At 38.1% G+C, this 576716-nt stretch overlaps 1 protein-coding gene across 4 annotated transcripts; it reads right to left on the bottom strand.

Moving 5' to 3' along the window:
- Positions 1-57444: 57444 nt before the first annotated feature.
- LOC106082814 (protein eva-1) lies at positions 57445-479143 on the bottom strand. Of its 4 annotated transcripts, none has more exons than XM_059362193.1 (14): positions 478586-479143; positions 477689-478303; positions 367103-367143; positions 319333-319912; positions 197738-197860; positions 192205-192383; positions 170786-170927; positions 129773-129955; positions 129373-129516; positions 99573-99833; positions 80421-80810; positions 72687-73012; positions 72242-72527; positions 57445-64657 (listed from the first exon to the last, which is right to left on the bottom strand). In XM_059362193.1, exons 4-14 carry the CDS (start codon positions 319487-319489, stop codon positions 64344-64346), a joined length of 2505 nt encoding a protein of 834 aa, XP_059218176.1. In that variant the 5' UTR covers positions 319490-319912; positions 367103-367143; positions 477689-478303; positions 478586-479143; the 3' UTR covers positions 57445-64343. The 4 variants fall into 4 exon arrangements, with proteins under 4 accessions (XP_059218176.1, XP_059218175.1, XP_059218178.1 ...); XM_059362192.1 differs by having other exon boundaries at positions 477689-478368; XM_059362195.1 differs by lacking the exon at positions 80421-80810 and having other exon boundaries at positions 477689-479143.
- Between the last annotated feature and the right edge of the window lie 97573 nt (positions 479144-576716).

Genomic DNA, 576716 nt, shown 5'->3' on the forward strand with positions numbered 1-576716 from the left:
CATCTTATGGTGGAGGGTATAAAAAACGTGTGGTTTTCACTTGTGAAAAACGAATATTTTACCAGCCTTTATCGTCTGTTCCAATGACGGGTGTCAACTAAGTGACAGTCTGCCATCAGTCTCACTTAGACGTTTTCGTCTATTGGGATACCACAGGAACAGAAGAATGAAGATGCCTTTTAATTCATACCATTAAACAATCCAGATTGCTTCAAAAAGCTTAACAACTTGCGAAGGTTCAAATCTGGTTAATCAGTTTTCAAAGAAATAAGAATCTAATGCGGAACTGCTTCTGATTGCCAGTGTGGGACACACATACAGCAGATGTTCTATCGTCTATTGTTCCTCGACGTTCTCATAGCTTGTGTAAAAGTTATTGCAAGTAACCTTCAGTCTGTCCGATTGTTTTCCGATCAGGTAGTCGGACACAATGACAAGGACGACTGTTCTACCCAGTTATAGCAAAACGGTAAACCTCTTCAAGGCTTGGTTAGGCCACATAATTTTGGAGTGTTCACAACCCCCCCTTTGTGACCATCTATCATTCGTTGCCCATCGAGCCTGACCCTGAAAACATAGCTTACATGTCGCTAGAGATCTACCCACAAATTCCAGTTCGCCTTGAATGTGTAAGGTAGTTCCACGCAAGCTCGTCTGCTCGACAACTCCCTGGGATATCTCTGTGGACCGGTACTAAAAACAGGTGAATTTTGAACTGTTCTCGTTGAGAGAACTGCAACAGTCGAGAACGGTTCTTGAATTCAGATATATGTTTGACAAAGATTTAATGACTGTCTGAGAAGATATTTATGACAATCGTCGTTATGGCATTATATCTTAGTCGTTCCGCCACTTCTCCAACTATAATATTTTCCGCTTGATACATACTACAGTAGTCGGGTAGCCTTCTCGATATGACCAGCCCTAGTTTTTCAGAGCACAACCTAAAAGCCCACCTGGTCATCTAGTTTGGAACCATCCGTATATTGGTCTATGTAATTTTTATACCCTCCACCATAGGATGGGGGTACACTAAATAATTTCGTCATTCTGTTTGTAAAACTTCGATATATGCGTCTGAGACCCCATAAAGTATATATATTCTTGATCGTCATGTAATTTTAAGTCGATTGAGCTATGTCGGCCCGTCTTGAAATTATGCAACTACTTTATATTAGTGTAGGTCGGTTGGGATTGTAACGACTGTGAATCGAGAGCGCTATCGTAAAATGATATCCAACTTTTTTGCCAAAATGCAAGAGCTTGACTTACATGACACGTGGTTTCAACAAGACGGTGCCACATGCCACACAGCACGCGCAACCATGGACTTATTGAATGTTGAGTTCGGTGAACGTTTTACTTCACTTTCGAGGCCGGTCAATTAACCAAATAGATCATAAGATTAAACGCTTTCAAAAAATAATTATGAGCTTTTTAATGCACATAAACAATGACAATTTGGCCAGAATTTGGAGATGGTGCAATTTAAGCGAAATTTTGTGTGCTCTCATATAGTACCCTAAAAATAAAAATTTGGTATCCAAATTTCGGATGGGGTACCTAGGGGGGCTGCCCCACCCTAAAACCTACCAAACAAGTGCTAGGTGGACCAGCCCAAGCCCCAAAACACCCCTAAATCGGACATATTACCGACCATGGCAATATGGGACTCAAATGAAAGGTATTTGCGAGTAGAATACGAATCTGATACCCAATTGTGGGACTACGTTTCTGGGAGTCCTCCCGTTCCCTAAAACACCCCCAAACTGGACTTATTTACTGACCATGGGAATATGAGGCTTAAATAAAAGGTATTTAAATGTAGAATACGAATCTGATATCCAAATATGAATGGCCGCCTCTCACCAAAAATATCCCCCAAAGAGGAAAAAATTTGCGACCATAGCAATATGGGGCTCAAATGAAAGGTCTTCGGGAGTAAAGCACGAATTTGATATCAATATTCGAGAAAAGTGTCTATGTGGCCACCATACCCCCACAACACCACCCAAATAGTAAATATTTGCTAGCTATTGCAATATGAGGCTCAAATAAGAGGGTTTTTAAAGTGGAACACTAATCCCACAAAACACCCCCCCAGCCGATCATGTTTGCCGACTATGGAAATATGGGGCTCAAATTAAAGGTACGTGGGAGTAGACCACGTATCCGATATCAACATTAGGGGCCAACTGTCTGGCGGACGTCCCACCACCATAACAACCCTCAAAAAGGACATATTTGCTCACCAACCCAATTTGGGTCTTAAAGAGAGTAGGACTAAATATTCATAGTTTTTAGGGACAATACCCCAAACCGGACATATTTGCTGACTTTTGCAATAAGGAGTTTAAATGAGACTAGAAAACGAATTTGATATCCAATTTTGAGGGCAATAGCAATATGGGGTTCAAATAAATAATATATAGATATATGACAATAGAGCACGTTGCTGATATATTTTCTGGGCTTATTGTTTGGGGGACTACCCCAATCCCCAAAACACCCATAAATCGGGCGTATTTACCGACCATGTCAATGTGGAGCTTAAATGAAAGGAATTGGTGGTAGAGCAAGAATTGATACCCATTTTCGGGACCAATTTTCTGAGGGTCTACCCCTTTTCCAAAATACCCCACAAACAGCAATTTTTTACTAGCCATCGCAATATGGGGTTCAAATAAAGGTATTTGGGAGTAGAATACGAATTTGATATCCAAATGTAGGACCATTTTTCGACCATGCCAATATGTGGTTCAAATGAAAGGTATTTTAGATTAGAAAACGAATTTGATAACCTATTTTGGGGCCATGTGTTTGGGGGACGCCTCATCCTGTAAACTCCTCTTAAGCTAATGGCATTATGGGGTTTAAATAGATGGTATTTGAGAGAAGAGCACGATGCTGATATTCTTTCAGGGCCAAGTATCTGGGGGACCACCTCACCCCCGAAATGAAGTATTTTAAGAATGGAGTACACTTTACATGCAAACTTAATTTCGTAGACCAATAAAGATCATATGAGATTTAGATAAAGGCACTTATATTGTTAAACTGGTAGTCAAGCGGTATATAGTATATCGCTTCGTAGCATGGTATTTCACTAAAAGATCTTTAATTGTTGAAAATAAATATTCCAAGGAAACTTTTGTTCCATATAAAGTAAAAAGAGACGCAGCTGAGCGGGCCCGGGTCAGCTAGAATATATATGTTTTTTGTTTTTAATAAAAAGACAAAATGTTTTTATGCAACATATTTATCTTTTTATGCCCATTTAATAGACTGAAGCAAAAAATTGTTTATTTATTGAAATACATAAATTATTTACCAGAATTAGTTAAACGTTTTTCTGAAACAATAAATGGTTTCCAGTAAATTGGTTTATTGAGTTGATAACCGCTTTAATTGAATTATTCAGCTTGTCATATATTACAAAATCGTTTGTTAATAATACAAATTCGTTTATTGGACAGATTTCAGCAAAAATTGTAATTGAACATAAAAAAAGGCCTTAATTAAAACACGATTTTAATTCATTTTGTGTGTTCATCAACTCCTACTAAGTCGTTTCCTCACTTTTAGTTTCAACTTATTGAATCCTTAGGTTACAGCTCCTTCAGAATTGTTGAGGTCTGCTAGCCAGTCAAGTCGATGGTGGCAGGATTAGGATTACAGTCCCTTCGTCTCCCAAGCATGGATTCAGGATCTGAGGGAATCCTTGGTATCCAAGCATGTGCCATTGCTAGAGTAGGAATATCTTCTTTTTGACTAAATCCAGTGCTGCGCCTGGGCAGATATCGCCAATCTTTTATAGGGCTCAACGGTACATTTCAGTTGAACATTGGATTCTGAAAGCAATTATGTCAACAATGTTTAGTATAATTGTTTATTTTATAATATCCTAATGGATTGCAAATATGTTTACGAATAGTAATCAATTCTTAATTATGTTTGGTGTGGTCAACTATCTGAAAGGGAACAGTTGACAAATTTCAAATTTCATAGTCTGTGCTGCCAGTTTAATAACAAATTCGGCTAAAGGCTGGTACTATGTTCTCTTTTCGCGACGAAAACCAAAAATTTTTAGATATAGATTTTGAAACTAAAATACTAGCTGATTTCATTTAGTGGCACATTTCCTTATTACTTTGTGACTAATTACCAGAGATGGCCTGTCAGAAACAGTGACGTATATGACATACATTTCCGACGTATATTACATACGTCGAAAACGTCGTAAACTTAGCCAAAAACTAGGTTTCTGACAGAAAAAAAAAAAAATCAAACGAAAATATGTCGAATTTTTGATCTGATTAACTAAAAATTTTGGCATAAGTATTAACACTCCATGTACCATTTCACTTGACACTTCCTCAGATGTCATGCATTTTTAACATATGTCGTTTACAACAGCTTTCAAAAAGCAAATTAAAACGGGAGAAGCAAATAATTTTGCAAAAGGATACAAAATAATTGCAATTTCTAAATATAATTGATGAAAACAGATAATTTATTGATTTTTTGCTTCACAAAAAAATCCTTAAACGTTACTTTATAAATTGACTTGAAATTTGCGTATATTTCCAATTTATTGTGTGAAAAATGTAAATGCAAAAATTAAAAAAAAAAAACTTAATATTTCTTTTATTGCGAAATTTTTTTACAAATAAACTCTTCTATATACAGCAAATAAGTGACAATAATATTTGTTAAAAATCAAACTTTTACACTGAGTTATTAAGGTTTATGACGTTTGCGACTTTTTCTACGTTTTATACAAGTATACGACGTTTACGACTTTTACAACTTTTTGACAGTCGGAAACCTAAAAAATCGTCTTACGGACCATCTCTGCTAATTACTGAATGAAATCAACAAATTTTTATACCCTCCACCATAGGATGGGGGTATACTAATTTCGTCATTCGTAATTACAAAATACTCGAAATATTCGTCTGAGACCCCATAAAGTATATATATTCTTGATCGTCGTGACATTTTATGTCGATCTAACCATGCCCGTCCGTCCGTCTGTCTGTCGAAAGCACACTAACTTTCGAAGGAGTAACGCTAGGCGCTTGAAATTTTGCACAAATACTTCTGATTAGTGTAGGTCGGTTGGTATTGTAAATGGGCCATATCGGTCCATATTTTGATATAGCTGCCATATAAACCGATCTTGGGTCTTGATTTCTTGAGCCTCTAGAGTGCTCAATTCTTCTCCGATTGGAAGGAAATTTTGCACGAAGTATTTTGTTATGACATCCAACCACTGTGCCAAGTATGGCTTAAATCGGTTCATAACCTGATATAGCTGTCATATAAACCGATCTGGGGACTTGACTTCTTGAGCTTCTAGTGGGCGAAATTCCTAACTGATTTGAATGAAATTTTGCATGACGGTTTTTGTTCTTACTTTCAACAACTGTGCCAAGTAAGGTTCAAATCGGTTCATAACCTGATATAGCATAGCTACCATATAAACTGATCTGGGATCTTGACTTCTTGAGCTTCTAGCGGTCCCAATTGTTATCCGATTTGCCTGAAATTTTGTACGACGGATCCTCTCATGACCATCAACATACGTGTTTATTATGGTCTTAATCGGTCTATAGCCTGATACAGCTCCCATATAAATCGATCTCTCTATTTTATTTCTTGAGCCCCCAAAGGGCGCAATTCTTATTCGAATTGGTTGACAATTTACACAGGTCTCCAACATATAATTTAATTGTGGTCCAAACCGAACCATATTTTGATATCACTCTAATAACAGAGCAAATCTTTTCTTTTATGCTTTTTTGCCTAAGAAGAGATGACGGGAAAAGAACTGGACAAATGCGATCAATGGTGGAGGGTATATAAGATTCGGCCCGACCGCACTTAGCACGCTTTTACTTGTTTGCTGTAAAAGCTATTATCTAAAAAAAGAACCTACCACCATGGATTCTGCTAAACATTTATTTAAAATAAATTTAGTTGAAGGGCATAATTTTATTTTACATGCCAAACTTCTGTCACACCAGCAAAAATTAAAGCTTCTAGTAACCGAATAAGGATGATACAGAAATCAGTTCTCATTGAAGCTATACCAGGTTATAGACTGGTTTGGACCGTATTTGGCACAGTTATTGGAAGTCATAACAGAACACCGCACGCAAAATTTCAGCCAAATCGGACAAATGCGGATTGTAAGGGATCCAAAGTGAAATCGGGAGATCGGTTTATATGGGAGCTATATCAGGCTATAGACCGATTCGGACCGTACTTCTTACAGTTATTGAAATACATAACAAACCACTACTTGGTCAATTTCAGCCGAATTTGACAAAAATTGCGGATTGTAACGGATCCAGAAATCAAGTCGGGAGATCGGTTTATATAGGAACTATATCACATATGTTGAAATACATAACAAAACACGACATGCTCAATTTCAGCCAAATCGGACAAAAATTGCGGATTGTATATGGGAGCTATGTCAGGTTATAGACCGATTCGGACTGTATTTGTTACAGTTGTTGAAGTACATAACAAAACACTACATGCTCAATTTCAGCTTAATCGGACACGAATTAGAGCTTGTAAGGGATCCAGAAATCGAAACGGGAGATCGGTTTATATATCAGATATTCAGGTTATATATATATTCAGGTTATGGACCGATTCGGACCGTACTGAGCACAGTTGTTGAAATACATCACAAAACGCCACATGCAAAATTAGGCGAATAGGCGAATTATTTCGAGGTGTTACAAACGGAATGACTAGGTTAGTATACCCCCATGTTATGATGGTGGGTATAAAATGTAATCAAGAAAATATTATTTTTCGTCGCAAAAAGAAGGTATTAACTTATATATTGAAAAACAAATCTTTTCCTGAAGAATATTGATAACAATTTTGGGGCAACTGAAACAACAACTGGCATCTGTTCCAAAAGCGACCAAGAATCGACTCTACGGCCTGTGAATTTGAATGGGGCAATCGAACTTGGAGTCAACTTTTGGTTGGATGATTAGTTGTAGAGTTCGCATATTTGAGAATGATTGAACGGGGCCACATGTGAGTAAAATGTAATCAAATAATCACATTTAATAGAAAATGTGCTCAAACACATACACACATTTAATTATTTAAAAAAATTTTCATTAAAACTTTTCTAACTTCTGAGTTTACGAATGCGATGAAAATATTACCTATAGCCATACACAAACACATATATATGCAAACACATACACCTACATACATCTATTTGACACACAGCGGCATTTGGTTTTGTTCCTTTGTACGTGTTTTTGTGTTTTTTACTTGTTAAAGGAACTTTTCCTATTAGAAACAGACACCTCCAGAGGCACTCACACAGTTTCCGTTATCCAAATTTGAGTTCGTCTACCCTGGAGTAAAGCCAAAAAGTAAAATAACGTTTAAATTAAAAACAGGAAAAGGAAAGACGAATGCCAAGCTACGCTGACTATATAATCACTACACCACTAGGCAAACCTTTTCGATTTTATCAATATTTTGTTAAGCCATGTTTAGATTAGTCAAATATTGGGTTGCCCAAAAAGTAATTGCGGATTTTTCATATAGTCGGTGTTGACAAAATTTTTTCACAGCTTGTGACTCTGTAATTGCATTCTTTCTTCCGTCAGTTATCAGCTGTTACTTTTAGCTTGCTTTAGAAAAAAGTGTAAAAAAGTATATTTGATTAAAGTTCATTCTAAGTTTAATTAAAAATGCATTTACTTTCTTTTAAAAAATCCGCAATTACTTTTTGGGCAACCCAATATTTGACCCAACTTGTTTTATCATTTTTGCCCAAAATATGTCGAATTCGTACAATCTTGATTTTGTATTCACATTAGACGGGTTTATTTGACACATTTTGTTTGTCCAAAAACATATCAAATAACGTTAACCATTAGATAAAAAAAGGCTCACTAATGCAAAAAACGCACTTTAAAAATATGGTGACGAAGGTAATGCGAACATATTCTGCACAAGTGATACTGAGTTCTATGAGCAAAGTAGTAGCGACATGTCGCTGCCTCTGGATAAATTTCACACAATCTTATTTGTAAACAAGTAAAAGCGTGCTAAGGTTGGCCGGGCCGAATCTTATATACCCTCCACCATGGATCGCATTTATTATGGTGACGAAGGTAATGCAAACACATTCCGCACAAGTGATACTGAGTTCTATGAGCAAAGTAGTAGCGACATGTCGCTGCCTCTGGATAAATTTCACACAATCTTATTTATAAACAAGTAAAAGCGTGCTAAGGTTGGCCGGGCCGAATCTTATATACCCTCCACCATGGATCGCATTTGTCGAGTTCTTTTCCCGGTGCCTCTTTTTAGTCAAACAAAGTAAAGTAAGTGTTGAAGGTCATGAGAGATGCCGTTGTACAAAATTGCAGCCAAATCGGATAAGAATTGCGTCTTCTAGTGGCTCAAGAAGTCAAGATTCGAGATCGGTTTATGTGGCAGCTACATCAGGTTATGGACTGATTTAAACCATACTTGGCACAGTTGTTGAAAGTCATAACGAAACACGCCGTGCAAAATTTCAGCCAAATTGCATAGGAATTGCGCCCTCTAAAGGCTCAAGAAGTCAAGACCCCAGATCGGTTTATATGACAGCTATATAAGGTTATGCATCGATTTCACACGTACTTTGCACAGTTGTTGAAAATCTTTAAAAAACACCTCATGCAAAATTACAGCCAAATCGGATTAAAATTGCGTCCTGTAGTGGCTCGAGAAGTCAAGATCGCAGATCGGTTTATATGGCAGCTGTATCAAAACATGAACCGATATAGTCTATTTACAATCTTAACAGACCTAAACCTATTAGAAATATTTGTGCAAATTTCAAGCGGCTAGCTTTACTTCTTCGAAAGCTAGCGTGCGTTCGACAGACAGACGGACGGACATTGTTTGATCGATATAAAATGTCATGACGATGAAGAATATATATACTTTATGGGTCCTGAGACGAATATTTCGAGGAGTTACAAACAGAATGACGAAATTAGTATACCCCCATCGTATGGTGGAGGGTATAAAAGAAAAAATTCCGTCGGATTTCGCAATAATTTTATAAGCAGTTTCGCTGTGAATGAAGTCAGTGCTAGGCTTAAGGTACAACATTGTAATTTCCCCAAAGTCAATTCCCAACCTTCAAGGACATTTTTAAATTCATTAAAAGATTTGTATTTTAAATAAAAAGATACAAAGTTAAGAATCTTTTAACCTATCCACACACAGTGGGATAGAACCGAAAAAAACTAGTAAAATTTGAGAACGGACAAAGACATCTCTTTGAAATGGTTAAAGCTGAGGTGTTATCGACGTCATATGCGGTCTCCTTAAGATGGTCACCTCGCCATTTCGAAAAATTTTTCGGGCTGCCAAATCTTTATTTGTGGATTTTCAAAGTCCTTTTGTTGCTGCATAGTGCTCAAAAATCCCTACAATAAAGTCCGCTTGGCGTCTAAAATATCTCTTCTTGTCTCGGGGATATTCGAGTTTTAATTTTCTTTTGAATTTAGACCGAGGCCGGTTTCGTATTTTGCAATTTACGAAGGCATTTGTGGTTCGGGTTTCATTTTGCACGAGCAAATTTAGATGAAAAAATCCAAAAACTAAAATTATCTATGGAGAGATTTTTATATAAATCCACTTCGAAAATTCATGCGCTCGAAATACGATTGTATTTTTATACCCACTTCCGAAGGATGGGGGTATATACATTTTTTCATTACGTTTGCAACACATCAAAATATCCATTTCCGACCCTATAAAGTATATATATTCTTGATCAACGTAAAAAACTAAGAAGATCTAGCCATGTCCGTCTGTCTGTTGAAATCACGCTGCAGTCTTTAAAAATGGAGATACTGAGCTGAAATTTTGCACAGGTTCTTTTTTTGTCCATAAGCAGGTGAAGTTCGAAGATGGGCTATATTGGACTATATCTTGATATAGCCCCCATATAGACCGATCGGCCGATTAAGGGTCTTATGGCCATTAAAGCCATATTTATTATGCGATTTTGCTGAAATTTGGGACAGTGAGTTGTGTTAGGCCCTTCGACATCATTCGTCAATTTGGCTCAAATCGGTCCATATTTGGATATAGCTGCTATATAGACCGATCCTCCGATTGAGGGTCTTAGGCCCATAAAAGCCACATTTATTATCCGATTTTGCTGAAATTTGGAATAGTGAGTTGTCTTAGGCCCTTCAACATTATTCTTCAATCGGTTCAGATTTGGATATAGCTGCCATATAGACCGATTTGTTGATTTAAGGTTTTGGGCCCATGAAAGGCGCATTTATTGTCCGATGTCGCCGAAATTTGAGACAGTGAATTAAGTTAAGTCCCTTGATATTCTTCTGCAATATGGTACAGATCGGTTCAGATTTGGATATAGCTGCCATATAGACCTATCTCTCGATATAAAGTCTTGGCCCCATAAAAGGCGAATTTTAATCCGATTACACTGAAACTTGACACAGTGACTTATGCTAGGCTTTTCGACATCTGTGTCGTATATTGTTCAGATCGGTTTATTTTTAGATATAGCTACTAAAAAGACCAATATTTTGTTATATACAATTGAACAGTGACTTGTACTTATTAGTATTTGGTCCAAATCGGAACATATTTCGATATAACAGCTATGAGACATAAGGTATGCAATTTTCACCGGATTTTGGCTTAAGGTGGTTTACATATATACCCGAGGTGGTGGGTATCCAAAGTTCGGCCCAGCCGAACTTAAGGCCTTTTTACTTGTTGGGGTTTTGGAAGGAAATGAGGGGGGGAAGAAACGTCTCTTCCGCAAGAAGAAGAAGAAAATGAAAAGGGGTGCGTGTGAGCGAATCGAGATGTTCATAAGCCAGAATGAAGTCCGCAATTTAGCTAGAAAACGTATACACTATGATTGGAACCTAAGCTTACTATGCCCCGTATGCAAGAAAGAGGATAAGACAGTATGTTCCAACTACAAAGGAATAAGTCTCCTCCCCGTCGCATACAAGATACTATCGAGCGTACTATGTGAAAGATTAAAGTCTAAAGTCAACGAAATAATTGGGCCCTATTAGTGGGGCTATAGAGCTGGTAAGACAGTATGTTCCAACTACAAAGGAATAAGTCTCCTCCCCGTCGCATACAAGATACTATCGAGCGTACTGTGTGAAAGATTAAAGTCTAAAGTCAACGAAATAATTGGGCCCTATCAGTGTGGCTATAGAGCTGGTAAATCCACCAAAGACCAGCTTTTTACACTGCGCTAACATCTTTTCGTTAACAAAAAAGCCGCCTTCGACAGCCTTATTCGAAAGCCGGTTCGAAAGGTATTTCCGTTTGGTTTGCGTTTGGTATCCCTGCAAAACTGATACGACTTTGCATACTGATACACGCGCCTCATTTAAAACGAAGTTTCAGACAGAAATTGTGATCTTTTTAATATCCTGCTGGAGAATATTATACGAGATACAGCTATGAATAGACATGGCACACTACTCACATGAGGAACATATGCTATTCGCCTATGCCGACTACATTGATATTATAAATCGGGCACCGGTAGAAGCAATTGCGACCCTTTGAAAGTAACGAAAGAGAATCAACAGACAGTAAATAGAGATAAGTCAAAGTGGATGATATTAACTCCCACAAATCCAAGAGGTAGTACTTGGAGTGTTTGAGAGAAAAATCCATTGTAATATGTATGCACCAGTTTGCGTTAATGGAGAATATAGGCGTCGTATGAACCAGGAACTTTATTACGACGATAGCATAGTTAAACGCATCAAAAAAAAAAAAGTTTGCGTTGACTAGGCCATGTTGTCAGGTCAGAGAGGATGAAGAAGCTCTATCAAAGAAGTCTTTTGAAGGCGACCATAAAAGTAAACACGAAAAGCGAAGACCAAAATTTGGAGTGACCAAGTGGAGAGCGTCATATCGAAAATGGGTGTCAGAAATTGGAGAAAAGCGCAGAAGATCGAGGCGCTTGGGCATCTATTCTACTTTCGGCTATATGAATAAATTTTCTGTAATGGCCAATTAAAGTAAAGTAAGATGCGCGAGAAGCAAATAATATATCGACGGATGCCACTTTATGAGCAAATAATTGAATTGTTTGTTTTAATTTTAAAAGCTTTCTAATAAAAAACCACCGTTTGGTTTACCAGCTCTACTATTGTATAATAGGCATGCGAAAATAAATTTGAGCTAAAATATCTCTTGCCAGTCATTGCTAATGATTTGGTCGTTCTAGTATTAATGAAAATATCCCTTTGGTGAAAGATTTTTTGCTTGATATTAAAGTACATTTATCTTAAATAGTTATATAGTGGATCCTTCACTACACATCGTATTATTAACGATACAAATTATTTAATGAATGCCAAAATATCGTTAAATTTTAGAAAATTGTCTTTGGGGCATTAACTTTTTTCCTAATAAAGAATACATTTTTAACGTGAATACTTTAAAATGCTTTTAGTGATGAAAAAAAAATTATTTTGGTATCTAATTTTCATAAAATGAAGGCAGAAATAATTAAAAAGGTGTTCAGCCGGGCCGAACTTTGGATACCCACCACCTCGGGTGTATATGCAACCACCTTTCATCAAAATCCGGTGAAAATTACATACCTTATGTCCCATAGCAGTTATATTGAAATATGTTCCGATTTGGACCAAATATTAATAAGTACACGTCATTGTTTAATTGTGTATAACAAAATACTGGTCTTTTAAGTAGCTATATCTTAAAATAAACCGATCTGAACCATATACGACACGGATGTCGAAAAGCCTAACATAAGTCACTGTGTCAAATTTCAGTGAAATCGGATTATAAATGCGCCTTCTTATCGAGCCAAGACCTTAAATCGAGATATCGGTCTACATGGCAGCGATTTGGGCCAAGTTCCATAAAATGTCGATGAGCCTAACACAACGCACTGTCCCAAATTTTGGCGAAATCGGACAAAAATGCGCATTTTAAGAACCCAAAACCTTAAATCGAGAGATCGGGCTATATGGCAGCTATATTCAAACCTGGACCGATCTGAACCAAATTGAAGAAGGACGTCGATGAGCCTAACACAACTCACCGTCTCAAATTTTAGCGACAATGGACAATAAATGCGCCTTTTATGGCCCCAAAACCTAAAAGCGAGAGATCGGTCTATATGGCAGCTATATCCAAATCTGGACCGATCTGGGCCAAATTGACGAATGATGTCAAGTGGCTTAACATAACTCACTGTTTCAAATTTCGGTGACATCGGACGATAAATGCGCCTTTTATGGGCCCAAAACCTTATATCGAGAGATCTGTCTAAATGGCAGCTATATCCAAATCTGAAACCGATCAAGATCAAATTGAAGAAGGATGTCGAGGGGCCTAAAACAACTCGCTGTCCCAAATTTCAGCAAAATCGGATAATAAATGTGGGTTTTATGGGCCCAAGACCCTAAATCGGAGGATCGGTCTATATGGCAGCTATATCGAAATCTTGACCGATCTGGGTCAAATTGACGAAATATGTCGAAGGGCCTAACACAACTCACTATCTTAAATATTAGCAAAATCGGATAATAAATGTCTCTTTTATGGGCCTATATCAAGATATAGTCCGATATAGCCCATCTTCGAACTTCACCTGCTTATGGACAAAAAAAGAACCTGTGCAAAATTTCAGCTCAGTATCTCTATTTTTAAAGACTGTAGCGTAATTTCAACACATGGACATGGCTAGATCGTCTCAGATTTTTACGCTGATCAAGAATATATTTTATAGGGTCGGAAATGGATATTTCGAAGTTGTTGTTGTTGTTAGAATATGAAATAAGCAATATCTTATAATTAAATTTTTTACATTTTTAAGCCATACACCAAGGGATGGGTGGATGGTATAGATTTCGTTTGTAGCAACTCGAAATATTCTAAAGTATACTTACTTACTTGCTTTAATTGGCTATATCAGAACATTTGCTTCACTAGCTTAAAGTAGAATAGCGTTCCAAGCCCGTCGATCTTCTGCACTCATTCTATAATTTCTGACACCAAGTTTTTAGGTGTCTCCCACCAATTGATCTTTCCATCGGGCTTTTGGTTGTCCCAGTTTGCGTGTGCCACCATGTTTGCCTTCAAAAGACATCTTTGTTGGAGCTTCTTCTTCCATTCTGTCAACATGACCTTCCCAACGCAGCCGTTGTATTTTGATGCGTGTAACTATGCTACCGTTGTCATACAGCTCATTCAATTCGTGGTTCATACGACGCCTATATTCTCCATTAACGCAAACTGGTCCATATATTTCATGAAGAATTTTTCTCTCAAATACTCCAAGCACTGCCTCATCTTTCGCAAGTACTCATGCCTCAGAACCACATGAGGGTTGCCTATTATATTTAGGGATTGGACAATGCTTGTGTTGCAATTTGCCAATTTGTTTACAGTAACTTAAAAGGTTCATCTCGCCCAAAAATGGAATTCAATCGTGAACATTTTCGTGCGATAACTTTTACAAATAAATTAATTAAATTTTTGGCGATGAAGCTCCATCAAGGACCAGTGTTTATCGATGGTATGTTGAATTCAATCGAGATCGTAGTTCACTCTAAGACGAATTTCGTGAAGGTCGTCAAATGCAGTTGCTGGTCTAAAAACCATTGATGGTGGGCGCCAACTGATATTGCAAGATCTTCGTGTGACCTATCGTGAGATTGAGACAATCTTAGGCATTAGTGGGAACAGCACATTTATTATCCGATTTTGCTAAAACTTGGGACAGTGAGATAGATGTGTTAGGCCCTTTGAGATCCTTCGTCAATTTGGCGCAGATCGGTCCAGATTTGGATAAAGCTGCCATATATACCGATCCTCCGATTTAGAGTCTTAGGCCGATAAAAGCCACATTTATTATCCGATTTTGCTGAAATTTGGGTTAGGCCCTTCGGGATCCTTCGTTAATTTGGCCCAGATCGGTCCAGATTTGGATATAGCTGCCATATAGACCGATCCTCCGATTTAGGGTCTTAGGCCGATAAAAGCCACATTTATTATCCGCTTTTGCTGAAATTTGGGACAGTGAGATAGATGTGTTAGGCCCTTTGAGATACTTCGTCAATTTGGCCCAGATCGGTCCAGATTTGGATATAGCTGCCATACATACCGATCCTCCGAATTAGAGTCTTAGGCCGATAAAAGCCACATTTATTATCCGATTTTGCTGAAATTTGGGTCAGTGAGATGTGTTAGGCCCTTCGGGATCCTTCGTTAATTTGGACCAGATCGGTCCAGATTTGGATATAGCTGCCATATATACCGATCCTCCGATTTAGGGTCTTAGGCCGATAAAAGCCACATTTATTATCCGATGTCGCCGAAATTTGGGACAGTGAGTTAAGTTATGCCCCTTGACATACTTCTGCAATATGGTATAGATCGGTCCAGATTTGGATATAGCTGCCATATAGACCGATCTCTCGGTTTTAGGTTTTGGGGCCATAAAAGGCGCATTTATTGTCCGATTTCGCTGAAATTCGGGATAGTGAGTCGTGTTAGACTCTTCGACATTTTTCTGCAACTTGGCCAAACCGGTGGAGATTTGGATGTAGCTGCCATGTAGACCGATTTCTCGATTTAATGTCTTGGCCCCATAAAAGGCGCATTTATAATCCGATTTCACTGAAATTTGACACAGTGACTTATGTTATGCTTTTCGACTTCTGTGTCCTATATGGTTCAGATTGGTTTATTTTTAGATATATCTACTAAAAAGACCAATATTTTGTTGTACACAATTGAACAATGACTTGTAGTTATTAGTATTTGGTCCAAATTAGAACATATTTCGATATAACTGCTATGGGACATAAGGTATGCAATTTTCACCGGATTTTGATGGAAGTTGGTTTACATATATACCCGAGGTGGTGGGTATCCAAAGTTCGGCCCAGCCGAACTTAACGCCTTTTTACTTGTTTTGATTGCTTTAGTAATTTTTTTAGAATTTTCGTAGAAATTTAGTTGGAAGAGATGATTTTAATTTAATATTATTGTAAAGAAGCTACGCTGATCCATCTATTAGTAAACACATTTCGAAATTGCAGCTTACAGGGGCTCAAGAAGTCAAATCGGGAGATCGGTTCAAATGGGATCTATATCATGTTCTTGACCGATTTGGATAGTCAAATCGGTGGACCTTAAGTACGGTCCACAGTTGTTGGAAGTCATAACGAAACAATATGTGGAAAATTTCAACCAAATCGGATGAAAAGTAAGGCTTTCAGAGGCTTGGCACAGTTGATGGAAGTTGTAAAGGAACACTATACGCAAAATTTCAGGCAAATCGGACAATAAATGCGGCTTCCAGTTGCTAATGAAGTAAAATCGAATAATCGGCTTATATGGGAGCTACAATATATCGGGTTAAAGTCGATTTATACCGTACTTGGCACAGTTGTTAAGAGTCAACAGAATACTATGTGCCAAATTTCAGCCAATTCGGATGAAAATTATGGCTTCCAGGGGTTCATGAAGTCAAATCGGGAGGTTGGTTTATTAAGGAGCTACATCCATTCAATGGTGTTTATAAACATCCACCAAGACACATTTACATTTGTGTTTTATTTTTATACCCAGCCACATGAGAGATGAGGATAGCGGGTTGAAGGCAGAAATGAGCGATGGCCTTGCTAAGCTCACAAGCAGATCGAGAAAGCGATCTGGGTCCCGACGAAGGAAACAGAGGGGTATGTACCGGCAGCGCAATCAGGGGAAAGCGCAGGATGCTCCAAGGGATAGAACTGAAATTCCAAGCACTTCTACGGAAGCAGAAGAAGGAATCAAATCTCCCGAAGATCATAACACTGCCAAAATGATAAAGGACATAAAGAGCTACCCGCTTTCAAGTACTCTGGGAAAACCAATCCAGCTATCCCGCAATGGCGACTCCAGACTGTGTCCTACGGCGGTAGACAAAGTTGGAACAGGAACGAAGGAAGAGCGCACGGCCCCTGACTTATCATGAAGGACTGTGACTTCCCAAAGGAGGCCACCGCCATCACGGATGGGAATGGCTGAGAATAATAACGAGGCGCCCTCTTACGCCAGAGTGGCAAGGAACCACAACAGAGATGAGGTGACTTATGCAGTCATCAATAATGGAAGTGCGTCCGGAAAAATTCCACCAGATCATGGGTTCCAAGTGGCGGATCTGGCTAACGGGCGCATTTTCGAACATGTGTGGAACTCTGCAGTGGGTCCACCCATACAAACGATGAGCTGCGAGTTTAGAGCGGACATCTTTACGATGTGTTTTGCATCGGCGGAATGTATTGATACCGTCAAACAGCTCGTCAGAAGTATCCAGGCTCCCTGGGAGGGCGCAAAGTTCGATCTGGTGAGAAAAATGGACATCTCCCAACTCACAAAGGCGACTGTCTTCATCAAAGAATAGGATAGTAAATTTGCGACGGTACGCATGTTGGGATTCTTGGGTAAGCAAAACCAAGGTTTGGTCGCAGAAAATTGGGAGGTCTTCCACAGGGAGGAGGAGAAGGAATGAACTCTTCTTGTGGTTGGTTTGGCTAAGACTAAAGGCGTTGCGCACTACGGGAGCGAGGCTATCTTTTTCAAGATTAGGAAGACTAGGTTAGACAGAAATCCTCATATTGATACATCAAGCCATGCAGTTGACTTAATGCCGCCCAATTAACAGGGGGCTGACGACAAGTCAATCACCGCCTGTCTCTATATTGGAAGAACTAGGATAAGCAAAAATCCTAATACTAAAATATCCGGCAGTGCAGTGGCAAGAGACTAAACATAACCTACCAAACAGGGGCCCGACGACGGATCCATCACCGACTTCAAGATTCGGATGACTAGGATAAGTAAAGATACTAATATTGAAACATTAGGCAGAGCAGCGACAGGAGTCTCAATGCAGCCTAACGAACAGGGTGCCGACGATGTCCAAGATTTAAGATTTGGAAGACTAAGATAGGCAGATATACTATTAGTATTAAGACATCAGGCAGGGAATGGCTTTATAAACATTCGGGTGACTAGGATAGGCAAATAACCTAATACCATGACATCAGGCAGTGCAGTGACAGGAAAGTCAATGCAGTGTAAAGAACAGGGAGCAGAGGATAAGGTCATCACCAACTCCCAAGATGCCCATCTATTGGAGGACCAATGATTGAGGTATTCCAGATAAACCTTCGCCGGAGTGAGACTGCTACACACGCTCTGATGGAGAAAATCAGCAAGGGCAAGATTCATATTGCAATAATCAGGAGCCATGGACGACTCGCACCCATATTAACTACCATTTATTCTATGCTATCACTGTCACTCGGCCGAGATTCTGCGTTATTTGTCATAAAAATTTGAATTATATATATTCCCCAGAGTTGTCAACGTCGGATGCAACAGTGGTGAGACAGGGAGACTGTGGAGCATACGGCTGGTGAGGAAAGCAAAACAGGCAGGAAACGAAATACTATAGGGTGCGATGCAAACTCTCAACACATTTCGTGTTGTAGTACGAACAATAATATATGGGGCAAAGCCCTGGCAGAGTTCTTGAATACTAACTAGCAAAAAAACACTTAATATTGGCAAACTCGTTACCTTTGTGAATAGGATTAGGGAGAAGGTATTAGATGTGACGATATGTTCGGAAAATTTAATCGATGATGTTCAGGATTGGAGGGTCTTCATGGAACACTCTCTTTGTGACCATTGCTAAATTAGGTTTAGAATGGCACAGCGAATGCCGAATCCGATAGGCTTTTGAAATAAGTCAGCTGGACAAAATTCGGAAGGCTACTCAGAAGATGACTTGGGCAAGATAAATTAGATTGTCCAAGCATAGAAGACATTGACGAAAATGTCAACAGGATTACGACTGCGCTAGTGGGGTCAGCATAGAAGACATTGACGAAAATGTCAACAGGATTACGACTGCGCTGGTGGGGTCATTCGAAGACAGTTGTCCTCGTCAGGAAAGGAAATCAGCCCAAGAAAAACCCTGGATAACCGGGGAGATTTGCAACATTGGGAAAGAGGTCGCAGATTTTTTAACAGAGCACGTCGTAAAAACGCCGAAATTTATTGGGATGTTTATTATACGCGGCTCAAGGAATACAAAGAGATTACCAGAGCGGCAAAACGTGCTCCTATTTTGCAGATACTTTAAATATTCTTCCTCTAGGTAATTGTAATGTTGCTTAATGAAATTTTGTAAATTCATCGCATGTTTTTTTCGGTTAAATTTTACCCAAATTGTTTTCTTTGTGTGCACAAACGAACGAAATACTATTTTTGGGCTTTGCACTTTAATATTAATTGCAATACAAATTGATTTTAGCGAAATGTTAAATTGAATACTCAAATTTAAATTGAATACCCAAAAATTCTAAAAAATACAGAATTGACTATTCCATACCATATTCGCACCCCATCCACAAGCTGCGTTCACTCCTTAGCGAATTCAACAAGATTGTGAACCCTTAAATCTCAACTAAAACTATCATCTTCAGTTTTGGCGAATGTTTCACTTGGAGAGGAGCAAACAGTGACGTCAATTCTTGTGCAACTTTAAGCAATGCAATTTTTGCAACCTGGATGGTCCCGTATTGCTCGTAATATTGCTCAACACTTTTAATTTCGTGTAATCAAAACGAAAATCCTCAGTGAGCACTTCCTCTAGGCAGCTGGAAACAGGATTCGCAAAGGTAAGCCCAGCCATTCTTACAGATATAACTGTTTTTAGTCCTTTTTGTCTTTCCAACAGAACAAACAGAATCCTTGTTATAATGAGCCACTACTGTGTTCAAATCTATCTATGAACTCATGCCACTTCGTTGCTTTGAAGCATGTGTGTATGTGGGAGCGCTACAAGGTTTTGAAATCCCTTTACCCCTGCTAGGAGATGCCCCATCAACTTATCTGAGCCAGGCTAAATGTGCGTATGTCCAAGTAAAATCAGGGCCGACAATGTTTCCGGAATTCCTACAGCTCAAATAATTTCATAAAGCAAATGCAAAAGTTATTCCAACTATGCAAATATTCATCTATTCATCCTTTTATTCAAACATTTCCACTAGTACATATCCCTCTGTGTGCAATGTTTGCTGCGTCGGAACCCAGGCAATGGTGATCCGTTGGGACAGTGCTGCAGCATGTGGCAATGCATGTGTCTGCCGAAGGAGGAGCGAAGAGCGAAGAGAGCGGGTTAGCCAGTGAAGAATGTGGAAATTGAAATAAATTAAATTAAACAAAAGAGAGTAAGAGAGAGATGACAAATGAAATGTGTAAAATAAAAAGTTTCTGGCTGTGTTTCATGCTGGTTTTAATTAAAACTCGGCGTATCCTTGCATTTTTTAGTACTGCCATCTAAAATTCACTTTCATTGGAAATATGCCCAACTACCATTTGATAAAGGGACACAAAATTCAGAGGCATATTGATAACATGGTATAATATGATATAACAAGTATTGGTGATGTATCACAGTTTTCATGTCGATATCATATATGTCTGCAAATATACCAACATCTAACGCCAGGAAAGACAGGTCGACATCTGGAAAACTGTATCATATTAATACAAACCTAAAACACAAATGCAAGACCTGTAAGATTCTTTTAAGAACTACCATAGCATAGAGTATTAAGTTGGCCTGTCAAATTTTTATGTGAAGAAAGTTTGTCGATACCTAATTTATTTATTGTTTAACATCACAGTTAATCGCAAGTAAATTAGTTACAGAATGATTAACCGGTTTGTAACATACAGACAAGGACTCATCGTTGTCATCTTAACTCTAACTTTAGTTGGATATGACAGAACATATGTGCCCTTAGCCGAACTTAGTGTTCCAAACGCCTCTATGTTCTGTGCTGTTTCTATTATCTCTGACACCAAGTATTGAAATGTTTTTCACAACTTGATCTTTCCATCGGGCTTTTGGTCGTCCCCGGTTGCGCGATTTATTCGTTGGAGCTTCTTCGTTCATAATGAAAACGTGACCTAGCGAACGCAATCGTTCTATATTGATACGTTTAATTAGGAACCAGATAACATCACGGGTAGTATCAGTAACTTGTATAGTGTAACCTTCGTCTGTCGAGAGGTGACCTTGTTTTTATACCCTCCATCATAGGATGGGGGTATACTAATTTCCTCATTCTGTTTGTAATTCCTCGAAATATTCGCCTAAGACCCCATATGACGTTTTACAGTACAGTACCGAACAGTGAGTTGTGAAATTTGGAACAATGAGTCGTGTTAGGCTCTTCAACATCTTTGTGCAATTTGGCCCAAATCGGTTTAGCTGCCATATAAACCGATTTCTCCATTGTTGGTTTTGGGCCCATAAAAGGCGAATTTATTGTCCGATGTCGCTGAAATTTGGAACAGTGAGTTGTGTTAGGCTCTCGACATCCGTCTTCAATTTGGCCTAGATCGGTTAAGATTTAAATAAATAGCTACCACATACCGATCTATCGATTTAAAGTCTTGGTCCCATAGTGTAGAACTTATCAGACCACTCAATATCCGTGCCGAATTTGGTCTAAATCGGACTATATTTCGATATAGCTGCTAAGGGGCATAAATTATGCTTTTTTACCGGATAATGATGAAAAGTGGTTTACATATATACCCGGTGGTGGTGGGTATCCAAAGTTCGGCCCGGCCAAACTTAACGCTTTTTTACTTGTTGAGATATCAAATTGGCCTGTCCATAGAGTTTTAGCAAGCAATGTAAAGTTTAATGACCAAATTTCACTCACGATGGATCAGTTCCTGGGCTTAGTAGCGACCACAATTTTTCATAAAAATTTGGAAGTATCTCTATCCATTTCACAGTTGCAGAAGCATTTTGAGAAATGAAATCCTGAATACGTCCCTGGCTCTCTTATAAAGATTAGTCTGAAATGCACGTAGTGTTCTGTTACGACTTGCAATATTCGTGCCTAGTATGGTCCCAATAAGTGTATAATAGTTATGGTATGGCGTGCCATAGCATGTTCACATGTCGCACGCCCATTATGGCATACCTTACCATAACTTGTAATCTTATATAGCTCCCATATAAACAAATACCCCGATTTGACATCTTGAGCCCCTAGAAGCCGAAATTATTATCCGATAAGCACGTGCACACGCACGTAGTGTTTTATTATGCCTTCCAACATCTATGCTTTATATTATCCAAATCGGCAGCATAAACCGATCGCCTGATTGCTCTTCTAAGGCCCCTTAAAGGTTACATTTTTGGCTGATTTCGCTAAAATTTCGTACATAAAACACTTATACTAAGTTAATTTTTTGGAAATTGTTAACAGAGTCCATTGTGGTGGGTGGTTAAATTGCAATTATTTATGTATTTATATTTTTTATTTTGACCCCAACTGTATTAAAACTTGTTAAGTAGAAGAACATAACACAAAAACAGCAAGAAAATGTGCTCAATTCTTGCTTTTTTATTCGCTTAGGAAATACAAATATTGAAACATTTGCTCGTTACCGTATATGCGCGTGTTCATTTCAATATATGGTCGTATGTTTAGTCCATGACAAATATTTTCATTAAATCAAATTTTGTGTTTTTATGTTCGATGGTGTTGCGTGTGTGTGTGTGTGTGTGCGCATTAAAGTGGGTCATAAAGCACCCACCTAGCGGTTTTTAAAATCCTAATCCACGTCATGGTAAAGAAAAATCCCTGAATTTGTTATCGACCCAAAAATAATAGTTTGGCGATTTAGATTTTGGACCCACGTTTTTTGGGCAAACAAATTTTTGAATTTGTCATAGATAAAATTTTTAACATCCTGCTAAAAACGTACCCACCCTAGTATACATGTGTTTAAGAAATGTGGAGAAAATATATAGCCCCGGAAGAAATGCTACAGACAATTGTGACTGGAAGAGCATGTTTGCTTAGGATAGTTTGTCTTCGTCCGTAATCAATAAAAATGGTCTAATGGACTGCAACTGATTGCGTGAGTATGAGAAAAAGGCAAAACAGGATCTGTCATTTAACTGTGATGGTCATAAAGTTAGTCAAACTTCAAACAATTGAAAACAGCATGAAGTTTAGCTGGGCAAAAGGTTTCTCTTCACATATTTCAAGCGAAATTTAATTTTGGCAATATACTAAGTGGCAGATTCATATTTCAGCGAAATCAAGAGCTTGAGTTATGTGAACCGTCTTCAGCATAAATATTCGGTTTGCTAATATAACTCATTGCAAAGACTTCATCTAAATAGATTGAGTGAGATATCCGGAGCTCAAGATGTCAAATAGAAATATTGGACAATAGGGGGGCTTTAACGAAATGTAGACCTATTTAAACAGTACTTGAATCAGTACGTCAGTCTGGGTTAATATAACCCACTACTTCAAATACCATCGAAATCGGATAAAAATAACTTCTCTGTGGCCTCAAGAATTGAAAAAGTAGGATATCGATCCATGTGTATGGGGCCTATATCGAAATGTCAACCGCATTGAAATTGAAACTGTTCCAAATTTCATCGAAATCAGATGATATATTTTTGCCACAAAGACACAAAATTGGATGATGGGTCTTTCTGGGGACCATATTCATTATTCCATATTGTATTTTTATGGAAATCTATAGAAAAATGCATGCTCAGGGAAAGTACGAAAAACGGGTTTTATGGCAACCATGCCGAAGATCAAACTATATAGGAGCTATATTTGTAAATAGTCAAATTTGGTGTATGTTCGAATTTTACATGCCTATAGATAAAAAGTTAAACTGATATGAACTCTTTATCTGTAGTACCAAATACTGTATTGATTGCATTACATAAGGAAGAAAGGATAAACTGATGGGCAAACACACGATCAAGGGTTGTGAAGTCGACCACCATAGAATGGCGGTATGAAAACCTCAAAAAAATTGAATTAGAAAAAAATTTTATTTTGTCAATTTTTGGGGTAAATGCAAATGTGCCCATGAATATTCCATTAAGGAACTGAGGTAAACTTCTCACATATCATCACATTTAAGCTCAATGATAAGGGGCCTAATTTTTATAATCGAGACCGTACGGCCCACATTGTTCCCCGGTGGACAAAAATGCAAAAATTGAAAATTATTATGAAATCATTCACCAATCGCTTTAAATAAATACAAATATTATTACTATTATTACAAGCAAGAGCGTGCTAAGTTCGGCCGGGCCGAATCTTATATATCCTCCACCATGGATCGCATTTGTCGTGTACTATGCGCGGTATCTCTTTTTTGGCAAACAGAGAATATTGAATAGAACAGTTATGCTATTGGAGTTATATAAAGTTAAAGTCCGATTTGGACCATAAACGAATGCTGAACATTGTAGAAGTCATTGTGGAATACTTCAGTTCATTCGGATAAGAATTGCGCCTTGTAGGGGCTCAAGAAGCAAAATCGGGAGATCGGTTTATATGGGAGCTATGTCAAGCTATTGATCGATTAATACCATATTAGAGGCTCAAGAAATCAAGATTCCAGATCGGTTTATATGGCAGTTATATCAGGATATGTACCTATTTAAACCATAATTAGCACTGTTATTTCAAATCAAAATTTCAAATTTCGGACGAGAATTGCGCCCTCTAGAGGCTCATAAAGTCAAGACCCATGATCGGTTTATATGGCAGCTATACCAGAATATATACCGATTTGAAACATACTTAACACAGTTGTTGGAAGTGATACCAAACCGATCTGAATTATATACAACATGGATGTCGAAAAGCCTAATATAAGTCACAGTGTCAAATTTCAGTTAAATCGGATTATAAATGCGCCTTTTTTGGGGACAAGACTTTAAATCGTGATATCGGTCCATATCGCAGCTATCTCCCAATCTGGACCGATCTGAGCCAAATTAAAAATGAAGTCGAAGGGCCTAACACAACTCACTGTCCCATATTTCGGCGACAGCGGGCAATAAATGAGCTTTTTATGACCCCAAAACTTAAAACCGAGAGATCGGTCCATATGGCAGCTATATCCAAATCTGGTCCGATCTGTGCCATATTGTAGAAAGATATCGAAGGGCCTAACACAACTCACTGTCCCAAATTTCAGCAAAATCGGATAATAAATGTTTTTTTTTTTGGGTCTAAGACCCCAAATTGGAGATCTGTCTATATGGCAACCATATCCAAATCTGGACCGATTTGACCCAAATTGACGGTGTATGTTGAAGGGCCTAACACAACTCATTGTCCCAAATTTCGGCGACATCGGACAATAAATGCGCTTTTTATGGGACTAAGACCCTAAATCGGAGAATCGCTCTATATGGCAGCTATATCCAAATCTGAACCGATCTGGGTCAAATGTCGGAGGGCCTAACATAACTCACTGTCCCAAATTTCAGCAAAATCGGATAATAAATGCGGCTTTATTATCCTTATGGGCCTAAGACCCTACATCGGAGGATCGGTCTATATGGCAGCTATATCCAAATCTGGACCGATCTGGGTCAAATGTCGGAGGGCCTAACATAACTCACTGTCCCAAATTTCAGTAAAATCGGATAATAAATGTGGCTTTTATGGGCCCATGACCCTAAATCGGCGGATCGGTCTATATGGGGGCTTTATCAAGATATAGTCCGATATAGCCCATCTTCGAACTTAACCTGCTTATGGACAAAAAATGAATCTGTGCGAAGTTTCAGCTCAATATCGCTATATTTGAAGACTGTAGCGTGATTTCAACAGATAGACGGTCGGACATGTCTAGATCGTCTTAGATTTTTACGCTGATCAAGAATATTTATACTTTATAGGGTCGGAAATGGATATTTCGATGTGTTGCAAACGGAATGACAAAATTAATATACCTCCATCCTTCGGTGGTGGGTATAAAAATGCAAATTTGCCCATGAACATTGCATTAAGGAACTGGGGTAAACATCTCACAAATCAATGAGTGCTGTCCAATTCAATTTTAAGCTCAATTATAAGGGACTTCCTATTTATATCCGAGTCCGAACGGCGTGCCGCATATCGACATCTCATTGGGGAGAAGTTTTTACATTGCAAAGTGCTTCACAATTGTCGCCAGCATTAGGGGGGCTGACCACCGCTGAAGGATTCCTGCCAGGATTCCAAGCCAGGCGTTCAGCGTCATAGGCAGACATGCTAACCTCTGCGCCACGGTGGCCTCCAATTAAATTGTATTGAAATGAAGCGAAGTATAATACTGGCATACAGTATTATTTCGAAACAAGGCCACCCCCGGAAAGACGAAGATCACACTATAAAAGACACTGATACTACCCGTGTTGTTATATGGTTCTGAGGTATGGATACTTGTGAAAGCAGACGAGGTAGTGCTTGTAGTGTTTGAGAGAAATATTTTTCGCAAAACATATGGACCAGTTTGCGTTAATGGATAATACAGGCGTCATGTGAACCACGAGCTGTATGACGACGATATCTTAGTTTCGCGCATCAAAATACAATGGCTGCGTTGGCTAGGTCATGTTGTCAGAATGGATGAAGAAACTTCAGCAATGAAGTATTTTAAGGCAAACTCGGTGGCGCATGCAACTCGGGACGAGCAAAATCCCGATGGAAGATCAAGTGGTGGCAGACATCTAGAAACATATATCGATTTATCGAATAAACTTCTTGCTTTTTATCAGATTTCGAGGCGGCCGAACTAATTGCGTTTTTAATTGTTTTATTTGCTTTAATAGTACTTATAATCGGGGATTTGGAGCGGACTGAAGTGACCGATACTGGGCCCTTACGCCTTAGCTCCGGCTCCCGTTACAGTTTGCTCCTGATTCTAATACATGAATATCAACAACTAGTTGGCCCGATCTGCTCCGGGAACTTTTTTGAATGTCCCCAAATTTCGATATGACAATCGTACTTTACTTCCAAAGTGATTGAACTGGCGCCCAATATTGTCCCGGATGACCAATATGGTTTTATTTGTCAAAAATATCTTTTTTACGATTTGCTTGAGGTTGGGTCGCCAGATACTTAGTCCTACATTTAAACATCCGATTCGTAATCTACTTCCGAATATAAAACGATTCATTATTAATATATTTTTTGTAGTTATTGCATAATTTATTTGAGTTACTTGTGTATGGCGAAAACAATGTAACTGCACTTCGGAGTCATGGAAATTAATCAAACAAAATTAAAATTGTTTTTGTTGTAAAATTATAACGGTTTGGATTATCGGCACAAAATGTTAATAAAAGGTGGAAACAGTCATTAATTATAGATTTTTATTAAAAATTGAAAAATTTGGCACTTACATCTTTTTGGCGGTTGGGGGACGATACGGTTAGTACCGTTACATTTAAATAAGAGGCAAAAATAAAGCAATAACTTTCAAATTGAAATTTTCAGCAGAGTGGATCTAAAAATTAGCGAGTTGATCGACCATAATTTTTTTAGTGTTCTTCAGTGAAGTGCACTGAATCAAAAACAGCCAAATTTCAGCTTCACACACTTGCACCATTTGTTTCTTCTTCCTATTAGTGTAGGTCGGTTGGGATTGTAAAATCGGTCCATGTTTTGATATAGCTGACATATAAACCGATCTTGGGTCTTGACTTCTTGAGCCTCTAGAGGGCACAATTCTCGTCCAATTTGACTGAAATTTTGCACGTGGTGTTTTGGTTTCACTTCCAACAACTGCGCTAAGTATGGTTCAAATCGGTCCATGTTTTGATATAGCTGCCATATAAACCGATCTTGGGTCTTGATTTCTTGAGCCTCTAGAGGGCACAAATCTCATACGATTTGACTAAAATTTTGCTCGTAGTGTTTTGGTATCATTTCCAACAACTGCGCTGCGTATGGTACAAATCGGTCAATGTTTTGATTTAGCTGGTATATAAATCGATCTTGGGTTTAAACTTCTTGAGCCTCTAGAGGACACAATTCTCATCCGATTTGGCTGAAATTTTGCATGAGGTGTTTTGTTGTAACTTCCAATAACTGTGCTAAGTATAACGCAAATCGGTACATTACCTGATATAGCTGCCATACAAACCGATTGGGGATCTTGACTTCTTGAGCCTCTAGAGGGCGTAATTGTCATCCGATTTGAAAGAAATTTTGTACAACGTCTTCTCTCATGACCTTTAACATACGTGCATAAAACTCGACAAATGCGATCCATGGTGGAGGGTATATAAGATTCGACCCGGCCGAACTTAGCACGCTCTTACTTGTTTTATATTACACTTAAATATACATATATGCAAAATTTTAGAGCTCCATATTAACTCGACCTATTTTCGTCCAACGAATGTATGAAGAGGCAACACCGAGCGGAGAAGTCTTTACATGGCATTACTTCACAAATGTCGCCAGCATTAACTGGGGATAACCACTGCTGAAATTTTTTTTGAAGTCGTCAGGATTCGGCATTTTCTGCATTTTAAAAAGTACGGAAGTACAGAATACTCTAAGTGCATTGAATTCATTCAATACACAAATACAGTTCACGATGGAACGGGTGGATATAGAAAATTGCCGTACTTGGACACGATTATCTACAGATACGATAGAAACCTGAGAATAAATTCATATCAGAAACCTTTGGCCAGGAGAGGCCATACAAAACAAAAACTATATGAAGGGCATTATTTTATTCTACCAGCAAAAATTAAAGATTATAGAAACCGATTAAGGATGATCGAGAAACCCGTTTACATGGAAGCTATATCAGGTTGTAGACCGATTTGGAGCGTATTTGGCACAGTTTTTGAAAGTCGTAATAGAACACCACATGTAAAATTTCAGCCAAATCGGACAAATATTGCGGCTTGTAAGGACCTAAGAAGTCAAACCGGGATATAGGCTTATATGGGACCTAACCTGGTATGTACCGATTTGGACCGTACTTAACACAGTTGATGGAAGTGTTAACAAAACACTACATGCTCAATTTCAGCCACATCGGAAAAAAATTGCGGCTTGTAAGGGCTCAAGAAGTCAAAGCGGGAGATCAGTTTATATGGGAACTATATCAAGTTCTTGATCGATTTGAACCGCACTCGACATAGTTGCTGAAAGTCTTTCAGCCACATCGGTTAAAAATTGATTCCAGGGGGCTCAAAAATCAAATCGGGAGGTCGGTTTATATGGGAGCTATATCTAAATCTATATCTAAATCTGAATCAAGAATGTATATACTTTATGGGGTCTTAGACGAATATTTCGAGGTGTTACAAACGGAATGACTAGATTAGTATATCCCCATACTATGGTGGTGGGTAAAAAAAGTTGTATAAATGTGTGGTGTGTAGGCAGTGTTTGTTGATACCGACAAACTTTCTTATACCCTACACCACCACTGTGAATAATAACTTTGTGCATTTGTTTGCAACGCTTAGAAGGAGAAGTGCTAGACCCATCGATAAGTATATCGATCGGCTTAGAATCACTTCCTGATTCAATGTAGCTATATTCGTCTGTCCGTCCGTCTATCTGTCTGTCCATGTATTCTTGTATTCCAGGTACAGTTCGCATTTGTGGTCCGATTTTCATAAAACTTTGCACAACTCACTTCTTTGATCCAAGGACGAACGCTATTGATTTTGAAAAAATCGGTTTAGAATTAAATATAGCTCCCATATATAACTTTCATCCGATATGCCCTTTTTAAGCTCTAGAAGCCACAATTTTCGTCTGAACCTTACCACATTCGGCATGATATGCTTTTTTTCTCGACGTCTTAATACGTGTGCAAAATTTTATCAAAATCGGTTCAGATTTAGATATACCTCCCATATAGATCTTTCACCCGATATGGCCTTTTAAGTATTCACAATTTTGCTCCGACCCTTACAAATTCTTGCATGAAATGTTTCGTCTGACTCCTTAATACGTATGCAAAATTTCATCAAAATCGGATCAGATTTAGATATGCCACACATATTTATCATCCGATTTGACCTATTAAGGCTTTAGAAGAAATAATTTTAGTCCGATTTTTACCAAATTGGGCATGCTTTTTGTGACATTGCAACATATGTGCAAAATTTCATCAAAATCGGATCAGATTTTGATATGCCACATATATTTATCATCCGATTTGACCTATTAAGGCTTTAGAAGCCATAATTTTAGTCCGATTTTTACCAAATTTGACATGAAGTGTTTTTTGTGACATTGCAATATATGTGCAAAATTTCATCAAAATCGGGTCAGATTTAGATATTGTTGCCATATATATATTTCATCCGATATGTCTTTTAAAGCTGGAGGAGCATCACTTTTGGTTTGATCTTTACCAAATTTAATACGACATGTTTTATTTTACGTCTAAATTCCTATGACAAATTTCATTAAAATCGGATCAGATTTATATATAGCTTCCATATATACTTTTCAGCTGATATGGTTCTGGCTGTAGAAACTACAGTTTTGATACGATCTTTACATAATTTTTCAAGAGATGTTTTATTTAACGTTCCAATACGACAATTTCAGATGCATTTGACTGCAAAAGCTACAGTTTTGATCCGATTTTGGAAGAGACTTTTTTTTGACGTCTTAATACTTGTGCAAAATTTCATGAAAATCGGTCCAGGCTGTAGCAGCGACCACTTAAGTCCTATCGAAAAAAATCTTACAATGTTCTATTCAGATTTTCAATCGGTATGCAATATTACACATAGGTTTCATATATTTAAAGTACAATAGTATGTATGTTGCCTCGGTGGTGTAGGGTATTATATAGTCGGCACCGCCCAACTTTGCCTTTCCTTACTGTTTTTTTTTTGAGTTTTTATCAAATAGAAAAAAAAATCATTAATTTGTAGGAATACATATTTGTGTACGAGTTACTTACCTATAGTTGGGTAACGAAGCACTCTTCAGGTGTTAGATAAAAGGTCTTTATATCAATTTTAAAATGCAAACGATTTATTGAGTATGTATGACATTTATATAAATACATTTTTACCCTGTTTAATGCAATTCGAATCTTATCTACTTAAAATGGATTAAATTGAAATAAATAGATTACTTTTGAAATGCAACTATTATTACCCTTATGTGATAAATGATTTCTTACTGGAGGCCGAGCAAGATCTTCGGTGGTGAACTACATCTTATAATCCGTTGTTGGCATATGTATCGGTCCCCATGTTATTGTCCAATAAATATCATACAAGTTAGTGGTTCCCCTCTGCTTTGTTCCTTAATGGAATATTCAATGCACTGTGGCAATGTTGAATGCCAACTTTTTACACCGCTCTTAAGAACAAAACAAACCAAGAGCAACACGCATCTTCATGGATGGATCAAAGTCGTCGGAAAGATTAGTTTACGATGCATACTTTGCACATCTAAATATGTAGGTGTTTAAGAAAATTTGCCCACGAATATTCCATTAAAGAACAGGGGATACACTTCTCCCATATCAATGAGTGCTGTCCGATTCAAGTTTTTTCACACCAGAATTCAAACCCAGGCGTCAGCGGCATAGGCGGACATGCATGCTTCCGATCGTGTAGTTATTGCTAATTAATAAGATTGTTGTAAACCACCGAGGTGACAATGTTTACAAGTAGAATGGGGGCTATGAGATTCCTTGAGAGTAAAACAAGTAAAAAGGTGGTGGATATATATGCAAACCAACTTTCGTCAAAATCCGGTCAAATGCATACCATATGCCCCATATATTGATCTTTTTAGTAGCTATATCTAAAAATAAACTGATCGGAACCATATATGACACGGATGTCGGAAATTCTAATATAAGTCACTGTGTCAAATTTCAGTGAAATCGGATTATAAATGCGCCTTTTATGTGGCCAAGATTTTAAATCGAGCGATCGGTCTATATGGCAGCTATATTCAAATCTGAACCGTTTTGGGCCAAATTAAGGAAGGATGTTGAGTGGCCTTATACAACTTACTGTCCCAAATTTCAGCAAAATCGGATAATAAATGTGGCTTTTATGGGCCTAAGACCCTAATCGGCGTACCGCTGTATCTAAAATTGAACCGACCTGGGCCAAATTGCAATGTTGAGAGGCTTAACCTAACTTACTATCATAAATTTCGTCGACATCGGACAATTAATGCGCCTTTTATGGCCCCAAAACCTTAAATCGAGAGATCGGTCTGTATGACAGCTATATCCAAATTTGGACCGATCTGGGCCAAATTGAAGAAGAATGTCGAAGGGCCTAACACAACTCACTGTCCCAAATTTCGACGACATCGGACAATAAATGCGCCTATTATGGTCCCAAAGCCTTAAATCGAGAGATCGGTCTATATGGCAGCTATATCCAAATCTGGAACGATCTGGGCCAAATTGAAGAATGATATCGAAGGGCCTAACACAACTCACTGTCTCAAATTTTGGCGACATCGGACAGTAAATGCACCTGTTATGGAACCAAGACCTTAAATCGAGAGATCGGTCTGTATGGCAGATATATCCAAATCTGGACCGATCTGGGCCAGATTAAAGAAGAAAGTTGGGTGGCTTAACTCAACTCACTGTCCCAAATTTCAGCAAAATCGGACAATAAATGTGGCTTTTATGAGCCTAAGACCCTAAGTCGGCGGATCGGTCTATATGGGGGCTATATGAAGATATAGTCCGATATAGCCCATCTTCGAACTTAACCGGCTTATGAACAAAAAAATCTGTGCAAAATTTCAGCTCAATATCTCTATTTTTAAAGGCTGTAGCGTGATTTCAACAAACAGACGGACATGGCTAGATCGTCTTAGATTTTTACGCTGATCAAGAATATATATACTTTATAGGGTCGGAAATGGGTATTTCGATGTGTTGCAAACGGAATGACAAAATTAATATACCCCCATCCTTCGGTGGTGGGTATAAAAATGTACCGATTGGAGGTGAAGAACTATCGATAGCACTATCGATGGTTGGGCGCTATCCTACTATCGATAGCGGCCAAAACATTTTCTATAGTGCCCATCGATACTAACGTCGATAGTTTGGTTTTCACCTCACCAAGTCAAATTTGCGTGTTAAATTGTTGGTCTTGATAAAAAAATATTTGTGTAAAAATTGATTAAAAGAAGTGATACCACAATAAAGATAAACCCAGCAAAAACTTGGTAAGTACATGTCATTATTTTTGGCATGTAAAATAATGGATAACCCATTATTCTTAGATTTACTAGCTGCTAAAATATAACGAGTTATCAACAGGAATACCATCTTTGTAACCGAAAGTATAAATGTCATTACATATCACATTCGATAAAGTTCAAGAATAAACACTTATTTGTATGGTATTGATAAAAATTGAGGCCACCGTAGCGCACAGGTTAGCATGTCCGCCCATGACGCTGAACGCCTGGGTTCGAATCCTGGCGAGAACACCGAAAAAAAAATTTTCGACGACGTGTTGGCGACATTTGTGATGTACTATGCCGTGTAAAAACTTCTCTCAGAAGTGGTGTCGCATGTTCGGCAAGCAAAAGAAGGCCCCTTATGATTGATCTTAAAATTTTAATCTGACTGCACTCAGTGATATGTGAGAAGTTTGCCCCAGTTCCTTAGTGGAATTTCATGAGCAAATTTGCATCGCATTGACAAGAATGCCATTAATAAACTGCTGGCAAAATTATCTCTCTCATACCAACGACTGCAGTCCGTTACAACGTTAACCTCAATAATAAGGGGCCTCTATTTTATTGGCGAGTCCGAATGGATTGCCGTAAAGTGTAAAGCGACACCACATAGTAGCACTAGTAAGGAAATACTGTGGCGTTATTACTATAAAAAATATTTTTAATTTTTATACCCACCACCCAAGGATGGGGGTATATTCATTTCGTCATTCCGTTTGCAACACATCGAAATATCCATTTCCGACCCTATAAAGTATATATATTCTTGATCAGCGTGAAAATCTAAGACGATCTAGACATGTCCGTCCGTCTGTCCGTCTGTCCGTCTGTCTGTTGAAATCACGCTACAGTCTTCAAAAATAGAGATATTGAGCTGAAACTTAGCACAGATTATTTTTTTGTCCATAAGCAGGTTAAGTTCGAAGATGGGCTATATCGGATCATATCTTGATATAGCTGCCATATAGACCGATCCTCCGATTTAGAGTCTTAGGCCCATAAAAGCCACATTTATTATCCGATTTTGCTGAAATTTGGGACAGTGAGTTATGTTAGACCCCTCGACATCCTTCGTCAATTTGGCCAAGATCGGTAAAGCTTTGGATATAGCTGCCATATAGACCGATCCTACGATTTAGGGTCCTAGGCTCATTAAAGCCACATTTATTATTCGTTTTTGCTGAAATTTGGGACAGTGAGTTGTGATAATCCCTTCGACATCCTTCGTCGATTTGGTCCAGATCGGTCCAGATTTGGATATAGCTGCCATATAGACCGATCCCCTGATTTAGGGTTTTAGGCCCATAAAAGCCACATTTATTATTCGTTTTTGCTGAAATTTGGGACAGTGAGTTGTGATAATCCCTTCGACATCCTTCGTCGATTTGGTCCAGATCGGTCCAGATTTGGATATAGCTGCCATATAGACCGATCCCCTGATTTAGGGTTTTAGGCCCATAAAAGCCACATTTATTACCCGATTATGCTGAAATTTGGGACAGGGAGTAGTGTTAGGCCCTTCGACATCCTTTGTCAATTTGGCTCAGATCGGTCCAGATTTGGATATAGCTGCCATATAGCCCGATCTCTCGATCTAAGGTTTTGGGGTCATAAAAGGCGCGTTTATTGTCCGATGACGCCGAAATTTAGGACGGTGAGTTGTGTTAGGCCCTTCGACATCCGTTTCAAATTCGACCCAGATCCGTCCAGATCCGCCATATAGACCGATATCCCGATTTATAGTCTTGATCCCATAAAAGTCGCATTTATAATACGATTTCACTGAAATTTTACACAGTGACTTATGCTAAGCATTTCGACATCCGTGTAGTACATGGTTTAAATCGGTTAATTTTTAGATATAGCTACTTAAAAGACCAATATTTTGTTATACACAATTGAACAATGAGCTGTACTTATTAGTATTTGGTCCAAATCGGAACATATTTCAATATAGCTGCTATGGGGCATAAGGTAGCATTTTTCACCGGATTTTGGCGAAAGGTGGTTAACATATATACCCGAGGTGGTGGGTATCCAAAGTTCGGCCCGGCCGAACTTAACGCCTTTTTACTTGTTTCTACCTCTCCCAAATCCGTTGATTGTTCCGCATGCTTGGGGCGTAATTTCAAAGAAATAAAGAATTTAAAAATCGTTTTGCTGCGCCGAGATTTGAACTCGATAGCCTTTTATGGTAAATCTTCTGATGTACACTCTGTGCCACAAAACTACTAAAATCACAAAGACATGTAAAATCACAAAGGCTTGGCCATCTTTGATGAAAAATAATTAAAGTTTGCTTTTGTGTTGTAAGCTAATATTGAGAGAGGAACATAGTGTATTATTCACACAATAGCAATGTGGATGAATGCGTAGAGTGTCTGCTTTGAATACGGAAGGTTCTTGGTTCAACTATCGGCTGCGATGAATGTAAAGTTTTAATTTAATTTATAATTTGAATTATTCATACAAAATTTGTCTTCTTCAAAGATACTGAGCATTGAGACCGATGCGGTGGGGAAGGACATATTTGAATCTAAGTAGATATTTTTTGGCAACGTTCAACTAAGATAATATGTCATTACTTTTTGACAACTTGTATGCTTAGGCAAAAGTACTAATTTTTGAATTATTGGTATGCTTGTGCGGAAGGACTTTCTTCCTAGGACATCGCCATGTAAAAGTAATTAGAAACGATGCCTAAAAATAAGTAGTTATTAGTTTTTCAATGAGCTTAACTCTCGGGTTATTTGGTAATAAGAATTTTTGCTGGAAATGGATCGCTTTCTTCAAAGAGGTATAATGTTGACTCTCAAAGTAGCTATGAAGTATTTTGACTGTGTGTTGAATTAAAGTAAACGAAGGAACTCGCTCACACTCAGTGTGACGAGCACTGAAAGGCAGACGTACGATTGCAGCACCACGGATTCGGAGAAAGGTTTGACGACAAAGAGGCGAACACAAAAAAGAAAACAAGTAATGGGGATCGCATTTGTCGAGTTCTTTTCCCGGCATCCCTTCTTAGGCAAAAAAGGATATAATAAAAGATTTACTCTGCTATTAGAGCGATATCAAGATATGATCTGATTTGGACCACATTTAAATTATACGTTGGAGACCTGTGTAAAATGTCAGCCAATTCGAATAAGAATTGCGCCCTTTGGGGGCTTAAGAAATTAGATAGAGAGATCGATTTTTATGGAAGCTGTATCAGGCTATAGACCGATTCAGACCATAATAAACACGTATGTTGATGGTCATAATAGGATCCGTCGTACAAAATTTCTGGCAAATCGGATAATAATTGCGACTTCTAGAGGCTCAAGAAGTCAAGATCCCAGATCGGTTTATATGGCAGCTATATCAGGTAATCATCCTATTTGAACGGTATTTGACACAGTTCTTGAAAGTAAGAATAAAATACGTCATGCAAAATTTCAGCCAAATCGGATAGGAATTGCGCCCTCTAGAAGCTCAAGACCTGTTTATCAAGTCCCCAGATCTGTTTATATGACAGCTATATCAGGTTAGGAACCGATTTGACCCATACTTGGCACAGTTTTTGGATATAATATAACAAAACAGGTCGTGCAAAATTTCATTCCAATCGGATAAGAATTGCGCATTCTAGAGGTTCAAGAAGTCAAGACCCTAGATCGGTTTATATGATAGCTATATCAGTTGTTGAATAAAAGAGAATAAAAAACGTCATGCAAAATTTCGCCAAATCGGATAGAAATTGCGCCCTCTAGAGGCTCGAGAAGTCAAGTCCCCAGATCTGTTTATATGACAGCTATATCAGGTTATGAACCGATTTAAACCATACTTGGCACAGTTGTTGGATATTATAACAAAATACTTCGTGCAAAAATTCATTTAAATCGGATAAGAATTGCGCCCTCTTTAGGTTCAAGAAGTCAAGACCCAAGATCGATTTATATGACAGCTATATCTGTTTATGAACCGATTTGAACTATACTTCGCACAGTTGTTGGACATCATAACAAAGCACGTCGTGCAAAAATCCATTCGAATCAGATTAGAATTGTACACTCTTGAGGCTCAAGAAGTCAAGACCCAAGATCGGTTTATATGGCAGCCATATCAAAACATGGACCGATATGGCCCACTTACAATACCAACCGACCTACACTAATAAGGAGTATTTGTGCAAAATTTCAAGCGGCTAGCTTTACTCCATCGAAAGTTGGCGTGCTTTCAACAAACGGACGGAGATGGCGAGATCGATTTAAAATGACATGGCGATCAGGATATATATACTTTATGGGGTCTTAGACTCATATTTCGAGTTGTTACAAACAGAATGACGAAATTAGTATATCCTATGGTGGAGGGTATAAAAAAAAGGTCAGATGATGCAATTAAGTGCGGTATGGAGTGCACAATCATCTGAGGAGATACCACTCTGGCTTAGAAAGGCATTTCCCAGATTCCAGCACTTCAGCTATTTCGGCGGATACTGGCAACATCGCATCGACATGCTGTCGTTGTAGATCCAAATCTCCAAATCGGCAGATCGGTCTATATGGTAGCTTTATGTTAATATGGCCCGATATGAACCATATTCGGTTCGAATGTCGATGGCCTTAATAAAACTCCCTTTTTCAAATTACAGCGAAATCGGATATTAAATGCGCCTGTTATGGGCCTTAGACCCCAAATAGGCAGATCGGTCTATATGGCAGATATTTCCAAACATAGTCTGGTATAGCCTCTTCAAGAAAACATACGACCCTCAGTTTTTAAGTCTGTATAGTGATCACAACAGACGGCAAGGAGGACAGACGGACAGACACACGGACATCGCTAAGTCGTTTTAGACCATCAGAATTATATACACTTTGTAGGGTCGAAAATGGATATTTCGATGTTTTTCAAACGGAATGACTAAATAAATATATACCCTCTATCCTATCGTGATGGGTATAAAAAAATCATTAAATACAAACCACCAACAAAACAATATGTATATTATTGTCTATCGTTGACTATCCATATTACTATGGTCAACTATCGATGGTTGAAAAACTACTATCGTCGACTATCGATGGCGCCGACTATCGATAGTTCTCCACCTCTAGTACCCATGTGAGCGCGATTTCTCAGAGGGTAACGGACACTATGCCACTCGTTATCCTTTCATGGGTTCCTGAACATGGAAAATATATATTTACGTGTATATCTATCTCAATTGGAAGCATTAAACGATTTCACATAAAAAGGAGGTCTCTTATTATTTACTTTAAAGTTGAATCGACCACCACTCATAAGTATTCCCCTGCCTCTTGTTCATTAATCGAAAACTCGTCGGCAAATTTGCATAAAACAATTTCTGCAGCTGTTGCAAAGAGAAGAGCGAAACAATCAACCCTCCTCATAATCCTAACTCCTCTATTTATGAATTGTGTGGCTTTAGAGTGGTTTATAGATAAATTCGTTCGTTGTGCATTACTTATAAATAAATTACAAATGATAATACCAAATGCAAATTTGAACGCAGGCATTCTATTAAGGAACAGCTACAGCACCTTGACTCATATAATGCGATTTCGATGATATTCAGCAAAAATTCGATGAAATTCAGCATATTAAAAACCGATTGCACCGAAACTACCTACACCGAAAAAAAAAACATTTGTCGTAGCTTTGAAAGATTTTCGGAAAATGATTTGCTTGATATTGAAGTACTTGTATCCTACACAAAAGTTTATTAGATCTGAACTATGGGAACTTTTGCCAAATATCCTTGAAAGTTTGAAGGATGGCTTTGGGGGCAAGGGCAATGTTGTATATAAGTAAGGGACAAACATTTTGCATATTTATTTTTTTTTTAACAGTAAAGATTCTAAATTTAAAAGTTGGATTTTTCCAATATAAGAATATAGGATTCGGCCGGGCTGAACCTTATATACCCTCCACCATGGGTCGCATATGACAAGTTCTTTGAATGATTTGTTTAAAATATATAAGAGCTATATCAAGTTATGGACCGTACTTGTTATTGTTGTTAAAAGTCATAAAAAATATCACCTTTAAAATTTCAGGTAAATCGAGAATTAGGTTTATATGGCAGCTAGATAAGGTTATGGAGGGATTTGAAGCACACAAACGTAGCATGCAAAAATTCAGCCAAATCGCATGAGAATTGGCTCCCTTAGAGACTCAATAAGTCAAATAGGGAGATTGGTTTATGATAGCTATTTCAGGTTATGGACCGATTCGGACCATACTTCACACGGTAGTTGAAGGTCATAACAAAATAAACTTTCAGCCAAATTGGATAACTTTCCCAGCATTCCAGTCAACTTGGCAGTAACGACTGTTAGAGAACAGTGGGATCAAATAAAGAAATACCCGAGAACACCCAAGGATTTGTTCATCGATATTTTGACCTTTTTGTATCAAAGATACAAGATATTTTCGGCACGATGAAAAAGGATATGAGCAAAGGAAAGGTTTACCAATGGGATCACCAGCTTCAGTAGTTACGGACATATGGATCAATTCTTGAAATGCATTCCACCGAAATATTGATAAATAAATAAAACAAAAGCAAGTAAAGTTCGGCCGGGCCGAATCTTATATACCTTCCACTATGGCCCAAACTTGGCTTGGATGTTGGAGACCATAGTATAAGTTATTGGACTAAATTTTGGCCTATAGTGGCTCAAGAAGTATAATCAGGATATCGGTTTATATGGGAGCTATATCAGGATATGATCCGATTCAGACAACACTTGGCACAGTTGTTGGATGTCAATGCAAAGTACCTTATACAAGATTTTAGCCAAATCGAATTGCTACAGAACTGCTTGAATAGAAAAAATTAAACAAATTCTGGCAAATTTTTCTTAGAGAAACTTATCGAAATATTGTTTTTGGGGGAAATGCTACTAAGGTGTTGCCTTTAAAGAATCTTTCTATAATTTTTTGCACAAAAATGCCATTGAAATTTAAAAAAAAAAAACAAAAATTTTGCCTCTAAAAATTTCGTGGCAATGCTGTCTTAAAAAATGTCCTTCAAATTTTGTGTTAACAAAATTGTTTATTAAAAATTTGTCTTAAACAATTGTATTAAAATTTAGTTTAAAAAAACTTGTTTGGAAAAATTTCATTAAAATTTTGTGTTTGGAAAAAATTTCATTATAATTTTATGCTTTATAAAAAATTTCGTTGAAACTTGTCTTAAATAAAATTGCATTGAAATTTTGTTTTTGGAAAAATGTTATTTAAATCTTGTCTCTATATAGAATTTCGACCAAAATCCATACATATTTTATGAGTCATGGAGAAAACAGTTGTGAAAATTTGTGAGAACATCGTTTAATAAATGCTCTTGCATTTATTGGGAAAATCGGGCGAAAAATATACATGGAAGCTCTATCTAAAATTGAACCGATTTCAATGAAATTCGCTAGTGATTGGAAGAGTTATAAAAGAAAACATCGTGCTAAATTTCGCGAGGATCGGTTGGCAAATGACATACAATGATATTGTAGTCCTATTAGCTCAAATCGGACAACATGTATAAGGGAGCTATATTCAATTCTGAACCGATTTCAAAATAAATAGACGGACGGACAGGCAGATGGACGGAAGAATTTATGAAAAATTTCGAATAAATAAAAATATACCCAAGAATAGAGCTGTCTTAGAAAAATTCTAGCACGGGTTAGGAAAGAGGTATCGTAATGAAATTCGGATTTTCGCAAAGTGGGTGAATGAAACTAGTTAAACAGATTTTCACGTCATGTAAAGTTTTGTCGAAAATCGGCAATTTTTTATAGCTCGAAAAATCAACCAAAATTGTTTTCAAAATTTTTAGAAGTGAGATCTTTGGAATCCGTTTTAGAGTCTTGTTGATAGTTACTCAATTAAAAAAATAAAAATTAAGTCGTTAATCCTACTAATTTTGTTATTAATATCCACTCCATTATTAAAAGTCTTTATTTCAGCTCGATATTGCCATGATGTTCGATTCAGGGGTGTTTTCGTGCGTGAGGTGGTCCCTTAGAATTTGGCCCTGAAAAATATCAGCATCGTCCTTCTCTCAAATAACATTTATTTAAACAACATATTGCCATTGGTTTAAGGAGAGTTCATGGGATTAAGCGTCTTCAAACACTTGTCCCCAAAAATTGTACTCTTTGGGTGTGATTTCGGAAAGGGGCGGTGCCCCAAATACATGATCCTACATTTGGATATCAGATTGGTATTCTACTCCCAAATACCTTTATTTGAACCCCATATTACGATGGTCAGTAAATAATAGTTGTTTGTGGGGTGTTTTAGGGAAAGGGTAGACCTTTAATACTTTTCATTTGAGCCCCACATTGACGTGGTTGGTAAATATGACCAAACTTCTAAAAACTGTGCGAAGTATGGTCCAAATCGGTTCATAGTCCAAATCGGTTCGTAACCTGATACAGCTGCCATATAAACCGATCTTGGATCTTGACTTCTTGAGCCGCTAGTGGGCGCAATTCTCATCCGATTTGGCTTAAATTTGAACGTAGTGTTTTGTTATGACTTCCAACAACTGTGCTAAATATGGCGGAAATCGGTACATAACCTGATATAGCCGCCATATAAACCGACCTGGGATGTTGATTTCATGAGCCTCTAGAGGTCGCAATTATTATCCAATTTGCCTGAAATTTTGTACGACGGATCCTCTCATGACCATTAACATACGAGTTTATTATAATCTATAGGTGTTTATAAGGTCTATAGCCCGATACAGCTCCCATATAAATCGATCTCTCTATTTTACTTCTTGAGCCCCCAAAGGGCGCAATTCAATTATTCGAATTGGCTGACATTTTACACAGGTCTCCAACATTCAATTTAATTGTGGTGCAAACTAGACCATATCTTGATCTTGGGTCTTGATTTCTTGAGCCTCTAGAGGGCGCAATTCTTTTCCGATTGGAATGAAATTTTGCACGACGTGTTTTGTTATGATATCCAATAATTGTGGGAAGTACTCCTTCGGAAGTTAGCGTGCTTTCGACAGACAGACGGACGGACGGACATGGCTCGATCGACATAAAATGTCGCGACCAACAAGAATATATATACTTTATGGGGTCTCAGACGAATATTTCGAGTAATTACAAACAGAATGACGAAATTAGTACCCCATCTTATGGTGGAGGGTATAATAATTATTTACAGTAGCTATAGAGTATTTTTCGCTCAATTTTATACGCTCCACCATAGGATGGGGGGTATACTAATTTCGTCATTCTGTTTGTAACTACTCGAAATATTCGTCTGAGACCCCATAAGGTATATATATTCTTGATCGTCGCGACATTTTATGTCGATTTAGCCATGTACGTCCGTCTGTCCGTCCGTCCGTCTGTCTGTCTGTCCGTCCGTCTGTCCGTCCGTCTGTCCGTCCGTCTGTCCGTCCGTCTGTCCGTCCGTCTGTCCGTCCGTCTGTCCGTCCGTCTGTCCGTCCGTCTGTCCGTCCGTCTGTCCGTCTGTCTGTCGAAAACACGCTAACTTCCGAAGGAGTAAAGCTAGTCGCTTGAAATTTTGCACAAATACTTCTTATTAGTGTAGTTCGGTTGGTGTTGTAAAAGGGCCATATCGGTGCATGTTTTGATATAACTGCCATATAAACCGATCTTGGGTCTTGACTTCTTGAGCCTCTAGAGGACGCAATTCTTATCCGATTGAAATGAAATTTTCCACGTAGTATTTTGTTATGATATCCAACAACTGTGCCAAGTATGGTTCTAATCGGTTTATAACCTGATTTAGCTGCCATATAAACCGATCTTGGATCTTGACTTCTTGAGCCTCTAGAGGTCGCAATTCTTATCCGATTGGAATGAAGTTTTGTACGACGGATTCTCTCATGACCATTAATATACGTGTTTATTATGGTCTGAATCGGTCTATTGCCCGATACAGCTCCTATATAAATCGAACTCTCTATTTTACATCTTGAGCCCCCAAATGTCACAATTCTTATTCGAAATGGCTGACATTTTACACAGGTCTCCAACATATAATTAAGTTGTGGTCCAAACCGGACCATATATTGATATCGCTCTAATAGCATAGCAAATCTTTTCTTATATCCTTTTTTGCCTAAGAAGAGATGCCGGGAAAAGAACTCGACAAATGCGATCCATGGTGGAGGGAATATAAGATTCGGGCCGGCCGAACATGTTTTTTCTTACAACATTTCGGATACGTCTGCGCAATCAATTAATAATCGCGTTGGCATTCTTGAAAAATAAAGTTCGCAAAGGTTTTATACGAATAAATTAGAAGAATTTCAGCCTTTGGGAAGAATTATTCACTATTTTTGCCTATTCCACTTTTCTGCTTTTCGTTTACTAGGGTAGAGTTGCCAAAGAGAACAAATATGTAACATTTTCTGAAAACTAGGATTAAGAGAAAAACATAATAGTGCAAACGAATTTTTTTGGCGACAAATTTAACTAAGCGATTTTCGTTATAAGTTACAGATTTGCGGTATTGGCCACAAAACCACAAATTTCAAAATATTAGGTGCAAACTTAGCATGGAGTCTTTTAAAAATTTGTACCGATAACACCTATGTTAAAGAACTAACAGTATGAAAAAATTGTTTTGAATACGTTCAAACTAAATTGCTATTCGTTTAATGGCTTTAAGTGCCCCCATTCCAGTTTAAGTTTCGAACTAATTTATTGTTGAAAAATTATTTGTATACCCTTCACCTTAGGATGGATTTATACTAAGTTCGTCATTCTGTTGTACCACATGGAAATATTGATCTGAAACCCAACACAGTATATTCATGATCCTTTTGACATACTAAGGCGATTTAGCCATGTCCCTGTGTCTGTCTGTCGATAGTATGGCAACTTTCGCAGGAGTTAAGCTAGGCGCTTGAAATTTTGCACAAATATAACATCGGCCCATGTTTTGTTATAGCTCATATATAAACCCATTTCGGATATTGACTTTATGAGCCTCTACAGAGCGCAATTCTTATTCGATTTGGTATTTCTATATTATCGGTGAAGTATTTGAATATGATGTAAAAATTTTTATCCTTCTTCCAAATGGTCATCCATATAAGCAAGAGCTTTCTGATGTGTGTTTTTTAATGTATAACACACACGTAAAAATAAAAATGTTGGAATTTGGTTATGGGTGTGTGGTTTCTTAATTAATTGAGGCTTCACTTAACGAACAATAGACAAGGCTTCCATCAATATTCTAATTAAATGAATAAATTAAAACGTTTGCTACTTCATTTATTATATTATAGTTATTATGTTGACTGAACGGTCTGTTGTTTTCGTTGAAAGGCAAATTGCAATCCCATTCACATGTTCGTGAGCATTGCCAGTATACAAAAAAAAAAAAAATAGAATAGACCACCTTGGAGTAGCTCGACATTTTTTCTGGGGGGTGCTTAAGCCCCAAAAAAACAACAACAAGCAAAAAGCCGTTAAGTTCGGTCGGGCCGAACTTTGGATACCCACCACCACGGGTATATAAGTAAACCACCTTTCATCAAAATCCGGTGAAAATTGCGTACCCCATGTCCCATGTCGCATAGCAGTTATATCAATATATGTTCCGATTTGGACCAAATACTAATAAGTACAGTATCTATATCTAAAAATAAACCGATCTGAATCATATGCGACACGGATGTCGAAGAGCCTAACACAAAGCACTGTCACAAATTTCGGCGAAATCGGACAGTAAATGCGCCTTTTATGGCCCCAAAACCTTAAATCGAGAGATTGGTCTATATCGCAGCTATATTCAAATCTAGACCAATCTGGGCCAAATTGAAGAAGAACGCCGAAGCAAAATCGGATAATAAATGTGGCTTTTATGGGCCCAATAACCTTAATCGGAGGATCGGTCTATATGGCAGATATATCCAAATCTGGACCGATCTAGGCCAAATTGGCAAAGGATGTCGAAGGGCCTAACATTACTCACTTTCCCAAATTTCATCAAAATCGGATAATAAATGTGGCTTTTATGGGCCTAGAACCCTAAATCGGAGGATCGGTCTATATGGCAGCTATATTTAAATCTGGACCGATCTAGGCCAAATTAACGAAGGATGTCGAAGGCCTTTACGCAACTCATTGTCTAAATCTAAGTCTGGACTGATCTGGGGCAAATTGAAGAAATATGTTGAAGGGCCTAACACAACTCACTGTCCCAAATTTTGTCAAAATCCGACAATAAATGCACCTTTTATGGGCGCAAGACATTAAATCAAAAGATCGGTCTTTACGTCAGCTATATCCAAATTTGGACCGATCGGGGCCAAATTGAAGAAGGATGTCGAAGGGCCCAGCACAACTCACCGTCCCTAGTTTCAGCAAAATCGGATATGAAATGTGGCTTTTATGGGCCTAAGACCCTAAATCGGCGGTTCGGTCTATATGGGGGCTATATCACAAGATATAGTCCGATATAGCCCATCTTCGAACTTAACCTGCTTATGGACAAAAAAATAATCTATGCAAAGTTTCAGCTCAATATATCTATTTTGAAAGACTGTGGCGTGATTTCAACGGACAGACGGACATGTCTAGATCGTCTTAGATTTTTATGCAGATCAAGAATATATATACAATACTTTATAGGGTCGGAAATGGATATTTCGATGTGTTGCAAACGGAATGATAAAACGAATATACCCCCATCCTTCGGTGGTGGGTATAAAAATGCAACATGGGGAATTATTGGCGCCTTCAGAGAACCAATGGTCATAATGTTCCTGCGGCAATCGGGCTTACTGACCTGTGGAGCTTGACGAGGATCGCTATCTTCACATTCAATTGTGGTTACAACAGCATTCGGTAAAAAATGCGCCGAAATACATTATTTACTGTTGAAAGACCTTCACCGGGAGATCGGTCTTTGCGAGGGCTATACCAAAAAAGGTCAGTTTTAAACCTTACTCGGATTTTATGGGCCTAAAACTTTAATTCAGAAGATACAAGAAGATCAATACAAATCATTGTACCAAATTGGTTAATAAATACAGCTTTTACGAGCCTAAGACACCAAATCAGTATATCGGCCTATATGGGATCTATATCAGGATATATTCTGATATAAATATCTTCGAACTTAACCTGCCTATGGACAAAAAAATATGTCCAAAATTTCTGTTCAATGTCTTAATTTTTAAGGATTGTAGTGTGATGTCAGCAGGCAGACGGACGGACATGGGCAGATCGTCTTAGATATTTACGACGACAAAGAATATACATTATACTGTCGCACGCTATAAGGGAGTATAGTTTTTTGCAAATAGGGAAAATAATTTTTTTGCTTTTTGATCCCAATAAGCAAAATACGCAATATTATGACGATCGGTTAATAGTTGACATGTTGACATGACGTCCAAATTGGACGTTTTGATTTATTTGCGGTTCTAACTCAAAATAATCACCCCTACTGTAGCTGTAATATTAAAAAAATAATAAAAAGCCATATCCATCTGTACGCGTATCATTTCTAAATCGTTTGTCCGTCTGTCGTTTCTTGTAATCTAGGTAGAGATAGCATTTTCATCCAATCAATTTCCACATTTAACTTTTATAGCCCAAAGACAAGTGCTATGTGTTTTGGTTAAAATCGGTTCTGATTTAGATAATCCCATTGTATATCACTCGATTTTCACTTATAATGATGTTTAGTACAATTTTCAGCTGATTTGCATGAAATTTGTAATGGAATGTGTTTTTACTTAAATTTGCTTCTAAATTTCATCAAAATCGGTATGTAAAGGGTAATTTTTTAAGAGTTAAAAAAACACATAAAATTCAGAAAAATGCATGGAATCTTTAAATCAATTTTAGCATACTCTGTCCAACATTTCCGCCGGTATCTCACGAATTAACGCTTCAATGTTGTCTTCCACTGCAACAATTGAAGCGGTCTTGTCTATATAGACATGAGCTTTAGCATAGCCTCAGAAAAAATAGTCTAAAGGCGTTAAATCGCACGTTCTAGGCAGCTAGTTGGCCGGTCCTGAACGTGAAATAAAATGTTCACCGAACTCGCCTCTCAATTAGACCATTGTTACGCTTGCTGTGTGGCATGTGGCAGTCTTGTTGAAATCACATGTCATGCAAGTCAAGATCTTGTAATTTGGGCAAGAAAAAAGTTGGATATCATCTCACGATAGCGCTCACCATTCACAGTTACGTTACAATTCGCATCGTCTTTGACGAAGTACGGTCCAATGATACCACCAGCCCAAAAACCGCACCAAAATCGGCAATTCAGCTTATTAAGTACCCATTGAGCCAAAAATGAGCTTCGTCGTGAAATGGAAGAAGGGCGCGATGAACTTTCTTAACAGAGCATGCATATTGATAATAAAATTCAATAATTTGCAAACGTTGTTCGTTTCATGGTTAAATTATACACCAAACTGAAGATGTTTGACAGTGAAAAAACAAAAACTCGAATCGTGCGTGGGCTGTTAAAACCAGTGTTGCCAAAAAGATAATAGCTAAAAAATCACCCAGTATAATCCGGGTTTTGATTTATTGTGGTTTTACTCTATAATATAAGCCTTTGTTATATAAGAATATTGAGTGGATTGAGTTTTTATACCCCACACCACTGCTGTGGAAGAGAGTATTTTAACTTAGTGAATTTGTTTGTTCCATCCAGATTTGCTATGTTCGTCTGTCTGTCTGTCCATGTTAATATGTGTACAAAGTACAGTTTACAATTTTCACCCGGTCGTGTTGTTAAATTTGGAACGAGCATCTAGAGACGAAGCCTATTGAAATTGGAAAAATCGGTTCAGATTTAGATATAGCTCCCATACATATTTTCGCCCGATTTGGAATTATTCTGCAATAGTATCATTTGTGAACTGATTCTCTCCAAATTTGGCACAAGGGAGTCTTTTGTGAGTCTCGACTATACTGGCGAATTTGACAGAAATCGGTTCAGGTACAGATATGGCGCCCATATACAGTTGTGTTCAAAATACTGGGAGTGCACTTATACAAAAATCAATAAAAACCAGTAAGGAAAGGCAAAAGTCGGGCGGTGCCGATTATATAAAACCCTACACGACCTAGTGCATGTAGTACTTAATATATGTAGAACTTATCTCGAAATCTAGGCATATTTTAATTTGGATACCAATTGAAATAGCAATTTAGAACCTTATAAGATTTGCCTACCCAAAGATTTGGATTTTCACATCTTTAAAAGGCCATATCGGATAAAAGATTTACTTCTTCAGCCCCTAAAATGCGCAATTGTTACTAGATTTGGCTGAAATTTTACACAATGACTTCTACTTGTTCTACCATGGCAAGAGCTCGACAAATGCGATCCATGGTGAAGGGTATATAAGATTCGGCCCGGCCGAACTTAGCACGCTTTTACTTGTTCAATTTTTGACAGATCTCTACCTCTCCCGTAGGTTTTTATACCCTCCACCATAAGATGGGGGGTATACTAATTTCGTCATTCTGATTGTAACTACTCGAAATATTCGTCTGAGACCCCATAAAGTATATATATTCTTGATCGTCGTGAAATTTTATGTCGATCTAGCCATGTCCGCCCGTCTGTCCGTCCGACCGTCCGTCCGTCCGTCTGTCTGTCGAAAGCACGCTAACTTCCGAAGAAGTAAAGCTAGCTGCTTGAAATTTTGCACAAATACTTCTTATTAGTGTAGGTCAATTGGTATTGTAAATGGGCCATATCGGTAAATGTTTTGACATAGCTGCCATATAAACCGATCTTGGGTCTTGACTTCTTGAGCCTGTAGAGGGCGCAATTCTTATTCAATTTGAATGAATTTTGGCACGTCGTATTTTGTTATGATATCCAACAACTGTGCCAAATATGGTTCAAATCGGTTCATAACCTGTCATATAAACAGATCTGGGGACTTGACTTCTTGAGCTTCTAGAGGGCTCAATTTCTATCCGATTTGGCTGAAATTTCGCAAGACGTTTTTTATTGTTACTTTCAACAACTATGTCAAATAAAGTACAAATCGGTTCATAACCTGATATAGCTGCCATATAAACCGATCTGGCATCTTGACTTGGCTGCTTCTAGAGGTCGCAATTATTATCCGATTTGCCTGAAATTTTGTTCGACGGCTTCTCTCATGACCATTAATATACGTGCTTATTATGGTCTGAATCGGTCTATAGCCCGATACAGCTCCCATATAAATCGATCTCTCTATTTTACTTTTTGAGCCCACAAAGGGCGCAATTCTTATTCGAATTGGCTGACATTTTACACAGGTCTCCAACATATAATTTAATTGTGGTCCAAACCGGACCATATCTTGATATCGCTCTAACAGCAGAGCAAATCTTTTCTTTTATTCTTTTTTTTTTTGCCTAAGAAGAGATGCCGGGAAAAGAACTCGACAAATGCGATCCATGGTGGAGGGTATATAAGATTCGGCCCGGCCGAACTTAGCACGCTTTCACTTGTTTTTTTTTCATATTTTGTGTATTTATTATAAGATTGTAAAACATAATTATGCCAATGGAGAAAAACCCCAGTGCATTATGCAGCTTCTCAATTCACCACGCTTGCCATTGCTTTGCAAAGTAAGTTGTTGATGTTGATACGGCTTTCGTTAGCAAATAAAGTTTTCCTCAATAGTTTATTTTTAGATTCGGAAGGTTTGAAATGCTGTGCAATATAATCAATAGTTAGCAGTAGTTAATACTAAAGAATATTCTGGGGGGTGCTTAGCACACCCAGCACCCTCCCTAGCTACGCATATGGTGACCAATGAAGATTTTGTATGTGGTTGACATGTTTGGGCGGGTTTTTGGTATATTTCTGTCTTCAATGACTACCACAAATATGTCCTGGTCATGATTACTTTGTATTTGTTTACATGCAAGTCTTTATTACAATTAACTGCACATTAGGAGTAAAGAGCACGAATACTATGTGTAATCAAAAGACATGAGATATAAATGTAATAAGTAGAATTGAGTTAAGTTTAGCAGCACCGAATCCTATTATCTCTCCACCATTGATAACAAGTAAAAGCGTGCTAAGTTCGGCCGGGCCGAATCTTACATACCCTCCACCATGGATCGCATTTACCGAGTTCTTCTCCCGGCATCTCTTCTTAGGCAAAAAAGGACATAAAAAAAGATTTGCTCTGCTATTATTATATTATTACATGTTGGAGACCTGTATAAAATGTCAGCCAATTCGAATAAGAATTGCGCCCTTTTGGGGCTAAAGAAGTAAAATAGAGAGATCGATTTATATGGGACCTGTATCGGGCTATAGACCGATTCAGATCATAATAAACACGTATGTTGATGGTCACGAGAGGATCCATAGTACATAATTTTAGGCAAATCCGATAATAATTGCGACCTCTAGAGGATCAAGAAGTCAAGATCCCAGATCGGTTTATATGTCAGCTATTGTATATCAGGTTATGGACCGATTTGAACCATACTTGGCACATTTATTGGATATCATAACAAAACACGTCGTGCCAAATTTCATTCCAATCGGATAAGAATTGCGCACTCTAGAGGCACAAGAAGTCAAGACCCCAGATGGGTTTATATGCAGCTATATCAGGTTATTCACCGATTTGAACTATACTCGGCACAGTTGTTGGATATCATAACGAAATACTTGGTGCAAAATTTCTTTCCAATCGGATAAGAATTGTGCACTCTAGAGGCTCAAGAAGTCAAGACCCAAGATCGGTTTATATGGCAGCTATATCAAAACATGAACCGTTTTAAACCATACTTGGCGCAGTTGTTGGATATCATAACAAAACACGTCGTGCAAAATTTCATTCCAATCGGATAAGAATTGTGCACTCTAGAGGCTCAAGAAGTCAAGACCCAAGATCGGTTTATATGACAGCTATATCAAAACATGGACCGATATGGCCCATTTACAATACCAACCGACCTACACTAATAAGAAGTATTTGTGCAAAATTCAGATCATAATAAACACGTATGTTGATGGTCACGAGAGGATCCAAAGTACATAATTTTAGGCAAATCCGATAATAATTGCGACCTCTAGAGGATCAAGAAGTCAAGATCCCAGATCGGTTTATATGTCAGCTATTGTATATCAGGTTATGGACCGATTTGAACCATACTTGGCACATTTATTGGATATCATTACAAAACACATCGTGCCAAATTTCATTCCAATCGGATAAGAATTGTGCACTCTAGAGGCACAAGAAGTCAAGACCCCAGATGGGTTTATATGCAGCTATATCAGGTTATTCACCGATTTGAACTATACTCGGCACAGTTGTTGGATATCATAACGAAATACTTGGTGCAAAATTTCTTTCCAATCGGATAAGAATTGCGCACTCTAGAGGCTCAAGAAGTCAAGACCCAAGATCGGTTTATATGGCAGCTATATCAAAACATGAACCGTTTTAAACCATACTTGGCGTAGTTGTTGGATATCATAACAAAACACGTCGTGCAAAATTTCATTCCAATCGGATAAGAATTGTGCACTCTAGAGGCTCAAGAAGTCAAGACCCAAGATCGGTTTATATGACAGCTATATCAAAACATGGACCGATATGGCCCATTTACAATACCAACCGACCTACACTAATAAGAAGTATTTGTGCAAAATTCAGATCATAATAAACACGTATGTTGATGGTCACGAGAGGATCCATAGTACATAATTTTAGGCAAATCCGATAATAATTGCGACCTCTAGAGGATCAAGAAGTCAAGATCCCAGATCGGTTTATATGTCAGCTATTGTATATCAGGTTATGGACCGATTTGAACCATACTTGGCACATTTATTGGATATCATAACAAAACACATCGTGCCAAATTTCATTCCAATCGGATAAGAATTGCGCACTCTAGAGGCACAAGAAGTCAAGACCCCAGATGGGTTTATATGCAGCTATATCAGGTTATTCACCGATTTGAACTATACTCGGCACAGTTGTTGGATATCATAACGAAATACTTGGTGCAAAATTTCTTTCCAATCGGATAAGAATTGTGCACTCTAGAGGCTCAAGAAGTCAAGACCCAAGATCGGTTTATATGGCAGCTATATCAAAACATGAACCGTTTTAAACCATACTTGGCGCAGTTGTTGGATATCATAACAAAAAACGTCGTGCAAAATTTCATTCCAATCGGATAAGAATTGTGCACTCTAGAGGCTCAAGAAGTCAAGACCCAAGATCGGTTTATATGACAGCTATATCAAAACATGGACCGATATGGCCCATTTACAATACCAACCGACCTACACTAATAAGAAGTATTTGTGCAAAATTTCAAGCGGCTAGCCTTACTCCTTCGGAAGTTAGCGTGCTTTCGACAGACAGACGGACGGATGGACGGACAGACAGACGGACATGGCTAGATCGACATAAAATGTCGCGACGATCAAGAATATATATACTTTATGGGGTCTCAGACGAATATTTCGAGTAGTTACAAACAGAATGACGAAATTAGTGTACCCCCATCTTATGGTGGAGGGTATAAAAAGCCATAAGTGGAAGTCTTAAAAAAAAGTCCACATGGATTTAATTTTCTTGTTTCGACAAGTATTGATTTCTGTAGGGAGCAAGAAATAAAATCGAATGTAGCTATATCTGGTTGGTCACCAGTTCTGATCATGCTTGGCATTGGTGCTGGAAGTCAGCAAAATTGAATTAAAATTGTGCCCTCCTGGAGAAGTGAATGGAATGGTTTTTAATATGCAGTCGATCTAGCAGAATCCATATATACCTGTCTCATATATGGATTCTGCTGGATCGACTGCATATTAAAAACCATTGTTATACAAACCCCTAACGATGGCTGTAGGTTTATTTATATAGTCACTCGGTTTTCAACACGTTGCAATATCTATTTTTTGATAGTCATAGGAATATATGACTGTCTAGGCATGTCCGTCCGTCTATATTCAAATATACACCGATCTTGCCCACATTGAATACGATTTCGAAGAGATTAATACAGTCCCAATAACCAAAATCGCTGGGTCCGTATAAGACAGCTTTATCCAAATATAGCCCGATCTTGAGATAAATAGGTATATATGGAAGCTAGATTGGACAATAAATGCACCTGTTAGGGACCCTAGACATTAAATCGAGAGATCGGTCTATATGGCAACTATATCCAAATCTGGACCAATCTGAGTTAAATTGAACAAAGATGGCGAGGGGCCTAACATAACTAACTTCCAAAATTTCGATATTCTTCACGAATGGTGCCACCAGAACTTTATGGAGCTTAATATTTCCAAACGCAAACACATATCATTTTCAAGAATAACCGCTCTTAAAACTGGCTACTTTTTGGGTTGCAATCAACTTGAAGTAGACCAACGCTTAAACTTCAGTCAACACATCTCAATGGTTGTAAAAAAACACATGGTGCTCTTGCCTTAATGAACCGATGTAGTAAAGAACTTAATGATTTCTCTGTGATGAAAAATTTATATACTTCGCTAGTCAGAACTTATCTTGAGTACAGTTCAGTGGGTTGGGATCCCAACTACAATATTCGTACTAATATGGTAGAATCTGTTTAAAAACAATTTCTATTATTTTGTCTTTGTCGAAATGGGTGGCACAGAAATTCATTATCTTCGTATGAGTACCAAAAAGTCGTAGAACCATGCTAAAAATTAGGTTGTGACTAAATTAATTCATGGTCACATAGATTTTTACTTTATTTTGAGTCTAATTTTCTTTAACGTTCCTATCAGACCTACCAGATATTTTGATCTTTTGAAAATTTCTTAATATAAAACCAACTATACCAATAATGATCCTTTTCGGCACCTATGTTATCAATTTAATCAACAGAAAGATATAATAGATCTATCTGAGAATCGAGAAAATTTAAAAAGGAAAATTACATTATACTAGCTGAACCGGGCCCGCTCTGCTGCGCCCTCTTTTACTTTATATGGAACAAAATTATCCTTTGAATATTTATTTTCGACAAAAAAGGGCTTGCCATGCGACGAAAAATGTATATGCATATCGCTTGACTAACAATATATGTGCCTTTATCTGAATTCCATATGATCTTTATTGGACCACGAATTCGCTCGGAGGGTTTAATGCCATTCTAAAAAGACTTTATATCCGCCCGATATTCTCATGATGTCCATTTAGGAGTGTTTAAGGGGGTCTCAAATACCATTTACTTAAACCCCATATTGCCATTGGTTTAAGTAGAGTATATAGGATGAGGCGTCCCCCAAACACTTGTCCCGAAATTTGGTTATCAAATTAGCTTTCCAATCTCAAATACCTTTCATTTGAGCCACATAATGGCATGGTCGGCAAATTTTTACACTTTGGGGGTTTTTGGGGAAAGAACGGTGCCCCAAATACATGGTCCCACAGTTGGATATTCATATTCAACTCCCAAATATTTTTATTTGAGCCCCATATTGTGATGGCGAATAAATAATTGCTGTTTGTGGTCTATTTTGGGAAAGGGGTAGGTAGACCCCCAGTAAATTGGTCCCGGAAGTGGGTATCAATTTCATATGAGCCCCACATTGACATTATAGGTAAATATGTGTTTGGAGGGTGGGGTGGCCCCCAAAAAACTAAACCCTGAAAAAATATCAGCTATGTGCTCTTTTCTCATGTATCTACATATTATTTATTTAAACCCCATATTGGCATTGGACTCGAAATTAGATATCAAATTCGTTTTCTAATCTCAAATACCTTTCTTTTGAACCCCTTATTGCAAAAGTCAGCAAATATGTCCGGTTTGGTGTATTGGCCTCAAAAACTATCAATATCGAGCTCCAATGTCTTGAAGACCCAAATTGTCTTGGTAAGCAATTACGTCCTATTTGGGGGTTCTTATGGTGTTGGGACGTCCGCTAGACAGTTGGCCCCTAATATTGATATCAGATACGTTGTCTCCTGCCACATACCTTTCATATGAGCCCCATATTTCCATAGACGGCAAACATGACCGGTTTGGGCGGTTTTTTTGGGGGATGGGGCGGCAACTCAGTGACACGGCTTTGAAAATAAATAACAGATTCGTGTCCAACTCTAAAATATCTCTTATTTGACCCCATATTGCAATGGTCATCAAATACTTCCTATTTGGGTGGGGTGGCCATGGTCCCACAATTGGATATCAGATACGTTTTCTAATCTTAAATACCTTTCATTTGAGTCCCTTATTGTAGTGATTGGTGCATATATATATTTGGTAGGTTTTGGGGGTGGGGCGCCCCCCTAGATACCCCTATCGAAATTTGGATACCAAAGTTTTGTTCGTAGGTTATTATAAGAGAGCACATAAAATTTCGCTTAAATCGCACCACATATCTCCGAGATCTGGCGTTTCTAAAAATTAGGGTAAGGTGGAGGGTCCGCTCCCCCTTCAGATGTCAAAACATGTAGTACCCTATTTTCACCACGGCATCATTATGCACCATCATTGAAAATTTCAAGAAAATCGGTTCAGCCGTTTCTGAGTCTATAAGGAAGACACAAACAAACCAACAAACAAAAATTGATTTTTATAAATATACAAGAAGAAGAAGATTAGTCTGTAAGGGTATTTGTTATCTTTAGACTATATCTATAAAAAAAAGTCGGATAATAAATGTAGCTTTGATGGGCGTAAGACTTTAAATCGGTATGTATGGAGGTATATCAATATATAGTCCAATATTGTCCATCTTCGAATTTACAAGGACAAAAACGAATCTGAGCAAAGTTTCAGCTCAATATCTCAATATCGAACGGACGGACATGGCTAGATTTTTACGACGTTCAAGAATATATATACTTTATAGGGTCAACAAGTAAAAGCGTCCTAAGTTCGGCCGGGCCGAATCTTATATACCCTCCACCATGGATCGCATTTGTCGAGTTCTTTTCCCGGCATCTCTTCTTAGGCAAAAAAAGGATATAAGAAAATATTTGCTCTACTATTAGAGCGATATCAAGATATGGTCCGGTTTGGACCACAATTAAAATATATGTTGGAGATCTGTGTAAAATATCAGCCAATTCGAATAAGAATTGCACCCTTTGCGGGCTCAAGAAGTAAAATAGAGAGATCGATTTATATGGGAGTTGTATCGGGCTATAGACCGATGTTGGATATCATAACCGATGTTGGATATCATAACAAAATACTACGTGCAAAATTTCATTCCAATCGGATAATAATTGCGCACTATAGAGGCTCAAGAAGTCAAGACCCAAGATCGGTTTATATGGCAGCTATGTATATCAGGTTATGAACCGATTTGAACCTTCTTTGACACAGTTGTTGAAAGTAAGAATAAAATACGTCAGCAAAATTAAAGCCAAATCGGATAGGAATTGCGCCCTCTAGAAGCTCAAGAAGTCAAGTCCCCAAATCTGTTTATATGACGAGTATATCAGGTTATGAACCGATTTGGGCCATACTTGGCACAGTTGCTGGATATCATAACAAAATAATATGTGCATAATTTCATTCCAATCGGATAAGAATTGCGCACTCTAGAGGCTCAAGAAGTCAAGACCCAAGATCGGTTTATATGGCAGCTATATGAAAACATGGACCGATATGGCCCATTTACAATACCAACCGACCTACACTAATAAGAAGTATTTGTGAAGTAATTTTCAAGCGGCTAGCTTTACTCCCTCGGAAGTTATCGTGCTTTCGACAGACAGACGAACGGACGGGCGGACATGGCAAGATCGACAAAAAATGTCGCGACGATTAAGAATATATATACTTTAGGGGTTCTCAGACGAATATTTCGAGTAGCTACAAACAGAATGACGAAATTAGTATACCCCCCGTCCTATGGCGGAGGGTATAAAAATGGTAATTTCAATGTGCTGCAGCCAGAGCTCCGATGAACTGTCCGTTACGTTAGCGTTGTTGCCAAGTCACAAGTATTCTTCTACTCGTTGTTTCAACAATAAATGAACATGTGCATGGCTACATGCCCATTTTCTGTTTTGAAGGTATCTCTTGCATCTCATCACGTTTTCATTTTGGCCATTAATATCAACTTACTGTAATAATCGCTGAATCCATTTTAACCCACTTAACTTCCGTAATGCAGCAAACTCGTATTTCTGGTAAAAGACTGACTCGATTTACGTTTTAAAGATTTAAAGTCCCATGCCTACTTTAGTTACAAAGCTTTAATGTTATCTATTTTTCTCTGAGCGCTGATCAAAAAGGTTGTGCCGTAATAAAATCAAAAAAGTTTGATTCAAATTTAAACAGTGGTCTCGAGACGACGAACAAACAACATGCTGGGCACTTTTTTCGAAGTTGTTAGCCTTATCTGCCGGCTGATACACGGCGTTAAAACTTTGCACATTTAAAATCATTATCATCCGAAATTTGTGCCTCACGTAATTTATGCTGATTAGAATATTCGAAAGGTATGTGGGCGATGGAGTTTAAAAATTTGTTCCAAATTAGATTTTAAGCAACAGCAAGGATTCACCACCGCCTGTCCTGGCGCGCATTTCGCAATCCACCGATTGTACGGTAATCAGAATATGTGTGTGTATGTATGTTTATATAGCTGAACTTTATCCTACATACATACTACATGGCCATGTATACATATACCGATTCCTTAATTTTAAAGTATGCTAAGACCTATATTAATGTTTGGGAATGATCTAAAAACTCGTAATACGCTTCTATTCGCCATGGTTGACCAAAAGTTTTTATCGAATATTAGAAAACGCAAAACATCCGTTTGATTTTGTTTTCATTTGTGATATGATTTAGCATACTTCAGCCTCAACTTTCGATATGAGTAGGAATGTTTGTTTGTATAGCTGCAGGTCTGTCTATCTGCCGACTGTCTACAACAACTGTTATGAATGAGCAACAACAATTACGAATAAAAATTTTGTGGACTTTGGGTAACTTAGTTTAAGTTTTGTTTTATTATTAACAAATATGTATTTGGCTAAATGTATATTAATAATAATAATTTTTGGCAATTACATTTTATCGCTTGCCCGCACACACCCATGACCATAAAGCCTCTCCGATCCCCATGTGGCGGTCTGCACGTACATAGGTAGGAATGCGGACAAAATCTATCGCACCTCCTTATTTAAATTTTCCTAGAATCTTATAGATACATTTTATTTTTAACTTGGCTTAATTTTATGCTAAATAACCTCTTTAAGTTTAATGTCATTAATCTAATACAATTTAATCGCATTTTATACGCAAAGGCAAAATAAAATATAATTTGTATACCTCAATTTTATGCACAAATCGTATTCGAAACTTAAATCGCATGGTGGGCCAAATCTCAATCTGGAATATGGAAATAAAATCAGATCTTTTGCACTATTAGATGGGCAAGATTATTGAAATGCTTCAAAAGATGGCCGCGGATCAATGTAAATTGTTTCATATCTCATATTCTAGACTTTACAACTGTTCAACATTTCCTAAATTTTCAGAAACATTTTATTGTTATAATTTTTTACCCATCATGGTATCCATTAATTTTTGTTGGTTTCGTTTGGGTTGGCAAAGTCCGTTTGTCCGTCCTTCTGTGTTAATTATCTCCCCATTAATCATTTAAAATAGAGGCTAGTTCGAATATCTTAACCTATATCTCTATGCAATCGCTACATAAACGGATATTTCAATTTGATTTGGTAAACTCTAGGGGTTAGTTACATTACCCTCCTCAATATGCAAGCCAAATTTGCTACCGATAGCTCCACTTTTCATTATAGCCGTCATATAGTAGAAACCGTGATTTTGCTTTGTATGCTTAGAAAAGGATAATTTTTAACCAAGGCTAGACGGCATGCCACAGAGTGCCACCAATTAGTGCGTATAGATGTTCAACCCCATGGAAGTGTTTTTGTAACTCTTAGCTTTTGTAAAATGCAAAAATTTCAAATTTTGCCCATGAACATTCCACTAAGGAACAGGGGCAAAATTCTCACATATCAATGAGTGCAGTCCGATTCAAATTTAAGCTCAATGATAAGGGGCCTCATTGCGACACCTCTTTGAGGAGATGCTTTACATGGCGTAGTACCTCATAAATGTTTTCAGCATTAGGAGGGTAAAACCACCGCTGAAATTTTTTTCCGATGGTCTCGCCAGGAATCTAACCCAGGTATTCAGCTTCATAGGTGGACATGCTAACATCAGCGCTACGGTGGCCTCTTAGCTTTTCTAGGTAAAACAAAGCACCTATGTGATCTCTACATAATTCAATTTCTTCTGGTGCAATGGTTGTGGGACGTTCTCCAAGGACCACATTCACCCGCTAGCTGTTCTCCACACCTGCTATCATTTCTGAATTTCTTGCTCTATATCGTATTAATCCATTCTATGGATTCTAGGCGTGGATGCACATCAACAAAGTGGTGACTAGGATTGTCCCTGCATGCAGTTATGTCTTCGCGCGGTTAGAATCTTTGTCTCCTGGAGGTGGTTCACGTGAGAACAGAGGAGACAGCCCGTGTCAGTTCGAAGAGCGACATTCTAACAGATCTGAATATTATTGCACTGCGTGTCACATAGTTGATGAGACCACATCGGTGCTTAACTTACCACCGACTGGTCAATTGCTTTGTACGTCGTCAACATGGTTCCTTCATCTGCATGTTTCCAAGTCCTGTCGGAAAGTAACTTGAAGACCAGCTGAACCTATTGCAAACTGCAGCGGCATATGCTGAGGACATGAAAGAGCTGTCAAATGTGACACCAAGTATTTTGGGACACTACTTGAACGGAATCTTCACTCCATCAACTCTCACAACTAGCTCATAATTTACCTCTACATGTATAGTGATTTGGCAGCAGATGTCTTAAGATCTCTTGCAGCGATATAGGCGGCAAGACCTATGAGGTAGATGTTCAATATATCGAAAATGGGGCCCGATGCCATGATCGGCATATGATACGATCTCAGTGCCGGAAATACCACTCCGCTTTGCGAAATTCCCTGTTTCACTCTATCGTGCTCCGACTTCGTATCCCTTGATTCTAAAACGACTGACGACCACACAGATAATTCGTGACCCATCCCTCAGGCCTGGCTGGAGGGACGTGTTGGCGTTGTCTTTAAATAGCTTGGCATGATTAACCGTTTCTGAAGCTTTCGATAGGACCAGTGCAACCGGAACGGTCCTATCACATGGCCTGGGCTGATTGAAGCCGTGGAAAATATGTGCGGCGATGGCATGCAAATCAGCCGTCGTGCTTTGCCATCTACGAAATCTCTGCTAATGCTCGGCGCATGAAAATTTTGTCAGGCTCGAAAGGTGTTTATCAAGCATCTCGGCTACTGGTGAAAGAAGGGAAATCGGTCTGTCCACCCCTTGTAGGTTAATTTCCAGACTTCAGCAACGCGACTACTCAGCTCATCTTCCAGACATCGGCTGTTATAGTAACTGTGCTCAAAGACCTGTTGAGGACAGTTTCTTCAGCTTCAGTGTAGAGATCCTGTCAGAAGCCAGCGCTTTTGACGACTTGGAGCAGCGATAACATTCGTAACTTCGTCCACGATAAATTTCCTGATATGTCATTCAGGAAATTAGGGGATGCAATGAAAATGTCTGACTATATGCTGCACCTCCACGTTATCCTGGTGGGGGCGTCTTCATTTACCTTGCAAAACGTGCAGCTGTCAATCTGCTCCAAAAAAAACTATGTCTCTCTGGACGATGCCTAGAGGAGAATGCCCTAAAAAGCGCTGCACATTAAAGTCCATTAAAAAATACACAATGTATAGCTCTATATCGGAAGTATCGGAAATGACTGCTATCCCCATACATTTCATGAAGGTGCACTAGTTCCAGGCGAAGAATAGTTGGGTCTATACTGCACGGAATCGTGTATCACGAAGGCCAATCCCCCACATCCATTCAGTATGCAATCTTTTCGTAGCATTGTAATCACAACAACTATGAAGGTTGCAGGTGTTGCTCAGCTTTGGCTCCTGGATCGCTCCAAACATTATCTTCTTCAGACTCCTAAAGTCCACTATCGTATCAATCTGGCCTCGGAGACTATTGAAATTCAATTGCAAGACAGAGAAACTGACCCAAGGTGGGGTGTTGCAGTTACGTATATTGCCACACAGGATAATTGGAAGGGGTCACATATACTCCAGTAGTTTTGTAAGACCAGAGCACAATCGGAAATGCACCCACTTCATGCATCGCTTAATCTATTCAATCCCGGCACGGACCAGAATCGTACAGAGAAAGCACTCCTGAATGTGTCTCTCACATAACCAAAACAAGTACGAACACGTACACTAAGGCGACATCCCCTGGATATCGAAGAGTTCTATCGGGTCAATCCGTTACACATAACCGGCTGTCATGGGATTGAAAAAATGGTATGGCAGCTATGTAAAAACTTGTCCCCAAGAAGGTATTGTACTGCGATTAGCCGTTCGGACTCGCCCATTAAAAATAGATCCCTTATCGATGAGTTTAAAATTGAATCCGACGGCACTCATTGATATGTTAGAAGTTTGCCCTCTGTTCCTTAACGAAATATTTGTGGCCAAATTGGTATTTTTGCTATAGTTATAAGTTTTATGCCAGTAAAATGAAATGGAAGTTTACCTAAGGTGGGCGCCCCGGTAGCCGAAATGGTAGCATGCTTGGATTACCAGTGCAGGAGTCGTGGGTTTGATTCCCGCCAACTTATTCCCGTGGGTTCGATTTCCGCCGAATCAAAATCAGAAAAATCATAAAATTTGGTTTTTTCGCTGTTCCTTAATGGAAAATTTGTTGGAGAATACCTTCTACAAAATAAGGACCAGTAATCAAATTCGTAAAATAATGAGTTTTTTTTAACTCTGAGGATTTCAATCCGGCCACACTTTCTCCATAGTTTTTATTATTGCAGTTGGCACTTGATTTGTGCTAAGTTTGGTTTGCCCTTTCATATATAGATTAACTCATAATGAATAGACTTATTGTTGACGTACGGCTGCAAATGCTGGAATTTCTTCGAGGCAGTTGCATGGGTCTCTTGCATTTCAAAACATAAAATGTATAATAAAATATTTTAACTCCCTTTCGTTACTTTACGTCTAGAAAAACATCCTTTATATTCGCAGGTAAAATTATCAAGTTTTCTTTCTAATCTCAAAAAACAATTTTTCTCATTAAACTTTTCATTTAATTAGTGACAGCGAAGAAGCTTGCAAATTGAAAATTACCCACGATCATTGCAAGGTGGAACTGGCGGAAACTTTTAACATATCAATTAAGTGCTGTCGAGTGGAGTCGGAACTGCGTACCGCTGGGCGATGTAAGAGTTATGAAAACCACCGCTTAAGATTTCCCTGCTGCTCTCTCAGGGATACGAACTCAGGTGTTCAGTCATAGGCGGAAATGCTAAAATTTGCGCCACGCTGACCTTCAAGCAGCCAATTGAAGTTCAAAAGTACTAAATAATGTTTTTCACATTGTGATAATGAGTCAGATAAAAAAAACACAGATTAACTAATATAAAATTTTGTTTATCCATAAGGTAGAAGTCTACAGAATTTTGAAATTCAACAATAAAATATTGGGTTGCCCAAAAAGTAATTGCGGATTTTTCATATAGTCGGCGTTGACAAATTTTTTCACAGCTTGTGACTCTGTAATTGCATTCTTTCTTCTGTCAGTTATCAGCTGTTACTTTTATCTTGCTTTAGAAAAAAAGTGTAAAAAAAGTATATTTGATTAAAATTCATTCTAAGTTTTATTAAAAATGCATTTACTTTCTTTTAAAAAATCCGCAATTACTTTTTGGGCAACCCAATAATTCAACAAGATCGTCTTGAACATTGTACGACTGCGTACTGGGGCCCAGTATGTGCAAATTTATTGCCATTCATTCCTTGCGATTTGTCCCACTGTGAATAGTTTAAGATAAAAACATGGGTTATTAAACCTATTGTCTGAGAGGTTATAACTATTAATTCCTTGCAATTTGGCTCACTGTCAATCCTTAAACTTAACAACATTGGTTACTTCAGCTCCTGAGGTAAAATGGTGAATGTATGGGATGATCATGTATGGTGGTACTCGTACAACGGAGTCAATTACAGTGTGTGTGTGTGTGAGTGTGAGTGTATGACACAGTGTCCTAAATGAGGAAAGAATCGGGGGAATATTTTGTGCACACCTTCAGACTTTCTAGGTATGTAATTGTAATTCAATGTGTATATCTACATTTGTGGTAAATCCGATTTATCCTAAAGTCGACTTGGATGGATACCTACTTACTACAGTATAATACAAACGATCTTGAAAACCTCTCTCAAGTCATACATAATAATATTTATAATCATAACTATAATAATGCATTATTAAACACTATATTTATAATATTATTAATAATAATAATAATGATAATGAAAATTTGTCGTATATTTAGATTTTTAAGGAGTTTGTTTGTTTTGCTTTTGGGCTGATTTCTCTCGTGGAAGTTGGGTGTCTTTGTAAAACCATTAATTTCTATATATGTATGTATGTATGCTTGTGTTTGTATATTTGTAAAGTCACTAACTTTGTTTCGAACAAGTCTCACATTGCTAAATTTTGACTCTTATTTCAAAAGTGGGGCGGCCACCTTTAGAAGTGTCGTAGTAAAACTATTTACATGTCAGGGAGGAACAACCTTCGCGGGAAGTTCATGGCTATTGCTATCTGTTAGGGAGCTCTGATCTGCAATGGTTACTTTAGAAACAATTGCTTCGGTCGGCACTAGTCAGAGTTGTGGCGGTGGCACTGGCTGGCGTTGACGATGTTTGATGGTTGTCGTGTTGAGCTGAGCTTTGTTGGGGCGTTGGAGAACCCGTCTGCCCTGGATGGAACTGGGTCTTGTTGGAAACTGTGGAGGAAGTAACTGTGATTGATGGTATTTCAGGTATGGCAGTGCCCTTCAGTGATGGTGTGACGCTCGCGGATGTGGTATTCCTTACCGCACATGGCATTGTGGCTGTTGACCCTGTCATGGCACCCATGGTGGCAGTCAGTGGCATCATATTTAAATTCATTTGTGTTGGTCTTACGGCAATGGCAATGGGCAAAGAGGTTTTGCGATTCAATGAATGTCACCCGTAAAAGTATTGCGGATTGCTATCGGCTGACATTCCTCGGCTTAGGTGTCGCGGTATTGTGGTGTCATAATATACACTTGACGAAGTTGGCACGCCCACCATTGCCGGCGGCATCGGATTGCCAGCTACGAGTGGTGGTGATGGGGCTCCCATTATGCCCATACTTGTGGGTATAATACTTCTGCGCAATGTGGCGGTGTGCGAATGATGATGACCTGGAACCATTATAGTGCCGCTAAGATATGATGGACCACCCATGTTTTGATTGCCAGTGTTGCTTAAAATTGACGGCGACATTATATGAGGACCTAGAAAAATGTAACATAGAAATGTAATTAGTATCGATATATAAATTCAAATTATACACTTAATGTGAGTAATATATTATAAATCAGTAAGGAAAGGCAAAAGTCGGGCGGTGCCGACTTTATAATACCCTACACCTACCCCATAAATACAAAGTGGAAGCTTTATATAATTCTGAAGCAAATTTTGATGCACCTCGGCGGATGTTTTCAGATGGATCATTAAAATCCTCGTATAAAATTTCGAGCAAAGCAAATGTGTTCAAACTGTAACAACTACGGTTGACAAATGACAACAAATTGTCCAAAATCTGACGAAAATATATATATGGAAGCTACATCTAAATCTAAATCGATTTTGACCAAATTTCTTAGATATTGTGGTACTCGTCGAGGAAAGCGTTGTGCACAATTTTGGAAAGATTGGTCAATAAATACGATTGCAGTGGCTCTAGGAGTGAAAATCGGGGATCTATATATATATATATATATATATATATATATATATATAAATATATATATATATATATATATATATATATATATATATATATATATATATATATATATATATATATATATATATATATATATATATATATATATATATATATATATATATATATATTTATATATATAAGGCAGCTATATCTAAAACTGTACCAATTTCTCTTTAATTTCCTTTCAAATTTCTAAAGAACCGATTAACAAATGAGCACTTTATTGCAATATTTCTTAAAATCGGACGAACATATACATAGGAGCAATATTTAAATCTGAACCGATTTCGACCAACCTTTATGGATATTGTGGAAGTCGTCGAGGAAAGGGTTGTACAAAGTTTTAGGAAGATTGGTTAATAAATGCAAATTAACATGGACAGATGGATAGGGAGACTAACAGACAGACGGACATAGCTAAATCGAACCAGAAAGTTATTCTCATTCGATCGGTATACTTATCAATGGGCCTATCTCTCTTTCTTTTGGTTGTTATAAACAAATTCACTAAGTTATAACACCCTGTACCACAGAAGTGGTGTAGGGTAAACGAATTTGAAAATCATCAGGTAATTTATTTAAATTGGTGCTCCTACAACTGCAAATCGAGTTATGAAGTACGATATATGTATATGGTCTGTGAAATTATATTACAACTAATGGAAACTTCAATTACAATACGAACACTATGTTAATTAAATCCACAATTATGATATCAAAAGAGAGTAATTGCAAAATTTGGAACCATTATGCAACACCAATCTTATGGAAAATTGAAAATGGTCCCCTAGAAGTTTCAGCTGTAGAATTAATTTATTTTTTAGAAAATAACTGTGAAAAATTGATCCAAGAAATTTATTATTTATGAACAAAGTATGAAATAAAGGTTTTTCCAATACGGATTTGTGAATAGACTCTTACAACAATAATCGAACTGTCACTGTTCAGTAAACTAAAAATGTTTATCATGGTAAACTAAACGAACAAAAACAAGTAAGAGCGTGCTAAGTTCGGCCAAGCCGAATCTTATATACCCTCCAATCTTATGGAAAATTGAAAATGGTCCCCTAGAAGTTTCAGCTGTAGAATTAATTAATTTTTTGGAAAATAACTCTGAAAAATTGATCCAATAAATTTATTATTTATGAACAAAGTATGAAATAAAGGTTTTTCCAATACGGATTTGTGAATAGACTCTTACAACAATAAACGAACTGTCACTGTTCAGTAAACTAAAAATGTTTATCATGGTAAACTTAACGAACAAAAACAAGTAAGAGCGTGCTAAATTCGGCCAAGCCGAATCTTATTGAATTGCCCAAAAAGTAATTGCGGATTTTTTAAAAGAAATGCATTTTTAATAAAACTTAGAATGAACTTTAATCAAATATACTTTTTTTTACACTTTTTTCTAAAGCAACCTAAAATTAACAGCTGATAACTGAACGTGCCATCTCTTTTTAAGCAAACAAAGAAAAATGAATAGGATCTGTTATGCTATTGGAGCTTTATCCAGTTCTAGTCCGATTCGGACCACAAATGAATTCAATGCTGAACATTGTAGAAGTCAGAGTGTAATATTTCAGTCCATTCGGATAAGACTTGCCCCTTGTAGGGGCTCAAGAAGCAAAATCGGGAGATCGGTTTATATGGGAGCTGTATTAAGCAATAGATAGATTTGCGCCATACTTAGCACAGTTGTGGAAAGTCATAACAAAACACCTCATGCAAAATTTCAGCCAAGTCGGATGAGAATTGGGCCCTCTAGTGGCTCAAGAAGTCAAGATCCCAGATCGGTTTATATGGCAGCTATACCAGGTTACGAACCGATTTAGACCATACTTCGCACAGTTGTTGGAAGTCATAACGGTATACTTCATGCTGAATTTCAGCCAAATAAGATAATAATTGCGCCCCCTAGAGGCTCAAGAAGTAAAGACCGCAAATCGGTTTATACGGCAGCTATATCAGGTTATGAACCGATTTGAACCATATTTAGCACAGTTGTTGGAAGTCGTAATCAACAATTTCGTACTACATTTCAGCCAAATGGGATTAGAATTAAGCTCTCTAAAGGCTCAAGAAGTCAAGATCCCAGATCGGTTTATATGACAGCTATATTAGGTTAAGAACCGTTTAAGACCATACTTGGCATAGTTGTTGGAAGTAATACCAAAACACCATCTCAGCCAAATCGGATAAGATCTGCGACCTCTAGAGGCTCAAGAAGTCAAGATCCCAGATCGGTTTATATAGTAGCTATACCAGGTTATGAACCGATTTGGACCATACTTAGCATAGTTGTTGGAAGCGATACCAAACCATGTGCAAAATCTCAACCAAATCGGATAAGAATTGCGCTCTCTAGATGCTCAAGAAGTCAAGAAGTCAAGATCAAACATCAGTTTATATGGCAGCTATATCAAAACATAGGCAATTTTGGGCCATTTACAGTCCCAACTGACCTACACAAATAAAAAGTATTTGTGCAAAATTTCAAGCGCCTAGCTTTACTCCTTCAAAAGCTAGCGAGCTTTCGACGGACAGACAGACGGACGGACGGACGGAAGTGGCTAGATCGACTTAAAATGTCATGACGATCAAGAATAAATATACTTTATGAGGTCTGAGATGCATACTTCGAAGTGTTACAAACAGAATGACGATCGGTAGAAAAATTTTAGTCCCGAAAATCGGAGTTAGTGACCGCTACTTTAAAAACTGGAACTCCAATTTCGAAACTCATTTCAAGCTTATTGGGGTCGTCAATAAGCAAAATATGCTTTTAGGTTAGGTGAAAATCCATATGTGCTTCACCAATCAACATTTCATCCACGAAAAAACTGTTTGGTGCGGCTTGCATATCGGCAGCGTCGAAGTTATGGACATGGACGAGATGTGGTTTCAACCAGACGGTGCCTCAATCTACACAGCACACATTACAATAGATTTATTATAGAGTTAATTTGACTTGCGTGTTATCTCAAGAAATGGCGCAATCATTTTGACGCCTTTAGACTATTTTCTTTGGGGCCGATGCACAGTGGGAAGAATAAAAATTTTGGAAATAAGTCTGCCCTTTGTGAACGAATAAAGATATCATCACGAAGTTATAGACGGTTATACCTGAAATGTTAACTAGTTGATGTACAAAATGTAAGGTTCATAGAATGCCCGGGGCCCACTGGTTAGCCTTCAAAGTTGATCACCTCGGCCCTACAAAGATTTGTTCGGGCTGCCAAATCGCATTAATGGTCCAAATTTCAAAATTTATTTGCTGGAAAGTGCTTGAAAACTCCTACAAAAAACGTCCTTTGATGTGCAGGATATATTTTAAAGTGTTCAAGAAGTTTGACTAAATTTTTATACCCTCCACCATGGGATGGGGGGTATTTCTTATATTTCAAATAATTTCGTCATTCTGTTTGTAACTACTCGAAATATTCGTCTGTGACCCCATAAAGTATATATATTCTTGATCCTCGCGACATTTTATGTCTGTCCGTCCGTCCGTCCGTCTGTCTGTCGAAGCACGCTAACTTCCGAAGGAATAAAGCTAGCCGTTTAAAATTACGCACAAATACTTCTTATTAGTGTAGGTCGGTTGGTATTGTAAATGGGCCATATCGGTCCATGTTTTGATATAGCTGCCATATAAACCGATCAAGGGTCTTGACTTCTTGAGCCTCTAGAGTACGCAATTCTTATCCGATTGGATTGAAATTTCGCACGACGAGTTTTGTTATGATATCCAACAACTGTGCCAAGTATAGTTCAAATCGGTTCATAACCTGATATAGCTGTCATATAAACAGATCTGAGGACTTGACTTCTTGAGCTTCTAGAGGGCGCAATTCTTATACGATTTGGCTGAAATTTTGTACAACGGCTTCTCTCATGTCTTTCAACATGTCTAATATGGTCTGAATCGATCAATAGCTTGAAACAGATCCCATATAAACCTATCTCCCGCTCATTGGCTCAAGAAGTGAAAATCCAAGATCGGTTTATATGACCGTACAAATGTCCGTTTGGGTGGGTTTTGGGAGGGGCAGTCGCCCTGGTTTATTTGACCCCAAAATTTTGTACCAATTTCGTGTTTTTGGGGAATGCAAAACTTCGCTTAAATCGGTGCACGCATCTCCGAGACCTGACGTTTTTGCCATATAAACATTTTCTGATAAAAAAAATGTTTTACCCTATTCTCACCGGGGACCCAAGCTCTACCATCTGTGAAAACAAACAAATGTCAACAATTTCATTTTTATACCATCCACCATAGGATGGGGGTATACTTATTTCGTCATTCCGTTTGTAACACCTCGAAATACGCGTCTAAGACCACATCTTATATATAAAAATCAATTTGTGTTTGTTTGTAGGTTTGATTGTTTGTTTGTAGGTTTGTTTGTATGTTTGTGTGTTCCTTATAGACTCCGAAACGGTTAAAACGATTTTCTTGAAATTTTCAGAGAGGGTGAATAATGACCCCGTGGTGAAAATAGGGTACTACGTTTTTTGATATCGGAAGGGGGGCGGACCTTCCTCCTTACCCTAATTTTCAGAAACACCAGATCTCGGAGATGAGTGGTGCGATTTAAGCAAAATTTTGTGTACTCTCATATAGTACCCTAAAAGTAAAAATTTGGTATCTAAATTTCGGATGGGGTACGTAGGGGGGGCCGCCCCACCCTAAAACCCACCAAACATATATTTAGACCAATCACGACAATATGGGACTCAAATGAAAGGTATTTAGGATAAGAAAACGTAACTGATATCCATTTGTCGAACCAAGTGCTTCGGACGTATTTACCGACCATTGCAATATGGGACTCAAATGAAAGGTATTTACGTGTAGAATACGAATCTGATATCCAAATGTGGGACCACGTTTCTAGGGGTCCACCCCTTCCCCAAAACATCCCCCAAACAGGTCTTATTTACTGACCATGGGATTATGGGGCTTAAATAAAAGGTATTTGAGTGTAGAATTCCAATCTGATATCCACATACGGGTGTTTGGGGGGCCGCCTCTCCCCAAAAACATCCCCCAAAGGGTACAAATTAACGACCATAGCAATATGGGGCTCAAATGAAAGGTCTTTGGGTGTAAAGCACGAATCTGATATCAATATTCGGGAAAAGTGTCTAAGGGGCCACCCCACCCCCACAACACCACCAAATAGGAAGTATTTGGTGACTATTGCAATATGAAGCTCAAATAAGAGAGTTTTTAGAGTAGAAAACAAATCCGATATTTATATTTTCAATTCCAACTCACTGAGTGGCCGCTCATCCCCCAAAACACCACCCAAACCGGTCATGTTTGCCGACTATGGAAATATGGAGCTCAAATTAAAGGTATTTGGGAGTAGATCACGTATCTGATATCAACATTAGGAACCAACTGTCTAGGGGACATCCCACCACCATAATAACCAGCAAATAGGACGTATTTGCTCACCAAGACAATTTGGGTCTTAAAGAGAGTGCAACTAAATATTTATACAATAGGTTTTAGGGCCAATACCCCAAACCGGACATATTTGCTGACTTTTGCAATAGGGAGTCTAAATGAGATTAGAAAACAAATTTGATATCCAATTTTGATATCCAATTTTGACGCCAATGGCAATATGGGGTTCATATAAATTATATAAAGATATATGAGAATAGAGCACGTTGCTGATATATTTTCCGGGCTTGGGGATTGGGAAATCGGCCATAATTACCGACCATTTCAATGTGGTATTGGCGGGTAGAGCAAAAATTTATACCCACTTTCGGGGCCAATTTTATAGGGGTCTATCCCTTTCCCAAAATACCCCACAAACAGCAATTTCTTACTGATAATCGCAACATGGCGTTCAAATAACGGTATTTGGGAGTAGAATATGAATTTGATATCCAAATGTAGGACCATGTATTTAGGGCATCACCCAATCCCCAAAACACCCCTCAAAGGGTAAAAATTGTTCGACCATGCCAATATGTAGCTCTAATGAAAGGTATTTGAGATTAGAAAACGAATTTTATAACCTATTTCGGGGTCATGTGTTTGGGAGACGCCTCATCGTGTAAACTCCCCCTCAAAACCAATGGGAATATGGGGTTTAAATAAATGGTATTTGAAAGAAAAGCTCGATGCTGATATTTTTTCATATATATATATATATATATAGATATTTTCCCGAAAACAGCCTAAATCAGATATCATGAGAATATCGGGCTGAAATAAAGTATTTTAAGAATGGAGTTCATCTTACATCTAAACTTAAATTCGTAGACCAATAAGGATATGGGATTCAAAGCTCTTTAATTATCGAAAACAAATATTCCAAGGAAACTTTTGGCATCACTTCCAACAACTACGCTTAGTATGGTTTACATCGGTCCATGTTTTGATATAGCTGCCATATAAACCAATATTGGGTCTTGACTTCTTAAGCCTCTAGAGGGCGCAATTCTCGTCCGATTTTATTGAAATTTTCCACGTAGTGTTTTGGTATCAGTTTCAACAACTGTGCTACGTATGATTCAAATCGGTTCATTTATCTGGTATAGCTGTCATATAAACCGATCTTGGATCTTGACTTCTTGAGCCAATAGAGCGCGCAATTCTCATTCGATTTGGACCAGAATTTTAAGTAGGCTTATACTATTAGATGATCAAGAATGTTTGTAGGTTAAAACACATTATATCAAACCAGGAACATTTGTTGACACAATTTTAGAAAAAAAACAGAAACATTTTCAGAAAAAAAATTTCGTTTCTGCGAATTGTTGAATATTTGTTTTGTCATTGCACAAATCATATTTACCAAGTCTTAAGAAAATCAGAAATAGTAAAATTAATACTTTGATAAGTTGCACACAGAATGACAAAATTATATTTACACCCGTCCTATGGGGATAGATATAAAAATTATGTCAAAACTATTTTGTAACGTTCAAGTGTATATGTAAATTTGTAAATAGAATCACATTGTTGTATGCGAATCAATATAAATAAACGTGATACATGCAAACACACACACATAAAACATACAAACTGAATTCAATATTCCTTTTATGGTCCACTTACCCATTGTTAAGGTCCCACTAACCGAGGGCGAGCACACACCCATACTAGTATAGAGAGCTGCGGATGATGGGGGTGGGGGCGTTGTCTGTCTGCTGCCCACCACGTTTGGACAAGCCGATGACATGCCAATGGAGCTGATACCCCCATGCCCCCCGGCCATCATTAAGCTGTTGTGCTGTGATGTCGAAGGCATCAGCATTGTGGTTGGTGTTCCATAATTTGTCGACGAGTGGTCACCCAAAGAGCCGTACGCACAGTTCGGTATGGGAGCATATGTCATATACGACTTGAGGAGTAAATAATGGCAATAAAAGTAACCAACATGAGTTTGGGGATAATATCAATAAATTGTTATGAGGGCAAATGACGGCCCACTTGATCTGGTGGTCCGTCCATTCGCCCCTAAGACATGCTAATGAGCTATTTGTTCCCTAATTGTAGTTACCTCGTTTCGGTTGGAAATGTTGGAAGCTGGCATTGGGCTGGTTAAGTCAATATCCGCATCTATGTCGGAGATGTCATCGCCAAAGGAGCTATTTAGCTGCGTCTCACGTGTGGTTTCGTGCTGGTATTTGGTGTTATCGCCTCCTCCGCCACTGTTGCCCAACTTATCGCTGAGATTCTTTTCGTTGTTGGTGGTACTGGAAAGGCTGCTCTTGCGGCACGAACGCCTTCGCTGCAGGGTCAAACGGCCAATTACAAGTGTCAGGCACAGCAGCATGCCGGCAGCGACAGATATGATTAAGTAAAGATAAAACTGCTCCTGGTTTTCTGTAATGAAAGAAGACAAAACGAATAAATAGGTGCTCACTCAGTTCTGCAAGAGAGGCAGAGGCAATCAAAAGAACAAAAATCTACAATCCAAGAAGAGGAAGAAAAACATAGACATTGGCTAGCGCATTAGGCTTGTTTTACAATCAAACGCCGATTAACTATAAACCAAGAACGTGGTCACGAGCACACCAAGCAACACACGGTGGGATACAATAAAAAAAAAAAAACAAAAAAAAAAAGTATCAGCATTTTGAGATGAAGTAGAGGTATCTCTTCGAAATATTAAATGTTTAAAGCGGCATATTGTGCAAAATGTTAAGGAACTACACTGATAGAAAAATTACTGTACTTTGCCAATACCGCTTGGTATTATTTTGTTAGCGTCATTGGCAAAGATTTTTAATACCACTTGGCATCACTTCAATACCAGACAAAGGATGCTATTTAGAACTGACGGCGTCACATTTGTATTCTTGTCATCGCGCCAGAAATGTTGTTGAGCTTTGTACTTAAAATATTGATGCCATTATAAAATATTTGTTAATTAAATAAATAAATTGTTTTCATACAGCATGAGTACGTAAAAACTGTTCAAATACTAAGGACATTCTAAATCAAAAACATTATAGTCTATTGAGTGGAAAACGATGCTGTGTTGGTGTATTCATATGAAAACCACTTCTGGGAATCAATGTTATTTTTAATAGCTTTTTTTTGGTTCAATAGCGGTTTGGTACTAAAACCAATGACGGTCTGGTACTAAAACCAATGACGGCCTGGTGCTAAAACCAATAACTGATTGGCATTAAAACCAATACCAGTTCGGTAATAATGCTAGTATCAAACGGTACTAATTATTTAATGTTTCATCCAAACCATCCGGTATTGTGTTTGTACCATACGGTGTTGCTTTACTATCAATACTGTGTGGTACTGAAATGAGCACGTTTGGTATCAACTTTTCTCTGGGTGTAGTTGGTCCGGGCCCTTCTTTGCAGGCCCATTAACTTGGTGCCCTTGGTATTTCGAAAATTTCCATGTGGCCTGATTTCCAAGATTATTTTTTTTTTGCACAAAAAAGTCTGCTTGATGTCTGCAATATCTATTCTGCTCTATCCGTTTTCGATTTTTAATATTTTTATACCCTCCACCATAGGATGGGGGTATACTAATTTCGTCATTCTGTTTGTAACACCTCGAAATATGCCTCTAAGACCCCATAAAGTTTATATATTCTTGATCGTCGTGACATTTTAAGTCAAACTACCCATGTCCATCCGTCTGTCCGTCCGTCCGTCTGTCTATCGAAGGCACGCTAAATTTTTAAGGAGTAAAGCTAGTCGCTTAAAATTCTTCTTATCAGTGTAGGTCGGTTGGGATTGTAAATGGGCCATGACGGTTTTGATATAGCTGCCATATAAACCGATCTTTGGTCTTGACTTCTTGAGTCTCTAGAGGGCGCAATTCCTATCCGATTTGACTGAAATTTTGCACGTATTTTTTGATATTGCTTCCAACAATTGTGCTAAGTATGGTTTAAATCGGAGCTATATCATGTTAAAGTCCGGTTCGGGGATCAAGAAGCAAAATCGGGAGATCGGTTTATATGGAACCATATTTGGAACATCTGTTGAATGGCATAAAAATCGTCATAGTATAAGATTTTAGCCACACCGAATAAGAACTGCGCACTTTGAAGTCTCAAGACGTTTATCATTTAGATCGGTTTATATGGGAGCTATATCAAAACAAGAACCGATATGGCCAATTTACTATCCCAACCGACCGACACTAATAGGAAGTATTTCTGCAAAATATCAAGCGCATAGCTGTACGCTTTCGAAAGTTAGCGTGCTTTCAAAAGACAGACAGACATGTAGACGGACGGACATTCATTAATGAACAGGAGCAAGCTTAGATTAGGTTAGGTTGGAAGAGGATGACGCCAAGATTTTTATCTTGGCAACAGTGGCAAACTTCTCTTGAGTGCTGTCCGACATAATTTCTTGAGCACCTTCGGGAAGCAATTTTCATCTTATATTTTCAATGTCTATCTTTACAAATGTGATCGATGGTGGAGTGTACATAAGATTCGGCTTGGCCGAAATTAACACTCTTTTGTAGGCTGCACAACCAATTTACTTAAAAATACCTAATTACCCAAAAATACCACATTTGACCAAAATAGGTATTTCGGATTCCATGAAAAAATTCGGGTAGTTTTCTTTTTGTTTTTCAGGACACTTTTATCTGCAAAATTAAAAAAAAAATAAATAAATATTAAGATATTCCTGCCCGTTCGTCACTAGGGTTTTGTTCGATGGTTCGATTCAATCCCACTGTGGCGGTTAAAAACACTTCGGCGGTTAAAAACACTTCGGCTTGCAAGAAGGAAGGGCATATACTTTTACCTTTTCTCGGTGACAAATGTTTAACGTGCATGGTCCTTCTATCATAAATAATCGTGGCTTGCTAGGGGCATAACTACACTGAAAAAATGTTTATCTTAATTTCAAAGATTGGAGTTAAATCTTAGCAAACTAAATTTAAAGATGATCAATTGTCCAAATTTTTAAGTGAATATTCTCTTTGGTGAAAAATATTTTTCTTCATATTAGGGATTTTTTATTTTAAATGGTAGGTTAACATCTCACTAACTTTGCGTCTTGTCATTTAAGACGAAAATCTAAATTGAAGGTCAAAATATCAATGATAGTTAGGAAATCGACTTTGTGACAAGCCACAGTGAACCATAGTTAAAAACTCAAAATAGCCTCACAAATGGCAGCGTCTTTATATGTTCAATTTTTTAGGTTAAGATGCCAAGTGGAAAAAAATAATGTCTCAAAAAATAATTATGGGACAGACATCTATTAAGTTAAATAAGAATAAATCTGCTATCAAAAATTGAAATGTATGGTCATGTCCGTTAGTAAATAAGAAATTTAATTTGAACATAGCATCTTCATTTGAAAGTTTTGGTTCTTTGGCTCGTTTTCATTGCAAAATCCTACATGTCGGGAAAAATCTTAAATTTTGGGTCATTTTTTTTTTTTAGTGTAGCAAGGCTTTTATCCACACTCTGATACAATTAGTCCTCAAGTGGGCAAATGAGCGAATGCCAAGGTTATTCTGATTTGGTTAAACAAAAGACTGTTTTTACATTAAGGTTATACCCCTACTCCATCAAATCATTTATGCATTGCATATCTTGATCAAAAGAATAATTAACTATTTCTTATGATTACGTCTATCTCCAAATAAGAACAATTTCATAATTAAGGTGACACTGACAACATCATATATTTCATAAAATTATTAATTGCAGGTCCTTTTGATTACATTCTTTACAAATAAATTAGCTCATGCTGGTTATCTTAAAATTTGCCTCTTTGTTAATTAATGAACGGATAATACTCAAGGAGTCAGCCTCAAAGGAAAGTCATAATCCAATGTAAGCTCTAATAACTAAACTCAAGTTAACCTCAAAGAAACTTGGGTTAAGTACGATTATTTGCCGTGAGTTTGTAACATTGCTTGCCAACCAACCTGTTAAACTAACTAATGAGAGCATACAAGTAAAAGTGCTTTAACTTCGCTTGGGCCGAACATTCATAAAATACCTGGCACAATGTATCACATTTTTTAAGTTGTTTACAAGATTTCTCTTCAGAGGCAAAAATCAAAAAAAGGGATTATGTGATGTCATTTCCAGAAATACCTATAGTTAGATTAAATATTTTTGTATAAGAATTGGAACTTCTTGAAATACAAGCCGAAAGATTTGTTTATATCGGAGTTATATCTAAACGTAAATCGATTTGGTATTTGTACATCCTCAACAGACCTACATCAATTGAAAGTGCTTAATAATCGAAATGGGCTACGATGCAAGGTTTGAGGATAATGTCAAGTAGGACGGACTCGTTTTCCTGGAAAAGGAATCGGTAAGAATAATCCGAAGGGCACTGTGAGTGCAAATTAGTCGACTGTCTGGCATACAAGCCAGTTTTCAGTTGGGTTATGTTAGGCTACTTCGAAAAATTTTAAGTCACGAATTCCTGTTATTCACAAAATTGATCTCCATTCCATGCGCCATAGTTGGTTCAGGTCTGGTATTGTGTCCCCACTAAAGTGCCAGAGTCTGTTAGCCGCGACATCCGGCTTCAACGTATCATCATTTTCCCTACATGGCCTACCAATGCTATCACTTGTCGGACCTTTTCTGGATAAGTGCGTTCCAATATGATACCATAAGCTTGGCTGATCTTTTTTCTTACTTCTTTCAGCATTAGCCTCCTCCTTTTACCATTCTGATCTCCCCATGGGATTTTCGTCATACTACCGATCATCATCTTCCAAAGTGCTGCATGAGCGTTCGTCGCCCACTCTTTAACTCGGACTGTGTCACGCTGAGAGGCTTCGGGTTAGCCAAGTTTATTGACCTCAGTCCTTTGACCTTTACTACCAAATCGTCTGCTCTTTTAATTCTCATTACACCGCTATGGCTCAGCTCCTAAGTAATCGAGGATCGTGCCATCCTCAGAAAAGGCATTAATCTACTTCTTGCACTCGAAAACTGTTCGTGACCTTATCGTCCTGGTTGTTATAGCCCTAATGGCCATTTACCGTTCGTAATGATGTTCCCATTTGTCATCCTCGAATACCTGTGGTGGTCAGTCTGTCGGTAGTCCCAGACCCATTCTTATTTCTGGCTTTGACCCATGTCTGTAACAATAACAACCAAATGGCAACACCATGGTTCCGTCAACTCTATCTATGCCGCTGGCAGCTGTGGCAGGACTCAACCTAAATCAGGTATCCAATACCGAAAACTTTTCCATTCCTTGCAGTCGTCCTGATTATACCGATATGATATGATGTGATCTGTTCCTATCTTCTATCCATTCTCCCATCGCCTTGAGTGTCATAGCCGCAGTGGCTGTCTAACACATAATCTGTAAGTCTATGGGTCGGATATCTAGAAAAGTCTCCAGTGGCCTAGGTGTCGTGGTCCTCATTGTACCGCCTATGCCAAGACTACTTTTTCTCTGAGCCTGTTTTATTATCTTATGTTGCATGTTGTCTCCATCGCAGTCCACTTAACTAATGAGATGTAAGTTAATATTGGTCTTATCACGTTCTTGTAGAGCCAATGGACTAGCCCGTCTACATAATGCCCAATATCTATGAGCCTTTTCGGTACGCTCCCGAATGTGAGACATCTAGTTCAGTTTCTTGTCCAAGATCACTCCTAAGTATCTGACATTGGCAGATATCGAAATCATTCTGTTGAGGAAATGTGGTGTGACATACGTCTTCCTCGTGAACAAATATATTTCTGTCTTCTCTGGGTTAACATTGAGACCTCTAGGTCTAGCCCAGGGATGAGCAGCCGTTAATATTCAATAAGGTCCTGATGACTTAAATGGTTGAAAGCTCCTCAAGTCCTGAGTCTTGCTTAGTGACTTCTGTAGAAGTTGTTTGTCTGTATACTGTCTTTTCATAATGGGAGCAATGATCGAATGATTTAGACCAAAAGAGTACTTTTTTAGATCCTTTAACAATTTTAGGAACAATTCCCAGTCTCCATATATTCCCTACTGATCTACTATTGACTTTTTAATGACAAGCAAAGAGCGTGGGCTTGAGTACAAATTGTCAGTAGTACTGTAGACAATGTCAATAGTAAGTCAGTATAGGTTTACTTTTGATATTTCCTTTAGGATATCTTTTTATACCCTACACCACCACTGTGGTACAGGGTATTATAGATTTGTGCATTTGTTTGCAACGCTAGAAGGAGAAGAGCTAGACCCATTGATAAGTATACCGATCGACTCAGAATCACTTTCTGATTCGATTTAGCCATGTCCGTCAGTCCGTCTGTGAGTCCATGTATTCTTGTAATCAAAGTGCAGGTCGTATTTGTTGTCCGATTGTCACGAAATTTTGCACATGCCACTTTTTTGGCCCAAGGACAAACGCTATTGATTTTGAAAAAATCGTTTCAGATTTAGATATAGCTCCCATATATATCTTTCATCCGATATGGCTTTTGAAGGCTGTAGAAGCCACAATTTTTTACCGATCTTACAAAATTCGGCATTGGGTATTATGTTTGAAGTCTACATATGTGTGCAAAATTTTATAAAAATCGGTCCAGATTTAGATATAGCTCCCATATATATCTTTCATCCGATATTGACTTTTAAGTCTGTAGAAGCCACAGATTTCGTCCGATCTTTACAAAATTTAGCGCGAGGTGTTCTATTTGATGTATCCATATGTGTGCAAAATTTCATAAAAATCGGTCTAGATTTAGATATAGCTCCCATATATATGTATCGCCCGATTTGAACTTCAATGGCCGCAGTAGCTCCAATTTTCAACCGATCTGCACAAAATTTGGCACAGACTGTTTTGTTACCGATCCTAACATATCTAAAAATTTCATCAAAATCGGTTCAGATTTAGATATAGCTCCCATATATATCTTTCATCCGATTTGAACTATGAAGGCTGTAGAAGCCACAATTATGTTCCAATCTTCACCAAATTTTGCATGAGGTGTTTTATTTGACGTCCTCATATGTGTGCAAGACTTCATAAAAATCAGTTCAGATTTAGATATAGCTCCCATATATATCTTTTATCCGAATTGGCCTTTTAAGGCTGTAGAAGCCACAATTTTGGTCCGATCTTTACAAATTTTGCATGGGGTGTTTTATTTACACCTTCATATGTGTGCAAAATGTCCGATTTTGCATGGGACGTTTAAATTGACGTTCCAATACGTGCGCAAGATTTCATTAAAATCGGTCCTAATTTAGATAAAGCTCCAATGTGTATATGGTCTTTAGGCAGTAAAATACACAATTTTCGTCACATCTCTGCAATATAGGGCGTGAGATGTTCTATTTAATGTCCCAGTATGTGTCATTAATATGGGCACAGGTTTCGATATAACTCCCATATAATTTTTTATTCGATATGGCATTTTAAAGATGTGAAAATCCAAATCTTTTGTCCAATGGTAGGAAAATCTTACAAGGTTCTAAATTGCTATTTCTATTGGTATCCCAATTAAAGTCTGACTAGATTTGGAGATAAGATCTACATATAAAAAGTACTACATACACTAGGTGGTGTAGGGTATTATATAGTCGGCACCGCCTGACTTTTGCCTTTCCGTACTGGTTATATTCTCACACAAATATATGTATATGGAAAACAAGAACTCATTAATTTTGAAACCATGGCTGTAAATGTTAAATTCGAAAGCCATTTCGATTCTCACATAAATCTGCTTGCTGATATCATCGTGTTGGTAGAGATAGATAAATGTATCATTCAGGAAAGCATTTTAAAATATTAGCAACCCTAGAAAGAACACAGAACTCACTTTTGATGTGAATGTAGGCATTCATCCAGTTGACAAGGAACCCTGTGACAAACACACGTTCAACCTCAATATCATCGGCGGTGAAATTTAAGCCAATTGTGCCCCAGTCATCCTCCATCTGGCATTTTTTGCGATAAATATAATTCGGAGATGGTGACGATTCATCATTACCATCAACGGCTGCCACACTCCCTTCCTCATTTGTCGATTCTGATGGCGCCGCCGTTGTCGTCGTCATACTGGCGTGTTGTTCCAAATTGTTATTGGAAAATATTTTTGACAGTTTGTGGAATAAGTCATTCTCATCCAATCGTGATGGCTGCCTGTAATCATCCACGACTTCGCTGGCATCATCATCAATATCGCCGCCACCAGTTTTGCCGTTGAAGTCTGTGAAAAGCAACATCGAGACATAATCACTGGGTGGCATTAAGAATTCACTTTCAATGCATTCCTCCGATTGACATGGCGTCCTTGGCAAAGGACAATTAATTACAAGCCAAAAGCAGAAGGACAGCCTGAAATATGAATGTCGCCCACTGCCAGCATTGTAAAGTTGGTTTTTATAGGGACTCTGTCATTGCTACAAGCTCTGTCTTTAGCTTTAATTAACATGGAAGACTAATTCGAATAAGCGTTGTTACAATAATGCATTTAATATTGAATGTGTGAATGGAAATCAAGCAAGGATTATAACTACATACAAAGGCACAAATGCTTTGAGGAAAATTAATACGAAGCGTTGATGAAGCCTATTAAGCAATCAGAATACATCGAACATATTGCAATATTGGTGTGTGGTTGGTAAACTACTTCCAACGGAATGTAGTGGGATTCCTATGTACCAGTGACAAATATTGATTCATAAGCGAATTGTCTAAAGAGGCTGTCGCTTACTTAGGTAGAATTTGAGAATGGCAAATAGCTTTGGATTATATCGCAAAGATTAAGATACGAGTATTTCAAAGCGTTTTGGGTGATATCTACAATTTTGTAGAGGTTTTAATTAGTGTTGCCACTAAAGATTAATATTCCTACCAAAATTAAAAAAAAAATCCAATCCACCGAAGAGTTGTCCATTTTGCCATTCCATTTTTCAACACTTCAAATTATACATTTTCAACCCTACATAATATGCACAATAAATCGTCATTATATACCCAGACAATCTAGATATGTCTGTTCTTCTGGTTGTTGAAAATGCTGCCCTTTCACATAAAATTTTAGGGGTTATAGTTAGTTTCATGGACCCCCCATCATCAGAGTATGAACCAGATCAGACCATATTTTTATGCAGCTTTAAAACAGCTCTGTTTTACAATTGAAGTTATAGAACGCACAAAAGCTGCATTTCGTACCCAAAATTTCGGAAATTTTGAAGTAATTCCTTAGCACTCTTACCAGTTACAGTCAACATCAGAACTTTCCCCCTTTATTGAAATTTAAAGCAGTAAGAGCCCTTACAACAGTATTTGGCCCCCTGAAATCCATGGTTTTATTCTCCACTCTTAACGAATACACAGAAACGACAAGAAGGGAAATAATTTTGATTTATCCCTGGCGATTTTTCAGCAATTAACAAGTTATTTATTAGTTGGAAAAACCATTTAAGCAAGCGGATGCGGATATTAATCCTCTAATATCCGCTCTAAATACTAAAAAGTAACCTGGAAAAATAAAACCTATGTCAGGAATTTTGTGCTACTTACAAAATCGCTAATTGTTTTCCATACCACGCCAGTAAGTTGGATCATGTCTGGTATTGTGTCCCGATCAAAGTACCGATGACTGTTGGACGCTCAAGCCGGGCAATGCCATAGAAAATGCTCCAACGTCTCATCATTTTCCCCACATGTCCTGCATATGATATCACTTGCCGCACCGATTTTGCATTAGGGAGCTCTTAGTCTTATGTGTCCTGTTATGATACCGAAAGCTATACTGACCTGAGGCTTACTTCCTTTCAGCAATAGCCTCGTCTTCTCACAATGACTAGATTTCCCCATAGGATTTCATCCTGATGACCAGTTTACTGTCCGTAAAGATGTTTATACTCGAAATCCTCTCGTTAACACCACACCACCTCAAGCATTCCTAGATCACCCGGATCTCCGCCTACAGACCGTATTATGGTTAGGCAGTCTAAAACAGATCTCGGTCCTTGGTTTCTCAATTAAACTCCCAGGCCCACTCCATCCTCTAGCTTTGATCCATCTGCGTAGCATGATCTTCCAGATGACAATACTAGGGTTCCGTCAAGGAAAGATTGTGCAGCTGGCAGAAGTGCCTCGAAACTGACCACAAGTGGCGTCTCAGTTATTCGATTGGAAACCTCTTTCCTTCCTTTCAGGTTTCCTATCGTTTCCTAGCCGCAGTGGCGACCTCACACTTTACAATGGGTCGGATATCTAGATTGGCTTTAGTGCCCTAGTGGGAGAGGTCCACATCGCTCCGCCTATGTTTTCTGAATCTGCTGTATTAAACTTCCTCTGAATTTTTTTTCTCCAGAGTAGTACATCAGACTACTGAGGCGTAAGTAAGTATTGGTCTAATCACGCTCCTGTAGAGTCAGTGGACTATCCTTGGATTCAGGCCCCATTTCAAACCTACGTTTCGTCATCATAGTGCCTTCTCGGTATACTCCTGAATTTAGAATTTCCAATTCAGTTTCCTGTCCAAAATCACACCTAAGTATTTGATCTTGTCAGATATGGAAATTGTTCCATTGAGGAAACTTGATGCGTCAAAGTAGCCCTCCCCCGTCTGCCTCGTGAATACGCAGAATTCAGTCTTCTCTGGGTTAACATTGAGACCCCTGGTTCTAGCCCAGTTGTATGCCATCTACAAGACCCTTTCAGCCCTTCTTTTTAGATGGCTTGTGTCCCTAACACTTAGAAGTATTTTAACATCGTCTGCGTAACAGACGGGTTCAAATCCCTCCTCAATTAGCGTCCGCAATAGGTTATTCATGGTGGTCACCCATAGCAGTCGCGATAAAATGCCACTTTCTGCCTTATATTTATGTAATGACACTCACAATTTATCCATCTCTTCCTTAGCATACGGTTTATCCAGTCTCCAACCGGTCCACCCGGTACTGATGTACGAATTGGATAAGTGTGTCGGTCCTCGATGTGAATGCATACCGCCAATGTGTACACCTTGGCATCGAAAGATTCTTCTATTTTATGTACCACCCATTTTGGTAGGAACCTAGCAAACACGGCAACACTGGTCACAACTCGGAACTAACAAGAGTTAGAAATACTTTAAGTTTAAGTTTCACGTCATATTTATACCCACCACCGAAGTATGGGGGTATATTCATTTTGCCAATCCGTTTGCACACATCGAAATATCCATTTTCGACCCTTTAAAGTATATATATTCTTGATCAGCGTAAAAATCTAAGACGATCTAGACATGTTCGTCCGTATGTCTGTTGAAATCACGCTACAGTCTTTAAAAATAGAGATATTGAGCCTAAACTTTGCACAGATTATTTTTTTGTCCATAAGCAGGTTAAGTTCGAAGATAGGCTGTAGCGGACTATATCTTGATATAGCCCCCATATAGAACGGTCCGCCGATTTAGGGTCTTAGGCTTAAAAAAGCCACATTTATTGTCCGATTTTGAGGAAATTTGGGACAGTAAGTTGTATTAGGCCCTTCGACATCCTTCGTCAATTTAGCTAGATCGGTCCAGATTTGGATATAGCTGTCATATAGACCGATCCTCTGATTTAGGGTCTTAGGCCCATAAAAGCCACATTTATTATTCGATTTTGCTGAAATTTGGGACAGTGAGTTGTGTTAGGCCCCACGACATCCTTCGTCAATTTCGCCGAGATCGGTTCAGATTTTGATATAGCTGCCATATAGATCGATCCTCCGATTTAGGGTCTTAGGCCGATAAAAGCCACATTTATAATTCGATTTTGCTGAAATTTGGGACAGTGAGTTGCATTAGGCCTCTCAACACCTTTCTTTAATTTGGCCTAGATCGGTACAGATTTGGATATAGCTGCCATATAGACCAATATCTCGATTTAAGGTTTTGGGCCCATAAAAGGCGCATTTATTGTCCGTTGTCGCCGAAATTTGGGACAGTGAGTTAAGTTAAGCTACTTGACATACTTCTGCAATATGGCACAGATCGGTCCAGATTTGGATATAGCTGTCATATGGACCGATCTCTCGGTTTAAGGTTTTGGGCCATAAAAGGCGCATTTATTGTCCGATGTTGCTGGAATTTGGGACAATGAGTTTAGTTAGGCTCTTCGACGTTCTTCCTCAATTTGGCCCAAATCAGTCCAAATTTAAATATAGCTGCCATATAGAGCGGTATCTCGATTTAAAGTCTTGGTCCCATAAAAGGCGCATTTATTATCTATGAAATCAGATAATAAATGCGCCTGAAATTTGGCACAATGACTTGTGTTAGGCTTTTCGACATCCGTGTCGTATATGTTTCAGATCGGTTTATTTTTAGATATAGCTACTGTACTTATAAATATTTGGTCCAAATCGGAACATTTTTCAGTATAACTGCTATGGGACATAAGGTATGCAATTTTCACCGCTTGTTGATGAATGGAGGTTTACGTATATACCCGAGATGGTGGGTATCCAAATTTCGGCCCGGCCAAACTTTACGCCTTTTTACTTGTTTTCTTTAAGACAGCGTCACTATACTGTTGAAATAATAGTCTAAGATGGGGACCGAAATTACATATTTTAATTAATATAATAATTTTAATTAAATAATTGAGTGAGTTTACTTTGGTCCGTACACCATTAATGCTTACTTACTTTACGCCTTTTTCAGCTCATTTTTTCATTTTATCTACCAATGATGGCAGTTGTAAATCGTTTAAAGCAACTGGGATTTACTATCCCAACTTTACGCTATGTTACTTAAAATAATCTTAAAGAGCCGAAGGGACCATCCACCATAATTATTTTTGCTTCCATTTTTCTGGTTTTGCTTTTATTCCTAATTCTAATTAAGTAAATGAACATTGTGTTTGTTTAGGACGATTGAATGGAAAATAAATCGCCTTAGGGTAAATATTGTACACATTTAGCCCGGTGGGCACCATTCGAATGTAAAATAGAATTTTGAAAGTTTTGGGATTTTTAATCATAGAACTGAATTGCGCGAAGACAAAAAACACAGGAATTGTCTTTAAGTATACACATATACAGATGTGATAGATTTAAAATTGGGGTATGTACAGTCTTCATACCGTTTGCATGAAATATATATATATCTGCAAATGCAAATTTCAACATGGGCATTCCATTAAGGAACAACGGGGATACTTCTTTCATATAAATGAGTGCTGTCCAATGCAAGTTTAAGCTCAATGCTAACCCAGCAAAACGCTTCTGGATTTTCAGCGTCTTTGTAAGCAGAGTTCAAACCACACAACGCTAACGGTGCACTTAAATCACTAATGACATTATTAGGCAAAAGTCCACTTGAATGCACCTCCACTAAGAACATAACATGGTGAGTAGGAAACCATTAACACTCGCATGTTCGCTTAAAATCGTAAAATTTGCTATAATTCGTTAAAGCTCGTGCCAAAAGAAAAAAAAAATGTGTTCCCTACAGGAGTGCACTAGGAATGCGGATAAGAAAGCACCTGCTTACGCTAGAGCACCGAAAATGCTCTACTTTCACCACTAAATTTTTTACATCGGGATAATTCATTACATTAGAATTATATTTTCACTTGAACAATAACTAAAAGTAGCGCTTAGTTTAGCGCTCAAAACATTTGCGCTTGTGCGTTTGTAACTACTCAAAATATTTGTCTGAAACCCCATAAAGTTTATAAATTCTTGATCGTCGCGACATTTTATGTTGATCTAGCCATGTCCGTCCGTCTGTCTGTCGAAAGCACGCTAACTTCCGACGGAGTAAAGCCAGCCTCTTGAAATTTTCCACAAATACTTCTTATTAGTTTAGGTCGGTTGGGATTGTAAATGGGCCATATCGGTCCATGTTTTGATATAGCTGTCATATAAACCGATCTTGGGTCTTGACTTCTTGAGCCTCTAAAGGGCCCAATTCTTATCCGATTTCAATGAAGTTGTACACGAAGTATTTTGTTATGATATCCAACAGCTGTGCTAAGTATGGTTCAACTCGGTTCATAACCTGACACAGCTGTCATATAAACAGATTTGGGGATTTAACTTCTAGAGCTTCCAGAGGGCGCAATTCTTATCCGATGTGGCTGAAATTTAGCATGACGTTTTTTATTCTTACTTTCAACAACTGTATCAAATAAGATTCAACTCGGTTCATAACCTGATATAGCTGCCATATAAACCGATCTAGGATTTTGACTTCTCGAGCCTCTAGAGGTCGCAATTATTATCCGATTTGCCTGAAATTTTTTACGACAGATCCTCTGATGACCATCAACATACGTGTTTATTATGGTCTGAATCGGTCTATAGCGCGATACAGCTCCCATATAAATTGATCTCTCTATTTTACTTTTTGAGCCCCCAAAGGACGCAAGTCTTATCCGAATTGGCTGACATTTTACACAGGTCTCCAACATATAATTTATTTGTGGTCCAAACCGGACCATATCTTGATATCGGTTTAATAGCAGAGCAAATCTTTTCTTATACCCTTTTTTGCCTAAGAATAGATGCCGGTAAAAGAACTCGACAAATGCGATCCATGGTGGAGGGTATATAAGATTCGTGCCGGCCGAACTTAGCACGCTTTTATTTGTTTTAACAAAAATTTAACTGGGAAGAGACTTTCTTTTTATTGCTGATTACCAAAGGTTAATACCTCACAAGTGTCCCCAGCACTATAATTTCTGATGTTGTCGCCAGGATGAAATGCAAACCCTAGCAAATACCTGCATATTTATATACCATGGGGCGTAGGCTCGAAATAAGGGTTGAATCCGAGGAAAGTCAATGGCTCTACAGGAGCGTGGCTAGACCAATACTTACTTACGCCTCAGTAGATTGGGGGAGTGCGATGGAAAAAAGTGCAACGTTAGGATAATACAACAGGTTCAGAGAAGATGTTGTGTTGGCATAGGCGGAGCGATCACGACCAAGCCCACTAGGGTACTGGAGACTATTCTAGATATCCGACCCATTGACATACATATAAAGTGTGAGGCAGCCACTGCGGTTATGAAACTTTAGGTGGAATGTAAGAAGGAGATTGGCGCCTTCTCTATATATGAAGTAAAAAGTAGATCAGTATAGCTTTCCATATCATAACGAACGGTATCATAGCGGACCACGAGCTCATTTATGCAAAATCGGTGCGGAATGTGTAGGGCATTTGGCGAAGATGATTTTTGGGGCTACCAGATAACGGCACTGGAGTAGGTAGGGAAACAATGCCAGATATGAACCAACTTAGTAGCACGGAATTCCTAACTTAAATTTTTTATGTTCAAGTGTCTTTCTTTTTATGCCCACCACTGTAGTATAGGGGGTATAATAATTTAGTCATTCCGTTTGCAACATATCGAAATATCAATTTCTGACCCTACAAAGAATATATATTTCGGTCCGTGTGTCTGTCCATCTATCCGTCTGTCCGCACGCCTGTTGTAATCACTCTAGAGCCTTCAAAAATTGAGATATTGTGCTGAATTTTGGCACAGAAACGTCTTTTGGATGCACGCTGGTTAAGTTCTTCAACGGCCCAAATCGGATCATATTTGGATATAGCTGTTATATAGACCGATTTTCCGATGAAGGGTCTAATGCCCATACAAACTTAATTTTTCATCCGGTTGTGATAAAATTTGGAATAGTGCGCAGTTTAAAGCCTCTCAACATCCGGCCCATATATGGTACAGATCGGACAATATTTAGATACATCTGTCATATAGACCGATCTGCCGATAAAGGTTCTGAAGCCCATAAAAGCTTTAGTTAGTAATCGATTTCACTAAATTTGAAGCAATGAGCTATTTTTATCCTCCTGATGCCCGACCTAAATATGGCTCAGATCGGGGCATATTTAGATATAGATGCCATATTGACCAATCTGCCGATAAGGGGTCTGAAGCCAATAAAAGTTTTATTTATTACCCGATTTCGCTGAAAATTGAAACAGTGAGTAGGTTAAGACCTCCCAATATCCAAACTAAATATGGTTCAGATCGGACTATGTTAAGTTATATCTGACATATAGACCGATCTGCCTGAACTGAAGACCATACAAGCTTTATTTATTATCCGATTTCGCTGAACTTTGAAACAGTGAGTTTTTCTGAGCCTCACGATATCCGACCTTAATATGGGTTAGATCGGTTTATAATTGGATATGTCTGCAAAAACGTCCAGTATTTTGTTCTACAAAATTGAATAGGGATTATATACATACCCGAGGTGGTGTATATCCAAAGTTCGGCCCGTCCAAACCTTATGCATTTGTATACCCTCCACCATAGGATGAGGGTATACTATTTTCGTCATTCTGTTTGTAACTCCTCGAAATATTCGTCTAAGACCCCATAAAGTATATATATTCTTGATCATCATGACATTTTAAGTCGAACTAGCCATGTACGTCCGTCAGTCTGTCCGTCCGCCCGTCCGTTTGTCTGTCGAAAGCACGCCAACTTTCGAAGGAGTAAAGCTAGCCGCCTGAAATTTTGCACAAATACTTTTTATTGGTGTGGGTCGGTTGGGATTGTAAATGGGCTATATCGGTCCACGTTTTAATATAGCTGCCATATAAACCGATCTTGGATCTTGACCTCTTGAGCCGCTAGAGGGTACAATTCTTATCCGATTTGGCTGAAATTTTGTATGATGTGTTTTATTATGACTTTCAACAACTGTGCTGAGTATGGTTCAAATCGGTCCATAACCTGATACAGCTGCCATATAAACCGATCTGGGGTCTTGATTTCTTGAGCCACTAGAGAACTGCGTCTTGAGCCACTAGAGAACTGCCATATAAACCGATCTGGGGTCTTGACTTCTTGAGTCACTAGAGGACGCAGTTATTATCCTATTTGGATGAAATTGTGCATGAGGTGTTTTGTTATGACTTTCAATAACTGTGCTAAAAATAGTTCAAATCGGTCCATAACCTGATATAGCTGCCATATAAACCGATCTTGGGTCTTGACTTCTTGAGCCTCTGGAGGGCGCAATTCTTATCCGATTTGGCTAAAATATTGCATAACGTGTTTTGTTATGATTTCCAACAACTGTATAAAGAATGGATCAAATCGGTCCCTATCCTGATATAGCTGCCTTATAAACCGATCTGGGTTCTTGACTTCTTGAGCCTCTAGAGGACGCAATTATTATCCGATTGGGCTGAAATTGTGCATGAGGTGTTTTGTTATGACTTTCAACAACTGTGCTAAGAATAGTTCAAATCGGTCCATAACCTTATATAGCTGCCATATAAACCGATCTGGGGTCTTGACTTCTTGAGCCACTAGAGGGCGCAATTATTATCCGATTTAGCTGAAATTTTGTACAACGGGTTCTCTCATGACTTTTAACTTTTTGTCGAAAATGGTATGAATCGGCTTATAGCCTAATGCAGCTCCCCTATAAACCGATTTCCCGATTTTACTTCTTCAGCCTCTAAAGTGCGCAATTCTTATTAGATTTGGCTGAAATTTTATACAATGTCTTCTATTATGGTCTCTAATATTCAGTCCAATTATGGTCCGAAATGAACCATAACTTGATATTGTTCCAATAACATAGCAATATTTTCTTTTATCCTTTGTTTGCCTAAAAAGAGGTACAGTGGCAAGAGCTCGACAAATGCGATCCATGGTGGAGGGTACATAAGATTCGGCCCGGCCGAACTTAGCATGCTTTTACTTGTTACTTGTTTAATTTTTTCCCTCAGGTTAGATGCTGTTATGCTGGTTCCTTAAGTCGTTATTAAATAGGTTTTCTTTTGTTCCCTCAAAATCAGCCATTCTATAACAGACATTTGTTCAGGCATTCTGTTGCAGACATTTCAGAAGTAATAGAAATGGAAGTTGAAAGGCAAGGCATTGCCGCCCAATCTTACACCATGTTAATTTAAAATGACAACATTATTGCAAATTACCCAAAATCTGACTTTCATATATATGGGAGCTATATCTAATTCTGAACCTATTTCGAGCAAACTTCTCGGATAAGGTGGTAGTCGTCAAGGAAAGCATTGTGCAGTGGAGGAAAGTGCTTGCAGTGGCTCTTGAGGTGAAAATCTGGCGATATACGTATATGACAGCTATATCTAAATTTGGACCGATTTCTATGAAATCCACCAGTAACATCGTGAGTCATAAGAAAACCCTTCATGCAAAATTTCGAGAGATACGGTTAAAAAATGGGCACATTCTTGCAATATTTCTCAAAATCGGACGAACATATATATGGGAGCTATACCAAAATCTGAACCGCTTTAGCAAACTTCTCAGATATTGTGGCAGTCGTCGAGTAAAGCGTTTTGCAAAATTTTTGGCATGATGGGTCAATAAATGCGCTTGCTGTGACTCTAGGAGTGAAAATCGGGTGATATATATATGTATATATATATATATATATATATATATATATATATATATATGAGAGCTATATCTAAATCTGAACCGATATCCATGAAAATCACCAGTAATGTCGAGAGTCAAGAGAAAATCATTCCTCCCAAATTGTGAGAGAATCGGGTAACAAATTACCATTTTATTGCATTATTACTGCAAATTGGATGAACATATATATGGGAGCTATATCCAAATCTGAACCGATTTCCATGAAATTCACCTGTAATGTCGGGAGTCATAGGAAAATCCTTAGTGCAAAATTTCGAGAAAATCGGTTAACAAATGGTTATTTTATTGCAGTATTACTATAAATCGGACGAACATATATATGGGAACTATATTCAAATCTAAGCCGATTTTTTCCAATTTCAATAGGCTTCGTCTCTAGGCCGAAAAACACGCCCATACTAAATATGAAGATGATCGGATATAAATTGCGACCTGTAGTTTGTACACAAATTAACATGGACAGACAGACAGACAAAGCTAAATCGAATCAGAAAGTGATTCTGAGTCGATCGGTATACTTATCAATGGGTCCATCTCTCTTCCTTTTGGGTGTTACAAACTAATTCACTAAGTTATAATACCCTGTAGTGGTGTAGGGTATAACAAGTAAAAGCGTGCTAAGTTCGGCCGGACCGAATCTTCCTCCACCATGGATCGCATTTGTCGAGTTCTTTTCCCGATATCTCATTATAGGCAAACAAAGGACAAAAGAAAATAATTGCTATAATATTGGAGCTATATCAAGTTTCGGTCTGATTCGGACCATAATTGAATTGAATGTTGAAGGCCACAGTAGAAGTCATTGTGTAAAATCTCAGCCATTTCGAATAAGAATTTCATCTTGTACGGGTTCGAGGAGTAAAATAGAGAGATCGGTTTATATGGGAGCTGTATCAGGCTATAGACCGATTAGAACCATATTTGACACGTATGTTGAGGGTCATGGGAGAAGTCATTGTACAAAATCGGACAATAATTTCGCCCTCTGGAGGCTCAAGAAGTCAAAACCCCAGTTCGGTTTCTATGGCAGCTATATCAGGTTACGGATCGATTTGAACCATTTTCGACACAATTATTAGAAGTCATAACAAAACACGTCATGCGAAATTTCGGTAAAATCGGGCAAGAATTGCGCCCTCTAGTGGCTCAAAAATTCAAGATTCTAGATCGGTTTATATGGCAGCTATATCGTGTTATTGACCAATTTAGACCATTCTTAGCACAGTTGTTGGAAGTCATAACTTAACATGCCGTGCAAAATTTCAGCCAAATTGGATAGGACTTGCGCCCTCTAGACGCTCAAGAAGTCAAAACCCCAGATCGGTTTATATGACAGCTATATGAGATTATGAACCGATTTAAACCATACTCAGCACAGTTGTTGGAAGTCATAATAAAACACCTCATGCAAAATTTTAGCCAAATCAGATAAGAATTGTGCCTTCTAGTGGCTCAAGAAGTCAAGATCCAAGATCGGTTTATATGCCAGCTATATCAAAACATGGACCGATTTAGCCCATTTACAATCCCAACTGACCTACATTAATGGGAAGTATTTGTGCAAAATTTCAAGCGGCTAGCTTAACTCCTTCGAAAGTTAGCGTGCTCTCGACAGACAGACGGACGGACATGGCTAGATCGACTTTTAATGTCATGACGATCAAGAATGTATATACTTTATGGCATCTTAGACCAATATTTGAAGAAGTTGGAAACAGAATGACGAAATAAGTTTACCCCCATCCTATGGTGGAGGGTGTAATAGCTATTATTACTCATAAGGCCATCCATAATTTCATCCATAATTCAATACTTAATTTCATAGCAAACAGAAATCTTCCAATTTTACCATAAACAAAGACCCTTGCTTATCGCAAAGGGAGTTTGCTTGTATGAAATTTCGTTTATGGGATAATTTATTAATTTTTGCGTAGTTTTTTAGAATCTGTCGATATTTATACCCTACACCACTATTTTGTACTTATATCATCCATAACCAAACAAGATGAGGCAAGAATGTTATTTAAAAGTTTAATCAAGAAAACGGTATTTTTCAGAGGACTCTTTCAACCTTGAAAAAGAAAATATTTGCAGTTTCTCTTTCTCTGGCCTCGTTCTGTTCTGTGTTAGGACACATTTAGAAAATAATCGATGTCGATTTGTTGAGAAGTTTCAAATATGATTCCCAAATTGGCAAAATTCGGAGAAGAGCCTCTAATGGGAACGTCATGTTTTCATCCATATGAGGCAAACATCCGCCGCCCACAGATTGAATTGTGTTCACCCTTGGATGCTATGCCCATGCTTTGGTAAATTCGTGGCAGTTGTATTTGGCCGGAAAGTGGCATTGCCTGTTTGCCTGCCTGGCAACTGGCGAAGCAGAGTTTTGAAATGTTTTGAATTATTTATTTCAATTTGTTGAAGTTGTTTTCGCATTAAAAACAAATTACCATCGTTTACACTCTGGTACTTTTTTCTCGTTGTTAAGTTCACCTTTCCTTTACTTGTTCGCGTTCAATCAATGGCCGGGGAATTAATATCGAAGGGCACTACCAGCCAGCCTCATCCGTAAACTTGTACTTGTACGCCACCAGGTTGTTTATTGCATCGCTCTTTATTTATTCATACCAATATTGAATTAAACAAATTGAACGCCATGGCGCAGTTTCGGAAGTTGTTGAGTTGCTCAACAAAAGCCCTACCCCCGCCACACGCTCAGCCACAATGCTTGGAACAATGATATGCCTTCGATACAGCTATTACTTCCATCAGTGGATAGCCTGAAAGTAATGCTCCATCGAAAGGTTTTATTTTCCTTTTTCTATATTTTCCGCATTATTCGATTGTGGCCACGTTTTCCGCGGAGAATACATTTACATTTAGCACACCTCTGCTGGGTCCTAGTGTGCTAGTGGGCCGGGAGGGAACTAAAAGGGGCCCGTGCTTCAGTTACCCACCGCCTTATTAACCTCAATGCAGAAGATGTGCGCAATATTAATGAAAATGTTTTAATCACTCTCGATCAATACATTTTCAATTAAAGGTAAAGTGTTCATCCAGATATGGTGGTGTGTGTTGTGCGTTTGTGTAAGAGCGTCATTTAGGGTTAATGTGAAGCTACAAAGCAACAAATTTAATTCCACTGCAATTGTACATAAACCGCATGCATTTTGAACTAAATGGATATTTGAAAGGATGCTAATTTGCTATGCTCTTAAATTCGATCGATAGGGACCGCAATATATCCAGTTGTGTGGTTTCTCTTGTGAGGCGGCAGTTAGTCAGCTAAGTGGAATTACGAAAATAAGGCAGGAACCGATTCTTGAAAAGTGAACATGAACTTGTAATATTTATCGTTATATCTTTAGCTTAAATGCAAACGGAAGTACTAATAAAAGTGCTCCCTAACTCAGAAGGTTTTGAGACTGAACTCAGAGTCGGACTATTGAGCCAGACATGGAGGGCGGTTCGAAGCTGAACATGCTGCCCCGACTCCGAAACGCTCTCCGACACCAACATAATACCCCGATCGGGGGTCGGAGTCGTGGGTCAGACCCCGCAACCCCGGTATCAATAGACTATTTATACCCTCCACCATAGGATGGAGGTATACTAATTTCGTCATTCTGTTTGTAACACCTCGAAATATGTGTCTAAGACCTCATAAAGTATATATATTCTTGATCGTCATGTCAATTTAAATCGATCTAGCCAAGTCCGTCCGGCCGTCCGTCTGTCTGTCGAAAGCACGCTAACTTTTGAAGGAGTAAAGCTAGCCGCTTGAAATTTTGCAGAAATATTTTTTATTAGTGTAGGTCGGTAGGGATTGTAAATGGGCCAAATCGGTCCATGTTTTGATATAGCTGCCATATAAACCGATCTTGGATCTTATCTTCTTGAGCGTCTAGACGCCGCCATTCTTATCCGATATTACTGAAATTTTTCACGTAGTGTTTTGATATCACTTCCAACAACTGTGTTACGTATGATTCAAATCGGTTCATAATCTGGTATAGCTGTCATATAAACCGATCTTAGGGCTTGACTTCGCGAGCCAATAAAGCGCGCAATTCTCATCCGATTTGGCTGAAATTTTGCACGAGGTGTTTTTTTATGACTCCCAATAGCTGTGATAAGTATGACGTAAATCGGTATGGTCCGAATCGGACTACAACTTGATATAGCTCCAATAGCATAACAGTTCTTATTCAATATTCTATGTTTGTCTAAAAAGAGATACCGCGCATAGAACTCGACAAATGCGATCAATGGTGAAGGGTATATTAGATTCGGCCTGGCCGAACTTAGCACGCTCTTACTTGTTATAGTATGATATATTAAAAAAGGTCACGCACAAACCACTTTGAATTTATAATTTTTTTAATTTGTATACCCTCTACCATATGATGGGGGTATACCAATTTCGTCATTCTGTTTGTAACTCCTCGAAATATTCGTATATATATTCTTGATCGTCATGACATTTTAAGTCGATGGCTAGATCGACGTCCGTCTGTCTGTCGTCCGTCCGTCTGTCTGTCGAAAGCACGCTTACTTTCGAAGGACCAAAGCTAGCCGCTTGAAAATCTGCATAAATACTTCTTATTAGAGTAGGTTGGTTGGGATTGTAAATGGACCATATCGGTCCATGTTTTGATATAGTTGCCATATAATCCGATCTTGACTTCTTGAGCTTTTAGAGGGCGCAATTCTTGTCCAATTTGGCTGAAACTTAGCATGTGGTGTTTTTTTATGACTTCCAAAAACTGCGTTAAGTATGATTCAAATCGGTTCATAACCTGATATAGCTGTCATATAAACCAATATTGAATCTTGACTAGCGTGACTGACTGATTGGTTAATTAAATGATGGAAAAGCTCAATCTAGAAGGACTCTAGAATGTGTTAGATAATCTCAAACTGTGAGGACCAGTTGTGATGATTTTTGCCGATACAAAAAACGTGAATACCGACAAAAAACAGTTTGACTGCAACAAATGTTCGAAGAGAAAATTCAACCCACCTCCAAGTTCATTAGTTGCCAGCACCATGTGCTGAATCATGTTCTTCGCGTTATCATGGTTGATGAGCTCTATGAATCGACTAGATCGAGTACTTCTTTGTGCAGGAAGTGATGAGCAATTATGGTGAATTGAAAGCAGCCTTCTGAAATGGTAAAACTCAGACTAAGGAAACAGGCGGCTAGAGAGACGGTATGACGTTTCTCCACCACCTCACCCGTGTCCTCCGTCAATTCATTAAAAGGAGTGGATTCCCTTTTGTAAAGTTTAATCAGATACCAAACATCTGCAATGCAGGCTGAAACTCTCGTGCCATTCTAGCTTTTCTTGTGTTTATTTTGATACCTGAAACCCGGAACAGGTTGCGCAATATCTGCTCATTAATTTCTTACTCATGGGCTGATCATTAGTTCAATAGTCAATTGTTTCGTGCTGAAGATTTTGAAGAACTATATGTAGCTCTGAATGACTACTCAAAAGCTCTCAAATACTTGAAGACACACTGCAAAAATATGAATATCCATCCAGTACTATGAGAGTTCGATCAAAGTTATGCAATACTTATATAGCTCCTGCCACAACAAGGATAACCTTACATACATATGGCTCTAAAGCTTATGTTCAATTACTTAACTGCTTACACGGTGTTCAAAAAATTGCCCAAAATAAAAATTTCAAAATCATTTTGCGAGTGAGGTTTTTTTTATCAATTATCTTAAATATAAGATTTTATGCAATCCGAAATAAAAACTTATCAAAATATGATGCTCGGATATGGGTTGTGAAAAAGTGATCACCCTAATGCATACTATGATAAAATAGTTTTTTTGTGAGTTCTTAAATTCTCCTTCGTACAGCCATGTTTCCTGGATAAGAAACACATCAAATCCCAATCAAGTGCCGCCAAAGCAGCGTTACAATGGTGGAGATATATCTGCAGAAACCGGACCATAGTCAGAATTCAGAACTTCCACCACTGTTGCGTTAGCCTCGTCTTCTGAGTCCGCCAGGAGTTCAATGCTATAAGATTCGTTCGATCATGTCATGATGAATTTCCTTTTGCATCCAGGGGCAATTGGGAAAGCATTGGAAACACTCTTCCTCAGGACACAGGATACTTGCGGTGTGGACGATTCTTTCATAGATGCTTCACTAGCTGCTGCTTCTTTCCCCTCTGTTTGGATTGTGGTCGGAGGATTCCCAGTCTCCTGCTATACGCCTGACTTTAGAGATGAGGTCGATCGCTACTCAGACAAGTGTTCAGCAACATCTGCAGAGTCGTCTTCTGATTCCCCAACCCCACAACTGTTATACACCTTCAGTCTCATGTTATTTGTTGCATGTCTCCGGTCGCTATCAGGTTCATCTATCTACCTATCTACCAATCCGATCCGTCCCTTTAGGGTATTAGAGCCATAAAAGTCACATTTAACCCCTTCAACATTATTCTTCAGTTTGGCTCAGATCGGATCAGATTTGAATATAGCTGTCATATAGACCGATCTCTCGATTTAAGGTTTTGGGCCCTTAAAAAGCGCATTTATTGTCTGATTTCGCCGAAATTCGGGACAGTCGACAGCTCGACAGTTCTCTTCGATTTGTCCTAGATATTTCACTATTTTTTTTTTTTCATATATATACCACCACCGAAGGATGGGGTGTATTCATTTGTCATTCCGTTTGCAACACATCGTAATGACATTTTCCGACCCTATAAAGCATTTATATTCTTGATCGTCCTAAATATGTAAGACGGTCTAGACATATCCGTCCGTCTGTCTTTTGAAATCACGCTACAGTCTTTAAATATAAATGTATTGAGATGATACTTTGCACACATTCTTGTTTTGTCCCTAAGCAGGTTAAGTTCAAGGATTGGCTGTATCGGACTATATCTTGATATAGCGCCCATATAGACCGATCCTCCGATTTAGGGTCTTACGCCCATAAAAGTCACATTTATTATCCGATTTGGCTGAAATTTGGTACAGTGAGTTGCATTAAGCCATTCGACATTCTTCTTCAGTTTGGCGCCGATCGGTCTATATTTGGATATAGCTGCCATATAGACCGATCTTTCTCTTTAAGGTCTTGGGCCTACAAAAGGCGCATTGATTGTCCGATTTCGCCAAAATTTGGGACAGTGAGTTGTGTTAGACCCTTCGACATTCTTCTTCAATTTGGCTCAGATTGGCACAGATTTGTATATAGCTGCCATATAGACCGATCTCTCGATTTAAGGTTTTGGGCCCATAAAAGACACATTTGTTGTCCGATTTCGCCAAAAATTTGGGACAGTGAGGTATGTTAGGTCTTTCTCACCCCTCTTCAATTTGGCCCAGATCGGTCCAGTTTTGGATAAAGCTGCCATAAGACCGATTTATCCATTTAAATTTTTGTGCCCATAAAAGACACATTTATTGTCCGATTTCGCCAAAAATTTGGGACAGTGAGTTATGTTAGGTCTTTCGTGACCCCTCTTCAATTTGGCCCATATCGGTCTAGATTTGGATAAAGCTGCAGTAAGACCGATTTATCCATTTAAATTTTCGATATAGCTGCTATGGGTGCATATATTATGCATTTTTCACCGGATGGCGAAATGTGGTTTACATATATACCAGAGGTAGAGGGTATCTAAATTTCGGCCCGGCCGAACTTAAAGCCTTTTTACTTGTTTTTCTTCCAGTAGGTGTTGTTTCCTTTTTCATGTTTTAAAGGAAACTACATATATATGCTGCAAAAAACCCCAATTTGACCAACCATTATATATGTTAATACCAAAGGTGCAAAATTGAAAATATTTAAACAAACATTTTTTTCTTAAATTTCTCAAATTGTAAAGCACCGATTATAAAAAAATTCCTGCAAAATTCTATAGTTTTGTCAAATGTCTACAGATATACATATATTTAACGTGGTTTTTAACCAGTATTTCCAGTCGTTGCAAGTAGAATGCCGAAGTAAGTTTACCTCCAGCATATTAGAGAGGGTATATTTAATAGGAGTTGAAATCGACTAGCAATAGTGTGTTATTAGAGGCTAGTGACAGTGGAAGACTTCATGCTTTCTTTGTATGAAGCAATATAGTATGTATTTGCATCAAGTATTTTTTGTTTAATATTTATCTAAACTGAATTATATTTATTGGGTTGCCCAAAAAGTAATTGCGGATTTTTTAAAAGAAAGTAAATGCATTTTTAATAAAACTTAGGATGAACTTTAATCAAATATACTTTTGTTACACTTTTTTTCTAAAGCAAGCTAAAAGTCACAGCTGATAACTGACAGAAGAAAGAATGCAGTTACAGAGTCACAAGCTGTGAAAAAATTTGTCAACGCCGACTATATGAAAAATCTGCAATTACTTTTTGGGCAACCCAATACTTCCGTTTGCTATTTAATTTTCTATGTGTGAACTGAGTAAATGGGAACATGGTACAGCACATGGGATCAGCGCATGAGTGCATACTTATGTATAATTATGTTGTGTAAATACAAACAATAAATTCTGAGCTTAAATGCAAGTTGTGAATATTTTAAACTACTTACCTTCCAATGTGTTGTCGTTATGCGATAGTATATGTGTTGTCATTGTTGTGGTAGGCTCATTGGAACGCATATTAAAATCGAATGGGTAGGCTGCGTTTGGTATAGCTCCCTGTAGCTTGGGGGCAGGTGGTATGGCTTCTCCCTCTTTATAGAATTGGTCTTCATCGTATAGTTCATCTTGGTCTAAATCCAATTCACTTTGTTGTGGCTCATCCGGTTCTGGTGCAGTCTCGTATCGGTCCTTAAGAACTTTGCGCGGTACTGTTAAGATGATAAGGATAATATTTACTCAGTGTGTGGTTTAAAAAACAAGAAAAAAACCATTGTATTTATTAAATTTCTACTTGATCGATTATTTGTGACAGTGGGAAAAACGCAAGTTTCTCAATTAAAAGCAATTTCAGTGCGTTTAAATGTTTTTTCCAAGATCATATTGTTGGAAATTTATGTATTTTTACTCTATTTTTTTTATTTTATTTTTTGATATATCTTTTTATTGTTTCATTTATGTATTTACAAATTTATCATTTTATATTAATCATCTATTTTGTCTGTAATATTCAATCTAATGATTCTAACAATAAGAACCACCTTAATGTCCGATGGTACATGAGGACCTAAGAATTCTCTGTTGCTTTGCTGATGTTCTTTTTGTTATATGTCTATTATGCTAGTCTATTTGTTGCTATCCATGGCCAGTTATTGTCTGCCAAACACTTATGATTTGTTTCTTTTTCGTTGCTGTGGCGGCTTTCATATGTTCACTGAACTTTTAGCTAGGGTTCTGTATGAAACATTTTGTTTATATACTTAAATGCAGGTAGCAGTATAACACTAAAATTTAAGTGCATATGCACTGACTTTGCCTTGAAATGCAAATGATTGAAAGAACAGTCTGGTTTTAGCTCTAGTCGCCTATATAACTGCCTTGCTGTACAAATAAATGATATATATCTACATAAGCTAAGATTAGCGAACTTAATTATTATATATATTTTTTTGTGATTATTATCAAATAAATTTTGTGTGCTTATTGTAACGTTGCACAGTGGGCCAAATGGCAAAAAAATTGGAAATAAGTCTACAACTTTTTATCTGTTGATTTTAGCCATACAAAATGTTCTAGACATTTGTAGAGGAGGACATAGGCTTTCAGAAAAGTGCTGTTGTTGGTCCATATCTTTAATACAGGGTGAGCTACAGGGTGTCAAAGTTGACCACTTTTGACTTCTCCAAGCTTCTGGGGGCCATAACTTTTGATCTACTCAACCGATTTACATGATTTAGGACTCTAGAGAAAGAGCTTGACAAGATCTAAAAAACTTATGCATAAAGTACCATGCCATCGTGTACTGTTAAGGAGTTATGAATTGTTTAATTTTAAAATATGAAAATTTGGCCTTGGTTTTTTTCAGTGTTTTTTTAATAACTCCGTCAATTTTAAAGCTATAAACTTCATACTTCACACAAATTATGCCAGCATATGTGTGCATAAAATACAAAAGGAATCACGTGAATATCTTTGGCGGTTTAAAAATGGCATCGTTTTCAATATGAAAAATATTTTTTTTGTCAAAAAATTGCAAAATTTTTCAAAAAAGATACTCCCATTTCCTTTAAGTTTTCGCAAACTTTGGCCATCAAAGCATTATCATTTCTTTCCATTTTCACAAAGTCGAGGTATTAAGAAAAGTTTTAAGTGCTAATTTGGCTAATTTCGATATCAAACAACACCGTTATCTTAAGACCAAAATGGCCAATTTTTTTACTAAACTTCAAAAGTTTCTCACTGGAAAAAAAGTTCCACGGGGATTTTTTCGCTTTTTTTGAACTTAAATGAAAGCTTAAAATGTTCCCAACATTTTAAGGTATGTCTCGCCATATCCTAGCCATAAATGAGATCGTAGCGATCAAAATACTGAAAAAAGTCAATTTTCAAGTAGTGCTATATTCATTGCTAAAAAACAAGTATTACGTCACATTTTATTGCAAAGATGTTAAATAAACTTTTATTTGGTAACACTTCTTCTACAAAACACAAAAAGAATCATGGAAATATCTCTATTCTATTCCATTTTATGGAACCGGCAATAAAAAAGTCAATTTTTCAAAAAAGTCGAATTTCCCAAATTTTGTTTTTGTTGTCCTAATTGCACATGACACACTATAGCCATATTTACGCAACATACCTTATCGTAAAGGAAATTTTCATACCTTTCCAACAATGTATAAAACATTTCTCAACTCGGATTCTATCTACTCTAAAATTCATTTACACTTCATTAAACTCTATATAAAAATGTCTATTTGTGAAATGGAACCTTATATGGGGCCTACACTAAAACATTGATAGATTTGCCCAGGGTTTACAATACAAATGTGTTAGAATAAAAAAAGGTCTCCTGCCAAAGTTTAAAAAAATTGGAATAAAAATATGTGTTTTAGAGCGAAAACACTTCGCATCGGCGTGCGTTTATATGTATATTAGCTACTCCCAAAATAAAAAAGCATTTTAGTTTTGTATTATTTGATTTTATTCTCTACCAAATAATCTAAGGTATCAAAATTTAAAAGCTCTTTAATTTGAATGGCATCGGGATCGTCCTTATCTATATCGTCACATATTTTTGGTAGCCATTTAGTTCTGATGCTGTATAGTACCGGATCAGACGATAACAATAAATATTGAAGTAAATCATAATTTTGGTTAAATTTGGTGCTCTTTCGGGTATTGAAAAGCCGGAACTGTTTAACATCTCTATTACGGGATTCCTGAGCTTCTTCTGTAAGTTCTCCTAACGGAAGTATGTTGTATTCCACAATTTCCTTGCCATGATGTAAGACTTTATGTACTGTCGGTGTTAAAGCTTTCCACGAATATAAATCAGATAAAATGTTTTTTGTGTCATTACTATAAGCTTCAAATTTGGTTGAATTTATCATCTTTTTGCTATTGATTACAGCCAAAATCACTTTGAATCGTCTTAGCAAGTGTTCATCAAGACCGGTTATTTTAGATGTCGATACGGGGTCCTCAAAAAACCGCCTTGCCGAGTTGCCATCATTTGTGCTTCCGTATCCGTAAAGAGGTTTATCTATTATAAGTCCCTTTTGTTTAAACTCCAACTGGATTCGATTCTTCTCTTCCTGCCTCATTTTGTGAAGATCTTGGTTGTTTCTAGCAGAGACATCGCGGTTTCCAGGGCTAGTCCGATATTTAAGGTCATACGATAAATGCAAACAATACTCCATGAATCGAATTCTACAGTGCAGGGGCGAAATACCGAAATTGAGCGCATTTTCGTTTACTAAATTTTCATCAGACTTGTCCTCGAATTGCCCATTCTTCTTGCCACAAATATTGCATCTCCAATTGGACATAACGCCAGTTAATGCGTTTGCCACCTTTCCATCGATCATAGTGAGTTGTAGTTGAAACGAAACTTTTATATTTCTTCCCAATTGGTTTATAACAATCATGGGTAATGCAGCAATTTCTTCCTTTATTTCGTTCACCAAAGATCGTGTTGTGTTCCGGTCTTCCTTTGTATACTCAAACCGAATTGGGCGACATAAATATTTTGACCCAGGTGTTCTATTTATCCATATATCTTGAAATGCATTTTCTTTCGATGATGAAGATTGGTCCTTGTACAATCTCATTCTCAATGGTACTAATGATGCCATGAAAATTGATGCGAAGTTGGTATCTATTTCTGTTTGTTGCTTATATTCGGAAAATCCAGATGATCCATCACAACCCCATTTGCTGATCAAAACCACTTCGGAATTATTACATGTGTTCAACTGTTCTTCAGTAAAATTAGAAATAATTCTAACAGCTGTATTTTCAACAAGATCAGCAAGTTTCACTCTTGCTTTTAATTCGTCCACGTATATATTTGATGGCACCATTTTCGTCCTGGTGTTGTACAATTTATGTTTTGAGGGTAAACAACCCCATCCTTTTTCACGAAGAGCCTTCCTCATTGTTGAGTATTTGTTTCTTGAGAGGCCTAGGTTCAAAATCAGGGCCAGTGCATCTTCCTCCGTGAATTCTGTAGTCGATTTTGGAGTTGGAATACTTTCTACCATTCTCTTTACCCTTTTCGGAGATGCTAATGGTAAAACATCGACAATTCGTCCAACATTTTTTGGTTGTGTTTTTAACAATGCTGTTTTGAACGTATCTTTTATTAAATTTGGCGGATGTGCCGCCAATAGTTCCTCTTGTTTTTTCTTTTTGGTTTTCTCCGTAACTTCGTCGTATGCTTTGCTAGGCCGGCCGGGAATCAGCGGTTTAATTTCAATAAGTAGATCCGATTTCAGCCACTTCTCATACATTTTGAAAAACTTGATTTTTGCGAATGAACATTCTGGCAACCTTCTCTCAAATGATTTGTAGAATTTTTCAAGTTTGTCTAAAGCGTCTTTATTTAGCCTTATTCCATATATGTGGTCCAAAGTGTAAACAAGTTCCTTAAATGACTCCGTGTATGATTTGGAATCATTTTTGATGTCCCATACAATTTTCGAAAGAGTGGAATACTTCAGTATGACTTCCATAACTTATAAATGTCCTTTACGCCTCTACAAAATATAATGAAGAAAATTTGGATTTTGTTCAAATATTTATGCAATATATTCACAATTAATGACCCATTTCAGGTATCAGACGCAATCGTAAAAAGGGGTCCAAAGTGCCTCTTTTTACTTACTCTTCTATAATTATTTACCTGGACTCGAATTTGGTTAAAAAAAATGACAATGAATTTTTTATGGGTAGGTTTTTTCACATTCATTGATACGGTGGATTTCCTGGGAATTCGACATAGCGAAACAGGTAACATTTGTCTGCATCAAATCTTAACACAAATATATATATATATGCAGGTATATTTCTAGGTTACTTTTTATTCAAAAATCATCAGCTTACATTAAAAATAGATGTAGGTACTATACAAACGCACGCCGATGCGAAGTGTTTTCGCTCTAAAACACATATTTTTATTCCAATTTTTTTAAACTTTGGCAGGAGACCTTTTTTTATTCTAACACATTTGTATTGTAAACCCTGGGCAAATCTATCAATGTTTTAGTGTAGGCCCCATATAAGGTTCCATTTCACAAATAGACATTTTTATATAGAGTTTAATGAAGTGTAAATGAATTTTAGAGTAGATAGAATCCGAGTTGAGAAATGTTTTATACATCGTTGGAAAGGTATGAAAATTTCCTTTACGATAAGGTATGTTGCGTAAATATGGCTATAGTGTGTCATGTGCAATTAGGACAACAAAAACAAAATTTGGGAAATTCGACTTTTTTGAAAAATTGACTTTTTTATTGCCGGTTCCATAAAATGGAATAGAATAGAGATATTTCCATGATTCTTTTTGTGTTTTGTAGAAGAAGTGTTACCAAATAAAAGTTTATTTAACATCTTTGCAATAAAATGTGACGTAATACTTGTTTTTTAGCAATGAATATAGCACTACTTGAAAATTGACTTTTTTCAGTATTTTGATCGCTACGATCTCATTTATGGCTAGGATATGGCGAGACATACCTTAAAATGTTGGGAACATTTTAAGCTTTCATTTAAGTTCAAAAAAAGCGAAAAAATCCCCGTGGAACTTTTTTTCCAGTGAGAAACTTTTGAAGTTTAGTAAAAAAATTGGCCATTTTGGTCTTAAGATAACGGTGTTGTTTGATATCGAAATTAGCCAAATTAGCACTTAAAACTTTTCTTAATACCTCGACTTTGTGAAAATGGAAAGAAATGATAATGCTTTGATGGCCAAAGTTTGCGAAAACTTAAAGGAAATGGGAGTATCTTTTTTGAAAAATTTTGCAATTTTTTGACAAAAAAAATATTTTTCATATTGAAAACGATGCCATTTTTAAACCGCCAAAGATATTCACGTGATTCCTTTTGTATTTTATGCACACATATGCTGGCATAATTTGTGTGAAGTATGAAGTTTATAGCTTTAAAATTGACGGAGTTATTAAAAAAACACTGAAAAAAACCAAGGCCAAATTTTCATATTTTAAAATTAAACAATTCATAACTCCTTAACAGTACACGATGGCATGGTACTTTATGCATAAGTTTTTTAGATCTTGTCAAGCTCTTTCTCTAGAGTCCTAAATCATGTAAATCGGTTGAGTAGATCAAAAGTTATGGCCCCCAGAAGCTTGGAGAAGTCAAAAGTGGTCAACTTTGACACCCTGTAGCTCACCCTGTATTAAAGATATGGACCAACAACAGCACTTTTCTGAAAGCCTATGTCCTCCTCTACAAATGTCTAGAACATTTTGTATGGCTAAAATCAACAGATAAAAAGTTGTAGACTTATTTCCAATTTTTTTGCCATTTGGCCCACTGTGCGTTGTGAATGAAAAAAAAAAGAACTGATTTTAATTTTGTAACTTAAATAAAAAAGAGAAAAAAACTCCTACATTAAATTTGGTGCCGAAACCCGGGAAAGTTATAGACATATTTCCTATATGAAAAGAAGAAACATATAACTTTATATAAAAAGATAAAAAGGCAAGAAGTAAATTAAATTTAATTAAGAGACAAGCAACTAATTGATTACTTTGTGACACAATGCCGGATCTTGACCGAGCTATAGAGGACCAACGTCTACTAATTACGAGGTTGTCTCGTTTTATGGATGAATATGAGAAACTGCCCACTATTTCTAGAACCCGTGGAATATCGCAGACCGTTTTGGATAAGATTGAGGAAATAAATAGATTGTTCGAAAGCAACCATGAGAGGATATACGATTATATTCGCGACAGTTCAATTTCGACAAGTGATGTTCCATATTTGTCTGAGGATGTTTATTTTGCTTTTTGTCATGATTTTATGATAGCCAAAGGTAAATTGCTGGATGCTATGGTTGAATTTAATGCCACTATTTCGCCTACCCTACATTCTAGTACGTTTCATGCTTCGTCCCATAGAGGTGATAGTTCTTTGAATGATGTTCGCCTTCCCAAGATAGATATCCCGGTTTTTTCTGGAAATTATTTGGATTGGATATCCTATAGAGATATGTTTGTTTCAGTGGTACACAACAACCAGGGTCTGTCTGATGTTCAGAAGTATTATTATCTAAAGGGTTCGTGCAAAGATACACCATTGTCCATTGTGAACGACTATCCTGCTTCTGATACAAGTTACCAGCTGGCTTGGTCAGCTCTTACTAGAAGATATCATAATAAAAGGAAGATTTCTGATACGATTTTCCGGAAGCTATTTGATATTAGGAAATCTGATGGTTCATGTGATAGCATAAAGAATATTCTTGATTCGACTAGGACGTGTATTGCTCTTTTTACTACATTGCAGATAGATTGTGGGAATTGGGGTCCTATTCTCATCCATATAACTGTTTCTAAACTGGATATTCAGACCTGTAAGGAGTGGGAACGGTCATTGAAGGCATCGACGGAGATACCTAAGCTTGAGGAGCTATTTTTATTTTTGGAAACCACGTTCCGTACGTTGGAGTCTGTTAACGACCATGATCTGTCTATGGTTAGGCCCACTGTGAAACCTTTTAATAACTCTTTCAGGCCTTTGCAGACACGGAGGGTTCATTTGGTATCAAGTCATGATGACAACTGTCCTTGCTGTGGGAAAAGACATCTTTTGTATAAGTGTTTCCAATTTGCTGCTCAGTCCTCCACGGCTAAGCGCGACTTAATTTTTTCCAAGAATATTTGTAGGAATTGTTTGAATGTTGGCCATTTTTCTAAGGATTGTCGTTTACATACTCGTTGTCATATTTGCCAACTGCCTCACCACACGATAGTGCACAATGAGTTCTCCAATGACAGGCAGTTGGCGAGTTCTTCGTCTGCTTCCACTTCTGCTGCATCAGCTGATATTGCTGATGTTGTCGAGTCAGCCACCCCAGACCTTAACTGCCACTTGTCCGTATTGAATTCGATTGTCATGCCAAATGTACTGCTTGCCACGGTGCGTGTCATAGTTCAGACCCATTTCGGGGATTTTACTCTACGAGCGATTTTGGATCAGGGTGCCCAGGCTACTTTAATCACGGAGAGTGCGGCCCAGCTTTTAGGACTCAGGAGGAGTAGTACCCATGTTCGTATTAATGGAATAGGAGGGGAGTCCATCGTTGTTCGGAGCTATGTCAACTTTTGTCTCATTTCTTCATATGAGAAAGGGTTCAGACTTGAGAGCAATGCATTTGTGATGCCATCACTGACATCTTATCATCCAGGTCCTATTGGTCGATGTCAGTTGCCAGATTTGGAAGGCTATCACTTAGCCGATCCTCAATTTTATGGTAATGATAAAATTGATTTATTGATCGGTGGTGACCTATATGGCGACATATTACTCCCACAGCAGAGGAAATTTAAAAAGGGTATATTTCTTCAGCTTTCTCATTTTGGTTGGGTTGTTTCTGGTCCAACAGCTTCCCCAGGTTTTTCCTTTGATGTGAATGTGAACATGTGTTCTCTGGATAGTTTGCTGAAGGCATTTTGGGAGCAAGAAGAATTGGTGGAAAAGAGAGCATCTACGCAAGAGGATAATTTGTGTGAAGAATACTTCAGGAGAACTTACAGTCGTGGAAAGGACGGTAGATATACGGTGGCGCTACCTTTTAAGTCTGAGTTATATGGGAAGGAGGCTCCTAAGTTCAGTCATACTGATTTTCTTGCACTTAAAAGACTGAAAAGTATGGAAGACCGCTTCGATCGAGACAACGGTTTGGCTCTGCAATACAGGAGTTTCATGGCAGAATATGAGTCTTTAGGGCACATGAGAAACATTGGAATTTATCCCCAGGCTCTCCGACAACACGGTTACTTTCTGCCACATCACGGTGTTTTAAGGGAGAGCAGTTCCACCACCAAACTTCGTGTTGTATTTGACGGAAGCAGCAAGAGGCCACCATATTCCTCACTTAATGATGAGTTGTGTTCTGGGCCTGCCCTTCAAAATGACTTACCTACGATTATAACTCGTTGGAGGCGATATAAAATCGGTTTCCGTTCTGATTTGGAAAAAATGTTTCGACAGATCAAGGTAATAGATCGCCATCAACCTTACCAACAAATTTTGTGGCGTGGGGCAGACTCGTCCATAAATATTTATGAACTACAGACCGTGACATACGGTACCAGCCCTGCTCCCTATCTCTCAATTAGAGTATTACATCAACTGGCTAAGGACGAATATCACACATATCCCGAGGCGTGTGACATTGTGAAGACGGATACTTACGTAGATGATGTCATTTCTGGTGCTGACACTATAGGCGAGGCAAAGAGTCTTCAGGAAAGATTGGTAAAATTATTGGCTTCGGGTGGTTTCAATTTGAGAAAGTGGACCTCAAACTCAACCGAACTTATGGAACATATACCCGACGAATTCAGAGAGAAGGTGGATTTGATCGCTTTTGAAGAGCAGAATTTAGTCAAGGCTCTAGGACTAGCCTGGGACATCAGAGGCGACTCTTTTACATTCAAGGTCAACTTCCAAAGTCAAGATGAAGTTACAAAGAGCAGCCTTCTATCAGACGCTTCGAAACTCTATGATCCTTTAGGCTGGTTGGCGCCAGTTACTATTAACGCTAAGGCCACCTTTCAGAAACTTTGGTTGGAAGGTATTGATTGGAAGGACAGGGTTCCTTTTGCTATTCAAACTTATTGGACTAAATACATCGCCGAATTGATAAATTTAGAGCGCATTAGGATTCCGCGCTGGATTGGATGCTTCAAATATAGCAGAATTGAGCTACACGGCTTCTGTGATGCTTCACAGACTGCTTTTGCTGCTGCTGTCTATGCAAAAGTTCTATGTAATGAGAAGCCTACCGTACATCTTTTGCAGTCGAAGACTAAAGTCGCCCCCTTAAAAGTTTTGTCGATACCCAAGTTGGAGTTGTGTGGAGCTAATCTTTTGGCAAAGCTTATGCACAAAATTAAGAATCAGCTGGATCGCGAAATTAGTAAAATATTTTACTGGACTGACAGCATTACAGCCCTATGTTGGATAAGGGGCGAATCAGCGAAATGGAATGTCTTCGTTGGCAATCGGGTGGCCGATATTCAGCGATATACCAATATTTCTGAGTGGTTTTATGTATCAACGCACGATAACCCTGCCGATTGTGCTTCTCGAGGCATCCCAGCTACAGAATTGGTGAACCACGAACTGTGGTGGTCCGGGCCTGAATGGCTACTTCTTTCTCAATCTGAATGGCCTCCACAACCTACTAGCTCGTACGAAACTGATCTAGAAAAACGGAAACAAAAAATTGTTATCAATCTCGTGACAACACCTGATTATCCTGAATTGCTCAGTAAATTCGCTTCATTGACACGACTGGTGCGAATCACTGCAGTTATATTAAGATTCTACCATAACATTAAAACAGCAACACAACATCGAATGTTTGGTTATCTTAAAACGAAAGAATTAGATGGTGCACTGAATCTATTAATATTTTTGTCTCAACGTGTGGATTTTGATGATGAACTTACTTGCCTGCAGAAGGGATATGAGTTATCGAAGGCCAGCGGAATTGCAAAGCTGTGTCCATTTATTGACGAAAATGGAATTCTCAGGGTTGGAGGTCGATTACAGAAAGCTAAGTTTAACTATGAATATAAGCATCCTATCTTATTATCCAAACACAATCCTCTTTCTCGCTTGATTCTTTCAGATGCTCATGTGAAGACGCTTCATGGCGGACTTACTCAGATGCAGGCATATGCAACGCGGAAATTTTGGATTATATCGGCCCGTAATATAGCTAAACAGGTGCAAAGGAAATGTGTAACGTGCTTCAGGTATAAAGCAAAAACAGCTGAGCAAATAATGGGTGACCTTCCAACCGTTCGCCTGCAGCCAACACGCCCATTCAAACATAGTGGAGTAGACTATGCGGGACCAATCACTATAAAACAGTCAACCGCTCGCAATTCTGTCACGACGAAGGGTTACATATGTCTCTTCATTTGCATGGTAACGAAAGCTCTGCATCTGGAAGCAGTTACAAGTTTGTCTACGGATTCATTTATAGCTGCTTTTCGAAGATTCACCTCTCGCCGTGGAGTGTGTACGGACTTGTACTCTGATTGTGGTACAAATTTCATTGGGGCAAATAAAGAGTTAAAGATTCTGCAGCGGAGAAGTCGTGATTCGGTTCCAGAAGAGCTCTATGAAATACTGGCAAACAATGGAACGAAATGGCACTTCATACCACCAGCCTCCCCCAATTTTGGCGGGTTATGGGAAGCAGGGGTGAAGTCAACCAAACACCACTTAAGAAGAACCATGGAGAACCGTATTTTAACCTTTGAAGAGCTCACAACTCTGCTAGCCCAAATTGAAGGATGCCTGAATTCACGACCCTTGTGCCCATTATCTCCTGATCCCAATGATTGCACCGCTCTAACACCAGCACATTTCATTGTGGGTGAGCCTATCTTATCAATCCCAGACGAAAACCTCCTTGATTGCTCAATTGACCGTCTCACTCGATGGAAAGTGGTTGAAAGACTAAAACAACAGTTCTGGAAGCGTTGGGTTAGTGAGTTTGTGAACCGTCTTCAATCGCGACCAAAATGGCTTAAACCACAAAACAATCTTGAAGTTGGAGACCTGGTTCTAGTGTTTGATGAGCGTTTACCCCCTGGCCAGTGGCCCTTGGCTCGCATTTCTGAAGTACATCCGGGTTCAGATGGTCGAGTACGTGTTGTTTCAGTTTTCTCAAATGGAAAAACATACAAGAGACCAGTTTCAAAAATCGCACTTCTTCCTATTAAAGATAATTTTCAAGTAACTACAAATTAACAAAAATGAGTTGCTGTGAGTCGGGCATAGCACGGTGATCTCGAGAAAAACCGAATAAAACACCTCAAACCCCTTATTTAACTTTGTAAAGAACAGTTGTTCTTTGTGCGGGGGAATGTTGGAAATTTATGTATTTTTACTCTATTTTTTTATTTTATTTTTTGATATATCTTTTTATTGTTTCATTTATGTATTTACAAATTTATCATTTTATATTAATCATCTATTTTGTCTGTAATATTCAATCTAATGATTCTAACAATAAGAACCACCTTAATGTCCGATGGTACATGAGGACCTAAGAATTCTCTGTTGCTTTGCTGATGTTCTTTTTGTTATATGTCTATTATGCTAGTCTATTTGTTGCTATCCATGGCCAGTTATTGTCTGCCAAACACTTATGATTTGTTTCTTTTTCGTTGCTGTGGCGGCTTTCATATGTTCACTGAACTTTTAGCTAGGGTTCTGTATGAAACATTTTGTTTATATACTTAAATGCAGGTAGCAGTATAACACTAAAATTTAAGTGCATATGCACTGACTTTGCCTTGAAATGCAAATGATTGAAAGAACAGTATGGTTTTAGCTCTAGTCGCCTATATAACTGCCTTGCTGTACAAATAAATGATATATATCTACATAAGCTAAGATTAGCGAACTTAATTATTATATATATTTTTTTGTGATTATTATCAAATAAATTTTGTGTGCTTATTGTAACGTTGTGAATGAAAAAAAAAAGAACTGATTTTAATTTTGTAACTTAAATAAAAAAGAGAAAAAAACTCCTACACATATAAATAAATGAGTGCGGGGCTCGTTAATTACTGGATTATGATACGAAATTATGGCCTGATCTCGACAACATCGGGCAAGGATGTCGAAGAGTACAAAACAATTTACTGTTCCCAATTTTGTAGAAATCGGGTCACAAATTCATTTTTTAGGGATCTAAGGTCTTTAATCATAAAAGCGTTCTAAATTGCAGCTGTATCCAAAATATTATAAGAGGAACTTTTATGAGCCCATGACCTTAAATCGGGAGATCGGTCCATATGACAGCTATGTATATTCCAATATCGTCTTATCTCGACCAAGCTTGACACGTATGGCGAGGGGTCTAACAAAACTTACTGTTCTCATTTTCAGCGAAATCGGGTAACCTTTATATACTTAAGGAATATCAAGCGATAGTTGGTAAAGCACCCATAGTGAGGAAAGTTTTAAAAAAATGTTTGGTTTTTAATAATTCTAATTGAATAGAATTGAAGTTTATAATTCTAAACTTAGCTCCAGCGTTATATATAGTCTACACACTGCACTTGCAAAATCATATACCAACGGTGTCATTATCGTAAAGAGGCGTTGTTGACAATATTGACAAAGTGTGGCGATGATTTTGTGATCGGGCGTTGTAAATATCATGTACTGATCATTATGAACATCATCTCTACAAAATGTGCATATATACCAACTTTAAATTTCAATGGCTCTTTCTTCCAAGGAAGCGCCGATTGGTGTGACCAGACTAATTTTGACTTTTATGGTTTCCTACAATTCATTAAACATTTTTATGAAAAGGAAACTTAACTGTTAAGTGAAATGAAGGGTTCTAAGTAAATTGAAAAAGAAAAATGTTTAAAATCATCCACCCAATATGGTTGAAAGGTCTTCTAACCAAAGACGACACGCACCCATAGTGGTTGGTGTGTGTTCCTATCTCTGGCTTTCCTTTTCCATTTGCAAAGAAAATTTCCGATCATTGAGCTCGTCTCGAAAGAGAAGCAAACAAAAGTTGTGAAATTTAATGATCTTCGCCCTAACAAGCAAAAACTTGAAAGTGAACAAATTCTGCAGAGCCCGGCCGTGTTTCGAACCTGCGCACACGGTGCAACAGCGAGAGACGTTGCCGTTGTCTAGCGTTGGAAGCCATCAAAACAATTACCAACAGATGCACAGACTGTCATGTGTACCATGGAAGTAGTGTAATTGTCGCAGAAAAAAAAAAATTTCATTACTTGAAAACTCATGCATTGGGAAAAGTACAGCTAATAGACAGGGTTGTCTAGCGTGCTTAATGTGGTAATTGTATCATGGAGGTGTTTTCGCAATAAAAACGATTCAAATACAACATACCAACGCACGGCTCCAGAAGCCATCAAACCTAATATGGTTGAAAAGTCTTCTAAACAAAGACGAAACGCGTCACATAGTGGTTGGTGTGTGTTGTTATCTCTGGCTTTCCTTTTCCATTTGCAAAGAAAGTCTCCGATCATTGAGCTCGTCTCGAAAGAGAAATAAACAAAAATTGTGAATTTTAATGATCTTCGTCCTTACAGGCAAAAAACTTGAAAATAAAAATAAAAAATGTTTTTATACCCACCACTATAGGATAGTGGAAATCACAATAGCAGTCGAACGAACAAAGATATCCGCTAGAAATTGTGAGCAGTGACTTCTTGCTGATGAAGGTCGTTAAGCATTGCCTAATAGGTTCGTATTTGGATAAAGCCCCATATAAACCGATCTCCCGATTTTATTTCTTAAGCTTCTAGAATCCGCCGTTGTTGTCCAATTTAACTGAAAATTTGCACGAAATGTTCTTTAAGAACTTTTAATAACCGTGCCAAGTGCGGTCCAAAAAGGTCATTAACCTGATATAGCACCCACATAAATGTTCCGATTTAGTATCTTAAGTCCCAATCCGCAATTGTTAGTTGATTTGTGTGCAATTTTGCACGAATGTATTGTTATGACTTCCAATATCAATGATAAGTATTTTCCAAATTAGTCTATAAACTGATATGGATTCAATATCCCGGTAAGTCTTCTGCGGCCCCTACAAGCTTTAATTTTCTCAGATTTATGTTGTTTTTATACCCTCCACCATAAGATGGGGGGTATACTAATTTCGTCATTCTGTTTGTAACTACTCGAAATATTCGTCTGAGACCCCATAAAGTATATATATTCTTGATCGTCGTGAAATTTTATGTCGATCTAGCCATGTCCGTCCGTCTGTCCGTCTGTCCGTCCGTCCGTCCGTCCGTCCGTCCGTCCGTCCGTCCGTCCGTCTGTCTGTCGAAAGCACGCTAACTTCCGAAGGAGTAAAGCTAGCCGCTTGAAATTTTGAACAAATACTTCTTATTAGTGTAGGTCGGTTGGTATTGTAAATGGGCCATATCGGTCTATGTTTTGATATAGCTGCCATATAAACCGATCTTGGGTCTTGACTTCTTGAGCCTCTGGAGTGCGCAATTCTTATCCGATTGGAATGAAATTTTGCACGACGTGTTTTGCTATGATATCCAATAACTGTGCCAAGTATGGTTCAAATCGGTCCATAACCTGATATAGCTGCCATATAAACCGATCTTGGGTCTTGACTTCTTGAGCCTCTAGCGTGCGCAATTCTTATCCGATTGGAATGAAATTTTGCACGACGTGTTCTGTTATGATATCCAACAACTGTGCCAAGTATGGTTCAAATCGGTTCATAACCTGATATAGCTGCCATATAAGCCGATCTTGGGTCTTGACTTCTTGAGCCTCTAGAGTGCGCAATTCTTATCCGATTGAAATGAAATTTTGCACGACGTGTTTTGTTATGATACCCAACAACTGTGCCAAGTATGGTTTAAATCGGTCCATAACCTGATATAGCTGCCATATAAACCGATCTTGCGTCTTGACTTCTTGAGCCTCTAGAGGGCACAATTCTTATCCGATTTGAATGAATTTTTGCACGAAGTATTTCGTTGTTATATCCAACAACTGTGCCAAGTATGGTTGAAATCGGTTCATAAACTGATATAGCTGTCATATAAACAGATCTGGGGATTTGACTTCTTGAGCTTCTAGAGGGCGCAATTCCTATCCGATTTGGCTGAAATTTTGCATGACGTATTTTATTTTTACTTTCAACAACTGTGTCAAATAAGGTTCAAATCGGTTCATAACCTGATATAGCTGCCATATAAACCGATCTGGGATCTTGACTCCTTGACCCCTAGAGGTCGCAATTATTATCCGATATGCCTGAAATTTTGTACGACGGATCCTCTCATGACCATCAACAAACGTGTTTATAATGGTCTGAATCGTTCTATAGCCCGATGCAGATCCCATATAAATCGTTCTCTCTATTTTACTTCGTGAGCCCCAATGGACGCAATTCTTATACGAATTGGCTGAAATTTTACACAGGTCTCCAACATATAATTTAATTGTGGTCCGAACCGGACCATATCTTGATATCGTTTTAATAGCAGAGCAACTCTTTTCTTATATCCTTTTTTGCCTAAGAAGAGATGGCGGGAAAAGAAGTCGACAAATGCGATCCATGGTGGAGGGTATATAAGATTCGGCCCGGCCGAACTTAGCACGCTTTTACTTGTTTTTACTATATCTCCACTTAGATAAAAATTAGTTAATATTAAAACATTTTTTAAAAAATAAAAAAAAAAAAAAACATTGAAAGATCTTTTAGAGTTTTGATCTGGCCAGACTACGTTTGTTCAAAAATGTAGAAAAAACAGGTTCGTCCACCCTAGGGTTAAGTATTTGGGTTTTAAGTGCAATATCTTTTATGGCGCCAAAGCTTCAAATCGAGATATCGGTCTATATGACAGCTATATCCAAATTTGGACCGATTTGGGCCAAACTCACTGTATCAAATTTCGGCACAAAATTCGCCTTTTATGGGCCCAAAACCTTATATCGAGAGATCGGTCTATATGACAGCTATATCCAAATCTGAACCGATCTGGGCCATATCGCAGAAAGATGTCGAGGGCCCTAACAAAACTCACTGTCCCGAAATCGGATAGTAAATTCACCTTTTATGGACCCACAACCTTTAATCGGGAGATCGTCCTATATGGCAGCTATATCCAAATCTGGACCGATTTGGGCCAAATTGCAGAAAAATGTCGAAGGGTTCAACACAACTCAATGTCCCTAATTTCGGCGACATCGGGCATTAAATGAACCCTCCACCATGGATCGCATTTGTCGAGTTCTTCTTAGGCAAAAAAGGATATAAGAAAAGATTTGCTCTGCTATAAGAGCGATATCAAGATATGGTCCGGTTTGGACCACAATTAAATTATATGTTAAAGACCTGTGTAAAATGTCAGCCAATTTGAATAGGGATACAATCCTATTCAGACCATACTAAACACGTATGTTGATGGTCATGAGAGGATCTGTCGTACAAAAATTCAGCCAAATGGGATAATAATTGTGAACTCTAGAGGTTCAAGAAGTCAAGATCCCAGATCGGTTTATATGGCAGCTATATCAGGTTATAAACCGATTTGAACCTTATTTGACACAGTTGTTGAAAGTAAGAATAAAATACGTCAGCAAAATTTCAGTAAAATCGGGTAGGAATTGCTCCCTCCAGAAGCTCAAGAAGTCAAGACCACAGATCGGTTAATATGACAGCTATATCAGGTTATGAACCGAGTTGAAACATAGTTGGCATAGTTGTTGGATATCATAACAAAACACGTCGTGCAAAATTTCATTCCAATCGGAAAAGAGTTGTGCACTCTAGAGGGTCAAGAAGTCAAGACCCAAGATCTGTTTATATGACAGCTTCATTAGGTTGTCGAGCGATTTTAACCATACTTGGCACAGTTGTTGGATATCATAACAAAACACGTCGTGCAAAATTTCATTCTAATCGGATAAGAATTGCGCCCTATAGAGGCTCAAGAAATCAAGACCCAAGATATGTTTATATGACAGCGATATCATGTAATGGACCGATTTGAACCATACTTGGCATAGTTGTTGGATATCATAACAAAACACGTCGTGCAATCCAATCGGATAAGGATTGCGCACTCTAGAGGCTCAAGAAGTCAACACCCAAGATCGGTTTATATGGCAGCTATATCAAAACATAGACCGATATGGCCCATTTAAATTTTCAACTGACTTTCACTAATAAGAAGTATATGTGGAAAATTTCAAGAGGCTAGCTTTACTCCTTCGGAAGTTAGCGTGCTTTCGACAGACAGACGGATATAGCTAGATCGACATAAAATAAAGACTGTTTTCAACAGACAGACGGACGGACATGGCTAGATGGTCTTAAATTTTTACGCTGATCAAGAATATATATATACTTTATAGGGTCGGATTTGGATGTTTCGAGGTGTTGCAAACGCAATGACAAAATGGGTAGTGGTTATAAAAGCATGGCTATACTCCAAAAGCAATTGTATGTGTATGAATAGTTGCATTGAAATAGATACCAGATAAACCTATTTCCCAGTTTGACCTTTTGAATTTGAATATCACGCATTAAATTAATTTCTGTGAATTTAATATTCATTGTTTTGTGAAAAAAAAAACATCCATAATTGGTCTGTCCAAAGTGAGATAACATAATGTTATCTGGATTGCTTTTGTAAATTTAAGCAAACGTTAATTGTAATTAAAGAGCACGCTCAAAAAGAAAAAATTTAGTAGTTATTAAGGGACTATTATTAATATGATTGTTATTTTACTCTTCTTTTGATTGACGTTGTTCTTGCCCTTATTTTTTTGTCCTCTGCAATTTGAATATGTAAACATTAAACGATTATGTGTTTGCACCCCCACAGTTGATATATGGGTAGTTAACCACCATGTTCATAGAAATCTCGAGAAAACGTCATTAACAATAGGTTGGCATAATTTCCGCTTCCACTTCAGTGATTATTGAACATCGAACAAGTAAGTTTTTTTTCTCGGGTTTAATGCAAATTGATTCGTGGAATAACAACAAAAGTCATGAAGAACATACATTTTCGACATGTGTGCATGCTTTTTAACTTTGCAACATTCTGCTAATGAATTCCGAATCAATCAGCCTTTGATCAATGCTGGAATGTACGCCTTTGTTCTACCTTAAAAAATGTTGTATTTAGTGTCATGAGCATAATATGGGTGTATATCGTATGCTGGCAATTCAATTTTCTTAAAATTTTTAGACAAATATTTTATTCATGCCTATTTGATTGTTAAGAAAAAAATATCACCACTATATCTATAGGTTCCATTTAAACCGAAATGTATTTGGAGAAACTCCACTTGTTGCAAATCATTTGATTTATATAGGCAGGTTAAGTTGATTTATATAGGCAGGTTACTCTTATATAGATTGGTGCAATGATTAGCAGTCTAAAGTCAATAAATGGCAAATTTGGTGAAATTCAAAAAAGTTAATTGGAGTAGACTCTTTTTAATCATTCCAAATTGGACCTTATTTGGATATGTCTGAACATATGTAAAGGGTGATTTTTTTGAGGTTAGGATTTTCATGCATTAGTATTTGACAGATCACGTGGGATTTCAGACATGGTGTCAAAGAGAAAGATGCTCAGTATGCTTTGACATTTCATCATGAATAGACTTACTAACGAGCAACGCTTGCAAATCATTTTCAGTGAATGGGCCCTAGAAAAGTTGGCAGAAAATCCGCTTTTTTATCGACAAATTTTGTTCAGCGATGAGGCTCATTTCTGGTTGAATGGCTACGTAAATAAGCAAAATTGCCGCATTTGGAGTGAAGAGCAACCAGAAGCCGTTCAAGAACTGCCCATGCATCCCGAAAAATGCACTGTTTGGTGTGGTTTGTACTCTGGTGGAATCATTGGACCGTATTTTTTCAAAGATGCTGTTGGACGCAACGTTACGGTGAATGAACCCATTTCGAACCGAACACTGATTTTGGTAATAAAATTCAATGATTTGCAAGCGTTGCTCGTTAGTAAGTCTATTCATGATGAAATGTCAAAGCATACTGAGCATCTTTCTCTTTGACACCATGTCTGAAATCCCACGTGATCTGTCAAATACTAATGCATGAAAATCCTAACCTCAAAAAAATCACCCTTTATATATATACTAGCTGAAGAGGGCTCGCTCCTCCTCGCATTCTTTTACAATATATAGAACAAAATTATCCATTGAATAATTATTTTCGTCAATTAAAGAGCTTTTAGTAAAATACCGTGCTACGAAAGTGGTATATGTATGTCGCTTGACTTATAGTATAACAAAGTAAAAACCTTTATGTGAATCCCATATAATCTTTTTTGGTATATGAATTCACTCGGAGGTTTAAGGGTCATTTATTGTAGTATGGATGTTAGACTTTATTAGAGCCCAATGTTCTAATTGGGATTATGGGAGTGGGAAGAGCCCCAGAGTGGGTGGTGGTTGGTTGATTTAGGGGTGGTGTAGATCCCCAGAACCGTGGTCCTAAATGTGGGTATAAACTTAGTGCTCTACACCCAAATACCTTTCATTTGAGCCCCATATTGCCATGGTCGATATATATGTATGTCCGATTTAGGTTCAAATATCATTTATTTGAACTACATATTGCGGTTGGTTTAATGGGCTAAACAATTTGCCCCAAAGTTGGATATCAAATTCGTTTTCTAATCACAAACATCTTTCATTTGAGCCCCTTATTGCAATAGTCAGCAGATATTTCCGGTTTGGGGAGTGTGTCTTAAAAACTATCGACATCATGCATCACTTTCTTTGTAATGGTAAGCAAAAACGTCCTATTTATAGGTTGTGATGGGAGTGGGACGTCCCCTAGACAGTTGGTTGATATAACACTCGAGCTCTACTCCCAAATATCTTTCATTTGAGCCCCATATTTCCATAGCCAACAATCATGTCTGGTTTGGGGTATGGAGCGGCCACTGAGTGCCTTGGCCCTGAATGTATATATCAGATTCGTGTTCTACTCTAAAATACCTTTTATTTGCGCCCCATATTGCAATCGCCAAAAAATACGTTCTATTTGAGGGTTATTATGGGTGTTTGACCCGAAAATTTAAATTGAAAAAGTACTAAGAAAAAAATGAAGAAAGATATCTAAAAATTTTTTTGAATTTTGCGGATAAAAGTGTCTTTACAAAATCTCAAGTAAATTCTTTCCGAATATTTTTCAAAAAATAAGAATTTTTTAATAAAAAGCAATGCCGTAATTTGAAGCACATACAATATAGCATCCGTTTAAGTTGGCATATCTTGTTCAAATTTTACTTTAATCGCATCTACAATATGTCATTTTGACAAAATGAGGAAAATATTACAGCATTTAAGCAACCTTTTTCATTAAAAACTAATCTATGGAAATATTTGTATACCCTACACCACTACTGTGGTACAAGGTATTATAACTTAGTGAATTAGTTTGTAACACCCAAAAGGAAGAGCGGTAGACCAATTGATAAGCATACCGATCGACTCAGAATCACTTTCTGATTCGATTTAGTTATGTCCGTCTGTCTGTCCGTCCGCCTGTCTGTCCGTCTGTCCATGTTAATTTGTGTACAAACTACAGTTAGCAATTTTCATCCGATCGTCTTCAAATTTGGTATGGGCATGTTTTTCGGCCTAGAGACGAAGCCTAATGAAATTGGAAAAAATCGGCTCAGATTTGGATATAGCTCCCATATATATGTTCGTCCGATTTGCAGTAACATAGCAATAAATTTGTAAACCGATTCCCTCGACTGGTGAATTTTATAGATATCGATTCAGCTTTGGATATAGCTCCCATATATATGTTCGTCCGATTTGCAATAATACAGCAATAAAATTGCCATTTGTTGACCGGTTCTGTCGAAATATGGTAGGAAGGATTTTCTAATGACTCTCGATATTACTGGTGAATTTCATAGAAATCGGTTCAGATTTAGGTATAATCACATAACACAACACCGCATGCAAAATTTTAGCCAAGTCGGATAAAATTGCGGCTTCCAGTGGCACAAGAAGTCAAATCTGGAGATCGCTTTGTATGGGAGCTATATCAGGTTATAGACTGATTTGGACCGTACTAGGCACTGTTGTTGAAAGTCATACCAGAACACAACATGCAAAATTTCAGCCAAATCGGACAAAAATTGCGGCGTCCATGGGCTCAAAAAATCCAATCTGGAGATCGGTTTATATGGGAGCTATATCTAAATCTGAACCGATGTGGCCCATTTGCAATCCCTAACGACCTACGTCCATATTAAGTATCTATGCAAAATTTCAAGTGGCTGGCTTTACGTGTTCGACCGCTATCGTGATTTCGACAGACGGGCGACATGGCTAGATCTACTCAGAACGTCGATCTGGAATATATATACTTTATGAGGTCTTGGACGAATATTTCGAGGTGTTACGAACGGAATGGCTAGATTAGTATACCCCCATCCTATGGTGGTGGGTATAAAATTGAAAGTCGAACCAAATGCCATCGTAAATTTCAAAATACGATGCAGGTCTCGCTTAAAATTGCAAAAAAAATTAAAAGTTGAGTATCACCGTACAAAAAGAGATAATGTAGACCGTAAGCGGAGTTTTTGGTAGAGCACTATACAAAAAAAAAATTAAAACCAACAACCATCCTATGGCGTTAGGTATAATAATGAAAATCGAACCAAATGCCATCGTAAATTCCAAAATACGATGCGTGTTTCGGTTAAATTTGCAAAAAAAAAAAAAAAAATAAAAGTAGAGTACCACCTTACAAAAAGAGATAATGTAGACCTTATGCGGAGTTTTGTAGAGGACTATACAATAAAAATTTTTAAAAATCGATTTGGCAACCCCAACAAATTTTCGAGTTACCGAGACTAATTTTAGGTTCGAGCTAAAAGGCGTCCGCACCACCTAGGGCCTTGAAAATTTGCACAAAATCTCGTTAATACCTCAGCTCTAACCATTCCAACTTTCAACAACTAAGAGCGTGCTAAGTTCGGACGGGCCGAGTCTTATATACCCTCCACCATGGATCGCATATGTCGAGTTCTTTGCGCAGTATCTCTTTTTAGGCAAACAAAGAATAATGAATATGGACGGAGGAGGAGCTATATCAAGTTATAGTCCGATTCGGGGCTAAAGAATCAAAATCGGGAGATCGGTTTATATGGGAGCTGTGTCAAGCTATAGATCGATTCAGACCGTATTGCACACGTATGTTGAAGGCCATGGGAGAAGCCGTTGTACAAAATCTCTGCCAAATCGGATGAGAATTGCGCTCTCTAGGGCCTCAAAAACTCAAGATCCCAAATCGATTTATAGGGCAGCTATATCAGGGTATGAACCGATTTGGGCCATACTTCGCATAAATGTTGGAAGTGATACCAAAACACCACGAGCAAAATTACAGCCAAATCGGATAGGAATTGCGCCTTCTAAAAGCTCAAGAAGTCAAGACCCAAGATCGGTTTATATAGCAGCTATATCAGGTTATGAACCGATTTATACTTAGCACAGTTGCTAGAAGTGATACCAAAACACCGCGTGCAAAATTTCAGTAAAATCGGACGAGACTTGCGCCCTCTAGAGGGTCAAGAAGTCAAGACCCAAGATCGGTTTATCGTTTATGTGGCAACTATATCAAAACATGGACCGATTTGTCCCTTTTACAATCCCAACCGACCTACACTAATAAAAAGTATTTCTGCAAAATTTCAAGCGTCTAGCTCTACTCCTTCAAAAGTTAGCGTGCTTTCGACAGACAGACAGACGGACATGGCTAGTTCGACTTAAAATGTCACGACGATCAAGAATATATATACTTTATGGGGTCTTAGACGCAGGTTTCGAGGTGTTACAAACAGAATGATGAAATTAGTATACCCCATCCTACTGTGGAGGGTATAAAAAGATATCTGCACCCTTTCTCACACGGGATATTTTTTAGTAGTTTTTTTTCGATTCTATCCCACAGTGCATCGTTCGGAATTCTCCTATACGGCTGAGTTAAGAAAATACAAAGCGCAGCTGGAAAAGGCTCAGAAAAATGGCGGGTGGAATTCTGCAGTTCCGTGGATAAGGCATCTGACGCCTTTAGGTTATGGAAGATCCTATCCTCGAGAGCTATTATGGCAGCATATATTCAGAAATCAGAGAATGCATAGACAATGTCTAGTGAGGAAACACTAGAACAACTCGTTGATATACATTTACCGGAAAACACTCCAAGGGAAAACGTGGCGCTAGAAGAGGTTGTCTCTGATATGTATTCGTCAGAGGATATTGAGGAAATTATGTCTGAGTCATAAATCATCTAGGCGATGAAAAGGTACGACTCCTTTAAGTCGCCAGGCCCTGATGATGTAGCATTGGAATTACAAGCAGTGACCGACAGACTGGCTCCTTGGCTTAGGCAAATACACTCTGCTTGTATCAGCAAGTCATATAAACACTCAAAAAATAAAACATTTGGGACATTTTAACGAGAAGCAAAATACTTTTTTACGAAGATTTTCTTTTATTATTATGTAACATTTCGCTTCAACATATCAAGCAGCCAAAACGTAGTATTATTGAATGTAACTAAATTTGTTTACTGAAAAACCTTTAAGCAACTTTTCCTATGGTAAAAGTACCTTTCTTTTACTCTAAAAACATAAACTCTTTCATTGCAAAAGTGCTTCGAGAGCTACAAACGATTATTAGAGCACCGAACTAATAATTATTCTCTTGTTTTTCTCCTACTGGAAAAAAAGGGTGACTCTTGTAGACCAGGGGTTGGCAAAAATACTCACTCTATTGCACATTACTTTGTACGTACACAAGAAAATAATCCCAAGCGGACCCATAGGCTTGCAAATAATTGCAATTGTGTGCACGTTACTGGTATATACACAATCTCACACACAATATTTATTCCCACTACCGATGGATGGGGGTATATTAATTTTGTCATTCCGTTCGCAACAGATCGAAATATCCATTTCCGACCCTATAAAGTATATATATTCTCGATCAGCGTAAAAATCTAAAACGATCTAGCCATGGTCCAGATTTGGATAAAATATAAAAGGTGCATTTATAATCCGATTTCACTGAAATTTGACACAGTGACTTATGTTAGCCTTTTCGACTTCTGTGTCGTATATGGTTCAAATCGGTTTATTTGTAGATATGGCTTCCAAACAGACAAATATATTGTTATACACAATTGAACAATGACTTGCACTTATTAGTATTTGGTCCAAATAGGAATATATTTCGAAATAGCTGTTATGGGGCATAAGGTATGCATTTTTCACAGGATTTTGACGAAAGGTGGTTTACAAATATACCTGAGGTGGTGGGTATCCAAAGTTCGGCCCGGCCGAACTTAACACCTTTTTACTTTTTTGTTTTGTTTGGGCAAACAGCAGTCGTATTATTGAGTATATCGGACGAGTGCGTATAGTAATTTTTAGAGTTTGGCTCAAATATGTTGGCTCAAATATCATCACAGCAACACACAAATGGCTGTCAGGTACAAGAAAACACAACAAACAAAAAATTTTCTAAGGCACATACATTGTTTTGTAACATTTACGCGATAGAGAAATATCCATCCGAAAGTGGGTATTTAAATGTGCGAAAACAACAACAACAATTTTAATTATTTATGGCATAACAAATACAGTAGATCATAATACAACACCATAATGGGATTTTTGATAATGGAAGGCTTTTCATATAATTACGTATCAAAACATCCAAATATACTTTGAAACAGTTTGAATTACCGACAGAGATCTGCTTATAATTAGTAAAAAAATAAGTTTAATTTATGTTTATGTTAAAATTAAATGGTTTGGCATTCTTTTCGATATGCATAATCCATTTTGACGTTAAACTAATTTATAAATGATATATCAGAGAAAAAAACTTTATATTTTTCACAAATTCTTGCAAGATTTTAAAGTAAAAGCGTGCTAAGTTCGGCCGGGCCGAATCTTATATATCCTCCACCATGAATCGCATTTGTCGAGTTGTTTTCCCGGCATCTCTTCTTAGGCTAAAAAGGATATAAGAAAAGAGTTGCTCTGCTATTAAAACGATATCAAGATATAGTCCGGTTCGGACCACAATAAAATTATATGCTGGAGACCTGTGTAAAATTTCAGCCAATTCGTATAAGAATTGCGCCCATTGGCGCTCACGAAGTAAAATAGAGAGAACGATTTATATGGGATCTGTATCGGGCTATAGACCGATTCAGAACATAATAAACACGTTTGTTGATGGTCATGAGAGGATCCGTCGTACAAAATTTCAGGCATATCGGATAATAATTGCGACCTCTAGGGGTCAAGAAGTCAAGATCCCAGATCGGTTTATATGGCAGCTATATCAGGTTATGAACCGATTTGAACCTTATTTGACACAGTTGTTGAAAGTAAAAATAAAATACGTCATGCAAAATTTCAGCCAAATCGGATAGGAATTGCGCCCTCTAGAAGCTCAAGAAGTCAAATCCCCAGAACTGTTTATATGACAGCTATATCAGGTTATGGACCGATTTCAACCATACTTGGCATAGTTGTTGGATATCATGACGAAATACTTCGTGCAAAAACTCATTCAAATCGGATAAGAATTGTGCCCTCTAGAGGCTCAAGAAGTCAAGACCCAAGATCGGTTTATATGGCAGCTATATCAGGTTATGAACCGATATAAACCATACTTGGCACAGTTGTTGGGTATCATAACAAAACACGTCGTGCGAAATTCCATTCCATTCGGATAAGAATTGCGCCCTCTAGAGGCTCAAGAAATCAAGACCCAAGATCGGTTTATATGAAAGCTATATCAGGTTATTGACCGATTTGAACCATACTTGGCACAGTTGTTGGATATCATAACAAAAGACGTCGTGCAAAAATTTCATTCTGATCGGATAAGAATTGCGCACGCTAGAGGCTCAAGAAGTCAAGACCCAAGAACGGTTTATATGACACTATATCAGGTTATGGACCGATTTGAACTATACTTGGCGCAGTTGTTGGATATCATAGTAAAACACGTCGTGCAAAATTTCATTCCAATCGGATAAGAATTGCGTACTTTAGAGGCTCAAGAAGTCAAGACCCAAGATCGGTTTATATGGCAGCTATATCAAAACATAGACCGATATGGCCCATTTACAATACCAACCGACCTACACTAATAAGAAGTATTTGTGTAAAATTTCAAGCGGTTAGCTTTACTCCTTCGGAAGTTAGCGTGCTTTCGACAGACAGATGGACGGACGGACGGACGGACAGACGGACGGACATGGCTAGATCGACATAAAATGTCGCGACGATCAAGAATATATATACTTTATGGGGTCTCAGACGAATATTTCGAGTAGTTACAAACAGAATGACGAAATTAGTATACCCCCCATCTTATGGTTGAGGGTATAAAAACATGTACTTTTATCGTAAACAAAGTTTTTCAGAAAATAAGTTTACTTGGTGGAAATATCCTTAATGTCAAACGTATTATTTTTTTGAGTGTACCTGTGGGATGGAGGGACGCAAAAGTCATTTTCATTCCAAAAGCTGGATAACCTTACCATATGAAGGCAAAAGATTTTATCTTAAGGGGCAAAGGACCATCCGAACCTGGCTGTTTTGCTGGTCAGTAAATTTAACTTCCAATCCAACATTTGGGAAAGGGCAACAAAGGCAACTTCAGCCCCAATACACCTGCAAGAGAGCCATTGGCAAAAAATTTTGTCATGCACTTGCTGTATACTGCAGTTATCAGACCAAAAATGCTATACGGTGTTGTGTTCTGGTGGACGGCGCTTCAAAATTCCACCTACTGCTGAATAGTCAGCATTACCTTGTTGCATCACAGCCGCACTGAGAACGACACCATCTAATGCACTGAATGTAATGCTACACCTAATCCATTGTAGCTTCACAAATTGCCACGACTACTACTGTGAGGCTATGGGGACCTTATCTTTGGTAATTTGGGGCGGACCCACCCCCTTACCATAATTCTCAGAAACGCCAGATCTCGGAGATGGGTGTTGCGGAATTTTGTGTGCTCTCATATAGTACCCTAAAACCCGACGCCCCAAAACACCCCTAAATCGGACATATTTACCGACTAAGGCTATATGGGACTCAAATGAAAGGTATTTGCGAGTAGAATACGAATCTGATATCCAAATGTGAGACCTCGTTTCTGGGGGTCCACCCCTTTCCCAAAACGCCACCAAACAGGAATTATTTACTGACCATGGGAATATGGGGCTTAAATAAAAGGTATTTGAATGTAGAATACAATTCTGATATCCAAAAATGGGACCAAGTGTTTGGGGCGCCGCCTCTCACCAAACACATCCCCCAAAGGGGACAAATTTACGAACATAGCATTATGGGGCTCAAATGAAAGGTCTTTGGGTGTAAAGCACGAATTTAATATCAATATTCGGGAAACGAGTTTATGGCGTAACCCTACCAACACAACACCACCCAAATAGGAAGTATTTGATGAGTACTGCAATATGAGGCTCAAATAAGATGGTTTTAGAGTAGAACACGAATCCTATATATATTTTCAAGGACAACTCACTGAGTGGCCGCCCATCCCGCAAAACACCCCCAGGCCGGTCATATTTGACGACTATGGAAATATGGGGCTCAAAAAAAAATTTAGCGACCTTGTCAATGTGAAGCTTTAATGAAAGGTATTGGGGGTAGAGTCATAATTGATACCCTTTTTCGAGGCCAATTTTCTGGGGGTCTACCTCTTTCCCAAAATACCCCACAAACAGCAATTTTTTACTGACCATCGCAATATGGAGCTCAAATAAAGGTATTTGGGAGTAGAATACGAATTTTATATCCAAATGTAGGACCATGTATTTAGGTAAATAAAAAAAGTAAATATTTTTCGACCATACCAATACGAACTTACATAAAGGAAAATTTTAAAAATGTTCAATTTCCCAGTTTATCACCCTCCCATCACTGGTCTTTACGCTTAAATAATCACCCTCTCTCTCTTGCTCGCTAGTGGGAAAGACGGAAGAGAATAATTATTGGTCCTGTTAACGAATAATCGTTTGCGGCTATCAAAACACTTGTCATTAAAGAGTTTTTCGTTTTGAAACAAAAGTAAGGTTCTTTATCGCAGGTGACGTTGCTAAAGGGCTTACAATAAACAAAGTTAGTTACATTCGATTATACTATGTTTATGGCTACCGTTTGATATATTGCAGCGAAACATTACATAGTAACAATAAAGGATAAACCTTGTTGTTTCTCGTAAGAATGTCCCAAACGTTTTGTTTTCTTACGTGTGGGTATGCGTCTAGCGAATCACAAGAAGTAACAACAACGAATCACAGGAAGTTACAACGTTCAGTTTGTGATCACTCCAAAATTATGTGGTCCAATAAAGACTTGAAGGGATCTACCGCTCTGCTGCTGCTGGCTAGAACTGATGTATCCGTCATTGTGTCCGCCGTGAGAGGTCACTGTCTGATCGGAAAACATGCTGACAGGCTGAAGGTTGCAAGTAGCGTCTTCTGCAGGAGCTGTGAGGACGTCGAGGAAGAAGACACCATAGAACATCTGCTATGTGTGATTTCCGCAACGGCAGTCAGAAGCAGTTACGCATTAAAACCTCATAAATTTACGAACTTGTCTGATTAAGCGGATTTGAATGTTCGCAAGTTGTCGGGCTTTTTAAATCGATCTAGTTAATTCATGACAAGTTAGAAATAAGAAATTTAGAAAAAACAAACAAATTATGCTCGGAGTAGTTCTAGTACCGCCCAATTTTTCGCTTGAATATTCACTTAAAGCCAATACTATTACTATAATACTTTCAAAGTTAGTGTTCGATACGTCTGCATTGGAGAGCGGCAAATTCTTTGGGAAGAAAGGCTACAGAATACAGCCTTATATTGTCCTCATTCAATGCTTGTGTTTTCCGAATGTTGCATATGCCCTTCAATCCATTATTCATTTCTTGTTGTTCTTATTGTGGTTGTTATTGTACAATTAATTTTTACTCAGTCTTTCAGAGAAGTGGCTGCCTATGCTGACTCAGGGTGAGATAGGTATATTTTCAATAAAGAAGTGGGCAAAATAGCATCCCACCATGACATACTTCAGTGTACTAGACAATACTTACTGCAAGTGTAGACGACTTTTAGATGCATCGGTATATCATTCTTGCAAGGTCTGCCAAATGTGCCAGCATCCGCCGTCACCGAACACCGACGTCTTCCATGGCAAATTTGCATAACCGTCTCCGTGGCATAAGACACCAGGCAAGCTATGGGCAAAATATGTTGGAAAGGATAAAAGAACCAAAAGAGAGAAAGAAAAAAACAAACCACATGATTAAGTTTCATCTAAAGTGAATAACGACTCCAACATGGCAGTGAGCGTGGTGTAACTTGCAATTTTCCATCGCTCGTATACATAGCCTCACATACATACACGCAATTAAGGGGTGACGGACGAAATAGCAGTCCTAATTGCATCTTGCGACCATGTCGCACTGTCATTCCTCTATTGCTAATACTCACTCTGTTTGCCCGTAGTATCCGGCGTTGTCTGCGTTTGGGACTGCGTGCTACTGTTCTGCGGGCATTGTACACTTTCACGCTCTATGTAGCCGAAGGAGGCGCTGTATATGGCGATCCGTGAATAGGGATTGCAGACAAGTGGCATATTGTCATTCTCGCAGGCCACTTTGGAGCGAAACTCATCTGCAAGGAAAAAACATAAAAGCACAATACAGAAAAAGATTAGAAGATGCGAAAAGCATTCACAATTCTTTGAGATACCATTATGTGCGAATGAGATTGTTGTGTTGGGTCTCTTTACTTATAACACCAACCATTCCCCAAATAAGAAATTGTATCAAATGTCATAAAGTTTAATTTAATCGCCATTGTAGATTATGTCATGGTCGTCGCCCCCAAAAGCACTGCCACTGCTTCCATAGTGGTAACTCCACAAAGGAAGTTTCTGAAACATCATCTGGCACTTAGCGTTCGTGGACAGTCGGCGACTCAACGACCGTGTCCTTGGGAGCAAAAATATTTTAACATGTTTATCTGGAAATAAGATTTTCCAATTTCCGTTCACTTTCCTTTGGATTTGAACAATTAAATAAAAATTGTCAACTGAGTTTTCAGAGGAGTGCCAACGTGCCGTGAAACACTTCCTTTCGTTTCAATTGAATGTGGTGACAATGCCTATTTCTTTGTTATCTGGCAGCCACTCTATCTCCCAGGTCCCACTCTGCTGTGAGCTCTGATTCTGTAACGAAATCTAATTGCAATCAAGTTGGGGAACAACGGCAATGAGTCGCTACATTTGATGGCCCAAATAGGCGCTGTGGAGTAATTTGTTTGTGGTGAAGAAAGTTTCGGTTTATTCCCACCCAGATAATTTCATTAGTAGAAGATATTGGCTCATAAATTGATTTAATCAGAAATTGAAAGAAATTTTGCGAACCGCGGATCCCACTTCTATAATGGTGCTCTTTGCCCTGTCAATGGAGGAATGTTAAACAGAATACTTTAAAGAGGCCAAGAAATATTGTCAAGTAGGCAAAAACACATTTCGAATGTATTCTGCAAATATGAATGTCAGGAAAAACAATTGAGGCACGGAAAGAATTAATTAGAAACCTAACGTTATTGGCCAGGAGTATACTCATCTAGTTGATGTTGTAGCCACATACTAGCATTTTTAGGTGGCCAGCATTGGGCAGTTATTTCGGAGTGAACAGGGTTGAACCTACCGCTAAGGGAATGTACTAATCTAGTGTTGTGGTGTTGTGGTTTTTGGTAGGATCAAATCAAAATTGTTAGGTTTTTATTTTCTTGGTGGGTTGAAAGGCTGAACTCAATTTTTGGTGGGTTTTTCCAACATGTTATACAATTATACAATACAATTATTTCACTCCTTGTCGTTTCTGTGTATTCGTTAAGAGTGCAAAATAAAATCGTAGACGATGAGAGGCAAAATACTGTTGCAAGGGGTCTCACTGCTTGAAATTTCAGTAAAAGCGCGAAACTTCTGATATTGACTTAGCTGGGTACGAAATGCGGCTTTTCTGCGTTTAATGTCTTCAATCTGCATACAAATTTGGTTACATCTGGATCCAGATATTGAGGGGTCCATGTAACTCACTGTATTGGCGAAAATGGGTTGTAAAAGCGTGTTTCTGGGTTCAAACCCTCACATCGGGAGATCGCTTTACTAAACTCGTCACGGTTTTTCATTGAAATCTGGTCAAAAGTATGAATTTTAAAAACTTATCAATACATCGGCCATCTTTGAGCTTAAAGCTGTAGAGTTATTTCAACAATCAGACGGACGGACATCTATGACGATCTAGTATGTATAGAGTTGAAAATGTATAACTTGTAATGGCTAAATAGCCAAGTCTTGGGCGGTGCTCATAAAAATATATGCCGCATTTTTTTTTTTTTTGTTTTTTTTTTTTGAAGAACATTTGGTAGGTTTTGGTCGGGCTTGGTTTGATTTTTCTTAAATCGTCTCCAGATAAAATATTTTTCAATTAAAAAAAAGTAAAAGAGGCACTGATTTCGCTCGTGCCAAACTGTGGACATCCAACGTCTCAGGTATATATTTAAAACACATTTCCACAAAATTGAGGCAAAATTAAGTATTTACGAGCCCGTAGCAGCTAAATTGAATTATGGTCTGATCTAGGTCAAGCCTTGCACGAACATCCAGGGTCTAACGCAACTCACTGTTTCGGGACTCAGGGGAATAGTGTAAATAATAAGCCTTTTATTGGTGAACTACCGTAAATTGAGAAATCGGTGTACATGGCAACTATATCCAAACGTGGTCCGATCTCAACCATACTCCGCATGGAAAACGGAAGGCCTTACAGAGCTCTCAGTGTCAAATTGCATCGATATCAGGTAATAAATGCGGCTTCTATGGGATTTAGACCTTGCATCAGAAGGTCTATGTGGAGGCTATATCAAGATATTTCCGATCCGAACCATTGAGGGTTCTAGGACAACACACTTTGCCAAATTTTAGCGAAATCGGGTTGTAAATGCGGCTTCCATGGGACTTGGCCAGTAATGCGGGAGGTCGGCCCGTCGGACAGTCGGAACTCACTGTCTCACTGTGACAAGTTTCAGCGCAATTGAGTAATAAATGCTCCCTTTATCGCCCAAAACAATAAATCAGAAGTTCGGTATATATGGCGGGTATATCCAAATACTCACCGATCTAAACAATATTCAACAAAATCGGGCAAACAATGCGGATTTAAAGGCCTAAGAACATTTACTTGGAAATGGGGGCTATCTCGAGATATAGTCCAATATAGCCTGCTTATTGATTAAAAACGAATGTATGCAAAGTCTCAAGTTCTATATCTATATTTTTATTCCCTTCACCATAGGATAGGGGTATACTAATTTCGTCATTCCGTTTGTAGTGCGAATGCAAATTTTGCCCATGGACATTCCACTAAGGAACAGGGGTAAACTTCTCACATATCAATAAGTGCTGTCCGATTCAAGTTTAAGCTCTAGAAAAGGGGCCTCATTTTTATAGCCGAGTCCGAACGGCGTGCCGCAATGCGACACCTCTCTAGACGGAAGTTTTTACATGGCATTGTACGTCACAAATGTTGACAGCATTAGGAGGGGAAAACCACCGCTGTAAACATTTTCTTTTGCTCTCGCCAGGATTCAAACCCTGGCGTTCAGTGTCAAAGGCTGACATGCTAATATCTGCTCTACGGTGGTCTACATTCCATTTGTAACACCACGCAATATTCGTCTAAGACCCCATGAAGTGTATATATTCTGGATCGCCATGACATTTTAAGCCGTCCATCCATATCGGTCAATAATTTAATATAGCTCATATATACTTGAAAAAAAAAATTTTACTTGACAGATGCGATCCAAGGTGGATGGTATATAGATTTGGTGCGGCCGAACTTAGCACGCATTAACTTGTTTACAATTACAACAGATAGACGGACAGATATGGCTAAATCGTCTTAGAATTTTACAACGATTAAGAGTACATATACATGATGATTTTTATACACATCACTGAAGGACGGCGGTGTATTTATTTTGTCATTTCGTTTGCAGCACATCGAAGTATCCGTTTCCTACACTATAAAGTTTGTACGAGGGTTGCCTTTTATATTTTGGGATTAGGGAACAAAAACAAATATTAATCATCGAAAATCGCTTTATTGTTTTTCAAAATATTCCTCATTAAGATATATACACTTTTGCTTGGACTTAGGTATCTCCAAAACATGCATTCTGAACACATCAACCGCTTCTTCAGGTGTCGAAAAACGTTGACCTCTTATTTAATTTTTTAAGTACGGGAATAAAAGAATTCATTCGCTGCCAAGTCAGGACTACACGATGGATGACTCACCAAATCGATGTTTAGAGTGCTCAACAAGTAAAAAGGCGTTAAGTTCGACCGGGCCGAACTTTGGATACCCACCACCTCGGGTAAACCACCTTTCATCATAATCGAAATATGGTCCGATTTGGACCAAATTCGGCACGGGCATTGAGTGGTCTTATAAATACAAGCAGTTGTTCAGTTTTGTAGAACAAAATATTGGTCTTCTTGGTAGCTATATCCAAATATAGACCGATCTAAACCATATACGACATGGATATCGAAAAGCCTAACATAATTCACTGCGTCAAATTTCACCGAAATCGAATTATAAATTCGTCTTTTATGGGCCAAATTGCAGAAAGATGTCGAGGGGCCTAACACAGCTCACTGTCCCAAATTTCGGCGACATCGGACAATAAGTGCGCCTTTTATGGGTCTAAAACCTTAAATCGGGGGATCGCTTTATATATCAGCTATATCCAAATCCGTACTGATCTGGACCAAATTGAAGAAGGATGTCGAAGGGACTAACACGATTCACTGTTCTAAATTTTGGCAAAATCGGACGATAAATTCGCTTTTTATAGGCCTAAGACCTTAAATCGGGATATCGGTCTATATGACTATATCCAAATCTGGACAGACCGGGGCCAAATTGAAGAAGAATGTCGAGTGATCTATCATAACTCACTGTCCCAAATTTCAGCAAAATCGGATCGGATAAATGTGTCTTTTATGGGCCTAAGAACCTAAATCGACGGATCGGTCTATATGTGGGCTATATTAAGATATAGTCCAATATAGTCCATCTTCGAACTTAACCTGCCTATGGACAAAAAGGTTTCAGCTCAATATCTTTATTTTTATACCCTCCATCATAAGATGGGGGGTATACTAATTTCGTCATTCTGTTTGTAACTACTCGAAATATTCGTCTGAGACCCCATAAAGTATATATATTCTTGATCGTCGTGAAATTTTATGTCGATCTAGCCATGTCCGTCCGTCTGTCCGTCTGTCCGTCCGTCCGTCCGTCCGTCCGTCCGTCCGTCCGTCCGTCCGTCCGTCCGTCCGTCCGTCCGTCCGTCTGTCTGTCGAAAGCACGCTAACTTCCGAAGGAGTAAAGCTAGCCGCTTGAAATTTTGCACAAATACTTCTTATTAGTGTAGGTCGGTTGGTATTGTAAATGGGCCATATCGGTCCATGTTTTGATATAGCTGCCATATAAACCGATCTTGGGTCTTGACTTCTTGAGCCTCTAGAGTGCGCAATTCTTATCCGATTGGAATGAAATTTTGCACGACGTGTTTTGTTATGATATCCAACAACTGTGCCAAGTATGGTTCAAATCGGTGCATAACCTGATATAGCTGCCATATAAACCGATCTTGGGTCTTGACTTCTTGAGCCTCTAGCGTGCGCAATTCTTATCCGATCAGAATGAAATTTTGCACGACGTATTTTGTTATGATATCCAACAACTGTGCCTAGTATGGTTCAAATCGGTTCATAACCTGATATAGCTGCCATATAAACCGATCTTGGGTCTTGACTTCGTGAGCCTCTAGAGTGCGCAATTCTTATCCGAATGGAATGGAATTTCGCACGACGTGTTTTGTTATGATATTCAACAACTGTGCCAAGTATGGTTGAAATCGGTCCATAACCTGATATAGCTGTCATATAAACAGATCTGTGGATTTGACTTCTTGAGCTTCTAGAGGGCGCAATTCCTATCCGATTTGGCTGAAATTTTGCATGACGTATTTTATTTTTACTTTCAACAACTGTGTCAAATAAGGTTCAAATCGGTTCACAACCTGATATAGCTGCCATATAAACCGATCTGGGACCTTGACTTCTTGACCCCTAGAGGTCGCAATTATTATCCGATATGCCTGAAATTTTGTACGACGGATCCTCTCATGACCATCAACAAACGTGTTTATTATGGTCTGAATCGGTCTATAGCCCGATACAGATCCCATATAAATCGTTCTCTCTATTTTATTTCGTGAGCCGCAATGGGCGCAATTCTTATACGAATTGGCTGACATTTTACCGGACCATATCTTGATATCGTTTTAATAGCAGAGCAACTCTTTTCTTATATCCTTTTTTGCCTAAGAAGAGATGCCGGGAAAAGAACTCGACAAATTCGATCCATGGTGGAGGGTATATAAGATTCGGCCCGGCCGAACTTAGCACGCTTTTACTTGTTAAAGATTATAGCGTGATTTCAACAGGCATACGGACAGACGGACGGATGGACATGGCTAGATCGTCTGAGATTTTTACAACGATCAAGAATGTATATACTTTATAGGGTCGCAAATGGATATTTCGGTGTGTTGCAAACGGAATGATAAAGTGAATATACCCCCATCCTTCGGTGGTGGATTAAACGGAATGGCGGGAGTTTGAGCGAATCAAGATGTTCAGGAGCCAGAATGAAATCCGAAAATATTACCAAAGAATCAAACTGATGGCTTTGGTACAGGCACATCCTCCTGCAGGAACAATTTCTGGTAACAAATACAAGGGTTGTTTTATTAACCTCCTTGTACCAGTCGATTATTGCCTCTTGTTCTAGTCGTTTATTGCCTATTATTACTAGTATTTACTGTTAATGACATCGTTGGTAAACGTGTAAAACAGAAAGCATGTGGTGTCATCATTCAATCTGAATGACAATTACTAAAAGAAGAATGCAAAACATTTATTTAATGATTAAACGTTCTTGAATGCAAAACTAAAAAGATAATATATGTTTATAATTAAACTGCTAAGGGTTTTATAAAGGCGATTTTGTAGTACATTTAACGGCAAAATGGATTTTGTGCAGGTAGGTATCATGCGAAAGATATTTTTGCAGAGAAGCGTCGAATATATACGAAATCCAATTTTCTTTGAAGAAAAGCCATGAAAACGAGGAATTCATTTTCAATAATAGAAGAAGAAACATAAACACAGCAAATTGTTGTTGGTTTTCTCTAAGCATTCGATATGGGTGTGAATGCAAAGCTATAGGTTGGATAATTAGCGGTGAAAGTAAGATAAACAAATGGTGCGAGAGAAGAGTTATAGACTGATTTTTGCCGTATTTAGAACAGTTGTTAGAAGTCGTTACAGAACATCGCATACATTCAACCTAATCGGACAAAAATTGCTGTTTGTGGACTCAAGAAGTCAAATACAGAGATCGGTTTATATGCGAGCAATATCAGGTTAAAAACCGTTTTCGACCGTACTTTCCACAGTTGTTGAAAGTCATAAAGAAACACTACATGCTCAATTTCAGCCCAATCGGGCGAAAATTTCGGCTTGTAAGGGCTCAAGAAGTCAAACTGGGAGATCGGTTTATATGGGAACTATATTAGGTTATAGACCTATTCGGACCGTACTTACCACAGTTATTGGAGGTCATAACAGAACACAGCATGCAAAATTTCAGCCAAATCGGACAAAAATAGCGGCTTCCAGGGGCTCAAGAAGTCAAAGATCGAAGTCAAAGAAGTCGAGAGATCGGCTAATATGGGAGATCTATGTAAATCTGAACCGATATGGCCCATTTGCAATCCCCAACGTCCCTCATCAATATTAAGTATCTGTACATTTCAAGCGGCTAGCATTACGCGGCTTCCAAAGACTCAAGAAGTCAAATCGGGAGATCGGTAAACACGGGAGCTATATCAGGTGATACACCAATTCGGACCGTACTCCACACAGTTGGTGATAGCCGTAACAGAACACAGCATGCAAAGTTTCAGCCAAATCGGACAATAATAGCGGCTTCCAGGGGCTCAAGAAATCAAATCGGGAGATCGGTTTATATGGGAGCTCTATCTAAATCTGAACCGATATAGCCCATTTGCAATCCCCAATGACCCACGTCAATATTAAGTATCTGTACATTTTAAGCGGCTAGTTTTACGCGTTCGACCTCTATCGTGATTCCTACAGACGGACGGACATGCTAGATCGACTCAGAACGTCGATCTGGAATATATATACTTTATGGGGTCTTAGACGAATATTTCGAGGTGTTACAAACGGAATGGCTAGATTAGCATACCCTATCCAATGGTGGTGGGTACAAAAAGATAGCTGGTTATGAATGATTCTGTTCAGTCAAAGTAACTGATGGTGTGGCTATACAATGCACTCAATGAACGAAATAGTTGGTGGACAGTTTAAAGAAGTAAGGGAGAGGATGCGATATTTTGCAATATGTGATGGGCTAATGTCTTTATTATAATAAAAACAAAACAAGAAAAGCGTTCGGTCTGGACGAATCTTATATACCCTCCACCATGGATCGCATTTGTCGAGTCCTTTTCCCGGTATCTCTTTTTTGGCCAACAAAAGACAAAAAAAATAATTGCTATGCTATTGAAGCTATACCAAGCTATGGTTCGATTCGGATCATAATACCAATGAATGTTGAAGACCATGGTAGAAGTCACTGTGTAAAATATCAGCTAATTCGAGTAAGAATTGCGTCCTTTAAGGGCTCAAGAAGTAAAAAAGGGGGATCGGTTTATATGGAAGCTGTAACAGGCTATAGACCTATTCAGATTTAGACCATATTTGATACGTATGTTGAAGATCATGGGAGAAGGCATTGTAGAAAATGTCAGCAGAACTGGATAATAATTGAGCCCTCCAGTGGTTCAAGAAGTCAAGATCCCAGATCGGTTTATATGGCAGCTATATCAGGTTATGGACGTATTTGAACCATATTTGGTATAGTTGTTGGAAGTCGTAATGAAACACATCATGAAAGATTTCAGCCAAATCGGTTAAGAATTACGCCCTCTAGTGACTTATGAAGTCAAGATTCAATATCGGCTTATATGGCTATATAAGGTTATAGACCATAACAAAACACTTTGTTCACAATTTCAGCCAAATCGGAAAAGAATTGCGCCCTCCAGTGGCTCAAGAAATCATGACCCAAGATCGGTGCATATGGCGGCTATATCAAAACATGGAACGATTTGGCGCATTTACAATCCCAACCGACCTACACTAATAAGAAGTATTTGTGCAAAATTTCGAGCAGCTAGCCTTACTCCTTCGAAAGATAGGGTGCTTTCGACAGACAAACGGACGGGCATGGCTGGATCAACTTGAAATGTCACGACGATCAAGAATATATATATACGAATGTTTCGAGAAGTTGCAAACAGAATGACGAAATTGGTATACCCATATTCTTTGGTGGAGGGCATAAAAAAACAAGTAAAAGCGTATTAAGTTCAGCCTGGCTGAATTTTATATACCCTCCATCAAGTTATAGTTCGGTTCCGGAGATCGGATTTAATGGCACCTATATCAGGATATACAATAGAATAAATCAGATCATATTTGGCACGTATGTTGAAGGTCATGGGTGAAGGAGTTGTAAAAAATTTCAGCAAAATAGCGCCCTTTAGAGGCTTAAGAAGTATAAGCGGGAGATCGGAGATCGGATAAGAGCTATATCAGGTTATAAACCGTTTTAGGCCATACTTGGCATAGTTGTTGCGAGACAAAACCAAAACACTTCATGCGAAATTTCAGCCAAATCTGATATTAATTGCCCCCTCAAAAGGCTTAAGAAGCCAAGATCCCAGATCGGTTTATATGGCAGATATACCGCAACCGACCTGCACTAAAGCAATAAGGCTATGCTTTAAAGTTAGCGTGCATTCGACAGATAAACGGACGGACAGACCGACGGATATGGCTACAGCGACATAAAATGTCATGACGAACAAGAATATATACACTTTATGGGTTCTTAGACCCATATTTCGCGGTATTACAAACGGATTGACGAAATTAGTATGCCGCCATTCTATTGTGGAGGGTATAAAAACCATTTATTTTTGTTTGTATGTTCATATAGACGACGTAATCTACTTTGTTCAAATGTTCGCAGTGAAAAATGATTTTTTGATGAAGAAACGGGATATGTGGTAGGTCGCCTTTCTTCGAACATACCCAAAAATACGTGTCCGTTTTGGAGTCGTTCGAGGTTATTCGACGAAAGGCACGATCAAAGCAATATGGTGTCTCACATGGAAGGTATAGCGAATTTGACATGACGCCATGTCTCTAAAACCAACAATCGATTGCGAGGGTTTTAGAAGTATGTTATCAAGCAGACATTAAAAAATGGATTCATCTTCCGACAGCCTTAAGCCCAAAAGGGCTTAACGGACATGTAACCTAATTGTGACAATATGGGGTTCAAATGCAAGTTATTTGAAAGCAGTGTTCGAATTTGATATCGAACTTTTTGGTCCTAGTATCTAAAGGGCCGTCAATCTTGGTATAATATAAAAGGGTTGCAGAAGTAGAGTACAAACTGATATTGGCCATATAAAGTCTAGTATCGGAGCACCCATTTCTCCTTAGAATACTAATAAACGATTATTTAACCCGATCATAACATATTGGTTTCAAAGTCATAAGTGAGCACATAAACATCAGTACCAGTATCAGTAGAGCGCGAAGTCGAGGAGTGGTTTACGGTTAGTCATAAAAAATTATAAGAATGTAGACCTAGAGGAACCAAGAAGGCTTGAAAATATGTAGTCTTTAACCCAGAGAAATATGATTTTTGTGATATCAGCAAATACTCCTTGCTGATTTTATAACAAAGTTTTTTTACATTGCAGGAAACAGTTTCAACTTTTTGAACTTCAAAATGCATTTCGTACATATTTATGTACATTTGTGACAATTTTAGAGGTACATTTTTGGTTTAAAAGCTTTAGAAAATTTGAACAAATTGAGTTTAGAAACTCAAAAAATTAAAAGATAAGGTGAAATATACAACTTTTCAAAGTATTTATGACATTTAATATATGCAAATATTGGGTTGCTCAAAAAGTAATTGAGGATTTTTCAGGTCGGCCAAATGAAATTGATGATGACCAAATCAAAGCATTAATCGAATTGGATCGTCATGTAACTGAGCGTGATATAGGAGAGAAGTTATATATACCAAAATCAACCGTTCATTATCACATAAAAGTTTTGGACTGGTGAAAAAGCTTGATATTTGGGTACCACATGCATTGAAAGAAATTCATTTAACAAACCGAATCAACGCTTGTGATATGCATCTTAAACGCAATGAATTCGATCCGTTTTTAAAACGAATCATAACTGGAGATGAAAAATGGATTGTTTACAACAACGTTAGTCGAAAACGATCATGGTCCAAGCATGGTGAACCAGCTCAAACCACTTCAAAGGCTGATATCCACCAAAAGAAGGTTATGCTGTCTGTTTGGTGGGATTGGAAGGGTATGGTATATTTTGAGCTGCTTCCAAGGAACCAAACGATTAATTCGGATGTTTATTGTCAACAATTGGACAAATTGAATACAGCCATCAAGGAGAAGCGACCACAATTGGTTAATCGTAAAGGTGTCATATTCCACCGGGACAACGCTAGACCGCACACATCTTTGGTCACTCGCCAAAAACTGAGTGAGCTTGGCTGGGAACTTTTGATGCATCCACCATATAGCCCTGACCTTGCACCATCAGACTACCATTTATTTCGATCTTTGCAGAACTCCTTAAATGGTAAAACTTTCGGCAATGATGAGGCTATAAAATCGCACTGGGTTCGGTTTTTTGAAGATAAAGGCCAAAAGTTCTATGAGCGTGGAATACTAAATTTGCCAGGAAGATGGCAAAAGGTTTTCTAACAAAATGGCAATTATACATTTGATTAAAGTTCATTCTAAGTTTTATTAAAAATGCATTTACTTTCTTTTAAAAAATCCGCAATTACTTTTTAGGCAACCCAATAATAGACGATGTTTGCCGTTTTTGCAAAAAATGTTTGGTTTCCCATTTCTAGCAGACTATCTGTTGTTACTCCAAAATTTCTTATTGATTTTACTAACAAATTTATCTGACTGTAACATTTTTGCAATATTGTGAACAAGTCTTTGAAGCAAAGGTGCAACCATGAACCCTAGAAGTTTAGATTACAAATATAAGGAATTTTTTGTTTTGGGTATTCTACAAGTGGGCTCATCGGAGCGTGCCTGGGTTTGCTATTTTAGTGAAAATCACAATTCTGAACTTTGAGAAAAATTTGTTTATGACTAATATAATCCTTTTTTTGTTTTGTTGATATTTGATTTTTTCGAATGAATGTTGTTGTTGTTGTTATTGTCATAGTCACACGCTTTCGGATGAGTGTTCATGTTGGTCAATGGTAAAATAACAAGCGTTGAGCGGGAGGAGTGTTTTGACCATAAGCTAGCGAATTCATTAGACTGGCAAATCAAACATCAAATGTTGGCCATGTGAAGGTGTTTCACTTTGAGGTCCAGTTTTAAAATTACTGTTAAACAACTGTTTATCATATTTGATATCTACTCAAATATGATAAACGATTAGAATTATTGACTTGTATTCTTTTATCACAAAGAATGTGGTACAATTTAGGTACTTGGAAAACAGCCAATAATACAAATGTATCCCATATTAAATTCTTCAAAAATTTCCGTGAGCTTAAATAAACATTCAATGCAAATTTTGACCTAGATATTATGAGCTACTTTTTCTTCTTTGAATGGCAAAATATCTTAGTGTACTAAACTACGTCGATGCAAATATGATTTTGAAGCCATATCCTTGGCTTTGCATTGGTCAATAGGCGATGCTCTCTGTCAATTTCTTACATCTTTTCGTGTGGCCAAGTATGTATCTTGTCTTGCATATTTTGCCGCAGGATTTCTCATTTGCCACAAATTTAAAAATTTCACAATGGCAAAACATCTTCGAAATCTAGATAAGTCACAAATTGGAAAAATAATTGGCTCAGTTGAGAATACAGTGTTTGCGTGAAGCCCACCAAATGTCTTCAATTTGCAATGAACTTTTGTTCAGTGTTATTTTGGTAAGAGACAACCCAAAGTCTGACAAGTGCCAAATAGGAAAAGAAAGTGGTACAATAATCTTTTCGGCATTCGCAATCAATAACAAAACAATTTCCTAGTTAGTTTCTTTTTGAATAATGTTTTAGTTTGGCTTTGGGCTCGTGTTTCTAGGAATGTATTAAAAATAAATTTCTTTTCATAAAGTCAATGGGTTTTTGCAACTAAAATGACCAACCAATGAATTCCACGCGAAAAACATACATTTGAAAAAGCTTAAAGAGAAAACAAGTCAAAGCGTGCAAAGTTCGGCTGGGCCGAATCTTGGGAACCCACCACCATGGATACTGCTAAAAATTTATACAAAATAAATTAAGTTGTAGTGTATACTTTTTATATTCTCCTCCATAGTATGGGGGTATACTAATATCGTCATTCTGTTTGTAACACCTCGAAATATGCCTCTGAGGCCCCATAAAGAATATATATTCTTGATCGTCATGTCATATTAAATCGATGTAGCCATGTCTGTCCGTCTGTCTGTCGGAAGCACGCTAACTTTCGAATCAGTAAAGCTAGCCACTTGAAATTTTGCACAAATAGTCTTTATTAGTGTAGGTCGGTTGGGATTGTTACTGGGCCAAATCGGTCCATGTTTTGATATAGCTGTTATATAAACCGATCTTGGGTCTTGACTTTTTAAACATCTAGAGGGCACAACTCGCATTGGATTTGACTGAAATTTTGCACGTGGTGTTTTGTTATGACTTCCACTGACTGTGCTAAGTATGCCGCAAATCGGTACATAACCTGATATAGCTCCAATTTAAACCTATCTGGGATCTTATCTTCTTGAGCCTCTAGAGAGCGCAATTCTGATCCGATTTGGCAGACATTTTGTACAACGGCTTCTCTCATGACCTTCAACATACGTGTCTCATATGGTCTGAATCGATCCATAGCTTGATACAGCTCCCATATAAACCGATCTCCCAAATTTGCTTCTTGAGCCCCTGCAAGGCGCAATTCTTGTCCGAATGAACTAAAATATTATACAATGACTTCTACAATGTTCAGCATTCATTTATGATCCGAATCGGACTATAACTTTATATAGCTCCAATAGCATAACAGTTCTTATTCAATACTCTTTGTTTGCCTAAAAAGAGATACTGCGCATAGAAGTCGACAAATGCGATCCATGGTGGAGGGTATATAAGATTTGGACCGGCCGAACTTAACTCGCTCTTACTTGTTTTATTCTACATATCAAACTTCTGTCAAATCAAAAAAAAAATTAAAGCTTCTAGGATCCGTACAAGGATGATCGAAAGACCGGTTTACATGGAAGCTATATCAGATTATAGACTGATTTTGGCCCTACTTGTCACAGTCATAACAAAAGACTACATGCAAAATTTCAGCCAAATTGGACAAAAATTGCAACTTGTAAGGGCTCAAGAAGTCAAATCGGGCGATCGGTTTATATGGGAAATATATCAGTTTATAGACCGGTTTGAACCCTACCTTACACCTTACACACTATATGCAAAATTTCAACCAAAGTGGAGAAAAATTGCGGCTTCCATGGACTCAAGAAGTCAAATCGGGAGATCGGTTTATATGGGAGCTATATCTAAATCTGAACCGATATGGCCAATTTGCAATCTTCAAGCGGCAAGCTTTGCGCGTTCGACCTCTATCGTGCTTTCGACAGACGGACGGATGGACGGACATGACTAGATCGATTCAGAATGACGAGATGATCAAGAATGTATCTACTTTATGGGGTCTTAGACGAATAATTCGAGGTGTTACAAGAGAACTAGTTGATTAGTATACCCCCATCCTATGGTGGTGGATATAAAAACCATAATTTCAAAGGAGGCGGTATTCCAAACTGCCTACCGGAATGCGAAAATCTCCACCATCAAATTTTCTTAATATTTGCAATATTACTTGCAAGGGTAGCTTTAAAGTGGCTGCAGTGTTGCAAGATTTGAGACCGAAGGCAATAATAGAGATCCGGAATTTTGAGTTCCTTTTTACCGCTATAGAAATCACTAATAATTAAGGTAATTGGAAATAGGCAGACACTTAAAAGGAATGACAAACTGTCCGTATCATTTGGACAGGAAAAAAAATCTGTAACGACCACAGGAAAGCTGATCTAGAATCACTCCTAGATCATTTATTTACGTTCGTTTCAAATACGACGCGTTATAATTTCGTGAACGTTCATTAATAACACATAGTATTGGATATTGTCCGCCTACCGACCATAGGGTTAACTGTTTCTGTTACAAATAGAACAAGTAACAGCGTGCTAAGTTCGGCCGAGCCGAATCTTATATACCCCTCACCATAGATCGCTGTTGTCGATTTCTTTTCTCGATATCTCTTTTTTTGGCAAACAAAGGATAAAAGAAAAGAATTGCTATAATATTGGAACTATATCAAGTTATGGTCCGTTTCTGACCATGATTGAATTGAATGTTGGAGATCGTAGTAGAGGTCATTGTGTAAAAGTTCAGCCAATTCGAGTAAGAATTGCGCCCTATAGAAGTAATATAGAGAGATCGGTTTATATGGGAGCTGTATCAGGCCATATTCGACATGTATGTTCAAGATCATGGAAGAAACCGTTGTACAAAAATTTCAGCCAAATTGGATAATAATTACGCCCTCTGTAGGCTCAAGAAGTCAAGATCCCAGATAGGTTTAAGCGGCAGCTATATTAGGTTATGAAACGATTTGAACCATATGTATCACAGTTTTTAGAAGTCATAACAAAACACGTCATGCGAAATTTCACTCAAATTGGATAAGAATTGCTCCCGATAGTGGCTCAAGAAGTCAAGATTCAAGATTGGTTTATATTGCAACTATATCAGGTTATGGACCGATATAGACCATACTTAGCACAAAACATGTCATGCAAAATTTCCGCTAAATCAGATAAGACTTGTACCCTCTAGACACTCAAGAAGTCAAGACCCCAGATAGGTTTATATGACAGCTATATTAGGTTATAGACCGATTTCTATCATTCTCAGCACAGTTGTTGGAAGTCGCAACCTCATGCAAAATTTCAGCCAAATCGGATAAGAATTGTGCCCTCTAGTGGCTCAAGAAGTCAAGATCCAGGATCGGTTTATATGGCAGCTATATCAAAACATGGACCGATATACTAATAAAAAGTATTTGTGCAAAATTTTACGCGGTTAGGTTTACTCCTTCGAAAGTTAGCGTACTTTCGACGGATATACGGACGGACATGGCTAGATCCACTTAAAATGCCATGATGATCAAGAATATATACACTTTATGGGGTCTTAGACGAATATTTCGAGGTGTTACGAAGAGAATGACGAAATTAGTATACCTCCTTCCTATGGTGGGGGGTATAAAAAAGGACAAACAGACAAAGGTATAGCAAGACAGATCTACATGGGTAGATCGTTTGGTCTCTTCTTTCTGGGCGTTAGAGACAGATGCACAATGCAGGCCATAAGAACGCTTATCGAATGTAGTGCGAAAAATTCCAAAATTTACCTATTTTTCCAATGAACTGACCCCGTATAAGCTCCTTAAGGGTCTCGTGATTACGGAGCTCTTGTGTTACTAATTTGAGTTGCTCGCTAAATGTAAATAAAGATTATGTTTACAGTGTCTACGATAGTTACATTTGTTTGTTCAGCATTTCAAACAAATTCATCTTGAAAATCCCTAATTACCAAGGATTTACATGATGCATTGTTTTCTGCAGCACACCCTTGGAAATTCAGCGTATCTGATTTTATTACGCACACAATCCCATTCCTTTCGAAAATAAAAGAAAGTAATTCGCCTTTTAAATTCCTTGGTTAAGAACCCCTAAGCAGATTTTGCTTGGGTGGATAATGTGCAAAAGCCAAGTGCCTTCTGAAAACTTTTCTTCATTTGTCTTTAAAAAAATGTATATTTTTTTGTACCCCTGAATCATCTGGAGCATTGAGCAAAGATACAATTATGACCGCCGAGTGTAGCCAGGCGGATGAGTCTCGACTAATTTTTAAGAACAGCGGCCCTAAGTACATCGCAGTGCTTATCTAAACACTCTAAATCCTTGGTAATTAACTGCATTTCGCCCGTCTATTTTCCATTCTCGACTGGCAAGAAGATTCTTTTGCCTGCTGCCGCCCAGTTAGTTTAGTGACCTTTTCCGCTTTGTCTATTCTCCTATTTGCAACCACTGGTTGGGGTATCAACGAGAGATGCCACAAACACTAATAATGAAGCAAAAGGACTCCACAATAATATTCTACAAAAAGGTGGTAATCATTGATAAATTGAAGCGGAGCATAAAGTCTTAAGTTGTTCGGACTATCTTAATTACACGTTCATTATAAAATGCGGTTTATCTTTATGCGCTCAAAAGGTGTAAAAGTTTAAAAAGATTGCATAACACTTTGCTACTGGGCAGGCAGCTATGTAGATGCCCTTATTATAAGTGAAGATTTTCTTTTTTTTTCGACGAGCTAAAAAACAATGAATAAACAGAGCATATTGCTCTTTAGACTCAACTTTGCCATTGTCGTTAACGAAATTACAGGGCTTTTACGAGAAGGCGAAGAAGAGCAAAAAATGCGCAGATTGAAGTTGAAACAAATTAATGCAAACCAACAAAAGGAAATGGTCGCCATCCTTGAATTCCATTGAAATCTCCCGAGGAACGAATTTTGCCCTTTTCAGGGTTAAATTCTCGTTTTGGGTACCGAAAGCCCCGTTTCTTTTTGCCCATAGATATTGATTTAGGCCGAAACATTTAAAGCTGTAAGGGACTTAGGGTTGACATCAAGGACTTCTCTGGGATAACGCAATATATTCATATGTGTATGTGTGTGTTTGCGTGTACATGTGAGAGGGTGTGCTTCTTTAAATTTGAACGTACCCACACACATCCACTCACATTCCATCCACGTTGCCATTAGAAGGCAATAATCCACACTTTATCCCAAAGAGAACGAAAAAATGGAAAAACAAGTTTTACCAGTGAACATGGATACCAAAACAAAGAAATTGCTGGTGCTCCTTTTGGCTTTGAAATGGATTGTTAAAATAATCTTGAGCTAGGATACCCCTGTTGGCTTTTGCAGAATGATGATTAAATAATAATGATTAAAGGGAAATTTTGTGTGCAGCCATGAATATCCATACACGATATGCTACACATAACCATGGAAAAGCGGTTACGTGCTTGGCTAAATGCTACGAAAGAAAACAACAAAACAAAAGAAGTCAGTTTAAAGAAAAAAACAAACACATCCATAAATAGTAATATGCGTGCACATAAGAATAAAATGTGCGGACGGCTAAAACCGCTTGGAAATTTTAAGAACTCTAAACTAATAACAGTTTGCAAATTCTCCAAATTGTTCGAGCTTGTGGATTGACTTTCCAGACAGGTCTTACTGTTGAGAAAAGCGGTGGAGTTCAAGAGGAATCACAATGGGTCACATGATGGCCTATGCGAATATTATTCCTCTTTATAATGAAATTAACACCCGATAATTTATCTAAAAAGGCATTTTCCTTTGAACACCACAGTAACACTTCTTATTGGAAAACCCTTTATATAGCAAGCTATATCTTAGGGCCACCGTAGCTCTGAGGTTAGTATGTCTGCTTTAACGCTGAGGGCCTGGTGTCAAATTTCGGCCAGAATGCAAATTTGCCCATGAACATTTCATTAAGGAACAGGAGCAAACTTCTCACATAACAATGAGTGTTGTTCGATTCAAGTTTAAGCTCAATGATAAGGGGCCTCCTTTTTATACCCTACACCACTACTGTGATAACACCCAAAAGGAAGAGAGATAGACCCATTGATAAGTAAACCGATAGACTCAGAATCACTTTCTGATTCCATATAACTATGTCCGTCTGTCTGTCTGTCTGTCTGTCCGTCCGTCCGTCTGTCTGTCCATGTTAATTTGTGCACAAAGTACAGGTCGCAGTTTTCATCAGATCGTCTTCAAATTTGGTACTGTAATATGCGTTTTCAAACGTAACGATTCATTTTGAATTATTTGGTACAGTACATTTCATGACTGCTACTGAGAGCCATGAAAAGGGAGTCAAATCGATAATCAACTTGTATGGCTATGGTTATTTTTCTGCTACGTTTTCTCTCCTGCTTCACCATACCCCTTCAAGAGGTTTGCTTAGACAATTTGATCTCCACTATCATTCTTTTTCGTTGATCTATTAACCAGCAAGGAAGTGAAAGAATTAAGCCTATGGTGAATCATTAAAATTTTCAAAGTTCGATAGTTTTGTTCTTAAATATTACAATTATCACTTTTATGATACTTAAATTAAATTACTTCTTTGTGGATTTAAGGATTTTTGAGGTAAATATATCCGTTTTCATGTGGAATTGTTAAAAATTTAGTGAAAATTTATATTGCCAGAAAGTGCTTTTTTCCACACGTGGTTCTTATATTTCTGGAACGGTATCCAAGTATTGAATTCCGTGAAATCAACCGATTATACACAATAAGGAACGAAAAACGTGATGAAAGAGGTACCATAACCTCATTTGAACGAGTCGGAGGCTCCAACGGAGTCACCACTCCCCCCCAAGTTACCGATCCAAAATCCCCGAAGATTTTTATTGCAGGCTGCTGCCATAGCCCAAAATTTGCCTTCCAATCCAACCAAAATTACCTTTGAATAGAGAATTAACCCAGTAAAGGAAAACTCCACTCTCGGCCTTTGAACTGCCGTGAATTGATTAAAAGGCAAAATCCCCCCTCCGTGGATAGGTTCATCGGAAGGGGAATCGATGGCCTAAGTATATAAACTTCCTTCCATGCCGTTCTCTAGTTTGGTTTAAAATCACCAAGCTATTTGGATTTAAAGCACCACACCATTCTAAGAAACCAACTAGTATGAGAGTATGAAGACCAGTATCATTCCCCACCAGTATCACCGAAAAAAAATAAGAATTTATTGAAGAATTTTTTATTTTTACTCAGGGAGTATAATTATATTGCCCAAAATTATCATATAAGTTTTTTTTTTGAAAAGGTATGGAGTCACCCATATTTAATTAATTGCAGTCACAAATTTTGTTACAACCAAGAGGATAATTACCTATCGCTGACAAACATCATTAAGCAATCAAGCCTAAGTACGAATTGATCTTTTATCATAGCCTAGCAACCAACCACAGCGACAATGGAAGAGGCCTCATCCAGCGGTGTATTTGTTTGGTGAGTAAAATTGTCTCTATCATTTATTACATTGTGCTTTGTTGTTTTGATGTCGCGTCTAAGAACCAAAAGCGAACTTAACAAGTCATGTAGTGACGTCATAGATTTATTGTTTTTTTTATTATTTTGTTCTTTGGTTGTACCAACATCTGGCTGTTTGTTAAGCTAGGCTCGGTGAACAAAGTGTGTTCGCAGTTTTTTTTTTCTTATGCCCAGCAAAATTTTTTTTTAATGATCATTTCCCTTGCAATTAATATTTGTCAAGATTGTTTTTTTTTTTTAAATAATAGTTATGGTGTTCAGAATAAGTTTTTTCGCTATATTAAGAAAATGAATTTTTTATATACCGCCACTTAAATTTTCTTAGTTGTAGTAAATTTATATTAAATGTTTTTTTTTTGGTTAAAATAAATATTGAATCCACAATGAAAGGCTAAATTTTTTTTCTCTTCTTACAAGGTGTAATAAAAAAATGACTTAGATGATCGTTAGGGATTTTAGCCAATATTTGGTGCAGGGTTAAAATCATAGGTAGGGTGGGTATAGAGCACCGGGCTCCAATCCATCTGGAGACCCAATGACGTGTTTTGATAGACGTTTTTATTTATTTCCGAAATGTTGACCCAGTGTGGGGTATTAATGTCATCTATTGTTGTCGTGGTCAGCCCATAGTTTGAATTTTGTATTCATATTTGTAGGGAGTCTAAAAAAACAAATTTATTTCTTGTGTGGACCAAGTTTAATGGAGTGGAGTGAACAAGAACCTCCCCAAACCGGCTGATAGCTAGCCCAGTCAATGGCTCCCACTCGTTCCTTTGCTCTATAGTAATTTGAGACCATATTATTGGACAGTCCGAAGTGGTCCATTACAGAAATTGGCGCCCAACGTGGGGCTTAGTAGATGTAGATTTGTAAACGTTTGTATCTTCTTTCCCTTGCATTATCATCCAAAATAAGTTATAGTCTTCTTACCAAACAATGGAAGAGGAAGTTTTAGCGATTTCTAAGTAATTTTTGTGTAGATAAAATTCAAAGCGTTTGGAATTTTGATTGTTTGAGTCAATATCTCGAACACATCAACTAAATTAATTTTGAGTTTCTTCTACATATAATCCTCTGGGATTGCTAGATCCTTTTAGATTTCATTGACCATTGGAATTTACGGATATAAGTTTTTCGAAGCTAGTTTTCCTTCCTCCTACCATATTGTAGGATTAACAAGATAGTTGCTGGTGGCACATCTTGTCCACGTAGGGTAGTACCAAGAAAAGAAAATAGAGGTTGGTTTGTTTTGAAACATTTTATCTTAGATTGCCATTCCATAGCCCGGTTTTGTATCGTCAATCAAAATATGTAAAATTTAAGTCATTTTTTTAATTACACCGTAAATTGTAAGAAATTATTTTCATGAGAATACGAAAGTCGTTAAACGAGAAATTGTTTCAGGAAATAGAGCTATACATTTTTTAGAATAATCATGGAGAGAACACCACAGCAACCTTTAGGCGCTGCGGCTGCAGCTGATGCTTCTGATTCTATATCGGAGAATATTTGTATAATTTGTGATGAGCCTATATTGCCCGAACATGACGCTTTATTCATTTCTGAATGTAAACATACTTTTCATGGCAATTGTATTGAGTCTCATTTGTCTAACTCCGCGGATTGTCCGACGTGCAAAAGGCCTTGTTCGCTTACCGAGCTTAAGAAAATTCTTCTACCGGAGAAAGGTAGGAATTATAGGGGGCGAGGTCGAGGGGCGAAGCCAAAACAGCACAATACGAGGAGTACAATTAGGAATTTATTCAAGGATCGGTCTTACGATGATGTGATAGATATGGGGCTTCCGTTGGATGATGATCCAAGACTAAATCTGCCAAAGTCACCTTATGCGAACGGTAATCGTGATGCTAGTCGAGATGCCAGGCAATGTGCTATTCAGCCAGCAATTGATTATTCTCAGTTAGTGACAATCATTGAACACACAATGACTAGAATTCTTAGGAATTTGGACCTTGCACCTTCTGCTTCGGCAGTGGAACCTAATACGAGTGCTTCTTTACACATGAATCATATGGGTTCACAAGTTCAGACAGGCACTATTGATAGACCTTCGTGTTCAAATCCGAATACTGCTAATATTCCTTCACAACCGGCATTTGATGGTCGGCCACAGGTTGAGGTATTGAGGGATGCGCCTTCTCGGGGAAGTAGATCACCTTTTTCACTGGATACACAGCAGATCAGACCTGACAAGGTTACTTCAATCATTCGGGATTGGCACATACGATTCGATGGCTCTTCCGCGGGAATAAGTGTGGACGAATTCTTATACAGGGTCCGGACACTGACCAGGGAGAATTTGAATAATGATTTTACACAGCTTTGTAAAAATTTACCATTACTATTGACTGGTAAGGCGCAGGATTGGTATTGGCGCTACCATAAACAAGTAGACCAAATCGAATGGGGGTCGTTTTGTGCGGCGTTGAAGTACCAATATAAGGAATTTCGATCATCATTTGATATCAAAGAGGAGATACGCGCTAGGAAAATGAAGCCTAATGAAAGTTTTGAAACTTTTTACGAGGCGATCTCGTCGATGTTAGATAGGCTCGATTCTCCAATGCCGGAACAGGAGTTGATTGAGGTTTTAACACGCAACTTACGTCCGGAGATTCGACATGAGTTACTGTATGTCCCCGTTTTTTCTATTGCACATTTGCGCAAGCTAGTGCAGATGAGGGAGTCGCTTTTAGGCGAGGACTACTTTAAAAGGAATGTGCCTTCGAAAATTCCATTTAGTCGTCGTCAGATAGCAGAAGTGGATTTTTCTGCTGAGGATGAGTTTGAGAATGAGGCAGTTCCACCAGCTTTATCCGTCGATGCTATTCAGTCATCTTCCCGCCCGGTCAGGTGTTGGAATTGTGATGGCATAGGACATTTTTGGGAAGATTGTGAGGAGGAAAGGAACATTTTCTGCTATGGCTGTGGGGCTAAAAATACCTATAAGCCTCAATGCCAAAAATGCGCCTTAAAGAGGATTTCCCGGTCAAAAAACTAAATAGCGCCAACAGTTCAGAGCAGGATCGGACTACCGTCCTATTGCCAGTTTCTTCTGACTCTGACTTACATATTCCCGAGATGGAAACTGGAAAGACTATACGGATTTTGACTAGACCAGGCACGGACAGACGTATTGATAATTGTCCTGAACCCATATTATACCCGATTTTACCTTATCATAAGAGATGGGAGAGATATTTGTCCAAAAGGAATGAGATATTTGTAGACTCTGTCTTGATTCGGAGACCAAAACGTTCTACTTTACGACTACGTCGTTATTACCAACAGAGGCGGTTCGTTTCGAAGTTTTGCATATCTGCTATTGTCAATAATACGTTGGACAAACGTTATTATGCCTCGGTGAAATTTTTGACATTTTCGGAATTAGGTTTGCTCGATACTGGGGCGAATGTGTCATGTATCGGTGCAGAACTAGCCCAGACCAATTTTAGTACTTTTAAGGAATTTTTCCCTTTACGGACTTGCGTTAGAACTGCGGATGGTAGTAGACTGAATGTGTCAGGTTATCTGGAGGTCGACGTTGAATTTAAGAATACTGTCCACAGGATGAGACTACTAATTGTGCCGGCGATATCACAGAGACTTATCTTGGGATTGGATTTCTGGAGGTCCTTCGATTTAGCACCAGATTTATTCGGAGATATTGGTTTTTCCTCTATTGGTGAGGACTCGTCCAAAATTGTCTCAGAGATGTTGGCGGCTGCTGATACGTCTGATTCCAAATTAGGTGGTGCACAGGCATACCCTCTCACTTTACGACAGCGTCAACAACTTACTGCTGTTGTTGATTTGTTTCCAAATTGTGACGGGCAGGGCTTGGGCCGAACACCCTTGATTCGACACCACATTGAGGTGGATGGGGCTCCCCCCGTAAAGCAACGGTACTACCCTGTGTCACCCGCCGTGGAACAATTGATGTACCAGGAGGTAGACCGCATGTTGTCGCTGGGGGTGATAGAGCCTTCCACTTCGGCCTGGAGTTCGCCGATGCGGCTCGTCTTAAAGCCTAATAAAGTGCGATTGTGTCTCGATGCTCGGAGGCTCAATCAGGTCACTCGAAAAGATGCTTACCCTTTGCCGAGTATCGAGGGAATTTTCGCTCGACTCCCTAAGGCTAACATCATTTCGAAGCTTGACCTGAAAGATGCCTATTGGCAGATTGGCCTTACTGAGGCGTCTAAAGCCTTAACAGCCTTTACAATTCCCGGCAGGCCTCTCTATCAATTCGTTGTCATGCCTTTTGGCCTCTGCAACGCTCCTGCTACAATGTGTCGTTTGGTCGATGAGATTATTCCTCCGGATTTGCGAAATTGTGTTTTCGGCTATTTGGATGACTTGGTAGTCGTATCGGAGGATTTTTCTTCGCATCTCGCCGTACTAGTGAGACTTGCCAATCAATTTCGTAAGGCAAATCTGACATTGAACATTGCCAAATCGCATTTCTGTGTCACCGAAGTGAATTACTTGGGGTATATTATCGGGGATGGTGGCATTAAGACCGACCCACAAAAAATCGATTCCATCTTGTCTTGGCCTATACCCAGGAATATTAAGCAGGTCCGAGGCTTCCTTGGCCTTGCAGGATGGTATCGAAGATTTGTGGCTAATTTTTCATCGATCGTATTTCCCATTACAGAGGTATTATCTACCAAGAGGAAGTTTTGTTGGACATCCGAGGCGCAGACGGCATTTGACGGTCTTAAAAAGCTCTTGACTTCTGCTCCGGTACTCTCTAATCCAGATTTTGCCAAAAAATTTTATTTACACTGCGATGCCAGCGACTTTGGCATAGGAGCAGTCCTGGTACAATTAGATGAGGAAGGAAATGAGAAGCCAATTGCATTCATGTCACGTAAACTGAGTACAGCACAGCGGAACTATAGTGTGACCGAGCGCGAATGCTTAGCGGCGGTCGAGGCGATAAAGAAGTTTCGTTGCTATCTCGAGTTGCAAGAATTCGAGGTAGTCACCGACCACTCCTCATTGTTGTGGTTAATGAGGCAACCGGATTTAACTGGACGCTTGGCCAGGTGGGTATTCAAGCTGCAAGGCTTCAAATTTACCATTCGCCATCGAAAGGGTAAAGAGAATGTGGTGCCTGACGCACTCTCGAGAATTCCCTTTGGGGAAGTAACCGGAATCGAGTGCCTTCAGCCTGAGATAGATTTGGATTCACCCCATTTTGACGATGAGGATTATTGTCGATTGAGGGATAGGATCAATTCTGATATTGCACAATACCCTGATTTGAAAATCGTAGACCGATTTGTCTATATCCGAACTGACCACTATGACGGAGATCCTGAGCAGGAAGCCACTTGTTGGAAGCTTTGGGTTCCGGAGAAATTAAGGCAGAGTGTGGTGATTCGCGCTCATGACTCGCCGGTTTCTGCTCATTGTGGCACTGCAAAGACGGTGGAATTGATTCGTAGGAATTTTTACTGGCCTGGGTTAGTTTCGGACGTTCGCAGTTACATTCGGTCTTGTGAGAATTGCAAGACTTGTAAGGCACCGAATTTTATAATGAAGCCGGACATGGGTCGGCAGGTGGAAATATCTCGCCCTTTTCAGAGGATGTATATAGATTTATTAGGACCATATCCTCGTACCAAGCAGGGCTACATTGGCTTGTTGATAGTATTGGACCATTTGACCAAGTTCCACTGGCTATGCCCACTAAGGAAATTTACGTCCGCTGCCATTATTGACTATTTGACTTCTGATATCTTCCATATCTATGGAGTACCGGAATCTATTGTGAGCGACAATGGTTCCCAATTCAAAGCCCATGATTTCAACGCCTTCCTGACATCCCTTGGCATTTCGCATACCTATACCGCCTTATACTCTCCACAGGCAAATGCCTCGGAGAGGGTCAACCGTTCTATTATAGCGGGAATTCGAACATACCTCAAGGGCGACCATACCAAGTGGAACCAACATCTTAGTGCTATAAGTTGTGCCTTGCGCAACACATATCACCAGGCGATTAAATGCTCCCCATACCGCGCCGTTTTCGGTTTGGATATGGTGACCCATGGCAGTTCTTACAAACTTCTTAGGAATTTAGAGGCTTTGAATGAGCCAGGCGCTCAGTTGCATAGGGATGACGAACTACAGACCTTAAGGAAGACTCTGAAAGACCACTTGTCGGCTGCCTACGAGACAAATCGTCAACAATATAACTTGAGGACTAGGCCCATTGTTTATAAAGTAGGACAAATTGTGTTCCGCAGGAACTTTGCACAGAGTTGTCAGGAGAAGAGATTTAACTCGAAATTAGCACCCCTTTTTATTAAGGCCGAGGTTAAGGAGAAAATAGGAAGTCATTATTATATACTTCAAGATGTCGATAGTAAGAATAATGGTACCTACCATGCCAAGGACATACGTCCTTGAACTGATATGCTCCCCCTAATACTTTTACATACTATGCAAGTATTATGTGGTTTGTAATATGCGTTTTCAAACGTAACGATTCATTTTGAATTATTTGGTACAGTACATTTCATGACTGCTACTGAGAGCCATGAAAAGGGAGTCAAATCGATAATCAACTTGTATGGCTATGGTTATTTTTCTGCTACGTTTTCTCTCCTGCTTCACCATACCCCTTCAAGAGGTTTGCTTAGACAATTTGATCTCCACTATCATTCTTTTTCGTTGATCTATTAACCAGCAAGGAAGTGAAAGAATTAAGCCTATGGTGAATCATTAAAATTTTCAAAGTTCGATAGTTTTGTTCTTAAATATTACAATTATCACTTTTATGATACTTAAATTAAATTACTTCTTTGTGGATTTAAGGATTTTTGAGGTAAATATATCCGTTTTCATGTGGAATTGTTAAAAATTTAGTGAAAATTTATATTGCCAGAAAGTGCTTTTTTCCACACGTGGTTCTTATATTTCTGGAACGGTATCCAAGTATTGAATTCCGTGAAATCAACCGATTATACACAATAAGGAACGAAAAACGTGATGAAAGAGGTACCATAACCTCATTTGAACGAGTCGGAGGCTCCAACGGAGTCACCACTCCCCCCCAAGTTACCGATCCAAAATCCCCGAAGATTTTTATTGCAGGCTGCTGCCATAGCCCAAAATTTGCCTTCCAATCCAACCAAAATTACCTTTGAATAGAGAATTAACCCAGTAAAGGAAAACTCCACTCTCGGCCTTTGAACTGCCGTGAATTGATTAAAAGGCAAAATCCCCCCTCCGTGGATAGGTTCATCGGAAGGGGAATCGATGGCCTAAGTATATAAACTTCCTTCCATGCCGTTCTCTAGTTTGGTTTAAAATCACCAAGCTATTTGGATTTAAAGCACCACACCATTCTAAGAAACCAACTAGTATGAGAGTATGAAGACCAGTATCATTCCCCACCAGTATCACCGAAAAAAAATAAGAATTTATTGAAGAATTTTTTATTTTTACTCAGGGAGTATAATTATATTGCCCAAAATTATCATATAAGTTTTTTTTTTGAAAAGGTATGGAGTCACCCATATTTAATTAATTGCAGTCACAAATTTTGTTACAACCAAGAGGATAATTACCTATCGCTGACAAACATCATTAAGCAATCAAGCCTAAGTACGAATTGATCTTTTATCATAGCCTAGCAACCAACCACAGCGACAATGGAAGAGGCCTCATCCAGCGGTGTATTTGTTTGGTGAGTAAAATTGTCTCTATCATTTATTACATTGTGCTTTGTTGTTTTGATGTCGCGTCTAAGAACCAAAAGCGAACTTAACAAGTCATGTAGTGACGTCATAGATTTATTGTTTTTTTTATTATTTTGTTCTTTGGTTGTACCAACATCTGGCTGTTTGTTAAGCTAGGCTCGGTGAACAAAGTGTGTTCGCAGTTTTTTTTTTCTTATGCCCAGCAAAATTTTTTTTTAATGATCATTTCCCTTGCAATTAATATTTGTCAAGATTGTTTTTTTTTTTAAATAATAGTTATGGTGTTCAGAATAAGTTTTTTCGCTATATTAAGAAAATGAATTTTTTATATACCGCCACTTAAATTTTCTTAGTTGTAGTAAATTTATATTAAATGTTTTTTTTTTGGTTAAAATAAATATTGAATCCACAATGAAAGGCTAAATTTTTTTTCTCTTCTTACAAGGTGTAATAAAAAAATGACTTAGATGATCGTTAGGGATTTTAGCCAATATTTGGTGCAGGGTTAAAATCATAGGTAGGGTGGGTATAGAGCACCGGGCTCCAATCCATCTGGAGACCCAATGACGTGTTTTGATAGACGTTTTTATTTATTTCCGAAATGTTGACCCAGTGTGGGGTATTAATGTCATCTATTGTTGTCGTGGTCAGCCCATAGTTTGAATTTTGTATTCATATTTGTAGGGAGTCTAAAAAAACAAATTTATTTCTTGTGTGGACCAAGTTTAATGGAGTGGAGTGAACAAGAACCTCCCCAAACCGGCTGATAGCTAGCCCAGTCAATGGCTCCCACTCGTTCCTTTGCTCTATAGTAATTTGAGACCATATTATTGGACAGTCCGAAGTGGTCCATTACAGTACATGCATGTTTTTCGGTTCAGATTTGGATATAGCTCCCATATATATGTTCATCCGATTTTCAATAATAATGCAATAAAATGGTCATTTGTTAACCGATTCTCTCGAAGTTTGGCAGAAACGATTTATTTACGATTCTCGATATTACTGGTGAATTTTATGGAAATCGGTTCAGATTTAGATATAGCTTACATATACATATATATATATCGCCCGATTTTCACTCGTAGTGCCACTGCAAGCGCATTTATTGACCAATCTTCCCAAAACTTCGTACAACACTTTGCTCGACGATTGTCACAGTATGTGAGAAGTTTGCTCGAAATCAGTTCAGATTTAGATATAGCTCCCATATATATGTTCGTCCGATTTGCAGTAATATTGGAATAAAATGGTCTTTTATATACCGATTCTTTCAAAATTTGGCATTACTGGTGAATTTCATGGAAATCGGTTCAGATTTATATATAGCTCTCATGTGTATATATCGTCCTATTTTAATTTTAGGAGTCACAGCAAGCGCATTGTTTGACCCATCTTGCCAAAATTTTGCAAAACGCTTTTCTCGACGACTGCCACAATATCTGAGAAGTTTGCTCGAAATCGGTTCAGAATTAGATATAGATCCTATATATATATTCGTCAGATTTTGGGCAATTTGCAATAATGTTGTCATTTGTCAACCGTAGTTTTTACAGTTTAAACATATTTGCTCGCCGAGGTCCATTAAAATTGGTTCAGAATTGGATATAGCTACAACATTATACTTATAGTGTAGGTGGCGGGTATGTGGCTGAGTCCGAACGGCATGCTGCAGTTTGACACCTCTTTGGGGAGAAGTTTTTACATGGCTGCCTATCCAATTTTTCAAAAGTCATAGTTACTCACAAATGTCGTCAGCATTAGGAGGGGATAACCACCGTAGAAATTTATTTTCTGATGTCCCCGCCTGGATTTGAACCCAGGCGTTACGCTACGATGACCTCTTAATTACCTTAGGTAATCAGCCGTGTAAACATCTGAACTGGCTTCGCTTAGCCATATGTACTCGGCAATAAAAAGGAAATCCCTTATCAATGAGCTTAAATTTGCACCCGACAGCATTCATTGATTGAGAAAAGTATCCCCGCTGCTCCTTAATAGAATGTTTATGGGCAAATTTATAGTATCTAAATTTGTACCGATGTTTTCAAAGTTTAACATAGTTCGATCTAAACGAACTCAGAATACATTTCCAAGAGCATCGATCTTCAGCGGTCCCTCATCTATTTCTGCTACCTAATTTCGAGATGTCTTCCTCCATTGGGTCTGTACAACTGTCCTGGCCATCCCCTTCGGCGTTTGCAGCAATATCTACATTTGTCAGTCAAGACAGATAGGTTCACAAATTTTGCGAAGAATCTTTCTCTGAAATGCTCAAAGTACTGTTTAGTCTACTTTCGCAAGTACCAATACTTCAGAACCATACAATAAAAATAACTCCTGAACATCTCGATGTACTAGCATTAATGTCTTTCCAGGAGGCCACCGTAGTGCAGAGGTTGGCATGTCCGCCTATGACCCTGGCGACACCATAATAAAATTTTCAGCGGTGGTTATGCCCTACAAATGTTTTCGACATCTGTGAGGTACTTTGCCTTATAAAAACTTCTCCTCATAGAGGTGTCGCACTCGGGCACGCCGTTCGGAGTGGATTATAAAAAAGGCCCCTTATCATTGAGCTTAAACTTGAATCGGACGGTTCTCTTTGATACGTGAGAAGCTTACCTAATGGAATGTTCATGGAAAAATTTGTAATTGCATTGGCAATGTCATTCCATTCTCCTATTCTTTCTGAGGAATAGATTTTTCTACTTTCTCGTTTTCTTCCGATACCTCTCCTTAACCTAGCGCGTGCCTACTAATTGCAGTGTTAGTCAAAGATAATGTCTTTTTCCCTTCGTATTTTCATACTAAATTCTCTTAGAATGGTTTTAATCTCATGTGCCGGGCAGATGTCAAATTTTTTCTCTAGCCGCTGATAAATACATGCTTGGTCTCTTCGTCTTTGCATTTTGTAAGAGCACAGTCACAGATAGGAATTATAAAAAAACAAGTAAAAGCGTGCTAAGTTCGGCCGGGCCGAATCTTATATACCCTCCACCAAGGATCGCATTTATCGAGTTCTTTTCCCGGCATCTCTTCTTAGGCAAAAGAGGATATAAGAAAAGAGTTGCTCTGCTATTAAAACGATATCAAGATATGGTCCGGTTCGGACCACAATTAAATTATATGTTGGAGACCTGTGTAAAATTTCAGCCAATTCGTATAAGAATTGCGACCTCTAGGGGTCAAGAAGTCAAGATCCCAGATCGGTTTATATGGCAGCTATATCAGGTTATGAACCGATTTGAACCTTATTTGACACAGTTGTTGAAAGTAAAAATAAAATACGGCATGCAAAATTTCAGCCAAATCGGATAGGAATTGCGCCCTCTAGAAGCTCAAGAAGTCAAATCCCCAGATCTGTTTATATGACAGCTATATCAGGTTATGGACCGATATAAACCATACTTGGCACAGTTGTTGGGTATCATAACAAAACACGTCGTGCGAAATTCCATTCCATTCGGATAAGAATTGCGCCCTCTAGAGGCTCATAAAGTCAAGACCCAAGATCGGTTTATATGGCAGCTATATCAAAACATGGACCGATATGGCCCATTTGCAATACCAACCGACCTACACTAATAAAAAGTATTTGTGCAAAATTTTAAGCGGCTAGCTTTACTCCTTCGGAAGTTAGCGTGCTTTCGACAGACAGACGGACGGACGGACAGACGGACAGACATGGCTAGATCGACATAAAACGTCACGACGATCAAGAATATATATACTATATGGGGTCTCAGATGAATATTTCGAGTAGTTACAAACAGAATGACGATATTATTATACCCCCCCATCTTATGGTGGAGGGTATAAAAATTTGGCTTTTTACGGATTGTGTTTCATCCATCGGTGTAAATCTGGAGACAAGGGGTTTCAGTCTCTAAATAGCCATAAATCCAAGGCCAAACTCATGTCTTGTCACATTACAGCTATAGTACAGCAACACTTATACCTTACCAATACATATGCCAGTGTCCTCTTTTGAAGCTAACCTAATGAAATCTATGCCAGTGCGTATACTGCACCATCTCTGTAAAGTGTTCGGCCATTCTGCTATGATTGTGCGTGACTACATACATTCATATATGTATGTATGCTGCCATAAAAGCCGATCTCGTATATTGACTTCTTGAGTCTCTGCTTAATTATTATTCGATTTTTCTGAAATTTTGCACGAAGTGTTTTCTGAATTGGTTTATAACCTGATATATGTATACAAATTACAACCTCCAATTTTTATTTGATTTAAACTACTCCAAGATCTGACTGGCGTTATAGTAGCATCGTCAGTAGTAACAACCACATCAAAGCTTTTCGAGAACTTGCACAGATTCAGGAAGAATAACAATGAAAAACAAAAGTACCTCAACGCGAAGAGGAAGTACAAACAAGTAATAAGGCGTTATGTTCGGCCGGGCCGAACTTTGGATACCCACCACCTCGGGTGTATATGTAAACCACCTTTCATCAAAATTCGGTGTAAATTTCATACCTTATGTCCCATAGAAGTTGTATCGAAATATGTTCGGATTTGGACCAAATACTAATAAGTACAGTAGCAGCTATATCCAAATCTGGACCGATCTGGGCCAAATTGAGGAAAGATGTCGAAGGACCTAACACAACTCACTGTCCCAAATTTGACCAAAATCGGATAATACATGAGGCTTTTATGGCCCGAAGACCCTAAATCGGAGGATCGGTATATATGGCAGCTATATCCAAATCTGGACCGATCTATGCCAAATTGACGAAGGGCCTAACGCAACTCACTGTCCCAAACTTCAGCGACATCGAACAATAAATGCGCATTTTATGGGCCCAAAACCTTAAAGCGGAGGATCGGTCTATATGGCAGCAATAACCAAATCTGGACCGATCTGGACCAAATTGACGAAGGATGTCGAAGGGCTTAACACAACTCACTGTCTCAAATTTCAGCAAAATCGGATAATAAAAGTGGCTTTTATGGGCCTAAGACCCTAAATTGGCGAATCGGTCTATATGGGGGCTATATGAAGATATAGTCCGATATACCCCATCTTCGAACTTAACCTGCTTATGGACAAAAAAGAATCTGTGCAAAGTTTCAGCTCAGTATTTATTTTTTAAGACTGTAGCGTGATTTCAACAGACAGACGGACGGACATGTCTAGATGGTCTTAGATTTTTACGCTGATCAAGAATATATATACTTTATAGGGTCGGAAATGGATATTTCAATGTGTTGCAAAATGAATATACCCCCATCCTTCGGTGGTGGGTATTAAAAAGGGTTCTTTAATAGTGAGAAAATTGAAATAGTATCATGGAGTAATTGTGAGACCACAAATGTCCTTTCTAAAACACGCACAAAATCCAAATAGCCAATCGAAAGTTCTATAATTATTACATTGAAGAATTTTATAAATAACGACGAGGTATGCTTGTCTCAGAGGTGGAACGCTGTGTGCAGGGCAATACAATCTTATGTAGCGCAAGTGTGGGGCCTTTCGTTTTTCGATGAAGTTAATAAACTACAAAGTTTTTATACCCACTACCATAGGATGAAGGTATACAAATCCACTCATTCCGTTTGTAACACCTCGAAATATTGATGTGAAATCCCGATTTGATTTCTTGAACCCTTGAAGCCGCAATTGTTGTCTGATTTGGCTGAAATTTTGCATGGCGTGCTCTGTTACGACTTCCAACAACTGTCAAAAGTGCCAAGGTTATGGTGGCTATATCAGGTTATGTACTGATATAGACCATACTTGGCACATTTGTTGAAAGTCATTCCTCAACGATATGTGCAAAATCTTAGCCAAATCGGATAGGACTTACCCCCTCTAAAAGCTCAAGTAGTCAAGACACAAGATTGGTTTATATGGCTGCTATATCAGTTTATGAACCGATTTGAACCATACTAAGCACTATTGTTGGAAGTGGTAGCAAAACACCACGTTCAGCCAAATCGGATAAGTATTGCGCCCTCTAGAGGCTCAAGAAGACAAAACCCAAGATCGGTTTATATGGCAGCTGTCTTAAAACATGGACGGATTTGGCCCATTTACAATCCCATCCGAACTATACTAATAAAAAGTATTTGTACATAATTTCAAGCTCCTAGCTTTACAGCTTCGAAAGTTAGCGTGTTATCGACAGACAGACGACGGACATGGCTAGATCGATTTAAAATGTCAAGACGTTCAAGAATATATATACTTTATGGGGTCTTAGGCGAAAATTTCGAAGTGTTACAAACGGAATGACGAAATTAGTATACCTCCATTCTATGATGGAGGGTATAATAAAGCAAGGTATTTGCGTAGAGCTCGACAAAGCAACTCAGTATTAACAAACACTTATACCTAACACGAGGCACGGATTATTTCAATGAGAATGATAACAGACACGAAATTTCCTGGATCTTTAGGGCAAGGGGTGAACTAATTTGCTTTAATGGAAACCGTAAACCCAAAACAAAGGAGAATGATACTATCTTTAATTTGTGGGAATGGAAAATACTTTCTCGGTAACTGCCCAATACTTAGAAAACACCGAATTCAAATATTTGGTAAATCTCAACTTCAAGAACATGAAATCCCTACATACTAGATAGAGTTGATGAGCATGGTTGGAAACAAGTAACAGCGTGCTAAGTTGGGCCGGGCCGAATCTTTGAAACCCACCACCATGGATTCTGATTAAAATTGGTACAAAATAAATTTAGTTCAAGGGCATAATTTTATTCTACATACTAAACTTTTGTCAAACCAGCAATAATAAAAAGAACTGAATAGGGATGATCGAGAGATTGGTTTACATGGAAGTTATATCTGGTTATGGACCCATTTAGACCGTACTTGGAACAGTTTTTGGAAGTCATAACAAAACACTACATGCAAAATTTCAACACAATCGGGCAAAAAATACGCCTTCCAGGGGCTCAAGAAGTCAAATCGATTTATATGGGAGCTATATCTAAATCTAAATGAATATTGCCCATTTGCAATCCCCAATGACCTACGTCAATATCAATATTTATATTAATATTAAGTATCTAAGACCCGAAAGGGTCTTGCATATGTCATATGACTGGGCTAGACACAGAGGTCTCAGTGTTAACCCAGAGAAGACTGAAATATGCCTTTTCACGAGGAAGACAAAGGTGGGCCAATTTAACTCACCACGTTTCCTCAATAAGACGATTTCGATATCTGACAAGGTCAAATACTTAGGTGTGATCTTGGACAGGAAATTTAAATGGAAGTGTCACATTCAGGAGCGTACTGAGACGGCTCACAGATGTTAGGCACTATGTAGACGGGCCATAGGCTCGAAATGGGACCTGAATCCTAGGATAGTCCACTGGCTCTACAGGAGCGTGATTAGGCCTTATGCCTCAGTAGTTTGGTGGACTGCTATGGAGAAAAAGTGCAACATAAGGACCATACAACAGGTTCAGTGAACATGTTGTCTTGGCATAGGCGGAGCTATGTGGACCACGCCCAATAGGCTACTGGAGACTATTCTAGATATCCGACCCATTGACATACAGATTAAGTGTGAGGCAGCCACTGCGGCTATAAGACTTATGGCGATGGGAGATGGATTGAGGATGGAAGCAGCTCATACCATCGCGGTTTAGGAAACCTGGAAGGAAGGGAAGAGATTTCCGATCGGATACCTGAGATGAACCTTGAAGTCGAGTGCGAGGCACTGCTGCACTCGGCACAGTCTTGGATTGACGGAACCATAGTATTGCCATCTGGAAGATCATGTTACACGGATGGATCAAAGCTAGAAGACAGAGTGGGTTTACATTGAAAACCCAGGGACTGAGATCTGTTTTAAACTGCCTGACCATAATACGGTCCTGCAGGCGGAGATCCGGGCGATCACGGAATGCGTGAAGTGGTGTGGTGCTAACGCGAGGACGTAGAGTGTGAACATCTTTATCAACAGCAAAATTGCCATAAGGGCAATAACAACCAGGACGGTAAGGTCATGATCAGTCTTGCAGTGTAAGAAGGAGATTAACGCCTTCTCTGAGGATGGCAATTTCCGCATCGTTTGGGTGCCGGGCCATAACGGAGTAAGGGAAAATGAAAGGGCAGACGATTTGGCGGTGAAGGCCAGAGGACTGCCGTCAATAAACTTGGTTATCCCGAAGCCTTTCGGGTCGACGCAGACCGATTTAAGGGAGTGAGCGACGAATACGTATGCAACATTGTTTAACAGCGAAACGGTCGGTAGGACGACGAAAATCCTATGAGGGGGATCCATATCGTGAGAAAAGGAGGCTATTACTGAAAGGAAGCAAAAAGGAGTTCAGTATAGCTATTGATATCATAACGGGACACAAAGGACTACGATCACACTTATGTAAAATCGGTGCGGCAAGTGATAGCATGTGTAGGGCATGCGAGGAAGATGATGAGACGTTGGATCATTTGCTTTGTCATTGCCCGTCTTTCGGGTCAAATTGATACCGGCACTTAGGTGGAGACACAATACCAGACATGAACCAATTTAGGAGAGTGGAATTGAAAACAATTAAGAATTTTGTAAGTAGCACGGAATTCTAACTTACAATTTTCTTTTTAGAGGTTACTTTATAGTTTTTACAGCACACAACAAGCTGATTACTGGATTAGGTGTATGTATATAGTAGCATGGGGCGGATTAATATCTGCACCCTCTTTTTCAAAATTTCAAGCGGCTAGGATTACGTGTTCGACCGCTATCGTGATTTCGACAGACGAACGAATATGGCTAGATCGAAGCAGAATGTCGAGACGATCCAGAATATAAATACTTTATGGGGTCTTAGGCGCATATTTCGAGATGTTACAAACGGAATGACTAGATTAGTATACATCCTATGGGAGTGGGTATAAAAATAATACTCTCTTTAACAGATAAGATTATCTATGTAAGATTTTTTTACCCACTGACGACATTATGTCATAGTCGTGAGCCCACTTTATTTATTTATTTCGATTCTAGTTGTAATTTTAGTTGCTTTAAACTGAATTTGTACCAATTATTAAGAAGAAATAAAGTGGTACTACTGCTACTATGTAGTGAGTGTTGAAAGGATTTAGGATAGTTGGCGGCAATTTTTTTTATAAGATTTTAAAGTCGTTTAGTTTACGAAGGCCAATCGCAATTCTTCCTTAACCATTACAGTCTATGTCAAGCTTTTGCCAAAGCACTTTGTCGACAATTCTGTGAATTTCAACAAGGACGCCACAGAAAGAAAGACAACCAAACATACTTATTTGCTGTCGTTGTCCTGTTCACGCCACACTGCACAGAGCTGAAGCGATGAAATGTTACTAATTTGAGGTTATTGCTCCATTAATGGGCATTGCTTTGCATTACTCTATGAAGGGGTGGCGGCAGTGTGCATGCGAATCTATCTACCCGAATGCCCCAAAGAAATGTGAATCCTTATATCTTTGTTAGTCGACCGTTTCGCTAAATTTATAATTCAGTTTCGCAACAACGATTTTACTTTTTCACAATAAAATAGCTGAGAATCCGTTGCTTTCAAAAAATATTTTTTCTGATCCATTAAGGAGTGTTCCCTTATGATAGAACAGCCGTCATATAGCTTATCCATAGTTATGAATTGGATATATACACTCATTTGGCTGCATAAATATGGCGATATTTTTTTGTTGTTTGGCGGTTATTAATTAAAAAATAAGTAAAAGGGATAAAGTTTGGCCGAGTTGATTCTTGGCTATTCAGCATTATAGATTCTGCTAAAATGAATTTTAAATATTAACTCTGTTTATGAGAGGATTGGCTTCTAGAAATTACTCCTTTTTTAAACCTTAATAAGTCAAATAGGGTGATTGTTTTGTATGAGGCTATCTTTTGTTGGACCTATTAGAGCGACATTTGACGTAGTGGTAAGAGGGCGTACTCCTCGAACCAAGTTTCAAGTAATACTTTATATGGTCGCGAATCAAAATTTCAAAGGTTAGCAAATGAAATGAATAGATTATTATACCCTCTATCCTATAGTTGTGCGAGCCGACGTAGCCAGGATTTCATTTCGTGGGGGTCTACTTCACTGTGATCCAAAATCGAATAATTCTCAAAATCATTTAGTAACTTTGAAATGAAACAAAACTCCCAATTTTTATACCCTCCACCATAGGATGAGGGGTATACTAATTTCGTCATTCTGTTTGTAACTACTAGAAATATTCGTCTGAGATCCCATAAAGTATATATTCTTGATCGTCGTCACATTTTATGTCGATCTAGCCATGTCTGTCCGTCCGTCCGTCTGTCTGTCGAAAGCACGCTAACTTCCGAAGGAGTAAAGCTAGCCGCTTGAAATTTTGCACAAATACTTCTTATTAGTGTAGGTCGGTTGGTATTGTAAATGGGCCATATCGGTCCATGTTTTGATATAGCTGCCATATAAACCGATCTTGGGTCTTGACGTCTTGAGCCACTAGAGTGCGCAATTCTTATCCGATTGGAACGAAATGTTGCACGACGTGTTTTGTTCCGATTTCCAACAACTGTGCCAAGTATGGTTCAAATCAGTCCATAACCTGATATAGCTGTCACATAAACCGATCTTGTGTCTTGACTTCTTGAGCATCTAGAGGGCGCAATTCTAATCTGATTTGAATGAATTTTGGCACGACGTGTTTTGTTGTGATGTCCAATAAATGTGCCAAGTATGGTTTAAATCGGTCCATAACCTGATATAGCTGCCATATAAACCGATCTTGGGTCTTGACTTCTTGAGCCTCTAGAGTGCGCAATTCTTATCCGATTGGAATGAAATTTTGCACGACGTGTTTTGTTATGATATCCAACAACTATGTTAAGTATGGTTCAAATCGGTTCATAACCTGCTATAGCTGTCATATAAACCGATCTTGGGTCTTGACTTCTTGAGCCTCTAGAGGTCGCAATTATTACCCGATTTGCCTGAAATTTTGTACGACGGATTCTCTCATAACCATCAACATAAGTGTTTATTATGGTCTGAATCGGTGTATAGCCCGATACAGCTCCCATATACATCGATCTCTCTATTTTACTTCTTGAGCCCCCCAACGGGCGCAATTCTTATTCGAATTGGCTGACATTTTACACAGGTCTCCAACATATAATTCTTTTCTTATATCCTGTTTAGCACGCTTTTACTTGTTTTTAAACCATATTATTTTCTAACCCATTCTAAAGTTTATTTTGAACTATTTCACAAAATTCAAAAGTTTATTTTAATTATTTTCATATTACCTTAATTCAGGAGCCATGGGCCACCCGAAACAAAATTTCTGGATTGAACCATATTAACTTCCAATTAATAAACCCTCCGTCTAAGGAAATATTATTCTTGATCGTCATGACATTTTAAGTCGATCTAGTCGTGTCCGTCCGTCTGTCTGTTGAAAGCACGCTAACTTTGGAAGGAGTTAAGCTAGCCGCTTGAAATATTGCACGAATACTTCTTATTAGCGTAGGTCGTTTGGGTTTATAAATGGGCTATCCCTGGTCCATTTTTGATATAGCTGCCATATAAACCGATCTTGTATCGTGACTTCTTGAGCCACTAGAGAGCGGAATTCTCATCCGTTTTGGCTGAAACTTTACATGAGGTGTTTTGTAATGATTTCTAATAGCTGTGCTAGGTATGGTTTAAATCGGTCTATAGCCTGAAATAGCTGTCATATAAACCGATGTGGGGTGTTGACTTCTTGAGCCTCTAGAGGGCGCATTTCCTTGCCGATTAGGCTGAAATTTGGCATGACGTATTTCGCTACGACTTTTAACAGATCTATTAGTTATGGTTCAAATCGGTCCATAACCTCATATATAGCTGCCATATAAACCGATTTTGAATCTTGACTTCTTCAGCCTCTAGAGAGCGCAATTCCTATCCTATTTAGCTGAAAGTTGGCATGCTGTGTTTTGTTATGGCTTCTTACAACTGTGCTAATTATGTTTCAAATCGTTCCATTACCTGATATAGTTGCCATATAAACCGATCTGAGATCTTGACTTCTTGAGCCTCTAGGGGGCCTAATTATTATCCGATTTGGCTGAAATTTTGTTCTACAGCTTCTCCTATGACCTTCACCATACCTGTCAAATATGGTCTAAATAGACCGCTATAGCCTGATACAGCTCCCATATAAACAATGACTTCTACAATAGTATTCAGCATTCAAACCGATTATGGTCCGAGACGGACCAAAACTAGATATATCTCCAATAGTATAGCAATTCTTATCCTTTGTTTGCCTAAGAAGAGATATAGCGAAAAGAAATCGATAAATGCGATCCATGGTGGAGGGCCCGGCCGAACTTATTTGTTTGATTTTAAAAATGACAATACTTAGTCAAAATATCGATAGAAAAATAATAACAATCGATATTTAGCCAAAAAATTAAATATCTATAATACCATCGATATTTAGGCAGCTCTAGTTCGTGGGCATAAAAAGTTTGAAATTGATGAATAGTTGTTGCAAGGAATATTCGAAAATGCCCACTTCCAATAAACTATTTTGGCATTATTATCCAGGAGGCCATCATCACTGACACGTAGATTGCCTGTCGTGAAGATTAATGTATTCGGTGCAGCTATAGTAAGGGAAATCATACAAAATATGCCATAAATTCATATTTCCTCGAACAGAAATAATTGAAAGCAAATAAAGAATAAATTAAAAGTTTATCACTTTTATATTTGTAATATATTCATAAGCTATGTTTCATACAAATGCAGTCACTTTTTTTGAGAATTATGATTTCATGTTCTTTATTTTCAGAGCTGCAGAAGGAGAATGGTAATAAAAAAAGTTTCCATTTCAACTTGGAAGTGTATAATACATTCTAGCAGCAGAATTTGCAAAAGTTTTATGTTTGCAAATATATCGCGTACTTACTACCAGACAACTCTAAATCATTTGCAGGACTTCGAATGTGTTGCGTTTCACTTATGCAAGATAAGATAGTTCCTTAAATTGTTCAATTTGTCTTTAATTTGTGATCACTGTATAAACAGTATAGACAACAATATGGCGAAATGTCCAATATAAATTTTTATAAATGTCATTATCTTTATTCTTACCAATTGAATTTTCTTAAAGAATGGGTCCATATTTCTAAATGGTGTTTGGTGTAATTCTATAACATTTAAATATATGTGGATGGATGTTTTCAATGTGAGCTATACTTACATGGTCGGCATTTATATGCTATCTCAACGAATTTCCGTATACCGGCACAAGGATCCCCGCTTGCCAATGGCTTTGAGTTGGCGGAAAATTTGCAATGACGTTTTTTCTGGCAGGCATCCACAACAGTTTGCAGCAACGCATACTTGAAAATGAAGGAGAAAAGAGGGAGAAGAGAAATGATTTCAACTGAACGACTACGTAACTGTTATCAAATAAATTTTTTGAAATATTTTATATTTTTTTACAAAGACCTCATGAACCTTGGATTAAACAAAAAATAACTAAATACCAAACTTTATTATACCCACCACCGAAGGATGGGGGTATATTCATTTTATCATTCCGTTTGCAACAAATCGAAATATCCATTTCCTACCCTATAAAGAATCTATAATCTTGATCAGCGTAAAAATCTAAGACGATCTAGACATGTCCGTCCGTCTGTCTGTTGAAATCACGTTACAGTCTTATAAATGGAAATATTGAGCTGAAACTTTGCAAAGTATCTATTTTTGTCTATAAACCCGTTAAATTCGAAGATGAGCTATATCAGACTACATCTTGTCCCATGAAAGCCACATTTATTATCCGATTTTGCTGAAATTTGGGACAGGGAGTTGCAGTAGGCCCTTCGACATCCTTCGTTAATTTGGCCAAGATCGGGCCAGATTTGGATATAGCTGTCATATAGACCGATCCTCCGATTTGGGGTCTTAGGCCCATAAAAGCCACATTTATTATCCGATTTTGCAGAAATTTGGGACAGCGAGTTGGGTTTGGCCACCCGACATCATTTTTCAATTTAGCCCAGATCGGTCCAGATTTGCATATAGCTGCCATATAGACCGATATCTCGATTTGGGTTCTTGGGCCCATTAAAAGCGCATTTATATTCTGATTTCGCCGAAATTTGGTACAGTGAGTTGTGTTAGGCCCTTCAACATTCTTCTTTAATTTGGCTCTGATCGGTCCAGATTTGGATACAGCTGCCATATAGACCGATCTCTTGATTTTAGGTTTCGGGGCCATAAAAGGCGCATTTATTATCCATTTTTGCCGAAATTCGGGACATCGAGTTGCGTTAGGCTCTTCGAAAACATTCTGCAATTTGGCCCATATTGGATATAACTGCCATATAGAACGATCTCTCGATTTAAAGTCTTGGTCCCATAAAAGGCACATTTATAATCCGATTTCGCCGAAATATGACACAGTGACTTATGTTAGGCTTTTCAACATACTTCTGCAATATGACACAGATCGGTCTATATTTGGATATGGCTACCAAAAAGACCAAAATTTTGTTCTATAAAATTGAACAATGACTTGTACTTATTAGCCCACTCAATATCCGTGTCGAAATTGGTTCAAATCGGACCATGTTTCGATAAAGCTGCTTTGGGGGCATAAATTTTACATTTTTCACTAGATTATGAGGAAAGGTGGTTTACATATATACCCAAAGTGGTGGGTATCCAAAGTTCAACCCGGCCGAACTTAATGCCTTTTTACTTGTTTTTTTCTACCTATGTAGATATTCACACTAGAAAAGAAATTAAGTTCGGCAGGGCCGAATCTTGGGAAGCTCAGGCCATCGATTTTACTAAAAGTTTATATTACTATTAATATATTATTATTATACTATTATTTATGTACTAAATTACAAAAAACCAGGCAAAAATTAAAATCACGGAAGGCCATAGGAGGCTTATCGGGAGTTCAGTTTATATGGTTTTAGACCGTCTTAGCAATTCCTACCATGGATATTGGAAAAAACAAAATACTACGTGCAAATTTACAGCCAAATCTGACACCAATTGTGATTTCCAGAGACTCAAGACGTCAAATCGAGAGATAGGTTTATATGGGAGCTATATCAGGTTATACCCCAATATGGACCCTATTTGCCACAATCATTGGAAGTTGTAATTTGTTCAAGATGTCGAAGGAGAACCTTATATGGGAAGTCTATCCAAATCTGAAGTGATTTGACCCATTTGCATCTCTCGACTTCAACCACCATCGTGATTTTCGCAGATCAATTCAAGAAGGAAGATATTCCTTCTCGACCAACGGCGCATGCTTGGATACCAAGGATTCCTTAAAATCCTGAATCGATACTTGGAAGACTAAGAGAATGTAATCCCAATCTTTCAACCACCGACTGGAAGATTCGTAGATTGGATGAGGCTGATGATGACCGGATACATACAGTATTCGTACTAAACTCCGTTTGTCTCGCAGACCTCAACTAGTCTAAAGGGGTTGTATCCTACGGATTCAACAAGTTGAATCTGAAGGTCTATAGAAGCGGTGGGATTGGGGAATCAGAAGACGACTCGGCAGTTGTTGCTGAACATTTGCCTGAGGAACAATCGACCACATCGCTAAAGTCTGGCGGATTGCAGGAGACTTAAAATCCCCCTGCTACAATTGAGACAGGAGGGGATGGCATCGAAACGGCACCCGACATGCCCTGTGTGGGTGGGTCATCCGGTCTGACTGGGCTCAAGGTGTGCGCCAGGGGGGAGGCACGGAACTCAAAAAGTACTTCGACAGCAGCAGTTAGTGAAGCATCTAAGGAGAAATCGTCCACACCGCAAGTGCCCAGTGTCCTGAGGAAGAGTGGTTTCACAGCTTTCACACCTGCCCCTGGTTGCGTACGGAAGCTCATCATGACAAGTTCTAACGAATCTTGTGAGGATGAACTCCTGGTGGAGTCAGAAGACGAGGCTAACACAACAGTGCTGGAAGTTCTGATTCCTGACTATGGTCCGGTTTCTACAGATAAATCTCCACCATTGTAAGGCCGCTTAGGCGGCACTAAAGGTCCTATTGACAGCAGGAGGATTTGACGTGGTTCTTATCCAGGAACTATGGATGTGTAGAAGAATGGTTCGTGGACTAAGAATTCCGGTATGTAAACTTCTCAAAGGTACGGGGAATGGGAATGAGACACAAAGTCTGTATTCTTGCAAAGAGTAGTGTCAATGTTTTTCTTCTTCTGCCGCTAAGCACTGAAGATTTAGTAATAGCCAGCCTTGAAATAAACAAGTCTCATTACTGGCTGGCTTCCCCACATATGGCACACGATTAAGAGATGCCGCCTTCAAACCTTAAGTCGCTGGTTGAAGTCGCTTCTCTATGGAAGAAAAGCCATTATTGTAGGAAATGAGGCTAATGCACATCAACAGATATTGGGAAGTTCTGATGTCAACAAAAGGGGTGAGCTGCTTATTGAATATATTATAAGTTGCAATCTGGCGATTTGTAATAATGGGGATAAACCGACCTTCATTACCAGGAACAGGCAGGACATACTAGATATTACCTTTGAATCGGATGATATACGTGGAAGAATATACGACTGGGGTGTGTTAGTTGACCACAGATTCTCTGATCATCGTTTGTTTGTTTGTTTGTTTATTGAGTGTAACACCAGCACAACAAGATTATATCTTATATGTTAATGTGCTGATTCGCAATAGAGTATATAAAATAATGATTATTCTTTTTAAAAGGATATTAACTAATCTTAACATTTTAAATTATAGTAGTAAATATTAAGGACATTTAAAGAAAAATAATTCGTAGTTCATTTAAAAAATTTAAATAGCTCATTTTTGAATGAAGTTGCATTGCTTATGCTCTGTATGTTGGGAGGTAGGTTGTTCCAGAGACGCGTACTATGTACAATGTACTGTCGTTCAGAGGTTTGTGTGGCAAATCGTGGTTGAATGAGTTTTAGGCCACGGTTGGATCTGGCGAATTTCAGATGTTTGTGTAGGTATTCAGGTTCTTTTGTGTAGATTACCTTGTGCAGAAGAAGTAGACATCTGACATTCAGTAAGTTTGAAAAAGTTAAGTTAAATATTTGGTATGTAAATTGTGATATACGAGCTTGTCGACTTTTGTTAAACACATATCTTGCAATATCATTGTAAGCAACATTAAGCTTTCTACTGGTGTCTGCATCACAATTCGCAAATATCTCGCATCCATATAACAGTGTGGGAATTAAATAACTTTTTGCAAGTAACATTCGGATGTGAAAAGGAGTTGACAAGCGAACAGTCCATAAATTTCGCAGCATCCCACGTACTTTGCCAACTGTTGCATTAATGTGATTTGTCCACGTTAGGGTTGAATTAAAAGTCAATCCTAAATTTGTGGCTACTTGTACAAGATTCACTACAGAGTTACCAATTTTCACAACGAGATCATCAGTTATTGTCACATTTCTTTTACTTATCAGAATCAGTTTGGTTTTGGATGGATTTAAACATAATGCATTATTAACAGCCCAACAATGTATTAAGTCTAAATCAATATTTATGTTAGACACACAGGTTTGGATATCTTTCAGTTTGCAGTATGTGTAAAGTTGGACATCGTCAGCATACATTTGGATTTTAGATGTTGCAGGCACATCAGGCAGATCATTTATATACATGGAAAATAAAAGAGGGCCAAGGATAGAACCTTGAGGTACTCCTTTAAGGACATTCAGAGAGTTAGACCAACTATTGTTATAAAAAACAGACTGCGATCTTTGCGTCAAATATGATGATATCAGCTTGCAAGACGTCTCGGAGAAATTAAATAATTTCATAAGTTTTAGGACAAGAATATTATGGTTTACAGTGTCAAAGGCCTTACTGTGATCCAAAAGAAGGAGAAAGGATATCATTCCGTTATCCATACTTTGACGAAGGTTTTCAATTACATCAATCAGAACAGTGGTACAACTTCTTTTCTTTCTAAATCCAGATTGCCAGTTAGATAACAAATTTTCAGATTTCAGAAAATGCTCAATTTGGTTAGCCATTATGCGTTCCAGTGCTTTAGACAGGTGTGGTAAAATGGCGATGGGACGGTACTCATTTTTTGATTTGCGAATAGGTACAATTTTTGCATGTTTCCATTCAAGCGGAAAAGTGGATTTAGTTAGAACAGTGTTAAATATATATGTTAAATATGGCAGAATCTTTGGCACAATTATTTTAATAAATCGTGGATTTATTTCATCAGTTCCGATCGCATTAGATTTAATGGACAGAATGCTGTGTAGAACCTCAGTTTCATTTACACAGCGAAAGGAAAAAGGATTTTCAACAGCTACCATGCACATATTTTCATATATATTTTCAGTAGGATAGACAGTGTTTATTGAAACAAAATTCTCATTTAGTTCATTTATGTTCATGTTGGGTTCCAGCTGAGTATTGCGTTTTTCTCCAACGCCAATTTTTCGTATCTCATTCCATTTAGAGCGACTATAACTATTATGTAATACGCATAAGCAATGCTAACAGTATGAATAGTTGACTTAAGTGCTGAGCTGTATTAAGGAAATTCGATTTAAATAGAGGCAAAACATATATATGATAACATAGAAAAAGGCATAGTAAAGCGAATATATAGTAACATATATAGTAACATACAATTAAAATTATTATATTAAATTTAATATGACACCAAAATATTTCAGGACTCAATATGAGCAACTGGTCTTTCAGGTGTTTCACGAAAGAGATTGGTAAGTTGCTCTATGTTTTCAACAAGCGTAGGGGAATCAGATCCAGGCCGTCTTACATAAACAAGGCCACGAAGCGAAAAAACAGACTCCAGATGTTTTTGTCGCTTAAGCTTCAGTGCATTTTGAAAAATTTTGTAATTATGGTTTGTCAGGTTCTCATTTATATAGAACGGTTTATTAGAGTCAAAACCTGCATGACTCAATACCAGGTTTGAATTAATTGATTTTCTAAACCTCGCAATATTTTTTAAGACAAAGTTTTTGTCAAATGGCGTTGCTAAATGAACCATAATTACCGAGTCTGAAGAGTTATTCTGGTTACGAACGTTGTCCAGACGGTACATAGCTCTAATCGTTGGGATCGCTATGTTAATTGTGTCACAAATATTTGCAAAAATTTGGTACAGGTTCTCCCCATTTTCGGAAGGTATGCCATTTATTCTCAGATCGCAAGCCACTTGGTTGTTTTAAAATTTTTGCTGATTTGCTTTCAGTAATTGAATTTGATTTTTCATTTCAGTCATTGTATTTTCCATACCATCAATTTTGTCCACGACTGTTGTTACTTTGTCAACCCTTTCATTGAGTTTCACATATTTTTCATTTAATTTAGATATCTCGCACTTGATGTCGGCCATACTCTTATCTATGACAGCTAAGAGACGCGACTCAGTTTCAGATAAAAGAGATTTTAAAAGCTCTGTTTGCTTCTCAAATCTCTTATCGATTAACATAAGCATTCGGTGTGGAGAGTCATAATTTGAAAGCCGCGGAGTTTTGTTGTATTAGTTTCAGCCTCGGAAAAAATACTGAAGTAGTGGGGTCTCGGCTAAACAGAAGAAAGGGGGATTTGGATAAATTTCGGCACAAATTCTGCACGTCTATCCCCTCTAGACCAGAAAGGGAAGTGGAAACTACGGAGGATATATACATAGTGGTCAAGGGGATCACGAAGGCCCTGAATGACTCGCTTGTGTCAGCATGCCCTAGTGCCAAGCCAAGGCACAAATAGCGACCACCATGGTGGACCCCATAGCTGGTTGGTCTGATAGAATGTATCAGAATGTCATATATCAGAATGCCATATATACCTGCGGGATGGAGGGACACGAAGTTCATTTTAATTCCGAAAGCAGGAAAACTCTAACATACGAAGACGAAAGGTTTTCGTCCTATTAGTCTGACATTTTTTAGGTTGGTAGAAACATATCTTAGGGCAAAGATCCCTGGAGACCGCCTGTCGCGGCAGCAGCATACATATAGTAAAGGCAAATCCACTGAAGCAGCTCTTCATGACTTAGTCGTCTACATAGAGGTTTCTCTTGCTGTCAAGGTATATACAATGGTAGCATTTCTTGACATTGTAGGTGCTTTCAATAATATAAAACCGACGTCAATCATAAAGAAGTTGGAGTTCCTGTGCATCAACTCTATCGTAAGAAAGTTTATTAATAACTTACTTACTAAAAGATGTATTACGGCAGGCTTGTGATCTGTGGATCGCAAAAGATGGGTCAGCAGAGAAACACCTCAAGGAGGTGTACTGTCTCCTCTACCTTGGAATATAGACATTTACAATATGTTATTGTCTCTGGAAGAAAAAGGCGTAAAAGTGGTCGCGTATGCTGATGACGTGGCAATTGCGATTAGGAGAAAGTTTCCCAACACTCTAAGAGATATAGCTCAGGAAGCTCTACGTGCAACAGCAAAATGGGCTACCGAAAGTGGTCTAGGCATAAATACATGCAAGAATGAAGTAGTACTTTTCAGCAGGAGATACAAGTTGCCTACAGTGGAACCTGTCTCATTGGGTGGGGAGAATATACCATTTACAGAAAGCTCAAAATACATGGGTGTTTTGCTGGACAAGAATTTGAACTTCTGATTCAACATTTTGGAAAGGAAAGGAAGAAAGGCCACTCTTCCCCCATACAGCTGCAAGAAAGCCATTGGCAAAAGTTGGGGGTTTAGACCACTGCAGTTGTCAGACCTTAATGTTATATGATGTTGTGGTCTGGTGGACGGCGCTTCAAAAGTCAACCTACTGCTCAATATTTAACCGGATTCAAAGGATGGATTGTTTGTGCATAACAACCGCACTGAGGACGTAACCATCTGATGCACTGAATGTAATGCTACATCTTATGCCTCTGGACATTGTGGCTAGACAAATTGCAGCGACTACTACCGGGGGGGTAAGGAAGCTTTCTCATTGATCATTTGGCGGCTACGGACACTGTTTTATCCTTGATACAATATCCGATGTTCCAGGCAGTGTGGATTACACCCTACCAAAGCCGCTTTTTGATAAAAATCACTGTACCACTATTCCTGATAGAACCGATTGTAACTACGACATCCCTGGTAACAGAATTTATATAGACTTCCAAATGGTTCCAAAACAAGTAAAAAGGCGTTAAGTTCGGCCGGGCCGAACTTTGGATACCCACCACCTCGGGTATATATGTAAACCACCTTTCATCAAATTCGGTGAAAATTTCATACCTTATACTCATATACCTCATACCGATCTGAACTATATACGACACGGATGTCGAAAAGCCGAACATAAGTCACTGTGTCAAATTTCAGTGAAATCGGATTATAAATGCGCCTTTTATGGGGCCAAGACTTTAAATCGAGATATCGGTCTACATGGCAGCTATATCCAAATCAGGACCGATTTGGGCCAAGTTGCATAAACATGTCGAAGAGCCTAACACTAAGCACTGTCCCAAATTTCCGCGAAATCGAACAATAAATGCCTCTTTTATGGGGCCTAAACCTTAAATCCAGAGATCGGTCTATATGGCAGCTATATTCAAATCTGGACCGATCTCGGCAAAATTGAAGAAGGACGTCGTAGAGCCTAACCAAACTCACTGTCTCAAATTTCAGCGACATCGGACAATAAATGCGTCTTTTATGGCCCCAAAACCTAAAACCTAGATATCGGTCTATATGGCAGCTATATCCAAATCTGAACCGATCTGTGCGATATTGCAGAAGTATGTCAAGGGGCTTAATTTAACTCACTGTTCCAAATTTCGGGGACATCGGGCAATAAATGAGCATTTTATGGGCCCAAAACCATAAATCAAGAAATCGATCTATATGGCAGCTATATCCAAATTTGAACCGATCTGGACCAAATTGAAGAAATATGTCAAAGGGCCTAACACATCTCCTTGTCCCAAATTTCAGTAAAATCGGATAATGAATGTGGCTATTATGGGCCTTACACCATAAATCGGAGGATCGATCTATATGGCAGCTATATCCAAATCTGGACCGATCTGAGCCAAATTGACGAAGGATGTCGATGGGCCTTACACAATTTACTGCCCCCAATTTCATCCAAATCGGATAATAAATGTGGCTTTTGTGGGCCTAAGACCCTAAACCGGAGGATCGGTCTATATGGCAGCTATATCCAAATCTGAACCGATCTGGACCAAATTAAAGAAACATATCAGAGGGCCTAAGACAACTCACTGTCCCAAATTTCAGCGAAATCGGAAAATAAATGTGGCTTTTATGGGCCTTAGACCCTAAATCGGAGGATCGGTCTATATGGCAGCTATATCCAAATCTGGACCGATCTGAGCCAAATTGACAAAGGATGTCGAAGGGCCTAACACAACTCGCTGTCCCCAATTTCAACAAAATCGGATAATAAATGTGGGTTTTATCGGCCTAAGACCCTAAATCGGCGGTCTATATGGGGGCTATATCAAGATATAGTCCGATATAGCCCATCTTCGAACTTGCTTATGGACAAAAGAAGAATCTGTGCAAAATTTCAGCTCAATATCTCTATTTTTAAAGACTGTAGCGTGATTTCAACAGACAGACGGACGGACATGTCTAGATCGTCTTAGATTTTTACGCTGATCAAGAATATATATACTTTATAGGGTCGGAAATTGATATTTCGATGTGTTGCAAACGGAATGACAAAATGAATATACCCCCATCCTTCGGTGGTGGGTATAATAACTGACCAGGTAGGCTTTGGGGTGTACTCTAAAGTTCTAGAACTGGTCATATCGAAAAGGTTACCCGACAACTGCAGTGTGTATCAAGCAGAGAACCTTGCAATTAAGGAAGTGGTGAAATGGCTAAAGTATAATGTCATTACGACGATTGGCATAAATATCTTCTCAGACTGCCAGGCAGCCATTAAATCCCTCGAGAACATATTTCTGAACACAAAAACCGCCCTCGCCTGTCGTAGATCTCTCAACGAGATAACTTAACAGTTCAAAATTCACCTGTTCTGGTTGCCGGGCCACAGAAATATCTCAGGGAATTGTAAAGCGGATGAGCTCGCGAGACTAGGAACTACCCTACATATTCCAGGGATACTGGAATAGGTGTACTCCATTTTACGGAAAAGTTGCTATTGACTATTTATTTTTAAAGTTTCTTCGTATACAAAGCCTGCCCTATGAATATATTATGTATTTTTGGATCGCCGTCTATATAGGGCTATATTCTTATAAAACGATCTTCCGAAATGATTCCTTGAGCCTCTATAGGGAGCATTTCTTATCCAATATGGCAGAATTCTTGCAAACCAGTTTCTTTCATGAGCTCTAACATTTTCACAAAGTAGAATCTCAATCGGTCCATAACCATTTACAAACCCCATATAAACTACGTGCGCCCATAAGGGACGCAATTCTTATCCGATTTGGGTGAAATTTTGTATAATATCTCCTAACACCTCCAACTCCGGTATAATCCGATCTCCCGATTTAAATTCTACTCGTCAAGATGGCACCTACTGAAATTATACATAATGATGTCTCCTAAAACCTCCAACATCCCTGCCAAGTATGGTCTGAATCCGTGTCAATTGCCCCTATAGAAGCAGCTCGTTTTCTCTTTTTTGACTTTAAGATGAAACTTTTTAAGACTGGTACAAACCTGTTCTCGTATTCGATAACGACTTAACGAAAATTAACTCTACAGTTATCTCATCTTAAATAAATAATTAAATAAGTTTTTGTTTTAATTCGCCAAAATAACAAGTTTGTAAACCAAAAAAATGTGTATTTTAATGATTTTTTTTGTCGAAGCGGATTTTGAAATTTTAAATCGCTCCGCTCCGGGTTTAAAAAAAACGCTCCCGCTCTTACAAAAATAATCCTGAACCGCTGCGCTCCACGCTCCACTCTGCTCCGCTTCAAATCCCGGATTTTCAGGTCTAGTTATATCTGTGATTTAACGCCTTGCAACTTCTTCCTTTGGAGTTCAAAGAAAGAATTTGTGCGGCTATCGAAGCCGTATAACAGCTATTTTGCGATTTGGTTTTGGAAAATTTCATGAAAAGGATATGGTATTAAGGTATATCTGCCATATATTGGGTTGCCCAAAAAGTAATAGCGGATTTTTCATATAGTCGGCGTTGACAAATTTTTTCACAGCTTGTGACTCTGTAATTGCATTCTTTCTTCTGTCAGTTATCAGCTGCTAATTTTAGCTTGCTTTAGAAAAAAAGTATATTGGATTAAAGTTCATTCTAAGTTTTATTAAAAATGCATTTACTTTCTTTTAAAAAATCCGCAATTACTTTTTGGGCAACCCAATAGATCGATCACCCGTTGAGGGGTCTTGACGACATACCAGGCGCGTTTATAACCCGATTTAACTGATATTTAAAACAGTGCGTTGTATTAAATCTCCCAAAATCCTATCCCAATAAGGTCCAGATCAGGCCATATTTTAATATTGGCGGCTATATAGACAGATATGTCGCTTTAGAGTCTTAAGCCCATAATAAAGCTATTTATTTCCCAATTTAGCTGAAATTGGGAACAATGAGTTCTATTAAACACCGTGATATCCATTACAAATATGATCCCAATCGATCTATATTTTGATATAGCTGGCATATAGACCGATCTTCTCATATCGGAACTTTGAGCCATAACAGGCGCATTTATTTCCCAATTTTGTGGACATTTTCAGCAGTTCGTTATATTGAGCCTCCTAACATCCGACCACATTTCGCTGAAATTTGGAACAGTTAGTTGTATTAAAACTCCCGATAAACGAACTCAATATGGTCCAGATCGAACTTTATTTGGATATAGCTGTCATATAAAGAGATCTAGCGATTTGGGGTCTTAAGCCCACAGCCACGTTTATTATGCAATTTCGCTGAAATTTGGAACAGGGAGTTGCACTAGGACTCTCGACCTCAGAACCGGGTGTGGCTTACATACGACCATATTAAGATATAGCTTCCATATAGACCGACATGTCTATTTAGGGTCCTTAGTCCATAAATGACAAATGTATTATCCGATTGCGCTTAGATTTAAATCTAAGACTTGTATAAGGTTTCTCGGCATCTAAACCTTATATGATCCAAATCGGCTCATAGTTGGATATAACTATGGACATGGTAGGGTTTTAAAAAAATAGTATAATATTCGTAAGTGTATCCATGGTGGTGGGAATCCAAAGTTCGGCACTGTCGAATTTTTAAGTTGTTATTTATTTGTTTTTAACTGAGTCACGCTTCATTCCAATGTTACACGTAAGTCACTAATGTGGAATTATTTAACGTACACTTTCTGCGTGGTAAACCTTTAAATAAGTTCTTTGCGGTACATCATACTTTTTTGGAAGATCAATTTTTAATGAAAAATATGTTTCGATAACCGCATAAGATGTTTAGTTTATTAGACCAAAAATTATGATGAATGTTTTAAAGTTAGAATATAACACTCACCCTCTCTCTGCCTCAGACATAATATAATGTTTAAATATAGCATGAGCTATTGACATTTTTATGAGCAACCAATATGTTGGGCATCTCGGTCGAGTGCGGATGAAAAACTGGGAAAATAATAATAGTACAAAGGACACTGCTTATTACTACTCGTGGATACACCATTCGTGAAACTCTCGAAGAAACAAAGTGGCAGCGAAACAGGCTATCACTAATATGCGTTCAACGGTGGATCATGAGGAAATTGTGTCTGAGTCTAGAATTCTTCGGCGAACATGGAACAAGGATCTCTCACAGCCAGGAAACATACAATGGTAGCAATTCTTGACTCTGAGGTGCTTCCAAGCATGTAAAACCGACGCCAAACATGACTCGTTTAAATTGGGATAATCACCAATAACTTAACGTGTTAACCCGTTTGGCCATTCATTCAGGCACTGTTTTACTGCAAGTTAAACAAGTAAAAAGGCGTTAAGTTCGGCCGGGCCGAACTTTGGATACCCACCACCTCGGCTATATATGTAAACCACCTTTCGTCAAAATCCGGTGCAAAACTCATAACTTATGTCCCATAGCAGAAATATGTGGAGGGGCTTAACTTTTCTCTTTGTCCCAAATTTCGGCAACATCGGACAATAAATGCGCTTTTTATGGCCCCAAAACTTAAAACCGAGAGATCGGTCTATATGGCAGCTATATCCAAATCTGGACCGATCAGTGCGATAATGCAGAAGTATGTTAAGGGGCTTAACTTAACTCACTGTCCCAAATTTCGGCGACATCGGACAATAAATGCGTGTTTTATGGGCCTAAGACCCCAAATCGGAGGATCGGTCTATATGGCAGCTATATCTAAATCTGAACCGATCTGAGCCAAATTCACAGAGGACGTCGGAGGGCCTAAGACAACGCACTGTCCTAAATTTCAGCAAAATCGGATAATAAATGTATCTTTTATGGGCATATAACCCTAAATCGGAGGATCGGTCTATATGGCAGCTATATCCAAATGTGAACCGATCTGAGCCAAATTGACGAAGGACGTTGTAGGGCCTAACACAACTCACTGTCCCAAATCATAGGAAAATCGGCTAATAAATGTGGCTTTTATGGGCCTAAGACCCTAAATTTGAGGATCGGTCTATATGGCAGCTATATCCAAATCTGAACCGATCTGAGCCATATTGACGAAGGATGTCGAGTGGCCTAACACAACTCACTGTCCCAAATTTCAGCAAAATCGGATAATAAATGTGGCTTTTATGGGCCTAAGACCCCAAATCGGAGGATCGGTCTATATGGCAGCTATATCCAAATCTAGACCGATCTGAGCCAAATTGACGGAGGATATCGAAGGGCCTAACACAACTCACTGTACCAAATTTCAGCAAAATCGGATAATAAATGTGGCTTTTATGGGCCTAAGACCCTAAATCGGCCGATCGGTCTATATGGGGGCTATATCAAGATATAGTCCGATATAGCCCATCTTCGAACTTAACCTGCTTATGGACAAAAAAAGAATCTGTGCAAAGTTTCAGCTCAATATCTCAATTTTTAAAGGCTGTAGCGTGATTTCAACAGACAGACGGACAGACGGACGGACATGTCTAGATCGTCTTAGATTTTTACGCTGATCAAGAATATGAATACTTTATAGGGTCGGAAATGGATATTTCCATGTGTTGCAATCGGAATGACAAAATGAATATACCCCCATCCTTCGGTGGTGGGTATAAAAATGGACATTTAATTAAATCTTTAAGCGAAATGAAACAATCGTCTCCCTCATTCAATTCTCTTTAACTAAACTACAATTTGACTCGTAACACAATATGGTGAAATGCAGCAAACCCCCATAATTACGACATCAGCACCCAGGAGATGCTACCGTTAACTGGAGCATTTCGAAATACATCGTGCGTATGTGTGGGTAAATATGCAATTTGAAAATATGTGAAAATGAATTCGCCACTAGCCCGCATTTGAAATAATTGACATAGAGTGCCCCGCAAAAAGCGGACTTATCTACAATGAATCCAGTTTATAATATATAGATGTGGTAAAAATGATGAGCCGAACGGCAAAGTGCAGATCGTAATTTTAATAAGAAAATTTTAAAATTCTGCAAAGAGATTTTATGGTCTAGACACGAAGACTATTGACATCAGTAGAAATAGCTTCATATTATTTCGAACTAATTTGGCCATTTGTCAGTCTGCTTTAACAGAATTTTATTTATAGTTTTCTCTTGCGGCTCTTAATGTATACTTTTTGTTCGCGAATCATAATATCATAAGAGCATTTTCAATTAAAATATTTATTGATTCAATTATTTTTTAATTGATTCTGAACATATTTTCTACCCTCCACCATAGGATGGGGGTAAACTCATTTCGTCATTCCGTTTGATCTGAGACCCAACAAAGTATAAATATTCTTGATCGTCTTGACATTCTGAATCGATTTAGCCGTGACCGTCCGTCTGCCTGTCTGTCGAAAGTACTCTTACTTTCGAAGGAGTAAAGCTAGACACTTGAAATTTTTTACAAATACTTCCTACTAGTGTAGGTCAGTTGGGATTGTAAATGGACCATATCGGATAATATGTTGATATAGTTCCCATATATACCGATCTCCCGATTATGCTTTTTGAGCCTCTAAATTTTGCTGAAATTTTGTATGAAGTGTTTGTTGTGACTTCCAACAAATGTATTAAGTATGGTCAAAATCGGTTCATAACTTGATAAAGCTGCCATATAAACCGATCTCAGATCTGGACAAATCGGATAATAATTGCGCTCTCTAGAGGTTCAGGATCTAGAGAGCGCAAGTATTACCTGATTTGGCTGAAATTTGGCAAGAAGTTTAGACTACCAACAACAATGGTTGAAGTATGATTGAAATCGGTTCATAACCTGATATATCTCCCATATAAAATGATTTCCTGATTATAATTCTTGAGCCTATAATAGGCAATTTTTTCCGATTTGGCTGAAATTTTGTACAACAACTACTTCAACATGCGTGCCAAATATAGTCTGAATCGGTCTATCATATGATTTAGCTCCCATATAAACCGATCTTCCGATATTACTTCCTGAGCCGCTATAGGGCGCAATTCTTATCCGAGGGTAATTTCTTAAGAGATATAGGAAAGTTTTTCAACAAAAAAAAAAAACATAAAATTCAGAAAAATGCATGAGTTTTTTATATGCATTGATAGTACGGTCTATATAATTTGATGTTTGAAGATTATTTCTAACAAAAAAATAGACTAAAGGTCTTAAATTGCACGATCAGGCGGCCAATGAACGATTCATAGTTAAATTGCAGACCAAACTGACGATGTTTGACAACGAATCAAAACACAAAACGTCCAAGAGCTGTTTAAACTGCTGTTGCCAGGAATATAATAGCTAAAAAATCACCCTTTACTATGGTCGCCAACATGCAAACCGAAACGGTCCACAACCTGATACGGCTCCAATAGCATGGCAATTTAGGTGGAGGCTATGTAAGTTTCGGACCGGCCGAACTTAGCAAGCTTAAGTTGTTTTAATTGAATCTGAATTTCTTTTCCAAATGCGTAATTAAATCAAAATCGCAATTAGAAGTTTTGCCATTCTCAATTAAAAATTAAATAATGTATTATTATATTTTTATACCCTCCAACATAGGATGGGGGTATATTAATTTCGTCATTCTGTTTGTAACTACTCGAAATATTCGTCTAAGACCCCATAAAGTATGTATATTCTTAATCGTCGCGACATTTTATGACGATCTAGCCATGTCCGTCCGTCTTTCCGTCCGTCCGTTATGATGTCCAACAACTGTGCCAAGTATGGTTCAAATCGGTCCATAACCTGATGTAGCTGTCATATAAACCGATCTTGGGTCTTGATTTCTTGAGCCTCTAGAGTGCGCAATTCTTGTCCGATTTGAATGAATTCTTGCACGAAGTTTTTTGTTATGATATACAACAACTGTGCCTAGTATAGTTGAAATCGGTTCATAACCTGATATAGCTGCCATATAAACCGATCTGTGATCTTGACTTCTTGAGCCTCTAGAGGTCGCAATTATTATCCGATTTGCCAGAAATTTTGTGCGTCGGATTTTCTCATGACCATCAACATACATGTTTATTATGGTCTGAATCGGTCTATAGCCCGATACAGCTCCCATATAAATCGATCTCTCTATTTTACTTCTTGAGCCCCAAAAGGCCGCAATTCTTATTCGAATTGGCTGACATTTTACACAGGTCTCCAACATATTATTTAATTGTGGTCCAAACCGAACCATATCTTGATATCGCTCTAATAGCAGAGCAAATCTTTTCTTTTATCCTGTTTTGCCTAAGAAGAGATGGCGGGAAAAGAACTCGACAAATGCGATCCATGGTGGAGGGTATATAAGATTCGGCCCGGCCGAACTTAGCACGCTTTTACTTGTTTAATATTATCTTAATTGAAAATTTTACCTTTATGAGTTAAATAATTAGTTCAATCATTTTTATACCCACCACCATAGATTTGGATATACTACTCTAGTCATTCCGTTTGTAACACCTCGAAATCCACCATAGGATGGGGGGTATATTAATTTCGTCATTCTGTTTGTAACTACTCGAAATATTCGTCTAAGACCCCATAAAGTAAATATATTCTTGATCGTCTCGACGTTCTGAGTCGATCTAGCCATGTCCGTACGTCCGTTTGTGGAAATCACGATAACGGTCGAACGCGTAAAGCTAACAGCTTTAAAGTTTTTACAGATATAAGTCGTTGGGGATGTAAATGGGCCATATCGGTTCAGATTTGTATATATCTCCTACATAAACCGATCTCCCTGTTTGATTTCTTGAGTCCCCGGAATCCGCAGTTTTTGTCCGATTTGGCTGAAATTTTGCTCGTAGTGTTCTGTTTAAACTTTCAAAAACTGTGTCAAGTTCGGTCGAAATCGGGTTTTAACCTGATATAGCTCCCATATAAATGGATCTTCAGATTTGACTTCTGAGCCCCTGGAATCCTCAATTTTCAACCGATTTGGCTGAAATATTGCAAATGGTATTCTGTTATGACTCCTAAAAACAGAGCCAAATACGGTGCAAATCAGTCTGTAACCTGATATAGCTCCCATATAAACCGGTATCTCGATCATCCTTGTTCGGTGCCTAGAAGCTTCAATTTTTGCTGGTTTAACAGAATATAGGTTGGTATGTAGAACAAAATTATGCCCCAAACTAAATTAATTTTATATACATTTTTAGCAGAATCTATAGTGGTGGGTTCCCTGGATTCGGCCCGGCCAAAATTAAAATTACAACTACACATTTTATAATATTGAAAAAATTTTCAGATTCAATTAACAAAAAGATTGAATCAAATAATTTTCTGTTTGTTTCTCTTTTGAGTCGAGCTCAATGATTGGAGATTTTCTTTGCAAATGGAAAAGGTTTGGTTAGAAGACTTTTCAACCAGGTGTTCGTGTAATGACAGATTTTGTTTCTGCAACAATTACACTACTTCTGTGGTAGAACATGATTTAGTGCATCTGTTGGATGTTGTATTGATGGATTCGAAAGCCAGATAACGGCAACAGCTCTCGCTGTTGCTCCGTGTGCCCAGGTTCGAATCCCGGCCGAATTTTTTAATTTAAAAATTTCAATTAGGATTTTAATCGAATGAATGTTTCTAACTTATAATTGAAAACATTATAATTTCAAACACATTTTTTATTGTTAAAAAATTTGGTAACTTTTTTCTGTTTAGTTGAACTCGTAGCACTACTATGTATTGCACATGAAACACCCTAATAATAGCATATTTTCATGTGGCTGTGTAAATCTGTGGCTGAGGGAATAACATTCTGGTATCGGGGAACCATTGAAATGTGATACTGTAAATCATACTGCTATCTGAGTGGTTGCGCAAATCTGTGTGTAAGCAAAACATTAAGTGGTGCCAGATTCCAGAGACTCTAGTTGCTTTAAGAGTCAAATGTGGATGTAAAATGAATTTGAGATATGCATTTACAGTGGTAGCAATTGTAACAAATCAGGCCCGAAAATGCAGTAGTTGTTGAATTCAACTAACTAGGATATACCCATTGCACCTAGAAACTCCCACTCGGATTCAGTTTTCTATTTTAACGAAAGGTATTAAGAACCAAACATGTTTTCCGATTTACTCTTACACACATTTATACCCATGTACATCTGTGTGTTTTCCAGCCATTATTTGGTATGCGTTTAATTTTTTCTATCTTTCGTCCTTCTTCTTTCGGTTTTTCTTGTAAAATATAAAGAGTACCTACATACATGTATATAAATATATATATATTCTCCCCACTACTCTATGACGAAATCAGTGGTGCCTCAATTTCATAACGAAAAACAGACACGAAGCTGGACCATCGAATGCGAGTGCACATGTGCGAGCTTCCAGTTACAAAAGAATGTGTGTCGTCATATACACACTGAAGTACACAGCAGCGGAATCTGTAAAGTTTTTCACAATAAGCACTTACAACAACAATTAAAGGCCTTTCAAAATATACGATATGCATTAACGGATGTATTATTCTCGCCATTTGAGGACTCTAGCCATACCACTCCCATAATCGATAGTTTTTATACCCTCCACCATGGGATGGGGGTATACTAATTTCGTCATTCTGTTTGTAACTCATCGAAATTTTCATCTACATTTTAAGTCGATCTAGCCATGTCAGTCCGTCTTTCCGTCCGTCCGTCTGTCCGTCTGTCTCTCGAAAGCACGCTAACTTTCGAAGGAGTAAAGCTGGCCGCTTACACAAATACTTGTTATTAGTGTAGGTCAGTTGGGATTGTAAATGGGCCATATCGGTCCATGTTTTGATATAGCTGCCATATGAACCGATCTTGGATCATGACTTCTTGAGCCACTAGAGGGCGCAATTCTCTGCCGATTTGGCTGAAATTTAATACAACGGCTTCTCCCATAACCTTTAATATAAGGGTTAAATATAATCTGAATCGGTCTTTAGCCTGATACAGCTCCCTATTTTACTCCTTGAGCCCCAAGAGGACGCAGTTCTTATTCGATTTGGCTGAAATTTTAAACAATGACTTCAACTATGGTCTCCAACACTCAATTCGATTATGGTCCGAATCGGACCATAACTCCAATGACAGCAATTATTCTCTTTAATCCCTAGATGGCCTAAAAGAAGATACCGGCAAAAGAAATCAACATATGCGATCCATAATGGAGGGATTATAAAATTCGGCCCGGCCGAACTTAGCACGCTTTTACTTGTTTATACCCACCACCATAGGATGGGGGGAATACTAAGTCATTCCATTGGAACAGTTCGAAATATCAATCTGCGACCCAATTAAGTATATATTTTCTTAACCATCTTGACATCTGAATCGATCTAGCAATATTCGTCCGTCCGTGGAAATCATGACAGCGGTCGAATGCTAGAAGATACCCGTAGTGCCGATTTGGCTGAAAATTTGAACGGAATGTTTTGGTATGACTTCCAAAAGCCCTGTCATTTACTGTCTGAAATGGTCAATGATCTGATATAGCCTCCAGAAGCTCCTAAAAGTCGCAATTATTGTAAAATGCGATTGCTCTGAAATTTTGCAAATAAAACGTAAATTTAACCATGTCATTACACCCACCACCACAGGATGGAGGTATACTAGTTTTGTCGCTCTGTTTGCAACGACTAGATACATTGATCTGAGACTCATTAATGGAGGTATACTAGTTTTGTCGCTCTGTTTGCAACGACTAGATACATTGATCTGAGACTCATTAAATAAAGTATATATGTATGTATTCTTGATCGTCTTGACATTTTGGGTCGATCTAGCCATATCTATCCGTTCGTCCCTCTGGGGAAATCACGGTAGTAGTCGAACAAATAAAGATATCCGCTTGAAATTTTGCACGGAGACATCTTATTATTGTCGTAGGGGATTGCAAAGCACTGATTTGGATGTAGTTTCCATATGAAATTATTTTTCGATATGACTTTATTAGTTCCTATGATTGGATTAAATTTTTTTAAGAAGCCAAAAATATTGTAGATTTTTTTGAATAATGATACTTGATGTAGGCTTGTTTCTTTTGACATTCACGCAAATCAAACCCTGCTGGGTTCATAAATAAATATAGCCCCCTTCATAGCCTATCCTTGGTTTTGAATACTTGGTCTCCTAGAAGCCTCAATGTTTGTTCGATTTGGCTGAATTTTGGTATATGTAGTACGTTTTAACCAAGAATAGCTGAGCTGTTCACCCATCTCGTTGAGAGATCTGGGACAGTTGAGGGTGATTTTTAAATACAGTTCAGGGCGATTTTTTAATGCAGTAGAGGGCGATTGAATACATGCCACTCTTCGTTATGGCATTACATCTTAGCCATTCCGTCACCTCTTCAATTGCAAGGATTTCCACTTCATACACACTACAGTGGTCGGGTAACCTTCTCGATATGACCCGTCTCAGTTCTTCAGGGTACACATATGGTCGTCTAGCTCGTGCATTGAATCAAAAATTATGCAGTGTCCGTAGCCACCGCATGACCAAAGAGAAAGCTTTCTTAGTCTAACTGCAGTAGTGCACCAAAACCCCGAACAGCATTATAAATTTAAAATGATTAAGCCAGTATATGATCTAAGATATCAAATAGGGTGCCCAAGATTCGACCTGGCCGAACTTGGCCATTGCAAATTTTTATATTTATATATTCACCTGTTTGCCATAACGATAAACTATCATTTCTCAATTTTACAAATGCCTCTATCAGGCCCCGAAATGGAAACCCTCACAATGTATACCGCTGGGTGGAGCCATAGTTTTACTATGCATTGTTTTCCGTGTGTCTATGTGCGTACTTCTCCTGAGCACACATTCAGATATTGACCGTACACAGTCAATATTTGCGAAAAGGTTTCATATCTGTTGTAGTCGTTGCCGTGGGATTGCTGAACGAATAACAATCATCCGTTTAATAAAACGAGTAGCATCACTGATATTGTTCGCCAGTTGCTTCGGCAAGTCTTTACATTTTGCACAAAACTCTTGACACACAAATGCCACATGAAGGTATTTTCAATTATGTTGCTCACCTGTAATCCGCTTACTGTACACGACTCCGGAGGCTTCACTTCGATTTGGGTGCCGCTATGTATGACGCCGGTGTTGCTGCCAGTCCCAATGAGGCCAGCATTTCCATCGCCGGAACTACTGCCGGTGGTTGTCAAATCTTCTTGGGATAGTGGTGGGCATAGGCTGTGGTCACTTAAATCTGTGAATTGTAATACAAAAGAGAAATTTCCCACTCAGAAAAATCAGACATAAAGTAGTCACATAAAAATTTCTAATTCAAACGATATCACAGTTTCAATCGCATAATATAAGGTAATACAAATATAAGATAAGTTGTCTGATTAATTGCTCAAAATCCATGTAGGATATGGTTATGATATGACCACACTTGGATGATGCGATCTCACCTGATTCCACATCTGGTTCATATCGGATCATATTTGAATGTAGGTGGCATATTGAGCGAACTCCTGAATTAGGCTCAGGTACTCAGAAAATGTACGCTTATAACCCGATTGCGACGAAATTTGGAACTGTGAGAGCTCAGAACCCATCAAAATCGTGTCATCCAGATCGGACCAATATTAAATGATACTCACACATTAACAAGTATCGTAAGCCGATGTCGATATTATTACGGGTGTAACCCATGAAAAAATATATAAATGTCACGATTTAATTTTAATCCTGTCCATTACAAGTTACATGTTTTGGATAAAGTTTCATTGCAACGTTGTCCTGGATAGTTTCGATAACCGATTAACCGCGATTTGCACTATATGGTACTAAAAAAAAACACAGCGAAAGTTTATTGAAAATTTATTGTATTTGGAGCTTTGTCAGTCTATGTATATACGATTTTCGATTGCTTTGTTGCGTTGAGTACAGTACATCCTCAAGAAAAATATCTGTTTCTCGGAATAAGTACCTATTACGAAAAAATTTTAAACATTTCAGGAGTAGGCTCAAACCAGAGGGATGTACAGTTCATCCCCAGCCTTTAAGTTCATCCCCAGCCTTTAAGCTTTTAAGGAAGCGCGCACGGCTCCTGAGTCTTCATGGAAGACTGTGAGATCCAAAAGGACAATACAGCCATCAGGGAAGGGGAAGATGGTAGCTGAAAGGCGAATGGAGGGCAGCTCCTTACGCCCGAGTGACAAAGGAGAACAACAGAGATGAGCTGATTTATGCAGTCATTAATATAGAATTCCACCAGATAATCGGTCCCAAGTGGAGGATATGGTTAACGAGCGGGTTTTCGAACATGTGTGGAACTTTGAAGAGGGTCCACCCATAAAAATAATGAGCTGCGAGTTTGGAGTGGACATCTTTACGCTGCGCTTTGCTTCAGCAAAATATATTGATACCGTCGAAGAGTTCGTCGGAAGTATCCACACTCAATGGGGCGCAAAGCTTGAACTGGTTAAAAAATGGACACCCCCAGCTCACAAAGTCATTAGGGCTGCAAATTCGCGACGGAACGCATGCTCGAATTCTTGGGCAAGCAAAACCAAGGTTTGGTCGCAGAGAAATGGGAAGTCTTCCACAGCGAGGAGAAGGATAAAGGAACTCTCCTTGTGGTGGGTATTGATCAAGCCTCCGTGATAAGTTTGGCTAAGACTAAAGGCATGGCCCACAATGCAACCAAGGGTGTCTTTTCCAAAATTCGGAAAGGCAAAGATCCTCGTATTGAGACAACATGCCGTGCATTGGTATATGACACAATACCGCCTAACAAACTGGGGGCTGACGACGAGGTCATCACCGACTGTCCCAAAGATGGTAAGACGAGGAAATACGACACTCCTTTGGGTGACCACCCTAAATAACCTTTTACTGACGCTGACTGAGGAGGGATTTCAATCCGTCTGCTACGCAGACGATGTAATAGTGCTTCTAAAAAGTAAGGTTCCAAGTAAGCGATGCAAAAGAGCGGAAAGGGTCTTGTAGATGCCATACGACTGGGCTTGTAGATGCTATACGGCTGGGCTAGTTAAGCCAAAGAAGACTTAAATCTGTGAGACGGGACAATTTGACGCAACACGTTTCGTCAATAGAACCATTTCCATATCTGACAAGGTCAAATACATAGAAGTGATCTTGGACAGGAAACTGAATTGGAAGTATCACATTCAGGAGCGTACCAAGAAGGCTCACAGATGTTGGGCACTATGTAGGGCCCTAGGCTCGAAGTGGGCCTGAATCGGCGGATAGTCCACTGGCTCTACAGGAGCGTGTTTAGACCAATTCTTACTTAGGCCTCAATAGTTTGGTGGACTGCGTGCGACGTAAGTCTGTAAAAAAAGTTTCGGAGCAAATGTTGTGTTCACATATGTGCCAAGTGATAGCATGTGTTGGTCATTTGGAGACGATGATGAGACTTTGGAGCGTTTTCTATGTCATTGCCCGGCCTTCGCGGTCAACAGACACCGGCACTTGGGTGGGGACACAATGGAAAACAATTATTGATTTTGTTAGTAGCACGGGCGCCTCTGTAGCCGAGTTGGTAGTGTGCTTGGATTACCAGTGCAGGGGTCGTGGGTTCGATTCCCGCCAGAAGCCTTGGTCTGTCGCTACTGTGGTATCACAATGGACTTAAAATTGTCTAAGTGAGTCTGTAAAGGACTGCCACTCTTTCCTAACCTAAGTAGCACGGAATTCCTGACTTAGACTTTCTTCTTCGAGGTTACTTTTTAGTATTTACAAAGGGCAACAAGCCGATTAGTGGCTTAGGTGTATATCCATAGTGGATATACGGCTCTTTTCAACCTTACCTTACATATGTTGGAATTTATTAGACTGTCCCATGATATAACAGAGAACAACATTATTGCAAATAGTGAAGGGCATACCCATAATAATCAACTGAATTCCTTGAAAACAACTACATGGAACAAAGGGGAAGTACTGAAGCGTATGCGCTTCAAAAACAAAATACTTTTTGTTTTTGGGACACTCTAGTACACATATTTATTATTAAGGCTGACAAGGTCGCCCATTTTGAATGTGTAGTTAATTTTTTAAAGCTGTTTGTATGGGCACTTTTTGGTTCCTCTTCGAATTTTGCTTATTACACATAAATCGTTGGTACAAATATTTGCAGAGGAGGTGAGAAGATGTGATGGTCAACAACAGAGGAAAACGTCAATGAAGTGAAGAAAATAGTATTGATTAATCGTCATATCACCATTAGGGAAATAGCTGAGAAAGTAAACATATCGATTGGCTCGTCCCATTCCATATTAACGAAAGATTTTGGCATCATATTGGGGGTAATTACATGAAGGAAACAAAATAGATATTTATGAAAATTTCTTAAGGTAAAAAATGGGAATTATTTTTTTTTTAAACTTCATAAAAAGGACTAGTAGCGAGGGCATATAAAATGTACAAAGATAACTCCTTGGTATTCCATTTTGAGAATAATGAGATAATTCGAAAATATTAACACAGTAGTCTTTCGTAATACTATTGCAATTATTAATAAGTAACAAGAAAAAAGGCGTTAAATTCGGCCGGGCCGAACTTTGGATACTCACCACTTCGCGTATATATGTAAAACACCTTTCATCAAAATCCGGTGAAAATTGCATACCTTATGTCCCATAGGAGTTATATCGAAATATGTTCCGATTTGGACCAAATACTAATAAGTACAAGTCATTGATCAATTGTGTATAACAAAATATTGGTCTTTTTAGTAGCTATATCTTAAAATAAACGATCTGAACCATATACGACACGGATGGCGAAAAGCCTAACATAAGTCACTGTGTCAAATTTCAGTGAAATCAAATTAACAATGAGCCTTTTATGGGGCCTAGAATTTAAATCGAGACATCGGTCTATATGGCAGCTATATCCAAATCTGGATCGATTTGAGCCAAGTTGCCGAAAAATGTCGAAAAGCATAACACATCGCACTGTCCCAAATTTCGGCGAAATCGGACAATAAATGCGACTTTATTGGGCCCAAAACCTTAAATCGAGAAATCGGTCTATATGGCAGCTAAATTCAAATCTAGACTGATCTAGGCCAAATTGACGAAGGATGTCGGAGAGCCTAACACAACTCACTGTCTGAAATTTCAGCGACATCGGACGAAAAATGCGCCTTTTAAAGCCCCAAAACTTAAACCGAGAGATCGGTCTATATGGCAGCTATATCCAAATGTGGACCGATCTATGGCATATTGCAGAAGCATATCAAGGGGCTTAACTTAACTCACTGTACCAAATTTCGGCGACATCGGACAATAAATGCGCCTTTTATGGCCCCAAAACTTAAACCGAGAGATCGGTCTATATGACAGCTATATCCAAATCTGGACCGATCTATGGCATATTGCAGAAGCATATCAAGGGGCTTAATTTAACTCACTTTATAAAATTTAAGCGACATCGGACAATAAATGCGCCATTTATGGGCGCAATACCTTAAATCAAGAGATCGGTCTATACGGCAGCTATATCCAAATCTGATCCGATCAGGCCCGAATTGAAGAATGGTGTCGAAGGGTCTAACACAACTCACTGTCCCAAATTTCAGCAAAATCGGAAAATAAATGTGGCTTTTATGGGCCTAAGACACTTAATCTGAGGATCGGTCTATATGACACCTATATCCAAATCTGGACCGATCTTGGCCAAATTAACGAAGGATATCGGAGGTTTTAACACAACTCACTGTCCCAAATTTCAGCAAAATCGGATAATAAATGTGGCTTTTATGGGCCTAAGACTCTAAATCGGTGGATCGGTCTATACGGGGGCTATATGAAGATATAGTCCGATATAGCCCATGTTAGAACTTAACCTGCTTATGGACAAAAAAAAATAAATAATCTATACAAAGTTTTAGCTCAATGTCTCTATTTTTGAAGGCTGTACCGTGATTTCAACACAAACTCGGACAGACGGACGGACATGTCTAGATCATCTTAGATTTTTATGGATTTATGGATTTAATGGATATTTCGATGTGTTGCAAACGGAATGACAAAATGAATATACACCCATCCTTCGGTGGTGAGTATAAAAACGGCTTCTATATATATTCAATTTCTATCGCAAATCTTTCACCGATTATTTTGTTTTTTAAAAATTACAACATCGAACGAACACAAAATTAAATTATTATTATTGTGTTATTATTCTTTATTGGTTATTGCTAACTACCGCTTATTGCTCAATACCACTGCTGAAAATGTAATATTTAATATGTAAACGTTTTATATTACAGAAATGGGGAAAGTTCCGTAGTTCGGATTTTAAGACATAACTATATGCTTGGATCTACCGATAGAAATAGTTGAAAAACGTTGATATAACCAGTAGCATTCCCCAGACAAGGAAAATTGTTGAGGTTCAGAATATGTTTTCTGCGTGTATACACAGATTGTCATGCAAAGGATATTGTTTATACGGATAGAGTTGGAAAGTGTATGTATGTACATATGTATATGTTTGTGATGTCCATACATAGCGTCTATGTATGAAACATTGGATGTCTGTTTGTATGTATGTATGTTTCTTATTTGAAATTATTCTTACCTCCTGCTCGTCCATACTGAGCCAGCTCAATCGAGATGCTTGTTCCGCGCGGACAACTAAGCGACAGTTGTTCAGAATCACAGCCAGCCCTCTGATACGTCCTGAGCGTAGCAGCCAACAAAGCTGAAAGGAAACAAATGATATTTGTATTACTTCTGCATGAATTGGTATAATGCAATTTGTGTTGCATGAGAAAATGTAATTTCTGAATCCGAGCAATGCAGTTTGGTGAAAGGCTACACATATGGTATATCTCGCTAGTATATGATGGTTTGATGTCCTATGAAATTGTCTATATAATGTTATCGAACAGATAGTAAAGTGACACATTCAGATAAAGCATTCTGGGCAGTTGGGGAAATTTAAAAAAATTGAAAAAATGAGTATTTCTTGATAATTTACACAAAAGGGAGATATTACTCAAAAACAAAAAATAAAAGCGTGCTAAGTTAGGTCGGGCCGAAACTTATATACCCTTCACCATGGATCACATTTGTCGAGTTCTTTTCCCGGCATCTCTTCTTAGGCAAAAAAAGGAAAAAAGAAAAGATTTGCTCTGCTATTAGAGCGATATCAAGATATGGTTCAGTTCGGACCACAATTAAATTATATGTTGGAGACCTGTGTAAAATGTCAGCCAATTCGATTAAGAAATGCGCCCCACGGGGGCTCAAGAAGGAAAATAGAGAGATCGATTTATATGGGAGCTGTATCAGGCTATAGACCGATACAGACCATTATAAATACTTATGTTCATGGTCATGAGAGGATCCATCGTACAAAATTTCAGGCAAATCGGAAAATAATTACAACTTCTAGAGGCTCAAGAAGTCAAAATCCCAGATCGGTTTATATGGCAGCTATATCAGGTTATGAACCGATTTGAACCTTGTTTCGATTTGAACCATGTTTGGTACAGTTATTGAAAGTCATAATAAAATACTTCGTGCAAAATTTCAGCCAAATCGGATAGGAATTGCGCCCTCTAGAAGCTCAAGAAATAAAGTCCCCAGATCGGTTTTTATGGCAGCTATATCAGCTTATAGACCGATTTGAACCATGCTTAACACAGTTGTTGGATATCATAACAAAACACGTCTTGCAAAATTTCATTCCAATTGGATGAGAATTGCGCACTCTAGAGGCTCAAGAAGTCTAGACCCAAGATCGGTTTATATGGCAGCTATATCAAAACATGGACCGTTATGGCCGATGTACAATCCCAACTGACCTACACTAATAAGAAGCATTTGTGCAAAATTTCAAGCGGCTAGCTTTACTCCTTCGAAAGTTAGCGTGCTTTCGACAGACAGCCGGACGGACGGACGGCCGGACGGATATAGCTAGATCGACGTAAAATATCAAGACGATCAAGAATATATATACTTTATGGGGTCTCAGACGAATATTTCGAGTAGTTACAAACAGAATGACGAAATTAGTATACCCCCATCCGATGGTGGAGGGTATAACTAGAACGATTTTATACCCTCCACCATAGGATGGGGTATACTAATCTAGTCATTCCGTTTGTAACACCTCGAAATATTTGTCTAAGAACCCATAAAGTATTTATGCTCTTGATCGTCTCGATGCACTGAGTCGATGTAGCCATGTCCATCCGTCCGTTCGTCTACAGATATTTAATATGGATGCATTTTGGTGGAATGCTAGGGAGAAAAAGTGCATCATAAGGACCATACAACAGGTTGTCTTGGCATAGGCGGAGCGATGAGGACCACGCCCACTGGCGCACTGTAGACTATTCTCGATATCCGACCCATTGACATACAAATTAAGTGTGAGGCAGCCACAGTGGCTATGAGACTTAAGGCGATGGGAGAATGGATTGAGAATAGGAGCAGCTCATACCATCGCGGTATAATGGAGGCGACGAAAGGAAATCTGGAAGGAAGGGAAGGGGTTTCCGATGGGATACCTGAGATAAACCTTGACTGGCGGTAACATCCATCTTTCATCTGGAAGAGCATGTTACGCGGATGGATCAAAGCTAGAGGACAGAGTGGGCCTAGGGGTTTTCATTGAAAACCCCTGGAATGAGATCTGTTTTAGACTGCCTGACCATAATACGGTCCTGCAGGCGGAGATCCGGGCGAACACGGAATGCGTTAAGTGGTGTGTTGCTAACGTGAGGACGTCGAGTGTGAACATCTTTACCGACAGTAAAATTGTCATAAGGCCAATAACAACCAGGACAGTAAGGTCACGAACAGTCTTTCAGTGTAAGAAGGAGATTAACGACTTCTTTGAGGATGGCAAAATCCGCATCGATTGGGTGCTGGGCCATAACGGAGTAAGTGGAAATGAAAGGGCAGGAGATTTGGCGGTGAAGGCCAGAGGACTGCCGTCAATAAACTTGGTTAACCCGAAGCCTTTCGGGTCAACGCAGTCCGAGTTAAGGGAGTGGGCAACGAATGCGCATGAAACAGTGTGCAACAGCGAAACGGTGGGTAGGACGACGAAAATCCTATGGGAGTCATCCAGACCGTGAGAAAAGGAAGCTATTGCTGAAAGGAAGCAAGAAGAAGATCAGTATTGCTTTTGGTATCATAACAGGGCACATAGGACTACGAGCTCACTTATGTTAAATCGGTGCGGCAAGTGACAGCATGTGTAGTGCATGAGGGGAAGATGATGGGAAGATAATCCTAAACTAACAGCAGTGGCCACACCAATATGTCTAGCCACGATGTCCAGAGGAATTAGATGTAGAATTATAGGTCTAGCAACTACAGTATACACCAAATGCATGACATGCGGTTTAAACCCCAAGTTTTGCCACTGGCTCTCATGCAGTTGAAAAGGACAAGAGTAGCCTTTTGAAAAACTATTTGAGTTCAATGTCCCTACCAGCAAAACACCCAGCTAATTTGCACTTTCAGCAAATGGAAGGTTCTCTCTCCCAAAGAAAGTGCCATTGTGGGTAACTTGTATCTCCTGCTGAAAAAAACTAGTTCCTGTTTAATCGGATTTCCTTCCCTAAGCCGAAATAGCCGCGTCGTCTACGCTACCGCTTTTACATATATATTACAATATTATTGACCCATTTTTGTAGATTTATTAATTCCCGGCCTGCCGTAAGGCAGCCTTTAGTAAGTTATTTAGTTATTAATCACTTTTTTTACGGTAGTATTGATGTGTAAAACCCGACCCCGATAAGACCCAACCCGACCCGAATCTCCGACCCAATTAAGGAAACCACACTCCTTATCGGTGAGAGTTTTAGGAAATTCGCCTTCAAAGAACGTATTGGCCAATGGCATGGGCAAATTTTAGTCATGCGAAGATAAAATAGGTTCGGCCTCAAAACTCGATCAAGGTGTCTTCATCAAAAGCCCCTGCAGACCAGTCGTTTGTTGCCTAGTGGAACCTATCACAGCTGCTCCATCAGTCGAGGACAGACAACTTGCTACGGCCTGATACCACTACCTCAGCTGTTCCGTCTTTTGAGTCCATTCCAAGCCTAATCCGGGGCTCAAGATCTGCCGCTTCACTGGAAACAGACGAAGATCATCAATCGCCTAAAGGATAACCATATCGTAGCTGTCCTTGAGTGACTTAAAATATTTCTTATCTATATAATATTGTGCAGTTCGCCAGATCAAGCAAAGGAAAAAAACTCATTTTACCCGGATTAAAAATCTCTCTGCAGAACGCCACCTCTTTTTAACACATCACGTTTTTGAAACTCATTTACCAATTATTTGAAATTTTAAGGCAGTGCCTCTGCCATTAAGGAGTTTTTCAAAATTTTGCGTCACTGGCACAGTAATTTGTCACTCACTGCCACAATAATTACACCAATATCTTGCAATTACAAATACCTTTAAACCGTCATTGTTAAACAATTATGTCCATATACACAAATCTTACTGCAGCTTTAAAGTAGGTTTATTTCACAGATATGCTTTAAAGACCTCTCAAAAAACATACTTTTTAGGCTGCAATAAGTTTTGTGAATATGTGCATTAATGTGTTTCTTCTTGTATTGTAGTTTTAGTACCGTCAATGACTGGTAATGTCATCGATATCAAGTGAGAACATGCTAATTTCTTGGGAACTCACCACCATGGATTTTGAAAACAAAATTACACTAAATGAACTAAGTTGAAGGGCATAGTTGAACTTTACGTACCAAATTTTGCCAAACCATATACAAATCCATCGGTTTATAAGGTTATAGACGGATTTGGACAGTACTCCAGGGCCAAAACGTAAAAAGGCCTCTAGGAGATGTGCTAAACACCCCCATTAAAAATTACGATGTTTTCGACATTTGATTGGTGATTTTTTAGCTATTATCTTTTTGGCAACACTGATTTAAACAGCTAACGTACGTTTCGTTTCACTATCAAACATCTTCAGTTTGGTCTATAATTTAACCATAAATAGTCTTACAAACGAACTTTGCAAACTATTGACTTTTATTATTAAAACTCGTGCTTTGCTAAGAAAATTCTTCGCGCTTCTTACATTTTACGACGAAGTTCATTTTTGGCTCAATGAGTACGTAAATAAGCAGAATTGTCGATTTTGGAGAGAAGATCAGCCAGAAGCATTGCAAGAGATGCCAATGCATCCAGAGTCAAGTCACAGCTTGGTGCGGTTTATGGGCTGGTGGCATCATTGGACCGTACTTCTTCAAAAATGATGCGAATCGTAACATAACTGTGAAGGGTGAGCGCTATAATGAGATGATATCCAAAGTGCTAGAGCTTGACTTGCATGACATGTGGATTCAACAAGACTGTGCTACATGCTGCAGGCGAGTTCGGTGAACATTTTATTTCACGTTCGAGACCGGTCAATTGTCCGCCTGGATAGTGCGATGTAATGTAATTTAAAGCTCATGTCTATACAGACTAGCCCGCTTCAATTGACGCATTGGAAGACAACATTAAAGCATTTATTCGTGTGATTCAGGCCGAAATGTTGGAAAGAGTACGCCAAAATTGGACTAAGCGGATGGTCCGTTTGAGGCGCAGTCATTGTCAACATTTGCATGACCGTACTATCGATTCAAATAAAGATTTCATAAGTTTTTTTTTAATTTAATGTGTTTTTTTTTTTTTTTTTTGAAAAACTTTTGTATAGCTTTCAAAATACCACCCTTTAGTTTTATTGCTATTCAAATTGCGGTTCTTGAAAGTCATAACAGAACATTACTTTCAAAATTTTAAGCTAAATCGGAGAACAATTGCGTCTTGCGGAGGCCGAAATAGAACACTAGCTGACCCTTCCCCATGCCCCAATTTTCAAAAACGGCAGATCTTGGAGATACGTGCACGGATTTAAGCGAAATTTTGTATGCCACCTTATGGTACCCCAAAAACACGAAATTGGTATAACATAGGCTATATAATTTTTCGGTATCGGAAAGGGGACGGACCCTTTCCCTTATGCCAAAAGTATAAGCCAAAATCAAAAGTAGACCGATTGGGACAATATAGGTATCAAATGAAAGGTATTGAAGAGTAGAATACGAATATGGTATTAAAATTTGAGTCTAAGTAACCATCGGGCCGCCACAACCCTAAAATCCCCCCAAAAAGACATATTGGACGTTTATTTCAATATGAGGTTCAAATGAAAGTTATTCGGGAGTATATTTCGAATCTGGCATACCAAATCAGATCGAAGTATAGGGGGTCACGCCACCCCTCAAAAACAATAAGAGGATCAAATGAAAGGTATTGGTGAGCAGAAAACGAATATTGTATTAAAAGTTGGGTCCAAGTACACAGTGCAATCCCCCCCCCCACCCCATAACTCCTCTAAACAGATATATTCGAAGTTCATATCAATATGGGACTCAAATGAAAAGTATTAGGCAGTAGATTACAAATATGGCATAAAATATTAGGTCCAAGTAATGGGAGGTTGCCCACCTCCAAATACCACCAAATGGGCATATTAGCCGACCATGGCAATATGGGACTCAAATGAAATGTATTAGGGTGTAGACTACGAATATGACATTAAAATTTGCGTTCAAGTCTAGGTGGCGCTTTTCCTCCTAAAGATACGTTAAATGGGTTATTTGACCCATTATGACAATATGAGTCTCAAATGAAAGGTATTTGAGAATAGAAAACGAATTTGATATCCAGTTTTGAGGCCAAGTGTTTTGGGGTACGCCCTAAAGCACCCCCTAATCTAAACTGAAGAACGAATTTGATATCTATTTTCAGTGCAAAGTGCCGGTGGCCGGTCGGGCCCCAAAACATCCTCCAAACGGTTCATATTTACAGGCCATGGCAATATGCGGCTCAAATTACAGGGATTTGGAAGTGCAGCACGAATTTTATATTCATATTTGAGTCGAAATATCTGAGGTGCCATTCCTCCCCTAATGAGAACATTTCCCTAAGGAAGATTATTACCACCAGGAACCGAGAAGGGGCAAATTTTCACACATCAATAAGTGCTTTTCGATTCAAGTTTAAACTCAATGATAAGGGATCTTTTTTTTATAGGGAGTCCGAACGGCTTCCCGCAGTGCGACACCTCTTTGGGGAAATTTTTTTTAAATTGCCATGCATGGCATAGTACCAAGCATATGTCACCAATATTAAGAGGGGATAAATACGCTTCGTCCGATTTTCTCGCCAGGATTCGAACGCTATCAGCGTCATAGGCTACAATGGCACGAATTCGATATCCGTATTTAGGGCGAAGTGTCCCCACCCTAAAAAGATATTGGAGAGTTAAAGAAGGCACAGCGGAGCGGGGCGGGTTCGGCTAGTATGTATATATACATATAATTTGGGACCAACTGTCTGAAAAGTTCTTCACTAAAAATACAACGAAAAAGACAAATTGAGTACAGTACGAATCTAAAATCTAAACTTGGTAAGTCTTTAGGCTGCGAGAAAACCCCAAACGGACATGTGGGCTGTCGAAATCGGACTCCATTAAAATCCTTTGACAGAAGAGTAAAATTTTTGCACTGATTTCGGCACGGAAAGGATCTGAGGGGTAGATAACAAAAACACAAAACAAATCAATTAATAGGGATATGAGAATGGCTCTGATCCGATTTTGATCCAATTTCGACAAGGTCGAAATTTAATTTGGTAATACATATAAATATATGGGAGCTATATTTGAATATATGAATCGACTTCAAGGAACTTTACCATAGGTTTTAAGATTTATATCAACATTCAAGTCGCATAACGGGCAACATTACATCCCATACAGCCGGAAAGACCACTTTGAGCAATAAATTGTTCATGCATTTGAAATATTGGCTATATTTACATATAGACGATTACCTCTGAGTTAAGTACAATATCTAACTTTTCAACCCTTTTGCGCCAGGAGTCATAAAAAAAATCGGCCAGCGTCCAAGCATTTGTTCCCATTCATTGGAAAATTTTTAAAAGTAATTTAAACTTTACGCCAAATAACTCAATTAAACCGAAATGAAATTTGTTCCATTTATTTGGAAAGCATAATTCATTTAGTTTCAAACAATATTTGCATTTTTTGTGTGTTTTTTTTAATACGACTCTTGAATATAAATCTCATAGAAAGTTAATTCATTCAAAGCACATAATCGAATTGTAGTTGGTATGGAAAGGACATTTCAACTATCGGCGTCAGCAAAAAAAAAAAAAAAAAACTAAAATCACGATGTTAAACTTTAGTTGAAAGCAGAAACAAATAAACATTAAACCGCCTTACATTTAGAAATAATTTTTCGCTATGCGGACACATTTGAACATATTTGGTAATCTTGTGTAAGATAAGGTTATATATTTAATGTAAGTTAAGTTCTTGGGAGGGACAAATCGAACATTACGGCTCTGACCATAATGGTAGAGATTTAGACGTAGGTTCTACCAAGCATTGGTGTTTTGGGATTTCTCTAGCAAACTTGGTAGGATTTACTTTCAACTTTAAGGGTTTGGACGGCCCATTTTGGTTTTGGTAGGTATTTAACGAATTTGTATTTTTATACCCACCACTATAGAATAGGGTGTATATTCATTTAGTCATTCCGTTTGCAACAAATCGAAATATCTATTTCCGAACTTACAAAATATATATTCTTGATCGTACTAAAATTTAAAGGCTATCTAACGATGTTCACGTGTCTGTCCGATCTCCTGAGTGTCCGTGTGTTGTAACCACGCTACAACCTTCAAAAATTGAGGTATTGAGCTGAAATTTTTATATGCTGGTTAAGTTCTTGAATGGGGCAAATCGGACTATATTTTCATATAAACCGAACTGCTGATTAAGGGTCTTAAGTCAATAACAGCTGCATTTATTATCCAATTTCGAGAAAAAAATCCAAATTTCAATCAAATTTACTCTTAAAATTAATTGAAAATCCGATTTTTTATAGTTTCCATAGCATTCTGAAAGTTTGCAAATTCAAATTTGCCATAAAATTTCAATTTTTTAGACTTTCTTTACTATTCTAAAAGTGTGCAAATTCAAAGTTGCCTATGAACATTCCATTGAAGATCCGGGGCAAGCATCTCACACAAGATTACCTTTAGTCAACCTTTCCCTGAAATTTTCTCCTTAGAGAAATTTTTAAAAAAATTTATGGAAATTTAATTCATTGCGTTTAAAAGAATTTCATATAAATTTTGTCTTTTTTTAGAGATAAAGGAAAGTTAAAAAAACATAAATTTCAGAAAAATTCATGAAATCTTAATTTAAATCTATAGTGCGGTCCATATAATTTAATGTTTGAAGATTATTTTATGCAAATGTTGACCGTGACTGCGATGATCCATCCGCTTAGTCCAATTTTTGCATACTCTTTCCAACATTTCGGCCGGTATCTCACGAATAAATGCTTCAATGTTGTCCAATGCCTCAATTGAAGCGGGCTTTTTTGTTTGAGCTTTGACATAGCCACACAAAAAATAGTCAAAACAAGTAAGAGCGTGCTAAGTTCGGCCGGGCCGAATCTTATATACCCTCCACCATGGATCGGATTTGTCGAGTTCTATGCGCGGTATCTCATTTTAGGCAAACAAATAATATTGAATAAGAACTGTTAAGCTATTGCAACTATATCAAGTTATAGTCTGATCCGGACGGTAAATGAATGCTAAACATTGTAGACATCATTTTGTAATATTTCAGTCCATTCGGATAAGAATTGCACCTTGTAGGGGCTCAAGAAGCAAAATCGGGAGTTCGGTTTATATCTGAGCTGTATCAAGCTATTGATCGATTCAGAGCCTATTACATACGTATGTTGAAGGTCATAAGAGAAGCAGTTGTACAAAATTTCTTTCAAATCGGAAGAGAATTGCGCCCTCTAGAAGCTCAAGAAGTCAAAATCCCAGATCGGTTTATTTGGCAGCTATATCAGGTTATGGATCGATTTAAACCTTTTTTTAAACACATTTGTTGAAAGTAAAAATAAAATACGTCATGCAAAATTTCAGCCAAATCGGATAGGAATTGCGCCCTCTAGAAGGTCAAGAAGTCAAGTCCCCAGATCTGTTTCTATGACAGCTATATCAGGTTATGAACCAATTTTAACCATCATTGGCATAGTTGTTGGATATCATAACAAAATTCTTCGTGCAAAAATTCATTCAAGGCGGATAAGAATTGCGCCCTCTATTGGCTCAAGAAGTCAAGATTCAAGATCGGTTTAAATGGCAGCTATATAAGGTTATGGACCCATTTAAACCATTCTTAACATAGTTGTTGAAAGTCATAACAAAACACCTCATGCAATATTTCAGCCAAATCGGATAGTAATTGCGCCCTGTAGAGGCTGAAGAAGTTAAGACCCTAGATCGGTTTATATGACAGCTATATCAGGTTATGGACCGATTTGAACCACTCTTTGCACAGTTGTTGGAAAAAACACCTTATGCAAAATTTCAGCTAAATCGCATGAGAATTGCGCCCTCTAGTGGCTCAATAGGTCAAGATCCAAGATCCATATATGGCAGTTATATCAAAACATGGACCGATATAGCCCATTTACAATCCCAACAGACCTACGCTAATAAGAAGTATTCGTGCAAAATTTCAAGCGGCTAGCTTTTCTCCTTCGAAAGTTAGCATGCTTTCGCCAGGCAGACAGACGGACGGACGGACATGGTTAGATTGACCTCAAATGACATGATCATCAAGAATATATATACTTTATGGGTTCTTAGAGGAATATTTCGAGCAGTTACAAACAGAATGACGAAGTTAGTATATCCCCATCCTATGGTGGAAAACTACGGTTGACAAATGACAACTTTATTGCAAATTACACAAAATCTGAACCGATTTTGACCAAATTTCTTAGATATTGTGGTAGTCGTCAAGGAAAGCCTTCAGCAAACTTTTGGCAAGATTGTCCTATGAATGCGCTTGTAGTGGCTCTAGGAATGAAAATCGGGCGGTATATATATATATATATATATATATATATATATATATGAGATCTATGTCTAAGTCTGATCCAATTTCCAGAAATTCACCAGCAATATAGAGAGTCAAGAAAAAAGAATTCTTTCTGCCAAATTTCGATAGAATCGGTTAACAAATGAGCACTTCATTGCAATATTTCTCGTCTTTGCGCCAAAAAAAAGGATGTGCCAAATTTGAAGACGATCAGATGAAAATTGCCACCTATAGTTTGTACACAATGTACCACAATATGGACTGACAGGCAGACGGATAGACGGACATAGCTAAATCAAATCAGAGAATAATTTTGAGTCGATCGGTATGCTTATCGATGGGTGTACCTCTCTTCCTTCTGGGTGTTACAAAAAAATTCACAAAGTTATAATACCCCATACCGCAGTGGTGGTGTATGGTATAAAAATCGTAAACACTATACAAAGATGAAATATTATTAACCTATTATTGCTATGGGTTTCCAAAAGCAAACACATATCCTTCAATTTTTTTATTGAAGAATAAGATTTAGCTAAAAGGAAAATTCAGTGTTCTAACAGATTATTCACAATATTGCAATATTTAATTCCCATCATGAAACTCCTTATAAGATAACTTCGCAGTCATCACAGTTAAAAATTCAGTTGGTTTTCCATAAATTGGTGATAGACAGCTGTATTTCAGGATGCCGAACTAAATGAGTGCTGCCTGTTTCAGATTTTTATGGTGTCTTTTTATGGACTCGCTGTTGGAGGAATAGCATGGAAATATGGCCGACAACCCATAAATTCTGCAATACATTCGCCATGGATAACATTCGACGCCAAATATGTTGTAAATGTCAATAAATTTGAATGCAATAAATGATGATGGCCAATAAAGTCGTTGAAAAAAATCTCTCGGTATGACACAAAACAATACAATTACATGCTTTTGAATTATTATGACTATGCATTGTGGCGCTTGATGCGAGTCTGCGGCAATGTGTACTGTAATTCGATTTCCGTAATCAAGGCGTACATTGTTCGACAAGCAATAACAATGATATAATAGAATACAGGGAATATGTATGGAGATGTTGTCGTTACATGCGATTCCTCTGCCCGTGTAAATCATGACCGAATATAATTGTTTGGAAACCTGAATATAAAGGACTTACACCAGTTCACATTATATGCAAAATTTTTAAAAATGTAAACACTTAAGCATATACGAAGGTTGTTAAAGCAAAAATAACGTTTTTAAACCATTAACAATATATGGAATACGCGTTACGTCATTTATTTGAAATGATAAATGTCCATATCAAATAAGAGAAGCAGGATTTTTTGTTCGAACTTGATATAAATGCTTGCATGAGCTTTCTTCTCAATTGTCAAATTTAGATACTTAAAATTTAATATCGCATTTAGTTTTCACTGAGCGAACTTTGAAAATTCGCGACCATGGGTACATATCATATCAGAATATCATCTAACTGGATGACACTAAATGTTCTAAAGTTCATTGATATTGGGTAATGAATACACTTTTATGAGTCAGGACGCTTCAAACATTGAAATTTTGCTACATTTCAATCGGAATCATTTAGATCACTTGTTAACGCAACCTATTTCGGTAAATATTCAAATATACATAAGGATCTAAATATTCCTACAATAGCTGAAAAAATAGAAGATAAGTTTAGGAGATAACCACCAAAATGTGTTATAACACGTTTGAATGATAGTGATGTGACAACAAGACACATCAAACACATCACATCACTGCAAGATCTACAATAAGTAAATCTCCCATTTAGGCAATACGTTTTTTATACCCTACATCACTACTGTGGTACAGGGTATTATAACTTAGTGAATTTGTTTGTTACACCCAGAAGTAAGAGAGATAGACCCATTGATAAGTATACCGATCGACTCAGAATCACTTTCTGATTCGATTTAGCTTTAGCCGTCTGTCTGTCCATGTTAATTTGTGCACTAAATACAGGTCGCAGTTTTCGTCCGATCGTCTTAAAGTTTGGTACAGGCATAGAGACAAAGCCTATTGAAATTGGAAATACTCGGTTCAGATTTGGATATAGCTCTCATATATATGTCCGTCCAATTTACAGTAATAATGCAATATATGCTCATTTGTTAACCGATTCTCACGAATTTTGGCAGGAAGGTTCAGATTTAGATATAGTTGCCATATATGTATTTCGCCCGATTTTCACTTCTAGAGTCACAGCAAGCGCCTTTATTCACCAATCTTGAAAAAACTTTCGTACAACACTTTTCTCGTCAACAACCACAATATCAGAGAAGTTTTCTCCAAATCGGTTCAGAGCTAGATATACCTCTCACTAATATATATTGTATATCGCTCTATATTAACTTCTAGAGTAACAGCAAGATCATTGAAAAATCTTGCAAAAATTTTGCCCAACGCCTTCCTCGATGACTACCACAATATCTGAGAAGTTTGCTCGAAATCGGTTCAGATTTAGATATAGCTCCCATATATATATTCATCCGATTTTGAGAAATATTGCAATTAAGTGCTCATTTGTCAACGATTCTCCCGAAATTTGGCAGGAAGGATTTTCGTATGACTCTCAACATTACTGGCGAATTTCATAGAAATCGTTTCAGATTTATATATAGTTGCCGTATATGTATATCCCCCGATTTTCACTTCTAGAGTCATAGCAAGCGCATTTTTTGACCAAGCTTAAAAAAACTTTGTACAAGTTTGAAAAAACTTTGTACAACATGTTTTTCGGTCTAGAGACAAAGCCTATTGAAATTGGAAAAAAAATCGGTTCAGATTTAGATATAGCTCCCCTATATATGTTCGTCCGATTTACAGTAATAATGCAATAAAATGCTCATTTGTTAACCGATTTTCACGAATTTTGGCAGGAAGGTTCAGATTTAGATATAGCTCGACGACGTTGGAGGCGAAGAGGATACCGCAGAACCAATCAATGATGATGGGATGAGAAGGACAAATTAACACGAATATAATTGTTTGGAAACCTGAATATAAAGGACTTACACCAGTTCACATTATATGCAAAATTTTTAAAAATGTAAACACTTAAGCATATACGAAGGTTGTTAAAGCAAAAATAACGTTTTTAAACCATTAACAATATATGGAATACGCGTTACGTCATTTATTTGAAATGATAAATGTCCATATCAAATAAGAGAAGCAGGATTTTTTGTTCGAACTTGATATAAATGCTTGCATGAGCTTTCTTCTCAATTGTCAAATTTAGATACTTAAAATTTAATATCGCATTTAGTTTTCACTGAGCGAACTTTGAAAATTCGCGACCATGGGTACATATCATATCAGAATATCATCTAACTGGATGACACTAAATGTTCTAAAGTTCATTGATATTGGGTAATGAATACACTTTTATGAGTCAGGACGCTTCAAACATTGAAATTTTGCTACATTTCAATCGGAATCATTTAGATCACTTGTTAACGCAACCTATTTCGGTAAATATTCAAATATACATAAGGATCTAAATATTCCTACAATAGCTGAAAAAATAGAAGATAAGTTTAGGAGATAACCACCAAAATGTGTTATAACACGTTTGAATGATAGTGATGTGACAACAAGACACATCAAACACATCACATCACTGCAAGATCTACAATAAGTAAATCTCCCATTTAGGCAATACGTTTTTTATACCCTACATCACTACTGTGGTACAGGGTATTATAACTTAGTGAATTTGTTTGTTACACCCAGAAGTAAGAGAGATAGACCCATTGATAAGTATACCGATCGACTCAGAATCACTTTCTGATTCGATTTAGCTTTAGCCGTCTGTCTGTCCATGTTAATTTGTGCACTAAATACAGGTCGCAGTTTTCGTCCGATCGTCTTAAAGTTTGGTACAGGCATAGAGACAAAGCCTATTGAAATTGGAAATACTCGGTTCAGATTTGGATATAGCTCTCATATATATGTCCGTCCAATTTACAGTAATAATGCAATATATGCTCATTTGTTAACCGATTCTCACGAATTTTGGCAGGAAGGTTCAGATTTAGATATAGCTGCCATATATGTATTTCGCCCGATTTTCACTTCTAGAGTCACAGCAAGCGCCTTTATTCACCAATCTTGAAAAAACTTTCGTACAACACTTTTCTCGTCAACAACCACAATATCAGAGAAGTTTTCTCCAAATCGGTTCAGAGCTAGATATACCTCTCACTAATATATATTGTATATCGCTCTATATTAACTTCTAGAGTAACAGCAAGATCATTGAAAAATCTTGCAAAAATTTTGCCCAACGCCTTCCTCGATGACTACCACAATATCTGAGAAGTTTGCTCGAAATCGGTTCAGATTTAGATATAGCTCCCATATATATATTCATCCGATTTTGAGAAATATTGCAATTAAGTGCTCATTTGTCAACGATTCTCCCGAAATTTGGCAGGAAGGATTTTCGTATGACTCTCAACATTACTGGCGAATTTCATAGAAATCGTTTCAGATTTATATATAGTTGCCGTATATGTATATCCCCCGATTTTCACTTCTAGAGTCATAGCAAGCGCATTTTTTGACCAAGCTTAAAAAAACTTTGTACAAGTTTGAAAAAACTTTGTACAACATGTTTTTCGGTCTAGAGACAAAGCCTATTGAAATTGGAAAAAAAATCGGTTCAGATTTAGATATAGCTCCCCTATATATGTTCGTCCGATTTACAGTAATAATGCAATAAAATGCTCATTTGTTAACCGATTTTCACGAATTTTGGCAGGAAGGTTCAGATTTAGATATAGCTCGACGACGTTGGAGGCGAAGAGGATACCGCAGAACCAATCAATGATGATGGGATGAGAAGGACAAATTAACACCTACCATCTCTTTGTTGACTACAAAGCCGCCTTCGTTACTCCTTTACGTTCAAAGGTATTTCAAGCCATGTCTGAGTTTGGTATCCCTGCAAAATTTATAAAACTCTGCAGGACGACACTTGCTGATACGCGTTCCTCAGAAAGAATAGGAAAGAATCTCTCCGAACCATTTAATACAAAACGAGGTGTCAGACAAGTAAAAAGGCGTTAAGTTCGGCCGGGCCGAATCCAAATCTAAACCGATCTGGGCCAAATTGACGAAGGATGTCGAGGGTCCTAACACAACTCACTGTCCAAAATTTCAGCAAAATCGGATAAAATATGTGGCTTTTATGGGCCTAAGACCCTAAATCGGAAGATCGCTCTATATGGCAGCTATATCCAAAGCTTTACCGATCTGGGCCAAATTGACGAAGGATGTCGAGGGGCCTAACATAACTCACTGTCCCAAATTTCAGCAAAATCGGATAATAAATGTGGCTTTTATGGGCCTAAGACCCTAAATCGGAGGATCGGTCTATATGGCAGCTATATCCAAATCCGGACCGATCTGGGCCAAATTGACGAAGGATGTCGAAGGGCCTAACATAACTCACTGTCCCAAATTTCAGCAAAATCGGATAATAAATGTGGCTTTTATGGGCCTAAGACCCTAAATCGGCGGATCGGTCTATATGGGGGCTATATCAAGATATAGTCCGATATAGCCCATCTTCGAACTTAACCTGCGTATGGACAAAAAAATAATCTGTGCAAAGTTTCAGCTTAATATCTCTATTTTTGAAGACTGTATCGTGATTTAAACAGACAGACGGACAGACAGACGGACATGTCTAGATCGTCTTAGATTTTCATGATCAAGAATATATATACTTTATAGGGTCGGAAATGGATATTTCGATGTGTTGCAGACGGAATGACAAAATGATTATACCCCCATCCTTCGGTGGTGGGTATAACAAGGAGACAGCCTATCGTGTGAGTTAAAGAGTTAAAGAGTTTAATATCCAGTTGGAAAAGATTATACGAGATGCAGATGTGAATATATATGGCACATTAATCACAAGAGAACACTACTCGCCTATGCCGACGACATCGACAACATAGGTCGGTCACCGGAAGTAGTAACTGCTACCTTTGAAAGAATCGAAAGAGAGTCAGTGAAAATAGATCTGGCAGTAAATGGAGATAAGACGAAAGGAATGGCTGCATCTCCCAAAACACCTTGTACAATAGATCAGATAAAGAAAATGGGAAAAGTTGGGAACCACAACTTTTAGATAGTCAGTAACTTTATAAAACTCGGCATCGCCGTAACCGAAACGAATGACACCAGTTTTGAGATTAAGCGAAGAATAATACTGGCAAACAGATGCTACTTTGGACTGAGTAAGTAGTTTAGAAACAAGGCCACCTCTCGACAGACGAAGATTGGGTTGTAAATGGTCCATGTTTTGATATAGTTGCCACATAAACCGATCTTGGATCTTGAATTTTTGAGCCAATAGGGAGCGTAATTATTGGGTTGCCCAAAAAGTAATTGCGGATTTTTCATATAGTCGGCTTTGACAAATTTTTTCACAGCTTGTGACTCTGTAATTGCATTCTTTCTTCTGTCTGTTATCAGCTGTTATTTTTAACGATAAGCACACTATAACATGTTGTTGTTAACTGTTTCCTTGAGTTTTGGTATTTGGAATCTGAACAAGGGATAAAAGGTAGCAAATATCAAATATAAAAGTTTTTGTTTTGTGATTTTGAAATTCTTCATTATCGGATGGTGGTATACCAGTTTCGTCATTCAATTTGTAACTCCTCGAAATATTCGTCTAAGACCCCTGTTTGTTGAAAGCACTAACTTTCGAAGGAGTAGGGCTAGCCACTTGAAATTTTGCACAAATACTTTTAATTAGTGTACTAGCTGACCCGGGCCCGCTCCGCTGCGCCTTCATTTACTTTATATGGAACAAAAGTTTCCTTGGAATATTGGATATCAAATTTGTATTCTACTCATAAATACATTTATTTGAGCCCCATATTGCGATGGTCAGTAAAAAATTGCTCTTTGTGGGGTATTTTGGGAAAGGGGTAGACCCCTAGAAAATTGGTCCCGAAAATGGGTGTCAATTTTTGCTATACCCCCCAATACCTTTCATTTAAACTCCATATTGGCATGGTCGGTAAATATACCCGATTAAGGGGTGTTTTGGGGATTGGGGAGGTCCCCCAAACAATAAGCCCGGAAAATATATCAGCAAGGTTCTCTATTCTCATATATCTTATATCATTTATTTGAACCCCATATTGCCATTGGCCTCAAAATTGGATATCAAATTCGTTTTCTAATCTCATTTAAACTCCTTATTGCTAAAGCCAGCAAATAAGTCCGGTTTGGGGTCCTGGTGGGACGTGCGCTAGACAGTTGGCTCCTAATGTTGATATCAGATACGTGGTCTACTCCCACATACCTTTAATTTGAGCCCCATATTTCCTTAGTCGGCAAACATGACCGGCTTGGGGATGGGGTATGGGCGGCCACTCAGTGAGTTGTCCTTGGAAATATATATCGGATTCGTGTTCCACTTTTAAAACCCTCTTATATGAACCGCATATTGCAAAAGTCAGAAAATACTTACTATTTGGATAGTGTTGTGGAGGTGGCGAGGCCCCATAGACACTTTTCCCGAATATTGATATCAAAGTCGTACTTTAGTCCCAAAGACCTTTCATTTGAGCCCCATATTGCTATGGTCGTAAATTTGTACCCTTTGGGGATGTTTTTGGTGAGAGGCGGCCCGCCAAACACTTGGTGCCATATTTGGATATCAGATTCGAATTCTACATTCGAATGCCTTTTATATAAGCCCCATATTTCCATAGTCAGTAAATAAGTCCAGTTTGGGGGCGTTTTGGGGAAGCGGTGGACCTCCAGAAACGTGGCCCCACATTTGGATATCAGATTTGTATTCTACTTGCAAATACTTTTCATTTGAGTCCCATATTGCCATGGTTGGTAAATATGTCCGATTTAGGGGTGTTTGGGGGCTTGGGGTGGTCCCCCTAGCACTTGGTCCGACAATTAGATATCAGATACGTTTTCTTATCCTAAATACCTTTCATTTGAGTCCCATATTGTCGTGATTGGCCTGAATATATGTTTGGTAGGTTTTAGGGTGGGGCAGCCCCCCTAGGTACCCCATCCGAAATTTGGATACCAAATTGTTATTTTTAGGGTACTATATGAGAGCACACGCTTAAATCGCACCACGCATCTCCGAGATCTGGCGTTTCTGAAAATTAAGGTAAGGGGGAGGGTCCGCCCCCTTCAGATATCAAAAAATGTAGTACCCTATTTTCACCACGGCATCATTATGCACCATCTGTGAAAATTTCAAGAAAATCGGTTCAGCCGTTTCTGAGTCTATAAGGAACACACAAACATACAAACAAACAAACAAACAAACCTACAAAAAAACACAAATTGATTTTTATATATAAAGATGTCGGTTGGGATTGTAAATAGGCCCCATCGTTCCATAACCTGATATAGCTGCCATATAAGCCGATCTTGAATCTTGACTTCTTGAGCCACTAGGGGGTGAAATTCTTGTCCAACTTGGCTGAAATTTTGCTTGAAGTGTTTCGTTATTACTTCCAACAACTTTGCTAAGTATGGTTTAAATCGGTCTATAACCTGATATAGCTGTCATACAAGCCGGGATCTGGGATTTTGACTTCTTGACCCATTACTGAGCGCAATTCTTATTCGATTTTGATGAAATTTTGCATGACGTAATATGTTATGAGTTCCAACAACGGTCCCCGAAATGTTTCAAACTGGTTCACAACCTGATATAGCTGCCATACAAACCCTTCTGGGATCTTGACTCCTTGAGCCTCTAGAGGGCGCAATTATTATCCGATTTGGCTGAAATTTTGTACAATAGCTTCTCCTCCTTCGACATGCGTGTCAAATATGGTCTGAAAGGGTCTATAGCCTGACACAGCTCCCATATAAACCGATCACCCTATTTTACTTCTAGAGCCCCTAAAGGGCGGAATGCTTATTAGAATTGGCTGAAAATTTACACAATGATTTCTACTGTGGTTTCCAACATTCAACTCAATTATGATCCGAGTCGGACCATAACTTGATATTTCTCAATAGCATAGCAATTCTTTTCCTTTATCCTTTTTTGCCTAAAAAGAGATATCGGGAAAAGAACTCGACAAATGCGATCCATGGTGGAGGGTATGTAGAATTCGGGCTGCCCGAACTTGGCACTCTTTTATTTGTTAAAATCTATGTTTATTACAAGAGCAACTACTGCATCGTAGAGTTAATCAAAATTTTAATAAGGTTATAAGAAGCAAAAATGACACCAGGGCCCCAAATATGGGACCATACCATAGAAAAAGGTTTGATTTCGCCAGAGACATTCTTATACTTTGACAAAATTTATGAACTTGAAAATGAAAACGGTTCTCCTATTTTTTTTTTTTCATATGTAAGCATTTGTTAATCCACCTATGGGCAATCATGTCCTCGGATTTGATAAAAACATTCCTTGTATAGATATTTATAGCGCACAAAAATCCCTATTAAATATATTTTTTTGTAAATCTAAGACAACATCAATTGACGTCATTTCATTCCAAATTAATGTTTCTTAGTTTTGTAGAAACAGTTTTGTCATTGGAAAATTTATTCAGAATGCTTGTTAAAATGTTTTAATATGAAACATATATTTGTAAAGACAAAACTTGTAAAGAAAACCAAAGTCAGACAGAGCCGACGATATAATACCCTACACCACCGAGTCAACGTGCTACTTTTAATACATAGAACTTATCTCCAAATCTAACCCGACTTTGATTTTGCATGCCTAATGAAATATCGCATAGAACTTTGTGAGATTTTCTTACGATTGGACAAAAATTGTGCGTTTCTACAGCCTTAAAAGCCCATATCGGATAAAAAATATATATGGGAGCTATATTTAAATCTGTACTGATTTTGTTGAATTGCACACATACTGGAAGGTCCAATAGAAGACCTCACGCCCAATATTGTAAAGGTCGGACCAAAATTGTGGCTTCTACAGCTTTGGTATGAAAGATGTATATGACAGCTTGTTTTAATCTGAACCTTGGACCGAAAAAGTGACATGTGAAACATTTTTTGACAATCGGACAATAAATGCGACCTTTATCTTGATCACAAGAATACATGGACAAACAGATGAACGGACATAGCTAAATCAAATCAGGAAGGATTTTAAGCCGATCGTTATACTTATCAATGGGTCGAGCTCTTCTCCTTCTTAGCGTTGCAAAGAAATGCACAAAGTTGTAATACCCAGTACCACAGTGGTGGTGTAGGGTATAAAAGTCATCTGTAGTAATATTTGAGTGCCAACTGCGTGACGTTGTATACTAAAAATCCTCATATCTAAATAAATAAACAAAAAAAAAACTGGAAACTTATAAAAAAGAGGAAACGAAACTGGTGGATGCTGTTAGAATGTATGGAGGGGCTTATAAAGGGTGATTTTTTTGAGGTTAGGATTTTCATGCATTAGTATTTGACAGATTACGTGGGATTTCAGACATGGTGTCAAAGAGAAAGATGCTCAGTATGCTTTGACATTTCATCATGAATAGACTTACTAACGAGCAACGCTTGCAAATCATTGAATTTTATTACCAAAATCAGTGTTCGGTTCGAAATGTGTTCAAATTTTGACAAATTTTGTTCAGCGATGAGGCTCTTTTCTGGTTGAATGGCTACGTAAATAAGCAAAATTGCCGCAATAAGCCCGTTCAAGAACTGCCCATGCATCCCGAAAAATGCACTGTTTGGTGTGGTTTGTACGCTGGTGGAATCATTGGACCGTATTTTTTCAAAGATGCTGTTGGACGCAACGTTACGGTGAATGAACACATTTCGAACCGAACACTGATTTTGGTAATAAAATTCAATGATTTGCAAGCGTTGCTCGTTAGTAAGTCTATTCATGATGAAACGTCAAAGCATACTGAGCATCTTTCTCTTTGACACCATGTCTGAAATCCCACGTGATCTTTCAAATACTAAGGCATGAAAATCCTAACCTCAAAAAAATCACCCTTTACAACGGATTGTTCCAAGATTCAATGAAGTCGGGTGATAAATGCGCTTTCTATACCCCCAAGACCTAATATCTGCAAATCGACCATATCTGCTTGAAGACCATATCCTCCACGAGAAATAACTAGAAATAACTTTTACAAATTTTAGGGCAATCGGGTAATACATGCGCATTTTTATGGACCCCCAATACCTTAAATAGGGAGATAGTTCAATATTAGCTTAAACTTGTATCAGTCAACAGTCAGTGATATGCGAGAAGTTTGCTCCTTGATTGATGGAATGTAAATGTGCAAATTTTCATTTGCAGTTCAATATGGCAGCCATATTTATCCAAATATGGTCCGAAGTGGACTATTTTCAGTTTCATTGTTCCAAAATTCAAATTTTATTTTTCTGTTTGAAGTTAATTCTCAGGTAAGATATCGCAGCCTGTTTGGTAGAAAGGGAAGCTTAGGAAACTGAGGCGGACTACAAGGAATCTGTATAACAGGGCCAGTCGTGCCAGTTATGGGTATCTGTTAAAATATCATTGGTCGGCTTCAGTGAGTCGGTGGAGGGGGTGAACGAGAATTATGGGTTTCGGAGAATGTTATCTGGGGACAGAAGAAAAACCTCGGGAGTGTCCTGAGTGATGACGGAACTTGGACGGAATTTAGTTCCGAAATTTTTTAACTCCTGAGGCTTCTAGTAGGGATTTTTAAGACTTGAGTTTAGCTTGGATTTGTGCCGACTAGGTGGAGGAAGGTTGGGGTGGTTTTCATTTCCAAGGCGGGAAAACTGAGCCGATCCCAGCCCAAGGACATTCAACCAATCAGTCTGTTGTCTTTAGTCTTAATGACACTTGAAACTGTTGGAAGCGTGTATCATGCCCACACCAAGGATCGGTCATTTGAAAGCGCCCTCCACGACGTAACAACCACGTCGTACATAGAGAGGAACTTTGAAGTTCTTAAGTGAACTTGAACTGGATTAATGTCATGCTCAAGGGCAGAATTATCAATGCGTCACTGGATGAAGGTTCGATAAGGAAGATTGTGATTTAGGTCCATGGTACCGGGCTCTTGAAAAGGTGAGTCTACGCAGTATGATTGATAAGATACAAGTTAATGTGGAAGTGCTGATATCGGGGCGAGGATGAGTGCTCCGAGTGCAGCGCTGAGTGCGATATTTGATCTGAACCATTTGCCCTTGTACTTGTGGAGTGCGTTGGAGGGCACCGTACCGCAGATGTTAGCATGTCCTTCTATGACGCTGAACGCCTGGGTTCGAATCCTGGCAAGAACATCAGAAAAAATTTTCAGCGGTGGTTATCCCCTCCTAATGCTGGCGACATTTGTGAGGACCTACGCCATTTGAAAAAAAAAATGGTATGGCAGCCATGTAAATCTATTTCCCAAAGAAGTGTCGAACTGCAGCACGCCGTTCGGGCTCAGCTATAAAAAGAAGGACCCTTATCATTGTGCTTAAACTTCAGTCGGAATGCGCACATGTTATGTTAATGGAATATTCATGGACAAATTTGCATTTGCACTTGTGGAGGGCGCAGCGTTGAAGACTGCCCTAGGGCTTATGGGGATATGGCGCTCTTTGGATTTCGGGCAATCGTTTGTTCTGCGGAAGGCCGCTGGCTTGACATTGGCGACGCGACGGATCCCGAGCCAGGGGCAGCGGCCCTCAGAGACTGTCACAATTTATGTGGACAGTCAGGCGGCTCTGAAGTATCTGGCTGAGGGTCACGTGATATCGAGGCTTGCCTGTAGATGCAAGAAGCGTCTCAGACGTTTCGGGGTTGCTGTCGTTTTGTGCTGGGTTCCAGGCCATGAAGCTTGGGTGAGGAAGGACGACTGATGAGGTTAGGTTTTGGTATCGGATAGACATGGGACTCCGATGTTGAGTTTGCTGTTTTAGATGGTGGATTGCTACTCTGAAGAATACGATGAATCGGTGTGGGCAACGCTGTGGGCTGACGCTGTGGACTGCAGGGTTGCCAAGGCCTTGTGACCGAATTGTTGGTTTGAATCCCGACCGGCCACTGCAATATCAGGTCGCTGATATGGCGATGGACTCTGAACGATACGGATTTCCAATACCCCGCGATGAAGGAGAGAAGGCTTAAGATTATGGGTGAATACCTCTTCTCTTCACTGAGCTCTCTACAGTCTTTGGACCGCCGAGTCTATTTGGATTTCTGTAAGTTCCTGGGATGGCTGACGAGGCTGCCCTCTAGTCGGTGAGACTTCTTTCGATCTCTATGCCGGTTTTTCGTTTATCTTCAACTTTTTCTAACGTTTTTCCACTTTTTCTTCTCTCCTATTTTTTTTCTTTCTAGAACGAACACAATGGACTAGAGGTCTCTGAGTGAAGCGGTTGGCAATTACAGTTGCCAGGTGCGTGTGCTTTAACCTAGCCTATTATTTTTAGAGACTGTTGCGTGGTATACTGGAGGGAATTATTTAAAATGAATTTATTCTAATTTAAAAATTGCAATTGCAAAAATTTTACCGACCTTTGTTGCTACAATCATTTCCATTTCTGGTTGCCATAGCAAATCATATTTTTAACATTAACTCCTTACATTTCCTTTCCTTTCATTGCATCTGTTGTGTAATGAAATGAAGAATTTTAATTTTTATACCGTACACCACTACAGTGGTACAGGGTATTATAACTTTGTGAATTTTTTGTAACACTCAGGAGCAAGAGAGATAGACTTTTTGATTTGCTATGTCCGTCTGTCTGTCCGTCCGTCTGTCTATGTTAATTTGTGTACAAAGTACAGGTCGCAGTTTTCATGCGACCGTCTCAAAATTTGGTAAAAAAATGTTTTTCGGTCTAGAGACGAAGCTTATTGAAATTGGAAAAAATTGGTTCAGATTCGGATATAGCTCCCATATATATGTTCGTTTTATTTGCAGTTATAATGCAACAAAATGATCATTTGTTAACCGATTCTCTCGAAAATTGGCAGAAAGGATTCTCTCGTAATTCTCGACATAACTGGTAAAATTCATGGAAATTGGTTCAAATTTAGATATAGCTCCCATATATATGTTCGTCCGATTTTGAGAAATATTGCAATAAAGTGCTCACGATAACGATTCCCTCGTTATTTGGCAGGAAGGATTTTCTTATGACTCTGTACATTACTGGTGAATTTATAGAAATCGGCCCAGATTTAAATAAGCTGCCCTCTATGTATATCGCTCGATTTTTACTTCAAGAGCCATTGCAAGCGCAATTTTTGACCAATCGTGTCAAATTTTTGCACAACGCTTTCGTCGACGACTACCACAACATATGAGAAGTTTGGTCGAAATTGGTTCAGACTTACATATGTTCGTCAGTATTTGGGTATTTTGCAATAATGTTGTCATTTGTCTGCAGCAGTTATTATAGTTTGAACATATTTGCTCGAAATATGATTGGGATTGTTTAATAACCCATCTGAAAACATCCGCCGAGGTCCATCAAAATTGGTTCAGGATTGGATATAGCTCCTACATTGTACTTGTAAGGTAGGTGTAGGTTAGTCAGCACCGCACGACTTTTGCCATTCCTAACTGTTTTTGAAATTAAGTAATTTGGTTCCGATTTCAAAGAAAAATGTGATCTAAATAAAATGATAAGGTGCTGAAATGTGAAGGGTGGTGTTATAATTGAAGGGCCAATGTTGATTTTGCATAATCTTATCGCATTGTTCGTTTGGTTATCTGTCTATGATTCACATTGAGCTAGCCTAAAATTGACAAATGTCAAAGGAAATGCAGAAAAATACTTGATGTTTAGGTGTGCTACACAATCAACATTAACCACCCATTATTAGTATGAAAGACGCTTAATTGTATAATTAAGTGTATTTTTGAACTAGATTCCTTCTTGAAAGTATTTTACTCTGTACTTGTATCAAGACAGCCTCTTTAGTTTTACAATAAACAAGGAGACTCAAAAACCAATATATATCAGAAACAAATTAAAGATATTATTTTTCCTTTACTTTTTGTTTGTTTCCATATTTCCCACACCACAACGTTCTAACAAACTGATAAATAAATATTAAATTTTGTCGAACAAGCATATTTCTTTACACACGTTATTTTTCTGCAACCCTATTTAAATATATGAAGTTTTCAGTGAAGTAAATATTTGATGACCGCTATAGCACAGTGGGCGAACCGTATTGCAACATTAAATTTGAGTTATGCAAGTTTAGCCAAAAACTCATTTCACACGCCAGTGGACTTCATTGTCGTCGTCGTACATTTGGAAACAGTACTACTAAAAACTATTTTTTAACTCAATGGCTGATGTTTACAGTTTTTAGGAAAATGATTGCGGACCACTGTCTGGGTGGCATGGAAATATTTCTAATTAAATATATTTGTTGCGGTTGTTATTTGTTATGCAGTATGTTGCTTTTATTTTTTTTTAATTAGTGCCATACAATCAATTCATTTTTAATGAACTCTGTGCAAATATGTTTGAATAAATCTGTAAATATCTGGTCAAGTGAGTACGCAGTGGATATGAGACAAAATCCAAATAAAAACCTGTGCTCTACTCTCATCGTCACAATTAGAAATGCCATCAGCACCACATGTGCGGTGGCACAGTTATAGCATTATGCACAGTTATAGCATAGTAAAATTTCTATCATTAACATAATTTATGTTTTGAACTTCCTGTTGCCCGACGTCAACGCAAACGCCCTTGGCACTTTCTCGCAAAGGATAATATGCAGCAAAACTAACTAATTAGTAAACGGAAATAATTCAGTCTGCCTTTTTAAAAATATTTAAATACCCGCTACCATAGAATGAGGGTATACTGATTTTGTCATTCTGTTTGTAACACCTCAAAGTTGGCGTCTAAGACCCCATAAAGTATATCTATTCTTAGTCCTCATGACATTTGAAGTCGATCTAGCCATGTCCGCCCGTCTGTTCATCCGTCTGCCCGTCCGTCTATCCGTCCGTCTGTCTGTCCGTCCGTCCGTCTATCCGTCCGTCTGTCCGTCCGTCTGTCCGTCCGTCTGTCCGTCCGTCTGTCCGTCCGTCTGTCCGTCCGTCTGTCCGTCCGTCTGTCCGTCCGTCCGTCTGTCTGTCGAAAGCGCGCTAACTTTCAAAGAGGTAAAACTGGCACTTGACAATTTGCACAAATACTTTTCATTTGTGTAGGTCGGGTGGGCTTGTAAATGGGCCAAATCGGTTCATGGTTTGATATAGCTGCCATATAAACCGATGAAATTTTGAACGTATCACTTCCAACAACTTTGCTAAGTATGGTTCACATCGGTTTATAACCTGATATAGCTGCCTTATAAACCGAACTTGGGTCTTGACTTCTTGAGCTTCTAGAAGGCGCAATTCTTATCCGATTTGGCTGTAATTTTGCAAGGGGTGTTTTGCTATCACTTCAAACAACTGTGCTAAGTATAGTTCAAATCAGATCATAACATGGTATAGCTGCCATATAAACCGATCTTGGATCTTGACTTCTTGAGTCACTCCAGGGCGCAATTCTCATCCGATTTGGCTGAAATTTTGCAAGAGGTGTTTTGCTATGATCTAGCCAAGTCCGCCCGTCTGTCTATCCGTCCCCGTCTGTCTGTCGAAAACACGCTAACTTTCGAAGGAGTAAAGATAGGTACTTTTTGTTAGTGTGGGTCGGTTGAGATTCTAAATGGGCCAAATCGGTCCATGGTTTGATATAGCTGCCATATAAATCGATCTTGGGCCTTGACGTCTTGAGCCGCTCGAGATCGCAAACCTCATTCGATTTGGCTGAAATTTTGCATGAGGTGTTTTGGTATGGCTTCCCTGAACTGTACTAAATATGGTTCAAAACAGACCATAACCTAGTATATCTGCCACATAAACCGATCTTCGGTCTTGACTTCTTGAGCCGCTCGAGGGCTCAATTCTCATCCGATTTGGCTGAAATTTTGCGTGAGGTGTTTTGCTTTGACTTTCTACAACTGTGCTTCAGATTATTTCAACGTGTTCGTTGGTGCCTTTTGAGGTAAAACTCTCTGAATGTTGAATCCATATTCCACAAAAGGTTCATTGTCTATTTGTAAAACCCTCATTGTCGTAATAGGTGGTTTAAGGAAAAAGGATGACCCCTAAATACTTGACGTCATATTTTTATGTCAGTTTCGTTCAGAATTCCATTCGAGTACCCATATTACCAGATTGCGCTACATGCCACTTGGGGTTGTTCAGTGGCCAGGCAATCCCTCAAACAATCTCCTTCTGATATTGAAATATAAAAAGCACTACTTTCATCACATGATCATGTAAAACTATCTGAATATTGCAAGTAAAGCTAAATCCATACGAACATAGAAACATACAAAAAGATAGTAATTTTTTTACCATAAAACATATGGGTCCCATCGAATAATGTAAGCGAAATTACTGCACCCTCTTTCCTTTATTTGTTTAAACCCTCCGCCAACTATTTCATTCATTAAGTGCATAGAGTGGCCACACAATTAGGTTCAATGTTTAAGGAAGTGCGTTGTCAAAGTTGTATTTAACCGTTGCCCACTAAAAAACCGCACACGCCATTATCCATAGTCAGAGAATACCAAGTGGGCGACACGCAGCACAAAACCACACACCCGCACGCCAATAGTAAAGAGTATGCTAATTCTCTTTCTCTCGCACATACCAGTCACTTCTCACCACTAATACTCCTACCAATTTGCTGGGTTTCTGCTCTTTCTTCTTTAATTGAAAACTAATTCCTCATTTCAGTGGTTTTTGTTTTCGAAAAATTACTTTTCATGTATAGTCGTAGCTTCTCTGGAAAAATATCTTTAGATTGATGATAATTTCATTAAAATTCAGCCATTTTGCCATAATAGGACCACAAAATCGCCTTTATAAAACCCTTGGCAGTTAAGTAACATATATCAGTATAGGTTATTTGGAATCGTAAATGGGTCAAATCAGTCCAAGTTTATATGCAGACATCATAAGCGTAGACAAGCCTCTGGTAGGTGGGCTAAGCATCCCCGGAATAATTTCAGGCCCACCCAGAATTTATGAAACTATGTTGACTTGAGCTTTGCTAATTTTAGTGCTTCTAAAAGAGTTTTAGCCATTTTCTGCTTTACATCTCACTGTCATTTTTGTTGTCTGCCTTAGAGAAACCGTGCAAAGAACTTAACAATTGCGATCCATAGTGGTGATATGAGTTTACATCCTGCAAACTCATATCAATTTTACAGGGATACCAAAATTGGATATGGCTTTGAAATTCCCTTGAACGTATACAGGGTAGGTGTCGATTTTTCCCTTTTTACACTTTTCCAGGATTTACTGCAATATGACTACCGTGGCGCAGAGGTTAGCATGTCCGCCTATGACGCCGAACGCCTGGGTTCAAATCCCGCCGTGAACATCAGCAAAATTTTCAGCGGTGGTTATCCCCTTACTAATGCTGGCTACATTTGTAAGGTATCCTGTCATGTTAAATCTTCTCTTCTAAATTATCTCATTGAAAGTTTAATTTGAAACTGCTTCAGTAGCGGCAACGATAGCATGAGTCACCGTTTTCGAAAAGAGTGATTACAAAAATCTTTTTCAAAAGATGTAATTTGAACAATACGATTGGAATTTTAAACAAGTAAAAGTTCGGCCGTGCCGAACCTTATATACCCTCCTCCATGGATCGCATATGTCGAGTTTTTTTCCCGGTGTCTCTTTTTAGGCAAACAAAGGAAAGAAAAGGATAAAAAAAAGAATTGCTATGATATAGGAGCTATAATTTCAGCTATTTCGCATAAGAATTGGGCCCTTTAGGGGTTCAAAAAGTAAACTTGGGAGATCGTTTTGTAGGAGAGCAGTGTAAGGCTACAGACCGATTTGGACCATATTTGACAAAAATTTCACCCAAATCAGATAAAACTTGCGCCCTATAGAGGCTCAAGAAGTGAAGACACCAGATCGGTTTATATGGCAGTTATAACAGGTTATGGACCGATTTCACCCATACTTGGCACAGTTATTGGAAATCAAAACGAAACACATCATGCAATTGCATCCAAGAAGTGCGTTCTCTAGTGGCTCAAGAAGTCAAGAAGTCAAGATTCAAGATCGGTTTATATGACAGATATATCAGGTTATAAACCGATTTGAACCATACTTGGCACAGTTGTTGAAAGTCATAACGAAACACGTCGTGCTAAATCAGATAAAAATTGCGTCCTCTATAAGCTCAGGAAGTCAAGACCCAAGATCGGTTAATAGGGCAGCTATATCAAAACATTTACCGATATGGCCCATTTACAATCTCTACCATTCTACACCTATAAGGAGTGCAAAAAGTGCAAAAAGTTAGCGTGCTTTCGACATACCGACGGATGGACAGACGGACGGAAATGGCTATATCGACATTAAATGTCATATATATATACTTTATGAGGTCTGAGACGAATATTGCGAGGAGTCACAAACAGAATGCAGAAATTATTATTACCCCATCCTATGATGGAGGGTATACAAATTTCAAATTATTTTGCAACTGATCCAATTTTTGAAAATATATTTGAACATTTGTAAAATTTTCAATTAATTTTTTAATTGATATTATTAAAAAATTATTGAAATTTCTCTTTTTTAAATTAATTAATTGTAATTAATTTAATTATAATCATTAAATTAGGCATTCAAGAACTCTGCATCATTATTAAATTTGAATCCCAATAAACGTAAAATTAATTCGTTCGATGAATCTTAAATATGAGGATATGGAAGTGGTAGACTTAGAATTGTAAATCTCAACGTTGTGAAAGAAAATTATTTTGAAATGGAGATTTCAGGGAGTATGTGCTTCACCCGCCTTCGTTGCTTGGGCCGATAATTATCTTAATGCATGTACTTTATCGAAATATAAGTAAACACAAACATGGTTTCGTGTTTATGTGAAAACAAAATGGATCTACGACGTTCAATGTGGGTCTGAAATCCATTAAATTATCAATATACCGTATAATGTAAGGCACCCAGTTGCTGTCCATGTGTGCGTATGATTACTATTTGTTTTTATGGTGTATACGTTTTTTGTTTTTTTTTTCTACTTAGTTTGAAGTTAGTAACAACTAAGGCATTTGCAAGCCATTTCTTTGTACATGACCCTATTCCATTAAATTTAGCTTTCAGTTCACACACTTTCACTTTCCAAGTGTCATTCCCTTTATAGCGGCAAGTTTTTTGCTAAACATTTGTAAGCAACTGCTTTCCACTGCCTTTAAGGTACCAACAACTAATAAGATAACAATTTCAGTTTATAAAGCAAAATGATTCCAAATCGACATTTCTTGCACCAAAAGTTAAATAAAAATAGTAAATAGTAATACATGATAGTCGGGCGATATATTCACGGGAGTTATTTATAATACGTGTCCCAACCAGTGGCATAGTAAATGTGTTGAATGAAAATTTCATGCAAAATCTTTGGGTAAATAAATGCCATGGCTCTGCTAGTGAAATTAGAACATACACTCACGAAATTTATTAGCGAAAATGTTTGCTTAAACAAGAGGTTTTGTCCGCTGAACATGGGAAAGCAGACATTACTGCTCTTTCAGCCTAAGGCCGGTGTTTTGATTACATTATACATTTTTTATACCCTCGACCATAGGATGGGGGTATTGTAATTTCGTCATTCTGTTTGTAACTCCTCGAAATATTCGTCTAAGACCCCATAAAGTATATACATTCTTAATCCTCATGACATTTTAAGTCAAACTAGCCATGTCCGCCCGTCTATCCGTCCGTCCGTCTGTCTGTCGAAAGCATTTTAACTTTCGAAGGAGCAAAACTAGCAAATTGATATTTTGCACACATACTTCTTATTAGTGTAGGTCGGTTGGGATTGTAAATGGGTTATATCGGTCCACGTTTTAATATAGCTGCCATATAAACCGATCTGGGATGTTGACTTCTTAAGCCTCTAAAGGGCATAATTCTTATCCGATTTGGCTGAAATTTTGTACAACGGTTTATCCCATGATATGCATGTCCAATATGGTCCTAATCGATCTTCCGATTATGCTTCTTGAGCCCCTACAAAGCGCAATTCTTATACGAATGGATTCAAATATTACACAATGACTTCTACTAAGGTCTTCAATATTTAATTATCTTTTGGCCCGAATCGGACTAAAATCTGATATATCTCCAATATCATAACAATTCTAATCCATTATTCTTTGTTTGACAAAAATAAAAGATATCGCGCAAAGAACTCGACAAAAACGATCCGTGGTGGAGGGTATATAAGATTCAGCCCGGCCGAACTTAGCACGCTCTTACTTGTTATTGCTATTTTTATACCTACCACCGAATGATGGGGTATATTCATTTTGTCATTCCGTTTGCAACGCATCGAAATATCCATTTCCGACGCTATAAAATATAAATGTATAAAGATCAGCGTAAAAATCTAAGACGATGTAGCCATGTCCAACTTTCTGTCTGTTGAAATCATGGTACAGTCTTTAAAAATAGAGATATTGAGCTGAAACTTTGCACAGATTTTTTTTTTGTCCATAAGCAGGTTAAGTTCGAAGATGAGCTATATCGGATTATATCTTAATATAGCCCTCGATAGACCGATACTACGATTTGGGTCTTAGGTCCGTAAAAGCCACTATTTTTATACCCTCCACCATAAGATGGGGGGTATACTAATTTCGTCATTCTGTTTGTAACTACTCGAAATATTCGTCTGAGACCCCATAAAGTATATATATTCTTGATCGTCGCGACATTTTATGTCGATCTAGCCATGTCCATCCGTCCGTCCGTCTGTCTGTCAAAAGCACGTTAACTTCCTAAGGAGTACAGCTAGCCGCTTGAAATGTTGCACAAATACTTCCTTTTAGTGTAGGTCGGTTGGTATTGTAAATGGGCCATATCGGTTCATGTTTTGATATAGCTGCCATATAAACCGATCTTGGGTCTTGACTTCTTGAGCCTCTAGAGTGCGCAATTCTTATCCGATTGGAATGAAATTTTGCACGACGTGTTTTGTTATGATATCCAACAACTGTGATAAGTATAGTTCAAATCGGTCTATAACCTGATATAGCTGCCATATAAACCGATCTTGGGTCTTGACTTCTTGAGCCTCTAGAGGGCGTAATTCTTATCCGAATGAAATGGAATTTCGCACGACGTGTTTTGTTATGATACCCAACAACTGTGCCAAGTATGGTTTAAATCGGTCCATAACCTGATATAGCTGCCATATAAGCCGATCTTGGGTCTTGACTTCTTGAGCCTCTAGAGGGCAAGAATGAATTTTTGCACGAAGTATTTCGTTATGATATCCAATAACTGTGCCAAGTATGGATGAAATCGGTTCATAACCTGATATAGCTGTCATATAAACAGATCTGGGGATTTGACTTCTTGAGCTTCTAGAGGTCGCAATTCCTATCCGATTTGGCTGAAATTTTGCATGACGTATTTTATTTTTACTTTTTTTACTATAGCTGCCATATAAACCGATCTGGGATCTTGACTTCTTGACCCCTAGAGGTCGCAATTATTATCCGATATGCCTGAAATTTTGTCATGACCATCAACAAACGTGTTTATTATGGTCTGAATCGGTCTATAGCCCGATACAGATCCTATATAAATCGTTCTCTCTATTTTACTTCGTGAGCCCCAATGGGCGCAATTCTTATACGAATTGGCTGAAATTTTACACAGGTCTCCAACACATAATTTAATTGTGGTCCGAACCGGACCATATCTTGATATCGTTTTAATAGCAGAGCAACTCTTTTCTTATATCCTTTTTGCCTAAGAAGAGATTCCGGGAAAAGAACTCGGCAAATGCGATCCATGGTGGAGGGTATATAAGATTCGGCCCGGCCGAACTAAGCACGCTTTTACTTGTTATTATCCCATTTTGCTGAAATTTGGACAGTACGTTGTGTTGGGCCAGTCGAAAATCTTCTTCAATTTGGCCCAGATCGGTCCAGATTTGGATATAGCTGCCATATAGACCGATCCGGCGATTTAGGGTCTTTGGTCCATAAAAGCCATATTTATTATACGATTTTGCCGAAATTTGGGATAGTGAGTTCTGCTAGGCCCTTCGGCATCCTTCATCAATTTGGCTCAGATCGGTTCAGATTTGGATACAACTACCATATAGACCGATCTCACGATTTAAGGTTTTGGGCCATAAAAGTCGCACTTATAGTCCGATTTCGCCGAAAATCTCAATGGTGAAGCTGTTTTATGCCAAAATATCAAAAGAAAGTGCCAAAAAATTGTTAATTATCAACATTTCTGACTTTTTGACAATGAATACAAATTTATTTTCTAAGTAATACTTTCGAGAAATTTTAGCACGAGAGAATAGTTATAACTTTGTCTTTACAAAATAAGTCAAGTAAATTTACAAAATATGAGCCCATGAAAATTGCAAATTTTTCCAAAAAAATAAAGCCTCAGAAAAAACTGCAAGTCAAAATTTGGAAACTTAGTACAATCCTAGGAATCTGAAATGCGAAGTGCCCCTTAAGATGTCCAAATCGCCCCACCCTGGTATATATGTTAACCGATTTACTCCAAATGGACGAAATTTCTGCAATTTTAACGATTTAACGAAATTTGGTATGAAATGTTTTGTTTTGGATATGAAGATTTCGCAAAAATCGGTTCAGATTTCGATATAGCACTCATATAAAGATGCCAGCCTAATTTAAATAATTTGGACTGTTGTTACTATAGACTGAAAAATGCTGTGAACCTATATTCACCGATTTTGATGGAACTTAGCAGAGGCTTTCAAATGCATAAAAAATACTCTATTCTAAATTTCGTATAAATGGGTTGAAAATTGTACTACATACTTCCATATAAGTGAATAAATCTGAACAGAATTTCACCAAAATATATAGCGTTTGTCTTTGGGAGAAATCTGTGGTGTTTTGAAAATTTTTTGAAGGGTAACAAATGCGATCCCCATTTTTATTACAAACAAGTAAAAAGCCGTTAATTTCGAATTGGCCGAACTTTGGATACCCACCATCTCGGGTATATATGTAAACCACTTTTGTCATAATCCGGAGAAAAATTCATAATTTATGCCCCCATAGCAGATATATAGATTTGGTCCAAATTCGACACGTATATTGAGTGGTCTATTAAGTGCAAATCATTGTTCAATTTTGTAGAACCAAATATAGGTCCTTTTGGAAGCCATATCCAAATATAGACAAATCTGGACCATATACGACACTGATGTCGATAAACCTTACATAAGTCACTGTGTCAAATTTCGGCGAAATCGGATTATAAATGTGCATTTTATGGGGCCAAGATTTTAAATCGAGAGATCGGTTTATATGGTAGCTATATCAAAATCTAAACCGATATGAGCCAAATTGAAGAAGGATGTCGAAGGGCCTAACACAACTCACTGTCCCAAATTTCGGCGATATCGGACAATAAATGCGCCTTTTATGAGCCCAAGACTTTATATCGGGAGATCGGTCTATATGGCAGCTATATCCAAATCTGGACTGATCTAGATCCATTTATGTCACCCAGACCTGATGGAGTGTCTCCGGCTACAAAAGGAGGCCGACTACTTGGCGCCTCATCTGGCCACTATTTTCACAGCGTGCTTAGGACTTGCATATACTCCGAACGCCTGGCAGGAGGCAAGGGCGGTATTTATACTCAAGCCCGCCAAAGCAAGTTATGCGACACTAAAGGCCTACAGACCTATAAGCCTTACGTCCTTTATACTCAAAACCATGGAACGTATTGTGGACACCATGATAAAGAGGAGGATATTCAGCGAACTGCTGAAATACAAACAGCATGCCTATGTTAGGGGAAGGTCGGTTGAGACTGCCCTCAACGAGGTTGTGCATAAAATAGAAGAAACCTTAGATGCCAAAACGTACACACTGGCGGTATGCATTGATATCGAGGGGGCTTTTAACAATGTGCGGACCGTCACTTTGATCCACTCCTTAGTCCAGTGCCGGGTGGACTCGGTCCTTAGAGACTGGATAAACCATATGCTATGGAACAGGTGGAAAAATTGTGTGTCCCATGGCATAAATATAAGGGAGAAAGTGGCACAGGGGGCATTTTATTTCCACTCCAATGGGTGACCACCATGACCTATTACGGATGTTGACTGAGGAGGGATTTGAACCAGTCTGCTACGCAGACGATGTTAAAATGTTTCTAAGGGGTAAGAATCCGAAAAAGCTATGCAGAAGAGCCGAAAGTGTCTTGCGTATGGGCTAGACCCAGAGGTCTCAATGTTAACCCAAAGAAGACTGAAATACGCCTGTTCACGAGGAAGATGAAGGAAAGTGCACCACTTTCCTTAATGAGACGATTTCGATATCTGACAAGGTCAAATTCTTCTGTGTGATCTTGGACAGGAAACTGAATTGGTAGTGTCATATTCAGGAACGTATTGAGAAGCCTCACAGATTTCGGGAAGTATGGAGACGGAACGAAGGCACGAAATGGGGTCTGGATCCGAGCAAAGTCCACTGGCTCTACTTGAGCGTGAGCAGACCAATACCTACTTACGCCTGAGTAGTTTGGTGAACTGCTATGGAAAAAAAGTGCAACATAATTACCATACAACAGGTTCAGAGAACATGTTGTCTTGGCATAGGCGGAGCGATGAGGCCAGTGCACTAGGGCACTGGAGTCTATTCCAAATATCCGACTCATTGACATACAGATTAAGTGTGAGACAGACACTGCGGCTACGAGACTTAAGGCGATGGGAGAATGGATTGAGGATGAGAGCAGCTCATATCATCGCGGTATAATCTAGGCGACGATGGGAACCTGGAAGGAGGGGAAGAGGTTGCCAATCGGATACCTGAGATGAGACTTGAGGTCGAGAGCGAGGCACAGCTGCCAGCGGCACAGCCTTGGATTGACGGATCTCTAGTATTGTCATCTGGATGATCATGTTGCACGGATGGATCATAGCTGGGGTCTACGTTGAGAGCACAGAAACTGAGATTGCCTGATCATAATACGGCCCTGCAAGTGGAGATCCTGGCGACCACAGAATGCGTGGGGTAGTGAAACGGTCGATAGGAACTTTTGGTATCATAACGGAACTCATAGGACTACAACTCAATTATGTAAAGTCTGTGTGGCGAGTGATAAGATGTGTAGGGCATGCTGGAAAGATGATGAGAAGATTGAGCATTTCCTTTGTCATTGCCCGGCTTTCGTGTTCAACAGATACCTGCACTTAAGTGACTCTACCCGAACAAAAATACGATGGAGGTTAAGTAAAAATACATTATTTTTAAATCTTGATTTTAAGAGACCGACAGATGGCTCTGAGCCATATTGACGGAAGATGTCGAAGGGCCTAACACAACTCACTGTCCCAAATTTCGGCGACATCTGACAATAAATGTGCCTTTTATGGGCCAAAAACCATATATCGAGTGATCGGTCTATATGACAGCTTAAATCAATTCTAGATTGATCTGGGCCAAATTAACGAAGGATGTCGGAGAGCCTAATACAACCCACTGTCCCAAATTTCGGCGAAATCGGACAATAAATGTGCCTTTTATGGGCCAAAAACCTTATATCGAGAGATCGGTCTATATGGCAGCTATATCCAAGTCTGGAGCGATCTGAGTGAAATTGGAGAAGGATTTCGAAGGGCGTAACACAACTCACTGTCCAAAATTGCGGCGAAATCGGACAATAAATGAGTTTTTTATGGCACCAAAACCTTAAACCGAGAGATCGGTCCATATGGCAGCTATACCCAAGTCAGGACCGATCCGTGCCAACTTGACGAAGGATGTCGAAGGGCCTAACACAACTCACCGTCCCAAATTTCAGCATAATCGGATAATAAATGTGGCTGTTATGGGCCTAATACCCTGAATCGGAGGATCGATCTATATGGCAGCTATATCCAAATCTGGACCCATCTGAGCCAAATTGAAGAAGAAAGTCGAAGGGCCTAACACAACTCATTGTCCCAAATTTCGGTGACATCGGAAAATAAATGCGAGTTTTATGGACCCAAGACCTTAAATCGCGAGATCGGTCTATATGACTGCTATATCCTAATCTGGACCGATTTGTGCCATATTGCAGAAAGATGTCGAAGAGGCAAACACAACTTACTGTCCCAAATTTCGGCGACATCGGACAATAAATGCGAGTTTTATGGACCCAAGACCTTAAATCGCGAGATCTGTCTATATGGCTGCTATATCCAAATCTGGACCGATCTGTGCCATATTGCAGAAAGATGTCGAAGAGGCAAACACAACTCACTGTCCCAAATTTCTGCAAAATCGGATAATAAATGTTGCTTCTATGGGCCTAAGACCCTAAATCGGCGGATCGGTCTAAATGGGGGCTATATCAAGATATAGTCAGATCCTCGAACTTAACCTGCTTATGAACAAAAAAAAAATCTGTGCAAAGTTTCAGCTCAATATCGCTATTTTTAAAGACTGTAACGTGATTTCAATAGACAGACGGACGGACATGGCTAGATCGTCTTAGATTCTACGCTGATCAAGAATATATATACTTTGTAGGGTCGGAAATGGATATTTTGATGTGTTGCAAATTAATGACAAAATGAATATACCCGCATCCTTCGGTGGTGGGAATAAAAACACAAAAAATTCAGAAAAATGCATGAAATCTTTGTTTGAATCGATAGTACGGTCCATATAATTTAATGTTTAAAGATTATTTAATGAAAATATTGACCGTGACTGCGCCTCAAATGGTTCATCATGCACTTGGTCCAATTGTGGCATACTCTTTCCAACATTTCGGGCGGTATCTCACGAATAAATGCTCAATGTTGTCTTCCAATGCGTCAATTAAATCGGGCTTGTCGGTATAGAGATGAGCTTTAACATAGCCCCACAAAAAATATTCTAAAGTCACGAAAAGTTAAATAAAAGTAAAATAAAAGGTTCACCGAACTCGCCTCTCAATTAGTCCATTGTTACGCGTACTGTGTGGCATGTAACATCGTCTCGTTGAAGCCACATGTCATGCAAATCAAGCTCTTGCATTTTGGGGGGAAAAAAAGTTGGATATCATCTTACGGAAGCGCTCACCATTCACACTTACGTTACGATTCGCATCATCTTTTGAAGAAGTACAGTCTAATGATGCCCCTCGTCCATAAACCGTATCTGACTGATCTTCACTCCAAAATCGACAATTCTGCTTATTTACGTACTCAATGGAAAAAGCGCTCAATAAACTTTCTTAACAGAGCACGCATTTTGAAAATACATTTCAGTAAATTTGTAAAACGATTCATGGGTTAATTATAGACCAAACTGGAGATGTTTGAAAGTGAAAAAAAAAACACGAAACGTGCGTGAGCTGTTCAAATCAGTGTGTAACGTATCAGTTTGGCTGGCTTGCCTGGTTGGAGAGTTCGGTGGCTCTAACCTCAATCGGACTATAATTTCGTCTTTTTGGGTGCAAAATAAGAGGGGTGCTAGTGCGACCTGTAAAATATATTTTTGGCAAGCATAAATATTCCCCTTGGTTAAGAAAAATTGTTCTGTTTCATACAGGAGTGAAATTGGGGATTAAACAAGGTAGAATATGGGACGTGCTTACGGTGTCAAATATCTTTAGGGGTTTCTTTAAGGGAAGAAATTATGCTCTACTAAGCATGTTATTTGTGGACAATTTGGAGCTTTTGAAAAAAGATAAAAATTAAATTTTTTTAGCGAAATTTTACTCAGAATTTTGTATTAACATAATCATACAAAAAGTGTCTAAAAACGAAATAATGTGTTAATGTGTTTTTAACGCGCCTTGATTTTTGATATATTGTCCTCTTACCCTCCCCCCATAGTTTTAAATACATATTTTTCTGATGTTATTAATCATTACATTTAATAGAAGTATATAACAAGGGTAATGTGAAACATCGAACCAAAAGATCCCTTTGTCCCAAATAAGTCCATTAAAAGTGATAAATAAAGTTACCATAGAAATAACAACCTTTTTCAGATTATTTATGCTGTCTAAAGCAATACAATAGTCCCAAAAGTAAATATCTACGTTATATGTATGTACTATAATTGGTCCTAATCAAACGCTGGCTGTATCGATAGATTTTTGTCAATACACTTTCGTTTAAAGTGAAATGTTTACTGGGCCAACATTTCGCTACGTCTGTGTTTATGTGTGTGTATGTGTGTAGGAATACACTTCTGTGATGTCCTGGTATAGTCATCGAGGTAACGAAGATCAAAGTGACGTCCTTGCAACTTCTCAATGGTTAACAAACATCCTTAACATCGTATCAAATAGAATTCCCAAATGGCTGAAAACGATTTTTTTCTTTATTTGTAATGGGAAAAAGTAGCCATCACAAGTGTAATGTATATCACATATTTATGTGTCTGTGTATAAAGGAGATGCCGAATGCATACCCAGGCTGAGGCTCAATAAAATATTTATACGTTGAGAGAAACATCAACGAATCATTTCTCAATTTCTTTACACACCACAAACTAAACCAAAAACAAATCTGAAATTCAGCCTCTCGAACAGTGACATACGAAGACAATTAGTTTTGAATTGATTGAATACTACGTACTAAAGTAAAGAAATATAAACAAATTTAAACTTTTTCCAAAACATAGCGTAGATTCTTGCTTGAAACTTTGAGTGAAAAAATTTAGAGCAAAAATATACTGTAAATCGAAGTAGGTAGTTATTTTTCGGAAACAATTTAAATCATTCAAGGATAGCTACTATAGTGGTATCCATTAGGCGGTTATTGAGCTGCCTTTGTTTAGTAAGCTTAGAAAGGACTCCCAACAACTAGCGGAACGTATTCGCCAGGCTCCACTAGTTAACAGATGACTGGTCTGCAACCGAAGACACTCGGTTCGAATCTTAAGAATAAGGCCGAACCTATTGATGTGGCTCTTGTCCAGGAACCGTGGGTGTGCGGAGGAATAGTTCGTGGACTAGGTTAAGTTAGGTAAGGTCGAAAAGAGGGTGCAGTGTTAATCCGCCCCATGCCACTATGGGCATATACCTAAGCCAGTAATCGGCTTGCTGTGCGCCCTTAAAACTAAAAAGTAATCTCCAAAAAGAAAATTTTAAGTTAGGAGTTCCTTGTTACTTACAAAAGTAGTTGGTTGGTTCATGGCTGCATTAGACGAGAAAGCTGGGCAATGACAAAGGAAATGCTCCAACGTCTCATCAACTTCCCCGCATGCTCAATACATGCTATCACTTGCCGCACCGATTTTACATAAGTGAGCTCGTAGTCCTATGTGTCCCGTTATGATACCAACAGCTATACTCACTTCCTTCTTACTTCCTTTCAGTAATAGCCACGTCTCAAACCCCCATGGGATTTTCGCCGTCCTACCGACCGTTTCGCTGTTCCACAATGTTGCATGCGCGTTCGTCGCCCACTCCCTTAACTCGGACTGCGTCGACCCGAAAGTCTTCGGCTTAACCAAATTTATTGGCGACAGTCCTCTGGCCTTCACCGACAAATCGTCTGCCCTTTCATTTCCCCTTACTCCGTTATGGCCCGGCATCCAAACGATGCAGATTTTGCCATCCTCAGAGAAGGTGTTAATTTCCTTCTTACACTGCAAGACTGTTCATGACCTTACTGTTCTGGTTGTTATTGCCCTTGTGGCAATTTTGCTGTCGGCGAAGATTTTCACAAACGACGTCCTAGCTTTAGCACCACACCAAATCAGGCATTCCGTAATCGCCCGGATCTCCGCCTGCAGGACCTTATTATGGGCAGGCAGTCTAAAACAGATCTCAGTCTCTGGGTTCTCAATGTAGACCCCCAGGTCCACTCTGTTCTCTTGCTTTGATCCATCCGTGTAACATGATCTTTCTGATGACTAGGGATCTGCCAATCCAAGTCTGTGCCGCTGGCAGCTGCGCTTCGCACTCTACCTCAAGTTTCGTCTAAGGTATCCGATCGGAAACCTCTTTCCCTCCTTCCAGGTTTCCTATATTCGCCTCGATTATACCGCGATGTTTTGAGCTGCTCCCACCCTCAATCCATCGCCTTAAGTCTGATAGCCGCAGTGGCTGCCTCACATTTAATCTGTATGTCAATTGTTCGGATATCTAGAATAGTCTCCAGTGCCCTTGTGGGCGTGGTCCTCATGGCTCCGCCTATGGCAGACAACATGTTCTCTGAACCTGTTGTATGGTCCACCACCAAACTACTGAGGCGTAAAAATGTGTTGGTCTCATCATGGTCTCAGACAGTAGACTATCCTCGGATTCAACCCCCATTTCGAGTCTACGGCCCGTCCACATAGTGCCCAACTTCTGTGAGCCTTCTCAGAACTGTCAGTAGTTCGTGGACTAAGGATTGTTGGGTTTGAACTACTCAAAGGTACGGAGAATAGGAGACACAGAGTCTGTGTTCTTGCAAAGAGAAGTCTAAATGTTTTGCTTGAAATTAATAAGCCACATTACTGGTTGACTTCGCTATATACGGGAAAGTTTGGATATCAACGAAAGGTATGAGCTTAACGAATATACAGTATTAAAAGTTGCAATCTGGCAATGGCCCGAAGGCCCTGAATGACTCCCATATGTCAGCATGTCCTACTGCCACGCCAAGAGGCAAACACCGATGGCCATGGTGGACCCCAGAACTGGTTGGTCTAAAGAAGGGTCGGCAGAAAACTCTTCAACAGACGAAAGCTATAAGGACACCACACGATTGGGACATCTATAAGGCTGAGCAAAGAAAATACAAGGGCGAGCTGAGAATGCGCAGAACAAATTCTGGGTGGAATTCTGCACTTCCGAGGGAGACACATCTGAAGCCTCTAGGCAAAAGAAGATCCCATACTCGAGACCTATTATGGTGGGATATATTCAGAAGTCAAAGAATGTATGGATAATGTCTAGTGAGGAAACAATAGAACTACTCACTGGTTTACCGGGAAATTCTCCAACATACAACGTGGCGCCATAAGCGGTAGTCACTGCTATGTATTCGTCGGAGGTTGTTAGGGAAATTGTGTCTGAGTCGAAAATCTTTTGGGCGATAGAAAGTTTCGACTCCTTTAAGTCGTCAAGCACCAGTTGAATTACAAGCTGTATCCGACAGACTGGCTCCTTGGCTTCGAGAGATATACTCTGCTTGTATCAGCATGTCTCTTATAACTGTATGCTGGAGGGAATATTCCATTCACATCCATTTCAAAAACAGGAAAACCTTACCACACGAAGGCGAAAGATTTTCGTCCTTTCAGTCTGTCATCATTTCGAATCCAAAATTTGAAAAGGGCACGAAAGGCAACTCGTGCCCTATACGGCTGCAAGAGAGCTGTTGGCAAAAGTTGGTGCGGTTTGTCGGACATGATGTTCTAAATTTTATGATACACCTAATGCCTCTGGACATGGTGGCTTGACAAATTGCTGCAACCACGTGTGTGAGAAGGGAGCTTTCCCTTTTGTTATGCGGCGCCTACGGACACTTTGTTATTCTTGATACAATGCCCGATATCCCAGGCAGTGTGGATTACACATTGCCTGAGCCGCTTCATGATAAAACAGCACCGTACCACTATTCCTGATAGAATTCAATGGAACTACAATATCCGTGGTAATAGAAGTTATATAGACTTCTATAGGGATGGTTCCAAACAAGACGACCAGGTGGACTTTGGGGTGTATTCAGAAAAACTTGGTCTGATCATATCATATTGAGGGCATTCCAAAATTACTTGGCCTGGTCTAGAATTGAAGAGATCTACCGTTTTGCTATCGCTGGCTAGAACGGACGTCTTAGTTATTATGTCCGTCATAACAGGTCACTGTCTGATCGGAAAACTGACGACAGACTGAAGGTTGCCAGTAACGACTTTTCCCAAAGCTGTGAGGACCTCAAGGAAGAAGAGACTATAGAAAATCTAGTGTGTGTTTGTTCTGCCCTGGCGGTCAGAAGGAGTTTGACTTTAGGTTCTCATGTCTTTGGGAACTTGTCTCATTAAGCAGATGTGAACAATCGCAAGTTGTTGTGCTTTTTAAACCGATCTAAATGATTCAACTTCAATGATTCAAACGTCTAAATGAGTCTGATGGCAGACCGCCACATAAACCTGACCCTACTTAAACCCTAGAGCAATTTTGTAACAGTTTATATTTATTTGCTCTTTTTTTTAACGTAATATAAGCAAACAATTGTTTCAAACCCTTAAGAATGGACATGAAATAGATTGGGAGATTATGGTTAGCTATCTGGGCGTTATCCTCGACAGCAAACTTACAATTCATGCTCACATTTTATGAGTTGTGAAGAAATTGAGTTTGAGCACTATCCTATATCCTTTTATTGAGAGAAGATCGGGATTGAGTATTCAGAATGAATTATTTATTCTTGAAGTAGTTTTTCACAGTATGCTCTACTAAGCTGCTCCCGTATGGTACGATGCATTAGACTGTCACATTAAATGTCTACATATTGGTCAGAACAAGTAAAAGCGTGCTACGTTCGGCCGGGCCGAACTAGCTAGCTATATCTAGTTAAAGTACTTGGCACAGTTGTTGAAAGTCATAACAGAACGCATGTAGTGTTCAGCCAAATCAGACAAAAATTGTGACTTCCATCAAGATGTCTCAAGAAGTCAAATCGGAAGATCCGTTTATATAGGAGCTATATCAGGTTCTTGACCGATTCGGACCGTACTTGGCGCAGTTTTTGAAAGTCATAACAGAGCACTATGTGCAAAATTTGAGCCAAATCCGACAAAAAATGGTGGCTTCTATGGGCTCAAGAAGTCAAATCGGGAGTCGGTTTATATTGGAGCTATATCCAAATCTGAACCGATATAACCCATTTGCAATCCCTAACAACCTATATCAATATAAGGTATCTGTGCAGAATTTGAAGCGTCTAGCTCTACTGACATATAAACCGATATTGGATCTTGACTTCTTGAGCCTCTAGAGAGCACAATACTCATCCGATTTAGCAGACATTTTGTACAACGGCGTCTCCCATGACCTTCAACATACGTGTCCAATATGGTCAATGTTCATCATTCAAATCATTTATGGTCCGAATCGTAGTAAAATATGATGTAGCTCCAATAGCATAACAGTTCTTATTCATTATTCTTTGTTTGCATAAAAAGAGATACCGCACACAGAACTCGACAAATGCGATCCATGATGGAGGGTATATCAGATTTGGCCGACCTAACTTAGCACACTCTTACTTGTCTGTTATTTAATATATCTAACTTGTAAAGTTGTTTAGACTTATCACTCTTAGCATTGTTACTAATCCTATATTTCACTATCAATAAATTTAACTTGAACTTGAACACTAAGTATCGATGAGCAATAATACTTTTTATCACATATTAGTTGGATTTTTTTTTAAATATGCATTAAAAAAGGCTTCGATATTCCCAGAAGCAAAACAAAAAAAAAAAAAAAAACGCCAAAAATTTTTGAATAAAAAAAATAATTTAAATAAAAATTTTTTTAAATAAAAAAAAATAATTGATTCAATTAATTTTTTAATTGAGTTTGAAAATCTTGTACTTTTCAATTAAAAAATTATTTAATTCAATCATTTTTTTAATCGAATTTAAAAAAAATCAAACATGTTGCTTAAGCAAATTCAATTGAAGGCTATTTTGTTCCCTACAATTTAAGGGGAAGGAGATTTCAAAGACCCATAAGTCCCGCATTTTAAAAATATTTAGCAATACCATGGTAGCCGGTTCAATCAATCATTTTTTAATTGAATCAACTAAATAATAAATTAAAATTTTTAACAATTTCAATCATTTATTTATTTAATAGACTATGCAATTTTTCTAATTGATAAGTCGTGAAAAATAATAGAGATAAAAACAAGTAAAAGCGTGCTAAGTTCGGCCGGGCCGAATCTTATATACCCTCCACCATGGATCGCATTTGTCGAGTTCTTTTCCCGGCATCTTTTCTTAGGCAAAAAAGGATATAAGAAAAGAGTTGCTCTGCTATTAAAACGATATCAAGATATGGTCCGGTTCGGACCACAATTAAATTATATGTTGGAGACCTGTGTAAAATTTCAGCCAATTCGTATAAGAATTGCACCCATTGGGGCTCACGAAGTAAAATAGAGAGAACGATTTATATGGGATCTATATCGGGCTATAGACCGATTCAGACCATAATAAACACGTTTGTTGATGGTCATGAGAGGATCCGTCGTACAAAATTTCAGGCATATCGGATAATAATTGCGACCTCTAGGGGTCAAGAAGTCCAGATCCCAGATCGGTTTATATGGCAGCTATATCAGGTTATGAACCGATTTGAACCTTATTTGTTGTTGAAAGTAAAAATAAAATACGTCATGCAAAATTTCAACCAAATCGGATAGGAATTGCGCCCTCTAAAAGCTCAAGAAGTCAAATCCCCAGATCTGTTTATATGGCATCTATATCAGGTTATGGGCCGATTTGAACCATACTTGGCACAGTTGTTGGATATAATAACAAAGCACGTCGTGCAAAATTTCATTCCAATCGGATAAGAATTGCGCACTCTAGAGGCTCAAGAAGTCAAGACCCAAGATCGGTTTATATGGCAGCTATATCAAAACATGGACCGATATGGCCCATTTACAATACCAACCGACCTACACTAATAAGAAGTATTTGTGCAAAATTTCAAGCGGCTAGCTTTACTCCTTCGGAAGTTAGCGTGCTTTCGACAGACAGACGGACGGACGGAAGGACGGACGGACGGACAGACGGACGGACATGGCTAGATCGACATAAAATGTCACGACGATCAAGAATATATATGCTTTATGGGGTCTCAGACGAATATTTCGAGTAGTTACAAACAGAATGACGAAATTAGTATACCCCCCATCTTATGGTGGAAGGTATAAAAAGAAAAAGTAAATATTTTTTATTTCCGATGTTTGTGAGGCTATGGCTAGTTAATGAATGAATGTCTCTTAATGTCATTTCTGCCAAAAGGACAAATGTGGTATCTGACAATTTGTTTACAGAAATCTATATAAAATCCTTCATAAGTAGTATAACGTAATGAAATTAAATAGTTGTGCTCTTTAGGATTTAAAAAACATGGTCCCAATTTCTTTTCCCTTTGATCCCAATAGGCAAAATACTAAACACCCGTGTCTCTATGACCTTCAAAGTTGCATGTAGTGTTTTTTAAGGAATCCAGCTGATTATTTTAGGTCCTAGCATAAAATCGGTATGCAAAGAAAGAATTTACATTTAATTTATTATAAAAAAAAAAACAAATTGCTTCACTACTGTGGCTGTGATGAGATGTAAAGTTCGACCGAGAAATTCTTCCTGATTCGGCTTAAGCATGTTTGTCTGTCCCCATATGCCTACTACGCCGTTTGTCGGACTGTCGTTTTTTGTAATCAGGTTGGAGATCGTACCCAATCATCCTGAAATGTTTTTATATAATACTTTATTAACCCCCCAAAAAAAAAAACGGTTCAAATATAAAATTTTCAACCGATATGCATGAATTAAAATAGATTTATCTAATTTGTCTGCTTAAGCATTCAGTCGATGCCCTTTTCCTTCGATAAATTGCAGTCAAATGCGCTTAGTTTTTACAACATGTCCACAGTGGGGAGGGTGGGGAGGCTGAATGACATGTTGCCCGAAAAATACACATTATCCATACACAGATCTTAGCGGCATTCATTATTGTACAGTAGTCAAGTGTTCTACATGCATTCATATAAACACATCGTTATTTAAGCACTTAATATTATTCTTCAGTTGAACTATACCATCAGACAACCATTTCCAAAGTACCCTCGTATGCCCTGGTGTATATTAAGAGTACGTGCGTGCGTACGTGAAGATGCCTTGGTGTCACAACCGTTCGTTTGTTATGTGTATCCAAACATTTACTTGACATCGATGTGACTTTAACATTTTAGTCTTCAATCTTTAATGAACCTCTCTCTCAACTTGTGCGACAACTTCAAGCGTACGATGAAAGCAAACAGTGGAAGACCGCAAAAGTATCCGCAACGAATCACAAGATGGCAAATATGAAGTTGGTTCGTTGTATGGTTATTTGTTCGTTGGGCACTTTCCTTGCCGAACTTTGGAAATGGGGAATAGGTGATTGAATGAATGCATAAATGAACGAAGGACGGACTTGATTAACCCAAAATGGAAAATTGGTGTAGGTCTGTATCTTTATTACTCATAGTTCTTAGAACGTTCGAATATTCCTTGAGTTTAATCGGAATGTAATTAAGAGTTTAGTTGTGGTCGTGCAAACGAAATATACCACCCTCACTCAGATAATCACACTCACATCCGGCTTTTTCTTAAATATCCCATTTTCTAAAATATCTAATTTTCTTAACTGCTGCCTCAATACTGTTCCATAAAAAATCAGCTTTTCAGAAGACTCCAGCCTTAAAACCCGGAATGAAACGGCTTTTAATAGCACTACAAGAAGTTATCATTGATACGAGGGTATATGTACTCGTACATATCTGGCCTAGGCGACACTAAAGGCCTGTTCAGAATGCTAAGTTCGGCCGGGCCGAATCTTATATATCCTCCACCATGGATCGAATTTGTCGAGTTCTATGCGCGGTGTCTTTTTTTAGGCAAACAAAGAATATTGAATAAGAACTGTTAAGCTTTTGGAGCTTTATCAAGTTATAGCCCGATTCGGACCATAAATGAATGCTGAACACTGTAAAAGTCATTGTGTGATATTTCAGTTCATTCGGATAAGAATTGCGCCTTGTAGGAGCTCAAGAAGCACAATCGGGGGGTAGGTTTATATGGGTGCTGTATCGAGCTATTGATCGATTCAGACCATATTGGACACGTATATTGAAGGTTATGAGAGAAGTCGTTGTACAAAATTTCTGTCAAATCGGATAAGAATTGCGCCCTCTAGAGGCTCAAGAAGTCAAGATCCCAGATCGGTTCATTTGACAGCTATATCAGGTTATGTACCGATTTGCGCCATACTTAGCATAGTAATTTTAAGTCATAACAAAACACCTCATGCAAAATTTTAGCCATATCAGATGAGATCCAACCGATTTGACTCATACTTCACACAGTTGTTGAAAGTGATACCAAATTACCACATGCACAATTTCAGTCAAATCGGAAGAGAATTGGGCCCTCTATAGGTTCAAGAAGTCGAGACCCAAGATCGGTTTACATGGCAGCTTTATCAATACATGGACCAACATGGCCCATTTACAATCCTAGCCCACCTATACTAATATAAGGTATTTGTGTAAAATTTCAAGCGGCTAGCTTTACTCCCTCGAAAGTTAGCGTGCTTTCGACAGATAGACGGACGGACATGGCTAAATCGATTTAAAATAACATGACGATAAAGTATATATTTATATTTATGGGTCTCAGAAGCATATTTTGAGGTGTTACAAACAGAGTGACGAAATTAGTATACCTCCATCCTATGGTGGAGGGTATAAAAATTACTAATGAAAATTTTTAAAAAAAGTATGACGAACTTTTAATAAATTTTGTAGTAAAGACAAAAGATAAAGCTTGAAATAATTCATACAATCGGATATTGTCCGCATGCAGACCATACCGCTTCCCGATTTTCAAAATCGCGACAATATCCTGTTGAAATTTTTTAACCAATTTGAGACAAGTGAAAACTAACGGAAATATAAAATAACTAACTAACGGAAATAAAATATTTAACCAAACAAATTGTCATCAAAATACTAGCCAAGTCGCAGAAATTTTTGAGAAAAGTAATTGAATAGCCAACTCTTACTATAAAACTAATGATGATTTCGATTGTGCAAAAAAGTGTAGCATTTTTTCGACATGTTGCAATAAAGTCAAAATTTTGTGTTCGTTTGTCCAAAAAAATGTAACTCAACCACCGGGTGTAGTTGCCTATAGAGAGTGGGCAATGGTCTACACTGATAAGTATAGAAGACAATTATAATAGAAAATGAATTTTTTGAATGTTTGGAAAAAAGCGGCAGCTTATTAAAAAGAAATATATAAAAAAATGGAATACAAAGTTTTACATGCAATACACAGTTAAGCTCTTGTTTTATAAACAAATGTCACCTCCGATGAAAATTGGCCGTTGTACAAGAGAACATTGATGCTGTGCGTGAACTTATAATGCATACCGCGACATAGCGGCATGCTTAGGCATTTCTCCAATACTTTTGATATAACATGATATTCGTAAAAATGCAATGACATTTTAAAACAAGTAAAAAGGCGTTAAGTTCGGCCGCGCCGAACTTTGCATACCCACCAACTCGGGTATATATGTAAGCCACCTTTCGTCATAATCCTGTGAAAAATGCTTGATTTATGCCCCCATAGCAGCTTTATCGAAATATGGTCCGATTTGGACCAAATTCGACACGGATATCAATGAGTACAGTTCGATTCAAGTTTAAGTTCAATGATAAGAGGCCTCCTTTTTATAGCCGAGTCCGAACGGCGTGCCGTAGTGTGACACCTCTTTGGAGAGAAGTTTTACATGGTATAGTACCTCACAAATGTTGCCAGCATTAGGAGACGAAAACTACCGCTGAAAATTTTTATTGATGGTTTCGGCAGTATTCGAACCCAGGCGTTCAGCGTCATAGGCGGACATGCTAACTTCTGCGCGGTGGCCTAATAAGTACAAGTCATTATTCAATTTTGAAGAACAAACTATTGGTTTTTGGTCCAAATATGAACCGATCTGAACCACATACGACACGTATGTCGAAAAGTCTAACATAAGTCACTGTCCCGAATTTCAGCGAAACCGGATTATAAATGCGGCTTTTATGGGGCCATGACTTTAAATATAGATATCGGTCGATATGGCAGTTATATCTAAATTTGAACGGATCTGGGCTAAATTGAAGAGGGATGTCGAAAGGTCTAACACAACTCACTGTCTCAAATTTCGGCGATATCGGACAATGAATGCGACTTTTATGGGCCCAAGACCTTAAATCGAAAAATCGGTCTATATTGTAACTATATCCAAATCTGGACCGATCTGTGCCATACTGCAGAAAGATGTCGAGGGGACTAACTTAACTCACTGTCCCAAATTTTGGCGACATCGGACAATAAATGCGCCTTTTATGTGCCAAAAACTTCAAATCGAGAGATCGGTCTACATGGCAGCTATATCTAGATCTGGACCGATCTGAGCCAAATTGAAGAAGACTATTGAAGGGCCTAACACAACTCATTGTCTTAAATTTTAGCGCAATCGGGCAATAAATGCGCCCTCTATGGCCCAAGACCTCAAATCGAGAGATCGGCCTATATGGCAGCTATATCCAAATCTGTATCGATCTGGGCCAAAGTAAGGAAGTGTGTCGATACAACTCACTGTCCCAAATTTTAGAAAAATCTCATAGAAAATATGGTTTTATGGGCCGAAGACCTTAAATCGACGGATCGGTCTATATGGGGCATCAAGATATAGTCCACTGTAGCCCATCTTCGAATTTAACCTGCTTATGGACAAAAAAGAATCTGTGCAAAGTTTCAGCTCAATATTTCTTTTTTTAATGACTGTAGCGTGACTTCAACAGGCAGACGGACAGACACACGGACATCGTTAAATCGTCTTAGAATTTTACGGCGATCCGAAATACATATACTTTGTAGCGTCGGAAATTGATATTTCGATGTGTTGCGAACGGAATGACTAAATGAGTATACCCGCTATCCTACGGTAGTGGGTATAAAAACACGATCGTGGTGCCGTAAAAGACGTTTATAAGATCGTCATATGACGAATCATGTATCTCCTGGTATGAGCTCGAAACAGAACAACGACCGAAAGAGTGAGTCTTAGAAGACGAGGCAAATCCAACGAGAGCTATTCGTGGAAGAAACACTTCAAAGCAAATAGTCGACTGTTTCTTCTACAAAACTGGTCATATAGTGACTGTTCTACGTGAGCAACGTACATTACATGTGGTACATCACAGTCTTTGGAGAAATTCGAAAAACGACCAAGAGAAGCCGAATCATTGTTCATTATGACTATGCGTACTCTCACACATCGGCTCAAACCAAAGCCTTTTTATACCCACCACCGAGGGATGGGGGTATATTCATTTTGTCATTCCATTTGCAACACATCGAAATATCCATTTCCGACCCTATAAAGTATATATATTCTTGATCAGCGTAAAAATCTAAGACGATCTAGACATGTCCGTCCGTCTGTCCGTCTGTCTGTTGAAATCACGCTACAGTCTTTAAAAATAGAGATATTGAGCTGAAACTTTTCACAGATTCTTTTTTTGTCCATAAACAGGTTAAGTTCGAAGATTAGCTACATCAGACTATATCTTGATATAGCCCCCATATAGACTGATCCGCCGATTTAGGGTCTTAGGCCCATAAAAGCCACATTTATTATCCGATTTTGATGAAATTTGGGACAGTGAGTTATGTTAGGCCCCTCGACATCCCTCGTCAATTTGGCCCAGATCGGTTCAGATTTCGATATAGCTGCCATATAGTCCGATCTTACGATTTAGGGTCCTAGGCCCACAAAAGCCACATTTATTATCTGATTTTTCTGAAATTTGGGGCAGTGAGTTGTGATAAGCCCTTCGACATCCTTCGTCAATTTGGCCCAGATCAGTTCAGATTTGGATATAGCTGCCATATAGACCGATACCCTGATTTAGGGTTTTAGGCACATAAAAGCCACATTTATTACCCGATTTTGTTGAAATTTGGGACAGTGAGTAGAGTTACATCTCGACATCTCTTGTCAATTTGATCCAGATCGGTCAAGATTTGGATATAGCTGCCATATAGACCGATCTCTCGATTAAAGGTTTTGGGCCCATAAAAGGCGCATTTATTGTCGGATGTGGCCGAAATTGGGGACAGTGGGTTAAATTAAGCCCCTCGACGTACTTCTGTAATATGGCACAGATCGGTTCAGATTTGGATATAGCTGCCATATAGCCCGATCTCTCGATCAAATGTTTTGGGGTCATAAAAGGCGCGTTTATTGTCCGATGACGCCGAAATTTTGGGACGGTGAGTTGTGTTAGGCCCTTCGATATCCTTTTTAAATTTGACGCAGATCCGTCCAGATCTGCCATATAGACCGATATCTCGATTTATAGTCTTGGTCCCATAAAGTCGCATTTATAATCCGATTTCACTAAAATTTTACACAATGACTTATGCTAAGCATTTCGACGTCCGTTTAGTACATGGTCCAAATCAGTTTAATTTTAGATATAGCTACTTAAAAGATCAATATTTTGTTATACGCAATTGAAAAATGACTTGTACTTATAAGTATTTGGTCCAACTCGGAACCTATTTCGAAGTGGCCGCTATGGGGCATAAGGTATGCATTTTTCACCGGATTTTGACGAAAGGTGTTTTACATATATACCCGTATGGTGGGTATCCAAAGTTCGGCCCGGCCGGGCATTCCGCCGTACAGCCCTGAATTGGCAACCAATGGCTTCTTTTACTTCTCTCACATTAAGAAAAAATTGCGCCTTCAACAATTCCCGACGCCAGATGATAGTGTTGAAGCTTCAGTAACCATGTTTTGGAGGCGTCTACACCCACATATTTCACAAATAATGCTATCGGACAGATACTTTGTACAGTCATGGTATTGGTCTACTTGCATTTTATTTAAGGAAGTCGTTTTTTTCATCCGTTTTTCGTCAGATATGAGCAACCTACTGTGTGGCTCCCATATAAACCGTTTTTCTGATGTTAACCCTTAAAGCCATATGAGTTCAGATTTGGATACAGTTCCCATTATTATCGTGACCAGTCAATTGGTCTCGGGAAGCTAAAGCCCTTTAAGAACAATAAAATTAGCAAATTTTGTCGAAAGCAATGAAGTTTTTTAGATTATTGGCAAGACTACAATTTTTCTGGGAGTGCTAAGCCCCCAGAGTCTTTTCTACGCTTACGATTGCTGATGTAACTATCTTGGCTGCCAATTTTGATTCGGTGTGGCTGAAATTTGGTTCCTAAAGTCCAATTATTCCCTGCATTGCTCACAACAAATCCTTCCCACTTAAATAGAGGTTCATAAATTGGTATAGCCCACTTATAAACCGTTCCCCATATTTGACTGCTTGAGCTTCTATAAACCCCCGGTAAAACCCAATCCCTCGATTGATTTCTTGAGCCTCCAGTAGACTAAATCAATATCCTAAATCAAGTACAAACTGACTTAAGTACGACGGTTGTTAAATATATATATTTCTGGCTTAATAATAAACATATTTCTCATCATAAATTTTTAGACGAATCTTTGCGGATGGGTATCCAATATTCGGTTAGGCCGAAGTTAGTCCGTTTTTTACTTTTATTCGTAAATAAAAATTGATTTTTGACTTAAGTCTTGCGTTTTTGGAGAACCTCGACTAATCCCGACGTAAAGTATAGAGTTTCCCGACTTTATGCTTTGAGGACCTGGCAAGCCTTTTTTCACTTCACATGCATGTTGTGTCGAGCATAACATAATTTATTTGATGTGAGATGACATTAAAAGGATACTACAGATAACTAAGTGTACCAAATAACGGCTGTAGATGTACATGAAAGTATGCAGTAACTCCCACACTTGCAAACAAACATCACATACTTCCATATCACATTTTGTGTGATTATACATTAGTGACGTATACAATTTATGTTCCCCACATCTACACACAAACTTACATAAATGTCCCATTAGAAAAATACATGCATGCACAGAGCAAGCATCTCCTTTATCCGAAAATAAAACAGCAAACAGACGATCCGAATCTTGGGATGCTCGTACACATTCATGCTTGAGTGGTTGTTTATATTGGTGCAGGAGTGTCTGTATGTGTGCGCACACTGCTACAATACCCAAAAGACATCGATTGTAGAGGTACTGGCACTTTAGTAAAATGGTCTTGTTAAAAGTACAGATTTAAGAGTAAATTAACATATCTCAATACCAATCTGTTGGTACAAGTGATTCTCATGTATTTGTAAACACAAACATAACAACACCACACAACACAAGAGAACATATCATAAGCCCTTCCCCCATGTCTGATATCACTTTCCGTTCAACCCCCTATTGCTTTCACAGGAACCACCCAGCAATAAGCGCTCACATTTGTGTAAACGTTAAGAAGGGGCAGAGTTGTAACGAGGACAAGTGAAAAGGCACATCGTGTAAGTGTCTCTTTTGCAAACTCCCTTTTTTCGGATAACTGTTTATTAGAATTGCAGAAAATTATTAAAATCGATCAAAACAACAAAACTCTATTCTTTTGACGCCACCAAGATGAAAAAATTCACTCAAAAACCCATGTCCAAACTGAAACTTTAGTAGAAGATATTGGAGTGAGAGCAGATACAACGGAGGACATGTTAAGGATTTTGATGAAAACCCATTTTCCACAAGATACGACGAGACTCACGGAGACACCGGAAGCTTCGAATAATGATGTTGATCGAAGGTTTATAATTACGGAATTTATGGTGAAGGAATCCTTGAGGAGCTTCAACCCATTTAAGTCACCCGGACCTAATTGAATATTTCTGGCGTCACTACAAAATGAGGCAGACTACCTGGCGCCTCATCTGACAACTATTTTCACAGCGTGCCTAGGACTTGCAGATACTCCGAAAGCCTCCATAGACCAGTGCCAGGTGAACCCGTTCCTTAGAGACTGGGTAAACCATATGCTAAGGAACAGGTGGAAAAATTGTGTGTCGCATGACATGAATATAAGGGAGAAAGTGGCACAAGGCACGCCACAGGAGGGCATTTTATCGCCACTCCTATGGGTGACCACCATAAATGACCTATTACGGATTCTGACTGAGGAGGGATTTGAGCCCGTGTGTTACGCAGACGATGTTATATTACTTCTAAGGGGCAAGGATCCGAACGAGCTGTGCAGGAAGGCGGAAAGGGTCTTACATATGGCATATGACTGGGCTAGATTCATAGGTCTCAATGTTAACCCAGAAAAGACATATTTCAGTCTTGCCTATTCACGGGGAAGACGAAGGAGGGCTAATTTAACCCACCACTTTTCCCCAATAAGACGATTTCGATATCTGACAAGGTCAAATACTTAGGTGTGATCTTGGACAGGAAACTGAATTGTAAGCAAAGACACTACAAGGTGTCACATTCAGGTGTCGAAGTGTCACATTCAGGAGCGTATTGAGAAGGCTCACAGATGTTGGGCACTATGTAGACGTGCCGTAGGCTCGAAATTGGGCCTGAATCCGAGGATAGTCCACTGGATCTACGGGAGCGTGATTAGACCAATACTTACTTACGTCTCAGTAGTTTGGTGGACTGCTATGGAGAAAAAGCGCAACATAAGGACCATACAGCAGATTCAGAGAACATGTTTTCTTGGCATAGACAGAGCGATGTGGACCACGCTCACTAGGGCACTGGAGACTATTCTAGACATTGACATGCAGATTAGGTGTGAGCAGCCACTGCGGCTATGAAACTTAAGGCTATGGGAGAATGGATTGACGATGGGAGCAGCTCATACCATCGCGGTATAATCGAGGCGGCGATATCAAACCTGAAAAGAAGGGAAGAGGTTTCCGATCGGATACCAGAAATTAACCTTGAGGTCGAGTGCGAGGCACTGCTGCCAGCGGCACAGTCTTGAATTGACGGAACCCTAATATTGCCATCTGGAAGATCATGTCACACGGATGGATCAGAGCTAGAGGACAAAGTGTGCCTGGGGTCTACATTAAGAATCCAGTGACTGAGACCTGTTTTAGACTGCCTAACCATAATACGGTCCTGCAGACGAAAATCCTGGCGATTACGGAATACGTGACGTGGTGTGGTGCTAACGCGAGGACGTCGAGTGTGAACATTTTTACGGACAGTAAAATTGTCATAAGGGCAATAACAACCAGGACGGTAAGGTCACGAACAGTCTTGCCGTGTAAGAAGGAGATTATCGCCTTCTCTGAGGATGGCAAAATCCGCATCATTGGGTGCCGGGCCATAACGGAGTAAAGAGAAATGAAAGGACAGACGATTTGGCGGTGAAGGCCAGAGGACTGCCGTCAATAAACTTGGTTAACCCAAAGCATTTCGGGTCGACGCAGTCGGAGATAAGTGCGTGGGCGACGAACGAAAGTCTGTAGGACGGCTAAAATCCTATGGGGGATCAAGATCGTGAGAAGACGTGGCTTTTACTGAATGGAAGTAAAAAGGACGTCAGTATAGCTTTTGGTATCATAACAGGACAATAGGACTACGAGGTCACTTATGTAAAATCGGTGTGGCATTTGATAGAATGTGTAGGGCATGCGGGGAAGATAATGAGACGTTGGAGCATTTCCTTTGTCATTGTCCTGCTTTCGCGTCTAACATATACCAGCACTTAGGTGATGACACTATACCAGACATGAGGGGGAGTGGTATGCAAAACAATAAAGGATTTTGTAAGTAGCACGGAATTCCTAACATAAAATTTTTTTTTCGATAATACTTTTAGATTTTAGAGCTCACAACAAGCCGATTACTGGCTTAGGTGTATGTTTATAGTGACATGGGGCAGATTAATATCTGAACCCTCTTTTCAACCAAACCCAACCTACTCTTGTGGCTAAAGATCAAAATACAAATAAGCTTAAAGGCTTGCCGAATAATATATTGGTATTCAAGCTGATAAGTTAATAAGTAGAGAGTAGAATCGTCTATTCCGCAGAAAGAAAATGGAAATATAAAGACGTGAGTGTGAATGCGAACAGCTATGTATCAAACAGGTGGCTTTGGTACAGGGGCATCCTCCTGCAGAGACAAAGAACGAAGTCTTGTAACTGATACATATAATGTGCATGAATATTTTTCCCAGCTGCAAGTGTGCGACATTGGCGGCGAAGAGGATACCGCAAAACCAATCCCTGATGATGGTGCAGAATGTTAACTTCCTAGTCAGAATGAAGTCCACGTAACGGACCACTGTTACTTGGAGGCACAACAAGGTTGCAGGAGCCGATGAATTGCCAGCTGAACTATTTTAGACCGGAGGCGAAACACTTATAAGGCGTATGCATAAGCTCGTCTGTGCGATGGGGCTATAAAAATGCATACCCGATGATTGGAACCACATCATACTATGCCCCGTGCCGAAGAAAAGAGACAAGACAGCATGTGCCAACTACAGAGGAATAAGTCTCCTCATCATCACATACAAGAGTGTACTGTGAAGGTCAATGAGATAATTGACCCTATTAATGCGGCTTAAGTTTATAAGACTCTGCAGGATGATGCTTGCTGATACACGTTCTTCAGTAAGAATAGGAAAGGATCTCTCCAAACCAATCAATACCAAACGAGGTTTCACGCATGGAGACAGCTTATCGTGTGATCCTTTTAATCCTGATGAAGAAGATTATACGAGATGCAGATGTGAATAGTTATGGCACACTACTTACATGGGAACACACGCTACTCTCCTATGTCGAAGACATTGATACTGTGTTAAGGTTACCGGAAAAAGTTACTGCAGTTTTTGAAAGTATCCAAGGAGAATCAGTGAAAGTAAGCTTAAAATCATTAATCATTAGAAATTTGAGTTCAAAGTAGAAGTTTTGAATTGCATTTTTTTACAAAACGTATGAAGTTTGTTTTTTGTTCTTCTTCGTTGTATACACGTTTTAAAACAAAGTCATGCAAGGACTGCTATATAAGATGCTGGCCTAGGTCACACTAAGCATTGCCAGCTGTAATTCCATTGGAAAGTTTGACAGTTTCTAGCATAATTGTACTCAGAATATTTTGATGTTCGACCATCATTTGTGTTGTTTACACACGGAAAATAGTAATTTTTTCACATAAAAGAAAATTTCGCCAAGCAAACTTCTATTCTTGGAATGTTGGAACGTTATTTAATTTTGAAATAGATTTTGCATATTGAAAATGCTACCAAGTTCAATTTAATGTTGTGTTTCTCTAATGATTTTTATCATTGGTGAAACCCAACCGACCATCACTTTTTACCCATACCCATACCAACCCTCTCTCTCTCCCTCTCTCTGGTAGGAGAGACACAAAAGAATAATTATTGGTTCTGCAATTGAAACACTTTTGCCATTACAGAGTTTTTTGGTTTTACCGTAGGCGAAGTTGCTAAAAGGTTTGCAATAAGCAAAGTTAGTTACATTGGATAATACTGCGTTTATGGCTAACAATTACATAGTTACAATAAAAGAAATACTTCGTAACAAAAGTATTGGGTTGCCCAAAAAGTAATTGCAAATTTTTCATATAGTCGGCGTTGACAAATTTTTTCACAGCTTGTGACTCTGTAATTGCATTCTTTCTTCTGTCAGTTATCAGCTGTTATTTTAGCTTGCTTTAGAAAAAAAAGTGTAAAAAAAGTATATTTGATTAAAGTTCATTCTAAGTTTTATTAAAAATGCATTTACTTTCTTTTGAAAAATCCGCAATTACTTTTTGGGCAATGTCCCAACCTTTTTATTTTTTTTGCGTATAGTGAACATTATGGTGAGATAATTTTTCACAATTTTCGACGTGGATTATCACAACAGAAATGCATCGATGAACGTAAATGATTGTATAAAGATAAAACACGATCCTACACGAAAAAAAAAATAATTCATTTGACATAAAGGAAATTTTCACCAAGTAAAAATATGTGGCAACTCTGTCCCACATACCTTTTTGACGTAGTATTATTTTTGAATTTAACCTTTATTTTTAAGTACCATTTTTTACAACACTGAATTGTGAAATTATAAGATTTTAGTTCCCAATAAAATAGTACTTTTGAGATAGCTAAACAGGTATGACTATAAATGGTGACCCCGACGTGATCGCATAAAAGGATCATTCTAACAACGACGACCACAATACAGGAACAGCCTGGACACATCGAGTCATCGCAAGAAGCACGAATAAGAGAGACAATGGAAAACGATTTCAACATTGCCACGAATGCCGGAGCATCTGGCTAAGGAGGCGACACTGGACACATCGCAAGAATTTCTGTTCGTATTCCGCTCTTCTGTCATGCCAAACCAGCGTTGCCGATTCAGTACAAAAGCGAATAAAGAAGCTTCTCAGGATTTAGAACTCGGCGACATGAGGCCGTTGCAGCTGCTACGAGAGATGCGAGATCTAGCAGAAAAGGAAATGAACGACAATATGTTAAAATTCATTTGGAGGAATCGTTTGCCATCTGAAGTGCGTGCCATCATTTCCATCAGCGGCGAAGAGTTAGAAACATTGGCTATTTTAGCCGACAAAAGTTTGGAGGTATCTGACAATACAATTGCTGCTGCGTCTACATCAGATGGCAATTCTCAACCACAACCACCTTTGGAGGCAAAAATTGAACAATTAATAAAAGAAGTGGCTCAATTGAGGACAAAACTACAACAACGTCATCGCCGAAGATCGAAATCGCGTCCTCGAAGCCGTCCTAACAATGACACAGAAGTATGTTGGTATCATTTTAGATTTTGCGAGAAGGCAGCAAAATGACGTTCTCCCTGTCGCCACTCAAAAAACTAAGCTGTCTGTTCGACGTGGCGACTACAGACAGACCAACGAATGAGACTTGTCGCCTAACACTCCAAGATAGTCAATCAAAACAAAATTCGGGTCATGTTTGACAAGTATGTTGAAGCTCATGGGAGAAGCCGTTGTAAAAAATTTCACCCAGTCAAGATCCCAGATCGGTTTATATGACAGCTATATCAGGTTATGGATCGATTTGACCCAATATATGACACAGTTGTTAAAAGTCATAACAAAACACCTCACGCAAAATTTCAGTCAAATCGGATAAGAATTGCGCCTTCTAGTGTCTCAAGATTCAAGATCGGTTTATATGGCAGCTATATCAGCTTATTGACGGATTTAAAACATACTTAGCACAGTTGGTGGAAGTCATATCAAAACACGTTTTGCAAAATTTCATCCAAATTGGATAGGAATTGCGCCCTCTAGACGCTCAAGAAGTCAAGGCCCCAGATAGGTTTATATGACAGCTATATCAGGTTATGAACCGATTTCAACCATACTCAGCACATTTGTTGAAAGTCATAATAAAACCTTTCATGCAATATTTTGGCCAAATCGGGAGATAATTGCGCCCGCTAAAAGCTGAAGAAAAGACCCAAGATCGGTTTATATGCAGCGATATCAAAACATGGACCGATATAGCCCATTTTCAATCCCAACCAACCTACACTAAAAAGAAGATAGCGTGCTGTCGACAGACAGACGGACGGACGGACGGACATGGCAAGATCGACTTAAAATGTTATGGTGGAGAGTTAAAAATGCTGAATGGAGGCCATGCGTTGAGGTAGGCCTCAACCGTTTCTCCCGTTGGGTTGAGGCCTACCCTATGGAAGACATGACAACCGAAACGATGGCATTTACACTCTATCAACAATGGATTTCACGCTTCGATACTCCCTTACGACTGTGAGTTGTGTTGGGCCCTTCGACATCCTTCAGCCACATTTATTATTTTAAGTCCCTCGACATATTTCTGAAAATTTGGCCTAGATCGATCAAGATTTGCATATAACTGCACATATAGACCGATCTCTTGATTTAAGGTTTTGGGCCCATAAAAAGCGCATTTATTGTCCAATGTCGCCGAAATTTGGGACAGTGAGTTGTATTGGGCCCTTCGACATCCTTCTTCAATTTGGCTCAGATCGGTCCAAATTTGGATATAACTACCATATAGACCGATCTCTCGATTTAAGGTTTTGGGCCGATTTCGCCGAAATTTGGGACAGTGAGTGGTGTTAGCCTCTTCGACATTTTTCCGAAACTTGGTCCAAATCGATCCAGATTTGGATATAGTTGCTATATAGACCGATATCTTGATTTAAAGTCTTGACCCCATAAAAGGCGCACTTATAATCCGATTTCAATGAAATTTGACACAGTGACTTATGTTAGGCTTTTCGATATCCGTGTCGTATATGATTCACATCGGTTTGTTTTTAGATATAACTACTAAAACGAGTAATATTTTGTTATGCACAATTGAACAATGGCTTGTTTCCAAATCGGAACATAATTCGATATAGCAGTTTTCACCGGATTTTACCGGACAAAAGGTGCTTTACATATATAACCGAGGTGGTGGGTATCCAAAGTTCGGCCAAACTTAACGCCTTTTTACTTGTTTTTTTTTTGTACTTAAATAGTTTATTTGTCAACATATGACGTTCTCTTAATTTTTTTTAGAAAAAAAAAAATTTTACAAGTAAAAGCGTGCTAAGTTCGGCCGGGCCGAATCTTATACACACTCCACCATGGATCGAATTTGTCGAGTTCTTTTCCCGGCATCTCTTCTTAGGCAAAAAAGGATATAAGAAAAGAGTTGCTCTGCTATTAAAACGATATCAAGATATGGTCCGGTTCGGACCACAATTAAATTATATGCTGGAGACCTGTGTAAAATGTCAGCCAATACGAATAAGAATTGCGCCCTTTCAGGGCTCAAGAAGTAAAATAGAGAGATCGATTTATATGGGATCTGTATCGGGCTATAGACCGATTCAGACCATAATAACCACGTATGTTGATGGTCATGAGGAAATCCGTCGTACAAACTTTCAGGCAAATCGGATAATAATTGCGACCTCTAGAGGCTCAAGAAGTCAAGATCCCAGATCGGTTTATATGGCAGCTATATCAGGTTATGAACCGATTTGAACCTTATTTGACACAGTTGTTGAAAGTTAGATTAAAATACAAAATTTCATCCAAATCGGATAGGAATTGCGCCCTTTAGAAGCTTAAAAAGTCAAGACCCAAGATCGGTTTATATGACAACTATATCAGGTTATGAATCGATTTGAAGCGTACTTAGCACAGTTGTTGGATATCATAACAAAACACGTCGTGCAAAATTTCATTCCAATCGGATAAGAATTGCGCACTCTAGAGGCTTAAGAAGTCAAGACCCAAGATCGGTTTATATGGCAGCTATATCAACACATGGACCGATATGGCCCATTTACAATACCAACCGACCTACACTAAAAGGAAGTATTTGTGCAAAATTTCAAGCGGCTAGCTTTACTCCTTAGGAAGTTAGCGTGCTTTCGACAGACAGACGGACGGCCCGACGGACGGACATGGCTAGATCGACATAAAATGTAGCGATGATCAAGAATATATATACTTTATGGGGTCTCAGACGAATATTTCGAGTAGTTACAAACAGAATGACGAAATTAGTATACCCCCATCCTATGGTGGAAGGTATAAAAACAAATGTTAATATGCGTTTTGTCTTAAAATAAACCCAAAAATAAACTATGACCTCAAATATCTTCAATGTTTTGTATAATAAGATGTTGAAATTAGACTAGATAATCACAGAAAGGCTGTAACAAATACTACTGAGAGAGAGCAAATCAAAGCAAGCAAAGAAAAATTACTGAATATTTGAGCAGACAGAAGGCCTTGGTGAACCTCTTGAATTTTTGCACAGATCCTCCTATTGATGTAAGACAACAGGAGCTGATTAAATATTTCTAACGTTACCACAGAAGGATGGACTCCCTGGTACCCCATCTAGTCGTAATTTACACAGAGCGTCTTTATGTACACAGCAAGAGTGGTGTACCCTTTGACTCTAAATGCCCGCGCTCAAATCCCATCGAGGGCGTCAGAAAAATTTTTCAGTAGTGGTTATCTCTCTCAGTTCTGGCGACACTTGTGAAGTAATTACTCTCTTAAGACCAACGGACAAAATCAAATATACATCAAGAGGTCAATTTTGACCTCGTTTCACTAATTTTTTCTAAAGTTTTCGCAACATGCCGAATTTCAAAAAGAGAAAATTGTACTTATCGTTCATTTATGGACAAGAAATTATTTCTTGTATGTTGCAAGATGGCAAATTTTAATTGAAAAACATTAAACAAAGAAGTCACTTCCTTTAAGGCTCGCTTTAACTCACACACACAATATTGTCGGCATTGTATTTCGAGCAATCATTAATATTTAGTAGGACCCAAATGTTGTAAGAAACGTGATAAGCTCGCAAAAAATAAGATTTATTCAGAATTGTTGTCTGTCGCAAGATTTAATGGCAATTAGATGGAGGCACTCCATGATGATACACATGTAGGAGTAGAAAGTACAATGTAGGCAAATTTTTATTAGGTTCTATGCGTGAATATGTAATAATACGGGTCTATGAACACATCCTCGAGAACAGTCATGTTTTACATGTTCGTGGTTCTTGAAGTAATTGTCAAGATTCTACTGCAGAGCATCCTTTTATGCTATCTTTGTGCGAGCGAACATTAGTTTGCAGCCATTCGACATCGTTGTGGCTGTCGTTGATGTTGACGTCGCTTTCACCGTTTGCGTTGTGACCGATGCTGGCATTGTTCTGGTGTTTTAGTATTAATCTCAGCCAAGTAACAAATTGCGTATAATTGAATTGAATATTTATTAGACACGTTTTTGTCTTATTATACGAGACTTCAGTCATTGTGAAAGACATCGTAGTCGACAAATCACTTTGGTAATATCTCGGTTGCCGGAGCATAAAACTCGAAATTTCCTCTCTCCCCGCCCTCCTCAACACTGCTCCAATGAAGCTCGAGCAGAGATTTTTCCCTTCCATACGAGGACATTCCCCCATTCATTCTCCCACACCAATTGACATAGGAGTACCTTCCACACACACACGCACACACACTCACATACGTTCGCGACTCCTTTGTGCCGTGGATGAGGAGTGCTTTCACTTGCCGAAGTCAAGCGGGCGTTTTACTCGGGCCCAACATGAATTAATGTCGTGAAAACATTAAAATCATGTATGCGTAAAGAAGAAAACGCATAAAATGCATTAATAGCAGTTACTTTACCATGTCGGCATAATATATGACAACAATAAAATTTAATGATGCCACCCAAACAAAAAAAAAAAAAATCGACCAATGCCAACAGCACAAAAGACAGACAATGCAGACGGAGTCAACAGACAAGTTTATTGTCACAGGCCCAAGATAGTTTTGTGGTTCGGTTTCATTAGATGTACTCCCTCATTATTTATTTGAGCAAAACCCCCACCCAGTTACAAGTTGTACAACGAAATGGCATCGTCTATTGAAACTTAAACTTCTTATTCCCATCGAAGAGTTAGGTTTGGAATAATTTACAAAAATAACTATGCCAACCCATTCCTCTCCCTCGCCATAACACGACCCTATGCAATTTCATATAGATAACGAATGTAAATGTCCTCCTAATATTGCCAAATATATGCCTACGTTCGAAAATGCATATTGGAAGTGATCTAATGAGCTGGGAATACATTAAAACCATTGCTTAGACAATAAACAAGTCAGTTAGCCAAACATTTTACGGTGGACTTGTTATATTTTGTGTTTGCTGTTAAAGTCATGCTCGACAAGAAAGCGCATGGACGCAATGAAATCCATATTGGGTTCAATCCATACAACAGGCATGATGAAAAGGAAATTCATTTCCTCTCAGGCGAACTAAATTTCTTATCCCATTTGCTGTGGATTCTCCTACCTAAACATGTAGTGTGCTATTATTGCTGGTAACAACCCTGTAAAAATTTAACATTCTTTTAGAAGCTGATGCGATTGGAAGTGCTTCCCTCTCTCGTTTAAGATTTTTATTTCCATATTTGAGTACCCACTTCCATATTAACTTCTTCAAAACATCTGTGTGAATATATTCCGCTTCAACTTCAAATATGGAGAAAAAGAAGTAAATAGTGAGTGAGTTAAAACAAATCAGAAACTACTGGGAACATGGCGGCTAAATATTAAATCATAATTGTAGGGTTGCCCAAAAAGTAATTGCGGATTTTTCGGCGTTGACAAATTTTTTCACAGCTTGTGACTTTGTAATTGCATTCTTTCTTCTGTCAGTTATCAGCTGTTACTTTTAGCTTGCTTTAGAAAATAAGTGTAAAAAAAGTATATTTGATTAAAGTTCATTCTAAGTTTTATTAAAAATGCATTTACTTTCTTTTAAAAAATCCGCAATTACTTTTTGGGCAACCCAATATTTTACATACCCAATTTATGCCACATAGGGCAACAATTAAGGCCTCTGGCATAGGTATGGTTTAAGTGGAATTCTGCTATCAGTCTCAATTAGCCGTCTTCGTCTATTGTCATACCGTAGCAAAAGGAAGATGCTTTATCGTTCCCAGATGGCTTTAAATAGCTCAACAACTTTGCGAATGTGAAAACATCCGCTAAATCAGACAAGTTCTCCAAGAAATGAGAACCTAAACTGGCACTCCTTATGACTGCCAGTGGGACACACACACATCAGATGTTCTACAGTATTTTCTTCCCCGACGTCCTCACAGCTTCTGCAAGAGCTGTTACTGCCAACATTTAGTCTGTCAGCATGTTTTCCTATCAGACAATGACCTGTCATGCAGGACGCAATGAATAAGACGTCCGTTCTAGCCAACGAAAGCAAAGAGCTAGACCTTTTCAAGTCTAAATTAGGCCACATAATTTTGGAATGCCCACAACCCCACCCCTTGTGACCATCTACAACCCGTTGCCCTTTGGGACTGATCCTGAAGGCATTGTTTACATGTAATTTAAGGTATACCCACAGATTCCAATCCCTCTGGAATGTGTCAGGTACATCGTAGTCTCGCAAGTTCATCTGCTCTAGAATTCCCTGGGATATCTCTGTGGCCCGGCACCCAGAGTAGTTGAATTTTGACTGTTCAGCCATCTCGTTGAGTGATCTGCGACAGACGAATGCGGTTTTTGTGTTCAGAAATACATTCTCCAAGTATTTAATGGCTACCTGGCTATCGGAGAAGATATTAATACCACTCGTCGTTATGACATTACATCTTAGCCATTCGAGCACTTCTTTAATTCCTAGAATCTCCGCTTGATACACACAACAGCGGTTGGGTAACCTTCATGATATGAGCAGATCAAGTTCTTCAGAGTACAACCCAAAGCCCAAATGGTCGACTTCTTTGGAACCATCCGCATAGAAGAATATGTAAAATCTATTACCAGGGATATTTTAGTTCCAATGGTTCCTTTCAGGATTAGTGGTACAATACCTTTTATAAACAAACGGCTCAGACAAAGTGTAATTCACACTGCCTGGTAAATCGGGCATTGTATTATGGAAGGCGCCGCATGACAAAAATGAAAGCTCCCTTAGCCTCACAGCAGTGGTCGCAGCAATTTTTCTAACTACAATGTTCAGAGGCATTAAGTGTAGCATTAAATTCAGTGCATCAGGTGGTGTCGTCTTCAAAGCGGTTGTAATGCACAAACAAGCCAGCCTTTGGATATGGCCGAGTACTGAACAGTGGGTGGACTTTTGAAGCGCCGTCCATCAAACCACAACACCATATAGCATTATAGGTCTGACAACTGCAGTATATATCCAGTGTAGGACACGCAGTTTAAACCCCCAAACTCTTCCTAATAGGTTTATAGGGCAAGAGTTGCCTTTCTTGCCCTTTCGCATATAATTAAATTGGAGTTAAATTTTTTTTGTCCAGCAAAACACCTAGGTATTTTGCATTTTTAGTAAACGGATCCTTCCAAGGAGATAGGTGCCGCTATAGGTAGCTAGTGTCTCCTGCTGAAAAGAACTACTTTTGTCCTACATGGATTTACGCCTAGACCACTTTCGGTAGCCCACTTCGCTGTTGCACGCTGAGCTTCCAGAAGTATATCTCTAGGAGTGTGGGATACTTTCCCCAATAGACACGTCATCCGCATACGCTACCACTTTTACTCCTTTTTTTCAGAGCCAATAACATAATGTTGATGGCTACGTCCCAAAGTAGAGGAAACAGTACACCTCCTTAAGGTGTTCCTCTGCTGACCCATCTTTTTAGATATACAGTTACCAAGCTTGCCGTAATGCATCTTTGAGTAAGTATGTCATTACAACTTTCTTACGGTAGTGTTGATGCCTAGAAACTGTAACTGCTTAATGATTAACGTCGGTTTTAATGCTATATTGACAGCGAGAGAACACTCTATCTAACCGACTAGGTCATGAAGGGCTGTTTCAGTGGACTAGCCCTTCCTATATGCATGCTATTGCCGAGTCAGGCGATCTCCAGGGATCTTTGCCCTAAGACATGTTTCTATTAACCTCTCTAGGGTCTTCAGCAAAAAGGATGTCAGACGAAAATATTCTTCTTCGTGTGGTACGGGTTTCCTGCTTTTGGAATGAAAATGACTTTTGTGTTCCTCCATCCCACAGGTATATACTACATGCTGATCAGAGATGGTCCGTAAGACGATTTTTTAGGTTTCCGACTGTCAAAAAGTTGTAAAAGTCGAAAATGTCGTATACTTGTATAAAACGTAGAAAAAGTCGCAAACGTCATAAACCTTAATAACTCAGTGTAAAAGTTTGATTTTTAACAAATATTATTGTCACTTATTTGCTGTATATAGAAGAGTTTATTTGTAAAAAAATTTCGCAATAAAAGAAATATTAAGTTTTTTTTTTTTTAATTTTTGCATTTACATTTTTCACACAATAAATTGGAAATATACGCAAATTTCAAGTCAATTTATAAAGTATAAAGTAGCGTTTAAGGATTTTTTTGTGAAGCAAAAAATCAATAAATTATCAGTTTTCATCAATTATATTTAGAAATTGCAATTATTTTGTATCCTTTTGCAAAATTATTTGCTTCTCCCGTTTTAATTTGCTTTTTGAAAGCTGTTGTAAACGACATATGTTAAAAATGCATGACATCTGAGGAAGTGTCAAGTGAAATGGTACATGGAGTGTTAATACTTATGCCAAAATTTTTAGTTAATCAGATCAAAAATTCGACATATTTTCGTTTGAATTTTTTTTTCTGTCAGAAACCTAGTTTTTGGGCTAGGTTTACGACGTTTTCGACGTATGTAATATACGTCGGAAATGTATGTCATATACGTCACTGTTTCTGACAGGCCATCTCTGATGCTGATACAAGCAGAGTAAATATATTTAAGCCAAAGAGCCAGTCTGTAGGACACAGCTTGTAATTTATCCGGTGATACATTATCAGGGCCTGGCGACTTAGAGGCGTCTAAGCTTCTTATCGCCCAAAAGATTTTTGACTCTGACACAATTTCACCAATAAACTCCGAAAAATGCATACCAGTGAAAAACTTTTATGGCGCCACGTTGTCTGTTGGAGAGTTTCCCAGAAAATGTGTATCAACACTCGTTATTGATGGCTTTCAAAGTATATTACATCATGCGCATCTCAAATTGCCAGCTGACGCGTCTTTCCAAGCTTTGGAGATGGTCCCTCATTTACAGTCAATTTGACTCACCGACGATTGGATTTCTGTGTGAAGTGATCCAGCCATTTTTCGTGTATTGTCATATGTCGACTTATAAATTAGAATTGATTAAAATTAAACAGGTTAAGGGGAGAGTGACATGCCCGCCTATGTCACCGAATGCAAGGGTTCAAAGCTGGCTTGAACATTAGAAACATTATCAGCGTTATCAGGTTATCCCCTTACTAATGCTAGCTAGATTTGTGAAGTATCCTGCCATGTTTAAACTTCTCTAGTAAGTGGTGTCGCTATGGGGCAAGGCGTTTCAGAATGGGCATAAAAAATGTGGCCCCTTCTCATTGAGCTTAAATTTTAATCGGACTGCACTCATTGTTATGAAAGAGATATCCTCTGTTCCTTAATAGAATGTTCATGGGAAATTTAGTAGTAGTAAACAGGTCCAAACACACATCATAATCATCAACTTGTTGTTGATCGATTGTGAGCGAGCAAAGTACCCTCTTTTTACAGAGCTTTCGCATACGTAATTAAACCTTCACGATGAACCACATCGACAAACTTTACTTCACTGTTATACAAAATTATTTTGTGGACTTTTTGATGCTTTCGTCGGTAACAGTCTTCTTGAGGTGTCCACTGCGTGCATCACACTCGGGACTCATTGCGTTTTGTTTAAATTTACCAAAAAGCTATGCTATACCCACTACCATAGGATGGGAGTATACTAATCTAGTCATTTCGAAATATTGATCTGCGATATATAAAGTATATATATATACAATAGATGTGCTTGTGAGTAAATTTTCTCTCACGCTCACGGGAAAAAAATTTTACTCACGCACGCTCAAGTAAGATTTTTTTATGTCGACTCACGTTCACGTACTCTCACGAGACGAATATTTTACTCATGCACGACTTATGAGAAAATCATGACTCATAAAACACTCACGAGACATTCACGACTCACGAGACAATCACCATCGCGAGGCTCACTGCTCACGAGAAAAATCATGACACACGAAATACTCATGACTCACGAGATACTCAGAAGTCAAAAGAAACTCGCAACTCACGGTTAAAAATATATTTTTCTATTAAACGAATATTTTTTTCAAGCGTCTCAAATCATGCGGTATTTTAACGTACGCATGTCCCCTTATATATAACGAGTAAAAGCGTTCTAAGTTCGGTCGGGCCAAATCTTGAGAACCCACCACCATGGATTCTACTAAAAATTTATACAAAATAAATTAAGTTGTAGGGAATAATTTTATTCTACATACCAAACTTCTGTCAAACCAGCAAACATTAAAGCTTCTAGGAACCGAACAGGGATGATCGAGAGACCGGTTGACATGGGAGCTGTATGAAGTTATAGAACGATTTAAACCGTACTTGGCACAGTTGTTGAAAGTCATAATAAAACACTACATGCAAAATTTCAGCCAAATCAGACAGAAATTGCTGCTTCCAGGGACTCAAAAAGTCAAATCGGGCGATCGGTTTATATGAGAGCTATATCAAGGTATAAAATGATTTTGGACGTACTTGACACAGTTGTTGGAAGACATAATCGAACACTACATGCAAAATTTCAGACAAATTCAAAAAATTGCGGCTTCCAAGGGCTCAAGAAGTTAAATCTGAAGATCGATTTATATTGAAGCTATATCTAAATCTCAACCGATATGGCCCATTTGCAATCCCCAACGATTTACATCGATACTAAGTATCTGTGCAAAGTTTCAAGCGGCCTCAGTCGTTCGGAACGACGTAACGATCAAGAATATATATATACTTTATGGGGTCCTAGATGAATATTTCTAGGTATTGCAAACGGAATGACTAGATTAGTAAACCCCTATCTTATGGTGGTGGGTATAAAAATTAATTTGTATTTGTTTGTCGGTTTGTTCATTTGTGTGTTCCTTATAGACTCAAAAACGGCTGAACCGATTTTCTTGACATTTTCACAGCTAGTGCATAATGATCCCGTGGTGAAAATAGGGTACAACATTTGTTGATATCTAAAGGGGGGCGGACTCTCCCCCTTACCCTAATTTTTAGAATCGACTGATCTCGGAGATGGGTGGTGCAATTTAAGCGAAATTTTTTGTGCTCTCTTATAGTAATCTAAAGACAAAAATTTTGTATTCAAATTTCGGATGGGGTACCTAGGCGGTCTGCCCCACCCGCAAAGCCTACTAAATATATATATATATATATATATATATAGACCATCACGACAATGTGGGATTCAAATGAAAAGTATTGAAAAGTAGGAAACGTATCGGATATCCAATTGTACGACTAAGTGTTTGGGGGACCACCCCATCACCCAAAACACCCCTTAATCGGACATATTTCAAGTATACCAAATTCGAGTATATCAAATTCGAATAAAATACGAATTTGATATCTAAATGTGGGACCAAGTTTCTAGGGGTCCACCCCTAACCCAAAACACCCCCCAAACAGGACTTTTTCACTAGTCATGGCAATATGGGGCTCAAATAAAAGGTATTTGGGTGTAGAATACGAATCTAATATCCAAAGTGTTTTTGGGGGCCTCCGCTCCCCAAAAACACCCCGCAAAGAGGACAAATTTATGACCATAGAAATATGGTACTTAAATGAAAAGTCTTTGGGAGTAAAGCAAAAATCTGATATGAATATTCGGGAAAAAGTGTCTATGGGGCTACCCCACTCTCATAAAACCACCCAAATAAGACGTTTTTGTCGACCATTGCAATATGGGGCTCAAGACAGGTATTTTAGAGTAGAAGGCGAATCTGATATATATTTTCAGGGCCAAGTCACCGGATATGTTTGCCGACTATGGAAATATGGGGCTAAAAGGAAAGGTATTTGGTATTAGACCACGAATCTGATAAGAAAATTCCAGACCAACTGTCTAAGAGACGTCCCACTCTCAACCCAACGCCTATAGGACCCATTTGCGCACCAGACAATTTGGGTCTTAAAGAGAGTGCAGCTCGATATTCATAGTTTTTAGGGCAAATACCGCAAATCGGACACATTTGCTGACTTTTGCAATATCGGCTTTAAATGAAAGGCATTTGAGATTAGCAAACGTATTTGATATTCATTTTTGAAGCCAAAGGTAATATGGAGTTCAAATAAATGATGTTTGAGAGAAGAGCAAGATAATGATATATTTTCAGGGCTAATGTTTGGGCGACAACCCCACTCCCCAAAACACCCCTAAATCGGACATATTCACCGACCCCCACACATTGACATGTGGGGCTCAAATGAAAAGTATTGGGAAGGAGAGCACGAAATTGATGCCCACTTTTGGAAAAAATTGTCTGGGAATATACCCCTTCCCCAAAACACCCCACAAGCAGCAATTTTGTACTGAATATCACAATATGGGGCTCAAATAAAGATATTTGGTAGTAAAGGGTGATTTTTTTGAGGTTAGGATTTTCATGCATTAGTATTTGACAGATCACGTGGGATTTCAGACATGGTGTCAAAGAGAAAGATGCTGAGTATGCTTTGACATTTCATCATGAATAGACTTACTAACGAGCAACGCTTGCAAATCATTGAATTTTATTACCAAAATCAGTGTTCGGTTCGAAATGTGTTCATTCACCGTTCAGCGATGAGGCTCATTTCTGGTTGAATGGCTACGTAAATAAGCAAAATTGCCGCATTTGGAGTGAAGAGCAACCAGAAGCCGTTCAAGAACTGCCCATGCATCCCGAAAAATGCACTGTTTGGTGTGGTTTGTACGCTGGTGGAATCATTGGACCGTATTTTTTCAAAGATGCTGTTGGACGCAACGTTACGGTGAATGAACACATTTCGAACCGAACACTGATTTTGGTAATAAAATTCAATGATTTGCAAGCGTTGCTCGTTAGTAAGTCTATTCATGATGAAATGTCAAAGCATACTGAGCATCTTTCTCTTTGACACCATGTCTGAAATCCCACGTGATTTGTCAAATACTAATGCATGAAAATCCTAACCTCAAAAAAATCACCCTTTAGAATACGATTCTGATATCCAAAGGGGGGCCATATATTCGGGGCACCATCCCTTCTCCAAAACACCCCCCAAATAGTAGAAGTTTACCGACCATGGTATATGTGGCTCAAATGAAAGGCTTTTGAGATTTGAATTCGAATTTGATAACCAATTTTGGGGTAAAGTGTTTGGGGGACACCTCATCCCATAAACTCCCCTTAGACCAATGGTAATATGAAGTTTAAAGAAGTAAAATAATGCAAAGTTCGGCCGGGCCGAATCTTATATACCCTCCACCATGGATCACATTTGTCGAGTTCTATGCGAGATATCTCTATTTTTGGCAAACAAAGAATATTGAATAAGAACTGTTTTGCTATTATCAACAAGTCTAGATCCAAGGTTACGGGCAGACGGACGGACATGGCTAGATAGAATTAAAATGACATGACGATCAAGAATATATGTACTTTATGGGGTCTCAGACGCATATTTCGAGGTGTTAATGGTAAAAATGGTATTTGGGAGTAGAGCACGATACTGATATTTTTTCGTGGCTAAGTGTCTGGGGGACCACCTCATCCCAGAAAACAGTCCAAAATTGGTCGTACATATTTACCGATCATGGCAATGGGTGCTCAAATGAAAGGTATTGGGCAGCAGATCCCGAAATTCATACCCACTTTGGGACCACGCTTCTGGGGGTCCACACCACCCCCTTAACCCACCAACCACCACCCTGGGGTCCTCCTCGCTATCAAAATGGGGTACATCTATCATCCAAACTTAAATGACCCTAAACCCTCCGAGTGTATTCATAGTCTAAAAAATATCATATGGGACTCAGTTAAAGGTATTTGTATTGTTATCAGTATAGCCGTTTGTGGTAGGTTCCTATCAAAATTGGTAGGTTTTTATTTTCTTGGTAGTTTGGTAGGATGACCTCAATTTTTGGTAGGTTTTTCTGTCATATATATACCAAGTAAATTACTGAAAAAAGTCGTCGATGTTAGCTCAAAATTCAATCGAAAATCAGGGCTATGTGGCAACTGCATACAAATATGGTCAGATCTAGTCTATACTCAGATGTTGAGGGTTCCATGCAACTCAGTGTAACAGCGAATATGGGTGGTTAAGCGAATTTTTGGGCTCAAACGATAAAATCGAGAGATCCCTTTATCCAAACTCGGCGCGGCTGTTCTTTAAAATCGGGGGCAAAACAACGACATTCTGAACTCAAGATTTCTTGTCTGGAGATCGGTATAAATGGTGCTATATCAAGATATAGGCCATCTTTAACGTAATGCTATAGAGTGATTTCGACAAAAAGACGGAGGGACATTTCTAGATCCTATATGAATAACGACGATCAAATAGTTCGTAGCGTTGAAAAAATTGCTAACTCTTCAGTGGTGGGTATAAAAACATATGCCACATTTTTCGCTTGTAAAACTTTTGATAGGTTTTGGTCGAGTTTGGTAGGATTTTTCTTAAAATTTGGTAGGAAATAATTTTCTTGAGTGGCAACACTGATTGTTAAACTGTTACTCAAACGACATGCATAAACTATTTTCGCAGCATGGTTTTTCACTAAAAGCTTTTTAATTGTCAAAAATAAATATTCAAAGGATAATTGGATTCCATATAAAGTAAAAGAAGGCGCAGCGGATAGAATAGAAATATAAATAGAATGTCATTCTAGGAGTGCCATCTAAGTTCATTCGATGAACTTCTCATCGCGCTTCTTATAGCCAGTTTAGTGCTTAGTGAATTAAGTTACGCAAATACACATATGGAGAAAGCAATATGTGTGTTTGTGACATGTAGTGGGAAAGCCCAATTGCCATTGTTGTCGTTTGGCTGCACAGCTTTTCCGCACGTCGAGTAAGATGGCAATTTATAACCACTACAATATTATCAAGTTGTATTTGCAATTGTTAAAAAGTTTGTCAAGAACATTTCGTTTTGTTTGGGGAGTTCATGTGTACATGTGTACTCAAGCACACTTGCAAAGCAAAAAAGCAACATGAAATATGATGTCATGTAGTAAAATATGGCAAAAAAAATAAAAATCTTGTGTGATAATGTATGTCCGGTCGTTTACTCCTTATTCGTGTCTTGTGACGATGTAAACAAGTTCAATGAAAGGACTACTATGATTGTAAAGTTGCGAACATCTGTACACTCACCAATACACATGAATCGCATGTTCATTTATTTTATCCCTTCAATGCATCTAGTATTGAAATATACTTCTAAAAGTAAAACATATACCAAGCACAATCATACAGCATAAGTTAAAATGAGTGGTGCAACATGCACTGAACCACAGTGGTAACAAAAATCGAAATCCATTGAGGGTATACATGAATCTTACCTAAGGATATACAATGAATCTTTTGCAAATTTGCCTATGAATATTCAATCAAGTAGCAGCAGTCAACTTCTCATTAATCAATGTGTGCTCTCCGCTTCAGGTTTCAGGGCAGTGATAAGGGTCTTCCTTTTTATAACCGAGTCCGAACGGCAAGTTATGGACCGATTTGAACTATTCTTAGCACAGTTGTTGAAAGTCATAACAAAACACCTCGTGCATAATTTCAGCCAAATCGGATAATAATTGTGTCCTCTAGCGGCTCAAGAAATCAAGAACCCAGATCGGTTTATAAGGTAGATATATCTGGTTATGGACCGATTTGATCCATTCTTAATACAGTTGTTGGAAGTCACAACAAACACGTCATGCAATATTTTAGCCAAATCGGATAAGAATTGCTCCCTGTAGAGGCTCAAGAAGTCAAGACCCCAGATCGGTTTATATTACAGCTATATCAGGTTATGGACCGATTTGAACTATTCTTATCACAGTTATTGAAAGTCATAACAAAACACCTCATGCACAATTTCAACCAAATAAGATAACAACTGCGTTCTCTAGTGGCTTAAGAAGTCAAGGCCCTAGATCGGTTTATATGGCAGCTATATCATGTATGGACCGATTTGAACAGTTGTTGAAAGTCATGATAAAACACCTCATGCAAAACTTCAGCCAAATCGGATAATAATTGTTCCCTCTAGCAGCTCAAGAAGTCAAGATCCCAGATCGATTTATATATGGCAGCTATATCAAAACGTGGACCGATATATCCCATTTACAATCCCAACGGACCTGCACAAATAAAAAGTATTTGTGCAAAATTTCAAGCGGCTAGCTTTACTCCTCCGAAAGTAAGCGTGCTTTAGACAGACGGACGGTCGGACAGACATGGCTTGTTCGACTTAAAATGTCATGACGATCAAGAATATATTTACTTTATGGGGTCTTAGACGAATATTTCGAGGAGTTACAAACTTAATGACGAAATTAGTATACCCCCATCCTATGGTGGAGAGTATAAGAAAGAGGGTGCAGATATTAATCCGCCCCATGCCACTATGGACACCTAAGCCAGTAATTGGATTGTTGTGCATTCTAAAAACTATAAAGTAACCTCTAAAAAGAATATTTTAAGTAAGGAATTCCGTGCTACTTACAAAATCATTAATTGTTTTCAATACCACTCCCCTAAGTTGGTTCATATCTGATATTGAGTCTACACCAAAGTGCCGTTATCTATTAGACGCGAAAGCCGGGAAATGACAAAGGAAATGCTCCAACGTCTCATCATCTTCTGTCCCGTTAGGATACCAATATCTATACTGACCTCCTTCTTGCTTCCTTTCAGCAATAGCCTCGTCTTCTCACGATCTGGATCCCCCATAGGATTTTCGCCGTCCTAGCGACCGTTTCGCTGTTCCACAATGTTGCATGCGCATTCGTCGCCCACTCCATTAACTCAGACTGCGTCGATCCGAAAGGCGCCCGGTTAACCAAGTTTATTGACGACAGTCCTCTGGTCTTCACCGCCACATCGATTGCTCTTTCATTTCCCCTTACTCCGTTATGGCCCGGCACCCAAACCATGCGGATTTTGCCATCCTCAGAAAAAGCGTTTATCTCCTTCTTACACTGCAAGACTGTTCGTGACCTTAACGTCCTGGTTGTTATTGGCCTTATGGCAATTTTACTGTCGATAAAGATGTTCACACTCGACGTCCTCGCATTAGTACCACACCACTTGACGCATTCCGTGATCGCCCGGATCTCCGCCTGCAGGACCGTATTATGGTCAGGCAGTCTAAATCAGATCTCAGTCCCTGGTTTCTGAATGTGTACCCCCAGGCTCACTCTGTCCTCTAGCTTTGATCAATTCGTGTAACATGATCTTCCAGATGCCAATACTTTCCTTCCTTCAATCCAAGGCTGTGCCGATGGCAGCAGTGCCTTGCACTGGACTTCAAGGTTCATCTCAGGTATCCGATCGGAAACCTCTTCCCTTCCTCTAGGTTTAATATCGTAGCCTCGATTATACCGCGATGGTATGAGCTGCTCCCATCCCCAACCATTCTCCCATCACTTTAAGTCTCATTACTCTCACACTTAATCTGTATGTCAAGGGGTCGGATATCTAGAATAGTCTCCAGTGCCCTAGTGAGCGCAGTCCTCATCGCTCCGCCTATGCCAAGACAACATGTTCTCTGAATCTGTTGCATGGTCCTTATGTTGCACTTTATCTCCATAGCGGTCCACCAAACTACTGAGGTGTAAGTAAGTATTGGTCTAATCACGTTCCTGTAGACCCAGTGGATTATCTTCGGATTCAGGCCCCATTTCGAGCCTACGGCACGTTTATATAGTGTCCAACATCTGTGAGCCTTGTCAGTACGCTCCTGAATGTGACACTTCCATTTCAGTTTCCTGTCCAGGATCACACCTGAGAATTTGACCTTGTCTGATATCGTAATTGTCTTATTGAGGAAATGTGGTGCGTTAAATTGGCCCACTTTCATCTTCCTCGTCAACAGGCATATTTCAGTCTTTTCTGGGTAAACATTGAGACCTTTGGGTCTAGCCCAGTCATATGCCATATCCAAGACGCTTTCGGCCCTTCTGCATAGCTCGTTCGGATCCTTACCCCTTAGAAGTATTATAACATCGTCTGCGTAGCAGACGAGTTCAAATCCCTCCTCAGCCAGCATCCGTAATAGGTCATTTATGGTGGTCACCCATAGGAGTGGAGATAAAATGCCCCCCTGTGGCGTGCCCTGTGCCACTTTCTCTCTTATATTTATGCCATGGGACACACAATTTTTCCACCTGTTCCATAGCATATGGTTTATCCAGTCTCTAAGGACCGAGTCCACCCGATACTGGTCTAAGGATTGGACCAGTGAGTCGGTCCTCATATTGTTAAAAGCCCCTCGATGTCAATGCATACCGCCAGTGTGTACGTTTTGGCATCGAAGGATTCTTCTATTTTATGCACAACCTCGTGCAGGGCAGTCTCCACCGACCTTCCCTTGACAAAGGCATGCTCTTTGTATTTGAGCAGTTCGCTGAATGTCCTACTCTTTATCATGGTGTCCACAATACGTTCCATGGATTTGAGTAGAAAGGACGTAAGGCTTATGGGTCTGTAGGCCTTTGATGTCGCATAACTTGCCTTGCCGGGCTTGGATATTAACACCACCCTTGCCTCCTGTCAGGCTTTCGGAGTATATACAAGTCCTAGGAACTCTGTGAAAATATTGACCAGATGAGGCGCCAGATAGTCTACCTCTTTCTGTAGTAACGCCGGAAATATTCCATCAGGTCCGGGTGACTTAAATGGTTTGAAGCTCCTCAAGGATTCCTTCACCATATATTTCTTAAGTATAAACCTTGGATCAACAACATTATTCCAAGATTCAGGTGTATCCCTGAGTCCGGTCGTATCCTGTGGAAAATGGGTTTTCATCAAAAGCCTCAACATGTCCTCCGTTGTCTCTGCATTCGCTCCCACGTCATTTACTAAAGTTTCAGTTTGGACATGGGTTTTTGGGAGAAACTTTTTATCTTGGCGGCGTCATTACCGCTATCGACCTGTTCGCAGAAAAGCTACCAGGAGGTACGTTTTTCCTCTCTGGTAATCATATTGTATTCCTTGAGCCGTGTGTAATACGCATCCCAATAAACTTCCGCCTTTTTATACCCACCACCGAAGGATGGGGGTATATTCATTTTGTCATTCCGTATGCAACACATCGAAATATCCATTTCCGACCCTATAAAGTATATATATTCTTGATCAGCGTAAAAATCTAAGACGATCTAGACATGTCCGTCCGTCTGTTCGTCTGTCTGTTGAAATCACGCCACAGTCTTCAAAAATAGAGATATTGTGCTGAAATTTCGCACAGGTTCTTTTTTTGTCCATAAGCAGGTTAAGTTCGAAGATGGGCTATATCGGACTATATCTTGATATAGCCCCCATATAGACCGATCCGCCGATTTAGGGTCTTAGGCCAATAAAGGCCACATTTATTATCCGATTTTGCTGAAATTTGGGACAGTGAGTTGTGTTAGGCCCTTCGTCATCCTCCGTCAATTTGGCCAGATCGGTCCAGATTTGGATATAGCTGCCATATAGACCGATCCTCCAATTAAAGGTCTTAGGCCCATAAAAGCCACATTTATTATCCGATTTTGCTGAAATTCGGTACAGTGGGTTGTCTTAGGCCCTTCGACATCTTCCGTCAATATGGCTTAGATCGGTTTAGATTTTGACATAGCTGCCATATAGACCGATCCTCCGATTTAGGGTCTTAGGCCCATAAAAGCCACATTTATTATCCGATTTTGCTGAAATTCGGGACAGTGAGTTGTCCTAGACCCTTCGACATCTTCTGTCAATATCGTTCAGATCGGTTTAGATTTTGATATAGCTGCCATATAGACCGATCCTCCGATTTAGGGTCATAGGCCCTTAAAAGCTACATTTATTACCCGATTTTGATGAAATTTGGGGCAGTGAGTTGTCTTAGGCCCTTCGACTTCCTCCGTCAATACGGCTCAGATCGGTTCGGATTTGGATATAGCTGCCATATAGAGCGATCCTCCAATTTAGGGTCTTAGGCCCATAAAAGCCACATTTATTATCCGATTTTGAGAAAATTTGGGACAGTAAGTTGTATTAGGCCCTTCAACATCCTCCGTTAATTTGGTTCAGATCGGTTCAGATTTGGTTATAGCTGCCATATAGACCGATCTCTCGGGTTTAGGTTTTGGGGCCATAAAAAGCGCATTTATCGTCCGATGTTGCCGAAATTTGGGACAAAGAGTTAAGTTAAGCCCCTCCACATATTTCTGCAAGTTGGTCTAGATCGATCAAGATTTGCATATAGCTGCCATATACACCGATCGCTCGATTTAAAGTCTTGGCCCCATAAAAGGCGCATTTTTAATCCGATTGCACTGAAATTTGACACACTGACTTATGTTATGCTTTTCGGCATTCGTGTGGTTTATAGTTCAGATCGGTTTATTTTTAGATATAACTACTAAAAAGACCAATATCTTGTTATATACAATTGAACAATAACTTTTACTTATTAGTATCTGGTCCAAATCGGAACACAGCTGCTATGGGGCATAAGGTATGAATTTTGCACCGGATTTTGAGGAAAGGTGGTTCACATATATATCCGAGGTGGTGGGTATCCAAAGTTCAGCCCGGCCGAACTTAACGCCTTTTTAATTGTTACGACGTGCTCTGTTAAAAAGTCTGCAGACCTCTTGCCCAATATTGCGAATCTCCCCGGTCATCCAGGGTTTTTTGTGGACTAATTTCCTTTCCCGAAGAGGACAACTATCTTCGAAGGACCCCAGCAGTGCAGTCGTAGTTCTGTTGACTTTTTCGGTAATCTCTTCTATGCTTGGACAATCTAAATTATCTTGTCCAAGTCTTCTTCTGAGTAGCCTTCCGAATTTTGTCCAGTTGGTTTTCAACTTATTCCGGAAGCTTATCGGATTCGGCGTTGGCTGTACTATTCTAAACCTAATGTAGCGATGTCCAGAGAAAGAGTGTTCAATGGAGACCCTCCAATCCTGAACCTCATCGATTAGATTTTCCGAACATATCGTCACATCTATTACCTCCTCCCTAATCCTATTAACAAAGGTAGCGGTGATACCAATATTAAGTGTTATTAGGTCGTTAGTATTCAAGAACTCTGCCAGAGCATGGCCCCGCTTATTAGTGTTAGTGCTACCCCACGAAATGTGGTGAGAGTTCGCATCGCACCCTATTAGCACCTCGTTTCCTGTCTGTTTTGCTTTCCCCACCAGCCGTGGCAGCTCCGAAGTTGGTGGCGGTGTCGGAAAGTCGAATGGCAGATAGAGTGATGCCAGGTATGCTCCACCGTCACCCTGTCTCACTACTGTTGCATCCGACGTTGACAACTCTGGGGAAAATATATAATTAAAATTTCTATGACAAATAACGCAGGTCCTCGGCCGAGTACCAGTGATAGCATAGAATAATTGGTAGTTGATATGGTTTGGTCCAGAGACTTTGATCCGGGTTGTCCATGGCTCCTGAGTTAAGGCATTATGAATCTTGCTCTTGCTGATTTTCTCCATCAGAGCGTGTGTAGCAGTCTCGCTCCGGTGGAGGTTTATCTGGATTACCTCAATCATTAGTTCTACAGAAAATGGGCATCTTGGGAGTAGGTGATCATCTCATCGTCTGCTCCGTGATCTTGATTGACTTTCCTGTCACTGCACGCCTGATGTCATCGTTTTAGGTTCATTGCCTAGTGTAGTCTTCCGACTTTTTATAAAGTCGGTAATGATTCCATCATCGGGTCCCTGTTCGTTGCGCTCTATCGGGTTTCCATTCCCTGTTCTGCCTGGTGTTTCAATACTAGGATCTTTGCCCATCTTAGTCTTCCAAATCTTAAGAAAATTGGCTTCTTGGGAGTAGGCTCATCGGCTCCCTGTTCGTTGGGTTGCATTGAGTCTCCTGTCGCTGCGCTGCCTAATGTTTCAATATTAGGATCTTTACTTATCCCAGTATTCCGAATCTTTAAGTCGGTGATGGGTCCGTCGTCGGGTTCCCGTTTGTTAGGCTGTGTTGGAATTAAATTGTTATTTAATAGTATAAATTGTGTATTGATCAATATTATAATGTGTTCCGTTTCACACATATGTGATGGGAAAAGAAGTGAGAATGAGTCAAATATATGTGTGTTTCACTTCTATCATATACAGACATAAAGTAGCGTGGTTACCAAAACAAATATGAAGAAAAATAGAGAGCATAGTCTTTATCTCTGTTTATTGCAAAAAAAGTTATGCTGAAATAGTGAAAAGCTGAAAAAATTAGGATGTGAACAAATAGAATGGATGAATTCTAAACGCAACAAATTGGAGAACGTTGTAGAATGCAAACGTTTCATATATAACATGTATATATTGGTAATATTATTTTATTTAAAGAGTTTTAGAGATTATATTGACTTGGAAAACAGCGCTGAGGACGGAAGATGCCATATGTGGATCTAGATTTCGTGGTGTTGTGAGCTAAATGCTAAGATTGGTAATTATGACGATTTACTTTAAATATGTATCTAAATTAATGTTTACAGACCAGATATATAAATAAGATATACGTATTTTTTAAGTAATACATTACATGTTTTATATGCAATTTAATCGAATAAAAACAAGTAAAAAGGCGTTAAGTTCGGCCGGGCCGAACTTTGGATACCCACCACCTCGGGAATATATGTAAATCACCTTTCATCAAAACCCGGTGAAAATTGCATACCTTATGTCCCAAACCAAATACAAATAAGTACAAGTCATTGTTCAACTGTGTATAACAAAATATTGCTCTTTTTAGTAGCTATATATAAAAATAAACCGATCTGAACCATATACAACATAGATGTCGAAAAGCCTAACATAAGTCACTGTTTCAAACTTCAGTGATATCTGTTTATAAATGCGCTTTTTATGGGGCCAAGACTTTAAATCGAGATATCGGTCTATATGGCAGCTATATGCAAATATTGATCGATCTAGACCAAATTGCAGAAATATGTGGAGGGCTTTACTTAACTCTCTGTCCCAAATTTCGGCAGCATCGGACAATAAATGCGCCTTTAATGGGCCCAAAACATTACATCGAGAGATCGGTCTATATGGCAGCTATATCGAAATCTAGACCGATCTGAGCCAAATTGAAGAAGGATGTCGAAGGGCCTAAGACAATTCACTTTCCCAAATTTCAGCAAAATCGGATAATAAATGTGGCTTTTATGGGCCTAAGACCCTAAATCGCCGGACCGGCGATTTAGGTCCTATGGACAAATAAAGAATCTGTGCAAAGTTTCAGCTAAATATCTCTATTTTTGAAAACTGTAGCGTGATTTCAACAGACAGACGGACGGTCATGTCTAGATGGTCTTAGATTTTTACGCTGATCAAGAATATATATACTTTATAGGGTCGGAAATGGATATTTCGATGTGTTACAAACGGAATGACAAAATGAATATACCCCCATCTTTCGGTGATGGGTATAAAAAAGTTTTTTATTAATTTGAAAAATATAAATTAGCTATTATTACTAAAACAGTAAAAAAGTTGCTTAAAAGAGGATAAACCCACCGCTGAAATGATTTTCTGATGGTCTCGCCAGGATTCGAACCTAGGTCTTCAGCGTCATAGGCGGACATGCTAACTTTTGCGCTACGGCGAACTCCTTAAAAGAAAGGGCAACTTCGAAATAATTTGTTTATGGAGTGATTAACCATTTTAATTCGATTTTTGAGCTTATCATAAATCCAAATTACAAAATTGTTAATCAGTAATACCAATACCTTTGAAGGACCGATTTCCACAATTTTTTTTAATTGAATGTAGAAATCTCTTAACCATTTGAGGATGATGAACTAACCGCTCGACAAAGTTTCGACTTTTTTGCATATTCGTTCTTAGAATAGTCTTCATTACTAAGTAAAGTCTTGCCAAAATTGTAAAAATGTTGCTCCGTCTATAAAAAATAGTTACTGGATATATATGTCCTATTCGTCCTCGAAATTAAATATTTGGATAGAAAAATGTTTTGAATATTGCTAAGAATTCGAAATAAATCAGTATCGTGTAGTCTGTTTAGACTGCCAGAGATTAAAACACCATAAAAGTTATTCATGCGCGGTTTGTTGTGGAGGGATGGTAGGGTATACGGTGAGCGTCAAAATGAAGTATAGAAAAGCATTTGATTAAAAAACAAGAAAAAGCGTGCTAAATTCGGCCGGGCCGAATCTTATATACCCTCCACCATAGATCGCATTTGTCGAGTTCTTTTCCCGATATATCCTTTTAGGCAAGCAAAAGGATAAAAGAAAATAATTGATTTAATATAGGCGCTACATTAAGTTATAGTCCGATTCGGACCATAATTGAACTGAATATTGGAGACCATAGAAGAAGTCATTGTGTAAAATATCAGCCAATTCGAGTAAGAATTGCAACATTTAGGGGCTCAAGAAGTAAAATAGTGATATCGGTTTATATGGGAAATGTATCAGGCTATAGACCGATTCGGATCATATTTGACAAGTATGTTGAAGGTCATGGGAGAAGCTGTTGTACAAAATTTCAGCCAGATCGCATAATAATTACGCCCTCTGGAGTCTCAAGAAGTCAGAATCCCAGATCGGTATATATGGCAGCTATATCAGGTTATAAATCGATTTGAACCATATTTAACACAGTTATAAGAAGTTATAACAAAACACCTCGTGCAAAATTTCAGCCAAATCGGAATAGAATTGCGCGCTCTATAGGCTAAAGAAGTCAAGATCCAAGAATGGTTTATATGACAGCTATACCAAATTATAAACCGATTTAAATCATGCTTAACACAGTTGTATATATACTTCATGGGGTCTAAGACGCATATTTCGAAGTGTTACTAACAGAATGATGAAATTAGTATACTCCCATCCACCAGTGGAAGGTATAGCAAGTAAATGCGTGCTAAGTTCGGCCGAGCCGAATCTTATATACCCTCCACCATAGGTCGCATTTGTCGAGTTCTTTTCCCGATATTTTCTTTTAGGCAAGCAAAGGATAAAAGAAAATAATTGATCTAATATTGGAGCTATATATAGTCCAATATTCAGTGCAGTTATAGTCCAATTCGGACCATAATTGAACTGAATGTTGGAGACCATAGAAGAAGTCATTGTGTAAAATTTCAGCCAATTCGAGTAAGAATTGCGACCTTCAGGGGCTCAAGAATAAAAAAAGAGATATGTTTATATGGGAGCTGTATCGGGCTATAGAAGCAGTTGTACAAAATTTCAGCCAGATCGGATAATAATTACGCCCTCTGGAGTCTCAAGAGGTCAGGATCGCAGATCGGATTATATGGCAGCTATATCATTTTATTGATCGATTTGAACCATATTTAAAACAGTTGTTAGAAGTCATAACAAAACACCTCATGCAAAATTTCAGCCAAATCGGATAAGAATTGCGCCCTCTAGTGCCTCAAGAAGTCTAGATTCAAGATCGGTTAATATGGCAGCTATATCAGGTTATAGACCCAATTACAGCTTACTTAGCACAGTTGTTGGAAATGAAATCGAAACATGTTGTGCTAAATTTCAGACACATCGAATAGGAATAGCGCCCTCTAGACGCTCAAGAAGACAAGACCCCAGATCGGTTTATATGACAGCTAAATCTGGTTATGAACCGAAGTCATATAAAACACCTCAAGAATTGGATCGACTTAAAAGTTCATGACGATCGAGAATATATATACTTTATTGGTCTTAGACGAATATTTCGAGGAGTTACAAACAGAATGACGAAATTAATGTAGCGCATCCTATGGTGGAGAGTATAAAAAATATCGGTGCAAAATTTAAGGCTCAAAGCTTTTTTTTCGCTCATACGCTCATCATTTCGACAGATGGATCAACTAGGAATGTGAAAACTATCAAGAATATATATCAAATAGAGTCGAAAGTTGATTTTTTGAAGAGAAATGAATAAAAATATTCATTTCATCATACATATGTCGGTGAATATAAGAAAGATTTTACATTTTGGCCTTGGCGAGTCAAAAATATTGAAAATGGGACTGGCCGGACAGTTATTGGACTAGACCTATTTCGCGCCTTATTTTATCAACAGCTCCATCCTATTACATAAAATAAAAGAAGATGACATCTAACAATTCGTTGCCCTTTGCAAAACTTACTCTCAAGATCCAAAATTTAACGCTGATACTGCCATAAAAGAGTTTCCGTTTCAATTACGTTAGCTACTGAAATGATAACTATTCCAACAGGAAACTACACCTCGTTAAACACTTAGACGCTCTAATTACTGTATTTTGTGTTTTTATGAACTAAAACTGTTTATTTTATTGTTAGAAATGAATATATAGGAGAAAGTGAAAAACTTATCTTTACCCTTTTTATTTACCTTTGAGGACGAATGGGACACATCTATCTCATCAGTGTAGAAAGTGTAAAGGTAAAAATAAGGCAAAATACTTGAAAATGAAAATGTTCGGCAGAACCCGGTCGGGATTCGAACCTGGGCCCACGGAGCAACAGCGAGAGCCGTTGCCGTTGTCTAGCGTTCGAAGCCATCAATACAACTTTCAACAGATGCACCGAATCATGTGTAGTGTAATTGTCGCAGAAATATAAATCTGTCATTATACGAAAACACATGCATTGGGAAAAATACAGCAAATGGACAGGGTTGCCGAGCGTGATTAATGTGGTATTTGTATCATAGAGGCTTCCTCGCAATAAAATACGATTCAAATACAACATACCAACGCACGGCCCTTAAAGCCATCACACCTAATATGGTTGAAAAGTCGTCCAATCAAAGACGAAACGAGTCTCATAGTGGTTGGTGTGTGTTACTATCTCTGGCTTTCCTTCTCCATTTCCAAAGAAAATCTCCGAACATTGAGCTCATGTCGAAGGAGAAACAAACAAAAATTGTGATTCCTAATAAAAATGGTAAAAGTATATCACCAATTTATTTAAAACGTTACTGATAGAGGAGGCATTGACACAAATAATACTAACAAGTAAGAGCGTGCTAACTTCGTCTGGGTCCGAATCTTATGTACCCTCCATCATGGATCGAGTTTGTCGAGGTCTTTGCTCGGTATCTCTTTTTAGGCAAACAAAGAATAATGAATAAGAACTGTTATGCTATTGGAGCTGTATCAAGTTATAGTCCGATTCAGACCATAAATGAATTGAATGCTGAACATTGTAGAAGTCATTGTGTAAAATTTTAGTCCATTCGGATAAGAATTGCACCTTGTAGGGGCTCAAGAAGCAAAATCGGCAGATCGGTTTATATGGGAGCGGTATCAGGCTATAGATCGAGTCGGACGATATTGGACACGTATGTTTAAGGTAATAGGTAACGCCATTGTTCAAAATTTCTGCCAAATCGGATGAGAATTGCGCTCTCTAGAGGCTCATAAAGTCAAGATAACAGATCGATTAATATTGTATTGTATTTGAATTTTATTATGATAAAACACATACAAAAGACAGTGTCTTATATAAAGCATGGGTTAGTAAATTGATAAATACAATGAGTTCAACAAGTTTTCATTTAAATAGAACAATAATTGGTACAAAATATTTAACAATTTAAGCAAAGTTACTGATACAGCTATGACAGCTATATTAGGTTATAAACCGATTTGCACCATACTTAGCATAGTTGCACGAAGTCATAACACTACACCTCATGCAAAATTTAAGCCAAATCAAATTAGAATTGCGCCCTCTAGCGGATCAAGAAGTGAATATCCAAGATCGGTTTATATGGAAGCTATACCAGGTTATGAACGGATTTAGCCAATATTTCACACAGTTGTTGGAAGTCAGAATAGCATTCGTCGTGCAAAATTTCAGCCTAATAGGTTAAGAATTGTGACTCAAGAAGTCAAGACCCAAGATCGGTTTATATTGCAGCTATATCAGGTTATGAAGCGATTTGAACCATACTTAGAAAGTTGTTGGAAGCGATACCAAAACACTACGTACAAAATTTCAGTCAAATCTTGACTTCTTCAGCTTTAAGAGGGCGCAATTCTTATCCGATTTGGTTGTAATTTTGCACGTTGTGTTTTGGTATCGGCAACTGAGCTAAGTATGGTTCATATCGATTCATAACCTGATATAGCTGCCGTATAAACCGATCATGGGTCTTGGCTTCTTCAGTTTTTAGAGGGCTCAATTCTTATCTGATTTGACTGCTTATAACGTCGACAAATTCTATCTATGTTGGAGGGTATATAAGATTCGGACCGGCCGAACTTAGTACGCTCTTAACTTTTTATAGTTAAAATACTCTACTAGAGGCAAAGTTACAGACTTTTGACTACTTATTTCAATTCCGATCCACTGTATGGCATGTTTGCTGCAGGCAACATTTATTTAGCATCAACAATGGATGGAGTGAAGAGTTTTCCCAAGTCCCATAAATTTTCGCATGTGTCCATTGTTGAGATATTTTCGATGAGTTTAAAGAGTTGTACACGTTTGTTTTGTTCAGCGCTCTTCCATTTTCTAAGAAAAAGTTCTGCACAACATCACTTGACGACTTCACTTCAAAAGTATGAGAACACATTTTCCACTAAATGTTCACAAGATGCCTTGATTCAAAATAAAAGTTTGTTTCCATATAAAAGATTTAGTTTAAGTGTTCAAATGGGAATAACAAAAACCAAATGCTCGCAGCTCTTGTTCTAGCAACATGAAGAAATTAAATTTTCTTTTTAACTTAAAAGTCATGTTGGTATTAATATAATGAATAAATCTGTAAGGTTTAAACTTTCTACGAGTACAACTATAAAATAGAGACGTTCCATTCACAAATAGATTTTTGACAACAATAATCAACCTCGTAAACTTAATTCATTGTAATTCAGGAAGCATTTACTAATTAGAACGTTAAATTAATGCAATAGTGAGTGAGGAGGGATAAAGCTACCATAAAATATAAAGTGAAAACATGAACGAAATCGTATAGGTAAAAGTAACTGTCATAATCTATGCGAATAATAGTAAATGTTCTATTACGCCAACAAAATATAACCACAAGCATTACCAACTAAGTACGGAGACTAGTCTGCCGCCACTCTATGGTAAGGGACGTAAAAACAGAAAATTGTTGAATTTAAATAACTTAATTATATGTATGAAGAGTTGATTAAATAGTTCCTGTACAAAATGATGAAGAACTTTTTTAATTGGTTTATTATTGATGTAAGGAATACGACACAAGAACGAGGAGGTCTATGAGGATTGATATTTTGCAAAATTCATGATGGTGAGTTCCCGAGATTCGGACCGGCTAAACTTAGTTTTTTCCAACTTATTTTTTATTGATTTCATTATGGCATAATAAAGGGCTTTCCAATAATAAGGGCTTGAACATTTATTATACCCTACAACACACTGTGGTACAGGCGGGACCATTTCTTTAGAAAACACTCCCACCAAACTTCGTCTTCAATAAGTCGATTGTAAGGTGTGCTGTGTGGCTTGCACCGTCCTGTTGAAACCATATGTCATTTAGGGGCCGAATTACCGCATACGTGAGCAAGTTAAATCGTTCGACATCTTTCTATTGTGAATTATGTATCTCTTTATTCAACTGGAATTATTGAAATTTAGGAACGCGATTGTTTAAATCGATCGTTATTTATAAAAACTTTTTAAAAATGCATGTACAAGTGGCAAAACATCCATTAAATACGAGATGAAATTTCATTCCATACAAAAGCGCATTCGATCAGACCAAAAACAATCAGTGGAGCATGGTGCGGTAGAGTTCCCCATTCACAGTAACGTGACGATTGGCACCGTCGACAAAGAAGTATGGCCGAATGACACTGCCGGTATGCAATTGTTTTAAACAATTATTTTTGGTGGATGAAGTGTTGAAGTGTTGGATGAAGCACATGTAAATTTTCGCCTGACGCATATTTTGCTTGCAGATGAGTAAGTAAATGTGTATGATTTGCTGACATTGTGCGATTGTGTACTTTAACATAATGAAAATATTTAGTTTACTGCATAAATTGACAGTGACAGTTCGATGGTTAGTGTAAGAGTGCATTCATAAATTGAGTTCAAAGTTATCCAGTCCCTATTGGAAAACCCCTTTAGTATATGATGGTTTATTGGTCTACGAATTTAAGTTTGGATGTAAGTTGTTCTCCATTCTTAAAATATCCATTTCAGCCCGATATTCTCATGATGTCTGATTTAGTGGTGTTTTCGAGGGAGAGGTAGTCCCCCAGATACTTAGCCCTGAAAAAATATCAGCATCGTGCTCTTCCCTCAAATACCATTTATTTAAACCCCATATTGCCATTGACTTAAGAGGAGTTTACAGGATGAGGCGTCCCCCAAACACATGGCCCCAAAATAGGTTATCAAATTCGTTTTCTAACACTAAGCCCGGAAATATATATCAGCAACATTCTCTATTTTCATATAACTATATACCATTTATTTCAACCCCATATTGCCATAGGCCTCACAATTGGATATCAAATTCGTTTTCTAATCTCATTTACACTCGTTATTGCAAAAGTCAGAAAATTGCTATTGGACCTAAAAACTATAAATATTTAACTCTACTCTCTTTAAGACCCAAATTGTCTTGGTGAGCCAATACGTTCTATTTGGGGGTTGTTATGGTGGTGGGATGTTCCCTAGTCAGTTGGTTCCTAATGTTGATATCAGATACGTGGTATACTCCCAAATACTTTTAATTTTAGCCCCATATTTCCATAGTCGGCAAATGTGACCGGCTTGGGGGGTGTTTTGAGGAATGGACGGCCACTAAGTGATGTGAACTTGAAAATATATATCGGATTCGTGTTCTACTTTAAAATCCCTCTTATTTGAGCCTCATATTGCAATAGTCAGAAAATACATACTATTTGGGTGGTGCTGTGGGGGTGGTGTGGCCCCAAAGACACTTCTCCCGAATATTGATATCAGACTCGAGCTTTACTCCAAACCACCTTTCATTTGAGCCCCATATTGTTATGGTCGTAAATTTGCCACCTTTGGGGGATTTTTTGGGGTAAGGCGGCCCCCCAAACACTTGGTCCCATATTTGGATATCAGATTCGTATTCTGCGCCCATATAACTTTTATTTAAGCCCTATATTACCATGGTCAATAAATTAGTCCTGTTTGGGGGGTGTTTTGGGGAAGGGGTGGACCTCCAGAAACGTGGTTCCACATTTGGATATCAGATTCGTATTCTACTCGCAAATTCCTTTCATTTGAGTCCCATATTGCCATGGTCAGTAAATATGTCCGATTTAGGGGTGTTTTAGGGCTTGGGGTGGTCCCCCTAGCACTTGGTTAGACAATTGCATATCAGATATGTTTTCTTATCCTAAATACCTTTTATTTGAGTACCATATTGTCGTGATTGGTCTAAATAAATGTTTGGTACGTTTTAGTGTGGGGCAGCCCCCCTAGGTACCCCATCTGAAATGTGGATACCAAATTTTTATTTTTAGTGTACTTATGAGAGCACAGAAAATTTCGCTTAAATCGCATCACCCATCTCCGAGATCTGGCGTTTCTGAAAATTATGGTAAGGGGGAGGGTCCGCCCCCCTTCAGATATCAAAAAATGTAGTACCCTATTTTCAACACGGGGTCATTATGCACCATCTGTGAAAATTTCAAGAAAATCGGTTCAGCCGTTTCTGAGTCTATAAGGAACACACAAACATACAAACAAACAAACAAACACAAATTGATTTTTATATATAAGATTCGTGAGAGCCAATTTTATTTACCCTCTACACTCCGCGAACTTGTTATAGTCAGAAACTGTTTGTGCTTACAAGCGAAGTACAAATTAGATTCAACTCAAAATAACATTTTGCTCATGGAGTGCGTAAGATATCAAATTTGATGATTGTTTTCTATGGAGGCTATATTTATTAATATAGTGAAGTCATGACAGAACTCATTGTGCAAAATTTCGAAACAGAATAGAGTTGCGGCTCCAAATGCTCAAGAAAGTTTAAAATTTTAATGGTGATTTCAATTAGGGGATAAGGCACCGAGCGATTTAAAATCGCTTGAATTTTGACTTTTCGAAAAATATTACGAAATATTCGAAAATATAGTTGAGAATTAAATAATACTGCGAGGATTGGCGTTTTCAATGTGTCATATCAAGTTACTGATCCATTTTTCGCATTTTTCACCCGATTGTCTTCAAATTTGGTACTGGCATGTTTTTCGGCCTAGAGACGAAGCCTATTGAAATTGAAAAAAATCGTTTCAGATTTGGATATTGCTCCGATATATATCTTCGTCCGATTTGCAGTGATACAGCAATAAAATGCTCATTTGTTAACCGAAACTACCAGATTTCGGAAGGATTTTCTTATGTCTTTCGATATTACTGGAGAATCTCATAGAAATCGGTTCAGATTTGGATAAATCCCGTAAGTATGTTCTCGTCTGATTTGCAGTACTGCAATAAAATTGGAAATAAAATATCGAAATTTGGAAAGAAGAATTTTATAATTACTATAGATATTACCGGTGCATTTCATAGAAATCGGTTCAGATTTGATATAGCGGATCACGAAGGCCCTGAATGACTCGCTTGTGCCAGCATGTCTAAGTGCCAAGCCAAGGAGCAAACAGCGACCGCCATGGTGGACGCTGTTGCTGATTGGTTTAAGGATAGACTGCAGAAAACTCTTCAACAGAGCAAAAGCCACAAGAGCACCAAATGATTGGGCAAGCTGAGAAAGGCTCAGAACATATCCTGGGCAGAATTCTGCAGCTCCGTGGAGCTCTAGGCTAAGGAAGATTCTGTCCTCGAGACCTATTCGAAAGTCAGAGTATGTATGGACAATGTCTAGTGAGGAAACACTAGAACTAATCGTTGTCACTGTCACCCTTATAACTCGTTGTCAGAGGTTGTAAGGAAATTGTGTCTGAGCCTTTGGGCGATTGGAAGTTTCGACTCTTTTAAGTCACCAGGCCCTGATGATGTATCATCGGTTGAATTACAAGCTGTGTCTGATAGACTGGTTCCCTGGCTCAGGGAGATGTACTCTGCTTGTATCAGAAAGTCCAATATGCCTGTGGGATGGAGGGACACGAAGGTAATTTTCATTTCGAAAGCAGGAAAACCCTACCACACAAAGGCGACAGATTTTCGTTCTATTAGCCTGTCATCCTTTATGCTGAATACTCTTGAAAGGTTGTTAAAAACATATCTTAGGACAAAGAAACCTGGAGATCGCCAGTCGCGGCAAAAGTCAAGGAATATACCATGGTAGCATTTCTTGCAATGGAAGGTGCTTTCAATAATATAAAACCGACGTCAATCATGAAGGAGTTTGAGTTTCTAGGCTTCAACTCTACCCTAAGAAAGTTTACTTATAACTAACTTACTAAAAGATGCATTAAGACAGGCTTGGAATGTGTGGATATAAAAAAAAAGGTCGACAGAGGAACCCCTAAGGGAGGAGTACTTTGGAATATACCCGTTATTAATATATTATTGCCTCTGGAAGAAAAAAGCTTAAAAGTGGTCGCGTATGCTGATAACATGATAATTGCGGTTAAGGATATGTTTCCCAGCACTCTTAGAGCAAGCCATTACTCTTCATGCAACAGCGAAGTGGGCTACCGAAAGTGGTCTAGGTATAAATCTGTTAAAGACAGAAGTACTTCTTTACAGTAGGACATACAAGTTGCCTACAGTGGAACCTGTCTCTTTGGCAGCAAAGAATGATCTATTTACAGAAAGCGCAAAATACCTGGGTGTTTTGCCGGACAGGAAATTGAACTTCAAATCCAACATTTCGGAAAGGGCAAGAAAGGCCACTCTTGCCCTATACATCTGAAACGAGCCATTGGCAAAAGTTGGTGGTTTAGACCGCGTGTCAGGCATTGGATATATATTGCAGTTGTCAGACCTATAATGCTACATGGTATTGTTGTCTGTTGGACAGCGCTTCAAAAGTCCACCTACAGCTCTATACTTAACCGGATCCAATGGATAGCTTGTTTGTGCATTACAGCCGCACTGAGGACGACTCCATCTGATGCAGAAAATTTAATGCTACATCTTATGCCTCTGGACATTGCGGCTACCCAAATTGCAGCGACCACTGCCGTGAGGTTAAGGGAGCTTTCTCATTGGTCATGTGGTGGAGGACACTTTGTTATCCTTAATACAATATCCGATGTTCTAGGCAGTGTGGATAACACCCTACCTGAGCTTCTTTTTGATAAAAAGTACTGTACCATGATTCCTGATAGAACCGACTGGATCTACGATATCCCTGGTAACAGAAGTTACATTGACTTCTATACGGATGGTTCTAATCTAAACGACCAGGTGGGCTTTGGGGTGTTCTCTAAAGATCAAGAACTGGTCATATCGAAAAGATTACCCGACCACTGCAGTATGTTTGAAACGGAGATCCTTGCAATTAAGGAAGTGGTGGAATGGCTAAGACATAATGTCATTACGACGATTGGCATAAATATCTTCTCAGACAGCCAGGCAGCCTTAAAACCCCTGGAGAACGTATTTCTGAACAAAAAACCGACCTCGACTGTAGGAGATCTCTCAACGAGATGGCTGAACAGTTCAAAATTCACCTGTTCTGGGTGCTGGATCACAGAGATATCCCAGGGAATTGTAAAGCAGACGAGTTTGCGAGATTAGGAGCTACCCTACACATTCCAGGGATACTGGAACCTGTGGGTATGCCTGAGGGGGCTGTGAGAATTCCAAAACTATGTGGCCCCATCTAGACTTGAAGAGATCTACCGTTTTGCTGTCATTGGCTAGAACTGACGTCTCAGTCATTGTGTCCGTCATGACAGGTCACTGTCTAATCGGAAAACATGCTGACAGCAACGACTTTTGCAGAAACTGTGAGGACATCGAAGAAGAAGAGACTATAGAACACCATCTGTGTGTGTGTCCCGCACTAGCAGTAAAAAGGAGTTCAACTTTAGGTTCTCATTTCTTTGAGAACCTATTTGATTTAGCGGATGTGAACATTCGCAAGTTATTGGGCTTTTTATGGCGATCTGGATGGTTCAACGGTAGGAACTAGAAGGCATCTTCCTTCATCTGTTCCTGTGGTATCACAATGGATGAAAACGTCTAAGTGAGTCTGATGGCAGACTGCCACTTTAACCTAACCTAACCTATCCTACATCAATGTGGACCATAATATAGTACCATATATACCGCAAAAATATGTAATTTTTTTTTAACAGCTATATGTCAAGTGTTCGTTTGGCGCCATCATATAATAGGTAAAACAAGTAAAAGCGTGCTAAGTTCGGCCAGGCCGAATCTTACATACCCTCCACCATGGATCGCATTTGCCGAGTTCTTCTCCCGGCATCTCTCCTTAGGCAAAAAGGATATAAGAAAATATTTGCTCTGCTATTATTATATTACTACATGTTGGAGACCTGTATAAAATGTCAGCAAATTCGAATAAGAATTGCGCCCTTTGGGGGCTCAAGAAGTAAAATAGAGAGATGGATTTATATGGGAGCTGTATCGGGCTATAGACCGATTCAGATCATAATAAACACGTATGTTGATGGTCATGAGAGGATTCGTAGTACATAATTTCAGGCAAATCGGACTATAATTGCGATCTCTAGAGGCTCAAGAAGTCAAGATCCCTGATCGGTTTATATGGCAGCTATATGAGAAGAAGTCAAGACCAAGATCAGTTTATATGGCAGCTATATCAGGTTATGGACCGATTTGAACCATACTCGGCAACGTTGTTGGACATAATAACAAAACACGTCGTGCAAAATTTCATTCCAATCGGATAAGAATTGCGCACTCTAGAAGCTCAAGAAGTCAAGACCCAAGATCGGTTTATATGGCAGCTATATTAGGTTATGGACCGATTTGAACTATACTTGGCACAGTTGTTGGATATCATAACAAAACACGTCGTGCAAAATTTCATTCCAATCGGATAAGAATTGCGCACTCTAGAGGCTCAAGAAGTCAAGACCCAAGATCGGTTTATATGGCAGCTATATCAGGTTATGGACCGATTTGAACCACACTTGGCATAGTTATTGGATATCATAACAAAACACGTCGTGCAAAATTTCATCCTAATCGGATAAGAATTACGCACTCTAGAGGCTTAAGAAGTCAAGACCCAAGATCGGTTTATATGGCAGCTATATCAAAACATGGGCCGATATGGCCCATTTACAATACCAACCGACCTACACTAATAAGAAGTATTTGTGCAAAATTTCAAGTGGCTAGCTATACTCCTTCGGAAGTTAGCGTGCTTTCGACAGACAGACGGACGGACGGACAGACGGACGGACATGGCTAGATCGATATAAAATGTCGCGACGATCAAGAATATATATACTTTATGGGGTCTCAGACGAATATTTCGAGTAGTTACAAACAGAATGACGATATTAGTATACCCCCCATCTTATGGTGGAGGGTATAAAAATTTCTTTGGGGTTTTTCTTTTCTCAAATATTTTCAAAATTGACACTGTTGACTGATGTATGGTAGGTAAACCGTGTTGCAGTCTTCGGTATAGCAGCCTCTAACAGCCTTTATGTTGTTGTTGCCTGTCGTTGCAACGACAGACACCGTTGCCTGTCGTTGGCTTGATATTCGCTTATCGTAGAAATGCATTTGTTTTCGACAGATTTCATTGATAAAGAAAAATGTGACATTTGCAAGCATTTAGTTCCAATATAGTAGTACTTTGAGCAAATTGCAACAAAACATACAGTTGTGCTTACCAAAGGTTTTTATACTCCCAACCAAAGGATGAGGGTATACTTCTCTAGTCATTCCGTTTGCAAAACCTCGCAATATTGATTTGATACACCATAAAATATTTATATTCTTCATCGTGTTGACAATCTAAGTCGATCTAGCCATGTCTGTCTGTCCCTCTCTTCGCACGTCTGTGGAAATCATAGACATTCAGATTTATATGTCTGTGTGGACGATGTAAATTGGTCCCCTGATTTAACTTCTTGAGCTCCTAGAAACCGCAATTATTTCGATTCTGAGTAAGTATGTTCCAAATCAGTGCAGCAACCTGATATAACTCCCACACAAACCAATCTGCCGATTTGACTTTTAGAACCCGCAAATATTATCTGATTTGGCTGAAATTTAGCATGTTGTGTTCGGTTCCGATTTCCAACAACTGTGGTAAGTATGCTCTAAAACGATCTATGAACTGATATAGCTCCCATTTTACTTGTTTTAAATATGCCCCCAACATATTTGCCAAAAAGTGTGTGCGCAATGGGTGGAAGAAGAAATAACCCATCAAATTGGATAAAGTATATAATTTGCTTCGTCATTTGTTTGCTCAAAACCCTATGGCACAACACAAGTTCATAGTACTTTGTATGGAATTATGCTGCCATATGCTGCTACTTGGTACCATAGTACTTTTTGCATTAATTAAAAGGCTGTGGCCGCATGAATTCAAAAACTAAAAAATTCGGCACTCCTTGTCTCAGGCGCTTGGAATAAATAAGAGTATTTACGATTTTAATTGTTAATGTGTGGGCGAACGAGTTTCCCAATAGTCGAGTTTATGCCAACATAATGCAGGGATTGCTGAGCTTAAAAAAATCACATTAATAGGTCACATTGGGTCACAAAGGCAGGTGATTTAATTAGATGAGGGCAACATTAGCTATAATAAGTTTGGAATAAATTTGTACACCAAATTATGGTCACAGTCCACGGATCTCTTCGGTTCTATTAATTTTCATAGGAAATCAACAGCGCCTGACTGTCCATCCTTCCACGCACACACACACACACACACATATAAAACTTTTCAGAAGATGATGCTCCTTTTAGTCACAAATTGGGTTAAAATAACATATTTGGCTTTGTAAGCAGGTCAAAAGAGGCAACCAAAGTTGATATTTTCGGTTTCTGGCCGTGCTCGGCTGAAATGGCTTGAGATAAAAATTACATTTAATAAAGGAACATTCTGCTGAATTTGTTATGAGTGAAAGCCCTCACACAGACCTGGAATGCTTTAATGCTTTGTGTATTCCATGTGTCGTAAAAACGAATGAACATTTTAGGATGAGCAAGAACTGCCGTAACAACGGCAGCCAAGAGCATCCGGGTTGGATGCGTGCCACTGCCAGATTAACAAGTGAATTTCTTATTTGAAGACGGAATTTCATTATTTCTGGTTTTTGCAAAAGAATTCCATTTTAAAATTTTAGGGACGACCGTAAACATGACGAAATTGGTCAATTCAATGTGCCGGTCCGAAAGGACGACAGAGAAAAAGGTCCTCGTTGCGTTCGCCAACAAGTGTTAGCACGTTTTATGTCCCAACGAAAAGATAAACAACCAGCAAGCTAACAAAACTGACAACACAAACACGCTTTGAACATGACAACTTACCATGTTTACACATAATGCACGCAAAAATGTTCGGCAAGAAGGTCTTAACTGATAAAAGAGGCGGCAATAGATAACGCCTATCTATGTCCTCCTTTCAGAAACCCTTAGAAAATCCCAAGGAGCAGCTTTTGATGAAAAACCTTATTATTCTAGTATCTGTGTCAATATGTGGGTCCTTTTAAAAACTAAATGGTTGATTTTGATCCTCGCCATCCATCCATCCATCCATTCGTGCAACATTCACAAATACGACCCTCTTATCGAAAAGCTGTTGGCATGTAATACAAATGTGCGTTGTATTCCATGCTCACATATGAAAGAGTTCACAAGTTCATTAAGCAAGCCCTGACTTGGTGACAGTGTTGTGGAAAATTAGAAAGCAAAACTAATGTGGAAATGAGAAATCTCAAAAGTGTAGCATAGATGTGAATTTTGAACAATTTCACAATTACAATTTCCACTTGCTGTGGAAAAGTTTGTTTTAAATTCATTGTAAATAACTTGAGGGTGAGTAATTTACAATAAATTGTATCACCATCGCCATCATCATATCCAGCGTGCAGTAAGACACAAGTTATAAATTCGTGTAGTGTAGGCAGAATCGTTTCTGAAAATGGATACCCAATTGCTGTTGGCATTGGTGGGCAAAGGCTAGGCTGAATAGAGGGTGCAGCTACTAATCTGCCCTATGCCACTATGGATATACACTTAAGCCAGTAATCGGCATGTTGTACGCTCTAAACCAAATAAAAGTAACCTCGAAAAAGAAAATCTAAGTTAGGACTTCCGTGCTACTTATAAAATCCTTTATTGTTTTCCATGGCACTCCTCTAAGTTGGTTCATGTCTGGTATAGTGTCCCTCCTAAGTGCCGGTATTTGTTAGACGCGAAAGCCGCATGCCCTACACATGCTATCACTTTCCGCACCAATTTTATATAATAGAACTCGTAGTCCTATGTGTTCGTTCATAATTCCAATAGCTGTACCGATCTCCTTCTTACTTCCTTTCAGTAATAGGCTCGTCTTCTCACGATCTGGAGCCTCCCATTGGATTTTCACCGTCCTACCGACCGTTTCGCCGTTCCACAGGGTTGTAAGCGCATTCGTCGCCCACTCCCTTAACTCGGACTGTGTCGACCGAAAAGGCTTCGGGTTAACCAAGTTTATTGACGGCAGTCCTCTGGCTTGCATTCCCCCTTAATCCGTTGTGGCCCGGCACGCAAATGATATGGATTTTGCCATCCTCAGTGAAGGCCTTAATCTCTGCACTTACACTGCAAAACTGTTCGTGACCTTAAGTCCTGGTTGTTATTGCCCTTATGGTAATTTTACTGTCCGTAAAGATATTCACACTCCTCACGTATTCCGTGATCGCCTGGATCTTCGCCTGCAGGACGAGCTGAGTGCGGTAGGGTCGAATCTTGTACACCATACACCATTGATCGCATTTATAAAGTTCTTTTTATAGGCACAAACTAAAAATGATCAAGCATCAAACTCCATGGATTTGTATACCCATCGCCATAGCAAAGAAGACATATTCATTTTGTCATTCCGATGGCAACACAGCGAAATACTCGTTTCCGACCCTAAAAGGTATATATATTCTGGATCGTCGTATAAATCTAAGATTATTTAACGATATTTATGTGTTCGTCTGTTGCTATCACGCTACAGCAATCAAAAATTGGGATACTGAGCTAATGTTTGGTACTTTGTACTTCGTATGCAGGTTAAATTCTTGAAAGAGGAGAATCGGATCATATTTAGATATATTGTAGTTGCCATATAGACCGATCTTCCGGGTTTGGGGTACCAAGTCCATAAAAAGTCGTATTTTCCTATTCCACTGAAATTTGGAGCAGTGAGTTGAACTAGATTTCTCATTCTCCAAACCAAATTTGGTCAAGATGGGACATAAACTTGAACTTGAACTTGGCCAATGAATATACGAACCTCGTATGGTACATATCAGACAATATTTGGATAACGCTGCCATATGGACCAATCTGCAGTTCTGGGATCTGAAGCCATAAAATCCTCATTTGTAATCTGACTTCCTTTAGGTTTTAAACTATAACTCATATACGTTTCTCGGAACATGAACCAAACATGATCCAAATCGGCCCTTACTTGGACAATAATAAAGATATAGTAGATTTATAATAAAATCGGATAATAAATACATCCATGGTGTGGGGCATCCTAAGTTCGGCCGTGCCGAACTTAGTATAATGACTTTTAACTTGTTTTAATTTGGTTAGGAATTGCTTCTCTTGTATGCTTAACAATTAAAAGCATGCTAACTTCGGCCGGGCCGAATCTTGGGAACCCACCACCAGGAATTCTGCAAAAAATTTATGCAAAATAAATTTAATTGAAGGGCATAAAATTATTCTACATACCAAAACTTTTGTCAAACCAGCAAAAATTAGAGCTTCTAGGAACCGAACAAGGTTGATCGAAAGACCAGTTTACGTCGGAGCTTTATCAGGTTAAAAATCGATTCGGACCGCACTTGGCATAGATTTTGGAATTCTTAACGGAACACTAGAATACAGGCAAAACTTCTAGCAATTCGGACAAAAATTGCAGCTTGTAAGGGCTCAAGAAATCAAATCGGGAGATCAGTTTTTATGGAAGCTATATCAGGTTATCAGTTAATATGGGAGCTATATCTGGTTATAGACCGATTTATACCGTACTTGGCACAGTTATTGTAAGTCGTAACCGAACACAACATTCAAAATCAGCCAAATCGGACAAAAATTGCGGCTTCCAGGGGCTCAAAAAGTCAAATCGGGAGATCGGTTTATATGGGAGCAATATCTAAATCTGAATCGATATGGCCCAAATGCAATCACCGACGACCTACATCAATATTAAGTTTGTGTGCAAAGTTTCAAGTGAATAGGTTTACGCGTTCGACTGCTACCGTGATATCGACAGACGGACATAGCCAGATCTACTCAGAACTTCACCACTTCACCTGCGGACCGCACTTGGCATAGATTTTGGAATTCTTAACAGAACACTAAAATTTCTAAAATTTGTAAAATTTCTACCAATTCGGACAAAAATTGCAGCTGGTAAGGGCTCAAGAAGTCAAATCGGCAGATCAGTTTTTATGAAAGCTATATCAGGTTATCGGTTAATATTGGAGCTATATCTGGTTATAGACCGATTTATACCGTACTTGGCACAGTTATTGTAAGTCGTAACAGAGCACAACATTCAAAATCAGCCAAATCGGACAAAAATTGCGGCTTCCAGGGGCTCAAAAAGCCAGATCGGGAGATCGGTTTATATGGGAGCAATATCTAAATCTGAATCGATATGGCCCAAATACAATCACCGACGACCTACATCAATATTAAGTTTGTGTGCAAAGTTTCAAGTGACTAGGGTTACGCGTTCGACTGCTACCGTGATATCGACAGACGGACATAGCCAGATCGACTCAGAACTTCGGGACGATCAAGAATATGTTTACTTTATGGGGTCTTAGACGAATATTTCGAGGTTTTACAAACGGAATGAGTAGATTAGTATAACCCCATCCTATGGTGGTGGATAGAAAAATGCAGTTTTTATTATTGAAGTAACAGTTGAGGCGCTTAGACATAACATTTATATTAGATTGGCAATACACCACTCCAAACCAATTTTCGTGTATATCTTTTAAAAATTGACGCAACTATGACCATTTAAGTGAAAATCGTGCTATCCATATATAAACCAGTAAGGAAACGCAAAAGTCAGGCGGAGCCGACCCTACACCACCGAGTATACGTAAACTTTTAATAGATAGCACTTATATCCCAAAATCTTGACCGATTTTTATGAAACTTTGCACACATATGAGAACGTTAAATACAACCATGCCAAATTTTGTAAAGATCGGACCAAAATTGTGGCTACTACAGCTTTAAAAGGGCGTATCGGATGAAAGATATACATGGGAGCTATATATAAATCTGATCCGATTATAATAAGTTGCACACATATTAAAACGTCACAAAAAGCACTTCGTGCCAAATTTTGAAAAATTGGATCAAAATTGTGCCTTCTACAGCCTTTATAGGTCAAATCGGACGAAAATTGTATAAGGGAGCTATATCTAATCTGAACCGATTTAGATGAAATTTTTTCATACATATTGAGACGTCACACGAAACATTTCATGCCAAATTTGGTAGAGATCGCACTAAAATTGCGGCTCCTACAGCTTTACAAGAGCATATCGAATGAAAGATATGTGTGGGAGCTATATCTAAATCTAGACCGATTTCAATGAAATTTTGCAAGCAATTTTGGTCGTTAAAAAAAACACTTTGTGCCAAATTGGACATATCGGATAAAAATTATGTTTTCTACAGATTTAAAAGGGCACATCGGATGGGGAGCTATATCTAAATCTGGACCGATTTTTTTACAAAATCAATAGCGTTCGTCCTTGGACCAAAAAATAAACTTACGCAAAATTTTGTGAAAATCGAACAACAAATGCTACCTGTACCTTGATTGCAAGAATATATGGACAGACGGACATAGCTAAATCGAATCAGGAGGTGATTTTAAGCCATTCCGTATATTTATCGATGGGTCTAGTTCTTCTCCTTCTTAGCGTTGCAAACAAATGCACAAATCTGTAATACCTTGTACCACAGTGGTGGTGCAGGGTATAAAAAGAGCTGCGTGACTTACTGACTGATCATCGCCCAGCCAAAACGTCTAAAGTAAGAAACATGAAATTTTGCATGAATGTTGGCCTTGGTTCGTTGGCAAGTGATAAGACGAAATTTGGTGATTTCGTACGTTTATGTACTAAAAAGTACCAAAACGTACAAAATGGTAAATGTTTGCACAGCGCGAACGGAAAGGGCTAGAATTTTGATTTTGCGCTAAAATTAAAGAGCTTCACGAAAAAGTAAGGGATGGGATAAAACATACTACCAATTGAGCTAGAGCTATGAATTTTGGAAAATAAGAACTAGTTTTAGGAATTTGTAATTTTAGGTATTTAAAAGTGACAAAAAGTTACGAAATATGCGAACTTTGTACGGGTCGAACGGTTAGAGCTACAACAGCGAAATAAATAATTGTGGTTGCGAAATAATGAGGGTAGATAAAAAAAAATTTTAAACTTATACTCGAAACGGGAGAAAACGTATGCTTACGATCCAGAACTTTGAAATTTGTCATGTAAGTACAACTAGGAGTTATATGTTGGGCGACCGAGTAACTTTTTCACAAATCGTTCAATTTTTGTACCAAAAAGTATTAAATAATACGAAATAGCTTATTTACTTTTACGTTACAGTACAGCGTAGTCGTGACAAAAATAAGATATATCGTACCAAAAACGAAATGCTGGAGAGGAAGAAATCGTACTTAGGTGCTGTAATTTGTACTATTTGGTTCTTTCTTTACAAATTGAGGCAGAGCTCTGATATTTGGGATACAGGTACGTACACCTTGGCAATATATTCCAGGTGACTAAAAGATTATGTTTTTTTATTCGTACCTTTTAATACTAAAACGTACAAAGTGGTATTTTATTTACGGATTGCTACAAAGTTCTCAAAATTGCGACCTTGGCGGTACATATGGGGCGACTAGAATTTTTTTTTTGAAATTTGTACATTTAGGTACTAAAATGTACAGTATGATAGATATACGAATTAATCTATAGCTCCCAAATGAGGATATATTGGGTTGCCCAAAAAGTAATTGCGGATTTTTTAAAAGAAAGTAAATGCATTTTTAATAAAACTTTATTCAAATATACTTTTTTACACTTTTTTTCTAAAGCAAGCTAAAAGTAGCAGCTGATAACTGACAGAAAAAAGAATGCAATTACAAAGTCACAAGTTGTGAACAAATTTGTCAACGCCGACTATATGAACAAGTAAAAGCGTGCTAAATTCGGCCGGGCCGAATCTTATATACCCTCCACCATGGATCGCATTTGTCGAGTTCTTTTCCCGGCATCTCTTCTTAGGCAAAAAAAGGATACAAGAAAGATTTGCTCTGCGAATTATATGTCCGGTTTGGACCACAATTAAATTATATGTTGGAGACCTGTGTAAAATGTCAGCCAATTCGAATAAGAATTGCGCCCTTTGGGGACTCAAGAAGTAAAATAGAGAGATCGATTTATATGGGAGCTGTATCTGGCTATATACCGATTCAGACCATAATAAACACGTATGTTAATGGTCATGAGAGAATCCGTCGTACAAAATTTCAGGCAAATCGAATAATAATTGCGACCTCTAGAGGCTCAAGAAGTCAAGATCCAAGATCGGTTTATATGGCAGCTATATCAGGTTATGAACCGATTTGAACCATATTTTACACAGTTTTTGGATATCATAACAAAATACTACGTGTAAAAATTCATTCAAATTGGATAAGAATTGCGCCCTCTAAAGTCTCAAGAAGTCAAGAAGTCAAGACCCAAGATCGGTTTATATGACAGCTATATAAGGTTATGGACCGATTTGAACCATACTTGTCACAGTTATTGGATATCGTAACAAAACACGTCGTGCAAAATTTCATTTCAATCGGATAAGAATTGCGCATTCTAGAGGCTCAAGACGTTAAAACCCCAGATCGGTGTATATGGCAGCTATATCAGGTTATGGACCGATTTCAACCATACTTGGCACAGTTGTTGGATATCATAACAAAACATGTCGTGCAAAATTTCATTCCAATCGGATAAGATTTGCACCCTCTAGAGGCTCAAGATGTCAAAACCCAAGATCGGTTTATATGGCAGCTATATCAAAACATGGACCGATATGGCCCATTTACAATACCAACCGACCTACACTAATAAGAAGAATTTGTGCAAATTTTCAAGCGGCTAGCTTTACTCCTTCGGAAGATAGCGTGCTTTCGACAGACAGACGGACGGACGGACGGACATGGCTAGATCGATATAAAATGTCGCGACGATCAAGAATATATATACTTTATGGGGTCTCAGACGAATATTTCGAGTAGTTACAATCAGAATGACGAAATTAGTATACCCCCCATCTTATGGTGGAGGGTATAAAAACTAATTTGATATCCAATTTTGAAGCCAATGGCAATATGGGGTTCAAATAAATGATATATAGATATATGATAATAGAGCACGTTGCTGATATATTTTCCGGGCTTAGTGTTAGGGGGACCACCCTTATCCCCATCGTAAAATGATTCTCAAATAAAGGTATTTAGGAGTAGAATACGAATTTGATATCCAAATTTAGGACCATGTATTTAGGGAATCACCCCTTCCCCAAAACACCCCGCAAAGGGTAAAAAATTTTCGATCATGCCAATATGTGGTATTTAAGATTAGAAAACGAATTTGATAACTTCTTTTGGACCATGTGTTTGGGGGACGCCTCATCGTGTAAATTCCACGAAACCAATGGCAATATGGGGTTTAAATAAATGGTTTTTGAAAGAAGAGCACGATGCTGATATTTTTTCACGGCCAAGTGCCTGGGGAACGACCTCACCCCCGAAAACACCCCTAAATCAGATATCATGAGAGTAGCGGGCTGAAATAAAGTATTTTAAGAATGGAGTACACCTTACATCCAAACTTAAATTCGTAGACCAATAAAGATCATATGGTATTCGGACAAAGGCACTTATATTGTTAAACTATTAATCAACCGATATAATATTTTCGTAGCATGATATTCCACTAAAAGCTCCTTAACTGTCGAAAATAAATATTCCAAGGAAACTAAGGAAACTTTTGTTCCATATAAAGTAAAAGAAGGCGCAGCGGAGCGTTATAAAACCTGATTTTTGGCCCGCTAAGGCATTTATCCGAGAATATATCTTTAAGGATACGCTTCGATCTGATGTTGTTTACCTCCCAACTAATTCTAACTCTGAAATTATGCCAAAAAACTGAATTTATCATTTGCTGCTGATTACATATCTTTAGTATATCAAAATGTTAGAGGGTTAAATACAAAACTGTCGTCTCTTTACTCAAATAGCTTTATTTTCGATTATCATATCATCGCTTTTACTGAAACTTGGCTTCAGAATAAGGTATACGATTCTGAAATATTACATTCCAAATATCAAATATATAGGCGTGATCGGAACGATAAAATGAAAAAATCTGGCGGTGGTGTGCTAATAGCGGTTTTCACTGAATTTCCTTCTGAAGAAATTACAGTGGAATCTTCCTTGGATTTGAATTTGTAGCCGTAAAAATATTTTTGAAAAATGTTTCAATATTTATTTCATGTTCTTACGTCCCACCCTCTCCATGTGAGGATATTTATTTAAAACACGTATCTGCAATCCAATCAGTATTTCAGTCGTCTCAACCAAGAGACACATTGATTGCCCTTGGTGATGATTTAGTCAAATGATTTAGCACCCGTGATACCAAATGGCATTTCTAATGAATGCATCGGCATATTGTTAAATTTTGGTCTTTTTCAAATTAATTATATAAACAATTCATTTTCTAAATTACTCGATCTTGTTTTTGTTAATCAACCATCTAAGCTATGTTTAAGTTCTAATGATCCGGTTTTAAGTCCTAAGGATAGATATCATATATCAAATTACTTACACCCTATCCCACTTCTAAAGTTAAAAGAGATGTAGCAATTGAAAAAATGTACTATTTTGCTAAAACTGATTACATCAAACTGAACTCCCTACTCTCATATGTTCATTGGAATGAAATTTTCAGATCGAAAGATATCAATGAAATGATTTCAACTTTTTATACTGTGCTACTTGACTTTATTTCTCAATCTGTCCCTAAAACTACTTTTTGCAACGCATCTGGTCCTCCATGGAATACAACCAATCTTTCTAGGCTGAAGAATAAGAAGAATAAATTATATAAAAGGTTTAAACGCTCAGGGTCAACGTTTGTCTTTTCGATGTATTCATAAACAAGATGCGAATACAATAAAGAAAACAAATTGGTGTATGGTAGTTATTTGAATAAAATTAGAAATCAATTGAAATTAAATCCTAAATCCTTCTGCAAATTTGTGAATTCCAAGCGCCGTTGTAATAGTTTACCGAATTTTCTTAGATATAAAGCTAAAGTAGCTGATAACAATTCAGGCATTGCCGACATCTTTGCTGACTTTTTTAGCACTACCTACTTAGATTATTATTATGATTTATGTTGAACATATCCATACACAATCAACAATTCAGCTTTTATAGACGTGTCTGAGATTGGCGAAAACGTAGTACTTGAAAATTTAAGGTTACTGAAGATAACTTTTAATCCCGGTCCAGATGGAATTCCATCGAACATTTTAAAGCACTGCGCTCTCGAACTTTCGTATCCCCTTTGTACACTTTTCAACAATTTATTAAAGCATGAATATCTGCCGGAATTGTGGAAGCATTCTTATATAAGACCGTTATTTAAAGCCGGAAATCGCAATGAGGTATCTAATTACAGGGGCATTTCAATTTTGAATGCTATTCCGAAGCTATTAGAGAAAATTCCGACTGACACTATTTCACGTCAAGTCTCTTCTATATTGTCTCCCTACCAAAATGGGTTCCGGAAATCGAAATCAACGATAGCAAATATTTTAGAACTTTCTTGTTTGGTCAACTATGGCTTTAGAGAACGCTACCAAACGGATACTATATATACCAATTTTAGTAAAGTATTTGATAAAGTCAACCACAACGTTCTGTTAAGAAAAATATTTGGTTTCAGTCCATCTTTACTAAAGTGGATCAGATCATATCTGACTGAACGTACTCAAAGAGTTAAATTTGGTACTGCAGTTTCCAAATCAATTGTTGTCTCTTCAGGTGTTCCACAGGGTAGTCACCTTGGCTCTGTGCTGTTTTGTTTGTTCATAAACGATTTCCCTTTTACTTTAAAGCACTCGAATATTTTGATGTATGCAGATGATGTAAAGATCATCAGATCAACTAGAGACTCTGATGAACAGTATTATCTTCAATATGACCTTGATACTCTTTACGAATGGTGCAACCAGAACTTTATGGAACTTAATATTACCAAATGCAAACACATATCATTTTTAAGAATAACCTCTCTTAAAACTAGGTACTTGTTTGGTTCCAATCAACTTGAAGCAGTCTATAGCTTTGAAGACCTTGGATTTCTTCTAGATCAACGCTTAAACTTCCGTCAACACATCTTAATGGTTGTAACCAAAGCACGTAGTGCTCTTGGCTTCATGAAACACTGGAGTAAAGAACTTAACGATTTCTCTATGACGAAAAACTTATATACGTCGCTAGTTAGAAGTAATCACGAGTACGGTTCAGTGGTATGGGATCCGTACTACATTATTCATTCTGATTTGATAGAATCAGTTAAAAAACATTTTATGCTATTTTGTTCCCGTCGAAATGGGTGGGACATTTATATAAATCTTATAAAGCTTCTTACATTAAAAAGTCGTAAACCATGCTAAACATTACGTTTTTGACTAAATTAATTCATAGATTCCTGCATTCTTTTGAGTCGAATTTCTTTAACGTTCCTATCAGACCTACCAGATATTTTGATCTTTTGAAAATTTCTTATTATAAAACCAAATATGCCAATAATGATCCTTTTCGGCACCTATGTTATCAATTTAATCAACTGAAAGATATTATAGATCTATCTGAGAATCGAGAAAGTTTAAAAGGGAAAATTATATTATTTTTAAATTCTTAGGTTAATACATTTGTAAATATACTGTTATTAGTCTCTGTAAGGGTATTTACTATCTATAGGCTTAAACAAAAAAAAACAAGTAAAAACGTGCTAAGTTCGGCCGGGCCGAATCTTATATATCGTCCACCATGGATCACATTTGTCGCGTTCTTTTCCCGGCATCTCTTCTTAGGCAAAAAAGGATAGAAGAAAAGAGTTGCTCTGCTATTAAAACGATATCAAGATATGGTCCGGTTCGGACCACAATTAAATTATATGTTGGAGACCTGTGTAAAATTTCAGCCAATTCGTATAAGAATTGCGCCCATCGGGCTATAGACCGATTCAGACCATAATAAACACGTTTGTTCATATCGGATAATAATTGCGACCTCTAGGGGTCAAGAAGTCAAGATCACAGATCGGTTTATATGGCAGCTATATCAGGTTATGAACCGATTTAAACCTTATTTGACACAGTTGTAGAAAGTAAAAATAAAATACGTCATGCAAAATTTCAGCCAAATCGGAAAGGAATTGCGCCCTCTAGAAGCTCAAGAAGTCAAATCCCCAGATCTGTTTATATGACAGCTATATCAGGTTATGGACCGATTTCAACCATACTTGGCACAGTTGTTGGATATCATAACGAAATACTTCGTGCAAAAATTCATTCAAATCGGATAAGAATTGTGCCCTCTAGAGGCTCAAGAAGTCAAGACCCAAGATCGGTTTATATGGCAGCTATATCAGGTTATGGACCGATTTGAACCATACTTAGCACAGTTGTTGGATATCAACATTTCTATTCGTCCAAAATTTCATTTCTATCGGATAAGAATTGCGCACTCTAGAGGCTCAAGAAGTCAAGACCCAAGATCGGTTTATATGGCAGCTATATCAGGTTATGGACCGATTTCAACCATATTTGGTACAGTTGTTGGGTATCATAACAAAACACGTCGTACGAAATTCCATTCCAATCGGATAAGAATTGCGCCCTCTAGAGGCTCAAGAAGTCAAGTCCCAAGATCGGTTTATATGGCAGCTATATCAGGTTATGGACCGATTTGAACCATACTTAGCACAGTTGTTGGATATCATAACAAAATACTTCGTGCAAAATTTCATTTCTATCGGATAAGAATTGCGCACTCTAGAGGCTCAAGAAGTCAAGACCCAAGATCGGTTTATATGGCAGCTATATCAGGTTATGGACCGATTTCAACCATATTTGGTACAGTTGTTGGGTATCATAACAAAACACGTCGTACGAAATTCCATTCCAATCGGATAAGAATTGCGCCCTCTAGAGGCTCAAGAAGTCAAGTCCCAAGATCGGTTTATATGGCAGCTATATCAGGTTATGGACCGATTTGAACCATACTTAGCACAGTTGTTGGATATCATAACAAAATACTTCGTGCAAAATTTCATTTCTATCGGATAAGAATTGCGCACTCTAGAGGCTCAAGAAGTCAAGACCCAAGACCGGTTTATATGGCAGCTATATCAGGTTATGGACCGATTTGAACCATACTTGGCACAGTTGTTGGATATCATAACAAAACACGTCGTGAAAAATTTCATTTCAATCGGATAGGAATTGCGCACTCTAGAGGCTCAAGAAGTCAAGACCCAAGATCGGTTTATATGGCAGCTATATCAAAACATGGACCGATATGGCCCATTTACAATACCAACCGACCTACACTAATAAAAAGTATTTGTGCAAAATTTCAGGCGGCTAGCTTTACTCCTTCGGAAGTTAGCGTGCTTTCGACAGACAGACGGACGGACGGACAGACGGACGGACATGGCTAGATCGACATAAAATGTCGCAACGATTAAGAATATATATACTTTATGGGATCTCAGACGAATATTTCGAGTAGTTACAAACAGAATGACGAAATTAGTATACCCCCCATCTTATGGTGGAGGGTATAAAAATCCGGGATTACTTTTTGGGCAACCCAATAGTTACGCCTACCGGTGTTCATTGAGTGACTAGAATATCTTTTTGATATTCGTACATTTAGGTACTAAAACGTACAAAATGGTACTTTCTTTACAGACTGAGCTTTAGCTCTGAAATTTGGGATACAGACACACCTTGGCAGCATGAACCGGGCGACTAAAAGATCTTGTTTTTAAATTAGTATCTTTTGATACTAAAACGTACAACGCACTAAAACTATCTACCTGGAAGCTCTTCCGCGACCAGGTAGATAGCTTAAATTATGCCGCCAAGATGAAAACTTTTTCTCAAAGAGCCATGTCCAAACTGAAATGTTAGTAGAGGACATAGCAGTGAGAGCAGAGACAACGGAGGACATGTTGCGGCTTTTTATGGAAACGCATATTCCGCAGGATACGACTGGACTCACGGAGACACCAAAATCTGGGAATAATCAGGTGGATCCAAGGCTTATCATAATGGAATTAATGGTCAATTAAACCCTGCCGAGCTTCAAACCATTTATGCCACCCAGACCTGATGGAGTGTCTCCGGCGTTTCTACAAAGGAGGCCGACTATTTGGAGCCTCATCTGGCCACTATTTTCACAGCGTGCCTAGGACTTGCATATACTCCGAAGCCTGGCAGGAGGCAAGGGCGGTATTTATACTTATGCGACACCAAAGGCCTACAGACCTATAAGCCTTACGTTCTTTCTACCCAAAACCATGGTACGTGTTGTGGACACCATGATACATATCTATGTCAAGGGAAGGTCGGTGGAGACTACCCTGCACGACGTTGTGCAAAAAATAGAAGAATCCTTAGATGCCAAAACGTACACTTGGCGGTTTGCATTGAAATCAAAGGGGCGTTTAACAATGTGCGGACCGACACATTGATCCAATCCTTAGACCAGTATCGGGTGGACCGGGTCCTTAGAGACAGGATAAAACATATGCTAAGGGACAGGTGTATAAATTACGGGTCCCATGACATAAATATAAGGGAGAAAGTGGCACAGGCACGCCACTCTTTTGTTGGCCAATATAAATGACCTGTTACAGATGTTGACTGAGAAGGGATTTTAAACCCTCTGACGATGCTATAATGCTTCTAAGGGGTAAGGATCCGAACGAGCTATGCAGAAGAGCCGAAAGGGTCTTGCATATGGCATATGACTGGGCTAGTTCCATAGGTCTCAATGTTAACCCAGAGAAGACTGAAAAATGAGTGTTCACGAGGAAGATGAAGGTGGGCCAATTTAACGCACCACGTTTCCTCAATAAGACGATTTCGATATCTGACAAGGGCAAATACTTAGGTGTGGTCTTGGACAGGAAACTGAATTGGAAGTGCCATATTCAGGAGCATACTGAGAAGGCATAATAGTCTCAAGTGCCTTCGTTATATAAACGAGGCGACTATAAGAAACCTGGAAGGAAAGGAAGAGGTTTCCGATCGGATACCTGAGACAAACCTTGTGGTCGAGTGCGAGGCACTGCTGCCAGCGGAAAAGTCTTGGATTGACGGAACCCTAGTATTGCCATCTGGAAGATCATGTTACATGGATGGATCAAAGCTAGGGGACACAGTGGGCCTGGGGGTGTACATTGATATGAACCAAATTAGGGGAGTTGTATGGAAAACAATTAAGGTTTTTCTAAGTAGCACGGAATTCCCAACTTTAAATTTTCTTTTTCGAGTTTGGTTTTTTTACTTTCCACCATAGGATGGGAGGTATACTAATTTCGTCATACTGTTTGTAACTACTCGAAATATTCGTCTGAGACCCCATAAAATATATATATTCTTGATCGTCGCGACATTTTATGTCGATCTAGCCATGTCCGTCCGTCCGTCTGTCTGTCAAAAGCACGCTAACTTCCGAAGGAGTAAAGCTAGCCGCTTGAAATTTTGCACAAATACTTCCTTTTAGTATAGGTCGGTTGGTATTGTAAATGGGCCATATCGGTCCATGTTTTGATATAGCTGCCATATAAACCGATCTTGGGTCTTGACTTCTTGAGCCTCTAGAGTGCGCAATTCTCATCCGATTGGAATGAAACTTTGCACGACGTGTTTTGTAATGATATCCAACAACTGTGCCAAGTATGGTTCAAATCGATCTATAACCTGATATAGCTGCCATATAAACCGATCTTGGGTCTTGACTTCTTGAGCCTCTAGCGTGCGCAATTCTTATCCGATTGGCATGGTTCGAATCGGTCCTTTACCTGATATAGCTGTCATATAAAACGATCTTTGATCTTGACTTCTTGAGCCTCTTATCCGATTTGACTGAAATTGTGCACATAGTGTTTTGATATCACTTCCAACAACTATGCGAAGTTTGGTTCAAATCGGTACATAACCGAATATAGCTGTCATATATACCGAGCTTGGGTCTTGACTTCTTGAGCCTCTAGAGGGTGCAATTCTTATCCGATTTGACTGAAATTTTACACATAGTGTTTTGATATCACTTCCAACAACTGTGCGAAGTATGGTTCAATTCGGTCCATAACCTGATATAGCTGCTATATAAACCGATCTTGGGTCTTGATTTCTTGAGCTTTTAGAAGGCGCAATTCCTATCCGATTTGACTGTAATATTGCACGTGGTGTTTTGGTATCACTTCCAACATTTATGCGTAGTGTGGTCCAAATCGGTCCATACCCTGATATAGCTGCCATATAAACCGATCTAAGATCTTGAATTCTTAAGCCTCTAGAGAGCCAATTCTCATCCGATTTGGCACAGATTTTGTACAATGGCTTCTCCTATAGCCTTCAACATACGTGTGCAATATGGTCTGAATCGATCTATAGCTTGACACAGCTCCCATATGAACCGATCTCCCGATTTTGCTTCTTGAGCCCCGAATCGGACTATAACTTGATATAGCTCCTCCTCCGTCCATATTCATTATTCTTTGTTTACCTAAAAAGAAATACTGCGCAAAGAACTCGATAGATGCGATCCATGGTGGAGGGAATATAAGATTCGGCCCGGCCGAACTTAGCACGCTCTTACTTGTTAGATTCAAGAGCGTTTAAGTAGTAAAACGTACGAAATGGTACTTTTACGGATTGAGTTAAAACTCTCGAAATGAGGATACATAAGTTACTAAAACGAATAAAATGGTACTTTCTTTACAGACTAAACTACGGATATATATTGGCAAGAAGAGTTTTATGAAATCCGTAAATTTAGGTACCAAACCATACAAAATGGTACTTTATTTACGGATTGAGCTAAAGGTCTTAATATCAGGATACAGTTACACCTTCCGGTGTTAGGATGGGGGGTATACTAGTTTCGTCATTCTGTTTGTAACTACTCGAAATATTCGTCTGAGACCCCATAAAGTATACATATTCTTGATCGTCGCGAAATTTTATGTCGATCTAGCCATGTCCGTCCGTCTGTCCGTCCGTCCGTCCGTCTGTCTGTCGAAAGCACGCTAACTTCTGAAGGAGTAAAGCTAGCCGCTTGAAATTTTGCACAAATACTTCTTATTAGTGTAGGTCGGTTGGTATTGTAAAAGGGCCATATCGGTCCATGTTTTGATATAGCTGCCATATAAACTGATCTTGGGTTTTGATTTCTTGAACCTCTAGAAGGCGCAAATCTTATCCGATTTGAATGAATTTTTGCACGATGTATATTGTTATGATATCCAACAATTGTGCCAAGTATGGTTTAAATCGGTTCATAACCTGATATAGCTGTCATATAAACCGATCTTGGGTCTTGTCTTCTTGAGCCCCTAGAGTGCGCAATTCTTATCCGATTTGAATGAAATTTTGCATGACGTATTTTGCTATGATATCCAACAATTGTGCCAAGTATAGTTCAAATCGGTTCATAACCTGATATAGCTGCCATATAAACCGATCTTGGGTCTTCATTTCTTGAGCCTCTAGAGTGCGTAATTCTTATCCGATTTGAATGAAATTTTGCACGATGTGTTTTGTTATGACATTCAACAAATGTGCCGAGTATGGTTTAAATCGGTCCATAACCTGATATAGCTGCCATATAAACCGATCTTGGGTCTTGACTTTTTGAACCTCTAGAAGGCGCAATTATCGTCCGATTTGGCTGAAATTTTGCATGAGGTGTTTTGTTATGACTTCCAATAACTGTGCTAAGTATGGCGTAAATCGATATAGAACCTGATATAGCTGTCATATAAACCGATCTGGGATTTTGACTTCTTGAACCTCTAGGGGCGCAATTCTCATCCGATTTGGCTGAAAATTTGTGCAAGGGTTTCTCTCATGACCTTTAACATACGTGTCTAGTATGGTCTGAATCGATCAATAGCTTGGTACAGCTCTTATATAAACCTATCTCCCGATTTTGCTTCTTGAGCTCCTACAAGGCGCAATTCTTATCCGAATGAACTGAAATATTACACAATGACTTCTACAATGTTCAGCATTCATTTATGGTACGAATCGGACTATAACTTGATATAGCTCCAATAGGATAACAGTTCTTATTCAATATACTATTTTTGTCTAAAAAGAGATACCGCGCATAGAACTCGACAAATGCGATCCATGGTGGAGGGTATATAAGATTCGGCCCGGCCGAACTTAGCACGCTCTTACTTGTTTATATTCGTACATTTAGTTAATAAAACGTAGAAAATGGAACTCTTTTACAGACTGAGCTATAGATCTGAAATTTGATATACAAGTGCACCTAGACAGTATATATTTGGCAACTAGATTATTTTTTAAATCCGTTTATTATACCCTCCACCATAAGATGGGGGGTATACTAATTTCGTCATTTTGTTTGTAACTACTCGAAATATTCGTCTGAGACCCCATAAAGTATATATATTCCTGATCGTCGTGACATTTTATGTCGATCTAGCCATGTCCGTCCGTCTGTCCGTCCGTCCGTCCGTCCGTCTGTCTGTCGAAAGCACGCTAACTTCCGAAGGAGTAAAGCTAGCCGCTTGAAATTTTGCACAAATACTTCTTATTAGTGTAGGTCGGTTGGTATTGTAAATGGGCCATATCGGTCCATGTTTTGATATAGCTGCCATATAAACCGATCTTGGGTCTTGACTTCTTGAGCCTTTAGAGTGCGCAATTCTTATCCGATTGGAATGAAATTTTGCATGACGTGTTTTGCTATGATATCCAACAACTGTGCCAAGTATGGTTTAAATCGGTTCATAACCTGATATAGCTGCCATATAAACCGATCTTGGGTCTTGACTTCTTGAGCCTCTAGCGTGCGCAATTCTTATCCGATCAGAATGAAATTTTGCACGACGTGTTTTCTTATTGCATCCAACAACAGTGCTAAGTATGGTTCAAATCGGTTCATAACCTGATATAGCTACCATATAAACCGATCTTGGGTCTTGATTTCTTGACCCTCTAGAGGGCGGAGTTCTTATCCGATTGGAATGGAATTTCGCACGACGTGTTTTGTTATGATACCCAACAACTGTGCCAAGTATGGTTCAAATCGGTTCATAACCTGATATAGCTGTCATATAAACAGATCTGGGGATTTGATTTCTTGAGCTTCTAGAGGGCGCAATTCCTATCCGATTTGGCTGAAATTTTGCATGACGTATTTTATTTTTACTTTCAACAACTGTGTCAAATAAGGTTCAAATCGGTTCATAACCTGATATAGCTGCCATATAAACCGATCTGGGATCTTGACTTCTTGACCCCTAGAAGTCGCAATTATTATCCGATATGCCTGAAATTTTGTACGATGGATCATCTCATGACCATCAACAAACGTGTTTATTATGGTCTGAATCGGTCTATAGCCCGATACAGATTCCATATAAATCGTTCTCTCTATTTTACTTCGTGAGCCCCAATGAGCGCAATTCTTATACGAATTGGCTGAAATTTTACACAGGTCTCCAACATATAATTTAATTGTGGTCCGATCCGGACCATATCTTGACATCGTTTTAATAGCAGAGCAACTCTTTTCTTATATCCTTTTTTGCCTAAGAAGAGATGCCGGGAAAAGAACTCGACAAATGCGATCCATGGTGGAGGGTATATAAGATTCGGCCCGGCCGAACTTAGCACGCTTTTACTTGTTTTTGTTCTAAAACGTACAAAATACTACTTTCCTTGCGGATTATGCTAGAAATCTCAAAATTGGGATACAGCTACACTTTGACAGTATATACTAGGCTACTAGATTTTTTTTTAATTCGTGCATTTAGGTACTGTAAATAAAAGATCTTTTCAAGATCTTATATCAAGAATAGAGTTACACATTGAGAGTATACATTTGGCAACTAGAATACTATTGTAGAACAAGTAAGAGCGTGCTAAGTTCGGTCGGTCCGAAACTTATATACCCTCCATCATGGATCGCATTTTTCGAGTTTTTTGTGCGGTATTTCTTTTTAAGCAAACAAAAAATAATGGATATAAATTGTTATGCCATAATAATAAAGACTGTAGTAGAAGTTTTTATGTAATATTTCAGTCCATTCGGATAAGCATCGCATCTTGTAGGGGCTCAAGAAACAGAATCGGGAGATGGGTTTATGTGGGGGCTGTATCAGCCTACAGATCGATTCAGACCATATTTGACACGTATGTTGACGGTCATAGGAGAAGCCATTGTACAAATTTTCAGCCAAACCGGATAAGAATTGCGTCCTCCAGAAGCTTAATAACTCAAGATCCCATATTGGTTTATATGGCAGCTATAGCAGGTTATGTACCGATTTGCACCATACTTCTAGTTGTTGAAAGTCATAAAAAAATTTCGTGCAAAATTTCAACGAAATCAAATAAGAATTGCTCTCTCTATTGGCTCAAGAAATCAATATCCAAGATTGTGACCTCTAGTGCTCAAGAAGTCAAGATCCCAGAGCGATGTATATGGCAGCTATACCAAAACATGGACCGATATGGCTCATTTAAAATATCAACCAACCTACACTGATAATAGGTATTTGTTCAAAATTTCAAGAGCCTAGCTTTACTTCTTCGAAAATAAGTGTCATCGTTAGCCGATCGTCATAATATTTCGTATATCCCTTTCGATCAAAAACAAAAAGGGTATTCGCTTCAAAAATAAATCCTTTTTTGTTGTTTGGGACACTCTAATGTACATTAAGGAACGGTTCAATACATTTCCAAAAGAAGTGAATGGTCAATGACTTTCAATATAGGATTTGTTTGAATCCTATGATTTATTTTTACAAGTATATATATTTTGTATATCTAAAAGCTTTCTCCTCCAATAACAAAGAAATAGATTTTAGGTTTCTTGGCTATATTTTAGTGTCAAATTGCTCTCTTCTTTTCTAGCTCTCAAGCAATCAACAACTGTAAACTGTCTAATAAAATAAATCGGTTCAACTCTTCTGAATTGGAAAATTATTTTCTCTTTTTTATAGCCACCACCGAAGGATGAGATTATTCAATTTATCATTCTCTTTGCAACACATCGAAATATCCATTTCCGACCCTATAAAGTGTATATATTCTTGATCAGCGTAAATCTAATCTCTATATATATTCTTGATCGTCGTGACATTTTATGTCGATCTAGCCATGCCCGTTCGTCTGTCCGTCTGTCTGCTGAAATCACGCTACAGTCTTTAACAAGTAAAAGCGTACTAAGTTCGGCCGGGTCGAATCTTATATACCCTCCACCATGGATCGCATTTGTCGAGTTCTTTTCCCGGCATCTTTTCTTAGGCAAAAAAGGATATAAGAAAAGATTTGCTATGCTATTAGAACGATATCAAGATATGGTCCGGTTTGGACCACAATTAAATTATATATTGGAGACCTTTGTAAAATGTCAGCCACTTCGAATAAGAATTGCGACCTTTGGGGGCTTAAGAAGTAAAATAGAGAGATCGATTTATATGGGAGCTGTATCGGGCAATAGACCGATTAAGATCATAATAAACACGTATGCTGATGGTCATGAGAGGATCCGTTGTACAAAATTTCAGGCAAATCGGATAATAATTGCGACCTCTAGAGGCTCAAGAAGTCAATATCCCAGATCGGTTTATATGCCAGCTATATTAGGTTATAAACCGATTTGAACCTTATTAGACACATTTATTGAAAGTAAGAATAAAATATGTCATGCAAAATTTCAGCCAAATCGGATGGAAATTGCGACCTCTAGAAGCTCAAGAAGTCAAGTCCCCAGATCTGTTTATATGACAGCTATAGCTGGTTATGAACCGATTTGAACCATACTTAGCACAGTTATTGGATACCACAGCAAAATACTTCGTGTAAAAATTCATTTAAATCGGATAAGAATTGCGCCCTCTAGAGGCTCAAGAAGTGAAGACCCAAGATCGGTTTATATGACAGCTTTATCAAAACATGGACCGATTTGAACCATACTTGGCACAGTTGTTGGATATCATAACAAAACACGTCGTGCAAAATTTCATTCTAATCGGATGAGAATTGCGCCCTCTTGAGGCTCAAGAAATTCCCCAGATCTGTTTATATGGCAGCTATATCAAAACATGAACCGATATGGCCCATTTACAATTTACAATACCAACTGACCTACACTAATAAGAAGTATTTGTGCAAAATTTCACGCGGCTGGCTTTACTCCTTTGGAAGTTAGCGTGCTTTCGAAAGACAGACGGAAGGACGGACATAGCTAGAAAGACTTAAAATGTCACGACGATCAAGAATATATATATTTTATGGGGTCTCAGACTAATATTTCGAGTAGTTCCTATTATGGAGGGTATAAAAATAGAGATATCGAGCTGAAACTTTACATACAATAGATTATATAGACCGATCCGCCGAATTAGGGTCTTAGGCTCATAAAAATCACATTTATTTTCTGATTTTTCTGAGATTTGGGAGAGTGAGTTGTGTTACGCCCTTCGATATCCTTGTTGAATTTGGCTCAGATCTGTCCAGATTTTGATATAGCTGCCATAAAGACCGATCTCTCAATTTCAGGTTTTGGGCGCATTTATTATCAGATCTCGCCGAAATTTTATACAGTGAGTTTTGTTAGGCCCTTCGACATCCCTCTTCAATTTGGTTCAGATCAGTCCAGATTTGGACTAGCTGCCATATAGACCGATCTCTCGATTTAAAGTCTTGACCCCATAAAAGGGACATTTATAATCCCATATCGCTGACTCTTGCATTGTGACAGTGACTTATGTTAGGCTTTTTGACATCCGTGTCGTATATGGTTCAGATCGGTCTATATTTAAATATGACTACCAAAATTACCAATATTTTATTCTACAAAATTGAACAATGACTTGTACTTATTAGACCTCTCAATATCCGTGTCGGATTTGGTCCAAATCGGACCATATTTCGATAAAGCTGCACCGGACTATGCCAAAAGGTGGTTTACATATAAAGCCGAGGTGGTGGGTATCCAATGTTCGGCCCGGTCGAACTTAACGCCTTTTTACTTATTTTTGTGTGAGGTGAAAAGCGCGCACATTCAAGGATTTTGATTGCGTTTTTGAAGATAGAACGTGAATTCCATTTCTAGTGGATAGCATACTCACTTGATTGGGAAAAAAACTCTAATACAATCATCAACATTGAGTTGCTTTAAGCCCCTCAACATCCATGCAAAATGCTGTTCAAATGGGTAAAACTTTGAATAAAACAACAGTATGAAGTCTTGAGCTCCTCCAAAACGTTTATATATGCATATAGATGATATATTATAAGTAGACGAACTTGATGATGGTGGGTATCCGAACTTTCGCCCAGCTACGTTTGTTCCATGTATTTTGATTACTGTGCTGTGGGGTGGATAATTGGCTCGACAAAACTGCTTTAAATATGAACATCCCATCCCATTGTTTGTCCTTTGCTGTAACAATGGTAAATAATTAGCAGTACAACACAAAGCCACAATCGTTCACGACCATAGTCAAGTTTTGAGACGAATACAAAATTTAAAATCATAAATTTTTAAACAATGCCTAAGCAGTCATTTTCCTTCCATTTTTGTTGTTTTTAATTCCAAGAAGTCATCAAACTTAGTGGTGGGCTTTAGACAGTTTCTTTTGTAATAAATGTTAGAATGGTCTTTCGCTTTGTTTTTAATGGGATTTTTGCTTCGAACATATAATTTGGAAAAAGTCTCAAAGCTGCATCTTAAATGTTATTAAATTGTCCAAACTACTGACAGTGCTAAGGGTTACAGCAATGTATTCAAAAATCAAATATAAAACAGGGTTTAGTATTTTCTTGACGTGTACTTGGTGGACACAACCACACTTTCAACTCGCTCGCCCCATGGTCGAGTTGGTGGATTCACTGCGGGCAGGGAGCGAGGATTCGCTTTGTTGTTATGCCACAAAAGGCAAATGGAAAACAAAAAGCTAAACACATTCTGTTTTGTATTCGCAGCCAGCAACGTTTCATGCCCCCTGATGAGCTTCCAGTGTTGGCTGGTTGGTTTCCAACCAGCCAACACTGGTTGGAGGACGTAGAACAGGACATGCAGGGAATACATTTAAACAACAAAACGTCTGAATAAAGGACGCAAGGGTGTTCTGTGTGTTTTTGTGCATGTTTTTAAGTATATGCGCACAAACATACGGGTATATAAGTGTGTATGTAGCATGGGAATACTAGTATGTGTGTATGTATGCATGTGAAAAGATTCAAGTAAAATATTTACCCAGAGGATCCACACGGTAAATAACTTCTGGTAAGACGGGGTTCAGAGTACACATGAAAAATACCCAAAACGTTAACCAAGCGCAGAGCACATGACGCCAGCTGTGATGCAGCAGCCAGTGCCCGAGTTTCTGTCCGGGTTGCTGTAACGTTGCCATGTTGCACAAGCGGCGTAAGCGGTCTTTGTTGGCGTGGCAGTGGCTAGAAGGACGCGTTGTTGACGTGACGATGTTGTTACCGTGGTTAAGTCTCGAATTTATGACCTCGTCTTTATGCTGCACACACACACACTCACACAACCGTCTTTTTCAACCGTTGCCACTTTCTTCTTCTGTTGTGTTTAATTTGTGACGCTGTTGTTGGTGATTGTTGCAAGTTTGCCTTTCGCTGATGGCGGGCTCCTTCGCAATTGTTGTGAACTTAAATGCTTTAATGGCAATTCTTGTTTTTTATTGTATTTCCATTCATGCTCTCGTTGGCCTTTATTATTGTTATTCATTTCATTTCTTTTTTTTTTATTTCATTTCTTTCCGTTTCGCTTGCCAGACTCCAGTACCACTACGCTGCAGTGCTGCGACGTCCTGGAAGTACACAGAACAGAAAAAAAATAAAATTTAAAACAATATACAATAAACGTTTTTTGATTTTTTGTTGTTTTTACTTTTCGCAGTGCGCGTATTCATATTGACAATAATGTTTTTATTTTTCAAATTATGCATATAAAATAAATATGGATATGGAAATACGAACAAAAAAAAGAAATTTACATTCATACGCTTTCATACCCGTGCAAACAAAACCACTCTCACGCACTCGCGTACTTGCTTGCGGCTCCTCGAGAGTCTCAATTGGAAAGCGAAAACAATTTTGCCAAGCGAAATGATGATATTACTTTTCAATTCACGTTTAAATGTTGCTAATTAAAATGTTTGTTCATAATTAATTGAGTATGCCGCTTAAGTGTGTATGCCCGCGTACACACAAACATATTTGCATGGAAGTGTGCGCAGTGTAGGGCTTGAGTGTGGTTTTACATGGAACAATGGCCAGGGTGGCGCATACACAATTTCGTACTTTACGCAATTTTGATAACAGTCGAATAGCGTGAGGAGCTCTATGCATTGCCGCATACATCGTACTTTAAGCATTGCCAGAAAATATGGCATTTGTATGTTGCATAACAAATACCTCGAAATGTTTACCTACAACCGTATAAAAAACATACAAACATATTCTGGATCATTGCAACACTCCTGGACTGGAGATCGGTTTTGATGGGAGCTATATAAGCTAATTAAGACCATACTTGGCGTGGATGTAACAAGTTATACCGAACAGCAAGTGCAAAGTGTACGCCAAATCGGAAAACATTGTGTTCTCTTGGCACCCTGGAAGTCAATTTTGGAGATCAGTTAAAGTGGGAATTCTGTGAGCTTACGGATTAATCTAGGTCCTGAAGGACATAAGCGGGGATACGGAAGGTTTAGCTTTCTTTTTTATTAGACGCCTAATCTAGGGTAGGCTCTGTTTGTAAAAATTATATTGGTTTTTGTGTGTTTAGGTTAGGTTAGTTTTAAGTGGCAGTCTGCCATCAGACTCACTTAGGCGTTTTCGTCCATTGTGATACCACAGGAACAAACAATGGAAGAACCATCCAGATCGCTTTAAAAGCCCAACAATCTTCACATCCGCTAAATCAGACAGGTACCCGAAGAAATGAGAACCTAAAGTGGAACTCCTTCTGAATGCTAGTGCGGGACACACATACAGAAGGTGTTCTATAATCTCTTCTTTTTCGATGTCCTCACAGTTTCTGCAAAAGTCGTTGCTGGAAACCTTCAGTCTATCAGCATGTTTTCCGATTAGACAGTGAACTGTAATGACGTGCACAATGACTGAGACATCTGTTCTAGCCAATGGCAGCAAAGCAGTAGAACTCCTCAAGTCTAGATTAGACCACATTAGTTTTGGAATGCTCACAGCCCCCTCTATGTGACCAGTATCCCTGGAATGTGTAGGGTAGTTCCTAGTATCGCAAGCTTGTCCGCTTTACAATTCCCTGGGATAACTCTGTGGTCCGACACCCAGAACAGGTGAATTTTGAACTATTCAGCCATCACGTTGAGAGATCTGCGACAGTCGAGGGCGGTTTTGTGTTCAGAAATTCGTTCTCCAGGGATTTTAAGGCTGCCTGAGGAGATGTTTATGCCGATCGTAGTATCTTAGCCACACTGCAGTGGTCGGGTAATCTTTTCGATACGACCAGTTCTAGATCTTTAGAGTGCACCCCAAAGCCCAGCTGGTCGTTCAGTTTGAAACCATCCGTATAGAAGTCTAAGTAACTTCTGTTACCAGGGATATTGTAGATCCAATGGGCTCTATCAGGAATCATGGTACAGTAATTTTTATCAAAAAACAGCTCAGATAGAGTGTAATCCACACTGTCTGGAACATCGGTTATTGTATCAAGGATAACACAGTGTCCGTAGCCGCCACATGGCCAATTAGAAAGATCCCTTAACGTCACGGCAGTGGTCGCTGCAATTTGGTTAGCCACAATGTCCAGGGGCATAAGTTTTAGCATTAAATTCAATGGCATAATATGTAGCATTAAATCAGATGGTGTAGCCCTCAATGCTGCTGTGATACTCTAACAAGCCATCCTTTGTATTGTGAAGTATTGAGCAGTAGGTGGACTTCTGAAGCGCCGTCCACCAGACCACAACACCAACTAGCGTTATAGGTCTGACAACCGCAGCATTCACCCAATGCATGACGCGCGGTCTAAACCCCCAACTTTTGCCAAGTGTATAGGGCAAGAGATGCTTTTCTTTCTCTTTCCAAAATGTTGGATTTGAAGTTCAATTTCCTGTCCAGCAAAACACCCAGGTATTTTGCGCGTTTCAGTGGATTTTTGTGTTTAAAGGCTATATCAAACTGATTATAACTTGAGTAGCCCCCATGTTCTATACAGGCTGAGCGCGCGATGTATCTTATTAAGCTCATATAAGAAATACTTTTCATCCGAGATCGATAAAGTGATGTGGGCTAGATGTTATCAGGGAATAAAAAACTCATGTTGCCAAAACCACTACAATGATAAAAAGACATTGCAAAATTGTGTACCAATGGTGGCATTATCATGAACAGGCGCTGTTGAAAATATTGTCAACATGCGGGGATGGTTTTATGAACATATGTAGTCGATTTCATGACCTGATCACCCCATGAAAATCATCTCTACAAAATGCGTATATATAGCAACACCAAATTTAAACCATTATATGTACAGCTAGCAGCTGTGATGCAATGTGGCAAGTCGTTTGTAAATACACCATCATGAAATGAATGGAACACAAGTTCGATTCTCGGTAGCACACTGAAAATGTTTGCAATCCATACAATCGGATTAAGCGCAAAACATGTGAATTGTCGCAATATTCAAAAAAAATGTGCCTTAGGTGTTGTCAGAATGTGGACAGTTTAAGTCCAAGCATTCAAAGCATAACATAACTAAAATATGGCTTTTATGGGTCTAAGACCCTAAATCGGAGGATCGGTCTATATGACAGCTATATCCAAATCTGTACCGATCTGGGCCAAATTGACGAAGGATGTCGAAGGGCCTACTTTTTATAGACGAGCCCGAAATGCCGTGCCGCCGTGCGACACCTCTTTGTGGAAAAGTTTTAACATGGCTGCCATACCAAATGGTATAGTACCTTGCAAATGTCGCCAGCATTGGGAGGGCATGACCACCGCTGAAAAATTTTACCGATGTTTCCGTTGGCACCCGAACCTAGGCGTTCAGTGCTTTAGGCAAACATGCTAGTTTTTAGGATATTCCTACAACATCAATATTTAACAATCGATTGGACCTAAATTTATTGAAAACGTTATAGCATGAAAAAATGTATGGAGAGTTTTATAAATATTGATTCAAATTTGGGTATTGTTCAGATATATGTAGTTATAAGATTTTCCTTGTAAATGCTACTGTCCCACATTTAACGACCGATTGGGCCGAAATAAACCACAAATGTTGGTAAATATGGAAAATATGCGATAAATTTTAAGTAAATCGAATCAGATGTAGATATAATGCAAATTATATACATTTCAAACTATTTGGTAGAAATTAAACAACGACTCTATGCCCTCAGAAAGAGGATATAAATATTACGGATGTCATGAGTAAGTTACTATGGCAGTTTCATTGATTTTACATAAATGACGTGAAATGATTTAATACAATAGAATAACAAAAAGATTTTCAACATATATATAAGAATACAATATAAGAAAAGAGTTGCTCTGCTATTAAAACCATATCAAGATATGGTCCGGTTCGGACCACAATTAAATTATATGTTGGAGACCTGTGTAAAATTTCCGCCAATTCGTATAAGAAATGCGCCCATTGAGGCTCACGAAGTAAAATAGAGAGAACGATTTATATGGGATCTGTATCGGGCTATAGACCGATTCAGACCATAATAAACACGTTTGTTGATGGTCATGAGAGGATCCGTCGTACAAAATTTCAGGCATATCGGATAATAATTGCGACCTCTAGGGGTCAAGATCCCAGATCGGTTTATATGGCAGCTGTATCAGGTTACGAACCGTTTGAACCTTATTTGACGCAGTTGTTGAAAGTTAAAATAAAATACGTCATGCAAAATTTCAGCCAAATCGGATAGGAATTGCGCTCTCTAGAAGCTCAAGAATCAAATCCCCAGATCTGTTTATATGACAGCTATATCAGGTTATAGACCAATTTCAACCATACTTGGCACAGTTGTTGGATATCATAACGAAATACTTCGTGCAAAAATTCATTCAAATCGGATAAGCATTGTGCCCTCTAGAGGCTCAAAAAGTCAAGACCCAAGATCGGTTTATATGGCAGCTATATAAGGTTATGGACCGATTTAAACCATACTTGGCACAGTTATTGGATATCATAACAAAACACGTCGTGCGAAATTCCATTCCAATCGGATAAGAATTGCGCCCTCTAGAGGCTCAAGAAGTCAAGACCCATGATCGGTTTATATGGCAGCTATATCAGGTTATGGACCGATTTGAACCATACTTGGCACAGTTGTTGGATGTCATAACAAAACACGTCGTGCAAAATTTCATTCCAATCGGATAAGAATTGCGCACTCTAGAGGCTCAAGAAGTCAAGATCCAAGATCGGTTTATATGGCAGCTATATCAGGTTATGGACCGATTTGAACTATACTTGGCGCAGTTGTTGGACATCATAGCAAAACACGTCGTGCAAAATTTCATTCCAATCGGATAAGAATTGCGCACTCTAGAGGCTCAAGAAGTCAAGACCCAAGATCGGTTTATATGGCAGCTATATCAAAACATGGACCGATATGGCCCATTTACAATACCAACTGACCTACACTAATAAGAAGTATTTGTGCAAAATTTCAAGCGGCTAGCTTTACTCCTTCGGAACATAAAATGTTGCGACGATCAAGAATATATATACTTTATGGGGTCTCAGACGAATATTTCGAGTAGTTACAAACAGAATGACGAAATTAGTATACCCCCCATCTTATGGTGGAGGGTATAAAAACAAAAATCAATCAAAATGTCCAGTATTTTTTAGAGTAGAGTACCATGCACTTAAATACAAATATAACAAAACAAGTAAAAGCGAGCTAAGTTCGGCCGGGCCGAATCTTATATACCCTCCACCATGGATCGCATTTGTCGAGTTTTTTTCCCGGCATCTCTTCTTAGGCAAAACAGGGTATAAGAAAAGATTTGCTATGCTATTAGAGCGATATCAAGATATGGTCCGGTTTGGACTACAATTAAATTATATGTTGGAGACCTGTGTAAAATGTCAGCCAATTCGAATCAGAATTGCGTCCTTTGGGGGCTCAAGAAATAAAATAGAGAGATCGATTTATATGGGAGCTGTATCGGGCTATAGACCGATTCAGACGATAATAAACACGTATGTTGATGGTCATGAGAGAATCCGTCGTACAAAAATTCAGTCAAATCGGATAATAATTGCGAACTCTAGAGGCTCAAGAAGTCAAGATCCCAGATCGGTTTACATGACAGCTATATCAGGTTATGAACCGATTTGAGCCTTATTCGACACAGTTGTTGAAAATAAGAATAAAGTACGTCATGCAAAATTTCAGCCAAATCCGATAGGAATTGCGCCCTCTAGAAGCTCAAAAATCAAGTCCCCAGATCGGTTAATATGACAGCTATATCAGGTTATGAACCGAGTTGAACCATACTTAGCATAGTTGTTGGATATCATAGCAAAACACGTCGTGCAAAATTTCGTTCCAATCTGATAAGAATTGCGTACTCTAGAGGCTCAAGAAATCAAGACCCAAGATCGGTTGATATGGCAGCTATATCAGGTTGTGGACCGATTTAAACCATACTCGGCACAGTTGTTGGATATCATAACTAAATACTACGTGCAAATATTCATTCAAATCGGATAAGAATTGCGCACTCCAGAGGCTCAAGAATTCAAGACCCAAGATCGGTTTATATGGCAGCTATATCAAAACATGGACCGATATGGCCCGATTTACAATACCAACCGACCTACACTAATCATAAGTATTTGTCAAAATTTCAAGAGGCCAGCTTTTCTCCTTCGGAAGTTAGTGTGCTTTCGACAGGCAGGCGGACGGACGGACGGACTGACAGACGGACGGACATGGCTAGATCGACATCAAATGTCGCGACGATCAAGAATATATATATATATTTTATGGGGTCACAGACGAATATTTCGAGTAGTAACAAACAGAATGACAAAATTAGTATACCCCCCATCCTATGGTGGAGGGTATAAAAATTAACGGCCCTATTCACAAAAAAAAATTATTATGGTTTTTTGGCAATGACACATCTTTTTTATAAATAACAAGTAAAATGGCATAACGTTCGGCCGGGCCGAACTTTGGATACCCATCACCTCGGATATATATGTAAACCACCTTTCGCCATAATTCAGTGAAAAATGCATTATGCCCCCATAGCAGATATACGAAATATGGTCCGAAATGCACCAAATTTGACACGGATATTGAGTGGTCAAATATGTAAAAGACAACGTTTTGTAGAACAAATATTGGTCTTTTTGGTAGCCATATCCAAATATAAACCGATCTGAACCATACACTATACGGATGTCGAGAAACCTAACCTAAGACTCAGTCACAAATTTCAGCGAAATCGGATTATAGATGTAGCTTTTATGGCACCAAGACTTTAAAACGAGAGATTGGTTTATATCGCAGCTATATCCACATCTGAACTGATCTGGGCCAAATTGAAGAGGGATATGGAAGGGCCTAACACAACTCACTGTAAAAATTTTAGCAAAATGGGTTAATAAATGTGGCTTTTATGGGCCTAAGACTCTAAATCGGCGGATCGGTCTATATGGCAAGTATATGCAAATCTGGACCGATTTGGACCAAGTTGAAGAAAAATGTCGGAGAGCTCAACACAACTAACTGTCCCAAATTTCGGCGAAATCGGACAATAAATGCACCTTTTATGGGTCCAAGACCTTAAACCGAGAGATCGGTCTATATGGCAGCTATATCCAAATCTGGATCAATCTGAGCCAAATTATAGAAAGATGTGGAGGGCCTAACACAACTCACTGTCCAAAATTTTGGCGACATCTGACAATAAATGCGCCTTTTATGGGCCCAAAACCTTAAATCGAGAGATCGGTTTATATGACACCTATATCCATATCTGGACCGATCTGTGCCAAAAGATGTAAAGATGTAAAGGGGCCTAACGCAACTCACTGTCCCAAATTTCAGCAAAATCGGACAATAAATGCGCCTTTTATGGGCACAAGACCTTAAATCAAGAGATCGGTTTAAACGGCTGCTATATCCAAATCTGGACCGATTTGGGCCAAATAGAAGAAAAATATCGAAGGGCCTAACACAACTCACTGCAAATTTTATTCAAAATGGTTTAATAAATGTGGTTTTTATGGGCCTAAGACCCTGAATCGGCGGATCGGTCTATATGGCAGCTATGTGCAAGTTTACACCGATCTGAGCCAAATTGAAGAGGGATGCCGGAGGGCCTAACGCAACTCACTGTTTCAAATGTCAGCAAAATCGGATAAATGTGGCTTTTATGTGCCTAAGACCCAAAATCGTCGTATCGGTCTATATGGAGGCTATATCAAGATATAGTCCGATATAGCCCATCTTCGAACTTATCCTGCTTATGAGCAAAAAATAATCTTTGCAAAGCTTCAGCATAATATTTCTATTTTTAAAGACTGTAGCGCGATTTTAACAGACAGACGGACGGACATGTCTAGATCGTCTTAGATTTTTGTGCTGATCAAGAATATATGTACTTTATAGGGTCGGAAATGGATATTTCGATGTGTTGCAAATGGAATAACAAAATTAATATATTGGTGGTGGGTATAAAAGTTAATTTGTGTTTGTTTGTTTGTATGTTCCGCATAGACCAAATCTACTGAACCGATTTTCTTTCAATTTTCAAAGATGGTGCATTACGGACCCGTGATGAAAATATGGAACTTCATTTGCCTGATATCCAATCGTCGGACCAAGTGTTTGGAGGCCCACCCCAACCCTCAAAACACCCCTAAATCGGACATGTGGCAATATGGCATCTGGGAGTAGAACACAAATCTCATATCTAAACTTGGGACCTAGTTTCTGGGGGCCCATCCATTCCAAAAACACCCCTAAACAGGACTTATTTGCTGACCATGGCAATATGGGGCTCAAATTAGAGGTATTTGAATGTAGAAAACGTATCTGATATCCAATCGTAGGACCAAGGGGCCCGCCCCTCCCAAAAATATCCCCCAAAAAGGACAAATTTACGACCATAGCATATTAGGCTCAAATGTAAATGGAGTAAAGATTCTAATCCAAGAATTTAATATCAATAGTCGGGAAAAAGAGTCTATGGGCCACTCAACCCACATAACTCCACCTAAATAGGAAGTATTTGCTGACCATTGCAATATCGGACTCAAATAAGAGGTATTTAGAGTAGAACACGAATCTGAGATATATTTTCAGAATCAAGTCACTGTGTGACCGCCTTATCCCCCAAAAGACCCCACAAACAGCAATTATTTACTGACCAAACAAAGGTATTTGGGAGTAGAATACGAATCTGTTATCCAAATGTGGGACCATGTGGGACCCCCAAAAAGATAAAATTTACCGACAATGGCAATATATGGCTCAAATGAAAGGTATTTGAGATGAGAAAAAGAATTTGACAACCAGTTTTATGGTCAAGTGTTTGGGGGATGCCTCATCCCATAAATGGCAATATGTTATTTAATGGCAATATGGGATATAAATAAATGATATTTGGGTTTGAAGGAGTGCAGCACGAAATTCATACCCACTTTCTGGAGTCCACACCGCGCTGTAAATCAACCAACCACCACCCTGGGGGCCTTCCCAATTCCAAAATCACCATGGTAATATCGAGCTCAAATAAATACTTTTAAATATGGAGTACATCTAACATCCGAACTTAAATGACCCTAAACATTCTTTTCGTAGCAAGGTCTTGCACTAAATGCTCTTTAGTTGTCGAAATTAATATTCAAAGGATAATTATATTCCACATAAAGTAAAAGAGGCTCAGCGGAGCGAGCCCGGTTCAGCTAGTTGTTAATAAAAATAGAAAAAAATTATTTTTCTTCAAACTATTTGTACTGGTTTAAAGATTTTAAATCCGCCTTATACCGCTATGGACATAAATCTAATCCAGTCATAGACTTTCTGTGCGATATAAATAATTTTAAGTCAATCTATACAAGGAATTCCCTAATCGTATTCCTCGCCCCTTAACTTGGACTGCCTTGAAAGGCTTCACATTCACCAAGTTTATTGATAGCAGCCCTCTAGCTCTTACAATCAAGACGTTCTTCTTTACTCTATGGCCCAGCACCAAATCAATGCGGATTTTGTCATACTAAGTAAAGGCAAGAACTCCAAGACAATGCATGACTTCACCATCCTGGTTGTTTTTTCCTTTAAGGCAACGTTCACCATCGATGTTCTGGCGTTGACACTGCACCATCGCAGGATTTTGGTGGTGGTCTGTGAGTTTTTTAAAATATTACGATTATGTCAAGTGCAGAAAAGGCGTCAATTGCCTCCTTACACTCTAAGACTTTTCTTGGCTCTACTGTCTTGGTTGTTATGCCCCTAAGGGCCGTTTACTATCCGAGAAGATATTCACACTCGAAAATCTCGCATTAAAACCGTACCACCTGACGCATTCCTGCTATAGATAGCAAAAGGAATCACAACTCGGTCTATAGACGAGTTCTCTCTTCTAGCTTTGATCCGTCCGCATAGACTATTAGATTTCAGTCAATAGAAGGTTGTGGCGCTAGAAAAAGTGTCTCACACTTGACTTCAATTCTTGTTGTTATTGTCGTTGTTGTGTTGTTGTTTGTGGTCCTCGTCGAGATCCATAGATGAGCCAGCTTATTCCGGCCATACGAACGCCACGAGTACGTTATAGCCATTGGTTATTTAAAGAAGCCAATAACTCGCCTTGTCATATCGAGTATCCCAGTCAGTCAGTATTTAGGAAAGAGTCGGTGCCGGCCGTCCTCTCAGTGAGAAACTCCACTCAATACCGCTGATGGTCCGTGACTACAATGGTTAATCACACAAATCGGAGAGCAGAATTGCAACCCGTGTGGTGCTGTCGTGTCGGTTGGAATTAATACATTGGTTCTCATCGCCTCGCCTATGCCAAGACAATACGTTCTCTGGAGAAACAATACGTTCTCTGAGAAAAACTCTACCGTTGATTTCATAAATCTTTAAATTGATGGTCCGGGCTCGAAAATGGGTCCACTCTTTGTAAAATCTGAAATTGAGTTAACAGATTGTAAATTGGCTGAAATTTGGTACGCAGAGTACACTAATGCTCCAAAAAACTGGCCCGGAGATTAAAAACCGATTTGGTTGAAATGGTTCCAAAATAGGTCTAAAAATAAAAAAAGTCGCCATATATACTTCTTAGATTATCGGGTTTGACGGTCATTTGCTACGTACAGTACACTTATGATCACTTATATTCACGAGCAGATAGATCCATCCATGGTGGTGAGCAGTGTTGCCGTTTTTGGTAGGTCCCTACCAAAATTGGTAGGTTCGTACCAAAATTGGTAGGTTCTCATTTTCTTGGTAGGTTGGTAGGCTGACCTCAATTTTTGGTAGATTTTTCCCATCATATAAATATCAGTTTAGTTACTAACAAGTAAAACGGCGTTAAATTCGGCCGGGTCGAACTTTGGATATCCAGCATCTCGGGAATTTATATAAACCACCTGTCGTCAAAATCCAGTGAAAAAATGCATACCTTATGTCCCATAGCAGCTATATCGAAATGTGTTCCGATTTGGACCAAATATTAATAAGTACAAGTCATTATTCAATTGTGTATAACAAAGTATTGATCTTTTTAGTAGCTATATCTAAAAATAAACCGATCAGAACCATATACAATATGGGAGTCGAAAAGCCTTACCTAAGTCAATGTGTAAAATTTCAGTTAAATGGGATTGTAAATGAGTCTGCTTTGGGGCCAAGACTTTAAATCGAGATATCGGTCTATATAGCAGCTATATGCATATAGACCGATATCTATATCTTTCTTTCGACTTATTATGCTTTTACATTAATTGTATTTGTTTTGTCGGTGGTCGAAGGAAGATTTGAACTTAGCGAACCGACATCATTTTTATACCCACCACCGAAGGATGGGGGTATATTCATTTTGTCATTCCGTTTGAAACACATCGAATTATCCATTTCCGACCCTATAAAGTATATATATATATTCTTGATCAGTGTAAAAATCTAAGACGATCTAAACATGCCCGTCCGTCTATCCATCTCTCTGTTGAAATCACAGTCTTTAAAAATAGAGATATTGAGCTGAAACTTTGCACATATTCTTTTTTTGTCCACAAGCAGGTTAAGTTTGAATATGGACTATATCGGACTATATCCTCATATAGCCCCCATATAGACCGATCCGCCGATGGCATAGACGGAGCGTTAAGGACCACGCCCACTAGGGCACTGGAGACTATTCCAGATATCCGACATATAGCAAACCTGGAAGGAATGTAAGAGGTTTTCAATCGGATACATGAGACGAAACTTGTGGTCGAATGCGAGGCACTGATGCCATCGGCACAGTCTTGGATTTTCGGAACCCTAGTATTGCCATCTGGAAGATCATACTACACAGATGGATCAAAGCTAGAGCACAGAGTGAACCTGGGGATCTACATTAAGAACCCAGGGACTGAGATTTTTTTTTTAGACTGCCTGACCATAGTACAGTGGAGAGGTGTGTATACGCGAGGACGTCGAGTGTAAACATATTTACGAACAATAAACTGGCCATCAGGGTAATAACAGCCAGTACGATAAGGTCGCGAAAATTTTGGAGTGTAAGAAGGAGATTATCGCCTTCACTGAGGATGGCACGATGCGCATCGATTGTGTGCCGGGCCATAGCGAAGTATATGAGAATTAGAAAGCAGGCGATTTGGTAGTGGAGTGCAAAGGACTGGTGTCAATGAACTAGGCTAACGAAGACTTTCCGGTCGACGCAGTTCGAGTTAAGGGCATGGGCTGCGAACGTCCACCTTACACAGTGAATAGCGAAATGGTCGGTTGGAAGGCGAAAATCCTGTGGGGTGGTCCGGATCGTGTGAAGGCGAGGCTTTTACTGAATTGAAATATGCAAGAGGTCTATAAAGTTTTCGGTTTCATGAGAGGACACATTGAACTAAGAGCTCACTTATGCAAAATCGGTGCGGCCTGTGACACAATGTGTAGGGAATGTGGCAAAGATGATGAGACGTTGGAGCTTTTCCTATATCATTACCTGGCTTTCGGGGCTAACAGACATCGGCACTTAGGTGAAGATACAATACCAGACATGAACAATTAAGGATTTTGTAAGTAGCACGAAATTCCTGACATAGATTTTCTATTTCGAGATAACCTTTTAGTATTTAGAGCGCACAACAAAGCGATAAATGGTTTAGGGGTATGGAATTTGTCCATAACCTAGCCAAGTCTTCTTCTGAGCAGTCTTCCGAATTTTGTTCAGTAGGCTTTTAACTTATTACGGAAGCTTGTCTGATTTGGAGCTGTCCTAGCTATTTTAAACCTAATGTAGCGATGGTCAGAGAAGAACTGCTGACTAATTCACATGAACTAATTCAACTGAACTAATTCACATGATTATTTTTTAATTTGTACAGGCATGTTCTGACCCTATGACGAAGCTTCTACTGCATGGCTTAAAAAAGTGTAACTATTAAGGAAACACTAAAGAAAATCCAAGTTTTAATTTTTTCATGTAAGCAAAGTTTTTATTCACTCCACCATAGGATAGGGGTAAACTAGTTTCGTCATTGGTAACACATCGAAATAAAGCTGCCAAATAAACCGGTATCGGATCTTGACTTCTTGAGCTCCTAGAACTTCTAGAGGACGAAACTCAAGTCCGATTTGGCTGAAATTTTGTACGAGATATTTGTTTTGACTTCTAATAACTGTGCAAATTATGCTCAAAATCGGATCAATCTTCAGGTATAACTTCTTTAACCTCCTCGGTCTATTAGTCCATAACTTTATGTATTTCCTATATATTTAATAAGGTGAAAATGATCCACGGTAGAGGGTATATAAGATTCGACCCGACCGAAATTAACGCGTATTTACTTTTTTTATACCCTCCACCATAGAATATGGGTGCAGTAATTTCGTCGTTCTATTTGCAACACCTCGAAATATGCGTCTAAGACCCCAGAAAGTATAAATATTCTTGACCTTCATGACATTTTAAGTCGATCTAGCCATGTCCGACCGTCTGTCCGTCTGTCAAAATATCAGGTTATAGACTAATTTGAACCATATTTGGCACAGTTGTTGGAAGTGATACCAAAACCCTACATGCAAAATTTCAGTCAAATCGGACGAGAATTGCGCCCTCTAGGGGCTCAAGAAGTCAAGACCCGAAATCGGTTTATATGGCAGCCTAATCAAAGCATTGACCGATTTGGCCCATTTACAATCCCAACCGACCTACACTAATAAAAAGTATTTGTGCAAAATTTTAAGCGGCTAGCTTTACTCCTTCGAAAGTTAGCGTGCTTTTGACAGACAGATGGACGGACATGGCATGACCCCCATCCTATGGTGGAGGGTATAAAAACTATTTTACCAACAATGCCACACAAGTGCTTGCTTTGCTGCACAGCTTAGCTTCAGTGCGCGTTGTTAGTTGTTAGTTTTATTTCCTTTGTTGGCTTGCGCTGCGCTTGTTCTAGTTCGTTTACTGCTGCACTCGGGTTTGTTTTCTGTCAGTCTCTCTCCTATTATCCGTAAAACAAATTTTAATAATTTGTTGCCGCGAGGATTGAACTCATGATCTCATGTTTGGTAGTCTTGCACGCATCCTCTAGCCTACCGACATCATATTCCTTATGATCAAATAACTCAATAAATGTTAGTACGAAGTAATAAGTGTCTCATTAAAAATTTTCTAAAATAAGTTTAAAGAAAAAAAAATTAAATTTTTTTGTACGGCTAGGAGATTCGAACCTTAGTTTGCAAGTCATGAATTGTATGGGAGTTTAGAGCCCTACATGGTAGTACGCCTTTCTTGAAAACTATCTCAACAAAAGAAATTGTTGAAATCCACAACATTTCAACTATTTTGCCTGTCAAGTCTCTACAAACCAATTTCAACAAATAATGTCTTCTGTTCAATGCTAAAATTCGTTGAGAATTTAAAGTTTCACATACAAATTTGGTAGTTGGTTTTATCTAAGAGTTATTTTGTCTGTGTGGTCTGAATCGGTCCATAACCTTATATAGCATCCATATAAACATATCTCCCGATTTTTTTGAGCCCCTATAGCACGCAATTCATATCCGACTTGGTTCAAATTTGCTCCATGATGATGATAATCTCCAACATACAAACCAAGTATGGCCCGATATAGTTCCAGTAGCCTGCCAATTTTTATCGATTATCTATTTTTTGCCTATAAAGAGCCACCCGGCAAAAAACTTGATAAACGTGATACTTGATTGAGGGTACATAAGATTCGGCCCGGTCGAACTTAGCAGATTTTACTTGTTTAATTTTCACACCACTGCGTGACGATTTGATGATTACGCGTAACAATGCTATTGTTCAAATGAGTGCTGAATATTATGTCCACAAAGATATTGAGGATCCTATTTGAAGCTTGCCTAATATTAAAATATAAATGTCTAATTTATTTGAAATTCATAACAATTTTGGTACACTCGAGACTTTTTTCCATATGGTTTTGAATTGAGCAAACAACTCTAGCCAAACTAATTTAATTTCTTATGCTTATTATGATAATTGTTATATTGTACAATATTTGCATCCAAAGCAGCCATAAGTAAATCTTTCCCAGTCGTAATTACCACTACAAAGGAAATCACGCAAATCATTCATATGGAATCTCCCCCTCAAACGAGCCATTCACGGCCTCATTCTAAGCACCGCAAAAATGTCGACTTAATTTTACATAAATTATAATTCTTCCGCCAGAAGAAATTGAAACGCAGGTATATGTCAGCGGCATCATATCTAGAGCATAAATATCTTCACGTATTCCCAAATTCCGCATAACTTTATGCAGGATTTTAAGCAAAGGATCCTATAAAAAATCGCAATTAAGTGCAAAGTTCATGGTTATCTTTGTTTAATTGGCGTAACGCCATGTTTCATGGTATCATTAGCACATAAAATGGAAATGGTTTCATGGCAACTGTGTCTCTTTATGCAGTGCTGTTTAGAGGCAGCCAGTAAAACGCAGAGCTGAGCGTAATCCCATATGTATGTAAATATGCCCACACACAAACTTATTTTGGAGGCTGTCTCGAAACACATAGGAATATTCAATATGATAGCATAAAACAAGTTACGAAACGCAAATGTCGCCAAATACTCTACACCACTCAATCGTAGCTACCATAATGTAGCCTATATGATCGCCTTCTAAGCATTGTAAACAAGCTGTACAAAGTTGTATTACTCTGTGCAACAGAAATTATGTTGAGTAAAGACAGTTAAAAGCGCTCTAAATTTGATTCGATAGAAGAAGCCATTGCGCAAATTTTAGCCAAATCGAATAAGAAGTGTGCTTTTCGAGTTATATGGAAGCTATATCAGGTAATGCACCCATTTAAACCCTATTTGGTACGGCTGGAAGTCGTTGCAAAACAGTTCATGCAAAATTTCAGTCAAATAGGATAAGAATTTCGCCCTCTAGAGTCTCAAGAAGTCAAGATCTGAGAATGGTCTGTATGGCGGCTATAAAAGGTTATTAACCGATTTGGACCAATCTTAGAACAGTTTTTGGAAGTCAAAACGAATTTCAGACAAGTCGGATATGAATTGCGTCCTCTAGAGAAGTCTATGCAAAACTTATCATGCAAAATTTTGGCCACATTGGCAGCTTGTATATCAAAACACGATCTGATATGGCCCATTTTCAATCCCAAACCAAACGGCTAGCTTTATTCCCTCGAAAGTTAAGGGGATTTCGACAGACAAACAGACGGACCTAGAACGTCAAGACGATCAAGAATAAATAATACTTTTTTGGGTCTAAGGACAACATTTCGAAACAACAACAAACGAAATGTTGAAATTAGTATACCCCCATCCATGGTGGGTATAAATGAGAAATGAATACCACAAGTACACAAAATATTGTATTCGAGTAAAGCAAAGCCATTTCGGAGGTACGAGTATTTCTCTTTATTGTTACAAATTACAAAATTGGCTATTGTACTTCTCAAAATTCTATGTTTTTAAGAAAAGCTGGTAGTTGGTAATACTCTACCATCATTATTTTAGAGTTATTTAAATAAATTTTTATTTCCATATCAGCAATTTTACAAAGATGAAAAATTTACCAAAATTGGTGGTGAAAGTTTAAATTTCAATTTATATTTATTCATCCAACTATATACTACGTATAACTTATTCAATACATTTATGAGATTTATCTGGAGGATGTTACAACAAATAAGAGCTATAATTATTTAAATAAATAAGATATATTGCAAACCAAAAAGTCAATAAGACAAGGCATAAATGGATGAGAAACCATATTTGAAATATTAAAGAAAAACAAGTAAAAAGGTGCTACATTCGGCCGTGACCAACTTTGGATACCTACCACCAAGGATATAATAATCGCCCTATTTTATTAGTTATAACTCCACTACTATATCCATAGCTATATCTAAATGATGACTGGTCTCGATCTCATTTTACTCAGGTCCCGAGAACTCATTTACAGGTAACAGTTTCAACCAACAGGCAACAAATCCGCTCTTAATAGGATTAAGATCCTAATTTAGAAGATAGGTCTATATGACAGCTATATCTGTCCGATCTGAACTATATAAAGTCCGATCTGAACTATATTCAGGTCGGATTTCGGAAGGCTTAAAATACCTCACTGTTTTAAATTTCAGCTAAATCGGAAAATAAATGCAGTTTTTATGGGCTCAGACACTTAACCGGCACATCGGTAAATATGGCAATTAAATATAAATATAGTCCGATCTGAACTAAATTTATGTCAGATGACGGGAGGCTTAAGACAATTCACAGTTTCAAATCTCAGCGAAATCGGGTAATAAATAAATCTTTTATGGGTTTCAGTCCTTATTCGGCAGATTGGACAACTGGCAGCTATACCTAAATGTAGTCTGATCTAAAGCATATTTAAGTCGGATATTGCGACTTAAATCAACTCACGGACAACGTTAAATCGTCTTAGAATTTTAATACGATCCGAAATATATATGCCAAACGGAATGACTAAATGACCTACAGTGGTGGGTATAAAAAATTAGGTCCCATATAAACCGATATTGGATCTTGACTTCGTGAGCCACTAGATGACGCAATTTTTATCCGATTTGGCTAAAATTTTACACGAAGTGCTTTATTATGACTTTCAACAACTGAGCTAAATATGGTTCAAATCGGTCCATAGCATGATATAGCTGCCATATAACCCCATCAGAGATCTTGATTTCTTCAACTTCTAGAGGGCGCAATTATTATCCGATTTGGCTGAAATTTTGCGAAAAGTGTTTTGTTTGTCTAGCAACAAATATGCCATGTAAGATCTAAATCGTTTTATAACCTGATATAGTTTGATAGCTTGATTTTTTAAGACCTATAGGAAAGTTAAAAAAAAGCAAGTAAGAGCGTGCTAAGTTCGACCGGGCCGAATCGTATACACCCTCCACCATGGATCGTTTTTGTCGAGTTCTATGCGTGGTATCTCATTTTAGGCAAACAAAGAATATTGAATAATAACTCTTATGCTTTTGGGGCTATATCAAGTTATAATCCGATTCGGACCATAACTGAATGCTGAATATTGTAGAAGACATTGTGCAATATTCCAGTTCATTCGGATAAGAATTGCGCCTTGTTGGAGCTCAAGAAGCTAAATCGGGAGGTAGGTTTATATGGGAGCTGTATCAAGCTATAGATCGATTCCGACAATATTAGACACGCATATCGATGGTCATGAGAGAAGCCGTTGTACAAAATTTGTGCCAAATCGGATGAGATTTGCGCCCTCTAGAGGCTTAAGAAGTTAAGATCCCAGATAGGTTTATATGGCAGGTATATCAGGTTCTATACCAATTTACGCCATACTTAGCACAGTAATGACATCCAAAGTAAAAAAAAAAACATTTTATGCAAAATTTCAGCCAAATCGGATGAGAATTGCGCGTTCAATTGGCTCAAGAAGTCAAGATCCAAGATCGGTTTATATGACAGCTATACCAGATTATATACCGATTTGAATCATACCTAGCACAGTTGGTATGAGTGATACCAAAACACCATGTGCAAAATTTCAGTTAAATCGGACGAGAAATGCGCCCTCTAGAGGCTCAAGAATTCAAGATCCAAAATCGGTTTATATGGCAGCTATATCAAAACTACAGACGGACGGACGGACAGAAGGACTGACATGGCTAGATCGACCTAAAATGACATATCTAGAATATAAATACTTTATGGGGTCTCTGACGCATATTTCGAGGTGTTACAAACAGAATGACGAAATAAGTATACAGTCATTCTATGGTGGAGGGTAAAAAACCATATTAAATTCCGAAAAATTCATGAAATCTTTGTTTGAATCGATGGTATGGCCCATATAATTTTGTGTTTGAAGATTATTCCATGCAAATGTTGAACGTGACTGCGCCTCAAATGGTTCATCCACTTAGTCCGATTTTGGAATACCATTTCCAACATTTCGGACTGTAAAATACTTCAATGTTGTCTTCCAATGCATCAATTGAAGCAGGCTTGTTTGTATAGACATGAGCTTAAACACAGCTCCACAAAAAATAGTCTAAAGGCGTTAAATCACACGATGTAGGCGGCAAATTTACCCTTCCCGAACGTGAAATAAAATGTTCACCGAACTCGCCTCTCAATAAGTCCATTGGCACCGTCTTGTTGAAACCACATGTCATGCAAGTCAAGCTATTACATTTTGGGCAAAAAAGTTGGATATCACCTCACGATTGCGCTCGCAATTCACCGTAAGATTACGATTCGCATCATCTTTGAAGAAGTACGGTCCAATGATGCCATAAACCGCACCAAACTGTGACTTTTGCTGTATGTATTTGTGGCTCTTGAAATGTTTCCGGCTGATCTTCACTCCAAAATCGACAATTTTGTTTATTTACGTACCTAGTGAGCCAAAAATGAGCTTTGTCGCTCAATGGAAGAAGCGCGCGATGAACTTTCTTAACACAGCACCCATTTTGATAACAAAATTCAACTATTTTCAAACGTTGTTCTTTTGTAAGATGATCCATGGCTAAATTGTAGACCAAATTGAAGATGTTTGACAGTAAAACAAAACACGAAACGAGCGTGAGCTGTTTATACCAATGTTTCTAGAAAGATAATAACTTAAAAATCACCCTTTAAGTCCGTAGATTTTATGATAGAGCATGTCGTAAAAAAGTCAATAAACTTGGTTAACCCGAAGCCTTTCGGGTCGACGTCGTAAAAAAGCCGCAGTTTATTGGGATGTGTACAACATACGGCTCAAGGCATACAATTAACAAGTAAAATCGTGCTAAGTTCGGCCGGGCCGAATCTTATATATCCTCCACCATGGATCGCATTTGTCGAGTTCTTTTCCAGGCATCTCTTCTTAGGCAAAACAGGATATAAGAAAAGATTTGCTCTGCTATTAGAGCGATATCAAGATATGGTCCGGTTTGCACCACAATTAAATTATATGTTGGAGACCTGTGTAAAATGTCAGCCAATTCGAATAAGAATTGCGCCCATTGGGGCTCAAGAAGTAAAATAGAGAGATCGATTTATATGGGAGCTGTATCGGGCTATAGACCGTTTCAGACCATAATAAATACGTATGTTGATGGTCATAAGAGAATCCGTCGTACAAAATTCATTCAAATCGGATAAGAATTGCGCCCTCTAGAAGCTCAAGAAGTCAAGTTCCAAGATCGGTTTATATGACAGCTATATCAGGTTATGGACCGATTTGAACCATAATTGGCACAGTTGTTGGATATCATGACTCAAGAAGTCAAGACCCAAGATCGGTTTATATGGCAGCTATATCAAAACATGAACCGATATGGCCCATTTACAATACCAACCGACCTACACTAATAAGAAGTATTTGTGCAAAATTTCAAGCGGCTAGCTTTACTCCTTCGGCAGTTAGCGTGCTTTCGACAGACAGACAGACGGACGGACATGGCTAGATCGACATAAAATGTCACGACGATCAGGAATATATATACTTTATGGGGTCTCAGACGAATATTTCGAGTAGTTACAAACAGAATGACGAAATTAGTATACCCCCCATCCTATGGTGAAGGGTATAAAAAATCAGAGCGGCAAAATGTGCCCTCTGCAAGCTTTTCTGTGAACAGGTCGATAGACGACTTGGCCATGAGGGCCACAGGACTGCCGCCAATAAACTTGGTTAATCCGAAGCCTTTCGGGTCGACGCAGTCCGACTTAAAAGCGAGGGCGACGAAGGCGTGACATTGACATTGAGTGACAGCGATACGGTCAGTAGGACGACAAAAATCCTACTGAGATATCCGGATCATTAGATAACGAGGTTATTGCTGAAAGTAAATAAGAAGGTCAGTATAGTTTTCGGTATCATAGCGGGACACATAGGAATTCAAGCTTACTTATACAAAATCGGCGTGAGAGCGTCAGCAAGTGATAGCATGTGCAGGGCATGTGGGGAAGATGATGAGATGATGGAGCCTTTCCTATGTCATTGCCCGGCTTTCGCTGCTAACGGACACCATCATTTAGGTGGGGACACTTTACCAGATATGAACCAATGTAGCACTGAATTCCTGACTTTATTTTTCGAGGTTTTATATTAAGAGCGCACAACAATCCGATTACTGGATTAGGTGGTTTATGCCCAAAGTGTCATGGGGCGGATTTATATCCGCAATCTCTTTTTATACCCTCCACCATAGGATGGGGGGTATACTAATTTCGTCATTCTGCTTGTAACTACTCGAAATATTCGTCTGAGACCCCATAAGGTATATATATTCTTGATCGTCGCGACATTTTATGTCGCTCTAGCAATGTCCGTCCGTCTGTCTGTCGAAAGCACGCGAACTTCCGAAGAAGTAACGCTTGCCACTTGAAATTGTGCACAAATACTTTTTATTAGTGTAGGTCGGTTGGTATTGCAAATGGATCATATCGGTCCATGTTTTGATATAGCTGCCATATAAACTGATCTTGGGTCTTGATTTCTTGAGCTTCTAGAGTGCGCAATTCTTATCCGATTGGAATGAAATTTTGTACGACGTGTTTTGTTATGACGTCCAACAACTATGCGAAGTTTAGTTTAAATCGGTTCATAACCTGATATAGCTGTTATATAAACCAATCTTGGGTCTTGTCTTCTTGAGCCTCTAGAGTGCGCAATTCTAATCCGATTGGAATGACATTTTGCTCGACGTGTTTTGTTATGATATCCAATAACTGTGCGAAGTATGGTTCTAATCGGTCTGTAACCTGATATAGCTGCCATATAAACCAATCTTGGGTCTTGTCTTCTTGAGCCTCTAGAGTGCGCAATTCTTACCCTATTGGTATGATATCCAACAGATGTGCCAAGTATGGTTCAAATCGGTTTATAACCTGATATAGCTGTCATATAAACAGATCCGGGGACTTGATTTCTTGACCTTCTAGAGGGCGCAATTCCTACCCAACTGTGTCAAATAAGGTTCAAATCGGTTCAAATTGGTTCATAGCCTGATATAGCTGCCATATAAGCCGATCTGGGATCTTGACTTCTTGCGCCTCTAGAGGCCGCAATTATTAATCGGATAATTGCGACCTCTATTGCCTGAAATTGTGTACGACGGATCCTCTCATGTTCTCTCCCATATAAATCGATCTCTCTGTTATACTTCTTGAGCCCCTAAAGGGCGCAATTCTTATTCGAATTGGCTGACATTTAACAATATATAATTTAATTGTGGTTCCAACCGGATATCGCTCTAATAGCAGAGCAAATCTTTTCTTATATCCTTTTTTGCCTAAGAAGAGATGCCGGGAAAAGAACTCGACAATTGCGATCCATGGTGGAGGGTATATAAGATTCGACCCGGCCGAACTTAGCACGCTTTTACTTGTTCAACTTAAGACTTCGCTTGACATAGATGAGGTCGGTTGAGAAAATTAGCTGTCAGCGTATCCATATATATATATATATATATATATATATATACATTCAACCCTTAATGACTTTTCTGTTAAGAAAATTACAGCATTGACGGTAAAGAAATCATTTCCGATACTACAGACGCACGTTTCCTCTTAATTTTATTCCGAGCGGAAATAAATTACATAGTATCTCTTGGAAATTTGTGTTGGCACTGGCAAAAATGATCTTTTTAGCAGATTACTGTTCAAACCGATTGCAATTTGTTCCTTAGTTTCAAAGCGTCTATGTAAATCTTAAGTATATTCCATTGTGGTGGGTTCCCAAGATTCGGCCCGGCTGAACTTAGTACGTTTTTACTTGTTATACCTTTCATGTGGGTATACTAGCTACGTTATTACGTTTGTAACATCTCGAAATATTGGTCTTAGACCCCAAACACAATATATATTCTTGACCGCCATTATATTTTAAGTCGAACTAATTCTATCTGTCTGTCTGTGGAAAGCACTCTAACTTTCGTAGGAGTAAAGCTACACTGAAAGAAAAATTACTGTAATTTGCCAATACCGCCTGGTGTTATTTTTTCGCCTCATTGGCAAAAAATTTTAATACCACATGGTATCAATATGATACCAGACAAAGTAGGCTATTAGGAATTGACGGCGTCACCTTTATATACTAGTCATCGCGCCTGAAGTGTTGTTGAGCTTTCTACTTAAAATATTGTCGCCATTATAAAATATTTGTCAAACAAACAAATAAAACGTTGCAATACAATTTGAGTGCGTAAAAACTTGTTCAAATACTCGAAAACGTTGAAAATGGAAATTGTACAAATTCTAAGAACATTATACATCAAAAACATGATAGCCCATTGTGAGGAAAACGATGATGCGTTGCTATATTTATATGAAAACCACTTCTGGGAAATAATGGATATGGAATCAATTGCTAAATAGGAAAATTTAAGGTTGGTCATGATGTAACATTTTTATACCCACCACCGAAGGGTGAGGGTATATTAATTTTGTCATTCCGTTTGCGACACATCGAAATATCCATTCCCGACCCTATAAAGTATATATATTCTTGATCAACGTAAAAAACTAAGAAGATCTAGCCATGTCCGTCCGTCTGTCTGTTAAATTAATCATACTACAGTCTTTAATACTAGAGATATTGAGCTGAAACTTTGCCCAGATTCTTTTTTTGTCCATAAGCAGGTTAGGTTCGAAGATGGGCTATATCGGAATATATCTTGATATAGCCCCCATATAAACCGATCCGCCGATTTAGGGTCTTAGGCCCACAAAAGCCACATTTATTATTCGATTTTGCTGAACAGTGAGTTGGGATAGTGAGTTGTGTTAGGCCCTTCTACATCTTTCTACAATTTGGCTCAGATCTGACCAGAGATGGATATAGCTGCCATATAGACCGATCTCTCGATTTAAGGACCATTAAAAGCGCATTTTTTGTCCGATGTCGCGGAAATCTTGGACAGAGAATTAAGTTAATCCCCTCGACATATTTCTGCGATATGACATAGATCGGTCCAGATTTGGATATAGCTGTCTATAGACCAATCTCTTGATTTAAGGTTTTGGACCCATAAAAGGCGCATTTATTGTCTGATGTTGCCGAAATTTGGCACAGTGAGTTGTGTTAGACCCTTCGACATTCTTCTTCAATTTGGCTTTGATCGATCAAGATTTACATATAGCCGTCATATAGACCGATCTCTCGATTTAAGGTTTTGGGGCCCATAAAAGTCTCATTTATTGTCCGATTTCGCCGTAATTTGGGACAGTGAGTTGTGTTAGTCTCTTCGACATTTTCTGCAACTTGCAATTCGGTCCAGATTTGGATATATCTGCCTTATAGACCGATCTCTCGATTTAAGGTTTTGGCCTCATAAAGGCACATTTATAATTTCAATTTCACTGAATTTTGACACAGCGACTTATGTTCAGCTTGTCGACATCATTGTCGTATATGGTTCAGATCGGTTTTTTTATATATAGATACTAAAAAGACGTTGTACACATTTGAACAATGACTTGTACTTATTAGTATATGGTCTAAATCGGAACATATTTCGATAAAGCTGCTATGGGGCATAAGGTATGAATTTTTCACCGGATTTTGGCGAAAAGTGTTTACATTTTATCCCCGAACTTAACGCCTTTTTACTTGTTGTAAATTATAACATTCATAATCGAAATAAAACTAGATTAAAATTGTTTTAATTTTTTTTTTTGTTCATTAGGGGGTGGAATAATCAATAATGGTTTGGTACTAAAACCAATTACGATCTGGTGCTAAAACCAATATCAAATTGGTATTTAAACCAATTGGTAATAAGGCTTGTAACAAACGGTACTAATATTTATTATCAATGTCGTATGCTACAGAAATACGCAAAATAGGCGCTTGATACTTCCTATTAGTGTAGGGTGGTTAGGAATGTAAATGGGCCATATCGGTCTATGTTTTTATACAGCTCGCATATAAACCGATCTCCCGTTTATACTTATTGAGCCTCTAGAGAGCGTAAGCCTTATCCCATTTGGCTGAATTTTGGACCATGACATCTCCTATGACCTCCAACATAAGTGCTAAGTATGGCCTTAATCGGTTTAAAGCCAGACAACGGTGCCAAGTGGTTTAAAGGTGCAGCGCTGCGATGATGCGACGATGACGATAATACGGTTTGGTGAAGCGCTGACGATGAGGCAATGTGATGACGGCGCAGTTGTTGTATCGCAGCCGATGGCGACCGCGGTGTGAAAACGACCAGCGGGGTGATTAACCGACGAGGGCGCACTTGTTGTATCGCAGCCGATGGCGTCCACGGTGTGAAAACGACCAGCGGAGAGATCAACGGACGTTTTCCCCTAGTCACGCGATTGTGAGAGCAGTAGAGTGACTACTCAGACAGGCTTTTATAACCCAATACCAATAGCAGATTACTCGCAAACAGATATTTCTGGTTCACCGATGCCTGTATATGCTTGTCCACCTAGGAGCTCCTCGCCCGTTTATACCCTGGAGAGGCACACACACAGCCATTCACACACATAAATCATTTGTCGACAGTGTTGTCGTATTATGATGGTCCCATCGTCGTAGTATTGATACTGCTGTGGTGTTGTGATATTGCCATCGTTGTTATGTAGGGTTATTGTTGTGCTGTTCATTGGCCGTTAATTTGGAAAGCTCTGTGATCGAAAACGAGCCAGCGAGTTCGCTGCCCAAATAAATCACCTTTTATTTATTTTTTTTTTAGCCAAAACTTAAAACGCAAATAGGAAAATTATTATATGAGAGCTATATCTGTTTAAGACCAGAATCAGATCAAACTCGGCACAGATTTTTAATTTCATATTGGAATTCCACACGGAAAATGAAAGCGAAATTTTTATTAATATTGGCCCGGTTTTTATGCGACCCCTATCCGGTTTTGCACCTGTTCAGACCAAACTCGGGTCGGACCAATTTGTCCCATGGACAATCCTATCGGCCTTGCACCAATAAATGGTATTTGTTCAATTGCCTATGGGAGGCCACCGTAGCGCAGAGGTTAGCCTGTCCGCCTATGACGCTAAACGCCTGAGTTCGACTTTTGGCAAGACCTTCAGAAACAATTTTCAGCGGTGATTTCCCCTATTATGCCATGTAAAAACTTCTCTTCAAAGAGGTGTCGCACAGCGGCACGCCGTTCCGACTGGGCTATAAAAGGGAGGCCCCTTATAATTAAGCTTAAACTTGAATCGGACTGCACTCATTGATATGTGAGAAGTTTGCCCTTGTTGCTTATTGGAATTTGCATTTGCAATTGTATACTTAAAGTGTGTGGTTCTACACTCAGAGAAATTTGTTAGTAAAATCAATAAAAATGTTTGCTGCAGCCACAGAAAGTCCGCTGAGATGGGACAGTTGTTCTTTATGCTCAAACAGCAAACATTTTAATAATTATTTCAAATAAAAACAGAAAAAATCTCTACTAAATCATATGAAATTGCCACATAATTACATTTAAATATGGGAAATGCTTTTACTATAGTGAAGTAATAGTAGAATTTGAAACTGTGTCCTTAAGAAATTGTTTATTTAATGCAGACTGTGTTTGTTGATATCTGTGAACTTTTTTCTCGACTGTTGTCGCATGATATATATAAATACCCAGCACAATTTTGCTCTGTATGAAGCTAAAAGAAACTGCCCACTATTTCTATATTTAATTTGCTGTTAATGACCATGACTATTCTGGGTATATTACAAGAAATTTCTCTTTCTCGTTGTTTTGTGTGGGTGTGAGTATGTTTTTTTATAAGGACTCGTAATCTCTTAGAAATAAACGCTGACGGAATTTTCAACACAGGTTCTTTCATTACTTTTGTTTTTTTTTTCCCAAAGCCTATGGGGTCTCTAATCCGTTCGGTTATTTAGGTGTGACAAAAATATGAAATATTAAGTGCTCCAACACTTAATATTCCTGTTCAAAATAAAACAAAAACGAAAAATATGCTAAGATATTAACAATGGATGCCCAGGTGGCCCGGTGGACCATCGCTATTGTCCGTTTGGGACAATTATCCTAATAAGATTTCGACACAACGAAAAGGACGAACATGCAAACTGGAATTACCACATCTCACAGATATGCGGCTCAGTGAATGAAAAAAGTCCCTTTCACATTTAGTTAAACACTTGTGACAAAATAAGGCCCCAAACGTAATCCGCTTTTGAGGGAATTTCTCTACAGTTGTTGCTGCTGCCGCTGTAGGAGTAATATGATGTGACGCAAGGAGATGCGTCGCCGCATCCTTTCTTGCCATCATGCATTCGAACAAAACAGGACAAGCAACCATTTAACATTGCCATTCCATTGTGCTATTGTAGTCGACCCCAGCGTCGCGGTTATGGGCGTCTGACAAATTTGTGTCTCAGGGTGTGGTTTCAAAGAATTACAATTCGTAAGACAAAACTTAAAAGAAAGATTTTCTTGAGTTGTTCTGTGTTCTTTTGGGTGTTGTTCTTTCTTCTTTGGTGCACCGGATAAAATGAATACTTTTTTTTTTAATTTCTTCAGAAAATAAGAACACAACGAAACAATGATGACATGTTGACGCCAGCGTAGCCATTAACGCCAGCATCGGCTTCGACATCCACCAAACAGTTGTTAATATACATAGGCGATGCTGCAGATGTGGACGGTGACGGTGACAATGGCGACAATTCTCGAGAAACTCAATAATTTATGAAGCTCAAGAAAGTTATTGTTGTCGCATTATTTTTGGTTCTTTGTTGCCCTTGTAATGGAAAATATATGCGTCTGCCTATGTACGTAAGCTCGTTCTGATGTGTGTGTTCATGGTGTGCGTGTGTGCGAGAGAGTGTGGTTGTGCCACTGAGTGTGGCTTTGTCAGTGTACCAAAAGGACATGTGTGTGCTTGTATGTATTAAAGTTGTTGTGAGACTCTTTTAGCCCCAAAAGCATTTCTTTCATATATTAATAATAAGTACATAAAACAGCAAACAAAAGAAAAAATAAAACAAAAGAATGCTAAATCACACTCGCACACACACACACAGAGACTTTGAACCAGCTTCGAGCTTCTCTAGCGCCATTCGGCTTCTCAACGCACACCATCTTCGTGTAATCCCTCCTTGGCTCGTTTAGCTCGTCCACAGAGTCTGTCACACATTCTCTTTATTCTGTAAAAACATAAATTAATGAAAGTATTTATGTCCATGAAGAACTCCGGGGCAAAGAGCTGAGGAGCTTAATTGCCGATATTACTCAACTTGGTGGACCATGGACTAGTCGAGCTACCAGAAGACAGCATAAACCTCTTTGCTGGGACATATCGCCTGAAGGGTCCGAATGAGCATGCAGGCAGGCAACGAGAAATCTGGACAAGGCGAACCTCCACCATTTATGGCTATACGTTTTAATTCATGATGCTGCGACTTAAAATGAAAGAAAGCTCAGCAAGACCACCACGGCGAATGAATAATGAAGCATTATGGAATTGTAGGTGGGATCTTAATTAAACAAAAATCATTTGAATATGAAACTCTTGGGTCTTGTTCATCAATTCTGGTTAAATAATCTCATTCATTTGCCTCCGCAAGACATGGTGGGGAGGGGAGAGTCATTAATTTACTAACACTATAACGACAAATGAATGGTCTAATAAATCGCTCCAAAGCAAGTGCCATGACTACAATTCCAATGATACCTATTTCTAAAATGCCTCTAAATCTAATTTCCCGAAGGTGTACTCACCATGAATGTGAAGTTTTTGTGTGACACCCATGGTGGAAACTTACCAGTAATGGACACTTATTCTACTTTTCTGTCCTCTATGCACTGTATCCATTAGGGAAAATCCCAATGACACATGTGCAAAAGTTACTGCTTTTGTGAAAGAAAAAACGTTTCTTTGCGATTTATTGACATACTCGCATGTGAACCTTGAGCTCATTTCTGATGCTGACACAGTGCCAAATGCAAATTTTCACATATTTAGCGACACAGATTTTCCATTTAATTCTTTCGCTGCTATGTGAGGGAGAGAGGACAATGATGTGGGTCGGCTGTCCAACTCATCGTTATATGTGTTACGCATGTGATTTGCTGCGCATAAATTAGTGGTTCTTGTCTGTGGATTTTATGATGGCAGCAAATGGAATTTCGAAGTGAGGACATCTGACGGGTTATACTTGTACGATGAGACGATGGTGACAACTGCAACAACCTCTGGTACTGTAAACACGATGAAAAAACATTAAACAAAGGTGTAAATATGCTTCACATACCAATTGACCCCAGCAGAGTTCAAATCTCAGGATCAGATTCATGTGCAAACGGCAAAACCAACCACGACCCAAGTAAAATGAAGAGCTAAACATATACGTCAGATCAAACGGTAAATGTCGATCAGTAGAGCTTTTTTATACCCTACACCATTACTGTGGTATAGGGTTTACAGCTGTGTTCAAAAACATAGGAGTGTTACCAACTCATATTTTCACTAGTCAAATTTGTTGGTATATGAACATCCAAACTAACTGTTATTCTAAGAGTATTTCGAAGGGTATGGAAGAAGAAATGTAAGCTCATAATAAATTAAATATTTTTGATGTCATTGAGTATGAATGATTTTTAATAAAATTAAATAAAGTAATGAGAACTGAATATAAAAAAGTTTAACTAAAATTTATGTTATAATGGGACGTAGAAAACACTGTTCTTGGAACCCACCAACATCGATTCTGCTAAAAATTTAGCTTTTAGGAACCGACAAGGAGGATCGAGGGACCGGTTTACATGGGAGCAATATCAGGCTGATTCAGACAGTACTTGGCACAGTTGTCGAAATCCACAACGGAGCATCAAATGCAAAATTTCAGCCAAATCGGACAAATATTGTGGGTTGTAACGGCTTGAGAAGTCAAATCGGGTGATCGGTATATATGGAAGCTATAGCAAGTTATAGACCGATTTGATTTGGGAGACATAACAGAACACTATTTGTAAAATTGTAGCTAACTCGGACAAATTTGTGTATAAATCGGACTTTCGACTTCCAGGGGCTCAAGAAATCGAATTGTGAGATCGGTTTATAAGGGAACTATGTCAGATTATAACCCGCTTTGGACCGTACATGGCACAGTTGTTGGTAGATATAATAGCAAATTTGTGTATAATTCACACAAAATTTTCGTCTTCCAGGGGCTCAGAGAAGTCAAATCGTAAGATCGGCTCAAGAAGTCAAATTGGAAGATAGGTTTACATGGGAGCTATATCAGGTTATAGACCGATTTGAACCGTACTGTTCGGTAGCGTCAACCAATGTTGAAATTGAGGTTATTGTCCTTTATTTGTTATTGGTAACAAAAATAGTATTGTATGGAAAAATTAAAATAGTCCACAGGCGTTCAGATTCTGTCACGCGAGCAAAACTTTTATTAAGGATTGTATAAAGTTTTTGTGTGCTGCTGAGAACCGAACCTGTATTCCATTAATCCCATGACTGTGTGTTCACAAAAGCACCACAGCCGACTATGTATAAACAATGTGAGTATACATACACATGCATGAAACAACAACGCGCGTTCACAAAATCAACCTCACATGTTTACAATATTTTCAACAACGCCTGTGTACACACAAAAAAAATTAACCCCAATTTACTACCATTTAGTGCAATTTTCTTCCAAATTGAACTAAATGGTAGTAAAATTTACCATGATTTGGTGCTTACGATTCTTTTGCCCTGGTTGGTATACACAATTCCTCATTTTAGGTATATGGGAGTGACCTTAAATCTAGTTGATATTTTAAAGATTAATTTCAACGTATCAGGTACAAGGAGAATAAATAAAAGAAAGGTTTTATTTGCATTAGGTGGTAGAAAAAACCAGTTCCCGTGAATACTTTACGAAAAGATTTTATTTGAATAAACTCTGGTTTAATAGTATTATTAATTTAAAAATGTATAATTTTATTTGCAAAATCCAATTTTGTTTTAAATGTATAATTTTCGCTTAACCAAAATAGTGAACTTTCAAGATTCAACCAAGCTTAAAATACGAATTTGATTGCAAAATAATTTTGTACTTCACTTTTTACTCCCATTCGCATTCGCATTATCTAAAACATTTGTTTATTATACCCACCACCGAAGAATGGAGGTATATTCATTTTGTCATTCCGTTTACAACACATCGAAATATCCATTTCCGACCCAATGAAGATATTCATAATCAGCGTAAAAACCTAAGACGATCTAGACATGTCCGTCCGTTTGTCTGTTGAAATCACGCTACAGTCTTTATAAAGAGAGATATTGAGCTGAAATTTTGCCCAGATCCATTTTTTTTGTTCATAAGCAAGTTAAGTTCGAAGATGGACTATATCGAACTATATCTTCATATAGCCCCCATAGAGATCGATCCGCCGATTTAGGGTCTTTGGCCCGCAAAAGCCATATTTATTATCCGATTATGATGAAATTTTCGATAAAGAATTGTATCAGGCCCTTCGACAGTTTTCATCAATTTGGCACAGATCAGTCCAGATTTGAATAAACCTTCCATAAAGTCCGGTCTCTCAATTTAAGGTTTTGGGCCCAAAAAAGCGCATTATTATCCGATGTCGCCGAAATGTGGGACAGTGAGTTAAGTTAAGCCCTTCGACATATAATTGCAATTTGGCCTAGATCGAATTAGATTTGCTTATAGCTGTCATATAGACCGGTCTCTCGATTTTGGGTCCATAAAGGGCGCATTTATTGTCCGATATCGCCGAAATTTGGGACAGTGAGTTGTGTTAAGCCCTTCGACATTCTTCTTTAATTTGGTCTTAGATTTGAATATAGTCCAGATTTGAATATAGCTGCCATATAAACCGATCTCTTGATTTAAGGTTTTGGAGTCATAAAGGGCGCATTTATTGTCCAATTTCGCTGAAATATGGGACAGTGATTTGTATTTCCCCCGTCGACATTTTTCTGCAACTTGGCTTAAATCGGTTCAGATCTGGATATATCTGCCGTATAGACCGATATCTCTATATAGAGACTTGACCTCGTGTTTGCCAATCTTCTAGCCAATTTGGATATATATTTACTGCAAAAACCATGGTTAGGTTAGGTTCACCCGTGTTTGCCAATTTTCTAGCCAATTTGGATATATATTTACAGCAAAAACCCTGGTTAGATTAGGTAAGGTTGAAAAGATGATGCGGATATTAATCAGCCCCTAAGCCAGTAATCGGTTTGTTAGCTTGCTTGATCTATCCGTGTAACATCATCTTTCAAATCGCAATACAAGGGTTCCGTCAATCCCAGACTGTGCCGTTGGCAGCAGTGCCTCGCACTCGACCTCATGTGTCGTTTCAGGTATCCTATCGGAAACCTTTTCCCCTCCCTCCAGGTTCCCTATCGTCGCCTAGATTATACCGCGATGAAATGAGCTGCTCTCATCCTCAATCCATTCTCCCATCGCCTTAAGTCTCATAGCCGTTGTGGCTGCCTCAAACTTCATATGTATGTCAATGGGTTGATATCTAGAATAGTCCCCCGTGCCCTTGTGGGCGTGGTCCTCATCGCTCCGCCAATGCCAAGAGCGATGAGGTTGTATAATCCTAACGTTGCACTTTTTCATCATCGCAGTCTACCAAACTGCTGAGGCGTAAGTAAGTTTTGGTCTAAGCACGCTCCTGTAGAGCCAGTGGACTAGTGAAGCTCCATTTCGAGTCACGGCACCTCTACATAGTGCCCAACATCTGTGAGCCTTCTCAGTACGTTCCTGAATGCGACACTTCCAATTAAGTTTCCTATCAAAGATCACTCCATAGTATTGTATTAATAAGGAAACGTGGTGCCTCAAATTGGCCCTCCTTCGTCCTCCACGGGAATAGCCATATTGCAGTCTTCTCTGGGTTAACATTGAAACCCCTGGGTTTAGCCCAGTCATATACCATAGGCAAAACCCCGAAGTATGGTTCAAATCGCTCCATAACCTGATATAGCTGCCATTTAAACCGATATTGGGTCTTGACTTCTTGAACCTCTAGAGGGCGCAATTCCTATCCGATTTGGCTGAAATTTTGCATGACATATTTTATTCTTACTTTCAACAACTGTGTCTAATAAGGTTCAAATCGGTTCATAACCTGATAAACCTGTCATATAAACCGATCTGGGATCTTGACTTCTTGAGCCCCTAGAGGTCGCAATTATTATCCGATTTGCCTGAAACTTTGTACGACGGTTCCTCTCATACGTGTTTATTATGGTCTGAATCGGTCTATAGCCCGATACAGCTCCCATATAAATCGATCTCTCTATTTTACTTCTTTTTATACCCTCCACCATAAGATGGGGGGTATACTAATTTCGCCATTCTGATTGTAACTACTCGAAATATTCGTCTGAGACCCTATAAAGTATATATATTCTTAATCGTCGTGAAATTTTATGTTGATCTAGCCATGTCCGACCGTCCGTCCGTCTGTCTGTCGAAAGTACGCTAACTTCCGAAGGAGTAAAGCTAGCCGCTTGAAATTTTGCACAAATTCTTCTTATTAGTGTAGGTCGGTTGGTATTGTAAATGGGCCATATCGGTCCATGTTTTGATATAGCTGCCATATAAACCGATCTTGGGTCTTGACTTCTTGAGCCTCTAGAGTGCGCAATTCTTATCCGATTGGGATGGAATTTCGCACGACGTGTTTTGTTATGATATCCAACAACTGTGATAAGTATTGTTCAAATCGGTCCATAACCTGATATAGCTGCCATATAAACCGATCTTGGGTCTTGACTTCTTGAGCCTCTAGAGTGCGCAATTCTTATCCGATTGGGATGGAATTTCGCACGACGTGTTTTGTTATGATATCCAACAACTGTGATAAGTATTGTTCAAATCGGTCCATAACCTGATATAGCTGCCATATAAACCGATCTTGGGTCTTGACTTCTTGAGCCTCTAGAAGGCGCAATTCTTATCCGATTGGAATGAAATTTTGTACGACGTGTTTTGTTATGACATCTAACAACTGTGCCAAGTATGGTTCAAATCGGTCCATAATCTGATATAGCTGCCATATAAACCGATCTGGGGTCTTGACTTCTTGAGCCTCTAAAGTGCGCAATTCTTATCCGATTGGAATGAAATTTTGCACGACGTGTTTTGTTATGATATCCAACAACGTTGCCGAGTATGGTTTAAATCGGTTCATAACCTTATATAGCTGTCATATAAACCGATCTTGGGTCTTGACTTCTTGAGCCTCTAGAGGGCGCAATTCCTATCCGATTTGAATGAATTTTGACACGTAGTATTTTGTTGTGATATCCAACAACTGTGCCAAATATGGTTCAAATCGGTTCATAACCTGATATAGCTGTCATATAAACAGATCTGGGAACTTGACTTCTTGAGCTTCTAGAGGGCGCAATTCCTATCCGATTTGAATGAATTTTGACACGTAGTATTTTGTTGTGATATCCAACAACTGTGCCAAATATGGTTCAAATCGGTTCATAACCTGATATAGCTGCCATATAAACCGATCTGGGATCTTGACTTCTTGAGCCTCTAGTTTTTTATTATGATGGATCACTCTATGTTTTCGCGAAAACAACAAGTTAGTAATTACTTTATCGGTTCCATATCCCTTTGGAATAAAATATTGCATCATCCTATTACAAAAGACAATCTAAGTAAAGGTATACTAAAGCGTATAAATTTGACAAAGAATACTGCCAAAGTGACTATCGTTAGCGTTGTATATATTCTGATTGGATAATATTTCACTCACGTTCATTTAAATTTTGGCCAAAACAAAACCATTATTTATTAACCAGTGCCTACTAATTACCAGCTAAAATGTCCAATGTCACCAGTGATTTGTCTTGAGCAATGCCTAGCTCTTTTATAAGCGAACGTTTTATGCGGAAATGCGGCCAAAATGGAGACTCGGGGGAACATTTTTATCATTTTGAGAATTCAACCAAAACGCTTTAAAGGACATTTGCTTTGCCTTCCACTACGAGGCTTGGCGTGGCGTGGGTTTAATAAAATATAAACGCCCTCAATAATAGTCGTATTCATGGAATGTCACATTTCGTGTTCATTGGATGAAAATGGATGGGCGAAATTTGTCATAACTTCTACAATATGATGGTAATGTTTTCAGCAACACGTTCTAAATATGTAAATGTCCAGTTAATCATTGTACATAGTGCCTATTGAGATGTAGCCTCGAAATGTTGCCAGTCTGTGGGGGTACTGCTTACAGATTGGTACGACTTAGACTAATGCTCAAAAGTTGGAGCTAACTTGGGTACGAAGGGCATGCTTACCTTTCATTTCATGTCACTGTGTTCAATATGTCCGAATGGATTTGTTTTCAATGTTGTCTTTGTGAAAAAAAAAAATGGAACAAATATTTGGCAGTTTGTTTGCATTGGCCCGTATAACTTTTTTGGGTGACAACGACCATGGGGGAGTGTGCCCACATTCGACGATGATATGCCAGACTCGTCCTCCTTTCGAAAATATTAAATTATCGTTTAATCCAATGGCAATTTTTTTATAACAAAACATAAACGAAAAAATGCAAAGACATTAAAAAATGCCACTACTACCCAATGTTTATGCGGGAGGATGTTGTTTTTTAGGCTTTTGTTATACGAGACACTGTAAATGTTCATAAAAACGCCAAGTCAGAATAAAGAAACAAAATTTATTCCTTTCTACCCCAGAAGCTAGGAAAAAAGGGCGCCTTACTTACCAAGGAAAGTAAACACAACAACATTAGACGATGAAGCGAAACTATTCCAAATAATGATAGACCCTAAGTAAACGCCAGTCGAAGGCTATGCGATACTTTTGTAACTTCATGATGAGTTTGGCATGGGCGGTAAGTGATTTCGACTAAAAGTCTTTCCAAGAGACTAAGTGCTCCATGGTTATGGCCACATGAATACTCGTATGTAGTCCTATTAACCATTAATGGCAATTGTGCAAACAAAGCACAAAGAATGCCCAAACAACAAAAAATGGAAAAAAGTTTCTTAGCCTTGCCAGATGTATTTTTGGGAAATGTCAACATAGAACACTAAAAATATCCCCAACATCTGAGTAAGATTTTGCATCGTCATCATGAAAATTGCATTGGTTTCCGAAAGTATTTGGTTGGTATCCCCATTTTAAGAAATATAATAAAAGGGTACAAGCTCATTAAACTGGATAATATGCTGTAATGCATAAATGCTTTAGACAAAATAAGTTTTTGAATCACAGATTTGGAACGATTTCTACGAGTTCTGTTCAAAGAGTTTCACGAATTTTAAATTTTCTCGTGCTTTTTGTATTCGATATAAAAATTGTTTTGTTGCCTTTTGTTGGTGCTCATATCCTCTACGTATGCATGTAATGGGCGGACAACTAATCGCCAGACTAGTAAATGAGGAAGAGACGGATAAACCATAGGGATGCACAGTTGGTCCCTGCCTTTAAGTAAAGGTGCTGTTTCTGTCTCGGATTCAGACAGCGATAGTGTCAATGAGACAATTACTGCAGCCGAATTGGCAGAAGAGGCAGTCTTTTGGAAGACTAAGATAGGCAAAGATTATAGAATTGAAACATCAGGCAATACAGGGACGGAGAACTCAATACAGGCTATTAGGGAATTGGATTAGGGAAGAGGTATTAGATGTGACGATATGTTCGGAAAATCTAATCGATGAGGTTCAGGATTGGGGGTCTCTATGGAACACACTTTCTCTGACATTAGGTATAGAATAGCACGGCGAGGGCCGAAACCGATAAACTTCCGTAATGAGTTGAAACCAACTGGGCAAAATTGGGAAGACTACTCAGAAGAAGACTTGGCCAATATAATTCAGATTGTCTAAGAACAGAAGACTCTTTCGAACATAGTTGTCCTCTTCGGGAAATAAATTCAACCCAAGTAAAGCCCTGGATGGCCGGGGAGATTCGCAATATTGGGAAAGAGATCAGCAGAATTTTTAACAGAGCACATCGTAAAAAAGCGGAAGTATATCGGGACGGATATTATAAATGGCTCAAGGAATACTATAAGATTACCAGAGTGACAAAACGTGTCTCCTATAAGCATTTCTGCGAACAGATCGAAAGCGGTAATGACGCCGCCAAGATAAAAAGTTTCTCTCAAAAACTGAAACTATTGTAGACGACATGGGAGTGAGAGCAGCGACAACGAAGGACATGTTGAAACTTTTGATGAAAACGCATTTTCCACAGGATTTAACGGGATTCAGGGAGACATCGGAATCTTGGAATAATGATGTTGATCGAAGGTTTATCAATACGGAATTTTTGTTGAAGGAATTCCTGAGGGGCTACAAACATTTAAGTCACCCGGACCTTATAGAATATTTCCGGCGTTATTACAGAAAGAGGCGGACTATCTGGCGCCTCATCTGGCCAAAATTTTCACAGCATGCCTAGGAGTTGCATATACTCCGAATGCCTGCTAGAAGTCAATAGTGGTGTTTACATCCAAGCCCGGCAAGGTAAATTATGCGACATCAAAGGCCTACAGACCCATAAACCTTACGTCCTTTCTACTCAAAACCATGGAATGCATTGTGGATACCATGATAAAGAGTAGGACATCCAGCGAACTGCTCAAATACAAACAGCAGGGAAGGTAGGTGGAGTCTGCCCTGCACGAGGTTGTGCATAAAATAGAAGAATTCTTCGATGTCAAAACGTAAACATTTGCGGTTTGCCTTGACATCGAGGGGCCTTTTAACAATGTGCGGACCGACACACTGATTCAATACTTAGACCAGTACCGGTTGGATCCGGTCCTTAGAAACTGGATAAACCATATGCTAAGGAACTGGTAGATAAATAGTGTGTCCCATGGCATAAATATAAGGGAAGAAAGTGGCACAGGGCACGCCACAGGGGCCATTTTATGGCCACTTCTGTAGGTGACCAACACAAATGACCTATTACGGATGCTGACTGAGCAGGGATTTGAATCCGTTTGCTATGTAGATGATGTTATAATACTTCTTAAGGAAAAGGATCCGAATCAGCCCGAGGGGTCTTGCCTGTGGCAAATGACTGGGCTTAACCCACGGTTTTCAATGTTATCCCAGAGAAGACTGAAATATGCCTGTTCTCGAGGAGGACGTCGAGTAGGAACATCTTTACCGACAGTAAAGTGCTATAAAGGCAATAACAACTACGACGGATTCTCTCATGATAATCAACATACGTGTTTATTATGGTCTGAATCGGTCTATAGCCTGATACAGCTCCCATATAAATCGTCCGCTCTATTTTACTTCTTGATCCCCCAAAGGGTGCAATTCTTATTCGAATTTGCTGACATTTTACACAGGTCTACAAAATATAATTTAATTGTGGTTCAAACCGGACCACATCTTGATATCGCTCTAATAGCAGAGCAAATCTTTTTTTATATCCTTTTTTGCCTAAGAAGAGATGCCGGGAAAAGAACTCGACAAATGCGATCCTTGGTCGAGGGTATATAAGATTCGGCCCGGCCGAACTTAGCACGCTTTACTTGTTTTTTTTTTTTTAATCTTCTTATTTGAAAGGTTTTTCTAATAGATTGGTAAAACATTTCATAACAATTTTCGATTTTTTTATTTTTGTCCACCGGGGCAACACTGGCCGCCCCATTATGTTATTAATGATTTTTATTAGTCTCCAGCCAAGCTAAATATAGAAATGGGTTATTTTTTCGAATTCTTGTTTTTAGAAAAGGGTTTTGTAGGTATGGTTGAGCATGGTTGTCTTGACTTGGTTTTTTTACTAAAAGAACGTCTTGTGTAGAATAAAATTTTGTAAACCTTAGCTACAAAAACTTGCGGACTGTTTTTTTGCGAATGGTACTTTTGGAAGTTTGGCGTAAATGTAAATTGTGCCCACGAACATTCCACTAAGGAACAGGGGCTAACTCCTCACATATCAATGAGCGCAGTTCGATTCAAGTTTAAGCTCAATGATAAGAGGCCTCCTTTTTATATCCGAGGCGGACGGCGTGCCGCAGTGCGACACCACTTTGGAGAGAAGTGTTTACATGGCATAGTACCTCACAAATGTCGCCAGCATTAGGAGGGGAAAACCACCGCTGAAAAAAGTTTTTTCTGAAGGTCTCACCAGGACTCGAGCCCAGACGTTCAGCGTCATAGGTGGACATGCTAACCTCATCGTTACGGTGGCCTTCTTAGCATTGGCTTAAGCCTAGCATTGATTCTGATAACAATTCTCCAGTTAATAAACATTTTGCCGTAGGACTTGGGGTTTCCGTTAGTGACGAGAGCGCAGAGTGTGCAAAAATTGAGTGCCGACCCACGCGACATCTTCAAAATGAAATGGTTGGCCGCTTTAAAGGACAGAACGTTGATGTAACGTCGCCATGACGTATGGTGAAACCAAAGTATTGATTTTACCGTAGAGAACGATATTCTTGTTTTGATTTCCCATGTTTAGCCATTGCCTTGTTGCCCCTATAAATCCTTTGCGGTATCAGGTTAACTGCATAATACGTGTTGAGAGCAGTACTTGGTGGCTGCACAAGTAAGTTCTAAAAGGTGATTGAAAGGGATGTCATTCAGGTTTTGCTATGGATGAATCATAAGCAACAGCTACATAATAAAAAGCCTGTAAGGAAAGGCAAAAGTCGGGCGGAGCCGACTGTATAATACCCTACACCACCTGGAGTACGTAGTACTTTTTATTTGTAGAACTTATATCGAAATCTAGTCAGACTTTAAGTTGTATACCTATTGAAATATTAAATAGAACCTTGTAAGATTTTCCTACGATAGGACAACAAATTTGGATTTCCACATCCTTAAAAGTTCATATTGGATAAAAGATTATATGGGAGTCATATCGCAGTCTGTGCCAATATATTGTACAGATGTAACCAAAATTTTGGCTTTTACTGCCTTAAAAGTTTATATCGGATAAAATATATACATTGGAGCTATATGTAAATCTGAACCGATTTTTATGAAATTTTTCACACATATGAGAACGTTAAATAGAACACCTCATGCCAAAATTTTTAAAGATCGGACCAACATTGTGGCTTTTACAACTTTAAAAGGTCATATCGGATGAAAGATATATATGGGAGCCATACCGAAATCAGAACCGATTTCGTTCAAAATCAACAGCATACGTTCTTGGACCAAAAAAGAGACTTCTGCAAGCTTTCATGACAATCGGACAATAAATGCGATCTGTAACTTGATCACAAAAATACATGGACAGACAGACAGACATGCATAGCTAAATCTAATCGGGAAGTGATTCTAGGCCGATCGGTGTACTTATCAATGGGTCTAGCTCTTCTCCTTCTAAGCGTTGCAAACAAAGGCATTAAGTTATGATACCCTGTACCACAGTGGAGGTGTAGGGTAAAAAAATCCTTACATTTACCCAATTTTCCATCAATAACTTGTGTTGATGAAGATTAAATCGTAATTTAAGTACCATCCTTCCAACTATGGCACGTGTGTATGCAATACAGATTCCTTTAAGAAGATTGCTCAAGAAACTACAAACCTATTCTTTAAACTCTATGCCTTCAAGTTTACACAAAAATCTGAGTTAAGCAAATGTGCAGCTCTACCAACAGGAATGCTTGGAGTCTAGAAATAAGGCTCTTCGGAACTTCATACTACAAAAATGTTGAGCGAAAATACTATCGAAGACCTTTTCAGCTTTGTCACGTAAAGCATCAACTTATCATCGAAATAGTGAACTTTTCACAAAAGACGTACTTGGACTATTGGTACCAGATATATGGAAATCAACATAAAACTCAGACTCTGAAAGTGATTAAAACAAAAAATTATGTTGGTTTCATTCATACAAAATTATAATTAATTAATTTGTATTAACAATGAAATTACATGTTTTACCGAAATACGAACTTTTTATGGAAACGGTGTATTTAGAACATCTAAATTAATAAACAAATTTCCTATGTATATTCCACTAAGGAATAGGGGATATTTCTCTCATATCAATGAGTCCAGTCCGAACAAAGTTTAAGCTCAATGATAAGGGGCCTCTTTTTTATACCCAATCCGATCGGAGTGCCGCATAGCGACACCACTTGGTAGAGAATTTCAAAAATATAACTAGCATTAGTAAGAGGATAACTACCGCTGAAATTTTTTCCAGTGTTCCCGCCGGGATTTGAATCCAGGCATTCGGCGTCAAAGACGGACATGCTAACCTCTGCGCCACAGTATTTAGAACATTTACAGCAACAAAAATTATAACCAAGCTCATTCATACAAGAAAAACAAAGTTTATATTTTATCTCATTAAATCGCAAGTTTTTTCCCATTTTGCGTTGTATTTTGTTACGTTTAACTATGTTATCGACGTCATGCAGCTCGTGGTTCATACGACGCCTAAATTCTCCATTAACCGGAATCACCCTAATATTTTTTGGTAAATTTCTATTTTATCCATTTTTCACGACTTATTCTTTGGACATTAACTATTCCAAAAATGATGACAAATGACCACTTGTTTGAAATACGCACTTCTCACATGCAATTTAACTTCATAATGTCAAATCGTTACAATGTTTATACCCTACACCACTACTGTGGTACAGGGTATTATAACTTAGTGAATTAGTTTGTAACACCCAAAAGGTTGAGAGATAGACCCATTGACAAGTATACCGATCGACTCAGAATCACTTTCTGATTCGATTTAGCTATATTAGTCTGTCTGTCTATCTGTCTGTCTGTCCGTCTGTCCATGTTAATTTGTGTACAAAGTACAGGTCGCAGTTTTCATCAGATCGTCTTAAAATTTGGTACAGGCATGTTTTCGCCCTAGAGACGAAGCCTATGGAAATTTGAAAGAATCGGTTCAGATCTGGATATAGCTCCCATATATATGTTCGTCCGATTTTTAGTAATATTGCAATAAAATGGCCATTTGTTAACCGATTCTCTCGAAATTTGGCAGGAAAGATGTTTTTACGATTCTCGGATCGGACAATAAATGCGACCTGTAACTTGATCACAAAAATACATGGACAGACAGACGGGCATAGCTAAATCTAATCGGTAAGTGATTCTAAGCCGATCTGTATACTTATTGGTTAATTTCTTGGAAATCGGTTCAGATTTGGATATAGCTCTCATATATATATATATATATATATATATATATATCGCCCGATTTTCACTCCTAGAGCCACTGCAAGCACATTTATTGACCAATCTTGCCAAAATATTGTACAACGGTTTCCTCGACGACTACCACAATATTTGAGGAGTTTGGTCAAAATCGGTTCAGATTTAAATATAGCTCCCATATATATGTTCGTCCGATTTGCAGTAATATTGCAATAAAATGGTCATTTGTTAACCGATTTTCTTGAAATTCGGCAGGATTGATATTCTCTCGACTCTCAATATTACTAGTGAATTCCATGAAAATCGGTTTAGATTTAGATATAGCTCAATTTTAACTTCTAGAGTCACAGCAAGAGCAAAACGCTTTCCTAGACGACTGCCACAGTATCTGAGGAGTTTGCTCGAAATCGGTTCAGATAAATCTGAACGGTTTAGCTCTTTAGATATAGCTGTCATATATGTATATGGCCAGATTTTCACCCCAAGAGCCACTGCAAGCGCATTGTTTGACCAATCTAGCCGGTTAGATATAGCTCCCATATATATGTTCGTCTGATTTTGGGTATTTTGACATAATGTTGTCATTTGTCAATATATTTGCTCGCCAAAGTCCATCAAAATTGATTCAGAATTGGATGTAGGTCCCACATTGTATTTATAGGGTAGGTGTATGGTATTATACAGTCGGCACAGCCCGACTTTTGCCCTTCCTTACTGGTTAAGTTAAACTACTGTAAAAACTCTTAAAAATGTATGCGTTGCCATATGACAACTCCAGGGCGATCCGGGTTAACGCAGACTGCGCCATATATCTCTCGAACACTCCAAGTTCATATCTGCTTTCGCAATTACCAATGTCTCAGAGTCATACAACAAGTATCCGTGCCGTGTATTGAGTGTCTTTGTTCCTTATCTCCATTTGCTGCCAGTCCACTTTCACTTATTCGTTATTCGTTATGCACTGATTTCGTTATTTCAAAGGCTGCAATTTTTCGGTGTCAATTAACTTGTTTATTTTTTCTAATATTTCCAAAAACATCTTCGATCTTTGTAAATTTTTATACCCACCACCGACGGATGGGGGTATATTCATTTTGTCATTCCGTTTTCAACACATCGAAATATCCATTTCCGACCCTATAAAGTATATATATTCTTGATCAGCGTGAAAATCTAAGACGATCTAGACATGTCCGTCCGTCTGTCTGTTGAAATCACGATGCAGTCTTCAAAAATAGAGATATTGAGCTGAAATTTTGCACAGATTCTTTTTTTGTTTAAAGCAGGTTAAGTTCGAAGATGGGCTATATCGGACTATATCTTGATATAGCCCCCATATAGACCGATCCGCCGATTTAGGGTCTTAGGCCTATAAAAGCCACATTTATTATTCGATTTTTTTGCAATTTGGGACAGTGAGTTGTGTTAGGCCCCTCGACGTCCTTCGTCAATTTGGCTCAGATCGGTTCAGATTTGGATATACCTCCCATATATACCGATCCTCCGATTAAGGGTCTTAGGCCCATAAAAGCCACATTTATTATCCGATTTTGCTGAAAATTAGAAAAGTAAGTTGTCTTACGCCCTTCGACATCCTCCGTCCATATGGCTCAGATCGATTCAGATTTGGATATAGCTGCCATATAGACCGATCCTCCGATTTAGGGTCTTAGGCCCATAAAAAGCCACATTTATTATCCGATTTTGCTGAAAATTAGAAAAGTAAGTTGTCTTATGCCCTTCGACATCCTCCGTCCATATGGCTCAGATCGGTTCAGATCTGGATATAGCTGCCATATACACCGATCCTCCGATTTAGGGTCATAGGCCCATAAAAAGCTACATTTATTATCCGATTTTGCTGAAATTTGGGACAGTGAGTTGTGTTATCCCCTTCAACAACCTTCGTCAATTTGGCTCAGAGCAGTCCAGATTTGGATATAGCTGCCATATAGTCCGATCATTTATTGTCCGATGTTGCCGAAATTTGGGACAAAGAGTTAAGTTAAGCCCCTCCACAAATTTCTGCAATTTGGTCTAGATCGATCAAGATTTGCATATAGCTGCCATATAGCTCGATCTCTCGATTTAAAGTCTTGACCCCATAAAAGGCGCTTTTTTAATCCGATTTCACTGAAATTTGACACACTGACTTATGTTATGCTTTTTGACATCCGTGTCGTATATAGTTCAAATCGGTTTATTTTTAGATATAGCTACTAAAAAGACCAATATTTTGTTATATACAATTGAACAATGACTTTTACTTATTAGTATTTGGTCCAAATCGGAGCATATATTGATATAGCTATATATATATATATATATAGGTATGAGTTTTGCACCGGATTTTGACGAAAGATGGTTTACATATATATCCGAGGTGGTGGGTATCCAAAGTTCGGCCCGGCCGAACTTAACGCCTTTTTACTTGTTTTGTGTCAGCTTTCTACCACAAACTTTTTTTGTTCGATAATGTGGCAAGCCTGTAAAACCTTTCCTTGTAATCATCCAAACGGACGATTATTCGTTAACAAAGGAAGTCAATAGTGAATAGACAAACACATGCCCACACTCATGCGTACTGTGTACATTAAATTCCTCTCTACCCTGAAAATAACAATAAGTTTAATAAAACTATAGATAGATAAACAGTGTAACATAAATAAAACGACCACCATTGGCTTTTTATATGTAGTGTAAAATCTGCGGTTGAGAAAAGACTTCGACGGATTAACTGCAGCACGAATGTTATAGACGGGAGAGAAAGTTTTGCGGAAACAGTCTCCTCCTAAACATTTAAATTACTATAAACGCAAACACAAATCTATTCGTTTGTGGTCTTGTTGAATTGTTTGACAGCAATACTTTTTAATTTAATTTAAAAATCTGTTTCACATTGCTTTTACGGTTTGTTGGGGACCCAAAGAACAAATGAAAATTACTTTCTCAAGTTTCCACTCATTTGTTGAAGTTTCCTAGTGAATTAAATTCACAAGTTCCATAGCGAAAAAGTGCTGTGCAGGAATATAGGCACATGGAATGATAAAGAACAACTTCCTTTAATTTCATAAATTATGGTTCCACTGTATTAAATTGGTTCGCTTCGGGAAATTGATGTTTGGAAGCCAAACTATGGAAAAATCGAATAACGAAGAAAATAAACAGTAGTTTTTTGTTTTCAGTTAATAGTTTCCGTTTCCGATTCTACTATCAAACAGCACATACTTCATTACTACGATTTGATATGTGTGCGTGAGCGATGGCATGTGCATGGATGAAAATGTTAAATTTCGCAGGACGTGCACAACTATAAATTAATGATTATAGCATGAATTTCGATCCAACACCAAAACCTAAAAATATCTTATATTATGGGGTACTAGATGCAATAATATAAAAAAAAAATAATTTTATATAATCTGTAAATAAAAATTGCTTACCAAAAATTTTCATCGATAATTTTTATCACAAATCGTATTTTATGGAAGGTTATGAGTAAGGCGGTTACAATCCAATAATTTCATTCTATTTTTCCTTAATGCAAAAAATACAATATGTATTTACACTGAAAAATTTAATTACTTTTAAAAATTTAATTAGGTTTGAATGAATGTTACTATTTTTCAAAATTAAAGTACCCTTTTTGTGAAATTGTCCATAACCAAATGGCAAAGTACCCGGTTGCAAAGCACCATGATCTATTTGACATCTCCCGCTGATGATTTTTTTTTTGGTCGAAAATGAAACGGGAAACCAATCACAACTTTTAGCAACAACACACTTTTGCTGACTTTTAAATGTTTTTTGCTATACTATTTTTCGAATAGAAACCATTAAACAATTGTCTAAAGCCGAACAATATCCTGCAATGATAAATGATAAATCAATATTTATGACATTTTTGAGCTTTTTTTAGCCTTTTACCATTTACAAACAGCAGAAAATGTTTGCTGTTGAAAATAATTACTGCTGTCCCAATTTATCAGAATTTCAGCTGTTACAGTAAACATTTTTGCTGTTTCACTAACAAATTTCTCTGAGTGTATTGATAGTATCGACATACCTGGATAGCTGTCCAACAGCCAACCAGATAAACTCGAGTTATATTTGAGAAATTTTGAGAGATTGGTTAATCTGTCTTCGATCTAGGTTATTATAACAAACGCCTCACAAATGTAAGACGCTTTAACCTCTCACCTAAAGTTGGAATTTCCCACACCTAAGACCATGATCCAGAATCGGTTCCACAGTGTTATTAGCTCAGTTGACATGATAATTGTTATTAAGAAAGTTAATCTGCCAATGATTGTAGCTATTTTTAGAGGTTCCAGAAGATTTATCTGCAAACCTATAAAGTATATATATCTAGCCAGGCTAGTGTTCCGACATCACGAAAGCGGCCGAGCGCGTAAAGCTAGCCACTTGAATTTTGCCCAGATACTTCTTTTCATGTAGGTCGTTGGGGATTGCAAATGGGCCATATCGGTTCTGATTTGGATACAACTCGCATATGTATTAGTCCTTCGATTTGACTTCTTGGGTGAATAGAAGGTGCAATAATTTTCCTCTTATTTCCTCGAAATATCGACGGATGCCACATTATAGTATCATTTGTTATTTTGCTCTTAATATTAAAAACCAACGTTTGGCTTGTGATTTATGGTATTATGATTTTGATCAAAAAAGCGTACATTTCAACAAAAATTTAAATTTTTGCCACAGTGTAGATAATGTCAAAAACTACCGATATTGACCAGGATACCCGACGCCAATGGTGAATAGTGGATGGAAGCTGTGTTAGAGAGAGGTGCTGCAAGCAAGCGTAATGTTCGCATAAAATCTCAATATTCGTAGTAAGGCCTTTTGGGCTGGTGGCATCATCGGTCCATTAATCTTCAAATGCGACCAAGGATAAAATGTTACAGTCATCGATGAATGATATCGAGCCGTGATACGCGACTTTAAGAATGGACCAGCTGAGCCGGAGCATCGAGCAACATTAACATATGGTTATTTTAAAAAAGAAAATGCCAAAGGCCAACGTGTCGATTCCAATAAAAATTTTCAATATATGATGCAAATTTGAAAAGACGCTTAAAAATCGCCATTTATTATTGCACAATATAGTTACATACCTTTCATTAAATTATTTCTAGCATTCAATTGGCCTCCTCACCTAGAAAGACAAAAAGAATATGTGTTTTTAAAAAAGTTTTTTTTGGTTTAAGTCATGCAATACAATATTGTAAAAGATTGAGTACTTATACACAAAGGTCTCACAGAAGCACAAAGTCTAGGCAGACGGCAAGAAGGTTATAGAAATTTTCATATTTTTAATGCGTTTTTGTCAATAGCCTTTAGCCTTTATCCAAATTCACAGGAATTCTTTAAGCGATCTAAAGTTTCGAATCGGAAAAACAAGGGTAGTTCCTCAGAAAAAGTCCTTCATGATCTAGTGGGCGGCATAGAAGGTTTTCTAGCTGTCAAGGAATATACAATGGGAGCATTTCTTAACGAGCGATGGCGTTGATTGGGGACAGTGGGGTATCCAACTCTCCCTTCATAATCGCCGCAATGTGGGTTGCTTGGTGCTGTTCCATTGGTACTTTCGTGGTGTGTGTTCGTCTGACATTCGCCTTCTTATTCCTGATGTAAGGATGTATGTCAGGGATATTAGACATTCCAGGAACTCACACCCATTTGTAAATCATTGTGCTGCGGACAGCATACTGCATTATGGAGAGAATTCTTATTTCGCCCAAACCGTTCGTATGTGGAATCGACTTCCGGCTAATGTTTTTCCCACCCACTTTGACATCCAAAGACTTAAGACAAAGGTCAATAAGCACTACATCATTTTCCCCCCTCAGATTCCTAATTTCCTCTCGTCAAAGCAATGCACTGCATTCATAGGGGACATCCCCTGCGTGTTTTCTGACAGAACAAAAAGTCTAGGCATACATTCCACCGCATACAGTTTATTATACACACCACCGAATATGGGGGTATATGGGGGTATGGGGGTATATTCATTTTGTCATTCCGTTTGCAACACATCGAAATATCCATTTCCGACCCTATAAAGTATATATATTCTTGATCAGCTCAAAAATCTAAGACGATCTAGACATGTCCGTCCGTCTGTCCGTCCGTCTGTCCGTCTGTCTGTTGAAATCACGCTACAGTCTTCAAAAATAGAGATATTGAGCTGAAACTTTGCACAGATTATTTTTTTTGTCCATAAGCAGGTTAATTTCGAAGATGGGCTATATCGGACTATATCTTGATATAGCCCCCATATAGACCGATCCGCCGATTTAGGGTCTTAGGCCCATAAAAGCCACATTTATTATCCGATTTTGCTGAAATTTAAGATAGTGAGTTATGTTAGGCCCTTCGACATCCTCCGTCAATTTGGCCCAGATCGGTCTGAATTTGGATATAGCTGCCATATAGACCGATCCTCCAATTTAGGGTCTTAGGTTCATAAAAGCCACATTTATTATCCGATTTTGCTGAAATTTAGGACAGTGAGTTATGTTAGGCCTCTCGACATCCTTCGTCAATTTGGCCCAGATCGGTAAAGCTTTGGATATAGCTGCCATATAGAGCGATCCTCCGATTTAGGGTCTTAGGCCCATAAAAGCCAAATATTTTATCCGATTTTGCTGAAATTTTGGACAGTGAGTTGTGTTAGGCCCCTCGGCATCCTTGGTCAATTTGGCCCAGATCGGTTTAGATTTGGATATAGCTGCCATATAGACCGATCCTACGATTTAGGGTCCTAGGCTCATCAAAGCCACATTTATTATCCGATTTTGCGGAAATTTGGGACAGTGAGTTGTGTTAGGCCCTTCGACATCCTTCGTCAATTTGGCGCAGATTTGGATATAGCTGCCATATAGACCGATCCCCTGATTTAGGGTTTTAGGCCCATAAAAGCCACATTTATTACCAGATTATGCTGAAATTTGGGACAGGGAGTAGTGTTAGGCCCTTCGACATCCTTTGTCAATTTGGCTCAGATCGGTCCAGATTTGGATATAGCTGCCATATAGCCCGGTCTCTCGATCGATGACGCCGAAATTTAGGACGGTGAGTTTTGTTAGGCCCTTCGACATCCGTTTCAAATTCGACCCAGATCCGTCCAGATCCGCCATATAGACCGATATCTCGATTTATAGTCTTGATCCCAAAAAAGTCACATTTATAATACGAATTCACTGAAATTTTACACAGTGACTTATGCTAAGCATTTCGACATCCGTGTAGTACATGGTTCAAATCGGTTAATTTTTAGATATAGCTACTTAAAAGACCAATATTTTGTTATACACAATTGAACAATGAATTGTATTTATTAGTTTTTGGTCCAAATCGGAACATATTTCAATATAGCTGCTATGGGGCAAAAGGTATGCATTTTTCACCGGATTTTGACGAAAGGTGGTTAACATATATACCCGAGGTGGTGGGTATCCAAAGTTCGGCCCGGTCGAACTTAACGCCTTTTTATACCCTCCACCATAAGATGGGGGGTATACTAATTTCGTTCTTCTGTTTGTAACTACTCTAAATATTCGTCTGAGACCCCATAAAGTATATACATTCTTAATCGTCGCGACATTTTATGTCGATCTAGCCATGTCCGTCCATCTGTCCGACCGTCCGTCCGTCCGTCTGTCTGTCGAAAGCACGCTAACTTCCGAAGGAGTAAAGCTATCCGCTTGAAATTTTGCACAAATACTTTCTATTAGTGTAGGTCGGTTGGTATTGTAAATGGGCCATATCGGTCCATGTTTCGATATAGCTGCCATATAAACCGATCTTGGTTCTTGACTTCTTGAGCCTCTAGAGTGCGCAATACCTATCCGATTGAAATGAAATTTTGCACGACGTGTTTTCTTATTATATCCAACAACAGTGCCAAGTATGGTTCAAATCGGTTCATAACCTGATATAGCTGCCATATAAACCGATCTTGGGTTTTGATTTCTTGAGCCTCTAGAGTGTGCAATTCCTATCCAATTGAAATGAAATTTTGCACGAAGTGTTTTGTTATGATATCCAACAACTGTGCCAAGTATGGTTGAAATCGGTTCATAACCTGATATAGCTGTCATATAAACAGGTCTTGGGATTTTACTTCTTGAGCTTCTAGAGGGCGCAATTCCTATCCGATTTGGCTGAAATTTTGCATGACGTATTTTATTTTTACTTTCTACAACTGTGTCAAGTAAGGTTCAAATCGGTTCATAACCTGATATAGCTGCCATATAAACCGATCTGGGATCTTGACTTCTTGACCCCTAGAGGTCGCAATTATTATCCGATATGCCTGAAATTTTGTACGACGGATCCTCTCATGACCATCAACAAACGTGTTTATAATGGTCTGAATCGTTCTATAGCCCGATACAGATCCCATATAAATCGTTCTCTCTATTTTTTTTTCGTGAGCCCCAATGGGCGCAATTCTTATACGAATTGGCTGAAATTTTACACAGGTCTCCAACATATAATTTAATTGTGGTCCGAACCGGACCATATCTTGATATCGTTTTAATAGCAGAGCAACTCTTTTCTTATATCCTTTTTTGCCTAAGAAGAGATGCCGGGAAAAGAACTCGACAAATGCGATCCATGGTGGAGGGTATATAAGATTCGGCCCGGCCGAACTTAGCACGTTTTTACTTGTTAATATATTAGCCTAGCTGATCCGGGCCCGCTCCGCTGCGCCTTCTTTTACTCTATATGGAACAAAAGTTTCCTTGGAATATTTATTTTCGACAAATTAAAGAGCTTTTAGTGAAATTCCATGCTACGAATATAGTATATCGCTTGACTAATTGTTTAACAATATAAGTGCCTTTGTCCGAATCCGAATCTTTATTGGTATACGAATTAAAAATTGGATGTAAGGTGTCCTCCATTCTTAAAATAATTTATTTCAGCCCGCTACTCTCATGATATCTTATTTTGTGGTGTTTTCGGGGGTGAGGTGGTCCCCCAGGCACTTGGCCGTGAAAAAATATCAGCATCGTGCTCTTCTTTCAAAAACCATTTATTTAAACCCCCTTGGGGGGTGTTTTGGGGAAGGGGTGATGCCCTAAATTTGGATATCAAACTCGTGTTCTACTCAAAAATACCTTTGATTTGAGCCCCATTTTGCGATGGTCACTAAAAAATTGCTGCTTGTGGTGTATTTTGGGAAAGGGGTAGACCCCCAGAAAATTGGTCCCGAAAGTGGGTATCAATTCTTGCTCTACCCCCAATACCTATCGTTTAATCTCCACATTGACATGGTAGGTAAATATGCCCGATTTAGGGGTGTTTTGGTGATTGGGGTGGGCCCCCAAACACTTAGCCTGGAAAATATATCAGCAACGTGCTCATATATCTGTATATCATTTATTTGAACCCCATTTATTTGAACCCCAAAATTGGATATCAAATTCGTTTTCAAATCTCAATTAAACTCCTTATTGCAAACGTCAGCAAATATGTCCGGTTTGGGGTATTGGCCCTAAAAACTGTAAATATTTAGTTCCACTCTCTTAACGACCCAAATTGTCTTGGTGAGCAAATACGGCCTATTTGGGGGTTGTTATGGTGGTGGGACGTCCGCCAAACAGTTGGCCCCTAATGTTGATATCAGATACGTGGTCTACTCCCACATACCTTTAATTTGAACCACATATTTCCATAGTCAGCAAACATGACCGACTTGGGGGGTGTTTTGGGGGATGGGCGGCCACTCTATGAGTTGGCCTTGAAAATATATATCGGATTCGTGTTCCACTCTAAAAACCCCTTATTTGAGCCTCATATTGCAAAAGTCAGCAAATACTTACTATTTGGGTGGTGTTGTGGGGGTGGGGTGGCCCCATAGACACTTTCCCCAATATTGATTCAGATTCGTGCTTTACTCCCAAAGACCTTTCATTTGAGCCCAATATGGCTAAAGTCGTAAATGAGTCCCCTTTGGGGGATGTTTTTGAGTAGAGGCGGCCCCCCAAACACTTGGTTCCATATTCGGATATCAGATTCTAATTCTACACTCAAATACCTTTTTATTAAGCCCCATATTCCCTTGGTCAGTAAATAAGTCCTGTTTGAAGGGTGTTTTTGGGAAGCGGTGGACCCCCAGAAACGTAGTCCTACATTTGGATATCAGATTCGTATTCTTCTCGCAAATACCTTTTATTTGAGTCCCATATTGCCATGGTCGGTAAATATGTCCGATTTAGGGGTGTTTTGGGGCTTGGGGTGGTCCCCCTAGCACTTGGTTCGACAAATGGATATCATATACGTTTTCCTATCCTAAATAACTTTCATTTGAGTCCCATATTGTCGTGATTGGTCTAAATATAGGTTTTAGGGTGGGGCGGCCCCCCTAGGTACCCCATCCGAAATTTGGATACCAAAAACAAACAAAATTTCTCTTAAATCGCACCACCCTTCTCCGAGATCTGGCGTTTCTGAAAATTAGGGTAAGGGGGAGGGTCCGCCCCCCTTCAGATATCAAAAAATTTAGTACCCTATTTACACCACGGGATTATTGTGCACCATCTGTGAAAATTTCAAGAAAATCGGTTCATCCGTTTCAGAGTCTATAAGGAACACACAAACATACAAACAAACAAACAAATCTACAAACAAACAAACAAATCTACAAACAAACATTAATTGATTTTTATATATAAGATTAGGTTAGGCTATGTTGAAAATAGGGTAGGAATATTAGTTCGTCCCATGGCCCCATGGACATACACCTATGCCAGTAATCGGCTTGTTGTGCGCTCTTAATACTAAAAAGTAACCTCGTAAAAAATTTAAGTCAGGAATTCCGTGTTGCTTACAAAATCGTCAATTGTTTTGTTGGACCCAAAAGCCGGCCATTAATATAGGAAATGCTCCAAAGTCTCATCATAGCAGTCCTATGTGTCCTGTTATGATACCGAAAGCTTACCTCCTTCTTACTTCCTTTCAGCAATAGCCACGTCTTCTCACGATCCGGATCTCCCCATAGGATTTTTGGCGCCCTACCGACCGTTTCGTTATTCCACAGCGTTACATGCGAGTTCGTAGCACGCGCCCTTAGCTGGAACTGCGTCGACCCAAAAGACTTCTGATTAACCAAGTTTATTGACGCCAGTTTCACTCGACCTCAATGGTCGTCTCAGGTTTATGATCGGAAACCTCTCCCTTTCCTTCCTATCGTCACCTCGATTATACCGCGATGGTATGACCTGCTCCTATCCTCTATCCATTCTCCCATCGCCTTAAGTGACATAGCCGCAATGGCTGCCTCACACTTAATCTGTATGTCTATGGGTCGGATATCTAGAATGGTTTCCATTGTCTAGTTGGAGTGATCCTCATCGCTCCGTCTATGCCAAGACTACATGTTCTTTGAACCTATTGTATAATCCTAACGTTGCACTTTTTCTCCATCGCAGTCCACCAAACTACTGAGGCGTAAGTAAGTATTGGTCTTATCACGCTTCGGTAGAGCCAGTGCACTATCTTCGCATTCAGGCCCCATTTCGAGCCTAGGGCACGTCTACATAGTGCCCAACATCTGTGAGCCTTCTCAGAACGCACCTTAGTGTGGCACTTCAAATTAAGTTTTCTATCCAAGATCACTCATAAGTATTTAACTTTGTCAGATATCTAAATCGTTTTATTGAAGAAACGTAGAGCGTCAAATTGGTCCACCTTCGACTTCCTCGTGCAGGCATATTTCAGTCTTCTCTATGTTAACATTGAGACCTCTGGGTCTAGCCCAGTCATAAGCCATATGCAAGACCCTTTCGGCCATTCTACATAGCTGGATCGGAACCTTACCCTTAGAAGTATTATAACATCGTCTGTAAAGCACACGGTTTCGAATCCCTCCTCAGTGAGCATCCGTAATAGGTCATTTATGGTGGGCACCCATAGGAGTGGCGATAAAATGTCCCCCTACGGCGTGTCCGGTGCCACTGTCTCCCTTATTTATCCACCTGTTCCTTAGCATATGGTTTATCCAGTCTCTAAGGACCCGATACACCCGGTACTGGTCTAAGGATTGGATCAGTGTGTCGGTCCGCACATTGTTAAAAGCCCCTCGATGTGCATATCGCCAATGTGTACGGCATCGAAGGATTCTATTTTATACACAACCTCCCCACCGACCTTCAATTGACATAGACATGCTGTTTTAATGTGAGCAGTTCGTGGGATGTCCTACTCTTTATCATGGCGTTCACAATACGTTCCATGGTTTTGAGTAGAAAGGACGTAAGGCTTACAGGTCTGTAGGCCATTGGCGTCGCATAACTTGCCTTGGCAATCTTTCAGAATACATGCCAGTCTAAGGCACGCTGTGAAAATACAGGGCCGTAGATGGTACGCCTCCATCTGTAGTAACGCAGGAAATTTTCCATCAGGTATGGGTGATTTAATTGGTTTGAAGATGCTCCAGGCTTCCTTTACCACAAATTCTGTAATGATAAGCCTTGATAGTAAGGATGGTTCCAAAGAAACAGACCTTCTTGACCTAATTGGCAGCATAGAAGGTTCTCCCGCTGTTAAGGGAAATAAATTTGGAACATTTCTTGACATTAAAGGTGTCTTCGTTAATGTGAAACCAACGTCAATCATTAAGGAGCTGAGAAGTCTTGACATACATTCCACCGTATACTGTTTATTAATAACTTACTTACTAAAAGATGTATTAAGGCATGCTTGGGATCTGTAGATTTACACAGATTGGTATGTAGAGAGACCCCTCAAAGAGGTTTACTGTCTCCCCTATTTCGAAATAAAGTCACGAATAATATGTAATTAATATTAATAATATTATTAATATTAATTACGTTTGCAATTTCTTGAAGCGAAATTTTAACTTACACGCCCCAAAAATAAAACGTTACGCACATTTTTACTATAGCCAAAATACTTTTATGACAACGTTTTTCTATTATTGAAACTGTGAAACGTTTCGCTTCAACATATCAAATGTTAGCTATAAACGCATCATTATTGAACGTAACTAACTTTGTTTGTTGTAAACCTTTCACAAGCTTCGTCTACGATGAAAATACCTTTCTTTTGTTTTAAAATCAATAACTCTTTTTTGGCAAAAGTGTTTCAATAGCCGCAAAAGATTATTCGTATATCGGACCAATAATCTTTCTCTTGTGTCTTTCCTACTACACAGAAAGGATGAGTATTTCAGCATATAGATCAGTGAAGGCCGAAAATGCTCACACTTTTGCACATTACGGTGTACGCACACAAGAAAGTAATCACAAGCAAGTCCACGGGCTTGCAAATAATCGCAATTTCGTGCTCGTTACTAGTAAAGACACATGCTCACGCACAAAATTTTTATACCCTCCACCATAGGATGGGGGTATACTAAATTCGTCATTCTGTTTGTAACTACTCAAAATATTTGTCTTAGACCCCATAAAGTATATATGTTTTTAAACTTCGTGACATTTTATGTCGATCTAGCCATGTCCGTCCGTTTGTCGAAAGCACGCTAACTTTCGAAGAAGTAAAGCTTGCCGCTTGACATTTTGCACAAGTACTTCTTATAAGTGTAGGTTGGTTAGGATTGTAAACGGACCATATCGGTCCATGTTCTGGTATAGCTGCCATATAAACCGATCTCGGGTCTTGATTTCTTGAGCCTCTAGAGGGTTTTGTTATTATATCCAACAACTGTGCCAAGTATGGTTCAAATCGGTCAATCACCTGATATAGATGCCATATATACCGATCGGGGATCTTGACTTCTTGAGCCTCTAGAGGTCGCAATTATTATCCGCTTTGCCAGAAATTTTGTACGACGTATCTTCTCATGACCATCAACAAACGTGTTTATTATGGTCTGAATCGGTTTATACCCTGATACAGCTCCCATATAAATCGATCTCTCCATTTTACTTCTTGAGCCCCCAAAGGGCGCAATTCTTATTCGAATTGGCTGAAATTTTACACAGGTCTCCAACATATAAATTAATTGTGGTCCGAACCGGACCATATCTTGATATCGCTCTAATAGCAGATCAAATTTTTTCTTTTATACTTTTTTCGCCTAAGAAGAGAAGCCGGGAAAAGAACTCGACAAATGGGATCCATGGTGGAGGGTATATAAGATTTAGCCCGGCGGAACTTAGCATGCTTTTACTTGATTCCATTATTTTGACTGAGCAGTGATAAGCTTCAAAGTTTCGTCTTAAGTTCAAAATGGTATCGCATGTCCAATTACAAAAATTGTTAGAGAAACAGACACATGGCTAGTAGGTGAAAGAAAACACAAAAATAATTTCTAAGATACTTAGATTGATTGGTAAAATTTACGCGATAATGAATATCCATCCTAAAGGAGGTATTTAAATGTGCGAAAACAACAACTCCCATAATTTATTTATAGTTTTTTTTATTTATTTTTTGGTATACAGCCGATCATAATACTAAACCGTAATGGAGTTGTCTGAAAATGGAAGGCTTTTATTATAATTGTGTATTATAACATCGAAATAAATGCAAATAAACTCTTAAAGATTTTAAACTAACAACTGAAATCCGCTTATGGTTGGTAAAAAATTAAGTTTTAATTACTATATGTTACAATACTTAATTGAACTTGATATTCTTTTCAAGAAAATTTTGTATTGGGTTGCTCAAAAAGTAATTGCGGATTTTTTAAAAGAAAGTAAATGTATTTTTAATAAAACTTAGAATGAACTTTAATCAAATATATAATTGCCATTTTGTTCGATAACCTTTTGCCATCTTCCTGGCAAATTTAGTATTCCACGCTCATAGAACTTCTGGCCTTCATCTGCAAAAAACTGAAGCAAGTGCGATTTTATAGCCTCATCATTGCCGAAAGTTTTACCATTTAAGGAGTTTTGCAAAGATCGAAATAAATGGTAGTCATCAAATCAAAAGTTCCCAGCCAAGCTCACTCAGTTTTTGGCGAATGACCAAAGATGTGTGCGGTCTAGCGTTGTCCTGGTGGAATATGACACCTTTACGATTGACCAATTCTGGTCGCTTCTCCTTGATGGCTGTATTCAATTTGTCCAATTGTTGACAGTAAACATCCGAATTAATCGTTTGGTTCCTTGGAAGCAGCTCAAAATATACCACACCCTTCCAATCCCACCAAACAGACAGCATAACATTCTTTAGGTGGATATCAGTCTTTGAAGTGGTTTGAGCTGGTTCACCATGCTTGGACCATGATCGTTTTCGACTAACGTTGTTGTAAACAATCCATTTTTCATCTCCAGTTATGATTCGTTTTAAAAACGGATCGAATTCATTGCGTTTAAGGTGCATATCACAAGCGTTGATTCGGTTTGTTAAATGGATTTCTTTCAATACATGTGGTACCCATATTAAAATTGACGCCAAACTAATGTAAACAAATGTAAACAAAATTTCGCGTACTTTTTTTCTAAAGCAAGCTAAAAGTAACAGCTGATAACTGACAGAAGAAAGAATGCAATTACAGAGTCACAAGCCGTTGAAAAAATTTGTCAACGCCGACTATATTACTACTATATTACCGACAATTACTTTTTGGCAACCCAATACTTTCATCGTAAACAAAGACCAACGTTTTTCCCAAAAGAAGGTTACTTGTCGAAAATTTCCTTTATGTGAAACGCGTGTACGCAGTGACAAATCGCTACTATTTTGTACATATGACTCAGTACCACTTCAACGGTACTGATTTTCATCATCACCATGCACTATAAAGAATTGGTGACTATTGTTCGGGCGAAAACTAGGACTCAATATTAGGATTTAGGGGAAAGTTTTAGATACATTTATATATATGATTTAGGAAACTCTATGTACGGCGGCGAAGTTTACAGGCGACTGGAGTCTATGTGTTAATCTGTCTAAGACGGAAGTTATTATATTTAGCAAGAGATAAAAGCTACCCAGATGGGCACATCGTTGGGGGTTCTGCTGGCCTTCCAATCCAAAATTATGAAAAGGAAGAAACAGGAAACCCTCTCCTTATTCACTTGCCAAGGGGCTATTTGCAAAAGTTGGGAGTTTAAACCACGACTGTTTACTGCAATTGTCAGATATGCTATATGATGTTGTATTCTAACGAATGGATCTTCAAAAACCCACCCACTATTCAATACTTAGCCAGATGCGTGGGATGGCTAGCTTTCTCCGTTCGATGTGGGCTAATTGAAGCTTCCCTGTTATTATACTCACCACCGAAGAAGGCTGGTATATTCATTTTGTCATTCCGTTTGCAACACATTGAAATATCCATTTCAGATCCTATAAGGTATATATATTCTTAATCAGCGTAAAAATCTAAGACGATCTAGACATGTTCGTCCGTCTGTCTGTTGAAATCACGCTACAGTCTTTAAAAATAGAGATATTGAGCTGAAACTTTGCACAGATTCTTTTTTTTTTTTTTCTATAAGCAGGTTAATTTCGAAGATGGGTCCAGATTAAGTTATAGCTGCCATTAGCCTAATCCTCCGATTTAGGGTCTTGAGCCCACAAAATCCACATTTATTATCCGATTTTGCTGAAATTTGGGACGGTGAGTTGTGTAAGGACCTTCGACATCCTTTGTCAATTTGGCCCAGATCGGTCCAGATTTGGATATAGCTGCCATATAGACCAATCCTTCGATTTACGCTCTTAGGCCCATAAAAGCCACATTTATTATCAGATTTTGCTGAAATTTGGGACATTGAGTTGTTATAGGCCCTTCGACATACTTTGTTAATTTGGCCCGGATCGATCCAGACTTGGATATAGCTGCCATTACACCGATCCTTCGACTTAGGACCTATAAAAGCCACATTTATTTTCCGACTTTGCTGAATTTTGGGACGGTGAGTTGTAAAGGGTGATTTTTTTGAGGTTAGGATTTTCAGCCATTAGTATTTGACAGATCACGTGGGATTTCAGACATGGTGTCAAAGAGAAAGATGCTCAGTATGCTTTGACATTTCATCATGAATAGACTTACTAACGAGCAACGCTTGCAAATCATTGAATTTTATTACCAAAATCAGTGTTCGGTTCGAAATGTGTTCAAATTTTGTTCAGCGATGAGGCTCATTTCTGGTTGAATGGCTACGTAAATAAGCAAAATTGCCGCATTTGGAGTGAAGAGCAACCAGAAGCCGTTCAAGAACTGCCCATGCATCCCGAAAAATGCACTGTTTGGTGTGGTTTGTACGCTGGTGGAATCATTGGACCGTATTTTTTCAAAGATGCTGTTGGACGCAACGTTACGGTGAATGAACACATTTCGAACCGAATACTGATTTTGGTAATAAAATTCAATGATTTGCAAGCGTTGCTCGTTAGTAAGTCTATTCATGATGAAATGTCAAAGCATACTGAGCATCTTTCTCTTTGACACCATGTCTGAAATCCCACGTGATCTGTCAAATACTAATGCATGAAAATCCTAACCTCAAAAAAATCACCCTTTATTAGGCCCTTCGACATCCTTCTTCAACTTGGCTCAGATCGGATCAGATTTGGATATAGCTGCCATATAGACCGATCCCTCGATTTAATGTTTTTGGCCCATATAAGGCGCATTTATTGTCCGATGTCGCCGAAATTTGGGACAGTGACTTAGGTTAAGCCCCTTGACATTCTTTTGCAATATGGCACAGATCGGTCCCGATTTGGATATAGATGCCATAAAGACCGATCTCTCGGTTTTAGGTTTTGTGGTCACAAAAAGCGCATTTATTGTCCGATGTCGCCGAAATTTGGGACAGTGAGTTGTGTTAGGCCCTTCAACATCCTTTTTCAATTTCACTCAGATTGGTCCAGATTTGGATATAGCTGTCATATAGACCAATCTCTCAATTTAATATTTTAGGCCTATAAAAGGCGCATTCATTGTCCGATGTTGCCGAAATTTGGGGCAGAGAATTAAGTAAAGCCCCTCCACATATTTCTGCAATTTGGTCTGGATCGGTCAAGATTTGCATATAGCTGCCATATAGACCGATATCTAGATTTAAGGTCTTGGCCCCAAAAATGGTGCTTTTATAATCCGATTTAATTTGACACAGTGACTTATGCTAGGCTTTTCGACATCCATGTTGTTTATGGTTCAGATCGGTTTATTTCTAGATATAGCTACTAAAAATACCAATATTTTGTTACACACAATTGGAGAATGCATTGTACTTATTAGAATTTGGACCAAATCGGAACATATTTTGATATAACATATAACGTTGTCGATGTTGCTATAATGACTTTTGTCATTGGACAAATTGTCATTTTTATACCCTCCACCATAAGATGGGGGGTATACTAATTTCGTCATTCTGTTTGTAACTACTTGAAATATTCGTCTGAGACCCCATAAAGTATATATATTCCTGATCGTCGTGACATTATATGTCGATCTAGCCATGTCCGTCCGTCCGTCCGTTCGTCTGTCTGTCGAAAGCACGGTAACTTCCGAAGGAGTAAAGCTAGCAGCTTGAAATTTTGCACAAATACTTCTTATTAGTGTAGGTCGGTTGGTATTGTAAATGGGCCATATCGGTCCATGTTTTGATATAGCTGCCATATAAACCGATCTTGGGTCTTGACTTCTTGAGCCTTTAGAGTGCGCAATTCTTATCCAATTGGAATGAAATTTTGCATGACGTGTTTTGTTATGACATCCAACAACTGTGCCAAATATGGTTCAAATCGGCCCATAACCTGATATAGCTGCCATATAAACCGATCTTGGGTCTTGACTTCTTGAGCCTCTAGAGTGCGCAATTCTTATCCGATTGAAATGAAATTTTGCACGACGTGTTTTCTTATTGCATCCAACAACAGTGCTAAGTATGGTTCAAATCGGTCTATAACCTGATATAGCTACCATATAAACCGATCTTGGGTCTTGACTTCTTGACCCTCTAGAGGGCGGAATTCTTATCCGATTGGAATGGAATTTCGCACGACGTGTTTTGTTATGATACCCAACAACTGTGCCAAGTATGGTTCAAATCGGTTCATAACCTGATATAGCTGTCATATAAACAGATCTGGGGATTTGACTTCTTGAGCTTCTAGAGGGCGCAATTCCTATCCGATTTGGCTGAAATTTTGCATGACGTATTTTATTTTTACTTTCAACAACTGTGTCAAATAAGGTTCAAATCGGTTCATAACCTGATATAGCTGCCATATAAACCGATCTGGGATCTTGACTTCTTGACCCCTAGAGGTCGCAATTATTATCCGATATGCCTGAAATTTTGTACGATGGATCATCTCATGACCATCAACAAACGTGTTTATTATGGTCTGAATCGGTCTATAGCCCGATACAGATTCCATATAAATCGTTCTCTCTATTTTACTTCGTGAGCCCCAATGAGCGCAATTCTTATACGAATTGGCTGAAATTTTACACAGGTCTCCAACATATAATTTAATTGTGGTCCGAACCGGACCATATCTTGACATCGTTTTAATAGCAGAGCAACTCTTTTCTTATATCCTTTTTTGCCTAAGAAGAGATGCCGGGAAAAGAACTCGACAAATGCGATCCATGGTGGAGGGTATATAAGATTCGGCCCGGCCGAACTTAGCACGCTTTTACTTGTTATAGTTTACCATCCGCCCACAACATTTTATCCATCATTACACTCTTAAATACTCACCCTCTTTCTCTCTAGTAGGAGAGATACAAAAAAATAATTATTGCTCCGGTAAACGAATAATCCTTTGCGGCAATCGGGGGCGGCTGCAGGCGAGCGTCGGATCTTGAAGCAAGCGACTCGCCACATCGAGGGATACATGTGCGATCCCACAAAACCCAACCGGTTTGTGCGCCGGAAAACTATAAGAATCTCTCAGAGAAACAAAACAAGTAAAAAGGCGTTAAGTTCGGCCGGGCAGAACTTTGGACACCCACCATCTGGGGTATATATGCAAACCACCTTTCATCAAAATCCGGTGAAAGGTGGTTTGCATATATACCCCAGATGGTGGGTATCCAAAGTTCTGCCCGGCCGAACTTAACGCCTTTTTACTTGTTTTTTTTTTTTTTTAGTACCAACCTGTACGACTTTAAACCTTTTCATTCAATTTAGGTTTCAAAGAAGTAATAAATTGTACTTCGAAAAGCTTTTTCTCTCCACTTATTTCGTGACAATTATTACTTTTTCAAAAGTTCGGAATTTTATTTTCGCATTTGAAAAATTTGGTGTTTTTGGTGCCCAAATGTTTGATTTTGAGACTGAATTTTGGTACAGCAGCTTAAATGACTAGGACTAATCTCTAATGTTTAGCTTTACCCATTATACAGGTGTCAAATTTAGTACGAATTTGCCAAACCCCGGCCAGGCCACCGTAGCGCAGAGCTTAGCATGCCTGCCTTTGACGCTGAACGCCAAGGCTCAAATCCTGGAGAAGACATAAAAAAAATTTCAGCGGTGGGGATATCCTAATGCTGGCGACATTTGTGAGGTACTTAGCCATGAAAAACTTCTCCCCAAAGAGATGACGCTCTGCGAAACGCCGTTCGGACTCGGCTATAAAAAGGAGGCCCCTTATCATTGAGCTCAAACTTGAATCGGACAGCAATCGGTGACATGTGAAAAGTTTGCCCCAGTTTCTTAATGAAATGTTCATGGGCGAATTTGCATTTGCAGTTTCAGCCGTTTCGTCTGGGCGGATATTAGTCAGTAAAATTACGGAATTTAGTGTGGTGCACAGTATACGCAGATAAATAATAAATAGATCTACTTTGACTAATGTACAAATACCACGAACATTCCAATGAATGGGTCATGTTGATTATGTAACAAATGAAGTGGCCGACATGAACCTATTGGAGTATGATGTGATCGGCAGACATTCAATTAATGGCGCTTGTTTCTGATGCCATTCCATATCAATGAATCGTGCTTTCATGTTCCATGGAATATGATTAATGCGTTGAAGCCCCGTAAACATGTTCGAGTACTACTACATATACAAACATTCATGCACATACAATCATTTCAACATTCGCACTTCAATCGACAATGGGGAAGTTTTAATTAATTTATTATATTAATACAGCTATCAGAAGAACAACAGGCTCTTGTGCAACCACACTCTCTCTCTCTCTCTCTCTCTAAGGAACAGACAGATAGTGAGAGAAAGAGAGATAATTGAATTTAACGCTGAGATAGAAGCAAGGAATACCAATCATAGCTCCTATTCCTTAACAAATAATTCTTGGCATTGTTTGCTAATTAAACTTACACCAAGTGAATCTGACTAAAACAATGGTGAATTAATCCCTTGTTTTGATGGCTAACTTCTAATATAGATTTGCCATTCGCCATTGGAGTGAACAAGTTAATATTAGGAAAAAATTAAGGTAGGGTAGTATGATGTTATATCATGCAACTTTAAAAACAGGTTCATTAACACTTTGTGAAGATTTTAAGTTGTCCACAACAGTGATGTCTAAGGAAAATTCGAGTTATATTGTGAACTCGATTCTTGTATTCCAGTGATGTAAAGTTCTTTACATTTATATTGTAGATAATAATAACAGGGTAGAATTTTTTTATCCACCAAGCTGTTCTGAAAATCGTAATCAATGGAATATTCTAAGAGGGTTTGTCCAATTTATATTGGACCTAAATCAATCTCGAACTTCCGATTTTTAACGACAAAATGTTATATCCTCCACCATATAAAGGGGGTATACTAATTTCGTCATTCTGTTTGTTACTCATCGAATTATTCGTCTAAGACCCCATAAAGTATATAAATTCTTGATCGTTATGACACTTTAAGTCGATCTAGCTATGTCCGTCCGTCTGTCGAAAGCACGCCAACTTTCGAAGGAGTGAAGCTAGCCGCTTGAAATAGTGCACAAATATTTCTTATTAATATAGGGAGGTTAGCCGACACATAAACCGATCTTGGGTATTGGCTTCTTGAGGTTCTGGAGGACGCAATTCTTATCCGATTTGACTGAAATTTTGCACAAAGTGTTCTGGTAAGACTTCCAAAAATTGTAGCAAGTATAGCCTGAATCAGTAAATAACTTGATATAGCCGCCATATAAACCGATTTCCCGATTAGACTTCTTGAGCCTCTACAGGGCGATTTGACTGAAACGTGTTTGACTGTCGTGTTTTCTAATGATATAACTGTGCAAAGCATCGTTCAAATCGGACCATAACTTGATATAGCTGTCATTTAACCGATCTTGGGTCTTGACTTCTTGAGATTCTAGAGGGGGCAATTCTTATCCGAAATTATGCATGAAGTGTTTTATTTTGACTTCCAACAACTGTGTCAAGTATGGTCTAAATCAGTTCATATCCTGATATAGCCGCCATACAAACCGATCTGGCGATTAGACTTCTTGGGCTTCTAGAGGGCGCAATTCTTATCACATATGATTGAAATTTTGCATATATCGATTTGGTATGACATTTAACAACTGTTTCTTCAAGTATGGTCTAAATCGGTATATAAGCTGATAAAGCTGCCACATAAACCGATCTTCCAGTTTGACTTTTTGAGCATCTGAAGGGCGCAACTATTACTCGATTTGGTTGTAATTTTGCACGTGGTGTTTTGGTATCACTTCCAACATTTGTGCGAATTATGGTCCAAATCGGTCCATAATTTGGGTCTTGAAACTTAACCTTTTGAGCCGCTTAACTTATTGAGCCGCTAGACGGCGGAATTCTCATTCGATTTGGCTAAAATTTTGCATGAGGTGTTTTGATATGACTTCCAAAAACTGTGATGAGTATGGCGCAAATAGTTGCGTAACCTCATATAACTGCCATATAAACTGATATGGGATCTTGACTTCTTAAGCCGCTAGACGGCGCAATTCTCATCAGATTTGGCACAAATTTTGAACAACGGCTTCTCCCTTGGCGTTCAACATACGTGTGCAATATGGTCTGAATCGATCTATAGGTTGATACAGCTCACATATAAACCGATTTCCCGATTTTGCTTCTTGAGCCCCGAATTGGACTATATTTATATAGCTTCTTTTCCTCCGTCCTTATTCATTATTCTTTGTTACCCTAAAAAGAGATACTGCGCAAAGACTCGATAGATGCGATCCATGGTGGAGGGTATATAAGAACTTAGCACGCTTTTACTCGTTTTTTAATTGTTCTTCGTCACATGTACCTGTTTGTATTATAAATTGTATCCTTACTACAAACTTCATAAATATGTTAATGCTTTTGAAATTAATTTTTAAACAACATAACTTGTGAATTTTTATTATACCTACATTTCTTAATTGCTCATATCAAAGATAACACCCCGGTGTTGTTGTGTGGTTTACCAATAAAATAAATAAATAAATTTAAACCGTTCCCCTGATTCGACTTCGTGAACTCAAAGCCGTTATTGTTATCCGTTTTGGTTGAAAATTCGTACGGAATGTTTGGTTATGACTTCAACAACCGTGCAAAATACGGTTCAAATCGGTATATAACCTGATACAGCTCCTATATAAGCGATCTCCTGATTTAATATCTTAAGCCCCTGGAAGTTGCAATTGTTATCCGAATTGGATTAAATTTTGCACATACTGTTTTATTGTGACTATAATATATTGTTCAAATCGCCATATAACCTGATATAGGTCCCATATAAGGCGGTCTTCTGATTAGTCTTCAGCGGTCCAATCTCAAGTTTTTGACTGATTTGGAAGAAATTTGGTGCCTAAATTACACTTATGCCTTTTAACTCAGTTCATTTAACTAAACTTTTAGCAGAATCCATGGTGGTGGGTTCCAAAGATTCGGCCAGATGAAACTTACCACTTATTTACTACTACTAAATTTTCCATGAACATTCCACTAAGAAACAGGAGATACTTCTCTCATACGAGTATCAGTGAGTGCAGTCCGATTAAAGTTTTCAAGCTCAATGATAAGGGGGTCCAGTCAAATATCTTGAGACTTATAACAAACGCACCTTGGATAGTCCGCAACTTTAACAAAGCTAGAGATTTGAAAAAGTCATCAGTTTTCGACGAATTTAAAAAATGTTCAACAATATTCCAGCAACACCTGCCGTACCACCCAAACCCCTTGGCAAAATTCCTCCTTAATAACAGCAACTAAACGAGAAGACTTAAAAGAAGGCATATACTTGATATGTCTAATAGAACATAATCATATGTATAAATTTTTGTAAAAATGTATACTTATTTATTTTAAATTATTAAATGTCCTTAAATTACTGCTGTTATAAACAAACATTAACGTTGTCCTTATAATTGTGTAACTCAATGGAACACCACAATTTCTGTTAGCTTTAGTACATATCAAATTTGTTTATTATCTTGGTAGATAGATTTCAAATAAAATTTTATTTAAAAATGAAAATGATAAGGGGCCTCCTTTTTAATACCGAGTCCGACCGTAGCGACACCACTTCGAAGAGAAGTTTTAACAAGGCAGGATATCTCAAAAATGTAGCCAGCATTAGAAAGGGGTAAACACTGTTGACAAATTTATCTGAAGTTCAAGCCGGAATTTGAATTCAGGCGTTCGGAGTCACAGGTGGAAAAGCTAACCTCTGCGCCACGGTGGCCTCCATATTCTTACTAGTTTACATTAATATGCTAACACCAGGCGCATGAATATATGTTCATACAAATGTATGTAAACATTAGCTCGTCCCGGTCGTCTGGTTACAAACCGATTTGGACCATGTTCTAGCACATATTTTAAAAGTTATGAAGAAACACTACATGCCAAATTTCAGCCAATTCGGATAACAACTGCTGTTTCTGGGGTCCACAAACTCAATTCTTAGAACCATATATTATTGCAGCTAAATCTAGATCTGAACCGATATGGCCCGTTTACAATCTCCAACGACCTTCATCACTAGGAAGTATCTGTGCAAACTTCAAGTGTATATCTTTATTCATTCTACAGCTATCGTGATTTCTATAGTCAGACAGAAGATTACATTATATTGTATTCCCTTTCACACATATGTAATGCGAAAAGAAGTGCGAATGTATAAAATATATGTCTCGCTTTTATCACACTCAGACACAAAGTGGAGTGGCTATACTAGAAAAAAATTTGCCAACTGTGACTCATTGAGCGCCGGAAATTAAATGTGATATTTAATGGTATTATCCGTTATGTACATGATATGAGAAGAACGCTAAATGCTTCGCAATTTTCAAATTCCCCTTATGGATGGAGTTTCAAATCGCTGTAGAATATAAGCAAGGTTTTCGCAAGGTTATTTATAAACTTTTACCTAGATATCTTTTTGATTGGCTAAAAAAAAGAATTATATCCTAGAGATGACAAAGTCCATTGTCGGAATGGCATTTCTTCGTCGGTACAACGCATCTTTGGAATACTCTTCTTTATGAGTACGTCCAAAAAAAACGTTTAGGACATTCTTACGACCAACAAAATATTTTTATTACGAAGTTTTTCTTTTCCTGTAACCTTGTAAAGTTTGTATCAAAGGTTTGCCATACACGTTACATTGTTGAACGTCACTACCTAGGTGTGCTGTAAACCCTTTAGGAGCTTCGCTGAAGGTTAAACGGCTTTTATTTTATATAAAACCAAAAACTATTTCATGGCGAAAGTTTTTCGAAAACTATAACTAGGGTTGCCTTTTAAATTTCGGGATTGGACAACCCTTGTGTTACAATTTGCCAACTGATAGCTCTATTGTAAACCTTGATATATGTGATGTCATACGTACTCAGAACGTTTTGGTATACGAGAGATATTTGTGTTGTCTACAGTAACTTAAAAGATTCATCTCATCCAAAAAATGGAAATAATCGTAAAGATTTTCGTGCGATTATTTCTTACAACCTTCGATATGAATTAACTCAACTACAGTGCATCGATAAACTTTATTAAATTTTTGGCGACGAAGCTCCATCAAGAACCAGTTTATCGATGGTATGGTGAATTTGACCGTCAAGAAAATTTTTTCGCGTTGGATCCCACACAATTTGTCAATCTCTCAAAAAAAGGCTCGTGTCTTTCAGTCGAAAGAAATACTCCAAAAATCCGATCGCGGTGCTTCGAAACACGTCTATGACCGGTGATGAATCGTCAATTTACGCGTATGAGCCCGAAAGTAAACAACAGTGTACTGTATGGGTGTTTCAAGATGAGCCAAATCCAATAAAAGTTACTCGCTCACGAAGCACTTCCAGGCAAATGATCTCCTGTTTTTTCGGAATAACTGGACATGTCTCAATCGTACCACTACAACAAGGCAGAACAGTCAATTTTGAATGGTACATACCCATTTGTTTGCCAGATGTCCTCCAAGAAATCAGGAAAACCAACCGCCGAAGAGGGATCACTCTTCTCCGCGACAATGAGAGCTCTTGCACATATGCTCAAACAACTGTATTTTTGAGCACCAACAACAACTATTTGATGAGTCATCCGCCGTATAGCCCTGGCTTGGCACTGATTGACTTCTTTTTATTCCCGTACGTAAAAAATAAAATTAGAGGTTAACGTTTTACGACACCTGAAGCGGTTGATGCGTTCAGAATGCATGTTTTGGTAATACATCAATCAGAGTGGCAAAATGGCTTCGAAAATTGGTTGAAAAGCATGAAAAATGTATAGATCTTAATGGCGAATATATTGAAAAACAATAAAGCGATTTTCGAATATTATTTCGATTTTTGTTCTCTACTCCCAAAATATAAAAGGCAACTCTCGAACTGCTACTAAATTTACCATGAACCGGAAGGAACCGGATATACTTTTCTCATATCAATGAGTGTAGGCCGATTAATGTTTAAGCTAAATGATAAGGGGCTTCTTTGGCCTCCGAATGGCGTGCGGCATAGCGACACCACTTTAACATGGCAGTATACCTGAAAATTTTTCTGTTGTTTCGGCGTCATAGGCGAACTTGCTAACCTCTGCGCCAAGGTGGTCTTTCGGTCTTTCGATAACCGCAAATGGTTATTTGTTTACCGGGCCAATAAATATTCGCCTGTATCTCTCCTACTAGAGAAAAAGGGTGAGCATTTGAGCGTTAACACCAGTAATGGGCAACCCCACTCACACTATTGCAATTTACCGTGTACGTATACAAGAAAATAATTCAAGCAAGCCTATGGGCTTGCAAATAATTACAATTGTGTGTTCGTCACTGGCTTAGACACATTCTCACTCACATGTTTTACTTTTTTTTTACCGACCGAAGAGCAGTATGTTTGGCATAAACAAATTAAGTTTGAATTATGTTGCAGCATTAAATTAAACTTGGTATCATTTTCAACATGCGCAATCTATTTTAAAACAAGTAAAAAGGAGTTAAGTTTGGCCGGGCCAAACTTTGGATACCTACCACCATGGATTGTGCTAAAATTGTATAAAAAAGGGCATAAATTTTATTCCACATACCAAACTTCTGTCGAACAGCGAAAATTAAAGCTTCTAGAAACCGTACAAAAATGATCGAGAGAAAGGTTTATATGAGAGCTATATTAGGTTATAGACTGATTTAGACCCTATTTGGCACAGTTGTTAGAAGTCATAACACTACATACAAAATTTCAAAAATTGCGGTTTGCAGGGGCTCAAGATGTCAAATGGGGAGATCGGTTTATGTGGGAGCTATACCATGTTCTTGACCGATTTTGACCGTACTTGGCTCCGTGGTTAGATTATGTGCAAAATTTCAGCCAAATCGGATGATTGTGGCTTCCAGGGGCTCAAGCTATATCAGGTTCTTTACCGATTTGGACCGTACTTGGCTCCGTGGTTGGGAGTCTTAACAGAATATTATGTGCAAAATTTCAGCCAAATCGGATGATTGTGGCTTCCAGGGGCTCAAGCTATATCAGGTCCTTTACCGATTTGGACCGCACTTGGCTCCGTGGTTGGGAGTCTTAACAGAATATTATGTGCAAAATTTCAGCCAAATCGGATGAATGTGGCTCAAGAAGTCAAATCGGGAGATCGGCTTATATGGGAGCTATATCAGGTTCTTTACCGATTTGGACCGTACTTGGCTCCGTGGGTGGAAGTCTTAACAGAACACTATGTCCAAAATTTCAGCCAAATCTGGCTCAAGAAGTCAAATCGGGAGATCGGCTTATATGGGAGCTATATCAGGTTCTTTACCGATTTTGGCCGTACTTGGCTCCGTGGTTGAGAGTCTTAACAGAATATTATGTGCAAATCGGATGATTGTGGCTTCCAGGGGCTCAAGAAGTCAAATCGGGAGATCGGTTTATATGGGAGCTATATCAGGTTCTTTACGATTTGGCCGTACATGGCTCCGTGGGTGGGAGTCTTAACAGAACACTATGTGCAAAATTTCAGCCAAATCGGATGATTGGGGCTTCCAGTGGCTCAATAAGTCAAATCGGGAAATCGGTTCATATGAGAGCTATATATCCAAATCTGAACCGATATGGCTCATTTGCAATATTCAACGACCTACATTAATATAAAGTATATATGCGAAATTTCAAAATTTTTATGGTAGCTATATAAGGGTATAAACCGATTTGAACCGTACTTCGCGCGGATATTGAAAGTCATAACAGAAAATGTGCAAAATGTCAGCCAAATCGGACAAAAATTGAGGTTTTCAGGGGCTCAAGCATTCAAATCGGCAGATTGGTTTATATGGGAGTTATATCCAAAACTGAACCGATATGGCCCGTTTACAATCCCCTACGCGTTCGACCGCTATCGTAATTTCGACAGACGGACGGACATCTTTATGGGGTCCTAGATCAATATTTCGAGGTGTTACAAACGGAATGGCTAGATTAGTATACCCCCACCCTTTGGTGGTGGGTATAAAAATAAATCAATTTTATATTCCTAACCTCATATTTGGTGTCGCTTATTGTAAGAAACGGGCAAGTGTTTTTTTTTTTTTTTGAGGGGGACTTTTATAGGACAGATATTCAAAAAGCTGGACCTATGTGTTCCTCATTTGAAAAGGACATTGGATAACATAATATATGGGGCTTTATTGTTTGTTTTCGGCTTTTTATGTATCACAAATCAGGGGGACTTTACCTCCCACTCTTACTGAACGCTGCAAATGGCCAATTCAATAAGTGGCTGTGTAACAACATTTCAATTAAGATAAGAAAGCCTGTAAAATCCAATTTTTGTTACAAAACATAATCGTAACAAGCATGGAAATTTAAATAACCGCTATTGAAAGAAATTTTGTATGATGCCATATATGTTTATATATGTGTGTGCATATGTTTTGGTTTGTCAGTTTCATCGCCCACCATTTTTCTTTCGATATAGGCGTATGTGAATTCTCGAACGTTGTTTGAGTTTCAAGTAGCCGGGAACATTCGGATTGCGGACGCAATCGAGAGTGGGAGGAGACGCAAATCTTTCCTCATAAGCATTGGCTCAAAGTTCTCCTTCATTCGAGTATGAAATTATACCATTACGAAGTTTATCCTTGTCCAAGTAATACAAATTGGTTTCCTTGGGCAAGGTTTGCCTTCTGCCAGATTCCCATACTTAACTGGCCATTTAAGTGTTGCTCCTCGTCATCATCGTCTTAGTCATGGCAGCCACTTGCCAGCGGGAGCAGCTGATACGAATGCTGGCTTTCGGAAAACGGGGAAGCACAGCTGAATGCATCCATTAGTATAAAATGCAAGTAATGTTTTCAAAGTCAACAGTCAGAAGAACATTTGTTAAAACACAAGGGAAATTAGCGAAACTTGTTGTTTTTGTTGTTTTTCGGCTCCTTTGTATCCTGCCGTTTTAGTGAAAAGGCTAAGAAGCAAAAGTGGCCAGAACTTGAATGGAGGCGAATAGACGAGTAAAAGTATGTAGTTGGGGAAAACCAATACTAAAAATGAGAAAAACTCCGACATTTGTTGTTGTTTGTGCATGTGTATCTGCGCGATGGGTTGCGTGTGGTTGTATGCCCCCATTTTCGTTTGATGTAAAAATTTCAATATACTTTGAAGAGCTGCCACTGAGCTGGCAGCAAATCTTCGGAGATTTCATGTTGGCTGGGAAGGGGTGGCAAAGGCTGAATGGGAATACAAAGGCCTCCATAAAATCAACGAGCAAGCTACCCACTTAAGGATTTTTCCCGTCAATCGGAAGAATACTGTGCTGTAGATAATCCCTTACTAAATATACAATCAAATAACGATATTGGAACCTTTGGCAACGTTTGTATTAAAAACATTCATATTCTTTGTCAATTTTATATCTTCATACCCAACCAAACACCACTACACACACACAAGCACACAGGCACACAGACCCATGGACGCAACACGTAATGCTGGTGTATGGGCAGGAAAATATTCACGTACACATAAACATGTGTACATACGCTCGTGCAAACACATACAAATTGTAATCCTCTTAAAACTGAATCGTTTTGAGCGTTTATTGTGGTCACAGGACATTCAAAGCTCCATTTAATCCCCCATCCTCGTCATCATTGTGTATAAACTATAAAGTAAACCGCAATAAATATGCATGTATATGTATATTCTTTGACAGAACTTCAACACACACACACACACACGTGCTAACACATAAATGAACATTAGTATGTGCGGGCATCACTGAAAAATGTATGAGTAATTTTTTAGATGCCAAAGTGCTTTACACATGTTCGTTCGTACATACTTGTTGCGTTTCAAGACACAACAAATCACCATCGCCCAAAGAAGCGTAGCAAACACTCCGTTTGGCAGGAGAGTTAATAAATGATGGTAGATAAATGTGGAATGGTATTTTCAATTTGAAAATTCAAAATGTCTGCTAAGAATTGCCATTGATTCACCAAACACACCAAATAAAACAAGCCATGGGAAATTTACTACCAACGGCCTTCTTGTAAGTGCATTCATACATATGGGAGCTATATTTAAATGTCGAGCCGCTGTTGTTCCAATATTGAGTTTGTTAAACATTAAAATCAGGCATTAAAGTAAGAACAACTGTTCTTTTCACGTCAAAATTGTATTTGTTTGTTACTTAAAATAGAAGAGTGAAAATTCGCTGACACAGCAGTTGTGCCTGCTTTCCGATTTTCGACGGGGAAAAATTTTTGTTAAAGAAACCTTTCTTTGTTAGTGTGAATAACAAATATCGTTGAATTTAAAGGTTCATGAAGACAAATCAAATTTTGGCAGCTAAATAAGATTAAATTTTAATTTGGATCATAATTTTCAAAGTTCAGTTAGACCAGAAGTCATTGTACAAAATGTTATTTTGTTTATGTGTTGCACGACCTAGGTGCTTTAGAAGTCTAGTCGAAAGACTAGGAAAACTATGAGCACAACACAGGCTGGAATTTTGAGTTCCACCTTGTGTGGTGTTCATCGTTATCACTGGAAGCTTAGTTCAAAGCTACTGGCGGAGTAGCTGCAAATGCGGTCCGAGCAGTCAGCGATTTCAAATTTGCATTTGCAGCATAATTCAAACTTAAATGTTTACCAGCAGATCTCAGTTAGTAATTGAAACACTTTCAGGTTTTATATGGATATATTTATATTTTTTAATGTTCTGATACTCAACTACATTAAAAGTCATAAAAGGACTTTTGACTTCCTTATCGCGTTAATATTATAAAACATATGTGCCTTAGAAATTCTTGTTGTGTTTTCCTGTATCTGGCAGCCATTTAGTTGTCTGTTGCTCTAATGTTTTTTGTCATTGGACGTATATGCATTTTTGTGCATAAGGCGAAACTCGCACCCATCCGCACTCGTCCGACCTGCTCAACTTAGTGACTACTCTTTGTTCTTAAAAAAAAAAAAAAAAGTAAAAGGGTGTTAAGTTCGGCCGGACCGAACTTTGGATACCCACTACCTTGGTTATATATGTACACCACCTTTCGTCAAAATCCGGTGAAAAATGCTTACCTTATGCCCCATATCAGCTATATCGAAATATGTTCCGATTTGGACCAAATATTTATAAGTACAAGTCATTGTTCAATTGCGTATAACAAAATATTGGTCTTTTTAGTAGCTATATAAAAATAAACCGACCTGAACCATATACGACACGGATATCGAAAAGGCTAATATAAGTCACTGTGTCAAATTTCAGTGAAATCGAATTATAAATGCGTAGCTGTATCTAAATCTAAACCGATCAGAGCCAAATTGAAGAAGGGCGTCGAAGGGCCTAACACAACTCACTGTCCCAAGTTTCAGCAAAATCGGTTAATAAATGTGGCTTTTATGGGCCTAAGACCCTAAATCGGAGGATCGGTCTATATGGCAGTTATATCCAAATCTGAACCGATCTGAGCCAAATTAATGATTGATGTCGAGGGGCCTAACACATCTCACTGTCCCAAGTTTCAGCAAAATCGGATAATAAATGTGGCTTTTATGGGCCTAAGACCCTAAATCGGAGGATCGGTCTATATGGCAGTAATATCCAAATCTGAACCGATCTGAGCCAAATTGATGAATGATGTCGAGGGGCCTAACACAGCTCACTGTCGCAAATTTCAGCAAAATCGGATAATAAATGTGGCTTTTATGGGCCTAAGACCCTCGATCGGTCTATATGGAGGCTATTTCAAGATATAGTCCGATATAGCCCATCTTCGAACTTAACTTGCTTATGGACAAAAAAAGGATCTGTGCAAAGTTTCAGCTCAATATCTTTTTTTTTAAAGACTGTAGCGTGATTTCAACTGATAGACGGACAGACAGACGGACATGTGTAGATCGTCTTAGATTTTTACGCTGATCAAGAATATAAATACTTTACAGGGTCGGCAATGGATATTTCGATGTGTTGCAAACGGAATGACAAAATGAATATACCCCCATCCTTCGCTGGTGGGTATAAAAATCAATCACCCAAACAGGACTTATTTTCTGGCCATGGGAATATAGGGCTTAAATAAAAGGTATTTGAATGTGGAATATGAATCTGATATCCAAATATGGGACCAAGTGTTTGGGGGGCCGCCTCTCCCCAAAAACATCCCCCAAAGGGGACAAATTTATGACCAAAGCAATATGGGGCTCAAATGAAAGATCTTTGGGTGTAAAACACCACACCACCCAATTAGTAAATATTTTCTGACTATTGCAATATGAGGCTCAAAGAAGAAGGTTTTTAAAGTGGAACACGAATGTTTGCCGACAATGGAAATATGGGCCTCAAATTAAAGGTATGTGGGAGTAGACCACGTAACTGATATCAACATTAGGGGCCAACTGTCTAGCGGACCGCCAAACCCCAAATAGGACGTATTTGCTCACCAAGACAGTTTGGGTCGTTAAGAGAGTGGAACCAAATATTTATAGTTTTTAGGGTCAATACCCCAAACCGAACATATTTGATGACTTTTGCAATAAGGAGTTTAAATGAAATTAGAAAACGAATTTGATATCCAATTTTGAGGCCAATGGCAATATGGGGTTCAAATAAATGATATTTAGATATACGTGAATAGAGCACGTTGCTGATATATTTTCCAGGCTTAGTGTGGGGGGGACCACCCCATTCCCCAATACACCCCTAAATCGGGCATATTTACCGACCATGACAATGTTGGGCTTAAATGAAAGGAGTTAGAATTGATAGAGCAAGAATTGATACCCATTTTCGGGACCAATTTTCTGGGGGTCTACCCTTTCCCAAAATACCCCACAAACAGCAATTTTTTAGTGACCATCGCAATATGGGGCTCAAATAAAGGTATTTGGGAGTAGAATACGAATTTGATATCCAAATGTAGGACTATGTATTTAGGGCATCGCCCCTTTCCCAAAACATCCCCAAAGGGAAAAAATTTTTCGACCATGCCGATATGTGGCTCAAATGATTAGAAAATATTAAGAAACGAATTTGATAACCTATTTTGGGGCCATTTGTTTGGGAGACGCCTCATCCTGTAAACTCCTCTTTAGCCAATGGCAATATGGGGTTTAAATTAATGGTATTTGAGACAAGAGCACGATGCTGATATTTTTTCAGGGCCAAGTATCTGGGTGACCACCTCTCCCCGAAAACAGCACTAAATTAGACATCATGAGAATATCGGGCTGAAATGGAGTATTTTCAGAATGGAGTACACCTTAATCCAAATTAAAATTCGTAGACCAATAAATATTCCAAAGAAACTTTTGTCCATATAAAGTAAAAGAAGGCGGTGCGGAGCGGACCCGGGTCAGCTAATAATAATAATAAAAGTAACAAGTAAAAGCGTGCTAAGTTCGGCCGGGCCGAATCTTATATACCCTCCACCATGGATCGCATTCGTCGAGTTCTTTTCCCGGCATCTCTTCTTAGGCAAAAAAGGATATAAGAAAAGAGTTGCTCTGCTATTAAAACGATATCAAGATATGGTCCGGTTTGGACCACAATTAAATTATATGTTGGAGACCTGTGTAAAATTTCAGCCAATTCGTATAAGAATTGCGCCCATTGGGGCTCACGAAGTAAAATAGAGAGAACGATTTATATGGGATCTGTATCGGGCTATAGACCGATTCAGACCATAATAAACAACGTTTGTTGATGGTCATGAGAGGATCCATCGTACAAAATTTCAGGCATATCGGATAATAATTGCGACTTCTAGGGGTCAAGAAGTCAAGATCCCAGATCGGTTTATATGGCAGCTATATCAGGTTATGAACCGATTTGAACCTTATTTGACACAGTTGTTGAAAGTAAAAATAAAATACGTCATGCAAAATTTCAGCCAAATCGGATAGGAATTGCGCCCTCTAGAAGCTCAAGAAATCAAATCCCCAGATCTGTTTATATGACAGCTATATCAGGTTATGAACCGATTTGAATCATACTCGGCACAGTTGTTGGATATCATAACGAAATACTTCGTGCAAAAATTCATTCAAATCGGATAAGAATTGTGCCCTCTAGAGGGTCAAGAAGTCAAGACCCAAGATCGGTTTATATGGTAGCTATATCAGGTTATGGACCGATTTGAACCATACTTGGCACAGTTGTTGGGTATCATAACAAAACACGTCGTGCGAAATTCCATTCCAATCGGATAAGAATTGCGCACTCTAGAGGGTCAAGAAGTTAAGACCCAAGATCGGTTTATATGGTAGATATATCAGGTTATGGACCGATTTGAACCATACTTGGCACTGTTGTTGGATATAATAAGAAAACACGTCGTGCAAAATTTCATTTCAATCGGATAAGAATTGCGCACTCTAGAGGCTCAAGAAGTCAAGACCCAAGATCGGTTTATATGGCAGCTATATCAGGTTATGGACCGATTTGAACCATACTTTGCACAGTTGTTGGATATCATAACGAAACACGTCGTGTAAAATTTCATTCTGATCGGATAAGAATTGCGCACGCTAGAGGCTCAAGAATTCAAGACCCCAGATCGGTTTATATGGCAGCTATATCAGGTTATGGACCGATTTGAACCATACTCGGCGCAGTTGATATTATAGCAAAACACGTCATGCGAAATTTCATTCCAATCGGATAAGAATTGCGCACTCTACAGGCTCAAGAAGTCAAGACCCAAGATCGGTTTATATGGCAGCTATATCAAAACATGGACCGATATGGCCCATTTACAATACCAACCGACCTACACTAATAAGAAGTATTTGTGCAAAATTTCAAGCGGCTAGCTTTACTCCTTCGAAAGTTAGCGTGCTTTCGACAGACAGACGGACGGACGGACGGACGGACAGACGGACGGACATGGCTAGATCGATATAAAATGTCACGACGATCAAGAATATATATACTTTATGGGGTCTCAGACGAATATTTCGAGTAGTTATATAAAAAATGTTGTGTATATAAAAAATGTTGTGTGTGAGTATGTTCCCATACCAGTAATGAGCACAAATTTGCAGTTATTTGCAAGCTCATAGGCTTGCTTGGGATTATTTTTTTATGTACGTAAATAAAAATGTGCAATAGTGTGAGTATTTCTTCCCGTCACTGGTCTATACGCTCTAATACTCACCATTTTCCTGTAGTAGGAGAGACGCAAGCGAATAATTTTTGGGAACGGTAAACAAATTATCGTTTGCGGCTATCGAAACACTTCAACAACTGTTCTACTCTCATAAGTGTACGGTCCGTCTGTCTGTCTATGTTAATTTGTGTACAAACTACTAATCATTATTTTCATCGATCATCTTCAAATTTGAGTCAATATTTATGTAGCTTATATACGAAGCTTATGAAAGAATCAGTTCAGATTTGGATATAGATCCCAAAAATATGTTTGGGGAAGTATTGCAATAGTTTACCGAACGTCACAAAAATTGGCTCTAATGTTTCTCTTCTGACACCTTTTACTAGTAAATTTCATCAAAATTGGTTAAGATTTATCGCATACATATGGTATATGTATATACCATTTTCTCTTCTCAAGCTTGTGCCAGTGCATTTATCAACCAATATTATCAAAATGTTGTATATTGTTTTATTTAATGACGTATACTGTGTGCACGCATTTTTTTTTTTTTTTGATTTTCATGAATATGTCACTTTTTGATGTTAAATTCAGTTCGTCTATGGTAAAGACTTTCTGAACTTCATCTGTGGTAAAAGCTCTTTGCTCTTTTATGCGAAATCATAAACATTCTTTTAGGCCAATTTGTTTTCTTTACGGCAAAATATGCTTTGTTACACGAAGAGATAATTCGTTTGATTTGTCTATCTCTTGTTTCTCTTCCATTTGGTAGAGAGTGTGAGTTCGTGAGCGTATAGATGACTACGCGCAAACATCTCATTTTTGGCTTTTTCATTTAGTAATGTTAAGTCAGCCAGCAGCCAATACTGACAGAATGGTGGTGTAAGGATATAAACTCGGAAAGTGAACATTTTTCAAATTTCACTTTATGTAGAGAAAAGCTCCTACCTGCCATAATACAAACCAAATACCACCACACCATAAGACGCCAGGCTGGAGACAGCATGCATATATTGTTTAGGCATATATTGTTTGATAACGCGATAAATAGATATTTGTCCTAAAGTAGGTATTCATATGGACGAAATGCAAATGGCCGACTTTAATTTTTGTTTGTGTCATAAAAACTAAATAAACCCTGAAAGTGTTTAGGACACATGTTCTCATGCTGCTAAATTAATTTGAGTTCCTTTCATTCACATTCCATTTTGAATTTGAAACAAAATTTACAAGGAATAGCTCTTACTAATGAGTAAATGGCATTATTGAGGCAAACAGGAAAAAATGGGTTTATTTGGGCAAAAAACTATTTTTCGTCACAAATTCAGCATCATGAATTCAGCATTGAAGATATAGCAATTTTATTGCAAACAAACTCCAACGTTTTTCACAAAAGGGTTTTAATTGACGAAATATTCGTGTGTGAATTATTTTTTACGTGTAGAGATGTATGTAGCTCCCATATATATGCGTCGGCCGATTTACACTTGTAGCCGTTGTTAGTACAATATCCCACCGATTTGTCCAAAATATTGTATTCGTCTCTAACTTTTCCACAAATTCTAGATTTTTTAACCTTTTGAATGGGACCAATCCATTATTATAAACTCCACCATAAGATGAGGGTATACTAATTTCGTCATTCCGTTTGTAATACATCGAAATATTCGTCTTAGACTCCATAAAGTATATATATTCTTGATCGTCAAGACAGTTTAAGTCAATCTAGCTATATACGTCCGACTGTCCGTCAGTGCGTCCCTCTGCCCGTCTGTCGAAAGCACGCTACCTTTCGGAAGGAGTAAAGCTAGGTAGGCGCCTCAAATTTTGAACAAATACTTCATATCAGTGTAGATTGGTTGGGACTGTAAATGGGTCATATCGGTCCATGCTTTTATACAGCTGCCATATAAACCGATCTTGGATCTAGACTTCTTGAGCCACTAGAGGACGCAATTCTCATTAGATTTGCTTGAAATTTTGCATGAGGTGTTTTGTTATGACTTTCAACAACTGTGGTAAGAGTAGTTCAAATCGGACCATAACCTGATATAGCTGTCATATAAACCGATCTGAGGTCTTGACTTCTTGAGCCACTAGAGAGCGCAACTATCATCGGATTTAGCTGAAATTTTGTTTAACGGCTTCTCCCATGACCTTTAACATACGTGTCGAAAATGGCATGAATCGGTTTATAGCCTAATGCAGCTCCCTATTTTATTTCTTCAGCCCCTAAAGTGCACAATTCTTACTAGATTTGGCTGAAATTTTACACAGTGACTTCTACTATGTCAGAATGAGGTCCGAATGAGGTCCAAGTAGCAGTAACCCTATATAGCTGCTATATAGACCGATTTTCCGATAAAGCGTCTAATGCCCATAAAAACTTAATTTTTCATCCGATTTTGCTGAAATTTTTAACGGTAAGTAGATTTATGCTTCCCGACATCTGACCCAAATATGGTTTAGATCAGACTAGATTTAGATATAGATGCCATATAGACCGATCTGCCGATAAAGGGTCTGATGCCTATAGAAGCTTTAGTTATTCCCCAATTTCGCTGAAATTTGAAACAGTGAGTTATTTTAAACCTCCCGACATCTGACCTAATTATGGATCTGATCGATCCCGACATCCGCACCAAATATGGGTTGGATCATACTATATTTAGATATAGATGTACAGACCATACAGACCGATGTCCCGATAAAGGGTCTGAAGCCCATAAAAGCATTTTTTTTATCCAATTTCACTGAAACAGTGAGTAGTTTAAGGCCACCCGCCATCCGATCCAAATATGGTAAAAATAGGACTGTTTCTATATATAGCTGTCATATAGATTGATATGCCGGTTAATGGTCTGAAGCTCATAAAAGCTTTATTTATTACCCGATTTTGTTGAAGTTTGAAAAACAAAATTCAACAGTGACTTATATTTATAAGACCACTCAATGTCCGTGCCGAATTTGGGTGCATAAGTTATCCAATTTTCATCAGATTGTGACGAAATATATACCCGAGGTGGTGGGTATCCAAAGTTTGGTCCGGCCGAACTTAATGCCTTTTTACTTGTTTAATATTGGGATAGAGTTGGGTCGACTTCCTTAGACTTTAATTGATTAATTAATTAATTAATTTAATTTAATTTAATTTAATTTAATTTAATTTAATTTAATTTAATTTAATTTAATTTAATTTAATTTAATTTAATTTAATTTAATTTAATTTAATTTAATTTAATTTAATTTAATTTAATTTAATTTAATTTAATTTAATTTAATTTAATTTAATTTAATTTAATTTAATTTAATTTAATTTAATTTAATTTAATTTAATTTAATTTAATTTAATTTAATTTAATTTAATTTAATTTAATTTAATTTAATTTAATTTAATTTAATTTAATTTAATTTAATTTAATTTAATTTAATTTAATTTAATTTAATTTAATTTAATTTAATTTAATTTAATTTAATTTAATTTAATTTAATTTAATTTAATTTAATTTAATTTAATTTAATTTAATTTAATTTAATTTAATTTAATTTAATTTAATTTAATTTAATTTAATTTAATTTAATTTAATTTAATTTAATTTAATTTAATTTAATTTAATTTAATTTAATTTAATTTAATTTAATTTAATTTAATTTAATTTAATTTAATTTAATTTAATTTAATTTAATTTAATTTAATTTAATTTAATTTAATTTAATTTAATTTAATTTAATTTAATTTAATTTAATTTAATTTAATTTAATTTAATTTAATTTAATTTAATTTAATTTAATTTAATTTAATTTAATTTAATTTAATTTAATTTAATTTAATTTAATTTAATTTAATTTAATTTAATTTAATTTAATTTAATTTAATTTAATTTAATTTAATTTAATTTAATTTAATTTAATTTAATTTAATTTAATTTAATTTAATTTAATTTAATTTAATTTAATTTAATTTAATTTAATTTAATTTAATTTAATTTAATTTAATTTAATTTAATTTAATTTAATTTAATTTAATTTAATTTAATTTAATTTAATTTAATTTAATTTAATTTAATTTAATTTAATTTAATTTAATTTAATTTAATTTAATTTAATTTAATTTAATTTAATTTAATTTAATTTAATTTAATTTAATTTAATTTAATTTAATTTAATTTAATTTAATTTAATTTAATTTAATTTAATTTAATTTAATTTAATTTAATTTAATTTAATTTAATTTAATTTAATTTAATTTAATTTAATTTAATTTAATTTAATTTAATTTAATTTAATTTAATTTAATTTAATTTAATTTAATTTAATTTAATTTAATTTAATTTAATTTAATTTAATTTAATTTAATTTAATTTAATTTAATTTAATTTAATTTAATTTAATTTAATTTAATTTAATTTAATTTAATTTAATTTAATTTAATTTAATTTAATTTAATTTAATTTAATTTAATTTAATTTAATTTAATTTAATTTAATTTAATTTAATTTAATTTAATTTAATTTAATTTAATTTAATTTAATTTAATTTAATTTAATTTAATTTAATTTAATTTAATTTAATTTAATTTAATTTAATTTAATTTAATTTAATTTAATTTAATTTAATTTAATTTAATTTAATTTAATTTAATTTAATTTAATTTAATTTAATTTAATTTAATTTAATTTAATTTAATTTAATTTAATTTAATTTAATTTAATTTAATTTAATTTAATTTAATTTAATTTAATTTAATTTAATTTAATTTAATTTAATTTAATTTAATTTAATTTAATTTAATTTAATTTAATTTAATTTAATTTAATTTAATTTAATTTAATTTAATTTAATTTAATTTAATTTAATTTAATTTAATTTAATTTAATTTAATTTAATTTTATTTAATTTAATTTAATTTAATTTAATTTAATTTAATTTAATTTAATTTAATGTAATTTAATTTAATTTAATTTAATTTAATTTAATTTAATTTAATTTAATTTAATTTAATTTAATTTAATTTAATTTAATTTAATTTAATTTAATTTAATTTAATTTAATTTAATTTAATTTAATTTAATTTAATTTAATTTAATTTAATTTAATTTAATTTAATTTAATTTAATTTAATTTAATTTAATTTAATTTAATTTAATTTAATTTAATTTAATTTAATTTAATTTAATTTAATTTAATTTAATTTAATTTAATTTAATTTAATTTAATTTAATTTAATTTAATTTAATTTTATTTAATTTTATTTAATTTAATTTAATTTAATTTAATTTAATTTAATGTAATTTAATTTAATTTAATTTAATTTAATTTAATTTAATTTAATTTAATTTAATTTAATTTAATTTAATTTAATTTAATTTAATTTAATTTAATTTAATTTAATTTAATTTAATTTAATTTAATTTAATTTAATTTAATTTAATTTAATTTAATTTAATTTAATTTAATTTAATTTAATTTAATTTAATTTAATTTAATTTAATTTAATTTAATTTAATTTAATTTAATTTAATTTAATTTAATTTAATTTAATTTAATTTAATTTAATTTAATTTAATTTAATTTAATTTAATTTAATTTAATTTAATTTAATTTAATTTAATTTAATTTAATTTAATTTAATTTAATTTAATTTAATTTAATTTAATTTAATTTAATTTAATTTAATTTAATTTAATTTAATTTAATTTAATTTAATTTAATTTAATTTAATTTAATTTAATTTAATTTAATTTAATTTAATTTAATTTAATTTAATTTAATTTAATTTAATTTAATTTAATTTAATTTAATTTAATTTAATTTAATTTAATTTAATTTAATTTAATTTCATCACCCTTGCGTCCGAGGAAATCATCGGAAAAATAACAGAGTGGAGCGTACTGGAAACTTACACGGCAAGCGATCACCAGTACATTATGTTCTCCTTCAATACTGGAGGGAACACAGTTAACGAGGAAAGGAGCACCAGTACACGAAAGTGGAACGTGAGCAAGCTCGACTCCTCAAAACTCCTGGCGGAAATCGACCGGCAAGCCGTGTGGTCAGAGCTGGATGAACTAGACGTTCCGTCGACAGTGGAACGGGTGATGGAAATCATAGAGTACGGATGTAAGAAATCCATGCCAAAACTCAAAAGGCCGAGGGGAAATAAAACCGCAGTGCACTGGTGGAATGATGCCATAGCTGAGCAACGAAGCAACTGCATCAAACTAAGACGCAGATACACGAGAGCTCGTCGCAGGGGCACGGCTGAGACAGAACACGCTCTTTACAAGGAGGCAAAAAAGTTACTCGCTGCCGAAATAGAAAGGAGCAAGAAAGAAAAGTGGGAGGAACTAAGAGAAGATATTAACCGAAATCCTTGGGGCCTCGGATACAAAATTGTGATGGAGAAGCTCGGCACACGGAGCCCAACAGCGGTGATGGACGGGAGAACAATGGAGAATATAGTCCATACACTCTTTCCCCGACACGACCGTATAGAAGACGAAGTTAATGAAGAGCCAACGGAAAACATAAACCCGTTCACGAAAGAGGAGCTAAAGAATGCAGCCCGCAGCCTCCAGAGCAGAAAAGCCCCCGGCCCCGACGGAATACCGTCCGAGGTAATCAGGCTGATAGCCGAGAATAGACCCGAATTTCTTCTTGAAATGTTTAATCGGTGTCTAATGGCAGGTGTTTTTCCGGAAGTATGGAAGCGACAAAAGCTGGTGCTCATAAGCAAAGGCAAAGGTGATCCAATATCCCCATCCACATACAGACCACTATGTATGCTGGATACGGCCGGCAAGCTTTTGGAGAGACTACTGAAGCCACGGCTCCAGGACGCCATCATCGAGGGAGGTGGACTCTCAATGAGACAACATGGCTTCCGGGCAGGAATGTCCACGATCGGAGCCCTCAGAGATGTGGTGGAGATAGTAGAGGTGGCTAGGCAAAGGAACCACTACTCCAGGCCAATTGTCCTCTTGGCCACACTGGATGTGAAGAACGCTTTCAACAGCCTTAGATGGTCTGACGTCCTCAAATCGCTCAGAGAGGACTTTAATATCCCGGCGTACCTGATGAGAATAATGAGAAGTTACTTGAGTGACAGGGTACTTATCTATAATTCTCAAGATGGAACGAGTGAATATGAGGTCACATCAGGAGCGGCGCAGGGCTCCATACTCGGACCGGACCTCTGGAATGCCAGTTATGATGGAATACTGCGAATGGAAATGCCAGACGGAACCTTTCTAGTAGGATATGCTGATGACATTGCTGCAGTCATCACGGCAAGAGACACGGAAGGCGCTGAGCGCAAATTACGGCAGGTGATGCTAAGGGCAAGGGACTGGCTAGATTCCCATGGCCTACAACTTGCGATGCAGAAAACGGAACTACTTCTCCTAACGAGAAAAAATATCCCAGTGGAAGTGGATATGCGTATAGACGATATACTGGTGAAGACCAAGAGATCGATCAAATATCTAGGAATCCGACTAGATACAAAGCTGACCTACGCAGAGCAAATACGGCACGCGACAACAAAAGCCTCAAAGATAACGGCGCAACTTAGTCGACTGATGGCAAACATAGGTGGGCCTCTCCCAAGCAGGCGCAGACTCTTAATGGAGACATGCAATAGCATCCTCCTCTATGGAAGCGAAATATGGGGCCAGACACTGCAGACGGCATACCGAGCGAAATCCCTGCTCTCGGTACAGAGGACGGCGGCACTTAGAGTCATATCATCCTACCGGACAGTGTCGGAGCCCGCAGCCCTTGTAATAGCCGGAATGGTTCCGATAGACCTGCAGGCCATGCAGCGCGCCAGGCTCTACACCGAGAGGTCCAACACTCAAAGAATACAGGACGGGGCCCAAATGGATCATACACAGGCCATACGAGAGGAGACTACCGAGAGATGGCAACAAAGGTGGACTAGCGAAAATCGGGCCAGATGGACGCGACGATTAATACCCGATGTACGGATATGGAAAGAAAGGAAGCACGGCGACGTCAACTATTACGTCACACAGATGTTAACAGGACATGGTTACTTCCGGAAATACCTGCATAAAATGGGCAAATGCTCCTCAAGCAAGTGTATTTATGAGGAGGTTGAAGTTGAAGACGATGTGGAGCACACTTTTTTCCACTGCGAGCGCTGGGTTGAAAGACGCAGCGAGTTGGAAGCAGCGATTGGCGACGTTACGCCTGAGACAATAGTCCAAAAAATGCTGGAGGACGAGAGAAAGTGGGAGGCGGTGAAGAGATATGCCGAACAAGTACTGCGCAGGAAGAAAGCTGACCTGGACGCAGCGGCGTAGAGTATAAATGCGGAGGTCTGGACGCAGACACAATGAAGACGAAATGGATAATCACCAGATATGGGGTCCACCTCGAAGTAATGCGAAAGCGTTTCCGAGGTGGAATTAACTCCCAGGGGTGTCACAGGGTGGGTTTTTAGCCGGTACCGTTGACTACGGAGCCCGGCATAAGGCGAGAGACGTACTCGTCACATGCGTAAAGCATTTTCCCATCCTGACCAGCAAAAAAAAAAAAAAAAAAAAAAAAAAAAAATTTAATTTAATTTAATTTAATTTAATTTAATTTAATTTAGTTTAGTTTAATTTAATTTAATTTAATTTAATTTAATTTGATTTAATTTAATTTAATTTAATTTAATTTAATTTAATTTAATTTAATTTAATTTAATTTAATTTGATTTAATTTAATTTAATTTAATTTAATTTAATTTAATTTAATTTAATTTAATTTTTTTAGATGGTATTAACCTAGTGGTCAATCCATGTAAAACATAAATAAATAAACTTCAGAATGTGGGAGTAAAAGTAAATTTCTTTTGTTGTTCAACCAAAAACTCTTAATTGGCAAAAGTGTTTCGATAGCCGCAAACGATTATTCATTTACTGAAACAATAAATATTCTCTTATCCCTCTCCAATTAGAGAGAGAGCGGTAGGGTGAGTATTTAAACGTATACACCAGTGATGGATGAATAGTGATGTGGGTATGGTAAACTCGGAAATTGACAAGTCTAAAGTTTCACCATAATTACGTCCAATGACAAAAATAGTTAGAGCAACTTGGATGAGTTTTAATATAATTGTGCATCAAAACATGGAAATAAATCCAAATATACTCTGAAAGAGTTTGAATTACCAACTTACATCTGCTTATAATTAGTAAACCTTTTAGAATTATGGTACAACATTAAATTGAACTTGTGATCCATTTCAATACGCACAACCTATTTTTATACCCGCCATAAATATTCTGGGTAGTACCGACATTCTGAGTCGATCTAGCCATGTCCCTCCGTCCGTTGAAATCATGATAGCGGTCGAACGTGTAAAGCTTGTCGCTTGAAATTTTGCACAGATACTTAGTATTGATGTAGGTCATTGAGGACTGCAAATGGGCAATATCGGTTCAGATTTGGATATAGCTCCCATATAAACCGATCCTCTAATTTGATTACTTGAGCCCTTGAAAGGCGCAACTTTCGTCCGATGAAATTTTGCACATAGTATTCTGTTATGACTTCCAATAGCTGTGCCAAGTATGGTCTAAATCGATCTATAACCTGATGTAGCTCCCAAATAAACCGATCTCACGATTTGACTTCTTAAGACCCTGCAAGCCACAATTTTTGTCGGATTTGGCTGAAATTTCGCTTACCATGTTACAACTGTGCTAAGTACGGTCCTAATCGGTCTTTAACCTGATATATCTCCCATATGAATCGATCTCCCGATTTAATTTCTTGAACCCCTTTGTCCGATTTGGCTTAAATTTTGCACATAATGTTCGGTTATGACTTCAACAACTGTGCCAAATACGGTCCAAATCGGTTAATAACCTAATATAGCTCAAATATAAACCGATCTGCCGATTTGATTTCTTGAGTCCTTACAAGACCAATTTTTGTCCGATTTGGTTTAATGCGATGTTCTGTTACGACTTCCAACCTATATAGCTATAACTATAACCTGATATATCTACCTTATAAACCGGTCTCTCGATTATCATTGTTCTATTCCTTGAAGCTTTGACAGAAGTTTGGTATGTAGAATAAAATTATGCTTTCAACTTAATTTGTTTTGAATAAATTTTTAGCAGAAACCATGGTGGTGGGTTTCCTATATTCGTTAAAATTAACAAGTAAAGGCGTGCTAAGTTCGGACGGGCCGAATCTTATATACCCTCCACCATCGATCGCATTTGTTGAGCTCTTTCCATGGTATCTCTTTTTAGGCAAACAAAGGATAAAAGAATATTGAATATTGGAGACCATAGTAGAAGTCATTTTGTAAAAATTTCAGCCAAATGTAGTAAGAATTGTGCACTTAAGAGGCTGAAGAAGTAAATGGGGAGATAGGTTTATAGGGGAGATGTATTAGGCTATAAACCGATTCATGCCATATTCGACACGTATGTCAAAGGTCATGGGAGAAGCCGTTGTGACAAAGTTCAGCCAAAGCAGATAATACTTGCGCCTTTAAGAGGCTCAAGAAGTCAAGATCCAAAATCGGTTTATATGGCAGCTATATCAGGTTATGGACCGATTTGAACTATTCTTGGCACAGTTGTTGAAGTCATAACAAGACACCTCATGCAAAATTTCAGCTAAATCGGATAATAATTGCGCCCTCTAGTGGCTCAAGAAGTGTAATGTAAATTATTTAACTTTGCTTGAGTTAAAGTCTCAAGGTTGATTTGGCTGATCCTACAAACAGCCTTTTCCACGGCTAGGAAAACAGAGACGGCGGGAGCCATCAATAAGCTAGCTAGCAGTCGGGATTATGGGGGAGTTCGTGTCTCAATTTTCTCTAACCGCACTGTTATTACAAAATTTTATATAGACTCCCTAGGATTAACTATAATTCATTCTACTTTATAAAATCTACGTAGCCAGACAACCATAGTAAAAAAAAAAAAACAAACAACACAAAGCCCCTCTATGGTCATATAAACAATATTGAGAATAAAACTGAAAAAAGTATTGATCCCACCATAAACAAATGGATCTACCAGATGGACATAGATCCGCGCCTCAAAACCCTCACCAGCCTAATTTCCTAGAGGCGTACATTTTCCTAGGAACCCACATTGCAACCCCCTTACACAATCGATCACACAGGAGACCTTAGGATGAATTTAACGCAACATTATGCTCGACTTGATATCCATTTCAAAACTATGTTTTGGAAACAATTCAATTATTTTATTAGTTAACACGATGATAAGGAAAATACATATATAGAATAGAGAAAAGTACGTGACTTCATTGTGAATATAGAAAAAATCTAATTTCCTAAAATTTTTATATTTTCTAAACCGTAGGGTAGATACTTATTAATACTAATATTTTTTTTTTTTTAATTTTTAATTATTTTTGATAATTTAATTTCTCAATAATAATGATTCGTAACACTGTGCCTCTATGCAATCTTCATTCATTGATCTTTTTCGCTAAATATTATCAATGAAGTACAACAAAATCCATGAATGAGTTTCAAGTTCAAAGCGTAGCCGTAAAAGAAAAAAAACTAAATGTATGTATGTTTTTTTTTTTACATTACAGTTTGCCCTATATATGTCTGTACACTGTGGCTTAAGAATCTACGATTAAGGGCACTGATAGCAACAAAATTATGGGTTCATTCCAACCATTCCTCTCTTTTGTGTGGGAGGTATTTTACTACGCTTTGCGTTCTCATTCATAAATTGTAAATCATCATTATTCATATGGATATTTTTCTCTTTTTAATGATAATTAAGGTACTCTACTCACCATACCAAACCAACACGTTGAGGCCTCAGCGATCGATGGGTTGATTATAATTATGTTCTGATGGTAATGGATTTTTGCTAGATATGAAGAGACTCGTAAGGTGGTTAATTATCTATATGATGATGTTGATGATTAATATGAATATTGGAAAAAATACCTGGTAATGGTCGAATTAAGATAAAGATATTAAACTAATTTAAATCTAGCTTCTTGCAAGAGATACAAAAAATTATAACGCCATTACAAGGCTAGTGGTAGCGCCATTCGATGCACAACTTCTGGTTTTGTAATCTTTTAACTTGTAGACAAGAGTTGGGCCAGACTTTCATTCGTTGGTGTACTTTGGAACACTATTTTAGAACAAAGTACTCCATTAATTGAGGGTCTTCATATTCTTCGGAAACTTAGAAGGTCATCTCCCTGATCCCAGTGGGATTATTGGTGCTCACTTGGCTTAAAATAAACTCACTGCCGCCGTGTGGTGGGGCTGCCTATAGCACTTATAAAGGCCTCTGTCGGGTATTTCCAAGTGCTCTTAAACCAGAGAACTGTGGCACAGCTTGGATGTTATTTAACACTTAGCACTGGACAGCCTGATCTTGTATGATATCTGGTTCTTGGGAAGGTTTAGCGAGGGAAGAAAAAACTAAGGGCTCTGGTGGTATGTGAAGACAAATTGAAAAGGCTTCTGCCACCAGACCCGTTTTTAATAATTTCTTGGCTTCTTCTTTTTTTTCCTTCCTGCCGATGCTCCGCGTTTAGTCCGATTTATTGGTTCAATGGGATGAAAATTTGGACTTGGAAATTTATGTAAACCACGTGCGGACAGCCGCAAGTAACTTTTTCCTTCGCCAATTTCTATAAAAATAGTCGTTGTTTTACAAAGATAATATTTTATGCACCATTTGCTCAAGATTTACCTTTTCCAACACAATAAAGAATTTAAGCCCCTTATAAGGGAAAATTATTTTAGAATTTTAATTGGATGACGAGATTTCACAAGATTTATAGACTTTTAACTAATTCCACTGATCTTTCTCGATGTGTGATCTCTTTGAATATAGATTGAAAAGCAGCAGTGTTGGAATAATGAGCAGTTTTAGCGTGCTAAGTAACTAGTACGATAAAGAGTACTAAGAGCTAGCTATGATTAGTCGATTGACTAACTACGTGTGTACGTAACTTGTACTGTATAAATCAGACAGTACCGCCTGTTAAATTACGGGTAAAGTCAATTAGGTTTTTTCTTATTTGCCGATTTAGAATTAAGATAAAAAAATTAATTCCAGCCAAAATGTAAGAGAATCTAGAGGCATGACATAAGAACTTAGTCTTGCTATTACAAAACTGAATAATATGGTTGCTTTGTAACAGCATATTAGTCAGAATTCGTACATTCTGAGGTCAAATCTGCTTAGTCCTATACCCATCAACCGAATCATGTCGATCAAAAAAGGTCTATGCAAATTGACGAGGTTGGAAACCTCTTTCAAACAGAGTGGTTCTGATCAACAGACACATAGGTAAATGATGAAAGGGGAACAGGCAAAATAGGGTGACTCTATAGGGGTAAGATCAATTTCTCTATGCGTAACATAGTGACGATACCTGTCTTCCTCGGGGACTACTTCTTAAAGGCATTTAGGGAAAATTCCAGGTACTAATGACTATTAGGTTGATATCAGACAGGTCCAGAGTCTTGCTATCAAGTTCTAAGATCTTTTGCATGAAAGGTGCCTATATTCTTACCGGACATATCTTCTAAAATGTAATAATGACTACCAACCTTTTCCTTCACACGAGCCTTTAAATATAATGGAGCTAATTTCGCATTAAAGCGTTTGTCTACACTACTTTGTGCGAAGTTTCGCCTTAAAATCTCCTGCCCGATCTTAAAGGTCTCATTCCTTGTCCGTAAATTATAACGGCATTGATTGGCATCATACGCATCCTTTATGTGCTTCTGAATATCCTTTCTTATGATCTGTAGATTGTCATCCTTAGATAACTTGCATGTCGGCTCATCGAGCAAGTTAAGTCGTCTCAGTAGCGAATAGGTTGATCCGTGTGTGATCATATCGAATCCGTATAATGCATGGTACGGAGACATCCGAATAGCCTGATGAATGGAATTTCTTAATGCACAACTAATGGCACTTAGATTCTCATCCCATCTTGTGTGATCACCCTTCAAATATGCGCGAATACCAGCTATTAGCGATCTATTCACACGCTCTGAAGCATTAGCTTGCGGTGAATATAATGCTGTATACATGTGTCTGATGCCTAAAGAGGTAAAATAGGCGTTAAGGTCATTTGCCTTAAATTGGGACCCATTGTCGCTAACAACGGTCTCGGGTACCCCGTAGCAATGAAAAATCTGCCTCTCTAAGAAGTCTGTTATAGCAGTAGACGTGAATTTCCTCATTGGATGTAACCAATGAAATTTGCTGTGATGGTCTAGCACTATAAGTAAGCCTATATGCCCCGATTTACTTCTCGGATACGGACCCAGTAAATCTATATAAAGCCGTTGGAAAGGTCTTTCCGAAAATGCAGGTTTTCCCAGTTCAGGCTTCATAATGAAGTTTGGTGCCTTAGTCGATTTGCAAATATCACATTTGCCAATGAACTCCCGTACGTCATGAACCATCTTTTGCCAAAAGAACCATCGTCTAAGCAAATTTAGGGTCTTGGCAATACCTCCATGTGCCGTAGTCGTGGAGTTATGAAATCTGCTTATCAAATCATTCCTCAATTCCGATGGAATCCACAACTTCCACGCATTTTGTTCATCCTTTTCAATTCCATTGTAATGTTGTGTGCGAATATAAATAAATCTGCCCACTACTTTCACATCAGGCCATGTACTGGGTTCCTGCCGAACTTTTTCCTTCAAATGATTATCCTCCCCACCGTCAAACGCAGATGAATCAAGATCGATCTCGGGACCACTGAATTCAAGAGAGCTAACCTCCTCATAATCTATTCTCGAAAGAGCATCGGGAACTACATTATCTTTTCCCTTACGATGGCTAACCGTAAATTTGAATGCCTGTTTTTTAGTACCCACCGGGCTAATCTACCATTAAAATTCGGTTGTCGCATTAACCATACAAGACTTGAGTGATCGGTGATCACTTCAAACTCTTGTAGTTCTAAATAACAACTGAATTTTTGAATAGCCTCCACGCCAGCGAGACATTCGCGCTCAGTGACACTGTAACTTCTTTGTGCCGTATTCAACTTCCGGCTCATAAATGCTACTGGCCGCTCCTGTCCATTTTCATCCAGTTGCACAAGTACCGCTCCGATCCCATAATCACTAGCATCACAGTGTACAAAGAATTTTTTCTCAAAGTCAGGGTTCATAAGTATAGGTGAGGAACTTAATAAGTCCTTGACTTTCTCGAAGGCAGTATTGGCTTCAGAGGTCCATTGAAACTTTTTCTTACTTGAAAATTTTCTATGAATCTTCTATACCATCCTGCTATGCCGAGAAAGGCCCGGACTTGTTTCAGATTCTTCGGTGTTGGCTAATTCCTTATTGCCACAACCTTCTCTGGATCAGTCCTTATTCCCCCGTCTCCTATTATATAGCCTAAATACTTAACCTGGGTCACGCAAAAATGACTTTTCGCTATATTCAGGGTCAGGTTCGCTTCACGGAATCTTTCTGCTATTTTCACTAGAATATAAATATGTTTCTGGAAGTCTTCTGACACTATAACCAAATCGTCTAGATACCCGAAGACAGCATGTTTCAAATCCGGCGGAATAATATCATCCATTAGACGTCTCATTGTTTGAGGGGCATTGCACAGCCCAAATGGCATTACCACAAACTGGTAAAGAGGTCTGCCTGGGACTGTGAATGCAGTGATTGGTCTAGATTCCTCATCTAATTCAATTTGCCAGTATGCGTCTTTAAGGTCTAATTTAGTTATTATATTAGCCTTTGGCAATCTAGAAAAAATTCCTTCTATTGAAAGCAGAGGATATGCATCCTTCTTGGTTACAGCATTGATCTTCCTAGCATCAAGACAGAGGCGAACTTTATGCGGTTTAACAACCATCCTCATTGGGGAACTCCATGGGGAGTTGGAAAGTTCTATGACCCCTAAGGACAACATTCTGTCTATTTCGCTATACATAAGCTTTTCTACGGCCGGCGATACCGGGTAAAAACGCTATTTGATAGGTCTGGTGCTTTGGACTTCGATATTATGTCTAATAAGATGGGTCTTTCCCAGTCCTTGTTTCTGGAAATCAGGAAACAAAGTGATAACAGTTTCTAACTGTCGTCGTTGACTGGAAGTGAGAGGGTAGTAGCGTTCCTTAAAACTTTCTGACCTACTGTCATCATGTGAATCGGACAATGTGGACTTAAAAACGGACGATTCGGATTTAAAAATGGACGATTCGGGTTTATCACTATCAGGTTCGATCTTTAAGGTTGGTAAATCTGACTGTGATAAGTTAAAAATAGATTCATCTATAACATCTACGGCCTCAATAATATTAGGAATTAAGTCAAACTTTTTCCAAAAGTCAATTCCTAAAATCAATCGCTTAGAGAGGGATGGTATAATAAAAAGATTCAGTTGCTGATATCTATCCTTAAAAAACACTGTAACATCCAGCCAATCAACAACAGCTTGAGGTCTAGCGTCTGCAGTCTGTACTGAGGATTTACATTTCGTAAAATTCGGAAATTTCGAAAAGTCTTCTAAGGCTAGATCAGCGCCTATGCAACTGATACTTGCACCTGTGTCGAGTAAGCCATATTCAGTAAAATTCAAAAAAGTAACCTTGGCGTAATAGCGTTGGTCCTCGCAATCCGATAAAATCGCAGAAACTAATAATTTCGAACATAACTTCCGCCTTCTGAAAAAGTTTCGAAAACGTCGTGTAGACCTTTTCTGTCGAACACATGTGATTTGAGCACTGTCGTCATCTTGAAATATCTCATTACGTTTAGCAATATACTTTTCCCATCTTTGGTGGTATGGAAGTCTGGGATATAGGATCTCCCTATCTGCAATTGCCGTTGCCTTAGTATCTGTAGCATTCTTAGCTAAATCTCTTCTTAGAATGCGAACAGAACTTGATTCGTGTGAGGTATCTATGTCTGGTTGTTGTAGAAAACATTCTTGATTAGGGGACAAATCAGGGTATTGAAGTTTTGAGGTTTTGTCTTTAGAAGAAAAAGGTACTGTTATGTCTGAATCGGATCCTTTGCCGGGGTCTGAAATTTCGAGTTTTTTGCTCTACGAGACTGACATCTTTGACATTGAGGTTTATAAGTGTTCTTTTCGCCACAACCGTAGCAAAAAATTGATCGATCTTCAAGGCAATTTTCCCAATGATGACCCTCCTGGTCACAATTCCAGCAACGGGATGTAAACTCAGACTTCTGAATGGCGTCAATAGAGGGTTCCCTACATTCCGAAAGATCATTACAGAAATCATCTGTACTACTATCTAGTTCAGCAATTTGTCTCCTTGGGAGTACATTGTTCCTGTTTGCAAAGTTACGCTTTACATACTCATCATTGAGAAAACTTTCGCGCATCTGAACTAATTTCCTTAAATGAGTAATTGAATTGACTGGTACGTACAATAATTCACGCCTAATATCTGGCCTTAAATTGCGTGTGAGAATTTCTATTAATTCCATATCGGACATAGGAGATGGAAGTTGATCCACTATAGCAGAAACAGCCTCATAAAAATTGTCAAAGGACTCTCCTGGCCTTTGTTTTCGGTTTCGTACTTCTTCCCGGATATCGAAAGAAGATTTATAGTCTTTATATTGAAATCTAATGGCATCGCAGAAGTCAGCCCACTCAATCACCTCGACCTGCTTCCTGTCTCGCCATAGCCAAGCGCCTGCCTTACCTATTAATAGAATATGTAAATTCTTACATATAATTGAGAAGTCACCATTAAAATTGTCTTTAGTTAATGTTGTCAATCTGTATAGAAATTCTTCGACATGTATCGTGTTGGGTGAACCATCGAATTTGAGTCCCCAATTTTGGATAATCGGTGTGACTTTATCTGTGTTGTAGGTTGTAGAACCAGAAGTTAATGAACTCAGATTCGAAAGGTTTCGTTGGAAGTGACCACGGACACCGTTAGCGGCAGCATTTTGCCGAACATTTGGAGGGCTAGTCACCGAATTATAATTCGGAGATTGTGACGTGTTTTGAGTTGGTGCATTTGCCGTTAAATAAAAATTAGTTAACATTCTATTACTAGTATGGTAATCTACCGGAAAATTAGTTGTGGTGTTTGAAGCAGAATTTTCTAGTACTCTAGTTGTACGATTATTCGGGCGAGTGGTAGGTGGATGTCCTGTTGCTTCCTTTGGACTTGCGTCTAGTAAAGGTGTTTGCTCTAAATTCTCAAAAGCTAAATTTCTGCTCATGCTTCTCGTGTGATATTGTTTCGCCATTGCACCACGAGGCTTACTCTGGGGTTTGACACTTTTCTTATGTAAAGATATCTTTTGCAAATCGGACAGGTCACATGACTGTCTACAAACCGGACACTCGCTCTGATTCAATAAATAATTTTCAATACATGCTCTATGAAATGCATGGTGGCAACGAACTAAGATAAGACATTCTATCTTCTCATTCATAATTTCGCCACAAAGGGAGCAACCTGAACTAACTGATTGATTTTCTTGGCCCGACAATAAAGAGGCAGTAAAACCAGAAGCTTCATCTTGTCCCACTGGCAAAGATTGGTCTAAGTTCGAATCCTGTGTCTGGTTTTCAGACCGTGGTCTGTTCTGAGCAGGTGGTGGCGTATGTGCCAAAGACATATTGGTATCTTATTTCCTAAACAAATTATATAATTCTGCCGAAAATACGTTAAATAAAAACTTTCAAATGAAATTCGATATTATATTTTTCCGTTGGTCTTCCTGTGTGAAGATTTTGTGTGGGGGGTTTTTACGTATTAAGTCAGGATCAATAAGGGATAAACAAATCTGGGCTATTTTAACTAAATAAGTATTATATCGCCTGTAGTCTGACACACCAGCTAAGTTACGATGTCTCAAGATTAAAACTACTATCATTTATCGGATAAATATTCGCAAGCAGCAACATATTTATATTCCATTATAAATGATAGGGCTGATATCTAAGTCAAAACTATATGGGAAAATAATACCACAAAAAGATCCAGGTGAACCATGGATTTACTAGTCATTACCTTATCTTGGAAAACAATATGAAGAGCCTAATCGGTTAGTCTACTCGAAGCTTATCAAGTAACTAAATATCCATAAAAGCATACAAATTTATTTACAAGGAAGATTCTAACAGAGAAAATCTAGGAACTCAAGGATAGATATGAAGTCTACAAACTTTAAATGAAGTTGGGACTTGAAAGTAACCAAATATTGGACACTTCCAGCCCCACGTTGGGCGCCATTTGTAATGTAAATTATTTAACTTTGCTTGAGTTAAAGTCTCAAGGTTGATTTGGCTGATCCTACAAACAGCCTTTTCCACGGCTAGGAAAACAGAGACGGCGGGAGCCATCAATAAGCTAGCTAGCAGTCGGGATTATGGGGGAGCTCGTGTCTCAATTTTCTCTAACCGCACTGTTATTACAAAATTTTATATAGACTTCCTAGGATTAATTATAATTCATTCTACTTTATAAAATCTACGTAGCCAGACAACCATAGTAAAAAAAAAAACAAACAACACAAAGCCCCTCTATGGTCATATAAACAATATTGAGAATAAAACTGAAAAAAGTATTGATCCCACCATAAACAAATGGATCTACCAGATGGACATAGATCCGCGCCTCAAAACCCTCACCAGCCTAATTTCCTAGAGGCGTACATTTTCCTAGGAACCCACATTGCAACCCCCTTACACAATCGATCACACAGGAGACCTTAGGATGAATTTAACGCAACATTATGCTCGACTTGATATCCATTTCAAAACTATGTTTTGGAAACAATTCAGTTATTTTATTAGTTAACACGATGATTAGGAAAATACATATATAGAATAGAGAAAAGTACGTGACTTCATTGTGAATATAGAAAAAATCTAATTTCCTAAAATTTTTATATTTTCTAAACCGTAGGGTAGATACTTATTAATACTAATATTTTTTTTTTTTTTTTTAATTTTTAATTATTTTTGATAATTTAATTTCTCAAGAATAATGATTCGTAACACTGTGCCTCTATGCAATCTTCATTCATTGATCCTTTTTCGCTAAATATTATCAATGTACAACAAAATCCATGAATGAGTTTCAAGTTCAAAGCGTAGCCGTAAAAGAAAAAAACTAAATGTATGTATGTTTTTTTTTTTTACATTACAGTTTGCCATATATATGTCTGTACACTGTGGCTTAAGAATCTACGATTAAGGGCACTGATAGCAACAAAATTATTGGTTCATTCCAACCATTCCTCTCTTTTGTGTGGGAGGTATTTTACTACGCTTTGCGTTCTCATTCATAAATTGTAAATCATCATTATTCATATGGATATTTTTCTCTTTTTAATGATAATTAAGGTACTCTACTCACCATACCAAACCAACACGTTGAGGCCTCAGCGATCGATGGGTTGATTATAATTATGTTCTGATGGTAATGGATTTTTGCAAGATATGAAGAGACTCGTAAGGTGGTTAATTATCTATATGATGATGTTGATGATTAATATGAATATTGGAAAAAATACCTGGTAATGGTCGAATTAAGATAAAGATATTAAACTAATTTAAATCTAGCTTCTTGCAAGAGATACAAAAAATTATAACGCCATTACAAGGCTAGTGGTAGCGCCATTCGATGCACAACTTCTGGTTTTGTAATCTTTTAACTTGTAGACAAGAGTTGGGCCAGACTTTCATTCGTTGGTGTACTTTGGAACACTATTTTAGAACAAAGTACTCCATTAATTGAGGGTCTTCATATTCTTCGGAAACTTAGAAGGTCATCTCCCTGATCCCAGTGGGATTATTGGTGCTCACTTGGCTTAAAATAAACTCACTGCCGCCGTGTGGTGGGGCTGCCTATAGCACTTATAAAGGCCTCTGTCGGGTATTTCCAAGTGCTCTTAAACCAGAGAACTGTGGCACAGCTTGGATGTTATTTAACACTTAGCACTGGACAGCCTGATCTTGTATGATATCTGGTTCTTGGGAAGGTTTAGCGAGGGAAGAAAAAACTAAGGGCTCTGGTGGTATGTGAAGACAAATTGAAAAGGCTTCTGCCACCAGACCCGTTTTTAATAATTTCTTGGCTTCTTCTTTTTTTTCCTTCCTGCCGATGCTCCGCGTTTAGTCCGATTTATTGGTTCAATGGGATGAAAATTTGGACTTGGAAATTTATGTAAACCACGTGCGGACAGCCGCAAGTAACTTTTTCCTTCGCCAATTTCTATAAAAATAGTCGTTGTTTTACAAAGATAATATTTTATGCACCATTTGCTCAAGATTTACCTTTTCCAACACAATAAAGAATTTAAGCCCCTTATAAGGGAAAATTATTTTAGAATTTTGGATGACGAGATTTCACAAGATTTATAGACTTTTAACTAATTCCACTGATCTTTCTCGATGTGTGATCTCTTTGAATATAGATTGAACAAGTAAAAGCGTGCTAAGTTCGGCCGGGCCGAATCTTATATACCCTCCACCATGGATCGCATTTGTCGAGTTCTTTTCCCGGCATCTCTTCTTAGGCAAAAAAGGATATAGGAAAAGAGTTGCTCTGCTATTAAAACGATATCAAGATATGGTCCGGTTTGGACCACAATAAAATTATATGTTGGAGACCTGTGTAAAATTTGAGCCAATTCGTATAAGAATTGCGCCCATTGGGGCTCACGAAGTAAAATAGAGAGAACGATTTATATGGGATCTGTATCGGGCTATAGACCGATTCAGACCATAATAAACAACGTTTGTTGACGGTCATGAGAGGATCCATCGTACAAAATTTCAGGCATATCGGATAATAATTGCGACCTCTAGGGGTCAAGAAGTCAAGATCAAAGATCGGTTTATATGGCAGCTATATCAGGTTATGAACCGATTTGAACCTTATTTGACACAGTTGTTGAAAGTAAAAATAAAATACGTCATGCAAAATTTCAGCCAAATCGGATAGGAATTGCGCCCTCTAGAAGCTCAAGAAATCAAATCCCCAGATCTGTTTATATGACAGCTATATCAGGTTATGAACCGATTTGAACCATACTTGGCACAGTTGTTGGATATCATAATACTCGTAATATTCGTCTGAGACCCCATAAAGTATATATATTCCTGATCGTCGTGACATTTTATGTCGATCTAGCCATGTCCGTCCGTCCGTCCGTCCGTCCGTCCGTCCGTCTGTCTGTCGAAAGCACGCTAACTTCCGAAGGAGTAAAGCTAGCCGCTTGAAATTTTGCACAAATACTTCTTATTAGTGTAGGTCGGTTGGTATTGTAAATGGGCCATATCGGTCCATGTTTTGATATAGCTGCCATGTAAACCGATCTTGGGTCTTGACTTCTTGAGCCTGTAGAGTGCGCAATTCTTATCCGATTGGACTGAAATTTCGCATGACGTGTTTTGCTATGATATCCAACAACTGTGCCAAGTATGGTTCAAATCGGTTCATAACCTGATATAGCTGCCATATAAACCGATCTGGGGTCTTGAATTCTTGAGCCTCTAGCGTGCGCAATTCTTATCCGATCAGAATGAAATTTTGCACGCCGTGTTTTGTTATGATATCCAACAATAGTGCCAAGTATGGTTCAAATCGGTCCATAACCTGATATAGCTGCCATATAAACCGATCTTGGGTCTTGACTTCTTGAGCGTCTAGAGTGCGCAATTCTTATCCGATTGGAATGGAATTTCGCACGACGTGTTTTGTTATAATACCCAACAACTGTGCTAAGTATGGTTCAAATCGGTCCATAACCTGATATAGCTGCCATATAAACCGATCTTGGGTCTTGACTTCTTGACCCTCTAGAGGGCACAATTCTTATCCGATTTGAATGAATTTTTGCACGAAGTATTTCGTTATGATATCCAACAACTGTGCCAAGTATGGTTCAAATCGGTTCATAACCTGATATAGCTGTCATATAAATAGATCTGGGGATTTGATTTCTTGAGCTTCTAGAGGGCGCAATTCCTATCCGATTTGGCTGAAATTTTGCATGACGTATTTTATTTTTACTTTCAACAACTGTGTCAAATAAGGTTCAAATCGGTTCATAACCTGATATAGCTGTCATATAAACAGATCTGGGGATTTGATTTCTTGAGCTTCTAGAGGGCGCAATTCCTATCCGATTTGGCTGAAATTTTGCATGACGTATTTTATTTTTACTTTCAACAACTGTGTCAAATAAGGTTCAAATCGGTTCATAACCTGATATAGCTGCCATATAAACCGATCTGGGATCTTGACTTCTTGACCCCTAGAGGTCGCAATTATTATCCGATATGCCTGAAATTTTGTACGATGGATCCTCTCATGACCATCAGCAAACGTTGTTTATTATGGTCTGAATCGGTCTATAGCCCGATACAGATCCCATATAAATCGTTCTCTCTATTTTACTTCGTGAGCCCCAATGGGCGCAATTCTTATACGAATTGGCTGAAATTTTACACAGGTCTCCAACATATAATTTAATTGTGGTCCAAACCGGACCATATCTTGATATCGTTTTAATAGCAGAGCAACTCTTTTCCTATATCCTTTTTTGCCTAAGAAGAGATGCCGGGAAAAGAACTCGACAAATGCGATCCATGGTGGAGTGTATATAAGATTCGGCCCGGCCGAACTTAGCACGCTTTTACTTGTTTCTTATTTGCCGATTTAGAATTAAGATAAAAAAATTAATTCCAGCTAAAATGTAAGAGAATCTAGAGGCATGACATAAGAACTTAGTCTTGCTATTACAGAAGTCAAGACCCCAGATCAGTTTACATAGCAGCTATATCAGGTTATGGACCGATTTAAACCATTCTTTATACAGTTGTTGAAAGTCGTAAGAAAACACGTCGTGCAAAATTTTAGCCAAATCATTTTGCTCAATTGAATATCGAGAGCCTTACCTTCCATTTAAATTTTCTATCTAGATAAATTCCAAGATATGGGGCTTTATCTTTCTGTGGGGTCTCAATTTGGTTGAATTGAACAGGGGGACATGCAGCATGTTTCAATGTAAATTTGGTAGATTTTGATTCATTGCCCTTTATATGCCAATCGCGTAGCCATAACGATAACGTGTTTAAGGACTTTTCAAGGGCATTACTCGCTGTTTGTGCATCTTTGTTGAGGGCTAAGACCGCCATATCATCAGCCAAATACCCGATCACAGCATTCTGTGATCGTGGGAGGTCAGCTGTAAATAAAAGATATAGCAGTGGACCAAGCACACTACCACGAATATTTTTGATGATACTTGCTTCACCGGCTTATTGAGCATAAAAATGTCGTTTGTTAATATACGATTTAATAAACAGATAAAACTTGATTTGTAACAGCTTTTTTTGTTTTGTAGAATAAGTCCCCGTGCCATACCTTCTCAATAGCTTGCGATATACCCAGGAACGCAACCGTACAAAATTCTTTGGATTCAAACGCATTGCGAATAGCTTCAACTAGACCCTGAACGTGTTCAACTGTGGTGTGATTTTTCTGAAATCCAAATTGATGGTCAGGGATAAATTCCTTTTGCTTAACAATAGGCGCTAGCCAATTGAAATCCATTTTTAAAAATAGAATTTCAAGAATTTTGGAGAGTACAGACTGCAGACTAATTGGACGATAAGACTTTACTTGATCTGTGGGTTTGTCATATTTTTGGATAATCTTTATTTGTGCAACCTTCCATTGTGGGAGTACAAAGCATTGAGTCAAACATGCGTTGTATATGAAGGTCAATAAATTTAAAGCATTTGTGGGAAGTTCTTTCAAGATGGTTGGTGTTATCAAACCATAACCAGGTGCTTTATTTGCTCTAAGGGTGCTGATAACAATGATAACTTCAGCCTTCGAAAACTTTTTAATAGGCAGATCAAGTTAGTGGGTTTCATCGAGGAATTTCTGAATATTTTCTGGTACAACATCATATATACTTGGGGTAAATACTTTAAATAATTGGTTTGCAAATGGAGTTGCTTTTATCGAGTGATTTATTTTTGGGTATCCCTTGACAGATTTGGATACATTCCACAGAGATTATCTGTAGACCTATTTGGGCCAAAACACAGAATAGTTTTTCCAAATTTTCAGTTTGTATATTCTGAAGAAGCTATTTGAGTTCGGTTGTTGCTGATTTTCTTTTATCAGCAGGGGATCGGGTTCTTTGCCACGTTTCCTTCGCTTTCCGTTTAATGGATTTATAGAGAAACATTTCTGCGGTGTTGCATTCCCTGAAACATCTTTCCTTTCCCTCTACATCTACCAAAACAAACACTGTCTGCTGATGTACAATTACAAATTATAAACTTTTTTAATGATTGCATATAACTTTTTTTAACTTCTAAAAAAGCGTGCTAAGTTCGGCCTGGCCGAATCTTATATACCCTCCACCATGTATCGCATTTATCGAGTTCTTTTCCCGGTATTTCGTTTAAGGCAAACAAAGGAATATAATTACTATGCTGTTAGAGCTATATCAAGTTATGGTCCGATTCAGACTACAATTGAGTTGAATGTTGGAGAAGATGGAAGAAGTCATTGTCTAAAATTTTAGTCAACCCAATAAGATTTGCGCCCTTTAGTGGCTCAAGAAGTAAAATCAGGAGATCGGTTTATATGGGAGCGCTATCAGGCTATAGGCCGATTCAGACCACATTTGACACGTATGTAAAAGGTCAAAGAAGAAGCCGTTGTACGAAATTTCACCTAAATTGGATAGTAATTGCACCCTTTAGAGGCTTAAAAAGTCAAAATCCCAGATAAAATTATATGGCAGCTATATCAGGTTATGAACCGTTTTGAACTATAATCAGCACAGTTGTTGGAAGTCATAACAAAACACGTCATGCAAAATTTCAGCCAAATCGGATAAGAATTGCGCCCTCTAGTGGCGCAAGAAGTCAAGATCCACGATCGGTTTATATGTCAGCTATATAAGGTTATGGACCAATTTGGACCATACTTGACACAGTTGTTGAAAGTCATAACAGAACACGTCACGCAAAATTTCAGCCAAATCGGAAAAGAGTTGCGGCCTACAGCAGTCAAGATTCCAGATCGGTTTATATGACAGCTATATCTAAACATGCACCGTTATAGCCCATTTACAATACCAACAGACCCACACTATTAAGAAACATTTGTGCAAAATTTGAAGAGGCTAGCTTTACTCCCTCGAAAGTTAGTGTGCTTTCGACGGACAGAAGGACAGACATGGCTAGATCGACTTATGACATTCATGACGATCAAGAATATGAATATTTTATGGGGTCTATAACGACGAAATTAGTACACCTCCATCCTATGGTGGAGGGTATAACAACAATTGAGGCGTTTGCTTTGTATAATAAAAAAAAATTTCCAATTTATGGTGATAATTTTCATACCCACCACCATCTAATCCAGTCATTCCGTTTGTAACACCTCGAAATATTGATCTAGGACCCCATGAAGTATATTTATTCTTGATCGTCTCGAATGTCGAAATCACTATAGCGGTCCAATGCGTGAAACTAGCGACTTGAAATTTTTAACAGTAATTTAATATTGATTAAGGTGATTGGATATTGCAAATGGGCCATATCGGTTCAGATTTGGATTTAGCTCCCATACAAACCGATCTCGGGGTTTGACTTCTTAAGCCCCTGGAAGTCGCAATTTTTGTCCTATTTAGCAACATTTTGCAGACGGTTTTTTGTTAAAACTTCCAAAAATTGTGCCAAGTACGGTATAAATCGGTCTATAACCTGATATAGCTTCGATATAAACTGATCACCCGATTTTACTTCCTGAGCCCCTGGAAGCCGAAATTTTTGACTGATTTGCCTACAATTTTGCAGAGAGTTTTCCGATTAGACTTTTAACAACTGTTCCAAGTACGGTTCAAATCGGTTTATAAGTTGATATATTGGGTTGCCCAAAAAGTAATTGCGTAATTTTTCATATAGTCGGCGTTGACAAATTTTTTCACAGCTTGTGACTCTGTAATTGCATTCTTTCTTCTGTCAGTTATCAGCTGTTACTTTTAGCTTGCTTTAGAAAAAAAGTGTTAAAAAAGTATATTTGATTAAAGTTCATTTTAAGTTTTATTAAAAATGCATTTACTTTCTTTTAAAAAATCATTCTAAGTTTTATTAAAAATGCATTTACTTTCTTTTAAAAAATCCCCTAAAATAAGGGAGCTATTGGGGCAACCCAATAGCTCCCTTATAAACCGATCTCCCGATTTGACTTCTTAAGCCAATGGAATCTGCAATTTTTGTGCGATTTCTCTAAAAATTTTGAACAAAGGTTTTTGTTACGACTTCCAACAACTGTGCCAAGTACGGTTCAAATTGGTCGATAACTTATTATAGCTCCCATATAAACCGATCACCCGATTTGATTTCTTGACCACTTTCAAGCCACAATTTTTTTTCCGATTTGGCTGAAATTTTGCATGTAGTGTTCTGGAATAACTTCCAACAAAGTTTGCCTAGTACGGACCAAATCGGTTTATAACCTGATATAGCTCCCATATAAAGCAATCTCTCGTTTATCTTTATTCGGTTCCCTGAAGCTTTAATTGTTGATGGCTTGACAGAAGTTTGGTGTGTAGGATTCATGGTGACGGGTTCCTAAGATTCGGCATGGTCGAACTTAGCACGATTTTTTATAGTATGTATATTCTTGATCAGCATAAAAATTTAAGACAATCTAGCCATGTCCGTCCTTCTGTCTGTCATGCTACAGTCTTTAAGTATAGAGATATTGAGCTGAAACTTTGCACAGATTCTTTTTTGTCACTGAGCAGGTTTAGATCGAAGATGAGCTATATCACCATATCTTGATATAGCCCCCATATAGACCGATCCGCCGATTAAGGGTCTTAGGCTCATAAAAGCAACATTTATCATCCCATTTTGCTCAAATTGGGGACAGTGTGTTGTGCTTGGCCACCCGATATCATTCTTCAACTTGGCCCAGATCGATCCAGATTTGGATAAAGCTGTCATATAGACCAATCTCCCGGTTTGAGGTTTTGGGCCCATAGAAGGTGCATTTATTGTCCGATATCGCCGAAATTTGGGGCAGTGAGTTGTGTTTGGCCCTCCAACATTCCTCTTTGATTTGGTTCAGATCGGTCCAGATTTGAATATAGCTGCCATATAGACCGATCTCCCGATATAAGGTTTTGGGCCCATAAAAGGCGCATTTATTATACGATTTCGTCGAAATTTGGGACAGTGAGTTGCGGTAGGCTCTTCGACAACTTTCTGAAACTTGGCCCAGATCGGTTCAGATTTGGATATAGCTGCCATATAGGCATAAAAGGCCCATTTATAATCCGATTTCGCTGAAATTTGACACAGTGACTTATGTTATGCTTTTCGACGTCCGTGTCGTATATGATTCAGATCGGTATATATATGGCTACCAAAAAGAACAATGTTTTGTTCTTTAAAAATTTGGGAGCATAAATTATGGTTTTTTTACCGGATTATGATGAAAGGTATATATACGGGAGGTGGTGGGTATCCGGCCGGGCCGAATTTAACGCCTTTTTACTTGTTTTATATAAATATGACATATTAATGTTTTTTTATTTTTTTACTATCTTAAAACAGCAGGAAATGTTTGCTGGTGTGGCAAAAACTTACTGCTATCCTATTTCCTGCAGACTTTCTGTTGTTACCTATACATATACAAACAAAACGAAACAGGCAGATAGTGCGTATTACAATGTACTTAAGTGTACTTACGGAACTTTTATTGTTATTTTCTCTAGCATAGCTTTAGTTTTGTGTTTTTTCTGTATTTAGGCTTAGGTACATTACTTAGTTCAATATCTCTCATACAATCAGGTGTAGGCGTTTATTTGTTAGTAGGCACTTAATTAAATTAAGTTGAATTAAGAAATAATGTTCGAACTCCTACGTTAGACCGGTATGTCTTCAAGTTTTACACGTGATGTATTTTGATGACAAATTTCCAAATTCACTAATTTACTCGAATGGATACTAATCACTTACGAGTATTTCGTTTGAACTTTGATGAATACTAAAAATTAAATGCTGATTCAATTGTCTTGTCACGTAAACATCTTTCCATGTGCCAATTGAAGGGAAAGGCCAACCTGTTTTAAATAATTCTGGCAAAAAGGTAATCAAAGAAGAATTTCTGTATTTTCAATTATTAAAATGATGAAAAGTAAGGTTACTAACCAAAAAAAAAAAAAAAGAAAAAAAAAACATGTAAAAGCATGCTAAGTTCGGCCTGGCCGAATTTTATATTTTATATACCATGGATCGCATTTGTCGAGCTCTCTTGTTAGGCCAACAAAGGATAAAGAGAAGAATTGCTATGTTATTGGAACAATATCAAGTTATGGTTCATTTCGGGCCATAATTGAACGGAATATTGGAGACCATAGTAGAAGTCATTGTGTAAAATTTCAGCCAAATCTAGTAAGAATTGCGCACTGAAGAAATAAAATAGGGAGATCGGTTTATAGGGGAGCTGCATTAGGCAATAAAGCGATCCATGCCATTTATGGCACGAATGTTAAAGGTCATAAGAGAAGTCGTTGTACAAAATTTTCAGCTAAATCGGAAAATCATTGAGCCCTCTTGTGGCTCAAGAAGTCAAGACCCCAGATTGGTTTATATGGCAGCTATATCAGGTTATGGACCGATTTGAACTATTCTTGGCACATTGTGTAAAATTTCAGCCAAATCTAGTAAGAATTGCGCACTGAAGAAATAAAATAGGGAGATCGGTTTATAGGGGAGCTGCATTAGGCAATAAAGCGATCCATGCCATTTATGGCACGAATGTTAAAGGTCATAAGAGAAGTCGTTGTACAAAATTTTCAGCTAAATCGGAAAATCATTGAGCCCTCTTGTGGCTCAAGAAGTCAAGACCCCAGATTGGTTTATATGGCAGCTATATCAGGTTATGGACCGATTTGAACTATTCTTGGCACAATTGTTGAAAGTCATAACAAAACACGTCATGCAATATTTCAGCCAAATCGGATAATAATTGCGTCCTCTAGTGGCTGAAGAAGTCAAGACCCCAGACCGGTTTATATGGCAGCTGTATCAAGTTATGGGCCGATTTGAAGAAGTCAAGTCCCCAGACCGATTTATATGGCAGCTACATCATGTTATGGGCCGATTTGAACCATACTTAGCACAGTTGTTGGAAGTTATAACAAAACACCTTATGCAAAATTTCGGCTAAATCGGATAAGAATTGTGCTCTCTAGCGGCTCAAGAAGTCTGCAATTTCTGCAATTTGGTCTATTTAGATCGATCAAGATTTGCATTAGTTGCCATATAGACCGATCTCTCGATTTAAAGTCTCAGCCCCATAAAAGGCGCCTTTTTAATCCGATTGCACTGAAATTTGACACACTGACTTATGTTATGCTCTTCGACATCCGTGTCGTATATAGTTCAGATCGGTTTATTTTTAGATAAAGCTACTAAAAAGACCAATATTTTGTTATATACAATTGAACAATGACTTTTACTTATTAGTATTTGGTCCAAATCGGAACATATATTGATATAGCTGCTATGGGGCATAAGGTTTGAGTTTTGCACCGGATTTTGACGAAAGGTGGTTTGTATATATATCCGAGGTGGTGGGTATCCAAAGTTCGTCCCGGCCGAACTTAACGCCTTTATACTTGTTTTTGATTTTTCGTGTTTAGACATTTTTCCAAATATATTTGGAAAGCTTCACTTTTTATGATCTTGTTGCAATTTTATTCTTTGTAACTATCCATTCAATAATGTCATAGGTTTTGACAGTATAGAAAGTGTGACGGCTATCAAAACTATCGTAACGGGCGTTGCCGTTACAATCAGTGAAATTTGAGCGCCTTTCACCAATCTTTTGATTGCCATAAAATTTCTTATGGTAACATCGGCCAATAATATCTGACATGGAACCTCAAAAAATACTCTTTAATCTGATGTATATTTTTTGCAACTCATCTATATAGACATAAGCTTAAAAATCCTTGCACTTCTGAGCCTACCAATACAAATAATTATATTTAGAAATTTGCAATTTTAATTTATTGTGTAAGCGGGTCAATTTTCATGGAATTGCCAACATATTATTTATACCTTGCATATAAAGCTAAAAACGTATTGCTTTTTCAAATTATTTTAAGCCACTCTATTGTAGATACATACTGATATGAGTATATAATCACGTATATATATATCAATACATGCAAAACTGGCCTTGAGTATCTTATGAACTCCTAAACACTTAACACTTCAAATCTGCCATATTTAATATACATATACATATAGTAGTTGTGTCTGTGCGTGTGTGTATGTGAGAATCGGATAAGCCTGGTAGGTCTTATATAAGATGTTTACTAGACCATTTATGTCCTACTTGGTCTACCCAAGCAAATCCATGTATGGACATCTACACATATGTGTGTACACTTCCCCAGATGTATATGTGTACACCCATATGTGGGTTTGCAGCCGCAACTGTATATGGTTGTATGGGTCCATAATATATAATATATAATGGCAATTACATTAACATAGAAATAGATCGATTACAACAAAGTCGACAATGGCAACAAAGACAGCAACAACAACAATAACAATAGTAGCAACTCATGGAATAGAAAGGGCCTAAATGACGGCATCAGTATCTGCCCAATTGGAAGAAGTCGACGAAGACAATGACAACAACTACGACGACGAGGACGACAACAACGACAAAACAGCCAGAGACAACAAAAAGAAACAATAAACTGCCATTTTGGATAATTTTTGGTAATTTAAGTAATCCCTTGTAAACATAAATATCAATTTATTATTTGTAACAATATTTTAAATGTTGCCATATCTGCCGACTGCTGGTGTGTTGGTTTGTCTGTGAGACTGTGTTTTCGTCTTGCGTTAGTCTGTATGTATATATGGCTATGCATTTGCCAACTCGTATCTCCACTGGGAGAGCAACAACATTCGACTCGATTATTACTGTGTAACTAACATACACTTTTCAATGTGTTTGTGTGGTTATGCGTATGCGTGTGTGTGTGCAAGTGCGCACATTCTGAGACTAAGAATATTTGTGTGTTGGTAGTAAGAACTTAAGCCGCTTTAAATGTCACCATTTGAAATCTTAGTTAGTAAACCGTAAAATATTCCCTCTAATTTGACAACAAACGAAATCCATAAATTTATGGCGCTGCTTTGATGTTGTTTTTGTCGCTGTTATTGTTTGTTTGTTTTTGTTTTGCGTTATTCTTCTCACTAGAGATCCCACACAAACTGCTCGCTCAGTTAACTTACATTCACAGCCAAAAATCGTGGTCGTCACCCCAAAAAATATAAATATCGACACTGATTACTGCTGTCACATAAATTGTGCAATTTACTTGCTTCGACTTCCTTTGGCTCGTGTGTGTGTATGTGTGTGTGTTTGCCTATGGCTACAATAATATATGAACTCCGTTTAAGATAATTTGCTTTTGGGATTCAGAAAGCAAAATGAAGAAAAAAATCATAACAAAAAGTGCTAAGTCATGTTTGCGGAGATACATATGTATCCATTGAACAGAATGCAACGCCTATAAATTCAGTTAGGTTACAGATATGCCGCTCACAAGGAAACCTTTGACAATTTGTAACAGCAATAACAAAATGTGGATTCTCGGGAACATATGTACGCCTATTTACGGGTAAAGGAATGACAGATGTTATTCTCTTTCGGTCGTCCCATCCTATTTGTGGTGTTTTTGTCGGACGGGCAAGCAATTGCCCTTAATGATTTTATTAAGGCATAGTCGTGCATACTCAACTTCAATGTTATGACATTTGAGTAAATGCGAAATCGATTCAAACATTTATTCAGATTTCAAAGAAATCTAATCAATGCCGAGAATTATAAGGATGTAAATAAACTTGAACATTTCAACTTAAATAATAACGATTTAGTTACATGTATGTATGTATATCACCGAATATTATTATTCCAAGAATTCAAATATTCAAAAAAAAAAAAAAAAAAAAAAATAATAAAAGCCGAATATCATAATTAAAAACAAGTAAAAAGGTATTAAGTTCTGCCGGGCCGAACTTTAGATATCCACCACTTCGGGTATATATCTAAACCACCTTTCATCATAATCCGTTGAAAAATGCATAATTTATGCCCCAAATTTTTCCAATTCGACACGGATATTTTGTAGACCAAAATACTGGTCTTTTTGGTAGCCATATCCAAAAATAGACCGATCTGAACCATATACGACACGGATGCTGCGAAGCCTAACATTAATTATTGTGTCAAATTTCAGCGAAATCGGATTATAAATATGATTTTTATAGGGCCAAAATTTTAAATCGAGAGATCGGTCTATATGAGCCTATCGCAACTCACTGTCCCAAATTTCGGCGAAATCGATAGTTCTTACTATTAAACCATATAAAACTTTTGAACAAAAAAGTGTTGTCCAGCAACACGTAGTTTGGTCTTGTCTATCGATTAGCTATCCTGCTATCACACTGAACGTTATAATTTCGGGGATATGGCGGCCTACATTTATTTGTATTCCCACACATTAACTAAATCACACAGTGTCCCGTTAGGCCATTATAATTGATCGACTGTTTTGGGGTGAGGTGGTCCAATTCGCAGTTCACAACGTTATACCTTTAATTTAACCTCATTTTGTCATGTTTGGTGAAGGGCGTCTATATGAGGTTGTGCGCCACACTGCCACTTGAGCACAAATTTGAATGACGCACTCAACTCAAAAAAATCTATCAATTAATTCCCCATTGTTTTGATAGGTCAAATAACCTATTGGAGGCGATTTTAGGAAAAACACCACCTAGGTTCTTGGACACAAAGTTTAATGATATATTCTTAATCTGCTCTCAAATGCCTATCATTTGAGTTTTATCAAGCTATGATTGAGTAGTATTCCCATTTGGGGAGTTTATCGGGGATGGGGTGATGATCAATTACTTTGGCCTAGTTTTTTCTGTAATATTCGTAGACTTCTCCCGAATATCTTTGAGTCCTATATTAAAAGATACGTCTAATATATTTATTTGGAGCAGTTTTTGGGTTTGGGCCACCTCTTGGATACTTGAACCTAAGATTTTATACCACATTCGTATTCTATTACCACATTCTATTCCAATATCTTTCATTTGATACCCATATTTTCCCTATCGGTGCACATTTGATTTTGGATGGCATTTTTGTGGTAACGGGCGAGGGGCAGCCCCCTTCTAACATCAACAAATTACTTAGCCTATACCTCCTTCCTGATTGTCATTATCGTCCAATAAACTTATTTGTAGTGGTTTTGGAGTCGGTGCGGGGGACTCAATTTTTAATATGGAATTCGTTTGTTCTACTCTTTAATACCATTCATTTAAGTCCCATATTGTCCCAATCAGCAGACTTTTATATTTGGGTGGTGCTTTTGGGGTAAGGGGGTGGGTCCGCCTCCTTTGCTATATCAAACAAGTAAAAGCGTTCTAAGTTCAGCCGATCGGATCGGATAATAATTGCGACCTCTAGAGGCTCAAGAAGTCAAGATCCTAGATCGGTTTATATGGCAGCTATATCAGGTTATGAACCGATTTGAACCTTACTTGGCACAGTTGTTGAAAGTAAGAACAAAATACGTCATGCTAAATTTCATTTAAATCAGATAGGAATTGCGCCCACCAGAAGCTCAAGAAGTCAAGTCCCTAGATCGGTTTATATGACAGTTATATCAGGTTATGAACCGATTTAAGCGATACTTGGCACAGTTTTAGGATATCATAACAAAATACTTCGTGCAAAATTTCAATCAAATCGGATAAGAATTGCGCTAGTGGCTCAAGAAATCAAGATTCTAGATCGGTTTATATGGCAGCTACATCAGGTTATTGACCGATTTAAACCATACTTGGCACAGTTGTTGGAAGTCATAACAAAACACGTCGTGCAAAATTTCCTTCCAATCGGAGAAGAATTGAGCACTCTAGTGGCTCAAGAAGTCAAGACCCAAGATCGGTTTATAGGGCAGCTATATCAAAACATGGACCTATATGCCCCATTCACAATCTCAACCGACCTTAATTAATAAAAATATTTGTGCAAAATTTCAAGCGGCTAGCTTTACTCTTTCGAAAGTTAGTGTGCTTTCGACAGACAGACGGACATGGCTAGATCGACATAAAATGTCATTTTATTATGGGGTCTCAGACGACTATTTCGAGAAGTTACAAACAGAATGACGAAATTAGTATATCCCCATCCTACGTTGGAAGGTATAAAAATCATGTAGCCTATTGCTACTTCCGGACCACTCCTGTCAATCTGCGAAAATTGCAAAGAAATTGGTTTAGCCGTTTTTGAGTCTATACGGAACAAACTAATTTACAAGCCCACAAACAAACAAACACAAATTCATTTTTATACCCTCCACCATAGGGTGGGGGTATACTTATTCCGTCATTCTGTTTATAAAACCTCAAGATAGGCATCTGAGATGTATATAAAGGGTGATTTTTTTGAGGTTAGGATTTTCATGCATTAGTATTTGACAGATCACGTGGGATTTCAGACATGGTGTCAAAGAGAAAGATGCTCAGTATGCTTTGACATTTCATCATGAATAGACTTACTAACGAGCAACGCTTGGAAATCATTGAATTTTATTACCAAAATCAGTGTTCGGTTCGAAATGTGTTCAAATTTTGACAAATTTTGTTCAGCGATGAGGCTCATTTCTGGTTGAATGGCTACGTAAATAAGCAAAATTGCCGCATTTGGAGTGAAGAGCAACCAGAAGCCGTTCAAGAACTGCCCATGCATCCCGAAAAATGCACTGTTTGGTGTGGTTTGTACGCTGGTGGAATCATTGGACCGTATTTTTTCAAAGATGCTGTTGGACGCAACGTTACGGTGAATGAACACATTTCGAACCGAACACTGATTTTGGTAATATAATTCAATGATTTGCAAGCGTTGCTCGTTAGTAAGTCTATTCATGATGAAATGTCAAAGCATACTGAGCATCTTTCTCTTTGACACCATGTCTGAAATCCCACGTGATCTGTCAAATACTAATGCATGAAAATCCTAACCTCAAAAAAATCACCCTTTATATTCTTGATCGTCATGTCATTTTAAGTGGACCTAGCCATGTCCGTCCGTCTGTCTGTCGAAAGCACGCTAAATTTCGAAGGAGTAAAGCTAGCCGCTTAAAATTTAGCACAAATACTTTTTATTAGTGTAGGTCGGTTGGGATTGTAAATGGGCCAAATCGGTTCATGTTTTGATATAGCTGCCATATAGACCGATCTTGGGTCTTGACTTCTTGAGCCTCTAGAGGGCGCAATTTTCGACCGATTTGAGTGAAATTTTGCACGTATTGTTTCGGAATCACTTTCAAAGACTGTACTTAGTATAATTCAAATCGGTTCATATTCTGGTATAGCTGTCGTATAAACCAATCTTAGATCTTGACTTCTTGAGCCAATAAAGCGCGCAATTCTCATCCGATTTGGCTAAAATTTTGCATGAGGTGTTTTGTTATGACTTCCAATGACTGTGCTTAGTATACGATCTGGGATCTCGACTTCTTGAGCCTCTAGGGGGCGCAATTGTCATCCGATTTGGCAGAAATTTTATATAGCTTGATACAGCTCCCATATCTCCCGATTTTGCTTCTTGAGCCCCGACAAGATGCAATTCTTATCCAAACGAACTGAAACATTACACAATGACTTCTACAATGTCCAGCATTCATTTATGGTCCGAATCGGACTATAACTTGATATAGCTCCAATAGCATAACAGTTCTTATTCAATATTCTTTGTTTGCCTAAAAGAGATGCCGTGCATAGAACTAGACAAATGCGATTCATTGTGGAGGGTATATAAGATTCGGCCCGGCCGAACTTAGCACTCTGTTACTTGTTATAAAGGGTGATTTTTTTGAGGTTAGGATTTTCATGCATTAGTATTTGACAGATCACGTGGGATTTCAGACATGGTGTCAAAGAGAAAGATGCTCAGTATGCTTTGACATTTCGTCATGAATAGACTTACTAACGAGCAACGCTTGCAAATCATTGAATTTTATTACCAAAATCAGTGTTCGGTTCGAAATGTGTTCATTCACCGTAACGTTGCGTCCAACAGCATCTTTGAAAAAATACGGTCCAATGATTCCACCAGCGTACAAACCACACCAAACAGTGCATTTTTCGGGATGCATGGGCAGTTCTTGAACGGCTTCTGGTTGCTCTTCACTCCAAATGCGGCAATTTTGCTTATTTACGTAGCCATTCAACCAGAAATGAGCCTCATCGCTGAACAAAATTTGTCAAAATTTGAACACATTTCGAACCGAACACTGATTTTGGTAATAAAATTCAATGATTTGCAAGCGTTGCTCGTTAGTAAGTCTATTCATGATGAAATGTCAAAGCATACTGAGCATCTTTCTCTTTGACACCATGTCTGAAATCCCATGTGATCTGTCAAATACTAATGCATGAAAATCCTAACCTCAAAAAAATCACCCTTTATTTATAGATTTAACAAACTTTTCGGGAATATCGATAGTTAAGAAAAAATTATCGAATGAGGCGAATATTGATAGTTAGCCAACTCGATTCCATTTATTTGAAGATTCTGAATAAGTAGTTCAAGACTCAATACCTTAAACTCGAAGATTTAATGTTTGATCGATATGAGCATACTACAAAATAAGTGCAAAATAAATTAAATGAAACCGTTTTAAGATGTATCTTCCATTTTTACCATTGATACCATACGAAAGTCTATGACTGCAATACCCATGATTTTAATCCTACATTTTCAATATCTCTATATGTGTTCAAATATCATTGAGATCGGATTAGTTTTAGATATGTAGCAAGGGCTCAAGGTTTTCAACAACTGCTGAGATAAGCAATATGTTCTACCTTTAAACAATGAAATTGGGAGACTTTTACGAAACAGTCACAAGGCAAAAGGAAATACAATTCTATTTTTTGTTTTCTTTTTGTTAGAATAGTTTTGAAATTTACTTTGTTTGAATACAAAACGCTTCTATTTATTTTAAATAGAACCAAAAACTGTTATATTGTGGCAATCTTATTATCATTCATTTCATGACTTCCAATCTCATTTTTGCATAGCCTTGGAGCCAATAATTTGTATGCAAAACACAACGAAAAAACAAAATAAAATTAAATTAAATTGCTGAAACCCGTAACATTTGCAACTTCCATAACAATAATGGTTATTATTAACAATGTAGCATCGCAAAGAATCCCAAAATTTAATTACCAATATTTCTGTTATGTTAATTGGGCGTAAAATCTATTTTCAATTAAGTTCATACAATGAAAAACTTTTCGCCGGGACAAATACTGCAATTTGATTTTATTGTTTCGAAATCATTAGATGAAAAATGACCTTTTATTTTCATTTTTATGTTACAATAGTGTACAATATTTATTTTTTTTTTATTAATGAAATTTTCAATTATTAGTAAATTTTTCGAAAATTCAAAAAGAAAATTTTGAACATTTCTAAAAAAAAAACTCACTATGCCTAAATCTACTCTCAAAGCCAACAGAACTTATTGTAGAAATTTACAAGAATGGATGTTGCTTGATATTGACTAAAACATTTTGAACCTTAATCACTATGAGCTCCGTATCAATTGTCTTAAATACTGTGTTGTGAATTATGGAATTCCAAGAAGAAAAAAAAAAAAAAACAAGTAAAAGCGTGCTAAGTTCGGCCGGGCCGAATCTTATATACCCTCCATTATGGATCGCATCTGCCCAGTTCTTTGCGCATTATCTCTTTTAAGGCAAACAAAGAATAATGAATATGGACGGAGGAGAAGGAGCTATATCAAATTGTAATCCGATTCGGGGCTCAAGAAGCAAAATCGGTAGATCGGTTTATATGGGAGCTGTATCAAGCTATAGATCGATTCAGACCATATTGCACACGTATGTTGAAGGCCATGGGAGAAGCCGTTGTACAAAATTTGTAAAGTTTTAGCCAAATCGGATGAGAAGCGCGCCCTCTAGCGGCTCAATAAGTTAAGATCCAAGATCGGTTTTAATGGCTCCTATACCTGGTTATGGACCGATTTCCGCCATACTTTGCACAAATATTGAAAGTGATAACAAAACACCACGTGCAAATTACATCCAAATGTAATTAAATGGGCCAAATCGGTAAATTTGTTGATATAGCTGCCATATAAAGCGATCTTATGTCTTGATTTTTGAGCATCTAGAGGGCGCAATTCTCATCCGATTTGTACGCAGTGTTTTGATATCACTTCCAACAACTGTGCCAAGTATGGTTCAAATCGGTCCATAACCTGATATAGCTGCCATATAAACCGATCTGGGGTCTTGAATTCTTGAGCCTCTAGCGTGCGCAATTCTTATCCGATCAGAATGAAATTTTGCACGACGTGTTTTGTTATGATATCCAACAACAGTGCCAAGTATGGTTGAAATCGGTTCATAACCTGATATAGCTGCCATATAAACCGATCTTGGGTCTTGACTTCTTGTTTTGTTTTAAAGTATTTATTATCATCGTAATTGCGTCCAGATTAGGTCGGTTATAGTATTGTTTCTCTTTAGAGTAGAAAAGCAAAATACAAAGACTTTAAAAAAGTTTAGGTAACATGTAGTTTTGCAAAATGCATTTAACAGGCACAAAAAAATTTTACTAAAATTTTAGCTCTAAAAAATGGTTTCGAGGTACGTCCAAAACTGAAATTTATTCTTTTGCAAAAAAATTTGTCTGAATAAAAAACTAAATTAAAATGTTGTCTTTGAGGAATCTTTCCTGAAATGTTGTCCTTAAACAATAATATGGAGGAGGGTCGGGCCGTGGCTGAAGTTTTGTCGTTACGCTGAAATTTTGCTTTCAGAAAAAATGCATTTTAATTAATTTTTTGGAAGAAATTCATTACACGTGGCAAAGTTCTTACATACCAGCTGGTTTGTTTTACGGAATATGGAGAGCACATGTCTTGGAGCTAACATTAGAAAGTAACAGAATTTTACTGGGCTGTGTATATAGACCAAAAATCTATATAGCTATAGAATCATTGATAGCAAAACTACAAACAATATCCGTTATGTACGATGAGATTATCTTAACTGGCGACTTTAACAGCAGTGTGTTTACTGAAACGCACCTAATAGAAGCAATGAAACTAATATTAGCAAATTCTTCCAGCCATTTTTTTTTGCCCCAATAAATACGTTGATTGATATAATTTTCACTACCAATAAGGACATATTGACATATTAACCGGCTCGGGTTTCTCGAAACACGATATAATATTTCTTATATATGATGCTACAAAATCAAATCAAGCTGAATGTTATTCGTATCGGGATTTTAAATAAATTAATCATTTAGTTTTGGAACAATGTAATATGGGATGAATTATATTCCAGTTCGAGTGCTGATGAAAAAACCAAACCATTTACGGATACTCTTACCAAAATATTTACGGATACTCTTATACAACTAAACCAAGCCAAACCTTGGTTTATTCATAGAATCAAAATACTTATCGGAATTAGAGAAAACGCCTATAATCTCTGGAAATGATATAAAATCCCATCGCTCGACAAGTCTTATCAAGATTGTCAAAAAACTGTTATGCCGCAAATTAATCAAACTTAACTACTACAGCAAAAATGTACCAACCAAAGTTTGAATGAAATTCTTCATATATGTAGTATTTCTAAATCATTTACAACTTAGAGTGAAATAAATGTAAATAACTTAAACGAAACGATCTTAAACATACCAATAATTGAGGGGATACTAGTTCAATACTAATTATTTCGATCGTGAATTAAATTTTCAATACATGATTAAAATCGAATGCAGTTGTATGCGATGAAATTAATCCCAAATTCTTAAGACTTATTGCACCTTATGCAATGAAACCAATAACTCGTGTGTTTGATTCTATTATCACTACAAGTACTTTCCCCAGTATCTGAAAGCTTGCTAAAGTAATTCCTGTTCAAGAGTGTAAGAGAAATTAGTCCTATGGTGGAGGGTATAATAACATTACTAGATATGTCTGTGTTAGCGTTTCGACCAGATATACAACATGCCATACGATAAATATATCACCTGCAGATTACTCTAGTTTTTCCATAAAATAGTTTTGGAAAAGAATCTGTTCACCTCTATCAAAGACTGCATTTATCACGATCAAGCCGCGGAAAAAGTATTATTCCAATAAAGCACAGGGACCAATTATCCGAGAGTCTTCCTAATATAGTCGCACAATTCGTCCGTGGAACTACAATAGCTACTCAACGACATACAGATCATCGCCAACACAGCAACATTTAAAACGTCTCTAACAACATTAATGCAGAGAACATCTCTTTTTTTAAATCTAAAAAAATCAAATTCAATTCAATACTATTATTATCTTTATAACCACCGCCATAGAATGGGGTTATACTAATTAAGTCATTCCACCTCTAAATATTCGTCTAAGACCCCATAAAGTATATACATCTTGATCGTTTCGATGTCCTGAGTCGATCTAGCTGTGTCCGAGCGTCCGTTTGTCGAAAACACGATAGCAGTCGAACGCTAGTGGCTTGATCGCAGATACTTAATACTGATGTAGGTCGTTGGGGATTTCAAATGGGCCATATCGGTTTAGATGAAGATATAGCTCTCATATAAACCGATCACCCGATTTGACTTCTTGAGCCCCTGGAAGCCGCAACTGTGCCAAGTACGGTTCAAATTGATCTATAAACTGATGTAGGTCCCATACAAAACGATCTCCCGATTTGACTTCCTGAGCCTATACAAGCAGCAATTTTTGTCCGATTTGGCTGAAATTGCATGCCGTATTCTGTTACGACTGCCAACAACTGTACCAAGTACGATCCAAATCGGTCTATAACCTAATATAGTTCCCATGTAAACCGGTCTCTCTATCATCGTTGTTCAGTTCCTAGAAGCTTTAATTTTTGCTGGTTTGACGAAGTTTCGTAAGTAGAATCATATTATGCCCATCAACTAAATTTATTTTGTGTAAGATTTGGCACGGCCGAACTTAACACGCCTTTACTCAATTACACATAAGTTTAATTAGAATATTTAAATTCTGTTCTATTATTTCTGAAAAAAAAAAAAAAAATATATATATATATATATATATATATATATATATCTATATATATATATATATAACGCCCATGATCCTATTTTGGGGAGATATGTCAATAAATGCGCTTGCAAAGGCTCTAGAAGTGCCTGAAGTCACCCGATTAGACTTCTTTAGCCTCTTAAGAGCGCAATTCTTTTCCGATTTGGCTGAAATATTGTTTATGAAGTTTTTCATGACTTCTTAAATATGTACATAACCTAAAAACAGGTATAGTTCCCATATAAACCGATAATACTTATTAATCTCCTAGAAGGAACAATTCTTATCCGATTTTGCTATCATTACGCACAATGACTTGGTCATTGATCACCAACTTTGCACAATGACTTCTATTGTACTATGGTTTCCAAAATCTTAACTAGGTATGGCCCTAAACGGTCTATAACCTGATATAGCTCCAATGGCATATATATGCTAATCTATTACCATTTGTTTGCCTATAAACATATACCGGGCAAAGAACTTGACAAATGAAGGGTATATGAAAATTCGGCCCGGCCGAACTTAGCATCCTTTTATCTGTTTTATACATTTTATTTATTGGAGTCACTGTATCACTGTAGAGGTTAGCAAGGGCGCCTGTAACGCTGAATGCCTAGGTTTGGATCTTCAGCGGTGGTTATCCCCTTCTAATCCTGGCGACAAAGTGGTGTCGCATTGTATCTGTTAGCCAAAAAGCCCGGCAATGACATAATCTTTCCTACATGTCCTACACATGCTGTCATTTGCCGCAAATATTTTGCATAAGTGCGGTTATTGTCCTATATATCCTCTAAGATACCGAAAAGTATACTGGTAAGAGATAGGTCATGGCACGGCATATCTCCAAGGTATTTAATAGGCACGTCTGGCGTGATGCACTCTTATTGAAGCTTTTCAATTTTGGTATCGGCGAAGTAATTGGGTCGAGACGGGCAAGGGATTCGCTGACACATTTAAATCGTTCATATATACCGACGGTGTAGATATTGAGCAGTCCAGAGCTCTGATGTTCTGGACATGTATTTGAAGTGTGGAAGAAAGCATTAAGTTCTTAAGCTTATTGAAAAGGCATACAAAATAATTCACTATCTCTGATCTTCTTTAAACGAGTGTTGTTATATAAGTTTCTAGGCTAATAATGAAAATGCAAATTTATATCATCAGAAATGTGTTTAGTGTTTTTCAATGTATCCTCTAACAAGATTTATACACTTTTGCATGCGCTCAAACCAATTCTCTATCTTTTCCACTCCGACTAAGCCACCTGCAAAACATGGTTATTGAACATTCCAATAGCATCTTCTGAAGATTCGAATTTTCATGGTGAATAATGATTCGTTTTCTCTGTTTTTCGAATTTCTCCCAAGACTTTAGGCCATCAAATTGTGGCGTACCACTTAGAATTACCTTTTACGTAGCTCAAGCAGAACAGTCGCCACATGACCAGTTTTGCCGAAGATACTGGCGTACATTTGCTTCGAAAAACTTCTTCTACGCACAACTTTCGTTGGATGGGCTCATCTTCAAGAACCCATAAGGCCGATTGTTGTTGTTTTTGGGTCCCATTGGCATAAATCCGCGATTCGCCACCTGTGAAGACCTTATACATTTTTCACACTTGCCAAATTGTTTGGAATTCAACGAGGAAAAAACCTTTTTTATGACAATGTGTTCAAGCAATATCGAATGTATGCTGGTAAAAGAAATGCCAAAGGATGTCTCTTTCTCATAGTACGTCATATCATTATATTGCGTTATAAGTTCACACACGATATCAATGATCTCTGCTACAACGACTTTCACAGAATTAGTTTTTGAGCAAGACACGCTAATGCTAGAAAATGTCAAACTTTCGAATGGAAATGTCACACTTGGTATTGCCCAAGCCAGAACTTTATGTCACACTTGGTATTGCTCAAGCCAGAACTTTCAATCGCAGACCTCGTAAGTAGGCAACGTACATTAGGCCAATGATGGCATATAACTCCCATATATGGAGTTCGGCTATTGGCAAGTGTACGGAGCAGAGCGATGGTTTTGATTGAGGATTGACTACCATGTATACAGAACTACTTGATATTTAGGCTCAACATTTCACGTTTCTGTTGATTCCCAAGATTCGGCTGGGCCGAACTTAGCACGGGTTTACTTGTTTTTTATTGTAAAATCCAGAAGGAAGAAAAATAGACACATTGATGAGTATATCGATCTACACAGAATCACGTGCTGATTTGATTTACTAATGTAATTTGTGTACAAAATACAGGCCGTAATTTTTATTTGATCTTCCTCAAACCCTGCATAGGCATATTTTATTGGAGCCTATTGAAATTGAAAAAAATCGGATGAATTTTGAATATAGCTCCGATTTGAACTAATATTGCAATTCTATACATTGCTATTCAATTTTATATAATTCGATTTAGATTTAGATATACCTCTTATATTTTACCAAATCGCATGACAATTGCGCCCTCTAGAGGCTCACAAAGTCAAGGTCCCAGATCGGTTTATATGGCAGCTATATCAGGTTATGCACCGAAACTTCCCCCTCACCCTAATTTTCAGAAACGTCAGATCTCGGTGAAATTTTGTGTGCTCTCTTATAGTACCCTAAAAATGAAAATTTGGTATCCAAATTTCGGATGGGGTACCTTAGGGGGGCTACCCCACCCTAAAAACTACAAACATATATTTAGACCAATCACGACAATATGGGACTCAAACGAAAGGTATTTAAGATAAGAAAACGTGTCTGATATCACCACCCATCTCCGAGATCTGGCGTTTCTGAAAATTAGGGTAAGGGGGAGGGTCCGCCCCCCTTTAGATATCATCACGGGGTCATTATGCACCATCTATGAAAATTTGAAGGAAATTTGTTCAGCCGTTTCTGAGTCTATAAGGAACACATAAACATACAAACAAACAAACAGATCGGTTCAGATTTGGATATAGCTGCCATATAGACCGATTTCTTGATTTAAGGTTTTGGGCCCATAAAATGCTCATTTATTGTTCGATGTCGCCGAAATTTTGGACAATGAGTTAAGTTACACCCCTTGACATACTTCTGCGATATCGCACAGATCAGTCCAGATTTGGATATAGCTGCCATATAGACCGATATCTAGGTTTTTGGTTTTGGGCCATAAAAGACGCATTTATTGTCCGATGTCGCTGAAATTTGGGACAGTGAGTTTTGTTAGGCTCTTCGACATTTTTATGCAACTTGGCCCAAATCGGTCTAGATTTGGATATAGCTGCCATATAGACCGATATCTAGGTTTTTGGTTTTGGGCCATAAAAGACGCATTTATTGTCCGATGTCGCTGAAATTTGGGACAGTGCTTTGTGTTAGGCTCTTCGACATTTTTATGCAACTTGGCCCAAATCGGTCCAGATTTGGATATAGCTGCCATGTAGACCGATATCTCGATTTAAAGTCTTGGCCCCATAAAAGGCCCATTTATAATCCGATTTCACTGAAATTTGACACAGTGACTTATGTTAGGCTTTTCGACATCCGTGGTTCAGATCGGTTTATTTTTAGATATAGCTACTGTACTTATTAGTATTTGGTCCAAATCGGAACATATTTTGATATAACTGATATGGGGCATCAAATTTTCACCCAATTTTGATGAAAGGTGGTTTACATATACCCAAAGTTCGGCCCGGCCGAACTTAACTCCTTTTTACTTGTTATTTTTAACGCACGATGCAGATGCTCGATTTTGAGAAAATATTGATATTTTCAGTATGATATATTCAATATTCATACGATTTTTTCCAATTTTAATAGGCTCTCTGTGCCAATAAAATATGCCTATATCGGATTTGAGGAAGATCAGAAAAAAAGCACACAAATTATTATGGACAAGCAGACGGACATTAGGAAATCGAATCAGCACGTGATTCTGTGTAGATCGATATACTTATCAATGGGTCTATTTTTCTTCCTTTTATCCTATTTTTCTTCCGCTATCTTAATTTTGACAGACGGGCGGACGGACTTGGCTCAGAATATGTCAGAACGTGCGGCAGGCGAAAAATATTTTAAAGAAATCGAGCGATTATTGAAAATATTTTTCAAATGCAAGGCTTTCTACACATTCTGCAACATTTGAAAAAAAAAAAATTAATAAAAATATTTTCCAATATCGCGCAATTGCTCAATGTATTTTTGCCACATAAGGTATATTCATGGTGATGAATATACCTTATGTGCTTTTACTTGATAAAAAGGACCCCGCAATTCATGAAATCCATGCTTTTCTTTCCACGTCTACCAAGCTTGGATTTCATATTTCCTACATTTCTCAATTTATGTTCTCTTCAATTAACAACGAATTTTCCTACAACTTACTATTCTGAATTTTTGAACGAAGGTCATACCAATCGATATAAACTATTGAAAATGATGGGGATACAAATCCTTAAAGCCCAGAGGATAAAATATGTTCATATTGGTTAGGCAAAAAAAAAAATGAACCAAAAAAACGGTTTTTTTTCGGCGCATATGGGACACGTCCCCAACACGTGTTATGGTTTAAATAATAACCAAAATTTTAATAATTTGAGCTACAAATCTCGCAGATCGTGACACATACTAGAAAAAGCCCATAATGTTTGTTCCTTGCTTTCGAGAAGGCCACATAAAGAGATTTTGTCACATCATAGACATAAAGTGGTTTAGGAAAATTTGCGAAAAATCGCATTAAATATGTATGATTGTAGAACTACTTAAAGTGTTTTCCAAACAGACGAAAATCTCCTTTAAACCAAATGCTTCTGAATAATCCAAAAATTTAAGGTACAGGGCACGTAGACTTCCGCCATACTCCTGTTGTCGTTTGCAAATATAAATATTTATATTTTATTCACGGTATATTCCCATTGTATACAAAATACGAAGGCAAACATTCAGGACATTCTCCATATGTCGTAAAGCTATGCCAATAGCAGAGGCTTCGCTCGGAGCCCCACACGCCTCCGCGTTTGAAACCCCAATTGTTGCTGATGCTGGGGCTTCTGTTTGTGTTGAGGTAACCGTTGGTGATGATTTGCTCGAAGCTGCATAAATGGTTGTCAAGAGGGAGGATGTTTGCCTGTATTTGTGCGAATGTATATATATATGTATGTAAAATAGTCTATTCTTCCTCTATGGGAACTGACATGAAAATGGATGCTCCATTGTAGCGGATAAGGAAGTGTGCGGAAGAGGTTCGAAGTAGAGCATACTTCTGTGTGTGGTATATCATCACCATCATCAATACGTAGATATATTTCTCTGGGTTTACATACATTTTGTATATAAATTTACAGCTCAGATGCCGCGCCATAATCCTCTAAATCATTATCCATCCCATGAAAAATATGTGTATGCGAATTTGCAATTTTTTCCATTTTTGTAACATCAAAAGACCATTGTCTGTACAGGACATGGGGATAAGGAAACGTTCCATTTTTTTCTTCATAATCTGATGGAAAGCCCATCGTATTCTAGTCTTTTTTTTTCAATATGCAATGACAATCTCAGAATTTTTGGCATAATTAGTGATGCCAACAACAGTATGCAGACTAAAAATAATCAATGTTCTTAAAATTAGACAAATTTTATTCATGGCAATTCTTATTCAAACCAAACGGAATGGTTTTCCAGGAATTTAGTAATACTGTCACATCAAACGAAACTTCTGTGCGAGGGCGCATTGTGGACTCAGACTACTATGGTACAGAATTTTATAACATAACGAATTTGTTTGTAATAACCGAATTGAATACAAATAGTCACAGTGTAAAGCATACCGATCGGCAGAGAATCACATCCTGATTTCATTTTGTTAAATACGTCTCTACGCGACTTTCTTGATTAATTTTGACAGTTTTTTGACCACAAATAGAAGTGAAGGGCATTTTAAATTTTCGGTTATAAGACCGAAGTAAGGGGAAAAGAAATTATATTTCTTAAGATAAATTTCATAGATATTTTCAATAAAGGCACAACTAATGAACATTCCTAGTGAGATAAAAATTTTAATAAAATTTTCTTTAAGAAAATTTCAATTTCAAAGAAAATTTCTCTGAAGATAAAACTTCAATGGAATTTTTTCTAACACAAATGTTTTAAATTAAAATTTCTTTAAGTTTCTCAGTGAAAATTTCTCTGAAAAAAAAAATTTGGCTTAGGCCCGCTAAGTTCGGCCGGGTCGAATCTTGGGAACCCACCACCATGGTGGGTTCCTTATAGACCGATTTGGATCGTACTTGGCACAGTTGTTGACAGTACTAGACACAATTGTTGGACAGTACTAGGCACAGAACACTATGTGCAAAATTTCATCCAAATCGGATGAAAATTGAGGTTTCCGGGGGCTCAAGAAGTCAAATCAGGGGATCGGTTTATATGGGAGCTATATCAGGTTATAGACCTATTTGGACCGTACTTGACACAGTTATTGGAACTCATAGCTGAACAGCGTCTGCAAAATTTCAACCAAATTCGACAACAATTGGGCTCAATGAATCTGCCAGATAAGGGTCTGAAACCCATAAAAGCTGCATGTATAACCCGATTTCGCTGAAATTTGAAATAGTGGTTTTGTAAACCTCCCGACTTCAGACTCAAATATAGCTCATATCGGACTATATGTAGACATAAATGACTTATAGTATGATATGCTGAAATATGAATCAGTGAGTTGCTGTAAGCCTACCGACATCAGACTCAAATATGGTTCAGATCGGACGATATTTAGATATATCTACCATATAGACCGATCTGGCGGTTAAAGGTCTGAAGCCCATAAAAGCTGCATTAATTACACGATGTCACTGAAGTTTGAAGTAGTGGAGTTTATTTAGTCTCCCGACATCCGATCCAAATATGGTTCAGATCGGAAGATATTTAAATATAACTGCCATATAGACAGATCTGCCGGTTAAGGTTCTGAAGCCTTTAAAAGTTGCATTTCCTGTCGGCTTCCGATGAAATTTGAATCGGTGAGTTGCTTTAAGACTCCCAACATCAGACCCAAATATAGTTCAGATCGGACTATATTTAGATAAAGCTGCCATATAGACCGGTCTGCCGGTTAAGGGTCATAATCTATTAAAAAACAGATTTATTGCCTGATTTCGCTGAAACTGTTTTTTTACATGAGTTTTCGGGACTTGAATAAAATATGATCCAGACCAGCCCCTAATTAGATATTACTTTAGATATGGTAGTGGATTTATAATGAAAGAGTTTCCTTTTTTTTGAATTTAGAACGCACAACAAGCCGTTTACTGGCTTAGTTGTATGTCCATAGTGGCATGGGGCGGATTAACATCCCCACCCCCTTTTCAACGTTACCTAACCTATAACAAAATAGGGTGATTAATGTATCCATTGTGGTGGGTATCCGAAGTTCGGCACGGCCGAACTTAACACCTTTTTATTTGTAAATATTCGATAGTCATTTTCGAATCCTACTCTCGAATACCTTTCACCGGAGTCCCATATGATTTCAATCAGTCCACTTTTTATTTTGGGAGGTACTCTTGGGACGACGCCCTAATTACTTGGATCCTCTTTTTATACTGTATTTGAATTCTACTCCTGAAAAACTTTCACTTGAGTCCCATTTTATCCCGATCGGTTCACTTTGATTTTTGGAGGTATTTTTGGGGTGGTTTTGGACCCAAATTTTAATATGCATACTCTACTTCCAAACCGATCGGGACAATACGGGACTCATGTTAAAGGAGACAGACAAACCAAGACGTCGAAGCTAGCGGCTTGAAATTTTGCAATCAGATGCGTCTGCTTTTGCTCTCTTATTTTATCTGAACCTAATACTGGCACTGTCAGGAAAAAAGTGGTGGTACGGCCTTTCAGATATTTCGCCCCAATGTGGTTATCATATTGCTGCCCTACTCCCAAATTTCTTTCATTTGAGCCATACATTGCTATGGTCGGTGAATATGTCCGGTATCGGGGTGAGGTTGACCCGCATGTAACAGATTCATGCTCTAGTCCCAAATACCCCTCATTTGAGCCTAATATTGTCACTATTGGTTTAAATTTCCATTAGGCGGGCATTGGAGGTGGGGCGGCCGCCCTAGACATTCCACCTTAAATAAGTATACCCAATATCTGTTCAGTGCATATTAATAATATGGGTAAAGTACAGGGTAGCGTAGTAATGTTGTAGTAATGTGTTACCAATTGAAACGACTGATTTTTTCTGAAAATATTTGCTATTGATTTAAATGACAAAGATCGTTCAAGTTTTGCTCGATAGGACCATCTTTGGTCTTGACAATTGCTCCGAGTCGCTTGAAAATGGGCCATGAAATGTTGGCCCATTCCCAAACGAAGGCTTTCTTCAGCGGATCAAAACTGGCATATTTGTTAGTACTTACCTTGCTTGAGTACTTACCTAGTTTTCCCTGCCCTGCACGAGGTTGTGCATAAAATAGAAGAATCCTTCGATGCCAAGATGTACTTATTGACGGTATGCGTTGACATCGAGGAGGCGTTTAACAATGTGCGGACCGACACACTGATCCAACCCCAAGACCAGTACCTATGAGAGACTGAACAAACCATATGCTACGGACCAGGTGGATAAATTGTGGGTCCCATAACATTTTTGTCGCCACTCCTGCGGGGCGGATTTGAACCTGTCTGCTACGCAAAGATGTTATAATACTTCTAATCGGTTAGAACTAACCAGCTATACTGAAGGGCCGAATGGTTCATGGAGATGGCCAACGACTGGTCTAGACCTAAGGGTCACGATGTTAACTCAAAGAAGACTAAATGTTACCTGTTCAGGAGCGTACTGAGAAGGCTCACATACATTGGGCAGTATGTAGACAGGCCGTAGGCTCGAAATGGGGCATGAATCCGAGATAGTCCACTGCCTCTACAGGAGCGTGATTAGACTTATACTTACTTACGCGCACAACAAGCCGATCACTGGCTTAGGTGTATGTCCATAGTGGCAGGGGGCGGATTAATATCTGCACCCTTTTTTCAACCTAACCTACTTACGCCTCAGTAGTTTGGTGGACTGCGATGGAGAAAAAGTGCAACGAAATGATAATACAACAGCAATTAGGAGGGCCCCACTAGGGCACCGGAGATCATACTAGATATCCGACCCATGGGCATACATATTAAGTGTGAGGCAGCAACTACGGCTATCGGAATTAAGGCGACAGGAGAATGAATAGAGGATAGGATCATTTCATATCGTCGTGGTATAAAAGAGGCGACGATAGACAACCTGGAAGGAATAAAAGAGGTGTCCAGTCGGATGTCTGAGGTGACACTTGAGGGCAACTGTTAGACATTGCTGCCAGATACACAGTCTTGGATTGATGTATTGCCATCTGGCAGATCATGCTACACAGTTGGATCAAAGCTAGAAGACAGAGTGGCCCTGGGGGTCTACATTGAGAGCCCATAGACTGAGATCTGTTTTCGACTGTCTGACCACAATACGAGCGACCGCTCTATAACCTGATAAAGCTCCCATATAATCCAATCAACCGATTTGACTTATTAAGCCTCTAGTGGGCGCAATTATTATCCGATTTGGCTGAAATTTTAAACGTAGTATATTTTTCCCTTTATAATAATATTAATCATGATAAATATGATCCATGACTATACTCATGGCAAATATGGTCCATGTCGGTCCACAGCTTGATGTATCGCATATATATTTGAAAAGGCCGTTCAAAGAACGTTTCAAGTGCTATCCAAGGTGAAGGGTATATAAGATTCGACCCGGCCCAAAATAAATTGGTTTTACTTGTTAATAGATAAGAATAGGCTCAAGAAAGGAACTTTTGGATAAAATGAACATATAATGCGAAAAAGAAACAGATCCTACATGATGTTACAGATAACACTCGATTTTTATTCGATTATGCTGAAATTTTGCACATATCGTTTAAGTATGACATCCAACACCTGTGCTAGTTTTTGGTTGAAATCGGTCCATAACCGGGTATAGCTGTCGTATAAACCGATCTGGGGTCTTGACTTCTTGAGACTCTAGAGAGCGCAATTCTCATCTGAATTAGCTGAAACTTTGCATGATGTGTTTCGTTATGACTTTTAACAACTGTGCTAAGTATGGTTCAAATCGGCCTATACCTGATATAGCAGCCATATAAACCGATCTTGAATCTTGACTTCTTGAGCCGCTAGAGGGCGCAATTCGTATCCGATTTGGCCGAAATTTTGCTTGGCTTGTTTCGTTATGACTTCCTACAACTGTGACAAATATGGTCAAATCGGTCCATAACCTGATAGAGCTGTCCTATAAACCGATTTTTGGTCGTGATTTCTTGACCTTCTTGAAGGCGCAAATTTTATTCGATTAAGCCGATTCTTGTTTAAATAATTGAGTGGAGCGGACGTATTGTTATTTCACTCCACAAGAATTTTCCTGTAACTCGTAATAGGTCATTATTTTTGGAAGAAGAATTTAAGTCACTCAAGGATAGCTGCGATAGAGGTATCCATTAGGCGGTTGATGATCTGCGTCTTTTTCCAGTGGAGCGGCAGATCTAGAGCCCGAGAGTGGGCTTAGAATGGACTCCAAAGACCCAACAACTGCGGTGGTATCAGGCCGTAGCATGTTGTCTGCTACTGAAACCTCGACTGGTGGAACGGCTGCTCCAGGCTTCACAATCCGGTCAGCAGGGGCTTTTGACGAAGACACCTGGTTCGAGTCTTAAGGACAAGATCGAACCTATTCTTTCTTCGCATGCCTATAACTTGCCAAGGCCATCGGTCTTCCCCGGCTAACCAACGCGCTCTTTAAGAGGTTGGAATAATAGAAGTCTCATCGCTCTCAGGTTTATTGAGAGGCTTGTTGTGAATGATCCTAAGACTTTCACTGATAGGGAGAGAGATTAACTAAATTGGGCTCGGGAATTCGCTGCTTAGGCTACCCCAAAGATTACACGTCTAGATTCGGCAATGGCACCGTAGTCAGCCAAAAGGCTGCGGTCACCTGGAAGGCATCCCATGCCCAAAAGAGCTAGAGCGAACAACAGTAAGATGGAGCCCGATATAGACTAATTGCCTTCGACGTTCAACGTTCAATTGATATGTATCGTTGTGCGCTAAAAAAGATTGGTGAGATCTTGTCAGGTGCAGCACTAGATTTAGTCAAGAAGGAATATATTCCTTCTCGACCAATGGCGCATGCTTGGATACCAAGGATTCCCTCAGATCCTGAAGCGATACTTGGAAGACTAAGGGAACGTAATCTCAATCTTTCAACCATCGACTGGAAGATTGGTAGATTGGATGAGGCTGATGGTGACCGAAGACATGCAGTATTCGTACTAAACTCCGGCTGTCTCGCAGACCTCAACAAGTCTGAAGGAGTTGTATCCTACGGATTCAACAAGTTGAAACTGAAGGTCTATAGAAGCGGTGGGGTTGAGGAAACAGGAGACGACTCTGCAGTTGTTGCTGAGCAGTTGCCTGAGGAACTATCGACCACATTGCTAAAGTCTGGCGATTTGCCGGAGACTGAAACAATCGAGACAGGAGGGGATGGCATCGAAACGGGACCCGAAAAGCCCTGTGTGGGTGGGTCACAAAGTTGGACTGGGCTCAAAGTGCGCGCCAGTGGATAAGCACGGAACTCAGAAAGTACTCCGACAGCAGCAGTCAGTGAAGAATCTTAGGAGAAATCGTCCACACCGCAAGTGCCCAGTGTCCTGGGGAAGAGTGGTTCCACAGCTTTCTCACCTGCCCCTGTTGAATTACAAGCTGTGTCTGATAGACTGGTTCCCTGGATAGGGAGATATACTCTGCTTGTATCACAATATTATTGGGTTGCCCAAAAAGTAATTGTCGGTAATATAGTAGTAATATAGTCGGCGTTGACAAATTTTTTCAACGGCTTGTGACTCTGTAATTGCATTCTTTCTTCTGTCAGTTATCAGCTGTTACTTTTAGCTTGCTTTAGAAAAAAAGTGCGCGAAATTTTGTTTACATTTGTTTACATTAGTTTGGCGTCAATTTTAATATGGGTACCACATGTATTGAAAGAAATTCATTTAACAAACCGAATCAACGCTTGTGATATGCACCTTAAACCCAATGAATTCGATCCGTTTTTAAAACGAATCATAACTGGAGATGAAAAATGGATTGTTTACAATAACGTTAGTCGAAAACGATCATGGTCCAAGCATGGTGAACCAGCTCAAACCACTTCAAAGACTGATATCCACCTAAAGAAGGTTATGCTGTCTGTTTGGTGGGATTGGAAGGGTGTGGTATATTTTGAACTGCTTCCAAGGAACCAAACGATTAATTCGGATGTTTACTGTCAACAATTGGACAAATTGAATACAGCCATCAAGGAGAAGCGACCAGAATTGGTCAATCGTAAAGGTGTCATATTCCACCAGGACAACGCTAGACCGCACACATCTTTGGTCACTCGCCAAAAACTGAGTGAACTTGGCTGGGAACTTTTGATGCATCCACCATATAGCCCTGACCTTGCACCATCAGACTACCATTTATTTCGATCTTTGCAGAACTCCTTAAATGGTAAGACTTTCGGCAATGATGAGGCTATAAAATCGCACTTGGTTCAGTTTTTTGAAGATAAAGGCCAGAAGTTCTATGAGCGTGGAATACTAAATGTGCCAGGAAGATGGCAAAAGGTTATCGAACAAAATGGCAATTATATATTTGATTAAAGTTCATTCTAAGTTTTATTAAAAAAGCATTTACTTTCTTTTAAAAAATCCGCAATTACTTTTTAGGCAACCGAATATATATACCTGTGGGATGGAGGGACAGTAAGGTCATTTTCATTCTAAAAGCAGCAAAACCCTACCACACAAAGGCGAAAGATTTTCGTCCTATTAGTCTATCATCCTTTATGCTGAAGACTCTTGAGAGGTTGATAGAAACATAACTTAGAGCAAAGATCCCTGGAGATCGCTTGTCGCGGCACCAGCATACATATAGTAAAGGCAAATCCACTGAAAAAGCCCTTCACGGCCTAGTCGGCTACATAGAGTGTTCTCTCGCTGTCAAGGAATATACAATGGTAGCATTTATTGACATTGAAGGTGCTTTCAGTAATGTAAAACTGACGTCAACCATGAATGAGTAGGAGTTTCTAGGCATCAACTCTACCGTAAGAAAGTGTATTAATAACTTACTTACTAAAAGATGCATTACGGCAGGCTTGGGATCTATGGATCTAAAAAGATGGGTCAGTAGAGGAACATCTCACGGAGGTGTACTGTCTCCTCTAGTTTGGAATATAGCCATTAACAATATATAATTGTCTCTGGAGAGAAAAGGCGTAAAAGTGGTCGCGTATGCTGATGACGTGGCAATTGCGATTAGAGAAAACTTTCCCTGAGATATACTTCAGGAAGCTCTACGTGCAGAACAGAACCGAAACAGCGCGCTACCGAAAGTTGTCTGGGTATAAATCCATGCAAGACAGAAGTAGTTCTGGTCAGCAGGAGATAGGTTAGGTTAGGTTAGGTTGGGTTGAAAAGAGGGTGCAGATTTTAATCTGCCCCATGCTACTATGGACATACACCTACAACAGTAATCGGATTGTTGTGCGCTCTAAAAACTATAAAGTAACCTCTTTCATCGGCTAGGGCTGGCGTCTCAGTGTACACCACTTTGCTACAACACCAACAATTACGAAAGTGAACACATACGTAATGCCAAATTAAATTTTAACCCCCATAACAAGACTATCCTCGGATTTTGTTTCATACAAATTTATTAAGGCCAGAATCCTTTCCAATTGGACATCCGTCAAATCCTCCGAAAACAAACAGAGCGGATTAAAATGCATACTTTTACCAATGCTTACCATTTTTGGTTTGAGTTTCCAAATGTTTATTAATTCAGAGCATATATACGTTAAAAACACAAGTAAACGACAATAAAATGTTAATGAGCCGCTCAAAGCCGAAAAGCAAAACAATTTTCCGACAATAAATATTTTATGAGCCTCAGCACAATTTCTTATACGTTTGCACTTTCCCTACCGACATACACATCTGTGTACTTCTTATGGTGGCGGATGGGGCACATTCCAAAGGTGCGATCATTCCCCAAGCAAAAATCATTTATGGTATCTCAGAAGTTAAAACATTTTCCAAAATAAATTGAAGATTAAAATATGCTGTGTTATGCCAAATTCCTAGAAAAGTTCTTCCATGTAACACTCGGTGAAGGCTTCTAATTCACCTGAAGCAACAATTAATGCGTGAGTATTGTAAGGACGTTTCTTGGAAATGTGAATTGCGGTAAAGAATTTCCACAACGGCTCAATTAAAAGCAAACGCACCACAACATGTCGTCATTGCACAAAACACTCCAAAGGGATATGGATATATTCACAAGGCTTACTCTTGGTTTACATTTGCGAAAAAAAAATCAAAGAAGGATTTACCATCGGGTAACTTGATCTATATCCAAAAGTGAGGCTAATATAAATTAATTGAGCATGCGATTTATTCTCGCCTGCAAACAGATTTTCCCCTGATTGATTTCACTACGTCAAAGTCCATTTGTAATTGTGTCTACTTCAGTCAGTGAGTCCGATTTTAAAAGCAATAAAATAAACAAGTAAAATGGCATTAAGCTCGGCCGGGCTGTACTCTGGATACCGACCACCTTGGGTATATATGTAAACCACCTTTTGTCATAATCCGGTGAAAAAATGCAATATTTTAGGCCCCCCTAGCATTATCGAAATATCGAAATATGGTCCGATTTGGACCAAATTCGACACGGATATTGAGAGGTCTAATTAGTACAAGTCAGTGTTCAATATTGTAGAACAAAATATTGATTTTTTTTGGTAGCCATATCCAAACTTAGACCGATCTGAACTATTTATATCGACACGGATGTCGAAAAGCCTAATATAAGTCACTGTCAAATTTCAGCGATATCGGATTATAAATGTGCCCTTTATGGGGTCACAATTTGAAATCGAGAGATCGGTCTATATGGCAGCTATATCCAAATCTGGACTGATCTGAGCCAAATTGAAGAAGGTGGTCCAAGGGCCTAGCACAACTCGCTATTACAAATTTTGGCGAAATCGGACATTAAATGCGCCTTTTATGGGCTCAAGACCATAAATCGAGAGATAGGTCCATATGGGAGCTAAATCTAAATATGGACCGATCTGAGCCAAATTAAAGAACGATGTCAAAGAGCCTAACCTAACTCACGGTCTCGAATTTCGGCGAGATCGGATAATAAATGCACCCTTTATGACCCAAAACCATAAATCGAGAGATCGGTCTATATGACAGCTATATCCAAATCTAGACCGATCCGAGCCAAATTGAAGAAGGATGTCGACGGGCGTAACGTAACTCACTGTCTCCAATTTCGGCGAGATCGGATAATAAATGCGCCTTTTACGACCCAAAACCTAAAATCGAGAGATCGGTTCATATGGCAGCTATATCAAAATCTGGGCCGATCTGGGTCAAATTGAAGAAGAATATTGAAGGGTCTAACAGAACTCATTGTCCCAAAATCTGATAATAAATGTGGCATTTTTGAGCCTAAGACCCTTAATCGGCGGATCGGTCTATATGGGGGCAATATCTTCTAACTTAACCTGCTTATGGACAAGAAAAGACTCTTTGCAAAGTTTCAGCTCAATATTTCTATTTTTAAAGTCTGTAGCGTGATTTCAACAGACAGACGGGCGGACATGGCTAGATCGTCTTAGATTTTTACGCTGATCAAGAATATTTATACTTTATAGGGTCGGAAATGGATATTTCGATGTGTTGCAAACGGAATGACAAAATTAATATACCTCCATCCTTCGGTGGTGGGTATAAAAAGTATGAATAACAAGTAAGAGCGTGCTAAGTTCGGCCGGGCCGAATCTTATTAACCCTGAAACCATGGATAGCATTTGTCAAAATTTTTGCCCTGTATCTTTTTTAGGCAGACAAAGAATAATGATTAAGAACTGTTATGCTATTGGGACTATATTAAGTTGTAGTCCGATCGGACCATAAATGAATTGAATGCTATACATTGTAAAAGTCGTTATGTAATATTTCAGTCCATTCGGATAAGATTTGCACCTTGTAGGGGTTCAGAAAGCCAAATCGGAAGATCAGTTTATATGGGAGCAGTATCAAGCTATAGATCGATTCAGCCCATATTTATCATGTATGAGGGTCAAGGGAGAAGCCGATGTTCAAAATTTCAGCCAAATTGGACAATAACTGCGCCCTCTAGAGGCTCAAGAACCCAAGATCCCAGATGGGTTTATGTGGCAGCTATATCAGGTTAAATATTGATTTGCGCCACACAAAGCACAGTTGTTGGAAGTTATACCAAAACACCTCGGGCAAAATTTCAGTCGAATCGGACGAGAATTGCGCTCTCTAGAGGCTCAAAAATTCAAGACCCAAGACCGGTTTATACGGCAGCTATATCAAAACATGGACCAATTTGGTTCATTTACATTCCCAACCGACCTAGACTAAGAAAAAGTATTTGTGCGAAATTTCAAGTGTCTAGCTATACTTCTTCTAAAGTTAGCGTGCTTTCGACAGATAGACGGTATCACTTCCAACAACTGTGGTAATTATGATTCAAATTGGTTCATAAACTTGTATAGCTGTCATATAAACCAATCTGGAATCTTGACTTCTTGAGCCTTTAGATGGCCCAATTCTCATCCAATTTGGTAGAAAATTCGTACAACGGCTTTTCTTATGACCTTCAACAACATTGAATAACAGATCTTATTCAATATTCTTTGTTTGCCTAAAAAGAGATACCGCGCATAGAACTCGACAAATGCGATCCATGGTGGAGGGTATATAATATTAGCTCTTATTCGTTTCCTTTAATAACAAGACGCAAAGTTAAGGATTTATTAACCTAACATTTAGAATGAAATATCCTTAATGTGAAGAAAAATATTTTTAAATTTGCGATTCTATAAATTTATTTAAATTTATTCCCAATTTCGTCCAAACCTAAGATATTTTTCTACGCTCGCGTCATTTTTTACCTATTTGTTATGCCCGATGACACTGACAAATTCAATAAGAATCTGTACAAAATTTAGGGATGATGGACTCGATAGTAAGTTTAAGTGACGGTCTGAAATGGCCAGGTCAACTCAGAATGTAATGTTCATCAACACAAAGATTTAATTCCCCATAAAAAAATAATGTGAAAATGTTTGGATACCCAAGGTTCGGTGATTTTTTTATACCCACCACCGAGGGACGGGGGTATATTCATTTTGTCATTCCGTTTGCAACTCATCGAAATATCCATTTCCGACCCTATAAAGAATATATATTCTTGATCAGCGTAAAAATCTAAGACGATCTGCCAGTCCTTAAAAAAAGAGATATTGAGCTTAAACTTTGCACATATTCATTTTATGTCCATAAGAAGTCTAAGTTCGAACATGGGCTATATCCGACTATATCTTGATATATACCCCATATATACCGAGCCGCCGATTAAGGGTCTTAGGCTCAAAAAGGCCACATTTATGATCCTATTTTGCTGAAATTTTGGGACAGTGAGTTGTGTTAGGCCAGTCGACATCCTTCTTCAATTTGGTCCAGATCGGTCCAGATTTGGATATAGCTGCCATATAGACCGATCCGAGGATTTAGGGTTTTAGGCCCATAAAAGGATCATTTATTATCCGATGTCGCCGAAATTTTGGACTGTGAGATGTGTTAGGCCCTTCGACATTCTTCTGCAATTTGGCTCAAATCTGATTTGGATATAGCTGCCATATAGACCGATCTCTCGATTTAGGTTTTTTAGCCATAAATGGCGCATTTATAGTTCGATTTCGCCGAAATTTGGGACAGTGAGTAGTATAGCGAAAATTTTCTGTAACTTTGCCCAAATCGGTCTTGATTTGGATATAGCTGCCATATAGATCGATATCATGATTTAAAGTCTTGGCCCCCTTAAAAGGCAAATATATAATCCGATTTCGCTAAAATTTGACAAAGTGACTTATGTTAGGCTTTTCAACATCCGTGTCGTATATGGTTCAGATCAATTTATTTTTAGATATAGCTACTAAAAAGACCAATAATTTGTTATACACAATTGAACAATGTTTTGTATTTATAACTATTTGGTCTAATTCGGAACATATTTCGATATAACTGCTATGGGGCATAAGGTATGCATTTTTCACCGGATTTTGACGAAAGGTGGTTAACATGTATACCCGATGTGGTGGGTATCCAAAGTTTGACCCGGCCGAACTTAACGCCTTTTTACCTGTTTTTTGTAACGATTCTCTTTGATTAAATCTTTAGAAAAAGAAATTCTGTAAATTTGAATGTGCCATTTCATCGGGCATTGTTAAGCACATATCATAAGTGTGGTCCGATTTTGAATGTATATGTGTTTGTTATAGTTATAAAGGACTTTGACTTTTTTATTTTATAGAGAAAATAAGTATTTCATAAAATATTTAATAGAAATTTTGTCATTGGAAAGACGCATTGACGTACAAAGTACCAATGACTTATATCCTATTCGGGTTGAAATGTCTTAAATTTTCAGTAATGATTTTCAGTTAAATAAGAATGTCTCATTCAAAATGTTCATAACTTTCCAGATTATTTATACTTACGAGTGCCTCATACCATCTTAGAATACGAGTACCCCTCCCCCCAATAATAAACACTGTTTGCTATTGACATCAACTCCAGACTCAAGAATATTTGAGGACATTAACCAAATAGCCGAATTAACTCTTTTTGGTAGAAAGTTTAGTAATTGCACATTACGAAGGAGGATTTATACCAGCACGATCCACATTAACTACATCAACTAACATTTGATGTTTCTTTTGTTGAGACATTAAAGATGGCAGACATTTTAGAAGCATTGTTTAATAATAATAATAATAATTTCCTGTTTGCACTTAAACCTCATCCTTACAACCGCTATGGAGATAGAGATTTGGTTTACAGTATTAACACAACATTAACTACAATACTATACAAGTTTCGAATTATTGTTTTCTTAACAGCACAAAAACATATTTTGGATGTGTAAACGAAAACATCGTCATAACTTAATGTGGAAATAAAAGTTTACAACTTTTTGTCTCAGTTGGTTTTCATCCATGCAACCAACGTTTCCCGTGTGTATAATTTCCTGTAAACACAAAGTTGAACTTGCTTGAAATAAAAGTAATCCTTGGCATCAACACGACAGTTTCCAACTAAATTCCTAAATAAACATTTAAATATTTTGTTTTTAATTATAATGGGCAATTATTCCAAAATTTGGGTATACAAACTGGAAACATTTTGATGTCATCAAAATGCTGTTTAATAAAATGTTAAGATATTAAGGCTTTGTCCATTAAACTGTTTTAACTTTTAAAGAAGCGGAACTAAGCTCACTTGAACGGCAGTTCACTCTAAAAATAGTGAGATTCAATAAAAGTTTATTTTTCTGGGGTTTGTCCTTTATGCTGAATCATTAGAAAATGCAAATTTACCCTTGAACATTCAATTAAAGAAGAGGGGCAAATTTCTCAGATATCAATGAGTGCTGTCCAATTCAAGTTTATGCTCAATGATATGGAAGTTCCTTTTTATATCCGTGTCGGAGTGGCGTGCCGCAGTGCGACACTTCTTTGGGGAGAAGTTTTGTACAGAGCTTCTATGCATGGCATAGTACCTCAAAAATGTCGCCAGCATTAGGAAGGGAAAACCACCGTTTAAATTTAATTCTTCTGATGTCTCCATCTAGGATTCGAACCCACGCGCTAAGCGTCATAGGCGGGCATGCCAATCTCTGCGCTATGGTGACCTCCTGAATAATTACAATAAATATTTAAAACAATAGACAAGTAACAAGTAAAAGCGTGCTAAGTTCGGCCGGGCCGAATCTTATATACCCTCCACCATGGATCGCATTTGTCGAGTTCTTTTCCCGGCATCTCTTCTTAGGCAAAAAAGGATATAAGAAAAGAGTTGCTCTGCTATTAAAACGATGTCAAGATATGGTCCGGTTCGGACCACAATTAAATTATATGTTGGAGACCTGTGTAAAATTTCAGCCAATTCGTATAAGAATTGCGCTCATTGGGGCTCACGAAGTAAAATAGAGAGAACGATTTATATGGAATCTGTATCGGGCTATAGACCGATTCAGACCATAATAAACACGTTTGTTGATGGTCATGAGATGATCCATCGTACAAAATTTCAGGCATATCGGATAATAATTGCGACCTCTAGGGGTCAAGAAGTCAAGATCCCAGATCGGTTTATATGGCAGCTATATCAGGTTATGAACCGATTTGAACCTTATTTGACACAGTTGTTGAAAGTAAAAATAAAATACGTCATGCAAAATTTCAGCCAAATCGGATAGGAATTGCGCCCTCTAGAAGCTCAAGAAATCAAATCCCCAGATCTGTTTATATGACAGCTATATCAGGTTATGAACCGATTTGAACCATACTTGGCACAGTTGTTGGGTATCATAAGATAAGAATTCCGCCCTCTAGAGGGTCAAGAAGTCAAGACCCAAGATCGGTTTATATGGTAGCTATATCAGGTTATGAACCGATTTGAACCATACTTAGCACGGTTGTTGGATGCAATAAGAAAACACGTCGTGCAAAATTTCATTTCAATCGGATAAGAATTGCGCACTCTAGAGGCTCAAGAAGTCAAGACCCAAGATCGGTTTATATGGCAGCTATATCAGGTTATGGGCCGATTTGAACCATATTTGGCACAGTTGTTGGATGTCATAACAAAACACGTCGTGCAAAATTTCATTCTGATCGGATAAGAATTGCGCACGCTAGAGGCTCAAGAAGTCAAGACCCAAGATCGGTTTATATGGCAGCTATATCAAAACATGGACCGATATGGCCCATTTACAATACCAACCGACCTACACTAATAAGAAGTATTTGTGCAAAATTTCAAGCTGCTAGCTTTACTCCTTCGGAAGTTACCGTGCTTTCGACAGACAGACGGACGGACGGACGGACGGACGGACGGACAGACGGACGGACATGGCTAGATCGACATAAAATGTCACGACGATCAGGAATATATATACTTTATGGGGTCTCAGACGAATATTTCGAGTAGTTACAAAGAGAATGACGAAATTAGTATACCCCCCATCTTATGGTGGAGGGTATAAAAAGGCATTGAATTCTGCCAGGCCGAACTTTAGATCCCCGACTCCTCGGATATATATTGGGTTGCCCAAAAATTTTTTTAAAAGAAAGTAAATGCATTTTTAATAAAACTTAGATTGAACTTTAATCAAATATACTTTTTTAACATTTTTTTTCTAAAGCAAGCTAAAAGTAACAGCTGATAACTGACAGAAGAAAGAATGCAATTACAGAGTCACAAGCTGTGAAAAAATTTGTCAACGCCGACTATATGAAAAATCCGCAATTACTTTTTGGGCAACCCAATATGTTAATCACCTTTCGTCATGATAGGAAGAAACATACAGAATTTATAAACCCATGGCAACTATATCTAATATGGTCTGATCGCCACCATATTTAGGTATAGCTGCCATGGGTTCACAAATGCTGCATGTTTCTTTATATCATGACCAAAGGTTGTTAATGTACTCATTGTACCAAATTCATCGGTTAAAAAATGGTACTTTTATGGGCCTTAGAACATAAATCGCCAGATCACTATGTCAAATTTGAGCGAATTTCGAGTAATAAACATGCTTTTATTGAGCCAAGAACTTAAATCGGATGTTCGGTATAAATAAATTCAACTTTTATGGGCCTTAAATTTAAAATTGGGAGATCAATATATTTGGCTGCTACATTCCAATCTAGACCGATCTCGGCCGTATTGAACACTGATGTCAGGGAGACTTACACAACCCGTTATGCCAAATTTCAGCGAAATCGGACAATAAATACGCCTGTTATGGTACCAAGATATTAAATTTACAGATCGGTCTATATGGCAATTATATCGAAATATAAACCGATCTTAACCATACTCAGTACGAATGTGCAGGGGCCTAACTAGAACTTATTGTGCCACTTTTCATCGAAATCGGTTATTAAATTAATTTTTTATGGGGCTAAAACCTTTAATCGGGAGATCGGTATATATGGTAGCCATATCCAAATCTGGACCAATATGGGCCGCATTGAGCAGGGACATTTTACTGTCCCAAATTTCAGCGAAAACGGACAATATATGCGCCTTTTATGGGCCCAAGACCCTAAATCGAGAGATCGGTATATATGGCAGCTATATTGACCTATTTGAACAGTCCTAGCAAAGTTGTCGGAAGCCTAACAGAACGAAGAAAAATTGTGGCTGCCAGGGACTCAAGAAGTCAAATGGGGAAATCGGTTTATATGGGAGCCATATTAGGTTATAGACCGATTTGGACCGTACTTGACACAGTTGTTGAAAGTCATAACGGAACACCATATGTCAAATTTTAGCTAAATCGGACACAAATTGCGGCTTCCAGGGAGAGATTACATGGGAGCTATAGCAGGTTATAGACCTTTTTGGACAGTAATTGGCAAAGTTGTTGTAAGCCGTAATAGAACGAAGAAAAATTGTGGCTGTCAGGGGCTCAAGAAGTCAAATTGAGAGATCGGTTTATATGGGAGCTATATCAGGATATAGACCGATTTGGACCGTACTTGACACAGTGGTTGAAATTCATAACGGAACACTATGTGCAAAATTTTAGCTAAATCGGAAAAAATTGCTGCTTCCAGGAAGATATTATATGGGAGCTGTATCAGGTTATAAACCGATTGGGACAGTATTTGGCAAAGTTATTTGAAGTCATAGCAGCACACCGCATGGAAACTTGCAGTCAAATCTTAAAAAAATTGCGTCTTTCAGGGGCTCAAGAAGTTAACCCGGGAGATAGGTGTAAATGGGAGCTATATAAGGTTATAGACCGATTTGAACCGTCCTTGACAAAGTTGTTGGAAGCCGTAAAAGAACTAAGAACAAGTAAAAGCGTGCTAAGTTCGGCCGGGCCGAATCTTATATACCCTCCACCATGGATCGCATATGTCGAGTTCTTTTCCCGGCATCTCTTCCTAGGCACAAAAAGGATATAAGAAAAGATTTGCTCTGCTTTTAGAGCGATATCAAGATATGGTCCGGTTTGGACCACAATTAAATTATATGTTGGAGACCTGTGTAAAATGTCAGCCAATTCGAATAAGAATTGCGCCCTTTGTGGGCTCAAGAAGTAAAATAGAGAGATCGATTTATATGGGAGCTATATCAGGCTATAAACCGATTCAGACCATAATAAACACGTATGTTAATGGTCATGAGAGAATCCGTCGTACAAAATTTCATTCCAATCGGATAATAATTGCGACCTCTAGAGGCTCAAGAAGTCAAGATCCCAGATCGGTTTATATGGCAGCTATATCAGGTTATGGGCCAATTTGAACCATACTTGGCACAGTTGTTGGATATCATAACAAAATACTACGTGCCAAAATTCATTCAAAATTGGATAAGAATTGCGCCCTCTAGAGGCTCAAGAAGTCAAGTCCCCAATTCTGTTTATATGACAGCTATATCAGGTTATGGACCGATTTGAACCATACTTAGCACAGTTGTTGCATATCGTAACAAAACACGTCGTGCAAAAGTTCATTCCAATCGGATGAGAATTGCGCACTCTAGACGCTCAAGAAGTCAAGACCCCAGATCGGTTTATATGGCAGCTATATCAGGTTATGGACCGATTTGAACCATACTCGGCACAGTTGTTGGATATAATAACAAAACACGTCGTGCAAAATTTCATACCAATCGGATAAGAATTGCGCACTCTAGAGGCTCAAGAAGTCAAGACCCCAGATCGGTGTATATGGCAGCTATATCAAGTTATGAACCGATTTGAACCATACTTGGCACAGTTGTTGGATATAATAACAAAACACGTCGTGCAAGATTTCATTCCAATCGGATAAGAATTGTGCACTCTAGAGGCTCAAGAAGTCAAGACTCAAGATCGGTTTATATGGCAGCTATATCAGGTTATGGACCGATTTGAACCATACTTATCACAGTTGTTGGATGTCATAACAAAACACGTCGTGCAAAATTTCATCCCAATCGGATAAGAATTGTGCACTCTAGAGGCTCAAGAAGTCAAGACCCAAGATCGGTTTATATGGCAGCTATATCAAAACATGGACCGATATGGCCCATTTACAATACCAACCGACCTACACTAATAAGAAGTATTTGTGCAAAATTTCAAGTGTCTAGCTTTACTCCTTCGGAAGTTAGCGTGCTTTCGACAGACAGACGGACGGACGGACGGACAGACGGACGGACATGGCTAGATCGACATAAAATTTCACGACGATCAAGAATATATATACTTTATGGGGTATCAGACGAATATTTTGAGTAGTTACAAACAGAATGACGAAATTAGTATACCCCCCATCTTATGGTGGAGGGTATAAAATTTGTGCCTGTCAGGGACTCAAAAAGTCAAATTGGGAGATTGGTTAAACGGGAGCTATATTAGGTTATAGACCGATTTGGACCGTACTTGGCACAGTTGTTGAATAACGGAACACCATGTGAAAAATTTTAGCTAAATCGGACAAAAATTGCGGCTTCCACGGAGAGATTTTATGGGAGCTATATCAGGTTATAGACCGATTTGGACAGTATTTGGCAAAGTTTTTGGAAGTCATAGCTGATCACCGCATGGAAAATCAGCCAAATCGGACAAAAATTGTGGGTTCCAGGGGCTCTAGTGGTATCGGAAGATAGGTTTACATGGGAGCTACATCCAAATCTGAACTGCTATGACACATTTGCAGTCCCTCACGCCAAAATTTCAAAGAGTTCGACCGCTATCGTGATTTTGACAGAGAGACGGACGGACAGACATAGCTAGATCGACTCAGAATGTCGGGACGATCCAGAATATATATATACTTTATGAGCTCGCAGATCAACATTTTGAGGTGTTATAAATGGAATGACTAGATTGGTATACCCCCAAATCGGACCAAATTGCGGCTTGTAAGGGCTCAATACCAGACATGAACCAACTTAGGGGAGTGGTATTGGAAACAATTAAGGATTTTATAGCACGGTATTCCTAACTTCAAATTTTCTTTTTAGAGGTTACTTTATAGTTTTTAGAGCGCACAAAACCCTATTACTGGCTTAGATGTTTGTCCATAGTGGCATGGGGCGGGTTAATATCTGCACCCTCTTTTCAACCTAGCTTAACCTAACCTAACCTTAGGGCTCAATAAACCAAATCGGGGGTCGGTTTATATTGGAGCTATATCAGGTTATAGACAGATTTGGACCGTACTTGGCACGGTTTTTGGAAGTCATAACGTTAAACTACATGGAGAATTTCAGTTAAATCAGACAAATATTGTGGCTTAAGAAGTTTAATAGGGAGATCGGTTTATATGGGAGCCATATCAGGTTATAGACCGATTTGGATAGTCTTTGGCACAGTTATTGGAAGTCATAGCAAAACACCGCATGGAAAATTTCATCCAAATCAAACAAGAATTGTGACTTTCAGGGGCTCAAGAAGTCAGATCGGTTGATAGGTTTATATGGTAGCTTTATCCAAATCTGAACCAATGTGGCCCATTTGCAGTCCTTAACGACCTACATTAATATTAAGTTCTGGCATAATTTAAAAGCGTTCGACCGCTATCTTGATTTCGAGAGACAAACGGACGGATGGCCATGGCTAAATCGACTCAGAATGTCGAGACAAACCAGAATATATATACTTTGTGAACTCGCAGATCAATGTTTTGAGGTGTTTTAAATGGAATGACTAGATTGGTATACCCCCAACCTATGGTGGTGGATTTAATAACGCGTTATGTTCGCATTCTTTATAAAATTAAAGAGTAAATCAAAGAGGAGGAGTATGCGTGAAAGTGAGCAAAATTTAGAAATTTGGTAATTGAGAGTTTCCAAATTTCTACTGGAAGTTTTTTCCCGGCAGAAATTTGCAGCATCTATCGATGAAATCTAGCTGCCTAATTTAAACAAATAGCAACTGCTTAATATAAATATATAGCAATATTTAGAGCACAGCCTTTACGGCTGTTCTTGCTCTCCTGCAGTTTTTTACCGGAAAAGTATGCGAACAGACCTATAGGCTATTTTAACCCTGTACACTGTGTGCCATTAGGGAAGATGACTACACATTGTTAGAAAAGTGTGTTCAAAAGCACAGCTAGTATAGAGAGTTTAAGCCTTTTTCTCATCAGTATGCTTTTGTCGCCAGATGTGCTATCATTTATTTTATATGTTAGTCAGAGAACTGCATTGGGTGATTTTTCTCTGATTTACGGTATGGTTACAAAAATGAATTCTATGGTTGTATTGGGTATGTTGTGGGCATTTTCATAGCACACTACCAATATTGGCAATCGTATTAGTATGTTATGGGAGCATATTAACTATATCATTTTGTTTATAATATCTGCAAATTGTTAACATATATACACAAAACAAAATTAAATTTATTTTCAAAGATATTTGATTTAGTTTATTAATGAATTTAAATTCATTACGAGAATGATATTATTTAAAACAATATCGGTTTTGTAAAATCGCAAGTTTCCTAATTAACTTTCCATTAAAGAACAAGAAGCCAACTTGTCACATATCCATTCAAGTTTAAGCTCAATGCATGGCGCAGCGCTTTTTCGGGGAAAATTTTTTTCATATTCTCGTCTGGATTCGAACCCAGGCGTTCAGCGTCATAGGCGCATACCTCTGCTCCAATAACATTTGGGTATTAAAAACAATGCCAGTTTGGTAATAAATGCAATACCAAAAGTTACTTATCGTTTAATGTTTTTAACACATCCCCAAAATTGATTTTGGGCCTTAAAATTTGCTAAGTTCAATTAAAAAATGTCTTGCAAAGGCCCAAAATCATGCGCATGAAAAGAAACAAGTAAAAGCGTGCTAAGTTCGGCGGGCCGAATCTTGTATACCCTCAAATCTGATAAAAATTGTGCCCTCTGTCAACTCAAGAAGTCAAAATCCAAGCATCTATGATATTACTACCAAAATTATTTTATACGTTTACACCCCAAATAAACACTTCACATAACAACGATTATGCAAATTTTGGGCTTTTAGTGTGTTGATGTTGGGGTAAAATTGTATTATGAAAACACCCTCCAAATTCTAAAATGAAATTTTTAATTTTTCATAATGCAAAAGCACCCTTAAATTGGGGTCAATTTTCTTTTTCAATTTAGGGCGTATTTGGGTGGGATCATATTTGGATAAGCTGCCACATAGAGCGATCTTATGTTTATGATTTTTAACCCATTACATGTGGATTTTTTGCTCGATAAAAGTTATAATAGCATTTATATACAACAAAAAATACAAATTTTGCCCATGAACATTCCACTAAGGACCAGGGGCAAATTTCTCACATATCAATGAGTGCAATCAAATTCAAGTTTGTTTAAGCTCAATGATAAGGGGCCTCCCTATCATTGAGCATTTATATACATGCAAATAAATGTGAAACCCTGTGTCTCACGCTGCATTTGTCATTTAGGTCATCCAGTGACTAAAAGCATATGTCCTTGTATGACAAAAGTCTTGAATATTTTGTAAAATCTAATTGTAGCTTAACAAAATTTTTGTCGCCCATATATGACAATCGAAGTGTTCGTATAACGAAGGTTAACAAATTTCACCACGTTCTGCACTCAAAGCCTTTTAACCAAAAATAAAACTCGTGTTTAACGCAGTTTGAACGCTTGAATACCCTGCCTTATAGGATGGGGGTACGATAATCTAGTCATTCCATACGTAAAGCTTCAAAGTATTCTTGCTGAACAAAACCACAAACGTTTTTGTCACCTTTCCGTTCCGGTTTACGCATACGCAAAACGAAAGATTTTGTTTGAGTTATTTCTTACAAACTTTGCCACATTAAATTTTGAAAGCTAACTTTAATCAAATTTCTATCCAGTAAGAGGCACCTCCAGTGATGTCAAATCTAACAAGTGTAAGATTTGGAAAATATATGCAAAGCAATGTTTTGCGTTTAGCGAATTCGAAAACCGGAAGAGGCCTGATAAAATCAGAAGATGAGTTGGCTAGTATATCAAGTGACGAAATGTACGTGGTTTTGGCAGTTGATCTTATCGAAATTCTGGGTATGTCTGACCGTCCGGCTGATTGTCTGCCGAAATCACGATAGCATACAAATGAATATAACCGCTTGGCTGCTTGAGCGTCTAGAAGTCTAAATTTCCGTCCGATTTGACTGAAATTTTAAATGTAAAGTACACATATGCCCAACACACACACAAAATCCCATCCAGAAGTTCAATAAATAGGTATTGCCTCCATATAAAGAAAGCGATTTCCAAATGGCTTTTTGAAACTCTTACTTTCTTACTTTACTTCTATTGGCTATGACAGAATATTTGTTCCACTAGCCGAACGTAGAATAGCGTTCCAAGCGCCTTGATCTTCTGCGCTCATTCTAAAATCTCTGACACAAAGTTTCGAGGTGTTTCCCACCACTTGATCTTTCCATCGGGCTTTTGGTCTTCCCGGTTTGTGTGTACCACCGTGTTTGCCTTCAAAAGACTTCTTTGCTGGAGCTTCTTCATCCATTCTGACAACATGACCTAGCCAACGCAGCCGTTGTATTTTGATGCGTGTAACTATGCTACCGTCATCATACAGCTCATACAGCTCGTGGTTCATACGTCGCCTATATTCTCCATTAACGCAAACTAGTCCATATATTTTACGAATAATCTTTCTCTCAAATACTCCAATACTCTGCTTTCACAAGTACCCATGCTTCAGAACCATATTACAGCACGGGTAGTATCAGTGTCTTGTAAAGTGTAGTCTTCGTCTGTCGAGAGGTGGCCTTGTTTCTAAACTGCTTACTTAGTCCAAAGTAGCATCTGTTTGCCAGTATTATTCTTCGCTTAATCTCGAAACTGGTGTCATTCGTTTCGGTAACGGCGGTGCCAAGGTAGATAAAGTTACTGACTATCTCAAAGTTGTGGTTCCCAACTTTTTCCATTTTCTTTATCTACTCGGTTGTGCAAGGCTTTTTGGGAGTTGAAACCATCCAGTATGACAGTAGCATGTGTTCTCTTGCGATTAGTGTGCCATATCTATTCACATCTGCATCTCCTATAATCTTCTCCACCAGAATGTTAAAGAGATCACACGATAGGCTGTCTCCTTGTCTGAAACCTCGTTTGGCATTAAATGGTTCGGAGAGATTATTTCCTATTCTTACTGAGGAACGAGTATCAGCAAGTGCTGAAACTCTACAGTCCTAAATTTTAAAGCCCCCAAACATACCAAACACCGGATTTTATTTTTTAAGACCCCAAAACTGGGGTAGGCAAATATACGCATACACAATTGCATATCAATTATGGTGATGTAGATTGTGCAAAAAAGTGTAGAATTTTTCGACATGTTGCACTGAAATCGAAATTTTGTGTTCGTTAGTCCAAAACAAGTAAGAGCGTGCTAAGTTCGGCCGGGCCGAATCTTATAAACCCTCCACCATGGATCGCATCTATCGAGTTCTTTGCGCAGTACCTCTTTTTAGGCAAACAAAGAATAATGAATAAGGACGGAGGACGGAGGAGGAGGAGCTATATCAAGTGATAGTCCGATTCGGGGTTTAAGAAGCAAAATCGGGAGATCGTTTAAATGGGAGCTGCATCAAGCTATAGATCGATTCAGACTATATTGCACACGTATGTTTAAGACCATGGGAGAAGCCGTTGTTCAAATTTGTGCCAAATCGGATAAGAATTGCGCTCTCTAGAGGCTCAAGAATTCAAGATCCCAGATCAGTTTATATGGCAGCTATATCAGGTTATTGCCCGATTTGCGCCATACGTATCAGAGTTTTTGGAAGTCATATTAAAACACCTCATGCAAAATTTTAGCCATATCGGATGTGAATTGCGCCCTTTAGCGGCTCAATAAGTTAATTTCCAAGATCGGTTTATATGGCACCTGTACCAGGTTGTAGACCGATTTGGATCATACCTCTCACAAATGTTGGAAGTGATACCAAAACACCACGTGCAAAATTACAGCCAAATCGGATAAGAATTGTGCCTTCTAAAAGCTCAAAAATACAAGACACAAGATCGCTTTATATGGCAGCTATATCAGATTATGAACCGATTTGAGACATACTTAGAATAGTTGTTGGAAGTGATATCAAAGCACTACGTGAAAATTGTAATGGTGTTGCCTACAGAGAGTGGAAAAATGTTGCATCTCTGACACCGTGTCAAGTCTATGGTGGAGAATGTAGAAAATTCTCCATCCAAAGACGAGGACGATATTATGACCGAATTATTTGGTTGAAATGACAACATATGGACATGTTCGATTGAAAATGGAACTACTTAAAGGATTGCTATGTTCGGCCGGGCCGGATCTTGGGAACCCACCATCATGGATTCTGCAAAAATTAATACAAAATAAATTTAGTCGAAAGGCATGATTTTATTCTACATACCAAACTTCTATCAAACCAGCAAAAATTAAAGCTTCTAGGAACCGAACAAGGATGATCGAGAGACCAGACCGTTTTACATGGGAGCTATATCATGTTACAGACTGATTTGGACCGTATTTGGCACAGATGTTGGAAGTCGTAACAGAACATAGCATGCAAAATTTCAGGAAAATCATACAAAAATTTCGGCTTGTAGGGCCGTACTAAACAGAGTTGCTGGAAGTAATAACAAAACACTACATGCTCAATTTCGGCCAAATCGGATGTAAATTGCGGCTTCCATGGGCTCAATAAATTAAATCGGCAGATGGATTTATATGGGGGCTATATCAGGTTATAGACCGATTTGGACCATACTAAGCAGAGTTGGAAGTTGTAACAGAACACTATATTAAAAATTTCAGCCAAAATTGCGGCTTCCAAGAGCTCACGAAGTCAAATCGGAAGACCGGTTTATATGGGAGCTATATCAGGTTACAGACTTATTCGGACCTTACTAAGTCTGTAACACAACGTGCAAAAATTCATAAAAATTGTGGCTTACCGGGGCTCAAGAATTCTAATCGGAAGATCGGTTTATATGGGAGTTATGGGTAAATCTTAACCGAAATGGCCCATTTGCAATCCCCAACGACTTACATCAATATTAAGTATCTTTGGAAAATTTCAGGCGGCTAGCTTTACGCTTTACTTTATGGGGTGTTAGACTAATATTTCGAGGTGTTATAAACAGAATGACTAGATTAATATACCCCCGACTTATGGGTTGGGGCGACACTTCCAAAATGTCCCGTGTAGGTGTAACATTGGAGTAACATTTTTTTCAGAATCGAAATCACCATAAGTGCGTGCACAAGCGTATGTGATTGGAAATATTGTGCGCTGGCGTTAGTGTGCCTGCCACGTACTGCCCTAAGAACATCAAGCGTTATCCGATTTTATTGCTAGAAAATATTTCGACTAGAAACTAAGCTTATATTTATTTGGGATGTTTAGTCTCGATTAGCTAAGCGGCTGTCTTATCGCCGCTTACTTTCGCCATTTATTAAAATATATGGTGTCATCATTAAATTTGAATGAGCAAACTAAAAGAGGATTTTAGGATATTGATGAAATCACATTTATGAACTCCGACAAACATTTATTTAAAATTAAAATGACTTATTTTGTTAGCTTTGTTCACTATTTCGGATGTGCGTCGGCGCTGCTAACGTTAAAGTACAAATCATTTAGCGGGAAGAGTGTTTTATTTATCCATAAAGAGTGGTACTATATTCGCTTTAATTGATATTTTTTGAATTGTGAAGCAAAAAACTTTCTGATTTCATTCAGAAGGACATTTTCTCATTACTAATGAACAAAACTTCATAAAAGTATTATTACAAATCGGATGAAAATTGAGGCTTCAAAGGGCTCGAGAAGTCAAATCGGGGGACCGGTTCATATGGGGGCAATATCTGTATGTGGACCGATTTGGATCATAATTGACATGGATGTTGGAAGCCATAACTCAAGAGGGGACTATATGCAAATCTGAACCGATATGGCTTATTGCAATCCCCATGGATCTACATCAAAATTTTAAGAGGCTAGCTTTACGCGTTCGACCGCTGTCGTGATTTCGCCAGACGGTCGGCCGGACATAGCTATATCGACTCATAATGTCGAGGCGATCAAGAATATATATATACTTTATGGGGTCCTAGGTCAATATTTCGAGGGATTACAAACGAAATAACAAGGCTAGTATACCCCATCCTATGATGGTAGGTATAAAACAGAATATGTGAGAGGTCGACCTTCCACTAACAACCCCAAATAACATAAGTCACTGCGTCAAATTTTAACGAAATCGGATAATAAATGCGTTTTTTATAGGGCCAAGATTTTAAAACGAGAGATCGTTTTATATGGCACCTATAACGAATTCTAGAGCGATCTGGACCAAATTAAACAAGGATATTGTAATCATCCTATTTTATAATAACTCCACTACTATATCCGTAGTTATATCTACATCATATTTTATTCAGGTCCCTAGAACTCATATATAAGTCACATTTTCAGACAATAAAACAGCTTTTTATGGGATTAAGACCCTAAGTTGGAAGATCGGTCTATATGACAGCTATATCTATATAGTCTGATCTGACTCATATTTGGGTCGGATGTCGGGAAACTCATAACAACTCACTATTTCAAATCGGGCAATTAATAAAGCTTTTATGAGCTTCAGCATATCGGTCTATATGATATATTCAGCATGTTGGTATATATGACAGCTATATCTTAATACAGTTCGATCTTAACCATATTTGGGTCATATGGCGAGTGGCTTTAAACAACTCACTGATTCAAATTTTAGAGAAATTGAGTAATAAATGCAGCTTTTATGGGTTCCACACCATAACGTTGGATGTAGGCAGGCTTAAAATAACTTACTGTTTCAAATTTCAATGAAATCGGGTAACAAATGCAGTTTTATGGGCATTAGACCCTTAACCTGCAGATCGGTCTATATGGCAGCTATATCTAAATATAGTCCGATCTGAACTATATTTGAGACAGATGTCGGAAGGCCCAAACATACTCACTGATTCAAATGTCATCGAAATCGGAAAAAATAAAGCATTTATGGGCCTTAGACCCTTTACCGGCAGATCGCAGCTATATCCAAATATGGTCCGACTTGGCCCATTCAAGAACTAAACCAGCGTGCATCAAAATGACTTATCTGTGCCAAATTTCAGCTCAATATATTAATTTTTGAAGACTGTAGAGTGATTACAATAGACGGACGGACCGACTCACTGGCATCGTTAAATCGTCTTAGAATTTTACGACAATCCGAAATATATACACTTTGTAGAGTCGGAAATTTACATTTCGATGTGCTGCAAACGGAATGGCTAAATGAATATACCCCTATCCTATTGTGGTGGGTATAAAAACAGAAGATTTAATATATAACTTTTTAGAGTAATTTTTATACCCACCACCGATGGATGGGGGTATTTTCATTTTGTCATTCCGTTTGCAACACATCGAAATATCCATTTCCGACCTTATAAAGTACATATATTCTTGATCAGCGTAAAAATCTAAGACGATCTAGCCATGTCCGTCCGTCTGTCTGTTGAAATCACGCTATAGCCTTTTGAAAATAGTGATATTTAGGTGAAAATTTGCACAGAATCTTTCTTTGTCCATAGGCAGGTTAAGTTCGAAGATGGGCTATATCGGACTATATCTTCATATAGCCCCCATATAGACCGATCCGCCGATTTAGGGTCTTAGGCCCATAAAAGCCACATTTATAATCAGATTTTGGAGCAGTGAGTTGCGCTAGGCCACTCAACATCCTCCCTCAATTTGGCCCAGATCGGTCCAGATTTGGGTATAGCTGCCATATAGACCGATCTCTCGATTAAAGGTCTTGGGCCCATAAAAGGCGCATTTATTGTCCGATGTCGCCGATGTATGGGACAGTGAGTTTTGTTAGGCCCTTAGACATCCTTCTCCAATTTGGCCCGATCGGTTCAAATTTGGATATAGCTGCCATATAGACCGATCTCTCCATTTAAGGCTTTGGGCCCATAAAAGGCACATTTATTGTCCGATGTCGACGAAATTTATGACAGTGAGTTAAGTTATGCCCCTCGATATACCTCTGCAATATGGCACAGATCGCTTCATATTTGGATACAGCTGCCATATAGACCTATCTCTCGATTTAAGGTTTTGAGCCCATAAAAGGCGCATTTATTGTCCGATGTCGCTGATATTTGCGACAGTGAGTTGTGTTAGGCCCTTTGACATCATTCTTCAATTTGGCTCAGATCGATTTAAATTTGAATATAGCAACCATATAGACCGATCTCTAGATTTAAGGTTTTGGGCCAATAAAAGGCGCATTTATTGCCCGATGTCGCCAAAATTTGGGATAGTCAGTTGTGTTGGACCCTTTGACATTCTTCTTCAATTTGGCTTAGATCTGTTTAAATTTGGATATAGCTGCCATATAGACCGATCTCTCGATTTAAGGTTTTGGGGCCATAAAAGGCGCATTTATTGTCCGATTTCGCCAAAATTTGGGACAGTGAGTTGTGTTAGGCTCTTCGAAATTTTTCTGCAACTTGGCTCAAAACGGTCCGGATTTGGATATAGCTGCAATAAAGACCGATATCTCGATTTAAAATCTTGGCCACATAAAAAGCGCATTTATAATCAAATTTCACTGAAATTTGACACAGTGAATTATGTTAGGCTTTTCGACATTCGTGTCATATATATTTCAGATCACTTTAGTTGTAGATATACCTATTAAAAAGATCAATATTTTTTTATGCACAATTGAACAATGACTTGCACTTATTAGTATTTGGTCCAAATCGGAATATATTTCGATACAGCTCCCAAGGAAAGGTGTTTTACATATATACCCGAGGTGGTGGGTATCCAAAGTTCGGCCCAGCCGAACTTAACGCCGTTTTGCTTGTTCCTTATTTAGAGTAAAGCCAATTTTGTACCTTTTGAAAAAAGCTGATAATTTTTGCCGTTTACATAAAAAAATACTGCTTTCCCATTTTCAGCAGACTTTCTTTTGGCACACTTAATTTCATGGTAATTTCACTAGCAAATTTGTAAGTCAAGACGCAACCGTAAAAGCTAAAAGTTCAGGTTACAAATGTAAGTAAATATATGTCCTGTGTATTGGCACAGTGGAGCCTAGGTGGGCTTTGTATATTAATACTATATATATTGGGTTGGTCTTTGTATATCAATACTATATATATTGGGTTGAACTTTAATCAAATATACTTTTTTTACACTTTTTTTCTAAAGCAAGCTAAAAGTAACAGCTGATAACTGACAGAAGAAAGAATGCAATTACAGAGTCACAAGCTGTGAAAAAATATGTCAACGCCGACTATATGAAAAATGCGCAATTACTTTTTGGGCAACCCAATACTATAAATTTTTAACATAATCAAGGGTGGTGGTTACCAAAGATTCGGCCCGGCCGACCGTAGTACGTTTTTACTTGTTACACCCTGCCACTACTGTGGAACAGGGTATTATAACTTAATGCATTTGTTTGTAACACCCTGAAGGAAGAGGGAGTCTATCTCCCTCTCCCTGGAAAGTGTACGCATCGACACCGAATCACTTTCTTGTTCGATTAATATGTCCTTGTGTCTGTCCATGCTTATTTAGCAAAGGCATATTTTTTTGCCTAGAGCCTATTTATATTGGAAGAAATCCGTTGAGGTTTGGACATAGCTCCCATAAAAATGTTCATCCGATTTGGATTAATATTGCCATAAAATCATGAACGCTTGGTTTCGAATACGGACGAGAACACAAGAACAATTTTTCAGCGGTGGTTATCCCCTCCTAATACTGGCGACATTTGTGAAGTACTATGTCATGTTAACATTTCTCTCCTAATAGGTATTGCTATGGATTTGCACGAAATTTTGCACGCGGTGTTTTGGTGTCATTTCCAACAACTGCGCTTAGTATGGCTCAAATCGGTAATTAACCTGATATAGCTGCCATATAAACCGATCCGGGATCTTGATTTCTGCAGCCTCTAGCCGGCGCAATTCTCATCCGATTTGGCACAAATTTTGTACAACGGCTTCTCTCATGACCTTCAACCTACGTTTCTAATATGGTCTGAATCGATTCATAGCTTGATACAGCTCCCATATAAACCGATCTCCCGATTTTGCTTCTTGAGCCCCTACAAGGTGCAATTCTTATCCGAATGGACTGAAATATTACACAATGACTTCTGCAATGTTCAGCATTCAATTCATTTATGGTCCGAATCAGACTATAACTTGATATAGCTCCACGAGCATAACTGTTCTTATTCATTATTCTTTGTTTGCCTTAAAAGAGATACCGCGTAAAAAACTCGACAAATGCGAGGGTATATAAGATTCGGCCCGGCCGAACTTAGCACGCTCTTCCTTCTTTTTATTTGGACGAATCACAACATGTGTGCATGCAATTCCGATCCCTACTCATAAGTATCCTCAACCCATATGTTCTGGCTGTTTACAGAAGGCTCTGTTTTTCCCCTTATTGTAGAATTCAAATACAATTTTCATTGAAAGTTCCATTTCCTCTCGATAAAACAGATACTTATGGTCTACATATTTGAAACTCTGCATTTAATTTGGTTTTGTATGATTCTAGCTTATATCCAATGTATACTAATTAGGCTTTCGTATGCATGGTATAAATCGAATCATAGCGATACCAATCAGAATTTTTCTACATCTGCCATACATTGGAATTCCTAATCAAATACGTTTTATGTATCCCATAAATAAAATACCAAATTCAAATTGTTATTGTACTCCGCCGCAAGCAAATGAATGCCACAAAATTAGCATTGCCTGAGTGTGCAAATTTGGTTTTGGAGTAAAGCCAATGGCGAAATGTGATTTTAATATTTCGCATTGACTCGCGCTCTTCACGGAATGCCCGATTTTTGGGTTCTCCTCACAACATTGTTGTTAGTTGTATACACCATGATGATAGTTAATTTGACTAGTTTTCGGAAATTTGTGCGGAATTTTTCAATTTCCGTTCGGTATGAGAAAATTCCACAATATAGCAAGCAAGCATGGAACGCTGCCACCCATTGTCATTTGATAGTGGGCATCTGTAAAGGCAACAAACACTAATGGTCCAAATAAAATGACATTTTGTGGTAAGAGCAGCCATGACCGCAAGCCCACCAACTTGAGTACCTATATATGTTATCCCGGCACGGATCTGTGTGAGAAGACATTTCATCTAATTTGAATTTGTTATTAAAGGTTATACAAGTTAGATTACCATTTAGTTCTGCTTTGGCCAAAGGCCGCTTAACAATATTTTCTCTGGCTCAAATGTATCCTCTTGCTGTTATCTGTGTGAGCTCCACTCCTTTCTACGTTGCTTGACTTGATTGTTTTGAGCCCTCTTGTGGGGGAGGGGTAAGTCAAATCGGAATGCCGCTTGTGACCGAGCATGTGCGTGTCGGATGGGTTGATGGTGGGATCATCAGTCAGACAGGCTGGCACGCCACTTGACAAACACGAGTAGATTTTCACTTTCGCACTGAATTTTATCACTGTTAATTTTTTCCTTTTATCGTGTACTTTACGGCAATTTATCACCGATTCTGTTTCGCAAATAATCAACATGAAATTTTTCCCTTGGGTACGTGGTTGTCGTTGTTTTTGCAGCTATTACTTTTGTCGCTGTGGCAGTATAAACACTTCATCTCCATCTCCATCGTCATCATCATTGCGACCGACATTATTATTATCATTTCGTAGTTGTTCTTTCCTTGTTTGTTGTCGAAATCGTCCTGGGCTACACTAAACCTTCGCTCTCGATGTGCTCCTCGCTAGCGCTCCAAATATTCAAATATCAACAGAAAGAAATATTTTCACTGCTTTTTTATCACTGTGATAATATTTGCGTAACAAATTGTATATTTATGTGAGTAAATTATGAATTCTTATGTTATCCTTAAATTCGACATGACATTTAGTGTCACGGTATTGCAGTAGCACACACAACCTTCACTTTTGATTGATTCCGTATGTGATTGTGATTGGGGGAAAGGCAACAAGAAGAGAATCAAGTAACGAACAGACACACTCATGCATACAACTAGAAGCACATCTGGAATAGAATGCAGGGAGACTGAGACTGACAACACTTAAGGATTGATGGGATACGAACTTATCCAATCTGCAAGTGATAATCACAACTTAAAACATTTGAAATCGTTTTGTCGATTTTGTCACACCACCACAACCGCGTATCTATTCACATCGTTTTGCAAGCCGTAACTTTTGAGGTCGTTAGCTTCACTCGGCTAAGAAGGCGGGGGATTTGCATAAATCGTTTAAGCGATTCCACACAATTACTTTCGCACTAGCGATCGGCCCCCACACTTGCACTCACGCATACCCGTACGCTCACTTGCACTTGCACAACTTAAGTGACATACATACATGCAGCAAACATATGGATGCACATCCACACAGCAGCCAGCATGAACAAATTTTTTTTTGTATCAAAACTGCTGTGACAAGTGGGTCTTTTTTCGCTTCAGCGTACAATTTGCAAATAGTGTCAAGTCGTCACGAACCCGCGCGCACCGCATTTGCTAGAGCACCACTCACGACGGCCTTGATACGTGTCAACAGCATCTGTGCTTTGTGGTCACAGTGTTGTTTAAGTGTTTCGCCAAACCAAAGGCTGAGATTTACTCGAAATTACTTTGCTATTCGCACTCACACAATCGCGATTTGCTCACGAGCTCCGGAATATATTTTCATTTTGATGTTTCACAGTAAATCTTTCATTTTCTTCTCGCTCCGTTTAATGGACTTTTTATTGTTATTTATTGAAAATGGGTAATAAATAGTAACAGATTCACAACAAGCGCGCGCTGCGCTGAGAGCGGTGCCTTTTGTCTGGGGTTTGGCTTTATGTCCGACGTCACGATGTCAACGTATCCAAGGAGCCCGTTTGACTAAAGGCGCCACCATTAGCTCGACACCAAAATACCCGCACTGAGTGTTGTTCAAAGAGTTCGCCGTTGATGTGCAGCGATGGCATATGCCCACATATCCGTTGTCAGGTACGCAGCTATTGCTTGGGTGCCCACAATCGAATGCAAGAGAGAATGTGTTCGACTTTTCCCCACATCAACTCTCACTGCGCCTGACGGATGAGGACACATTTTTGAAGGCAACGACTCTTTGTCGCTTTGTGGCACACGTGGTGAGTTTGTTTCGCTTCGTACGGGCGAAAGATGATTTCTTTTATAAATTCTCTTATACAAGGCTATCAATGCAAGTATGTGTGTGTGCATGTGTGTGTGTGCTCTAGCTGACCCCAGTAACGCGGACCAGATGTTTTATCCTGTAGATAGGCTAGTACAGAATATAATTTCGTTTTAGTGTGGTAGATTTTATCAGTGGTGATTTCTTTGATTTTATACCCTTCACCTTAGGATAGGGCAAATACTAACTTAGGTATTCCCTTTCAAACTCAAATAAATATTGGCCAGACCAAAAACAAAAGACAAAAGTCGGGCGGAGCCGACTATATAATACCCTACACCACCGAGTATACGTAATACTTTTAATATATAGCACTTATATCCAAATTTAGTCAGACTTTAATTTTGCATACCTATTGAAATATTGGATAGAACCTTATACGATTTTGATGAAATTTTGCACACGTATTGGGATGTCAATTAAACCATCTCATGAAAAACTTTGTAGAGATCGGACTAAAATTGTGGCTTCTACAGCCTTAAAAGGCCATATCGGATGAAAAATATATATGGGAGCTATATCTAAATCTGAACCGATTTTTATGGAACTTTGCTCACATATGAGGACGTTCCATGCCAAATTTTGTAAAGATCGGACCAAAATTGTGCCTGCCGCAGACTTAAAAGACCATATCGGATGAAAGATATATATGGGAGCTTTATATAAATCTGATCCGATTATGATGAAATTTTCCACACATATTGCACTTTCTACATCTTTTATGGGTCAAATAGGACGAAAGTTATATATGGAAGCTATATCTAAATCTTAACCGATTTCGATGAAATTGTGCACACTAATTGGGACGCCATTAAAAAACACTTCGTGACAAATTTTGTAGAGATCGCACTAAGATTGTGGCTCCTACAGCTTTAAAAGGGCATATCGGATGAATGATATATATGGGAGCTATATCTAAACTGAATCGATTTCAGTCAAATTTTGCAAACATTTTGAATCGTTAAAAAAACATTTCGTGCCAAATTTTGTAAGCATCGGACTAAAATTGTGGCTTCTACAGCTTTAAAAGAGCATATCGAATGAAAGATATATATGGGAGCTATATCTAAATCTGAACCGATTTTTCAAAATCATTAGCGTTTGTCCTTGGACCAAAAAAGACACATGTGCAAAATTTTGTGAACATCGGACAACAAATGCGACCTTTACCTGGATTACAAGAATACATGGACAGACAGACAGACGGACGGACATTGCTAAATCGAATCAGGAAGTGATTCTAAGCCGATCCGTATACTTATCGATGGGTCTAGCTCTTCTCCTTCTTAGCGTTGCAAACAAATGCATATAATACCATGTACCACAGTACTGGTGTAGGGTATAAAAAATTTAATGGAGTCTTCGGCCAATATTTCGATGTGTTACAAACGGATCCCATATGATCCCATAATGAATACATATATTCTTGGTCGTCTGGACATTTTGAGTCGACCTGGACATGTCTGTTCGTCCGTCCGTCTGTCGAAATCACGATAACAGTCGAACGCATAAAGGAAGTCGCCTTGAAATTTTGCACAGACACATCTTATTGATGTAGGTTTTTGGGGCAGGGTTGCCAGTATTTCTCGTCCCTTGTACCCAAAAATCGTCAATTATAAGTGAATATCCCCAATTATCACCAACAATTTTGAAAGGCTTTTTAAAAACAAGTAAATGTGTGCTATGTTAGGTTAACTTCTTTATATAAGTTAACCTAACATAGCACACATTTACTTGTTTTTAAAAAGCCTTTCAAAATTATACAAAATAAATTTAGTTGAAGGGCATAATTTTATTCTACAGCCAAAACAGCAAAAATTAAAGCTTCTAGGAACCGAACAAGGATGATCGAGAGACCGGTTTATATGGAAGCTGACTTGGACCGTAATTGGCACACTTGTTGGAAGTCGTAACAGAATACCGCATGCAAAATTTTAGCCAAATCCAGAAAAATTGCGGCTGGTAAGGACTCAAGAAGTCAAATCGGGAGAACCATCCAGATCACTTTAAAAAGTCCAACAATTTGCGAACGTTCACATCCACTAAATCAGACAGGTTCTCAAAGAAAAAGAAATCTAAGGTATAACTCCTTCTGACTGCCAGTGCGGAATACACACGCAAAAGGTGTTCTATAGTCTCTCCTTCATCGCTGTCTTCACATCTTCTGTAAAAGTTGTTGCTGGCAACCTTCAGCCGATAGCAAGTTTTCCGACCTGTCATAACGGACACAATGACTGAGACGTCTGTTCTAGCCAATAACAGCAAAGCGGTTGACCTCTTCAAGTCTAGATGAGGCCACATAGTATTGGAATGCTTACAGCCCCCTCTTTGTGACCATCTATCATTCGTTTCCCTTCGGGCCTGGTCCTAAAAACTTTGCTTGCATGTCGCTGGAGGTATACCCACAGATTCCAGTATCCCTAGAGTGTGTAAGGTAGTTCCTAGTCTCGCAAGCTCATTTGCTTTAGAATTCCCTGGGATATCTCTGTGGGCCGGCACCCAGAACAGGTGAATTTTGAACTGTTCAGCCATCTCGTTGAGAGATCTGCGACAGTCGAGGGCGGTTTTTGTGTTCAGAAATACGTTCTCCAGGGATTTAATGGCTGCCTGGCTGTCTGAGGAGATATTTGTGCCAATCGACGTAATGACGTTATATCTTAGTCATTCCACCAATCCCTAATTGCAAGGATGTCCGTTTGATACACACTGCAGTGGTCGGGTAACCTCTTCGATATGACCAGTTCTAAATCTGTAGAGTTCACCCCAAATCCCACCTGGTCGTTTAATTTGGAACCATCCGTATAGAAGTCTATGTAATTCTGTTACCAGGGATATCGTAGTTCCAATCGGTTCCGTCAGTAATAGTGGCACAGCAATTTTTATCAAAAAGCGGATCGGGTAGGGTGTAATCCACACTGCCTGGAACATCGGATATTGTATCAAGTATAACACAGTGTCCATGGCCGCCACATGACCAATGAGAAAGTTCCGTTAACCGCACGGCAGTGGTCGCTGCAATTTGGGTAGCCACAATATCCAAAGGCATCCAGGGATCTTTGCCCTAAGATATGTTTCTATCAACCTCTCAAGAGTCTTCAGCATAATGAATGACAGACTAATGGGACAAAAATCTTACGCCTCCATGTGAAAAGGTATTCCTGCTTTTGGAATGAAAGTTACCTTCGTGTCCCTCCATCCCAAAGGTATATATGAGATGCTGTTACAAGAGGATATCTCCCTATGCCAGAGAACCAGGCTATTATACACAGCTTGTAAATCAACTGGTGATACATTTCTTTAGAGAAATTTTCAATTAAAATTTGTTTTAAAAAGCATATCAGAGAAAAATCCCCTAAAGATAAAATTTGGCCCGCTACATCTCCAAAACAATAATTTAATGAAAATTTTCTAAAAACAAAATATAAATAAAATTTTTTCTGCAAAAAAAAAAAAATTCAATGAAAGTTTTTTCGAAACCAACTTTCAATAGAATATTTCTGAAACCTATTTTAATTAAATTTGCTGTAAAGACCAAATATAATTTTTTTTTAAGAAAAAATATATGAAATTTTTTAAACAAAATATTATCAAAAATTTCATTGAAGTTAAAATTTTCTGAAAATTTCTCGAAAGACAAACATATAAATTTTTTTTCTAAAGACTTTAATTTGGAAAAAAATCAAAATTTACAACTTTTAGAATACGTGATTTTTTTGAAGAAAATCGTGATATTCTTACCGTTTTTCATTTTTATGCATAAAATAAATGCACATTATGGCTCATTTAATTTTCTCAAACTTTCGCAAAGAAATGCTTTGGTAATAAAACAATTTTACGAATAATGATTTTCTTAAGGTTCAGTTATTCCCAAAATATTGACAAACTAGTAAAAAGGTGTTAAGTTCGGCCGGGCCGAACTTTGAATACCCACCACCTTGGGCATATATGTAAACCACCTTTCATCAAAATCCGGTGAAAATTGCATACCTTATGTACCATAGCAGCTATATCGAAATATGTTCCGATTCGGACCAAATACTAATAAGTACAAGTCATTGTCCAATTGTGTATAACAAAATATTGATCTTTTTAGTAGCTATATCTAAAAATAAACCAATCTGAACCAAATACGATAAGGATGTCGAAAAGCCTAACATAAGTCACTGTGTCAAAATTCAGTGAAATCGAATTATAAATGTGCCTTTTATGGGGCCAACACTTTAAATCGAGATATGGGTCTACATGGCAGCTATATACAAATCTGGACCGATTTAGGTCAAGTTGCAGAAAAATGTCCAAAAGCCCATCACAAAGCAATGTCCTAAATTTCGGCGAAATCGGACAAAAAATGCGCCTTTTATAGGCCCAAAACCTTAAATCGAAGGATCGGTCTATATGGCAGCTATATCCAAATCTGAACCGATCTGGGCCTAATAAACGAAGGATGTCGAAGGGCCTAACAAAACTCACTGTCTCAAATATAGTCCGATAAAACCCATCTTCGAGCTTAACCTGCTTATGGACAAAAAATTAATCTGTGCAAGGTTTCGGCTCAATATCTCTATTATTAAAGACTGCAGCGTGATTTCAACAGACAGACGGACGGACATGTCTAGATCGTCTTAGATTTTTACACTGATCATGAATATAAATACTTAATAGGGTCGGAAATGGATAATTCGATGTGTTGCAAACGGAATGACAAAGTGAATATACCCCCTTCCTTCGGTGGTTGGTATACAAATTCGAAAACTTCCTGAATTGGGAAATCTCAAAGAGGTGAGATTTCTAGCAAACGCAATTAATCAGTAGCACCAAAAAACGATTTTCGGTCGATTTAAATGAAGTACGAAGAAGAATTTGGGCAAATGCTTAATGTATTCAGTTTGTGTGCGTAGTAAGCTATGGAAGTAAATAGCATTTAAAATCGGTCGTCGAAATCGGGACAATATTCTGTTGAAATTATTTAACCAATTTGTGACAAATTAAGCCTAGCGGAAATTTATATTTTAGCATTATTAAAAAAAAAAAACAAGTAAAAAGGCATTAAGTTCGGCCGGGCCGAACTTTGGATACCCACCACCTCGGGTATATATGTAAACCACTTTTCATCAAAATTCGGTGAGAATTATACCTTATGTCCCATAGTAGTTGTATCGAAATATGTTCCGATTTGGACCGCCTTTTTGGGGGCCAAGACTTTAAATCAAGATATCGGTCTACATGGCAGCTATATCCAAATGTGGTCAGATTTAGGCCAAGTTGCAGAAAAATGTGGAAGAGCCTAACAAAAAGCATTGTCTCAAATTTCAGAGACATCGGACATTAAATGCGCCCAAAACCATAAATCGAGAAATCGGTCTATATGGCAGCTATATCCAACTCTGAACCGATTAGGGCCAAATTGAAGAAGGCTGTCGAAGGCCCGAATACAACTCACTGTCCCAAAATTTCAGCAAAATTGGATAATAAATATGTTTTTTATGGTCCTAAGACCCTAAATAGGCAGATCGGTCTATATGGCAGCTATATCCAAATCTGAACCGATCTGGGCCAAATTGACGAATGATGTCAAAGGGCCTAACACAACTCACTGTCCGAAATTTCATCAAAATCGGATAATAAATGTCGCTTTTATGAGCCTAAGAACCTAAATCGAAGGATCGGTCTATATGGCAGCTATAACCAAATCTGAACCGAACTAGGCAAAATTAACGAAGGAAGTCGAAGGGCCTAACGAAACTTACTGTCCCAAATTTCAGCAAAATCGGATAATGAATGTGGCTTTTATGAAACTAAGACCCGATCGGAGGATCGGTCTATATGGCAGCTATATCAAAATCTGGACCGATCTGGGCCAAATTGACGAAGGATGTTGAAGGGCCTAAGCTAACTCACGGTCCCATATTTCAGCAAAATCGGATAATAAATGTGGATTTTATGGGTCGAAGACCCTAAATCGGAGGATCGGTCTATATGGCAGCTATTCCAAATCTTGACCGATCTGGGCCAAATTAACGAAGGATGTCCAAGGACCTTACGCAACTCACTGTCCCAAATTTCAGCAAACTCGGATAATAAATATATATATTTTGTAGGGTCGGATCCTATCGGTGGTGGGTATTAAAAAAAGTCATCAAAATACTACCCAGGTCGCCGCACGACATGTCGCAATGAAATCGAAATTTTGTGTTCGTTTGTACAAAAAAATAACCCCACCACCGTTTGTTTTGGTGTTTGCCTACAGAGAACGGAAAAATGTTGAATTTCATGCACCGTGCCAGATCTACAGTGTAGAATGTCACACTTTAAATCAGATGCTATCATTTCATAGGCACCTACATCAAAATAAAGGCGTTCCGCATATTATTAGAAGACAAAATTTGTTGAATGTTCGGAAAAAAGCGGCAAAATATTAAACATACATATATATAACAAGTAAAAGCGTGCTAAGTTCGGCCGGGCCGAATCTTATATACCCTCCACCATGGGTCGCATTTGTCGAGTTCTTTTCCCGGCATCTCTACTGCTATTAGAATGATATGAAGATATGTTCCTGTTCGGACAACAATGAAAATATATATTGGAGACCTGTGTAAAATGTCAGCCAATTCGAATAAAAATTGCGCAATTTGGGGGCTCAAGAAATGAAATAGAGAGATCGATTTATATGGGAGCTGTATCAGGATATAGACCGATTCAGACCATAATAAACACATATGTTTATGGTCATGAGAGCATCCGTCGTACAAAACTTCAGGCAAATCGGATAATAATTGCGGCTCAAGAAGTCAAGTTCCCAGATCGGTTTATATGGCAGATATATCAGGTTATGGACCGATTTGAACCATACTTGGCACAGTTATTGGATATCATAACAAAATACTTCGTGCAAATTTTCATTCAAACCGGATAAGAATTGCGCCCTCGCGTGGCTCAAGAGTCAAGATTCAAGATCGGTTTACGTAGCAGCTATATCAAAACATGGACGAATATGGCCCATTTACAATCCGAACCGACCTACACTAATAAGAAGTATTTGTGCAAATTTTGCTTTCGACAAACAGACGAACGGACATGGCTAAATCGCCATAAAACGTCACGACGATCAAAAATATATATACTTTATGGGGTCTCAGACGAATATTTCGAGTAGTTACAAACAGAATGACGAAATTAGTATACCCCCATCTTATGGTGGAGGGTATAAAAATGGAAAAAATTTAAAACATTTCATTTACATTTCATTTCATTTTACTAATTACATATTAAATATATAGGTGGAAAGTTCTTCATCCGCCAACAAGAATCCGATTTTTATACCCCATACCACAACTGTAGTACAGCGGCAATTTTCTTCCGATCGTCTTCAAACTTGTAACAGGAATGATTTTCCGGCTAGAAAAAAGTGGGTTCAGATTTGAATATAGCTATATATGTTCGTACTATTTGGACAATAATGTGGTCATTTGTTAACCGATTCTCTCGAAATTTTCCAGCAAGGATTTTCTCTTGATTCTCGACGTTACTGGTGAATTTCATAGAAATTGGTTCAGATTAAGATATATATATATATATATATATATATATATATATATGTATGTGTACCTTGACTTTTGGGGACCAAAAAATTTTCGGAGTTTTGACCGATTAAAAATTATCTCCCGACTTTTTAAGCCTTTCTATATAAAAAAAAACTTTTTTGCCCTATTTGGGGCCTATTTATCGCAGATTTACTACCTACCGGTACTTTTGAGTACATTACTTTATGTATCGTTACTTTCGAGGACGCGTCCTTGAATATCACGCTGTATATAAGTAAAACAGGATTGCCAACGCTGCTTAATTTATTTTCAATTTCTACGCATCGCCGTTGTTTTAGGACAACCGACTTTGACTACTTTTCGAGGACAACAGCTATTGTGATGAAATTGAAACATATTGAATATTGGAAGTAAATGTGATTTTGAATGATTTATTTTGTGAAGTTGATTTAAATACATATTGTGAATAAATTCACAAATATGAACCTATAGGCTGTATCAAAATATGGTCCCATTTGGATTCGACACCGACGTCGAGCAATCTAATACAATTCACCGTTCAAAATGGTAAAACAGAATATTGGTTTATGTGGTAGTTATATCTAAATATAGCCTGATCTTTACCATTTTCAGGACGATATGTGAAGGTGTACTACAGCCCAATGTACCCAACCTCAGAATAATCGGCAACAAAATACAGCTTTTATGGGCCCAAAAACTTAAATCGGGTGATCGGTCTCTATGGCCGCTATATCCAAATATAGACCGATCTAAACCATATAGAGCACTCATGTCGAAAAGCCTGGCATAGCACACTGTGGCGAATTCCAGCGAAATGGGTTAAAAAATACGACTTTTAGGACCCAATACCCCAAATTGGGATATTGGTCTATATAGCAGCATTGTAGAAATATAGACTGATCTGAGCCATATAGAAAACGGATGTAGAAGAGACTAACAAAGCTTACTGTGCAAACTTCCAGCGAAATAGGGCAATAAACTCTGCTTTTATCCGAGAGATCAGTATTAATGGCAGCTATATTCAAAATAATGGAGGCCACCGTAGCTCAGGTTAGCATGTCCGCCTTTGACGCTGAACGCATGGGTTCAAATCCCGGCGTCGACATCCCAAAAAATTTTCAGCGGTGGTTTTCCCCTCCTAATGCTGGCAACATTTGTGAGGTTCTTTGCCATGAAAATACTTCTCCCGAAAGAAGTGTCGCACTGAGGCACGCCGTTCGGACTCGGCTATAAAAAGGAGGTGCCTTATCATTGAGATTAAACTTGAATCGGACTGCACTCATTGATATGTGAGAAGTTTGTCCCTGTTCCTTAATGGAATGTTCATGGGCAAATTTGCAATTTGCATTTGCATCTTAGCCATACTCGGTAGGAATATAGAAAGGCCAACTCAATTGCAATTTTGCCCATGAACATTCCATTAAGGAACAGGGGCACACTTCTCACATCAATGGGTGCTGTTCGATTCAAGTTTAAGCTCAATGATAAAGAGCCTCCTTTTTATAGCCGAATGCGACCCGATACAGACAGCTATATCTTAAATATACCGATGTTTACATATTTGGCATGGATCGTTTCAACTAATTTTTTCAATTTTTATAGCCTGCATAAATAAAACAAGTAAAAATGCATTAAGTTCGGCCGGGCTGAACTTTGGATACCAGCCACCTCGGGTATATATGTAAACCACCTTTCGTCATAATCCGATAAAAGATGCATATTTTGTGCAACCATAGCAGCTATGTACGATTTGGACCAAACCCGGCACGGACATTGATTGGTGTAATAAATAAAAGTCAATGTTCAATTTTGAATAACAAAATATTGATTTTGTTGGCAGCTATAACCAGATATATGCCGATCTGAACCATATAACCCCTGGATGTCGAAAATCCAAACATAAATCACTTCGTCAAGTTAGAGCGAAATCAGATAGTAAATTGGGCCCAAGACCTTAGATCGAGAGATCGGTCATATGGCAGCTATATCCTAATCTGAACCGATCTGGGCAAAATTGAAATTGAAAAGATATTGAGGGACCCAACACAACTCACTGTCCCCAATTTCAACGAAATCGGACAATAAATGCGCCTTTTATGTGCCCAAAACCTAAAATAGAGAGATCGGTTTTTATGGCAGCTTTATTCAAATCTAGAGCGGTCTAAGCCAAATTGGAAACAGATTTTTGAAGTGCTTAACACAATTCATTGTCCCAAATTTCAGCGAAATCAGATTATAAATTCGCCTTTCATGTGCACAAGACCTCAAATCAAGAGATCGGTCTATATAGCAGCTATATACAAATCTGGACTGGTATTGGCCAAATTGAAGAAAGATATTGAGTGACCTAACACAACTCACTGCCCTAAAATCGGACAATAAACGAGCCTTTTATGGGCCCAAGACCTTAAGTCGAGAAATCGGTCTATATGGCAGCTATATCGAAATCTAAACCGATCTTGTCCAAATTAAACAAGGATGTCTAGTGACCGAACACAACTCTGTCTCAAAAATCGAGTAATAAATGCGGCTTTTATGGGCCTAAGACCTTAAATCGGCAGATCGTTTTATATGGGGTCTACACCAAGATATAGTCCGATATAGCCCACTTCACTTGCCTATGGATAAAAACAGAAAATGTGCAAAGTTACAGCTAAATATCTTTATTTTTAAAGGCTGTAGCCTGATTTCAACAGACAGATGGACGGACATGGCTGGGTCGTCTTATACTTTTACGACGATCAAGAATATATATATTTTATAGGGTCGGATATTGATATTTGGTGATGGGTATAAAAAGATTGTCTGCGAAGTTTCAGCTCAATATCGTTAAGCTGTGCCGTGATTTCAACAGACAGAAGAATGGAGAAACATGGCTATATCGTCATAAAGTTTAACGCGGAATAATAATAGTACACTTTTTAGTGAAAGAAATAGATATGTGATGCGAACGAAATGACATAATTGAGCATACAAACGAATAAAGTATAGCTGAGCCAAATTTTGGATATATCATGTTTGTTATCCTATACAATACGAGCAACTATTTTACATATAAGGAAATATTTAAACAATTTTGGATTGTACTTGAAATGCGCATCGAATGATCCACTACATTTTATTTCAAACTTCAGAGATACCAATAATATATATACTTGTGTAGACTCGCGGCCTTACATCTGAAGATCAGTCTATTTGGCAGCTGCATATATCCATATATGACCCCATCCAATGTGTAGTCTCATACAAGACTATGTACAAATTTCAGAGTAGTAAGATAAGAGATGTGCCTTTTATGAACTCAAGACCTTAAATGGTAGAAGTGTTTATATTATCCGAACATCTCAATTGTATTTTCGGTAATGTCCAATAAAGCTCACTGAATCCTTCTAAGATACCTTGATAATAAAAAAAATCGATTAAGAAAAACATGATACATTTGCATAACACTTTATTAAATTATCACACTTTGTTTAATTTTGACACTTAATTAAAATTAACATTATAATATCAAAATACATATTTTTAAGGCGTTACGCTGCATGAATAATGTGGTATTTAATAATTAAACAAAATATTGTGCTGAGGCTTTGCCTTTTCTGACCACCTTTTGTTACGATCGATGCAGATCGCCCTTATGCAATACACTTTCCTTCATTGCATAGCAAATTTGATGTGGCATTTAGAGAGATGTTCACCTTTTAAAACTCTCACTTAATATAAGCTGCAATGCTATTTTAATTTTCCTTGGGCTAGCGCACGAGTTTTCTTATGTTTATTACATTACAAATTGCCATTGATTTGTTTTTTTCTTTGTCTAGTTACTCACTCCACCACAGTTGAGTACTTGGTACTTATGTGATTAATTTGCTTTAAACTTAATGGGTCGTTCATACTTAATAATTATGTATGTTGTTTTTATTCGATCTTCACATGTCATAAATAATCGGTATGAAATATAGTATAAAATTGTTTTATATATATTTCTTCCAATGCAAATAATCTGAAAACAAGATTGGCGAATGACAGAATTTCGTCGAAATTTTTTTGTTGAATCATTTAGTGCTTTGTAACCGGCCATGAGTAATAGTAGCTTTGTTTTATTTAGCCATTAAGCGGATTTTCCCCGCTTAGTTTGTATGGCGAAAAATGCTATCCCCGATTAGCTAAGTGGCCAATCTTATCGCCGCTTATCAAAACTTATGGTGTCATCATTCAATCTGAATGACAAAACTAAAAGAGGCAGAACGCAACATATTTATTGAATGATTAAACATTCTGGATTTCAAAAATTACTTAAACCCCGTTTACATTCGCCACTAAATCCGGATTTAATGGCTCGATCACCTGTTTTCCCTTTAGAAAATCAGCTGACGTGAGCCTTAAATCCGGATTTAGCGGCCAATGTAAACGGGGCTTTAGAACTTTAATGAAATCGCAATTATAAACCCCGAGAAACATTTATATAAAATTAAAATGACTTAGCCACATTTGTATGTGGAGGTTGGTGGCGATTCTCGTCAAGCTCCTTTAGGTAAGCAAGCTCGTTCCGTTCCCAAGGACCGATCGCCGCCAGAACATGATGGCCATTGGTTATTTAAAGGCACCAATAACTCGTCTTGTCATATCTAGCATCATTGCAGGCAAATGCAACTCTGCACACAAATCCCCAAAAAAAAAAAAAACCGGTAAAGTTATATTTTTTTTGCCACATGTAGATATTGTTTTTAGTCGTCAAAGATAACAAGTTTTGCGTGTTGATTTTTTGGCATTTGTTTACAGTGTTGCATTTTTGCAACGCGACACTCAAAAATGTTGGATATTTATTCCAAAATCTATTTGTCATATTACACTTTTCGTACATATCACACCTGAATTCACTAAAAGAAGGTTAGGCCACTTTCGAAAACATAAAGTGGATAGGCCCTATGAAGATCATTAAGGAAGGTGCAGGATAAAAATGAGACAAATAGGAGAAAATCTAAACAAAGAATGAATGTACAAAGAGAAAAAGTTGACATCCTCAATGCCGAGTATTGTCAAAACTCACAAATTGTATGTCGGCTGATTGCTTATGATATGTACAACCAAGACATATTTATTTACAGGTAGTGGCAGTTGCCCAACAACAAAATGTTGAGTACACTATTTGTCAAAATCAGTGATTAGTGCAACCCTGATTTTGAGCATGTTACTAGTTCGCTCCATTTTTCATTGTTTGTTTGTGCTATGGTTCTTAACTATAATACACACACACTCGTTGATAGATTGTGTACTTCGCGAGAAAAAATTGTACTCAGCTGTTTACGGTACGCTACCTGGTGATTATATCATGTGTACAACATTCAGAGTAGCTATTTTTGAAATAACCTATGACATGTCTGCTCGTCTAAAGGCATCTTAAGTAATTATGTTAAACAAAAAATTTTGTTTTTTCACAACGAATCCGAAAGCTGAATAAAATACTCTGCTTTAGCATTAGTTGCCAATCTGGATTGATGTCATTTTCATACATATTTCATTGCAATACACCATATAGTACATACTTAAATAATACACAGCCATTATGTAAAACGACCCATAATATTTGAAACCAAATGATTCAAAGTACAAAGTACCGAAACTCATATACCGGATTAAAAGGTACCCAAATTTTAAACCGCATTAAAAATAGCGGAAACAAGTGAAGTTTGTTGAAGCAATGATTTCAATGCATTCCCGAATGCAACAATGGCAAAGATCAAAATTTTCCTTTAAAAATGCAACCCTGTCAATTTCAACAAATTATGAAGAGAAGTTCACAACTAATGCCCATATTCACAAAACTTAAAATAGTGTTAAACTCTGCTTATTTGACAGATTTCCTTTATAGAACTGTCAAATAAACCCATTATAAAGCTGTTTTAAGTTTTGTGAATACGAGTGTAAAAGTTTTTTTGTTTAGAGTAGGTATTTTAAAAACTTTTAACTAAAGCCTCCATTGACGAGCCGACAAGTCATATGTAATTTCAAAAATAGCCACGCTGAAAATTGTACACATCGTGTGATACGTAAGAAAAATTTAATATGACAAATGGATTTTGGAATAAATATGCAACTTTTTCGATTAAATCGAGCTTCTATTTCATCGAACATACATGTAGACACATGTCTATAAAAAAAAGTGCAATACATACGACAATACATGGCGATTAGAGAGCGCTCTATTCGTATTTGACTTACATAAGACAAGTCTTATGATTACAGAAAGTGACATGTCGTATGACTTGTCGGCTCGTCTAATTGGGGCTTTAATTTGCTTGAGTTTAAACTTTCCAATTGTTTCGATTTACTGCCATGCAGTATCTGCATTAACTCGCTTTGCTTTGGAAAACATCTGAACCCTTCACACTTGTTGTTTTTAAACCCATCACCATAGGACAGGGGCAGGATTCACCAATAGAAGGTTAGGTCATTTTCGAAAACATAAAGTGGATAGGCCCCATTAACATCATTAAGGATGTCATATGTGCCGAATGAAAATGACAAAAATAGGAGAAAATCTAAACAAAGAATTAATTTACAAAGAGAACAAGTTGACATCCTCAATGCCAGGGTTCACTGAATAAGGTTAAGCTAAAGGCTCATTTAGACGGCATGTATTTGTCTTACATGTCAAATTTAGCACATGCAGAGTTGTACATGCCGTGTGATACAAACAAAACTAATATACGAGAATCACTTTTCAAAATAGCCCATGTAATTTCTTTCGATTAGAGCGCCCCCTATTCTTTCTGACAAAAACATAAAGAAATCAGCGGTTTTTGATATCAGTCGAATGAAAGTAACTCAAAATTAAATTGTTTTCGCAATTTTATAAATTAACCAGCTTTTCCACAACTTTAACAATTTTTACGCATAAAAAAATCAGCTTGTGATAAAATTTTTAGGTTATGTCATACGGACATAAAATGCAGGTGTGATAGCAAAAATTATGAATCATATGTAAATTCACAAATTTTGACAGACATTTTCAATTACATGTGAGTACAAAAAGTGACAGGTCATAAGACATTTACATTCCGTGTAAAAGCGGCTTAAGCTATCAGCCGACATAAATTTTTTTTTTTTTGAATTTTTGACAATACTTGGCATCGAATCGACCCAGATACGCAAAGTATTTAACTTAGAAACAAAACAAGACGATATTTTAGCTCAAGATACATGTGTAATCTAATTTTGTTTATATATAAAAGCACGTTTACATAGGACACTAAATCCGGATTTAATGGCTCGATCACCTGTTTTCCCTTAAATACGGATTTGTGGCCAATGTAAACGTACTTTTAAAAGCATTTTTGTATTTAATGGTAACGCTATTTGATTTGTTTTTGAACAAACAAAATGTGTCAAATAAATGTGTCTAATATCAATGCAAAATCAAGAATTTTCGAATTTGACATATTTTGGGCATAAATAACAAAACAAGATGGATCAAATATTTGATAAATTTGAACGTACCTTAACGCTATTTGATTCGTTTTTGAACAAACAAAATGTGTTAAATAAATGTGTCTAAAAGCACGTTTACATTGGCCACTAAATCCGGATTTAGTGGCTCGATCACCTGTTTTCCCTTAATAAAATCAGCTGATGAGAGCCTTAAATCCGGATTTAGTGACCATGGTAAACGTACTTAAATATAAATGCAAAAGCAAGAATTATCGAATTTGACATATTTTGGACATAAATAACAAAACAAGATGCAAGATGGATCAAATATTTGATCAATCTGAATGTACCTTTAGGCACACTGTGAAAATATTGGCCAGATGAGGCGCCCGATAGTCAGCCTCCTTCTGTATTAACACCGCAAATATTCCATCAGGTCCGGGTGATTTAAATGGTTTAAAGCACCTCAGGGATTTCTTTACCATAAATTTTGTGATGATGATCCTTCGATCACTCTCAGTATACTGTGGAAAATGGGTTTTCACCAAAAGCCTCAAAATATACTCCGTTGTCTCTGCTCTCACTTCCATGTCGTCTACCAACGCACAGTGGGCCAAATGGCAAAAAAATTGGAAATAAGTCTACAACTTTTTATCTGTTGATTTTAGCCATACAAAATGTTCTAGACATTTGTAGAGGAGGACATAGGCTTTCAGAAAAGTGCTGTTGTTGGTCCATATCTTTAATACAGGGTGAGCTACAGGGTGTGAAAGTTGACCACTTTTGACTTCTCCAAGCTTCTGGGGGCCATAACTTTTGATCTACTCAACCGATTTACATGATTTAGGACTCTAGAGAAAGAGCTTGACAAGATCTAAAAAACTTATGCATAAAGTACCATGCCATCGTGTACTGTTAAGGAGTTATGAATTGTTTAATTTTAAAATATGAAAATTTGGCCTTGGTTTTTTTCAGTGTTTTTTAAATAACTCCGTCAATTTTAAAGCTATAAACTTCATACTTCACACAAATTATGCCAGCATATGTGTGCATAAAATACAAAAGGAATCACGTGAATATCTTTGGCGGTTTAAAAATGGCATCGTTTTCAATATGAAAAATATTTTTTTTGTCAAAAAATTGCAAAATTTTTCAAAAAAGATACTCCCATTTCCTTTAAGTTTTCGCAAACTTTGGCCGTCAAAGCATTATCATTTCTTTCCATTTTCACAAAGTCGAGGTATTAAGAAAAGTTTTAAGTGCTAATTTGGCTAATTTCGATATCAAACAACACCGTTATCTTAAGACCAAAATGGCCAATTTTTTTACTAAACTTCAAAAGTTTCTCACTGGAAAAAAAGTTCCACGGGGATTTTTTCGCTTTTTTTGAACTTAAATGAAAGCTTAAAATGTTCCCAACATTTTAAGGTATGTCTCGCCATATCCTAGCCATAAATGAGATCGTAGCGATCAAAATACTGAAAAAAGTCAATTTTCAAGTAGTGCTATATTCATTGCTAAAAAACAAGTATTACGTCACATTTTATTGCAAAGATGTTAAATAAACTTTTATTTGGTAACACTTCTTCTACAAAACACAAAAAGAATCATGGAAATATCTCTATTCTATTCCATTTTATGGAACCGGCAATAAAAAAGTCAATTTTTCAAAAAAGTCGAATTTCCCAAATTTTGTTTTTGTTGTCCTAATTGCACATGACACACTATAGCCATATTTACGCAACATACCTTATCGTAAAGGAAATTTTCATACCTTTCCAACAATGTATAAAACATTTCTCAACTCGGATTCTATCTACTCTAAAATTCATTTACACTTCATTAAACTCTATATAAAAATGTCTATTTGTGAAATGGAACCTTATATGGGGCCTACACTAAAACATTGATAGATTTGCCCAGGGTTTACAATACAAATGTGTTAGAATAAAAAAAGGTCTCCTGCCAAAGTTTAAAAAAATTGGAATAAAAATATGTGTTTTAGAGCGAAAACACTTCGCATCGGCGTGCGTTTATATGTATATTAGCTACTCCCAAAATAAAAAAGCATTTTAGTTTTGTATTATTTGATTTTATTCTCTACCAAATAATCTAAGGTATCAAAATTTAAAAGCTCTTTAATTTGAATGGCATCGGGATCGTCCTTATCTATATCGTCACATATTTTTGGTAGCCATTTAGTTCTGATGCTGTATAGTACCGGATCAGACGATAACAATAAATATTGAAGTAAATCATAATTTTGGTTAAATTTGGTGCTCTTTCGGGTATTGAAAAGCCGGAACTGTTTAACATCTCTATTACGGGATTCCTGAGCTTCTTCTGTAAGTTCTCCTAACGGAAGTATGTTGTATTCCACAATTTCCTTGCCATGATGTAAGACTTTATGTACTGTCGGTGTTAAAGCTTTCCACGAATATAAATCAGATAAAATGTTTTTTGTGTCATTACTATAAGCTTCAAATTTGGTTGAATTTATCATCTTTTTGCTATTGATTACAGCCAAAATCACTTTGAATCGTCTTAGCAAGTGTTCATCAAGACCGGTTATTTTAGATGTCGATACGGGGTCCTCAAAAAACCGCCTTGCCGAGTTGCCATCATTTGTGCTTCCGTATCCGTAAAGAGGTTTATCTATTATAAGTCCCTTTTGTTTAAACTCCAACTGGATTCGATTCTTCTCTTCCTGCCTCATTTTGTGAAGATCTTGGTTGTTTCTAGCAGAGACATCGCGGTTTCCAGGGCTAGTCCGATATTTAAGGTCATACGATAAATGCAAACAATACTCCATGAATCGAATTCTACAGTGCAGGGGCGAAATACCGAAATTGAGCGCATTTTCGTTTACTAAATTTTCATCAGACTTGTCCTCGAATTGCCCATTCTTCTTGCCACAAATATTGCATCTCCAATTGGACATAACGCCAGTTAATGCGTTTGCCACCTTTCCATCGATCATAGTGAGTTGTAGTTGAAACGAAACTTTTATATTTCTTCCCAATTGGTTTATAACAATCATGGGTAATGCAGCAATTTCTTCCTTTATTTCGTTCACCAAAGATCGTGTTGTGTTCCGGTCTTCCTTTGTATACTCAAACCGAATTGGGCGACATAAATATTTTGACCCAGGTGTTCTATTTATCCATATATCTTGAAATGCTTTCTTTCTTTCGATGATGAAGATTGGTCCTTGTACAATCTCATTCTCAATGGTACTAATGATGCCATGAAAATTGATGCGAAGTTGGTATCTATTTCTGTTTGTTGCTTATATTCGGAAAATCCAGATGATCCATCACAACCCCATTTGCTGATCAAAACCACTTCGGAATTATTACATGTGTTCAACTGTTCTTCAGTAAAATTAGAAATAATTCTAACAGCTGTATTTTCAACAAGATCAGCAAGTTTCACTCTTGCTTTTAATTCGTCCACGTATATATTTGATGGCACCATTTTCGTCCTGGTGTTGTACAATTTATGTTTTGAGGGTAAACAACCCCATCCTTTTTCACGAAGAGCCTTCCTCATTGTTGAGTATTTGTTTCTTGAGAGGCCTAGGTTCAAAATCAGGGCCAGTGCATCTTCCTCCGTGAATTCTGTAGTCGATTTTGGAGTTGGAATACTTTCTACCATTCTCTTTACCCTTTTCGGAGATGCTAATGGTAAAACATCGACAATTCGTCCAACATTTTTTGGTTGTGTTTTTAACAATGCTGTTTTGAACGTATCTTTTATTAAATTTGGCGGATGTGCCGCCAATAGTTCCTCTTGTTTTTTCTTTTTGGTTTTCTCCGTAACTTCGTCGTATGCTTTGCTAGGCCGGCCGGGAATCAGCGGTTTAATTTCAATAAGTAGATCCGATTTCAGCCACTTCTCATACATTTTGAAAAACTTGATTTTTGCGAATGAACATTCTGGCAACCTTCTCTCAAATGATTTGTAGAATTTTTCAAGTTTGTCTAAAGCGTCTTTATTTAGCCTTATTCCATATATGTGGTCCAAAGTGTAAACAAGTTCCTTAAATGACTCCGTGTATGATTTGGAATCATTTTTGATGTCCCATACAATTTTCGAAAGAGTGGAATACTTCAGTATGACTTCCATAACTTATAAATGTCCTTTACGCCTCTACAAAATATAATGAAGAAAATTTGGATTTTGTTCAAATATTTATGCAATATATTCACAATTAATGACCCATTTCAGGTATCAGACGCAATCGTAAAAAGGGGTCCAAAGTGCCTCTTTTTACTTACTCTTCTATAATTATTTACCTGGACTCGAATTTGGTTAAAAAAAATGACAATGAATTTTTTATGGGTAGGTTTTTTCACATTCATTGATACGGTGGATTTCCTGGGAATTCGACATAGCGAAACAGGTAACATTTGTCTGCATCAAATCTTAACACAAATATATATATATATGCAGGTATATTTCTAGGTTACTTTTTATTCAAAAATCATCAGCTTACATTAAAAATAGATGTAGGTACTATACAAACGCACGCCGATGCGAAGTGTTTTCGCTCTAAAACACATATTTTTATTCCAATTTTTTTAAACTTTGGCAGGAGACCTTTTTTTATTCTAACACATTTGTATTGTAAACCCTGGGCAAATCTATCAATGTTTTAGTGTAGGCCCCATATAAGGTTCCATTTCACAAATAGACATTTTTATATAGAGTTTAATGAAGTGTAAATGAATTTTAGAGTAGATAGAATCCGAGTTGAGAAATGTTTTATACATTGTTGGAAAGGTATGAAAATTTCCTTTACGATAAGGTATGTTGCGTAAATATGGCTATAGTGTGTCATGTGCAATTAGGACAACAAAAACAAAATTTGGGAAATTCGACTTTTTTGAAAAATTGACTTTTTTATTGCCGGTTCCATAAAATGGAATAGAATAGAGATATTTCCATGATTCTTTTTGTGTTTTGTAGAAGAAGTGTTACCAAATAAAAGTTTATTTAACATCTTTGCAATAAAATGTGACGTAATACTTGTTTTTTAGCAATGAATATAGCACTACTTGAAAATTGACTTTTTTCAGTATTTTGATCGCTACGATCTCATTTATGGCTAGGATATGGCGAGACATACCTTAAAATGTTGGGAACATTTTAAGCTTTCATTTAAGTTCAAAAAAAGCGAAAAAATCCCCGTGGAACTTTTTTTCCAGTGAGAAACTTTTGAAGTTTAGTAAAAAAATTGGCCATTTTGGTCTTAAGATAACGGTGTTGTTTGATATCGAAATTAGCCAAATTAGCACTTAAAACTTTTCTTAATACCTCGACTTTGTGAAAATGGAAAGAAATGATAATGCTTTGACGGCCAAAGTTTGCGAAAACTTAAAGGAAATGGGAGTATCTTTTTTGAAAAATTTTGCAATTTTTTGACAAAAAAAATATTTTTCATATTGAAAACGATGCCATTTTTAAACCGCCAAAGATATTCACGTGATTCCTTTTGTATTTTATGCACACATATGCTGGCATAATTTGTGTGAAGTATGAAGTTTATAGCTTTAAAATTGACGGAGTTATTTAAAAAACACTGAAAAAAACCAAGGCCAAATTTTCATATTTTAAAATTAAACAATTCATAACTCCTTAACAGTACACGATGGCATGGTACTTTATGCATAAGTTTTTTAGATCTTGTCAAGCTCTTTCTCTAGAGTCCTAAATCATGTAAATCGGTTGAGTAGATCAAAAGTTATGGCCCCCAGAAGCTTGGAGAAGTCAAAAGTGGTCAACTTTGACACCCTGTAGCTCACCCTGTATTAAAGATATGGACCAACAACAGCACTTTTCTGAAAGCCTATGTCCTCCTCTACAAATGTCTAGAACATTTTGTATGGCTAAAATCAACAGATAAAAAGTTGTAGACTTATTTCCAATTTTTTTGCCATTTGGCCCACTGTGCGTAGTTACAAGAAAAAATATTCAAAAGTTACTAAACTTGAGAAATTACAACCATAAAGTTGCAGAATTGCATACGGTTTCGCAAATTCTTGTGGAAAATGCTGTGAAATGGATCCTCAAATTAGAAACTTGCGTCAAGAAACCGAAAATTATGAGGCGGAATGTTGAACTTTTAGAACAAAAAACTGTTTACATCGTCTAAACAAAAAAAAAAACTTTGGTAAATGTAAAAGTTGTTACTTAAATTCTTCGAAAAACTCTAATTTCTTAAAAGTTTATGAATAAAAATGACGCCTATGTTGTCAAAATAGATTACTCAACAAAGGTTGATATATCGGATATATCAAATATGATATTTTCAACTCGCCACAAAAATGATGGCGCAATATTTTTTGGTTGATAAATAAAAATTATTTTGAATAGCCTAAATAGGGGATAATATCATGTAATGAGACCGGCTCAAGCCTCTGCAAACCCCAAGTACACCGTTTAAACTATCAAACATCTCGGTAGAATTATCGTGGTTAGGGGAATGTTTCTATACAATAAAGTGGACCTCTTGTATTGTATATAGGATATCGTTATATCTACAAATTATTTTGAAAATTTACAGAATTGTGTCCTTGGATTATCTGGAGACTGTAGGCAAGTCGGATAAATTTTTCAACCGGATAAGAGCCTTAAGCACACTTCTTAATATAGACAACCTAGGTATAGAAGCAATAAAATGTCTGTTCTGTGGTGGCCCCCAAAGTCTCCGAATCTAAATTCGATTGAAAATGTTTGGTATATCATTAAAACTCATATAAGGGGAATACTTCATTTCAATTCCCATGAATTTTGGTTAACCATTTTAGCTCCGTAGTTAATTATTGGAGGCCACCGTAGCGCAGAGGTATGCATGTCCGCCTATGACGCTGAACGCCCGGGTTCGAATCCTGGCGTGACCATCATAAAATTTTCAGCGGTGGTTATCCCCTCCTAATGCTGGCGACATTTGTGAGGTACTTAGCCATGAAAAACTTCTCATCAAAAGAGGTGTCGCACTGCGGCACGCCGTTCGGACTCGGCTATAAAAAGGAGGTCCCTTATCATTGAGCTTAAACTTGAATCAGACTGCACTCATTGATATGTGAGAAGTTTGCCCCTGTTCCTCAATGGAGTGTTCATGGGCAAAATTTGCATTTGCAGTTAATTATATCAGTTTCGGTTCGCCTGAACTGAACCGACTCTATGCCCAGGATGGTCCAAGCCTTTATTAAGCACAAGAGATTGTTAAGTTACAACAACGCTGTTAGAACACAATTTGGCTGCACTTGTAACTCAAAACTTGCCTTCCTTTTTTCTAGTTTTGTGATTTTTGTTTTAAAACCCGAAGTGTTCCTATTATTTTGCACAACTAAAAATTGGACTGCTTGTAGCAATAGAGCTTTCTTGTTAAATATCAGTAGATGTTTGACATTTTCGTAACAAAAATCGTTTTTGCAATGGCGGTGCATTAAAAAAATTCTATAAAGAATCTATAAAGAATGAAACTTCTTTGTCAAATTAGAAATATTTAAAAAGGGGGTTGAAATCGAGAAGTTCCCAAAAGAAACTGTGAAAATACAAGCAAAAATTGCAGTGAAAAATGAAAAGACTACTAAAAAGTGATTTGCAATTAAAAAAATTGAAATCGCTTCGACATTTGTGTATGTTTTAGTAGGAATTTTTTTCTAAAGGTGCGTATTAACTTCAGTTTTCACAGTGAAACTCCATATAAAAAAAAATAGTGAAAAAAATCTGTGAAAACATTTTCATTTGTGGTACTAAGTTCTTTATTGAGTGAAAAACTAGCTTTCTCTAAAAGCGTGGACGAAGCGTTTTTCAACTTGGGACAACATGATAACAAAAGAGTTTTAGTCGCTTTTTCGATCATTGTCGTTTCAATAAACAGTTGTTGTTGGCAAATATAGCTCTTACATTTTTATTTTTTATAATATAACTACACAAACAATACAGTTTAGCAAAGTAAATTTTGGTGGTGGATCATATGTTTGACGGTGTTTTCATATGAGATCAAAAATGAGAGTAGACTTCATTGAGGTTCAACAAATAGTGAAACAACGTTTTGTGAAAAATTTCCCTGGTGAACGAAGTTAATACCCACCTAAAAACCAAAATTTTTTCCACAACACAATTTAGTTAAGTAAGGGATTCTTAAATAATATCCATGACAAAGCAATTTTAAGTATACATATCAAACTATTTAAGCTCCACACCACACCCGTGGAACAGAGTATTATAACTTAGTGCTTTTATTTGCAAAGCTAAAAAAATACCATTAAGCATACCGATTGGCTTGAACTACTTCCTGATTCGATTTAACTATGTGCGTTTGTCTGTTTGTCCATGTTTTCTTGTAATCAAGGTACAGGTCGCATTCATTCTTCTGCAAATATTACTGAAACAATACGCGAACTGACCTATAGTGACCTACCAATATTGAAAAGTACGCGAACACACTTATAGTGTTCTATTTGTCTATCCTTTCAAGAATGTATTTTTTGACATTTTAAACACAAATAGAAATGTTAATATGTTTAATTAGCTGTGTCTTTATAACCATAATCGTTTCCTCTAAAATCGACCACCAAGTAAATGAGTAGAACATTGTCGTCCATGTCGCAATTAATATTTATGAATACATATTTATATATATGTACTCCGTTACAATCGGGGACATTTTTCCTTGCAATGTATCGGGTATTATGAGGACACTTGAGTACAAAGCCACATGAAATGTTTGTAGTTCAACGGCGTTGTACCCGTGATAATTAGTAACGAGGATGGCAACCCTGGGTTGAGAAAAATAATTTTAAAATGGAAAAAAAGGATGGAAATAGCGTGTACATATGAAAAAAAATAATAATTTTATAATTAATAATAATAGAGCTTTCAAACGAACCAATAAACAAATTTTTTTTTAAAATGTCCTCGAAAGTCCAGTGTCCCCGAAAGTCACGGTACATGACAAAACTTTTGAGGACTGTCCCCAAAAAGCCAAAATGTTCTCAAAAGTACCGGTAGATAGGAAAAGTGTCCCCAAAAGTCTCAGTACACATACATATATATATATATATATATATATATATATATATATATATATATATGTAAAATGGATGTTTTGGGGACAGAAAAATCCTATGGAAATTATGGCATACATCGCTTCGTTTTTATTTTCTCATACGATGTATGCCCATTTTTCCACTCTAACACCTTGAAATGTCAACATATATCAGATTTATTATAAAACGTATATTATAAGGACACTTTTATATAAAATGTTTACTTCCGGGACATGTCCTCGATGTATACACTTTATTAACAAGGGAAAAACTTGCCACATTTCACTCATACATTCTGATTTTCAAAAAATCAACTCTGCGTTATCAGTTAGTCGAGTCTGCAACCATACATCATTGCGTATCCATTTAGTCAAGTTTTCAGCCATTGTGTTATCAACTTTGCATTATAATTTATTCTATCTTTCAACCTTTCTCTATCGAAAAAGTCATTTGTGGATAATTTAAAACGCAAGATGGCGTTGCACACTGGGCCAAGCGGCAAAAAGAAAAATTGAAATAAATCAGCAACTTTTTATTTGTTGATCTGAGCGGTAAAAAATGTTCTAGACATTTGTAGAAGAGTACATAGGCTTTCAGGAAAATGGAAAATGTAGGTTAATATATTTAAAACAGGGTCAGATGCAGGGTGTCAAAATTAACCACTTTCCACTTCTCCAACCTTTTAAGATTTATAATTTTTAATCTTCTGTACCGATATCCATGGTTTAGGACTCTGGAGAAAGAGCTTGACGAGGTCTAAAAAAGCATGCATAATGTCATATGCCATCGTTTGCCGTTGAGGAGATATGGACAGTTTAGTTTTAAAATGTCAAAATTTTGCATTGGTTTCTTCAGTGTTGTTTCTTTATAACCTCGTCAATTTCTTAGCTCTATACTGAAAGTTTCACCCAAATTGTGCCAGTATAGTATAGATAAAGTAAAAACAAGTAAAAACGTGATAAGTTCGGCCGGGCCGAATCTTATATACCCTCCACCATGGATCGCATTTGGCGAGTTCTTTTCCCGGCATCTCTTCTTAGGCAGAAAAGTATATAAGAAAAGATTTGCTCTGCTATTAGACCGATAACAAGATATGGTCCGGTTTGGACCACAATTAAATTATATTTATGTTGGAGACCTGTGTAAAATGTCAGCCAATTCGAATAAGAATTGCGCCCTTTGGGGGCTCACGAAGTAAAATAGAGAGAACGATTTATATGGGATCTCTATCGGGCTATGGACCGATTCAGACCATAATAAACACGTTTGTTGATGGTCATGAGAGGATCCGTCCGGTTTGGACCACAACTAAATTATATGTGGGAGACCTGTGTAAAATGGCAGCCAATTCGAATAAGAATTGCGCCCATTGGGGCTCACGAAGTAAATTAGAGAGAACGATTTATATGGGATCTCTATCGGGCTATAGACCGATTCAGACCATAATAAACACGTTTGTTGATGGTCATGAGAGGATCCGTCGTACAAAATTTCAGGCATATCGGATAATAATTGCGACCTCTAGGGGTCAAGAAGTCAAGATCCCAGATCGGTTTATATGGCAGCTATATCAGGTTATGAACCGATTTGAACCTTATTTGACACAGTTGTTGAAAGTAAAAATAAAATACGTCATGCAAAATATCAGCCAAATCGGATAGGAATTGTGCCCTCTAGAAGCTCAAGAAGCCAAATCCCCAGATCGGTTTATATGACAGCTATATCGGGTTATGGACCGATTTCAACCATACTTCGCACAGTTGTTGGATATAATAACAAAACACGTCGTGCGCAATTCTTATCATTTCAATCGGATAAGAATTGCGCACGCTAGAGGCTCAAGAAGTCAAGACCCAAGATCGGGTTATATCGCAGCTATATTAGGTTATGAACCGATTTGAACCATACTTGGCACAGTTGTTGGATATCATAGTAAAACACGTCGTGCAAAATTTCATTCCAATCGGATAAGAATTGCGCACTCTAGAGGCTCAAAAAGTCAAGACCCAAGATCGGTTTATATCGCAGCTATATCAAAACATGGACCGATATGGCCCATTTACAATACCAACCGACCTACACTAATGAGAAGTATTTGTGCAAAATTTCAAGCGGCTAACTTTACTCCTTCGGAAGTTAGCGTGCTTTCGACAGACAGACGGACGGGCGGACAGACGGACGGACAGACGGACGGACATGGCTAGATCGACATAAAATGTCGCGACGATCAAGAATATATATACTTTATGGGGTCTCAGACGAATATTTCGAGTAGTTACAAACAGAATGACGAAATTAGTATACCCCCCATCTTATGGAGGAGGGTATAAAAAATAATCATTCCAATATATTTAGCGGTTTAAATATGGAATCGTTTTCAACATGAAAAACATTTTGTTCTTCTAAAACCAGCAAAATTTTCCATAAAAGATACTCCTATTTACTTGAAGTTTTCGTAAACTTTGGTTATCAAATCATTAACATTTTTCTTTTCCATTTTCATAAAGCGGAGTCAATAAGAAAAGTTTTGAATGCTAATTTGACTCTTTTCAAAATCAAACCACCCCTTTATCTTAAAGCCAATATGGCCGTTTTTTATACCTTACACCACTACCATGGTATAAGGTATTATAACTTAGTGAATTTGTTTGTAACACCCAGAAGGAATAGAGATAGACCCATTGATAAGCATACTGATCGAACCAGAATCACGTTCTGATTTGATTTAGCTATGTCCGTCTGTCCATCCATGCATGTTAATTTATTAAAATCGGTTCAGATTTCAGATTTTTTTTAGCTCGCATATATGTTTTTTTTAGCTCGCATATATGTGTGGTCATTTGTATTACGATTTTCCCAAAATGTTGGCAAGTAGTTTTTCCTTATAACTCCTGACAATGTTGTTGTGTTTTAAATAAATCGGTTCAGATTTATATATAGTTAACATATATATGTATCACCCGATTTTTACTTTTAAGGCCATGGTCAGCGTATTTCTTGACAGATTTTTTCAAAATTTGGCACAATGCATACTTTTATGAGTGTTTTTTTACTATGTGTGCCGATTTTGTTCGAAATCGATTTAGATTTAGGCATAGCTCCCATATAAAGTTTTGAGTTATACTTGACTTATACTGCAATAATTCGATTATTTGTGTTAATTGCAACTCTTCGGATCACTAGTAAATATAATAACAATCGGTTCAGATTTAGATATATGTGTCATTTATATATATCTCCTCATTTTCAGTTTTGGGCCGTTGCAAGCGCATTTATGAACCGATTTCCAAACAAAAGTTTGGTCGAAATTCGTCACTTCAATTGTAAGCAAATTTAAATTTCGAAGACTTCGCCTTTATTGCATACCCCATGTGGTGTATGGTATCAAAAGGTCGTTTTTGGACGACTTTAGACCGTCCTTACTTGTTTTTACTACATTTCAAAAGTTTTCAAAAGTTTCACGGTGATTTTTTTATTTTAACTTGAATGTTAATATGTTTCCAACAATTTAAGAAATGTCTCGCCATAACCCAACCATAAATGAGGTCGTGGTAACCAAAATACGTTATAACAAGTAAAAGCGTGCTAAGTTCGGCCGGGCCGAATCTTATATACCCTCCACCATGGATCGCATTTGTCGAGTTCTTTTCCCGGCATCTCTTCTTAGGCAAAAAAGGATATAAGAAAAGAGTTGCTCTGCTATTAAAACGATATCAAGATATGGTCCGGTTCGGACCACAATTAAATTATATGTTGGAGACCTGTGTAAAATTTCAGCCAATTCGTATAAGAATTGCGCCCATTGGGGCTCACGAAGTAAAATAGAGAGAACGATTTTTATGGGAACTGTATCGGGCTATAGACCGATTAAGACCATAATAAACACGTTTGTGGATAGTCATGAGAGGATCCGTCGTACAAAATTTCAGGCATATCGGATAATAATTGCGACTTCTAGGGGTCAAGAAGTCAAGATCCCAGATCGGTTTATATGACAGCTATATCAGGTTATGAACCGATTTGAACCTTATTTGACACAGTTGTTGAAAGTAAAAATAAAATACGTCATGCAAAATTTCAGCCAAATCGGATAGGAATTGCGCCCTCTAGAAGCTCAAGAAGTCAAATCCCCAGATCTGTTTATATGACAGCTATATCAGGTTATGGACCGATTTCAACCAACTTGGCACAGTTGTTGGGTATCATAACAAAACACGTCGTGCGAAATTCCATTCCATTCGGATAAGGATTGCGCCCTATAGAGGCTCAAGAAGTCAAGACCCAAGATCGGTTTATATGGCAGATATATCAGGTTATAGACCGATTTAAACCATACTAGGCACAGTTGTTGGGTATCATAACAAAACACGTCGTGCGAAATTCCATCCCATTCGGATAAGGATTGCGCCCTCTAGAGGCTCAAGAAGTCAAGACCCAAGATCGGTTTATATGGCAGCTATATCAGGTTACGGGCCGATTTGAGCCATACTTGGCACAGTTGTTGGATATCATAACAAAACACGTCGTGCAAAATTTCATTCTGATCGGATAAGAATTGCGCACGCTAGAGGCTCAAGAAGTCAAGACCCAAAATCGGTTTATATGGCAGCTATATCAGGTTATGGACCGATTTAAACCATACTTGGCACAGTTGTTGGATATCATAACAAAATACGTCGTGCACAATTTCATTCTGATCGGATAAGAATTACGCACGCTAGAGGCTCAAGAAGTCAAGACCCAAGATCGGTTTATATGGCAGCTTTATCAGGTTATGGACCGATTTGAACTATACTTGGCACAGTTGTTGGATATCATAACAAAACACGTCGTGTAAAATTTCATTCCAATCGGTCCGTCCGTCCGTCTGTCTGTCGAAAGCACGCTAACTTCCGAAGGAGTAAAGCTAGCCGCTTGAAATTTTGCACAAATACTTCTTATTAGTGTAGGTCGGTTGGTATTGTTAATGGGCCATATCGGTCCATGTTTGGTACTTTTGGAGAGGTTGGACCGATCTGGACCATATTCTCGCCGTTCCAAAATTCATTGTTGGCTATTGTTGGCCAAAAACTTTAATATAGGTAGAGATACAGCGTGTCAAATTTTGTCTCTTTTGGCCTCCCCAACATTGTGTAGCCTTTTGAATATAGCTACCATTAAGACCGGTATATAAATTTTACATTTATATTATTTTGAATAGTATATTTTTTACTACAGGAGACTTCGATGAAGGACTACTTATATCTTGATGTAGACCCGATTTAATGACTTACATAAAAGCAGCATTGATTTCCCACACACAGTGAGTTGCGATACAATCTTCGATTTCCTTACTGAGTATGGTCTAAGTCAGACTGTATCTCACTATAGCGCCCAAACAGACTGATCTCCACATTAAAGGTATTTTGTTCAAAAAGCCGCATTTATTGATAAATTTCACTGAAATTTGACACAATAAGTTGCATTAAAATCTGCGCCCGATTTGGGTCTTGGGTTAAGATTTTTTATTTAACATATTCTGAAAATCAAATGCAATTTTTGAATTTCAATTGAAATTTTTAGAGTTTCAAATGGAATATCTGAATTTTAAAAGAAGTTTTTTGTTTGTTTCTCTTTCGAGACGAGATGAATGATCGGAAATTGAAAGTGGAAAAGGAAAGCCAAAGATAGCAACACACACCAACCACTATGGGACGCGTTTCGTCTTGCATGCATAATTTTCCCAACGAATTATTCAGAATTTATGGAGTTTCTGAATTTCAATTGGTATTTTCAGAAAACCGTTGAAAGTGGTGTAGTCTGAATTTCAATAGAAACATTTGAACTGAATTTCAAATGATATATTATGAATTCCAATGTAAATATTCCGAATTAAGATATATGGAATATCTGAATTTCAGCTGAAATTTCTGAATTTCAAATGGAGTATATGAACGCTAAATGAAATATCTGAATATCAAATGGATTTTCTGAATTTCAAATAAAATATTCAATTCAAATGGTGTGTCCGGATTTCGAATTAAATATTCTGAATTTCAAGTGGAATATCTGAATATAAAACGGAATTTTTGACTTTCAAATACAATATCTAACTTTCAAATGACATTTCTGAATAATAAATGCAGTTTCTGAATTATATTTGGTTTCTTCGGACTTACACTTGAAAATTGTGTCAGACCACACCATTTCGTTGCAATATTCTGAATTTCAACTCAAATATTCTAAATTTAAATATGATGAATTTCAAATGGAATATTAAATTTTAATCAGCATATTTCAAATTTCATGAAATAAGTGAATTTCTTTTGAAATAATCCGAATTTCATATGAAGTATATGAATTTCAAAACAAGTATTCTGAATTTCAAAAGGAATATCTGAATATCAAATGAATTTCAAAAAATTATCTGTATTTCAATGAAATTTCTGAATTATAAAAGGAATTTCTGAATTTCAATTAGTACTTGGAATATCTGAATTATATTTAAAAGTGGTGTAGTCTGATTTTCAATTGAAATATTCCTAATTTTAATAGAAATATTCTGAATTTCAAATGGAATATCTAAATTACATTTTACATATTCTGAAATTCAAATAAAATTTCTGAATTTCAAATAAAATATCTGAATTTCAAATACAATATCAGAATTTCGAATAAAATATATGAATTTCACATGGGGTGTCTTAATTGAAAATAAAATATTCTGCATTTCAAATGGAATATCTGAACACCACATGGAATTTCTAATTTTTAAATTGGTATTTTCTGAAATACTCTTAAAAGTGGTGTAGTCAGAATTCCAATTGGAATCTTCTGAATTATAATTGAACTTCGAATGGAATATTTTCAATTGAAAAATTTCAAATGGAATTTATGAAATGCAAATAAAATATCTGATCTTCAAATATTTTATTTGAAGTTCAAATAAAATATCTGAATATCATACGGAATTTCTGAAATTCAAATTTACTACCTGAATTTTAAATGAAATTCTTAATTTAAACGGAATTTATCAATTTCAATAGGTTTAATCTGTATTACATTTGAAAGTTACACCAGTCTGAATTAAAATATTCTGAATTTGACCTGAAATATTCTGAATTTTAGATAAAATATTCTGAATTTCAAATAAAATATCTACCTTTGAATTGAAATATTCTGAATTTCAAAAGAAGAATCTGAATTTCAAATGAATTATTCTGAATTTCAAAAGGACTGTATGGATATCATACGTAATTTCTGAACTTCAAACGAACTTCTGACTTACAGATTGAATTTCTCAATTTCAATTGGTATTTTATGGAGTCTGAATTTCAATTGAAATATTCTGAATTCTAATTGAAATTTCAAATGGAATGCCTGAATTTTAATAAACACATTCTGAATTTCAAAAAACTATCGCAATCTTAATTGAAATTATTAAATATAAAATATAATATCTGGTATAGAATATAAAATTGAATATCTGAATTTTTAATAATATATTTTGAAATTCAAAATATCTGAATTTCAATCGAAATATTTTGAAGTTCATACAATAAATGGTGATTTTTTAGCTATTATCTTTTCGACAACACTGGTTTTCACTGCTCACGCAAGTTTCGTGTTTTGTTTCACTGTCAAACATCTTCAGATTGGTCTACAATTTAACCATGAATCGTCTTGCAAACAAACAACGCTTGCAAATTAATTAATTTTATTATCAAAAAAAAGTTATCTGTTATAAAAGTTCATAAGCATAATTGTCGATTTTGAAGTGAAGATCAGCCAGAAGCATTGCAAGAGCTACCGATGCATCCAGAAAAATCACAATTTGGTGCAGTTTATGGGCTGGTGGCATCATTGGATCGTACTTCTTCAAAGATGATGCGAATCGCAACGTACATGTAAATAGTGAGCGCTACCGTGAGACGATATCTAACATTTTTTGCCCAAAAAACAAGAGCTTGACTTGTATGACATATGGTTTCAACAAGACGGTGCCACATGCCAAACAGCACGCGTAACAATGGACTTATTGAGAGGCAAGTTAGGTAAGGACTTTATTTCACGTTCGGGACCGGTCAATTGGCCGCCTATATCGTGCGATTTAACGCCTCTAGACTTTTTTTGTGTGGCCATGTTGAAGCTCATGTCTATACAGACAGGCCCGCTTCAATTTACGTATTTTAAGACAACATTAAATCATTTATTCGTGAGATACCGGCCGAAATGTTGGAAAGAGTATGCCAAAATTGACTAAGCGGATGAACCATTTGAGGCGCAGCCACGGTCAAGGTTTGCATGAAATAAATTATATGGACCGTTTTATCGACCCAAGTAAAGATTTAATGCATTTTTCTGAACTTTTTTTAAAAAAACTTTTCCACAGCTTTTAAAACATAGCCCCTTATAATAATAAATATTCTGAATTTGAAATGGAGTGTCTGAACATAACATAGAATTTCTGAGTTTCAAATAAAATATCTGAATTTTAAATTAATTTTCCGAATAAGAAATGGAGTTTCTGAATATCAATTGGTATTTTATGAATTACACTTCAAAGTTGAGTAAGCTGAATTTCTGTTGAAATATTCTTAATTTTAATTCAAATATTCTGAAATTCAATTGAAATATTCTGAATTTCAAAAAATATATTCTGAATTTCAAATAAAATATCTGAATTTTAGATGGAATATCTGAATGTCGGATGGAGTATCTGAATTTTAATTGAAATACTCCGAATTTTATATGGACTTTCTGAATATGAAATGAAATTTTTAAATTTGAAATATAATATCTCAATTTCAAATGAAATTTCTGAATTACAAATGGAATTTCTGAATTGCAGTTTTGGAATATCTGAATTACACTTGAAAGTGGAGTGGTTTGAATTTCAAATGGAATATGTGAATTTCAAATAGCATATATGAGAATTAAATTAAAATTTCTGCATTATAAATGGAATTTCTCAATTTCAAATGGTATTTTCTGAATTATACTTAAAAGTGGAGTAGTCTGAATTGCAAATGAAATATTCTAAATCTCAATTGAAGTACTCTGAATTTCAATTGGAATATTCCAAATTTTAAATGAAATATCTGAATATAAAGAATATTTCTGAATTACAAATAAAATATTTAAATTTAAAATAAAATTTCTGAATTATAAATGGAATTTCTGAAATTCAATTGTTAGTTTTTGAATCACTCTTGAAAGTGGCATAGTCTGAATTTCAATCGAAAAATTCTAAATTTCTAATAAAGTATCTGAATTTCAATTTAAATATTTTATATTTCAAAAAAAATTTTCTGAATTTCCGATGAAATTTCTGAATTTCAAATGAAATTTCCGAATTTCAAATGAAATTTCTGAATTTCTAATGAAATTTCTGAATTTCAAATGAGATTTCAAAATATTAAATAAAATTTCTGAATTACAAACGGTATTCTATATTTCAACTGGTATTTTCTTAATTACACTTGAAAGTGAGGTATTCTGATATTCAAATGGAATATCTGAATTTGAAGTCGAATATCTTAATTTCAGATAAATTATCTGAATTTTAAATGAAAATATCACAGTCTTTTCTGGTAATCAGCTGATACCACATGTTAATTTTTCTGCGCTAAAAATGTTTTCCTTAAAATATTAAATTATGGTATTTCTAAGAAATAATAAACGTAAAGTTGCGTTTGTTTCCAACGAATGCCTTTCAAATATCTAAGAAATGCTACAGTTCTCGATTCGGCCAATCGATATCAAGCGCTCGATAGAGATGATATGGAATCAGCAAGTAAAGAAGATGGTGAAATTACTATAACATGAGATACATTTCCACCAATTGTTGTTGGCCAAACTATGATCTTTTCTAAAATAATCGCTTGGTTGATGTCGCAGTACTAGCTCCAAAAAATATCCATCGGAACAAAAGTAATTTCAAGACGACGAGATATTTATAAATGAATACGGCCGTCATCAAATTTCAAAAAAGGAAATCCGCACAATTAGATTTTTCTATGGAATCGTTGTGAAGTGGCCCAATTAAAAATAACAAAGGTCCCGCACAACAGGTCCCGAACAGTTGTCTGTCCTGCATGCGCCGGTAACCATGATCTCCCAGTTTGTACTTTAAATCAGACTCAACGGGATGGTCCTGTTGTATATAAATATTTTAACTGTTCCAAGAGAAACCTAAATAATGTGAACCATAAGGCTGATGATTCAAAATGTCCATGTAGGCAAGATTACATGCAAATGCGTAATCGAGTTACGAACAAAATTTCCTGTGGTATACGATGTGTGTATGAATATTACATAGAACCAGATGATTTCCCTCAAGCTGGTTACAAAAACAAAGGTTTGTCTTCTCGATCAGCTGTTGATAATCCAGCATGTTAATCTAGAACACAGGGTGGTTAAATTTTAGTGGGTTAAGAACCCCATATGTTCAAACAGCTGGCCGTCAATCAGCTAGAAATTTTAGTACTGAACCATTTGGCAATTGAAACCTATACTCTAACGTTACAAGGCAAGGCAGTCAAGTAGACGATGCGGACGACTTAACGATGATGAATTTGTTATGATGATATATACTTTGAAGCTATTGATCGCCTACAACAGTGCAGAATAGGTATGATAAATTCAGAGTTTAAGGAATGATGTTGCGTCATGCTTTATAATTCATTCAACATAAATCAGATTCATGTTATACACAGGAATTGCCAAGGCATAACGACAAAATGCAGCAATTATGCAGCTAAATTTTGCTTTTTACAATAAAATCATATGTTTTTCTCTTAAATGAAACTTTTCTCAAACCCCATCATAAATTCAAGATGGAAGGCTACAAAATCTACAGTAATGATCGGTTAACTAATGGCGGCTGTGTTATAATAATATCTGCTTATACCCCACATTAGAAGCCTAACATTAAATATGACTTAATAAAGTTAAATAGAAACAAGTAAAAGCGTGCTAAGTTCGGCCGGGCCGAATCTTATATACCCTCCACCATGGATCGCATTTGTCGAGTTCTTTTCCCGGCATCTCTTCTTAGGCAAAACAGGATATAAGAAAAGATTTGCTCTGCTATTAGAGCGATATCAAGATATGGTCCGGTTTGGACCACAATTAAATTATATGTGTAAAATGTCAGCCAATTCGAATAAGAATTGAGCCCTTTGGGGTCTCAAGAAGTAAAATATAGAGATCGATTTATATGGGAGCTGTATCAGACTATAGACCGATTCAGACCATAATAAACACGTATGTTGATGGTCATGAGAGGATCCGTCGTACAAAATTTCAGGCAAATCGGATAATAATTGCGACCTCTAGAGGCTCAAGAAGTCAAGATCCAAGGTCGGTTTATATGGCAGCTATATCAGGTTATGAACCGATTTGAACCTTATTTGACACAGTTGTTGGAAGTAAAAATAAAATACGTCATGCAAAATTTCGATCATATCGGGTAGGAATTGCGCCCTCTAGAAGCTCAAGAACTCAAGACTCAAGATCGGTTTATATAACAGCTATATCAGGTTATGAACCGATTTAAACCATACTTGGCACAGTTGGATATCATAACAAAATACTTCGTGCAAAAATTCATTCAAATCGGATAAGAATAGAGTCTCAAGAAGTCAAGACCCAAGATCGGTTTATATGACAGCTATATCAAAACATGGGCCGATATGGCACATTTACAATTCAAACCGACCTACACTAATAAAAAGTATTTGTGCAAAATTTCAAGCGGCTAGCTTTACTTCTTCGGAAGTTAGCGTGCTTTCGACAGACAGACGGATGGACGGACGGACATAGCTAGATCGACAAAAAATTTCGCGACGATCAAGAATATATATACTTTATGGGGTCTCATACGAATATTTCGAGTAGTTACAAACAGAATGACGAAATTAGTATACCCCCATCCTTTGGTGGAGGGTATAAAAATAGCTTAAATACCAATATATTTTATTGTAAAAAGGAAATACAATATTATAAATAATTTTCAAGTGAAATTTGAACAAGCTATGTCAACCTAAACGGCTGCTTAAGTAACTTTAGGATGGGCCATTTATTTATTAAACAATTGGAAAACTCCTCTAGATCTCAAATGCAAAGCCTAGATCCCCATTAACTCAAATATTTTTTTAACTTCATATGTCCCCTGAACCCATGCAAACAATTTTTTGCACCAAACCATATTTTTAGCCTCTACAGAAAATTTTCTAAAAAAATGCCGATTTGGAAACTATCTTAGCTCTGTAAAAACTTACAGACAAAATTTAATTTTATTTAATTTTAAATACACTTATATCTGGAAATATCAGACAGAATTATTAAGATATCTTTATTTGTTTTTTTTTTTTTTTCTTAGAATTTTTCAGCGCTATTCAGCAAAAAAAGAATTTTGGAAGTTGGACCACAAATGATGATTTGGCAGCCTGAACAATTTTTCTTAATTCCGAGGTGACCAACTTAAGGGTCTTGCGGCGAAACCCTTACACTACGTAGGGCCTTGACCATTTCAAAATTGAAATAGTTATCTCTATCTGTTTTCATAGGGCATGTTTTCAACTAGTTTTTTTTCGGTTTTATGCCGCTGTATGTTGCCTCGATCGGTCTATATGTTCGTTCAAGGTTTTTGTGGAGGGGCGAGTCCCATGCGAATTGGCTTGACGATATTTGTAACCTTCACAGAAAATGTACTAACAAATTCCGATTTGGAAACTATCTCTGCCCAAAATGGGTATTATGCGTTTCTCTATAGAAAGTTTCGTGCAGATTTAATTTTTGGTCTTTAAAATTCAAATAGTTTTCTCTATCCGTTCTTACATGGCATATTTCCTACTAGTTTTTTTCGATTCTATCCCACTGTATGTTGCCTCGATCGGTGTATATGTGCGTTTGGGATTATTGTGGTGGGGCTAGCCCCATTCGAATTAGCTTGAAATTTTAATATGTTTTATTTTATACTCCCAAATACCGTTAATTTGAGTCCAACATTGTTACAATCGATCCACTTTTAATTTTGGTGGTTATTTTTAGGGTTAGGGAAAGGCCCCGACCCGCTTTCGATATCAAAAATTTATATAGCCTATTATTCCTTCCAGACCATTTTACACAATCTGTGGAAATTTCAAGAACATCGGTTTGGTCGTTTTCGAGTTTCGAACAAACAGACAAGGAAACACACTATGACTTTTATATACAGAGTGATGCTGCTTTCTATGTTATAGTTATAATGAGCCCAAAAAAATCTACCCGCGTAAAAAGTAGATGTCGTGGCACTAAAATAGCCGAATTCATTACAGCGCTCTGTTTTAATTGCGGCGAGTACACGAACTATTCCAATATTAAATCTGAGTGACTTTGGCGACATTGCGGCAATACTCTGAACTGCCACCCTGAGGTGGTAACATTGAAACAACAGGGTTGATTTTGTAGGTTGCTGTTTTACACGATACCATTCTGGCAACACGATGAGCAAAAATAAAATTAAAAAACCACTTATTTTTTATAGAAAACAAGAGTATATATGAAAAGTAAGTGTTATTTTAGTGATCAAAATTATGGAGAATGTAGAAAAAGTCATAAAATCGTAAAGCAAAAAGTGTCCCCAATGTATCGGTGTCCTCAAAACATCCATAATATAGACGGAAATTATGGGGACAGTCCCCAAAGTATACAAATGTCCTCGAAACATACATTATACAGAAAAATTGTCCCGAAAGTATCCATTTTACATATATATATATATATATATATATATATATATATATATATATATATATATATATATATATATATATATATATATATATATATATATATACATATATATATATATATATATATATATATATATATATATATATATATATATAAGTTAGGTTAGGTTGAAAATAGGGTGCAAATATTAATCCGCCCCATGACTCTATGTACATTCAATTGTTTAATTGTTTTCAATACCACTCCCCTTAGTTGGTTCATGTCTGGTATTGTGTCTCCACCTAAGTGCCAGTATCTGTTAGACGCGAAAGCCGGGCAATAACAAATTAAATGCTCCAACGTCTTATCATCTTCCCCGCATGCCCTACACATGCTATCACTTGCCGCACCGATTTTACATAAGCAAGCTCGTAGTCCAATTTGTCCCGTTATGATACCTATAGCTATACTGACCTCCTTCTTGCTTTCTTTCAGTAATAGTCTCATCTTCTCACGAGCTGGATCCCTCCATAGGATTTTCGCCGTCCTACCGACCGTTTCGCTGTTCCACAATGTTGCATGCGCATTCGTCGCCCACTCTTTTAACTCGGGGTGTCCACCCAAAGGCGTCCGGTTAACCAAGTTTATTGACGGCAGTCCTCTGGCCTTCACCGCCAAATCGTTTGACCTTTCACTTCCCCTTACTCCGTTATGGCCCGGCACCTAAACGATACGGATTCTGCCATCCTCAGAGAAGGCGGTAATCTCCTTCTTATATATATCGCTCGATTTTCACTTCTAGAGGCACTGCAAGGGCATTTATTGGCCAATCTTGCCAACATTTTGTACAACGCTTACCTCGACTACTCCCACAATGCCTAGGAAGTTTGCTCGAAACCGGTTCAGATTTGGATATAGCTCCCATATATATGTTTGTCCGATTTGGATTAATATTGCAATACAGTGGTCATTTGTTTACCGATTCTCTCGAAAATCGCTAGAAAGGATTTTCTTTTGATTCTCGACATTACTGGTTAAGCTGCCATATATGTATATCGCGCTATTTTCTCTTCTACAGTACCTGCAAACGCATTTATTTACCAATCTTGTACAAATTTTGCACAACGCTTTCCTCGACGACTACCACAATATCTAAGAAGTTTGGTCGAAATCGATTCAGATTTCGATATAGCTCTCACATATATGGTCGTCAGATTTTGGGTAATATGCAATAATATTGTAATTTCTCAAAAGTAGTTATTACAGTTAGCTCATATTTGCTCCAAATTGTATTGTATAATTACCTATCTGAAAACATCAAAGGAGGTCGATCGAAATTGGTTCAGAATTAGAAAGAGCTCCCACTTTGTACTTAAAGGGTAGGTATAGGGTATTATACAGTCGGCACCGCCCGACCTTTGCCTTTCCTTTATTTTGTAAGTGACTTGTAAGTGTAACATTAGATATCTGCACAAAGATGTCATATCGACAAGCAATACAAAGTTTAGCTCTCGTGTTATGACCAAATGTCACCGCCGATGAGTGTCTACCTGAACCCATTAGTGACCAAAATTGTCCATAAAAATACTCGCAATATTTTTACCAATTTCACAGTTAGAGAGGTTTTTGGTTTTGGACCACAGTGCCCACACACCGTAATGCCAGATACTTCTGTGTTCTAAATTAATGTAGACTGGTCCATAAATTTAACGAAGAATCTTTCTCTCAAACACTCTAAGCACTGCCTCGTCTGATTTCACAAATACATATGCTTCGGAACCATATAACAACATGGGTAGTATCAGTATCTTGTGTAGTGTAATCTTGTCTGTAAGTCTGCCGAGAGGTGGCATTGTTTCTAAACAGTTTAATCAATCCAAAGTAGCATCTGTTCGCCAGTATCATCATTCGTTTTATTATACCCTCCACCATAGGATGGGGGGTATACTAATTTCATCATTCTGTTTGTAACTACTCGAAATATTCGTCTGAGCCCCATACAGTATATATATGCTTGATCGTCGCGACATTTTATGTCGATCTAGCCATGTCCGTCCATCCGTCCGTCCGTCCGTCTGTCTGCCGAAAGCACGTTAACTTCCTAAAGAGTAAAGCTAGCCGCTTGAAATTTTGCACAAATACTTCCTATTAGTGTAGGTTTGTTGGTATTGTAAATGGGCCATATCGGTCCATGTTTTGATATAGCTGCCATATAAACCGATCTTGGGTCTTGACTTCTTGAGCCTCTAGAGTGCGCAATTCTTATCCGATTGAAATGAAATTTTGCACAACGTGTTTTGTTATGATATTCAACAACTGTGCCAAGTATGGTTCAAATCGGTCCTTAACCTGATATAGCTGTCATATAAACTGATCTTGGGTCTTGACTTCTTGATCCTCTAGAGGTCGTAATTCTTATCCGATTGAAATGAAATTTTGCAACAAGTATTTTGTTATGATATCCAACAACTGTGCCAAATCGGTTCATAACCTGATATAGCTGTCATATAAACAGATCTGGGGACTTGATTTCTTGAGCTTCTAGAGGGCGCAATTCCTATCTGATTTGGCTGAAATTTTGCATGACGTATTTTATTCTTGCTTTCAACAAGTGTGTCAAATAAGGTCCAAATCGTTTCATAACCTGATATAGCTGCCATATAAACCGAACTGGGATCTTGACTTCTTGAGCCTCTAGAGGTCGTAATTATTATCCGATTTGCCTGAAATTTTGTACGACGGATCCTTTCGTGACCATCAACATACGTGTTTATTATGGTCTGAATCGATCTATAGCCCGATACATCTCCCATATAAATCGATCTCTCTATTTTACTGCTTGAGTCCCAAAAGGGCGCAATTCTTATTCGAATTGGCTGACATTTTACACAGGTCTCCAACATTTAATTAAATGTGGTCCAAACCGGACCATATCTTGATATCGCTCTAATAGCAGAGCATATCTTTTCTTATTTCCTTTTTTGCCTAAGAAGAGATGCCGGGAAAAGAACTCGACATATGCGATCCATGGTGGAGGGTATATTAGATTCGGCCCGGCTGAACTTAGCACGCTTTTACTTGTTTTAAAACTGGTGTGATTTGGTAGAGAGAGTTGCTGATTATCTCAAAGTTGTAGTTCTCAACTTTCTCCATCTTCCTTATCTACTTGGGCTTACAGGGCTTTGCGGGAGTTGATACCTTCCACTTTGTCTTATCTCCATCCAATGTCAGACCCAATTGCATTGATTCTCTTTCGGTACTTCCAAAGGCTGCAAGTGCTTCTTCCGGGGACCGACCCATAATATCGATGTCGTCGGCATAGGTGAGTAGCGTATGTTCTCTTGTGACTAGTGTGCCATACCTATTCACCTCTGCATCTTTCATAATCTTTTTAGCAATATATTAAAGTGATTGCACGAGCAAGTGTCATCCTGCAGAGCCTTATTAATTTTGCAGGGATATCAAACTCAGACAAGGCTGAAATACCTTTGAACATATATGACAGTCGAAGACTTTGTAGTCAACGAAAAAATGGTAGGTGTTGATTAGTACTTCTCGAGTCTTTTCCAGGATTTGACGCAGTGTAAATATCTGGTCTACGGTGGATTTACCAGGTCTAAAGCCGTACTGGTAGGGCATAACTATTGCATTGACTTTAGACTTTAATCTTTCACGTAGAACGCTCGATAGTGTCTTCCATACGATACAGAGGAGACTTATTCCTCTGTAGTTGGCACATTCCGTCTTGTCTCCTTTCTTGTGTACGGGACGTAGTATGCTCATTCATCGGGTATGTGTTCTTCCCGCCAGATTGCGCAGACGAGCTGATGCGTACGCTTTATCAGTGTGTCGCTTCAGGTCTTAAATATTCAAACGGCAACCCATCAACTTCTGCTGTCTTGTGTTTTTTCAGCCTGGTTACTGCTACGTCGACCTCATTCTGACTAGGTGGTACACATTCCATACTATCATCAGGGATTGGTTCTGTGGTATACTCATGGCCACAATCATTGGACACCAGCAGCCGGGAAAAGTGTTCTTTCCATGTTCTCAGCATACTATCTGTATCTGTTACCAGATTTCCTTCGTTGTCTCTGCAGGAGAATGGCCTTTACCAAAGCCATTGGTTTGATGTTTATTTCTTTGGTGGAATTTTCACGCTGGTTGAATGGCTTCTATTTATCATAACATAATCTGTTTGGTTTCTCGTGATTTGATCGGTTAACAGCCATTAGGCAGTTTGAATCCTTCGATATTGGAATCTGGTGCTACTGGCTAGATTCATGAAATGAAGTTGGGTCCATAAAAATATAAAACAATTGAGCATACTCACAACAAAATAATAAAATTTAAAAGAATAAATATAAACAAGTAAAGAGGAATTAAGTTCGGCCGGGCCGAACTTTGGATACATACCACCTCATGTATATATGAAAACCCCCGGATATTGAGTGGTCTAACAAATATAAGTCACTGTTGAATTTTTTATTTCAAATTTCAACAAAATCGGGTAATAAATAAAGCTTTAATGAGCTTCAGACCCTTATTCGGATATCGGGAGATCTTCAAATTTCAGGGAAATCGGGTAATATATAAAGCTTTTATGGCCTTCAGACTCTTTATCGGGAGATCGGTCTATATAGCAGCTATATCTAAATATAGTCCGATCTGAACCACATTTACGTCAGATGGTGGGAAGCTTAAAATAACCCACTGTTTCAATTTCAGCGAAACCGGGTAATGTATAAAGCCTTTATGGCCTCAGACTCTTTATCGGGAGATCGGCCTATATGACAGCTATATCTAAATATATAGTCCGATCTGAACCACATTTACGTCAGATGGCGGAAGGCTTAAAGTAACTCACTATTTAAAATTTCTGCGAAATCGGGTTGTAAATAAAGCTTTTATGGTCTTCAGACCCTTTATCGGGAGATCGGTCTATATGGTAGCTGTATCTAAATATAGTCCGATCTGAACCATATTTGGTTCAGTTGTCGGGAAACCTTAAGCTAATCACTGTTTCAAATTTCAGCAAAATCGAATGAAAAATAAAGTTTTTATGGGCATAAGACCCTTATCGCAAAATCGGTCTATATAGCAGCTATATCCAAATATGGTCCGATTTTGCCCGTTCAAGAACTTAACCAGCGTGACCAAGACGTATCAGAGCCAAATTTCAGCTCAATATCACAATTTTTGAAGACTGTAGAGTGATTACAACTGAGGGACGGACAGACAGACCGACACACGGACTTCGTTAAAGAATTGCGATAAGAATTGCGGCCTCTAGTGGCTTAAGAAGTCAAGATCGCAGATTGGTTTATGCGGCAGCTATATCAGATTATGAACCGATTTGAACCATACTTGGCACAGTTGTTGGAAGTAAAAACATACAAGTTCATACAAAATTTCAGACAAATTTGATTTGAACCATACTTAGTACATTTGTTGAAAGTCATAATAAAACACTTCGTGCAAAATTTCAGGCAAATTGGATAAGAATTGCGTCCTCTAGTGGTTCAAGAAATCCAGACCCCGTTCAAGATCGGTTTATATGGCAGCTGTATCAAAACATGGTCCGATTAGGCCCATTTACAATCCCAACCGACCTACTTTACTAGATATATTTGTGCAAAATTTAAAGCGTCTAGCTTTACTCCTTCGAAAGTTATTGTGCTTTCGGCAGACTGACGGACGGACATGGCTAGATCGACTTAAAATGTCACGACGATCAAGAATATATATACTTTAAGGGATGCATATTTCGAGGTGTTACAAACGGAATGACGAAATGATTATACCCCTCATCCTATGGTATACCCACCATTCAAATTTAAAAAAAAAAAATTATACTAATTTTATTAAGGTACGTTCAGATTTGTCAAATATTTGCATGTAAAATTTGTGTTTCCTTGCTTGATTGTAAAAAAAAATTTTATTTGTCTTTAGAAAGAAAGGCATTGCAAATTTGTCTTTAAAAATTTTTCGAAACAGTCACTAATTTTTGCAAACATGACCGGCGTGGGAGGTATTTTGGGGGATGTGCGGCCACTCAGTGAGTTGGCCTAGAAAATATATATCGGATTCTTGTTCCACCTTAAAAACCCTCTTATTTGAGCTTCACATTGCAATATTAAGCAAATACTTCCTATTTGGGTGTTGTTGTGGGGGTGGGGTGGCCCCATAGACACTTTCCCGAATGTTGATATCAAATTCGTGCTTTACTTCCAAAGGCATTTCATTTAAGCCCCATATTGCTATGGTCATAAATTTGTCCCCTTTGGGGATGTTTTTGGAGAGAGGCGGCCCCAAACACTTGGTTCCATATTTGGATATCAGATTCGTATTCTACATTCAAATACCTTTTATTTAAGCCCCATATTCCCTTGATCAGTAAATAAGTCCTGTTTGGGGGGTTTTTTGGGAAAGGGGTGAATCTCTAGAAACGTGGTCCCACATTTGGATATCAGATTCGTATTCTACTCGCAAATACCTTTCATTTGAGTCCCATATTGCCATGGTCGGTAAATGTCAGATTTAGGAGTCTTTTGGGGCTTGGGGTGGTTTTGCACAAATACTCCTTATTAGTGTAGGTCGGTTGGGATTGTAAATGGGCCATATCGGTTCATGTTTTGATATATCTGCCATATAAACCGATTTGACTGAAGTTTTGCACGTGGTGTTTTGATATCACTTCCAACAACTAAGCCAAGTATGGTTGAAATCGATCTTGGGTCTTGATTTCTTGAGACTCTAGAGGGCGCAATTCTTAACCGATTTGATAAATTTTGGCACAAAATATTTTGTTATGATATCCAACAACTTTACCAAATATTGTTCAAATCGGTTCATAACCTGATATAGCTGCCATATAATCTGGGATCTTGACTTCTTGAGCCTCTAGAGGTGGCAAATATTATCCAATTTACTTGAAACTTTGTTCGACGGATCTTCTCATGACCATCAACATACGTGTTTATTATGATATAATATATTATTATGTTATATCCGTCCGTTCGTCCGTCTGTCTGAGGAAAGCACACCACCTTTCGAAGGAGTAAAGCTAGCCGCTTGAAATTTTGCACAAATACTTCTTATTAGTGTAGCTCGGTTGGAATTGTAAATGAGCTATATCGGTCCAGGTTTTGATACAGCTGCCATATAAACCGATCTGGGGTCTTGATTTCTTGGGTCTCTAGATGGCGCAATTCTTATCCGATTTGGCTGAAATGTTGCATGAGTTGTTTTATTACTACTTCCAACTGTGATGAGTATGGTTGAAATCGGCTCATAATCTGGGGCCTTAATTTCTTGAGCGTCTAGAGGGCGCGATTCCTTTCCGATTTGGATGAAATTTTGCACAACGTGTTTCGATATGACTTCTAACAACTGGGTTGAATATGGTTCAATTTGATCCATAACCTAATATAGCTGCCATATAAACCGATCTGAGATCTTGACTGGGTGAAATTTTGTGCAACGGCTTCTCCCATGACCTTCAAAATACTTGTCAAACATGATCCGTATCGGTCTAAAGCCTGATACAGCTTCCATATAAACCGATCTCTCTATTTTACTTCTTGAGCCCCTAAAGGTCGCGTTTCTTACTCGAATTGGCGGAAATTTTACACAATGACTTCTACTATGGTCGCCAACATTTAATTCAATTATGACACTCCTTGTTCCGATGATATAATGGCGCAGTGGCAAACTATTGCCCACTCCATGGAAAATGCCTCGAAATCCGTACTTGGGTACCGGAAGCCTCTTCCAAGAAACCAATGGTACGACCAAGAGTGTCGAGATGCTACTGAAGCAAAGAATGCGGCATACAGAGCAACCCAGCAACGCGCCAGATGAAGGAGAGGTATCGGGAGAAAAGGAGAGAGGAGAAACGTCTATTCCGCAGAAAGAAAAAGGAAATGGAAAGACGTGAGTATGAGCGAATTGAAATGTACAGGAGTCAGAATGAAGTCCGGAAATTCTACCAAAGAATTAAACATCAAACCGGTGGCTTTGGTGCAGGCACATCCTCCTGCAGAGACAAAGAAGGAAATCTGGCAACTGACACAGATAACATGCTGAGGATATGGAAAGAACATTTTACCCAACTGCTAGTGCCCGACGTTGGCGGTGAGGAGGATACCGCAGAACCAATCCCTGATGATGGTATAGAATGTTTACCTCCTAGTCATAATGAGGTCCAAGTGGCAGTGACCAGACTAAAGATCATCAAGGCAGCAGGAGCCGACGGGTTACCCGCTGAACTATTTAAGACCGGAGGCGACACGCTGATAAGGCGTATGCATCAGCTTATCTGCGCAATCTGGCTAAAGAACGCATACCTGATGATTGGAACCTCAGCATACTATGTCCCGTACACAAGAAAGGAGACAAGACGGAATGTGCCAACTACAGAGGAATAAGTCTTCTCTCGAGCGTACTGTGTTAAAGATTAAAACCTAAAGTCAATGAGATAATTGGGCCCTATCAATGCGGCTGTAGACTTGGTAAATCCAGTCTGGACCAGACCCTGGAGAAGACCCGAGAAGGACAAATCAACATCTACCATCTCTTTCTTGACTACAAATCCGCCATCGATACTCCTTTACGTTCAAAGGCATTTCAAGCCATGTCTGAGTTTAGTATCCCTGCAAGATTAATAAGACTCTGCAGGATGACACTTGCTGATACGCGTTCCTCAGTAAGAATAGGAAAGAATCTCTCCGAACCATTTAATGCCAAACGAGGTTTCTGACAAGGAGACGGCCTATCGTGTGATCTCTTTAATATCCTGTTGGAGAAGATTATACGAGATGCAGATGTGAATAGATATGGCACACTAATCACAAGAGAATACATGCAGTTTAGAAACTAGACCACCTCTTGACAGACGAAGATTACACTATACAAGACACTGATACTTCCCGAGCTGTTATATGGTTGTGAAGCATGGGTACTTGTGAAAGTAGATGAGATAGTGCTTGGAGTATTTGAGAGAAAGATGCTTCGTGAAATATATGGACCAGTTTGCGTTAATGGTGAATATAGGCGACGTATGAACCACGAGTTGTATGACGACGATAGCATAGTTACACACATCAAAATACAACGGCTGCGTTGGCTAGGTCATATTGTCAGAATGGATGGAGAAGCTCCAGCAAAGAAGACTTTTAAAGGCAAACACGGTGGTACACACAAACCGGGAAGACCAAAAGCCCGATGGAAAGATCAAGTGCTGGGAGACACCCCGAAACTTGGTGTCAGAGATTTTAGAAAGAGCGCAGAAGATCGAGGCGCTTGGAACGCTATTCTACATTCGGCTAGTGGAACAAATATTCTGCCATAGCCAATTAGAGTAAAAGTAAAGTTAGTACGTATCGATTGAGCCAAAAATGAGCTTCGTCGTAAAATGGAAAAACCGCGCGATTCACTTTCTTAACAGAGCACGAATTTTGATATTACAATTCCATAATTTGCTAATTATAGACCAAACTGAAGATGATTGATAGTGAAACAAAATACGAAAAATGCGTGAGCTGTTTAAACCAGTGTTGCTAGAAAGAAAATAGCTAAAAAATCATCCTTTATACACCATGTAATGTCACAGATATTTCGAGTTGTGGTGAGATTTATACTCCCCTATTCTGTGTTGTGAATATTAAAAACATAGCATTTTTAAAAGCTGCGGAGTCGCAGTCGAAGTCGAGCAGTTTTCCCGGAGTCGGAGACGAGTCGAAATTGCCCGACTTCGCAGACCTGCTTGGACCCATATTACTCGACTTAGTTCGACTTAGTTCTATCGGCCATGGAATGCCCTCCAGGTGACCGCAGCCTTTTTGCTGATTGCGGTGACGTTTCCGGTAGCCTTTGCAGCGAGTCTCCAAGCCCAATTAAGGGAGCCTTTCTCGTTATCGGTGAAAGTTTTGGATCATTCGAACCAAGCCTTTCAATTAACCTGAGAGCAATGGCCTTTTTATTATTCCAACCTCTTAAAGAGCATATTGGTTTGCCAGAAAAGTTCGATGGCCTTGAACCGCGTGTCTTCGTCAATAGCCCCTGCTGGCCAGTCGTTTGTCGGCTAGTGGAGCCTGGCGCAACTTCTTCTCCAGTCTAGGTTTCAATAGCAGACAATACGGCCTTATACCACCAGCGCAGTTGTTGGGTCTTTGGAGTCTGTCCATTCTAAGCCTACTTCCGGGCTCTAGATCAGCCGCTTTATTCGAAACAGACACACATATTCAACATAACACTCGTGGTATCCTTCAGTGACTTAAATTTTTTTCCGCAAAAAAAAAAAACCTATTACGAGTTACAGAATAATTCTTGCGGAGAAAAAGAATAAAATGGCCACTGCGCTAAACGGTTCGTCTAACAATTTTGCGATAATAAAAATCAGAAAACCAATACTGCAATATGTTGCTGAACGACTGAAAAATTAAGTACCTATGGTGGATGGTGAAGAACGTGCACGATGAACTTAAAATCCATTACAAGCTTCAACTGCTTTCTGTTCTTTTTAATTTTAACCAGTGGCCGGCCAAATTCATTTGGATTTATAACTTTGCCGAGGGAAATTGTCCCTGAACAAATACAAATCAGATGTGATTAGCTTAACTTCTGGGAATCACATACGTAGGCAGCAAAAGGATTGCAAACACTCACATCGCAGCGTATCGCTGCCATCACAATGGTATTGAACGTCCTGAAAACGAAAACAAACATACACGATAAACATCCCTCAGGCGAGGTAACGTTCTTCAAAACAAAGTTAAATCCAATAAACAATATAATGGCTTGAAATATGCTCTCTTTTCGGCAGGTTTCGTCTAAAGGAAAAAAAACACACACACACATTTTCAGCACATAAAAATGCTGTTTCCAAAACAAAAGATTTCCGTTCCTGATTTAGAATGTTTTAAAATTAAATAAAATAAAGTTCTGTATTTCACATATGTATATTCTAAATGGAAAACCCGAATAACAAAAATCAATTGAATTTGCCTAAATGAAATGAATATAAAATGCCAGCAAACCCCAGCACCAATTCTATGTTCAATGTACATGGGGCCTGGGCGATCCCAAGGTCAGGAGAATATTTATTCTGGCAATTAAAGAAATAATAAACTTCACTCAGACACCTAAACAATGCATTACTTAAACTCATCAGACACTCCCTTTGGGTATTGTCTTTTCATTCATAGATTCCCATCGGCCAAAGGAATAATTAACCGCTTCAATAAATGTTGATAAATGATAGCGCTTTGATACTCCGTACAATTTATCCACATTAGCATAGAGGAAGTGCTTAACATGTAGAGCCTCTTGACAGTCTGTGTACATTTTTTTGTGCTGCTTAACCCCACATCCATTGGAGGGTGATCATCATCAACGTTACATGCCTGCGGCGTTCCTAAGGATTGGTGTGCATACGTTTGCAGCAAAGAACACAAAACGAAGCCACCTTCCGGAAAAATTTATGTAAAACATCAAACGGAAGCACATCAAGAGTGTAAAGGGTAATTATGCGTCCTGGAGAAGCGAAGAAAAAGTGTCGTGGATTTGGGGCATACAGTTGTCATCCAATCGGATGTGAATAGGAGATATTCTTGCAATTATCTACAAGCAGCCACGACTGATTTATTTGAATTGTAAAACGGGTTTGAAGAGCCAGAAAGCAATGTGCATGTGCTTCTATACGAACGATGTGTATTCGAGCCCAAGCGTTTCAGAGTGTACCAATAATATAATCAAGCATCGGTGGAAGTTGTTCGATCCAGGTTTCATTTGTGTCACTTCCGATTAGAGCCAAACTATGCCAGTGCATATGTTATTCAATATATAAATTCTACACTCGCAGGCATAAGTATTGCGCTTTCTTATTTTGAACAAACCTATTGATTTTGAAACAAACAAAAATAAAATTAAATAAACAAAGTGCACATAGTACTAACCTTTCAACCCCAATTTCAACATTTATGTCGCCCGTTACATTTGTTTGTTTGTATTGAAACTAAGTGATAATGGCTCTGTTATGTGTCAACTCAAAAAGTGCTCAAAAAACTTTGAATTTTAAGAACATTTGCAGAAGTTATTTTACATATACAGCAAGTGTATCGAGGAAAATTGGGACTGTTTATACGGCAGAGCTTTTTTTGAAGCTGATTAATATGTTTAATAACATTTGAAACGATAAACTGCATTTCAAAGTTTGTTCATGACAGATTCAATACAAAGTGTGCAACATTTTTTTTAAATATTTTGAATAATGAGCGGGCAATTAATTTTTAGCATTGCTAAGTTGCATGTAAGCCACCATAGGCAATAGTGGTGGTAAATTTATTTGTAATTAGATCCTGCTTTCTTTCGAAGGAGTAAAGCTAGCTTCTTGAAATTTTTCAAAAAGATTTTTAAAGAGATGGGCTTATAAGTGAGCCAGATCGGTCCATGTTCAGATAGGTGAGGTTAGGATGCCATTATGGACATACACCTAAGCCAGTAATCGGCTTGTTGTGCGCTTTAAATATTGTACTAAAGGGTGATTTTTTTGAGGTTAGGATTTTCATGCATTAGTATTTGACAGATCACGTGGGATTTCAGACATGGTGTCAAAGAGAAAGATGCTCAGTATGCTTTGACATTTCATCATGAATAGACTTACTAACGAGCAACGCTTGCAAATCAATGAATTTTATTACCAAAATCAGTGTTCGGTTCGAAATGTGTTCATTCACCGTAACGTTGCGTCCAACAGCATCTTTGAAAAAATACGGTCCAATGATTCCACCAGCGTACAAACCACACCAAACAGTGCATTTTTGGGGATGCATTGGCAGTTCTTGAACGGCTTCTGGTTGCTCTTCACTCCAAATGCGGCAATTTTGCTTATTTACGTAGCCATTCAACCAGAAATGAGCCTCATCGCTGAACGGTGAATGAACACATTTCGAACCGAACACTGATTTTGGTAATAAAATTCAATGATTTGCAAGCGTTGCTCGTTAGTAAGTCTATTCATGATGAAATGTCAAAGCATACTGAGCATCTTTCTCTTTGACACCATGTCTGAAATCCCACGTGATCTGTCAAATACTAATGCATGAAAATCCTAACCTCAAAAAATCACCCTTTAAAAGTAAAGTAAATACTAAGTCTGTCTGGTATTGCGTCCCCACCTAAGTGCAGGTGTCTGTTAGCCGCGAAAGCCAGGCAATGGCATTGACAATGCTCCAACGTGTCTTAGTCTTCCCCACATGCGCTACACATGCTTTCACTTGCCGCACCTATTTTGCATAAGTGCGCTCGTAGTCCTATATGTCACGTTATGATACCGAAAGCCATACTAACTTCCTTTCAGTAATAGCCTCATCTGCTCACGATCCAGATCTACCCATAGAATTTTTCGTCATCTTACCAACCGTTTTGCCGTTCGGTTCTTGAGCCCCCTGGAGGGTGCAATTCTTGTCCTAATTCTTGACTAAAGTTGCACAATGACTTATTTCTTGCCTTTCAACGGCTCTGTCAAGATAAATCCAAATTGGTTTAACCTGATGTAGCTCTCATGTAAACCGATTTGACCTTTTGACACCCTTTAGGTCCACTAGAGGTCATAATTCTTGTCAGATTTGGCAGAACTTTTATAGCTGCCATATAAACCGATCATGGGTCTTGACTTCTTGAGCCTCTAGAGGGCGCAATTCTCGTCCGATTTCACTGAAATTATGCACGTGGTGCTTTGGCATTACTTCCAACAACAGTGTTAAGTATGATTCAAATCGGTTTATAATCAGGTATAGCTGTCATATAAACCGATCTTGGATCTTGACTTCTTGAGACAATAGAGCGCGCAATTCTCATCCGATTTGACTGAAATTTTACACGTGGTGTTTTGTTATGACTTCCAATAACTGTGCTAAGTATGGCTTAAATTTGTTCATAACCTGATCTAGCTGCCATATAAACCGATATTGGCTCTTGATTTCTTCAGCTTTTAGAAGGCGCAATTCTTATAAGATTTGGCTGTAATTTTGCACCACTGTGCGAAGTATGATTTAAATCGGTTAACTACCTGGTAAAGCTGTTATATAAACCGATCTTGAATTCTTGATCCGCTAGAGGGCGCAATTCTCATCTGATTTGGCTGAAATTGTGCATGAGGTGTTTTGTTATAGCTTCCAACAACTGTGCTTAGTATGGAGCAAATTGGTATATAACCTGATATAGCTGTCATATAAACCGATCTGGGATCTTAACTTTTTGAGCGTCTAGAGGGCGCAGTTATTATCGCAGTTATTTTTTACAACGGCTTCTCCCAAGACCTTCAACATACATATGAAACATGGTCTGAATCGATGTACAATTTGATTCAGTTCCCATATAAACCGGCCTTCGGATTTTGCTTCTTAAGTCCCCACAAAGCGCAATTCTTATCCGAATGGACTGAAATATTACACAATGACTTCTACAATGTTTAGCAGCCAATTCATTTATGGTCCGAATTGGACTATAACTTGATATAGCTCCAATAGCATAACAGTTCTAATTCATTATTCATTGTTTGCCTATAGAGAGATACAGCGCAAAGAACTCGACAAATGTTTCCCATGGTGGAAGGTATACACTATTCGGCCCGGTCGAACTAAGCACGCTTTTACTTCTTAAAGATCCGTAGGTCCTATGTCTATCCCAATGTGAGGTATAAAAGTGTGCTCTACTACCAAACACCTTTTATTTCTGTCTTATTCTATTCTGATCGACCTTCATATATTATTTTAATTCCTTTTTTTTGGGTAGGATATGGGGAGAGGGATTGCCCTCTGACACATCCTTTCATTTGAGTACAATATATTCTCGGTCGTCCTACATGACAGTTTGGTGTTGTTTTTATTGGGTGGAGAGGGTCTTATATAAACGATAGATTTGAACTCTACTGGTATATACCTTCTATTAATTTACATATCCCGCTCGAACTGCATGTTCTATTGAAAGATATTTAGAGTGTGAGCCGGTCCCGGATTTTGTCGCAAATGTTTATACCAGCACGATTTTGTTTGAGCCCCATTATGTAAAGCATTTTGAAGGTGGCAATATTCGGATCTCGTTCAGATCCACACTAATTAATTTTTTCATACCCACCACCATAGGTATATGGTATATTCATTTCGTCATTCCGTTTGCAACACATCGAAGTATCAATTTCCGACTACAATGTTTCGGATCGTCGTAGAATTCTAAGACGATTTAACGATATCCGTGTGTCTGTCCTTCTATCCGTCTGTCAGTCTATCTGTACGTTCGTCCGTCCATCTGTTGTAATCACTACAACCTTCACCAATTGAGATATTGAGTTGAAATTTGGCACAGATACGTCTTTTTGATGAACGATGGTTAAGTTCTTGAACGGGCCAAATCGAACCATATTTAGATACAGCTGCCGATAAAAGGTCTAAAGCCCATAAGTGCTTTATGTTATATACTATTTCGCTGAAATTCTAAATAGTGAGTAGTTTTGGACTTCCCGACAACTGACACAAACATGGTTCAGATCGGACTATATTTAGATATAGCTGTCATATAGACCGATCTGCCGATAAAGGGTCTTAAGCTCATAAAAAGTTTATTTATTACCCGATTGTGCTGAAATTTGAAACAGTGCGTTATTTTAACCCTTCCAATATCCGACCTAAATATGGTTAAGTTTGGACTATATTTGTATATCTGTCATATAGACCGATCTCCCGACAAAGGGTCTGAAGCCCCTAAAAGCTTTATTATACCCACCACCGAAGGATGGGGGTATATTCATTTTGTCATTCCGTTTGCAACACATCGAAATATCCATTTCTGACCCTATAAAGTATATATATGTTTGATCAGCGTGAAAATCTAAGACGATCTAGACATGTCCGTCCGTCTGTCCGTCTGTCTGTTGAAATCACGCTACAGTCTTCAAAAATAGAGATATTGAGCTGAAACTTTGCACAGATTATTTTTTTGTCCATAAGCAGGTTAAGTTCGAAGATGGGCTATATCAACCTATATCTTGATATAGCCCCCATATAGACCGATCCGCCGATTTAGGGTCTTAGGCCCATAAAAGCCACATTTATTATCCGATTTTGCTGAAATTTGGGACAGTGAGATGTGTTAGGCCCCTCGACATCCTTCGTCAATTTGGCCTAGATCGGTTTAGATTTGGATATAGCTGCCATATAGACCGATCCTACGATTTAGGGTCCTAGGCTCATTAAAGCCACATTTATTATCCGATTTTGCTGAAATTTGGGACAGTGAGTTGTACTAATCCCTTCGACATCCTTCGTCAATTTGGTCCAGATCGGTCCGGATTTCGATATAGCTACCATATAGACCGATCCTCCGATTTAGGGTCTTAGGCCCATAAAAGCCACATTTATTACCCGATTTTGCTGAAATTTGGGACAGTGAGATGTGTTAGGCCCCTCGACATCCTTCGTCAATTTGGCCTAGATCGGTTTAGATTTGGATATAGCTGCCATATAGACCGATCCTACGATTTAGGGTCCTAGGCTCATTAAAGCCACATTTATTATCCGATTTTGCTGAAATTTGGGACAGTGAGTTGTACTAATCCCTTCGACATCCTTCGTCAATTTGGCCCAGATCGGTCCAGATTTGGATATGGCTGCCATATAGACCGATCCCCTGATTTGGGGTTTTAGGCCCATAAAAGCCACATTTATTACCCGATTATGCTGAAATTTGGGACAGGGAGTAGTGTTAGGCCCTTCGACATCCTTTGTCAATTTGGCTCAGATCGGTCCAGATTTGGATATAGCTGCCATATAGCCCGATCTCTCGATCTAAGGTTTTGGGGTCATAAAAGCAGCGTTTATTGTCCGATGACGCCGAAATTTAGGACGGTGAGTTGTGTTAGGCCCTTCGACATCCGTTTCAAATTCGACCCAGATCCGTCCAGATCCGCCATATAGACCTATATCTCGATTTATAGTCTTGATCCCATAAAGTCACTGAAATTTTACACAGTGACTTATGCTAAGCATTTCGACATCCGTGTAGTACATGGTTCAAATCGGTTAATTTTTAGATAAGCTTCTTAAAAGACCAATATTTTGTTGTACACAATTGAACAATGTATTGTACTTATTAGTATTTGGTCCAAATCGGAACATATTTCAATATAGCTGCTATGGGGCATAAGGTATACATTTTTCACCGGATTTTGACGAAAGGTGGTTAACATATATACCCGAGGTGGTGGGTATCCAAATTTCGGCCCGGCCGAACTTAATGCCTTTTTATTATACCCTCCACCATAAGATGGGGGGTATACTAATTTCGTCATTCTGTTTGTAACTACTCGAAATATTCGTCTGAGACCCCATAAAGTATATATATTCTTGATCGTCGTGACATTTTATGTCGATCTAGCCATGTCCGTCCGTCTGTCCGTCCGTCCGTCTGTCCGTCCGTCCGTCCGTCCGTCCGTCCGTCCGTCTGTCTGTCGAAAGCACGCTAACTTCCGAAGGAGTAAAGCTAGCCGCTTGAAATTTTGCACAAATACTTCTTATTAGTGTAGGTCGGTTGGTATTGTAAATGGGCCATATCGGTCCATGTTTTGATATAGCTGCCATATAAACCGATCTTGGGTCTTGACTTCTTGAGCCTCTAGAGTGCGCAATTCTCATCCGATTGGAATGAAATTTTGCACGACGTGTTTTGCTATGATATCCAAAAACTGCGCCAAGTATAGTTCAAATCGGTCCATAACCTGATATAGCTGCCATATAAACCGATCTTGGGTCTTGACTTCTTGAGCCTCTAGCTTGCGCAATTCTTATCCGATCAGAATGAAATTTCGCACGACGTGTTTTGTTATAATATCCAACAACTGTGCCAAGTATGGTTCAAATCGGTCCATAACCTGATATAGCTGCCATATAAACCGATCTTGGGTCTTGACTTCTTGAGCCTCTAGGGGGCGCAATTCTTATCCGAATGGAATGGAATTTCGCACAACGTGTTTTGTTGTGATATCCAACAACTGTGCCAAGTATGGTTGAAATCGGTCTTTAACCTGATATAGCTGTGATATAAACAGATCTGGGGATTTGACTTCTTGAGCTTCTAGAGGGCGCAATTCCTATCCGATTTGGCTGAAATTTTGCATGACGTATTTTATTTTTACTTTCAATAACTGTGTCAAATAAGGTTCAAATCGGTTCATAACCTGATATAGCTGCCATATAAACCGATCTGGGATCTTGACTTCTTGACCCCTAGAGGTCGCAATTATTATCCGATATGCCTGAAATTTTGTACAACGGATCCTCTCATGACCATTATGGTCTGAATCGGTCTATAGCCCGATACAGATCCCATATAAATCGTTCTCTCTATTTTACTTCGTGAGCCCCAATGGGCGCATTTCTTATACGAATTGGCTGAAATTTTACACAGGTCTCCAACATATAATTTAATTGTGGTCCGAACCGGTCCATATCTTGATATCGTTTTAATAGCAGAGCAACTCTTTTCTTATATCCTTTTTTGCCTAAGAAGAGATGCCGGGAAAAGAACTCGACAAATGCGATCGATGGTGGAGGGTATATAAGATTCGGCCCGGCCGAACTTAGCACGCTTTTACTTGTTTGTTATACCCTCCACCATAAGATGGGGGGTATACTAATTTCGTCATTCTGTTTGTAACTACTCGAAATATTCGTCTGAGACCCCATAAAGTATATATATTCCTGATCGTCGTGACATTTTTTGTCGATCTAGCCATGTCCGTCCGTCTGTCCGTCCGTCCGTCCGTCCGTCCGTCTGTCTGTCGAAAGCACGGTAACTTCCGAAGGAGTAAAGCTAGCAGCTTGAAATTTTGCACAAATACTTCTTATTAGTGTAGGTCGGTTGGTATTGTAAATGGGCCATATCGGTCCATGTTTTGATATAGCTGCCATATAAACCGATCTTGGGTCTTGACTTCTTGAGCCTTTAGAGTGCGCAATTCTTATCCGATTGGAATGAAATTTTGCGTGACGTGTTTTGCTATGATATCCAACAACTGTGCCAAGTATGGTTCAAATCGGTTCATAACCTGATATAGCTGCCATATAAACCGATCTTGGGTCTTGACTTCTTGAGCCTCTAGCGTGCGCAATTCTTATCCGATCAGAATGAAATTTTGCACGACGTGTTTTCTTATTGCATCCAACATCAGTGCTAAGTATGGTTCAAATCGGTTCATAACCTGATATAGCTACCATATAAACCGATCTTGGGTCTTGACTTCTTGACCCTCTAGAGGGCGGAATTCTTATCCGATTGGAATGGAATTTCGCACGACGTGTTTTGTTATGATACCCAACAACTGTGCCAAGTATGGTTCAAATCGGTTCATAACCTGATATAGCTGTCATATAAACAGATCTGGGGATTTGATTTCTTGAGCTTCTAGAGGGCGCAATTCCTATCCGATTTGGCTGAAATTTTGCATGACGTATTTTATTTTTACTTTCAACAACTGTGTCAAATAAGGTTCAAATCGGTTCATAACCTGATATAGCTGCCATATAAACCGATCTGGGATCTTGACTTCTTGACCCCTAGAGGTCGCAATTATTATCCGATATGCCTGAAAGTTTGTACGATGGATCATCTCATGACCATCAACAAACGTGTTTATTATGGTCTGAATCGGTCTATAGCCCGATACAGATTCCATATAAATCGTTCTCTCTATTTTACTTCGTGAGCCCCAATGAGCGCAATTCTTATACGAATTGGCTGAAATTTTACACAGGTCTCCAACATATAATTTAATTGTGGTCCGAACCGGACCATATCTTGACATCGTTTTAATAGCAGAGCAACTCTTTTCTTATATCCTTTTTTGCCTAAGAAGAGATGCCGGGAAAAGAACTCGACAAATGCGATCCATGGTGGAGGGTATATAAGATTCGGCCCGGCCGAACTTAGCACGCTTTTACTTGTTTTTTATTCGATTTCTCTGAAATTTTAATCAGTGAGTAGTTTTTAGCCTCTTGATATCTGATCCAAATATGGTAAAGATCGGACGGTATTTAGATTTAACATTCATTTAGGCCGATTAAATGTCTGAAGCTCATAAAATCTTTATTTCTTGCCAATTTCGTTAAAATTTGAATAGTGAGCATCGTCATATATAAGATTTTAATCTTGTGATGCCTGGTTTCAATAAACAAACAAACAAACCCTATATTTTTATTTGTTTCTCATTCGAGACGAGCTCAATGGTTGCCCGATTTTGAAAAATATTGCAATAAAGTACTATGTTAACCAACTCCCTCGAAATTTGGCAGGAAGGATTTCCTTATAACTCTTTATATTGCTGTTGAATTTCATAGAAATCGGTTTAGATTTAGATATAGCTGCCATGTATGTATATTAGCCGATTTTCACTTCTACAGCCAGTGCTAGCAAATTTATTGACCAATCTTACCAACATTTTGCACAACGCTTACTTCGACGACTAGCACAATACATAAGAAGTTTGGCCGAAAGAGGCCAACCCATCTCCAAGATCAGGCGTTTTTGAAAAAAAGGTTGGGGGTAGGGTCCGCCCATTAAAGTTTGGATGTTAGATCTACTTCATTCTTTTGGTTTTGGTGGTGGATTATAGTAGCCAAACCCTTTGCCCCGAAAGTGGATATCAGATTCATAATCTACTCCCATAATCCACATTTGAGCTACATATTGCTATAGTCGGTATATATATGTGTGGTTCAGGGTGGTTTATAAGATGAGTCATCCCTGAAACACTCGTCCATAAAACAGATATCAGATTTGAGCTCCTTTTTGCCACAATCCACGAATATGTCCAGTTTGAGGTGCATGTTGGTTGGGACGGCCACCCACGCACTTATCCCTGAAAACAATACCAGCATCGAGCTCTACTGTTAAATTCCTATTATTTGAGCGGCGATTGCAATTGGTTTAGGGGGAGTTTATGGGGTGACATTACCCCCAAACACTTGGCCTCAAAATTACATATCAAAGTTGCTGATTGCCCTCTGATAGGTCCTTTCATTTAAATACAATATATTCTTGGTCATGCTACATGACATATTGGTATTGGAAGGAGAGCATCGATCCACCCGACGCTAAGACCCAAAAAACAATTTATTTGAGTCCTTTAATGTCGAGACCTACATGTCCGGCACAACGGCAGGACGTTACCTATTGGGTTGCCCAAAAAGTAATTGCGGATTTTTTAAAAGAAAGTAAATGCATTTTTAATAAAACTTAGAATGAAATTTAATCAAATATACTTTTTTTACACTTTTTTTCTAAAGCAAGCTAAAAGTAACAGCTGATAACTGACAGAAGAAAGAATGCAATTACAGAGTCACAAGCTGTGAAAAAATTTTCAACGACGACTATTTGAAAAATCCGCAATTACTTTTTGGGCAACCCAATAGATTCTTGAATCCTTACATCAACACAAGATTCGAATTCTAATGTCATAGACCTTTCGTTAAATTCCCATACTATTCCGATCGAACTACACGTCCTATTGAAGGGTAATTAATGGGTGGGCCTGTCCCAGACTCGGTCCCAAATGTGTATATCAGATTCGTAGTCAACTCTCAAAAAACTTTCATTTTATACCCATTTTGTGACGTTGGACATTAATACCTGATTTGGGGGTTTTTGCGATTGCAGAGGCCCCGTAGACACCTTGGACCAAATTCTTATAACAGATGCGTACTCAACTTCCAAACACCTTCCATTTGAGGGGTTTTTGGAGGTGGGGGCGCCTCAAAAAAATTTTTATATTAGCTTTTTACTTTACTTTTAAATACCTTCTATTTGATATTCATATTGTCCCAATCGATTCAGATGTCCTGCTGGGGTGTTTTGGCGGGTGGGGAGGCCCCTAAGACACCAAGGAATACATTTTTATGTCAGATTTGTACTCTACTTTTAAATATCTTTCATTTGATGCCCATATTGCCCAAAGTGCTACAAGTGTTCGGTTGGGTGGTGTTTTTGGCGGTGGGGTACCCCCCCTCGACGATAAAGGTGCCATTTCTATACCAAGTTCGTAATCTAGTCATAAATACCTTTCACTTGATACCCATATTTTTCCAATCGGTAAATATGTCCTCCCCGCGGGGTTTTGGGGGGTGTGCGCCACAGAAACCAAAAAATAAACTTTTATGTCAGATTTGTATTCCACTTTAGGATATTAGTGGAGAGAGAGTGGCAGAGAAAAAACCTGAGTGCAAAGCAGTAAACGAACAAGATAAGCAGCGCAAAAGAAAACAAAACACCACCACACCGAAGCTGTGCAGCAAAGCACACGTGGTGGCTAGTTAAATGTTTTTTTGTCTTCCTTATGGAAATATTGTTGTTGTTGTTATACGTTGGCTTGCAAAGAGTACCTTCCAACATCAAATTTGTACTTTGGGTCGTTGAAATTCAAAATAAATTGTTGCAGGAAAATTAACTAATTTCGTCGTCATTTTTTCGGCAAAAGTGGTTGTTTTTCAAAATTATTTTTATCTGTGTATCTAAGTTAAGAGTGCGGAATAAAAACATGGATTTTGACACTGCTTTAAATTTTAGAAAAATAGGCGTAAGTTTTGATGCTGACAGTGACGGTACGAGCATTAAGGGGATCTCTTCAAAATTTCATAAATTCTGGGTAAGAAATGCGGTTTTTGTGCGTTTAAAATTCATCTGTTCAATGCCTTCAATCGGAAAATAGTACATAACCAAATGTTGAGGAGTGTATGCAACTTACGGTAAGAGCGAAAATGGATAGTAAAAGCGTATTTCTGGGAACAAACCCTTAAATTGGGTTATTGGTTTAACTAAACTCGGCAAAGTTTTTCATTGAAAACGGGTCAAAAATATACGACATTTATGAACTCAAGATTTCTTATCGGCAGATCGGTATCAATGGTGCTATATCAAGATATAGGCCATCTTTGAACTTTAGACAATAGAGTGATTTCAACAAACGACGATCTGGTATGTATACTTTGTATGATTGGAAATATATAATTTGATGTTTTGTAAATGGAATAACAAAATAGTCAACTCTTCGGTGGTGTGTATAGAAACATATACCGCATTTTTGGCTTCGAGAACATTTGGTAGGCTTTGGTCGGATTTGGTAGGATTTTCTTTAAATTTTGGTAGGAAATAATATTCTTGAGTGGCAACACTGCTCATAATTGACCACGTTGCTTAAGAACAGTCGCAACATGACTAGTTTTGAAATAGGCGACCATTCGCTTCGAAGTGCTTCTACCACGAATGGCTTCCGTTGGATTTTGCTCGATTCGAAGACCCACTCGGTCGATTGTTGTTTTGTTTCGCGCTTAGATCCACAATTCGCTGCCTGTGATGATCTTATAAACGTATTTTGAGCGATTGTAAAAGTGTGCAAATTCCAACGAGATCAAATGTTTTTTACGGCAAGCTTACATTTTTCATAAATTGAAGAAAATTTTCAGCTTCACATAATCGGGACCCAGGAATCAGACCATTGGCAAACGCGTTTCTTGGATGGTATGTCCAAACTTGGTAAGTCGTTTCTTTTTTGCACCGTTGAGTAGAGCGGACTTATTGTTATTTCACTCTTCACTGCTACAAAACTGTTTTCTGTGAAGCGGCAGATTCCAGGCGGACCCTCCCCCTTATCCTCATTTTCAAAAACGCGAGATCTCGTAAATTGGTGCACCGATTTATGTGAAATTTTTTATGACACCTTATGGTACTCCAAAAACACGTAATTGGTATAAAATTTGGAATCAAATAACCTGGGGGGAAGCACAGTGTTGCCTCTTAGATATTCGTTGGACAAAAATAGTTAGAGTTAACATAGAACTCTAAAGTTTTGCACAGAGGTATATTTGAGTGTAATATAGGAAAAAGTAGAGAATGTCCTATTCGGTCTATAAGATGACATAGCTCAGATATAAACCGATCTCCCGAATTAACATCTTCAGCCTCCAGAGGGTGCAATTATTATCCGATTTGGCCGAGATTTTGCACAACGACTTCTGCTAATACTCTCAAAAACTTCACCAAGTATGATCTAAATCGATATATCATGATATATTGTAGCTCCCATATAAACCTGTCTCTTGATTTGAGTTCCTAAGCCTATATCGTAGATGTCGTTTACTTTAAGTTGCGATCCCTGAATTGTTTTTTTCCGTTTTACTGATTTCCGGTGTTTATGTTTTGGCGTATTCAAGGGACTATAGTAGAATTTTTCGGTGAACATTTTTATATAATACCCACCACCGAAGGATGGGGGTATATTCATTTTGTCATTCCGTTTGCAACACATCGAAATATCCATTTCCGACCCTATAAAGTATATATATTCTTGATCAGCGTAAAAATCTAAGACGATCTAGACATGTCCGTCCGTCTGTCTGTTGAAATCACGCTACAGTCTTCAAAAATAAAGATATTGAGCTGAAACTTTGCACAGATTCTTTTTTTGTCCATAAGCAGGATAAGTTCGAAGATGGGCTATATCGGAATATATCTTGATATAGCCCCCATATAGACCGATCCGCCGATTTAGGGTCATAGGCCAATAAAAGCCACATTTATTATCCGATTTTGCTGAAATTCGGGACAGTGAGTTGTGTTAGGCCCTTCGACATCCTCCGTCAATATGGCTCAGATCGGTCCAGGTTTAGATATAGCTGCCATATAAACCGATCCTCTGATTAAGGGTCTTAGGCCCATAAAAGCCATATTTATTATCCGATTTTGCTGCAATTTGGGACAGTGAGTTGTGTTAGGTCATTCGACATCCTTCGTCAATTTGGCTCAGATCCGTCCAAATTTTGATATAGCTGCCATATAGACCGATCCTCCAATTTAGGGTCTTAAGCCCATAGAAGCCAGATTTATTATCCGATTTTGCTGAAATTTGGGACAGTGAGTTGTGTTAGGCCCCTCGGCATCCTTCGTCAATTTGGCTCGATATCTCGATATAATGTTTTGGGCCCATAAAAGGAGCATTTATTGTCCGATGTTGCCTAAATTTGGGACAGAGTGTTAAGTTAAGCCCCTCCACATATTTCTGTAATTTGGTCTATTTGGTAGATCGATCAAGATTCGCATATAGCTGCCTTATAGACCGATATTTGGTAGATCGATCAAGATTCGCATATAGCTGCCTTATAGACCGATATCTCAATTTAAAGTCTTGGCCCCAAAAAAGGCGCATTTATAATCCGATTTAATTGAAATTGGACACACTGACTTATGTTAGGCTTTTCGACATCCATATTGTATATGACTCAGATCGATTTACTTTTAGATATAGCTACTAAAAAGACCAATATTTTGTTATTCATAATTGAACAATGACTTGTACTTATTAGTATTTGGTCCAAATCGGATCATACTTCGATATACGTTGCTATGGGACATAAGGTATGCAATTTTCACCTGATTTTGATGAAAGGTGGTTTATATATACCCGAGGTGGTGGGTATCCAAAGTTCGGCCCGGCCGAACTTAACGCTTTTTTACTTGTTCTGGAATATTTTGATAAGCTATGAATAAGGACTGTTATGGTATTGGACCTATATCAAGTTATAATCCGATTCGGACCATAAATGAATTGATTGCTGAACATTGTAGGAGTTATTGTGTAATGTTTCAGTCCATTCGGATAAGAATTGCGCCTTGTAGGGGCTCAAGAAGCATAATCGGGTAATCGGTTTATATGGGAGCAGTATCAAGCAGCGATTCACAACATATTGCATTTTTGATAAATCGGATGAGAATTGCGCTTTCTAGAGGCTCAAGAAGTGAAGATCCCAGATCAGTTTATATGGCAGCTATATCAGGTTATGTACCGATTTGAGCCATACTCATCACAGTTTTTGGAAGTCATATCAAAACACCTCATGCTAAATTTTATCTACAATAAATCGGATGAGAATTGCTCCTTCTATTTGGTCAATAAGTCAAGATCGGAGATGGGTCTATATGGCACCTATAACAGGTTATGGATCGATTTGGATCATACTTCGCACAAATGTTGGAAGTGATACCAAAACACCACGTGGAAATCGGGTATGAATTGCGCCTTCTAAAAGCTCAAAAAGTCAAAACCCAAGGTCGGTTTATATGGCAGCTATATCAGGTTATGAATCGATTTGAACCATACTAAGCATAGTTGTTGGAAGTGATATCAAAACACTACGTGCAAAATTACAGCCAAATCGAACGAGAATTACCCCCTCTAGAGGCTCAAGAAATTAAGACCCAAGATCGGTTTATATGGCAGGTATATCAAAACATGGACCGATTTGCCCATTTACAATCTCAACCGACCAACACTTATTGGCGACTTTTATGGGCCTAAGACCCTAAATAGGCGGATCGGCTTATATGGGGGCAATATGAAGATATAATCCGATACAGCTTATCTTCGAACTTATCCTGCTTGTAAACAAAAAAAGAATCAAGCCAAAGTTTCAGATCAATATCTCTATTTTTAAAGACTGTATCGTTATTTAAACAGACAGACGGACAGGCGAACTGACGGACGGGCATGGCTAGATGGTGTCAGATTTTTGCACTGATCAAGAATATATATACTTTATAGGATAGGAAATGGATATTTCGATGTGTTGCAAACCTTCTGTGGGGGGGGTATACAAATTGGGTGTAATTACCAAGAGAGCCGCCCCAAAACCAAATTCGTCACAAGTGGGCCTATTGGATGATCATGATAATATGGGAATAAAATAAAAGGTTTTCGGTAGTGGATTATGAATATGGTATGAAATTAGGTTCAAATAATGAGAGGTTGCCTATCTTTCAAAACACCTCTCAAAATTTGAATATTTGTCAAGCCTAGTTATATGGGGTTCAATAAAAGGTGTTTGGTGGTAGATAAGCAAATTGTACTGATTAGACACATATGGCAGCAAGTAAGGAACTTATTTTTCGCGTGGTTCTAATGAAGGGGCAGCTGATCAGGTCTGGTACAGCTAGTATATATAAACATGCACCTTTTTTGACAACAGTTGAATTTGTAATCGCAATATAATCAACTCTGGTAGATAATTCGAACAGTGGACTGTATACAAAGCTCTCAGGATCGCATCGCCGTGCCAGTTAAACAAAAAGAAAATAAGGAAAGAAAAGGACAAGTCTTAGATTTTTGTATGTCGACAGTTTATTGGGGACGCTCGCTGCTTACCATTTTGGATATTGTTGTATTGCTTTTGTTCAGGAAATGAACCCAGGCCTTGAGAGCCATAAGTGGACACGCTAACCCTTGGGTCGTAGTGATCTCTTAAATGTACATAATCTGATCTTCTTAAGTGTATGTCATTTTTGGGAATCATACCACTTTTATTGTGATTTCCTTCGTATATCCAAACATTGTGCTTGTCAGTGTGTAATAAACACTGACAAGTATGGAAATATGAAGACATTGCTATTTATTTGTATGCAAAAAAAAAAAAAAACAAAATCACAAATCGCGTCTTTATAAAACATATGTAAGTCACACAGACGAGACAGGTATGATGATAACAGCACATAGGCACCCCTTGAGCCAGTGATGTAAGACTTTCTCTGAATATTGTGAACCCTTCTGTCTGCCCTTAGGCGTGATTGCATATCAGAAGTAAACACATGTAGTACTACTCCCAAATTTGAAAAAGTCGAAAACAAACATGAGGACGTGTGCAAAAAAGAACTACAACATGTACGTATGTGTCACCAATGAGACAGACACACCACATCGCATAAAAGGAAAATGGAAAGTCATATACTTGGTGGCTGGGTCTCCACTCCAATCTTCCCTCTCCACCGCCAGCCCAAGACTTTATTCGCCGGTTATGGAATGTAGACCCTGTTTGTGTGTAAATATTGTGATTTGCCCCGTTTCTGTAAAACAAAGAGGAAACAACATCAAAAAATATGTAAAAACAACACCTACATCGCAGCGAGCCAAAAGTGAATAGAAAAACTCGATCCAAGCAACCAACAAAAACATTTAAAGAGAAAGAAACAGGACATACAAAGACGCACATACCCACAATCTCCCACCCACAACCACTCACGTCACGTGCATTTACGGGAGCACTTGGCAGTGGATGGATGTGGGCTTTGCCCGTGGTCCCCATGGCTGTACATGTTACTGTCTGTCCGTCTGTCGTCTGTGGTGTGGTGTCGTCCTATCTGTTTGTCCGGGAGCGAATAACTATGTGTGCAAGTGTATGTGCTGTGTTTGGATGTGTACAAGCAGTGCGACACACGTGCTATGCAGTCACTAGTGTGATGGCGGCTTATGTTTGACTAGCTCGGTGCGGCTTCTTTGCTTCATCAAATGCGGTTTGAGGATGTTTTATTGACGCCTTTGTAGTGTAAAATCATGTCGTTGTTATAGACCATTGAGCTATGTTTTTGTTTGTGTTGCTGTCCTATGTAGTAGGTGGTTGTGGTAGCATTGGCGGCGGTGACAGCGGTATGTCTGTGTCAGTATTGCCAGTTTCGTTGTGTATGTTTGTTTGTGTAGTAGGCGATTGTCCCTATCCACTTGCGTCACGTTTCTTCTCGACGCTTCTGTTGTTTGTGGCCAATGTTGCTGCCTTTGTTGCTGGTTCTGGTAACAGCTAGTAGTTGTACGACCAACTTCGAGTTTTATGGACTCATATAACGAACGTAACGGTCCTTTAGGTATATCCAGGAATTGTCGTAGACACACCACTGTAATCACGAATGTAATTTAAGTTACCAGCAGGATGACATTAGTGGTGTTTAAAAATTTGTTTATGTGGCCATCACATGATGGTCAACAAATCTTTAACAACTGGTATATTTTATAAGCCCTCCCAGGGGGCGTTGAAGGTTGAAAGACGAAAGACGAGTTCATTCTTCATGGCATTGTCCTTCTGTCTTTTGTTTTGCCATTGGGAGTTGCTTTTGACAATGGGCTGCGGCGAAATCAGCTTGAGAGGAAACAATTCCCTTCAATATAATCTCAGTGACAAGATGACGTGACTGAACAAAGAAAGGTGTTTCCCAGATGGGGGAAGTAATTTGCACACATGCTAATGTGCAAAATGAACTTGTCCGCAAAGTGAATTCGTATCGGTATCCCTTCATATTTGTCTTGCCATATTCCATTTAGATGATTACCACGATGACTAAAGGGTAATTAAAAGAGTAAAGGGCTAATCGGTAAGGAGGGGTGATTTAAGTCGTCCCATCTATTTTGAAGCAAATGGTATGCATTTTCTATTAACACCATGCCAATACCAAAGTATCGAGAGTATAAAAGGTGGTCCAAAGAATTTCTCGATTCGGATATGACGAAAAGGATTTACACTTCTGTAGTAAGAAGTCCCATCTTGGAAAATGCATCGGTTGTTGGTTCCCTTCTTATAAAAACTAAATTGATAAAATTTAATCGGTATATAAATGAATCTTTATTTTTGCACTTGAAGGTATTGGGTGCAGTATTCTACATGACTTCCCTACATATATTGGTCATCTCAAATAAATTGAACTTCCCACACTTGCACGTAGACGTTTTATGTAAGGTACAGTATTTACGTACCATTAAAATTAAATTATTTTGGAATTAATCTCATAATCTCATAGACTTTAAAATCTGTATTTGGTCTACTGACATTTTTGTAATATTCGATTCCTTGCGAAACATTAAAAGACTTCTTCTTAGGTCGAGTATTGCGAACCAGTGAACCTTGTGTTGTCCGACGTGGCCTAACCGTACATGTCTTCTTGAAGGTGTTAGTCAATGCTACTGGTCCTGACTTATGGGCCATTTATATGGCACATCATGATCGTACTCATAGTGTGTACGCGTTGATTACAGCTTTTGCCATTGTATATTGATTTTTATACCCACAACCGTAGGATAGGGGATATATTCATTTAGTCATTTTGTTTGCAACACATCGAAATATCAACTTCCGATCCTACAAAGTATATATATTTCTGATCGTCGTAAAATTCTAAGACGAGATCTATCTATCGATCCATTTATCAGTCTGTCCGTCTATCCGTCTATCCGTCCGTCTGTTGTAATCACTCTCCAGCCTTCAATAATTGAGATATTGACCTGAAATTTGGCACAGATAAGTCTTTTTAATGCACGCTGGTTAAGTTTTTGAACGGGCCAAATCGGACCATATTTATATATAGCTGCTATATAGACCAATCTGCCGATAAAGGGTCTAATGCCTATAAATATTTTATTTTTTATCCGATTTCACTGAAATTTGAAACATAGAGTAGTTTTAGGCCTCCCTAAATATGGGTTAGATCGGTCTATATTTAGCTGTCATATGGGCCGGTCTACCGATTAAGTGTCTAAAGCCCATAAAAGCTTAATTTATTACCTGATTTCGCTGAAATTTAAAACAGTGAGTTATTTTAAGCCTCCCGGCATCTGATCTAAATATGATTCAGATCGGACTATATTTAGATATAGCTGCCATATAGACCGATATCCCGGTAAAGGGTCTGAAGACCATAAATGCTTCATTTAGTACCCGATTTCGCTGAAATTTGAAACAGTGCGTAGTTTCAAGCCTCCCAATATACGACCCAAATATGGTACATATCGGTCTATATTTAGATATAGCTGCAATATAGACCGATTCTCCGATAAGGGGACTGAGCCTATAAAAGCTTTAGTTATTACCCGATTTCGCTGAAATTTGAAATAGTAAGTTGTTCTGATATCCGACCTTAATATGGTTCACATCGGTATATATTTGGATATAGCTGCCAAAAAGACCAATATTTTGTTCTACAAAATTTAATAGTGACTTATATTTATAAGACCACTCAATGTCCGTGCCGAATTTGGGTGCTAAAGTTATCCAATTTTCACCGCATTGTGACGACAGGGGCGTTTACATATACCCCCCTTTGATTTTATTTCGTTTTCCATCCTTACTCTCTTTTTATACCCACCTCCGGATGATGGGGGTATATTCATATTGTGATTTCAATGCTATTCCGTTTGCAGTACATCGAAATATTCACTTCCGTCGCTATATCTTGGACACCGTAAAAATCTAAGACGATTTAGCCATGTTCGTCCGTTGAAATCATACTACACTCTTTAAAAATAGCGATATTGAGCTGAAATTTTGTACAGGTTCTTTTATTTGTCTACTAGCAGGTTAAGTTCGAAGATGGGCTATATCGGAATATATCTTGATATAGCCCCCATATAGACCGATCCGACGATTTAGGGTCTTAGGCCCATAAAAGGCGCATTTATTATCCGATTTTGCTAAAATTTAGGACAGTGAGTTGTGTTAGGCCTTTCGACATCCTTTGTCAATTTGGCCCAGATCGGTCCAGATTTGGATATAGCTGCCATATAGACCGATCCTCCAATTTGGGTCTTAGGCCCATAAAAGCCATATTTATTATCCGATTTTGCTGAAATTTGGGACAGTGGGTTGTGTTAGGATTGGATCAGATTTGGATATAGCTGCCATATAGGCCGATCCCTCGATTTAAGGTTTTGGGCCCATAAACGGCGCATTTGTTTTCCGATGTCGCCGAAATTTTGGACAGTGAGTTGTGTTAGATCCATAAACGTCCTTCGTCAATTTGGCTCAGATCGGTCCAAATTTGGATATAGCTGCCATATAGACCGATCCCCCGATTTGGGGTCTTATGCCCATAAAACACGCATTTATTGTCCGATGTCTCCGAAATTTGGGACAGTGAGTTAAATTAAGCCCCTTGACATACTTCTGTATTATCGCGCAGATCAATCCAGATTTGGATATAACTGCCATATAGACCGATCTCTCGGTTTTAGGTTTTGGGGCCATAAAGGCCATAAAAATTTATTGTCCGATGTTGCCGAAATTGTGGACAAATAGTTAAGTTAAGCCCCTCCACACATTTCTGCTATGGGACATATGGTATGAGTTTTGCACCGGATTATGACGAAAGGTGGTTTACATATATACCCGAGGTGGTGGGTATCTAAAGTTCGGCGCGGCCGAACTTAACGCCTTTTTACTTGTTTCTTTTTTTATACCCTCCACCATATGATGGGAGGTATAATAATTTCGTCATTCTGTATGTAACTACTCGAAATATTCGTCTGAGACCCCACAAAGTATATATATTCTTGATCGTCGCGACATTTTATGTCGATCTAGCCATGTCCGTCCATCCGTCTGTCCGTCCGTCTGTCCGTCCGTCTGTCTGTCGAAAGCACGCTAACTTCCGAAGGAGTAAAGCTAGCCGCTTGAAATTTTGCAAATATACTACTTATTAGTGTAGGTCGGTTGGCATTCTAAATGGGCCATATCGGTCCATGTTTTGATATAGCTGCCATATAAACCGATTTTGGGTCTTGACTTCTTGAGCCTCTAGAGTGCGCAATTCTTATCCGATTGGAATGAAATTTTGCACGACGTATTTTGTTATGATATCCAACAACTGTGCCAAGTATGGTTCATAACCTGATATAGCTGCCATATAAACCGATCTAGGATCTTGACTTCTTGAGCTTCTAGAGGTCGCAATTATTCTCTAATTTGACTGAAATTTTGTACGACGGATTCTCTCATGACCATCAACATACGTGTTTATTATGGTCTGAATCGGTTTATAGCCCGAAGCAGCTCCCATATAAGTCGATCTCTCTATTTTACTTTTTGAGCCCCCAAAGTGTGCAATTCTTATTCGAATTGGCTGACATTTTACACAGGTCTCCAACATATAATTTGATTGTTGTCCAAACCGGACCATATATTGATAATAGCATAGCATATGTTTTCTTTTATCCTTTTTTGCCTAAGAAGAGATGCCGGGAAAAGAACTCGACAAATGCGATCCATGGTGGAGGGTATATAAGATTCGGCCCGGCCAAACATATCACGCTTTTACTTGTTATTTTTTCAAAACTTTCTCAAAAACTATACATCAATAGGGAGAGCAAAACAGACCTATATTTTATTGACAGATGATTTTGCCAAATTTCAATGAAACAAAAGTAGTTCAAAACCAGTAAGGAAAGGCAAAAGTTGGGCGGAGCCCACTATATAATACCCTACACTACCGTGTCTACGCAATACTTTTAATATATAGCTCTTATATCCAAATTTCCCTATCCTATTGAAATATCGAATAGAAACTTCTACGATTTGTACGAAAATTGTGGCTTCTACAGCCTTAAAAGTCGAAACGCATAAAATATATTTATGGGAGTTTTATCTAAATCTGATTCGATTTTGACGACATTTTTTGCATGTAGTTCGACGTCAAAAAACTCATGCAAAATTTTGTAAGAATGGGACCAAAATTGCGGCTACTACAGCTTTAAATGGGCATATCGGATGAAAAATATATATGTGGGAGCTATATATAATTTTGATGAAATCTTGCACACATACTAGGACGTCAAAAAATCACTTCGAGCCAAATTTGGTAAAGATCGGGCCGATGGTATCGGATGAAAGATATATATGGAAGCTATGTATAAATCTGATCCGATTCTAACGAAATTTTGCACACATATTGGGACGTCACAAAAGCACTTCGTGCAAAATTTGGTAAAGATCGGACCAAAATTGTGCCTTCTACGGCCTTTATAGGTCAAATCGGATGAAAGTTATATGTGGGAGCTATATCTAAATCTGAACCGATTTGGTTTAAATTTCTCACACGTATTAAAACGTCACACGAAACATATCATGCTAAATTTGGTAAAGATCAGACCAAAATTGTGGCTCCTACAGCTTGAAAAGGGCATATCGAATGAAAGGTATATATCTATATATATCACCCAAAGCAGCTATATCCAATTATGCCCTGATTTGGATCAAATTTGCCACGGACATTGAGTGGTCCAATAAATGCAAGCCACGGTTAAATTTTGGTTCAATATTGGTATTTCTGGCAGCTATATCCAAAAATAGACCGATCTAAACCATATACCTACACGGATGTTGAAAAGTCTAATATAAGTCACTGTGTCAAATTTGAACTCAATCGGATAATAAATGCGTCTTTTATGGGGCCAAGACCTTAAATCGAGAAATCGGACTCTATAGCAGCTATATCCAAACCAGGACCATCTGGATCATCTTCTAGTAGGATTTCGAGGAGCCTTACAAAACTCACTGTCCTACATTTCAGCGAAATCGGATAATAAATGCATTTTTTATGAGCACTAGACCTTCAATCGGCAGATGGGTGTATATGGGGACCATATCAAGATATAGTCCGATAAAGCTCATTTTTGTACTAAACCTGCCCATGGACAAAAAAATAATCTGTTTCAGCTCAATTTTTTTATTTTTAAAGATTGTAGAGTGATTTCAACAGACAGACGGACGGACATGTCTCGATCGTCTTGGATTTTTACGACGATACTTTATAAGGTCGGAAATGGATATTTCGATGTGTTACAAAGGGAATGACAAATGAATATACCCCCATCCTTTCGGTATCGGTATCGTTCCCTCAGATCCTGAAGCGATTCTTGGAAGTCTAAGGGAATGTAATCCCAATATTTCAACCACCGACTGGAAGATTGGTAGATTGGATGAGTCTGTTGGTGACCGGAGACATGAAGTATTCGTACTAAACTTCGGCTGTCTCGCAGACCTCAACAAGTCTGAAGGGGTTATATCATACGGATACAACACGTTGAAACTGAAGGTCTATAGAAGCGGTGGGGTTGGGGAATCAAGAGACGACTCAGCAGTTGTTGCTGAACACTTGCCTGAGAAACTATCGACCACATTGCTAAAGTCTGGCGGATTGCAGGAGACTGAAAATCCCCCTGCCACAATCGAGACAGGAGGGGATGGCGTCGGAACGGGACCCAACAAGGCCTGTGGGGGTGGGTCGGCGGTTGGACTGGGCTCCCGGCAAATTCTACAACGGACAACGTGGCGCCAGAAGAGGTTGTCACAGGTATCGACTCGTCGGAAACTATTAAGAAAATTGTGTCTGAGCCGAAAATCCTTTGGGCGATAAGAAGTTTCGACTCCTTTATGTATCACCCGTTGAATTACAATCTGTGTTTTATAGACTGGTTCCCTGACTTAGGGAGATATACTCTGCTTGTATCCGATTGTTATATATACCTGTGAGATGGAGGGACGCGTAGGTCATTTCATTCCGAAAGCAGGAAAACCCTCCCACATGAAGGCTAAAGATTTTCGTCGTATGAGTTTGTAATCCTTTATGTTGAAGACTCTTGAGAGGTTGATAGAAACATACCTTAGGGCAAAGAACCCTGGAGATCCAAATTTAAGCGATAAAAATCAGATTAAAAGGTAAATCTCGAGATCGTCTTTTATAAAAAAATTTCAGCTATTGTATATATCTTCATTTATAAAAGCTGTAGCGTGATGACAATAGACGGACAGACACATGATTATGGACATGGACATGGTTAAGTCGTCTTTAATTTTACAACGATCGAGAATATACATAGGTACTTTGTAGGCTTGAAAATGGATGTATCGATGTATTGCAAATGGAATGACAAATTTAATATACGCCTTACTTCCCGGCAAGGGATAGCTGTGTGCACCGCACAGGTCGGATCTGTGTGGTGTTCTTTGCTGACGCGAGAAGCTTAGCTGCGAGCTACCCGACGTGTCCACAGGTTGCGGATATTGGAATGTTCCATACGGAATAGCTGCAACGGCAGTCGCGGGCAGTTAGCGTTATCGAGCGGAGAGTCGCAGTGAGAGGTCGGGTGGCACCGGCTCTTGCACATATACTGAGTGCCTATGATGTTCGATATGACAAGGCGAGTTATCGGCCCCTTTGAATAACCAACGGCCACTCTGTTCCCTCGGCGATCGGTCCTTTGGACCGGAACGAGCTAGCTCACCTACAGTAGCTTGACGAGGATCGCCTCCTCCACATGAAAATGTGGTTACAATAACAACAACAACGCCTTACTTCGGTGGTGGGTATAAAAACGCATTTTTAATTTCTGCCACCTTTTTCATTGAGAGCAGACTTGTTGTATCACCGAAAATATCTATTCAAACTCGTCTGAGCAAATTTTGGAAAATAAGTATGTTACTCCCTCTTTCTCTTTCTAACTCACATTTCGTTGAAAAATAACAATACTCACTTGTAGCATATGCACTGGAAGTTGAACAAGTAAAAAGACGTTAAGTTCGGCCGGGCCGAACTTTGGATACCCACCACCTCGGGTATATATGTAAACCACCTTTCATCAACATTCGGTGAAAATTTCATACCTTATACTCATATACCTCATACCGATCTGAACTATATACGACACGGATGTCGAAAAGCCGAACATAAGTCACTGTGTCAAATTTCAGTGAAATCGGATTATAAATGCGCCTTTTATGGGGCCAAGACTTTAAATCGAGATATCGGTCTACATGGCAGCTATATCCAAATCTGGACCGATTTGGGCCAAGTTGCATAAACATGTCGAAGAGCCTAACACTAAGCACTGTCCCAAATTTCGGCGAAATCGGACAATAAATGCCTCTTTTATGGGCCCTAAACCTTAAATCCAGAGATCGGTCTATATGGCAGCTATATTCAAATCTGGACCGATCTGGGCAAAATTGAAGAAGGACGTCGAAGAGCTTAACCAAACTCACTGTCTCAAATTTCAGCGACATCGGACAATAAATGCGTTTTTTATGGCCCCAAAACCTAAAACCTTGATATCGGTCTATATGGCAGCTATATCCAAATCTGAACCGATCTGTGCGATATTGCAGAAGTATGTCAAGGGGCTTAACTTAACTCACTGTTCCAAATTTCGGGGACATCGGGCAATAAATGAGCATTTTATGGGACCAAAACCATAAATTAAGAAATCGGCAGCTATATCCAAATTTGAACCGATCTGGACCAAATTGAAGAAATATGTCAAAGGGAATAACACATCTCACTGTCCCAAATTTCAGCAAAATCGGATAATAAATGTGGCTATTATGGGCCTTACACCATAAATCGGAGGATCGATTTATATGGCAGCTATATCCAAATCTGGACCGATCTGAGCCAAATTGAAGAAGGATGTCGGTGGCCCTTGCACAATTCACTGCCCCGAATTTCATCAAAATCGGATAATAAATGTGGCTTTTGTGGACCTAAGACCCTAAACCGGAGGATCGGTCTATATGGCAGCTATATCCAAATCTGAACCGATCTGGACCAAATTAAAGAAACATATCAAAGGGCCTAAGACAACTCACTGTCCCAAATTTCAGCGAAATCGGACCATAAATGTGGCTTTTATGGGCCTTAGACCCTAAATCGGAGCATCGGTCTATATGGCAGCTATATCCAAATCTGAACCGATCTGGACCAAATTAAAGAAACATGTCAAAGCGCCTAAGACAACTCACTGTCCCAAATTTCAGCGAAATCGGACCATAAATGTGCCTTTTATGGGCCTTAGACCCTAAATCGGCGGATCGGTCTATATGGGGGCTACATCAAGATATTGTCCGATATAGCCCATCTTCGAACTTAACCTGCTTATGGACAAAAAAAGAATCTGTGCAAAATTTCAGCTCAATATCTCTATTTTTAAAGACTGTAGCGTGATTTCAACAGACAGACGGACGGACATGGCTAGATCGTCTTAGATTTTTACGCTGATCAAGAATATATATACTTTATAGGGTCGGAAATGGATATTTCGATGTGTTACAAACGGAATGACAAAATGAATATACCCCCATCCTTCGGTGGTGGGTATAAAAACGACCAAATGGGTGCATTCAGTTGTAACTGGGCACGTCTTTAATGTGAACATCTTTACGGATAGTAAATTGGCTATCAGGGCAATAACAAGAAGAAGATTAACGCCTTCTCTGTGGATGGCACAATCCGCATCGTTTGAATGCTAGGTCTTGGCGTAGTAAGGAGGAATAAAAGAGAAGACGATTTGGCAGTGAAGGCCAGAGGACTGCAGTCAATGGACTTGTTTAACCCAAAGCCTTTCAGTGCGACGCATTCCGAGATAAGGGTGTGGCCGACGAACACTGTGAAACAGCGAAACGTTCGATAGGACCGCGAAAATCCTATGTGGAGGTTCGGATCGGGAGAAGACATAGCCTCGTCTCGTACTGAAAGGAAGTAAGAAGGAGGTCAGTATAGCTAACGATATTACAAGCTCACTTATGCATAGTCGGTGTGGCAAGTGACATCATGTGTAGGGCATGTGAGGAAGATGATGAGACTTTAGAGCATTTTCTATCTCATTGCCAGGCTTTCGCGACTAACAGACACCGGTACTTAGGTGGGACGCAATACCATACATAAACCATCGTAGGGGTGTGGTATGGAAAACAATTATGGATTTTGTAAGGATTTTCGTTTTGTAATGGAACCTAGCCTAAACTAATCTTTCTTTATAGCCGAGTCGGATAAGCATACCGTTTTTAAAACTGACGGATGTCCAAATATTGTCTGCATTATCGAGGGTAAAACTGATGTCAGATATTGCCGATTGCCGATAGAATTCAAATCATGGCGTTCAGCTATAAAAATAATTTGGCCCATCATTGCGCTTAAACTTGAAGCGGACAGCTCTCATTGATATGGGATAAATCTACCCGCTGTTTCTTTCCGTTGCCAACTCGACACTAGCAGTTTTTATATTAATCCTTTATATGGTATCGATGGACTTCTGTAGAAGGTGCAAGTCGAAACTATAATACATACTTTCTAGATACCACGACTGACGAATTAATTTCTATACTGAATAATCTAAATTAGGTTAACAGGGGAATTTGTTTCACAAAAACATTAAGCAAATACTTTTACTTCGTTTCGTCATCCGGAAAAAGGACACGGCGACTAAATATTTGTGTAAAATTAAACCAAATTGACAACTCCTCTGACACAAACCACAAATCCACTTATATATGCACCATAGACTGTGAGTTAATGCCGGTCGACATCGCAAGTTTGCTCATTAAAATCAAATTAGAGTTTATCGATTGTCATAATGAAACATTCATTTGACTATCGTCATAAAAACATTGCCAAACACCACATTGTAAGTACGCCCAGATAGCGACGAAAAGCCACTTTGAATACGAGATGTCACACGAAAAAAGGGAGATAGGGAAGGTCTAGAAAACTCTACTGTACGGAGCACCGAAAAGATGCTGTCAGCAAACAACATGACATAGTCATTTGTGATTCCAAAGTAATTTCCATTGAATAAACAGCTTTTCTAATGCCACTGACGCTGGTGTACATCCAAATGCCCCACATAAAATCTGTCCATTTATCAGTCTGCGCGCGATTACCAGCAGTTGCTCTAATTTACCAATTAACCAACCTCATCGGATTTATTTGGGAAATATTCACCAGAATTATTTATGTATGTCCATAGCAGCAAACAAGTCCTTTTTCTGTGAAAAGAACATGTTCGTGTACGTACATTTGTTGACCAAACGCTGAAAGAGATTAGGCACACATCGAAGATGAAACTAAATTACTGAGCAACTTTCTTCCTGCGGCGAGGTGTCGTCTTCTTCTGCTGTTTTATGAGTTGTGTGTGTCTTTTTCAGATACAATCCGCCTGTCCTCATACCAGCGCACCCCAAAGGCCCAGCACGCAATGGATAAATCGTAATGGAGCAACAAGGGACAGCAAGAGACATTCTGTCACAGGCAATGACGAAGTGTTTCGTTGCGCAAAGCTGATGAAGCAGATGATTACTTTGTGTGTGATATGTGGTGCGGGTGCAACTTTCAATGTCTGCTCCCTCTCCGTTGGACACCCTCACAACAGGACACCCCGTCTGAGGCCGGAAATTGGTTTTCGGGTTGCATAGTCCTATTTTTAAACCAACATTCGGTTTCAGTTCGTTAAATGATGCTACTACCGATTATGGCGAAGATTTTTAATTACAAATGGAACAAATGATCCCAACCAACATCCCCCCAAGGAAAGAGGAAAGACGTTTCCATGAAAGAGTATATGAACAGCAATGAATTACCAGTTGGTACTTTTATGATCTCATTACAAGCGTTAGAATTTTATGAGGGTTTTCTTAAATTAATATTTCTAGTTCGAAGCACAAATTATAAATGGCATCTTTTGCTGGTGAAACGAGACATAGCATAATGAAACATTGCCAAAGTAGGCGATGCAAAAGTTCTACAATCGATCGGTGGAGATATATTGATATACGATCTGTGTTTTACGTATACGACAAAAAATATTGCATATTGAACTGAAAAGGGCGATATAAAAATAACAAGTAAGTTCAACCGGGTCGAACTTTGGCTGATACACACTCAACGAATATATTACTCAAAATAACAAAAAGTTTGCTGCTGAACGTGGGAAAGCAGGCATATCTGCTGTTTCAGCATACATGGGCTGCAGTTTTAAATATAAATATGTATGTCAGATTTAGGGTTTTTTTTAAGGGATGGGGTGTTTCCCCACACACTTAACGCTGAAAAATATATATGCATCGCGCACTACTCTCAAATACCATTTATCTAAACCTCATATTGCCATTGGTTTAGGGGGAGTGTTTATGGGATGAAGCGTCCCCAAACACTTGGCTCCAACGATTGGTTATGAAATTAATTTTCCAATCTCAAATACCTTTCATTTAAGCCACAAATTACAATGGTCGGTAAATTTGTACTCTTTAAGGAAGGGGCGGTGCCCCAAATACATGGTCACACATTTGGATATCAGATTCGTATTCTACTCCCAAATACCTTTATTTAAGCCCCTTATGGGAAAGAAAATTGGTCCAGAAAGTGCGTATCCATTTTGCGCTCTACTCCCTAATAACTGTCATTTGACACCCAGAAGCTGTTAGCTCTAAAAATTATCAGCATCGTGAAATACTCTAAAATATCATTTATTTGAACCCGAAATTGACATTGATCTAAAAATTGCATATGAAATTCGTTTTCTTATCTCAAAAACCTTTCATTTGGGAGGTATGGGCCCAACAAACTATTAATAGCAAGCTCCACTCTCTTTAAGACCCAAATTGTCATGGTAAGAAAATATGTGCTATTTGGAGGTTTTTATGGTGGTGGGACGTCCCCTAGACAGTATTGGTCCCGAATATTGATATCAGATTCACGGACTATTCACAAATACCTTTAATTTGAGCCCAATTTTTCCGTAGTCGGCAAATATGTTCGGTTTGGGGGGGTGTTTTGGGGGATGGGGCGGCCACTCAGTGACTTGAAATATATATCAGAGTCATGGCTTTGAAATATATATCAGATTCGTGTTCTACTCTAAAAAACCGCTTATTTGACCTCAAATTGCAATAGTCAGCAAATACTTTCTATTTGGGTGGTGTTATGAGTGTGGGGTAGCCCCATAGACAATTTTCCCAAATATTAATGTCAGATTCTTGCTTAACTTCCAAAGACCTTCCTTTTGAGCCCCATATTGCAGTGGTCGTAAATTTGTCCTCTTTGGGGGATGTTCTCGGGGATGGGCGGTCTCCAAACATTTGGTCCCACATCTGGATATCAGATTCGTTTTCCACAATCAAATACCTTTTATTTAAGCCCCATATTCCTGTGGTCAGTAAATAAGTCCTGTTTGGGGGTGTTTTGGGGAAGGGGTGGACCCCCCAGAAACTTGGTCCCACATATGGATATCAGATTCGTATATTACTCGCAAATACCTTTCATTTGAGTCCCATATTGACATGGTCGGTAAATATGTCCGATTTAGGGGTGTTTTGGGGCTTGGGGTGGTCCCCTTAGCACTTGGTCCCCTTAGCACTTGGTGGTCCCCTTAGCATTTGGTCCTTGGTAGGTTTTAGGGTGGGCAGCCCCCCTAGGTATCCCATCCGAAATTGGATAATAAATTTTTATTTTTAGGGCACTATATGAGAGCACACGTTTCTGAAAATTAGGGTAAGGGGGAGGGTCCGCTCCCCCTTCAGATATCAAAAAATGTAGTTCCCCTTTTTTCACCACTGGATCATTATCTGCGAAAATTTCAAGAAAATCGGTTCAGCCGTTTCTGAGTCTATAAGGAACACACGAACAAACAAACACAAATTGATTTTTATATATAAGATTCTCATTCTCATAAAAATTCAAACTTCAATATTCTATTTGTTTAAAAAATGTGTGTTTAGAAACACTTCTTTGACGTTTAGAAAAAATTTACTGAAATTTTGTCTTTGAAAGAGTAATTCTGAGATGGACCGGACGAATTTTATCTTTAGAGGATTTTTCACTGATGTGATTTTTTTAGAGAAATTTTAATTGAAAATTTGTCTGAAAAATATAATTAATTTAGAAAAAAATTTATTACCATTTTGTGTTTAGAAAAAATTTTATTGAACATATATATGTGTTCGTGGATATTTTGTCTTTCAAAAAATTTCCTTAGAAATAAATTTATTGACATTTTATCTTTAAACAATGTTATTTTAATTTTGTCTTAATTACAAAATTTATTGAAAGTTCGTCTCACTTTTTTAAATATTGTCTTTAGTATATTTTTTTCTGAAATTTTGTCTTTAGAAAATTTTTTTTTCTTTTTCTTTAGAGAAATTTTCATTGAAATTTAGTCCAAAAAAAGGTATTACGCACGCTTTTCACGATATTTCTTAGATAAAAGATTATAATGCAAAAAAAAAAACTCGATGATTTGATTCAGTAGAACATGCTGTCAATACTAAAATTGTAATGATATTGTTATCTTATCATTGAAATTTTTTAGAGTTTCAAAGAAGGAATCGCAAAAAACATGGGTTTTCACCAGTGAAAACGAACATAGTACCAGCCTTTAAGAAAAAATTTCGTTGAAATTTTGTCTTTGGAGAAAATTTCATCGAAATTTTGTCACTATAGAAGATTTCATTAAAATATTGTCTTTAAAAATATAATGTCGAAGTAGCTCGGACATGGGCCAAATTTTGCTTTAGAGAATTTTTCACTAAAATTTTGTGTTTTGAAAATTTAATTGAAGTTGTGTCTACACAAAAAAATTGTTGTGTTGTTTCTTAAAAAAAAGTTATATTCTTCGTAATTTTGGGCGAAAATGTCTTTAAAAACATGTTTCTAGTAAATTTTGTAACAAAAAAAAATATATATATATATATAAATAAATAAAAAATAAAGAAGAGCCATAACTAGGCACTTAGCAAGGCGTATCACCTTTTCAAATATTAATTTCGTAGGCTAAACCCTTCAAAAGTTATGATTTTTGCACGAAAAAACTCAAACCGCTCCACTGTGAGACGACCTGGCAGTGAAGGCCAGAGGACTGCCTTCAAAAAACTTGGTTGACCCGAAGTGTTTCGGATCGACGAAGTCCAAGTTAAGGATGACAAACGGTTAGACGACGAAAATCCTATGGGTAGTTCCTGGTCGTGAGAAAACGAGGCTATTATTATTGGAATTAAATAAGAAGAAGGTTCGTATAGCTTTCTGTATCATAACAGGACATATACACTCAAAAAAATATTTCGTTTGATATAAAGGAAATTTTCGCCAAGTTAACATCTTTTATGAAATACGAAAGATGTACATTTTTTTGCGATAAATTCTTGCACGAATTTGTGACAAATATAAAATTTTTCAATCTGACAATACTTTTCAATCTTGATATACAGAACATGTTATTCGGGGTTTCAACTAGTTTGTCTTTGAAAATCAATCGTTTAAAATGAATTGTGCATATTGAAAAGAATGCCAATTTAAATTTAATGTTGTAACATAATTCTAACTCAAATTATTAAAAATTATAAGCAGAACTAAGTTGGTAATTCAAACTTTTTCAGAGAATATTTGGATTTATTTCGATGTTATGCTACACAGTTGTATTAAAAAAAGCAATCCATTTTCGTAGAACTCCATTGTGATTTTGTAATATGATCTGCTGTATTTGTTGTTCTCTGTGCCTTAGAATTTCTTGTTGTGTTTTCCTGTACCTGGAAGCCATTTGTGTGTTGATTTTATGATTTTTGTCATTGGATATACCAGCATTTTTGTACCGAAAGCTTAAAAATTTTCACTTTCCGGGCGGATGGTAAACCCGTCGGCACTCGTCGGAACTGCTCAAAACAAGTAAAAAGGCGTTAAATTCGGTCGGGCCGAATATTGGATACCCATCACCTCGGGTATATATATAAACCACCTTTCGTCAAAATCCTGCGAAAAATACATACCTTATGCCCGATAGCAGCTATATCGAAATATGTTCCGACTTGGACCAAATACTAATAAGTACAAGTCATTGTTCAATTGTGTATAACAAACTATTGATCTTTTGAGTAACTATATCTAAAAATAAACCGATCTGAACCATATACGATAAGTATGTCGAAAAGCCTGACATAACTCATTGTGACAAATTTCAGTGAAATCGGATTATAAATGCACCTTTTATGGGACCAAGACTTTAAATCGAGATATCGGTCTATATGGCAGCTGTATCCAAATCGGAACCGATCTGGCCCAATTTGAAGAAAGATGTCGAAGGTCCTAACGCAACTTACTGTCCCAAATTTCGGCGAAATCGTACAATAAATGAGCATTTTATGGGCCCAAAACCTTAAATCGAGAGATCGGCCTATACAGCAGCTATGTCAAAATCTGGACCGATCTGTGTCATATTGCAGAAGTATGTTGAGGGGCTTAAGATAACTCACTATTCCAATTTTCTTCGACATCGGACAATAAGTGCGCCTTTTATTAACACAAAGCCTTAAATCGTGAGATCGGTCTTGGCCAAATTGAAGAAGGATGTCGAAGGTCCTAACACAACTCACTGTCCCAAATATCGGCGAAATCGGACAATAAATGCGCCTTTTATGGGCCCATGGCTTTAAATGGAGAGAACGGTCTATATGGCAGCTATATCCAAATTTGGACCGATCTGGCCCAAAATGAGGAAGGATGTCTAAGGGCCTAACACAACTCACAGTCCCAACTTTCAGCAAAATCGGGAGATAAATGTGGCTTTTATTGGCCTAAGACCCTATATCGGCGGATCGGTCTCTATGGGGGCTATATCAAGATATAACCCGATATAGCCCATCTTCGAACTTAACCTGCTTATGGATAAAAAAAAGAATCTGTGCAAAGTTTCAGCTCAATATCTCTATTTTTGAAGACTGTAGCGTGATTTCAATAGACAGGCGGACAGACAGACAGACGGACGGACATGTTTTGATCGTCTTAGATTTTTAAGCTGATCAAGAATATATATACTTTATAGGGTCAGAAATGGATATTTCGATGTGTTGCAAACGGAGTGACAAAATGAATATACCCCCATCCTTCGGTGGTGGGTATAAAAATATAACACACCAAATATAACGCCGTCTACCTAGTTATACACACCACCGAAAGATGGGGGTATATTCATTTTGTCATTCCGTTTGAAACGCATCGAAATATCCATTTCCGACCCTATAAAGTATATATATTCTTGATCAGCTTAAAAATCTAAAAATGATAAACAAAGTAAGCTACGTTGAACAACCCTACGTTTATGGCTAACGCTTGATTTGCTGAAGCAAAATGTTATACGGTTAAAACTTCGTGATAAAAGTATTTTCTTTGTAGTAAAAATTTCCCAAACGTATTACTTTTTTGTGTGTAGGACTACAAACTCACTTATGTAAAATAGGTGCGCCAAATGGTAGCATGTGTAGTACATGAGGGGAAGATAAGACTAGTAAAAAATTTGCCATTTTATAACGAGTAGATTTAAATCTTTGAAATTTTGAATAGTTAGAGCTGAGGTATTATCAAATTGGAAATTTTCAAAATAGGTGGCCCGGGCTCAACTTGGAAGGACCCTAAAGTTGGTCACCTCAGCACTTTCAAAAATTGTTCGGGCTTTTTTTCCATAGTGGTTAAAAATCCCTACAAAAAGTTCCGCTTGAGGTCTACAATATTTCTCCTGGTTTTATGGATATTAGACTTTTAATATTTACTTTTTTGAGTCTTGGGCGAGAACGGCTTAGTATTTTGCTATTTACGAATGCAATTGCGAGCCAGGTTTTCCTATTAATTCATGATTTCTATTGGTGACAAACAAACCTTTCAAGCACTGATCCAATAATGCGCTTTAAATAGAATTTCAAAGTCAAAAAATGTAAATTAGTGGATTTTTTGCATATTTTTATCAAAAAAAGTATTTTAATTTTTTTAAAAATTTATTCTAATACCTTAATTTTTCTATTTCTTTTACAAAGAGGACGTTAAGATGAGTTTTAAGTGCAATCAGAACAACATATGACGGCTTTAACGAATGCTATATGCTAACCGTAGCGCAGAGGTTAGCATGTCCGTCTATGAGGCTGAACGCCTGGGTTCGAATCCTGGCGAGATCATCAGAAACAAGTAAAAGTTGCTAAGTTCGGCCAGGCCGAATCTTATATACCATCCACCATGGATCGCATTTGTCGAGTTCTTTTCTTGGCTTCTTTTCTTAGGTAAAACAAGTAAAAGCGTGCTAAGTTCGGCCGGGCCGAATCTTATATACCCTCCACCATGGATCGCATTTGTCGAGTTCTTTTCCCGGTAACTCTTCTTAGCCAAAAAAGGATATAAGAAAAGATGAGAGAATCCGTCGTACAAAATTTCAGGCAAATCGGATAATAATTGCGACCTCTAGATGCTCAAGAAGTCAAGATCCCAAACGAGTTTATATCGAAGCTATATTGGGTTATGAACCGATTTGAACCTTTTTTTTAACAAAATTTCAGGCAAATCGGATAATAATTGCGACCTCTAGATGCTCAAGAAGTCAAGATCCCAAATGAGTTTATATCGCAGCTATATTGGGTTATGAACCGATTTGAACCTTTTTTGACACAGTTGTTGGAATAAAATACGTCGTGCAAAATTTCACCCAAATCGGATAAGAATTCCGCACTCTAGAGGCTCAAAAAATCAAAGCCCAAGATCGGTTCATATGGCAGCTATATCAGGTTATTCACCGATTTAAACCATACTTGGCACAGTTGTTGGATATCATAACAAAATACGCAGTGCAAAATTTGATCCCAGTCGGATAAGAATTGCGCACTCAAGAGGCTCAAGAAGTCAAGACCCATGATCGGTTTATATGGCAGCTATATCAGGTTATGGACCGATTTGAACCACACTTGGTACAATTATTTAATATCATAACAAAACACGTCGTGCAAAATTTCATTCCAATCGGATAAGAATTGCGCACCCTAGAGGCTAAAGAAGTCAAAACCCAAGATCGGTTTATATGGCAGCTATATCAAAACATGGACCGATATGGCCCATTTACAATACCAACTGACCTACACTAATAAGAAGTATTTGTGCAACATTTCAAGCGGCTAGTCTTACTCCTTCGGAAGTTAGCGTGCTTTGGACAGACAGACGGACGGGCGGACGGACGGCTAGATCGACATGAAAGGTCGCGACGATCAAGAATATATATACTTTATAGGGTCTCAGACGAATATTTCGAGTAGTTACAAACAGAATGACGAAATTAGTATACCTCCCATCTTATGGTGGAGGGCATAAAAATTTGAAACCATCTTTTGCCGAAATGGGTATTCTGGATATTTTTATGAAAACATTCTGACAGAATGTATTATACCCTCCACCATAGGATGGAGGTTTACTAATTTCGTCATTCTGTTTTTAACACCTCGAAATATGCGTCTGAGACCCCATTAAGTATATATATTCTTGATCGTCATGTCATTTTAAGTCGATCTAGCCATGTCCGTCCGTCTGTCTGTCGATAGCACATTAACTTTCGAAGGAGTAAAGCTAGGCGCTTTAAATTTTGCACAAATATTTCTTGTAAGTGTAGGTCGGTTGGGATTGTACATGGGCCAATTCGGTCCATGTTTTGATATAGCTGCCATATAAACCGATCTTGGGTCTTGACTTCTGGAGCCTCTAGACGGCGCATTTTTTGCCCGATTTGACTGAAAAATTGCTCGTGGTGTTCCGGTATCACTTCCAATAGCCGTGCTTAGTATGGTTTATATCGTCCATGTTTTGATAGAGTTGCCACATAAACCGAACTTGGGTCTTGACTTCTTGAGCCTCTAAAGGGCGCAATTCTTATCCGATTTGGCTGAAATTTTGCATGAGGTGTTTCGGTGTCATTTCCAATAAAGGTACTAAGTATTGTTTAAATATAGCTGCCGTATAAAACGATCTTGGGTATTGACTTCTTAAGCTGGTAGAGGGCCCAATTCTCATCCGATATGGCAGAATTTTTATACAACGGCTTCTCTCATGACCTTTAACATACGTGTCTAATATGGTCTGAATCGATCAATAGCTTGATACAGCTCATATAAAACCAATCTCCCGATTTTGCTTTTTGAGGCCCTACAAGGCGCAATTTTTATCCGAATGGACTGAAATATTCCACAATAACTTCTACAATGTTTAGCATTCAATTCATTTATGGTCCGAATCGGACTATAACTGGATAGAGCTCCACTAACATAACAGTTCTTACTCATTATTCTTTGTTTGCCTTAAGAGAGATACCGCCTAAAGAACTCGACAAATGCGATCCATGCTGGAGGGTATATAAGAACTTACCACGTTTTTACTTGTTTTTTATCTTTATCAAAAAAAAAAAAAAAAAAAAAATTTTTAAGAATTCTCCAATCGGCAAAAAGCTTACTACTTTTTAAATTTGAGTTTCAGTATCAAAAATTACCGTTGACCAGAAAATGCGAAAAGTATTTTTTCTTATATTTTTTGACCTATAAGCTGTATAAGTTTCAACTGATTAGTGGAATGTGGACAATTTTTACAACAAAGTCATTGTATATATGTTCTTGATCACCGTAAAAGTCTAAGACGATCTAGCCATGTCCGTCCCTCTGTCTGATAAAATCACGGTACATTCTTTAAAAAAGAGATATTGAGCTGAAATTTTGCACAGATTTTTTTTTCCATAAGCAAGTTAAGTTCGAGGATGGGCTATATCGGTCTATATCTTGATATAGCTCCCATATAGACCAATCCGCCGATTTAGAGTCTTACGCCCATAAAAGCCACATTTATTATCTGATCTTGCTAAAATTTGGGACAGTGAGTTGTATTTGGCTAGTCGACATTCTTCTTTAATTTGGCCCAGATCGCTCCAGTTTGGATATAGCTGCCATATAGACCGATCTCTCGATTTAAGGTTTTGGGACAGTAAATTGTGTTAGGCCAGTCGACATTCTTTTTCAATTTTGCCCAGATCGGTCCAGGTTTGGATATAGCTGCCATATAGACCGATCAATCGATTTAAGGTCTTTAAAAGGCGCATTTATTGTCCGATTTTGCCAGAATTTGGGACTAAGAATTGTGTTAGACCCTTCCACATTAATCTTCAATTTGGCCCAAATCGGTCAAGATTTCAATATTACTGCCATATAGACCGATCTTTCGATTTAAGGTTTTGGGCTCTTAAAAGCCACATTTATTATCATATGTTGCCGATATTTGGGACAGTATGATGTGTTAGGCCAGTCGACATTCTTCTTCAATTTGGTCCAGATCGGTTCAGATTTGGATATAGCTGCCATATAGGCCGATCTCTCGATTTAAAGTCTTGGCCCCATAAAGGGCATATTTATAATCCGATTTCGCCGAAATTTTTCACAGTGACTTACTGACATACGTGTGGTATATGGCTTAGATCTATATTTGTCTATATTTGGATATGGCTACTAAAATGACTAATATTTTATTCTACAAAATTGAATAATGATTTCTACTTATTACACCACTCAATATCCGTGTCGAATTTTGGTCAAATCGGACCATATTTCGTTAAAGCTTCTATAGGGTCATAAATTAGAATTTTTCACCGGATTCTGATGAAAGGTGGTTTACGTATATTACCGAGGTGGCGGGTATCCAAAGTTCCCGGCCCGGCCTTTTTTTTTTTGTTTTTCCCTGGTTTGGCAGAAATTTGGTACGTAAATTCAAATTATGCCTTTCAACTAATTTAATTTTTTGTCAATTTTACGCGGTATCCATGGTGGTGCGTTTCAAAATTCGGCCCGGCTGCATTTAGCACGTTTTTACTTGTTGGTTGTGGGCTGGTTCTGCAACCACTACTTTAGAAGAAAAACAAGTAAAAGCGTGCTAAGTTCGGCCGGGCCGAATCTTATATACCCTCCACCATGGATCGCATTTGTCGAGTTCTTTTCCCGGCATCTCTTCTTAGGCAAAAAAGGATATAAGAAAAGCGTTGCTCTGCTATTAAAACGATATCAAGATATGGTCCGGTTTGGACCACAATTAAATTATATGTTGGAGACCTGTGTAAAATTTCAGCCAATTCGTATAAGAATTGCACCCATTGGGGCTCACGAAGTAAAATAGAGAGAACGATTTATATGGGATCTGTATCGGGCTATAGACCGATTCAGACCATAATAAACAACGTTTGTTGATGGTCATGAGAGGATCCATCGTACAAAATTTCAGGCATATCGGATAATAATTGCGACCTCTAGGGGTCAAGAAGTCAAGATCCCAGATCGGTTTATATGGCAGCTATATCAGGTTATGAAACGATTTGAACCTTATTTGACACAGTTGTTGAAAGTAAAAATAAAATACGTCATGCAAAATTTCAGCCAAATCGGATAGGAATTGCGCCCTCTAGAAGCTCAAGAAATCAAATCCCCAGATCTGTTTATATGACAGCTATATCAGGTTATGAACCGATTTGAACCATACTTGGCACAGTTGTTGGATATCATAACGAAATAATTCGTGCAAAAATTCATTCAAATCGGATAAGAATTGTGCCCTCTAGAGGGTCAAGAAGTCAAGACCCAAGATCGGTTTATATGGTAGCTATATCAGGTTATGGACCGATTTGAACCATACTTGGCACAATTGTTGGGTATCAGAACAAAACACGTCGTGCGAAATTCCATTCCAATCGGATAAGAATTGCGCACTCTAGAGGGTCAAGAAATTAAGACCCAAGTTCGGTTTATATGGTAGCTATATCAGGTTATGGACCGATTTGAACCATACTTGGCACTGTTGTTGGATATAATAAGAAAACACGTCGTGCAAAATTTCATTCTGATCGGATAAGAATTGCGCACGCTAGAGGCTCAAGAAGTCAAGACCCCAGATCGGTTTATATGGCAGCTATATCAGGTTATGGTCCGATTTGAACCATACTTGGCACAGTTGTTGGATATCATAACAAAACACGTCGTGCAAAATTTCATTCTGATCGGATAAGAATTGCGCACGCTAGAGGCTCAAGAAGTCAAGACCCCAGATCGGTTTATATGGCAGCTATATCAGGTTATGAACCGATTTGAACCATACTTGGCACAGTTGTTGGATAACGTTACAAAACACGCCGTGCAAAATTTCATTTCAATCGGATAAGAATTGTGCACTCTAGAGGCTCAAGAAGTCAAGACCCAAGATCGGTTTATATGGCAGCTATATCAAAACATGGACCGATACAATACCATTTACAATACCAACCGACCTACACTAATAAGAAGTATTTGTGCAAAATTTCAAGCGGCTAGCTTTACTCCTTCGGAAGTTAGCGTGCTTTCGACAGACAGACGGACGGACCGACGGACGGACGGACATGGCTAGATCGACATAAAATGTCACGACGATCAAGAATATATATACAGGGTGGCTGATGAATATTGCTACAATGATGAATATTGCTACATTTTTTTTTCGGTGTATGGAATACATTTTTCTTTTATTCATGTTAAATTAAATTATTAAATTAATTATTAAATTATTATTAATTAAATTAATTAATTAATTAATTAAATTAATTATTAAATTATTATTATTAAATAGAAAAAAAGTTATTACATTTTTTTTTGGTAGCGGCTTTCATCAGCCACCCTGTACTTTATGGGGTCTCAGACGAATATTTCGAGTAGAATGACGAAATTAGTATACCCCCCATCTTATGGTGGAGGGTATAACAACATGTTATCTATTATTTGAATAACTTTTAATACGAGATATTCACGTGATTAGGAAAATGGGAAAATATTCCAGTGATAAAAAAAAACTCGGTTATACGGTGTGAGACGATTATCTTCCCGACGTTTTTGATGGCAGGGTGTGTGCGTCTCATTTATCGGTATCCTGTGACATGTTGATATGCTACTAGGAAAACATCAACACAACACAATCTATAGGGATATTCATGACCATAAAAACGTAAAAACACAAACACATTACCTTAAACATCATGTGCGCATAAAAGCCTCCTTGTAAACTTATACAAACATTGCCTCTACCATATGAGGCGGACGTTACAAAGTACCAATCGCTGACTGTCTGTCTGTTTGTGTGTTTTCGTGAAGCAATCCAACAAAGGCCAACGACGAACGACACAGACTATAACTATTTTAGGGATATTAATAGCATTTCACGCTGTATGCGTTAATTGGTATTTCATGATAGGCCGACTTTATGTTGCGGTCGTCGTACCCACCAGAATCTTCGACATGCTGAAGGAGGAGATTGTCATCCCCATTTGCACTGTGTGTAAGTATTGTGTACTCCCTCGCCGGCCAAAACCACTAATACAAATTGTCCCTTTTCTCTGTAATTAAAATGCTATTTATAGTCAGAAGTTGTTCCTCAGATTGTAAAGCATGGATGTAAAATTGACACCGAAAATAGGTCATTAGAAACATTAGCTCATCATAATTCTCTCATTTGTAAGTTGCGGTGTGTCTGCGTGAGTATGCGAATGTGTCTGGGGCTATGTAAATGCGAGTGCGAGGGTGCATACGCCCCTGTCTGGATGGGGATGTAAGACAGTGTACGAGCTTGTGTATGTGCGTTTTGAGGGGGCTCATAATAGATTTAAATTGTTTCCTTGGCATAAAATGCGGTTCATTAATGCTTTGTCTTATATGGATTCTTAATGGATTTAGTGATGGATTTAAATTTGATATGGGCATATGGACACATTTAGGTACCTCCCTTTGTTGGGGACACCACTTACAAAAGAACTTTAATGAAATTTAGACATTTTTATGGATCGCACGCACACGCCCAAGATAATCTTGGCGGATGATGTCAGAAGGATTTGAAAGACTTCACAAAATTTACAACTTCCAAACAATTACGCCGATAAAACGCTCGAACGATTAACCGTAAATGAGGTTTGCGAAATTATTGTTTGGATCTCAGTGGGAAACAATAGTTCTAAGTATATGCCTAAAATGAAAAAGCGCTTAAAACCCCATTAAAGAAAATTTATTATTTACGCTTTATCAACTCACACAAAGAAACATCACATATCCGAAATCCTATTTACCAAAGAACGAAAGTTATTTAATTGGGTGCTATGGTGATGGTAGCTACTTTGGGTAAAATTGGATTTGTCAAACAGGAAGGATAGGATTAGTTTTCACGTTTTGCAATATCCCAAATATATCATTTGCTTCTAAAAGGGACAAATTACAAAAAATCTCAAAATCCGTTTTTAAAGAAAAGTTTTTCACACATTTTCTGTTAACTATTACATCTAATCAGCCTATTAATAATACTATGACACAAAATTTGAAAAACAAACCATTCAGGCATTCTGATGCACCAATTCTCTTTTGTTGGAGTCCATGGAAAACGAAAATATCTTTGAATTGGATCACTTCCTCAAATTAACATGGGAAAAATTGCATAAATTATTTATTTTAAGAAATGTCTAAATAAATAAAAAACAAGTAAAAAGCATTAAGTTCGGCCGGGCCAAACTTTGGATAACCACCACCTCAGGTATATATGTAAACCCCATTTCGTCACAATCCGGTGAAAATTGGATAACTTAATCACCCAAATTCGGCACAGACATTTAGTGGTCTAATATTCTTCTTTTTGGCAGACATATCTAACTATAAACCGATCTGAACCAAAAATAACACGGCCGATACGGATAACTATGAGCACCACAAAGACTGGAACTTTGAGCTCAGCCTTGTGTAGTGTCCATCTTTATCACGGGAAGCTTAGCTGAAAGCTACCGGGCGCGTCCACAGGGTAGTCAGCGATTTTCGAAAGGAGAGTCTCAGTGAGGAGTCAGGCGGCACTGGCTCTTAATTAAATACTGAGTGCCAATGATACTCGAGATGGCAAGGCGAGTTATTGGCACCTTCAAATAACCAATGGCCAACATTAGCGTCCGTTCCCAGGTTAGGGGCGGCTGGCGGCTCAGAAAAAAAGGAAATGGAAAGGCGTGAGTGTGAGCGAATTGAAATGTACAGGAGTCAGAATGAAGTCCCGAAATTTTACCAAAGAATAAAACATCAAACCGATGGCCTTGGTGCAGGCACATCCTCCTGCAGAGACAAAGAAGGAAATCTGGTAACTGACACAGATAACATGCCGAGGATATGGAAAGAACATTTTACCCATCTGCTAGTGTCCGACGTTGGCGGCGAAGAGGATACCGCAGAACCAATCCCTGATGATGGTATAGAATGTTTACCTGCTAGTCAGAATAAGGTCCAAGTAGCAGTGGCCCGGCTAAAGAACAACTAGGCAGCAAGGGGCGAAGGGCGTATGCATTAGCTTATCTGCGCAATCTGGCTAGAAGAACGCATACCCGATGATTGGAACCTCACCATACTATGTACCGTACACAAGAAAGGAGACAAGACGGAATGTGTCAAATACAGAGGAATAAGTCTCCTCCCCATCGCATACAAGATACTCTCGACCGTACTGTGTGAGAGACTAAAACCTAAAGTTAGTCCTGGTAAATCCACCCCAGACCAGATATTCACACTGCGCCAAATCCTGGAAAAGACCCGAGAAGGACAAATCAACACCTACCATCTCCTTCTTGAATACGATACTCCTTTACGTTCAAAGGTATTTCAAGCCATGTCTGAGATTGGTATTCCTGCAAAATTAATAAGACTCTGCAGTATGACACTTGCTGATACGCGTTCCTCAGTAAGAATAGGAAAGAATCTCTCCGAACCATTTAATACCAAAAGAGGTTTTAGACAAGGAGACAGCCTATCGTGTGATCTCTTTAATATCCTGCTGGAGAAGATTATACGAGATGCAGAAGTGAATAGATATGGCACACTAATCACAAGAGAGCACATGCTACTCGCCTATGCCGACAATATCGATATCATAGGTCGGTCAACGAAAGTAGTAACTGCAGCCTTTGAAAGAATCGAAAGAGAGTCAGTGAAAATGGGTCTGGCAGTAAATCGGGATAAGACGAAATGGATGGTTTCAACTCCCAAAAAGCCTTGCACAACCGAGCAGATAAAGAAAATTGGGTAAGTTGGGAACCACAACTTTGAGACAGTCAGTAACTTTATCTACCTCGGCACCGCCATTACCGAAACGAATGACACCAGTTTTGAGATTAAGCGAAGAATAATACTGGCAAACAGATGCTTCTTTGGACTAAGTAAGCAGTTTAGAAACAAGGCCACCTCTCGACAGACGAAGACTACACTTTACAAGACACTGATACTACCCGTGCTGTTATATGGTTGTGAAGCATGGGTACTTGTGAAAGCAGATGAGGCAGTGCTTGGAATATTTGAGAGGAAAATTCTTCTTAAAATATATGGAGCAGTTTGCGATAACGGAGAATATAGGGGACGTATGAACCACGAGCTGTATGAGCTATATGACGACGATAGCATAGTTACACGCATCAAAATACAACGGCTGCGTTGGCTAGGTCATGTTGTCAGAATGGATGAAAAAGCTCCAGCAAAGAAGTCTTTTGAAGACAAACATGGTGGCACACGCAAACCGGGAAGACCAAAAGCCCGATGGAAAGATCAAGTTGTGGGAGACACCTCGAAAATTGGTGTCAAAGATTTTAGAATGAGCGCAGAAGATCGAGGCGCTTGGAACGCTATTCTACGTTCGGCTAGTGGAACAAATATTTTGTCATAGCCAATTAAAGTAAAAATAAGATCTGTTGCTTTCCTTATGCTATGGGAAGTGACACAAGAGGCAACCAATTCAATCGAGTCATCTTTTCATGTCACAAAGCTTTTTTGCTGTAAGAAAAAATTGTTTAGGTTAGGCCACCTGGCGCAGATGAAAGCATGCCCGCCTATGACGTAGAACGCCTGGGCTCAACTCCCGGTTATTATACAAATGTCGCCAGCATTAGGAGGGGAAAACTACCGCTTAAATTTAATTCTTCTGATGTCTCGCTAGGATTCGAACCCACGCGCTAAGCGTCATAGGCGGGCATGCCAACCTCTGCGTATGGTGACCTCCTGAATAATTACAATAAATATTTAAAACAATAGACAAGTAAAAAAGGCATTGAATTCTGCCAGGCCGAACTTTAGATCCCCGACTCCTCGGATATATATTGGGTTGCCCAAAAATTTTTTTAAAAGAAAGTAAATGCATTTTTAATAAAACTTAGATTGAACTTTAATCAAATATACTTTTTTAACATTTTTTTTCTAAAGCAAGCTAAAAGTAACAGCTGATAACTGACAGAAGAAAGAATGCAATTACAGAGTCACAAGCTGTGAAAAAATTTGTCAACGCCGACTATATGAAAAATCCGCAATTACTTTTTGGGCAACCCAATATGTTAATCACCTTTCGTCATGATAGGAAGAAACATACAGAATTTATAAACCCATGGCAACTATATCTAATATGGTCTGATCGCCACCATATTTAGATATAGCTGCCATGGGTTCACAAATACTGCATGTTTCGTCATATCATGACCAAAGGTGGTTAATATACTCATTGTACCAAATTCATCGGTTAAAAAATGCCACTTTTATGGGCCTTAGAACTTAAATCGCGAGATCACTATGTCAAATTTGAGCGAATTTCGAGTAATAAACATCCTTTTTTGAGCCAAGAACTTAAATCGGATGTTCGGTATATATGGCAGCTATATCTAAATATAGCTGGATCTTGACTATACTTGGGACGAATGTAGAAGGGGCTAACAAAACTCATTGTGCTAAATTTCAGCGAAATCGATTAATAAATCCAACTTTTATGGGCCTTAAATTTAAAATTGGGAGATCAGTATATTTGGCTGCTATATCCCAATCTAGACCGATCTCGGCCGTATTGAACACTGATGTCAGGGAGACTTACACAACTCGTTTTGCCAAATTTCAGAGAAATCGGACAATAAATACGCCTGTTATGGTACCAAGATATTAAATTTACAGATCGGTCTATATGGCAATTATATCGAAATATAAACCGATCTTAACCATACTCAGTACGAATGTGCAGGGGCCTAACTAGAACTTATTGTGCCACTTTTCATCGAAATCGGTTATTAAATTCATTTTTTTATGGGGCTAAAACCTTTAATCGGGAGATCGGTATATATGGCAGCTATATCTAAATATAGCTCGATCTTGACTATACTCGGGACGAAAGTAGAAGTGGCTAACAGAACTCATTGTGCTAAATTTTAACGAAATCGATTAATAAATTCACCTTTTATGGGCCTTAAATCTTAAATCGGGAGATCAGTATATTTGGCAGCTACATCCCAATCTAGACCGATTTTGGCCGTATTAAACACGGATGTCAGGGAGACATACACAACTCATTACCCCAAATTTCAGCGAAATCGGACTACAAATACGCCTGTTATTGACCCATGTTACTAAATTGACAGATCGGTCTATATGGCAGCCATATCCAAATCTGGACCAATATGGGCCGTATTGGGCAGGGACAATTTACTGTCCCAAATTTCAGCGAAAGCGGACAAGACATGCACCTTTTATGGGACCAAGACCCTAAATCGAGAGATTGGTATATATGGCAGCTATACTTAAATCTGAACATATCTGGGCCGTACTAAACAAGGATGTCGAGAGGGTAACACAACTCACTGTCCGAAATGTAAGCGAAATCGGATACAAAATGCACTTTATTGGGCCTACGACCTTAAATCGGCAGAAAAAGAATGTGTGCACTGATCGTCTTAAATTTTTACAACGATCAAGAATATATATATTTTATAGGGTCGATGTGTTGCAAACGGAATGACAAAATGAATAAAGTAGTAAAAGAGTGTTAAGTTTAGCCGGGCCGAATCTTGGGAACCCACCACCATTGATCCTGCTAAAAATTTTTATAAACTATATTTAGTTGGAGGGCATATTTTTATTCTACATACCAAACTTCTGTTAAACCAGCAAAAATTGAAAGGATAGAGCGATTTATATTGGAGCTATATAAGTTTATAGACAGATTTGGACCGTACTTGGCACGGTTGTTGGAAGTCATATCATTAAACTACATGCAAAATTTCAGTCAAATCAGACAAATATTGTGGCTTTCAGGGGCTCAAGAGGTCAAATCGGTTGATATGTTTATATGGTAGCTATATTGAAATCTGAACCGATGTGGCTCATTTGCAGTTCCCAGCGACCTACATTAATATCAAGTAAATAAATAAAAACTCCTTAATATAAATAAATAGCAATAAATAGAGCACAGCATTCTGGCTGTTCTTGCTCTCCTGCAGTTTTTTACCGAAAAAGTATGCGAACAGAACTATATGTTCTTTTAACCGGTACACTGTGTGTCATTAGGGAAGAGGCCTACACATTGTTAAAAAAAATGTGTTCAAAAGCACAGCTAGTACAGAGAGTTTAAGTTTTTTCCTTACATACTCTCATCAGTATACTTTTGTCGCCAGATGTGCTATCATTTATTTTATATGTTAGAAAACTGGTTACAAAAATGAATTCAAAGCTTGTATTGTGTATGTTGTGGGCATTTTCTCAGCACACTACTAATATTGGCAATCGTATTAGTATGTTATTGGGGCATATTAACTATGTCATTTTGTTTATAATATCTGCAAATTTTTAACATTAATACACAAAACAAAATTAAATTTATTTTCAAAGATAGTTGATTTAGTTCATTAATGGATTTAAATTCATTACGAGAATGATATTAAAACAATATCGGTTTTGTAAAATCGCAAGTTTCCTAATTAACATTCCATAAAAGAACAAGAAGCTAACTTCCCACATATCAAGTTTAAGCTCAATGAAAACGGAAATCCTTCTAATAGTTAAACCCAAACAGCATGGCGCAGCGCGGCAGCACTTTCGGGGAAAATTTTTCCAGCATAAGGGGAAATTTTTTTCATATTCTCGTCTGGGTTCGAACCCAGGCGTTCAGCGTCATAGGCGCATACCCTGCTCCAATAAAATTTGCAATACCAAACGTT

This window comes from Stomoxys calcitrans, chromosome 2, assembly GCF_963082655.1.
Source record: "Stomoxys calcitrans chromosome 2, idStoCalc2.1, whole genome shotgun sequence".
NCBI classification, from domain to species: domain Eukaryota; kingdom Metazoa; phylum Arthropoda; class Insecta; order Diptera; family Muscidae; genus Stomoxys; species Stomoxys calcitrans.

Coding starts and splice junctions, on each gene's coding strand:
- LOC106082814 (XM_059362193.1), bottom strand. CDS start 319,489: ATGGCAACGTTACAGCAACCCGGACAGAAACTCGGGCACTGGCTGCTG. Junction 197,861..319,332: donor TTACCGTGTGGATCCTCTGG/GTAAATATTTTA, acceptor GTTTCCTTTCAG/CTTTGTTGGCTGCTACGCTC. Junction 129,517..129,772: donor GGATACTACGGGCAAACAGA/GTGAGTATTAGC, acceptor TTTTGCCCATAG/CTTGCCTGGTGTCTTATGCC.